This window comes from Oryctolagus cuniculus, chromosome 10 (assembly GCF_051225735.1).
Source record: "Oryctolagus cuniculus isolate XC-2025 breed Fujian yellow rabbit chromosome 10, ASM5122573v1, whole genome shotgun sequence".
Lineage (NCBI taxonomy): Eukaryota > Metazoa > Chordata > Mammalia > Lagomorpha > Leporidae > Oryctolagus > Oryctolagus cuniculus.
Genome location: NC_142876.1, coordinates 76,783,141 through 77,271,589, shown reverse-complemented (window position 1 = coordinate 77,271,589; position 488,449 = coordinate 76,783,141). Strand labels below are relative to the sequence as shown.

General features: G+C 46.6%; 1 protein-coding gene, 2 long non-coding RNA genes and 1 pseudogene across 5 annotated transcripts; 2 read left to right on the top strand and 2 right to left on the bottom strand.

Moving 5' to 3' along the window:
• Positions 1-28,267: 28,267 nt before the first annotated feature.
• On the bottom strand, positions 28,268-280,434 carry PDZRN3 (PDZ domain containing ring finger 3). Of its 2 annotated transcripts, XM_051851467.3 has the most exons (10): positions 279,572-280,434; positions 267,149-267,235; positions 262,889-262,996; positions 52,340-52,587; positions 49,487-49,574; positions 36,631-36,729; positions 35,460-35,522; positions 33,349-33,450; positions 31,378-31,494; positions 28,268-30,694 (listed from the first exon to the last, which is right to left on the bottom strand). In XM_051851467.3, exons 1-10 carry the CDS (start codon positions 280,292-280,294, stop codon positions 29,135-29,137), a joined length of 3,195 nt encoding a protein of 1,064 aa, XP_051707427.3. In that variant the 5' UTR covers positions 280,295-280,434; the 3' UTR covers positions 28,268-29,134. The 2 variants fall into 2 exon arrangements, with proteins under 2 accessions (XP_051707427.3, XP_017199458.2); XM_017343969.4 differs by lacking the exons at positions 262,889-262,996; positions 267,149-267,235; positions 279,572-280,434 and adding an exon at positions 82,491-82,695.
• Positions 280,435-280,985: 551 nt separating this feature from the next.
• Positions 280,986-290,280, top strand: LOC149124296 (uncharacterized). The gene is made up of 4 exons (XR_016214199.1): positions 280,986-281,193; positions 281,414-281,569; positions 281,753-282,287; positions 289,837-290,280. It is a non-coding gene; the product is annotated as an uncharacterized LOC149124296 (long non-coding RNA).
• A 110,219-nt stretch (positions 290,281-400,499) lies between these two features.
• Positions 400,500-483,484, top strand: LOC103349258 (uncharacterized). 2 transcript variants are annotated; one of them, XR_016214189.1, is made up of 3 exons: positions 400,500-403,400; positions 481,125-481,191; positions 483,239-483,477. It is a non-coding gene; the product is annotated as an uncharacterized LOC103349258 (long non-coding RNA). The 2 variants fall into 2 exon arrangements; XR_007921531.3 differs by lacking the exon at positions 400,500-403,400 and adding an exon at positions 480,471-480,957 and having other exon boundaries at positions 483,239-483,484.
• On the bottom strand, positions 465,421-466,280 carry LOC100345679 (small ribosomal subunit protein uS2 pseudogene; annotated as a pseudogene).
• Positions 483,485-488,449: the final 4,965 nt, after the last annotated feature.

Sequence of the window (488,449 nt, the reverse complement as noted above, 5' to 3'; positions counted from 1 at the left end):
GACACTGAGTGAAGCGAGACCAGAGGTGCATCCTCTGCCTGGGCGGTGGAGGATCCCTGGGCGGGGGGCGGGGGGGTATACACTTGGGGAAGGGGACTGATGGCCAGCTGGTGTCAGTGCAGAAGGAAGCAGAATGTGAGGAGATGAAAGCAGCAGAGTGACTCAAAGTCAACAACGGATGCAAAGGAGCAGAGAGGTGCTGGCTGGCGGGGGTCATGGGATTAACTGCAGGTCTATTTCAAGTTTTATTTGAGAGGCAGAGAAATCTCAAGATAGCTAGCCCAAAAGACAGGGCTCCTACCCATTGGTTCACCCTCCAGGTGTCTACAATGGGGCCAAAGCTGGGAGCCTGGAACATAGTCCACGTCTTCCCTGTGGGTAGCAGGAACCCAATTACTTGAGACATCCTTTTTGCTTTCTTTTAAATCGGTCTCATTTTGACTGTGTGGTTGAACTTCTAGCCAAGTTCAAGTTAACTTTGGGTGCCAGCATGGAATGGATGGACAGTACCCCAAAATGACATGACCTAGCTGGGCGTGGGATGTTGCCCAGAGCCAGAGCTTGTCAGTGCTGTCAGTGGTGGAGCTGGAGCCAGACCCAGTGCACCTGCAGCTGTTCAGGTGTGCTCCTTCGCCCTGCAGAGCCCCTGTCGTGGGATGGAGACAGATGCAGAGGAGAGGGAAGGCATCCAGTTGGTGCTTTTTGAGTTTTAATTTGAGATGCACCCCTTTCATTTCTAAAAGGAAACAGCACCAAGAAAAACAGGTATGAGAAGCTCAATTGATTTCCTGGGGCCAGTTGTCAAAAGTGGCCACCTTCACTCTCCTTCCATTTGGAGAGTCACCTGGCCAAGCACATCCCAGCATGGAATTTCAGGGTTAACCAGCTTGCTCCCTACTCACTCTGCTATCTTCTTGACTGATGGAATCCACACAGAATTCGTTCTATCAGGGTAGCAGACAATGCTGGAACCCCAGTCACCTGCCCTTGGCCAGTGTAGGGCTTCAGCCAAAGCAAGTTCAAATACATCCTCAACCAGCTGTGTTCCACCTCACTTCTACCCATCTCTCTGAATGTGCTTTAGGGCATTGCCATGGGAGCTCATTCCAGTGGCACACGCACCACTCAGCTGCAGGTAAGGGTGTGTGTGTGTGTGTGTGTGTGTGTGTGTGTGTGAATGCCTCCAGAGCCAGCCTTAAACAAGGTGGGAGGGGATCTGGCAGCTGAAACGTCCCAGCTCTGCATCCTTCTAGACAACTCTGGGAGGCGTTCATCCGCTCAGAACCTTCTTGGGCAGTGGAGCCCGCAATGCCCACGGGAGCAGCCATGACAGCTTACGTTCATGTTGGCCTTGTCTCGCCACCAGCTGGCTCTGCCTGCCTTCTCTTCTGTTTTCTAGGATTGCAATGCTAATAAACCACCTGTCCCCAAGTCATTGTCCAAGGCTCTCTTCTTTCAGGGAAAACCAGAGACAGCTCCTCGCTTGGGCAGTGATTCATGGAGGGCTGTGGCCATGATACCGGAAAGACATTCCCAGGTTGGGGGAACTGAATGTGACAGGAGACAGACTGAGAAGCAGCAAAAGCCCAAGATGCAGTGTAGCAAGGGGTTGACACATTTGCCTCGGAACCAGACAGACCTGGAGTCCAGCGTATGCTGCCCACATTTAGGGGTGACTTTGGACAAATTGCTTCACCCCCAGAATGCCTATTTCCACATTCAAAAAAATAGACATGGTGGGGTATTTGGCCTAATAATGAAACCCCTTCTTCGGATGTGTGCATTCCGTATCAGAGAACCTGAATTGGATGTTCACCTCTGGTTCCTGATTCCTGCTTCCTGCTGATGCAGACCCTGGGAGGCAGTGGTGATGGCTCAAGTAATTGGGTTCCTGTCACCCACTTGGGAGGCCTGGATTGAGCCCCTGGTTTTTGGCTTTAGTTTGGGATGTCTTGGCCATTAGGGAGTAGATAGGAGTGTGTTTACTCATCTGCTCTCTGTCTCTCAAATAAAAAATACAGATTAAAAGAGGCACAGTAGGTAAGTGTTCTCCAATGTAGATGTCCACGAGAAAGCTGATGCTTGTTGAAGATGCAGATTCCCAGGCTCTGCTCCCACAGAGCCTGCGGAACCAGTGCTGTCTCTGCCACTGCGCGGCTGGGCACCTGTGCGTTGCACTTTGAGAAACGCTGATCTGGAAGATGGGGAAATGGTTTAGCCTGGGGGGAGCCCTGTGCACAGGGGAGGAGTGGAGAACCTGCTTGCTGTGCGCTGAGCCCTCCACACAGGTTTGGTGGTGAGGGCGGTGATGACGGCCTACCATCATCATTGCCAAGGTGCTGCCTGCGACTGCTGTGCTAAGCTGGTCACCCTCCCACCCCGCCGCCCCGCCTGCACCTTCTCCAAAGAGGGAGCAGGAATTGAAGGAGTAGATACTGTCTGCGGTAAGCGCTCAAGGAGACCTGGGCAGCCAGCCCCTGGCCACCCAGGCCTGCAGGCCAAGGTGAGGAGGTGAGGGGTTGGATAAGGCACAGAGAGGCCGTGAGCTCATGCCACCAGCTGCGGAACATCCCTGGGAAGACGGCCCAGCGGGGAGCAGCTCTTCCCTGAGGTGTGCTGGGAGCTGCTCTTAGCACAATATTTATCTCACCACGTAAACCAATCTAGCTGGTTAGAAAAACAAGTTTTATTGCATTCTTAGGCGGTGCACTTAGCTGGCTGGTCCTCTATAAAACCATCTGTGTCTGACGGTGGAAATAACTTATCGGCATAAAGGCTGGGAAAATTGGATTAAGAAATCACTATGTGTCGCTCCCCCTCTTCGTGGAGGAACGACACAGGACCCTGCGCTGTTCTTTCGTCTGCTCGGCCCTCCCCGGGTTTGCTGCTGGTTCTTCCCGGGTTGGCTATTGTCCCTTCCACCTCCGTGGAAGGGCGGTTCCCCCTGGCCGCATTCCCCACTTCCGCAGGGGAGCGGCACTCCGCCGGCCGGCTCTCTGGGGGCTGCACGGGTTCCCTTAGATGTTCCCCATAGATGTTCCCGGTGCATGCCGTCTCTCTCCTCCTTTATAGTCCTCCTCCGCCAATCCTAACTCGGCTGCCCACACGCCGAGTACACTGCTCTCCAATCAGGAGCAAGTCCTACAGTTTATTGGTTGAACTGGAGGCAGCTGTGTAGAAGCTGTTTTCTCCTCTCCCAGCGCCATATTGTGGGAGAGCAGATGCATAGAATAAGTCTTAATTCCAGTAACTTAGTCTAGTCCAGGTTGCTCCCCACAGAGGGAGAGCAGATGCATAGAATAAGTCTTAATTCCAGTAACAGTATAGTCCGAGTTGCTCCCCACAGATCCCCCTTTCTTTTTATTTTTTGGCGTTGATACGCGCCTGTCTTCGGTGTCCCGCGGCACACACTCTGCTCTGCTTGCTAGAGTTGCCACAGGTTCTTACAAGTCCTATCAATCAGGCAAACCGAATCCGGGTCCTCTCTTCGCCATGTTGTGAGGAGGTTTTTAGGCGCTGATGCGTGCCTGTGTTCGGTGCCCTGCAGCGCATGCTCTGCTCTGCCTGCAGGGGCTTACAAGCCCTATCAGGCAAACCAAATCCAAGCCTTCTCATTGCCATATTGTGGGGGAGACTTATTAGTGTTGGTTTGTGCCTATCTTCGGTGACCTGCAGCTCATACTCTGGTCGAGCTGCTTGCTGGCGCTTATCGCCTTAATTAGGCAGACCGAATCCAAGCTTTCACATTGCAGTGTTGTAGGGAGGCCTTTCTATTTCTCTATTTCTCTATCTCCGGGCATTCCTATTTCTCCCATTTTACTTCTGTCTGCCAACATTCCCATTTCTCTCACTCCACTCCCAAACTTCTGTTTCTCTTATCCCCGCAGCTTCCCGGCGCCCGCCCGAGGCTGCTTCTCGGCACCTCGCCCCGCGGCAGCTTCACGGCTCTGCGCGGCTTCCCGGCGCCTCGCCCCGCCGGCGCCCGCCCCACGGCGGCTTCACAGCTCTGCGCGGCTTCCCGGCGCCTCGCCCCGCCGGCGCCCGCCCCGCGGCGGCTTCCCGGCTTTGCGCCGCTTCCCGGCACCTCGCCCTGCCGGCAGCTTCACGGCTCCGCGCAGCTTCCCGGCGCCTCGCCCTGCGGCAGCTTCACGGCTTTGCGCGGCTTCCCGGCGCCTCGCCCCGCCGGCGCCCGCCCCGCGGCGGCTTCACGGCTCTGCGCGGCTTCCTGGCGCCTCGCCCCGCCGGCGGGTTCCCGGCTCTGCGCGGCTTCCTGGCGCCTCGCCCCGCCGGCGGGTTCCCGGCTCTGCGCGCACGCTCCGCGGTCTCCACGCACTTCGCGCCCGCACCACGGCCTCGCGCCAGCCCATCTATTCACGCCCCGTGCTCTCTCTGCACGCAGCGGCTTCCGCGAATGTTTCCGCCACCACCGGCATTCAGTCCAAGTTCCCCGGACTAACCTGGCGAATCCTGGCGGCCCACGTCTCTGCCTCTGGTTCCAGATCTTCGCCTCTTGCTCCCCGGGGTGACTTGAAGAATTCCAAGGTGGCTTGGCCTGCACTCGCGGCTTCATCCTCCCTAACATTTTTCTCTACCCGGCATGCTTCCCCAAGTTTTCTTCCAACAATATTCCTCCCTCATTTCTCCTGGCTTCTCCCCACAGTCCATATCCGAGTCCAAGTTTCCTCTAGGTTTCACTTTCACTTTCAACCTGCAGTCCGTATCTAAGTTTCTTCTTGCTTTCACTTTAAATCCTAACTTCTTTCCCACAGTCCATATCCGAGTCTCTGCCTAGGCTTTCAATAGCTTCTTCCGGCACCTAGGCTCTTTGCTAGTCTCTCTCTCCGGTATTTTCCTGCTTCTTCCCTCCTAGGTTTCCTATCCGTCCTAGGTTTCCTATCCGAGCTAGGTTTCCTATCCGAGCTAGGTTTCCTATCCGAATCAGGTTTCCTATCCGAGTCACGGCACCATTATGTCGCTCCCCCTCTTCGTGGAGGAACGACACAGGACCCTGCGCTGTTCTTTCGTCTGCTCGGCCCTCCCCGGGTTTGCTGCTGGTTCTTCCCGGGTTGGCTATTGTCCCTTCCACCTCCGTGGAAGGGCGGTTCCCCCTGGCCGCATTCCCCACTTCCGCAGGGGAGCGGCACTCCGCCGGCCGGCTCTCTGGGGGCTGCACGGGTTCCCTTAGATGTTCCCCATAGATGTTCCCGGTGCATGCCGTCTCTCTCCTCCTTTATAGTCCTCCTCCGCCAATCCTAACTCGGCTGCCCACACGCCGAGTACACTGCTCTCCAATCAGGAGCAAGTCCTACAGTTTATTGGTTGAACTGGAGGCAGCTGTGTAGAAGCTGTTTTCTCCTCTCCCAGCGCCATATTGTGGGAGAGCAGATGCATAGAATAAGTCTTAATTCCAGTAACAGTATAGTCCGAGTTGCTCCCCACAACTATGTGCTGAGAGAGTGGACAGAATAAATTTAGAACGGGAAAAGAGGAGGCGAAGTAAGAATCAGGGTAGGAGAATGGAGCCCTGGCTGCACCCTGCTGCAGGGCCAGACTGCCTGGCTTCTCATCCCAGCTCCTAGGCTAGACCAGCTGTGCGGCCGGGGTCGGCGGTGGGGAGGGTGATGCCTGACTACTCTCTGCCTCAGTTTACCCACAGGATGAGGGCATTGAATGTGTGAATACAAGGATTGACTAAATCCTTAGAATGGCATAGGGAAACAGTAACGGCACAGTAATATCAAGTTGTAATTTAAGAGAACTAAGAAAAACTGGGTTATGAGAGTCATAGGGTCGGGAATGGCTGACGGTTACAAGGTTCTCGCTTTAGGGGGACAAGATTTAGAGAGAGATGAAAAACCTTAGAAACTGAGAAAGGTAGTACTTGAATATTATTTTATTTACTTATTTTAACAAATTTATTTATTTGAAAGGCAGAGTGACAAAGGGAGAAAGGGAGAGAGAGAAAGAGAGAGAGAGACTGATTGAGAGGGAGGTTACATATACTGGTTCACTCCCCGAATGCCTGCACATACGGTGCTGAGCCATAAAATCCATCTCAGTCCTCCCAAGTATTGAGCCTCCCACGGTGCATTAGCGGAGCTCAGGATGGGACGCTCCACAGTAGCCAGAACTCGAACCAGGCATCCAGCAAAGATGTGAGTGTTGTGGCTTGACCCACTTGACGTCAGGTTGTGGCTTGACCCACTGTGCCACAATCCTTGTCCCAGTAAAATAGTTTTAAATCACCACCATCCATGATAAGCAAAATTTCAAATAAAGCACCACTTACTTGCACTGGTCTTATCCTAATCCTGGCCCTGGACTTACAATAAAGCTTTATTTGCCAAAGCAAGTGGCTGACACAAGGGCCATAGGTTTGATGACTGGATTTAAAAAAATATATTGCATTAAAATAATCTTTGCCTTTACTACTGAGCTGTTGGGGCACACTTTACACACTGGAGCCCAAGTGTCTACCTCCCTTAAGGCCTTTCCCATATTTCCTGCATTTCTCGGAGAATCTGAGAAATTCTAAATTAGGTGATGACCCCTGAGTTTCCCTCTTAGCTGGAGAAGGTAGAATAGGAATCTGCAGTGCAAGGTTTTGAGAACTGGCCCAAGGTCACCTTCTGGCTAAACTCTCCAAGCAGGGGGCAGAAGACTGGTTTTATCTCCTCTCCTTCCACCCACAAAGTGCAGTTTTGAAATTACACTGAAAGCAAGGGGGAAAGGAAGTGTCAAAGGCAGGGGAGAGGGCCAGATAGAAAATTCCATGGCCAAGAGTTGCTGCTGCCGTCTTGCTGTTGTTTTAACCTTCTCCAGGCTCTTCAAAGGGAGGCATTTGTCAGTGGCGCTATCAACTTCAGTGCCTTCCCTGTTTACGGCTGTGGATTTAATAGCAGGGACATAACCATAGACTTTTCATCCATTTTCACTGTTACTCGCTCAGTGCTGGCGGTAGGCAGGGTCATCATAGCCCTTTTGAGGGAGCTCTTATGGGGCCTGTGGCTTATCCTTGCCCTAGCAGAGCCATAAAGGCCGGTGCCTGGGTGTGCAAGACTCACCATTAGCACATCCAGGCATTGTCAGAGCCCCCCACCGCACCTGGTACATTAGGATTGATTCTCTCTTCCCAAGTCTTAAAGTCAACCTGTTTTTACCTCTCCCCTGACAGTGCTTATGCATTGCCATGAACACGTGGAAAACACAGGGTGAGAAGTGACCTTTCATGGGGAGGAATAAGTTAGGGCTCGCCCTTGCAGTTGTTGCTATGGGCCCAGGTTTCTTAACTTTCTGCTTCTGTTTTCTTTTAGGATTTATTTATTTTATTTGGAAGGCAGAATTGAGAGACAGAGAGAGAGACAGAGAGAGAGAGAGATCTTCCATCCACTGGGTCACTCCCCAAATGGTCTCAATAGCCAGAGCTAGGCCAGACTAAAGCCAGGAGCCAAGATCTTATTCCGTGTCTCCCACGTGGGTGCAGGGCCCAAGCTCTTGGGTCATCCTCTGCTGCTTTTTCCCAGGTGCATTAGCAGGGAGTTGGGTGGGAAGTGAAGTGGCCGGGACTCAAACCAGTGCCCTTATAGGATGCCGGTGTACTTTATCTTTCAATCCAGGTTCTCACCTGCCCACAGATAAGAATTCTAAGGCAAAGTAATGTACACAACTGAGAACAGGGTTTATTTAGAAGTGAGAGACTGGACACACATTCAGGTGTGCTTTCAGGCCGCCCCACATGGAGAAACACTCGTTACAAGTGGCCCGTGAGAGAGAGAAAAAAAGAGAGAAAGAGCGAGCGAGAGAGGGTGCTGGAGTATTACCTCCCAGTGAGAGAGAGAGAAAGAGTGCTGGGGTAGTACCTCCCAGTGTGGTCCATGGTGGGAAGAGACCTTTCCCACATTCTCAACCTCTTTTATGAAGCAGACGGTGGTACTTTAAGTGGGTAAACAAATGAGGTGAGAATTTATATTCCATGTGATCATCATGGTACCTCCCACTTTGGATCCTGGATAAGACAGGTGCATCCTGGGAATGTGGGCGTATCTCACTGACAGTTGAAGAGATAAACGCTGCATTGCAGGGCTGCAAGAATTCCAGCTCACTGAGGCCCAGCTAACCCAAGGACCTGGCCATCTTCTACTGCTTTCCCAGGCCACAGTTAGAGAGCTGGATCGGAAGTGGAGCAGCCGGGACTCGAACTTGTGCCTATATAGGATGGTGGTGCTGCAGACCAGGGCTATAACCCACTATGCTACAGTGCCGGCCCCATGGGATGCAGACATTTTAACCATTAGGCTAAATGCCTACTCCAGTAGTTATTTTTGAAAGTCATTTCAACTTATTAAAGTAATACTCTAATATTTCCTCAAACTTTTAATTACCATTTATAAATCTCATGATCCTATTTGTAAATCTTACATTTTCATGATCTCATTAAAAGTCTTTGTTTATTATTTGAGCTTGTTTATTGAACTTAGTTAATTAAGCCTTTTAAAACATTTTACACTGCATTTATCAGCTGCTTATATTCAATTTATTTTTTAAAGATCTATTTGCTTTAGATTTTCAAATTTTTGAAACTTTTCAGGAACTTAAATAATTTTTGTAAGGCAATAAATTAAACTAGGTCAATATGGTGAGTATTAAGATCTCTTAAATGTTGCAATATTGTTTTTAATATAGATTACAGCTTAAGTATTGTACTCAAGTACACACTCCAAATTGGAATTTATAAGGGTGACAGATGAACCGTATCAGGGTATATTCTCTTTCAAAATATAACTGTGTGAGGGCCAGCCTCATGGTGTAGCGGGCTAAGCTGCTGCCTATGATGCTAGGATCCCATGTGAGAGAGCCGACTCAAATCCCAGCTACTCTGCTTCTGATTCAGCTCCTGCTGATGTACCTGGGAAAGCAACAGAAGATGGCCCAAGTACTTGGTTCCCTGCTACCCACATGGGAGACCTGGATGTACTTCCAGGTTCTGGGTTTTTGCCTGGTCCAGCCCTGGCTGTTGAGCCCATTTGGGGAATGAACCAATGAATAGAAGACTGTCTCTGTCTCTCTCTCTCCTCCTCTCTGTCACTCTGCCTTTCACATAAATAATATAAATCTTTTTTAAAAAGTAACTGTGTAAGGGGTTGGCACTGTGGCCTAGCAGGTTAACGGCTTGGCTTGAGGCGCCGACATCCCATATGGATGCTGGTTCTAGTCCCAGCTGCTCCTCTTCCCATCCAGCTCTCTGCTATGGCCTGGGAGTGCAGTGGAGGATGGCCCAGGTGCTTGGGCCCCTGCACCCACGTGGGAGACCCAGAGGAGGCTCCTGGCTCTTGGCTTCGGATTGGTGCAGCTGTGGCCATTGCGGCCATCTGGGGAGTGAACCAGTGGAAGGAAGACCTCTCTCTCTCTCTCTCTCTCTCTCTCTCTCTCTCTTTCTCTGCCTCTCCTCTCTCTGTGTAACTCTGACTTTCAAATAAATAAATCTTAAAAAAAAGTAACTATGTAAGAAAAAAATTGACTAAAATCCTCTAATGCAAAAATATTATATGATGGAATTCTTGTTCAGAAAAATTCTTTTACTTAATTCTAAATCTTTGCTTAAAAGATATCCAGGAAACTGATATCATTTCAAAAATCTGGGTTCTACCTTTGAGAGTGCCTTCGGAGGGAGCCAGCACTTGCGTTTCCAGCTTCCAACCGCCACGACTCTGAAACAACCAATTCCTGTTGCCTGAAGCCACTCTGGGGTCTGCTCTAGGAGCCGCTCAGGTACTAAGGGGGCCTCTCCACGGCAGTCTGCTTCTGCCAGTTGGAAGGTTTTCACTTCAGCTTCACAGTATGCTGACTGCATCTTTTTATCATTCTTTTAAGACTTTATTTATTTGAGAGTCAGAGTTGTGGGGTGAGGGAGGGAGAGAGTGAGAGAGATCTTACATCTGCTAGTTTACTCTTCAAATGGTTGCAATGGCCAGGGCTGGGCCACGCCAAAGCCAGGAGCCAGGAGCTTCATTTGGGCCAACTGTATGGGTACAGGGGCCCAAGCACTTGGGCCATCTTCTGCTGTCTTTCCCAGGCGCATTAGCAGGGATCTGGATTGGAAGTGGAGCAGCCAGGACTTGAACTGGCACTCATTTTGGATGCCGGCTCTGCAGGCAGAGGCTTTGTCTGCTAGGCCACAGCACCAGCCTGGATGACAGCATGTTTTAAAAAGTCATTTTGTGTCACTCATTCAGGGACTCCTGCTCTCCCACCCTCTCCTCCAGGCCTGGATCCTCAGTTCTATTTGTTGTCATCTCCACACCCCTCCCCACCCTGTCACCTCCTCGGGAGGCCCTCCCTGGCTGCTGCATCAGAAGTAGCAGCGTTCAGTGCCAATCTTCCTGAACTTGCCTGCTTGATGGGCTCCTCACCACCCTGTGGGTCTGGGATGGTCCTGCCCAGATATTTGTTCATTGTTCCATTGGTGATGGAACAAAGACATAAGCTCAGCCACTGTCACTCATTGCCCAAAAGACAGATAAAAATGTATCCCTTGTCCCTGAATCTCAGTTGGGTCTCACACCCCATGCCCCTCGTTCTTCCCCAGGTTTGAAAGCTCAGCAGCCACTTGAAAGACCTATAAAGAAGAATTCACCTCCACCTGCTCTCTCCTACCCCCAGCCCCACCCCTAGCCTTCCTAAGATATAAAAAGCCCAGGCCCTGGGGTCAGGGCCTCCTGCCACCTGTTCTCTCAACGTGCGTGCTGGCTGTTAGTCACCAGCCTCTGCAGACTTATTTTCTCTGAATAAATTCCGTCTGGCTGTAGGTTCATACCCGGCCTCCTCTCTGTTCTGCAACTCCCTTCCTTACATTCTGGTACCCCGTGTGAGGAGGCATCGGTCTGTACTCTTCTCTTTACAGTCTGTTTGCTGTCTGCTCCCACATCTCTCTAGGACACAAACTCCCAGAGGCTACAGATGGTGTCTGAACCTCTCCCTGTGGTCTCCCTGGTGTCAACAACGTGCCTGGTCCCTAACAGGCGCCTAATACAAGTTGACCCAATGGCTGAGTCTACAGAAAGTTCTAGATCATAAAATAACTCTCCCCTTCCAGTTCCGTATCCACTGAGCTCTTCTTCCCGTTTCCCTGGGAGATCCCAGCAGACAATCCCTCTCTCTGTGCCTCCCTCTCCCCTCCCCCCCCTCCCCTGTCTTCTTCCTCTTCTCCTCTTCTCCATCCCCCCTTCCTCACATCCTCATCGAGCATCTGTGGTTGTTGTGTGTGCTGTTCTATGTGTCAAGTACACGGTGTTGAGCAAGGAAGCTCCGTACCATGTTCTCATGGAGCTGCGAGTCTCCCGGTAGGGACATACATGAAACAAACTGTTCCTACGTCCATAAACTCTTAGGAGGAAGGAGAAGCCCAAAGTACTATGTGGATTCTTGCAATGGAGAAGCCTTCTGCAGTCTAGGAAGATCTCCGATGAGATAACTTCTTACCTGGACCCTGAAATGGGAGAAATCACCAAAGAAACACACGGAGAAGGAAATTCCAGAAAATGGAAAGACCCCCTAGAGGGAAAGAACACTCCAGAAGGCATGATGGGCACTTGTGTGAATGGTGTTTCTATAGCTGTGACATCAATGCTCTCTGCTGATGCACTCTTAGCCAGCCAGGTAGGGTGTCGGTTGCCACAGACTTCCTGGAGGCGGGATCTCCCAAATGCAAAAATGATGCTGTACTCCCAGTGTGCAACTGGAAAGTCATGTCGCAATCCAGCACAGCTGCCAAGAGGGCTCTGCTGGGAAGGCTGCTGTGGAGCTGGACGTAGCCATCAGAAGGTGGCAGTGGTTCCAGTGGTCCTGTGCAGGGCACCCAGGAGCGCGTGCTGTGCCCATGTGGTGCGTGCTGTGCGGTTTTGAAAAATGGTGAGCAGACTTTCATGGACCTGGGAAAACACCCAGAGTACTGTTAGGTAGGAAGTCAGCTATGAGCTTATGTGTGTGTGACATAAAGGCCTAAAGAGAAGACATCTATGTCCAGCATATGCATCTGCATCTCAGAGTCATCCTGACAATGTTTCAGGGGCAGCCCGGCCTTCGCATCCTGCCCTGCCCCCTTCTACCTGATAACCTGCCAGGTGGAGATCCCCACCCCTTCTGCCTGACAAAGCTTCCACAATCTCCCAGGTGCAGCCCAGTATCTGCATTTCAAACACCCTGCTCTGGATCCCCATTCTCTAGGGGGTCCTGCTCACCCTTCCTCTGAACCCAGGATGGCAGCCAGCTAGGCTTCCTCCTGTCTGATACCTTCAGGGGAAAACTCAGATAGAAGTTTTTCTATTTACATCCAAAAAGCCCTTTGTTCCAAGAGGAGCAGAGGTGGGGAAGCAAGACCCATTTTCTTAAAAACCCGCAGCCTCAACCAGACTGTGCTCAGCCCTCTGCCTCTCTGCTGAGCCGCCCACCTGGTCTGGCCAGGTGTAATCTCTCCACTCAACCATGTAACCTCGTCCCCCGCCCCCCCTCCCCCAGTCCGAGCGAATGGGCACTCTCAGTCTCAGGTCCTGTCTGGAGAGGTGCCCATCCGTTCTTACAGATGTCCCTGCCCTAATAAACTTTGCTACTTTTACCTCCCACTACTCTGTTTCACGCCTGAATTCTTTCTCGCGCGAAGACAAGAACCCTGCAATTTCTCTGGTAACAAGTACTGTTTTTTTAAGAGGAAAACAAGATTATAGGAGTTTTGAGCCTATGTTTGTCAATAAACAAAAATATGCTCCAGCTTCCAGGCAAACACAGAAATGCTTTGTCAAGTATTTTCTTATGCAAGAAACTCCATACTTCTACTCAGGCATGAGGTAGGGAGGGGAGACTGTTTTTGAGAGGACTTAGGTGGTCCCTTTAGCGACAAATAGAGGCAAAGTGACCTCTGCCTCCTGCCACTGCTTGTGAAATCAAGCCCCTATGATGTAAAAGCAGGACCCAGACTCTTGTCTGTCCCCCTTGGCCCAAGGTGCCTTTGCCTGGCCTTTATCAAAGGAATTCACTGACTAGCAGGAGTGACACAGCTGACCCTACAAGGTTCTAATCACCAGACTCAAGGAGTTATTTGCTTCTCCCCTAGATAAGAGCCTTGATGGCCGGTATTACCCTGGGGTGCTTTGTGTAGGGGAATTCCAGGTGCAGCAGAATGTAGCTGCCACCTTCACGTAACCCCCAGACCACCTGGAGCCCACCTGGCCACCATAAATTCCCTTCAGAGCACGGCATCACTGACCAATCAAAGCAAGGTCACGGGCACCACTGACCAACCAGGAACCTGGACACAAGCTGAGTACACCTCTCAGCCCCAACTTCAGTCTATAAGAACCTTCACCCCTAACTCCTCGGGAGTCCAGGAATTAAGTGACAGCTGTCTGGTTCCTTGCTCTGCACTTTGCAATAAACACCTACTTTCTTCTACCACCTCAATGTCAGTGATTGGCTTTCTGTTGTTGGGAGAGCAGACCCAGTTTGAGGGTTCTACAGCAATACCTCCAACTGGTTTGGGGTGTTGTTTGGCAACAGTTGTAGGACAATCTCTGCACCCCACAGGAAATACTGGAAATGTTAACTTGCTTACTGAAACCGGTGTTCTCCCTTACTGAGTCTGCAGCGGGCCACAGGACCGTGGTTAGGAGTGCTGGCTTTGCAGGAGTCCTGAGTATGCTTCCCACTTATGCTGCTTGCCGTGCACATGAACTTGAGCACGTTGTTCAGCCTTGCAGAGGCTCCTTATCCCTGCCTATGCAAAGCCTCACAACCTGAGGGCTTCCTGGTAAGAGTCAAGAGCTTAGCTAAGTGCCAGGAGATGCCCATCAAGTACACAGGAATTGTTACTGCTGGGCTCCACCTCTACCTTGATGAGTGGGTCCCTACTCTCTGATTTCTCTTGATTTTCACTCCTTTGGGAACTGTGTGCACAGGAGGAGGATATAGACACAAAGGCACTGGACTGTGAGCTGGAGGTCTGGACTTCTCCGTGAGCCCTCTGTCTGACCTTTGGCACACTCAGCCACACTGGGCTAAGTTTCCTTGACTTGCAAGAGAGAAGTTTCCGCTGAGAAAGCCTCCCTCTCACTCTGTGCCTGCACGGTCCACAGACCAGATAATACCCATTTGACTATCTGGTTCTGAGGTCCAGGTAGAGGCCGGTTATCTGTGTGCTCTAGGCCAGAAGGGATCTTTGGGGGAACGAATAACACAGAATCCCGTTTCTATTTGCTTTCTGATCCTGCTGCACCTGCTGATAGGCCCGCATAAGGCTCTTATCAACAATTTATGGTCACCTCAATGCCATGCTGTTATCAGCAAAGCTAATCACATTTTAAGCTCTTTGGGCTTTTCTGCTTCTAATAATTGGTTGCTTTTACTGCCTAACAAATCTTCATGTGATAGTTTGATTCTTTGGTGTGGGAGAACTGAAAGATGGTTCTGAGAGACTACGGTTATTTCTGCCCAGGTCGGAACCTGTAGTGAGAACTTCTTCCTTCCTCCTTCCCTTCCTTCTCTTTCTTCTTTGGACCTTGTCTCTGGCTCAGGCTGGATAGATGGCAGCTGACTTTCTGCTTTTCTTTTGTGGGTCTAAGAAGTTATCCATCATTCAAAGTGAATTACCAGCATTTCCTAATTGTATCCCTGACTAGGTTTCTCTCAGGGATGTGAATGGGTGTTGTGAAAAGAAATGGAAATGAAAAGTTTACAAGGACACTGCGGGGTGTGGGGCTCCTGGCTGGGCTCACTGGGGGTTCAGGTTCTTCAGGCGTGAAAAAGTTCAAAGTCATTGGCATAAAGGTGTTCAAGGAAGCAGGACTTATTTTTTTAAAAGATTTATTTATTTATTGGAAAGTCAGAGTTACACAGAGAAAGAAAGGGAGGCAGAGAGAAAGAAAGAGAGAGAAAGAGAGAGAGAGAGAGATCTTCCATCTGCTGATTCACTCAGCAGTTGGCTGAAAGGGCCAGAGCTGAGCTGATCTGAAGCCAGGAGCCAGGAGCTTCTTCCGGGTCTCCCATGTGGGTGCAGGGGCCCAAGGACTTGGGCCATCCTCCATTGCTTTCCCAGGTCATAGCAGAGAGCTGGATGGGAAGTGGAGCAGCCGGGTCTTGAACCAGTGCCCATATGGGATGCTGACACTGTAGGTGGTGGTTTAACCCACTACGCCGCCACAGCACCAGCCCCAGGACTTATTTGAGCAAAGCGGAAGTGCAAACTTTAGAGCTAAGTCAGGCCAGCTAGAGAGATGGGGAGAGACAGAGAGAAAGAAAATGAGCAAACAGCCAAAATGCAAAAGGTCCCAAAAGAGGAAAATCCCTCACCAAGGAAACACCTCCAACAAAGACGAAGTCCACAACAAAGAGAAACTCTGTCTCAACAAGGCTAAGCCTTCACTTATCCCATCCAGAAGCACAAGGGTGGTGTCCGGGGTGGACCCTAATGGAATATTTAGCCTCTTTTGGGAAATAACAAAAGTATCATGGCGTCAGGTGCATGATGAGAGTGGAAGTGCCTTCCCCCTCTCCACCGCGTCATTTTATTATGACATAATGGCCTAAAGGTCATGGGGAGGGGGACACCTCCTGCAGGCATTTTGGATATTTCCAGTTAATGCTGGTTCCAGATTGTAACAGGGTGGCAGTGCGGTTCCCACTACTTGGGAAGAGGTAGCTTAGCTGGTGGACGGGACAGTGCACAGAAGGGAGGTTGGGCTATGCATAGCCAGGGAAGGGCGTTTGGAGAGTGCACAGAAGGGACTTGTTACGCGGGGCAGCTGCGCCGTCATGGGAGCCAAGCACAGCTGTCCAGCAGCAGGTGGCCTGAGGATGCAGGTTACCTGGAGCGCTCAATCAGAGGTCCACACGGGTCCGGCGGGGAGCTGTCTCGGGCCTCAGCTTCTTTCCCTAGCTCCCTACCTTCCCACAGCACAATGAAGGTTTGCATTTATTTATTGATATATCCACTTCATAATGTACTTTGCCATAAGATGCTCTCTAAAATAAAGTCCTGTTGTTGAGAAATATTTTCCCCATCGGTTGAATTCAATGTATCTGTGTTCTTTTCTGAACATGGAACCCTTTGTGACTGATGCTTCTTAGCATCATAATCTATCATCTCTATCTGTCTATCTATGGATATATTATGTATAAACACACACACACACACACACACCACGATTGGTTCTGTTGCTCTGGAAAACTCTTACTAATTCATGGTTTAAGCCAAGAGTTAGCAAATGGTAACCATGGCTCATAAAGCAAATCCAGCCTGCTGCCTGTTTCTGTAGGGCTGGTAAGCTCTGAGTGGCTTTCACCAATGATATTTGTAATCAATTTCATGTTAGGGAACACTAAGTTTGAATCCCAGGTAAGCAAAATCTCATTTCTCCTCCACAATTCTATTCTTCAAAATAGTGGACTTATATTATGAAATATTACACTTACATGCTTTGCAGTTTTTTAAAAAAGATTTATTAATTTATTTGAAAGCAGAATTACAGAGTGAGAGAGAGAAAGAGAGAGAGAGAGAGAGAGAGATCCTCCATCTATTGGTTCATTTTTCAAAATGACCACAATGGCCCGGGGCTGGGCTGGTCTGAAGCCAGGAGCCAGGAGCTTCTTCTGGGTCTCCCACGTGGTTACAGGGGCCCGAGCACTTGGGCCATCTTCCACAGCTTTCCCAGGCCATAGCAGAGAGCTGGATCAGAAGTGGAGCAGCTGGAGCTTGAACCATCACCCAAATGCGGATGCAGAATCCGCAGGCAGCAGCTTTACCCATTATGGCACAGCGCCAGCCCCACTTTGCAATTTAAATTGTAAAAATTTGTTTTCTCTCTTCTTGCATAAGTCCTTGCACAGTAGCCTTGATTTTGTCTCTTGGCCCATGTATCTTATGAAATCTACTATTTGACCCTTTACAGAAAAAGTTCACTGACCCCTGGTCTAACTTCTAATCTTTTGCAACAAGTGAGAACATTGTGGTGTTAGAAGGCTATCACAGCATGATATATTTTTATTGGCCCTTTATAACTTTAACAAGTATCTCTGTTAAAAGTCTGCAAGCATTTTTTTAACATTAAAAAAATGCAATTGAGGACATTTTCCTGGTGGGCATAATTTAGAAAAAGCTTGTGTCTTTTTCTAAAAAAAAATTAGGAGTGAAATTGTAAACACTGGCGAGGGCCTGGCTGCCTCTTGGTGCTTCTTTGGCTGGCTGGCTTTTTGCGCGGTCCAGCCTTGAAGTGGGTCTGAGTGACCCGGCTCCAAGTCCCTTGCTCTGGCTCTGGACGCTTGAACTCCTCCATTTGTGTTTGTCATTGCTGTCTCTCCCAGAGCTTTCATCTGCTTTTTATGACGCCATCTTGAATTTGTCTTGGAGCTGTCTTTGTTTATTGTCTCAAAATGATGAGGACTGGGCTAGCTTCAGAGCAAATTGTTGAAAGCCAGAGCCCCGCACGCAACCCTGGTTCCCCCTCCTTGCTCAGTGAGACACCTGGGAGCCCCTTTGTCCAAGGTCACCGGGAGTTCATCCTGCCAGGAGAACAAGCCGGGCTCTGTAAAGGATGGCCTCCTCTGCACACGGCCCTCCGTGTGGTTTCTCACGCACAGGCAAACAAGAAAGGCAATTGTTCTCCCAGCAAAGGCAGGTTTCTCGCCAGGGAGTCGGGCTAGGAAGACAGCCACCCTTCTGTTCCTTGGAGAGCCAAGACTCCAGATTCCAGGGTCGGAGAAGGGACTCTGGAACTGCAAAGGGTGCCTTGTCAAGCACTCTGGCCTCGGAGATAGTTCTTTCCCACCCAGGGCCTTTGCTCTTGCTGTGGTAGTCGGCTCTGCACATTCTTGCCTGCACCATACTCTTGCTCAAATTTTCGATCTCCATTGAAAGATTGAGAGAGGTGTTCTCTGATTACCCTACTGAAAGACATCATCCCATCTCTGTTGCTTGTTCACTTGCTTGTAATATTTGGTAATGTGGCAAGTATGTCTAGGAACTGTTCTAAGGGATAGAGGTACAGTGATGGGGTGAAGAGAATTGTTACACTCCCTGTTACTTTGCAGTATCTCTCAAACTTTAGCATGCAGCCATTGGAGTCACACGGAGGACTTGGCAAGGCAGGCTGCTTGGCCCACCCCTAGGTGTCTGAATCTGTGCATCTGTCTTGAAACCTGAGGGTTTGCTTTTCCAGCAATCCAGGGGCTGCAGGCTCAGAGACCCTGCTGTGAGAACCACAGCTCTAGTCGGTACTATTCTCCCAGTCCTATACTTCTTTCCTTATGATGATTTGCAATTCTGTTTTATTTTTTTTTAAAAAGATTTATTTTATTCACTTGAAAGGCAGAGTCAAATGGGGTGGCGGACAGGGAGATAGAGAGATAGAGATCTAACATCTGCTTGTTCACTCTCCAAATGGCTGCAACCGCCAGGGTTGGGCCAGACTGAAGTTAGGAGCTAGGAGCTTCCTCCAGGTCTTCCAATGGGTGCAGGAGCCCAAGCACTTGGGTCACCTTCCACTACCCTCCCAGGTGCATTAGCAATGAACTAGATTGGAAGTGGAAAAGCTGGGACTCGAACAGGTACCCATATGGGATGCCAGTGCTGCAGGCAGTGGCCCAACACACTACACCACAACGCCAGTCCCAGTTCTGTCTTCTTTTAATTTTATGTACCTACTGGGATGGCAAATAAAATGTGGTACATGTGTTCATTTTGGAGTGAGCGTCCATAGCTCTCCCTCACTCTCAGCAATGCTCAAAATAATCTTTACTCCTCTGTCAATATCAAAGGGAATCCATTTGAAAGTTAGAAGGCATGGATTTTTAAAAATTGTGATTATCTGGATAAGATTACACAATACCTACTATATAAAAAGAATATTTTTTTTTCATTTTAACATTTCTAGGTGCAAAACTGGTGGTATGGATTTCATTCCAATGTTGTGAAAGTAGTGTCACCGTCTTTTCTCCAAAATCTTCTTATCATCAGGACTTCAAGCCTTCTTTATGACTATTAATAGTCCATTGCTGGCATGTACGGCATTTTGCTTATTCCTGTAACTGTTGATAGGCACACAGGGTTTGTTTATTGGTTGTTGGGACTAATGCTATAATCAACATTGGTATAAAATATGTGTTCAAGTCCCCATTTCCAGTTCACTTGGGCATATACCCGGAAGTGAAATTACCAGATTATGCGTTAATTCTATGTTTCACTTTTTGAAGACTCGTCAAACCCTTTTCCAGAGTGGCTGTGATGTTTCTACACTCCCATCAGTAGTGCAGGAAGGACAGTGATTTCTCACATCCTTGTCCTACCTTGTTACTCTCTTTTATTCAATAAGAGCTATCTTAATCGGTATCATGTGGTACCTCACTGTGGTTTTGGTTTCCATATTCCTAATGAATAGTAATGATGACCATCTTTTCATGGGCTTATTGGCCATCCCTGTATCATGTTTGGAGAAATGTGTATTGGAGTAGAGTCCTTTGATTATGTTTTAATTGGGTTATCATTTTGTTGCTGAGTTGAGTCAAGGCGGGCCTCTAATCTGAAGTGGCTGGAGACTATATACTGTTGGTGCTAGACCCTCATCAGTTACATGGTTTGCACTTTTCATCCAATAGGTTGTCTTTTCACTTTCTTCAGAATGCCCTTTGGTGTACAAAAATTTGTCTTATTTATTTATTTATTTATTTATTTGAAAGAGTTACACAGAGAAAGAAGGAAAGGCAGAGAGAGAGAGAGAGACAGAGAGAGAGAAAGAGAAAGGTCTTCCATCCTCTGGTTCACTCTCTAATTGACTGTAATGGCCAGAGCTGCACCGATCCGAAGCCAAGAGCCAGGAGCTTCTTCTGGATCTCCCACACAGGTGCAGGGGCCCAAGTTGGGCCATCTTCTACTGCTTTCCCAGGCCATAGCAGAGAGCTGGATCGGAAGTGGAGCAGCCGGGACTCGAACTGGCGCCCATATGGGAAGCTGGCACTGCAGGCAGCTGCTTTACCTGCTATGCCACAGTGCCTGCCCCTTTCCCCCAGTCTAATTTATTTATTTTTGCTTTTGCTGCTTGTGCTTTGGGTGTCTTCTCTAAGAATCTATTGCCAAGTCCCAGTTCATGGAGATGACTTTTTGGACTAGGAAATTGAATCATCATTTATTGTCTCTGCTTAATGCAGCATGGCGAGTCTGTGAATCTCCCATATTCGATGCAGCATTGTGTGCACGCTCTGTAACTTTCTCTGGAATTGTAAAAGGGCGTCTGTGTCAAAAATAAGTAACGAGAAGGCGCTTTGATATCATATGAGCTCCTGACCGATTGTCTTGGGGCTCTGAGTGCTGAGATTTCCCAACGCACATCTGAAAGGTATACCTCCTGGCTCACCACGTGGCAAGACCTTGAACGTAGAGCTTGACTTTTGTAGTAAACAGGCCTTCCTTGCAAATCTTTTCTCTTTAGATAAGCTGAGTATTCACTTAGTGCACTCTTCTGGGTTTCAAGCGACAGGTTCAATATTTGGCCTGGGTTCTAGGTGCAAAACTAGGTAACAATGTACATCCTTCTTTTGGAATTAAGCCTGGTGGTAATGAGGGAATATACTCCAAGTCTCATTTGTAAATTGCACCTTGTTCATAAGGGAAGTTGTCGCTCCCCCTCTTAGTGGAGGAACGACACTAAACCCTGCCTAGGCTTCATATCCGAGTCATGGCACCATTATGTCGCTCCCCGTCTTCATGGAGGAATGACACAGGACCCTGCGCTGTTCTTTTGTCTGCTCGGCCCTTCCCGGGTTTGCTGCTGGTTCTTCCCGGGTTGGCTACCGACCCTTCCACCTCCGTGGAAGGGCGGTTCCCCCTAGCCACTTTCCCCACTTCTGCGGGTGAGCGGTACACCGCCGGCCGGCTCTCTCGGGCGCTGCACAGGTGTTCCTTCAGATAGATGTTCCTTCAGATGTTCCTGGTGCATGTTGTCTCTCTCCTCCTTTATAGTCCTCTTCCACCAATCCCAACTCTGCTACCCACACGCCGAGTACGCTGCTCTCCTCCAATCAGGAGCAGGTCCTGCAGCTTGTTGGTTGAACTGGAGGCAGCTGTGTAGAAGCTGTTTCCTCCTCTCCCAGTGCCATATTGTGGGAGAGCAGATGCATAGAATAAGTCTTAATTCGAGTAACTTAGTCTAGTCCGAGCTGCTCCCCACAGGAAGTAAGATTGTGATACTTTGGGAAGGCATTGGAGAGCTGACTCTGGTGAAAAAAGGGCGACAGTAGAAGTGTTGGGGGCTTGCGTTGTGATGCAGCAAGTTCAGCTGCTATCTGTGAGGCTTGTATAGCCAGCCATATTGGAGTGTTGTTCCTGCTGCTCCACTTCTGATCCAGCTTCCTGCTAATGTGCCTGGGAAAGCTGAAGGCCCAAGTGCTTGGGCCCCTGCTACCCATGTGGGAGATGCAAATGGAGTTCTGGGCCCTTGGCTTCAGCCGTTGGGCTATTTTGGAAGTGAACCAGTGGATGGAGAATCTCTCCCTTTCTCTCCCCACCTCCTTTTCTCTCTGTCTGTCTGTCTGTCTGTCTGTCTCTCTCTCTCTCTGTGTGTGTGTGTGTGTGTGTGTCTCACTTGGCATTTCAAATAAATAAATAAATCTTTTTTAAAACAGAAAGTGGAAGGTTGATGAACAAAAAGATAGAGACAGTCATCATTTTTGTAAAGACTAGGTCAGAAAGAGCCAGGTTTAGCAGCTGGTTTTAAAAATTGGTCAAATATGGGACTGGCATGGTGGCGTAGCAGGAAAGTTGCCACCTGCAGTGCCGGCATCCCATATGGACGCCTGTTCAAGTCCTGGCTGCTCTACTTCCAATCTAGCTCTCTGCTATGGCCTGGGACAGCAGTAGATGGGACTTGGGCCCCTGCACCCACATGGGAGACCCAGAAGAAGCTCCTGGTTCCTGGTTTTAGATCGGTGCAGCTCCGTTCGTTGTGGCCAATTGGGGAGTGAACCAATGGATGGAAGACCTCTCTCTCTCTCTCTCTCTCTCTCTCTCTCTCTGTGTGTGTGTGTGTGTGTGTAACTTTCAAATAAGGAAATAAATCTAAAAATAAATTGGTCAAATAGAAGCCTCTTACAGAGTATCACTTAAAACATGGGTGGCCTGGTATCCAGAGAGCGACATGCCCGCATTCTGAAGCAACACCGTCTCAGTTTAAATTGGCACCTTCTGAAGGCACAGGTCACTGGTGCAGATGGTTTATAGCAACTCGTTTTCCTCTTGGAGCCCCATCACCTTTTTGCAGCTGCTCTAAGACTCATCAGGCAGGCTTTGTTTGTTCTGAGTAACTGTCAGGCATTTGCAAAGCCCACATTCCATGTCTTCAACCCCCTGCCTCTCAGAAAATGGAAAAGCTTAAATTACAATTAATTAGGAATTTATTTAGCCCTGCTGTGTTTTGTGTGTTCTCAGTTTACAGTGCCAAGAAACTTTTTTTTTTTAATGAACGTGGCTGTTCAGTGCCTTTGGAACCTTGCAACCTCTGCTGATGATGGAAGGAGGGGTTGAGTGGGTGGCAGCTGGGGTGCAAATGCCCCACTTCCGTGTGGAGTTGCCCACTTTACTTGACACAGCCCAGCCAGGCACAGTTCAGGAGAGGAGGTGTTTCAGGGGCTGCTATGTGTCCCTAAAACCACCAAGAAGGGTAGGTATTCCCTGGGCTCATCTCATACACTCAGTACTCCCCCCAGGCAGTACAGGTAGGAAGGGCTTTAGATGGGAAAATGGGAAGATGTGCTTTGTTTGCTTCATGCTGAGTGATAGAGAACAGAGTCCTGGAGAGGGAACTGTGTTCTGTGCAACTTGGTTGACTTCAGAAAAGCGCGCTGACTCAAGTCTGTTAGGTTTCATGTCTGCTGTTGCTTAGAAAGGAGGAGCAGCATGGTTATACCTGGAGTGAGCCTTGAGTGGGGAAAAAGCAGAGCACAAAGTGGTCACCCCAGGGACCCAGGGATCCCTGAGCCTTCCCTAAGGTGAGATCCAGGAGTGGCCTGTTGTGGAGGTGCCTCTTCCCAGCACTGAGATGGAGTGGGATCAGAAAGAGCTGGTTTCACTTTTCCCCAGGGCCACTGGCTGCCTCTCTAAGCTGCCTGTGCTTCTTTATGTGTAAAACAATGAGGACAACCCCACCCAGCTCCTAGGTTAGTTTTGGTTAAGGGGCTTAGCCCGTGAAAACCATGTAGCGTCCTTTCTTTCCTAGCACTGTTAGTGCTCAGTGAATGTTGGTTGTGCCCAGAGAGGGTATTTATGGTTGCACAGTAGCTCGGCTTCTGCTGAGCTCCTCCCACCTGTTTACACACCATTGTCTCGGTTCTCCTCTGCGCTGTTTGAGCCCAAGCCGTGCCTTCTGATTTTGTTTCAAATTAGACCGATGACTCCCACCTCCGGGCTTTTGCACGTGCTGTTTCCTGCTGCCTTTGCCTAGTTGACTCGCATGAGCTATCGGCTCTTGGATCAACTGTAGTGGTTTTCTGGGAGGACTTCCTCCAGCACAGCTGGTACTGGCTTGCCATCTGCCCCGGCTCCAGCTCTGTTGGAATTTTGCTAAGTACTTGTGAGATGACTGCATTACTCTCTGCTTTCCCTCTAGACTGTGAGCTCCGACAGCACGCCCCACAGCCCTACACAGAGTGAATACTCAGTAACCACGGGCGAAGCAATCCCGCGGGCTTCCGACGTGGCCACGGGAAGCGTGAAGATTTGTCATGATTCTTTGGAGCTAAAATTGCTCAATCAAAGTCACAATGGCCAGCGGCCAGCATTTGTGGCGCAGTGGGTTAAGTCACTGCTTGGGACATCAGCATCCTACATTGGTGAGCTTGTTTGAGTCCTGGCTGCTCTGCTTCTGACCCAGCTCCCTGCTAACTCTCCTGGGAAAGCAGCAGATGATGACTCAAATACTTGGGTCTCTGCCACCCACGTGGGAGACCCGGGTGGAGTTCTAGGTTCCTGGCTGAGGTCTGGCCAAGTCTCCTGGTTGTTGCAGCCATCTGGGAGTGATCTAGCAGATGGAAGATCTTTCTCTCTGTCTCTCCTATCAAATAAATAAATAAATCTTTTTTGAAGATTTAATTTTTTTATTAATTTGAAAGGCAAAGTTACAGAGAGAAAGAGGGAGAGGCAGAGAGAGAGAGAGAGAGAAAGAAAGGTCTTCCATCCGCTGGTTCACTCCCCAAATGGTCACAACGGCCAGGGCTGGCCAGACTGAAGCCAGGAGCCAGGAGCTTCTTCTGGGTCTCCATGAGAGTGCAGATGTCCAAGCACTTGGGCTATCCTCTGCTGAATTACCAGGTGTAACAGCAGGGAGCTGGATTGAAAGTGGAGCAAGTGGGAATTGAACAGGTGTCCATATGGCAGGCAGTAGCTTAACCCGCTACACTACAGCGCCGGCGCCAATAAATAAATCTTAAATCAAACCAAAGCAAAAACAAAACCCAGAGTGGTTGGGATGGCTGCAGGGTTAACTGCCCCATCCAGCTTAACCCTAGTACATTTTTTAGTGACTCCGGGGAGCGTTGTTTGCATTTTGAGGATTTAGACAAGACTCAGTAAATTGGTGAACAAGTTTAAATTTGCAACAGTCCCCTTGAAAGAAGGGTCATTAATTCTCCCTTTTTCATTTTAGAAAGATGCCAAGTGCACGGAGGTCAGCTTTCTGTCATTGAAAGGAAAAAAACCCCGGTAGAACCCCTGTAGACACCGTGCTCCTTTGGGATTAGTTGCTACTGGAAGCTAAAGAAAAATGGATCATTTGAGCAGAAAAACCCATTTGAATGAAACCCAAAGACCCATACTTTGTTCTGTAACTGCTTAAGGGAATTCGCATTTAATCAAAACTGAAGACTACAGCATTTGCCACGAGAATTCTTGCATCTTATCTCGGCTTTAGTGATTTCTTTTTAATTAGTTGATGCACCACAGAAATCCTAAAATGCTGAAAACAACTGGGAAACAGAAATAAAAGGGAGGGTTGCAGTTGCTGGTGGCGGCACCGTGTTTGCTTCCTTGGCTTTGGCACTTTCGCTAACACGTAACCTGTAACCTACTTCTGAAGGCTACAAGGAGACAATTATTTGGTTAATTTTCATCCTTCAGTTTATAATCTTAATTAGTTCTTCAACTAGTATTCCCTAGGCGATGCATAATTCTTCCTCATCATATCTGTGCTTCGTGCTGTTCAAGAGCCCCTGTTTTCATTTAAAAGATGAAAAGCTTCATTCCTGTATTTTTATGCGTCGTCGTGCGTTCTTGCCAAGAGAGTTGGGATTTTCTGTAATTTAGAACTCCAAGGGAACTGAATGAAATGCCTATTGACTTTGAAACAATTTCTTTTATTGTAATCATGACTATGTAACACATATTAGCATAATCTCAACGTACTTGGAGTTGCTGCTGGAGTACATGGTGGCATCGTGGTGGGAGAGAAAGGATTTGACATCAGGCAGGTACAAATTCAAATCACATCTCTCCACTCACTGGCCACAGTTCTTTATCGGGATCTACACTGTTGATCAGACCACCTTGCCTTGCAGAATTGCCCCGAAGATTTACTGAGATGGGGAGCTCAAGTGGTTTCTACATATGTGCCCTATATCCCATGTATCAGTGCTGTTTGATGGAAGTACAGGTATTATAGGAGCCATTTATGTAATATGAACTTTTCTAGTAATCACTTTAAAAAGTAAAAGGTGAAATGATATTATGCATATGACTTAAGCTAACACATGCAAAATGTTATTTCAGCATACATTAAAAGTATCAAAATAATTTACATTGTTTTTGCAACACTAGGTCTTTAAAATCCACTTTCTTAGAAAATTTCAATTTTCACCAAGTGTAAAATTTTTTAAAAAATTTATTTATTTGAGAGTCAGAGAGACCGAGACAGCTCCCCTCTGATGGTTTACTTCCCAAATGGGTGCAATGGCCAGGGCTGGGCTGGGGCTGAAGCTGGTAGCTGGGAACTCAATCCAGGCAAGGACCCAAGTACTTGAGTACTCCCAGGGTGCACTGTCAGAAAGCTGGAGCCACAAATTGAACCCAAGATGGGACACAGACGTCTTAACTGCTAGGCTAAATGCCCACTCCCTGGACTGACTGTATTTTAAGCTTAATGGCCAGATGTGACAGCTGTCCTGAACAGTGTAGCTTTAGATGACTCATGAATTCCCCTTTCCTACCCTTTGTGTGTTAGAATTAAACTTGAGTCATCCAGCTGTGGAGAAGCCCCTATGGAGAATCTGCACTCATCCTTCCTAGATGTATTCAGCCATGAAAAAAAACCCATTTAGCACAATGATTGGAAGAGTAGAGGCAGTAGTGGTTCGTTGAATTTTAATTGCTTTAAACAGTATGGTTCTAATAGGAAAATGTACTTTTTGATATTAAAAGTGGGCATTAAAATCAAATTGTAGAAGTGACTGAAATTAAAAAAAAAAGGCTTGAAAAATAAGCTCTTCGAGTTACCAAATTCAGTTGGGCACAATAAACCTTCCAAAATGATATGCAATTTATTTACATGTTATTCACTGCAAGTACATTTTTTTCACCACAGAGAAAACTTGGTAGCTTCCATCAGATTCTTACATGGGCCCAGGAAATCAAGTACAGGCAACAGAGGTGGTGGAAAGTTCTGTTGGTTGTAGTGCACGTTGTTTGCACCAATGCTAGGATTTCCCACCCATGAGAATAAAAGTTGTAAATCATCTCATCACTGTTACTCAGGCAAGTCCCTCCCCTGGACCAGCAGCTCAGAAATGCTTGTGTTGTCAGGCACTCCGGAGCTCAGACAGCAGATTTCTGTTTCCTGGCCTATGCTCGCTCTGGGGCATTCACTTGTGGAACACATTTATTTCGTGGTTGAGGGCTCAGGATTGACTGCACATTTGTTAACTGCGCACATGAGAGCTACTACTCTCCTGAGTATGGGGTGATAAGAGCTGTGGCATCATGTGCTGGGTTCTGACTTCAAATCCCAGTCTGGTTACTAATGAGCTGCCTTTCCTTTGACTGTTCATCTCTGTTCATTAACGAAGTGATGGTTTCCAGGGCCGGACTGCGGCATAGTGGTTAAAGCCGCTGCCTGCAGTGCCAGCATCCCATATGGGCATTCTGGCTGCTCCACTTGTGATTCGGCTTCCTGCTAATCACCTGGGAAAAGCAGCAAAGGACCGCCCAAGTGTTTGGGCCCCTGCACCTGGTGGGAGACCTTGTCTTGAGAACTAAGAGTCTGATTGTGTTGGAAGTTGGAGAGTATTGGGTAACCATGGCTCGAACAGTCCACTGGTCAAAACTGCACCTCTGAGGGTTGATTAGAACGATGCAATAGACCTGATTATCTCTTAGCAATGTGTGGTTCTGGGGGAGTGACGAACAGACATCTTAACAGTGAGGAGTAAGTATTTCAGTCTTTTATTAAGTTGCTTTATTATATGTATGGGTACTAATTCGTCTCAATATCCTGGCCCCAAAGGAGAGTTTTGGCTCTAACAGGGTCTGCCTCCGAGACGCCTGAACCAGCAGGTCATTGCAATCAGAACATTAGTCGGATCAGCGAGTAAGCCAGATCCACGCCTGTCATCATGGCGAAAGAAAATGATGTCCTTCCTAATCTTATTTTTCAGTAGGTAACATAGCTGAAAAATTGGTGTAAACCCTATAATCAGGGAACAATTTATAGCACACTGATTACTTAGAACCCTGGCAGTTGCTCTAATCTGAAAGATACCCCTTTTGGAGCCCACCCACTCTGGCGACCCCTGTTACTCTAGGAAAACATTGTCTGATTTACACAGCTACATGTTAGAAAAGGAAAGCTGGACCCTACTACCCAGCCTCTTACTTATTCCTGACAGACCGTAATGGCTGCAATGAACCAAAGAGATTTCATGGTAAACATGACCTTGATTGATAAACTTGTAACCATTCTTGTTTATAGGATCCTGGGCCAGGTTGAAGCGTTCTGTAAGACAGGCAGTCAGAATGCAGGATTACAAGAATTTGATTCCTTATTCTGCACTGCTAGTCCTTGGCTTTATATCTGTCATTGGGTTCCAGTCTGATTGAAGGAATCAGATTGTCTGAAAGACTTAAATCCTTCCAAGGCAGCAGGTAATACGACCGGTGCGGTGGGGGTGGGGGGTGGGGGGTGGTAAATAAACACTGCAAAAGGCTTTTATTTTATAAGCACGACTGCAAAACAAGAAATCACATCCAAACATATCAAATAGAAAATAATAATTTATTTTAACTTCATTTTACTTAATGTTTGTAACTAATCATGATTTCATGAACTTGCTTGTATAAGTCTGTGCCTTCAAATCTACAAAGCAAAGGTTTACTACAATGAGCACTTGAAATTCCACAAACTGTCTCCTTTCCATGCAAATTCTTCCAATGGCTGCATTATTTGCAAACATGCCTGCAACTGCCAAAAAGCCGCGTTATATTCTGGGTTCCAATAAAACCTTTATACTCTGGGGAACCTTGAGCAGAAGGATGCTGAAATGCACATCCCGACTCTCAACACTGCTGGTTTGGTTCCGTGCATTCGCTCCTTAACCACAGCCTTCGGTGGCTTTGGGTTGAAACCTCGACCTAAATAATATATTAATGGTCACTCGTATGAAACACATTCAACAAAGGAACGTTATAAAATAGGGGTTCCATTAAAAATACAGACCGGCGATTGTTATTTGTGTTTTAGGCGGGGGGGGGGGGGGCGGGGGAAGCGCGTTTTTCTCATATGAATATAGTTTTAAACAAATTATTCTGTGAAAGTATGCTTAATAAAAGATCTTTCTGAAATTTAAACACTTTTATGTAAAAGGTACCAAGTAAAAAAGTACAACCGCTATTTGCAAAAAGCTGTCCATATCCACCTCCCAGGTAGGAAAAGGGCGTTTTGCCCCTCCTCTTAAAATACAGCTATGGCACCCGGTGCTGGGGAGGGGGTGGCCCGTCTGGACTATACACACGACGGCCGCGCTTGTCGTATATACAGGAGCTTGCCGCATTGAACGAGGCAGGAATCTCTCTGCACCACCGGGGGTGGTCTCTCTTGCACGCGCGCGAAGGGGATGCAGCCGATTATACCGTCGTCACCGACAGGAAGGCATTGTACACTCGCGTGCCGTCCGGCGACTTGGTGCCGTGCGTGAGCAGTTCCTGGATGGTCATCCAGTTGTCGAAGATCTTCTTGTTGCGCTTCTTCATCATCTTCTTGTGGCTCAGTTCCAGGATGCTCAGCTCGCGCCGCTCGTCGGCCGCGTGCTGCTCGCGCAGGCAGTCCAGGCGGCTCTGCATCATGAGCTCGCGCCGGCGCCGCTGCTCGCGCGCGCGCACCACGTGCTGCTTGCGTTCCTCCTTGCTCCAGTAGCGCCCGGTCTTGAGCTCGCTGGCAGCGTCGTCGTCCGTGGTGAGGCCGCTGCGCTCCTCGCGGATCTTGAGCGCGCGCTCGCGCAGCAGACGGTCGCGCACAGGCCGCTTGGTGATGTAGCGCGTGCCGTCGCTGCGTACCTTCACCTTCCACTGCATTCTCGGCTCCGACGCGCCCGCGGAGCCCAGGTCCTTGCACACGCTCAGCAGGCTCACCTGGCTCTGCGCATACTCTACGGCCGACTTCTGCTGGATTAGCTGCATGTAGCTCTGGTAGTGGCGCGCGTGCGCCGGGATGTGCGCGTGCTTGTAGGGCGAGTGCGGGCACGAGGCCGCGTGCGCGGAGCCCGGCGTCGGGCTGCTCGCGGGGCTGTGGCTGCCATCGGCCGCCCGGCGCTCGTGGCCCTCCAGGGCTTGGCCGGGGCCCGGCTCTGTGGCCGCGGGGCCGTAGGTTGGGGAGCCGACCTCGGGGTCTTCGGTGATGGCCAGCAGGCTGTTGGCGGCCGGCCCGGCGGCTTCGGTGGTGCTGTCACCGCGCGGGCGGCCCAGGCCGTCGACCGCCCTCCGCAGGGAGTTGTCGGGCGAGATCTCCAGGGCGAGCGGGGTGCTGCGGCAGCTCTCGCCCGTGTTGTAGGCGCTCGAGCTGTCCTTGTCGGACCTCTCCGGCAGCTCGGTGATGTCGGAGAGCTCGCGGCGGCGCGCGTCGGCGCCCGCCGTGCAGGCGCGCAGGCCGCCGTGGGGCAGCGCCCAGGGCTCCCGACCCGGCTCGCGCAGCGGCGGCGCCCGGTGCGCGCGCGCCAGGCTCAGGCACTCGAGCTCGATGCTGCGCAGCTCCTCGTTGAGCAGCGCCAGCTCCTGGTCCACACTCTCGGGGTCGCTCTTGGCGGCGTCCAGGCCGCTGCCGGCATAGTAGGGGCTGCAGGGCCCGGCGCCGCCCGCCCGGCACTTGAGCTCCAGGAGCTCGCGGAAGCGCTCGCACTCGTCCACCGGGATCCCCAGGTAGTCGGCGTCCGTGCAGTCGGCAGACACGAAGGACTCGTTGCTGAAGGGCAGGTCGCCGCTGCCCAGGGTGTCCTGGCTGCAGGTGAGTTTCCTGTGGCCCGGCAGCGCCGCGGCGGGCGCCGCCGTGGCGTCGTCGCCGTTGTTCTCCTGCTCGGAGCTCTCGTCGTTGCGCGTGCTCTCGTCCGTGCGCCCCACGCCGCTGTCCTTCTCGTGCTGGTTGGACAGGATGGTGGCGGTGTCTGTGGTCCCGCCGTCCTCCTCATGCTTCTTCTGCACAAGGGAAACCACAGGAACAAACAATCATTGCCGAAAGCGGCGAGAAGTGGCGGTGGAGGTGACGCAGGTCCTGCCCGACTTTCCCCTGAAGGCCAACCTTCCTGGGTAGGGCGGCTCCCCACTTCCAAGCCGCTGAGGGCAGGACTGGAATGCACCTACTCTCCTCCTGTCTCCCTGGGTGTCTCTAATCCTTGCACTGTGGCCCAGTTGTCTGTCAGTGCGGGGTAGCTGTCACCTTCAGTGAATGGCTGAACTACTGGACGACCCGTCCTTGGGTAGCAGGCTGCATAACTGGCCTCCATTAGCTCAGAGGGACTCCACTGGGTGATTATGACTCTGACAAAGGATAGTGGCACAATCGGGAGCTCTTAGCAGCTCAGGTTAAACAGGGAATGGCTCTGCTTCTGCAAACAGCGCTTTATTTTCCCCACTGCACCTTAACGCTAGCACGTGTGCATTTCAAACAGCTCTCAGAAGGTCAGTTGTTAAAAGCTCGCTCATGGAGAGTATCAGCTTGCAGCTCCCTCATGCTCCAGGAGAAGGCACTTAATCTATTCTCTTGCGGTCTTTCAGGTCAGTGGGTTTCTGGGTCTTGGGATCAGGAAGGGAGATGGAGGGAGCAGCCCCCTTGGTGCAGCTGGGCAGGGAGTAGGGTGAGGGGTCGTGGCCGGTGTTACCTGCTGGAGCATACTGGCGGTGAACTGCATGGCCTGGTGGTGTTGCTCCTCCAGCATGTCCATGTGCAGGTCATCCAGGAAGTCATTCCGGTCATCGTCCATCCAACCCTCATCCAGCTGCAGGGGGAAGCAGTAGCCAACAGTGCCTTGTAAGTTTCCTTTTGCTTTCATTGTTATTTATTTCTTTGTTGAAAGAAAGGACATTACCCTAGAGGAAAATATTTTGGGGCTCCCTCCGGGAGTCATCCCAGTGCAGTGTGCCCCTTGTTTTTGCTGCAGGTTGGGAAGCCACCCACTCCTGAGACCTCCACTGGGCTGCCACTGTGGCGCCGTGGGTTAAGCTGCTGCCTGCAATGCCAGCATCCCATATCTGAGCACTGGTTCAAGTCCCAGGTGCTGTACTGCCATTCTAGCTCTCTGCTAATGCTTCTGGAAAGCAGAAGATGGTCCAAGTGCTTGGGCCCCTGCCCTTCAAGTGGGAGACCAGAATGGAGTTCCAGGCTCCTGGCTTCATCCCTGGCCCAGCCTCGGCTGTTGTGGTTCTTTGGGGGAGTGAACCAGTGGATGGAAGATCTCTCTCTCTTTCTCCCTCTCTCTCACTCTGTCTTTCCCTCGCTCTCTCTGTAACACTGCCATTCAGATAAATAGAGTAAATCTTCAAATAAGAGACCGCCAACCCTACATCACATCTGGGGAAGTCTCTGGTGCCCGCTGTGTGTTTAGCAGGGAGTACTCTTTCCCCTGCATCAGCTGCTGGGAGTGAGTCCAACAGGCTGTCTGTGTGGCAGGGTCAGGTGGGGCCAGCCAGGCCTCCTGCTTGCTGGACCACACACGGATTGAGCAGCCCCCAAGAGAAACTCAAAAGAGTTCTTTGTGACAGAAGCAGGTCTACTAAAGTAAGTGTTTGGCCTGGACAAGAATAACCCTTTCATCAGGCCCCTCAAAAGAGCAGACTCTTCAGGGGTTGACGATGTACAGCCCGTGGGCCCGGCGCTTGTTTTGTTTAAAGACAGAAAATCAAACAGAGCCACACCCATTTGTTTCTGTATCGGCTTTGGCTGTTCTGCACAACGGGAGTCAGCGCCTAGCAGCTGCAGCCCAGACTGTCTGGCCAGCCAAGTCCAGCCAGCTCCCGTCCTCTGGCCCTTTAAGAGAAAATCCGCTGGCCCTCGATGAGGTCACCGCTGATGTACCCTTGGCGCCCATGGCCCTACCAGCGCCAGTGAATCAGACGCCCTGTATGCCGCTGGTTACTTTCCACTTGGCTTTTCAAATCTAAAGACAGCTCCCGCCCTGGATCCCGCATGATAGCCGTCCTAACTGAACAGATGGGGAGGGCCAGCGGGCATGAGTCCAGGGTCCTTTCCGTGCAAGGAGATATTGCAGCCCAGCGTCTTCTGAATCAGACTGCTGGGGCCCGAATCCCATCCTGGGTCTCTGGGCTCCTTGGGAACCCCTGGGAACACCAGTCAGGCAGGAGCCTTCCCTGTGTGTAAAGCGCTCTGCACAGGGCCCGCCATGTGTTAGGTGGTCGCTGAGGGTCAGTCACTGATCAATCAGCATTTCTTTCAGTTTTGAAGGAGCCATTTCAAGTCCCCCCATCCCTCCCTCTGCTATTAGAATCGCGACCCATACAGACGCAGGCTGAGACGCGTGTCGGGCATCCTGACGGTCAGCCCCTGGGCTGTGTTTTCCTTTCCAGAAGTTTCCGTTCCTTCTCCTTCCCTGAGATGCCTGCACTAATGAGCCTGCTGGGCCTGCAGTGGGAGTGCTCGGGTGCGAGCCAGCGCCCTCCTTAAATGGTTAAACCACGAACTGGGTTCTAAGTCACTGCCAGTGTGACTTCCTTGCCAGGGTGCAAAGCACTGCAGGGTTAGAGTCGAGACTCAGTTGCTGTTCTACAGCGCTGGAGAAGTGGGGTTTTGATCTTAGTAATACAGTTCCAGTTGCGCTTGCAGGAAGCCGACTCACCTGGAGTTCAGGCCTTGCAATCAGCAGTGAGAAGTTCTTGTTTTCCTCGCTGGTGAGAAGGGCGACTGCCTCCTCGCGGTTCTGTACTTCTATCCCATTGATCTTAGGGGGAACAAACAAAAGTGGGGGTGAGTAACAATCACATGAGGAGGTCTCGCAGAATCATTGTCTTACTTCAGGCCTGCGTTTGTAACCCCCGCTCACAGCTGGGCAGACAATTCCACGGAGCTTGGAATTTGGGGAAGGCTTGCTCGGACCTATGCACTTGTCTGCTCTGGGAGAGAGCCTGCCCAAGTACAGTTCGTGATGCCACTGTGCATTGGTGAACAGAAGGGGCTGGGGACCCAGAGTATCACACTGAGAAAAATCAGTGTGTTACGCAGAGGGCACGTCTAAGCAGCGTGATCAGACACCGTGTTTAGGCAAGAGGACAAGTGGAAGATACGAAAAGCATTACTGCAGATATTTTTGGATAATATGGGAGGAGAGGCAGCAACAGATCTGACATGAACCTTACAGAAGCTGAGAGCAGAGGAGGGAGTAGAATTATACTTGGGGTTTTGTGTCCCGTGTTTGGAATTTGAACTTCTTTAGGCCGAAGGCTAACTGGGAGTGACACTCTCACTATGACACCTGAGAGCCCTCTTGCAGCCTTTTGGCTTGTGTGTCCTTGTAACTTTTGAACTCTGCTGCTGTGCAGGGCTTAGTGCCCGGGGAAATGCTTCCTCCAGGGGACACAGCAATGGTTCCTGTGAGTTGGAGCTGAGTCCCCGTGTGATTTCTTATACCAGGGAACCAAGAGGTAGCAAAAGAGTTGACTCTACTCAGGGTGATAGGGAAGTGGGGTTGCTGTGACAATGTGGGGAGCTGGTCTGGAGCCCAGGGGGTGCTCTGGGGCGCCTCCTAGTGTGCTTCCATGCTCCACGGTAAAGGCTCACGGCAAACTACAGCAACCAAAGGATGCAAAGGGTTTTGACCCTTCAGGGGTGAAGGTTGGCGTTAACTTTCCCTAAGCAATTGAAATTCCAGGTGAAGGCTGGAGAAATGCAGAATGGAAATGGGGAATAAAAATTATTCATGGTGAAGAATGCAATGAGAAAACAGGGTGGATGAGAAATGACAAAATATGAGTGAGAAGTGGTAAAAAGCTAAGCCTGGCGGGACCCCATGAAGCCAAGAATCTCAATTTCTGGGAGATTAAAAAAGGTGGCGGCTTGCGGACCAGAAGGAACTGTTGCTGAAGTAGCAGCTGACAGGGACTGGATTCAGTTTGGATGCGTTTCCAGAGGCGCGCGTGCTAGAAGCTTGGTCCCCATCCTGACAGTGCTGAGCGGAACAACCTGAAGAAGTGGGACTTCATGGGAGGTTATTAGGCCAGGGGGGCTGCACCCTCGGAGGAGTTATGCTGGTCCCACGGAGTCAGTTCTGTCCAGAACGGGTTGTTGTAAAGCGAGGCTACCCTACACAGTGGGCACTCCTACACGAGGCCATGTCTCCTTCCACTTCTTCACCATCTTACGACACAGCCAGGGGGTTCTCAGCCGAGGATGAGCAGATAGGGCCACCCAGTTCTGGACTTCCATCCTCTATCCTCTTTAGTTTATAAAATCCCCAGCATCAGGTACTCTGTTATAGTAGCACAAAACAGATGGGGAGAACGACCCCTAGAAGCTGTTCCACCGAACTGTTAAATGTTGAATCATGAAATTTAAAAGAATTCTTGAATCAGTTTTGTTAAAAGATGGTCCTTCCCATTTTAAGGACAAGACGCACCTTGAAATGTTTGATCCACAGTTAATCTTTCAGAGAGCTCTAACTTGGGAATCATCCTGGTTCACGAGACTAGAAAGATTCCCCCAGAATCAGAGAAGATGATGTCAGCTGGCTCACGTTCTGCCGGGGAGGGGGGGGCGGTGTGTTCTGTCCAGTTTGTCTCAGGCCTCACCACTCCCTGTTGCATCTTGCTACCCAGTTTCCCCTACTCATTCTTTTATCTCGTCTGGCCTTGCTGCACATCTGGAGTAGTGGTCCCTGTTCTGTACCCTGTCCTGCGTTTTCAGCCCTTGAATTACCGTTAGCACAGCGAGGCGACCGGTTGGAAGCAGACCTACCTGAATAATGCGGTCTCCTTCTCGGATGCGCCCGTCCTTGGCTGCGATGCTGTTGGGATCGATCTGAAACACACAGCAGACCTCTCAGCACCGGCCAGCCGCACACGAAAATGAACAACAGCACATTCCAGAAGCCATCGCTTAACACCCAGTCATGCTCCTTGCTGTGTTTCTGCTGTCACAGAAACAAACAAGGACAAGTGTCGTGCAAAGAGATACAGGCATGGACTGATCTGCTGCCAAGCCTTCTCCAGGGTCTCTGCTTGGATCCCTGCGTGGCAGCTTTGTCATACCACAGTGTGCCCAGACTCTGCCCAGCTCAGGGGGATGAGGAGGCATAGCCAACCTGCCTTGCAAAAAAACAGTGGTGAAAATGAAACCAATGATGTAGAATGGGTTCAAGGGTATCATTTGTGATGCTGACTAGCAAGACTCCCTTGATATTTTTATAGCACTTCTATTACATTTTGGAAAATAACTAGCACTAGAAGATATTTAAGACGAGTGGTATACAGTATGGAAGGGCTGCCCCTAAATGCATTCATGCTAGATCAACTTGAACTTGGTAGACAGGCAGTGTCCATCCAATGGCCTAGGAGACACATCTCTTAGTTCATCCCTTTGAGATAAGATTTTACTTCCTGAAAAAAAAATTGGGTTTGCTCGCTTGGCAGGATAGGAGTGCATAGTAAAGCACTGGTGTTTTGCACTGTCTTTTCTAGGAAGATCAAAACGGCCTCTATCTGTGTACTTTGATGAGTTCACATGAGTTGCATTTCCCGTCTATGAACTCCACTGAAACAGAAAAACAGAGAAAGCGCGCCTTTACAGAGCGTAAGTGATTCCATTTACCATTCCACTCAACGAACATGGGCTGCGAAATGTGAATCTGCCGCTCCCTCGGGGCTGAACACAAAACCATGTAAACGGCTCCATTTTATAGCCGATTCGCACGCTTCTCAAGGGTAATTCTGTCTGATGCGATGACACTGGAACTTAACCCCATGTGAAGACAGAGCTCCATGGAGTGTGCTAAAGGGACGAAGCAATTCATCCATGTCTTTCCAAAGGCTTACTCGATGAGCTGGAGTTAAGGTTGGTTAACACAGAAAAGGGGCAAAAACACCCTTTCAGTCTCGATAGGATAGTTGGAAAAAACTGGCCCGCGTACCTCACTTATGTAAATCCCAATGTCATCTTCATCGTCCGTCCGGTAGCACACCGTGAGGCCGAGCTTGTCCTGGCTGTTCATTCGGTAGAGATCTACTTCCTAAACAAAGAAGGGTGTTCCCGGTGAGCGCCAGCAGGCAATGCAGGCCAAGAGGACGTCAAACGCTTTAAAAATATTTGGCTTAGATGATGACCTGGAATTCTCTGCATGCCACTGTGGAGAACTTACTACACAAAGAGTGATTATGGACACGGGATCAATGCTCAGGGCGTGCCTGACCTTTCAGTCAATATAAAGTCATTTTGAAAATAGTTATTCTATTGATCCTCCCAAAGAAAAATTACCCATATTTCACTCAATGTCAAGACTTCTGGGGTAGGGCTTTTAAAAAGCATTCTTTCAATGTCATCCACAAACAAGAGTATTTCCACACCCCAAACCAGCCAGCCAGCCAGTGCAGTGCAAATGTTTCCAACGTGTTGGGTTAAGATGATTTCACATTGTGTTTCCTTAATAGTCATGGTCGTAGAACTTGCAAGCAGATTACACACAGATTGGTCCAAGAAAGGAGGGTAACATGATAGTGTGTAATTAATGCTTTCCACAACAGCTGTGATATTTACAGCAGAGAAATTAGTTTTAGCTGCTATTACTGCAAATTAAATAAGATAAAAGCAAAGTAAGCCCAAACACGGGATGCCTGAGAACAGAGGATGCTATTGTATTTGCCAATTAGCCTGCACTTGAGAACGAAGTCAGAACGTTGAAGAATTGTGGGAGGCCGGGTGAGCACCCTGGGTTTTCTGAGATGTGCACAGGCTAAGTTCCTCTCCACCTGCTCTGCCACTGCCTCCTGCAAGTTTTTGCAGCTGTAGCCTAGGAACCCGTTTGATGGCCGCCTGCTAAGTTTCCCACAGAAGCCTAGTTAGTCTACTTTACAGTGTTATCATCTGCTCACTAACCGGGAAAGCTGCAGGGACCCTGAGCTGGGGTCCTTGTCTACTGTCTGTGGGGACTACTTCTAAGTGGCCTCTCTTGAGGGCCCTGAAGGGTAGGAGGGATGGGTGCAGCTGTCATGTGGAGAAGCTCAGAGCAGTTACATGGCAGATAATTCTTAATTCCTCCCCTTGAGAGGCAGGGTACCCAAAACCGTGGGAGAAGAGCAGCAGGTGCAAAGGCCCTGGATGAATATGGCCAAAGCCTCAGGGCAAGGAGGAAAGAAGGCAGGTCAAGTGTATCAAGGCAGTGGGGGCCCAGTGGCCAGCACAAGGCTCTCTGGTTTTAGTCCCACACCTTGGGCACCCATCATTGGGTGAGGACTGCCAAGATCTCAGGCTGCAACATTGTCAGTACAATGCAGTGGTGCAGAGTTGGGGCTACAAAGAAAGGCAGACCTGGGTGCAGGTCGCCAGCCCAGGCTCTTTCCAGCATCTTGAGCATGGGCTGGTGATTCTCTCCAGGGCTGTTTCCCGACTCGCACATTTCTTCTGGCCTCGGTGGGGTGAGGAAGAGGAGGCATACGGAGCGCTGAGCACAGTGCCCGGCCTTCCAGAGGTCCTCAGTCACTCGGAAGGACGATAACTAAGTGTAGGATGGTTACTGGCCCGAACCCAAAGGTACTGTGGCAGGGAGGGCAGACTTCAACCCCTCCGTAGGATTCCTTTATTAATATTTATTAATTAACATTGGTATGTTAACTAATTTAAGGACCTCCTAATCATAGGTTTAGCAATAGGGTGAATTTTGCATATAATGAAACCCTGTTAATTTCTGATGACTTGGTTGAGTTAGATGGGCGTTTGTTTCCTCATTTCTGAGAAATATACTATGCAGGGGATTAAGGGGCATAGGCCATATTCAGCCACAATGGCAAACTCTTTCCAAATCCTTTGGAAAATCAATCTCTGTCACACAGATATCCTAACCATTGGTCATGCTCTTGTGATCCAGACACAGGTCCAGATATCTTCCTTCGGTTACACTTTATCTGAGTGTGAGCCAAAGGGAAGCCTCCCTTGGTTTTGGAGTTCCCTCCTGGTTCCACTGCGTGGATCACATTTCACGTGTATTTGCTGAGGTCCCAGTGCACAGCTGCAGCACAGATGCTGCCACAGGGGCCTGAGCTATCACTGTGGGGGCCTGTGATGCTGGAACAGCGCCACGTGCAGCCCAAGCAGGGGTAGAGATCGCTGGGAAGATTGTAGCAAGACAAATGAAAAAGACAACACATGTTGTGGTATTACTTTTAACAGGGTCCAAAGTAACAACACACGTGCTAGCTTTCCTTGAGTGACCAGTCACCAAAGTAGCTATCGCCCAAGAAAGTACAACAGGTATCATAGTTCCATGGGGCTTTACTGCAATGCTGCTCGGAGTGTGCTTCAATAAGTACAGAAATTGAGAGAAGTGTTTAGAAACTTAGCATCTGTACTTTCTCCTGGTCACCAGGGGTGTGGCCAGCAGACTTGATCAGTGAACAAGGTACCGGTTCAGGTCCTGTTGTGTTAGCCACCTAATGCGGTCAGCTCCACAGTCATGCAGAGTTGAACCACTGGTCAGTGGCAGACTGAAAAGTAAACGAGCCAGCCAGCCTGGTCCTCATGGTCTCTCCCCACAGTCTGACAAGCATGATTCTGCAAGACACAACTAGACTTGAGAACTCTGTTTGACACAGCCCAGGAAAGTGACAAGTCTGGAAAACATGTCTTGGAAAATAGTGGTACCAAGTTCAAGGGGTCTTCAAAAAATTCATCCAAGATGTGTATTAAGAAAAAAAGCATCAGTATAAACTTAGCTTTAAATTGTATTTTTCTGTGAACTTGTTGAAATATCCTCCTGTTGATGGTATGCAAGTACAAAAGAGAGAGACTCACAAAGAATATGCAAACTGATGTTCTGTAGAGACAAGGGTTACATTTGGCCTAGTACCAAATACATAGGTGGCCAGATTTCAGAAGTCTTTAGCATGTGATTTTGATAAAAACCTAATTGGAAAAGCATTTTTATTCCATTTTTTAAAAAGATTTAGTTATTTACAGAGAGAGAGAGAGAGAGGCGGGGGCTGATGTCAGTTTATTTTGCTGCTGGCAGGATGATTTTTTTTCCTGCACGTTTTCCTTTTGAATCTGCCCATTTCTTCATCCATATGGTGTTTTTTTTTTTTTTTTTTTTTTTTTTTTTTTTTTTTTTTGGCCAGGCAGAGTGGACAGTGAGAGAGAGAGAGAGAAAGGTCTTCCTTTGTCGTTGGTTCACCCTCCAATGGCCGCTGTGGCTGGCGTGCTGTGGCCGGCGCACCGCGCTGATCCAATGGCAGGAGCCAGGTACTTCTCCTGGTCTCCCATGGGGTGCAGGGCCCAAGCACTTGGGCCATCCTCCACTGCACTCCCTGGCCCCAGCAGAGAGCTGGCCTGGAAGAGGGGCAACTGGGACAGAATCTGGTGCCCCGACCGGGACTAGAACCCGGTGTGCCGGCGCTGCAAGGCGGAGGATTAGCCTAGTGAGCCGCGGCGCCGGCCCATATACTTTTGTAAGAAAATTGTGTAAGAAAACTTTGCAGCAGAGTTTCAGGCTAGAACAGAAGACAGTTCAGAAACATTTGCTGCTTTAAAATATCTTCACCTGAATCACCAATAACTGAATCAAGAAGATCCATTTATGCTTCCTTATTTAAACACCTTTTGTAGGCTCCCCCAACCCCACCCTGTGGTTACGAGCACGTTGGAACAGGCTGAACATCCCCACTCCGAAAATCTGCAATCTTACATGCTCTAAAATCTGAAACTTTTTGAGTGACAGAATGACACCCAAGTGAAAAATTCCACCTGACCTCATGAGACAGGCTGAAAGGCAGGTGCACTGGAAATATCCCATGAAGCTGCCTTCAGACTGTGTGTATAGGTGTACGTGAGACACGTAAGGGTGAGGCATGGGGAAGGCGGGGTCTCACTGGAAAGACCTGCCCGGAGTATGTCAAAGCTGCTTTCGCCCACTCCACCTTCCTGTTCACAGTGAAGCAAAGCTGGAGGGTCTGATCTTAAAAACAGACCTCGGGCGGCAGCATAATTCTGGTTTAAGGAGCACTATTCGGGAGCAGTTTTCTATACTGGAAGTGGTCTGTGTTTTTCAAAAAAATTTTTATTTGAGATGGGGAGGGAAAGAGAAAAGAGAGAAAGAGAGCGAGCAAGAGAGAGAGAGAGAGAGTGTGTGCACTCCCGAATCTTCTGGTTTACTCTCAAATGCCTGCAATGCCTGGGAATGGGCTGAGGTCAAAGCCAGGGCCACAACCCAAGTCTCCCACATGGGTGGGAACAGGAACCCAGTCACTCGAGCCATCGCTCTGCTTTCCAGGGTCTACATTAGCAGGGAGCTGGAATCAGAAACTGGAGCTGGGTGCTCTGATCCAGCTTCCCTGGTGTGGGACTTGGGCATCTTAATTGGCATCCTAACTGCTAGGCCAAATGCCCACCCTGGTCCAGGTTTTAGAGCAGGGCTAGGGAACCTTTTCTTTTTGGCTATTTATACCAGCACTTGCAGGCCGTACAAAATGATCAACCTAAAAATTAGCCTGCTATAGATTTATTGGATTTTTGAATCCCACTTGCACTTGCCTTGGTCAGGGCCAGAGCAAATGATTTCACAGGCCTTATGTGGCCTGCGGGTTGGACACTGCCCACCCCTGTAGGATGAGTGGCACTAGGTGAACCCATACTGGGACAGCACATTTTAAGTGGTAATAAAGCCAAGAGTATTCTGGAGTTTACACCAGGAATGTACTTGACATTGGCGTTAGGATGACGTGGGCTATAATATTTCCTTGTTTTCCCTGGACCTTCTTAGGAACGTTAAACAAAGGCCAGAGAAGTTTCAATTAGAAGGCACAGGATACGACTTCGCCTCGGTCATTCAATCTCCAAGGGACGGTTCAGGCTCACGGAGAAGAGGCCAGCTGCTAATGGGCTAAGCTCAGAGTGAACCGTGCATAACAGCTTCTCAGGAGCTCATGAGAAACAGCAATGTAAGAGCTCCATACAGATTCGTGGTTTACCTCAGTTGCTCATAAAGCAGATTATAGTGAACAGGAGCTTAGTAATGAATTGTGCAATAAAAGCAGTGTCTAGCCTGTATGCTGTGCAACAAGCATGCTCAGTAAAACTGAGTGAATGAACTCGAGATTTTAAGGCAGGATAAAGACACAATAAAAAACTACATATGTCAGCTTGGCTTTGCCATTATGAGTGAGGTCGCCTTGGGCAAGTCACTTAACTTCGTTCTCCAGTTTCAAAATAAGCCACGCTAGTTTGAGGCTGAGTAGAAATTAAAATTTGCTGAAACTTACTAGGTGTTTTATAAATTCTCAACATTTCTTGCTGACTCTGAGCTGGCCTTACACACCAGAGTGTATCACTTAGAGCGTGGAGGTTATCAATACATATTTGTCTGTGATGATGGAGATAAGATTTCAAAGGAGACCATTAATCAATCTGGTATGAATAATGCATTAGCATTATCTGAATTACAGCTACCCCCAGCCCTGTATCCTGTTGCTTACTGGTCTAGATGGACCGCTTGATAAAAACGAACAGCTAAGCCTGACATTTCAGATGAAATTGAAACGATATTCCAATTAAGAGTATTAAGGGGGCCATTCAACCCCGGCGAGTCAGGCTCTCTGTTTCAGTATCGGCCACTTTAATCAAAGGGGTCCCCAAGACTAATTTCGATGTTATTCTCCTCCAGGAAGACTGGTCGCTGGAGCACAACTCCACATCTTAGAGGTCCAGCTGGCTCTGCTTATGATCCCAACAGTTGCTGTTTGGGATGCAGTCGTGTCTGTGAAAGGGCTGTGTTTTCTCCTAAGGACCTTCGATTCGAGATAGGCTCACAAGGGATTTATTCTGTCATTGAGCTGATAGTTATTGTACACCAGCTATGCACCAGACATTGCTTAACCAAGAAGACTAGGACAGATTGAGTTATACCAGAGCCCCCACCCCTTAGAGCTTATTTTCTAGTCGGGTGACAGACAATAAGTAGAAACTGACACCGGTGACGTAGCGATGCTTGAGAGAGTGGCCAGGAAGCTTCTCTGGAGAGGTGACATTTGGGCAAAAGACGCAGCTTTGCAAAGATCTGGGGGAAAGGTTATGCAGGCTGCCAAGTGCAGGTGGCAGTGCAAAGAACGTGGGAGATCCTGATGCCGCAGGGAGAGAAGGCTGACTCCATCAGAACAGGGCTCACTTGGGAGACTTCCTTGCCCTGGGCCTCAAAGGCCCAAGAAAAATGGCTAGATTGGCTGGGGCACCTGCATTGCCTCTGGGGCCATTCCAATTCCCTTCTCTTCTACTTAGGTTACTTGATGATACCAGATTTTTGGACATCATCTGGGGGGGCCCCGCCCCTGTTGAAACCGTAGCTTTCCCTTTCCTCTCTGGTCTCAGAATGACATCATCACAACACAGTGCAGGTGACAGCAGGCTGCACAGCCTGGAGAGGGCTGCTGCTGCTGAATCACCTGGGAAATTAAAACAATAGATTCAGGACAAAGCCTTCTTCAGACACTTATTTTCCTTCTTAATTGCCTGCAGGAAGATCTAGAGCAGGTGTTCAGTACCTGAGAATTTATGGGTAATTATTTGACTGCTTAACCCTAGGGTGTCCTTGGGGATCGTGCCTTTAACTTGAGGCAGTTTCACAATGACAGGGATTTGCTACCTAAATATGATCATTTTGTGTGCTTTAAGCTGGGGGGGGGGCATTTGTTTTTCCTTGTGCATTTATTTCAGTAATATCCCAACACACTCATCTATAGAGTCCGCTGTGCGAATTGTCCTTTGAAAGGTGCTGATTTTGGTCTAACTCTGCTTAGATGATGAGCAATGTTCTCAGATTGCCCCTCCATGCACACCCCAACTCCAAAACACCTGATCACTCCGAAATCGAACCTCATCAGACAGGATGACTCCAGAAGACACTGTTGCCTGTTGTAAGAAATCTCGTGGGAGACAGGGAGACAGGTGTGTGCCAGTGTCCCTGAAACGCAGGTCTGCTAAGGAGACACAGGTCTCAGCAGTGGGCTTTAACCTGTTGGTGTTTTTTAAACTGACCAGGTGCCCTTCCCAAGACAGACCAGTGAAACCGGGTGGCACTGGGGGGTGCAGGCACTGCTCTCCCCTGCAGATTCCCTGCTGGCACGTGGCCAGGAAGGTGTCACCCCACTGTCTGAGTCTGTTTTGTCTTGTAATACAATACCCAGAGCGGGTTACTTTAGACAGAAGAGAACTCTATGCAGCTCAGTTTTGGAGGTCCTGGAGCAAGTTCATGCCTGGTGAGATTGAGAGACAGAGAGAGAAAGAGAGAGAGAGAGAGAGAGAGAGAGAGCATATGGCAAGACAGAAGCAAGAGGCCAAGCAAGTGGGCAACCTCGCGTTCTAAGTTTGTTGTCACGGGAGCCGCTCCCTCTGGGAGAACAGTGTTAATCCCCTCAGAGCAGTGCTCTGTAACCTCCTCCCAACCACTGGGCCCCCACCTCTTAAAGCTGCCAGCATCTCAATGCCACCCCAGGGAGCAGGCTCCCCCCCAGGGCACACGCATCTCTGGGGGACACACCTAGTCCGTATCTAAACCATAGCTCTGTGGCTTCTTCTAGCCCTGACCTCAGCTGCTGTCCCCACAGCATTTGGGATGGTCGCAGTCGCTCACCCAAAACCCCAGCTGGTGCCGAGGTAACAGGAAGAACCTGGTGACAGTGATGGCTAAGCTGACGGGGACAGGGGACCACAGGTGCAAAAGCAGCCTTCCTGCTAGGTGTGGACTCCCCGCGCTCTGGGATAGCCTCTTTCAAGGCAGCCTGGAGATGGAGACCATCCATATCCCGTGTTTCTAAGAAATAACAAGCCCATGTCCAATGCGTGAGGGCTTGTGAGTCCCTGACAGGCAGGCAGGTGGTGACTTCCGGCCCGTGCGTTTCTAGTTCCATGCAGTATGTGTCATGCAATGGAGCCTATGTCACAGCTCATGCGGAACGCAGACCGTAACACGGGAGCGGCACTGGGGCACAGCGGGGTAAGTGGCTACTTGGGACGTCTGCATCCCATAGCCCAGGGCCTGATTTCAGTCCTGTCCGCTCTCTGCTTCTGAGCTACTTCCTGCTAATGTGCATGGGAGGCAGCACGTGATGCCTCAAGTATGTGGGAGACCCGGATGGGGCTCTCCCTCTCGCTCTGTCAATCTGCCTTTCAAGTAAACAAATGAATCTTTAAAGAAATAATAAAAAAATAGAGAAAAACAAAGGAAAAGACAAGCATAGATGTGAAGTTACAGAGAATCAAAGTTCTAACTGAAAATATTCCCTTGGTTCCCTTTGATTCTCTTTGTCTCTGTTTATTTTATGTGTGAGAAGACAGAAGTTGCTCTATTAACACGGGCTAACATGTCTCCAAGGGCATATTTCTTTCTAGCCCATGGCAATTGCATGGACTGAATGGATGATGTTAATGACTTGGGGCACTTTTTATTTAAAAAAAATTCATTTATTTATTTGAAAGTTAGAGCCAGAGAGAGAGAGAGAGAGAGAGAGAGAGAGAGAGAGAGAGAGAGAAAGGGAGAGGGAGAAACACACTTCCATCCACTGGTTCACTCCCCAGATGGCCACAATGGCCAGGGCTGGGCAAGGCCAAAGTCAGGAGCCAGAAAACCTCATCCAGGCCTCCCTCGTGGGTGCAGAGGCCCAAGCACCTGGGTCATCTTCCACTGCTTTCCCCAGGCCATCAGCAGGGAGCTGGATTGGAAGTGGAGCAGCCCACACAGGAACTGGCATGGAACACATATTTTACTGCAGTGGAAGAAACGCACAACCAAGGCCTCCCTGGTGTGACTCAGGAGAACGAGAGGATGTCAGAGCTCCAGTGTCTTTATCTTGGCCGACGGCCTCCAGGTCAGAGCTCCTGCAACCTCAGTGTGCACCGAGGCCCAGGGGGCCCTGCGGAAGTGAAGGCTCTGGCTTTGAGGCTCTGGGGGCTAAGGTCTACAGCTGCTGTGCCTCTCAGGTGTCGCTGGGCTGCTGCCGAGCTTCCTGCTCTTCAAATACTAAAGTTCTAGGGAATTGTGTCTCAGGGGCTCGCTGCTGCCAAAGACAAGAGGCCCCCACCCCCAGGCAGTTCCTAAGCTCACTCTAGGAGAGGCTGGGCACATCTTTAATATGAGCCCATCTGTTTGCAAAGATAGGACGAGAGCAGGCAGTAGTGGCCTAGGCTCCCTGGTGTCAAACACCGGGACTTTGTAACACTGTCTTGTGTGCACTCTATTCAGTCGTATGGGGCTTTCTATTTGTGGCAATATTGATGTTCAGTTTCCTTGTGAGGCAGTTATCCAGTGTGTCTTTAAAAACAGAATTATCTTAGTTTAAAGACACTGAGTTAAAGGGAAATAGAAAGTAAATAGCAGTTCTGGTGAGATTCGCATGCAAGGCGGGGCGGATGGCCCAGGGTGGGCAGACCCTGCCGGAGGGGCTCAGGCAATCTCCTGAAACCCAGTGGAAGCTCCTATAAGCATGAAGAGATCGCAGCTCTCATCAGCACCTCAAAGGTCTTGGAAACTAAACGAAAGAACTGAAGAACCCATGCTAGCAAGTCCCAACGACTGCCAAGTCTACACCACTTCCTAAATCTAGCTTCTGAGAGATGTGACAGCTTTTCCAAGAGCCGTACTTCATCACAATTATAATGATCATCACCGAGCAGCATTGCCCCATAAAGATGATTAATTAGCACTCCCTTCCGCAGAGCAGGATTTCTCCAACTCCAGGCTGAGGGAGTGTGAACAAAGAGGTCTGGGAGGTCCTGCCTCCCATGGCTGTTCCCTTTGCCCAGGGTATTCGCCGCGCTAGTGAAGCCGTCAGATTCTGAAAGTCCTCTAAGAACATCTTGAGCTTTCTTTCATTTGGTCTTTCCCGATTGTACTGATCAGATCATGGTTCCCCTTTGGGGAGGGAGATGTAGGAACGACATAAAGCCCAGGTGTTCAGAAGGCGTCGTCAGCTGCTTCACTAGCTAGCCTTGAACCTGGGCCGCCAGGACACTAGACGTAAGAGGCAAAATCCTTATTAGTAAGAACAGGCTACTTTTCCTGGAGCAGTTACTGGATGGCAAGCATGTGGGTCGTTGGTTGGCAGACAGCAGAAGCCATCCACGCTTTGTACAGTTAGAGTAATTGCCAGTCCTGTTTAGACCAGAGGCATTTAAGGAGAACTCAACATTTTCAAAACAATGTCATGGAGTCAGTGGCGTCTCTAGTGACAACGGCTTTGCTTTGCCCGTCTGGCGGTCGGCGAGCAGCAGTTCAAAGTCGCCGTGTGCACTCCTTTTATTGATGTCCAGCTTCGGTTTTTGGAATGAGAGCTCTTGGCGACTTGAAAGCAATGCTCTCGGAGCACAGCGATTTTCTACCATTCAGCTGCTTCTGTCACTGCACCGGGCCCTACCGCCACTAAATAACTCATCACCTTCAGAAGCGTCCGTGGGGCAGCCCAGATTACACAGCAGCTGGCCATGAAATTGGATAAAATGTTCGTGGGTTTCCTCGGCTGACCTCCTGTTGGTGCCAACAGGCTTACCTGTCAGCATCAGGTACCTTTTGAAAATGCACCCTGTTACTGTCCTCCATAAAGTCAGCTTTCAGAAATGCTCCCATGTCTCTTGGAAACACACTGAAACAGGAAACCATGTTTCCCCCAAAATACAACTCCATCATGGATGCTGGTGTTTTCTCTGTTTTCTGTCACTTTTTTTTTTCTAAATTATTTTGTCAGTGAGGAAAACCTGAAAAAAACTTCTGTGAACTGATACATGCCTCCGGTGTAATGAATAGGTGACGAGTTCTGCTTTGCCACATCTAAGGAGCAAACAACTCAGAGGATCTTTCAGTATCTAGGAAGGCCATAGAAGTACACTTCACACCTGCTATTGGATACAGATGTGAGTCATCGCTAGCAGTAATTTAGAACACATGGGGGTGAGCAGCACTAATCCAGAACACGTGTGTGTGAGTGGTAGGGACAGGTTTTCTGAACGCACAGAGTTCTGGATCAAGCAATGCACTCCCCAACACTTCCCTGGGACCCTCTGTGCCCACACACACTGTAATTCAGGACAAGGTACTCCCCAGAGCCCACTGAACCAAACAGCAGTGTGCCTATAGAACGATGCCTGAAGCCAAGTGAAACAGTGCCAGTTAAATGATACCCTAGAGGATAGTTAAGGAGAGGCCGCAGAGCCTCCGATGGACAAGTGAGGAGTGAACGGTCCAGGTGGGCAGCTTATCACGGAAAGCAGGCACGAGACCCAGCTGGAGGGCCTGGTCTTGACGCCAACGTCAGACTCCGCTTCTTCCCTCGCAAGGCAGGAGTGTCCTGTTAGAAATCCCAGGATAGGACGGCCACAGAGGCCTCCTTGTGAGGGGCGTGTTCAACTTGGAAGAGGGGAAATGCTGGGATGGTTATCAGCCAGGGCTGGGCAGGAGCCACCCAGAGATAGTAACAGAGACAACTCTAGAGAGAGAATCCTAGAGAACAGAAAGGGAACCCTCCTGTCACTCTTACTAAAAGGAAAATGAGAAACAGAACTCTTGTTAGCAACCTGCTGTCCTCGAGATATTTTAACACTTAGCAGAGGAGTGTCTGAATTGTACGGCATCAACAGTCTTGATTCCTCTTTGGCCTCAAATAATGCGGAAGGAGAGTTACGGATTTGATTCATCTCTTCAAGATAAGAATTAGAAAACCTGGAGCAAGCAGTGGGCCACCGCTTTGTGTTAGGGCTGGTGTTCACTCCAGTAATTTGTCCTCCTGTTCTTCAGCATCTGCCTTTGAGCAAGAAAAAAGTGAAGTCCTGGGGCCAGTGCTGTGGCGTAGCGGGTAAAGCTGCTGCCTGCAGTGCTGGCATCCCATATGGATGCTGGTTTGAGTCTCGGCTGCTTCACTTCCTATCCCGCTCTCTGCTATGGCCTGGGAAAGCAGTAAAAGATGGCCCAAGTCCTTGGGCCCCTGCACCCACGTGGGAGACCCGGAAGAAGCTCCTGGCTCCTGGCTTTGGATGGGCACAGCTCTGGCCATTGCGGCCAATTGGGGAGTGAAGTACCGGACAGAAGACCTCCCTCTCTCTCTCTCTCTCTCTGCCTCTCCTGCTCTCTCTGTGTAACTCAAGTAAAATAAATAAATCTTAAAAAAAAAAGTGAAGCCCTAAAAGATAGAAGTTAGGGTGAGTCTTGGCCTAGTGGTTAAGGACGCTGCTGGGATGCCCACATCGCAAACTGGGGTGTCTGGGCTGAAGTCTCACCTCCGCTCCTGATTCCAGCTTCTTGCTAATGCCACACAGGTGACAGGTCAAGTCGCTGGGACCCCGTCCCTGACATGGGAGACCCCAGACTGAACTCTGAGCTCCTGGTTTTGGCCTGGCCCAGCCCCTGCCATTGCTGGTGTTTGGAGGAAGCAAACCAGTATATGTGAGATCTCTGTTAAATCAATCAAATAAATAAATTCTCAGAAAATTTACAAGCTAGATGAGGAGGAGGCTTACCTTACAAGGATATATGGGTTATGTGAGAACCAGGTTGAGAATCTTGGTTTTTAAGCGATTAAAATTAAAAATAAAAAATAATGTAAACCCAAACCCTGTTTGCTTTGTTTTGAAGGGGAAGCGAAAGGAAAGCTTGGCTGTGCCTTTTACAGGCGCGGTCACAGGTGCTGCTGCCTTTGATAGTCTTCAGCAGCACCCACAAATGAAATGTGCTCTAGGAAAGAGCTCAGTAGGCCTGCTGGCTTCCCCAGAGTGACCCCCGAAGGGAGACGGGGCGCTCTCCTTACCTCCAGCTCCAGCTCCTCCCTGTCCATCTCCTGGTGGATGTCCCCAATGTAGTCGTTTGGATCATAGTACTCGTGGGCGGACGGATGCCTGAAAAAATAGTGCAAGATCCTGAAGGCCCCACTTCTAGGATAAGCATCTCACTTTATTACCCTTCTGTCAGGCCCAGCAGGGTTTGCATGGGCCTCCCTAGCCCACTCCTCTTTGGATGTGGATCTGGGCACAGTCAGGACCTCCGTCATCAGAGTTCCACTACCTGCCCAGGAGTCCGTTTGCTCTGCAAGGGGGTAAGCTGGGAGGTAAGGCACTGCGAGCTGCAATGCTCTCTGAGCCCAGAGTCTGTCCCCTAGCCAGCTAGTCATATGTACAATGTGACTCATTGCCAACTCAGTCTCTGGGCAGGAGACAGGCCCGTGTTACCACGTACTGCTTCCGCGTTAGGTTTTAGCTCTGGAGGGATGTAAGATCAACTTCAGGCAACACTCAAACACACACGCCAGCCTCTGAGATTGGTTCTAACAGTGATGAATCAAAGTGTGATGTGATCTTCTAGGACATTGTCTTCCTGAATCTTCTGACTGTACCCACAGCAAGAAACGTGGGCTGCACTCCCCAGTATGCACGCACGTGTTTGCAGTGTTTGTACCTCCCTGTGGGCATACATGCATGTGTGTGTATGCGTGCATATATGCACACACACTCATTCTGCCAGGAGACTGGACACTGTGTGTTCCTTTAGGACAACACACATAGAGCACACTTCACAGAACCCACTACCTTTTGGAAATGTCCCGAATGGGATCTTTAGGAAAAAGGCAATGGGAGTTACAACACGCCTGGTCAGCGGCTTTGAATGCAGCTGGGGGTCCATGGTGCTAGATGCCGATGGAAAGCTCTGGCCTCTGACTGCTGGCTGGGGACCCAAATCTCACTTTCTCAAAAGGACAGCCCAGCAATCAATGGGCTCTGGTCGTCCCTCCCAGGCACTTAGTTTTGAGACAACAGATCAGACCTGAGTGGTCATTCAAACAAGGGCTGGCTTTCAATTTGCGGGACCCATCAGGCAATACGCTGCCTGCACTTAAGGGGCTTTTAGTACTGAGGATACTGGTGGAAGGGCTGGGCTCTCAAGCGTCAACTTAACCCTCCCCACTCAATTCCGATGCGTGCTCCGGCCACTGTGTGACCTGGAGGCCACATCCTGGGGACGCCTGACCTCTGGACTCCTCTGACATTTCTCAAGTCACCCCGGGGGGATACGTCATGTCATGTTAACCAGACTTAAGAGGAAATTAGGGGTTTGGCTCCTGAAAGACCTGTCACTCGGGCAGTTCAACATTTAAGAGCCAGGAGTAGCCTTCCAGGCCTCATCAATAACATGAGGCCGTTTTGGTGGGGGATGTCAGATAACTGATTTGGATGAGTGGGTTCAGCACATCAGTCACTTGTTCCTTGGGACCAGCTGGGACACCAGAGAGTGTCGTGGCTAAGAGCTGGGAGCCAAAGGCGACACACCTGCCTTTCCCCTGGGGTGCTGCTAGCTCAGGCAGAGTAGAGTGGGGTGGGGTTGCAATTCCTCACTGGTGCAGGAGGACCAGGCATGAGAAATACTCTACAGGTGCCAGCAGTTCTGTGAGCACTTGTACCCCATGGGGCAATGTCAGGGGGATGCCTGTCTTCTGCCCTTACATACTGTCAGCTACAGTGCAACCTACTTTTTGCCCAGCTTGGGGAATTCACCCTGGGTTCCAATGACAGCCAACCACTAAAGTCAGGGATTGAAAGACAAGCCTTTGTCTGGGATTTGACAGAACCACAGGAAACAAGTGCTTACTCCAGCTATTGAGTTACTAGGAGACATCCAACAGGTTTCGTGCTGAGGTTTTGTCTGCAAGAGGTGAAAAACACCCTTGGAAATAATGCATCGAATCAATGATCCCCACCCAGCTGGAATCAAGATGGGAAGAGACGGAGGTGACCTTAGCATCAGCTAGAGAGGCTGTGTCCCCTGAAGTTCAAGGTCCCATGGAAAAAGCAATGTGAGAAGGTTCTCGCTTTGCATTTTCTCCCGAATGTTTTCCATCAGTCACTGAATTGATAGTGACGGCTGCTACCATTTATTGCGGGCTCACCATCTGCTATGCTGAGAACGTTCCATGCATTATTTCATTTCATCCTTCAACAAGCCTATAAGGCAGATACTATTTTTATTGCCACTGTAATGCGGGCAGGGGGGATAAAGCCTGGGGAAATAAAGTAGTTGCCCAAATTCCACAGCCCGAAATTGGTTTGAGCATCAGGGTTTTCTCACTCTGAGGTGCTGCACCACTCTCTGCAGCAGCAATGAAGCCAGAGGAAGCTTCAAGTGTGAGGAGATGGACGTGGGTGTTGCATCCGTGCGGACGCGAGGCACGTCCGGGCTTCGTCCAGGGATCCCGGTTTGCAACGAAACCAAGGAAAGCAGAATCCCCAACGTGCAGAGCCCTCTTTACTCGCTCCGTTGTCTGTTTAAAAGAACAATCAGCATTCCCTGCAGTAATAACTACGAAACCTTCCAATTACCATTTGCGGTGATTAAATTTTATTCCGAAACAACTTTTACAACATTTGTAAGTAATTCTGTTCTTGGAATATCATTTGAATAACTCCGCTCCAGGGTTATAATAAAGTCATTAATATGTCGGCGCGGTTTTGAGCAGGATCCGATTTATTGCCTCTATAAACAATAAAGTTAAACACAGGCAACTTGGAGGAAAATTATAAGACACATTAATTTTTTCCACCGCAGGGAAAGGGAAAAGCCAACTTCACCGTACTTATTAATGCACTAGTAGCTCATGGTCATGGTTACTTACTCCTCTGGCAGGAGATAGGGATCCAGCACGGGTGGGCTCGGGGAGGACATCTTGGTGAGAGCCATGATGTGTTCGAAGGTGATGTCCGTTTGCGTGGCTGTGTCCACCAGCTGCGACTCGGAGGGAGGCGTGAACATCTTGGTCCTTGGTGTTCGCCTCAATACCTGTACCACGATGGGCTCCTTGGCTGTCTTGAACGCTTCCACGGCCTGGTCATGAGTTGCCCGGGATAAGTCTTTGCCGTTGACCTGTTGAGACATAAGTTAGGGGAAGATGGGATTATAATTGAGCAGAAACTGCCAACACTGATATGTGGTGTGACTGCACGTGTACACATCTATAAGGAAGACGCACGTGGGGGTGTCAGAGAGAGAGAGAACTGCAATGTGCAATGTTGAGGTTTCCCAAAGAACGCCTAGGAGGAATGGGGTGAGTTTGTGGGCATACAAATCTGGCATTAAATAATAAATCCCACGGCAGGGAGGCCTTGGCTCCTACTGGCGCACAGTTTACATAGTTTCATCACTTGCTCATCTTGCCTGTGAAGGAGAAGACCAGCCCCAAGCTCAGAACCTTTATCAGGGCAGTACTGGCTAACTAGGAATTAATTACCTTGTTATGTGTTGATGGTGTCTGTTTCTCCAGTGTGTCACAGGTAATGCTACTTTTCCTTTTATGGAAGTGTTAGGACATCTCCTTTTATAGTTTAATTTGTTTGCTTTTTTTCTTTTTAACAAGTGCATCACAGATGCTAAGTAAATGATAATCAAGGCTGTAGGTGTAGCTAAGCGCAGAGAAGAAACTCAAATGGCCAACAGCTGCAGAAACCCAGCTAGCTTCATTGCAGTTTTGTTTCTCAGTGTGTGCAATGCTTTGCCACTACTATAACCCCAATGCTTGTATTTACCGAGTGCCTACTGTCTACCACATGACTTAAGTAAGCGCTCCCCCCCCCCCCAAACAGGGTTATTGTCCTGTGAAGTTGGTGGACTCAGAGGTATGTTGACCTCCCTTCCCTATAGCCTTAGATAAACTCCAGGAGCTGACCTCGGTCATTCCTGGTGGGTCAGAAGGTCGGATGCTTGGCCAGGATTCTCTCTGTTGGCACCGCGAGAACTAACTCCACACAGCTCTCTTTAGAACAGCTTACATACCATGAAAGAGAAAGCAGAATCTTCTTTCTAAAAACTGGAGTCATTCCCAGCAACAGGGAAGCCCAACCACTTCATTCACCCTCTCTCCTCCCCTGGACAAGAAAGGAATTCCATTCAGGAAGTTACATCATACGAAGATAGTTTGGCGATGTCTTATGGTTGGACTGCATGAAACCTAGCAGGCTGTAAAATATTTTAACGTGATTCTCTACGTTGGGTTGGTTGGCAATTGAAAACCACATATAAAAAGATGGTGTGAGTCTCATATTCTACAGAATACATGGCTGCAGAAGTTCCCCAGCTTCTTGGATCTTCTGTGGACAGTGCCACTGACGCGTGTTGGTCACTGAACATCCATGGTGCCTGAGCTGTAACGTCTTGGGTCGATGCTTCCTTTCACTTGGCATGTGTGTGGCACTTACACATGCACACATGTCAGAACACCGAGCCAAAGCCCCCCCCCCCCCAAGCATCTTCTTGAAGCACAGCACTTGTTTTCCTTCTGCCCATGCAGGGCTCAAGTATTGATCGCGTTCTCTTTCACCGCGACCCCACAGGAACGGCAGCTCTTAGGCCAGAGTGCCTTGAGGAAGAGATGTCAGATCCTTTCCTTGTTAGGAAGCCCAAATGCATGGTGCCAGTGCAGGTGGTGAGTGATCTGGATTTAATCCGCGTGAGTAATTTACTTCCATCATGTGGGAGTTTGGTAGAACAAGAATTGTGGGTCACAGAATGGCCCAAGAGCATCTGAAATGTCACAGGTGCACTTGAGCCAATACAACTCACATCCCCGCCTTGGAAGATGAGCAACAGATGGGTTTAACGCTGTGGTTACCTTTACCCTTTGAGAAAAGAACAGAATCACGCAGGAATTCTCTCTAGCTTTCCAAAGGACCATCGTACAGGGTCCTGTACAAGATGTGGAAGCTGCGCTTTCCCTGTGTAAACATCAGACCCTTTGCCCAAAGGGAGTGAACACGTAGTTTTCTTACCAGGACAGCTTTTTTCCTTTCAACCTCCTGTTCTCTTCCAAAGACGCAGGAGAGGTATTAGACTCCAGGCGTCGTCTAAGTCGGGTCTCTGTCTTAGGTCAGTGTTTCACACATGCAATGAGGACTCACAAATACAACAGCAGTTTGCAATGTCAGCTGCTGGCCAGCAGGGTTCCCTCCCTGTCCCCCTGCCTCCTCTCTGCCAAGAGAGCTCTCATGTTGCTTCTTGGAGGAGACTTTGAGGTGTGGAGTTTACTGGCTTTAGCTTATCATGGTGGTTTTGTTCCTTCTGTCCAGAGCTGGCCTTAGGCCAGGGTCTCCAATCAAACCCATTTCCTCTGTATCCTTCCACAAGCCAGATGGCCCTCTCTCTCAACAGTTCAGGGATGGAATGCCCAAGGATGCAGCTTTGGGGTCAGGGCAGGGCTGGAGTCCTGGCTGTGGGCTTTGGGCAATTTAACCGCACTCCTGGACTCAGCATCCTCTTGTGCAGTGGAATTCTGGCTGGTGGGATAAAAGTGGGCTCTGCTAGGGGCTGGGCGTCCTTCCCTGCTTCTGAGCAAGTTGTCTATGTGCATCTCTTAGCCCCATGGCAGCATTTTGGGGGCCAAGTTAACACACTGAGGTGCGGGAGAATTGGGGTCTCTGGGTATGTCACTGAACAAGTGCACTGACAGCCTAGACTCTCATTGCACCCACTTCTTTTCCTATTTGGTATTACATCCCATGCTTGAAGCCATTGGCTTTGGATCTTAACTACCTACAGCATCAAACATCCCAACAGGTGTAAGGCATGGATTTAGTCTCAATTATTCCAAAAGACATTGTTCTATCTGTGTAAAAGAATGAGTGAAAATGCTTCTCTGATTAGAGACGCATCTTAACCAGCTTTTTTTTTTTTTTTAAATGGATACGTGGTGTCAACTACTGCTTTCCTCAGTAGATTTTATAGACTAGTACTGGGGCCACTTCATGGGATGCCAAAATCCGTGCACAAAGGACCTGCTTAGATTAGTCTGTGCTGGGTGGATTCCCAGAGGACAAAGAGCTCCCTGGGTCCCAGTGGCTCAAGTGCCTCTGCACCTGTGTGACTTTGGGTACTGTTAAACAGTGCTGGTGCGTCCCTGGTGCCCAGCTGGCTGAAGAGAAGGTGGTGCCAACCCTAAAGAGAACCCTGGAACTTGGCGGGTTGGAGTCCTGGCTGCTCTGCATCTGATCCACTTCTCTACTGACACACCTAGGAAGGCAGCAGAGGATGGCGGAAGTGCTTGGGCTTCTGTCATCCACCTGGGAGACCCAGATGGAGTTCCTGGCTCCTGGTCCTTGGGGAGTGAATAAGTGGATGAAAGATCTCTCTCCTCCCCCAATCCCCATGGCTTGCTTTGCAAATCAGATCAATCACCAATCAATCAATCAGTCTTTACAAAAGCAGCAAAATTCAGCCCAGGACAGTGGTCTTGCGAGACGCTTGCCTACTGGAAGGCTTATTTCTCAGGAAGCCTGCTGCACTTCTCACTTGCCTGGCCACCAATATGCACATAAATATTTCCCATCATTGTGGTGCGTTTCTCAGGGCGAGAGTGGTGGGTACAACAGAAACATTTTATGGGACTTGACCCCATGCCACGCAAGCTTCTTGACAAGGTATTTTAGGGATCATTACACTCTCTTAAAAGACGATGAGACAAGGCGGGAGTTTACCATCCTAGACGATCTGTTTCTGCAGCCAAATTTGTTTTGAATTACCTCGTGCACACAACGCTTATTGCACTGTCATTTAGGAGTCACACCACCGAGAGACGGCGCGGGGCGATGATCGTGGTGCCCCGCAGGCATCCACCCGAGAGTGACAAACTTTATTCCGGGGATTAGCATCGCAGCCACATTACCCAGAACGGCGCTGATGATGGCTGAGACTGGAGGCGGGCTCCTCCAATGACGTTTGGCCCGGTCACATTAAATATCATTAACTCGCCCAATTGAGCAGATTGCTTTTCAGACAGTTTATGCAGCTCTAAAACCAAGTACATGGAATGTTTTGGAACCAGAAATGCTGATTGCAAACTTTGTCTTTATTATGAATTAAACGCTTAAGTTACTCACCTAAGGCTCTGGCTGGTCCCCTAGGACTTGGGTGCAATTAGGGGGAAAATCCAATCAGTTAGTCTCAAGGCAATGATCGCTTGCTGCAGACGTGACAGGACAGTAAGGAACCCTAAAGAGGCCCTTCAGGGTTCTCCTGCCACCAGACAGCCACACCGAGGGCAAGGGATGGCGCCTCCCTGATTCCACCGTCCCCGGGGCTGGCATCACCCCTGCTCTTTGGGGGAGGCAGTGGCCCTGTCTCTCCTGTGGTCAGCCCTGAACACTGAGGCAGAGCTTTCTGATGGGTGATAAACTTCACTGCCACCCCGCCACTCTCTCTTTCAGTCTGCATTTCCCAAGGCTGTTTGGTAAGACCAGCTCCTCTCTTGGCAGATGGGGGTGGGGCACTGGAGGAATTTCTGGGCAGAAATGTGAGGCCACAGCGCCAGGGAGCCAGGTAAGAAATGTTTCCACGTGGCATCATGGGTGGCGTTTCACCAAGGCACCTTGCAAGGGGTTGGATTTGGCCAGGGAGGCCCGACTGCTGTCTCGGAGCCTCCACTTACTGGACCCCTGCTTCCCCGCAGAGAGAGGCTTGGTTTCCACTGTCTATAAACACCACTGGCAAACCACTGCCATTCACTGTCACTTTTCCTAACAAGCCGCTCGGGCAGCTCTCCAAGTCTCCTGCCCCTTCGCCGTAAGCGGTTCAGGATATTTTAAATGTAGCATTTGGAAAAGACACCATGCCCTCCTCAAATTATAAAATGCATATCTAGTTATGGGGAGACCTTTCCTGTCTGAGGTTTGCAGTGCCCAGTCACCTCTGTTTTTATTACAAGTCCCAACAACCCCAGCCTACAGGGCTAATGCAGTTTTAAATTCAGCCCACTATAAATTATGCCCCTGGCTAAAATCCAACTTTTATAGGGTTCATTTAATTAAATACAGGGGCAGTGATTTCTTTCTATAAAATATCACACCTATGTTTTCCAACTAATTAAAAACTTAGATTCCACGGGAAGCAGTAGATGATCATAAACTCTATAGTGAAAAGTAAAAGCTTTCAAGCCCTGATTTAGGTGGGGTAAAAAAAAATCTTTTTTTCATTCAGGAAACTCCTGTCTGTTTTAATTTATTTTGAATTTATAGTCTGCTCTAGGGCTCAGCTCAGGGAAGGCAACTGTCTAACACGTGGGTGTCATGGCAGTTAGGAAGGAATATAGCACTTCATGAACGGAAGGGTGCTGACTAACGTGGAGCTGCAGAAACACATCTACCTGTCCACGGACAGACACACAGACAACAGACCTGTATGGCAGGTAGACCATGGGGATTCTCTTTTCCCCATTTTTTTTTTTGTGTATGGTAAATTCCAAATGGATCATGATGGCACATCCCCAGGGGTGGCATTTTTGCAACCGGAAGGACCCCTTTATTTCAGACCAAGCATCCTGCACAGGTGAATTTACAGCCCGTCTAATTTTCTTGTTTGAACAGTCATTCTTGTAACTAACGTAAATATTTTACATTTTTTTAATCTTTTACCTTTTTCCTAAGTAAAGAATGTATCTGGATATCAGCTTCTGAATCATAAGTTAGATAACGTATCTTAAAGAAGTAGAGGCTAAAAATCATTTCTGTAATCACCATTAGAAAGTGAATGCTTGTCCTAACATATTATAGGATTCTTTCTTTTCAGATACCAATCCCAACTCCCTCAACATCCTGCTTATCTCCTCTTGAAAACCTTGACACCATCACCACGAAACCCCCTGTTAAGAGATGGCATCCAGGGGCCAACACTGTGTCGTACGGGGTTAGACTACCACCACAGTGCTGGTATCCCATATGGGTAGCGGTTCAAGTTCCAGTCACTCCACTTCCGATCCAGCTCTCTGCTAAAGTCTGGGAAAGCAGTAGAAGATGGCCCAAGTCCTTGGGCCCCTTCATGCACGTGGGAGACCTGGTAGAAGCTCCTGGCTCCTGGCTTTGGATCCACCCAGCTCTGGCCATTGTGGCCATTTGGGGAGTGAACTGATGGAGGGAAGATCTGTCTCTCTGCCTCTGCCCCAATCTGTAACTCTGCCTTTCAAATCAAATAAATAAATCTTTAGAGAGAGAGAGAGAGAGAGAGAGAGAGAGAGAGAGATGGCATCCAAATGCCCATGATACTACAGTGTGTATGGACCACTATGCTCCTACAACTGATGTGCTCTCTGGATGGCAGCAGCGTAAACCAGCATCCCCTCTGGGTATTAGAGAAAAGCCCAGTTGTGAGTACTTTGAAAAATAAGGATTTCCTCAGCCAAATCTCCCTGCATCTTGAGTTCCTCTCTGGAACTCTTAATGTGTTCTCCGGGAAGGCAAGCAAACGACACAGGCACACTTAGCTGGAAGCATCTCTTCATCTTCAACTTGTACTGAGCCGTGTCATGGTAAGATTGACAAAGTAGCAAGGAAAGTATCCTCTGCTTTGTGGAGAGGGAAAAGAAACGAGGTCCAGAAAGGTCTTGGGGTGGCTGTCCAAGAACAAAGGTGACTCTGGACATCCAGTCCTGCTGTGTTAGGGGGCTCTTCGGAGACTCCTCTATGTAGAGGAAAGAGAAATACCAAATCTATAGCCCTCACAGACAAATCAGAACGTGCAAATTTCCCTCCGTTTCTCTGCAGGGTCACCATGGGGTCGGGTAGACTGAGCAGCGAGCAGAGTGCCCGTGTAAGGAGCTAGCCAGGTGGGAGGCGCAGGACAGAGGAGAGGGGCCGGGGTGGGGCGGGGGGTCACTGGCAGGTGTCCCACTTCTGGCTGTCCCCAGACCAGGAGCCAGTGTAGTGGAGCCACGTGATGCTCTGGCCCTTGGACGCCTGCGTCTGAGTCCAGGACACACAGCAAGGGCTGTGGGGTGGCTCAGCTGCCTCATCTCCACTCCCAAAGGGTTTGGCAGAGGTGTTTCTCCAGGCTTCCTGGCATGGACAACCTGTGGAAGTAGACTTCAGCTGCTGCAGCCTTGCGGCTCACCCGGTCATCTAAGGAGCAGCTAGAACACTCGACGGAAAATGCTGGCGTCTCTGATGCCGCACGCCCAGTAAAGCCAGCAGTGGGGCAGCTCTTCCTCCATGCCAGACAAGATTCCAGGCACTTTCCCTGCTGTACCCTGATCCTCTCGGGAGGCAGGTGTAGTGACTGCCAACACCCTAGAGAGGAAAACCCATGATGCAGGAGTGTGTGTGCGCCTGCACCTGTTCAGGGTGCCGGTGGCTTTCCCCGTGAATTGGGAGAGGCACACTCAGGTGACACTAGGGGAGATGACGAGCTTTTCTTAGTTGTATTGCATTTGACAATGCACTGGCATTGCTTCCTACCATACAAGCAAATACAGCCAGACCGAGGGAAGAAGGCGTGGTTGGTTTTCCGTAAGCATCACACTAAAGCCTCATGAAAGATGTTTTATTACATCACTTCCAGGTCCTGTGTGTAAACCTCCTACGGGTCTCATACATATCTCCCCCAACTTTGAATTTGTTAGCTGTTTGCCTCCATAACTAGAGGGCTGGCTAATTATCCAAGGGCAAGACACAGGGAAGGGTCCTCCATCGACAGAACGGCGATGCAGAATTTAAAAGAATGTCACAGAGAGGATTTATGTTTTACAGCCAGAGTCTGCCTGGGTTTTTAATTGGAGGCTGTGTCATTCCTGTGCTGTGTTATCTCAAGCAGGCTGCTAACCTCCCGGTGCCTTAGTTTTCTCATCTGTAAAATGGGTTAACAGCAGGACCTCACCCATCGGGTTGTGGTCAGATAATGAACACTGTGCATGGAAAGCAGTGAGGGCTCCTGCCCTGGTGCACAGTGAGTGTTCAATGAATTTCTGCTATTTCCAAACCTCCTTGATTTGGGGAATTATTGGGGAGTCCATTATCTGCCATTATGTACTGATGAGGACTCAGTAATACTGGGCCAAAGTTGGCTTCTCCCAGGCTGCGGGTGAGACCCACTGGCCTGAGCTCTTGCTGTGCCATTTGCCAGATGTGTAAATTCCTCCATGTCTGCGTGCCCCCCAGTGCCCAACTGAACCGGGAACATTCAAGCGCGGGCCTGGTGGGGACCGACCACACGAAGTAATCCACATACAGCTCCTGGCCCGGTGCCCGAGCGTGGCCGTTGCTGCAACTATTCGGCTTGGACAAGTGGCCTTGCCTGGAAAAGGGGTGTGGCGACTCGCTGGAAAGAGCGCACATCAGGGTACAGCTCATGGTCCCTGCTCAGCAAACACCGCCTTTCACAGGAAATGCTAGCCCAGATGGGGGCTCCAAGTGCTCCAACTGTTGGCTCTCTGTAAAATCACACTCCTAGCATAGAACACCATGGAAAGCACTTCATGGAGGGGCGGCGTTGTGATGTAGTGGGATAAGCTGATGCCTGCAATGCTGGCATCTGATATCAGAGTGCTGGTTAGCACCCTGGCTGCTCCACTTCCCATCCAGCTCCCTGCTGATGCATCTGGGAAAGCAGCCCACATGGGAGATCAAGATGGAGCTCCAGGCTCCTGGCTTTGGCCTGGCCCAGACCTGATTATTGTGGCCATTTGGGGAGTGAACCAGTAAATGGAAAATCTCTCTCTCTCTCCGTCCCTCTTTCCCCATCACTCCACTTTTCAAATCAAGAAAACAGACATTTAAGATAAATCAAGAAAAAGCACTGCATGTGACATTCCTGTCTGCAGGAGAGAGGCCTGCTCTGGATCCTGAGATCTGTCTCAAGGATGTGACATTTGAGCTCCGTGGTGTGTGTGGGGTTTGCTGCAGGCTTGGTTTGCCCACTTTAAGGGAGGCCTTCACTCTGCCTTCATGGTAAAGTGGCCATGGCGAGGCAGATGGTTTTATCTCAGTTTACAGATGAGGAAATAAAAGCCCTGGAAGCTAAGCAGCTTCCTGAAAGTCGTGAACCTGTGAAGCTATCGCTGGGAGGTGAAGCAGGTTTGCTCCCCATCAGAGTACGCGCCGTAACCACCGTGCCACACGGCCACAAGTGCTGCTCCCTGACCCGAGTCCTCCAGCAGAGGGGCATTTAGGAGTCAAGGGCTGGCCACAGGGACCTCAGGACATGAGGGTGCAGTGAGAGGAGCAGGCCTCAGCAGGAGGGGAGGTGTGCCCCAGACAGGGAACATGATGGCCCAGTGACAGGAGCCACGGCCCCTGCCCAGGGAGGGGAGGTGCACTGCCCAGGCCTTGGTGGGGGGCTCTGCCACGTGAACCAAACCGGGCAGGGGTGCCTGTCCCCAGTGGCTCACTTTGGCAATGGCGCTGTGTTTAAGAAGCAGAGTGGAGAAACCAGGATTTGGGGCATTCACTCAACTCCCCTTCCCGCTAGATTGCAGAGGGGATGAAAGAGGAGGGATTTTTTTTTTCTTCTGTCAATTCATTCCTTACTCGGCTGTCGCATCCGATGTCAAAGCGTTTGCCCTAGAAATGTCCTACAGCCACTTTGTGAGGCCCTCACCACAGAACAGGGTTAAAAATAGCACGGGCAGGACAAGAGTCGCGTCCCCTGTGTGTTAAAGGAGAAACACAGAGCGGTTAGAAGACAAGCAGGATCGCACGTATTCGGAAGCCCTTGAGCTTCAGAGAGACAGAGGGCAAGAAAGCAAACTCAGAAATGCTTACTGGGTGCGAGGGCCTGTGCTGTCTTTGCTCCTTTGAACACGATAATGAGGTTTTTTGTTTTTTTTTTTTGTTTTTTGTTTTTTTTTTACAGGCAGAGTGGACAGTGAGAGAGAGACAGAGAGAAAGGTCTTCCTTTTGCTGTTGGTTCACCCTCCAATGGCTGCCGGCGTGCTGTGGCCGGCGCACAGCGCTGATCCAATGGCAGGAGCCAGGTGCTTCTCCTGGTCTCCCATGGGGTGCAGGGCCCAAGTACTTGGGCCATCCTCCACTGCACTCCCTGGCCACAGCAGAGAGCTGGCCTGGAAGAGGGGCAACCGGGACAGAATCCAGCGCCCCGACCGGGACTAGAACCCGGTGTGCCAGTGCCGCAAGGCGGAGGATTAGCCTAGTGAGCTGTGGTGCCGGCCGATAATGAGGTTTTCTAACTATAGTTTTACAACACAAAAGTCAGGTAACAAAGCAGTGAGTGCCAGGAACAATCAAAGCTACAGTTAATTTGCTGTAAATTGAATTTCTTGGACTTTGTGAATCTCTTCCTTGAAACTTTCAGGTAACCTAAATAAACAGCAGTTTGGCATCTTTTTGGTTCTTTTCGTGTGTTTTTCCAGTCAACTAACCAAAATTATGCATCACTTTGATCACCACTCATTTTGGCTCCTGCTTCACCAGCTAGTTCATTTTGTGATCTGCATACCATTTGATAAAACTTGTGTTAAAATGACTACGGTATCAGACCATGGTCTTGGCAGTTTAAAAAAAAAAGCCCAAAAACAACTCTGTTGGAAAGAACCTGTTGCTTGTATGAAAATAAGACTTTTCTGAACATTGAAAGAACAGGTTTTCTCTCTCTCTCTCTTTTTTTTTTATTATAGTCAACATGGCAACATTGTAAATAAATTAGGACAGATCTTAAATACCTCCAATGTCTTAAGTGGCATTTTTAGAAGTTCCTTATTGGGGATGGCTGAAATTGGAAACACTCCTCAAAGACTAAAGTGAATTGGTGGCTGGGATCTCATCGTTCGCGCCTTTGAATTAACAACGATGTCTCAGACTTCTGAGTTTTCTCGGTTGAAGCATTTCCTTCATTTGCTTATTGGTCTGTGACCCACCGAGAATTCCCACGTGCCCAGGACACTGCCAAGGTTGCCGAGGTAGTGCGGAGCAGAAATGGGATCTGCCTGCAGGGAGCTGAGGGCGAGGTCTGACGAAGCAGCTGTTTGTGAATGGTCCCCGTCACTGATGGGACGGCAGAGGCCCCGGCCTGGGTGCAGGGACGGGTGTCAGTCAGGTGGGGGCTGCCTTGAGGAGACGCAGAGCACAAACTGGAAGAATGGGCAGGACTTGGGTGGGGAGCAAGAGAGGAAAGGGTATTCCAGACAGCAGGAAAGGCACGTGCAAAGATCCTGTGGCAGAAGAGAGCCTGGGGCAGAGGAGGGGCTGCTGATGCATTTGATGGTGAGGAAGGGTGGGACAAAGGTTGTCCTGTGTTGAAACCGGAGGGTTGGGCGGTGGCAGTCCACAGTGAGCTTCAGAGGCTACAGACAGGGCTTCCACTTGTTGAAATCCATTTTTTATTTTATCTATTTAAGATGCACATGTGAAGTTTTGAGATACATATGAAGTGATGACTTCAGTCAAGCCAGATAATAAATCCATCATCTCACATAGCTACCTTTCTTTTGTTTTCTATTTTTAAATGAACTATAGTTAATAACATTATATTGTGGACTGGAGATTTGCCAAGAGAGTAGATTTCGGGTACTCTTTGCTATCAGATAAACCCTGGAAAGATGTTGATTTTGAGATGATTGAAGAGAAGGATGGAGAAACAACAGGACTAAGAGGATGTGCGTTCAGGTTTGTATCTCAGAAACACGGCCATGGTCATGGCTGGCTTGTGAAGAAAGGACTGGAAGATACTAGGATGAAAGGCATGGCCCCCTGGCCGGTGCTGTGGTGTAGTTGGCCAAGCCTCCGCCTGTAGCACTGGCATCCTATATGGTTGCCAGTTTGAGTCACAGCTGCTCCTCTTCTGATCCAGCTCTCTGCTATGGCCTGGGAAAGCAGTGGAAGAAGGCCAAAGTCCTTGGGCCTCTGCACCCACGTGGGAGACCCAGAAGAAGCTCCTGACTCCTGGCTTCTTGGATCAACCCAGCTCCAGCCATTGCAGACATTTGGAGAGTAAACTGGTGGATGGAAGACCTTTCTGTCTGTCTCTTAAAAAATAAATAAAAATCTAAAAAAAATAAAAAATAAAAAAGGCATGGCCCAGGCAGAGCAGAGGTTCTGAGACAATGGATCCTTCCTAACCACCACTGATATATATCCCATTTTCACAGAAGCTGTGTCTCAAGAGGGTGAGTGGCTTGCTTAATTAAACAGCAGTAGTAGTTTGGGAAGCCAGAATTTGGTGTCTTAATTCCCAGTACAGCACACTTTGCTAACAGTGTGAACTCCATGGCAGAACAAGAGCAGAGATCAAATTTCAAAAAGCTGAGATGCAGGACCTCAGTCCATCCTAGTCTTCTGGAGAATTTTCACCATTCAGCGATCAGGTATGGCGCAATACAGGCTCCCTACAATGGTGTTTGGCCCCCAAGTCATGGCTGCTCCCTGGGTACTTCTCTAACAGGTACAGGTGCTTGCTGGGGACCCCACAACACCACCTGCCGCTCTTGCACCCACCTAAGGTACTATTTATTTTAAAATTAAAAAAAAACTTGAGAGGGAGAGAGTGAGTTCCTACTCATAGGTTCACTTCCCAGATGCCTGCAAGACCAGAAAGAGCTGGGCTGGCAGCTGGGAACTCAATCCACATCTCAAAGGTGTTGAGAACCCAACCGCTGGAACCATTGCTGCTGCCTCCAAGGCTCTGCACCGGTGGGAATCTGGAAAATCAGGGGCAGAAGCCAGGAACTCCATCCTGGTCTCCCATGTGGGTGGTACCCTGGCACTTTAGAAGGCAGCTGGATTGGAAGCACAGCAGCCAGGATTTGAACCCGGCTCTCCAATATGGGATGCTGGTGTTGTTGCAGCTGCGGCAGCTTAACCTGCTGTGCCACAGTGCTGGCCTGCCCCTGTCCTGTTTCCTAAGGCTGCTAATATTTATAACCACCTGCGAGCTTGTGTTCAAATTTTAGTCCAGTGTGGTATGGGTGCGTCTTACTCAGCAGCTTATTCACTGGGTAAATGCCCTCCTCTAAGGTATTATTTATTGCTGACAACTTTGCTTCCAAATAATCTAGACTCGTGTATCTCCACCCATCATGGGGTTACTCTAAGAGGGAGATGGTTTCTTCTGTAGACTGCTTAGAAATGCTACTGAATCTTGCATTGCAACAAGTCTGTTCAAGCTGGGACACACATTCCCCAGCCCCAGTGAGGCAAGCTCTAACCACTGGCTCCTAAAACTCTTTGTTTATCACATAAACTGTCCCGCTGTCTGTTGGTTTAGAACCATATTTAAAAATGCAAGCCATCTCCATTTGTAAACCTCCTAGCTTTTTTTTTTTTGAACTTTGATCTTTATTGGATATCAGCTGTTCAAAGTGGTTGATGGTGAGAAATTTTTAGCATTTTCATTATGAAAATTTTCATCATCTTCTTTTCCCCCTGACTTCTGCCTATAAGAAAAAATTGAACCCTGCAGTCAGCAGGACTGAGTGAGAGCATGGATCCTTATTTTTTCTACCAACATACAGAATAGCATCATTTTGGACAGTGAGGGTGTGTGTGTGCCATTTGTTTATCTAGCTGACATACTAAATTAAAGCAGAAAGACTAATTTTGTGTTTATCCTGAACTTTGACAACATTTTGTAGTTTTAATTGTAAATTATTGCTTAACTTGCAGGAAATGCAGACTAGCGGAGAACATATGTGCCTCTTTTTTGCTGGGTTGAGATATTTTCCTAAATTTGAATAACGTTTCTAAAAGATAAAACGCCACCTCCTTCTCTCCCATTCGTGTCATTTGTGACTTGCATGAATATCCTGTCTGGGAGTGCTTCCGTGCAAGTGTGCATCTGGGTGCATCTGACCCCAAAATGTGCATGGTTGGCTGGGATCCTTCCTGCGGCCATGGACAACTTTGACCAATCGAATGTACAAATCCCGAGTTATGGCCCCTGAGATGTGCAGCGACCTAGCAATCCCTGCGAGAAGTAAACAGAGTTTCGGAAATACGGGCTTTGCAAGAAGAACCGAGGAAAGTGAGCGATGACAAACCCTAGAAACAGCCACACTGGAGGACAGACGTGCTGGGGAGATTCAGAATGTTTACGAATCCAAAGTAAGTTGAGTCTGTACTTCTTCCTCCAGGATTTATACATGTGATTTACAAATGGCACAAAAAAGAATAATGATGGCATTCTAGGATATTTATCACCTGTAAAATAGGAAATAAAATGAGTCGTCCACTCGACTTCACAGGCCCTGAAGGGCTTTAAAATATGACCACATTATAATAATTGATTCTTACTTTCTTGTGATTAAATTTTGGAAAATATGGGTGGTGGAATAATTTCATATTTTAGTGGCACAGGATATCTGGCATATAGGACATCCATGATATGTTTGTTGAATGGCAATTGAAAAATACATTTGTGGAAAGTGTGAACTGGGGTGTGCATGTAAATCAATTGAGAAATGCTGGGAACCAGGTGATAAAATAGTGTTCACCAGTCTAAAGAAACCACTCATTCTGGGGCCAGCGCTGTAGTATAGCGGGTAAAGTTGCCACTTGTACTAATGGCATCCAATATGAGTGCTGGTTCGAGTCCTGGCTGTTCCACTTCCAATCCAGCTCTCTGCTATGGCCTGGGAAAGCAGTAGAAGATGGCCCAGATCTTTGGGCCCCTGCACCCGCATGGAAGACCCAGAAGAAGCTCCTGGCTCCTGGCTCCTGGCTTTGGATCAGTGAAGCTCCAGCTGTTGTGGCCAATTGGGGAGTGAACCAGCAGTGGAAGACCTCTCTGCCTCTCCTACTCTCTCTATGTGACTCTAATTTCCAAATAAATAAATAAATTTTTTTTTGACAGGCAGAGTGGACGGTGAGAGAGAGAGACAGAGAGAAAGGTCTTCCTTTGCCGTTGGTTCACCCTCCAATGGCCGCCACGGCTGGCGTGCTGCAGCTGGCACACCGTGCTGATTCGATGGCAGGAGCCAGGTGCTTCTCCTGGTCTCCCATGGGGTGCAGGGCCCAAACACTTGGGCCATCCTCCACTGCACTCCTGGGCCACAGCAGAGAGCTGGACTGGAAGAGGGGCAACCTGACAGAATCCGGCACTCCGACAGGGACTAGAACCTGGTGTGCCGGCGCCGCTAGGTGGAGGATTAGCCTAGTGAGCTGCGGCGCCGGCTAAATTTTTTTTTTTTTTTAATGAAACCACTCATTCTTTACAAGCCTCAGTTTCCAAATCTATAGATTGGAGAATTACTCCAGAGAGTTACTGCTTGAAATACAGGAAGAACTTTATTAGGCCGGTACCCAAGCCCTCCTGGGTTCTTTCAGATTCCCCTGCACCCGGCTGCCCATGAATGTTGGCCCAACCTGGGGACATCCACGCTGGGAGGCAGAGAAGTCCTTCCAGGCTTTTCAGAGAGAATGCCACCAATGCCCGCTCCAGCAGTCCTGTCCTGTCCTGTCCTGCAGGCAGCACCTCCAGCCTCCCTCCCCTCCAGTGCTGGCTTGGGTGCAACTTCCTGCATTCATTTCCTTTCTCTTGCTCTCCACACTGGTTCCGTGGCAGCGCTCCCTCGGGCAGTGGGCAGGCCAGACAGCAAGGGACAAGGGAGAGATGACACCTGGCCTGTGCTCTCCTGGAAGAGGGGTGCTTAGATGAGCTAGGAACCGAGAGCTGACACAATTCCGGGGGCCTGGCCTGGGCAAAGTGGGATTCTGAACTCTTCCCCCTCTGTGGTTAAATTACTAAGGTTTTAATCATGATGATGCTAAAGGAGTTGCTTTTGTGAAAGGGAGGAGAACAAATCTCCTCCAAGGGCTACAGGAATTAGCATGTTGGATTCGGAGCAAAACCTGCAGCATTTTCAAAGATGATTTATTAGACATGGATAGAATTTGCTAGAAACCTACCAGCGGCAAATCATCTGGGAAGGAATTAATGAACCAAGCAAAACACTTGATAATGCAATTAGAATATGAGTAGAATATGAGGAAACGTAGAAGTTTTCAGACACAGACACACACACACACAGTGGGAGCGAAGCGTGTGCACATAATATATATGGGTCGGGTTGTGTCCGTCTTGATGCTGGCTGGACCACAAACATGCCAAGTTTTTGAAAGCGAGTTATCAGACGGTGGGGAGCAGACGGCAGGGGTGACATTTCGAGTCCTGACGCCTCAGTATGGTTAGCGACTGAGCGAGCAGCTGGGTGGAAAGGCTCTTGCCTGAGAAAGAAATGACATCGCTGGCGGCAACAGCACGGGCCCCCTCCCATGGCGTGGGGGTGGGGGGACGGAGGGTTTTTCTCCGATTGCTGAAGGCAACAGGAAGTCTTCCCCCCTCCCACCCCGCCCCAGCTTCTGTGTGGGTCTGGAATCTTCCTTTCCATCTTTTTGTAGCTGCGCTTGAAGCTCTCTGGGCGTCTGACCCGGTCTCATCAGGCTTGGTGCAGGAGCTGTGTGTTTCACGATGGGTAACATCCACTGCACGTGTCCAAAGGAAACATTTGACCGTGCACTTGTCCTAACTGCCCTGCCCAGGCTTTGCAGACAAACCGTATCTGAATGTGACAGAGGCTACTTTGGGTTGAGGTGGACACGGAACTCTGAATAGATTTCAAAATCTGTCACTGGAAAGCATATGTTCCCTGCAATTAGCGTCATAGTTTGGAGGGGATGTGGTTCATGTTTTTATTGCTTTTCCAAAACAATGTCTTCCTTTCTGTAGGCATCGTGGAATCACACACGGCCAACTGCACAGGGCTTTTCCGCTTTGCTAATGTTTTCAGATGCGTGAGCTCGGGGGTGTGTGTCCAACTTGGGAAGCCAAGTGCTGTCTGGGTGGCAGACAGACAATTGCACGTGAAAGTGTTACTACTTTTCCCAGCAACCCACAGCTCCTCCTGCCCCCGGCCTCTGCCTGGTTGACATGGCTCAGGAAGGCCAGTCTGGCTGCCATTGCTGGATCCCTGCCCTTGGTTTGTGCCCCTAGCACTTGGCATGGGCCATCCACGGTGCTGGCTGCTGGTGGCACTCTGACCTGTGGAACAACCTGTGGGTGCTGTGCCCCCTCTCTGGGTGGCAAGCGCCAGGAGGACCATGGCCGTGCCAGCTGTGTGGCCACTGCAGTGTCGCCAGGGGTTGTCCCTCCAGGGCACACTGATGCATCTAAGAATGTTCTGCAAACATAGTGGGTATGTCCACCTCCCCATGGGATTGGCAAGAAGCTGATATGAAAGCCCTGTTCACCTCTGTCCTCTTAAAAGTAGCAATGGCACCAGTGGTACCCAAAGATGCCCACAGAAGTTGGCCTTTCTGAACCCATTTCCATCCTTGCACCTGTCCCTGGGGAGGCCCTTGACCCACAGTTTTGGACCTAATTTTGCCCCCATCTCTTCCAGAAAGGCTGGCTTTCTCCTTCCTTCCCCAGAGCTGTGATTGGTTCTATGGTGATACGCAAGTGTTCAGAGCTGAGGCCACGCCACGCAGCTCCAGGGACAGCACACACGAGGGAACCTGAAGCAGCATCACGGCATATGGAATGAAAAACTCTGTTTCTTTGGGTGGGATGGATTTTGACATCTAGGTAAACGAGGGGTCTTTAGAAAGTTCATGGAAAACACATGTTAGGGGAAAAAAAAACTATGCATAGATTTCAAAATGTCTTTTTGCTCCAAAATCAATGTACCTTTTAATTCCATTTGCTAGGAGCTGTATGGAGTGCCTTTGTATCTGTGCACCATGGAACACTCTCTGGACGCCCAAGAGGCAGAGGCAGTATTTGGGTGCTTTGGAGGAAGATGGTAAAGTCCAGAGAGGCTGAGACTGTCCCACAGCCACTCAGCAGCACAGCCACGAGAAGGATCCATCTCCACCCTTCTCACCTGAGACCAGGGCAAGGCCAAGGGTACCATGAGCAAGTGGCTGTTGTCAGTCCCTCCCCCTCCACGCACGGCCTGGAGGGCACAGCAGGCACTCAGGAAATGTTGCTCCAGGGTAGGGACACTGTGGAGGGAACCTGCTCATGGCCAGAACTGACTTGGGTCTCCTGGGCTGGTGCTGTGATCCCGTCCCTGTCACCAACCACCTGTGTGATCCCAGGCAAGTTAGTCAACGTCTGTAGCCCTCGGTTGTCTCTCTGCAAAATGGAAAGATCAACAGTGTCTCTCCTTGGGGCGGGTGTTGTAGTGCTGTAGGTTAAGCCACTGCCTGGGATGTTGGTATCCCATATGGGCACTGGTTCAAGTCCTGACTGCTCCACTATTGGTCCAGCTCCCAGTGAATGCACCTGGGAAAGCAGCAGAAGATGGCCCAAGTCTTTGGGCCCCTGCACCCACATGGGGGACCTAGAAGAAGCTCCTGTCTCCTGGCTTCAGATTGGTGCAGCTCCGGCTGTTGTAGTCAACTGGGGAGTGAACCAGCAGATGGAAGACCTCTCCCTTTCTGCCTCTCCTTCTCTCTCTGTGTAACTCTGACTTTCATATAAATAAATAAATCTTAAAAAAAGATGTCTCACTAGTGGCTCCCACCCTCCCTTCACTCTTTGGGAATAGCCAGTTCCTCTCAGGTTTCAATCTACAGGTAGACTTGAATGAAGAGTTCAGGTTCATTTAATTGGGGAGGGAGGCGTACACGGGCATGTTGGCCAACTCATTTAAAAATCCTGGAGAGCTTTCAGACACCTGGCCCAGTGACTACTACTCTTGGATTTAGAAATTTGCCAGAGAGAGAAATAAAAAAAAGGGAGCATACTAAGCCAAGAGCAACAGAGGTAAGGAATTACTCCAGATAGGAGCACATGAATGTACACAGTTGAGTGTAAAAGAGGAAGAGATGGTATATAAGATGTTCAGTATAGATGATATATAATATATACATAGAGCTGGTATATGCACTACAAGCTATTCAGGCCAGCAGTGTGATGACTAGATAAAAGGAGCGCCAACCTAGATGTGAAAACCACTTGTGACTCTCACGGGGAATATCTGTGGCTTTCCATCTCCTGACACCAGCGGAAGTACTGTTCTGAAGGATTCCTCTCTACGCGTTTGAGACCCCCAAACAGAAAACAACTGCGTGATAAGAAGAGGCTCGTGTTCGTTAGCGTTTTCTTTGCTAAAAATGCTTGTTGCTCTGAATGTTGGAGGCCCTCTGACACTTTTCGGCAAGGGGAGAGGGATAATCACTTGGCATGTGTGGCTAGACAAGGATGTGCCTTGTGTTAGGGTAAACTGCTTCAGACCCTGGGCTGGACTATTACTCTCCCAGATGTCTGATGCATTCACTGTGCTTCCACTGGATTCTTGTTGTGAGTGGTGTTGGCAGTTTTTGGTTCATGTGTTGTTTGTTCCCCTCCAAAAGACAAATCTTTCGTTTAAGACTTCTTTAGTTACAGTCGTGTGTACTGAGGAAGTGGTGTATAAAGGCACTAACTCTAACTGTAGCCATTAGAAATGGTCTTCTCTGCTTTTACAGCAAAATTACAGCTTGAGACAGTTCTTCTACACTCTAATTTTACAGAATTTCATAGAATGCTTTGCATTAAGAAGTAAAGCAAAACAACCTTTTATGCTTTGTAATGATCTCTGTAACCAGCTGATTCCTCCTGCCCCTGTGATGACTATTTCTGATTTACTTTTCTCCTTCAGAATTTGGGACGGGGAAGACTTTCAATATTATTTCTACCTGGGTCCCCTCTTAATATCTCTCCTTTAGTATATATTGTGTACGTTCAACAATTCCTAAGATATCTGTGTAATTATAAAGAATGCTACTGCGAATACCTGTAGACCCACCATGACTTTAAGGGGTGCAGTGCTGATACCCCGCCTTGATTAGCTGAATGCCAATTGTCCGTGGCTGAACAGAGCACCAAGACCAGCCAAGAAGTCAGCAGCAAGGAGGCACTGGGGCGGGCCCTGCTCTGGTACCAGAATGACTGCATAACGGTAGGGTGATATAATAGCCATTCTACGTGCCATGTAGTTGTAGGAGAATCCCTGAACAATGGAACAGAACAGATGGTCTAGAAACAGCTTGAACCACACATGGAAAAAAGTGTTTCCCCTTGCTATGATTTTCTGTACGTGGTACTGGGAAACCCACATCCATGAAGAATGAAGTTGGACTCTAACATTGCACCCTTTGTAAAAAAGTAACTAAAGGAAAAATTATATAGAACTTTTAGAAGAAAACATAGGAGGATATCTTTGTGACCTGTAGAATTTGTTTCTTAACAGACAAAAAGCACAAACCATAAGAAAAGAGAGATTTGACTATCATAGAGTATGGGATTTGATCTGTTGGAAGACATCATGGAGAGAATGCCGAGACAAGCCATCAGCTGGGAGGAGAGGTTTGCAAATTTATATCTCAGGGATTCACATCCAGACTATGTTTTTAAAATTCTACAAACTGGGGGGCACTGCAGGTTAAGCTGCCTTCTGCAGCACCAGAACCCCATATAGGCGCTGGTTCAAATCCCAGCTGCTCCATTTCCAATCCAGCTCCCTGCAAATGTGCCTGGGAAAGTAGCGGAGGATGGACCAGATGCTTGGACTCCTGCACCTACTTGGGAGACCTGAAAGAAGCTCCTGGCTCCTGGCTTCGGCCTGGCCCAAACCTGGCCTTTGTGGCCATTTGGGGAGTGAACCAGTGGATGGAAGATGGAGCTCTCACGCTCCCCTGCCCCCATGTCTCTCCCTCCCTCTCTGTAATTCCGACTTCCAACAGATAAATCTAATTTAAAAAACTCTACAAAGCAAGAGAAGAAGGTGATAAATCCAATAGAGAAATGGGTAAAAATCTGAGCAGTTACACACATTATAAAAAGTAAAATTGACCAATACACGTACATAAAATTAAACCATTCAACTTCACTCATAAACAAAGTAAAGCAAACTTAGGCCATGGTGAGTTATCTATTCCTACTTGCAATAATGGAGAAATTAAGAACGTGGACAATACCAGATATTGGCAGAGGTGTGAAGCAACAGCGCCTCTTCCATAAAGGAGGAAAGCCACTTGTCAGCAGTGAAACTGAAGAGGAGCAGACTCTCAATAGCCTCTCTCTCCTCCCATCGTGCTTCGCTCACCCAGCCATCCATCAGCCTCTATCTAATTACGAGTACGTCTCCTAGCTGTGGTTCTCCAAGCGCAGTCCCCAGACCAACAGCAGCGACATGCAGGATGGAGCACAGCACTCAGGGTTGAAGAAGCCCTCAATGTGATTCTGATGCAAGTTCAAGTTTGGGGAACCCCTGTCCCAAAGGAATGACTGACTGTTCTCTGAGACGGATGTAAGAACGCCAGTTAAAAATGAGATTCCATTCTCAGCCAGCCTGTCACCTCAACAAGCCGAGTATCAAATAGGCAGAAAGGGAAAAAGAAAAGCGAGAGAGCGGCCTTGGTATCCAGTGCCGGTCGGGTGGAGCGGGAGTGGCACGGACCTTCAGACACCAGGGGGCGCTGCACAGGGAGACTCATCTGGGACAAAGACTTCTAACAAGGGTGCCCCTCTGACACAACCTATCTACTTCTAGAATGAAGAAAGGCCGGCCACGGATGTTGTCTAGTTGATGGCTATAGTTTGACTAAACCCCGAAGCCCCCCAGGAGTGGGGGCCTGTCAGTCACGACCTGTCATTTCTGAAGCCCATCTTCAGAAGGAGGTCTCTGCTCCAACTTATTTCCCCCAGGAGTCTGCAAATTAGGATTCATTTGGGTAACGAGGTCCTTTCTAAAAATATATTCCCTTCTGGCAGGGGAATTCTGCCCGTCATCATTCACATTATTGGAAATTACTTTAATTAGATTACTTTCCTATTTACTCCTGGGAAGGGAGTGCTTGTAGGAGCAGGAGGGTATGTGGTGGAGGAGGACACAGGATAATTTTGGAGCCTGGGGGTGATTTGGAGCAGGACAATAGTGAAATATACATACGCAAATGCAACACTTCCAGACACAACAGCCTTCCATTTAACTCTTGTACACTAGATATTACTGAACAATGTATTTGATAAAAAGTTCTCAGGCAAAATAAAATACCTCTCTGGTTTTAACCAACAGACGATTAAGTTTTCAATTTGCATCAACCTGTCTGGGATATGACTTCTTTGCTGCCTCTTTTTTCAACATAGAGTTTGGAAAATCAGAGGCTCCCCAATACGAATGAGCACCAAGCTCACCTGCTGGGCTCGTGAGATGCAGACGGCTGCATCCCACTCCCTGAGAGTGTCCTCCAGCAGGTGCCAGGTCGTGCCTGGGAATCTGCATTTCTTTGTAATTTTTGAAAAAGGTTTATTTATTTGAAAGGTAGAGTGACGGAGGGAGGGGGGAACTTCCATTTGCTGGTTTGCTCCTCAAATGCCCACATCAGCTGGGGCTGGGTCAGGTCCCGGCCAGGAGCCAGGAACTCCAGCCAGGTCTCTCACATAGGTGGCAGGTGACTAAGTACTTGGGCCATCATCTGCTGTCTCCCAGGCGCATTATTTTAGCAGGAAGCTGGATCAGAAGTGCAGAGTAGGGGCTGGCACTATGGTACAGCGGTAGGTTAAACCTCTGCCTGTGGCACTGGCTTCCTATATGGGCACTGGTTTGTGTCCTGGCTGCTCCTCTTCTGACCCACCTCACTGCTAATATGCCTGGGAAATCAGGGGGAAGGTGGCGTAAGTGCTTGGGTCCCTGCACCCATGTGAGAGACCTGGAAGAAGCTCCTGGGGCCTGATTGGCCCAGCTCCAGTAGTTGTGGCCGTTTGGGGAGTGAACCAGTGGATGGAAAAGCTTTCTCTTTGTCTCCCCATTTCTCTATCTGTAACTCTGCCTCTCAAACAAAATTAAAATAAAATATTAAAAAAAATAAAGAAGTGCAGGGTAGTTAGAAGTCGGGCCAGACACTCAGATTGATATGGGAGGCAGGCATCCCAAGCAGTTACTTAACCCCCTGCACCACCACACCCCTGCCCCAAGAATCTGCATTTTTAACAAGTTCCAGGCCTGCACTTTGAGAAGAAATGGCTTAGAAGAAGCTCCTGGAGGCTCTGCAGAGAGAAAAGCTGTCCTTGCTCTCCAGACCAGGGCACAGCACAAGGGAACCCTGGGGTCAATAATTTTTTTCCCATTCTGCACAATTTCAGCTTTTCCTACCACCAGCTGATGAGTATCATCAAGTGTATTTGAAAAACACTTTATGCATCCAGGCAGGTGATCAGCAGACAGAAAAGGGGCCCCCCTCCCTCCAAGTTCACCAATGGACACACAGCTCAGTCTCTGCCCTTGGTGAGCAAGGAGGAAGGCAGGGCACTGGTCATTCTAAGGAGGACAGAGGTGCCTCTGGCACGTCTCAGGGCAGCACGGCCTGACGACATCTCGCCAACACTGTGACACCTGTCATGGAAGTAAACGTGATGCTATCCAAACTGGTTCTCAAGCGTGAATGCCATGCTGCCTGGGACTGCGGCAGGCCAGCTGGCCGGCGCGTGCCTCTCCCCGGAGCTGCTGACAGTGCCCGATGGTTCCACCCCCACCCCCACTTAACCATGACCTCCACCTGCACTGTGTATGGACACCGAGAACTCATTTATTAAAGTTGCATTTTTTTCATTGTTCTGTAGGTTTCTTCTGATATCATGGCAGGCAGACGATGGGAGCTCAGAGAAGAGGCGCTGCCTCCTCTGCTGTGACCCTGAACCATCTCCTCAGGGCACCTGCATTTGGGTCCGGGGAGGCCATCGCGTCCTGGGACACAGACCTGTTTTTCATTGCTAAGAACCGTCCCAGAGCAGCAGGGTGGGGGTGTCAGACTCACTTGATGCGTTTCTTATTTAGAAGGTAACCTGATCACCACGTGAAGCCGGACCTGGGCGAGCACTTCATGGGGCTGCTGTTCTCTGAGCAGGTGGAGGCCGCGTAACGAGTGAGAAGCAGAGGCTGCCGGTGTGTGGAGCTGTGCAGCCACACTGACATGGCAGGCACGGGGCTTTCTGAGGTCAGGGCAGGTCTCTGTGGAGACGCCCATTGGAGCCGAGGCTCCAGAGGTCCTCAGGGAAGGAACACAGTGGGTTCTGGGAGTTGGAAGGACCTCTGCAGAGCCAGGGCAGATGAACAAGGCATGAGGTTCACAGGACAGGTAACAACGCCGGGGCCAGTTATGCCATCTGTAGTACCTGAATCGCCCTGGGGAGGGAGCTGGTGAGCTGTGAACGGTCAGCTGGCTGGGAGAACTTGTTGGCTGCATGAGTGGCCACTGAGTGTCCTGGGCCCCGCTACTCCATCCTCACCTCCTTGGTCCACGTCATGGTCTCTTTGTTCAATGCCTAGTCCTCTTCTTGGGTGCCCACCTAGCACCCTTGTGTAGTCTTTTCCTCCTGCTCCCTGCTTCATACACTGTAGCTGCGCACAGAGGGCAGATGTGACGGGGGGACCTCACTGGAGTTCAAGTGCAACAGGGAGGCCGAATGAGCACATAACACAGGAAGGAGGCACAGGGAGAAGCGCAGGATGGGGGCTGATAGGCCTCCTACAGGAAGGACTCCATGACGGTCCCCCAAAGCCTTCTCCCTAAACAGGAGACAGACAGGAGCAGAGAAAGGCCCTGGTCCCACCCTAGGCCCCTCCTTTTCATTTCTCAATCAACATTAAAACAATTTATGACTCATAGTTAACCGATGAGAAAGCACCAGCTAGTGACAGATCAATGCTCATGCTGAAAAACTGACTTTTGGGGCTGCTGCCGTGGCACACTAGGTTAAGACATAGCCTGCCACGCTGGCATCCTATGTGGGCGCCAGTTCGAGTCCGGGCTGCTCCACTTCCAATCCAGCTCCCTGCTAATGCTCCTGGGAAAGCAGCAGAAGATGGTCCAAGTGCTTGGGACTCTGCACCCAAGAAGCTCTTGGCTCCTGGCTTGGGCTTGGCCCAGCCCTGGCCTTTGTGAACATGTGGGGAGTGAACCAGTGGATGGAAGATCTCTCTCTCTCTCTCTCTAACTATGCCTTTCAAAAACTTCCTGGCTGTTTATTTGAATGGCAGGATGAGAGAGAGAAAGGGAGAGAGAGAGAGAGATAAAGGGAGAGAGAAGAGAGAAATCCTCCATTCAGTGATTCACTCCCCAGATGGGCACAAGGGCCAGGACGCAGCCAGTCCGAAGCCAGGAGGAGTCAAGATGTACATCTGGGTCTCCCACATCAGTGTAGAGTCCCAAGCACTTGGGTCACCTTCCACTCCTTTCCCAGACACACAAGCAGGGAACTGGACTGGAAGTGGAGCAGCTGAGCATCTAACTGGTGCCCAAGTGGGATGCCAGAGTTGCAGGTGGCCACTTAACCTACTAGGCCACAGTGTAGGCCCTAGTAAATAGATCTTAAAAAAAAAAAACCTGATGTCTTTAGCCACAGGAAGGCCCCATACTCCATCAAGGGTCCCTGGCTGCTGAAGGTGGGAAGAACTAAGCCTTCATGTCCTCACACCTGCTCTGCCTAGAGGAAAACGGCTTCTAAAACAACGCTTTCAGGATTGATAGGTTGTTTAAGCAAATACTCTCCTACTTCCAGGAAAACTTTGCCAGGTTCAACCCCGCTGTGTGGAAGTCAAGTTCATGTTCATTCAATTAACTGCCATGGACTTGGCCCGTCCTCAATCCTCCTGTGGCACAGCCGATCCCGCGCAGACTCTCGGCTGCTTTGCTCTGCAGCAGTAAACTCACCTAATTGAATACTGCATGCAGCTCATTAAATATGAAAATAGGATTGTGTACAGTCAAGTTTCCAGACTGCTCCATAAACCTGTGGATTCTAATTAGTATTTACTGGGGGAACTCTGTTTTTCCAGCCAGTTGGCTAATAGGTGGATGTTGAAATGGTCACCAACCTATATGTCCTTCCACCCACGGCTCCCTGGCGAGACACGCTCACTGGCTGAAGTTTCTGCTTTTCAAAGTTAGCAAGTTCAAGTGGTGTAAAAGGCACACGTCAGTCTCACATATTGCCTGCTATCAAGGAGAGGCGAAAGGACTGGAGCCTTCTCACATTACCCCTTCTGAAGGCTGCCGGGAAGTTAATGGAAACTCGGAGCTGCTCTCGAGTTCCTTTCTCTTTGCCCTTGATTCTGTCCCCTGTCACGAGGGACCAGAGGGCACCCCCCCTGCCCCGTAAGGAGGGGGCGGCAGCACGTGGACCTTCAGAGATGAAGAATCTTCAGCCACAGAAGGCAAAAGCAATTCAAAAAAACCCACGCATTCCCCCGAAATTTTGTCACTTCATTGTTGCCATTGCTGAAAAATTATTTTTACGAGAAAATAACTCCTTGGCTTCGGGACCGTGGTGCTGACGTGGCGGTCAGCTCCACTTATCAGTCCTCCGTGTACCGGCGTCCTCACCTTCGCAATGGAACAACCGCACCTCTCTCTTCATGCCATCACTGGCACTTGGTGGCAAAAAGTATGGTCAGCGCTTAGCACGGTGCCGGCCCGTGGTAAGAGCACAGTCAGCAGTATTGGGCTTAATACACGTGGCTGTCATTTTCTATGTTGTTCCTGTCATCCTGAGCAGACCGCAGGGAAACGTGTGAGTCCCAGTCTCGACTTGAAAGCCTAGGGTCCCACCAGAATCACTGCCCTGTTGGCTTAAGCAAATAGGCTGAGGCCCGCGCTCTGCAGAGGTGGAGGACTCGGCTGTTACTGCCTAGTGTGCTACTGCTTGCCTCCCCCGGGCCTCTGTCTGTGGACCCTGCTCACAGCATCCCCAGCCTGGCCTTCCCTGGGTCCTGAGAGGTCACAGCGTGGGACAGGGCTGGTGCTTGGCCTGCAGGAGAGTCACAGGGACCAAGCCCACAGAGCCACAAGCCTTCCTGTCCCTACCACTGTTCCCTTCTGCCCACTCCTGGTCCCCTAGCAACCACCCTTAGCTGGAGGCCAGCCACAACCCTGGAGCTGGGCGGCTCCCTCTGCTGTTACCCCCAGAACACAAGAACCCTGGTGCCAATGAATTTATCCAAGTAGAGAGAGGGCTCTGCCCCTCCATACCCTTAAGGGAGCTTCCTAGGAGACCCGCCTTCGCCTGGCCTTTTGCCTTAACTGTGCATACATCTCAGTCTTCAGGGGCACTCAGACAGCTAAAGTTTCCTGCAGGGCAAAGCAACTGCCAAATGAAATTTTCAGCAGGCACAGGTTCTGTCTTGATGCACCCGCAGAATAGCACAGTTTATCAGAGAAGCACCAAGGACAGCTGTACTCAACTGAACTTGTGACCCAACCCGGGACGTGTGTGTGTGTGTGTGTGTGTGTGTGTGTGCGAGCAAGGAGGGCCTGTCTTGTCCTTGGCCTGAGTACTGCCCCACTGTCCCCCGGTTCATGGCTGCATCTTCTGATGCCTGGCGCCGATGCATCTGTTACCCTTTGCAGTGCCTTTTAGTGGCTGGGCAACTTCACAGGTTGTTGTTGTTGTTCTGATGTGATTAAAGGTACAGTAAGGTATGTGTGTAACAAGAGGCAAAGCCATTGTTTGGCATCATTAGGCTCACAGCAGCCCCCCCCCACCCCCCGCAAGAAACTGTAGGCAGCTAGCAGCAGCCCTAATGAAGAGCATCTCTTTGAATTATCTCTGGATGGGGAAAGGATCAAGACTGAGCCCTGGAATATTTGATCCTCTTTGTGCTGTTGGTTCGAGGGCTTACTGAAGCCAGACGCACTGGACCTTCTGCAACCGTCATTTATGGAAACCTTAATTTCTCTGCTCTAATAAGGCTTTGCATAATAAGGGCAAGAATGCAATTATTAATTCCTGCAAGTGTTTTGTGAATTCCTTTATGCTACGGTTCAGGACTCCCAAAGAATAGGAGAGACAGGGGGGATTTTCCTTAGTTGGCACAAGGGTATTGGGTCCGAAAAGTAGTTTGAGTTTCCTGAAAATAAATCTGCATGGCTTCCTAATTTGCTGACAAAGTCTATTCCAGATGGAAGTCATTTATCAGCAATTTACTACACGATGCTTTGGCCAGAAATATTTCCACATAAATTCACCTAGGGAAAAACAAACCAACAGAATCCAGGCTCCCTCTTTTGGGGACAGTTGTAGGGAGGACGACGGGGAGAATGCACAAATGACAACAGATACGGTCACCCAGATTGGCCCCGGGGTGGCGGAGTCCCTTTTTGGAGGTGCCAGTGACAAATGTATCCACCATAATGACAATGACGAGCACTGATGTCAAGTCATAAAACGCAAAATGGCAAAAAACAAAAACAAAAGCAAAAAGCAGAGAGTCTTTAAAACTCCCCATCAGTTCACTGTGCTGCGCTATTTCATGCAGAGTGGAAGCTGCAACACGATCCTTGCTCCGGTGACAGCGGCTCTTGGGCTGGTCTCACCTCTGAATGCTAGGCTCAGCCCCACCGCACAGGATAGCCTAGCAAACCCAGGATCCCAACACACGGCAGCGTCACACTCAAGGGACCTAGGCCAGGCTGCCAGTGGCAGCGGCACTTTGCCTAAGGCTCCAAAATGTTGCAGACTGTTTTGAACAGGGTGCTCTTTTGATGTAGCAGTGTGGACGCCCCTTGGGATGCTTACATTCCATGTCAGAGTGCCTGGTTTCAAATCCCGGCTCTGCTTCCTGCTGGGAGGCAGCAGGTGACGGCCTGGGTCCTCGAGCCCCTTCCATTCCCATGGGAGACCAGGACTGAGCTCCTGGCTCCTGACTTCAGCCAGTCCTGACCATTGCAGGCACTGGGGAGTAAACCAGCAGATGGGAGATGTCTTTCTCTGTGTGTGTCTGTCTTTCTGTCTCTAAAATAAAGTATTTTTTTTAAAGGAAAGATAAAAAGAAAGGACACACATCTATCAGAGTTTGAAGCTGCAGGTCAGATTTTTAGAACTCAGTGAACATGTCTGTTTTTTTGTAAAATAAAGTGCCTTTTGCACACAGGGGGACTCACGTCGCAAAAAGTTTGTCTTGACCTTCCTTAAGCCTCAGTGCAGAAGGCAGTCACACACACACACACACACACACACACCCTGTTATTCACCCAGGGTCACTGTATTGCAGGTTTTGTCCATAGACCGGGCCAACTCAGCTCTGTGTCTCACTGGGTCTCTTTGATGGCACACGCCCTCTGGTGGCTGATGCAAAAATGACAGCCAACTGTCAACTATCACATTTCTTCATTTTAAGTCTTGCTCTTTAAAAATAGATACTAATCTGCCGTTTATTGTTATCAGTCAAGGAACACAGACCTTTTGTTTCCTACTTTCTTTCTCCAACCTGCTTGCTTATTTTAAAAAACACAAACTTTCTTAGCAGAATTGTGTCTTTGATTACTGAAGCAAAATTTAAAGGAGTTAGAATGACACAAGGGGAAAATGCTGAACTGCCAAGTGAGCTCATCAATAGTGGTATCCAAACCTCCAACGAAAACGCTCAGCGCAGATCTAAGACAAGTTATCTGGATTGTGCATCGTCAGTATCCCACTTCACCTCGGCTGAAATTCCATGTTGTTAGCGACGACACAGAAACACAAGAAGTCATCCGTTGTGGATGGCAGCACCCAAGACCAAGTCCCTGGCTCTTGCCGTCCTTAACACCATCGCAGAGACAGGTACAGACACGGCCAGTGTTCAGCACAAACAGCAACCACATGTCCCGTTACGAGAAGTTGCTGAGAGCACCAAGCCGGCAGAGGGCTTGCGCTCTCTCCCGCAAGGAGCGCCTTTTAACTATTTGCACACAGAGATGAAACCCTGCAGGCATTAATCATCCCCCCATCTCCCACTCAGCTTTCAAAGGGTGCCTGACCACTGTCTGACCCCTCCAGCCCCACCCTCGGCACGGAGGTCAGTTGTCAAGCAGTGCTGTGACAGGAACCCCGAGTGATCACCGACAGCTACGCTAACGTTCTCCGACACGGGCACCGGAGTGCCGCAGGCAAGGGGATGAATAGGAAAGACACAGAAAAGTCAGGCAAGCCGCCTCACTCAGAACACGAAACATGCAGAAAACCCCCACATCCTCCCCTGGCAGGATGCTGCCAGGGGAGTGCCCGTGCGTGCCAACAGCGTTTAAAATGCAATGCGTTACCTGACAAACTTCATAGAGTAATTTGTACTGTTCCTCTTGCTTCTGCAGGCTGCACAAACTGCATCCCATGTTTAGAGACAAGGCAAAGGAGGGCTTCAGGACTCGCCAGCACCCGGGAAAAGCAGCCCCCTTACAGGGCAGGCATGGGAGACGTCCTCGGAGAGCCTCAGGTGCGCCAGGCGGCGGCAAGGCTGCACGGCGGCGTCGCTCTCCCAGGCTGGAAAACAACTCTCTCCCCCTTCCACGCTTGCCTTCCTTCCCCCGCAGCATGCATACGCAGGCACACACACACACACACACACGCACACCCACACCCCGCTCCCGCCTCCGAGTGACTCTGGCAGCTGGATTGTGGTCCAATGCACACGCTATATATACTGCTGCTCATGCATATTAACCAGCTCTCATTGACTATTCATACCAGACAATGATACAGAAGCTCTAATTGCCCACTATGACAGTTGAAATTTCTCTAATTAACAAGCAAGTGCTCCAGTGGTAGGGAATAATAAAAGACAGTCACAATTTTTGCAAGCCATTTTCTGGCACTTAAAAATAAACAGGACTGCATTTTTAGCCAGGTCTCCTAGGCTAATCCCTAATGCATTTCCACTAAGTAGGGATTCATTTTTAAATATATCATAAAATTTCCGATGATATAAAATGTATTTAATGCTGCAGATAATGATGGCGTATAAACGGATTTTATGGAAAGGACATGTTTTGAATAATGCTGCTATAACATTTAGCGCTTTACAAAGTTGCAGGACAAATGCTATGCATATGAATAAAATAGGAAAAAATTTAAATTGCAAGAGAGATCCGTGGGCATGCGTGTCAGGAAAGAGGCTGCCTTACAGGTGAGCCTGCAAAGAATCTTTACAAAAACTCATTTTCTATTCCAAAAGCAGAAAGTTATTTGTCAAAGGGAGGGAGAGAAGTGGCCAGGGGTGTGCTGTGTCCCCCTGGTTACTACAGATCTGCCCCTGACACTCCTCTTTCTGCCAAGAACTGGGTGGCCATGCCTTGCTTTGGGTGTGAGGGAAGCTGGGAGCCACGGTGAGTGCAGACATCACCAAAGCTGCTGCCCTGGTTCCTGTCTCCCCTGTAGCCCGTGTCCCACCCAGGGCGCTGCATCTGCTGTTTAGAAAACTTTGTGTGTTTATAAGCCATCGCTCCCCCCCCCCACCCTGAACGCGATGCACATTACTTTTTTCCTCAACCCTCATGGCTGATGTTTCAAATTCTCAGAATTACACCCAGAAGCCTTCATTCGATAAAGCTTTAACTGTCTGGGGAAGACTCCCACGTTCCCCTGTCTGGAGGTGTCAGGGGGCCAGGAGAAGAAAGCTCCCTTTCTCCGGGAGCCCAGACACACCTGAGACGTGAGTAAACCAACCCCAATAAAATCCCGCCTGGGCTCGCGGCCAGCACATGCAGCTGGGCCCATTTCTCAGCCCCGGAAGATGAGGCGTGGTGATACGGGGTACAGGGGGGAATCGGTGAACAGCCTGGACTTGCACGAGTGGGAGAAGGAAGCGAAAACATAGCCTGGGCAAAGAGAGCCACTGATGGAGGTGCAGCCGCTGCTGCCACCGCCGCCGCCGCCACTGCCTGGCTCTGATGCCAGAAACAGCCAGAGAGCCTCCAGCAAGCCACTGGCACCTCCGCTTCCGGATCTCAGCACAATGGGTCTGACACCAACCACCTTGGCGAGCTCAGAGAAAGCAAGGGCTGCTCCAGTAACACAGCGGTGGCCCTCCCTGCGCCCCAGCCCATCTGTAGGTTTGCTTTGCTCCTCGGCAGATTGGACACCAGACCTGTGCCCTGCTGCCTTGGCGACCCGACGCGGCCACATCATCAGTCCTCACTAGGATGGCATTCACGCCTCCTGCCTCCTGCTCTGCCCTGCTCGCTCCTGCCTGCTCACGAGCCGCCTCCCTCCTGCAGTCCATTTGTAGCAGCCACCAGGCTGGGCTTCAGAAAGCACTAATGGCATCATTTTGCTACCCCACCCGATTTGACACTAGGGCCCCCGGGTGCCAGGTAAAATCTGGTGCTTGCCCATGGATTTCCCCACGCGTTTGACCTCCCAGCTGCTCCAGGGCTCGCCACACCCCCGCCGGGCTTCATCCCTCCTCCTCTGAGGCACTTCAGAGTTTGCAGGTGCACCTGCTCCAAGGGCCCTCCCCCCTCCCTTCCTCATCCACCCCACACCCCCTTTGCAGCTCCAAGGCAGCCTCCTGAGAAAAGCCCCAGCAAGGTCTCTGGGGTGAATTTCCTTTCCGAGCCTCCCGAACACTATACCCTGGAGTGCTGCTTACTGCCTGTGGCGCCACACTGCACTTCATCCACAACCCTGTTCATACACCCTCCCTGGGTGACTGCCTCCTTGCCCAGGGGTTTCAGCGGGGACTCTGAATCTGCAGCAGCTTACACCTCCGTAGGTGCTCAGCAAACACACGTTAGGGGGGAAGCCCATCAATTACAGCATAGGCTGGCAAGAATGTCCCCAGAAAGGATGGGCTGCCAGTCACAGCTGGCTCTCAGGCTGTTGCATTGTTTCCTTCTTGCACCGTTTTACAGTTTCACAGTGAGTCCCCTTTCTCTGCCAGATAAATGCAGAACCAGGCCCACAGGAGGTGGTTAGGAACCATGGAAATCCTTTCACTCTTCGATAGAAAATTTTCAGATCTCAGTAACAAGCTGGGAGAATTAAAGGCAGGCACTGCAAAAAGTTCACGGACAATAGATATAAATGGTAAGTTGATCTTGCGGCAAAAGGTTTTGAAATCCATGCATAGCTTCTTCATCATGTACATTTTCGGCGGAGTTTTCAGAATGCCACTGTGTATTGCACAGTTTCAAAGGCATCCCATGTGTAGGATGCAATACATTAATTTTTTCCTAAGTTTAAAACTTTTTAACTGCCATAAAAATGATACGTATTTATGAGGTATGATGCTTCTCTGTATATGTAAGTACACTGTGTAATGTCTAATCAGGGTAAATATATGTCCTCAAACACTTAACATTGCTTTATGGTGACAATATTCAAAATCCTATCTTCTTTTTATATATGGAAATGAGCACTCATTATCTATAGCCACCCTACTGTGCAGCCCCAGAATCTCTTACTGCCAGGGACTATAACTTAGTGCCTTTAAATCCTTGAACTTTTTCAAGCTCTCTTGTATGCACAGATTTCAAAATTTTTTTTCAGAAAATCGAAGTTATTTTTTCATTTTATTTTCCATGAACATTTCCGAAGTACCATTCTATTGTATATTGCTGTGTATTTCAAAGTGATGGCTCTCAAACTTTTTGGTCTTAAGAATCCTTTACATTCTTAGAAATTGAGCACAGCAATGGGCTGCTGTTTATGTGGGCTGTATCTGTCAATATCTACCGTTAACCATATTAGAAACCATCAGAAATGCAAAAATACTTCTTCAGTAATTCATTTTCCAACAGCAACAGCAAACCCAACACTATTCACATCAGCGATGTTTGTATGAGATGACTATTTTTTCCAAAAAATGCGTGGAGAGGGACATTATCTGACATTTTCCCGAGGGGCTTTAATGGCTGGTGGAATTGAAGACAGCTGGGTTCTCACAGTTGCTCCTGCATTCAATGCCTCAGTTGTGTGACCTCCTGGATTCTCCCCTGTCCTGTCTCCAACTGAAAGAACGAGTGTGGAAGAGGGAAAGAACATCTTGATCCTGTTATAGAAATGGTTTGGGCCTTGCAGGTTCCTGGAAACAAACGCTCAGGAACCCCGTGGTTGCCCGGGGCCATGCTACTGCCTTCCAAGGAGCACCCCAACGAGGCAGGCATCCAAGAGCCCCACGCCAGGGGCTGGGAAGAAGCATGGAGGCGACCCTCAGACAAATTCAACTCATTGCTGGTTTTCCATTCTGGTGGTTAATCTGAGTTCTTGGGAATCAACAAGGCAGAACACGCATGCACTGTGATGCCTAAAACCAGACTTCACACCGTGGTGATGTGCATTCAAGGTATCCATTACTTGGGGAAGCCACTTGGCCCATGTAGAGTCCAGTTTCATCTTCAAAATAATGCTTGCAGGGGCCGGCACTGTGGCATAGTGGGTTGAGCCGCTGCCTGCGGTGCCAGCATCCCGTATGGGAGCTGGTTCAAGGCCCGGCTACTCCACTTCCTATCCAGCTCTCTGCTATGGCCTGGGAAATCAGTAGAGGGTGACCCAAGTCCTTAGGCCTCTGCTTCCGCGTGGGAGACTTGGTGGAAGCTCCTGGCTCCTGGTTTCAGATCAGCTCAGCTCTGGCTGTTGTGGTCATTTGGGGAGTGAACCAGCGGATGGAAGACCTCTCTATCTCTCTCTCTTTCTCTCTCTATCTCTGCCTCTCCTTCTCTCTGTGTAACTGACTTTCAAATAAATAAATCTTTTTTTAAAAAAAAGACGCTTGTAGAGTGTATACCAGACAGACACAGGAGGAGCTAGGGGGTCTGCCTACACCAGGACACATCCTGTGCCATCTGGGACACTAGTCCAGGCGGCAGTGTGAGGGCAGAGAAGCCTGCCAGGGACAGCAAGCTACTGACCACAGCAGTGCTTTTGAGAGAGCAGCTGTCCCAGGACCGATGGCGGACTACCGGCCACACAAGGCACACACTGTTTGGCCAAAAGGCTTAACATCTTTTCCAAGTTAGTAATCACATCATCGAAAAAGTGCCTCACAAGCTCCCCAGAGCACAAGGCACCCTTCTCGGGGGAGGTTCTGCTCCATCAGACACCTGCCTCTTCCTGCTTCCGTGGGAATTTAAAATAAAATGCAAAGAAGGGTCAGTAAGACGAGCACATGGGAAGGCTTGCTGTGCCCAGGGAGCACACTTAGTAATTGCTCTTGGGCTCCTGTGAGTCGACAGGGCTGCTGCAAGGCGTCAGCAGATGTCCACGTGAACACGAACTTGCCCTCGCCAGAGTGCTGAGCAAGCTCTCTGGAGCAGGTGACTGTCTGGAGCACACCAAGCGACCTCCGTGTCTGACACCTGAAACACGACCTTGTTTTCCCCAGTGGACAATGAGCATGGGTCTCACCAAATGACAAACGTCCCATCGGGCCAGGTGGACTTGGGGGAAAGAGTCAGGTCAAAAAGAAGTGGGATGGCGGGGGCCCGAGGAGGGACACAGGGCTCTGCGGCGGTGGGAGGGCCTGTGGAGGCACCAGCCAGTCATGGGAGCCACCTTTTCGGTGCCTGGAGCACCCAAGTCCTCCACCTTGAACATGCCCCTGACATATCACCTTCTGTATCCTGTATTGGAGTGCCTGGGGTCAAGTGCCAGGTGCAGTTCTTGGTTCCATCTTCCTGCTACTGCACACCCTGAGAGGCAGCGGTCATGGCTCCAAGCTGGGTCCTTGCTGCCCACATTGCGGACCTGAATTGAGTTCCTGGTTTGAACTTGGCCATTGTGGGCACTTGGGGGAGTGAAGCAGTGAATGAGAATTTACTTTGTCTTTTTCTCTCTCACTCTAAGCCTCTTGAGTAAATAACTTTTACATATTTATTTTATTTATTTGAAGGGCAGAGTGTCGGAGAGAAGGACACACCCAAACATCCACCTTCCACATATACAGATCTTTTATTTACTGGTTTACTCCCCAAATGGCTGCAACAGCCAGGGCTGTGACAGCCCGAAACTAGGAACCACGAAACCCCTCCGGGTCTCGCATGTGGGTATGGGGGCCCAAGCACTTGAGCCATCATCTCCTGCCCTCCCAGGTGCGTTAGCAGGGAGATGGAGTAGAAGCAGAGCAGCTGGGACCCAAACCCTCACTCAAATATTGGACGTCAAGGTGCACACAGCAGGAGATTAAACTGCTGCCCCACAACACAGGGTGCTAAATAAGTGTAAAAGCTGTCACCTGCTCTGTCCCAGGGGTCATTTTGTGCCTGCATCCCTCTGTTCCTCCCTGTGGAGGGCCAATCTGTGCCAGATCCAGGCCTCATTCGGCCACTGAGGCTGCCAACTTGCTCCTTGGAGATGCATCAGGTGGATGGAGTCCACGTGAGAGACTGACCGGGGGCGACTCTGCCCCAGGGGCTGCTCTGGGCGCTGGGGATGCATGCAGTGGTGACCAAGTAGACAGCAGTGTCCAGCATGGACAAAGGCATCTGCCCCCACAAGAAGGTTCCAGACCACGAGCCTGTGAAAGCATGTTTTCCACCTTGGCTAGGACATTGCACCCATGGGTCCTCTCCAGTAGCCAAGGGCAGGACTTCAGGATTACAAATCTTTGAGGACATGGTTTAGTAACTTGAATTTAACGATTGGCATTGTCAAGGCGACTTTTCAACAGCTCTAAGCCACATTCCATGAATGGCCCCTGGTTCTGGAACAAAGAGCTAGAGCTGGCCAGAAAGCCAAGTGTGTTTCCCACGAAAACTGAGTTATTAGAGCAAAGAAGGCAAAAGCAGAAACATCAGAACACACACACACACACACACACACAAGGGCAGCTGAGCTGGAAAGATATATAACAGCAATGTTGAGTATGATTCGGTTTCTGAAAAGCTATATAAACCTACATCTTGGTTTTTAAAATGAAAGGATATTTTCTCTTTGCCAAAATGATGGAGGTGCTGCTGTCTTGAGGGCATTTTCCCTGGGATCCAGGGACCTGATGGACGTCCTGCCCGGCCGGCCAGTGTTTGCACTTGAATCGGCACAGCCTGTAGGCTCAGGGCAGAGGCTGCCCGCTGCACATCACATATGGGCAGGTGTGTGTGTGCGGGGGTAGGTGCCACGGAGCAGACAGCCGGGCAGACGGCAGCAAGAGCAGCAGGGACCAGTGATGGGGAGAACAGAAGACGGGGGCCTGGACTTCCACCACAAATCCAAGCGTTCTGGAAGGGCTCAGAGCCTTGGGGACACCCCTGTCTGTGGGAGGCTTCACCCCCAGGGGACCCAGATGCGACGACTGAGTGTGTCCAGATCCTGGACTCTATTTGGGAGTGGGATTCCTGACCTGTGGCTTTCTCAACGCGGAGCACAACACCCAGCCCTCAAAGGACCCTTGGTGGAATGACCACGTATGAGCTTTTCACCTAGACAGGGGGCGCCATGTGGGCTCTGGCAAGCGAATTCGCCTGGGGCTTCACTACTCAGCTGAGCCCACTGTCCTGGAACAGTCACAGAGAGCTGGGGGGAGGGTGGGGGGTGACAGCTGCTTGGGAACCTGGGCTCCCGTGTTCCCTGGGGTTGTGGGAGAGAGACGACCTGCAGATGGGCTTGGAACACAGTCTACAGGTGTGCAAAGAACCAAAGGAAAACCGACAAACCCAGGGACCCAAAAGTTCTTCCAGTACATTCTAGTGCAGGAGTTGTGGCCTTTGTCACATAAGGCACCAGGCAGTCAATATCTTACACCCTGTGTGCCAAGAGGCAAAACTGAGACTATTAGATAAGTACTTCCACCGCACCCACAATTCTTCAAGGGCAAGCCGTATGAAACTGGATCTGGCCCATGAATCAGCAGCATTTGCCAGTGTGACTATGCAAGACTGAGCCTCTCTGATGGTAAGAGGAGGGAGTGTGGGGCCAGTGCTGTGGCGTAGCAGGCCAAGCCTTTGCCTGCGGCACTGGCATCCCATATGGGCACCAGTTCGAGTCCAGGCGGCTCCTCTTCTGATCCAGCTCTCTGCTATGGCCTGGGAAAGTAGTAGAAGATGGCTCAAGTGCTTAGGCACCTGCACCCGCAAGGGAGACCTGGAATAAGCTCCTGGCTTCAGATCAGCCCAGTTCCAGCCATTTCAGCCATTTGTGGAGTGAAGTAGCAGGCGGAAGATCTCTCTCTCTCTCTCTCTCTCTCTCTACCCCTCCCTCTCTCTGTCTCTTGAATAAATAAATCAAATCTTCAAAATTTAAAAAAAAAGATGAGGAGTGTCCCCTCTTATACCCATTTTACACAGGAGGAAGCTGAGTATCAGAGAGGCAAAGCAACTTGCCAGACAGCACCCAGCCTACAACTAGAAAGGGTGAGACAGGAATTGTGGACCCACAAAGCAAGTTAGGCCTCAGAGCTCAGAAGGAGTGATGTGCCTGCAAGCCACCTGCTTCTTGCCAGGAAACGGCAGGAGCCAGAGAAGGAGAGAATGGGATCCACATGTGGCTGCCCAATACCTGGGCAGCCCAGCATCTGGCTTGTGGCATCTCTGATGTCTGGGTTGGATTTTCCCCTCACCCAACAACCCGGCCTTTGGTGCCGGCTGAGTCTGGGGGCTATGAAGTGTCTCTGTGCCCATCAAAGTTGTCATGCTGAACAGTGCGTGTATGGGCCATGGACACGGTGGCTCAGTGACTCTGGCCAGGCTGCTGGCCACCCTGGGGGTTTATCAGAGGCCTGAGGGAACCTCATGGACCTGTTCCCATGGGCAGAAGCGAGGATCCAGTCAAGAGTTGGAAAGGAGAGGCGGTACTGGGGTCCAGGCTGGGCAGGTGGAGGAGAGGAGACCTGTGCACCAGGCAGGCAATGGGGGAGGGGAAGGCTACAGAGACCCGTGTCAGGGTGGGGTGTGCGGGGATTCATATGGGGGCATACACGTCCTTCAAAGTCCTGGATGAGATGGCGGGTGTATGACCCAGTACTTGGGGACCCCTGTGTTCTACATCAGAGTGCCTGGGTTATACACTCGGCTCTGTTCCCGATTCCAGCAACCTATAAATGCAGACCCTGGGAGGCAATGGTGATGGCTCAAGTAGTTGGGTTACTAGCACCTAGGTAGGAGACCTGGACTGGGTTCCAATCTCCCAACTTCAGCCCAGCCCCAGCTGTTGAAGGCATTTGGAGACTGAACCATCCGTTGGACACTCTCTCCTTCTCTCTCTCTCTCCCCTTTCAAATAAATAAATAATTTTCCATAAAGTCCCAAATGGCTTGGACTAGGCTTAGCTGTGAGGGCACAGAGAAGCAGAGATACTGGCAAGATAAAGAAAACTCAGAATCCGAGCCAGGAGGACGCATGGAATAGCACCTCCGTGTTATCACGATGCGGAGACATCTCCAGAACAGCATGGCGGAGGGTGGAGGAACGTTAAGAAGACCCTGAATCTTACAGGAGCTTCGGGGAGATGTGACCTCACGTCATTGAGTTAAAAAAGAACTAAGTGTTTGCAAACCAGGTGCTGGGCCAGCACAGCATTTTCATAATTCTGAATCCGGTGCTAATTCAAAAAAGCAGGAACATTCAAAAACCAGCAGCTCTCTGAGAGGGTAAGAAACTCTGAGGAGATGGGGAAAAATAATAAATAAAAGCAAAAACTAGCAGCTGTCACTGTTTTAAAGGTATCATTTGATAAATTCCTAAGATCTGGCCCCACAGGGCCTTGCAATCCCTTGGGATGTACAGGAGCGGGAGCAGAGCAAAGCTGCCCCTGGAGACGGACACGTGGTCCCCATTCCTCCTGGCCCTTCCCAGGCCTCCTCCCTGGCCAGTGAAACTGGACACCAGTGTGCACAGGTTACAATCCAAAAGGATAAGCACCTTGTGTAAGACACAGGTGGAGCGACTGCAGGCTGGCCTCCACCCCCCCGCCCCCCACTCCTCCCGCCTGGAGGAAGGATGCGTCTCAGGTGAGCTCACTTCAGGAGGGGGTGTGGGAATCGGGCTGCTCCCAGGCTCGCCCCGTCACTGGCCCAGGCGTGGTGGGTGGACTGCAGCAGGCGGTGACAGGGCTAGGGCTGGAAAGAAAAAGCCTTGTCTCATGCCTCCCACTTATTTGTTCAGGCCTCCCTATTAGTAACCACCCATGCCAGCGCCAGCCAGATGACACTGTTTACGGATAAACAAGACACAACAATGGGTGCCCTCCTGGGCGGCTGTCCTGCCCTGTGCCCTGCGGCCACCACAGCACCAGAGCTGCCCTGGCTGGATTCACTGATGGCTGCTGAACTCCAGCAATCCCTTAGTCCCTCTCCTGCATCCTCAGCGACTTCTGGGTGAGCCCTCCCCGCTTCCCCATCCCCAGTCTGCGTTTGTGCTTTGCCAACTTCCCCCAAGAGCGAACTGTGTCATTTGCATCCACCTATGGCCTCAACTACTTGAACTTGATGGTTTTCTTGTAAGCGACTCACTTGGTTCTACTGAAGTGTATTTTTGAAATAAAATCAAACCCCTGCAGTCAACGGAAAATCAATATCATTTGCCATGTTTTTTTTTTTTTTTTAAAGACTATGAAAACAGCCACATGGATTTCAAAGCAAAAAGAGATTCCATCCCCATAACACGTAATTCTGATATCCTGCCATGTGTAACGTGTTTGTGACAAACGTCCACTTGGCCCTGAGTTTCAACCTCCCCCACGACCTCTCCCCAACCTGCCTTGCCAGTCTTCCCCGTCTGTGCCCCTGAAAGCCTCCCGGGCTTGGGTCTGCTTTGTGATGCACGCCCCCCCCCCCTTACTCCACTGGGCTGCTAGCTCTAACTGCAGTATCCCCCTGCCCCTCAATGCCCCTGTTGCCCAAATCAGGAATTCCATCCTTCGCATCCCATGCATCTTGCAGCCAAGCCCGGTTTGCAACCCCTCAGCATTGAGCTCTAACTCCCACGTGCTCCTCTCTGCATGGCGCCAACTTCTGGAGGGCACGTCCATCTGTCCTCCCAACCACTGAATTCAAGCCGGCAAACATTATGCTAAGTGACTGGGATAGAATGGTGACCGCAGCCAGGCTCTTCTCCCCTTCAAACTCCTACAGACAGCATCCCCATCAGACTTCATGGCCAGTAGCTAGTGTCACATAATGAGCAGAAGGACTTCCGGAGCGTCTCTGTTACACACTGTCCCAGCCGAGGCACACAGCCGATGTGTGAGACCTTCTGAGCTCAAGGAGCTTCCTACTCCTTCTGGAAAACAGGACTCAGCGGCAAAGCGCAACCCGCAACCGGGGCTGCAGGGAGCGGAGGTGGAGGAGAGCGAAGAACGTTTCTCCCCTCCCCCTGTGAGATCATGACAGCAGAGTTCTGCAGGGGCCACGGGTTTTGGTGGAGCAAGCACAATCTGAGATTGCAAGATGGGGGCATTTGGATATAGTCAGAAGCAATCCATGCTGGAGCCGCACGGAACAACTTCTCGATTAAGAGAAGGTGGTGCAGGCCAGGGCTATGCTCTTCCATGCAAACGAGTGACAGGACAGAAGTGATGCTCCAGGAAGCAGGGGCCTGTGATTGGTGTAAGGGGGAGGGTATACATCGGTGAGAGGGCGGTGCTGGAGTAGGGGCAGGGAGAGCTGGCGTCCCCGTTGGCCAATCACGTGGCATCTTCTTTGGTTGCCCCAGAGCCAACATGTACCTTTTGGCAGCTTTCCTCTTCCGATTGTGGCAGACTCTGGGATTCACGGTGTGCCCCTTCCAACAGTGGCTCATGCCTTCCAACAGCCCATAATTGAGTCATGGGCTCCTTGGCTGTCCCCCATCTGAAGGAATTTGAAAGGTAGGGGAAGCATGACACAGGTGGATGACTGCCGCACCAAACAGCAGATGGTTCAATATTTTAAAATCATCAGAAGATAGAGTAGTCTCAAAGAGGAGACTTACTTGGGGGGAAACACATTGCAAAGTGAGGGTTCATAATTCACTTGTATCTGTAAGGTGCATGTGCTATCAAGTCTGAAATTACTTATCAAGCTTCTATCCTGGCTTTACTTTCGATATAAAACAGCACTTCAGAGAATAAGTAAGTAAACACCATTATGACCAATGGTTTGTTTTAAGAGAAAAATGCTTCCACAAATGGCAATACTAATTTTTTTTAAACATTCTCTGGGAAAATATAACAACTCGATATACTTGAGAGCAGAGGAAGAACTATTGACAATGTACTTAATCTTTAAAACTGATACATGTGTGTCCAAAAGCTAATAAAGTTCCCTCCACTATAAATGGGGGAAAGCAAAGCACTACATCACCCGCAATGCACCAGCTTGGGATTCTGGTCTTACGGCCACAGCCCAGGGGCAGGGAAAATTGAAATGATTTAAAATAGTCCCTGATAGGATATATCTGATATTAGTGGGCTTGCTGAAGTGAAACAGTAATATCAGAGAGAGACAAAGGTGTAAAACCCATTAAGGTGCGTGCAAACGTTCTGACGCCTTGACCTCAACACCTTCCATTCTGGTGATCCACCCACGGGGTGCGCTGCCTGCTACGTGGGTGCGCTGAAAACACTGTCTACACTTTGTACCCTTCAGCATCCATACCAGTCACACGGCTCTTCCTCAAGCATCTCTTCTGTTCCACCATGCATCTGAGGACCACGAACAGCTTATTTCATTTTACACCTTGTGTGGTGGCGTAGGGTGTCCCCATCAGTGCACTGACTGTTGCTTGCATTGTCTATGTCCACCTGCCAAGACCCACATGGGGCAAGGCATTCTATTACAAAGCAAGGAACCAAGACACATGAAGAGGTGGCTAGTGGGTGCCCTTTCAAAGTTCTGCTGGACCAAGCCACACGTCGCCTCCACTCACCCACCACACCTGCTGACCACTGATCGTCTTGTGTGCATGCAGACAGATAGTACTTGCCACTGGCATCTCCTGGACTGGGGACATGAAAGAGATGAAATGCTGAGGCCTAGCAGAATGGCCAAATACATATTTTGTCTAATAAGGACCTTAGAAAATTCATTTGCTGGTAGCTTCATTGGGAGGAGGAAAAAAAAAAAACCCTAAAGGAATTACTGCCCATCATCTAAGGGTTTTCAAAACAATCAATGTATATTAAAACATATTTGTAACAGATGTGTATGTATCATGTTCATAAGGTAAAATGTGTGTTTTATATGCACAACACTACCTTGTTTACCTGACTCTGCACAAGCATTTGTCTGCTACATGTACATGGCCCCGTGAAGCTGGAGAGAGTTTAAATAGACTGTTGGTGACATGAAACTTTCCCAAGCCAGAGAAACAGAAGAATGAAGAACTGAGCACTTTTCTGTGCAAACTCTTTTTTAAAAATTCTTTTAAAGATTTATTTATTTATTTGACAGTCAGAGTTACACAGAGAGAGAAGGAGAGGCAGAGAGAGAGAGTGAAGTCTTCCATCCGATGGTTCACTCCCCAGTTGGCCACAATGGCTGGAGCTGCACCGATCTGAAGCCAGGAGCCAGGAGCTTCTTCCCGGTCTCCCATGTAGGTGCAGGGGCCCAAGCACTTGGGCCATCTTCTACTGCTTTCCCAGGCCATAGCAGAGAGCCGGATCGGGAAATGGAGCAGTGGGACTTGAACCAGTGCTTATATGGGATGCTGGCACTGCAGGTGGTGGCTTTATCAACTATACCACAGTGCCAGCCCCTCAAGCTCTTTTTTGAACTACGAAGTTGTATCACACCAAGAAGGCAGGCTTTCACTAAGTTTGAGTTGCACTCTCTTAAAAATTTCTTTGAGAGCTGCCGTCCAGTGCGTCACTCCCCAAATGCCTGTAATAGCTGGGAGCTGATGGATGGAGGTCGACAGCTGGGACTTGGGAGCTGGGAACTTGATCCAGGTCTCCTATGCGAGTGGCAGAGACTCAAATACTTGGCTCTCCTCTGCTGCCTCCCCGGGCTTGGCATTAGTAGGAAGCTGGAGTCAGGATGGGTTCCAGCACTGTGATCTAAGATGTGAGTTTTAACAGGTGGCATAACCCCCAGGCTAAACACCACCCCTGAGTTGCCTTCTTGATGTGTGCATTCTATGTTCCCCATCTTGGCAATACCAGAGATGAGATGACCCCCAGCTCCTGCCCTCTCTGGTCTGATGATAGCGACAGAACAGCAATGGAAACAATCCTGACCAGCTCAGATCCATGGGAGCTATCTTCCCTCTGCTTCTTGCTGACCTCTTGAAAATACACAGGTTATTTTGCAACCCATATACTTTGTCTGCTAACTCCTCTCTCCAGATGACTTCCACTGATGGAGAAGCAAAGTCTGTGCCCTAATTAATGGGCCAAAGCTTGCCCTCTCCTCCCTTCCACTGCCCGGCTCCCCCCAGTTCACAGGAGTCAGAGACCTCTGCGGCAGGTCTGCATGTCCCTGGCGGCGGCCCTCCTCGGCTGCTGCCTGTGTGAGCCTCCTGCTGCTCTTCTTCTCCCTCCCGGGGCCTGCAGATGTTTCTAGAGACATTCTACAGACTCACATCTGCCAGCCCCAATCTATCCCTCCTTCGTTCACTGCTGTGTTTCTTGATTGAATAGTCTGCACTCAGCGTCTCTTCTTTTCCACCTCAACCCATGCGGTTTGGTTTGTCTTATCCCCAGCCCTTCCCCCATGGCCAAACATACTCTACTGAAACTAACCCGTCTAAGGTCATAACAACTTCTTGAAGTCACAACCAAGAGCCTGCTGATGCAAACTATCTAAGCAAGAGCGCCGTGATCATGCACCGTCTTTGGAGATAAAGCAATTGTGGTCCAAAAAGACGGCAGCAGAGGGAGCCCTGATGCTTAGGGTCAGACCTGAGATGTGGTCCCAGCCTTCTGGATGCTAGGTCAATGTCAATTTTCCCCAATGTCAGCACATTCTTTGACTTCCCACTAGAACATCTGCTCTTGCTCGTGACCCATTGCTTCTTAGTCCCTCCCTGGTCATCCCGGTCTGTGGTCCTCATCTCCACGTTGGCTCCTTTCGCCCCCTCCTGCCTTCTACATGCAGGTGGATACATCCTATCACTGCCTTTCAGTACTCAGCACAGTACCTCTCAGGGGTATTGGTTTTCTCCTTCTAGCCTTCCTTCTTTCTGTGTGTACTGTCTACAGGAGTGCAGCTTGTTAGAAATGTTCTCTGGGGGCCAGTGCTGTGGTACAGTGGGTTTAAGCCCCAGCCTGCAGTGCCAGCATCCCATATGGGCGATGGTTTGAGTCTCAGCTGCTCCTCTTCCAATCCAGCTCTCTGCTACAGCCTGGGAAAGCAGTAGAAGATGGCCCAAGTCCTTGGGCCCCTGCACCTGCCTGGGAGACCTGGACGAAGCTCCTGGCTCCCGGCTTTGGATCTGCGCAGCTCTGGCCATTGCAGTCATTTGGGGAGTGAACCAGTGGAATGGAAAACCTCTCGCTCTCGTTCTCGCTCTCGCTCTCTAACTCTTCCAAATAAATAAAATAATTCTTAAAAAAAAAGAAGAAATATTCTCTGATGGACTGGCCTTGTGGCATGGCTTGTTAAGCTGTGGCTTGGGATGCTGGCATCCCACATCTGAGTGTCTGTTCTAGTCCCGGCTTCTCCATTCGCAATCCAGCTCTCCTGGTTGCTCCACTTCCAATCCATGTGCCTCTGAAGGCAGCATGATGGCCTGAGTACTTGGGATCCTTCCGTATATGTAGGAGACCCAGATGGAGTTCCTGGCTCCTGGCTTCAGCCTGGCTCAGCCCCATCTGTGGGGGAGTGAACCAGTGGATGGAAGATTCTTTTTCTCTGTCACTCTGCCTTTCCAATAAACAAACACACAAATCTTTTAAAATGTGCCCTGTGACATCCAAAACACTCCTTTCTCTCATCACCCATGTGAGACTCTGTAGAGTGAGGGGTTCTGGGGTCAGCCGGCCTCATGGCAAATCCCAGCTCAGCCTCTTTAGCCTGTGACCTAGTGACTTGGCATGGTTCTTTCTGTTACTGTTTACTCTTTCAATCACACAAAACTCTCATAAAGATTAATGAGAGTAGATTATAGATTTTTAAAAAAGATTTACTTATTTATTTGAAAATCAGAGTTCCAGAGAGAAAGGGAAAGACAGACAAAGACCTTCCATCCACTGGTTCACTTCCCAGATGGCCGCAATGAATACAGCCATGAATACAGCCGATGCGGTATGTCCACAGACGGGGCACGAAAGTCAGAACAGGCAGCTTTATCTGTACGACCATCACCACGTCTGCCCAGCTCAGCTTCCAGTGCTATTCAAAAGCATTGCCTTCATACGGCAAGGCGGTATGGCTGATTTCCACAGGCCTTTGAACCTCCAGTTCTTCTATGTTTCTTTGAGTTTCATTTCAGGCTGGTCTTTGCAGAGACGGGCAGAGAAATCACGGATAATTAAAGCTTAACATATTCTCATTTCATGGTGGGGCTAACAAGTGAAACTACAAGTAATGATGTAATCCAACTTGTCAAAAAGGAAAATGAAAAGAAGAGACGGAAGGCAGGACAGAGCCCTGGGACCTGGCGTGCCGTGTCATCTCCTAATTAACTAACTGATCCTTTAAACTGTCAAACTCGGCGAGGAACTCCATGGCCTGGCATCTGATTAATATTCATATTTGGGCACTAGATGCTCTGATTTAGGTCCCAGTGGTTGTAGTTAAACATCGGTCTTTAAAAAGAGAGAGACAAATAAAAACCCGGCCTGGCAAAGCAAAGGCTCCTGGTTTTCCATTCATAGGGAAATGAGGAGAGGCCACCCGAAGTCTGTAACCCACAGGGAGTGCAAATCCTCCACGGGTGCATATTGATTTCTGAATCATGATGAGGACTTGTATATTGAAAAAATAATTATTTTGCTTTCCACTGGCAGCCACATTGTTAATCATGCTCCATGTCTCATTGTTAACTAAGTGAACGACATGTGTAAAATTACACAGCATTCGGTAATAGAATCAAGCCTTTAATTTCAAACAAAAATAACTGAATATGTAATTTAATCAAAACAGGCTAGAATCAGTCACTTAGCTAAACTGTTGCAATGTGGCCACCTGGGCTTTTCTTTATCTCGCATAGACTACAAAAGAATCTAGTCCTTTCCTTACAGTGATGTCCACTGATTGAAAAATAAAAAAGGTTTCTTAGGCAATTGGCTCCAAAAGCAAAACCAGCCCCTCCATGGTGTCTAATCCCAACCCACACTCTGGCCGCCAACAGTTGCACAAGACAAACTCTGAGTAGCTCCCCCTGGAGGGTGGTAAGGACGGCAAGGGTCCATGGGAGGCACCGAATGGCCCAAGTCCTTTCCTGCATGTTGAGCTCACTTTTTAGGAACTGAAGACCTTCAAAGGACGAATGTAAGTCAAACCCAGTGCCACTGCAGGTTCTAACAACATTGACTTCAAGGAAAGGTTTCCTACAATATTTTTCTATTGAACACGAGACAGTCTTACTTCTCACAGTTTAAGTCTATTCCACTCTGTCCTGATTGACAAGCCGTATATCCCCATAAACCCTCCCAGGAGCAATTCTTCTTTATCCCATAGAGCTTATTAAACATTCTTAAGCCCTTGTTAAACTTACTGTGAAGTTCTTTCAACCTATATTAAAGAGGGTGACATGGCTAAGAGACGCAGAGAGGAGAGGCAGCCTTCTCACGGGTGCTAAGGAACACAGGAGACTGGAGCTGTGCAGTGCAGGTAGTGGATATGGGGGCCCATCTTGAGCAGACACATTAATACATCCTGGCTCATTTTTGCTTCTAGGAGGGGGACATGCCACACATAGAATCAGCACACTTTTTAATAAAGGAATGGCCCACCTCCAATAAACATACACCTTCCAGAAGACTTTTACGAGCTCCTGCTAACTAGAGATGGAGGAGGAGGAAACCATGCCGCAGCTGCTGCTGAGACTCCTCTCTGGGGCCAAGCCCACCTGTGGATGATCCGCCTGCAAGCTGCAGAGGCGAGCCTGGCCAGGGCTCTCCACCAGGACCCAAGATGCTTTCTGGTCCTTTGGGGTGAGAGCGTCAGGGCCAATGACCAGAATCGCTCTGCCTTCTGGTAATTTTCTCTAGGGTGATTTGGAACATCTCATGCTTTTGCAAAAAGAACAAAAGGAAAAGCCAAGCTGACACGGTCCAGATTTCCCCCCCCCCCCCCCACCACCACTGACGGCGGAGTTGAGGCCTTGGGGGTAACCTACCGCAGCAGCCAATCCCAACCCACACGCGCTCCAAGTCGGGAGGAGTGGATCGCCGCGGCAGGTAGGGGCTCGGCATCTCACTTCAGGCAGCAGTATCAGCGCGTGGCTTGCCCGGATGACTCCCGGGCCGCGTTCCTCGGAGCTGCAGGTACATCTCTGGGTGAGGTGCGAGCTCCCGGGACACCGAAACTGGCCGCGATCCACAGGCAATCAATGTAATTAATGGTGTCTTTCAAGGCAAGCGTAGTAAAAAAATAATTGCTCTCAAATTTTTAACTGCTAATGAATGATTGGGACAGTCAATATTTGTGTTGTTGGGAGTGGATGTGTGCGCGGGGAGGAGTGTTTTGGATGCAAATACTCAAACCAGTCTATCAGCTCAGTTAACAATCCTGAGCCGCCAGACCCGGGATGCTGAATATGTTGACTTTAAATGTCTGTGGGGAACATATGCCATGGATCAAAGAACACACTGATTAATCCAACAGAGACCAAAGTCTGTCACTTCGGTCATGGTGCAACGAAGAAACAAACAGGGTCACTCAAGACTGTAAATAAATGGGAGAAAAATATGAAAGCAAAATCACTTTCAAAAAAGAGCTGAGCTGCCAATTACCTACCTAAATGCTACTTGATGAGCGAAACTCTCTTTCCTTCCCAAGCACATCTGCCTACTTGTGTTAAAACACCATTTCCCTTCCTTAAAATAACTACCAGCTTGCTGACGCCAGGTAACTGTCGCTCATGTCATAATCATTTAATATTATGCATTAGGTCATCAGCTTTCTCTTTATTGAGTCCCACAGATACTCAAGCTTCTCATCACATACACACACACTCACACACACACACACACACACACACACTCACAGCCCTATAAACAGAGATTTGAAGATAAACATATTCACGTTGTTTATTTGGAATTCAGTCCTCTGAAGCAACAGGAATCCATTGCTGGAATGAACAGTGGCTGCCGAGAGAAAACTGGGGCAGCCAGACAGAACCAGCTCATCATCAGCGTATGCCAGAAATACCCCGCCATGTTTTTACGGCCAGCTAACTCGGCTGCTTGGGCCACGGACGGCAGCATGGGCCTCAACGCTGAGTCCCATGTACAGAGGACAAATAATCCCTTGGGAAGTCTTAGTTTCCAGCCATCACTCCCCAGACGTACACTCTTGGGGTAGGATGAGGGGCAGACAACTGTAAGCAAAAAGTTCACGTGGTAGGTTGGTGCTGGAGGTTCTGTGCTGCAGTGGCGGAGGCAGGAAAGACTTAGACGTCAGTCACAAACACACTTCCTTTCTCTGCTACCAACATGAGGGCAGTCCTTTGTTTTGTTTTGTTTTGTTTTTTTCCTCCAAGAAACCATAAAGCAGCTGCCATATGTCATTCTCCAAAACCGGCATGGGAATATACACTAACTTTGCAAAGGTAATTTTATGGAAATTTGCCTCTCTCTCTCTCTCTCTCTCTCTCTGTAATTTCACTGAAGGCAGGGGCATGTGCTAGGAACTCTATGCTCACAGAAAACAAAATGCATGACCAGGTCAGTTCCAGCTGGGCCAGGCTTCTAAGATCATCTTCCCCCCATCCCAACTGGTGTTGTTCATGCATTGATTTAATGCTTGGGATTCCAAAGCATACATGTATTGCCTTTTGCCTCTGTTTTGCAGAGCACAACATTTTACTTGGTTCTAAGTTTTGAGTTCACTCTGACATTATCCCCCAAACCATGCTAACACTATACTAAATGGATACAGTTGAATAATTTTAGTTGATAAGATATTCATGAAGCAATGGCTGGTGCCAACAAAGCAAGCGAGCTTTCCAAAGGAAATTCTTGACCCAGCCACGGATCTGCTTTTTAAAAAGTCCACTGCAGTTGTCCTTAACTTGTTCTTCTGCATAATTTATGGGGCAGCTGTCAAACATGCGTGTTCTCCTGTCTCATAGCTGCCATTTGTACACTGAGAAACGACACAGGGTATGGGCAAGGAACAAACTGACACTTGGTCATCGAACAAATGAAGGAAAGGGAGTCCGATGATGAAAAAAAAAAAAAAAACAGTTGGGAAGAAGTATGCTAGTTTCCTCTTTCCACAGCAGGCCAACGAGTGAACTCCCTGCCAATTTTTGAACAGTCTACAGAAATGGACTTACCGGACAGAATGCATGGCTCACACAATGGCCACTATGCTTCCAAAAGGGCATAATAATTTTTTCCTGCTTTAAGTACATATACATTTACATCTGATTTTATATGATCTACAGTGATTTTATAAAATCAACAATGTTGAAATTGCAAAGCAAAACACAGTTTGAAAAACCCTCTGAAATTTCCCTGAAGAGAATGCCTAATTTCCACGAGTTGGCCAAATAATGCGAGTCTGGATACCTCTTAAGCACAGACAATTGATCTCCATGTTAAGCCACGAAGCATTGTGACTAAGCTAATAAGACTCTTTTCTTTCTGATCTCTTTCCATTTCCTGCATTGTGTTCAGTGCCTCTCATCCTTGTCCAACATCAACAGGTCATTTGCACAGGGGTCAGTGCTGGCCAACATTAATAACCATTATGAAACCTCTAGCATGTTTTAAATCAACAACCAAAGTGGCCTCCACTGTTTAAAGTATAAGTTCCAAATGTTTCCATGGCAGAGGGCAGGCCTGTGAAAAGCACAGGTAAAAATTAGAAGTTAAATAATCAGATCACAGCAAGCAACTCCACCACAAGGGTCCCCATTTTAAAACAGCTGGAAAGCAAACATAATGGGAGTGTTCCTTGGGCAGGCCAGTAAGCCTGGGCTTCCTCCCACAGGCACGTATGTTTCACACGGCTGAAATTACCACCATGTACACAAGCTGGAGGAACCTCAGGCAAGACCACAAGAGCCAGCTCCGAGAGACTCAGCGTGGAGACCTGCTTGCCTCTTTCTTTTCCCTTCCTAAGGCCCCTCAGCAATGGAACCCTCTCTCATCAGGTCATGCAAAGAGGGCTGACCCGGCTCAGCCAAGAGTTACTGCACCTGGCTTGGGGACGGTCACAAGACATGGAGCCCATCCTGACTGCAGAGTTATCTCTCTGTCTGCTTTGCCCAGCGTGTTACTGTAGTGCGGGTGTAGTGGTATCTATAAACACTAAAGGTGACAGACTCAGGCAGGCCAAGAATAACATTGACCACAATCACAGAAGGACAGCCAGAATCTGGTGTTGACTGAGAAAAAGGAGGTTCCAGAGCAAGCTGGGAAAGTGTGTGTTACTTAATGAATAACAAATTAGGTGGGTTTTAAGGCAGAATGAATAAATGAATGCATAACCTCTGGAAGGTGCTTTCTCAAGTCTTTTCCCTGCATATTGGAATAGTGACCAACTTTAACTATATTCTTTATTATCAGGATGCCATATTTTTGGCACTGACATTTTGGTCAGATTGGCTTAGTGTGTCTAGGAGCTGTGTCTTGAATGTCTACATTCTTTTGGCTGATCTCTCCTGAAATCCCATCCAATTCTGCATCTCCTATCAAGCTATTTGTTCAGTAGTGTATGTATCTTCTCGGTGAATTGAACCCTTCTCATCTGAGAGATGCCCTCCCAGTTTTCACAGTAAGTTTTAGTTTTTTATTATCAAGATAAGAAGCTGATTTCCTGTTGAAAAAAGAATTGCCATGAGTTATGACAAAAGACTATTTCAGATCATCATCTGTATACTTCAAGTGCTCTGCACCGTGCATTATTGCATTTGATTCTTATAATAACTCCAAGAGGTCTTGCCCATCACGTTATGTCCAGTTTGTGGACAAGAAAGGTCTAGCAGGTAAGGGAGCCTACCTAGGATCATCCAGGAAGTGCTGGAATCAGAATTAAACCTCAGCCAACCCAACTGTAGAGCTGTGCTCTACATGCGCCTATTGCCGTGCAAAGAAATGGCTACCCTGAGACAACAACACTTAAAAAGAAGGATATTTCAGATCCAGCAAGTAAAGGCCCTGGCCACGAGATACCGCCCTATAGATTCTACTTCGTTAGCCTGCAGGAGCTCTGGGTACCAAGGCTTATATCATTTCTGAGCTTCTATGTTTCACGCCTGCAAAACAAAAATTATAATAAATCTTGTTCTCAGGATGAAAAATATTTGCAAAATCCTCTGAGAGGGTAGGAGTAATATTCCAGTTTAAACAATGATGGATTGTTCTTCTCTGACACCAAGCAAATAAAAGCATAAAACTACACTTAAGGTTTTCAAACACAGATTCAGCCAAGTCCAATGTACATTTTCTTCACAAGGCCAACTGGCCTCCTCGGAACCCCTGCTAATTTTCCTGATGATGTTTGAACAGAACATGCTGATTTGGGTAATTCCATGTCCATGCACAAAAATAATCAATGACATCAGCATAGTTATGGGAATTAGACTTATTAGTTAATTACAGAACCAGCAGAGGGAGCACAAACCCTGCATAAATAATAACTGTTTCTTCTGAGCGTCTCAAAAATAGCAGGAATGGGGGCGAGAGAAATGCACTGAAAGATTTAATGACGCGTGTTAGAAGAGGGGTTTGCTCTCTTGGAGTGGTGTTAAGATAGCAGTCTATCACACTGTTGATACAGTCTACGTATGAATGCTTAGTTTTGGGGTACTAGGGAGGAAGGAAGATGTGTGTGTGTGTGTGTGTGTGTGTGTCCCTTTGTTTTCACGGTGACACCCTCCCCTACTGATGAAGTAATTAAGGTCAGATGGTGAGAGTCGCCAAGAGTTGGCGAAATACTTGCTTGTTTGCCCTCAAATCAAAGGAGCTTTCATTTCAGCTTTGTTCATCCTAAACAAAGTCCCAAGTGAGCTGATCTTACTCCACTAAGATGCAATCAAGATTTATATTTCGGGTTGAATAAAAAAAAAAAAAAACAACAAAGTAATGCCTACTGGTACAAAGAAAAAGAAGTAAGATCACTCTTTTAAAAAGAATGTCTGCCTTAAGTACTGGACTGCCAACAGTTAAAGAAATGGTCACTAGTTTTGATTTGAAGCCCAATAATGTTCACCATTTTTTCCTTGAATAAATGAGTAATAAGACAGTACACAGATATATGCCCCCCAACGAAATAACACTGGCATGCGTCAATGCAAGATGAAGAATGTTGATTTATCCAACCATGGATAGATGAGGCAATACACTTAGGGCTGAAAACTTTTATTACACAGACCAACATTCCAGACTAGGCCAACTGCTTAAAAGGCAGCTATAATCATAGCAAAGACATCAATACTGTCCAATGTGATACACAGTTTATCCAAGGTGAAAAACTACATTATACAGGACTTGCTGTCTGTTCTCTGCATTTCTTCTACTAATTTTGAGGACAAGCTCTCCAACCTCAAATAAGAACAACAACAACAGAAAAGAAAATCATGACATACAACCAGGTATCATGACTGTATAGAACTTATAGAATAAAATGTTTAATGGATGTAGGCTCATTCTGGGGGAAGGGAGGAGAAAATTTCCACTTTAGCTCATCTAAAGAGGATGAGTAAGGTGCAGGCGCGGTGAAACAGGGCTGATATGCAGCTGGTGTATATGCTTTGGAGCCAGCGCCATGGTGCAGCAGGTCTAAGCCTCTTCCTGCCTCTTCCCATTCAGGCACCAATTCAAATCCTGGCCGCTCCATTTCTAATCCAGCTTCCTACTATTGTGCCTGGGAAAGCAGTGGAAGATGGCCCAGGTGCTTGGGCCTCTGCACCCATGTGGGAGACCCAGATGAAGTTCCAGGTTCCTGGTTTCAGCCTGGCCCAGACCTGGTCATCGTGGCCATTTGGGGAATGAAGCAGTGGATGGCAGATCTCTCTCTCTCTCTCTCTCTCTCTCTCTCCCTTGCTTTCTTTGTAACTCTGCCTTTCAAATAAATAAATAGAATCTTTTAAAATTTGCCTTTATATGTATGCATATCAAAGAAATGGTGTGTGCTCAGTAGAGAACGGCTCCAGTCTTGTTAAAGAGAGAACCAGTGCAGGGGCTACAGGAGATCTCTGGCACAGCTGCACTGCCAGAGTGCCTGCTATTCCCCCAGGCCCCCTAGACTCCCGCTGACCTTGTCTTCCATAGCAAGCCCTATCCTGGGCAGTGTTTCTGCTCAGTGCCTGCTATAATCTGAATGCTTGTGTCTCCCCCAAATTCATATCTTGAGACCTAATCACCAGTGTGACTGTGTTGGGAGGCCGGGTCTTTGGGAAAGGATTAGTGCTCTTAGAAAAGAGAAGCCCGAGAGAGCTCTCCCACCCCTTCCACCATGTGAGGACACAGCACGAAGGCTCTGACTATGAACCAGGAAGCAGACCCTCTCTGGACAGTCAATCTTCTAGCATCATGACCTTGGACTTCCCAGTTCCCAGAACTGTGAGAAATACACTTCTGTTGTTCAAATGAGCCACCTGGCTACAGTATTTTGTTGCCGTGGCCTGAATGGATGAGCCCAGACGTGGAACAGCAGAGTCAACAGCACTTCTGCTGTGGAGATGGAAGAGGCACACAGGGTTCAGAGACTGAGCTTTTGGAAGGGGGGAGATGTGGTCTATCCATGCTTTTTAAACATTTCCTTCCTCGAAGGACTCTGAACATAGTGGATGCTGCAAATATGGCCCTCGCCAATTGCTTTCCTCATCCATGTGACCTAAAAACAGCAGGCACTAGAGCAGCTCCTTGGGGGGGCAGATTCTGCTGTGATTGCCCAGCAGGTGCACATCTGAGCTGCCAGCTGACTACTCCCAAATCTGATGTCAACACCTGTCTTTCAGGGATTGGTCACCTTGGAGAATTGGTTTCTTCTACTACTTTGGAAAAAAAAAAGACTAAATGAATTTATCTCACAAGGTCACATAACTCCTATAAATTGGTCCTATGCTTCAATACATTTGTCTCCGACTTTTTTTTTCACTTAAAATAATTTTTCTCCAACTTTTGTGCTTATTTGAAGTTTTAATGGCAGACTAGCTATTTATTGAACACTATTGTGTGAGGGTACTTCAGAAAGTTTGTGGGAAAATAGAATTTAAAGTAAGCTTCGTTTGAAATCCATGCATAGTTTTTTTTTTTCATAGTATGTATTTTCTATAAATTTGTTGAATACCCCTGGCATGCTTGGATTTCAAATTTTTTTTTGCATTGCTGTTATTGGGCCCAGTGGATTAAGCCAGCTCCTGCAATGCTGGCATCCCATATGGGCACCAATTCGAGTCCCAGTTGCTTCACTTCTGATCCAGTTTCCTGCCAACCCTCCTGGGAAAGCAGTGGAAGATGGTCCAAGTCCTTGTGCCCCTGCACCCATGTGGGAGACCTGGATGGAGTTCCTGGCTCCTGGCATTAGCCTGGCACAGCCCTAGCCATCTGGGGAGTAAACCAGCAGATTGAAGATCTCCCTTTTTCTCAAATAAATAAATAAAACCTTAAAAAAAACTTTTTGGACGCAAATGAATTCATCTTTGAATTTCATCTTCCATTAACTTTTTGAACAACCCTCACCTATTAGGCAGAGTGCTAGAAACCTTACCTAGGTCTCAGGAGCACTGAATGAGGTTAGCACTGTTTCTCATTCCCACTTTACCAGGGGAATCCTGGGACACAGAACACTGAGCAGCTTGCCGGAGGCCACCCAGCTTGTGCGGGTGGAATCCCATCCCAACCTCTGTCCGCAGAAGTCCACGCATGCCTTTTTGCCTTTCTACTAGGGCTCACTGCGTATCCCCTTCCAAGTAAGAAACAAGAAGACCCTGTTTATGTAACATGGTAGGATCTGCTCTTGTTAAAATTCTCACACACATGGGTAGGCTTGCTGTTTTATGCAATGACAAGTCTGTGTCATTTTCTGAGTCAAGCACGAAAGAGTCTTGTCACTGGAAGATGGAGAATGAGAGAACACTGGGTGGGCAGAAGGTGACCGGAGCCAACATCTTTCCAGTGATTCCTGGGCTGTGTGATGAGTCGGGGGCTCTCCTTCCCACGGTGTTGGCTGAGGGTCTCGACAGAGCCAATCAGTTACCTGATCAGTCATTAAGACCAAAATAAATGGGACCACCAACCTGAGGGTTCGAAAGCTGGTGCACCTTAACAATCCACTGGAAACTCTAAGCTTCTTATGAATTAAAAATGTGAAAACCCTGCACAGGGGCCACGTTGAATATCTGGTAAATACAACCTCATCAATGTCTTTATTGACAATGTCACATTTTGTGCATATATGGAAAGTTACAGCACTGAACATGATAGGAACACACTCCCAATAGGATTCCTATGTAAGAAGCTGATTAAGGATGAAGAAGGGGCTGGTGCTGTGGTACAGCAGGTTAACGCCTTGGCCTGAAGCACCGGCATCCCATGTGGGCGCTGGTTCGAGACCCGGCTACTCCACTTCCGATCCAGCTCTCTGCTGTGGCCTGGGAAAGCAGTGGAAAGTGGCCCAGGTCCCTGGGCCCCTCTACCCACGTGGGAGACCTGGAGAAGGCTCCTGGCTCCTGGCTTTGGATCAACGCAGCTCCGGCCATTGCAACCATCTGGGGAGTGAATCATCGGATGGAGGACTTTTCTCTCTCTCTCTCTCTCTGCCTCTCCTCTCTCTGTGTAACTCTGACTTTCAAGTAAATAAATAATCTTTTAAAAAAGAAGGATGAAGAAAATAAATGAACAATACGTGTTTTTTATCTGTTAAATGAATTTAATACAGCCTGGTCTATGGTTAGGCAGGCACACAAGGATTCACTTTACACTGTTTTTTTTTTTTTTTCACTCACCATAGTAGTGTCACTTGGACCTCAGAGTGAATCAGTCACCAAGTCACATCCTTTCATATGAGGAAAAATAGCTATGCCTAAAAACAGCTAACTATTAGTCAGATCTATGTCTTTATTTTTAGCTTTCACAGCTATTTTTAGTCAACCAGCAGGTAACTCACGAAGATGTAGACACCCAGGATGGGAAGCATGGGTTTGGAAATTCCAGAAATCATAACAGGAATCACTGGTTACTTCTGTTTAATGCAGCACACAAGCATTCATGTTTGGAAACCCAACTCGTGAAAGCACCAACAATGTATTAATGCTAAAAAATGGGTGTTCTGCTCCCTTCATCTGTTTAGAGACGCCATGTCCCAGCTCACCCTCCAACGACAAAGCTCTTATGATAATCTGCATGTGAAACACAAAACTTCTCATGTCAACTATTGGGTTTCTCCAAGTGAGGTCTGCAGATAGTATGAAGCCATTTGGATGGCTGTGCGGACAGCAGATGTATCAAATCATGGGCATGTCACATGCATGTGAAACAGTACATGTCACAGCAACTGCCAAGCCATCCACAGCCCAGGGTTCCCCAAGGACAGGGGTTCAGCCGTGGGGCGGCCAGAGAAAGGGCCATGATTCACTCTGGCAGGGCCAGAGCCTGGACACAGTTGTCTAATTGCCTGGTTGTCATCTCCCAGATACTCTTGGGTGACATTGTGGCTAGAGTAATGAAGAAAATAAATACACGGGATCTCATATACTATTCCTCGATCTTGAAATGCTCTATTTATTTGCTCAATATTCATTAACAAGAGAAAAAGAATTAGAGTTCATCTTTCATGTTTTGCATCGATACTGTGTATCATTTTTGCTTGAGCATAGATTGGCATATTACACTCTTTCAATTATATAAAAAGCAAAATGTCAAATACATTATGTGTTTGAAAGGAAGCTGTTCTTTGAGCTTGCATTTATCTAATTATGAGAGTTTGCAGCTGGAAGGCAAGAAAGAGTATTCTCAGAATCACCTGAATGGTAATTTTGCTCTAGATGCATAAATATTCTAATTTTGTCACTAAGGGCCTATTGAGTTTGTGAACCTTTTAAAAAAGAACTCGAAGGAGCAGGCATTTGGCCTAGCAGTTAAGAGGCCTCCCACACTGGAGTACTTGAGTTTGATGGTCATCTCTGACTCCTGGCCCTGGCTTCCCTGGGAGGCAGCAGGTGACTGTAATTGGGAGGCTCAAGTAACTGGGTTTCTGCCACTCATTTGGAAGACGTGAATTGCATCCCTGGCTCCTGCCTTTGGCCCAACTCAGTCTCAGTATTTGGGGAGTGAAAAAGCAAATGGGGGGGCCTCTCTTTCTGTCTCTCTGCCTCTAATTTTTTTTAAAAGAAGTAACTTGATTCCATTTAAGGCTGGGAAGTTTTCCTTCCAGTGTACAAGATAGCAAGAAGTAAGTCTGAAATATTTCAGTTGGGTTATCACGGCATGTCAAGAGGAAACCAAGGGGATGGCACTGTGGCATAGCAGGTTAAACTGCTTTTTGCAGTGCCAACATCCCATATGGGCATCGGTTTGAGTCCCGGCTTCTCCTCTTCTGATCCAGTTCCCTGTTAATGCGGCTTGGAAAGCAGTGGAAGATGGCCCAAATGCTTGGGTCCCTGCACCCACAAGGGAAACCCAGGAGAAGCTCCTGGCTCCTGACTTTGGATCAGCCCAGCTCTGGCTATTAAGGCCATTTGCAGAGTGAAGACTTCCATTTGGGAGAATGGAAGACCTCTCTCTCTCTCTCTCTCTCTCTCTCTCTCTCTGTGTGTGTGTGTGTCTCACTATAACTCTGCCTTTCCAACAAATAAATAAATCTTACACAAATAAAAAGAGGAAACCAAGCCTTCTGCTTGCACTCAACACCTCTCTGCATGTGCTGTAAGGGGGTGATCCCTGTTCTCTCAACAACAGCAAGGCTACAAGCACTGATCAAGTGGCCACCACCAAGTGGAAGGTCCTCACCCTGCTACGCGCTTTGCACACATTGTCCCAGTCAACCTTTCCAACACCTTTTTGGATAAGTTTGGCCACACTAAAAAAATAAAATGAGAAAAGCAGGTTTGGCGGGTCCAGCTCTTATGCTCAAAGTGAAGCTTCATGCCTAGGACTGTCTTGCTTCCAACCTTGTGCTCCTGCCCATCAAAATACACCGTCTGCTTCCATTGCCCTTCTCGTTTTATGAGCTCCTTACTGTGGGGACCACTGCTGGTAGAAAGGAAGAGGGGAGAGAGATGCCAGGATGTTAGGACAAAGTGTTCACATTGAAAGGAAGCCTGGCATTCGTGTGAGCAGAGAAGACAAGCTGCTAGCAGAGGTGGGCATCTGCTGGGGAAGCAATGGCAGAATGTCTGCCCTGCCCCGGGCTGCCTGCCATGTGCCCTCAGGCAGCCTTAGCCCACCCTTATTCTGCAGGACTTGGGAAGGCAAGAGCTGCCGAAAGCAGGATGCAGAGATCTCACACTTATTCTCACGGTACAGAATTTGGGAGCCTCTGAGGGCATGTGTCCCACAAATGATCGAAGACATGGGGATCACCAGGAGCCTTCTTACCAGCTGGGCACTACTACTTATTATAAATAATCCTCATTACTTGGCAGCACCATGTCACACACTGACTCTAAGGGAACTTGTAACTTAGGAAACTGTGTCTCATTTGCTATCCAGAATCCAGATTCTGCTCTGCTAAATTTCTGAACACCCCGCATGGCAGGTTCCAATCACTGAGTGTGTTAATGATATTGGAATAGAGTAAGCACCATCTCTTTGTCCTCCAGGATAGAGGCACTCACAGGCAGAGTTGGTATGATACCCACCACTTAACCGCTGGAGCCCAGCCTGGTGCCTGCCACATAGCATGGCATCTTTGATGATGAACCATATCTTCTTTAGTGTTATTTAGTTTCTGCAATTTAAATTTCAGACTCTCCTCCTTTTCTGTGTATCTCCCTTCCTTCAATCCTTTCTGATTTCATAAGGAAAACTCCAGAAGGGAAAGCAGTTGATGAACAAACCCCCTCCCTACAGTTCCCTCTCTCCCTCCGCCCCTGCCTTGCAGCGTGCAAGGGCAGAGCTAACCTGGTCTGGGGATCAGGAAACAGCTACGATTATTTGTGTTTAGTGCCAGAGACATGGTTTTCTTTTTGCAATATCTCTGCCCCAATAAAATTAAGAACTTAGTGCAGGATCCAAATTCCCCCCAAAGGAGGCAGCTTAAAAAAAATTTATTGGCTCTTCTGCCACGGGGATTTGTGGTTTCTTTTTTAATAGTTATGGTCTGCTATGCCATACGTTTCTTTGGTCACTAGACAGATCCATTTATCTTTCTTTTGAAACATGCACTAAACATTTTAAGCAAATTCTGGCTCTCCAATTGATTGGATTTTCCAATGAGGAATGAATTGCAAGAACGGCTTTGGAATACGTCTCCAAAACAAGAAGACCTAAATAAAAACAGATACTGAGGACTGTATTTTCCTGATTGTCAGGCAAGCTAATTATGCTTTACTCTAAAGCTCTGCCTATCAGGCAAGAAAGGAGAAGGCAACTGGGGGCCCTCTCCTCGCACAGCCTGATGTCTGGGAATAGAACACCAGTTTACTCACAGCAGGAGGCTGCCGTAATTGGCAGTTCCATTTTTCCCTACTAGAGGGTAATTCTCCAGCGAAGAAAACACAATGTTAACAAGATTTTACAAATTTGACATATGGTGTCCTATCTGAAATGACCAACGAAAGTTCCTCCTCTCCCCAGCTAGGCGCTGTGATCGCTGGGCAGGGCTACACAGAGTGATCAAAGGAGTCCTTTTACAGGAGCTGCGTTCTTGCTCCTAAGAAAAAGCCACAGAACAACAAAAGGTAAAGACACTCAGGGCGGATGCGTCTGGGAGACCATGGGTGATGAAATGGCAACACAGAATCTCACCTAGAGACTGCGCTCATGAGTGACAGCTGGTCCATGCCAGGACCCCAGACGGAGGGTGTCCGTGCACGGTAGGGTGCGGGTGGGGCTGGGACACAGGAGTGAGTCAAGGACTGAATTAGGACAGACACACAGGGCCTAGCCTTGGTTCTGAGCTGAAGACTACCCCCCTCCCTAAACAAGAGAAACTCCAGGATGGATTTTTAGGGAGGGTCCAATCGCTTTGATGTGAATCCCAAAGGGGCCTCTTCACCACAATTCTTATTTAAAACCATGCACCCCTAATGAGGTCTCTGGATTCTGTTTTAAGTAACAAAAGAACAGCAGAATGTAAAACACTGGGCAGGAATGCACTGAAATATCCTAAGAAAGGAAGAATGGGGATTTGGGGCTGCTTTTCTCCTGAGCAGATTAAATGATGCACCATTTCATTCCTCCATGGTAGGCATTTGGGGACATTTCAGAGAGGGACAAAAATGGGCCCCCAAGGATTTTTCCTGGGTCCGCTGCTAAGCTCCCCACAGTTCGTTGTCTCTGGCCATCACCCAGGGACCATCGTGAGGCCCTTGCCCAGGTCCGTCTGATCCCAGCTACCCAGATGGCACAGGAAACGGAGACTCACTTGAAGGCTGGTGAGCTCAAGGGCAGTGCACGAAGGGGATTCACAAGCAGCTTGCGAGCACCAGGTACCGGCAGTAAAGCAGAGGTGGGTTAAGTCCTCATTTTCATGGGGAATTAAACGGCCTTTTGAAGGCACCTAGTGACACATGATTGATAATCAATTGATAAGAGCCAGGTGAAGGAAGGCACAGGATGAGTGGAATAGCAGGGACACTCCTCTCCCCTTCTCTCCCCTCCCCTCCCCTCTCCTCTCCTCCCTTCCCCTCCCCTCTCCTCCCTTCCCCTCCCCTCTCCTCCCTTCCCCTCCCCTCTCCTCTCCTCTCCTCTCTTCCTCCCTCCCCCTCAACCTTTTCTTTTAATTTAAAACCAGAGCACCAAAGAACAGAGAGAGGGAGTCACAGCAAGGGAGAGACCCATCAGCTGGGCCACTCCTCAGATGGTCACATCAGCCAGCCAGGGCCGGGCCACGCTGAAGCCAGGAGTCAGGAGCTTGGGTGGCAGGGGACCGGCTACTTGGGCCATCTTCCTTTGCTTTTCTCCAGGCACATGAGCAGGGAGCTGGATTGGAAGCGGAGCAGCCAGGACTCCATCCAGGGTTCTGATATGGGATGCTGGCATCTCAGGTGGTGGCTTAACGTGCTGGCGGGGCCACTTTTTGATTCAGTATACTCAAACACTGTATGTCTGTCTGTCTGTCTCTTCAGGAACAGTGTTCGTGTTTCTTTTTGTAGACTATTTCCTTGTTCACCGTGCCTGCCCATTCCTTCTTTTCTGCCTGGCTGTCCTATTTGGCGATTCCCAGTAGCTCTTGAGCTGTTTATAGTGCAGGGACAGACAGGCCTTGGAGTGACACTGAATCACATGGCTGGAGAGCTTGGCTTCTTCAGTGTCTTGCCTTCCCCCAGGTACAGGCCTGTTTGGTGCTGCTCTACTTTCTGCACCTTGCTAACATTTGCTAACCTCAGAGTGACTGTCAGAGAGTAGAATGCAGCTGGCATCAAATAATGGGCTACTTTGTGTGTATTTGTCTTAATGGTTATTCCCTTGATTTATGACAAGTATGACTGCTTTGTGTTTTCCAGAAGTCAGAGGGCATTTTCACTGGAAACATGTTAAGTCACATATCAATTCCTAGGTGCTTCCTCTTCTATGACACACCCAGAGCAGTCGAATTCACAGAGACAGGAGGTCACTGGAGGTTGCCAGGTGCAAGGAGAAGGAGGCCATCAGGAGCTGTGATTTACTGGGCACAGGAGTCCTCCCTCGTCCGCAGTTTAGTCGCCCACGGTCAACCATGGCCCAAACACATCAAGTGTAAAATTCCAGAAATACACAATTCATAAGTTTTAAATAACTTTTATTAATGCATATTGCTATGTTTTATTTTTATTAGTTATTGCTGTTACTATATTACCATGCCTAATCTACCAATTAAACTTTTTTTAAAAATGATTTTATTTATTTATTTGAGAGGTACAATTGCAAACAGCGAGAGGGAGAGACAGAGAGAGAGGTCTTCCATCCGCTGGTTCATTCCCCAATGGGCCTCAATGGCCAGAGCTGTGCTGATCCAAAGCCAGGAGCCAGGAGCTTCTTCCAGGTCTCCCACACGGGTGCAGGGGCCCAAGGACTTGGGGCATCTTCTACAGCTTTCCCAGGCCACAGCAGAGAGCAGGATAGGAAGAAGAGCAGCCAGGACTCAAACTGGCCCCCATACGGGATGCTGGGGCCACAGGCAGAGGATTAACCTACTACGCCACAGTGCCAGCCCCCCATTAAACTTTATCCTAACTATGTATTGGCGTGGATAGGAAGTGGCATGGTAGGTGTGTCACAGGACTGGGTGTTATCTGCGGTTTCAGGCATCTGCTGTCTTGGAAGGTATCCCCCACAGACAGTTTCATTCTTATCGGGAGGAAAAAGTTCTGGAGACTGCACGGCAATGTGGTGAACACTACCCAACCACACATCTAAAAGTGGCCGAGAAGGTACATTTTATGTTGCATATTTTTATAAGAAGAAGAATGGTAGAAGAGGGAGGCAGGGAAGCTGGGACTGAGGGATCAGGATTAGAGAGATGCAAGCCGCTGGCTTTGAAGACCCAGGAAGGGGCTAGGAGCCAAGGGATGTAGGCGGCTTCTAGAGGCGGGGACAGGTGAGGAGGAGGCAGATTCTCCTCCAGAGCTGCCACAAGGGAAGGCAGCCCTGCCGCTGCCCTGAATATACTACAGCAAAACACACGGCCCTGCCGGCCTTCCAGAACCATCCGAAAAGAAACCTGTGTTGTTGAAAGCACGTTCCTTTCCCCAGCCCCTCAAAAACACAGCTCCTCAATGCTGCTTCTGTGAGTCAGTTAAAACACATTTGGAAGTGACGGCACTGCAGTACGAGACCACGGAAGCACCATAAACACAGCCTGGGTCCCCCGACATTTGGGGAACACATACCTTCTCAGGGCAGAAATGCAAGCTATGTTTTCTAGGATTGCCTAAGAGGTGTCAGGACCATAGGGACAGAATGAAAGTAAGTGTGCCGCATGCCTTCTGTAAACTCAACCACAGGCAGCGCCTTTCATCTTCAAGGACACTGCAGAAGTGCTACTGGGGATCCGGACCCAGCGATCCTGGTTCTCTCACTTACCAACTGAATAAACTTGGGCTTGTCCCCTGGCCTCAGAGCCTCAGTGTCTGCATCTGAGGAAGGGGACAATTAGCACCTCCCTCAACTCAGTTGCTGATGTACGAAGATGTGAGAGGACTTCTGGCTCAGTTCAGGGCTAACAGGTGTTCAAGTACTACTGTCTCCCATGATGATGACAGCTATGCCTACTAAGCATTTTGGTTCTACCAAGGAGCTATTTTCTTTCTTTAAAGAATGGATTCCACCCAGTAACACGAATGAGAAATGAACAATGCCAGCCAACCAGCCTTTCGATGCTCTGAAGATTGCCTCGTTGTGGAGGTTGTGTGGATTCAGGATTCCACCAAGGTGGGGTAGGCATGGTCTCGGGGCTGGCTCTACTCCTTGGACAGCTTGGGGGGAAATTCACCAGTGTTCTGGGCTCACTCATGGTTCAATCACCCTGCATGAGGGGCCGACCTCACAGCTTTGCCACTCATGGCTTAAAGCCTGCCCTTCAGTGCAGCTTTGGCCACAGATGTCACTGACCAGCCACACAATACCCCAGGGCGATGTATTCATCAAATGCTATCGACTTAAGCTGCAGGCTTTTTGGTTTTTCTTTCCTAACATTAGAAAATACTCCTTCTGAGTTGGATAGTTTCCTTGGCAGAATGGAATGAAAAAAAAGTGGGGGGGGGGGCACTATTTACAGGGCATCCATCTATTTTCAAATTGGATGCATTGATTGAAAGTGAACACTTACTCATGAAAATATTTTGGTAGCTTCAGGCAGAGTTTCTCCACTCCGGCATTATTGAGATCTGGGGCCACATAATTTGAGGTTAGGGGAGGAACTGTTGTGCTGTCTGCACTGTAGGCTGCTTAGTGCATCATAGGCCACACCACTGGATGCCAATAGGCCCCACCCCCTCCCCTTAGAGTGACACTGACAGATGTTTCCAGAAACCGTGAAATGTCCTCTGGGGGCAAAGTCACTTCCAGGGGAGAACAACTGTACTGGGGTTTGATAACAGCTCTGAGGCTACTGTGGCTTTTGGCTAATAATAATAATAGAAATATTGAACTTAGGAAGATTCATAGTTATGACTATCTAACAGTTGGGAATAATTCAAAAGAGGCATTTCCATAATTTTGATGGTGTCCTTCAATCAATAAATATCAATTAGATGTAATAATGAGCGAAACTGCTTTGTAAACTGTATGGTGTTATACAACTATACACTATACAAGCACGGTCTGGGATGATATAAAGAAACGATGCTTGAAGAAGTCACTGCTTGAGTCCGTGTTCTGTGCTAAGTGCTTTGCTCAAATCATCTCATCTGATCTCATCTCATCCTTGTAGCTTTTTGAAGATTTATTTGAAAGGCAGAGAGACAGAGAGAGAAAGAGAGAGAGAGAGATCTTTCATCTGCTGGTTCACTCCCCAAATATCTGCAACAGCCAGCGTTGGCAAAGCCAGATGCCGGGAACCAGGAACCAGAAGCCAAGAGCTCCATCCAGGTCTCTCACATGGATGGCAGGATCTGAGTAGATGGGTCATCTTCGTTGCCTTCCTAGGTGCACCAGCAGGATGCCGGATGGGAAGCAGAGCAGCCAGGACTCAAACCAATGCTCTGCTATGGGATGCCAATGCCACAAGCAGTGGTTTAACTCTCTGCACCAGAATACCAGCCCACTCCTAACTTCTGTAGAGCAGCAATGAAGGCTCAGGAAACTTGAACAGTAACTATCAATAAAGGCCTCCACGTAGGAAGAGGTGGTGGCAAGGGCCGAATAAAGGGCTTCTCCCCGTGGCAACCCACTGCCCCCAGCTTGCTGCAGATGCCAGTCTTGACAGCAGGTGTGGTGATTTCCTGTTCTTTGATCAGCCCTTCTGGAAATAATGGCAGTACATCCGTGGAAATCAGTTGCAGCTGGGATTGAAGTGGAATCTATAACCTGGAGTTGAAGCCAGATGACAGGGGTCATTTCAGCCTAAATTCAGGATGTAAACCCCATTGTGTTTCAATTCAAACCTCATTCAAATCTATGAGTCACAAACTGACAGATTTTGAGACCTATTCATAGTACTTGTTTTTGTTTCCCCTTAAAAATCAAGCTTAAATGGAAATGTCTGGGAGAAACATGTTCCAAATAGAGCTAGATAAAAAGCAGAATTGTTTTGCAAATTTTAACCTTAATATTTGTATTGTGTTGAAATGTGCTCTCGGGGGCTGGCACTTCAGCTTATCGGATAAAGCCAACACCTGCAGTGGGGAATCCCATATGGTCGCCGGTTTGAGTACCAGCTGCTCCACTTCTGATCTTCTGATCCAGCTCTCTGCTAAAGCCTGAGGAAGCAGTGGAAGATGGCCCAAGCCTTTGGGCCCCTGCACCCACATGGGAGATCTGGAAGAAGCTCCTGGCTCCTGGCTTCAGATCAGCACAGCTCCAGCTGTTGCGGCCAACTGGGGAGTGAACCATTGGATGGAAGACCTCTCTCTCTTCTCTCTCTGTGTAACTCTGACTTCCAAGTAAATAAATACATCTTCAAAAAAAAAAAAAAAGAAATGTGTTCGTGATCCAAAAGATATATTCAAGTCCTAATGGCCCATACTCAGAAAGTGACCTCATTTGGAAAAAGGGTCTTTACAGAGGCAATCAAGTCATTAGGATGGGCCTACTCCAAAGAACTGGGGCCATCTGGACAAAGACACAGATACGGAAGGAGGACAACGTGAAGAGATGCAGAGGAGAGATCATGTGACCACAGGGAGTGATAGGTCTTTAAGCTAAGGCAGGCCAAAAGATGCTGGCAAACCGTGAGACACCAGGAAGAGATGAGGAAAGATTGCCCTCGGGTTTCAGAGAGCGCATGGCTCTGAGCTCTTCTAGCCGGCAGAACTTTGAGATAGTACCCTTTCTCTTTCCTCAGCCACCCAGGTACCCTGTCATTACTGGCCTAAAAAACTCATAGCATTGATGCAACAAATCAATCCACGGAATTCTAGAATACAGCAGTCCCCTCAACCCAAGCCTTGTCCATGGTTCTGCATTTCACAGTTCTAGTTACTCCGTGGTCACGTGCAGTCTGATAATGTCACGTGGACAATCCCATAAATTAATAATTCATACATTTTAAATTACACCCTCTTCTGAGCATGGTGATGGAGTCTCTCACTGTCCCACCCGGCAGGTGGATCTTCCCTTTGTCCAGCAGATCCACACTGTATCCCATACCCATCTGTCCACCTGGAGCCTTCTCGGTTATCAGAGCAACTGTTGTGACATCACAGTGCTTGTGTTCCAATACCTGTTATTTTACTTAGTAACAGTCCTGATGTACAGGAGTCACACAGCGGCATTCAGAAGCCGTGAAGTGCTTTCTTAAGTGAAGAGCTGGAACTTCCTCACTGAATAAGAAAAGAAAAACCTCTCGTGCTGAGGTTGCTAAGATCTTCAGGAAGAACAAATGTAGAAATCAGAGGAAATGCAAAGAGGAAGAGAGATGGAATGGGATGAGACAGCAATAGTGGCTGATCACAAATCCCTGGAGCACAGGCCAGGGCCACCACTGCCTACGACGGTCAGGCACGCAAGCCCACAGCAAGCTGAGTCTTCACTCCTGGCCAAGTGTCATAGTTTGCTTATTTTCACAGCTGCTTATTTACTACTTAGCTTGCTTTACAGTGTATTTTAGGAGCTTTATGAGAGTTTGTTAATTAAAGTGGAAAAGTAAAACCAAATGCAAAGAAAAAAAATTGTGCCGAAGCAAAAAGGCATCTATGCTAATTTCACTGTTATACCTCAAACTGCAAAAGTCACGGCCACGGTGTGTGGTAAGTGCTTAGTTAAGATGGAAAAGGACATTTCATCCTTGTACACATGTAAAAGGGAAAAAAACAACAACATGATATCTCGAAGGGGTGTGGTACTATTCCCTGTTTCAGGCACCTACCAGGGGTCTTAGAATATGTCCCTTGTGGATAAAGGGCGACTTTTGTTTTTGTATTTTTGTCAGCATAAAGCAAACTGACTGAGGAGGCTTGTCAATGGGTTGTGCGCACCATATGCAGGGCCGGGCTCATTGCCACACGGTCACAGGGGCCCTCACTCAGACCAACTGGCAGCTGGGCCCCTGCCAATGTTACCCAATGGTTTTACCCTCCAGGAGGGCGGGGCCCCCTTGCTGTCAGTCACTGGCTTCTGCCTCAAACCTCTTCTGTCCATATCCTTAGCCCCCTGGGTTTAGAACGTCTATTCACAGGAATTCTTACAGGCTCATAGGAGTCATATCTTAGGTCACCATGTTGCCACGTGACAAGGCTCAGAGCGTTAATGAGCACTCGAGTGGCACTGTGGTTCACACCCACGAGGACTGTGGGCAAAGACAGGGTGAGGCTAGGTGACTGCAGGGGCAAAAACCAATAAGAAAGCTTTTTCTCCAAATGGTCCACCCATGCGGGTAATGGCAAGAAGCTATCATGAAGATGGTGTTATGGGGGAATATCTGTGGGAAAAGTTAAAAAAAAAAAAAAAAGGTTCACATCTGGTGGTATTAGCGAACACAACGCCATAGACAGCACAGACAGCTCCTCCCGCAAACAACACATACAGCTCTTCTCTTTGCTTAGGGAGGCAGTGGCTGTTACTGCATTATTTCAATCCTGGCTTTGTTAAGAGCTGCCAGTGCTGGATTTGTTTATAGGTGTGTTTCCCCGCAAATCTGCCCACAGGGGGCTCCCCCCGACTCCCACCATCATTTGTCAGGGGCTAAATAGCCCTTGGCCAAGCATAGACATTTACTTACAGAATCTTCAGACTCTTTTAAATAGGCCTCTGGGATTTCACTACTGCCCATCGTGTGGCAGGAAGCTCCAGGACACCTTGTGGGATGCTTCTTTTAATTGACTAACCTCAATGTCGTCGTGTGAAACCACAGTAACCCGTCTATGCCCCCGGTCTCAAGCTTCTAATGACCTTTCTCTGGCCCTCAACACATATGGCTGAGACAATGCAAACATCATTTGGAAGATGAGTAAATTCAATAACTCAATTACAGCTGCTCCAAAGCTCCATTTATCAAACTCGGACCGCAGTACTTTGTCTCTCTTAGCCCTCTGGTTTTCCACTGCCAGGCATTTGGGGAAAGTTGCTAATCAATTTAGGAATGATTAAATTGAAATTTGTAACACTTTCCATTATTAAACCTTCAATCTTCATTACGGCAACTTAATGATTACATCATGGTTGAGAAAAACAAATTATGGGTAGCTGGTATCATTCAGAAAGCTGAAGTAGCAAGTAAATTGCCACAAATATCAAAAGTCTAATATGCGTGGGTGGAGGGGTGATTGTTTGACAAGTGCAAAAGAATACCAAGCTGCAATCCACTTTCCAACAGAAAGAGGCGTTACACCTGACTCAAAACGTTGGCCTTTATTGCATTCTTGTTCTTTACGTGGAGAGAGTTGGACTAACCTGGAGTGGATGGGTGGGACCTGGGTGGGGAGGGTCTCAAAACTCGAGGCAAACTTGGATGTGTGTACATGAGCCTTATTCCAGGAAGACGGCCATGGATCTCACTCTGCCCCTATCGGGGAGGTGGGGCAAGTGGACAGAGAGACGCTCTCTACTTACCAAGGGAAGTCAAGTTCTACACCTGCCACCTAGCATGCTTTCCCTGTGCCCCTGGTTTCTCTTCCTCAAATTCTAGCATTAGCTCTGTGATTGAGAAGTCATCGTCAGAACTATGTGTTTTTCCTTATTGTTTTAATGACACAGTCAATGTTTTTTGCAGGCTCTTTGGTAACCCGACCGCTGACCATGTCCTTAAATATTCTGGCAGCCCACTGCTTGGCAGAGTCCTTTTTAATTTTGGATAGCGACATTCTTTTGCTTTTAAAGTTTTAAAATTTATTTTATTTATTTGAAAGGCAGAGAGACGAGACAGTTGAAAATCTCCCATCTGCTTGTTCACTCCCTAATTGCTTACAAGAGCTGGAGCTGGGAAAAGGCTGAAGCCAGGAGCCCCGAATTGAATACAGGGTTCCCACATGGGTGGCTGGGAGCCAACTACTTGAGACATCACCCGAGGTTTCCCAGAGTGCACATTAGCCGGAAGCTGAAACTGGTAGTAGAGCCAGGACTCGAACCCAGGCACTGCAATATGGGATTGCAGGCATCTCGAGTGGTGTCTGGTTACTGACATCCGACAGTGCTGACTGTGGGTGGTCAGAAAGGAGTCAATGGAAGGGGAGGCTTGTTGGCAGCAAAGAGGAAAAACAGGATTGAGTTCTGGGCTCCTGTCTTTGGCCTGGTCCAGTCCCAGCTTTTGCAAGTGTTAGAGGAATAAGTGGATGGAAGATTGCTGTCTTCTCTATCTCTCTGCCTTTCAAATAAATAAACTATATACATTGCAAGCAGGAATTGGAGAGATAAAGGGCCCATTTAAATGCTGCGAATCACCAGATCCATGAGCACGACAGTGATGCTGATGATAAAAATGCTAAGTGCGAGTTTGTCGAGGGGCAGGGGACTTCATGCGAAGCACCTTCATTAGAATTCTGTCTTCATCATTCCCTTCCACGTGGTATTATGTCCCTCATTTTACAGATGACAAAATGAAGGCTGAGGGATCAGGTGCTCGCTCTCTCTGTACTGCTGGACCCAGCCCGTCCTGTGAGGACTGCAACAGCCACAAAGGTGAACCCAAGGGCGGATCCTTGGGCTTCAGCTGAGCGTGGGTGACGGCTGCCCCAGCCCACACCTGAGTGCAGCCTCCAGAGAGACCCCTGATACAGAGTTGCTTGGGGCAAAGCCACTCCTCGTTCCCAACACTCAGCAACTGTGTGGCATGCCACAAGGGGCCAGGGCCAAGTATGATGCAAACATAGGAAAATCATATGCCAATCCTGTTGTCTACTAGGCCGTACAGCCTGGACTCCAACCCAACATGTTCTGCCTCAATGCTTCCAACTCCTTTGTGCATCTAAGACCCACGTGGAGAGAAAACAGACTTTAATCCTTCTCTCGCTGCTACCTCGGTAGGCACTTTCAAAAGCAGCCTTGGTCTTCACCAGCCTGTCAGTCACTAAAGAAAAAGGTCAAAGGTAACGCAGCTCATCGTCCGGACAGATGGGAGAAATCCCAGCGCTCAGCAGGTGCACCCTTCTCCTTGCCGCTATCAGTGTGGGAGGTTTATTTTATACACGCAGTGTTTCTAAAGCAAACTGCTTGCCATGGCGTTCCGTGAGCAAATACAATCACAGCTCATAATGACCTCATTTATTAAAAAAGGTGCAGCAGATTAAATTCACCAAATACCGCCTTCCACCATGGGGTTTATGTATTAGAGTAATTTTACTGAATAATACGATTATCCTCGTGTGTTCCATCTTCATTTAAAAACTGACTCGGTAAGGAGGAGGCCTGCATGCAGACACCACAGGTCCAAAGCTTCCTCGAATTCCCAGCCGCACTCACTGGGAGAGCACGGGAATGCCACCGATAGGGCGACAGTACCCACTTTTAAGTGCAGAAAATGGGGAGGCACTAAACAAAAGAGGACCAGCAGGCGCTCCATCCATTTCAGGCCCCGGGAAAGGGTCCTCTTGCCAAGTGAAGGGGGAAAATGAACCGTGAGGTATTAAGACAGGAGCAAGCTGTGAAGTGAACCAGGGGTAGATGGTGCGGTTCACGACCCCGCAGCCTCATCACGCGGTCCTTCAGCCACGGGCTTGCTAATGAAGGGCGATGTCTGGAAATTAATGGAGTGGTGTGGGGTGCTGGGGTGAAACTGGGAGCAGGAGCGCCATTTCCAAGCTCCCTTTTGCTCAAAGGGCCAGGGAGCATGGTTATTAACGCTTCCAGCACTTTGATAAGTTAATATGTCACCATTATCTTATTAGAGCGAGCAAACCCAGGCATCAAGAATCCAAGCATCTTTTTTTGGGAAAACACAGACAAGGGACCCTCACCCTGGAAAGAAGAGAGACACGCTCTGCCCGCTGATTCCCAGCTCCAATGAGGCAAAAGCCTTCATTTTCTTTTGTCTTCATTCAAAAGGCCCCTTGAACCGAGTGGACCCTGTGAAAATCCGCCCCCCGGGGATCCCACCCGAAGCACATCTTTCCAGAAGCCTCACACGGAGAAATCAATGGGAAACACAAAACTCCAAGCATGCTGACTTAGGAAGGGTGATCTGCTCTGCCTGCGAATGGAGACCCGAAACCTTTCCACTTTCATGCTAGCTGTCATTTTTCTCCCGCGAATGAAATGAATAATCCCTCTTCATGGCAGTCAATTTCAAATTCACAGGATTACCCCCTTCTCTGAACCCATTAGATTTTGTTGCATAAAACCCATCTCATAAAATAAACCTCTCCACGTTGTAAATTAAAAAATAAACATTCTGAGAAAATGTCAAATGCAGGTCTGAGAGAAAGGCCACAGAATCCATTTAAGGGAATATTACGGTGAATCCGTCCTCAGAAAACTGGGGCGGGGTGGGGGGACACTCAGACGGGTGATTGACTAGAAAGTCATTGGCTTCAGCTGGTTTGCTATGGAATGAACCTTTCGCTAGGGGGTGGTCTACACTTTTACAAGGGGCTGGAGGATGAGCCGGGCCCAGAGTGGAGGGACATCAAACACTATGCCCCAGAATATTAAAATAAAAGCTCAGGGGAATAAATAGTAAGGGGGGGGGCAATGCACATGACTGGCATGGTCTCTGGATATGCAAATGGAAAGCCGCAGAAATGGGTACGATGTAGAGTACAGCCATTGCTCAAGCCGGTAGGTTTTGGCGGCAAATTGTTAATTCCAGGGAAGCTTTCCCAATGGTCTCTGGTCAGCTTGCCACCTTTATGGTTTGGTGTGCCAGCTGACCTTCTTAGGAATACAGTTCAGAGATGCCGCTATGGGAGCCGGCCTCCAGTGAGCCCCTCTTACTGGTAGTTCCTTCTCCCATGCTGCCCGGAGGCCATTCTGTGTACCCAACAGACTATGGTACAAGTGATGGTGTGACACTTCCAAGTTAGGATATGAGGCGCTGGAAGCTTCCACCTCCTGCATCTTCTTGTTCTGTCTGATCATCTGCCCTGGAGGAAGCCAGCTGGCAGACCTGCCCCCACCCTTTTTGGGAGGCCCATGCGGTGAGCAACCGAGGCCTCCTGCCAACAGCCAATGAGGATCCGCGGCTCTGGAGTGAACCGCCTGGCCCTGGGAGTGAGCCCATGCAAGGTGACCTTGAGACAACTGCAGTCCAGGTGAGAGCTTCGCTGAACCAGAACTTCCAGCTCCGTGTCCCCCAGGTTCCTGACCCTCAGAACTGTGTGTGTGAGATGGTCAGGGTGGTGGTTTTTTTTTTTTTTTTTTATCAAAGCACTGAATTTGGGGCCAATTTGTTAACATAGCAATAGATGAGCTATGACAATCACCAATGTTACCATGCATTTACCAAGTATTTGTAACATACCAATGGTGAAGTGTTTTTCTTGAACTATCTCATGTAGGCATGCATCACACCTACACACAGGTGCCATTCTTAATATCCCTGGCACACTTGTTGGGTTGTAACGAGGATTAATGGTCCAAAAAGCCTGTAGGGCACTGCCTGGCACTGTTAGAAGTCACTGTTAGCTCTCAGGACCATTATTACTATTTGTTTCCATTGGAAAGAGGAGGAAACCAAGCTCAGCAGAGGAAGTTCCCTGCTGCAGCCCACAAAGCTGAGAAGCAACACAGACATCTATATTCTTAACCCCAGATGCCTCCTCTCACAAAGGAGCCTTCAACAAGCCAACACAAATGCACGCTCCAAGCAAAGGTCAATAATTCCGGGACTGTCCACAGCCTTGGATTAGTCACCTCAAAATCCGATTGGTGAAAGCTGCTACTATTCCATATTGTCCGAACTTGTCTTCCCAAATTCAGAAATAATAAAGGCAAAGACTCAACTGACGACAACTGCCACCCAAAAAGCCCATAACAAATCAAGATTTTTACTTGGTGTAAAAATGCCTTGAACATCAATGACCCTTAGAGCAAGGGACTGGCTAGACGCTGCCATGGGGTCCCTAAGTCATGGCTGCCTTTGAGTTGGAATCAAAGCACTGAAGGCGAAAGGTGGGTTATTCTGGCTAAATCCTAACCTGCACAGAGATGGAGACTTCCAGAGTTCTGCTACTGGGCTTAGAAGTTGTAAGCAGACAAAAGAAAGGTCTAATCCTCTGGCCCTTGTAGCTTTTCTGTTAACAGGGATTAAGAGGCCCTGTATGCTGATAATGTTTAAAAAACATGATTTGACCAAGTCTCACAGAATTGATTAATTGATGCACAGCTCTTATCCTTGAAACAGAATCTTAGGTTCTATAGGATTTGCCACTCAATGAACACCTGTTCATCAGTGAGACTTCCTTCTCAGGGTCATTTGTGGAGTGAAAAGAGAAATGTGGTCCAAGTCCTGGTTATCCTCAAGAATTCTCTGCTCCTGTGAGCTCAGACAGCTTGACAAAGGTCTTGCTTTTTAAGATCTCTCTTCTTTATGATAACTCTCATCATATATCAGCCTTACCAACAACTGTAAATCAAACAGCCACTCCAAACATCTATGCTCTTTTGGGTCCCCAAAGAAGAAAAGTTAAATTACTTTTGCTTATCAGAGTTTCCAGTTGTGAATGGAGCAGTTAGCAGCATCTGACCTCAAGACTCCACTCTGAACATACACTTTCTGGAAGTCGGCCACGGGGATGCCTTTCCCAGTGTTATTCCACTTCTTGGCACATCCAATCAGTTTTCCAGAACACCCCCAGGGGAACCATGCATGCAAGGTTAAAACCTCGATGTGTAGACCAGCCTGAGAGGAGATCACAGTTTGTGGGCCCACTGGGAGTGACTCAAAATGGTCTTTGTGGTGCCGGCTGTGTGGCACAGTAGGTTAATCATCCGCCTGTGGAGCCAGCATCCCATATAGGCACCAGTTTGAGTCCCAGCTGCTCCACTTCTGATCCAGCTCTCTGCTGTGGCATGGGAAAGCAGAAGAAGATGGCCCAAGTCCTTGGGCCCCTGCACCTGCATGGGAGACCCAGAGAAGACGCCTGGCTCCTGGCTTTGGATCGGCGCAGTTGTGGCCATTGAGGTCATTTAGGGAGTGAACCAACAGATGGAAGACTTTTCTCTCTGTTTCTCCCTCTCAGTGTCTGTAACTCTACCTCTCAAATAAATAAGAAAATCTTAAAGAAAAAAAAGGTCTTTGTAACAACTGCTGTGATCAAAAGACCCAAGCCTTTCCCCTTACCCAAAGCACAACCAGAAGGAAGGAGCAGCCCAAAGAAACTCTATCTCCTTGTCTCTCTACTCCATCCCAGGGGCATTCTCCCCATTCCTTATGGGAGAAGCGTGACTCAGTCTTCTCCTATGGGGAGTGGGTCTCATGCATTCAATAGAGAAATGAAACACATGATCCATGCCTGGCTGCAGGTGGTATTATTTGGCAAAGTTAGAGGTGTAACCGAGTGTGAGGGGCAGAGGATGGTGGAGAGCAAAGGAAATTAAGTTAGACGCAGGGGACAGTGTTGTGTATTGGGATATAATTCCAATATAGATGCAGGCACCAGGTGTTCCAATAAACTCTTCTGTTGGTAATGTGATTTTATTGGAGGCAATCCAATTATGAAGTTCAAAACCGTCATCCTTGGGGTAAGACCTGAGGCCAGGGTCTCACTATTAATAACTGCATTAATACTCTTCCTCACCAGACAAACCATGTCTGCCCCTCGGCCGCTGCGGCTCCCTCTCAGACATTGCCCTAATTCATAAAGCACTGGGGCGTGAAGGCCAGGCTGGCAGGAGCCACTGTTGTCCAAACCGTGGCCAACAAGCTCTCCTTTCTGGAAGAGTTCAAGCCTTGGAGGGCTTGGCAGCCGGAGCAGGGCTGGACAGCTGGATTTTACTACTGCACTTGATGCTCTCTGTTGAAATGGTGTCATTTCAAGATAAGGTAAGGGGCCGGTGCTGTGGGGTAGCGGGTAAAGCCACAGCATGCAGTACCAGCATCCCACATGGGTGCCAGTTCGAGTCCTGGCTGCTCTGCTTCCAATCCAGCTCTCTGCTATGGCCTGGGAAATCAGTAGAGGACAGCCCAAGTTCTTGGGCCCCTATACCCATGTGGGAGACATAGAAGAAGCTCCTGGCTCCTGGCTTTGGGTCAGCGCAGCTCCAGCTGTTGCGGCCACCTGGGGAGTGAACCTCTCTCTCTCTCTCTCTCTCTCTGCCTCTCCTTCTCTCTCTGTGTAACTCTAACTTTCAAGTAAATAAATAAATCTTTATGCTTTTCTTTCCTGAGGTCACTGACAGCTTATTTGCAGGCACTATCTCATTTAACTCTCATCTTCCTAAGCAGCAGGTACCCATACTGTTCTTCCTTGACAGTGAGGGAATTGGGACTGGGGTAGGTGTCTTGCCCGGGGTCTCAGTGGTCTAGTCCAATGGCACAGCTGGGATTTGGTCCTCGTCTGCCCTGACACATAGACCCACACTGCTCACCATAGGGCACAGATTTCTCACTCTGAAGGGATCCTTGCAGGGTTCTGAGCCCATGACACACACACACACACACACACACACACACTATGCACAGTGACTAAGGGGGCCAGAGGGTAGACAAGATTTGGGACACATCTAGGACACAACACTTACTAGGGGAATCTTCTCCCCTGACTTCCCAACAGAGAACAAAGAGAGCACAATGTATTAAGTTTCCTTGAAAGGTTTGACCACCTGTAACACGGGGACCTGGATGCACAGACTCCTGCTTTGTTCATAAGAGGCAAACCTCAGATGCTTAGTTCTTATCCTTGAAACAATGGAATAAAATATTTTAATTTATGAAGAGGTTTTTTCAGAAAGCTTGCATACAATTTTGAAGTATAAGGTACATCAGATATTATTGATCATTTTACAGAGAAGAACAGAAACGACTAAAAAAGTATGTAAGACCAAAACAAGCAAAAAACTCCCAAGCTCCCAACCCCCTTCCCCATTAGCACATACACGTGCACACACATACTCACAGGAGGCTAGTGGTGGCATCAAATCCAAACTCAGGTGTCCTGGATCCCAGCCTAGTGTCCTTTCTTTTTCTTTCCTTTCCTTTCCTTTCCTTTCCTTTCCTTTTCTTTTCTTTTCTTTCTTTCTTTCTTTTTTTTTTTCTTTTTGACAGGCAGAGTTAGACAGTGAGAGAGAGAGACAGAGAGAAAGGTCTTCCTTTTTCCGTTGGCTCACTCCCTAAGTGGCCGCTACAGCCAGCGTGCTACAGCCGGCATGTTGCGATCAGTGTGCTGTGCTGATCCGAAGCCAGGAGCCAGGTGCTTCCTCCTGGTCTCCCATGCGGGTGCAGGGCCCAAGGACCTGGGCCATCCTCCACTGCACTCCCGGGCCACAGCAGAGAGCTGGACTGGAAGAAAAGCAACCAGGACAGAATCCGGCACCCCAACCGGGACTAGAACCTGGGGTGCTGGCGCTGCAGGCAGAGAATTAGCCTAGTGAGCCACGACGCTGGCCCTAGTGTCCTTTCTAGTCAGCAAAGATCACAAATGGTTTTCAACATTAAGGGCATCCCTAATCGACTAGCAGTGGCTTGCCTGGAGTGATACATCAGGCTATGAAGCCTGATGTAGGTTCTGAGGATAAGAAGGTTATGATTGATTAGTCATGTCTGATGTAGGTACAGGATGGAAGCATGGAATAGCTGGCTGCTCCCTTATCCAACTTACTTTTCACAGAAACATGTCTACAGAATTGTTTCAAATCCACAATTTATCTCAAGGGCGATTAGACTACTTCCACAACAAGTCTGTTTCTAAGGGAAAACACACTGCAGCATGTAACCCAGGACCATAGAACGTTAAGACCCATCCATTGCAGAAAGTCACAAAAGAAGAAGTGTAGCTGGAACTCAGTGGACAGTCTTAAGTCTCCCATTTGTCCAGTGACCTCACTCATTTAGGCTCTTCTAGAATGAACAAAACACACATTTACTACCTAGCTGCTTAAAGCATGTGAGTTTTTTTTAAAAAACTGTCTTCAATTCAATTTTAAAAAAAGCTTTATTATGTATTTAAAAGACAGAGTAACGGGGGGTGGGGTGGGAGAGAGGTTGAGAGAGAGAGAGAGAGTCTTCACTGGTTCACTCCCTAAATGGCTGCAGTGGCCGGGGCAGGGCCAGAAGCCAGAAGCCTGGAACTCCATCCTGGTCTTCCATATATGTGACAGTGGCCAGGGCCCAACACTTGGGCCATCTTCTGCTGCTTTCCCAGGCATATTAATAAGGAGCTGGATTTGAAGTGGAGCAGCTAGGATTTGAACTGGAGTCCATAGGGATGCTAGCATCACAGGTGATGGCTTAACCCCTGGAACCACAGCACTGGCCCCAGTTGAATTGCCTAAACATCACGCACCCCCATTCAGTGCCCACGGCATGTACTAAGACAAAGTGCTGCTCCAGCCTGAGACTCTCCTAGGTAAGCCCAATTTAATACCGAAACCCACTTGAGGAGCTGGGCCGTGGATCAGGACACCTGCGGGGCTGGTGAGGAAGCCCTCAGCAATAAACAGCCCGGGACTCAGTTACCGAGTAATGCTGCATTTCTGGGCTCTTGAGCTGAGTCTCCCACTGAGGACAGAACGCAGCCTGTGTTTCGGCAGGGCAGATTCAGCGGCTCTCCCACATGCACCTGTGCAATCTTAACAAACAGGGCTCTCTGACTTCCAGCATTACGCACGGTTGGTTTTTCTTTGGACACCACAGGGCTTAAGGAATTGCTCTTGATGGCACTTATTTTCAAGTCAATTAAAACTCTAGTGCATTAGGGAGCAGAAGAGAACAGACACGCGAGCCTTGCCTTTGCTTAGTGCTCCAGAGTGGAAGACGGAACTTCCTCTTTACTTCAGAGCAAGGCAATTAAAGAAAAAACGATGATTGTGATTGTCATAGAGATGCCAGGCATCCGAGGTGCTGATCAAAGCACTCAGAGAAGAGAAATGCCACTGAAAGAAAAAATCTACGAGGATTAAGGCAAGAGCTTCATTTTGAAGCAATCTAAGAAGAGCCACAATATGTTCCCTCTTGAACTCGCTTTTTCCCCATTTGTAAAGTCAACCTAAGGGAAGAAGCGAGAGACAACGGTGACCATAAAGCATGTCAACGAGACCCATGTTTGCACGTAGGATGCTCTGTCAACCACATCCTTTGTCCTGGGGAAGAAATGTGCCCTGGGTTCACAAACACTGAAGTGTTTACAGAGGAGGAGAAATTTATTTTTGTGTTCACCAGACGCAGGCCTTGCTATCATGTCAGCTATCATAACGCTATTTCACATTTCCTGCTACTCTCTCTCGTCTGGGGAAAAATGGCTGCCGTGGAATTAAGGTCTTCATAAAAGGGTCATGGGAAGTGTGTATTATGGAAAACTATGCAGGCATTTTGAAATATTTTGCCCTTGAGCTAACAATCGGTTAGTTCCAAGGAGTTCCACGAACTTCTTGAATCTCTTGCACCTATTCTGTAAAAGGCTGAATGTGGTAACAAATCGCTTACACAGGTTTGTAAAGCGAGCTAAAGGAGCTGGCTGATCATGCTATAAACAGCAGAGGTTCTTACAGAAGAATAATGTGGGAGGATTCAGGGAGAGGTCACAAATACAACTGTACCTCCGATCCTGTGGACTCCAGGGACGATGACCTACAGAGGCTTCAGGGTACAAAGTGGCTACTAAAGGTGTCAGGGACCTATGGGTGTCCCATGCTAGCTCCAGAGTTAGCAGCTAGAACTCCTGCTTTTATTTATTTATTTATTTATTTTCTGACTTGTTTTTGGAGGATGGACAGAAAATCAATTCTCTTAGTCCCATTTTTTTAGAAATGAAAAGTGCGGGGCCGGCGCTGTGGCATAGCAGGTAAAGCCTGCAGTGCTGGCACATCATATGGACGTAGGTTCAAGTCCCAGCTGCTCCTCTTCTAATCCAGCTCTGTGCTACAGCCTGGGAAAGCAGTAGAAGATGACCCAAGTCCTTGGGCCCCTGCACCTGCCCAGAAGCTCCTGGCTTCAGATTTGCACAGCTCTGGCCATTGTGGCCAATTGGGGAGTGAACCAGCAGATGGAAGACCTCTTTCTCTCGCTCTCGCTCTCGCTCTCGCTCTCTCTCTCTAACTTTGCGTTTCAAATATGATGCAAAGGTAAACAGGAGGGGAAGAGCAAGACAGAGTGAGAGGAGTCTGGGTTTGTATAGCTTAAATCTGAGGAATGTTGTCACCGGAGCAGAGATGTCCTGGAGATAGGTGGCAACACACAGCTGGGTGCTAGAGCAGGGGCATGGGGGACAAGGGAGCTGCAAAAGTTAGGAGACGGCCCAGTGCATGCATGAGAGGTGGGGTTGGAGGATAGCTCTCGAGTGAATGGGGAGTGGCTGGTCAGTACCCCAAAGCACAGAGGGTGAAGTAAGCCAGAGAGGGCATGCATCCCAACCTTCTTCCTTTATCCTAAATGAGTGAAAAGACAAGCATTCTACGAATCCCAGGTTCCTTTCTCACAAAGCGAAGAGAACGCAGAGCACACAGCTCTGGAGAGAAAGTCTGACGCACACAGGCAGCTCTCAGTGAGATTACCAATTAACATTCTCACAGAGTTATCATCCGTGCAGAATAAGAAATACTTTCCTCAAAGTCTTTTTACTTCTTTGCAGAATGAGACACGGAATTCAAACCAAAGACGGAAGGGCTCTTTCCATTGTTCCTAACTCAGGCGCTCTCTGGGCTGGAAGTAGTTTTCCTAGCATCATTGGCTCCCTAGAGCACTCAGCAGCTTCAAAGTCAAACATAGTTACATAGTATCACAAAGAAGCAAGCTCTAATTTTAGGATAGGTGATAGTATTTTAATCCACCAACAACTTCCTGAATGAGGTCTTCCACAAGTCCAAACGTCCTGGTAGCAGGAAATGCTAATTTTAAACTACAATACCAGGAACAAATGAAATGTAGCTGATAACCAGTGGCTAGCAATTAGATAAATTAAGTCAGTTTCAGGGAAACTGGCAGGTTATCTGATGTGTGTTAGCCTACCTGTCTCCTCTTGGGATGTTCGAAAAGAAATCTGGAAAAACTTCCAGGCAGGAGCAGGATGATAAAAACCTATAATTACAACCAAAAGGCAGCCCATGTAGCATCTCCATCAAGTAATTAACAACATGTGTGGCAATGATTGCACGTGACTCGCTGTGTTTCCAATTTCTTTAAGTGAATTGTAAAGCTATTATCAAGGCTCTGGCCAGCACACGACAAGGGATGTGGCTGAGCAGCTCCTGTGCAAAGAGAACTTTATCTTCATCAGAGGAAGTAAGTGGATAAGGCTGACAGGAAGCTGGGAAAGAGTGTGCGGCTAGGACAGGGGGTGCGTGGAGAAGGAGCCTGAAAAACTCCAAACACATCACCAGACAGTGAGCTCTGGGAGCTGCCATGCCGGGGAGGGCTTGCTTTTAGGTCAAGAGCTTGAATCTCACTCTGGTGGGCAATCATTCCAAGTTCTATGGCCTGTGGAAGAGCCTGTGGCTGGGAGGGGTGGCATTCCACCCAGACACAAGCACACAGCTGGGAATTTCCAGAGCTGGATGGGGGGGGGGGCACTCCTGGCCTGCAGAGGGGCAGGAGGCAGAAGGAAAACATAAGCCCACCAACCAATGGGATTTTCAAAGTGTATCTATTTGTATTTAATTATTGTTATTTATTTGCAATGCAGAGTAAGAAAGAGACAGAGAGAGGGGCTGGTGGAGACACAGAGAGCTATCTTCCATCCACTCCCCAGGTATCTACAACAGCCAGGCTGGGGTCAGGCTGAAGCCAGGAGACCAGAAGTCGATCTGGGTCTCCCCTGTGGATGGCACGGACCCAAGCATTTGAGCCATCATCTGCTGCCTTCCAAAACATCCCCATTAAACCAACTAATGAACAAAAGAGCCATCCATTTGCCTAACGGTTACAGTTCCTGCTTGGGGTAATCAAGAAGTTTCTACAATAACTACTGTGAACAGAATTAAGGACACCAAATGGTATATTTGAAAATGGTTAAAATAGAAATAGTATTACATTTTCCTGCAATTAAAAATTAAATCAAAAAAGGCCACATCTTACATTTGCCAAGTCCATGAATTTTTTCCTTAATGTAGCATTGGTTAAGTTGGGAGCCAGAGCTCAGAGGTGATCTTTGTGATCATTCGTGAAGCCACCACCAGCAAACTGGCAGAGATAATGTCTAAACACTATCATCAGGCGTGCCAAAGGTCAGATGTTTTATTTCACATCAGGAAAACTGATAGGAAGGGATTGGAAAGATATGAAGAAATCAACTTAAGAAACAGTCTTGGGGCCGGCACTGAAGCGTAGGTGTTGTGGGTAAAGCCGCTGCCTGTGATGCTGACGCTGGCATCCCATATGGGTACAGGTTCGTGTCCCAGCTGCTCCACTTCCAATCCCGCTCCCTGCTAAGGACCTGTGAAAAGCAGCAGAAGGTGGTCCAACTCTTTGGGCCTCTGCCACCCACCTGGGAACTCAAATGAAACTTCTGGCTGCCGGTTTTGGCCTGGCCCAGCCCTGGCAGTTGAAACCATCTGGGGAGCGAACCAGCAGATGGAAGATATCTTTCTCCCTGTAACTCTGGCCTTCAAAATATATAAATAAATCTTTAAAAAAATGGTTTTAAAGCTATGGTCTATTCTAAGCCAACTCTTCTTTGTTTAGTTAGACATATCTTTTGCTTCAAAGCTGTTGCCCATTGTATTTTTACTACATTCTGCCTGATAAATTGATGAAAACATACAAACATGCAGAATTTTCCTATCTGCAATGGAAACCAAATGGATTTTCATATGAACATTACAAAAAAACAACTTTACAATATCAACTGAATTTGAAAGTGGGATCTAAATGCCAACTTACTATATTTTTTCCCAAGAACTTCAATGTCCCTAGATTTATGGAGATGTTTCCTAAGTAACAGCTTCAGGTTCTGAAAATCAAGGCACTTTGCAGAAAAAAAAAGTTTTTTTCTTTTTTTACCAAATTTAAATAGCATTTAATTCTGTGTCTTATTATTCGAAGGTCATGAAAACAAATGTTTTTATAACCACACAGAGGGTGGGTGACAAAATCATCAATACAGTGAGCACTTCAATAATGAAGTGGCATAGAGGAAGCTAAACAGTCATTTGATGCATGCATTCTGCACACCTCCCAGGAGAAGACGGTGTATCTTTCTATTTGCCAAGCGGAGAAGGAATCCATTCATTATGATATACAGGATGAAGATGTCACAATTACTTGATCCCAGCTAATTACTGCCAAGGCTGGCCAGGCCATGGCGAGACTCTGTTCTCACGTGACCCTAAGCTTTCTTCTCTGCATGGAAACGGAACTATTTTTTTTTTTTTGCAAATTCAGGACAAATGTGTCCCATTAAATAATCAAAAAAATTCGCAATCTTGATTTTTCTTGGACAAGCAGAGTAATTCCTGTGTCACTGCTTGAGGCAAGGGTACAACACTTCTAGAACCCATCTGACCTTCCCAGCATCTGCCCTCCCCAGGGATTCAGCCTACACTGGCAGGTGTGGGGCATCACACTGCCCATGACGTAGTGTTCGCCTGTGAGGTCGTCTCACAGCAGGGAGCTTCCTCCCAGAAACATCAGGCCAGAGACCCCTCAAAATGGTTTTCCCCAATTTCTCTCTCTCTTTCTATGTATATATTTTAATTTCAGAGGCAAGTAGAAAGAAACAGATAGGAAGAATGCCCACCTGCTGGTTCACTCCCTCAAACACCCACGACAGCTGGGAGCTGGCTGAAGGGAAACCAGGAGTTGGGAACTCAATCCAAGCCTCTTACATGGATGCTAGGGACCTAACTACATGAGCCACCTGCTTTCTCCCGGGGTCTTCATTTGCAGAAAGCTAGAGTCAGGAGCCACACATGGAGGGTCACACATAGGCTGCGGCTCCTGGAATGGGGAGACAGACAACTGTCTTGATGTCCCTATCCTGGCCAAGCCACAGTGCATGCAGCAGGTGCCTGGCGGGGCGGCGTGGGGGTGGGGAGCATCAGCAGCAGGGGAGAGGTACATGCACCAAATTGCAGGGTGGGGCTCCTTGCATTTGTCCTGTGAGTCTCTTCCTAATCACAGAAGCATGACATTAAACAGCAAATGAGAACCATGACAGGATGCCAGAGAAGCCACAGAAGAAAAGGAAACACTTCTTATTTGAGTAACTTACATGGCACTTTCCCCCTACCCCTTGCCATTTGGCACGACAGAGCTCCATCTTTCCATTTCGTCCTGGTCCCTGCAAATGACATGGCCAATCCCATTTACTTTGTATCTGGGGGAAACCAGCACAGAGTAGATGCTCAGACCCCACAGAATCCATCCCTCTCACCCTATCACCTGTCATAATTAGTTCAGGGCTGTGGAAGAGGGAGGAGGACCTAGTGGAGTTTCTGGACGGAGGACTAAACCCAATACTGAGCTTGTCCTGGTGGGGTCTATGGGCAGCCACAGCCACCCCAGGTGGTGGTCGTTCAGAATGCGTCTCGGACCTCGTAACCCACAAACAGGATGCCAAACTAACAACCTGATGTTGTGTGTAGCTGGTGGCATCAGCCAGGATTCAGAAATCACATGTCTTCATGGGCGAAGGCAGGCTTTGACTAAAAAAACCCCTTGGGTGAGCTGATTTCCGTTGGCTCTTCCCGCCCTGCAGAGCCGGGAAGCCGGTGCTTTTTTGCAAACTGCTCATTTCATCTTCAGGACCTGAAATACCTGCAGCTCTCGCGGGCTCAGTGCTTCTGCAGAGAAACTTACATAGGCATGGAGCCCCGTAGGCAAGGAGCCCCCTAGGCCTGGAGCCCCACAGGCATGGAGCCCACTTGCCTTGGGGAAAGCACAGGCGAAGCACAGGCTGGTCCTCTGTTGCAGGCACCAGCTCTCACTGCGGCACGTGGAAAGCCAAGCCCCTCAAGTCCAAAGTGGGGAGAAAAACACTGCGCTCCTAATAGGATTGTTGCCCTGATGGTTTTCAGTTCCACACTCTGCGGGGCTGAAAAAAGCCCCCAGCCCCTCTCAAGGCTCATGCAAAGTGCTCTTTTTACTTCTCCTGCAGCGGGACGGATGTGGGTAGAATCCTGGCAGTGAGGTTTGTACTCATGGCCCCACAAAGGTCCTTTTCTTCACTAGGCCTCCAGCTCCAAGTTCAAATGGGAGCCAAGTCAGCAAAAATTGAGGGTCTGGGCTTCCACTTCTTTCCTGCCGAATCAGCATGAATTCCCACTTATGGAGAAATGGCTGGAGCTGTTAAGGTGCAATCATATGAAAATAACCTTGCTAACGTGGGCCTGGTCCTGTGGCAGGTAAGTGGCTGCAGACCACTTTCTGGAATTAGGAATGCAGACAGTGCTACTGCTCCCCTCTGCAACTCCCGAACTTCAAAGGAACCCAAGAGACTAGATCCCGTTGGAAAAAACTAGACCAGTTGCTGGAAAAAAAATGCATCCATGGACTCTCTGGCTGGAGGTAAGTACAGGCACAGCAGTCCTTAAATGCATGGGGCCTCTCTTTTCCTGCCCTGTTCAGGCTGAAACCACAGTATCAGCAGCCAGCAGAAACCTGCCAGGCAAACTCTGCAAGTTCAGGGTCAGTTCAGCTCGCTCCAGGCTAGCAAAGCCAGGGAGGCGGCTGTGAATCTCAACAGCCCTCTCTCTCCAACCCCCCATTTGCTCTGCCCACAAGTGCGACCCTCTGGCCTCCATGCAGGCAGGCTGCAGGCGCCCCATTCCAACCCTGGCTCCTGCTCAGGTTACAGAAACTCATATTTTAAATCCCTAAGATTCTCTGCAGGGCACTGAGCTGGAGATGGGATTCCTGCAGCCCATGCCATTCCCTTCTCAGGGAGTGCCCTAAGATTAGCCTATAAAGGACTCTGCCATCCCCCATGGGCCCCCTTCACAGTCTTCCCTCAGGGAGCCAGCAGCCAGCAAGGACATTCTTGATGACTAAACACATTTTTGCAGGATTTCTGGGTTCAGGGCTGGCGTACCGGCCACAGATGCACTTCCTGGGGTCCATTTGCGAGGATACAAATTCACACTGCCACATGGGTGTTGCACCTGCAGCTGCAACAGATTTTAGACAGCACGTGCAGGGTGGAGGAAGCGGGTTATGTCAGGTTAGACAGAGGTCCAACCAGCACTGTCACTCAGGAGGCTCTGCGGCTTCAGCCACAATGGAACATGGGAAACGCTGCACTCAATATGTGCTCCAGACCCCTCCCCCTCCTCCTGAGAGAGTGCTCCTAAGACCCTGGGACCCGGCAGGAAGAAACTTTCCCCGGGTGTTTCTCATATTCTCTCACCTTAGGATCCAACTGTTTCTGGGCTGTAGCAGGCAGCCACAGCAGCTTCAAGGGGTGACATTTCTAAGTTTGTTTCCAACACTGCATAATCAAAGTGCGTCCTAGAAAAGCTCAGATTTTCCGAAGCCAGGAGCCAAGAGCCAGGAGCTTGTTCTGGGTCTCCCACGTGGGTGCAGGGCCCCAAGCACTTGGGCCATCTTCCACTGCCTTCTCAGGCACATTAGCAGGGAGCTGGATCAGAAGTAGAGTAGCCGGGACTTGAACCGGCACCCGTGTAAGATGTTGGCATTGCAGGTGAGAGCTTTACTCACAATGCCACAACACTAGCCCCAAACCTCTATTTTTCTTAAACCTTGTAGACTTATTTCTCATGGCAAAATGTGCAAAACATGCAATCTGAGGGGGCAGGTTGAAGGTACATCCAGACCCCAGCCTCCTTGGCTTCTGCCTCTCTCTCTTCATCCTCTCCTTGGCCAGAGGAACCTACTGGAATCCAAGGCTTTGCAAAGCCCAGACTGAGGTCTCACTAGGCTTTCCGTTCTACCTGTCCTTCCGGGAGCCCCACGGTGAAGGGCAGGCGGGGGTGGCGTGCACCTGGCTGAAGACGATGAGGGAAGAGGGAAGGTGAGAGTGCTCATGACCTCCCAGACATGGAACGTGTGACCCCAAAGTTGTAAGGAAGTCATGCAGCGTCCAGCAGCAACTCCAAACACAAAGATGGGCACCCAGGGAAAACTGTACCAGACTCAAACACCTATAACTCTGTAATGTGCCTTTATTACTTCTGTCTGTCCCATCTCCACTCCAGGGAACAGCTCATTTCCCCTCAGGCGGCCACTCCTCCTTCTCCCCACAGACATCAGCCGGAGTCCACTCCAACGGACTAACTGTAGTGATGCACACCGGGCCTCAGGCCTGGCCAATCAGATCTTTGCAAACCTTCGGCAGTAGTGACTGGCTAAGGAATGGCGCACCACCACAGCTGGGCCAGTGGGTGACTGCTGTAAGATTTTTTGTTTAACTTGTCAAGAGAAGGGCTTGCTTCTCCTGCTGGGATGATAGGCTGATAGGGTCGATCTTGGAGGTGGGAGGAGGCATGTTTATCACTTTGTAGGAAGAACTCGCTCCAAAATAGACCCAACGCGTTAAGTGCATGGAGAAAGACCAACATCAGACGGCACGATCTGAATACCTCGATCTAGCAGAGCCTAAAACACAATGTATTGGTATTTTTCCATTGCTATTTATTTTTTGCTTTGTTTTGTTTTCTGCAGAGGCCAACTGGGGCCAAGGCTTTGGCACGTGCATTCCAGAGAATCCTGGCCATTACAATCTCTCTTTACGGAGCATCACGGTACTTTAAATCAGTTGTATTACCTCAAGTTCCCACCAAGGCTTTCTTACAACAAGTCCAGAAAGATCAAAAATAAAAGAATTGAAAAGTGAAAGGCTAATTTCATTATCTTTATGTTAGTATTTACAAATCTTTAACACCACTCATTAGAAAATTGATGTTAGCCAGATGTTCAAGTCTAACCATTCCCTGTAATAACTCACTTTCCTTGGTTAACTGTGAAGTTCAAAGCAGGGTAGTCCTGGCACATTTACATAACGCTACTCCTGGGACATGGTGTGAATAAAATCTACGTCTGCTTTATGTTAGGTCATTTGCTGTCATCCAAAATGCCAGTCAGGGCACTCAAATACCTTATATAACATCTATGAAGGGAAATGTTTATAACCTATAGAATAGCATTTGCAAAAAACCTTTCATGGCAAATACATAGAAGTTGTTTTTGTTGAAATAGAATATTAAGAGCTGTTGGGTTTGGATATAATTCTTTTGTTTCTTTAAGCAGCATAATTTATAAAGTGATTGTTGCCTGCGTAGGATCTTTTTTTTTTCTGCAGTATCTTAAGGACCTCTTTGTAGCCTCATTTCTTTATTTAGTTCCATTGTACCTTTTGATGCCTAAAGACAACTTTTAAAGAGCACATTTAAATTTTAAAAATGAATAACAAGGGGCTGGCACTGTGGCACAGTGGGCTAAGCCTCTGCTTGCAACATGGGGGTATCCCATATAGGCAGCCGGTTCAAGTCCCGGCTGCTCCTCTTCTAATCCAGCTCTCTGCTATGGCCTGGGAAAGCAGTAGAAGATGGCCCAAGTGATTGGACCCCTGCACCTGCGTGAGAGACAACAAATAAACTCCTGGTTCCTGGCTTCAGATCTGCACAGCTCTGGCCATTGCAGCCAACTGGGGAATGAACCAGCGGATAGAAGACCTTTCTCTCTCTCCCTTTCTCTCTCTGTAACTCTGACTCTCAAATAAATAAGTAAATTCTTTAAAAAAAAGAATAACAAGATTGATGGTTGCATAATTTTCTCCAGTATAAAAGATACAGCTTACTTTTAAAAAACCAGACAAAAGTTTACAAAATTATTACAAAACAAGTAAATTTTTAACAAAAACAATCACTTCAGTAAATGATTTAATAAGGAATTCCTTTTAATAACAAAATTCAGTTAGCTAGCAGCTTGCCTTTTAAAAGATTTTTTTTACAGAACTAGTAAGCAAATATATTTTAAATTCTTTTCAAAGACTTATTTTGGTTATTTGAAACTCAGAGTGACACAGAGACAGAGAGAGACGGAGAGATCTTCCATCTACTGCTGCACTCCCCAAATGACTGTAATGTCAGGTGTTGGGCCAAGGCCAAAGCGAAAGCAGGAACCTGGAAATCCATCCAGGTCTCCCACATGGGTGGCAGGGGCCCAAGCACTTGGGCCATCTTCTGCTGCTTTCCCAGGCACATTATCAGGGAGCTGGATGGAAAGTGGAGCAGCCGGGACTCGAACTGGTCCCACATGGGATGTCAATGTTGCAAGCAATGACTTAACCCACTGTGCCACAATGCCGACCCCCCACAAATGTATTTTGCTTATTAAAAAAAATCACATGCCTGAAACAGGTAAAATTCCTTTTGATCATCTCTCCTTCCAAGCAGAAACCACAGTCATCTATCCGGGGTGTGCCTTCCCTGAACTTGTAACCTACAGACCCACACTGCTGCCTGTGCCTGGGTCTTTCCATCAACACCATCAGATATCATGTGTCCTTTAGTGACTTGATGTCTTACAGCTCTTTCCTTGTTGGTACACATATCTCGGGACTTTCAGTTCCATATTTTATTTGAACCATTCTGTTGTTGGTGGCCATTTCAGATGTTGCTGATTCTTTTCCCCGGTGACCAGCAGTGCTGCAGTGAACATCTAAGAATGAGCCTCTTCACACCCAGGAGGCAGGGGCTTCTCCTGGCTTGCTCTCACAGGCAGACAGCTGTTATCGAAAGCAAGGCAGACTCTGATGCTATCTGCAACCGGCAGACACGCAGCTCCAGAGGGAGATTTTATGAGCTAAAGTTTTTCTTTCTTCCACAGTATAAGGATCAGATCACTTTTCTTGTTTTCCAAGAACTGCTTTAATGAAGGCTGCCTAATTAAGACAGAAACCATAACTGATAGTCAACTTTATCTAACTTCCTTCCATCCTCCACCACTCCCTAACCCCCTGCCAAGAATTTCAGCATCTTCTTTCTGCTCTTTTAACTTACATTAACATTATTTTTGATTGACAAATCATAGTTGGATATATTTATGGGGTACAATGTGACGTTTTTCCATATGCAATGTGGCAAGGGTTAAAATCAAGCTGATTAGCATATCTATTGCCTCTATCAAGCCTATGATTTTTATGGCTAGACATTTAAAATTTACTCTTCGCTATTTTGAAATACATAATATATTGTTATTGATTATTGCTGTGCTACAGATCTCCCACGTACCTGTAATTCTGTGTTGTCTACTCATCCAGTAAAGCTCTGTAGGGTTAGAAAGTCACAGTATAGACACGTGTTTACAAAACCCAGACTGCTCCGTACAGATGAACTGTGATTGTTCTTAAAGTTACGTCTGGTACGAGCACCTTAAATAAATGCAGGACATGTGTTCTGCATGCACCATCCAGCTTCAGAGCCTTCCCCAAATTGTTCCCACCTATTGAGGGCTCCAACCCGACCACCCCAGGCTTCTCCTTGGCAGGAAACTTTCACACACACACACACACACACACACACACACACACACACAGTAGGGAGAAGAACTTAATGAGCTCCCAGACACCCAGCACAGAATTTGAACATTTCATTGACATTTTGCTATTCTGATCTCGCCTACTTGCCTTTCATTTTTTTCTTCCCTGGGATATTTGAAAGCAGGCCCTGGAGACCAACTCACTTCACCCAGAAACACTTCATAATGTTATCGCTAAGGAAAGTGGACTGTCACGCCAGCATCACACAAAACACACAAAAGATGACAATGCCTTGGTTTCACTGGTCATCCATCCATATTCAAATTTCCTCAGCACACAAAACTCTCCATACACAGTTGGTTGAAAAAGTTAGGGTAAATAAAGATTAAAAACAATGGCAACCAAATAACCCACATTATTTTTTTATTTTTTAAAGATTTATTTATTTATTTGAAAGTCAGAGTTACACAGAGAGAGAAGGAGAGGCAGAGAGAGAGGTCTTCTATCTGCTGGTTCAACCCCAGTAGGCCACAATGGCCAGAGCTGTGCTGAGCCCAAGCCAGGAGCCAGGAGCTTCTTCCGGGTCTCCCATGTGAGTGCAGAGGCCCAAGCACTTGGGCCATCTTCTACTGCTTTCCCAGGCCATAGCAGAGATCTGGATTGGAAGTGGAGCAGCCGGGACTCGAACCAGCACCCATATGGGATGCTGGCACTGCAGGAGGCGGCTTTACTCGCTATGCCACAGCACCAGCCCCACATTATTTTTTAAAAGAGTCTATTTCAAGTATTACCAACTGGCCCATCTTGCCCTCGGCTTCATATTCGAAAGCGAGCTGTTTCTATGGAATTGAGAGCTCCTGTAACGTTACTTGCTGTATTCTAGGAAGTGAATCACAGGCATGATTCCCGATTTCCCCTCCTGGAATCTGTCATGGTGTGTATGGGATGGGTGCAGACCCTGATGGGAGTCTCCATGAGTGCAGCCATGTGGTTAGCAAATGAACTAAACTATGACTACTGAGTAAGGATGTGACTGATACACAATCTGGCCCTTATTTCCTCCATTTAAAAATAACTGGGTAAACACTAGAGTGTATTTGGGTTTGGAGCTCGTTTATTTTCCTTTCTTTAGGGAAGCATATGATTAATTTAAATGTGGCCGTGCAGGAACTTTTGCTTCTGTGTTCTGTTTGCTTTCTGCACTCAGGAAAGCACTACGTGTGTGGAAAGCAGCACACGTTCATTTGACAGGGAGACCGGCAGGTGAGTGATGAGACTGTGCCTGGGGGCGAGGGCAGGGGGCTTGCCCTGCTTCCCTTGGCATGTTTATCAACAGCAAGGGGATTAACAAGAATTCATCGTTAAGCTGAATGAACCGATTTTCAGGAATTTAGCTACTTTTCTAAAGCAACCGCCTCATTATCACTGCCGATATTACATGTGCCTCTCAATGCAAGAAAATCAACATGTGACAGGCTCAAAAGTTTGAGGGATTATTGATATTTCAAAGAATGTTTTTATTTTTTCAAAAAAGATTGTGGAAAATGGAATTAAAAGAAAAGTTTTTTTTTTTCTTTGATGCAAGACATTTTGAAGTCCATGCATAGGATGGGGCTTTCAAAAAATTCACTGAAAATGTGTCTGATGAAAAAAATCATGCATGGGTTTCAATTTTTTTGTGTAATGAAACCGTATGCATCCAGTCACACAGCTGCCTTTCCAGTGTAATTCAAATTGTTTTACAATGGTGACACCCCGCAGGAACTATCTTGGGGTGTCAGGAAGGGAAGAGAACCCACCGAGGTGGGCTCAGTGCCTCCTGCATGCAGCACCGCGGTGGGCACACTGAAGGGAGCAGGTTCTGGAAGCTGCTGAGCTTGCAAGCTTCCTGTTCTACATGCAGAGACCTGTTGTTTCTTCCTTTTTTTTTTTAAGTTTATTTATTTATTTGGAAGGCAGAGTTCCAGAGAGGCAGAAGCAGAGAAAGAGAGAGGTTTTCCCTCCACTGGTTCACTCCCCAAATGGTCAAAAAGGTGGGAGTAGGGCCGATCCCAAGCCAGGAGCCAGGAGCTTCTTCTTGGTCTCCCACATGGGTGCAGGGGTCCAAGGACTTGGGCCATCTTCTGCTGCTTCCCAGGCACATTAGCAGGGAGATGGATTGGAAGTGGAACATCTGGGACTCGAATCAGCACCCAAATGGGATGCCGGTCCTGCAGTTGGCAGCTTTACCCGCTATGCCTTGTATCAGCCCCACTTACTGCTTCTGAAGTCACCTCTGAGCAGGGAAGGCCATGGGTCCAGGTTGTCCATCATGGAAAACAAAGTCAATATTTTACCCCTCCCCTTCCAGAGGCAGCAGCTGGCTAAGCCTTGTCACTGCACCCCAAATACTCCACCCTCCTGGAATCGCCATTTAGGGTCCCCTGGGGGACTCTGTGTGTCCACCAGCCGCAGACTTGTTTTTGGCAGCGGGGCAGTGGGCATCATAGTCGGCCCTGTGCAATGAGGGGAGCTATAACCGGGGATGCCCAGGGGCCGAACACCCTAAGAAAAGGACGAATGAACACATGGCTAACTCTTGTGCTTCAGTCCCAGATCCCATTAGTCCCCTGCCAACACCCTGCTGTCTCCTCTGCACCCTCTCACACACACCAGGTCCCCAGCGATGTGCTCAGACCAATGCCAGCATCTCATATGGGTTCTGGTTCTAGTCCCGGCTGCTCCACTTCCGATCCAGCTCTCTGCTATGACCTGGGAAAGCAGTAGAAGATGGCCCAAGTCCTTGGGCCCCTGTACCTGCGTGGGGGACCTAGAAGAAGCTCCTGGCTCCTGGCTTCATAGTACTCTGACCCGGCCCTTTGGAGAGTGAACCAGTAGATGGAAGATTTCTCACTCCCTCTGCCTCTGTCTCTGCTTCTGACTCTCTGTGGCTCTGCCTTTCAAGTAAATAAATGAATCTTAAAACAAAACAATGACCACAACAGTACCACCTCTCTCTTGCTGTGACAATTCAATGAATTAGCACACGTCTGGTGGTGGACGCAGCAGCAAGCGGCTTCCGCTTATACGACTGTTGTGCTCATTGTTAAGTGTCTGAGATTTCTTTTAGTGTTTGTAAAACCTAATCACCAGAGGAACAGGGGCTCCCAGAAACATCAGGAGAAGCCCTTGCTTTTCTTTTTTTAATGTCTGCTTTTGAGCTGGAGCTGGGCCTTTTAAGCTTCTTCTGGATGCCTCCCTCACATCCGTGGGAGGCGTGCCACATTTCTCATCGGGCTCAGCCGTTCTCTGAACTGAATGACTGAGACTGTCAGGTGGTAATCGTCCCGGCTCCAGCCCGCGCTGGCGGCGCTGCCAGGGTAATCCCCTAAAACACCGCTCACCGCAAACTCTCCCCTCCCAGCAGCCTTTCTGGGGGCTGGGGTAAGGACCAGTGCTGTCTCCTTTTATGCTGGCATTGTACTAATGCAGTCTAGCCTACCTGCCAGCTACAACCTCCAACCACCCCTTTAGACCACCTAAAATACATCTCAGGCCATTTCTACCTTCGTCGGGTCGATCTCTACCGACTGTGCATGCGTCTGCCTACCAAGCCCTCCACTCCTTCCGTGCTATATCCCTTCTGTGTGTTTGAGCTTTAGCTCCTCTAGACAATTCTGGTCTCCCAAGAGAGACGCTGAATTCTCAAGAGCAAGCATTATGTCACACATTCCTTTTGTATTCTACCTCTTCTTCGCTCTCTTTACCCCTGTCCAGGTAAGCAATTTAGAATTACCTGTAATCTTTGAATGATCTGGACAGGTTATTATTAGAAACTCCTGTTGAAATTGAGATTATAACCTCACGAACCTGATTAACGTTGCCAAATCACACACAAAACCACAGATGCCTTGGTTTGCTTAGTAAGCGAACCCATTTCTCCACTTGAATTCCATGTCTGATTAAAATAATGCTGCCTCCGCACGGGCTTCTTCCCAAGTCTGTGCCAGGGGCTTCCGAGGTGATGCCCCTTCTCTGGGTCCCATCTAATTTTTTTAAAAAGATTTATTTATTTATTTGAAAGGCAGAGTTACAGAGAGGCAGAGGCACAGAGAGAAAGAGAGAGATAGAGGTCTTCCATCTGCTGGTTTACTTCCCCAAATGGCTGCAACAAGAGGAGCTGTGCCCATCCGAAGCCAGGAGCCAGGAGCTTCTTCTGGGTCTCCCACGCGGGTGCAGGGGCCCAAGCACTTGGGCCATCCTCTACTGCTTTCCCAGGCCAGAGCAGAGAGCTGGATCGGAAGAGGAGCAGCTGGTACTCGAACCAACGCCCATATGGGAGCTGGCACTGCAGGCGGTGACTTTACCTGCTATGCCACAGTGCTGGTCCTCATCTACTTTTAATACACATATTCCTCAAGTTTATTTCTAGGTTCTATGGAACCTGCTTTCCAAGAAGGATAAGGCCATTCTGTCCCTGACTTCCCCAGCACGTTCATACACTGATTCCACCATCACCCTCCCCAGTGGTTGCCGAAGACTCCACCACACTTGTCCCTTGGTGTCCATTGGCGGACTGCTTTTGGGACCCCATAATACCCGAATCTGAGGATGCTCAAGACGCTGATGTAAATAGTGTAATATCTGCATACAACTGCCAGGCAACCTGCTGTATACTGCAAAATTATCTTTAGATAGTTTATGATACCTATGACAGTATAAATATGGAAATATTTGTTGCACTGGATTGTTCATGGATGGAATTATCTGGAAAAATATCTGGACATGTGCAGTACAGATGCAATGTTTAAAAAAATATTTTGGTTCAATCCATGTTCTGTGCTACCAGAGGACCTAGAAGGCCAAGGTATCCCATTTTCAGTCTCTGCTACTTTTAATCTAGCAATGCTTTATTCAACACATACCCATTACATGCCTATATAAAGTATAAACAAGGGATAGACATTGGGCATAGCAATTAAGACGCCAATTAGAACACCCACGTCCCCTACTGAGGTGCCCGGGCTCAGTATGTGACTCCAGCTCCTGATTCCAGCTTCCGGCTAATGTGCACCCTGGGAGGCAGCAGGCACACTCAAACAGTTGCATCCCTGCCACCCACATGGGCGACTTGGATTGAGTTCACAGCTCCCAGCTTCAGCCCCACCAGGATTTGGGGAGTGAACTGGCAGATAGATTTTTTTTCTCTACCTCTCAAATAAATACATTTTAAGGACTTTTTTCTAAAAGCAAGGAAATGTTGAAAAGAAAGTGGAAACAATGCTCTCAGTTCTCAGATGGCCATGGAAAGTCCTATGAATTCTGGTCCTCTGGCTCCATATTTAATGGGAACCAGGTGGGGGACATTGTCACCTGAATTCCAAGACAAAACACCAGAAAACAAAGCTCCTGGAACTGTCTTTGGCTTGGAGACTAGGTGTGACCTTTCATTAGAGCTACGGTATTAAGTAAAGAGGAAAATGCAATGGTAGATAAGAGAAAAGCAGGTGCTACTATGCTGGAGCCTTGATGTAGTTGGCTCAGAATGAAGAATCAGATGATTTGTGGCACAAAATCAAGTGTAAAATGCTTTTGTTTGTGATAATTACCAGGTTTTCAGTCAAAATTATAACTCAGTTGCAGCCAAAAGGATAGGTCTGTACACACACACACACACACACACACACACACGACTCCATTCCCACACTGGTGTATTTTAGTGTTGAAATAAAGTTTCCCACAAGAAGGGAACTGTCAGATCTCACATAAGACACTTCTTTCTCCATAAGTTAAGGCAACTGACAAAATAATTGCTTTCTCCACTATTCATCAATTCTATTTAATATTCTTCTTTCTGAATTTTATTCCACTATTGATAGTACTTCTTCATAAGCAAACCTGATTGATCAGAGTTCTGTTTTGGGGTACGTTACGTTCTGAAGCTAGCATCATGAAATCAGGCAACCGTAAGAAATAACAGCTGTAGAGCCCGCGGCTCAGTCAAGGATGCTAGGCGGTCAGATGGAAAGCAGGACTCTCAGGGAGCCAGGTCTTTGTAGAGTTCAGCTGAGTGGTGTGTCACAGAAAAGCTTCGAGTGGGCAACAATACAACCAAACCATAGCCCAGATCTCTTCGGGAGAAAAGAACTATCCTATCCAGTCATGTGGTATCAGAGCGCCACCTTCTGGCCCAGCCATGCCAATGTTTCACACACAACTGCTTTCTACAGAATGGTGATTTTGATCCTGCTTACAGATATGAGAAAAACGAGATTACTGCCATGCCCAAAAGAGACAGCTGCAAAAAAAAAAAAACCACAGTTGCGGTTCCACATCACACATGAATACCACTGGTCAGAGAATGTTACACTAACACGTCCAGGAGTTTATTTGTTTTAAATGAAGTGAATGTAACTCAGTGATTTCTTGATCTCAAGTTTAAAACTTGAAAATTTTATGATAAAGACAAAATACCATTAAGAAGAACTTTGGTAATTCATTCTTTTTTATGGAAACTAAATGGGTTTTAGATACTTTGGTTTCCTTTACAAGCAAAATCTTAGACATGTTTTACTGGTTCCTCCAATTTTTTTTTTCCTATTAGGTTGCACACCTCTATATAGAAGCAAATGTGTAAGTGATCCTTTATTTCTTTGAAGATTCTACCGAGGTTGTAAATCTGATGTGAGCTCCATTTAAAAGTGACAGGAATGCATAGCCCAAGTCTGACATTACACATGAGCAATTCTTGGTTTTTAAACCTCAAGGAAGTATGATTTCATTCTTTAAATACCAGTTTTCAAAAAAGCAATCTCCTCATTTTAAATCAATTCATTATCCACAACGCTTTATTCAAAATATTACTCCCACTGCTGTCTACTCAGCTTTATCCAATGAACCATGAAAAATCCCTCTTCTGCTTAGTTTGGTAGTTTCTGATTATAGACGCCATCATCTAACGCTTTTCCCCATGCACTCTGCAGAGTCTTAAATGACAGAACACAAGAACATTTCCAAAAATATAACACAGCATTTATTGTGTCTGAATTCAGCTCTCCCAGTGCAACCGGGAGTGTGTCTCGAGAAACTTGGTAAGCTTTGAACTTCGTTGGGGCAGAAAAGGCATCGCAGACCGAAATAAAAACCCTATCCATTAAAGCTTTTACACCAAACTGATACATAGATCAAGTTCTGCTCTCTGACACATGGGCAGGAGAGCGAAGGCCTGGACAGATGTGTTTTTGTGCTACTATGTTGGTCGACGGCTTCTGCATCTGAAAGACAATTCAGCGAAACAGAAATCCCGGCTGTGTGCGTCTTTTCCGTGGTGCGCAGGTGTGACGGCAGCTCCTTAAAACTGCAGAGTTGCACAGCGTGTGCCCTATATCCGGTAATCCGTTCTGTCTTCCTCTGTCAGTGGACAGCCACGTTACACTCTTGGCCTTGTGTATGTCTTCTTTCCTGGGTCCCTTCTTCTCCTCCCCAGATGATGCCCCAACGCACTCTGCTGTCCATGTTCATTAATACACAGCGGTAGTTAGCAAGTGGGTGCAACCAATGATCTCGCACAAGATTTACATGTGAATGAACTCACTGAGAACGGTCATGAATCGAAGGGTTAAAGAAAGGAAACATATTCTTTGGGACACATAAAGGTGCCATTCAGGAAGAAGAAATTTGTTTGGACTCTGTCCCCCGCAGCCATGGGAACCACCTGTGCAAATACGGGGCTCCGTCAGATGACAAGTGGGTTTTTATGGTACCAGGAAGATTGTCATCTCCATGACAACCTCTCTGGTTCTAAACAGCGAATGTTATTTTTCTGGAGTCAACATCTCAGCCACACCGGTGGACTCAACCCGGGCCTGCCATGCATCTGGCCAGCCTGTCTCGAATCAGCCTTCGTGAACTGCACTACTCCTGCCAAGTCAGAATCGGCTGATGACTGCAGGGCTGACGCACTTTGTAATGACTCCATCTTCTGCGTGCTGCATTTTCAAGAAATGAAGTAATGGTCTGACTCAACAACTCACCAGGAGCTACAAACCACTCTTCCCACTCCGCAGTATACCGCTTCGTCTGACAAAGGCCTTACACCCCCAGGTGTATGCAGATGCATACAAACGGAGCTGTTTTCAAATCATTTAAGAGCGAGTGTAAAATTCAATTTTTCATGATATTAGTTAGCAATGTGATTGATGGACACATGGGCAAATGCACAAAAGGGCTTCCTGGGAAATTCTCTCAAAATTAAGAATGGAAAGAAGCAAAGCAAGCATGTCCTTCTAGGAATGTGCTTGTGATTTGAAAAGGCTACTTCTTGCAGCAACTCCAACAAGTGCTCCCGGCTCTTTGGAAATGATATTCTATCACGTTTTTGATTTAAAGCCAAATCCCATTCCTATTCTAGGATAGCCTGGCACTCCGGGGAGGCGCTTCGGGAATGTAAGAGTATGAGGTTACGGCGCTGAAGGCAGAGGTTTTGTTTTTGCAATTAAGAGCTCAGCTGTCCTCCTGTACACAGGCGCCGCTTTATGTAAGCGGTTTCCTCGCACAATCCTTTGGGCACTTTAGATGGGAAGCACTCCTGACACAACCCCTCCAACAACCTGAGTCCCTTGGAGTCTCAGGCTGGGATTCAGAATTCAAGGCGCAGCATGTAGCTCATGCAACTTTCTTCACGATGCTAAGTTTGCTGCGGTAGCAATGGAACTGGACTACAATATACTTGGTAGAAATAATGATGCCAAGAAACAACTCCCAGACAGAAATCACAGAATGCCAGTCAACCAAATTAGGAAAAAAAAGATACTGTATTTCACAAGTCAGAAAATCAGGATTTTTCAAGCAGCCTATCTTGTGAAAAATGCTAGGAAACATAGTATTCATTATTATTGAATATAAATGTTGTTAAATACCTGTATTAAATAAATGTTATTTCCATGATCAGAAGCTTATTGAGTATCAGAAGGGAATATATTTTCAAATTGTGTAAGTCTATATGTAGTTTTTTTTCCCCAAAGAAACCTTTTATTGAACAAGTACAAGTTTCATAAGTATAACTTTAGGAATATAGTGATTCTTCCTACCATACCCACCCTCCCACCCCGACTCCCACCCCATCTCCTCCTCCCTCTCCCAGTCCCACTCCCATTCTCCATTAAGACTCATTTTCAATTAACTTTATATACAAAAGACCAGCTCTATACTAAATAAAGATTTCAACAATTTGCACACACACACACACACACAACTGTTTTACAGTTAATTCTCATAATACAACTCATTGAGGACAGAAGTCCTGCATGGGAAGTAAGTGCACAGTGACTTCTGTTGTTAATTCAACAATCAACATTCTTATATGTGACAGCAGTGACTACCCGAGGCTCTTGACATGAGCTGCCAAAGCTGTGGAAGCCTTTTGAATTCATAATCTCTGTACATATTTAGACAAGGCCATAAGCAAAGTGGAAGGTCTCTCCTCCCTTCAGAGAAAAGTAGTATGTCTTGAAATATGGTATTGTGATGACTCTTTGTTTTTGTTGTATAAGATTGCTTTAGCTATTTGAGGTCTCCTGTGTTTCTATATGAATTTCAACATCATTTTTTCTAGATCTGAGAAAATGTCTTTGGTATTTTTATTGGTATTACATTGAATCTGTAATCCAAAAATGAACACAGATGATTTTTCCATTTGTTGGTATCTTCTGTTTATTTATTTATTGTTTTATAATTCTCATTGTAGAGATCTTTGATATCCTTGGTTAAGTTTATTCCAAGATATATCATTTTTTTAAGCTATTGTGAATGGGATTGATCTTAGAAGTTCTTTCTCAGCCATAGCATTGTCTGTGTATACAAAGGATGTTGATTTTTGTGTATTGATTTTATATCCTGCTCTTTACCAAACTCTTTATGAGTTCCAATAGTCTCTTGTGGAATCTTTTGGATCCCCTATATATATAATTATGTCATCTGCAAATAGGGATAGTTTGACTTCCTCTTTCCCAATTTGTATCCCTTTGATTTCTTTTTCTTGCCTAAAGGCTCTGGCTGAAATTTCCAGGACTATATTGAACAACAACAGTTAGAGTGGGCATCCTTGTCTGGTTCTGGATCTCAGTGAGAATGTTCCCAACTTTTCCCCATTCAATAGGGACACTGGCCATGGGTTTGTCATAAATTGCCTTGATTGTGTTCATCGTGAAAGGGTGTTGTATTTATATCAAATGTTTTCTCTGCATCTCTTGAGACAACCATATGGTTTTTTATTCTTCAATATCTTAATGTGATGTATCACATTTTTTTATTTGCAGATGTTGAAACATCCCTGCATACCAAGGATAAATCCCACTTGGTCCAGGTGAATGATCTTCCTGATATGTTGTTAGATTTCCTTGGCTAGAATTTTGTTGAGGATTTTTGAGTCTGTGTTCATCAGAGAAATTGGTCTGTAATTCTCTTGCTCTGTTGCATCTTTTCCAAGTTTAGGAATTAAGGTGATGCTGGATTCATAGAAAGAATGTGGAAGGATTCCCTCTCTTTCAATTGTTTTGAATAACTTGAGAAGAATTGGAGTTAGTTCTTCTTTAAATGTCTGGTAGAATTCACCAGTGAAGCTGGGCTTCACTGGTCCTGGGCTTTTCTTTGTTGGGAGGGTCTTTATTACTGATTCAATTTCCATCTTGGTAATAGGTCTGTTTAGATTTTCTGTTTTCATGGTTCAATTTAAGTAGGTTTTATGTGTCCAGGAATCTATCCATTTCTTCTAGGTTCCCCAGTTTGTTGGCATACAGCTCTTTGTAGTCATTTTTGATGATTCCTTTTTTATTTCTGTGGTATCTGTTGTTACATTTCCTTTTTCATCTCTAATTTTATTGATTCCAGTCTTTTCCTTTTTTTGGGTTAGTTGGGCCAATGGTATGTCAATTTTGCTTATTTTTTTTAAAACCAGCAATGCCCCTTGCGAGGTAACCAGGGAGCCCTGCTCATGTGGAGCCTTCCACAGTGATTGCCCAAAGTCCTAGCCACATCCTGAGTTCTCTCACACAGCCTCCGTGTTTTCACAGTCCTGGCACACAAGCCTCCCACAGTCATGAGCACCCAGCCCCCTGTTTGTTCTCCCCACCAGAATCAGGAGTCTCTGCTTGGCTCACTGCTGGGCACGGCCACGAGCTGGTGCAGCTGTTACGTATGTCCAAAATGGCATTTGCTCTCTATTGGCTTGTTACAGCTCCTGTTTAAGTCCTGGCTGTTACACTTCCAATCCAGGTCCCTGCTAATGTGCCTGGGAAAGCAGCAGAAGATGGTCCAATTCCTGGGACCCCCTGCTCCCACATGAGAGACCCAGATGGAGTTCCTGGCTCCTGGCCTCAGCCCGGCCCAGCCCTGGACATTGCGGCCATTTGGGGAGTAAACCAGAGGATGGAGAATCTCTCTCTTTTTCTTGGTCTCTCCCTCTATTTATCTCTGTAACTCTTCCTTTCAAATAAAAACATTTTAAAAAAACTTTAATAAACTAAAAATAAAGACCTTAATCTCATTGATGAGCTTACTTACAGTCAATCACCTTTTACAGGCACAATTTTTTTTTTAAGATTTATGTATTTGTTTGAAAGGCAAAATAATAGAGAGAGAAACAGCAGGGAAGAGAGAGACAGAGATTGAGAGATCCTCCATATACTGCTATACTTCCCAAATGGCCACAATGGCCTAGATAGGTTCAAGCCAAAACCAGGAGCCTGGAACTCTGAGTCTCCCACATGGTGGCAAGTGCCCAAGCACTTGGGCCACTTTCTGCTGCCTTCCCAGGTGCATCAGCAGAGAGCTGGATCAGAAGCAGAGCAGCCATGACTGGATCAGAAGAGGAGCAGCCAAGAATCAAACTGATGCTCCAACATGGGATGCTGGCACCATAACAGGCGATTTAACCCACTGAACCACAATGCCAGCCTCAAAACCTCTCCTCTTAATACTACCACATTGGCAACATTTTGACTTTTGGAGAAAACTCGGTCAAACCCCAATGCTAACAGTGCAGGTAGTGTACAGACTGAGGAGGTACCTGCTTGGGGAGTGGTCAGTCTGAGTCTGCAACACTCATTTCTGGTATGTGGGCCAAGGCAGCAGGGCAGGCTCACGGGTAGCATGCCAGTTTTCTGATCATGTAATTGAGGATTTGCCTCTCTCAAATCTCAGGCAATGGCTAATCATTCTCATATACCGGGCCTAAATGTTTCCAACAGAGGTGAACATGCTGGTATCTCTAATGCAAGTGCAGCTATAAGAGAAAAGGGAACACACTAACCCAGTCACAGGGAAAGCTAGCGAGCATTGGGCCAAGGAAGAAATACAATTGGCAAAGAAAAAGTGAAACAAGGATTAACCTATTTGACAACAAATCAGTACTAATTGAAAGGAGCTGCCATTTGTCCCACAACATCATGCAAGAGCAAAAAATAATCCTGTGGACTGGGTATTTAGTTGTGCACTTAAGATGTCTGTACCCCATATTGGAGTACCTGGGTTCCAAGCCTCCTGTGTCCAGCTAATGCAGATCCTGGGGGTTGGGCAGAGTGATGACTGCTGAAGCAGTTGGGTTCCTACCACCCACATGGTGGACTTGGATTGAGTTCCCAGCTCCTGGCTTCAGCCCAGGCCTGGCCATTGCAAGCATTCGGGGATTGAACCAACCAGATGAGATACCTGTCTCTCCCTCTGCCTTTCTCCCTCTCACAGAAATAAACATACAAATGATGCTGCCTGTGGTAGTGAAGGGACAGGGAAAAGACCTGCTCAGATATTACCTGTGGAGGAACTACAGTCACCACTTTTCTAGCAAGAGATCCATGAGAACGGCACAAACTTTGCAGTGGTAGAAACTGTACATGGGGAAAATGCATAAATGGACAAGAAGGATGTACAAGCAAGCCCTACAACATGGTATTTTCTCTTTATCACAGTAAAAACCACAACAGTAATAGGTGGTAGAAATTAAACTTGGCCATGTGTCGAACTACAACAGCCAAGAAAAGGCCGACGACCAAATACCACCTAAAGCCAAGAAATGTTGGTTCTGGAACACTGTTGAGTTAAAAATAGGCTACAATGCACCCAGAGAAAGATGATCTCCTTTAAGCCACGTGCAACCACAGACAAACATACCTTCTTTCTCATTTTTTCTCTGAACCCAGCCCACCCCACCCTACCCCGCCAGCCACCACCTGGAAAGCAACACATGGGCACACACCGAGGGTTACATGCTGTTTTCTGTGTAGTGAGATGACACTGCCTTTCTCTCATGCTGGGCTTTCCAGAGCTTTTGTGAATGAGGCTCTACTAGTTGGGTAACTTGGAGAAGTTACGGAGTGTGATAACATCGGGTCCAGGTAGGCTCAGCCACTTGGGAAATTACTGTGGGCAGCTGGGCACTTGGGAAATGAAATATGTATTTCAACAAGGCCTTCAGTGATCTTGAAAGATGCATACAGGAACCAGCTCTCAGGGACCTGCAGCCCTAGGTCAGATCCTCTCAAAAATCCTGAGCCTACAGCTCGCTCAAAGCAGGCCTGGCCATGAGCAAGAAATGTGCTTCATAAAACCTCTCTTCCACCACGAGCCGAACAGGCAGCTGAGTGCCAGCCCCCTGCACACAAGCCCTACCACCCAGTTGCCTGGAACCTGTGCCTGGCCTTGGACACAGCAGACGGTCCCTCCCCTGATGACAGCAGCGGAGAGGCAAAGCAAACTCGTGAGAATGAAAGCAGAAAAGCCAACCAAAGACTCCCCGCGTGCAATTCTGCCATGGTCAAGGCCAGTTTCACCTGGAGGCTGCTGATGGTGGTCCTGGTCATGTGGTGACCCTAGGGGCCACTAGGGGGCGCTCTAGGAGCGACCGGGTCTCTATTCCGCACCAGCAAAGCAGACTGCAAGTTCCAACCTTCCCTGGAGGGTGCGGGCTCCCAGGTTCAGCCCTGCTTTTGCTTTTAATTAGATATAGAAACAGGATCTTTCTTTTCTCGTCTCTGGAAATGCAAGCATAAAGGGATTTCTATCAGAGATTTGTGTGTGGCGCTCACAATTGGTAAGTTAGAGAACAGTTTTTTTTCTGTCCTATTTCACTTCCCTAACCCATCACCAAAGCCGTCTCCCCCAAATACCAGGGCTCTGTGATTGGCCTTTTACTCCCATAAGCGGCTGCAATCCTTTGTGGAAGGAGGCAGGATATAAACAGTCATTTAAAACACTTTTAAAAACGCACAAGCTTACTCAGCTATTCACGTTTCTCCTGGGTTTGGGATGAGCTCAGCCTGACATATTTCACCAGTTGGACAGCCGCTGGGTAGGGGCTGGGGGCAGACCCCAGAGGACACACACCCACAGGGTCTCTGCCCTGGGAGGATGCGGAACGGCCCTGTGCAGTGTTCGTCCACAGCTTCTTCCACACGTGTGAACCGGGCTGATGCTCTTCAGTTCCCTGCCTCAGTCTCCTCTTCTCTCCAAACCACAGCCTTGACCTCGATGACAGCCAAGGTCCCCCCATTCTCTCGGTATTTATTCGCTCACTGCTAGTCCAGGCTCCGAGCTCCTCTGAGACAGCCCAGGAAGGGTCATACCACGATTTAATCTTAAACTGGGGAGTCAGGCTCTTGGGCTTTTGGAATGAAACAACCTCTCCCCTGGACCCATCCTCACTGGTCACCTAAGCAACTAGTCACTTTCTCTGCTCTGAGTGAAGAACTGATGCTTGCCAAAAGATGCCTGAGTACATACCCAAGAGACGTCTTCCCGCCTTGAATGCAGGCACAGGGAGGGGTGTGTGTGTGTGTGTGTGTGTGTGTGTGTGTTTGTCTTCTCCGGGACTGCAAATGTTCCCACTGGGGAGCCAGGGGCCAGGGCCTCCCACTACCCTTTCCTTGAAAGCCCTGGTTGCCAATGTTTTGAAAACAGCAGATTATCTTTAAAGAAGCAGCAACAACAAAAACCCTTTGTTTCTTCTACCATGACTGATTCATTTGTTGTACACTGGGGGTGGGATGGGGGGAGGAGAGGCCCGCAGAGCAGACAAATGTTTCCTATCAAAGGCAAGTATTTTGATAATCAGAGAGATTTGCAACCAGCCTGGTAACCTACTTAGTGGGAGAATTCAACAGGGGGGCCCTGCTGGACTCTTCCTGACTCTGTCGACTTTCCTGTCCGTTAACCCCTGGGGCCAGAAATCAGGCACAACTGTGAAAATATAGTTCAGAGGTGCGTGAAGCTGATGCCCCTGCAGTAGAAGATGCCAGTCCACCCCTAGGTCTCCACCTGGAAAGAAACAGGAGGACAGGGAATATGGATACGAAAGTCAAAGGAAACTATAGGGGAGTGGGTAAGTGTGCTGCATGCCAGTGAAGACGCCTGAATCAGAGGGAAAAAGAGCTCATGTGCTTAATATTAAGAGACCAGGGGCCTGACATGGGGGCCTGGTGTTTGGCTTAGCAGTCAAAGCACCGATGGGGACGCCGCATCCTATGTTGGAGCACCTGGGGCTGACAGCCAGCTCTGCTTCGGACTCCAGCTTCCTGCCAATGCAGCCCCTGGGAGGCAGTGGTGAGATGGCTCACGTGATTGGATTCCTGCCACTCACGTGAAAGGGGGGAGTTGGACTGAGATCCTGGCTCCCAGCTTTGGCTTCGACTCAGCCCTGGACGTTGAGGCAACCGGGGAGTGAGCCTGTGCATGGGCGTTCTCTGCCTCTCAAGTAAATCAAAAACGAAAATGTAAACAAGTAAAGACGGACAGAATACTTATCAAATTCATGGTAAAGGTATACCCCTGCACAGGGAAGAAGCCCAATTTGTGGAGAAGTAGATCCCAAAAGGGCTTTAGCTTATACATGGGATAGTCTACAATTCTAGCATTAAAATGAGAAAAAAATCCATGCATAGGTTTTTGCATAATATGCTCCACAAACTTTTTATTTTAAAGATTTATTTATTTATTTGAAAGAGTTACGCAGAGAAAGGAAAGACAGAGAGAGAGAGTGTCCATCCAATGGTTCACTCTCCAATTGGCCGTGATGGCCAGAGCTTCACTGATCCGAAGCCAGGAGCCAGGAGCTTCTTCCGGGTCTCCCACACGGGTACAGGGGCCCAAGGACTTGGGCCATCTTCTACTGCTTTCCCAGGCCACAGCAGAGAGCTGAATCAGAAGAGGAGCAGCCAGGACAAGAACTGGCACCCATATGGGATGCTGGTGCTTCAGGTCAGGGTGTTAACCCACTGTGCCACAGCGCCGGCTCCATTTATAGGTACTTTCTTTTTCTTTTATTTTTTTTTAAAGATTTATTTATTTATTTTAAAGTCAGAGTTACACAGAGAGAGGAGAGGCAGAGAGAGAGAGAGAGGTCTTCCATCTGCTGGTTCACTCCCCAAGTGGCCACAACAGCAGGAGCTGCGCTGATCTGAAGCCAGGAGCCAGGAGCTTCTTTCAGGTCTCCCACGTGGGTGCAGGGGCCCAAGAACTTGGGCCATCTTCTGCTGATTTCCCAGGCCATAGCAAAGAGCTGGATCAGAAGTGGAGCAGCTGGGACTAGAACCAGCGCCCATATGGGAGGCCGGCGCTTCAGGCCAGGGCTCTAACCTGCTACGCCACAACTCAGGCCTCCACAAACTTTTTAAAGACCCCTGCTATGCATGAATTTAAAAAATTTTTGTACTAAAATAAACTTATATTTTTTTTAAAAAAAGATTCATTTTATTTATTTGAAAGGCAGAGAGAGAGAGAGAGAGAGAGAGATCTTCCATCTGCTGGTTCATTCCCCAAATGGCCACAATGGCCAGGACGGGGCCAGACTGAAGCCAGGAGCCAGGAACTCCATCCGGGTTTCCAATGTAGGTTCAGGGACCCAGGCACTGGGGCCATCCTCCGCTACTTTCCCAGGTGCGTTAGCACGGAGCTGGATGGAAAGCAGGGGAACCTGAACACAAACCAGGCGCTCTGATATGGGATGCTGGCATCAGCAAGCAGGCAGCGCTTTACCTGCTGCACCACAAAGCCAGCCGCTACATTTAGCTTTTAATTGTTTTCCATGAATTTTTAAATTCAGACGTGCTCTCTCCCTATACACAGAGGGGAAAACCAAAACACTGAAGGCAGGTGTGGCCAAATATCAGCAGTGGCCACTTTGTGGTGGTAGCTACATGGGTGACCCAACTTCTACTTTAGTCTCTTCTCTAACTTTGACTCCTTCCTTATCCCAAGTAAAAACAAACAAACAAACAAAAACCATCAGCCAGCCTTTGTCCTCACCTGGTCTCCTGGACTCCCACCATGAAAGAATTCAAAGCCTGGCAATACATAGAAAGCAAGGGTGGCTGTGAGGTTCCACTCTTGGTCTTCCTTGTTCCCTGGGGGCCATGCTTTGGGGGGACAAGCTTCTCTAATTTTCCACTGACTCCTGCACATCGTCCGCCCACCTGGGCAGCCGGCCTGGGCTGAGCCCAGGACGCAGGCAGAAACAGCAGCGCCTCTCTCTCCCTGCCCAGGAGGGCCATCCACTGCACCCGCAGACAAAGCAGGGAATGCCGGGAGAAGCGGTTCAGCTGGCAAAGGGAAAACAAATCCATGTATTGGGACTGAGGCTTGGCGGCCGCATCTAAAACAGACACCTCATTGTGCTCGCTTTTAAAAGGAGCCCTTAGGAAGCGGGGCCTGCGCGGGCTGACAGTTCAATCGCCAGGGCCCCGTGTATTTACACGAACGCCTTCCAGCCATCTGGGTGGATTCCCGCAGTACTTCTGTTTCACAGAGACCAGGGCTGGTGACAACGTCGAAGCCGTGGACGCCCGAAAGGCAACCTCTGCATGTGATCGGGTCGCCTGTATAAGAACCAGAGCTTTTAGACCTGCAGGAGTTAGCACACTCCTTCTGCACACAAGCTTTCTGGGTTTTATTCTTTAATGGGCAAATACAATAGATCAAAACACACACTCCCACATACACACAGGCACACTCTCGTCTCAGGAAGGCTTTCTATTCATTAAATCCAGCATGTTCCTATGAGTGCTTTTAGCCATCAGGCCCGAGAAGGAAGGCTGGGCAGCTCTCGGCGTCTTTTTGAAAGCTAGGAAAGCAACACGCTGTCAGGCCCCAGCAAAGCCTGAACCCTTCCAAATTCAGACAGGAAACACCTGGAACTCTATGCCCCACCCCCCTCCCCAACGCACTTTACATTTCAAAACAGATGATTCTGAATTGTTCATAAATATTTGTCTTGTTTCAATAAAACACTCTTCAACCAGTTTCATAAACCCTCGGGTTCAGAAGGCTAAACTGTCCACGCTACCAGTCGTGCACATTCTTTTAACATTGCATATATTTATGTGGACAATATCCTGGAAACATAAAACCCAAAGGCAGGCAGTTAATAGCATCATAAGGGAATTTCAGCTTTGGGGCGGGGTAGAGGGATGACAACTCTCTCCTTCCATAAATAAAGCCAAAAATCATATTTGTTTTCAAAAAAAAAAAAAAAAAAACCACCCAGAACTGAAACACAAATTCAACTCACGCTTTCCTAACTTGCCTATTCCAGTAAATAAGACACGCAAATCCTTCTGGGGACTTCGAAAAGCTTTAACATCATCGATGATTAAACTTCTACCTGCAGGGCAGAGTCATGCGAAAGGCCTATTAGCTAATCAGTCCCTTATATTTGAACCTGGAGATGCCTTTAAGGTGTTTTAAAAAGCAGCTTTTGGACAGTAAAATAAAAATGAGCTCAGATTATATGCAGAACCAGAGATTTTTTTTTTCAAGGTGCTTTTCTTCCTAGTGTCGCCCGGATTTTCTGCCATGCCCGTGCATGGGTCCCGCCCTCCCTTTCCCCCTAACGGCTCCTCTGCTGACCAGGAAGGGGAAAGGAGGCAGGAGCCGAGCCCAGGGAAAGGATGGAGCAGTCTCGGGGATGGGGGAGAAACAAGAGCCTTCCCGGGCTCTGAGCTGGGGCCTCAACCCCGCCGCCTGCCTGGGCTCCCCGACTCCACCCCCTGCCGCCCCCTCCACCTCTGAGGTCAAGAGAACACCAGGCAAGCCAGGGTGGCGCAGGGGTCCATGGGAAAGTGGGTCAGGCGAATGTAAACTTCTAAGCACCATTCGAAGACAGGAGGGCGAGCTGCTGTGTGTCTCCTTTTTCCAAAACAGTTCTAATGAAAGATTCTGCAACTGGCCGTAAAACACTGACTCTGCTCCATCCCAGCCGGCCCTGGTTAATGAAGTTGGGGCGGGCGGTGATAAGAGATTTCAGAGAAGTCCTTCGGAACCATAAAAGGCAGTCGTTAGAGGTAATGATAAACTAATTCTGAATACAGAGGGCAGAAGATGCTCAGCCCCGCGTTAACGATTAACACACTGGACCCTGGCCAGTGAAGAAGTTGTTTAACCAGAACTCCGGAGAAGTGAACCTGTTAACATTCACACATCCCTAACCATAGCCACCGTTTTTCTCCCTCTACACAAACTGAACAGCAATCAGTTTTCACCTTCCGCGGCTGTAAACAAGGACATTTGACATCGAGGTCCTGAACTGAGACTCCCTGGATGGAGCTTGTGCAATTCGCTAGCATTCTTGCATCTACTGAAAACCATCAGCCAAAGAGAGACTTCTTTCCCTAGAAGTGAAATGGACTGACCAGCGGCTGAATGCTGATTGGTAATAGCTTAGCGTGTTGTTCTGGGATGAATTTTTGTGACTCCTGAAACTGGACACACGCAACTTCTAGGTTTGCTGATAAGAGAATATATTCAAAAGATAGGATTGAAGAAAGAACTCCTGTTTCTAGAGACAAATCTTCCAGAACCTTCTTGTTGGTAAACTCACAGGCAGGCCAGCCAGACGGCTTTAAGGGTCAGGCAAGCACTGTCAAACACAAGAGAAGCATGTGGGGGCACTGGTCTAATCTTAGGAACAATGCATTTGAAGAGGGTGATCAGTAACGCAAATGCGAAATCGCCTTTGCTTGGGGTAAGCAAGACAAATAAAGGACACTTAGAAGCACTGCTGTTGTCTTTGATCATGTTGAAAGGCAGATTTAAAAAAAAAAAAGATTGAAAAGCTGAGTCTCCTTGGTAGGAGGTCTGGCGTCTGTTTATTTTACTTAGTTCAATGCTAGAATCGATGCATTAAAGGTTTGGGATGACCTTCATTGGGCCGGGCCTCAGGCAAATGGTCGATGTAGGCAAATGGACTATCTTGTGTAATCTGGACATGTGTGTTACAACAGAACAGGGCTCTATCAAGACTGGGACTGAAGAGAGAGAGGTTGGAGGACCAGCTAGGGGAAGGGCTTTGATGCTTACGGTTTACTTAGATCTTTCTGAGACACATCCTCTGGCCTATGGGAAAGCGGAGTCCACAAACACACTTACATTTTTTACGTTTCCAGTGAACAGCGCACCCAGGAAATTTCAGTCATCAGGTCTGAATCTTCGGGGGCCTGATCCTTTGCCTGGCTTTCCTGCTGGACCGCCGCTCACTCTCTGAATCCCGAAGGTGACCTATCTAAGCTTGCTGGGCGGCAGAAATGAACACGCTCCTTAGCTAAGCTTGGAGAGTTGTGTGATCCAACAGTAAGGACGAGTACTCACAAAGGCTCACCCCGTTCCAGGCACAAGGACAGGTATTTCACCGCCATGATCTCATTGAACCCTGGACTACTCTGCAAGGGAAATAGTACTCATAAACCCATTTCACAGATGAGGAAAGCAGTTCAAGTAGTAGCAACGTGAGAAAGCAGAAGATGCTACGTGTAGAGCGAGTAGATCCGATTGTACAGCAAGATCCACTTTATACTATCTTCCAACAAGAATGATGTGAAACCCCCTCTGCTCCCAACACACACACACACACACACAGTTTACTCTGAGCCCCGAAGGGCTCCAAGGATACAAAAGTCTGGGTGTTCTTTTCTGGCCAGGTTATTCGCTGAGCCTCCTTTTCCAGTGAAACTCAGTTCTGCTGAAGTGCCTAGAAATAAATGGGCTTCCCTCTCGTCCCCAAAACATGCCCAAAAGGAAGTGATCTCACCTAACATTACTGAATCTCCATTTGAAAAAGTCACTCCACCCAATACTTGTAAAAGATGAATTTCCACGGGGTATATCCAGACCACAGTCTCCTTGAGAAATCAGCTCGCAGCTCCAACATGGGTCATCCCAGATTTTTCCTTTCTGAAAGCACAGCTCGGGAAAACTGTTGCATCAGCTGTCTTTTAAGTCTTAAACCACGACTTAAAGCTAGAATTGGTTACCTACAACTGTGAGAAACATTTTCGCCTGGATTTCAATCAGTATTAATTTGTTTTAACATACAGAATGTGAGGAGTGGGGAGAAAGTTTTTCAAAATAGATGTCCGTAGGAAAAAGCCCATGTACACCCCTAGAAAATGCTGCAAAGCTTTAACCTGTTAATTTCTTATGGATCCTTACAGATAAAAGCAGGTGCCAGTATATGTGTATCACCTGAAGAAATAACTCACGTAAGTACTTGCAACAAAGCTTCCGGAAGGTCTAATTAAGCACTGGCAGCTCTACTCGTTTAGTAGGGCTTGCTCCTGCATCGAGGCGTTGTCACTCATTTACCGTCTAGCTTGCTTTTGGTTTGGGAGGAACCGATGGCACAATGGTAAAGGTAGTGCCCGTGCCTGCCTGTATGTGTATGTATGTACTATATACATCTTCGCATATTCTTTCGTAATTACATGCACAATGTACATTATGGAATTTATGAGCCAGACAAAATGTGCATTTTAATTTTAATAGATATTGCCAAAAGCTGTACCAATTTAAACTCCCACCTACAGTTTATGAGTGTGTTTATGTCAACACACTCATCAATGCTGCATGTTGTCAGACTACTACATCCTCGCCAACATCATTCTATTCTGCATTTTCTTAATTATGAATGAAATGGAGTACCTTTTCATATATTTATTAATGATATTCTTGGCTCATTTTTCTATCAGGTGGTTTGTCTTTTTCTTGACATGTAGGAGCCTGTTGGGAAAGTAGAAAACTAACTCTCAATCTGCTCTTGCTTGGTATTTTTTTTTAATTTCATATTTTTTGCCACATGCTAAGTTTTAGATTTTGTATTGCCAAATGATCGATCCTTTTCTTTATGGCTCTGGGTAGGCTGGATACAAAATCGCTTTGGAGCTAGACCTATAAATAGGCACCCATGAAAAATGTAAAACCAACCCCGGCCAAAATTATCCTCAAGTTCTGACATTTAAAACAAACACTCCAGAAAAGGTCTACACTTGTTACAGGACAAAGAGTTCTGGACACATGCCCAAACCTTCCAGAGCAGAACTCTGCAAATCCATTTATGGTCTTGATCTGGTGCTAGCTGTGTTCCTCCGCCTGCAGACCTGGGCTCTGAGGATTCATTAAGGTCAAAGGCAACGCTAAGAACAATGGGCAACGAGTTCAAGTCGTGGAGCTGAGTGGCTACCACAGGTGCACTGCGGTTCTGGGGGCTCTACCGACAGTCCTAGTTCCTAGGATGCCAGCACTTGTTGGGGAAAAGATAAAGTACTCTCACTTGATTTCCTATTGCAGAACCATCCGTAGGCTCCTCTAGGGGTTTGCTGAAGCCGTCCAAACATCTGAAGGGGGTGTGTGTGCGTCTAGCCTGTCTGAGGCAACCACACACGGGAGGATGGAAACTGTGAGAGAGTGGAAAGGTCCAGGCATAAACTCTGCATCTTCCACTTCGAGCTCTACGGCTTTGGCTCAGGTACCTTCTTTGATTCTTACTTTCCCCACCTGTAAACGAAGCTGAGAACTGCACTACCTTTCAGGGTTATGGAAGCAATAACGGCAGATATGTAGATCCAAAAGGCAAGGGCTTGGGCTATGGGAAACATTTAATAAGTGGTACTTGTCATGGCTAGGTGAAATAATTCACATGCGACTAACTTTTGTGACATCATAATGCAAACTCAAATAATCACTGTTTCCTTTAAATCCATAATCCTGGTTTGCCAAGGATTTTTCTCAACAGGTCTTCTTTCTTTTTTTTTTAATTTATTTTTATTTTTACTTTTATTTTTATTTTTTTGACAGGCAGAGTGGATAGTGAGAGAGAGAGACAGAGAGAAAGGTCTTCCTTTGCCGTTGGTTCACCCTCCAATGGCCGCCGCGGCCGGCGCACTGCAGCCGGCGCACTGCGCTGATCCGGTGGCAGGAGCCAGGAGCCAGGTGCTTTTCCTGGTCTCCCATGGGGTGCAGGGCCCAAGCACCTGGGCCATCCTCCACTGCACTCCCTGGCCACAGCAGAGAGCTGGCCTGGAAGAGGGGCAACCGGGACGGAATCTGGCGCCCCAACCGGGACTAGAACCTGGTGTGCCGGCGCCGCTAGGCGGAGGATTAGCCCAGTGAGCCGCGGCGCCGGCCTCAACAGGTCTTCTTTCTAAACAGAACTCTCAACTAAAAGATGGCATAAAATGCTAAGTTATTAAAACTCTTGGCACCTACCATTTGCTTATAGCAAACCAGATCTTAGATCAACTATCCCAAGCCTTCAATACCACAGCTAGGAAAACTCTTCAGAAGGCCAGATAAGTGAGACATATGCATAATGGGATACTTATAAAACCACAGGGAGAAAACCAGAGAGTATTTGTAGAATCCGTAGCAATGGCAATGAAAATATTCAATGAACCATTTAATTGAATCCATATCTGTAACTTACACACCTGCTTGGAAAACAGCTTCATATTCACAAGCAAGATGATGTAGAGTCTGTGCAATGTACTTGGGTCATGCCTTTCGTGGATCAAAATATTTAGCAGCATCCAAATTATAAATGGGTTAAGACAAAGACAACTGCCCTCACATACAGAAGTGGAATATATTTATTTGATGTGGGATATTACATAGATAGACAACTCTAAGTATTAGACTTTAGGTGAAAGCAAAAAAAAACTATCAATAGAAGATAAAAATTGTATGGCTATTCTCAAAAAATTAAGAATAGAATTATCATATGATCCAGCAATTCCATTCCTGGATATGCAAGCCCCCAAAACTGTAAGAGACATTGAAGAGATACTTGTATACCCACATTCATAGAGGCATGAACTCACCACAGTCATCAAGGGGTGAATGGACACACAAAATGTGGTCTATCATGCAATGCAGGATTCCTCAGCCTTTCCAAGGAAGCACATTCTGACACACGGCACACTGTGGGCGAGCCCTGAGGACACTCTGCTAAGTGAAATACGGCAGGTACCAAAGACAAACACTGCACGACTCCAGGACTCCACTCGGGAGGTAGGTAGGCGGGTCCCATTCATAGAAGCCTGGCAGTTCGAGGCGGGGGAGGGGAAATAGGGACTTGGCATTTGATGGAAATGGAGCTCCACTCTGAGAAGATGAGAAGGTTCTGGAGAGGGTCTGCAGCGAAGTTTATGCAATGACAAGGATGTATCCAATGCCAATGAATTGCACATTTCAAAATAGGGAAGACGATCGACTTCCATTACGTGTGGCCTAACTCAACTTTTCAGAAACTAACATAAAAAAAGAGTGAGGTACACGGATTGTCTTCATCCGTTCACACCACTTCAGCAAACGCCATCGAGTTTGTGGCTTACAAAGGACAGAAACTTACGTCCCATGGTTCTGCATCATGGGAAGTGCCAGGCGCTGGCAGATCCCACATCTGAGAGGCTCCGCTTTCTGGTACACAGGCTGCACAAGGCAGCTCTCTGGGGCTGCTTTTCCAAGGACAACAATCCCATTCCTGAGGGCGGAGTCCTCCTGAGCTCCTCCCCTCCCCAGAGCCCTACTCCCAACACTGTCGCCATGGTGACTGGGTTTCTGCAACACTTACATAACGTGAGTCCCAGAAGTAAACAGAGGACACCCGTAGGGTAAGCCCAGCTGATGTGCAGAGAGGGTGTAGGGGGGACTACAGGAAAATAACATCAGTGGGACTGACAGCCCTGGAGCTGTGACCATGCCCAGGTCCAAAAACAGGCGAGTGCATCCTGCAGGGTGGGCCTTGGGAGGTACAGAGAATTCAGAGGACTTCCAGCAAGCCCCAGACAACCTCACAGGAAGGATACCAACTCCAACCCTGCTTTCCTCTCTCCTCTGATCTCCCACAGGGCTGTCACTGGCCCACTTACCAAGGACCCAGGGAGCCCTGGAAGTGGTTGGTGGAGCAGAGCCCCCCTGGGCTGAGAGGAGAGTGGGAAAGAAAAGAGAGTGGGTGTGCTGAGCAACCGGATCCCACAAAATCTACAGGCACCAGAACACGGAGGATGGCAAAGCATGCTAAGGAGCAAACCGGGGTGGGGGCAGGAGGTCCACCACAGGGAGAGGCCACCACAAAGAGCATTCCCCACCAGCCAATGCAGAGTGGCGCCTCTAGGGGACACGCAGCCAACTGCTAAGGGTGGCAGCTTCCGGGGCTGGATGGGGGAAGTCAGAAGGGACTGATTCCAGAATGAGCTATCAGGTGCTGATTAGTTCCCAAAGGAGAATGCTCCTGCTACGTGGCTTGGGTCTGTGTTTCAAGGGCTCATGTGTTGGAAGCTTGGTTCCCAGTGAGGCCTGGTAGAGGTGATGGAACCTTGAAGAGTCTTTAGGTCACTGCTCTCTGAAGGGATCGTGGTTCTCGTGGACCTTGACAGAGTACTGGAGAGAGGGCTGTTATAAAAGCCAGAGCCTGCCTCCTGGATCCTTCTCTGGCTCCCTAACTAGTGATGCGATCCATTCATCCTGCACAGGTTTCTCCCACCCTGATGTCATCCTCTGGGAGGCCTCACCGGGGCCAAGCAGAAGCCAGCCGCAGGTTGTGAACTCTCAGAACTCTGAGCTACATAAACCTCTTTTCTTCATAACATTTCTTGCCTCAGGTATCTCATTATAGTACAGACAACAGATGACTACATCAACTTCTGGTATCCATACATACACATGGATACCCACAAAATGCCAAACAGAATGAGAGGTGTGATTCTCTGTAGAAAAAGTAATATCTGAGTGAGAGACTTAAGGAATGTTAGGAAAGAGTATGGGCCATCACAAGTAAGTTAAAATCATGACCACAAAAACAGGACAGCTCTGTAAACGTGCAAAGGGAGAGTTGGCAGACCAGTGCTGAGACGCAAGGGCTTTGTGCAAACTTCACGCCAGTGCCATACAGCGGGACAGCATCCAGCCCTCCCGTGGCTCAGACCGTGGCCACTGCTTTCTGGAAGCTTCTTTCATTAGAGAACGAACAGTTGCAATGGGCAGAAAGGAAGCAGAAGAAGGCTTTTCAAAAGCGTGTTTATGGAGACCAGGACGGAGGATCCAAAGCACTCTGCCTAAGGGCCTGGAGCCTGGGAAGGAAGTGACCAGGCTTACAAAGCAGTGGCGGCAGCCTGGGGCTGTGGGCTACAAACCCGGATGGAGAGCTACTGCTTGAGAGAGGGTGTGTTGCTTCCTCTTCACCGGAGTCATTTCTCTCACCATTTGAACTCTGTGTAAAGCGGGAAACCCTTGGACTTGAAGAGCTGACTTCCACTTGACTGTGTAATCTTTCAAAAAGGAAGACATGCCAAGATACCATCATACTTTTTAATAATCAAGGTGGTAAACGCACCAAGGAATTTGGGACACTTGGTCAGGATCTAGCTCACAGGCCTTGAAAAACAAAATACAGGTTTAACGTAGGTAAGGAAGGAAATGCAACATTTGTTTCTCCTAAAGACATTTAGAAAGTCAGCCTTTTTAAAAGCCAGCGCCGCGGCTCAGTAGGCTAATCCTCCGCCTTGCGGCGCTGGCACACCGGGTTCTAGTCCCGGTCGGGCCACTGGATTCTGTCCCGGTTGCCCCTCTTCCAGGCCGGCTCTCTGCTGTGGCCCGGGAGTGCAGTGGAGGATGGCCCAAATACTTGGGCCCTGCAACCCATGGGAGACCAGGAGAAGTACCTGGCTCCTGCCTTCGGATAGGCGCGGTGCGCCGGCCGCAGTGGCAGCCATTGGAGGGTGAACCAATGGCAAAAGGAAGACCTTTCTCTCTGTCTCTCTCTCACTTTCCACTCTGCCTGTCAAAAAAAGCTTAGAAATTTGTAGTGACGCGTATCACCAACCAGCAGTGTGAAGGGAATCAGAGAGATTGCCAAGCTCACTCTGATTAACAAATTAGCCCTACTCAAGGATCAAGTTCAGAAAAAGCAGTGACCTCTGAAAGCAGGCTTTGACCTCCGAGAGTCATTCGCCCTGCACAGCTTGTGCCGCAGGCAGCATGGTCAGGTGAGCCTTGGAGATCAGAAAAGCCCTTTATTAAAAATGAAAGAGGACTTGGTCTTCTCTGGCTGCTTTGATGTGAGATCAGCAATTTCTAATACAAAGATTTTTTTTTTCCCGAGACAGGGCTCCAGAACAGAAATCTATAGTTAGAAGGGTATGTATTCACCGGCAAGCTCCAGTTTAATTAATTTCGATTTATAAAGGAATAGCAAAGGTTAGTGACATTGCTACTGGGCATGCAAATTAAAAGTGAACATAATCCTACTTTACATTTTGGGAAAGTTGCCAGAGGGTCTCAGGAGGTGAGACACACCACAGAGGGGTGCAAGATAGGAGAAAAGCAGTTTCCTTTTTTTTTTTTCCCTTTTTCCTTTTTTTTTAAAAGACATATCTATTTGAAAGGCAGAGTTACAGAGAGATAGAGTGGGTGAGACAGAAAGATCTTCTAGTCACTGGCTCATTCCCCAAATGGCTGTAATAGCTGGGCTGAGCCAGACTATCAGGGTCTCTTGTAGAGAGGCAGGAGCTCAAGCACTTGGACCATCATCCACTGTTTTCCCAGATGCATTAGCAGGGAGCTGGATTGGGAGTGGAACAGCTGGGACTCGAACCTATATCCATGTGGGATTTTGGCTCTGCAAGAGACAGCTTAATCCGCTGCACCAGGAGGCTAGCCCAAAGTTTCCTCTTTAAATTTTGCTCCCTATGGCAGGATCAAAATGTATGGGTGGGTGTGAGCAGAGAGGTTTTTAAAGAAAACTTTTTGGGCGTCTGCATGATCTTAACGTGTTAAAAGCAGAGCACAATAAATTAGCCTCCATTAATTTTATCCACAGGTTGTATCAGCACTTATAATGGTGGGCTTTTTGGAGGGCTTCCTTGCTCCAAGTTACGAAGCTGTTAACATCTTTTTGTAAGAGGCAGGGGAACATCTTGTCTTAGGATCACATGTCGGGTTCTGAGGAGCTGAAGCCCCCTGAAGACCTCTCTGGCATGCTTTCCAGGCAGGGCTCCAAAACTTCTGTTTGCCCTGATTTGGGACAGGGAAGAGGACTGTGACTGGGGTCGGTTATAGGCATTCACCCAGTGGCTGAGTCTCTTTCATGCTGATAAGGCTGGCCGAGTGTGTGACAACCCAGAGACATCACTGAATCCACAGTGGCTGCTGGAGAGCCCTCCTCCAGCCGACTGTGGCTATTTCTGAGGTTCAAGGTTTGCTTCCCCATGCCCGAGTTCACTCATGGTGAGTGGCCCTCTCCCCTGGTCTCCAGATGTCTCCCTTACACAATGAAGCAGGTTGCTCCAGATCCTGGCCCTGCTGTCAGTCATCGCATCCTGCCCTGGTCCTTCGAGTGCTTAGCTCTGGGTTGTGGCGATGGGTTTGCTTCACTCTCTGCCCTTTCTCCTCTGGACTGGGCGATCGCTAGCAGCAGGGATGTGACAGTGCTCTGCTGAAAACCCAGGTGGACTCCTGGGTCCTTATCCCAGCTCCACCGCGCACTGTTGTGTGACAGCAGCCAGTTACTGGGCCTTCATTTTATGTGGTGGCTGAGTGAATAGTAACTACTTCCTTTTCATGATAAAGATCTAAAGTAGGAAAAAAAAGAAGATCTAAAGTAGGGGGGGCAGACACTGTGGGGTAGCGGGTAAAGCCACTGCCTGCAGTGCCGGCATCCCATATGGGCGCCGGTTTGAGTCCCAGCTGCTCCACTTCCAATCCAGCTCTCTGCTATGTCCTGGGAAAGCAGTGGAAGATGGCTCAGGTCCTTGGGCCCCTGCTTCCACATGGGAGACCCAGAAGAAGCTCCTAACTCCTGGCTTTGGATTTGCCCAGTTCCAGCCCATTGCAGCCAACTGGGGAGTGAACCAATGGCTGGAAGCCCTCTCTCTCTCTCTTTCTGTAACTCTGTCTTTCAAATAGATAAATAAATCTTTTTTAAAAAAGATCAAATGTAGGGTGGGTATTTTGCTACTGGTTAAGATGCTGGTTACCACACTGGCATCCCACTTCAAAGATCAAGAGTTCAATACCCGGTTCTTGCTCCTGCATCCAGCTTCTTGCGAATGCAGACTTGTGGAGACAGCAGTGATGACCCAAGTAACTGAGTCCCAAGCACCCACGTGGGAGACCTGGATTGAGTTCCTGGCTTCAGCCAGTTCAGCCCAGCCCTGGCCATTGCAGGTATTCTGGGAAAGAACCAGCAAATAGGTGTTTTTTCTCTCTCTTTCTCTCTCCCCATCTCTGTATCTGTGAGTCTGACTCTTTTCTCTTCCTCTCTCTCTGCCTCTCAAATAGATTATTTTAAATAAATGAAACAAAATGTGATGATGCAAGTGAAACATTGAACATGTCCCCTGGTACTCAGTAGGTACTTCATACATGCGCACCGCTATGATTCTACCTCTGTGTATTTAATGCCAGTCCCATCCTATACTGACACGTGCATTCACTGTAGTGGAGTGTAAGAGAACCAGAGCACTGGACCTCTGTGTGTGTGCTTGCACAGACAAGCAGCAGGGATGATCTCTGCCTCACTCCAAGCTGCACCTCGTGGGGCCCAGCTCATGACATCACCTCTGGCCAGTCTTTCCCGGCTTCTCTCTTTCACTTCAACATTATGCAAAATGTTTATGAAGAACAAAGCTGCAGCAGTCCTGAAATGATGTTTTATTACGTACTGGGGACCTACAGATGATATGATGCGGAGAATGTGCACAGGAGTCCTCCAGTCCTGTCTCCTAAATATTTGGGGCCTCAGCTTTCGCTTCCGTGAAATGGGAATACTATAAATGGTACTGAACAACGGCAGTGAAATGGAAAGAGGTGATGTGGGAGGAAGCTTTGCACAGAGCTTGGCATTAAGAAGGGGGAGGGGAAGGGAAGGGAAGGGAAGGGAAGGGAAGGGAAGGGAAGGGAAGGGAAGGGAAGGGAGGGGAGGGGAGGGGAGGGGAGGGGAGGGAGGAAAAGGGAGGGGAGGGGAGGGAAGAAAATTAAAAAAAAAAGAAGGTTCCATTACCTGCTTCATGATCCTTCTAAGAGAATGTGAACCAATAAAAGATTTTTAAGGCCATGAGCTATACTTGACCTGGATGTCCTCAATTCAGTGTCGAGAATCCATCAGAAACAGTTGCTTTGTTCTCAGGGTACAGGGCACTGGGAAGGCTGAGATCCTTGAATTTGCAGTGCATGTCATGTAAGGTAATTCTTTCTAAAAGTTTCCAAATTCTTCCCTGACACGATATGGAGAATCCCACACAGCACCTGTGCCAGTCTCTTTCTGTAAGCCTGGCTACTTCCAATCCCAAATCTAGGTCAGGAGAAAAAACCACACACACACACACAAAAACCATAGCTTCTGCGTGTTTCTTAGACTCCGCAGGCCCACGAGGAGGGCTGCTCTGGAGAAAGTGGCTGCCTTTCTCTGAGCTATTTAGGGAGGTCCAGTTATGAAAAGAATCTGCCCACTCCTGCATTTGCCAGCACTCCGGCTGACGGGGCTCGGCAGTGCTGCAAGCAGGACACGAGGAATCCCAAATCACCCCTTTCCATGTCATGTCTCAGACCACCCGGGAAGACCACTTGACCTGCAAACCAAGCGATGGTAACAAACCTCCATTTCCTGACACTGGACAAAACACGGACCTCAGGGAACTCTTCTCCCGGGCTGGGCAGACATAGCACACTCCACTCATGAGGCCTCCTTGTGGCCCCCGCCGGAAGCTGTGTCCACAATAAACCTGGGCAAATCTCTCCAGCAGACACTCGGAGCTGGGGAGGTCATGGTCGGAGGGCGGCGGGCTCGGAGGTCAAGGGCTGCCCGCCACACACAGAGGCCGAGGGCTAGATCACGGCTTGTCAAATGGCCATGGTTGCCTCGGGTCTCTGCAGAGAAACAGGTATTTTAGCCCAAGAAACAGGTATTTTGAGCAGCTGGCCTCAAAACCCCGCCGATGAAGCCGTCAAACACCCCGCTGTGCCGGGGAGGCCAAAGCACCTCGTGGCCCTTTCCGAGGCCAGCAGAAGCCTGCAAAGGAGTTGGAAGGCTGCCACGACGGAGCAAAACCATCCCCAGGAAAATGATGGGCCATGGGAACGGGCAGCAATTGTCAGTGCGGATTCCACACACCGTGAGCTATACGGGAGCGCTCCACTCAGAGAGGAGTGCTCCAGCAAGAGAAGGTGGCCCACTCTTGACCCCAGCGAGAACACAGACTCTCGGGTCAAACCATCAATTACAAACAGCTGACTGAGACAGCGGGTCGTCACTTCCATGCAATTATGAGGGATGCGGACGAGGGCAGATTCTGCTGATTTGAACGTTAAGTGCCAGTCTTCTCTCTACCTCTGGCTGCATTCTTAGTGATATTCCTGGCGTAATGGGTCTACGTAGGGAGGAAACAAAACGGAACCATAAACCATTTAAAAAAAAATATATATATATAGGCTGGTTAAACAGTACGCACTAGAATGAGGGATCGGGGAAGCATGTTGCAGCGTGCACATCATTGGACGCTGAGATCTGTGCATTGGTGCCTTTTGGAGGGGAGGGAGAGGGGAGTGGCCATAATAAAAAGTGGACCTTTTAACATATAAATGGGGAAAAAAAGAAAACCCAGGCGACCCCGTCCACAGGAACACCTAACCCACACGGCGAGAGCACTTGCTGATCCCCTATGTTCACCAACAGAACTTGGCCTTTAGAAAACTGACACTGATAACAATAGCTAAGAGGCTTTGTTCATGTCTCCATGGCCAGGGCCGTGGAGCAAAAGATTTGGACAGGGGCCTCTGTGGGAAGGGATCTTACACAGCGCCTTTCCACAGCGTTGGTTTTGTTCATTATCCTCCTCAATGGCCTACGAAACCGCAAGAGCTTGGAGGTCTGGCTTCTTGTTTAGTGCCTGGGAGCCATGACCCTGCCAGTCACACATCCCTGGGTCACTCAAGGCATCCAGACAAAGCAGAGCGCAGGCCAGGGCTCAGACAGGCCCCTGGCCGGGCTGCCAGTAGGTGGAGCGGGGTGTCTATGTTGCGTGCCTGTCCCCACACATGGTCCCCATCCCTCCCCAGCGCTTTGCACACGTAGCACTAGGAACATCTACTGCCATCTCTGGGGCTGCCTCTGCCTCACTGCTCCCCAGCAGAGCCCAGAGACTCCATTCCCAAAGCAAGGCAACGAATTCCGACTTTCTATCACCGCAAAGCACGTTATGAAGCAGAGGAGCCTGTGGGGACAGAGAAACAGGGAGAAGAAGAAACAGAAAGATGGAGTTTGTACTTAAGAGGAGGCAAACAGCTGCATGGGAAAATAAGAAACCTTTACCAGAATGCTAAGGTCTAACTACACCTTGACTTACTCATTAGTCTTCTCAAAGAAGCAAAGACCAAAACCCAGAACAAAAACAGGAGGTGGGGAGTGAAAGGGAGAAAGTAAGAAATGAGTGAGCCCAGTGCCATCTTTCATTAGGGAACTTGAGATATTTGTTGGGTCTGGCGCTGTGGAGTAGTAGGTTGGGCCTCCACCTGCAGCTCTAGCATCCCATATTGGTGCCAGTTCGAGTCCCAGCTGCTCTACTTCCAATCCCTGCTAGTGTGCTTGGGAAAGCAGCGGAAAATGGCCCAAGTCCCTGGGCCCCTTCGCCTGCATGGGAGACCCGGAAAAAGCTCCTGCCTCCTGGTTTTGGATCTGCCCAGCTCCAGCCATTGTGGTCATTTGGGGAGTTAACCAGCAGATAGAAGATCTCTTTCTCTCTGTCTGTCTCTCTCTCTGTGGTTCTGCCTCTCAAATAAATAAATAAGTCTTTAAAAAAGAAGATAAGTGCTCTTATCTCTAAAAAAAAAAAAAGATATTGGCTAGTGATTATTCTTTTAGCAAAGCATCCTAGCTGCTTTCCCAGCTGGCAATAGGCTAAAAATCAAGTACAGTCATTCCTCCTATGGGAGAAAGGGTTGATTCCAAGACCCTCTATGGCTACCAAAACTTAGCCAACCGAGAACATGGCATAGTGTTTGTGACAGCCTACTGCTGTGGTTTGGATCTTAGAACGTAGGTCTGTGTGTTGGAGGCTTGGTCCCTGGGGTGTAGTGCTGGGAGGCAGATGCACACCTTAGGAGGTAGGGTTTGGGGCCGGTGGTGTGGTGTAGTGGGTGAAGCTGATGCCTGCAGTGCCAGCATCCCACATGGGTTCCGGTTTGAGTCCTGGCTGCTCCACTTCTGATCTGGCTCTCTGCTGTGGCCTGGGAAAGAGTGGATGGCTCAAGGACCCCTGCACCCACGTGGGAGACCAGGAGGAAGCTCCTGGCTCCTGGATTCGGATCAGCACAGCTCTGGCCGTTGTGACCACTTGGGGAGTGAACCAGATGATGGAAGACCTCTCTCTCTCTCTGGCTCTCCTCTCTCTGTGTAACTCTGACTTTCAAATAAACAAATGAATCCTAAAAAAAAGAGGTGGGGCTTAGTGGGAGGCCCTTAGGTCAACAGGAAGCATTGCCCTTAAATGGGAGCAAGGTGGTTCTTTTGGGCCATAGTTAGTTCTCCTGGGAGGATGTGATCAAAGGCTAGGCCTGGCTCCTCCCAGCCTCTCCCTGGTTTCCTGTTTCAAGATGTGATCACTTCCGTCACAAGTGCTCCCACCATCTGCCATGAGGCCCTCACCAGAGCCTTTGCCACACTGTTTGGACTTGACGTCTCCAAACTGTTTGGAGACGTCAAGTCCAAACAGTGAGCCAAATGATCTCCTCTCTTTAGAAAGTTGGCCTGCCTTAGGAATTTTCTTATAATGATATAAAACTGATTCACTCATTTTCCTGCATATTTTAAATCACTTCTAGGTCACTTATCATACCTAATACAATGCAAAAGTTATGTACATAGTTGGTAAAGTGCACTGTTTGGGGAATAATGACAACAAAAGATGTTTGTAGAGGTTCAGTACAGATGCAATCATGGTAGGTCTACCTACATTGTGCATACACATCAGTGACAGTGCAATGTTCTAGAAAATACTTTCAACTGGGAATTGATTACATCCACAGGTGCAAAACTCAAGAGGTACTGAGGGCCAACCATAGGAAGAAAGATGAAGGCAATTTGATTTGCACTAATATCCTATGTGTGGGGAAACTAGGAAAAAACAATTACTATAACTGAAACCAAAACATACAGCTGTAGATCTGTGAATTCCAGAGCTCAGTATGGGTTTCTGACAAGCACAACAAAAGAATCTGACTCAGTAACTCTTCCAGAACAGCAGGAAGTCACTGTCCTTCCCAGAAATTCAGTGTGACCTCACAACATTTACATTACACCCACTATCTGCTTTTCACAACCCAGGACAGCAAAATGCATGCTATGAAGCTTCATAAATTGTGAATACTCACACAGGAAGAAGTTTTAATTAATTGCAAGGTAAGAATTGCTGGTATACTATCTCAAAAACTGTCCAGGACCTACAGTGAGTTTACCAACAGGTAAAAATGAAAGCTTGTGTTTGTTCCCAGATTCTTGCTAATGCAGATCCTGGGAGGCGGAGATGACGAGGCAGGCAGCTCAGTTCCTGCCACCCATGCAGGAGACCTGGCTTGAGTTCTCAGCTGCTGGCTTTGATCGGGCCCTGTCCAGGCTTTGTAGGCATTCAGGGAATGAACCAATGAAAGGAAGCCCTCTATCTCTCTGCCTGGCAAATAAATAAATCAATGAATAAAAATGTGTATGTTCGCTTTCTCCAGCTGCTCCTAAAAGGAGACACAGAGGTTATGATCATGAGCCAGGCTAGGTTCTTTCTCTTCACTACATTGGGCAACTATTAAATCTCTCTGTGCTTCAGTCTCCTATCTGCAAACACAGCAGAGGGGCAGCACTTTCCTTGCGGGGTTGCTGTGCCAACTATATGCATTAATGTACAGCCAGCCCTCGGAACAATGCCTGGAACACTGAAGCAACTCTGTGAATGTTAGCTGCCATCATCATCATCATCATCATCGTCATCATCATCGTCACCATCACCATCACCGTCACCATCATCAGCAGCAGCATGATTTCACTTCTTACCCATTCACTGAATTGCAATCCTTAAGCTTCTCATAAGCACCCCCAAACCCCAAAGCAAAGCCACATAACACAGATTCCCTCTTCCCTGCGGGTCAAATTTTGGTCTTGCTGCAGTGGTTCTGGTAAACTGAATTCCCCATCAGGCTGAAGTTAACTGTGGCGTGCAAGAACAATGACCACAAAGATGTCTAGAAAAGTCTGGTTCTTTGACTGAGCACAGTGTAGACACTTTTTATGACTTAATACTCATGCAATAAAAATTAAGTGGTTACATAAGACCACTACTCAATGACAAAACCATGACTATGTATGGGTTCACTACAAAATCCGTCACAGAGCTAGTGTTTAACATGAATAACTTCAACATTAATGGCAACATATTCAAGTTTTATGAAAACCAAGGCAATTCTTGCTATCTTGGGAATTAAAGAGAAAAATCAAAGTAACCATTAAAGTGGTCTTATAAAAAGTCCATGTACCTGGTTATGCTAAATCTGGGGCAAATATAAGAACCAAACAGGCTGCAAAATTGTAAATGTCATTCATAGCTGAATGTAGTCTCTTAAATTGTGGTGAGAACAATATAGATCAAATGTTATTCTTTTTTTGTAAAGTTAATTTAAACCAGAAGCCTTGAATTTATTTCTTAGGAAGAGGATGAGGGAAATCTTTGAATTAAGGGCCATTTCTTATACACCTAAAAACATCATCAATCAACACTCTGAATTTCTCAGAAAGATATCACTTCACTTGACTGATGTATCAACAGACAATTCTTTTGTTACTTTAACACATTATGATGAAGAAAAATAAAGGATAAAGCTTTGAAGAAAAGAAAGCCAAGAAATGGAAAAGATTATTACTGGATTGTCACTTAAAGATTATTACTGGACTGTTATCTTAAGATAACTGATTCTGTCCTTAACAGTGTTTGGTAATGAACTATCTTGTTTGGTATGAGCTGAACCTTGCCTGTTCTCTCGGCTTCTCTATAATGCCATTGCTTGTATTTTTCCCACACATGATCTCTGATATTACCATTTTTGCTGTGTTGCACTTGAGGGTGTCCTGGGTGTGATCCTATCACTCTGTTCTAGGCTGGTGGTACGGGCTGACCTTCCTGCCTGCTCAAGTCACTGTCCCATGCTGCCAAAGCTGCATTCTCACTTAGAGAGATAGCCTTGCTCCAGGCACTTCTTCTTCATTCAGGAATGTGCAAGGGACTTCCTTCCTCGGCCAGAGCCAAACACATCTCAAGACCTGTGTACAGCCTACCAAATTCTCATTGCCACACACAGGAAATAATATACGTTTGCTCACTGAATCCAATCGGTCTGATATGTAAGTGCTGGTTTTGGTGATACTTTAGGTGCCCCCTCAGAATGTAGGCAGGGATGTGAAGGAGGGAAGAGAATAGTAGTCACAACTCAGATTCTACTAATTGCTGAACTTATGGGAAAGAAGGGGGTGCAGTATTTCCAGACAGTCTCAGTTTTCAAATAAAGCCAGAAACCCAGACTTTATGTAAAAATCTCCTGATTTGTAAATGCTGCCAACAAATTCCAGGCATTTTTAAACACAGTGCTAATCCAACAAGACACTTCTCTTGGGCCATATGTAGCCCACGGGCTGCAAGCTGTGAAGATGATTCCCAGAAACAGGTGAGGAAACATGAATAACACCTCCCATTATTACAGATTTGCAAAGGACCAACAAGAAATGGTGCCTGCTGTATGCCAGGCATCGTGCTGACCACTTCGTCCATGTCCTCTCAAGGGGAGGTTCCTCACATGCTGACCGGGACAGCGGGACCCCTGTTGCCGGATGAAGAATGTGCTTAGACAACACCTTGTCTCAGTTCTCACTGCCAGGCACTAGCAGGATTGAAACTCGAGTCTGTGTGACTTCAAACCCCACTGCTTTCCCCTAAAGCACCTAGAAACAAGAAGACACCAAAAGGACCTCGCAGGAAGGGCTTGAGCGGTTTTGGGGAAATAATGAGGCAGTGTGGTGGATGCCCAGTTACTTGTTGGGGTATACACAGCCACACTGCTTGCTTTGAGAGTCAATGGTTCAACGTCAAAATGCAAAAAGTGAGAAATAGGAGCGGGCCTTTGTTGCAGTGGTTAAGACACCGCTTGCGATGCCTACAACCCAAATCAGACTGTCTGGGCCTGAGTCCCAGCTCCAGGTCAGATTCCAGCTGCCTGCTTCTGTGCACCTGGGAAGCCATGGTGATAGTTGCCAGCTTTGAACCGGCCCAGCCCCCGTCTTTGCAGGTATTTAGACAATGAATCAATGGAAGGAAGGGAGGAAGAAGGAAGAAGGAAGAAGGAAGAAGGAAGAAGGAAGAAGGAAGAAGGAAGAAGGAAGAAGGAAGAAAGAAGGAAGGAAGGAAGGAAGGAAGGAAGGAAGGAAGGAAGGAAGGAAGGAAGCTAGGTAGGTCTCTGCCTATCAATCTCTCCTACACACACACACACACACACACACAAGCAAAAACCAAAGCTCAAGTAGTTGAGTGCCTGCCACCTGCCACCCATGTGGAAGACCTGGATGCATTCCTGGCTCTCAGCTTTGGTCTGGCCTACTCTCAGCAGTGGTGGGCATCTGGAATGAACCAGTAGATGGAAGATTGCTCTCTCTCTCTCTCTTTCTCTGCCTTTCAAACAAATAACATTTTAGACACATGAGAAATAATTAGATATTCAGCCACATTTCAAAGGTATGATTCAGCCTTTCACGTGATGCCTGCTGGCTGGTGGGCCATTGGGCAGAAGAATCTAGAAATCTGGGAACTAAATGTACCTGGCAAGCAAAACTGTCCTTCAAGAATAACTTGCAAAAGCAAAACCAGAAACTCTTTTTTAGGCGACTTTAACTCAGCAGATTCTCCTTATGTCCATGGGCTTCACATTTAACAAGTTAATTTTAATCTGATTACTTCAACATCAAAGCGAGAAAAAAAAAGGTTCAACATCAAATGGGTCAGAAGTAAAGCCTTTTAGAGAAGTCTAATAACCAAGGCTAGCAATCTCTCTTCATTAAATTAAGTTAATCAAGTTTCCAAATTCTTTAATGCTTATATTTGGCAAAAATTAAAACAAAAGTGACCGAATCCAAAATTAATGCACATTTGTAATATTTATTTGCTTTCATTTCACTTGACAATGGAGCCCTGCAAAAGGTACCACTTTCTTACAACTTCCTCTTACTTAACCTTTGCAAAATCATACTTTATTGACAGAGCTGAAGAATTACAGGAGTTTTTAATCACATGCCAATCTAATCCTTATTGTCAACTCCAAATGCAGTAATTGTGAAAGCATCTATCCAGAGCACACTGGGACATGAAAGGATACTTCTTTTACTAAAACAAAACAAAACAAAACAAAACAAAACAAAACAAACAAACAAAAAAGACAAAGCTAAGCCTGGAGTTATGAGGGGCTGCCTTCCGGTGTTGCTGATTTAACAGGAGTGCCCATAGGAACCATCCAGGTAACAACACTCTGTAGCAAGGAAGCCAGGAGAGCAGAAGCCAAAGACATCAGCCGTGGGTACTGTGGTGCCTTCTCCCCTGAATACTATACTCATTTCCTCTCCTCTGTGTGCAGGTCACCTCTCCACTGAGTTTCAGATAGACAAGAGAAAGAGGTTTGACACCCAATGACCACCTCTTCCAAGCACACATGATCGCCACCCTCCAGACACCCTACACACTCACCTTGATTTTCTGCCCTAGCACTTGACACTGCCTGACATCTTAGATAAGCTTCATCATTTTCTATTTTTTTATTTATTCACCTACTAAAACAGCAGGTCTATGAGGGCTGCGCCTCTGTCTCTTTGGACATTTCTGGGTCCCCAGCATCTAAGAATGAGATGATAGATGCTTTTGAATAAGCCAATTAATACACAACCAAACAAATCATAGCTTTTTTTTAAAGATTTATTTATTTATTTGAAAGGCAGAGTTACACTGAGGCAGAGGCAGTGGCAGAAAGAGGTCGGTTGGTCTTCCATCCTTCCATCCGCTGGTTCACTCCCTAACAGGCTGCAGTGGCTAGAGCTGTGCTGGTCCGAAGCCAGGAGCCAGGAGCCGGAGCCAGGAGCTTCTTCTGGGTCTCCCATGCGGATGCAGGGGCAAAAGGACTTGGGCCATCTTCTATTGCTTTCCTAGGCCATAACAGAGAGCTGGATAGAAAGTGGAGCAGCAGGGACTTGAACCACCGCCCATATAGGAGGATGCTAGCACCGCAGAAGGCGGCTTTACGGCTTTACCCACTATGCCACAGTGCCAGCCCTGACAAATCAAAGATTGCTAACTCTATCAAACACACACACACACATACACACACACACAAGCACACAAGCATGTCAAAAGCAGGGCTCTGGCTCATCTTAGTCTCTCCTGTAGCTCCTGAATACCAAGGGCAGTGCCAGGCATGCAGTCAGGAAGGGCTGAATCAGTCGGTGAACGTGCGACACTGCTTCATGCTGAAGCTGGGCTCACTGCACTGTCTAGGCTGCAGTTTTCTCCCACGTTCAGTCAAGATTCCACTGCAGATGGATCCATGATGAAATACCATTCAGCCTTTAAGCGGGAGAAGCGGATCTGATCACTTCCAACAATGTGGCTAAATCTGGAGGACATTAGGCCAAGTGCAATAAGCCAGCACAGAAAGACAAATGCTATATGATCTCATTTACATGTAGACGCTAACACAGTTGAATCCCAGATGTAGACGGAAGAATGGTTACCAGAGGTGAGGAAGTGGGGAGGGAGGCAGGGAACGAGGTGCTGTTGGTCAAAGGGTAAAAAGTTTCCAACAGACCAACGAATAGCTTTGACATCTATTGCACGGCAGTCAACCGTGACGTGCTATATATTTTAAAATCACTAAGACAGTATGTCTTACAAAATATGATGAGTAAGCAAAGTGATGGATGTGCTAATTAGCATCGTCTCATCACTGCCACATTTTTACACATATCTCAAAACATCCCATTGTACCCCATTAATGTATACAATCATGGTTTGTCAATAAAAGTTTCACAAAGACTCCAATGGGGGTTACATTCTGTTTCTCCTCTTTGGGACTTGGAACACCGTGGTATTTTTGGAGGTGAACTCTGCTGTCAGCTAACCCCATCTTTAACGTGTTGCTTTTTTAATGTGTTGCTTTTTATCATTTTAACTCTTGGAAAGGGTTCTGGTAAAAGGAGCAGACTCATTTCAGTTGCCTCCTGGGATAGGGTGTTTGCAGAACGGAAGCCGCAGGTGGGTACCAAGGGAAGACAGTGAGCAGAGCTCAGGAGGGTCAGAGAACCATGGGTCAAGATGGACAGTAGCTGGTGTGACTCTGTGGTTCACTCTCATGGTCCACTGAACGATGCCCGTGGAAAGTGTGGCATGGTTAAATGAAGCTGGGGTTGACTCCCAGCACTGGCTCCTAACTCCAGCTTCCTGCTAAGGCAGACCCTGGGAGGCACAGTGATGCCTCAAGCAGTTGGGTTCCTGCAACCAAGAGGGAGATGACCTGGACTGTGTTCCTGGCCCTCAGCTTTTGCCTGGACCAATCCCAGCCATCTGGGGGAGAGAAACACCATATGGGAGCTCTATCTCACTCTTCCTCTCTGTCTCTTCAATTAATAATGAAATAAAGACTGAGCACAGAACCAGGAGACTCTAAGTCTTGCCAGGCAGCACTGCCTCTTTTTTATTTTATTTTTTTTAAAGATTTATTTATTTATTTGGAAGGCAGAGTTACAGAGAGGCAGAGAGAGAGAGAGACAGAGACAGAGAGAGAGACAGAGACAGAGAGACAGAGGTCTTCTATCCCCTTGGTTCACTTCCCAGATGGCTGCAATGGCTGGAGCTGTGCCGAAGCCAGGAGCCAGGAGCTTCTTCTGGGTCTCCTACATCGGTGCAGGGGCCCAGGGACTTGGGCCATCTTCTGCTTTCCCAGCCCATAGCAGAGAGCTGGATGGGAAGTGGAGCTGGATGGGAAGTAGGACTTGAACCAGCGCCCATATGGGATGCCAGCACTGCAGGCAGCGGCTTTACCTTCCACGCCACAGCGCCGACCCCTGCCTCTCTCTCTTAAATTCACGCTTTGCTGCACTTTTTACAGATTTTCTATTCTTCTCTTCACATCTTGCAGGTAACACCTTTTGACACTGATGAGTCTTGGTCACCTTTATGGGAGTAGGGTCAGAGCACAGATGCCCTTTCTGTCCTTCTAAACCCGTGCAATTTCCTGGCCAGCATAAAGGACTTCTGGTTTAGTGTATGTGCTGCTGCAGCGAGCACAGGACTTCCGGTTTATAAAGGACTGAGAAAGCCATCCTTGCCCCGTGAGTGCAGCAGATTACATTAGCACTAACTCCATCTCTGCTAGCCCCTCCTGTGAGGAGATACTTCCCTGACCTGGTGACATCGGAATTGGTCCCATCATTTGCTCGGGAAATGTGCCTGTTCCTTCCGCATGGGAGGTTAAGGACCATCAGCTGGCCTGCTAAGCTGTATTTGCTTTTTTTCTTGTTATTTTTTGTTTCAGTTTTGAAGATATATTTATTTGGGCTGCTATTGTGGCAGGTAGTGGGTAAAAGACGCCACCTGCAACACCAGCATTCCACAAGGTGTTGGTTCCGGTTCTGGTTGCTCTACTTCCATTTAAGATCCCTGCTGAGGGTCTGGGAAAAGCAATGTAAAATGGCCCAAGTCCTTGGGCTTCTGCCACCCACACGGAAGACTTGGATGAAGCTCCTGGCTCCTGGCTTTGGCCTGGCCCAGTCCTGGTGATTGGGGGCACTTGGAGAGTGAACCAGGAGCCTGGAACTCCATCCTGGTCTCCCATGTAGGTGGCAGGGGCCCAAGCACTTGAGCCATCATCTACTGCTTTCCCTGGGTGCATCAGCAGGGAGCTGGATCAGAAGTGGAGCAGCTGGAACTCGAACAGCCACTCCAGTACGTGATGCTGGCATTGCAAGCGGCAGCTAAAACTCACTGCACTGAAACACAGATCCTTTTTTCCTGTCTCGGAGCAAGCACTGACCCTGGGTACAGCCGGGGTTCTGGAAGGCTGATGACAAGGAACAGAGCTGACCAAGATGGAAATATAACAAGAACAAGAAATAAACACTGCTTGCTAAAAGCATCTGACGTTTTCAAATGGTGTTTGTTACCGCAGTAGGACTTGGGCTAAGCAGCGCAAGGCACTGACATTCACTGCTTTATGCTGCTTCATATGCCAATCCCTTATCACGACATATAAATTAGTACTCTGTAATGTCTGCACCAGGGTTTCCTCTCCCTATGCGTGAATGGAGACAACTGGAGCCTTGGTAACAGAAACCCAGTAACTGCAAAGGCCACGGTCACTCAGCCAAGCCACAGACCGTCTGTGCTCCTATCCCCACTCCCAAGGCTTAAAGGAAGTTTAAAGAGTAAGGCCTGGGGCCTGGTGCTATGGCACAGCAGGTCAAAGGCCTGGCCTGCAGCTCCAGCATCTCATATAGACACCGGTTCGAGTCCCTGCTGTTCCTCTTCCGATCCAGCTCTCTGCTATGGCTTGGGAAAGCAGTAGAAGACGGCCCAAGTCCTTGGGCTCCTGTACCCACGTGGGAGACCTGGAAGAAGCTCCTGGCTCCTGGCTCCTGGCTTCGGATCAGCCCAGCTCTGGCCATTGCAGCCATTTGGGGATTGAACCAGTGGATGGAAGACCTCTGTGACTCTTTCAAATAAATAAAAATAATTTTTTAAATTTCTTTTTTAAAAGAGTAAGGCCATTTGGGGAATGAACCAGTGGACAGAAGACCTTTCTAACTCTCTCTGTAACTCTTTCAAATAAATAAAATTAAAATCTTTTTCTTTTAATTTTTTTTTTTAAAAAGAGCAAGGCCTTAGCTAAAATCTAAACAGACACCTATCTGCAGGGGTGGCTTTCTGGGGTGAGAGTGTCTTGTGAAAGTTTCACCTGACAATTCACATGGGGCGACGGCAGTGTGAAAAAAACAAGTCAAGTTCCAAATAGGTCCATAATTAGAGTAATTGCATGCTTATAACCTGCATTTCCTAAACGGTCATTCTCTAGTTCTCTGTTGTTACACAAGGTGTAGACATGGCACATAATGTATACCTTCAAGGTGACTGCAGAATAGTATTTATTATGCACCCACCTGTGTGGGTCACTGCACAAACAAGCAGAGCAGACTCAGCCGTGGCCCGAGATAACTCGGCTTAGGATTTCACTGCCGGTACAGGGAGAACTTACAAGGTTATAGATCTGGGGTTTCTCCATAATTATGTATTATGTAACTTTGCTATAAAAGGAAAACAGGACCTAGTCAGAGCCCTTCAGTATGTGCGCACATACACACACATATATTTATATTTAATAAATGTGATGCAGATGCAACAACAACAAAAATCCCAAGGAACAGAATTTTTAGCATCTTTTGAACTTCTTTCTTTGGGCCCCGACGTTTGCTCCTGATAATAGACAGCAAGGTGTGGGCAGCACCCTGCACAGGAAGCCATTTCTAACACATCTTGCCATCTGCTACCTTTGAAGAGCCCAGACATCAACTCTGTATCCCAGAGACACTGAACGCTTCACCCAATGGAACTGGTTAATAAAACATCAAGGGCAGCATCCTGGTGCCAGTGCCCCGTTCCACATTCAGCTCGCCTGCCAGGAAAGTAGACAGGATGAGAGTGAAAGGGAGGTTCCCACGGCAGGCTCCCCAGCAGTAAACCGAGTGGTGGCCCAGGGCCCGCATCCCTTCTGCTGGGACAGACACTCTGAGGATGTGGCTTCGCTGGTATGACAGGTATGTGTGTCATTTGGTAGCATCTGTTTCACCACTGAGAAAAATAAGTAGAGACACATCAGAAATCTCTGCCCCTTTGCAGAGAGTTCCAGCTGCTTCCAATCCTGAGCACTGAGAACTTATTTTAAGAGACAAAGCCTTCTTTAAGCCAATATCCATAATTTAGAGACTGGAGGGAGAGCCCCGTGTCTAGAATGCCACACGTGTTCTTCAGCTGTCCTCGTCCTTACGTCCCCCGCGTGGCAGGTCCCTACACAAGGGGAACAGGTTTTCAACATGCAGGAGCCATTACGTCAGAGACAAGAAAGGCAGGGACCCCGAGGGAAGTGTGGCCAAGTGGCCCTCCTTCTGCTGGGCACTGGGGGTGGCAGGGGTGGGGTCCCGATTGCTCCAGCAGATGTTCTGTTTGCAAAGCCGGCTGCATCCAGGACCACTGGCTGGTACGCAGACCAATAACTGAAGCTGAGAGTGCCAGCGCAGTCACATCTCCCCAGGCCCTCAACAGAAAAGCAAGCATGGGGCCTGCCACAGCTCAGGGTGCTCTGCTCTGGCTCTGTGCCGTCAATGCCCACCAGCCTCACGTGCAGGGGGCTGGGATCACGTGTCCGTGCTCTGGCCAGCAGAATGTGGCCACTTGTGCGGCTGGCTCCTGAAAACGTCCCCTGATGGATCCTCAGCTCCTTTCCAAGTGGACAGATTCAGAAGCTGGAGCTGCAAGACGGGAGAAGCCCAAGCTCCTGAAAGGTTGCAGTGAACACAGCCCCCACTCGTCTCTGCAGACCCTCACACATGGCCCTCGACATGAACTTGGGCCAAGATGAACTGTGTTCAGCCTCTGAAGATTCACGGCTGTTCGTTCCAACAGTTAGTCCAGTCTAACCCAGTGATCGATTTGCTCTGCTCAATCAGATGGCTTAACCCTGAGATGCTGAACTGTCTCATATTTGGAATTGTGCTGATACATGGCATCAAAACACCTCAGGCAATGGCCTCAACGTCCCACCTTCTGTGGAACTGGGGACGGTGCTAGTTAGTAAATGGCCAAGAAATCCCAACAAGTTTCTTCTCTAAGAAATGAGAGAGAGAGAGAGAGGCCTTGCTTTCAGGTACCATGGTCACTGTCAGCACTCAAGTGGTTCTGCTAGCAGGAATCTCTGGACCAATATGATTTTTAAAAAGATTTATTTGAAAGCCAGAGTTACATAGAGAGACGAGAAAGTAGAGATAGAGAGATTTTCCATCCACTCGTTCGCTCCCCAAATGGCCACAACATCCGGGTCTGGGCCAGGCTGAAGCCAGGAGCCTAGAACACCATCTGGGTCTCCCACATGGACAGCAGGGGCTCAAGCACTTGAGCCATCCACTGCTGCTTTCCCAGGCACATTAGCAGGGAGCTGGATCGGAAGTGCAGCAGCCAAGACTTGAAACAGCACCCATATAGGATGTGGTGTTGCAGGCCATAGCTCAACCAGCTGCACCACCACCCAGGTCCCTGGACCAATATGATCCTTCAGTGTCTATCAAATCTCGAAGGGGCCTGTCTGTGAGCACACTTACAGCTGGAAACGCAAATTGGAGCACTGGCTGATGGGCTGCAGCGCCCAAAGGTGCAAGCCACTTTAACTTCCCACCTTTGTTTTACCCATCAGACTTCTAGGAGTCTTGCATCTGGTTTCCAGCAGCCACCCAGGACTGCTCTAATTGCTTTTGAATGAAAAACAGAGACTTTTAATTTTCCTGCAGGGAACACGCACACACACTACACACGCTTCGTACGATGTGGCTGTCTCGTTTTCTGTAAATACCGTACTTTTTTTTCTCCCCTCACTGGCAAAGAAGAGCCTTTTCAAATCAAAATAATACTCCTAAAAAAGGAAATGTAGGGTTTTTTTTTCTTTCTTTCTTTTTTTTTTTTTGTGAAGGTTGGCAAAGTGAGCTTAGCCAGAGCACCAGGGACTCCAATTACACGTATTTACCTGATGTGCTGTTATAGGACACATAATTCAAAAATTGCAGACTGCTTTTTATGCTGGGCACTGTGCATTTAAAAAAATGTATTTATTATGTTGAGCTCTTTCTGTTGTGGTTTCTTGCAGACTCCGCCTTCAAACTAGTTTCCTGGCCTTTCCTTACGTGAGGCGGTGAAGTCAGCCCTCAGCAATACAGAGCACTTATGAGTTTTGCAGGCCTTTTTTTTTTTTTTTTTTGCATTTATTTTTCTCTTGTATACAATGTTTGATTTTTCATCTGGTTTTAATCTTATCCAAGGATGTAGGTAAAGGAAAATTCTGAGGCCTGGCAATTAGGCCCTCATGGCAGCCCGGCTCAGGCACATGGGATGCCTGCTCATCAGTGAGTTGGGGGCTTTCCTCCTCCACAGGCATCTCACAGTGTCTCTTTTGTTCCGTAAGCTAGATGCTTATGGAAGAAGTGCCCCGGCCAACGTGCTTTCCTGTAGCAAGGCATATTCTCCCAAGGAACGTTGTTTGGGATGCCCAGATCCCTTGTCAGAGGGCCCGGGTTTGGGTCCTGGCTCCACACCAGATTCCAGCTTCCTGCTAGTGTGCACCTGGGGAGGCAGTGGTGATGGCCCAAGTACTTGGATTCCTTCTACTCGAATTGAGTTCCTGGCTTCTGGCTTCAGCTCGGTCCAGCCTTAGCTGTTGCAGGCATTTGGGGTGTGAACCAGCAGATGGGAGATCTCTGTCATCTGTCTATTTTTTGATATAAATAAAATAAAAAAATCAAAATCACATGAATTTATGTTTTTAAAAATATAAGCAAACAAAATTTATTAGATCAGGGCCATTGCCTCACATTTGACTTATTAAATAGGTTTCATATTACAAGACACTGTCTTAATGACTTCACTTTTTGAAAAAGTTTTATCTAAAAGATTTAAACACACACACACACACACACACACACACACACAGAGGGTGGGAGGGACAGAAAAAGGGTGAGAGAAAGGGAGGCCTTCCTTCCTCTGCTATACTCTCCAAATGGCCACATCAGCACAGGCTGGACCTGGCTGAAGCCAGGAGCCAGGAACTCAATCCGGGTCTCCCAAGTGGGTGGCAGGGCCCCAAGCAATTGAGCCATCACCTGCTGCCTCCCAGGCTGGATAGGAAGTGGAGTAGCAGGGGTTTTAACCGATGTCTGATATGGGATGCCTGTGTCCCAAGTGACAGATTGACCCACTACCAACGACACCAGCTCCATGACTTAGTTTTGCATGACAAAATCTTGTTCGGGGAAGAAGACTGGCTCGAAATATTTTCAAGCAAGGGACGTTCTGGATGCTTACAGAAGTCAAAAGGGAGCATCACTTAAACACGAGGCGATGGGGGTTAAAAACAACCACAAAGTCTTTGCTGTTCCTCTCACTAAAGGTGGAGGCTACTTCATCACTGTAAACCCAGGCCAGCCTCGTGACTAACGCTGACCAACAGAAAGCTAGAGAGGTGAGAGGCAGGGACTTCCGCGTGAGGTCACAATGACCTTGCAGCAGCTACATTTGCCTTGAATCTACCATCTGCAGAAGCCTGCATGAGTCTCTCTGATCATGAAAGGTCACACAGTGAGAGGGGCCCAACCAACATCCATCACCAGCCAGGCTCGCGAGAGACGATATCCTGGACAATTCGGCCACTATCGCCATTATAGGAGTGAGTTCTTGTAAGACCAGCAGAAAACCAGCCGGGTTAACCTCCAGCACCATGAGCACCAATAAACCACAAACTTGGAGATGGTTTATCACCCAGCAATCATAACTGAAACCAAAGGGAAAATATGACATAGTATTTATTCCTGATGGGAATATCTATACAGTCCCAAGTGTCAGATATACCTAGAAATAAGTCCTTCAAAGTCATCAGGAAGTGGTTAAATTGTAGTTAGCACAAGTACACTTTTATAGGAGGAATGGAAAAATGTGGCAATGCCACATGGATGCAGATTTAAGGCTCAGAGTCAAGCTTCTTGTGACATACATAATTCAAGAAGCTCCTAATAACTTAAGAGAAAAGTGAGGACGGACGCAGGTGCTGTGGCACAGTGGCTTCAACCACAGCTTGGGACACTCGCATCCCATATCACAGTGCCTGGGATCGAGTCCTGCCTCTGCTTCTAATTCAGCCTCCTGCAAAAATGAGCACCTTGGGAGGCAACAGGTGATGGCTTAAGTATTTGGGTCCCTGCCACCGATGTGCAAGACTCAGACAGAGGTCTTAGCTCCTGCTTCAACCTGGCTCAGTCCTGGCTGTTGCAGGCATTGGGAAATAAACCAGCAGAAAGAAGATCTCTCTCTCTCTCTCTCTCTCTGTTACTCAGTCTTGCAAATAAATAAATAATACTTTTGAAAAAGGGGAGTACACTCCGAAAAACAAGTTGAATGAAAAAAGTAGCTCTCATGAGATGACAAAGGTACAGCTGTTAAATATGTCAGGGAAATTTTAATGACTATGAAATATGACAGCAAAAGGGCAGTATTTCTAATTTTCATATTATTTTACATGGAATTCATCTGAGATCTTAAATATGTATCGCTGAAAAAATTCTGAGTTGACATTTGGTCTTTTCATCTTCAGAAGTTTCCATATTCAGCTAGATCTTGCCCAAAACACACACGCATCACTTGTATTTGAATTTTCTCCTTGAGGAAACGGGGCAGTTGTCCTGTATATTTGGGCACAGGTGGTATTTTATAAAATGATAAAACCCAAAAGTATAATAATTGGGAACTGCAGTTTGGAAAGCAAATTATTCTAAGGAAGTATGAAAGCTGATATTTATTTTTCAATATTAAGAATTCTTATCCAATTATTTTTTTTTTAAGATTTATTTATGTATTTGAAAGGCAGAGTCATGGGGTGGGGGGAGAGAGAGAGGGAGAGAGAGAGAGAGAGAGAGGGAGGGGGAGAGAGAGAGAGGGAGGGGGAGAGAGAGAGAGAGAAAGTCTTCCATTCACTGGTTCACTTCTCAAATGGCTGCTGGGCGGATTCCAAGCCAGAAGCTTCCTCCAGGTCTCCCACGTGGGTGCAGGGGCTCAAGCACTTGGGCCATCTTCTGCTGAATTCCCAGACCATAGCAGAGAGCTGGATAGGCAGTGGAGCAGCCGGGACTCAAAATGCCGCCCAAATGGGATGCTGACACTGCAGGCTGCGGCTTTACCTGCTACACCACAGGGCTGGCCCCCCGATTCTTAAAATACACTGTACCATTACCAGTGACAATAGGAATGAAACAGTCTACTCTAACATACACTAAAGCATCTTGAAAAGCAAAGAATTTTAGAGAACTTGCAGAGATCTTGTAATTCCATTTACAGAGGTTAACACGGAATTTGAGTTGAATGTCAGCAAAAGAAGTTCCCCCAACCTCATGAAAATATGCTCTAAATGGCTTTTCAGTCATCTCAGTATGACTCAGACATGGTATATGTATTTTTAAAACCTTCTGAAAAACCCAAGATTAAAAATGTTTTTCTTGTATCAAAGTCACAAATGTCACTGTAGAAAATATGGAAAATTTAAGGCCATGAAGAAAATAAAATTTCTCCTACTCTCATCACTCAAATATGCCTGATACAGCTAGTTATTTCTGGAGCACCTGCTGAAGGTCAGACAGTGGGCTAAGTTCCGGACATTCATCTCATCCACCTGTGCCTATCCATTACGTTTCATAACCACTCACTGTGAACGGGGAAACTGAGGCAGAAAGTTGGTCCAACAACCGAAAGGGGAGGAGCTGGGTCTTTGGGCTTAGGACTCTAACCTCCTCGTCACTAAGCACCCTGCTGCTACACGACTGGTATTCTGCTGCTTCCTTCCTGTCCTTTTCTCTAGGTTATGTAATGATACACATTGAATCTGCTACATATTACATGTGCTGTACACTGTATGTGACACACATTTTATATATGATATACTGAGGTGGGACTCGTATTGTGATTTTTTTGAGGGATCCAATAACCACATAGCAAAAATCTGACCTTTGCCACAAAGCCTTTCAAGTGTCCCCAGTCCACTTTCATTTCTCCTAAGCGGCTAATTGAGCAATTTCAAGCATTCAGTTTGTGTTGAGCTCGATGCGTTTCACAGGCCACTGAGTGCAGGGACCAACTTCCTTTCTTTTCTTTTTCTTAAGATTTATTTATTTAGGCCGGCGCCACGGCTCAATAGGCTAATCCTCCACCTAGCGGCACCGGCACACTGGGTTCTAGTCCCGGTTGGGGCACCGGATTCTGTCCCGGTTGCCCCTCTTCCAGGCCAGCTCTCTGCTGTGGCCCAGGAAGGCAGTGGAGGATGGCCCAAGTCCTTGGGCCCTGTACCCCATGGGAGACCAGGAGAAGCACCTGGCTCCTGCCTTCGGATCAGCGCGGTGTGCCGGCCGCTTGGAGGGTGAACCAACGGCAAAAGGAAGACCTTTCTCTCTGTCTCTCTCTCTCACTATCCACTCTGCCTGTCAAAAAAAAAATTTATTTATTTATTTGAAAGTCAGAGTTACACAAAGAGAGGAGGAGAGGCAGAGAGAGAGAAAGAGGTCTTCCATCCTCTGGTTCACTCCCCAATTGGCTTCAGTGGCCAGAGCTGCACCAAGCTGAAGCCAGGAGTTTCTTCTGAGAATCCCATGCGGGTGCAGGAGCCCAAGGACTTGGGCCATCTTCCACTGCTTTCTTGGGCCACGCAGAGAGCTGGATCAGAATTGGACAGCCGAGACTCAAACCAGCGCCCATAGGGAATGCTAGCAGTGCAGGCAGCGGCTTTACTCACTACGCCACAGTGCCGGCCCCTCAGCTTCCAACTTTCTGATATGACCAACCTTTTGGCTAGAACTAGGAACATTTGATGCTTGACATACCTTCAGCAGAGTGGAAAGCTAACAGGTACTATCTGACTTAACTAATTTTCAGAAAAATGTTTGGAAATATTCTAGACTCCAGGCTACTGATGAAAGTGATGTCTTTAGAAGCTAAAGCAACGAGGAGAAAGAAATAGAAGAAAAGAGCAATCTGGAGTTTGTCTCCAGAAGGAACTACCGCTGGGGTCAGCCCTGGGACAGGTCTTCATAGTTTTATAAATGAACTTCAGTGGCATTACTAAACAGCTACGAGCCAGAGTGATGCAAGGCACAAGAGAAATCACAGAAACCTGGGGCTGGCGCTGTGGTGCAGTGGGTAAAGCCGCTGCCTGCAGTGCCAGCATCCCATATGGATGCCAGTTCAAGCCTGGCTGCTCCTCTCCCAATCCAGCTCTCTTCTATGGCCTGGGAAAGCAGTAGAAGATGGCCCAAGCCTTTGGGCCCCTGCACCCGCATGAGAGACCCGGAAAAAGCTCCTGGTTCCTGGCTTCAGATCAGCACACCTCCAGCCTGTAGAGCTCTGGCCATTGCAGCCATAGGGGAGTGAACCAGCGGATGGAAAACCTCTCTCTCTCCCTGCCTCTCCTCTGTGTAACTCTGACTTTCAAGTAAATAAATAAATCTTAAAAAAAAAAAAAAAAAAAAAAGGAAGCAGAAATCTCACACAGATCTCTCTGGATGAGCAGACAGCTGCCAGTAAACCGTGCCTAGGGAAGAACACACGGACAGATTTGTGTGGGCCCAGCCACTACGAGCAATGGCCCTGTGACCACACTACCCCGGGGTTCAGTCCTGGAGCAGCCACCCTATCTCAGTGGCCCTGCGGCAGCTGGCATTTCTAGGTTTGTAGGGTAAGTGTAAGAGACGCTCTTGCAGCAGAGTGCTCTGTGAAGCACACACAGGCACACGGACTATACAGTTATGTGAAATGTCATCTCCATGGGCCCTTCAGGAGCACCAAACATCTCAAACTGGAGTGTGCTACAGCGAGTGATACTTTCCTAGGTGCACTACCAGCGTCTGGCCATTCTGGGCACACCCCGCTCTATTTTGGGCTTTCTATTTCAGCCAGATAAATGCAAACACTTGCCCTCACATTCACAGAGAGCTTTCAGAAGGGAACTATGACATCCAGGGAGAAACTCCAAGGTCTAATCTTGCTTTCTGATCTCAAGCATCCCCGGCAGAGGTGTGCTGAGACAAATGACATCCAGAACAGAGAAGGGACCACAGACCCCACTCCTGCAGGCCAGCGAGTGCCAGCACAGAGGCCAGCCCATGGCTTCTTCCATCAGCTGCTGCAGAACTAGAAATTTTTAAAAATCATATTTATCTATCTCTTTATATGAGAAGGAGAGAGACAGAGACAGGGAGTTCCCATCTACTGGTTCACTCCTCAGATGTCTGCAACAGCTAAGACTGGGCCAGACTGAAGCCGGCAGCTGGGAACTCACTCTAGATCTTCCATGTGGGTCTCAGGAACCCAAATTCTTGAGTCATCACCTGCTGACTCCCAGAGTGCATGATAGCAGGAAGCTGGAATTAGGAGTGGATCCGGGACCTGAACCCAGGCACTCTGATAGGAGATCCTGGCTCCTGGCTTCGGATTGGCACAGTTCTGGCTGGTGCGGCCAATCGGGGAGTGAACCAGCGGATGGAAGATCTCTCTCACTCTGTCTCTCCTTCTCTCTCTGTGTAACTCTGCCTTTCAAATAAATAAATAAGTCTTTAAAAAATTTTATTTCTGCATGCTTACAAAGGAAGAGTTCATTCTTCATGCTTGCAGTGCTCTTTATAGCGACATACAGGGATACTTCCAAAAGTGAGTGGAAAATGGAATTAAAGGAAAGTCTATTTTGCTGCAAAATTTTTTCTTTTTTCTTTCCTTTTTTTTTTTTTTGGAACTCCATCCATAATAGGCATTTTCTATGAACCTGAAGAACTCTCATGTGTATATTCATATTTTTTTTGGACAGGCAGAGTTAGACAGTGAGAGAGAGACAGAGAGAAAGGTCTTCCTTCTGTTGGTTCACCCCCCAAATGGCTGCTACACCAGTGCGCTGCGCCGATCTGAAGCCAGGAGGCAGGTGCTTCCTCCTGGTCTCCCATGTGGGTGCAGGGCCCAAGCACTTGGGCCATCCTCTGCTGCCTTTCCGGGCCACAGCAGAGAGCTGGACTGGAAGAGGAGCAACCGGGACAGGACCGGCGCCCGAACCAGGACTAGAACCCGGGGTGCCGGTGCTGCAGGCAGAGGATTAGCCAAGTGAGCCACGGCGCTGGCCTATATTCATATATTTTGACACTCACTAGAATTTCTAATAGATAAAGGATTCTGTATTTCCTTTAGGCTTTTGCCTCTTCCACAGTAAATTTCCAGGGAAAGATCTGGATGCAGCTGACACTGATAGACGCCTCAGGAATATTTTATAAAACTAGACCAGCTGGCTGGCGCCGCAGCTCACTTGGCTAATCCTCCGCCTTGCGGCGCCGGCACACTGGGTTCTAGTCCCGATTGGGGTGCTGGATTCTGTCCCGGTTGCTCCTCTTCCAGTCCAGCTCTCTGCTGTGGCCAGGGAGGGCAGTGGAGAATGGCCCAAGTGCTTGGGCCCTGCACCCACATGGGAGACCAGGAGGAAGCACCTGGCTCCTTGCTTCGGATTAGCGCAGCGTGCTGGTGTAGCAGCCATTTGGGGGGTGAACCAATGGAAGGAAGACTTTTCTCTCTGTCTCTCTCTCTCTCACTGTCTAACTCTGCCTGTCCAAAAAAATAAATAGATAAATAAACACAGACCAGACCAGTTATGAAACTCAGAAATGAAGCACAGTGCTAAGGGTGAGTTCAGCAAAATCAATCCTTAGGGCTGCAACACAGGTAGCTGATGCTTTCACGTCTAAAACAGGTGCTCAAACTGACCAGAGACAGATAGGCCTGCTGCCTGCATAGCTTAGAGTCAAAAGCTTCCACTGTTACTATACATTTGTTACTTTTAAAAAGTTGAATAATCAAATACGTCTAACAAGTTCACACCTCCTGTGCTTACCCAAGTCCCCACCTAGCCCTTCACAGCTGGAAAAGTTCTGGGTGGGCAGTCAGCAAAGTAGTTAGCTAAGATACCTCTGGGGATGCCCACATCCCAGATTGGAGTTCCCAGGTGTTTGAGTTTTGGTTCTGCTCCCGATTCCTGCTAGAGTGTGCCCTGAGAGGCAGCAGTTGATGGTTCAAGTATTTGGGTTCCTGCCACCCATGTGGGAGACCCTGATGAAGTTTCTGGCTTCAGGCTTCAGCCTAGCCCAGCCCCTGCTCTTGTGCGTATTTGTGTAAATACCAATAAAAAATCAGTAAATGGGAGTGGACGCCATGGACTAGAAACTATTCAGTCTATGTCGGCGAGACTCCTTGGATCTTTATGTCTTGGCCATGGCCACACTGAGATAAAGACTGTGTTCCCTCCTGGGTGCTGAGTGTGTGCAGTTTGCTGGGCACTGGGACAGCATCATTTCTGCACCATAGTGGAAGGGCTGTGTTGAGCGAAGACAGCCCTGCAGGGGGAACGGAAGTCAGCAACTATTTGAAAAAGCCCAAGATGAAGGCTGATCAGCATCCAGTTCTACCACTCCAGGGATCACCAGAAAGTAAGCCCTGCCCACAGGGCTGTGTGCGGGCAGTGACCTCACTATTCCCCTAGCATCTAGATTAAGGCCCAAAGACACTCAACATCTGCTGACTAAATGAGCAAATCAATGCATGAATCACACTGGGCCAAACTCAATGCATGAAACTTAGCTTCTGTCGCTACACCTGCTGTGATTCTAGTCAGAGACCCAAGGAGGGAACTAAACAAACCATGGGCATGGTGCTTTATTATCTATAAACCAACAGCACTGGAGAGTAAGGATCAGTGGGAGATAGGACAGAATGAAGAAAATGTCACCTCCACCACTGCCACAAATGATGGTCATTCTCTTTACAGCAAGCTTCAAATCACTTGAAGGCAGTTTTTCAACGGACCGACAGCTGTCTGTCCTCAGACCATAGAAATAACTATAACCAAATAAGCCCATCATCATGCTTGTCCCATACCGGTTCCCTAGTGAGGAAATGGCTTTCCTTGTAATCCTTTTCCCAGCCATGAGATTTCGGTAAAGCTCAGATTTCAAGGTTTTCAAAAGATGTCATTCAGACTGTTTCCCGCCTCTTCCACATTTTATAGTTACTGTGAAAATACGTCGAAAACTCTGATGAGAATGGTTCCCGCATTTGCTCATGCACAAAATGAGTACAGGTGATATTTAAAGGTGGGTGTCTTTGGGCTGAAGCTGAGCAATGACTTCATCAAACTGTATAAACCGGAAGGCAAAACGTGCTTCGGCCGACGCATGCTTGGAGCTGACGTAATTTACAAATGAGTGGATGAGTTTTTATTACACTGTATGCAAGCACATGCAGAGATAAACTTGGTCTACAAAGAGCCTGACCCAGCGGCTGGGAGGTGGGGGGAGAGCTTCCAGGTCTGGCTCTGCTCCTTACAACAGGCTTTTTGGGTTTCCACGCACCCAGGTTTTGGCCTCGAAAAGGCACAGACCCATCCTGAATCAAGGAAGCAAGCCAGGACGTGCAAAGAGGAACGCAGAATTCCTTCTGCCCCGCTCAAGACAATAGCCCAAGTGAGGAATCTGCAGCTCTTGAACGGCTTCCACAATTCATCATCCTAGGATAGAAGAGAGAAATCTCCCACAACCTCTCCCTAAACGAACTTGGGACAGAGGTTGACTCACTTCATGGCTGTGGTTTTGCAAAGTCAGAGCTCAGAGTCTTAATGGCAATAGCAGTGTTTTTTTCCCCCTTGAAGCTTATAAGCCTTTTGTGATGAAGAAAAACGCAATGCTTAACAATGTCAGTAAGTGATGCTGGTGCCAAGGATACCACCTGGAGCCTGGCTTATCACGTGGGTGCCTCTGACACCGTCCCAAAGAAAAAGACAGGAGTCACAGGTGCAGAGGAAATCCTGGGAAAGAACCTGTGACTTGAAAAGCCTTAGAGAAGTGAAGGAAGTGCAAATACCCCATGGAAAAGAGAATTACAAGTTTATTTTAGTGCAAAGGACTTTCGAAATGCATGCGTGCATTCTTTTTGTAACAGGCGTGTTCCACGAACTTTTTGAAGATCTCTCATGCATGGATTTCAAAATGTTATTGCACCCAACTGAAGCTATTTTTGTAGAATTCTGTTTTCTGAAGTCCCGACATATGGCTTAGTGACCAGCGAGTGGGTGGAGGGAGGGTCTTGCTCAAAGAGACTTCTCTGAACTTCTGGCCCAGCCACAAGACTCCATCTGCTCTCTGCTCACAGGCCAGAGGGAGGAGGCTGGACTGAGCAATAGTCCCGCAGAGGCAGCTGGACACCTCTGAGAGAGGCGCTGTCCCGGGGGGCTTTCAGTGGGCTTAGTGCCTCCTTCCCCGGCACCATAAAAAGGGTGAAGGGAGGTTTTCGGCTGCTGCTGAAGCTGTGAGTCTGTGGCCCACGCAGACCAGCCTGGATCAGACCAGGGCCAGAGCCAGCCCTGAGGCTTGATTCTATTTACTTTTGGCAAGTCCCAGCTTCCTGGTCCTTAGGCGGGGGTGGGGAGGGGGAGGGGAGGAGTTAAAAGTCTCATAAAAAAGGTTCCAAAGGCTTCTTGGACACCAAAGAGCTCTTACAAAACTACATTTTGATGAGCTGCATGTAAATGAATCAGGAACATGTGGCTCTCATTTCCTTCCCAATACACAGGGGTTTCGGAACCAGGAGGTGAGGCCGTGCTCGCCAAGGGGTAGATGTGAACACGGAGGAAGCTTCAGACATTCGCTAGACCTGATGAAGTCCGGGACCACACCCCTGGCTCCCCTTCTTAGGGGGCCTCCGGTGTCCAGGGACCAAAGGTAGACGATGGCGAGCAGGGATGTACCCAAGCCTGACAAGCACCTGGGGCTACGGCCTTCTCTGTTGATGTTGGAGGACTTGGAAGTTTTCAGTAACCAGCCCCCAAATATTAAGACTTTGTGCTGACTGCAGGGAATAACAAAGCTGAATGCGTAAAAAATTTTACATCTCCGCGATTCCACCAAAGGGAAGGCAGGCGGCAGTTCCCTGAGAGGTAGGTGTTGACTTTGCTAAAGCAGAAAAGGGATCCGGCTCCTGAGCGCTCACACTCTTCCCATGGGGACTTCATCCTGGGCTGTGGGCCCCAAAGGGGGTGGGCAGACATCCCCTGATGGCTGAATGTCCTGGACCCTGGCCTCTGCCTTGTTTTTAAAAGATTTACTTATTTATTTAAAAGGCAGACTTACAGAGAGAGAAGGACAACTAGAGAGAGAAAGATCGTCCACCCACTGATTCACTCTCCAGATGGTCGTGATGGCCAGGCCGAAGCCAGGAGCCAAGGGCTTCCTCCGGGTTTCCCATGTGGTTGTAGGGGCCTAAGGACTTAGGCCATTTTCTGCTACTTTCCCAGGCCCATTATCAGGGAGCTGGATGAGACGTGGAGCAGCTGGGACTCGAACAGGTGCCCATACGGGATGCCAGTGTCCCAGTCAGTGGCTTCACCCATTCAACCACAATGCAGGCCCTCGCCATTGCTTTTTCACACAAGCAGTCTGCTAAGCTGATGAATTATGGGGGCAATAAAGAAGCTAGGAGTGAATGAGGTTTCATAATAGGCTCAATTATGCAACACCTGGTTTAGCTAAAACTCACGCAGACTCTTTCAACTGTGCATGCCAGAAAGTCGGTGCATACGAGTCAAGGAAAGAGATTCTCCCCAAAGCAGAAAAACAGACAAGAAACAGGAATGCAGGTGCCAGGAAGGATGACCTACGTTGAACTGAAAAATGGGCCAGAGTGACCAGGGTGGACAGTGACAAAGCTGGTGGGGGAAGAGCTTTATAAAATGAGCCAGAAGAGAGAGAAAATGGTATGGAAAAAGGTACCTGCCCCAAGCGACACACAAAGCTGGCTGTCACGGGAACATCAAGCGTCACAGGAGCCCTTGTCTTTTGATGGGTCAAATGCTGGTGGCATATCTCTTCTCGCCTCCGAACACAACCACAATCACTTTCTGTTGATAATAATGTTACGCTTAATCATGCACTTAAACATTTCCTTCCTGAAAGCCAAAGCGATTCCATTATCTTCCCTTTAATTGCAGAATAAGGAGTGCTCTGTTCCTGAGGTCCAGGAGCTGCTCGTACAACAATGGTGAATGCAGTGGCAGTGCACGACTTCAATTTTCATGATTACTGTTAATTAGGGCTCTGTCAAATGGACAGAATGGGCTCCTTTCTTCTTTTCTTCTCTGTCAGCCAGCAAAGGGCACTGGACCCGAGAGGCTGCGTGGCAGGAAGGAGGGCGAGGGAACCAGCCCCGGCTGCTAGAGACTTGGGTGCAAAGTCCAACCCTGCAAGCCCAAAGCCCAAGTCGTTTGTCACAGACAAGCAGGTGCACTCTTGTATAAGGGTCAGGGGAGAGCAAATGGACGGCAATGCATGGGTACACAACTGGGACTCGGCAACAATGCTTCCTAGAACACCCAACCTTTCATACTGGGTTTCTACTTTGAAATGGATGGAAATGTTTGGAGGAGAAACCAGGCCTGGGAGTCCCCAGAAGTGGATGTAGAGAAATTTAGGGTGTGCATTTAAATACACCAGAGGTGTCATGGGCATGGGTGGCACATTCTGCGCAAAACTGCCCTCTTTGGGTGCCAAGTGCCAGGTTAGAGCCATCCCTGCAGTTCTGGGGCTGATTGCCTGGTGTCTAGGGCATCGTAAGTGTTTCCAGTCATCCCAGCCCAAATGCCACGTCTCAGGAAAGCTGCGGTATTCATGGGTAGCTTGCTGGCCTGAGGAACAGCTGTAAGGACCCTTGCAGCATTTCCTATTCAGAAAACAACCAGGACGTCGGACCTGCCTCCATGCCAGTTCCCCTCTGATGCTGCACCCTGCTGGCTTAAGGGAGAGGAGAGTGATCCAATTTGCACACTATTTTAACACTGGTGCCCAATGCAGCTGTTTTACTAAAAGTACCACTGGGTGTTTAACTGAGTTAGCATCAGTTCTTTTTTTTTTCTTCTTTCTTTCTGTTATCAAATCATATAAAGCTAATGGAACAATCTCGCTAGATCACTGGTCCTCAAAGTGAGTTCCCGGAACTAGCAGCAGTGTCTAGGCACCGTTAGAGATACAGAATCTCCGGCCCCCATCTCAGACTGACTGAAGCAGAGATTCTGGGGTGCGGCCCAGGGGTCTGTATTTTAAGAAGCCCTTCAGTGATTGGGCTCCATACATGTGAGAATGAATGTTCTAGGCCCTGGCTCTCAATCCAACTGCACATGGAGAGTTCTCCAAACAACTGACACCTGGTCCCATTCTCGACCACTGAGGCCAGAAATCTCTGAAGGTGGGGCCTCGGCCTGGATCCCCGCCCCACCCTGCCTTGACTTACAAGTTCCCCAGCTGATTCTACCGTAAGGCCCAAGTTGAGAGCCTGTGCTGTCAGTTAGTAGGCCTGTCCACTGCAGCTTCACGCCAAAGCCCACTCAGCGGGCATTTCCATGACTGCAAACACTGGCCCCAGAGCCATGGCGGCTTTTGACCTGCGCACTGCAGCGTCCACCCAAGGGTGCCCTGGCCTAATGTCAGGTTTGGGAATTATAAAGAAAGTGCTAAGGATCAGGGCAAGGACAGAATGAATAAACTAACATTGGAACAAAAAGAAAAAGAAGAAAAAGCCAGGTCTGCTTCAGCAATCAGCAGGTTTGTTGGGAGGAGAGACAGCAGCCGTCTCGAGCGTTTCCGCCCCGTGGAACGCAGAGGGCTATTGGATGTTCTTCTTTTTAAAGTTGGTAACGTTGCCATCAGAAAGAAAACCTGTAAAGCAGAACAAGACTGAAGACAGCACCGGGCATCCTCTGGGAACCCTTTAGCACAGACACAGCACAAATCGTAATGTCATTCACTTGATTCAAGTGCAAGATCGCCCAGAAGGGCAAGCCAGTCAGCCCTGCATGCGACGTTCGCCTGGCTACTACTTTGTGAGGGGGCTGGATGTGGCCCGCAGGGTTTGGGCACCTGAGTACAGACAGGTGACAATCCCATTTCTCCATGTGCCACTCACGGTGGAAGGCCTGGATCCCAGTGGTCAGGAATGCCAGTCAGCACCGTGGAATGCAGTGTTCTGTTTGGGCTCTGCTCCCTCACCTGGAAACAAGGACATCTTCCTGACTGCAGGTTAAGCCATTGCTTGCGACGCCAGCATCCCTTTTTGGAGCACTGGTTCAGGTCTCGGCTGCTCTACTTCTGATCCAGCTGCCTGCAGATGTGCCTTGGAGGCAGCAGATAATGGCCCACGTCAATGGGTCCCTGCTTGCCCATGTGGGAGACCCAGATAGAGTTCCTGGCTTCTGGCTTCAGACTGGCCCAGTCCCAGCTGTTGTGGCCATTTGGGGCGTGAATCAGCAGATGGAAGATCTCTTTCTCTCTCTGTGACTCTTCCCCTCTCTCTGTCCCTCTGCCTTTCAAATAAATAAAATCAATCTTAAAAAAAGAAAAAAAAAATGGTCAAGCATGGTACGACATGCTTGAAAACAGAACAAATGATGTTCATAGCCACATACAAAAGGAACAGAATTTTGTGCATTTTATTTAACAAATTTAGGCCACAAAATATTTGTAACTTAAATCTCTCCTATATACCATGATCATATATTCCTGGTAGCCTGAAGCAAATGCTCGCTAGAAATGTTTTTCCATAGCTTTTAAAAATTATATTCATTCAAGTATTTAAGAAGTAAACTGGTGAATGGGAGATAGCTCTCGTTCTCTCTCTCTCTCTCTCTCTCTCTCTCTCTCTCTCTGTCTCTCTCTCTTTCTTGCTCTCCCTTGCTCTAAATTTTTTGTTTTCTAAATAAAATGAAAATAAAAATTTAAAAAATCCTCAGTTTCTACATTTTAAAAATGGGAACAGTGATTTACTTACTATGGGGCTACTAAAAAGGATTATAAGGAATATTGTTTATCCTATTTAACTCAGTGTAAGAGAATGTCTTAATTCCAGGAAGTCTTTAAAAAAAACAGATTTATATATTTTATTTGAAACTCAGAGTTACAGAAAAAACAGGAAAGACACAGGGAGAAGTCCTCCATCCACTTGTACACTTCACAGATGGCCACGGTGGCCAGGGCTGAGCCAGGCCCAAGTCAGGAGCTTCATCTGAGTCTCCCATGTGGGTGCAGGGCCTCAAGAACTTAAGCCATCTTCCACTGCTTTTCAGAGGCCGTTAGCAGGGAGCTGGGTTGGAAGTGGAGCAGCTGGGACGCGAACTGGTGTCCATATGTGCTTCTGGTGTTGCAGGCGTCTTAATCATCCGTGCCACATGGCCAGCCCCCAGAAACAGTCTTTAAAATGCACCAGCAGGGGAGGGCTATGCCCCAACCTCAGGACAGTCCTTACACATGCAGGGAGGAAAGGGGTGGGACAGGCCAGGACTAGACTAGACTAGTCTACAACTACTACCTTAAAACACTTCTACGCCACGATGCCGCAATGCCAACACTGTCCAGGAAATGCTCACATCTAAGCTTTAGACACTCTTGATTGAACTTGAATATGTTTAAGCTATCAGATGGAAAATAAATAAATAAAACTAAGGAAAGTAAGTACATCAACAAAACAAGCAGACATAAAATCTTTCGATGTGCTCACTCTTGTCCAAAATAAACACAAAATCAAACTATACAGAAATCTGGTGCTTCAATGATTTTTTCCAAAGCCATGGTACTGCCAACTTTTCAGTTGAGGTTTTTAATTTTGTCCCTTGTATTTGCTGCTACTGAAGGAAATGTTTGTAATTATTTAGAGATGGAAACGGCAGTCAGCAGGGGTAAAAGGACACACTGTCTCAGATGTGCTCTGGAATATTTCCACTCAGCCAGAAGCAGGGCAGGGAACAAAGGGAGATGCAGCATCAACCAGGACTCGTGTTCAGCGTCAGCGACGGCTACAGGCGTTCCACTTTCCTTCGTCTACACTTGAAACCCGAGGACATAAGTATTTTCCCACTTCTAGTATCAGGAACCCACAGAGAAAAATCCTGAATGTGGTACCACCTCCACGCGGCAGACTAAGCCTGGGGCCACGCATGTTACTTTGTCCTAGCAGCCGGGACCATTTTTTCCTTACTGTACCTGTAAGGATCCCGAGGACAGAGAAGGTTAGGCACTCTCAAGGCACAAGGCTAGGGCACGGCTCAGCTGAGGGAGCCACCCTCGTCCACGTGCTCTGTTGCCAATGGTGGCTCAGTCCCCTTCCTGGCCTCTCCCTCCCTGTGGTCAGCCCAGAGGCAAACACCACTCACTGGCGCATGCTCACGTTCCGCCTGCCTTCCCCTGTCCCCTCCTCTGTCCCCTGGTTCTCAATCCCCTCACGGCCTCAGTTTCCTACCTGAAAGGCGCTCGTGGATTGGGGTGAGTGTGTGTAGCAGGGGGCATCAAACAATTCATGGAACAATGGAATTCGAAGGTTATTTTTGGTGCAAAATAATTTTGAAACCTACCCCTAATTATTTCCATCACACAAATTTTTTGAGGACCTGCTTATATGCAAGGATTTCAAAAACTTTTTACACCAAAATAAACAAATCTTCTAATTCCATTTTTCACACATCTCCCTTCATGTTTACCTATATATCTAGCTAGCTAGCTTTGAGAAGTCCCTGGCATGCAGTGTTATATAAATAACCACTATTATATTTTTTAATACTCAAAACTTTCCCCATAGTAAATAAATCACTGGTCCCATTTTTAAAATGCAGAAACTGAGGATTTATTTTTTTTTTAACTTTTATTTAATGAATATAAATTTCCAAAGTACGATTTATGGATTACAATGGCTTCCCCCCCATACCGTCTCTCCTACCCACTACCCTCCCCTTTCCCACTCCCTCTCCCCTTCCATTCACATCAAGATTCATTTTCGATTATCTTAATATACAGAAGATCAGCTTAGTATACATTAAGTAAGGATTTCAACAGTTTGCTCTCACACAGAAACATAAAGTGAAAAATAATAGATGATTTTTTTAAGTGATGATGAAATCAGATCAGACCTATTGTCATGTTTAATCCCAGTGAGAGTCAAGTTGGGAGTTGATAATTTCTTTTTTTTTTTTTTTTTTTTTTTTTACAGAGGATCAGTTTAGTATACATTAAGTAAAGATTTCAACAGTTTGCACCCCCATGAAAACACAAAGTGAAATATATTGTTTGAGTACTCGTTATAGCATTAAATCTCAATACACAGCACATTAAGGACAGAGATCCTACATGAAGAGTAAGTGCACAGTGACTCCTGTTGTTGACTTTACCAATTGACACTCCTGTCTATGGCATCAGTAGTCTCCCTATGCTCCGGTCATGAGTTTCCAAGGCTATGGAAGCCCTCTGAGTTCTCCGATTCTTATCTTGTTTAGACAAGGTCATAGTCAAAGTGGAGGTTCTCTCCTCCCTTCAGAGAAAGGTACCTCCTTCTTTGAAGACCTGTTCTTTCCACTGGGATCTCACTCGCAGAGATCTTTTGCCAGAGTGTCTTGGCTTTCCATGCCTGAAATACTCTCATGGGCTTTTCAGCCAGATCCGAATGCCTTTAGGGCTGATTCTGAGGCCAGAGTGCTATTTAGGACATCTGCCATTCTATGAGTCTGCTGAGTATCTCACTTCCCATGTTGGATCACTCTCCCCTTTATTTATTCCATCGGTTATGTTCTCCCTGATCGGTGACAACTGACTGAACACCAAAAAGGAAACGTCCTGAAGTGAAACGGACACTATGGGAAACGGTGACTTGATCAGCATAGCCCTGACTGTTAATGAACAACTTAATACATTATCCCTCTTAGTAGTTTTTTTGTCTGTTCTACTTAATATGACTGGTTTAATTCTGTAATTAATACACAGTTATTCTTAAGTGTTAAAAATTAACTGAAATGTGATCCCTGTTAAACATAAGAGTGGGAATAAGAGAGGGAAGAGATGTATAATTTGGGACATGCTCAAGCTGACTTGCCCCAAATGGTAGAGTTAAAAACATACCAGGGGATTCCAATTCAATCCCATCAAGGTGGCATGTACCAATGCCATCTCACTATTCTAAGTGATCAATTTCAGTTCACAATTGATCATAATGAAAGGACTAAGAGTCAAAGGGAGCACATAAACAAGTCTAGTACCTGCTAACACTAACCAATGGATTTATTTTTTATTTTATTTGGAAAGCAAAAATTTAGAGCAAGGGAGAGAGAGAGAGAGCGAGAGAGAGACAGAGCGAGCTATCTTAATGCCTAACTGACTGGACAATAATTGGATCTAAGAAGCAGATTCACAGAGGAGTTTACAGTTATCCCACTTATGCTTCACAACTCTGTAAAATTAGGGTATCTGCTCCCCTGGAGAAGTACACAACACAAACAGCAGATATTTATGATGTGTGTGAGGAGCACTGGTGTGTGTGTGTGTGTGTAGCACTTGTGTGTGTGTAGCATGTGTATAACAGTGTTCAAAAGAAAATTCAGTCTTTGCAACTGGATTCCAAACGTGAAAAAGACAATGCAGGGTCGGTGCCGCGGCTCACTAGGCTAATCCTCTGCCTTGCGGCGCCGGCACACCGGGTTCTAGTCCCGGTTGGGGCGCCGGATTCTGTCCCGGTTGCCCCTCTTCCAGGCCAGCTCTCTGCTGTGGCCAGGGAGTGCAGTGGAGGATGGCCCAAGTGCTTGGGCCCTGCACCCCATGGGGGACCAGGATAAGTACCTGGCTCCTGCCATCGGATCAGCGTGGTGCGCCGGCCGCAGCACGCCAGCTGCGGTGGCCATTGGAGGGTGAACCAACGGCAAAGGAAGACCTTTCTCTCTGTCTCTCTCTCTCTCACTGTCCACTCTGTCAAAAAAAAAAAAAAAAAAAAAAGACAATGCAGAACACCACTGATCAGGCAGTCTCTGCTTTAGTGGGTCCCAACTGGACCCTACGTAGATATTTGCTTATGGATTTTCTGCCCAAGGAACATGGGCGCTATTGCTTGGAAGAAGTATGCTTACTAAACTGCTTAGAATGTGAAAACAGTCAAGTAAGGCATAAAGAAAACAGATCTTCAGAATGAGGTAAATGTTTCCATTAGAGGATAAACAGAGAGTGATCCAACACAGCACAGTTGCTCCGTGTGATTCATGCATGCACAACCTACTGAGATTGACTATGAAACACACAGCAACAAGCAAGACCTACCACGTGCTCACCACTGTGGCCCGATTTTCTCCTGGTTGGAGAAGGATCAGCTGATCCCATGTCCAACAGGATTATCTGAGAACCAGAGACACAGAGACAGGTGGACAAGGTGAGGTCTCATCTACTTCTCAGCTGAGCAAGGCCAGAGCGAGGAGCCGGGAACTCAATCCAGGTCTCCGCCTACTCCAACTACTGGAGCCGTTACTGCAGACTCCTAGATTTGCATTAGCAGGGAGCTGAAGCCAGGAACTGAAACTGGGGACCAAAGCCAGGCACTCCATCGTGGGATGGGAATGTCCACTGTGACACCAAACACCTGCCCTTCCAATCGTTTACAGAGGGCAGAATTCCCAAGTAAAGTAGAATAATGAAGAGCTAAGGCAGAGACTACCAGGAAGGGAGTGTTTTTGAAAAAAATGTATATCAGTGGACACAAGCACCTCATTCCTCTGATTCTGCGAGGGAAGAACTATTACCCTCACTTCGTAGATGAGAAAACCGAAGATTAACCAACTGAACCAACCCAGAGCCAGGAATTGAATCCAGGCCCTTGGCAGCCACAGTTCACTTTCTTCAGCACAACTTCAGAACACACAGACCCATGTCGATGCAGGCTGGCGTGGTGAGCAAAGGCGATGGGGAGGCGAGAGTACGGACTGGGGTGATGAGAGATGCTGAAACACGGGTGGCACGCACAGGGTAAGAGAGCTCCTCCTGATGACAGCAAGGCTCCAGGACAACACGGATGAGCAAGAGTGTGGGTGAGGACCAAGGAGCCTGTAACCGCATGCAGATGTCTCGCTGGCAGCTGCAGGTGCAAAGCAGGGGCCAGGGAAGCCTGTGAGTCCGGACCTTGCCAGCAGACAGCTGCTGACTGAAGACAAAGATGCAGCTTGGAGACGGAGATCTCCATGCCAAGGACTGCAACTGCAGAGTGGCCGCCACCTGGCAGGAGCTAGCACTGGTGATGAGGGACATGCATTCTAACAGTTTCCTGTGTACCTACATGGTTCCATCTGCATTCAGATCCCAGCTGTGGAGCATCCTAGCTCTATTACATTGGCCAAGTTACAAAACTTCCTTGTGCTTCCTTTGACTCAAATATAATACAAGGACAAGAAGGTTTATAACAATATCGATCTCAGCATTGAGTTTTTATTTTTTAAGATTTATTTGTTTATTTGAAAGGCAGAGTGACAGAGAGAGGAGGAAGAGAGAGAGAGAGAGAGAGAGAGATCTATCCACTGGTTCACTACCCAAACACCCGTGACAGCCTGTGTTAGTCCAGGACAAAGCCAGGAGCCAGGAACTCTAAGTGGGTCTCACCTATGGGTGATAGGAACCCAAATACGTGGATCATCATCTGTTGTCTCCCAGGCACATTTGCGGAAAGCTGGATTGGAAGGGTGGGGTAGCCAGGACTTAAACCAGGCACTCCGACATGGGATGCAGGCATCCCAAGCAATGGCCTCACCCACTGTGCCACGAAGCCTGCACCTGTGAGGAGTAATCCACACCCCCCTCACAGACACACCCCCTCAGTACTAAGAGCCATGCCAGACACCCAGTACTTGGTGAGTGTCTGCTGCTGCATGTTGTCATCATCACCACTGTCTCCCACAGCATGGTCTGCAGCACTGTTTGAAATAGTGGAAGACTAGCAGTGAGCTCTACCATGCATTTGTGGGGAAATGACTAAATAATTCTTGAGGTCGTGGATTGTCACGGATCAGTTTTAAAAACTTGGGGTGCAGCTGGAAGAGCTTCCAAGACTGCTGTGGTTTGAATGGCCCCTCTAAAATTCAGGGTGAAATTCAGTTGCCTTGGTAACCTTTTGGGCAAGAGGGCACCACCCCAACACAGGCCATTATTGAGAGGGTGGGTCCGTCGCCTTGGGCATAGGCTCCAGCTAAAACAATGAGCTCATCTGATGTCTCTGTCCCGCTTGAGCTCACTTCCCCTTCTGATGCGTTGCTACACACCATGAAGGCCTTCTCCAAATGCCAGTGCCTTACAGCAAGAAATAAAACATTTTTTTTTCTTTTTCAAAATGTTTATTATATAAAGAACACAGAGATTTCATATGTATAGTCCTAAGAAGATAACCATACTTCCCCCCCTCAATCTCCCTCCTGCCTGCCTTCTTTTCCTTTTTTTTTTTTTTTTTTTTGAGAAATAAAACTTGTTTTTCTTCATAATGTACCCAATCTGTGGTGTTCTGTTTTAGCAACAGAGACACTAAGTTAAAGACGTTAAAGGTAAGGGAAATAAATGAGATAAATTCCAGAACTTCCATCCCCACTCACAGTAGCAAGCGATGTCTCCCATACAAACACCACCAACGCCTCAGTAACACAGTGGAAGGAGTCTTGGCAGACCCCTGTGTGCTAGGGAGACCAGTACACTGGACGGGAGCATTTCGCGAGGCCACGCGTGTGGAGAGGCCTGAGTCAAAGCCCTTAGCAGCACAGAAAGGACCAGATTCCAATAGGCTGACTGGCTGTCGCCTGTTTTAATCGCCAGACAAAGCATGAGAGTTGCAGAGGGAAAAGAAAAATTAAACATGTCTGTTTTCGCTTTCCAGAGGCAATTAGGGATTTATAGCCAATGTGTTGTTATTTTTTGAATCAGAGCCAGTCATTATATTTTTTTTCATTCAAAGAAAATGACTATAACATAACCATTGACATTTTTAAGAAACATTTTGGAGCCACCACTTTAGTTCCCTAGAAGAAGTACTCGCTACTAAAACTCAGCTGTGTCACTCGGGACGCAGAGACGATTTGAGCGTGAGGTCCTGTGGAAACTCTCTGGAAGGAAAACTCTTATTCTCAGAGCAGAACAACACAGCAAAACAGCTGCAATGGTGATGAAGATACAGAGCCAGACTCTGAGGCCACAAACCCACCGGGAGAACCAGATTTGCAGAGGCTGCTACAGTCCAGGATGTTTAGAGAGAGCTTAACTCTCTACAGTCATTAAACCATTCCCGCTGGTACTCCGTGAAAAGCATTGTTCTCCCTGGCAGAGCCTTCCCTTGTCTTCAGCTTTGCTCCAGTATGACGACCTCCAAGTCCCTCTGCCTGAGTCTGAACCAACAGTGTGTACCAAGCACTAGACTCTGGGAAGATAAAATGGACAGCAAAGAGCACAGTGGATTTACTTGACGGGAGATGGGAAGACTTTAGAAAAGATCTAAGGGTGAAAGGGAGGAGTTCATGGTAACCTTGGTTTTCTGTTTCTGCACTGAAAGCAACTATTGTGTAACCTGTATCAAGATAAAAACAACAGGCTTCAATCCAAGACCGTCATAGCAGGTAGATGTATGTCTTCCTTCCATATGCTCAGTCATAACTAATTCACATAGATTCAAGCATATGTCAGGCACTTAATGTATGCAGGTACCTTGCTAATCACCAAAGAGAGTGATTCTGAAACGGCGGTGACTATAAAAGATGCTCAAGAAGGGATGAGAGGAAACTTCCAGAAATGACCCCCATTCCTCCATCTTCTTCCCTAACCCCACTGCTGACGGAGAAATCCTCTTAAAGTCCAATGTACTCATCTCTAAACTGGGCATAATAGCCACAAACTCACACTCTTCTCTTTGACATTTTCAGAGTTGCTTAACTATGAAGGAAATTTCAAATACAATACGCAAGACTCATAACCCATGAAACTTTCTCATGTAAGAAAAAAATCTCAACAAAAAAGTTGACTTAGCCAAAAGTGGTTTGGCACGAATAATATGAAACATACACAAAACAGCACGGTATTATTTTTATAATAAAAGAAATATATTAAAATATAATACATATGTAGTAATCTACAGAATAATGTAATTTTGCCCTTTTTCTTTCTCTGTGGGCAAATAAAATACAATTTCCTACATAGAGTTATCAAGATTTACATAAATATTTTCAAAAAGTGATTGCAGATATCTGAATAAAGCAGTTCTTTCAATCTTGTTTTTTAAAGATTTATTTTGAAAGGCAGAGTAACACAGAGACAGGAAGAGACAAAGAGATCTTCCATCGTTGATTCATTCCCCAAATGGCAGCAACAGTGAGGTCTGGGCCAGGATGAAGCACGGAGCCTGGAACCCCATCCAGGGCTCTCACATGGGTGGCAGGGCCACAGGGACTTGGGCCATCCTCCACTGACTTCCTAGGTGCGTTAGTAGGGAGTTGGATCAGAAGCAGAGCAGCTGGGACTCCAACTGGTGCTTCAATGTGGGATGCTGGCATTGCAAGCTGCAACTCATCCCACTGTCTCTCAATGTCAGTCTTTACTGAGGGCTTTGGGGTGCGGGTATCCTTAGCTTGGTGCTAGGGTGCTTGGTACTAAGGATGAAATGATAGACAAATTACAGCGGGTAACACATTAATCATCCTACAAACACCCCCTTATCCATGGGGATACCCTGTTTTCCAAGACCTCTCAATGCATGCTGAAACCAAAGATAGTATCAAACCCTTTATATGTTTTTTCCCATGCACACATCCCTATGATAAAGTTTCATTTATAAATTAGGCACTGCAAGAGATCAACAACAGTGAAACAGAATAATTACAATATAAACATACTGTAAAAAAAAGTTATGGGAATGTGACTTCTTTCTCTTGCAAAATATCTTATATTCTCTCCTTTTTCACTTCAAGAAAGTCCTTTATGGCTTCTCTTGGGCATGTCCAAGTTTCCTGCATCACTACTCTTGTGCCCTGGGGCCATTATTAGGTAACATCAGCGTCACTTGAACATGAGCACTGTGATATTGTGGCACTGGATCTGGTAACCTCGCCACCTGCCATGTGATTAGTGAGGGGGTAGTGTATACACAGTGGATACGCCAAAGGGTTGATTCACGAGCCAGGCTGGACAATGCTGTACACACAGTGTAAGATTCCATTAGGCTGCTCAGAATGGTGCCCAATTTAAATTATATCAATTGTTTACTTCTGGAACTTCACATTTAATGTTTTTGGACTGCAGTTGGCTGCAGGTCATTGAAGCTGCAGAACGTTGAACCACAGATGGGGAACTACTGTATTACTAGGTAAGGACAACTACTCAGTACTTGGAGATGATTTCATGCCAGCAATCAGAAGCAGCCTTGACAAAATTAAATCTAAGGAGCTCTTTGAAGGACATCAAGGTCAAGCAGTGACAGCAAGCCAGGAGCTCAGGTCCCCTCTAGCCCAAGAGTCTACCCCACTTGTCTTACTCAAGAATGCTGGAGGCAGCAACTCAAGGGCCCCATCACAGTTGAACCCGAGCTGTGAGCACCTGGTAAGCAGCCTTCCCTCCCCTCCTCTGCACCCTGCATCTGCCTGGCTCCTCTTCCCATCCCCTCCACGGTGGCCCTGGGATTGTCCCTTGCCCTGCTTCCTCCAATGACTGTGGTTTCCCCATGGTGAGGATGCCAGCCACGGGGATGCAGACAAAGGAAGGATTGGCTGTGCAGCTGGACTCTATGCATAAGTTGGTCACTACCTGTGCCGGCCCCTGTTCCCTACCTCCCAGCTGCTCACAAGCTAAACATCAGGAGCCTGACTTGCCCTTGCTTTTCACAAGGCAAACAGCCAGAATCTGAGCTCCTGAACGCACAGACCAGCTCAGGCATGGGAAGCCAGCTGCTTTCGAAAAAAAAAAAAAAAAAAAAAAAAAAAAACAACACAAGTATTCTTTACTTTGTAAGATCTTTTCCATTTCCGGTGAGAAACAATGCGCCGTGTTAGAGACAACAGCTGCTTCGAGTTAATAAAAATCTGAATTATCTTTGCTTGGAACCTGATCACTAGTTTTATGTTATGAAGCTGGATTTCTGTGTCTATTTCTCATCTTATGATTTGAATTCTTCAGTCTTGCGGTGGTAATAAAATTCAGAGTGTGGTTTTTCTTTATTCCCAATTTAGGTTAATAATGATACGTTTTAAGTCCAAGGCCTCATATGACAAACTACGTAATCAAACTAATGGTTGTAAATAACGCAAAAGTAATGACAAGTCTGGAATGTTCTTGGCATTTTTAACCAATTAATCTCACTAGCTGTTTTCTTCCATTTAGTGTTTGAATGTCTAATGGTTAACATTGAGTTTCTGAAGTGTATTTCAAGATATGGGAGACTGTTACAAGGTTTCAAAAAGACATGCAATTAAATAAAGTTTTAAAGCATCATTCCAAATCATTTCAGTAACTCTGTAATCAGTAAGTTTTAAAACATTAAACTATTTATGGGGCCTGTGTTGGGGCATAGCAAGTTAAGTCTCTGCTTAGACATCTCTTATCAGAGCGATGGTCCAAGTCCTAGCTGCTTCGATTCTCATCCAGATCGCTGCTAATCTTCCTGGGAAGGCAGTGGATAATGGCCCAACACGTAGGAGACTTGGATGGAGTTCCTGGCTCCTGGCTTTGGCCTGGCCCAGTCCTGGCTGCTACAGACATTTGGGGAGTGAATCAGCAGATGGAAGATTTCTCTTTTTCTGTCTCTTCCTCCCTCTCTGTCACTTGGTCTTCCAAATAAACAAGAAAAATAAGCTTTTTTTTTTTTAAATATTGTTTAGGTCATCTTGTGTCTTACAGACACAGAAAGAGATGCAAAAAAAATAAGAGTAAGTTAAACAGTATGACTTCAATTTTCTTTCTATGCATAAAAAAGAAAGAGCCAAAACACATCAAGTGATTATGTCTAGATGGAAAGTTTGTCTTTGTCACTATTTTTTCTGTATGTTTTATAAAACAGAAATGCATTAGTTTTACAGTTTGGAAATATATTTATATATATAATACATTTTTGAAAAAATCAAATATACAAATCTTATTTTTAAATATAGTTCTCTGTAGTATTATCAGTTATGTTCATACAATAAAAATAAAATCCTTGGCTAGGTGTCCACTAAGGGGAGAAATCTGCTTGGATATGTCAGAGTCCAATAATCTCAGGAGCCAACCTGGAAACCCAGCAGGCAGATAATAAAAAAAATTTTTAAAAGACTAGTATGAAGTATTATTTTAAATGTCCTAATTTTTGTATATATAGTGTGATAGTTCCTGCTAATGTAAAGTTATCATTGTATGGTTTCAAAATATTCTGAAAATTAATTTTTCTTAATCGAACACCCCTCAATTATGTTTATTATCTAATAGGGTAAACTCTAGGGGATATACACCATTAAAACAGAAATACAGGCAGAGTTTGGTAAATTAAGTGATTCATCCCTCCTTGGCCGTTTGCAGTCAGAGGCACACCCAGCCGCCATGACACAGGAGTGTGCACCTGCAAACTCTTAGTGCCTCCTTGTCCTGTCCAGCTTCCCTCCATCCATCAGGGTGCTTGGTCCCTGACAACCTGATAAATGAGAAGGAGGTGGCTCCAAGCCTTTCCAGAATCCTTTCCAATGAAAACACAGCTGGCTCCCTGGACCCCTTGCAAATGTAAATGGCAGAGAGGGGTAGGAGCAAGAATTTCATTGCCTAAATATAATATATAAGCTTTACAATAACCTCTTTAATGGAGCACTCTGATAAGCCTGGGGGCTGGTCACTGACCAGGAACAGCTGAGATCTCTAGCGCTGAACAGCCTGTAAATGAAGATCACAGGTGCTGCCGACAGGGGCTGCTCTGCTGGGCGAGCTGCCAGGTGCTCCAAGCTTACCCACAACTGTGCATGGAGCTGAGTATCTGTCACTACTTTCAGAGCTCAAAGGAAGGGGTCAGTGTTGCAGAGCAGCAGGGTGAGTTGTCACTTGCAATGCAGGCATCCCATATCACAGGGCTGCTTCAAGTCCTAGCTACTCTGCTTCCAATCCAGCTTCCTGCTAAAGCACCTGGGAAAGCAGCAGAAGATGATGCAGATGCGTGGGTCCCTGCCACCCATGTGGGAGACCCAGATGGAGTTCCTGGCTCATTGCTTTCAGCTTCAGCCTGGCTCAGGCCTGGTTGTTGTGGTCATTTGGGGAGTAAACCAATGGATGGAAGATCTCTCCCTCTCCCCATCTCCTATTCCCCCCTCTCCTCTCTGCCTCCCTCTCCCTCTCTCTCTCAAACAAATAAACAAATGAATCATTAAAAAAAATAGTCAAGCAGTCAACGCTATGGCATAGTGGGTAAAAGCCACTGCCCGTAGTGCCAGCATCCCGTATGGCCACCCATTTGAGTCCTAGCTGTTCCTCTTCTGATCCAGCTCTGTTATGGCCTGGGAAAGCAGTAAACGATGGCCCAAGTCCTTGGGCCCTTGCACCTGTATGGGAGACCTAGAAAAAGCTCCTGGCTTCTGGCTTCAGATTGGCGCAACTCCAGCCATTGTGGCCATCTGGGGAGAGTGAACCAGTGGATGGAAGACCTCTCTCTCTCTCTCTCTCTCTCTCTCTCTCTGCCTCTGCCTCTCAAATAAATAAATCTGTAACAAAAAATACTCAAGAAAAACGTTACAGCAGTGTTGAGTCTGGGGTTCAACCCCCTAGTAACACTTAGGCATTCCCAGCAACCAATACACTTAGGCAGCCACAACCAAACGCAGCCAGGCAGTGGGGCTGGGGGCTGGGGCCATGGTTCTCTGGTTTCCGGTCCTTCAGTGAGTTTGGAATTAACATCAAGCCAGGTTGACAACATCATTCCCAACCTGAAGGTTTAAGCAAGGAACAGTTACTCAAAACTGTCTTTTAAAATATACAATTTCCCAGTTTCAGCCTAGCCATGTGTTGGATTTTATGCTCTTTTGTTTCCAGTGCTTTTTTATGGGGAAGGGGAGGAAGAATGGGAACCCCTTGTGACAATGGTGTTAACAAAGATCAGGTTCTGGCATTAAATAAGGTCTAGTATACAAAATATGTTGACACAGGAATCCAGACGAAAGACCCTGGAACTTGTCTCAGGAGCTTACGTTAAGGTCTGCTCTCTGGTGTGAAAGTGTCTCACACACTCGCTCTCATCTCCCTTTGAAACAGGATTCAGCTCTGGCTGATGGGAACACACTGTCTTCCCTGCACGCCAAATCTTCTAGTTACAGCATGTGGTCCTACTTTGCCACTTATCTCAGGAAGAGACTGTGAATTCCGATAAGATATTAATTAAATAAGAATATTAACTAGAGAGATGGATGGCAGAAGAACTGATGCGCCTGGGAAAGTGGTGGATGATGGCTCAAGTACATGAGTCCCTGCAACCCACCGGGGAGACCTGAATGGAGTTCCTGACTCCTGGCTTCAGCCCTGGCTGTTGTAGGCATTTGGGGAGTGAAACAGTGGATGGGACCCCCACCCACCCACCCATAACCCAGTCTTTTGAATAAATCGATCTTAAAGAAAAACACAATATTTACATTCATGGAGCACGTGGAGGCAGACAGTTCATATACATATCATGTGTGATATTTTCTGTCAGGCAGAAGTAGCCCCACCATGCCCACTGCCCCTAACATGGTCTAATCAGTATGCACAATGTTAAAACTTCCATTCTTGGCAGGGATGATGCTGGACCTCCTATTGCTAGGTTTCCTCCAGTGTCCCAAACTCAAAACTTTTTTACAATGTTTCCCCATTCTTTTCCTGAAAGTTCTCCTCTCCTGAGCTTTTTTGTAAAAAAAAAAAAAAAAAGATTTATATATTTGAAAGAGTTACGGGGGGGGGGGGGGATCTTTCATCCACAGGTTCACTCCCCAAATGGCTGTAATGACCAGAGCTGGGCCAGGCTGAATCCAGGAGCCAGGAGCTTCATCCAGGTCTCCCACATGGGTGGCAGGGGCCCAAACACTTGAGCCATCTTATGCTGCTTTCCCAGGCCATTAACAGGGAGCTGGATCAGAATGAAACAGCTGGGATGCGAACCGGTGGCTTCACCCACTACACCACAATGCCAGCTCCCCTCTCCTCTGCTTTTGCAATGGAGTCTGATGGCATTTTGTTAGTCCTTGTTTTTTAGGACATGGCCGTGCACACACAGAAGGAACCCAGAGCACATCACCCAACCAGGGCATGCACAGAAAGAAAATCTAACTAGGGGAACCAAAGGAACCAACCCACTCCGAAACAGACTACACCAGAGCCCTTTCAGGAGCTGGAGATCCGCTGAGCGAGGAAATTTGGAATTAAAAGTTTTTCTTACGACTGGCCTGATTCCAAGCCCCTCCAATCAGAAATGGATCCCCAGCGTTTCTGCATACCAGCTTCCCAGCTGTCTTTACCTAATCCAGAAAATGTTCCCTCGACACCCAGCAGGAGGCAGATTGAGTCATGGTCTACTGCCTCCTGCTGGCTAGAAAGAAAGCCTGTCTCTTCTCCAAGACTGGCATCCTGGTTGTATTTGGGTGCAATACGCAACATATTTTCCTCACTTGGCAGGAGGCACATCCCCGAGTCTGAGTAAAGGATTGCAAGGTAACTGACAATCTACAGGGATGCACAAGACTAGTCCAACAAGGCTTAAAATCATTGCCCTCAAGACCTTTTGTTCTTAAAGCCTCAAGAGAAGCGAGACATTTTGTAGAGTCCTCTTTTGTGTGCCAAGAGCTGGGTGAGGCAAGTTCCACAAGCCAAAGGCGATTGTCACAAAAATCATATTGCTTTAGTATTATTAGTGTCCCCCTCTCCATGATTATCTTTGGGAACACAAATCTCTGAAGCCCAGTTTTTATGCACAGATAGAAAGCAGGATGTCCCACAAAGAAACCCCGCATCCCGGCACGCATGATAGGAGTGGGGAAACGTGTAAACCTATGTGAGCAATGGTGGGTCACACTTTGTCTCTTAACTGGAAACACCCAGGCTTCTCATTCACAGGAGCTTACCTCACCTTCGTGACTCCCGTCCACTGGATCTGCCCCTGGCCTCACTGCCTTGCGATGGAAATGGCCTTGGGCAGATGCATCGCTTTGCATCACATTGTGCAGAGATTGAGACTGCGCATGCGCGCATGAGATTTCTGTGTTTGTACACCGGGGGTTGGGTTCGCTCGCACGCCACTGGTCATGGTCTATGTTAGGAGCAAGATTCCTTAGTAACGAAAGCTTCTGGGCTCCTGCTGACCGCCAATAAGAGCCATGGCTCATGTGTATGAGGTGGGTTTGGCACATTTGTACATTTGAAGGTGCTTGCTATGTCCTCATAGTGCGTCCCAGAGAGAAGTGGGGGAGACAGCAGACTGTTTACCTATGTAAACAGCGGGGAAAGCCATTTGTAAAGTAACTGAATTCACTGATTTCTCATATATATATGCATGTATATCTGTATAGCATCACCATGTAAAGGGCTTCAGGCAAACTACATACTGAGTTTCTCACCTACAGTTAGGAACTGCACATGTCACACTCTTCTCCTGGATGGCTGAATAGAAATATGTATTGGAGCCAGTGCTGTGGCGTAGTGGGCAAAGCTGCCACCTGCGGTACTGGCATCCCATTTGGGTGCCGGTTCGAGCTCTGGCTGCTTCACTTCCGATCCACTCTGTGCTATGGCCTGGGAAAGCAGTAGAAGATGGCCCAAGTCCTTGGGTCCCTGCACCCATGTGGGAGACCTGGAAGAAGCTCCTGGCTCCTGGCTTAGGATTGGTGCAGCTCTGGTGGCTGCAGCCATCTGGGGAGTAAACCAGCAGAGGGAAGACCGACCTCTCTCTCTCTCTCTCTCTCTCTCTGTAACTCTGCCTTTCAAATAAATAAATAAATCTTTAAAGAAAAAAAAAAAGAAGTATGTATTGATTGTGATCTGAAATGTTAGCTCTGCAAATGGTTAATCACTGTCTTTCCATTTACCAACCGGCTTTGCGGAGCTGCTTTTAGCAGAAGGAGCAAGTGTCGGGAAAGCTGTCAATCTTTCTGCTAGCCGTGCTCACCCAAGCCGACAAGCTCCCAGGCCATGCGGCTTTTCTTTTCTTCTCTTCTTGATAACCGCTGTGACCCAGTTACATTTCTGTCCAGCAGCTACCACAGAACAAGCGCTCCAGCTCTGATTCCTTAGCATCGAGAGGGGTGGGCGGTGGGGAGAGGGGGAGGTTGTGAGGTTGTTGCACTCCCTGGGGACAGCCAGTGTGTAGAGGCCTGGAGCTGGTGTGTGGAGACCCAGAGATGGGGGGGGGGGGGTAGAGTCAGGATGTGTGGGTCCAGAGCAAGGGTTTGGAGATCTAGAACTTCCTGGGCAGGGAACGTTGTTTCTGTTCACCAGTGGAAACGTGGCATCTCAAGTGTACTCTAAACACTCGGGTGCTGGGCTGTGAGTGCTTTCTTTCTCAGCATCTGCCATTGCCAGTACGTTCACTTGCAAGCACACAGATGTTATCTGAGAACTGCTGACCTGAGCTACTGTCATGAAATAATGAACTTCCCACGAGGCACACAGCGACAGGAAGCCGCAGCCAACCTAAGGCAGACGCCTGTGCAAACTGCATCCCCATTTGCTGGGGCCCGTGTTTGCCAAGTTTCGGCTGAAACCCACGGGATGCTCCATCTCCATTCCTAGGCCAGCAAACTTGAAAATAAAAAAAAGATAATAATTCTCTTTCCTCATTTCTTGCTGTCATTTAAAAAAAATAATCCCAACTTGGGACAGGAACCATCACAGAGAGACCTGAATCATCTTTGACCCTGGAGAAGTTGTTTGATGGAAACTCAGGAATGCACGTGAGCTGGCTGAATTTCCAGGAGGCAGATGTGCCCCCCAAACTGCACTGCCAGTGTGCTCTGGAGCCCTATAATTTTGCTCAAAAACTATCTTTCACCCAGAGTGGATTTCTAATCTCTAAAGACCTCAGGGTGTCTCCACTCAAAGAGAAGGGCACCAGGACATGCCAGGGCTCCCTCCCAGCTGCTACTCTCTAGGAGGAGCTAACAGAGCCTAAGTGCATTAACATCACACAGACATTAGACCCACGGAGGACTTTATTGTAATCCCCAGGGTCAAAACTAATACAAGACGCCAAGGAGGAGGATGCAAGGTAGAGGGTGTGTGGGCAGAAAATGCTGCAGAAGATGGGCTTGGAGGCATTTTCCCTGTAAGAACAAGTGACCTCAGAGACCCCTGGTGTTGGGAGGTGTTTCATTAGATTGAAGTTAGACACAGTTTGCAGAGTCCTGTAAACTACAGACAAAACATGTCATTACCGAGGCCTCAATTTGCTCCTGGAGAACCTGTGTTACAAAACCGCGTTCTGACGCCACCAACTGTACGTACGCACAGAGCTCAGGCCTGTGTGGTGCGTGCCATCTGCTTTTCCATCTCATGCAGCTGCTTCTGAAGTTTACCGAGCTGGGGACAGAATGGATGTGCACAGCCTGCTCCCAAATCAAAGCCTGACGAGACAGTGCACAGACTCAGCCATTAGCTATTTTTTCCCCTTTTTAATCTGGGAAGACGGGAAGAGAATTCTTTACCCAAAGGGTTCCAAGGCACATCTTTCAGTTATGCCTTACTTTAAGAATGAAGCATATCTTCTTTAAATGATGCTGTCCACACACAACATTTCTAAGTGAAATACAGGTTTTCAGATGGTCTGCTGTAATTATCTAGTCATCTCCTACAACTTTCCAAATTATATCTTCTATTAGAAAAAACAAGTGGATGCACCGGATCAATTGAAAGCAATATTTAGCAGAAAACCCAGCAGACTTGCAGAAACAACACTAAAATCCTGTATTAAAAATGTGCTGCTAGGGGCCAGGACTGTGGGTTAGCCGGTAAAGCCGCTGCCTGCAATGCCAGCATCCTATATGAGCACTGATTTGAGTCCTGGCTGCTCCACTTCTGATCCAGCTCTCTGCTATGGCCCGGGGAAGCAGCAGAAGATGGCCCAAGTCTTCGGGCCCCTGCACACGCATGGGATACCCGGAAGAAGCTCCTGGTTCCTGGTTTTGGATTGGCCAAGTCCGGCCATTGTAGCCATTTGGGGAGTGAACCATTGGATGGAAGACTTGTCTCTCTCTCTCTCTCTTTCTCTCTCTGCCTCTCTGTAACTCTGAATTTCAAATAAATAAATAAATCTTAAAAAAAAAAAAAAGAATCTGGTAGTTTAGACAAAGCGGACACCTGTCACGGAGGAGGAAGCTTTCCCGACTCACTTGGACACTTTGATATTAAGTAGCCAATGCCTTAATCTCCCCACTTCTGATCTGTATGAGGAGGATTTAGGAAGAAGACTTCTAAATGATGCTATGGATATCAAAGTGAGCCCCATGCCCCACCCCCCCCAAAAAAGTAACTATAAAATCTGAAAACAAATACCAGGGACAATTATAACCAAGAATAAAAGTTTAACATTATGGCCTGGGTTCCTAAAGCTTAAAAATTTCTCAAGGGTTTAAAGCAAAACTGCTGATTAACAGATTTTATCAATTCTACTCAAGCAGAACAAGCATTGAAACTGCTTCCAATTAAAAGTTCACTGAATATGAGTGAAAGAAAAAAAGTTCCCTGAAGCACATATGGGCAAGTGCTCCCATCTGCTGGTTCACTCCCAAAATGCCTGGCAGCGACCGGAGTGAGGGAGGGGGATGGCTGGGCCAGGGCAGAGCCACGAATTGGACACTCCATCCAGGCAATCCAAGTCTTCCATGTGGGTGGCAGGGACCGAATTCCTTGAGCCATCACCCACTGCCCCCCCACCCATGCTCTTGCCACGGTCTGCATTAACAGGAATGCTGGAGCCAGGAGCTGGAATTGAACCCAGGTGCTCTGATTTGGGACACAGGCACCTTAACCACCATGACAAATACCTGCCCCGCGACAGCTTAGCCTTTTACACTGCAAGCCACTCCTGACCTCCCTCCAGTGTTAACACTGGGCCTCTGCGGTGTCAGGCGCTGTACCAAGGCAGCAGAGCCCTGAAGAGGAGGGGGTGGTATCTTTGCCTTCAAGGGAGCACTTGTGTTTATGCTCCAATGATGGGGACAGACGAATCAAGAAAACTAAACGATCATTAACGATGGAAATCCTGATGCATAAAAAGACACTAAATTAGGGGCTCAGACTAATCAATAAAATTAAATAACAATTACCAGTTGAAAACCTAACACATGCAAGACACAAAATATAAGAGCTAATGGGAATTAAGAGCGGCCTGGAGGGAACAACAGGTGCAGAGGCAGTCAGTCTTCCGGGAGGGAAACCAGGCAGGCTGTGTTTGACAGGTAACCTTCAGCTGCAGGGTCCCTAGGGAGGAGACACATGAGGACAGCAGGCAAAGAAGAAATGGCTGCTGGTGCCAAGCCACAAACCACCTCAGCGATCGCATCTGGAAAATGGTGCAGATTCTCACTACCCTGCCCAGCTGCCCCGAGCTGCTCGGGACAAAGGCCAGAAACACCTGTCATCAAGGTTATTTCAAGGTGACAAACCTTACACATGAGTAAGTGCCTTCATTATTTTTCTTCCCTTGCAAAAGCAGGAGGCTTTGGTTGCTCCCGAAATAGACACTTGCTGCTGTCTTATGTTCCCTAGTGCGGTGCTGAAGCAGTGAAATCAAAACTCGCTTCCACGTGAGATACCTGGCCATGCGATGGGCCCTGTCTCCCAGCCAGGGGCTGAGAGCCACTCCCCTACGGGACTACGGGAAACATGTGCCCTTAGTGATCGACATAATGCCTCCCCCGTGCCATCTTTCAGAGGGTTAGTCAAGAGAGACAGGCTGCGGGCAGGCTGGAGATTCCTGGCAACTCACTTGATACTGTAGCACGTGGCAGCAAAGGCATTTGCTGGCCGACTACCGGCCCCTGTTTGTGGCATACTCTTTTTATAGCCCTAACCCCGATGCTTTCAATGTTGGCTACACAATTACACGCGAGTTAAATGGCCAGCCACAGCACTAAAAGGATACTAAAATCCTGTGATTCAAACAAGTGACAGGCATGTTTGAGGGCAAGCACAGAGGCCCGAGTGTGTGTGCTGAAAGGGTTTCTATTTGATTAGGGCGAGCCAGACCTGCAGTTTTAAGAAGAGGTTTGCTGGGGCCAGCGCTGTGGTGCAGTGGGTTAAGCTGCCGCCAGTGATGTTGGCACTCCACGGTGGAGCACCAGTTTGAGTTCTGGCTATTGTGCTTCAGACTCGACTCCCTCCTAGTTTGCCTGGGACAGCAGCGGAAGATGGGCCCTTGCCACTCACATGGGGTACCCGGATGGAGTTCCAGGCTCTCTGCTTCGGCCTGGCCCAGTCCCAGTCATTGGCCATATAGGGAGTCAACCAGGGAATGGAAGACATCTCTCTCTGTCTCTGTCTCTTTCTCTCTCTCTCTCTGTCTGTCTCTCTCTTCTCTGTCACTTTGCCTTTCTAGCAAATAAAGTAAATCATTTAAAACATAGTGGGGGAACAACTATGTAACAGATGAAAAATGAATAAAAATCCCAGCCACTATAGAGAAAAAAATTTTTTAAAAAGGGGCGCAGCAGGTGCACTGCACGCCTGCCCAACAGTACACGCTCCCTGCCTCTTGTGTGTCACATTCTTTGGTCTCTACACCAACAATTTCCACTGCCCAAATGCCTTTCCCCTCTTTTCTGCTCTCTTCTGACCAGTCACTTTGGTCATCTGTTAAACACTGTGCCTTGACTTCCTCACCTGTAAATGGGGGTGACAGTCTTAAGGCAGGAAGCAGAGGGTGAGAAGACACTGACACCTAGGAAGGGCTAATATGGTGCCATTTAGGCACCTTTATCCTTTCTGTTCCCTCTTCCCTGGCTTTTGCTCCCTAGCACTTACGACCTAGTGGACACAGCATATGTCATTGTGCGCACTGCCTGGCTCTCCCCTACTGGGATGGAAGCAACAGGAGAACATGCTCGCTTGCTTCTCTGTGCTCTACAGGTGCCGAGGAGAGCAAGTGGCACATAGCACAAAGAGGACAAATAACCGGTACTGGTGCTTACAAGACCTCAAGGGTTTCTCAAGCAGATGAATGAACGAATGAGCATCCAAATTAACACCTACACCGCAGCAGTAATGAACGTGACATTAGCCCACAGGTTCATTTTCTGATGAAACTACGTTCAGAAATCTATCACTCCAATTGCCTGGCTGCCTACGTTCAGGTTTCCTTAAAGGCTACCCTTTGATGGATCCGAGGATGGGAGGCTTCCTGTCTCCCTGGAGCACCACAGGTAGCCAAAGGAGCCTCCAGGCTTGGGACAGTGGAATCAGGTTTCCATCAGCACAGGGAGGAGGAGAAGGGAAAAGGCGCCCAGGCAAGAAGACCCCATGTCCCTTAACCCTCCGTGGACTCTTGCATTCTAAGAGGTTTCTACACCGTCTCTTAGGGTACTAGCTTTGTTCTCGCCTTTAATATCCTATTAAAAACTTGGATATGTTTCTGTCTGCTCCCATCTATCTTCCTGTGGGCAGAAGAAAAAAACACTCTGGTTTCTATTATCACCATAATTACCTATCCAGTGTAGAAGAAAACCCCAAGTTAAAAGTCACTATTATAGGTTGTCCAAGGTAGAGCTTCAAGACGCAGTATTATGCAGGTGCATTTTAACTCTGGTTTTCCTCATTCAACAACATACCCACAAGCTTAGCCACACTGCAAAATGTGTATGCTGTGTCTTCTTCCACAAGCTAACCACTCTGGAATGCTCTTATTTCCTCTATTTTTAAAAGGTCTTTGTGTCTCTTTTTTCCCTCAATATGCAGTGGTGAAAAAAAGTGACTTATCACCTGCCATGGTGCTGCTATCCAGTCTTCCCACCATAAATCGTGCCTCTGTGACAAAATGCTTATCTTAAAAAGTAGATAGCATCAACCACTACTGCTTTTTATGTCAATGTCCTCTCATTTCAGAAGGTCTCTGTTTTCATTATAAATCCTTAAACATATTGGCGGAAGACACGTACGGACCAAATGCCTTCAGAGAGGGCAATTCTACTGCAGCCGCATTCTCACTTCCAAAGCAAGGGCAAAATCCTTGAGTAAACGGGTCCTACAGGGGCTGGGAAGAAGCGCACATTTCAAAGACCAAAGCCATTTGGTTGAAGTCAGCTCTGGAGGGCCACATGCCTTTTCAATCAAAGCCACAGCTGCCCGGGTGAGAGTCCCGGCCAGATAGAGGAGCCCTGGGCCCTCTCTGCCTTTATCTCACCTTGCAGGCGGCCCTCAGCTCCCCAGCAGGCCTGCTGCAAGAGTTAACCTCTGCATTGGCTGCTCAGAGCTCAAAGAGCAAATAGGGTTGCAAACGTGGCCCGTGGCCCGAGCTCTGTTTTGAACGACAGGAATGTACTTTCCCCACCCTCAAGATTCTCAGGCTGGTGCAACACAGAGGAGAGAATAGAAGGTGGGGGTCAGGTTTGGGGGGGAACCTTCCTAGGAAATTTTGTACTTAACTGGAGCAAGGGATAAGATGATAGTGTTCAGGAAATTAATTAAGTTTGCGGCAACAGATTTTTTTTTTTTTAATTTTTTGAACACACGCTCCTATCTCTTTTCTTCTTTTAAATAATATTTATTTTAACTTGCTTGAAAGGCAGAGTTTTACACACACATGCACACACACACAGATAGAAAGAGAAATATTCCATCTGATGATTCACTCCCAAATGCCTATAAGAGCCAGGGCTAGGCCAGGCTGAAGCCAGGAGCCAGAAACTCCATCCAGGTCTCCCTGGGAGAGGGTGGCAGAGACCCAAGCACTTGAGTCATCATTTGCTGCCTCCCAGCATGCATTAGCAGGAAACTGGATCCGAGGAAGAAGAGCGGAGACGACTCAGGTATGGTCTGGGGGTACCCTCAGTGGCAGCTTAGCCCAATGCACCAAACACCTGTCCTAGGCACAGATTCTTGACTCATATACAAAGCATCTTAAAAATCATTTCATTTAACATCTTCCCTTCACAGAAAAGTAAGCTGGAGTGTAGAGCTAACAGTAAGGTCGCCAAAGTCATTCTCTTTCCAAATTCAATTTAAAAATTCATAAAAATAAAGCCTCAAATCTATATGCTCACTGCTGTGTATTTTCTGAGGTTAGGGCCATTTAATGGGTGCTCACTTAGTTTTCTTCCTCCATCTCTTAGCCTTCTTTCAGATTTTAATAAGCCCTTCCAAAGTATCGACATTCATGTGGTCGAAGCGCTAGTTGATAACTCAGCTGTGTGGAAATCTAATGCCACAGTTTCTAGTAGAATCTAGTTGAGTCCTGCAACAATTCATCACAACACATAGAAATATAAGGAGCTCCCAGAGGTTCCTTTGAGTGCATGCCTCTCTCAGGGGCTTCAAACCCTTCATGGGTCTCAGAGACCAGAGAACCAAGCTATCTGGTGATCTCTGTGAAACTCCAATAAATCACATTGTACATTCCGGCTGTCAACACGCATTGTACCTCAACCAGTTGGTTACGTCCTGGTTCCAAGCACACCTCAGTCACTGCAGGCAGCTCCCCAAAGGAGCAGAATCTGGGACCAACAGAAACAATCACAGCCACCCCAGAGGAGCTGGGCGAAGCTTCATTTACAAGAGCACCTCCCCCTTGGCGTTTTTAATAAAAAGCCCAGAGTCCACCCTGCATTTGGGAAACCGGGACAGAAACATCATCTGGATTTCGATGGTTTAATGGGAAACTTGTGAAAACTTCAAGAGTTTTGCAGAGATAAGTCCTGGGGCGTTTAGGCTGGAGACCTGAGATAAAGTAAGAAAGTAGCCCACAGAGGCGGTGTATTTGAAACTCTTGTTTTGTGTTCAACAGTGTTCCCTGCCTGCAGTGCCTTATCTCAGAGCCCAGGGCAAGACACACAGCTTGGCTGTTGATAGTTGGCTGGAAACCAGTGGTGGCTTCCGGAATCACAGGTATCCATCCCGCAGGCCTCCCTGAAATTCTAAGGCGACCTCTCTGGCACGACAGGAACTCTGAGCAGATCACAGCCAGGCAAGGTGTGCAGAGCTGTCGGCTGCCAGGGAGGGATGGAGTATACAGCCACGAGGTGTCCCAGAACCACGTGCTCTCAGAGCACAGCAAGTGACAACCTGGGAAAGCTGGGTCTGGGAGGATGAAGAGGGAAAGTGAGAAATAAAGCCACCAAGCCAAAGCCCTGTTCCAGAAGCAGAACGTCCTAACAGAGGTAAACAAGCAGCCTACCAGCTCTTTTCAACCAGCTGTCTTTTGTTTCTTTTTTAAAGTTTTATTGGAAGAGGGCCATGTTCATCTTGACCAGCCACACTTTTTTTTTTTTTTTTTTTAATGAAGTTTTATCAGCACAGGGCCGTGTTTGTCTGTTTGCTGACCATCTGTGGATGCTTCTGGGCTACCACTGGCAGAGTTGAGTAGTTGCTGTCTGGCCCCCAGAGCCGAAACTACCCTCTAGCCCTTTACAAAAAACTTACTAACTCCTGTCATATGGAGTTACCTCAATGGTAAAAGAAAAGTGTCATAGATGACCTTCATTCTTCCAAAACCTACAAAAACCCCTCAAAAATACTTACAAGGCTTTAAAAAATAGCCAAGTGCACTTATACAGTTAGATAAAATTGACCACCCGTGAGGGTCCTTACACACTCAGCTCTAGACGTTAAACCACACGGTAACACCTTAAAAGCATCTTTTCACGGCAAAGGTGGAAGCAGAGTTTCCGGCCCACTCAAGATAGAAGCTGTTCACTTCAGCCTTGCCACAAACACAAGCAGGAGCTTGCAGCTAGAGTCTTAGTAGATCCTTAGGACACGAGTGGCTTGCGGGAGGCAAGGAGATCTGAAATTAAAAGGGCAAAGACCCCCATTCTAACATCACCAGGACAGCAGTTGTCAGGATTAATGAACTGGCGCTAGCCCTGTCCGCTGTTTGACACTCAGCCTACAAAGGGAAACAAACATCAAACGATCATTACCTTCCAACGCTAAAGGCTGCCCTCTGAGTACACTCTAACCCTCTCATTCCCAGCCTCTTGACTGCTAATCTCGCCATCAAGGAAAGCTGCCCCGGAGAGGAGCACTTTGAGAGTTAATGCTGTCCAAAGCCTCTAAGCCAGACTGAGGACTGGGCGGCGCTCATCAAGGCACAGTGGGCTTGGAGAGCTGAGAAGTCCTTTCCAGCCACCCCCACCCCCCGAAACTCCTTTAAAAACAGAAATGAAGTCAGTGTGTGCAACTCCAACAAGCAGATTTATTGCTGCAAAACAGCCCAAAGGCAGAAACCAATACTGACTCAACCCAACAGACAGAAAGGTGATTTTGAAAACAAATTCAATTCCCTCCCTGCTCCAACCCCCAGTCTGGGGCAGTTTGGTCCCGTGCTAAACAATCACTTCATTTACAGCACGTACCGCTGGCGCACGCTGTCAAAGGCACGGAGTTCTAGAGCTCTCAGCTCGCCAAGGATGTCACAGCTTGGAAACGTGGCACAAGAAAGCAAGGTTGTTTTGTTTTGTTGCTGAAGCCAGAGTGAACAAGTTAAGCAGAAAATCTCCAACGTCTGAAGCGCTGCATCTGTCTCACAAGAACTAGCACTTCTGTAATTCAACGTGCTCAAAAAGCAAGGGACATAAAGGGCATTAGGCCATACTTAGAGAGAAGAGCGGGGTTGATAGGTGCACGGCCAACTCTTGCATGAACTCAGAACTACACGGCAAGCACAGCATGTGTGCTGCTGGCCCGTCACAAACCTCGCTGTAAAGCTCACGTCTCTAGAAGGGTGTGGAGACCCCAGCTTCAAGGCTGGCGTTGGGGCTCAGAAATGGATGCCCCCAGTATGTGATGCTTAGACTGCTGAGCCTAGGCAACAGCCTCTGGGTCTCTCCCACCTTCTCTGCAACCCCTGCCCCACCCCCTACTTGGATCCCCTTTCCCTCCCAAAGGACAGAGAGGGGCATTTTCTCAACAGGGCTTTACCTCCCTAAACACTGCACCTGCCAAAAACTGAACACAACTGCCTTCACACTGAAGTTTCCTTCACTAAGGAGGAGGAGACGAAGGCAAACAGCACCCCTAGAGCCCAGAGCTCTATCCCAGGCCATTGTAGGGGCTTGAGGTGGGGAGTCCCTTCATCTCCACTGAAAATCACTTACTGCTCCTCTAAATAGCCCGCACCTCCATTCCCCATATTTTGTGTGGCTTGCATGCTTGTGTGCATTAATAATTTTGCCTTTCTTCCTATTAATCTGTCTCCCATTGGCTTGTCTTAGCAGATTCGATGATAATGTCAGTGGTTTGGGGACAGGATAGAAGCAGCACCCACTCAATAAAGCCTTTCCCGACCTGACACGTATCTATCTCCAGCTTCAAATCAATCAGGAGCTGCAAGCCAACTGCAAAAGACCTCCTGACTGGCGCTGTGGCATAGCGGGTAAAGTCACCGCCTGCAGTGCTGGCATCCCATATGGGCGTCGGTTCGAGTCCTAGCTGCTCCACTTCTGATCCAGCTCTCTGCTATGGCCTGGGAAAGCAGTGGAAGACTGCCCAGCTCCTTGGGCCCCTGCACCCATGTGGGAGACCTGGAGGAAGCTCCTGGCTTCTGGCTTCAGATTAGTACAGCTCTGGCCATTGTGGCCACCTGGGGAATGAACCGGTGGATGGAAGACCTCTCTCTCTCTCTCTCTCTCTCTATTTCTGCCTCTACCTCTCTGTAACTCTGTCTTTCAAATAATAAATAAATAAACCTTTAAAAAAAGACCCCCTGCTGCCCTGTTATTGGGCTGCCGCAACCTGTTGCACATGCCTAGAATAGCTCAAAGTGACCCACATGTGATCTGATTGGGTGGTAGTAAAGGACAACACCACAATTTCAAGCATTTCATATGGAAAAATAACAACAACAACAACAACAAAAAAAAGCAAAACAGCACCCATGCTGAACACTGAGCCAGCTGTGTGCAAACCGAAGCGCTGTGTGCCCAGGGGGAGCAGCCAAGCTGCAGGTCAGGTGGAGACCCAAGTGCTGTGTGCCGAGGGGCAACTGCCACACCTCTGCAACCCCATCAAGGCACCTGTTCTGCTTCCATTAGGGAGCAGTCGGTGGGAATGCTGTCTCTTTGTGCTGTAGCAAAAGTCCCCCAATAAATCTTGTCCGGGTTGCACAGGGGCCTCTTAGCAATTTCTCTTTGCCAAATAACCTGGAGTGGTCAAGAGTTTTGGCAGACTCATTACGGAGTGCTCAGAGTCAGACCTAGGTCTCCTTTCCAAGCACAGGTGCAGCTCCAGGAAGCACTGTTCAGCAAGAGGTCATTCCTAGCACTTTCCTATCCTTTCTTCCTCCCACAAACAATGCAGTGTCCCTCTCAAATACAAACTCAAGCCGTGGTGGTCAGATGGCACAGAAAATTCATGACCCAGCTTGCTGACAAAGGGATGATGTGCTTTTAAATGATAAAGTGCTAAGGCTGGTGTTGTGGCACAGGGTTTAAGCCACCACTTGGGATGCTCGCATCCCGTATCGAGGCACCGGTTCAAGTCCCAGCTACTCTGCTTCTAATCAAACCTCCTGCTAATGAGCCTGGGAGGCAGCAGATGATGGTTTAAGTACTTGGGTCTCAGTCTCCCCTGTGGGGGACCAGGATGGAGTTCTGGATCCTGGCTTTAGTCTGGCTCTGTCACCCTGTTGCAGGCATTGGGGGAGTGAAGCAGTAGATGGAAGATGCTTCTCTCTCTCTCCCTCTCCCTCTCTCTCATTATCTCTCTCTCTCTCTCACACACACACACACACACAAACACACACACACAGAGGAGAGAGAGAGAGAGAGAGAGAGAGAGAGAGAGAGAGTCTGCCTTTCAAATAAAGGAAGCTTCAAAGAAGATAAAGTGCTCATGGAGGCCTATGAACTTTAAAGGGAAAAGTGCAGAAGGAGAAAGGTATTGGGAAGACCCTGCCAAGCTTCTTGATGTGCCTAATGAAAACGTCAAGCTTTAGCCCATTTTAGCTGTGCTTGGTTGAACTCACAGAATAAATGCACTTGTTGATAGAAATCAATACCTATTTATCCTGTGTCCTACACAAGCGGGACTCGACAGAATTGTTGTCTTAGTGTGGGTTACTATACATTTAGAGTGACAGCTCTGGAAGCTATAAATAAAGAAATCAGAGTCCTAGAGATACGTGAAGTCTCCAGAAAAAGAATCGTGCAACCTAAAGATATCAAAATAAATTCAGACTAAGCCAGGCACAACACACATTCTCCAAAGTTAGCGGCAATGCCTCTATGAATACAGATTGCAAGGTTGTCAAAACCCTCATTTTTGCTGACCTCAATCTGCAATGTGATGTGATGTTTTCGACCATGCTGTCTCTTTGTAAATGTATACTTTTCTTCATGGCGTCACTCACTCATGCATGGACTTTGCAATCATTCTAGCAAGGGTCTACTTTCATTCACTCACTCTAGCAAAGAGGTTTTCCCCACTTTCAAACCCCAATCAAGAGTCCAGCTAACAAAACACATTTCCAAAAGCACTCACACAGCAAATGGCAGCCAGAGGCCCACGGGACCAGCCCTCGGGATGAGAAACTATGGTGCGATGGACTGTCTGCTGGGAGTGATCTCTGGAAATTTCGGCTCATGCTTCCCTTCCTTATTTACTCTTTGGATTCTGAACTGAAAATATGCACATAAACCCTCCGTGTAGCCAGAGCTGGACCTGTTTATGGTGATTGGGATCACAAAGAAGACAACAGGAGCCCTGGGCCCAGGGGGAGCCTAGGCCAGGTGCGCCGTGAGCCATACCTACTTTCCCTTTTCCTCTCTGCTGTCTGTCCCCCAGGCAGGACACTACAGGGAACAGGGCAATGGGCTCTCTTGCTCCTTTGGCTTCTTGCTGAGTTCAGCCCCTGGGGCACAGGGGAGGAGACACAGGGAGGGAGGAAAAGTGAGACCCCAGCTCCCTCTTGCTGGGGTTCCCCTGTGCCCCTGTGCCCCTTGAGACTGGTCACTGTCAGGGCATCCCTCTCCAAAGGACACCTTCTTCTGAGTTCCAAGAACTCCTCCCTCCCCTCTGCTTCCAGCTGAAGGCCAGTCCCGGCACTGCAACCAGCCCAGGTTGCTGCCCCGTGCCTCGTGCTTCCCTGGTACCAGGAGGCAACAGTCCAAGAGCAGACTCGGCTCACAGCTTGGTTTTGTGAACCAAGTTTGGTCAGAGGGCACCCTTGTTCCCTTAGGTAGTGTCTATGGTGGCTTTTGCTTTAGAGCATCAGAGCTGAGTAGAAGAACCATATGCTGAATGGCACAGCAGCTGACAAATAGGGGCCAGCACTGTGGCACAGCAGGTTAAGCTGACAGCTGAAAAGCCGGTCTCCCATATGAGCGCTCCTTCCAGTTACACCTGCTCTGTTTCCAATCTGGCTTCCTGTTAATGTGCCTGGGAAATCAGTGGAAGATGGCCCAAGTGCTTGGGCCCCTGACAGAGTTCCAGGCTCCTGGCTTTGGTTCCTCCTGGTCATAGTGGCCATTCAAGGAGTGAACTAGAAACACCTCTCTCTGTTGCTCTAAGTTCCAAACAAACAATTGAATAAATAAGTAATCTCTTTTTAAAAGGTGAATATATTTGCCATCACAATCTTTACCAAGAAAAGTGTACCAACCCCTGCCCAACAGCCTTCCCATCCAGTAGAAAACAGTCTTTGTAGGAACCTCTCCTGATTTATCATCTCTCAAGTGTGCCATCTGTTTACTCCTAGGATCCTGAGTGCTACTTTCCTCAACTCCTCCAATAAGGCACCTTTAGTTACTACCATTATTCTCACTACATATGCAACAAGAGAATGGCAGATTTCTTTGGTTGGAAAAGTTTAAGTGAAAGGGAAAGGGGTAAGAATGAGTTACGAAGAAAAGAAAAAAAAAAACTGCCAAAATGGGTATACAGAGAGGGAGAGGGAGATGGAGATGGAGAGGGAGAGGGAGAGAGGGACAGAGGGAGAGAGGGAGAGAGGGAGAGAGGGAGAGAGGGAGAGAGGGAGAAAGAGAGAGAGGTTGATCTTATGGGTTAGGTGTTGAAATCTGTGTTTTGCTTCCTTCTTATTAAGCTGACAAATTCACAGCAGCCAAGAATGGAAGTCTGCCTTGGAGACTGATGAGGAACCTCACTTCCTTGCTATTTCCTTGGACATGAGAAATGTTAACACTCAGCGGACAGGGTTTTACTACAAGTCCTTCTCCACGGCAGGGTCTGTGAAAAGTTATAAGAGACTTGGTATAAAGGAGAACACCATGATTAAACAGAGTGCCCTTAGCCAGCCTCGACACCCTGGGCTTAAACTCGGTAATATCTGCGGTCGGACATTGTCCAAAGCACATTCATTCTGGAAGATCCTTGATGTGGACTGAATGCTGGTGTCTCCTTGACATTCCTGTGTTGGGATCTAATTCCCAATGGGATGCTATTAAGAGGCGGGGCCTTTGGCAGGCGAAGTCTTGGGGGCTCTGCCTTAGTACCCTTGCTAAAAAGGTTCCAGAGTGCTGATTGGCCCTTCCACCTTGCGGGGGTGCAGCAACGGGCCTCAGTCTTTGAAGCAGTGAGCCCCTACCAGACCCTGGCCCTACAGCGTTTTGGTCACGGGCTTCCAGCTTCCAGAGCTATGAGAGCAAATCTTTGCTATTCTTGACGGTCTAAGGCATTTTGTTTTGACAGCCCGAATGGACTGGGCCAATCCCACTCTGTGCGGTCAGAGATAATAATAAACAATTCATCAACATAAGCCACCAGTCATTTAGCGTGTCAGATGTGCCAAGGCCGGCACAAACATTGTGTGCATTTTCACTGACTGATTCCAACAAGTGTCTTTTTCAAGTACTCCTGGGACCTCTGGTTTTTTGGATGAATACATGGGGGTGAACAGGTGCTGAGAACGAGGCCAAATCTGTCAACATCCAAGCCTACACTTTAACCAGTTTTTCTGAATGTGGAGCGCTGAACGCTGACCCCATCCCACACAAAGAGGGTCCCCTAGTTCTTGAGAAGTAAGAAGGCTGCCAGTGAGGACCTGACCTTAATGAGGGCTCAACTCAGGAGTTACTGCATAAACCATGGCACCTATGTTCTGGGAGTTCCCAGTGTTGTAAAAGCATTAACATAGTCCCAACCCTAAACAGGCAGGCTGTTTGCTCCGTGGGATCTATCCTGCTGGGTTTGGTGTGTGCGTGTGTGGCTGTGTTTATAACATAACATTTGCACGGTGCTCCTGCAGACCTATACAGAAAGTTATACATTTCACACCAGACTGGGGGAACAATTTCCAGATGAACCCAACCACATAAGGATGTCCCCAGGCCACGAGCTGGCATTTTCCGTGTTATCAGCACCTCAACCCCTTGAGTCTTTAGATTCTGTGAAGTGCCCCTTTGGATGTTTATCTGTCCAACTGGAAAACTGAAAGCTCATTTTAGGATCAAATCAACTTTGACTGTGGGAGAGCATTGTCTAGGACCCTGCAAAGAGCTTAGGATTTGTTAACAGAGGGTTTGTGGGTAGGTCTTAAGAGTCTGGAGCATACAGAGTGCCCGACAGGGAAGGGGAGACCTCTGAGAGGACTTGAATCTGATCCTTGTGAGGCTCTTTCTCTTCCAGACCACACAGCATCCCTGAGATGAGAGCATGTAGCCCCTGCCCAGCCTCACACAATGGCCCCATCTGAGGCAGAGGAAAACGCAAAAGCCCTGCCCTCACTCTCCCCGCCTACAAGCCTGGAGCATTCTCTGAGGGTCCACATTAGCATTACACCTGACTTAGCACCAACTCAAAGTGGCCCTGTGATGTCACCAGGCCTGTTTCCTACACAGAGGAATAGGACACAAGAAGGGAGCTGGATTGGACCCATCCAAGTAGCCTGGTTTCTCAAGTGACTCAGGGAGACAGGTGTTGTGGAACAGACACTTTAAATGCCCACATTCCATATCCAGGGCATCCCATAGCCAAGTGTCTGTTTGAGTCCTGGCTGCTTGGCTTCCAGTCCAGCTCCTGGCTAATGTGCCTGGGAGGCAGTGGACAATGGTTCAAGTCCCTGGGCCCCTGTCACCCATGTGGGAGATCTGGACAGAGTTCCTGGCTCCTGGCTTTAGCTTGGTCGAGTCCTACATGTGCAGCCATTTGGGAAATGAACCAGCAGATGGACAACTTCCTTCTGTCTCTCGTGCTCTCTCTCCCTCTCCCCTACTTCTGTCACTTCCTGACAACAAGGCCTGTCCTTGGCCTGCTTCACCTGTGAGGCAAATCTCTGACATCTAACCTAAGAACCAAGGTAAGTCTTTTATTTAATCTTGGCTTCAGATTCAGCCCACGAAAAATGCTTAGTGGCCTCTTCCTATACCTCATAAGACACCTGTGGCTGTGTCACTCTAGAAATCACTATCTTGTTACACTGTGATTGTTCCAGAGTTGTGGTTTGGATCCTATCTTGCTTTATACAAATAAAATCTCCCTCGAACTCATTGTGAAATACAAGACAGCGGCCTTGTTGGCGTCTCCGTCAACACTTGAATGTCATGTGGCATACAAGACCAGCCACAGGTTTTGCTTCAGAAAAAAATGCTCTTTGTGGGTGGAGGGATACATTTTGGGATTTTCGGTTTATGCAAGTATACATATTCAAGGTTCAGACAGACCCCTCGGAACACAAAAGCAGACCTACACAGTAAGCAAACGCCCCTGGGATTCTCAGAGAAAGAACTGCGTGTGGGTTGCTTTCCCTGCCTGCTGAGTCTGCAAAGGGAAAGGATAGATCGCTCAGGACGTTTTGCAATCTTCCCCACATTTTGAAGCAGCACACTGAACACTCTCCGTGCCATGGCCATATTCCCTTAAATGCCAGAACATCACAGCGCCACTGATCAACACCCAGCGATGCTGAGTGAATGTGACCGTGCCTTTGGAAGACATGCCTTCCGATAAGGAGCCTTGGAATTGATGTGATTATGTCTGCGTGTAGGCATGAATGTGTACTCATCTAGTTATCTGTATTTCAACTGTTTCTAAAAATTTATTTCTTCATTTATTTGAAAGTCAGAGAGAGAGAGAGAGAGAGAGAAAGAGAGAGAGAGAGAAAGCTCCCATCTGATGGTTCAATCCTTAAAAGCCTGCAATGGCTGAAACTTTGGGCCAGGCCAAAGCTAAGAGCTGGCAACTCAATCCAGTGTTCCCACACCAATGGCAGGAACCCAATTATTCCCAGAGTGTGCATTAGCAGGAATGGAGCCCAGACTCTGATCCAAGTGATGCAGACATTTCTAGTAGCCTCTGAACCACTAGGCCAATCACCTGTCCCATTATTATATTATTTTTTTTCTTGAACATAAAAGAAGTGTGTGCTTATTGTGGAAAATAAAATTGTGACATGAGTTGTAATGTATATATTCCACTTCTTGGAATCTAAGTCAGCACTACAGGAAAAATGTCCATATTATTATAGTACTGTCTGCGGGTCCGAAAAATGTAGACTACTTCAAGGATATATCAGTATGTGTGTTGCTGAGTAAGCTGGGGTCACGCCTGTGTGATGAAATACGTGCATTTATTAAAACTAATAAACATCCCTGGAGGTATGAGCATGACACAGCATTAAACGAAGTGTGTCAGAACTTGGTGACAGTGGTGTTGCATGTAATAAAGACCATGACTGGGACCGGTGCTGTGGCATAGCCAGTAAAATCGCCGCCTGCAGTGCTGGCATCCCATATGGGCACCGGTTTGAGTTCTGGCTGCTCCACTTCTGATCCGGCTCTCTTCCATGGCCTGGGAAAGCAGTAGAAGATGGCCCAAGAGCTTGGGCCCCTGCTCCCACATGGAAGACCTGGAAGAAGCTCCTGGCTCCTGGCTTCAGATCGGCGCAGCTCTGGCCGTTGCAGCCAATTGGGGAGTGAACCAGCAGATGGAAGACCCCTCTCTCTGCCTCTCCTCTCTCTAACTCTGACTTTCAAATAAACAAACCTTAAAAAAAAAAAAAAAAGACCACAACCACAGGACGAAGTGAGAAAACTGACAGCTCGTGTGCATGTGTGCACTTCTATTTTGTATGGAGAAGGTTGCTGAGGGCCACGTGCCCACCTGGACAGTGCTTGCCTCTGGGTCTGGGAAGAAAGAAAGGAGAAGGAAGCAATTTTCAAGCTTCTATTGTTTCAATGGAGATGGCAACTCTGTAAGACATGATAATCTGGGGTGGTACATTGAAGGAAAGGTTAGCAATGCATGTTTATATATATTTCTTAAAAAAAGGCTCAGAATCTACCCCTTCTAAACTCGAAGACAGGGCACTGCTGGCAGCGTGATGTGTGCAAACCACATTATTCCCAGTACCTGTACGAAGATAACTTTTTTACAAACAAAATGTGTATTTCATATGTATATATTCAGCTGGTTACCTGTTCTAAAATGGTTGTTGCGTACATGTGTGCACACAGGGCGCCTTGGAACACACCTGTCCACTTCAGGAGGCTGCAGCGTCTTTCAGCTGCTGCGGGGCCTGCCTGGGTGAAAAGAGACATGAAGAAGAGCAGCCAGGTATGGATCTGGATCTGGTCACCTTCGGTTACCAGCCGTGTTCACCTACCCAACTTATGAGATAGGGGCCATCATCCTCATTTTTCTGAGCAGAAAACCAAGATCCAGAGAAGTTAAGTTACTTGCCTGAAGCTATCCAGCTGATGGCACCAAACCCATGAAGCTGGCTCACCCCTGTCCACTACACATCCCTGCTCAAAACTGTGATGGTGGGAGGGCTGTATGGAAGTAAGTTCTCCATACATAAGCACTCCTGTGCACTGTGCAATAACCATACTAGCTAGAAGAGATTCAGGCTAGCGCTAGAAATTCTCAGCACTGCTTTGCAGACTGTTGCACACAGGACCACGTGGACAAGGTCACCTTGACACCCCGAACCAGCCCACCTGTGCTGCTGAGCACTCTGCCCTTTCTAGCTGTGTGTTGAGCCAGTGACACTGTGCAAGGGACAACTTGTCAGCCAGGGGCTTCTCCTCCCAATGAGCAACTCCAGCACCCAAAACACAAAATTTAGCAACAGGAAGTGAGAAAACCCCACCAGCAAAACAGGGCTATGGGACAGGGTGGCCTCCAGGCTCTAACTCACCTGAGACCACAGCCCTTTACCGCAATGATGATCTCACTAATTTGTGATGGAACAAGTGGTCCCACATTAAGCGCGGTTGGTGGAAACCCCATGACTGGCTTATTAAACATACAAGCAACTCATCTCTAATCTCCAAAACCAGAGACATTCAGCAATATGCCTACCCCCATTCTCAGTCAAAAATGGCAGTATGGTTCCCTCAGAATCTAAAAGATCTGAAGTTCTAGCTTTGTCTCCTAGGTGGTCTGAAACATTAAACCACCAGCAATTAGCTTGATGCTTTCACTTCTAAAGCCACAGAATTTGGCAGTTCCTTTTTCTCTGAAAAGCCCAGAACATTCCCTCTGTCTGCCTCGGTATATCAGAGGAGGAAAAAAAAAATCAGAAAGCACAGGCCGCGTATAGCCCAAGAGTTGTGCCTCCAGTTGTGCGTGGGATCCAAGAGCCTTGTTACAGAGGTGTCTTCCAGGATCCCTACCTAACTGCAGGCGCCACCAACGGTCAGGTTAGGAAAGGAAAAAAGGAGGAAGAGAAAAACAACAAAACTTCCACCCAAGAAACAGGATAATAACAGACAAGGCCCTTTCATATTGGAACTGAACTTGAACCTTAAAAACGTGTTTTGCCCAAATAGGAAAATGGCTACATTTCCTGCATAAGTGATCAACTTTTCCTTCTTCACAGGGTGCTCCACTTACTGGTAAATGAGTATAAATATGCATATGTTGTGAATAGGAAAATAAATGAAAAACTGACTTAGAAAAAAAAGTATCACTAGTAAAACCAATTTCCTCTAGCATTATTCTGTAGATTACAGTGTGATTAGTAGGATGTCCTTAAACAACAGTATTCCATCGTCCCTTCTCTAAAGTAAATACAGAAACTACATTGCATTCTATTGTTAATATGTTCATTCTTAATAGGTTATGAAGCTGAGCAAAATGCTAAATTAAATGGACTCAAAATTAATTAAACAAGTGTACTTCAAAAAGTTTGTGGAAATGGGATTAAAAATGTTTTGATGCAAAAATATTTTGAAACCCATGCATAATTTTTTCATTACACACTTTTTCCCATGAACGTTTCGAAGACCTCTCCTACATGCTAACAGAGGCAGCTAATTATTAGAGAGCTTTATAATTGAGAGATAATTCACCAAAAAAGTCCATTTGAATGAATTATGCCATCCTACACCCCAAAGGAAAGATAAATTGCAATGTTCTTATCTTCTTTTAGAGTCTTCCACCAAATTAAATTAAATTTCTTTTTTCAAAATATGCTATTTTAATGTGAGTCCAGATAGAAGAACATTTCAGCTTAAAGTTGATTTCTAGATACTCTGTTAACTCTAAACAAGCTACTTTCCTTTCTTGGCTGAAGTAGTTAAAGGAAAAATTAAGAGCATTGCTCTACATCACTCTTACCATTACAAAGGTCGGGAATTCACATTTTAAAAGTTTCTGCTAGCAAACATTATGAGAATACATGCCGGGGATGTCTATTAGGAAGTGTGCTTTTGATCATTTCATTTATATTAAGATTTACATCCTGTTCGCCTCAGTAGTGCTTCTACAAGGACAACTACCTACTTTCGAATTGTTTACCTCTCCCAGTATTTCAACAAAGAACAGGGTCTCGGGCACTGTGGCAGATAAATAATAGGACAAAGGTAAAACAAGCCTGTTTCCTGGGATGGGCACTGGACACCGTCTTGCTCACCCAGTCCCTCTGGGCTGCGGTCTGCTGGGAGGAAGCCAGGAAGACCGTTCCCAAGGCCTCTGCTTAAGACTTACGTTTGCATTCCCCTCCAGAAAAGCCCTCTGGAAGTCCCGTCACGGTGTATCACTCCACTGAGAAGTTGGTTTAATGAAGCAACTGTGGCAAAGGAATTATTTCCTGAAACATTTCCATGGCCAAATGATGGCTGAATTCTCACAGAAGAAAATGGTACGCTCAAAATAGGCACGAGTGAAGGCACCCTTCCCAATGCGGTTGCCACTGATTTGATATTGCGAACGCTGGCTCTGACAAGAAGACAAGATTCGAGTCAACGAGGAAAGGCAGGACAAAGGGGACCGATGTTAAATATTTTCCAAAATGGTGGCGGAGTCCCCAGCTTCATAGGCAACCAGCACAATGGCGAGAGGAACGTGAAGTGAGCTGACCAGAGATAAAACAATTTCCTAAATCTTAGTGCTCTACAGGACTGAGAAACACGTTTATTTCAAATATAAAGATTGGAATTCATAAATGCGGCACTCTTTTTGTTTAAAGTTTAGATTTAAAATCCAACGTGGTCCACCACAAACCGAACTCCTGATTTTCTTAGGATGCCATTATATATTTATCTTTTTTATTTTGAAAGCAAAAATAATGAGGGTTTCCTCATGATTTCTCTCTCCCATTCACTCCCTTGCCTCCAAATAAAGGAGCTCCACTGGGAATTCTGCCTGGCGCAGGGAGAGAGCTCTATTTTAACCCGTTGCTATTCCCGTGCAAGCAGCTGCCAGATTTCACCTGTGTGTGCAGGAGGTGTTGTCAAAGTATCAAATGTCCCCAAGGCCGCATGACATTATCACCTGCCCCCAGTGCTGCTAATGTTAGATTGCCTGTGGTTCTACCCTCTGCAGTTGATCGGGTGACTTGAGAATCTGTTCCTGAGTCATGAACCAAATATTTACTAATTGGAGACTCTGCTCCAGGCATGGTGCTAGGAGTTAGGAATTCAGCAGGTACAGAGCTCAACGGCTGTGCCCCAGCTCTCAGGAGCAGCCGGTCAAGCAGAGCATTTCCTGAGTCCTTCCTGAACAAACTGTACAATAGGTTCCAAAGGATGCTACCTGTGCGTAGCCAGGGGACTTCCCAACCAAATCGGACAGCATCCCCACCAAACTCCAGGCTGGTTCCAATCTGCTGAAGGAGAGAAGAAATTACCCTGCACAGCCAAGTTCCATATCCACAGACCATGCCGGCTTCCAGCTGCCTCTGTGGTTAAGTTCACTCTGACACAAGGGACCACAGGTTAATGCCACCCGTCAGCTGGTAATGTGCAGAGCTCATGAACCTGGCCTCAGGCAAGAAGTTCATCAGTGAGAAGTTGACAAGGAGAGGAGCTCGCTTTGGCAAATACTGGGTTACTTTTATATTCCAGTATCAAATCTAACTCCACTCTTTTGGCAGCAGGCTTGGACTTCGGGCAGACTCTGAAAAAGACATCAACTGGCAACACAGAAGACACGGCTCTGTCTTCCAAAGCAGGATGTGATCAGACTTGGGGCGGGGGGTGGGAGGAGGCGGGCGCTGCTCTGCAGGGAGCCACCAAATCTACTCCATGGGTAGCAACCAGCATCAAAAGAAAGAGCATGAAGCAGAAGTATCCAGCTACATGCATGCAGTGAGGATAAATTTCTCCCCTGCAACCGGCCCCCATTTTGACACAACATTTGCCAGACCCACTCCCATCTGTGTGTGCTGGACTGGGTTGTGCATGAGACATATTTCTGGCTAAGGGTCAGCCAGACCCTTAAAGAGGTTTGCAAAAATGCTCTTTTGAAGAATCAGCTAGCCCGGGGAACTGTCTGAGCAGCACTTAAATCCACGTTTGGGTTGTGTCTATCAACAAACATCTATGCAGTAAACGCCTACAACTGGGATGCATTGGGATAGGATGCCTTTCCAAAGACTTATACAAATAGACAATAAAACTTTATTTACCAAGGAGGAATTCCCCAATTTCTGGGTGTCCAGCTTTGGACACTAATATTTACCTTTTTGCCTCGAAATTCTTGAACAGTGACGGAATTCTTCCTCTCTGTTAGTGGATTCTAATCTCTAAAGGCCCCTTCTGTTCCCAACCAAGCAAATCAAAGGAACTACATGGCAATCATCTTAGCCTGGGGCAGCAGGAGGCAAGAGGGAGCCAGGGAGCACCTGCCATCATTTTTTTTGGGGGGGGGGGGTGCGCTGCTACGTGACATCAGTGCAGGTAGCTCTGGGCTCTGCTGTTAAGACCCTCGATCCACAGGCTGAGCAAGTTGTTCCACTGGTAAGCTCCAGACCACCTGGTTACATCGAGGGGACAGACTCAATGGGGGGCTTACTGTTCAAAACACCATTTTTTTTTTAAAGAAATGCACTTTAAGGGCAACATACAGAAAGTGAACTTATCTTAAGCATACAGTCAAGTGCCACATAAAGACATTTCAAAGACAGAGCACATACATGACAGTGGTTGTAATGGAGCAGAAAATTCCTATAGCACCACGCATTACATCCATGTTTGTAGCCCTGTGGTGTAAACAAACCTGCCTGGTTGCCGGCCATATAAAAGTACAACACTTACACTTATGGACAGAATACAATACTGGATAATGATACCAGCACCTGTGTGATGGGACATGCTTTCCTCATGCTATAACCACAACTTTAGAGTGTACCCTTACTTATGAAAACAAATACTTACTGCAGAACGGTGAGGCGCATGACGCAGGCAGCAGCTTCATCCAGCTCGTGTTTATCATGTCCCTTGGTTGTATCCAGGGGTCACACAGAGCACCGGTTTGTGTAAGGACACTAACTTGTCCACACAGCAATGACATAGGGTAACACTGCAGCTCTCAGGATGCATCCTTATCATTAAGCATCTTGTGGCCGCAGATCTTGACGCATTTCCACATATGAACACACTTGCAAACCACTACCCCACAAAAGAACAGAGTGGGAGCAGTCCCTTAAAAGCCTTCTCACCGGGCTCCCAGTCACCATCCTGACTTCTCTTCCCACAGGAAGAAAGCAAGCCTTGGGCTGGCACTGTGGCAAAGTGAGTAAAGCCCCAGCCTGCAGTGCCGGCATCCCATATGGGCACCAGTTTGAGTCCTGGCTGCTCCACTTCTGATCCAGCTCTCTGCTATGGCCTGGGAAAGCAGTAGAAGATGGCCCAGATCTTTGGGCCCCTGCACCCGCATGGGAGACCCAGAAGAAGCTCCTGGCTCCTGGTTCCAGATTGGCGCAGCTCTGGCCATTGCAGCCAATTGGGGAGTGAACCAGCAGATGGAAGACCTCTCTCCTTCTCTCTCTGTGTAACTCTTTAAAATAAATAAATATAAATAAATAAAAAGAAAGCAAGCCTCAAGGTGCAGTCTTCAGCAAAGAAAGTATCCAGTTTAACTCTGTGAACTCTCCGTTTTATTGTATTTATTTTTACTGTTGGCTTCTATTTATAGCATGTGAAAATGGCTTTCCACTCAGTCATGACATACAGTTTCTTTTCAACATTAAGGAAAACAAAAGAATGTGGCTGTAAGAAAAATGTCAAGTATCCAGCAAAACAGGTGGTGCATTTAAAACAAAAGCTGAGCAGGTGGTACACGACTGACTATAGTTTGAGAAACACTTGGCCTGGTGTTCGGATCAGTGTATCCCTCCCTGTGATGTTCCCTGATGACAGTGGATTCTACCCCTGCCCTGTGATGCAGCACAAGGACTAATTCCCCACCTCGCACAACCTTCACACAGTTTAACGGGCAGTCTTCCCTGCAACTGACCCCCTTGCTATTTTTATATCCTCTGGCTCAAGATGGCAAAAAAGCTGATTCAGAACAAAAGGAAGTACATCTGATATCTCTCTTTCAACCTCTACTACATTTTAAAAGATCATTTAGAAAGGTGAACAATTACAGCAAAAGGCTGAAGACACCTCCTTATGCCTTTAATATTCGAAACAACCAGCACTTGATATGGACCTAACTTGGAAACTCAAAGAGGAAAGTTATCATTTCAACAGAAACAGCAATTTCTTATCCTCTTCTCTCTATATCCGTGCAATTCCTTGGATGTTCTGTGAAATGTAGAAGGTGAGATCCTGGGCATTCCACTGGTAAAATTTACTTAACATAGCCAGTAAACTAAGCTGTGGATGGGCTTTACCAATAATTCAGTCTCATTGTCAGAACAAAGATTTCCTTGTCACCGATTCACGTGATACCACCAACTCAGCGGATTCTCCTTTCGTTGCTTACCAAGTATAAACCTAGTTTATTAAATACAGGCAGTACACAAAACAAGTTAAAATGCTGTCCAATTTGTCTGGGCTCTCCAGCGGGTAACTCCTACAAAATGAAGGCAAAAATCCCACAAGCTGCGAACGTGAAGTCTGCCAAGAGCTCTGCATTCAGGCACTCGTATTCCTTCACAGATTACGCACGAGGGGACTTCAGAATGCTCGTGGAAAACGGCAGTCAAAGATGAGTTGACTTTGGTGCAAAACTTTTTTGGAACCCATGCACAGCTTTTTCACAATGGTCAATGCATTTTCCATGAATGTCTGAACAACTCTCCTACAGTCATTTTTTCAAATGTACAGTCACACATATCAGCTCTTTAAGCAATCTAAAAAGGCTTATACACAGTGACGTAAAGGCCAATACACAGTGACTTAAAGACTGCGGCCGATAAAGGTGTGCTTTAGAACCTGATGGAAACACAAATGCCAAAGGAAAGGTAATGTTTCTTTGAGAGAGATTCCACCCAACTCAGGGTCCTGTATCTCTACTTTCAGTCATCTCTCTGGGTATCAGGATGCTGAGTGACTATAAACTGCAACAACTTTGTTACTATATCGCTAGTCCTTTAAAAGAAAAGGGGGGGGGGCAGATTTTTCTAGTTTTCAAAGACTGACTTTTAATAACCATAGAAAATTAAGAGTTTGCTTCATTGAGAGTATTAAGAAGTTTTGAGATTTCCATAAGAATATGATGACTTTTTTTCATTTTTACTTGATTGCTTCTCTTCTACATTTCTTTTATCATCAGCAATTCTAGTCCAAGTCCCCACACATGTTAATATTATGTCACCGAAGGTTCTTCCAAGCATAGTGATTCAGATAGTTCAAAGAATGAGACAAAGCATTAGAAGCCCAGTAACAATGCTGCAACAAAATCAAATGTAATCCTATTGTGCTTGAACTTCTCCCATTCCACTTAAGCTAGAGTTTAGAACAAGTCATCAAAATATTATGTCTTCCATATTCAATTTCCGTATCTCATCAGATTCCAGCACGTAAGCCCCTGTATTCATGCCTGAATGATCAAACTGATTTAGTTTTTTATCAAGATAATGTTTAATATCAGTAAGGACTTTTAGTTTCATCTTTAGGCTTCATTGTATTTTTAAAATTTTTCTACACTGATGTATTGCACTAATATCAAGATATGAAAATATTACTATAAAAAGAAATTAAGTATAACTTTCCATCTTAAAGGAAGATTTTGTTAAAGAAAGACAAACTTCGCACGATTTTGAGAAAAATTCCAATACTCATGAGTCAATGTAAAAAGAGAAACCTTAAATCTGTCCTGGCACTTTAAAAATAGCTGATATTGAATGTACAATTGCTTGCCTTTATTTTTAGAACACTTAAGTCAGCACATGTGCAATGAATTACTATGCTGTTCACACTAAGACGTAAATTAAGAATTACTCCTGATTGATCAATTATTGTGATTTATAGGGCCTTAGGAAGTGGCAGCTCTTACTCAATCCAGATTCAAAGGGTCACTAATTTCAAAAAGAAGTCTAAAACAAATTAAAATGGTCTATTCACGACTGCGATTTCAGGTTCATGAAACCATGGCACGGAGCCATGCGCAGAGCACGGGAGTGCAGGAAGGCCCCTGCAGCCGGGGCTCTAAAGCCCTACAGGAAACGGCAGAGCTAACCACCTGGTGAGCGTTTATTCTGTGGCCAAATTTACAGTATTCCAACACATGCACTATTTTCTGTATTATGACAACCTTATAATATGTGTAACTCTGTCCGTATTTTACAGAAGAAAGCCAAGCTAAGTGATGATGGGAGCTTGCTCAAGGTCATGAAGCTAGCAGATGGCAGACCTGGAATTCAAAAGCTGGTCTGATTCCAGAGACCAGAGCTCCCTAACCACTACAACGTACAGACTGACTGCCCTGGAAATTGGCCTAGTGTCACTTACCCTCCTCTACACGCAGGCCCAAGGACCACGTATGAGCCATGTATGTGTTCTGATCCACCTTGCACTGTGGAGTAACTCCATGTACACCCAAATGAAAGTGCTTGCTAATTGTTTCTTTCCTGTTGGTATCCTAAGGGCTCACACCACAGGAAGACTTTCCAACTGGCTACAACCAGAAGGAGGGTCTATATAAGTCATACCTCTCCCACCTTTCAAAACCAACACAACTATCTGTTGGATGTGGTTTGCATGCATCTGGTTACTGAATTTGCAAACCATCGTGTGTGGAAACACATTTCCTAGCAAAGATCCTTCTATGAAAAGAACAAAAAACTGTCTTTGATGAGTGACTTTCATGATTATCCATTTTACCCCATCTCAGTGTCTCTCCAGATACAAAACTAAACACATGTGGCTCATTTTTAAGAGACTGGAATTTTTCTTTCGGGGGTGGGGGCTTGGCTGGGAAATCAAACACTTGCAGGCTTTAAGTTCTCCAGAGCCCCAAGAGCTGTCATATGGCCCAGGGGGCCTCACTGGAAGAAAGACGCGATGGAAAATGGAAAGGAAGAGACTCCAAAGGGCCAGAAAGGCAGCAGGGAGCGCCACCCTTGCAACCAAAGGGCTGCGACCCAGACCCTCTGCCATCCAAGTGCCTATCAAAACAGACCAGGACAGGGCGAAAGCTGCAGGGCTCCAGGGAGCGGTGTGGCGGACAAAGGCCACACAGCTGCCGGCCGCTCTAAGGCTCAGGGGACTCATTAAGCCTCATTAGACGAAATCGAGCCGCTGGCTGCTACCCACCCGGGCACTCCAAGTTCCCAGGGAAAGTGGCATCTCCGCACGTCAGTGTCTCTGTGCCTGCAGCTGCTCCTCTGCCCCTGAGGCTTCCTATTTGCAATTCTCACTGACAATACCTGATCAGCTTCCAGACTGCCGATCTATTTCCTGCACTGAAGGGTGCCACGAGCTGTCTCCCAGAAACCTAAAGGGTACACACGTGGCCCAGTTTGCCATTTCAGTTAGACCACCCCAAACTCACCTTCCAAACTTGATTTTTAAAAAAAAAAAGCTCCTTGCTCTTTTTGTCTTGTATTTATAGCAATGAAAATGAATTTCTTAAAAAAAGTCATTATTCTCAAAACCCCATGCTTAAAGGTATCTAGATATCACATGAAAAGATGACATAATGAAAAATGCATTTTATCTGCATTGTTGTTAATGGTTTCTTATGTTTTGCTATCTCAGGAAATTAGGCAAGTTTTTTTTTGTCCTTATCTTCACTCAAAAAATTTAGAAGGGGCATCCGTTGCTTCTGATTTACTTTTTTATTTTAAAATGGTTTGTGGGTGATCTAATTAAATTTTATTATTATTATTATTAAGGGATAACTATGAGGGAGAGATACAAATTCTGTGGAGGGGCAGTGGTTAAAATGTCACTTGGGACACCAGCATCCCACACTGGAGTGGCTGGGTTCAAGTTCTGGCTCCACTTCCAATCCCAGCTTCCTGCTAATGTGCACTCTGGGAGGTAGCAGCTGAAGGTTCCAACAGTTAAGTCCCTGCCACCCACATAGGAGACCCAGATTGAGTTCTGGGTTCCCGGCTTTGGCCAGGTCTAACCCTGACTGTTACAGTCCTGTAGAGAATGAACTAGCAAATAGAAGGTCTGTCATTCTAATGAATAATAAATGGAAGACAATGACAACAGGAACTTCAGTGCAACCAGACGCGCTCTAAAAGTCCAGTGTTCACGTTAGGTGAACGCTGGTTAACATGGGCAGAGACTGGGAGAGATGCCCTGCTGAGGCAAGGCGGCCAGAGGGCAGAGTTGCAGGGCCACAGACACTGCTACATGCCCACGTCTGCGCCCCTTGCTACGCACGAGCTTTTAGAGAAGAGGCGTGATTTTTAAAAAGAAATATCCAAGCAGCAGGCAGCTTCGTAGTATCTAAAAATTCAAAGGGAATTTCTAACTCACCAAGATTCTCATCTTAAGTATTTTGGGGATTAAGAAAAATCACTCACCTTGGATTAGTCCTGTGTTACAGAAATGTAACTTTAAATATTCACAGTCCAACATCATCCCAGCATGGAAATTAACAGTAACTATAAAATGTTCATTAGCTCAGATTTTTTTCTGATGCACAGATTAACATATATATATATATATATATATAATAGATATGCCTTATAAGCAACTTGTATCATGCTATATGTGCTATTTTTTTTTTTTAAGATTTTATTTGAAAGGCAGAGTGACAGAGAGAGGGAAACACACAAGTATGCACGCACATGCACACACACACACACACACACAGATCTTCCATCTGCTGGTCTATTCCCCAAGTGCCTGCAACAGCCCAGGCTGGGCCAGGGTAAAGACAGGACCCAGGAATTCCATTCGAGTTTCCCACTTATGCGGCAGGGGGCCCAAGTACTTGGGCCATCATCCATTGCCTTCCCGACACATTAACAGGGAGCTGCCTTAGAAGCAGAGCAGCTGGGAATCAAACTGGTGCTCTAATGTCATATTCACAAGCAGGGGTTAACCTGCTGTGCTATAATGCAGACCCCATGTTCTATTCTTTACCTGTTTGTATGTCTGTCTGAGTGGCGTGGAAGGGTGGATGTTACCAATATGCTCACTGAGATTCTAGTTTTGATAGCAAAATAAGAATTAAGTTGGTAATCTTCAGTGCCATCTAAAATAATCACAATAAATATAACAAAGTCTAACATTCAGTACAACAAGCTATGCACCATCATTAGAAAGAAATCAATACCCGATGCTGGTTATTCAAAAGGTACCTGTGGAGTCACAAAGGAATGTTTGGTTTTAATTGGTCACATTGTTAATTCTGGAAAGGCTCTCTGAAAGAGTTCAGCTTTCTTAATAATCCTGTAGTACAGGATTAACAATAATCCTGAAGCAGCAGCACATGTTTTGCTGGAACAGATAATACGAAAAAGACAGTTCTCAGAAATATGCTGCTCACCACTTCATTCAGCTTCAGTATGATGCTCTCACGTCCTGTACGAAGACTTGAATTTGAAGTAATGGTTTTCCCCATTTGTTTTTCACTGCAAAGATCTTTAATCCACATTTCTTCCTAGATCTACCCAGATAGCAAGGCAGGTAGGGAAGACAGGAGGTAAACACTTTCCCCACCATAGACATGAGGAAACAGACACTCGATATTCAGGATGCTAAGACCACAGAGTGAGCGGCAGGGTATGGACTTAAACCCAGGTCTCTGGATTTGAATCTCAGGGCTCATTCTACCCCATCATGTCCCTTCTAAAGTTATTGACTGCATTTTAGAACACAAAACAACCCCGATGGGGCCTTCTACTGCTCATGGAAGAGAAGGGACATGCTATAAAGGGTTAAAAAAAAGTAAGGTTTAAGTGCTATAGTAGTATTGGGGGCGTTTTTAGTAAACTGAGTAAGAAAAAAAGAAAGCTTTAGTCCAGAAAGGTGAAAAATTAATACAATTTTTAGGTTTAAAATTTGCTTCAGGGACAAGCATGTGGCACAGCAGTTATGTTGCCACTGGGGATGCCCACAGCCCAAACTGGAGCACTTTTTGCAAGTCCTGCTACTCCACTTCCAACCTGGCTTTCTGCTGAAGTTCACCCTCAGGGGCAGCAGGTGATGGCTCAAGTACTTGGGTCCCCGTCACCCACATGGAAGACCAGACTGACTTCCAAGCTCTTGGCTTCTACCTGGTCCAGCCCTGACTACTGCGGGCTTTTGAGGAGTGAATCTACCTTGTTCTTTCTCTGTCTCTCTGCTTTCACATGCACTGAAAATAAATTTTTAAAAATGCCTTTAAAAATTCATTTCAATTGGGAATTAGGCTATAACTTGTTTCTAGATGAAATTACAAGTGAATTGGTAGTTAAACATATGCTTTCATTTAATTATTCATATGGCTTCTTGTTTTAAGGACTTAGCAGGAATAAAAGCTTATATATTAATGTGCATTCATAAGTTTTGATACAGCTTGAGGTATAGGTGTTGGGGGAGATGGTTGAGTAAATTATTCATGTGGGAGAGAATGTGTATGTGTGTGCATGTGTGAATTATCTATCATGTCCATCAAGTACAACTGATTCAGCACCTTATGGTGGATATGTGAATAAACAATATTCAATTAAAGCCCAGATACAAGGAAATTGACTGGTTAAGGTCTTGACAGCCATACTGGATCACAGCATCCCCAAATTAAACAATACCAAATGTATGACCCTGCACTTATGTGTGATCATGGGCTGATTAGTCATCTATCCATTGAGATGTCTTATTTAAAGGGAACAAGTGGGTTGTATGAGGATCATTGCCATAATATAAAATTAGATGTCAGGTATAGAAACCCCCAAGTTTTTAAGAGACGGGGAGGATACCTCCTAGGGGATCGCCCTTCTGCTCAGTGTGCACACAGCAAGCATCACTGGTCATCATTACGCTCATCCCCACTCAATCCAGGCCTGGCCTCAGCATTCTTCCGCAGCACAATCCGGGGTGATGTCACCGCCAAGTGAAACTGGGATTGCCATGGAGGATGAAGCCCTCGTCTCTGCCTCTGGAAATGGGAGAGCTGGAGTCCATTACTAGTAATGGGTCTCTAAAGTCTGCTTATTTGCAGCTAACAAAGAAATCTTCTCAACACAGAATCATACCGCATCTCTTTCATTATAACACAAGAGTTGAATAATCAAGGCAACAGTTAGAGGTTTCAAAGTAACACAAATAAGTGGACAGCTGACACTGAGTTCTTTACACTCCTGAGCTGAATGTGGTCAGTGGGATCAGCCACTGCGCAGAGGAGCAGAACAGCCCTGTGTGTTTATTTTTAATGGAACTGAAAAATGAAGTGTGTGTGCCTGTGCCTGTTCAGGAAGAAGTTTCCTGCATATCATTATACAAGGCAAACTGAGCTTTCCTCACTCTTTTTTATTTATTTATTTTTTTATTTTTTGACAGGCAGAGTGGACAGTGAGAGAGAGAGACAGAGAGAAAGGTCTTCCTTTTGCCGTTGGTTCACCCTCCAATGGCTGCTGCAGCCAGCGTGCTACGGCCGGTGCACCGCACTGATCCGATGGCAGGAGCCAGGTGCTTCTCCTGGTCTTCCATGGGGTGCAGGGCCCAAGCACTTGGGCCATCCTCCACTGCCTTCCCCGGGCCACAGCAGAGAGCTGGCCTGGAAGAGGGGCAACCGGGACAGAATCCGGTGCCCCGACTGGGACTAGAACCCCATGTGCCGGCGCCGCAAGGCGGATTAGCCTAGTGAGCCGCGGCGCTGGAGCTTTTCTCTTATAACGAAAAGAAAAAAAATATAATTTCAAAATTACTTGGTGGCCTATATTTTTCCTCAAAATCAAACCAAAACTTATGGAAATATTTCAAAGATTTTTCATTAGTAATTTCTAATCATTGAGAACACGTAAATGAAGATCAGAGGCTCAACTGAAAGGAAAGAAGGACATTGATGATTGTTTCAAAAGGGACCCTACTAGGAGTTGTAAATCATTAAAGAGGAGTGAGAAGCTTCGGCAGGTGGACTTGGGCTGAGACTGTAGGTACTGACAGAGAATGATGGCAACACATCAAAAGGCTTGCCAGGGCTTGAAAGCTGGAAAGAGCTCTGTATGGCCCAAATTGGCCAATGTGAATTACCAAATTATAAAAATCTCCGAGTCCATACTGACACAACCAGTAAGAGAGGCAGGCAGGCAGTAAAGAAGACTTTCCTACGGAGGAAAGTCAATTAAAAATGTATAATGAACAGAGATTTTTTAAAAGATGACCATTGGTTAACCATCACAATAATAATAGATTTAATTGAAAACCATCAATGGATGCTAAAACCAGTGTAAGATCATTTGAGGAGTGGCAGGACATGCACACAGCTGTCAAGTATCTCCCTGCAAGATAATTGCTAGTTATTAAGAAGACAATTGCAAGGGTATTGTGGAGAAACAGATACAACTTTTACCAAGGGGTTGAAGCTAACATCACCAACCTGTGTGGGACATACTAGCATCACCTGAGTTCTGAACTTACACACCGGAAGGACACCCTTATCACTTCTGCCAAAGAGCAAGTGAGCTGGAAGCATCCAGGAGGAAGCCTCAAACAAGTGCTCGCCAGGAGACATTCGACAGACGACTCTGTTCTTTAAGAGCAGCAGTGGCATGGAAGATAAACTCAGGAACTGTTCTAAAGTAAAGGAAACTCAAAACATACGAAAACTGAATAAAGCCCAATTTTCTTTTGTTATTAAAGACATCACAGGAATGACTGGTGAAATCTGAATGAATCCTGTAGATTGGACCACAGCATGATCCCAATGTTAAATTTCTGATTTAGATAACTGTACTCTATCAAGGTAAGATAATAGCCTATGCCTCAAAAAATACATCCTGATGTATGTAGGGATAGAGAGGAAGGCAAAAAAATGGATATAGAGGCCAGCGCCGCGGCTCACTAGGCTAATCCTCCGCCCTGTGGCGCCGGCACACCGGGTTCTAGTCCCGGTCGGGGCGCCGGATTCTATCCCGGTTGCCCCTCTTCCAGGCCAGCTCTCTGCTGTGGCCCAGGAGTGCAGTGGAGGATGGCCCAAGTGCTTGGGCCCTGCACCCGCATGGGAGACCAGGATAAATACCTGGCTCCTGCCGTCGGATCAGCGCAGTGCCATTGGAGGGTGAACCAACGGCAAAGGAAGACCTTTCTCTCTCTCTCTCTCTCTCTCACTGTCCACTCTGCCTGTCAAAAAAAAAAAAATGGATATAGAAAATTGAGTAGATGTTAATAATCTGGATAAAGAGCAAAGCGAGTCATTTCTGTAAGTCTGAAATTATGTCAAAATTAAAAGTGAAAAGGAAAAAAGGTGAATGTTGTATTCTTTTAAAAAATCATAACACTCTATGAAATTAATTCACAGGCCATTCTGTGGTCTCACAACGTGATGTTATCCCCGCCCCCGCCCCCCCCCCCCCCCATCAGAACAAGCACGGATCTCACTTTTCTCTACTCAGTAGCCTGGCTCTCAGTGAGGGATGGCACTCCTAATCCTCTCTAGTCAACCTGCAACCCAACCTGTTAGCAATGACAGACCAACTAAACCAAGACCCAACAGAAAGAGGGAAGGCCTGGTTCACACAGAAGCCTCCAAGCTTCCACGGCTTCCACGAGCATATCCCCCAGTCTTCAACAGGAACACTTGTGAGATGAAGGCGTATTTACAGAAGGTTGCACCAAAGGCTGCTTCCTGCGGACAGAGAGAGGGCTTAAGCCTTACTTTCACTGCACCCAGAGAACCAAGTTTCAGGTCTCAGAGCAGAACAGCATTTAACTCACACAATGACTGTGGGGATTCCTTTACCACGAGAGGTGAGCCTAGTACAACACAACACACTCCAGCCTACCCGGATTAAAACAAGCAAAACACATATTTGTGGCCTCTCCAAGTCTTTAGGAATCTCGGTGGAGCTCTATCACTTGGGCTCTTAACCTACATGAGAACTATGCTAAACAAAAGTTGATTAAGAGAGAAAGAACAGGTAGCACCAGCCTGAGAGTGAATTTGTTGGCCTCTTAGTAGGCCTTGATTTTCCTTTGCTTTTCTTTGAGTGAGCCTTTTGCCAAATGATGCATTCATAGAAGCAGGCCAGTGCTCCCTAGGTTACTCAACTGAGGTGCCTGGACATTCAGGGAGATGGGAAGATCCCACAGGGCACCTGCTAGAGGGATTTTTGGGGGTAATATTGGGCATCCAGGATTTTTTTCAATATTTTCTGTCTCCAAAGTAACTTAACAATTGACTTGGATAGGATTTCAGGGGTCTAGAATGGTCGCTGGAGCCCTCAGAGAAAGTTGCCATATTGGTGAAGAAATCTGCTGAAGTTTATTAACCCACCTATCTGTGGGCACTGGGAAGATTCTTCCAAAGGTTGAAAATTGTCCGAAAGAACAAAACAGTGTTTGTTTAAGAAATCTGGTAGTGTTGGGGGTGGCGCTGTGGCATAGTGGGTAAAGCCACCACCTGCAGTGCTGGCATCCCATATGGTCACCAGTTCGAGTCTCGGCTGCTCCACTTCCAATGCAGCTCTCTGGAATGGCCTGGGAAAGCAGTAGAAGATGGCCCCAGTGCTTGGGCCTCTGCTCCCACATGGGAGACCCAGAAGAAGCTCTAAGATCCCGGCTTCGGATCGGCATAGCTCAGGCCATTGTGGCCATTTAGGGAGTCAACCAGAGGGTGGACACTTCTCTCTCTCTGCCTCTGCCTCTCTATAACTCTGGCTTTCAAATAAATAAATAAATCTTTTAAAAAAAGAAGAGGAAGCCAGTAGTATTAAGGGTATTAAGGTACAGGGGCCCTGACTGTCTTTAAAAGACAGCTCAGGAAGCAGACTCAGAGTCATGGGCTTACTGTGAAGGAGTAATAACGGGTACTTGGGAGAAGTTAAATTTAGGTTTCCAAAGAGGCATTGAGTATATTCAATCAAAGGTGGGGTCAGAAGTTACAGGAAGGGCCTGGGGCAGCTCACAGGAAAGGAGGTACAGGGAAGACATAAAAACGCCAGCAGCAAACACTGAGCATGTGGGAACCTCCCGGATCTCAGCAGCAGGCGTGCGGTAGGATGGGTTTGATAAGTCTGTCCCTCCAGATCCAAGGCAGATGGGAACACTGGAACCCAATGGAGAGCTTGGGCTCCTGCAGGCATGTGGCTGGTGGGGGCAGGAGGCACTTAGTCTAAGAGGGCTCCAGGATGGCTTCCTTATCAGGCTGGGAGCACCCAGACAGGGAACCCAGTTGATGGCTGTCACTTAGGCAGTCAGGCAGGTAGACAGGAATGTCGACAACTCTGTCCCTAAGCAAGCCACAGCTCATCTTGAGGGTTTGGAACAAGACAGGTCTCCTTGATGCCTCCGTCACTCCCCAGAGGGAAGTTCAGAACTCTTGGTGGCTTCTTTCACTGTCACAAAGATTGAGGTATGCACCAGAGATGATCTTAGTCCTGAGAGGCAGAATTCCAAGTAATAAAGAATGACACCTCTTCCAGCACAGCCTTCTCACATCTCAACAGACATTCATGCAGGTAAAATAACAAAACCATAGCTACCATATCTACGAGAGTGTAGATAACTATGTTTTAGAGGTAGCAGATTCATAGGAATTCTTATTATTGGTTTTGATGAACATGTAATACTTTCACATTTTTGCGGGGCATAGTGCAGTATTTCTTTTTTTTTTTTTTTTTTTTTTTTTTTTTTTTTTTTTTGACAGGTAGAGTGAATAGTGAGAGAGAGAGACAGAGAGAAAGGTCTTCCTTTTTGCCGTTGGTTCACCCTCCAATGGCCGCCACAGCTGGCGCGCTGCGGCCGGCGCACTGCGCTGATCCGAAGCCAGGAGCCAGGTGCTTCTCCTGGTCTCCCATGGGGTGCAGGGCCCAAGCATTTGGGCCATCCTCCACTGCCTTCCCTGGGCCACAGCAGAGAGCTGGCCTGGAAGAGGGGCAACCGGGACAGAATCCGGCACCCCGACCGGGACTAGAACTCGGTGTGCCGGTGCCGCTAGGTGGAGGATTAGCCTATTGAGCCACGGCGCCGGCCACAGTGCAGTATTTCAATGCATGTATACAGCATCAACTGATCAAAGGAGCCAGTCACCATTTCCATCTCCCTATCTTTTATGATAGAGCACTCCTGTTCCTGTCTCCTAGCTCTCTGTGGCGATAATATTGTGAACTGCATGAACTTGTCCCATTGTGCTTCAGAACACTACAACTTAGTACTTCTGTTGTGACAGCCATTACCCAACCCTCTCCTCTCCCTCACCCTCCCCTTCCCAGCCTCTGATCAACTAAGCTAAGATCAACTTTGTTCTAACTTCCACATATAAGAGAGAAGATATGGTATTCATCTTTCTGTGTCTTGTTTCACTTAGCATAATCATCTCCAGTTCTGCCCATTTTGCAGCAAATGTCAGGATTTTGCTACTTTTTATGTCTGAATAATATTCCGTTGTGTTTGTATGCTGCAGTTTCTTTACCCATGCATCCAAGGATGGACACCAGATTGATTCCACACCCTGGCTATGGTGACTGGTGCCATGATGGATATGGGAGTACAGGTATTTCTGTCACATGCTGACTTTGTTTCCTTCAGCCATCTATCCACAAGTGGGAAAGCTGGGTCACACGGTAGATCTATTTTTAGTTTTTGGAGGAACTTTCGCACTGTTCTCCAGAATGGCTGCACTCATTTGCATTCCCACCAATATCTCTGCCTTTTCTTGTTCTTTTTTGCACTTTACATAATAGCCATTCGAACTAGAAATGATGCCCTCATTGTGGTTTTGTTTGGCATTTTCCTAATGGCTAATGATATTGAGCACTTTTTCCATAAATATGTTGGTCATTTGTATTCCTTTGGGAGATGTTTATTCAGGTCTTTGCCCAATTAACTGTTTTACATGTAAACATATGATTTTTTTCAATTATGCCATTTATTGATAGAATCATACTGTAAAAACAAAAGAACAACCTTTGGAATAGAGTAGTTTGCTTGCTAAACAGAAAATGTCTTTGAACTATAACATGCAAAACCCAACATGTCAAATGTCTTATAAAGAAGCCCTTGGATTTGTATAAGGACATGTCAGAAGTGATTTTTACATGTTCCACTCCATGTGACATAAGCAATTGTTGTTTGTGTGTGTGTGTGTGTGCATTTAACGGCTGTATCTTGGAATGATAAACCACATTTTAGTTGAGATTCCTGGAACAGGTTTGCTCATATAGGAATGTATGAAAGGAAAGAGTTGTTTGGGTCATTAGAAGAACACTTATCTTTCACTATAAATTAAGGTGACAAGCTGCTGAGTACAAATGGCCCATTCAAATATATTTTTTTGGCAAAGCTTCTTTTTTTTTGTCTCTAGTGCCTTAATTTCTTCCCTCTGATTTTTAAGGAAAAACGGAGTTACAGGTAAAACTGCTGTTGGAGGAGGTTGGTGGCACACATTTTAACCAATGATTGAGTTGTCTGAACGTCAGTGGACTTGGAAGCGAATTCCTGGCCTGGGTTTCAAATGGAACATTTGGGCTTCAGAACGTCATCCCAAGTTCCAGTCCACTGCTTTGTGGTGGTTGAACTTTTCAGAACTGCTGGTCTAGGGTGACGTTTAAGCTTTCCAGCATTGCTCCAATTCCATTTGGAAGCGTTTTGTCCAAGCTTGCAGGAACCAGAACTGTTTTTCCTTTGTTCTCAAATTTTATCTACACAAGATGTCTCAAGGCTCAAAGAGTCAGTCATCTTTGGCCGTCTCACTCTCAGGGCAGCTTTGGCAGAGACAGTCACTCAGTAACGGCTGCAGTATGGAGCACAGTTTGTAGCCTCGGCTGCTCTTTTTGTATAGTAGTACGTGGCGATCTTGCCAGTTCTGGTAAACAACATCCCAAGTGTTCCCCACAGCTTTCTAGAGGTTCCACGTTACCTGGAGAGGGCTAATTTGTGCAAGTCCAGAACTCCAAAAGGAGGAGAGAGATCAGGATATGGGACTGCTTCATCTGGTTCCCTTGATTCTTCAAGGTTTTCTATTGTTTATGACTTTAAGTTCAAGCCCACGTTTTAAAAATAGCTGTGTAAAGTATCCTTTGCTTTCCCATTTCATGACAAATAACTCTCACCTGTTAAGCTTTCTTCTAAGTGCTGTTCCCACATTCCAAATTCCAATGTGGAACAGATGAAGTTTCGCTATTATTGTTTTCTGGAGTTGAGTGTGAATTAATACGAAGTTCATTTCTATCCTTACAAAGTCTCCTGATGGCATTGGCAATCCAGGGTAAGAACCAACTTGTTGATTAACTGAAGTGCTATCATGAGTGGTGCAAAGCGAGGAGCCTTATAGGATGCGTGGTCCTATATTAGTCAGTTTTGTTACTACAATAAAATACCCACGACATTGGACTTCCTAAAGAGAAAAGGCCTATTGGCTCACGCTGTTGGAGTCAAGTCCACGGGTGTGGCCTCTTAGGAGGGTGGCAGGTGGCAATGGCAAAGCATGGGGAGGAAGAATGGCATGGTGAACCAGGAAGCAGATGCAGCGGCTGGGCCCAATCCAGCTTGCCAAGATCACCCTGGCCTAAAGACCTCCCACCAAGCCCCCACCCGCCCCTCCCCCATCAAGTTTCCCACCCTCTTAGTACTGAAGTCCTACGTGACTTCAAGAGGCCAAATCACTCAAACCACAGCAGTTACAGTAGTCTGAGTTTCCACCAAAAGCCTTGCATTCACTCTCCTCCATGGAACTTCCTTCACCAGGAGGATAGCTGTTCTGCATTCCAGCAATTTCCCGCATCAGTTGCCCCTCTGGAATTTCTAAATGGTTCTTGTTAATTTTGCCACCTTCCACACTATCCCTTCCAGGCGGGAGGTTTTATTTTCAGGGATAGGTGGTGCCAAGCCAAATTCCAGTGAGAGGTTTCAGGAGAGTTGTTTCATGGGTGCCATGGGTCTCACCCTTGCTTCTCTGCCATTTTATTGTGGCTGCTCCTCTGGTTCCTTAAAACTCCCACGGAGCCAAAGCCTACAAGCCCTCCCCCTCTTGTCTCCCATGACGCAGGTACTAGGGGACTCCAATCCGCTCCAGCACCACCCCTTGGTCCGGGGCTTCGCCACGGGCAGGGTTGCCAGGCAACTGCCATTGGGCTGGGCACCTGGTTCCAGGAGGCCCCCACAAGTGCTGGGGGCCATGCTTGCCCAGGCTGGGAGCATCCGGGTGGGAAGGGCAGGGGAGGAGAGGAGGGTTGCTCATCCATCTGCCTCCAGGGGAGGCCCCCCCAGGTGTCGCTCCTGCCTCTGACATCACAAAGCGGGTTTACATAATTTAATTACACACAGAGGGTACTCTCATGGTCACCGCAGACAACAGGCAGAGACAAACTGAGAACCCACGGATGGATGAGTGGATATGCAAAATGTGGCGCACGCAGACAACAGAATAGCATTCAGCCTCAAAAAAGGGAAGTACCGGTTACATGTTACGATGCATGAACCTCTAGGGCATTTTTCATTAGCCCGCTTAGAAGTCAAACTCGGGAGCCAGAAAGAAAAAACGGTTTGCCAGGAGTGGGGGTGGGGAGGCCGTTAGCATTCCACGGGCATAGAGTTCCAGTTGGGGAACGTGATGAAGGCCCGGAGAACGGTGACGAGGATGGCTGCACACCACTGACAATGACCTAATGTCCCTGGCACTAGAAAATGGTGACAAAATGGTCAGTTTTATGCTATGTAGGTGTACCCCTTGTATGTTTCGCCATACACATCTATGCACTCCACACATGCCCAGGAGGGCTGGACCTTCGTGCGTTGGAACCGAACCCTGACTGCTCACCACTGTGGAAAACGGCCACACGGAGGTCGATGCCAGTCACGGTGCCTCGGTCCCCAGCCCCACCGTCCCGTACCCAGCAGCGTTCTCAGTGCGCATGTCACAAAAGTCTCTCAGCGGCACCTGACGGCGCCTACGCGGTGGCTTCTGACGTCACTGAGCCTGAGCATTTACAGCAGGACCCTTTTGCAAGAACTGAAGTTCTGGGGGTGCAGATCTGGTAGTAGTTTGCTTGCTCCCCTAAATAAGGGAGCCCTTTGGCGGGAAGCCAGAAAGCCTCTAACTCTCAGTAGTGATAGAACATGCACGCACACACGTAAAAGAATCAAATTCATGCCGCTCGGTAACAAACGCAGACACAGAGCACATCTCTTCAGTCATGGGAATCTCTGTATCACGTCAAAAGAGATTAGACTATGACAGCCGAGGGCACAGGGTATCCATCCCAATTATCCCTGTGTCCTTTCTCCATTGAGACCCTTCTTTGCATCTCAACACTGGGGCATGATTAATATTTTACATACTGTCCAAAAGGGGAATGTGACTTACCAGAAACCAGACTGAACATTTCAAACACAGATCATCCTTTGCCAAGAGAAAATCCTGCCCAGCTGTAGATTTCTCATTTGCAAAACATAAGCGCAATGAAATTCCATTACTTAGAGAAACTGGCTGTTCCACCAAACCCTTGGCAACAGAGGCTGTACTTATCTTTTTGAACAATAGTCTCAGAAAATGTATTCATTCTCAAAAAAAAAAAAAAAAAAGATAAATGCATCTGGGCCCTATTGAAAGCGCTCTCACTCATGATAATTCTTGCTAGGGGAAAAAACACTCCCCTGACCTGGGAAGTAGAAAGACTGACCCTACAGCACACAGCAGAAAGAGCTCCAAGTTCAAGAACTCTTCAAAGAGTCCAAGGCAATGTAATGATACTAATAATGTCCTTAAAACCAAAGCAAGCATCCTTTTAACACGCAGCTTCCCGCATGGCAATCCCCTCACCCCCCGCCCCCATCAGAGGAGAGATCCTTACACCCTGACTCCTACAATTCATTTTCCCAGGAGATGTTAACTGTGCTTTTTTTTTTTTTTTCCTGAGGACATAAATTATCCTGAAGCACACGGCACTGCACGTTACGGAATTCATCCAGATGGACTTGGAAAAGCCAGTCTGTTCTCTGCCTTCCTGAAACTCCGTTCCCCCAGGAGACGTACGGGCCACATTCCACAAGGGGTGCGAGCTTAGCCTCGGGCTCAGTGCACCATCGTGGCTCTCGTTCAATCCAGAGTTTTGAAGCAGCCCATGAGAACACTGACGCTATGCAAATGCGTGTGGAACAGCAAACCCCGTGGGGAACAGTGCTGTTTTTCTCTTTTCCTACTGAGTGCACTCCACCACGGCCATGGTGAGTTTCTTGTGGGATCTAGCAAATCATCCTGGATTTCCATATTTACCTTTTCCTGAACAGGAAAGGCAACCAATGGAAGCCCATGGATGTGCCCATCAAAAAGTAATCAAAATGGTCAGAAACACCTGCATAAAAATAGTCATTCATATCAAACTGTGTGATAAGAGTCCTTACTAGGTAGCAACAAATAACTCTGTCCCTTTCAGCAACTTGGAACAGCCTAGACCGTGGCACAATCCCATTCCAGGGTATTCTATGTATGGTGGGGCTGAGCAACCTACTTCTCCCCATCCCCAGGGATATTTATAAACCTAGTATATAAAAGTTTGGAATATGAGTAAACAATGGAAAATGAAGGAGTCAATGACAACGGGAGTGAATCCTAATATCAACCTTCGCCTGCACATCCCTGGACAACCAAGGTATACAACTGATACCAGGTAGAGAAGACAGACAGAAGAGAGCCCCATGCATTTGTAGAAATAATTGTGTGCCGTGAGCCCTCAAGACAGGGGAATGCCGCCGAAGCTGACACCATGTACCCTGGTAACCAACCAACGCGAAGCGTCACAATTTGTACAACAGGGATTGCTCATCTGGTTCTAACTAACACACAACCCTCCGATGGATTTTGCACAAAGCTATAACTGAAGCATACAAAACAGATGCAAGTCCGCATGAAAGGAGCCAAATTGTGAACATGCCACTCATAATCCAGCTTCTCTATATTTAACAAAAACTTAACACCAAGGCAGTCAACACTCTGTCTGGTCCCACACAATGGGCGAAAGCGAGCCTCCTGCCCAACCATCTACCCCTCAGGCTTCCCTCCCCCAACACACGTCCTGCTTTGAGCTTGACCAAGACAGGATGGCATTCCGCCTATTAAAAGACACGGGCCGGTGTTCACATACCTCAATAATCCTGTCGTGAATTTGCAGGCCTCCTTCTTTGGCTGCAGGCCCACTGTCAACTATTTTGGACACAAAGATTCCTTCACTGGATGATCCATCTTGGGTGTCCTTTGGGTTAAAAAAACACAGACATGACCGCTAGGCACTAAGTCGGGCATAAGAACAAAGCTTATACTCTTGAAACAGTTATTCCCTCTTGCTCTGTCAGAAGTGGCAAGAGCATAATTGTTTCTCCTAATTTGGTTTAAACTAAAATTAATACATACATATAGTAAAATATTTCAAACCATGCAACAGATATAAAATGATGAGTCCCTGCCATCCCTAACCCAACCAGCCTTCTTTGAGTTTATGCATCCTTTCTAAAATATTTCAATGCATCACCTTGCTAAATATGTATTTGCTCCTGTTTTAGGATCAAACATAGGACTATGCTGTTTCCACTCTTAGGTCCTTGTGTCCCTCATTTAACTCTAGAAATATGGTAGATCTTCCACTATCAATCTCCACGTGTCTATCCTACTTCTTTAAGTGGCTGAATCCGAGCATATGGATAACTGGCATTGTTTCTAGCTGTTGCTCCTAGAGACAATGGTGAGATAATACACTTCTACTTGCATTTTGAAATGTCTTTGCTACTATGCATCTAGGGCAAATGGCTAGCAATGGAACTACTGGGCCAAAGGATATGTACATTTGATAGATAGTGAGTGACAGACTGCCTGCAGAGAGTTTGTACTGATAGTTTATCAGTCAAGGTTGTTTCTCCTCATCCTGAATTGCACAGTGAATTGTTAGGCTTCTTGATATCTAATCATCTGATCCTAAAAACCTGCACTGCAGTATATTTTTTTCATTCTGATTTGTATCAGAAAAGCTCACCACCACTATCCCAGTCCTAATACATTCTGATCTCCTACCAATCTTCTCGAATCCCTTTAGATGTTGAATTAAACAACAGGATGGAAACTTTCTGGGAAAGAAGACAGCTCCTTCCTTTCCTTAAAAATCAAAAGGCTCCCACAAGCTCATAAAAAGCCCTCACAGCTTGTCCATAAACTTCTTCCTAAGCAGCTCTGTGGCAAATCCTCTCCAAGTCTGAAGATTAAATTTCTAGTAATTAACAGATGGATTTATAAATCGAATGGCACAAGCGTGCGTTGTTTCCAAACAAAATGATTTCAAGAGTAGGTTCAGAATGTGCCACAAAACTCCAGAATCTATCACCATAGTAAAGTCCTTGCCATAATGCCCTAAAAACTCTGTCTCAATTATACTAATTCAGCATAGACATATACAAAAATGCCATTGTTAAAAAAATAACAATACAATCAACATTTTCCTCTTCAGGCAGGAAAAACAAAACAGATCTTCTATGTTCTCAAGAGGGAAAGACAAGACTCTGAAGCAGGATCAGTCTGTCCCCAAGCAATGCAACAGCAGCCACTGGGGTTGGGAAAATGCACATTCCTCGGCCTGTCTCTCCTTCTCCCTCCCTCTCTGCTCCCCCAAATACAGACACACACTAAAATACTACATGATTCATCAAAGGAAACCAAAATCACAACCCAAAAAGAGCATTAAGTGTTTTTCCCAACATTTATCCCCACATGACAAAGATATGTCTCTCGCTGCCATCTGGATTCCATCAGCACTCTCCCCAGAGCAGGGCCAGCAGCACTGTGGGTGCTGTGTTAGATCAGCTAGCCTCAAAGGGCATCCCTGCTCTGCATCACTGTGTTTTGCACGGGCCTACTGTGTCCTAACCTTTTACCGTCTGATGATCTGTGTGCCTCCTTTCTCTCTCACAGGAGAGTGGCCCACAAATGCACCCATCTAGGGTAGCTCTCCGTGTGGATTCCTCAAATGTAAGTACAAAGTTGTGCAACACATCTATGTACTGGGAGCATGCTATGCACCAAGCACACCGTGATTGCTCTAATGTGCTTCATTTAATCCCCACAGCTATGGTTAAGTGGGGAGTATCACTATTAGCCACTCCACAGATAAAAAAACAGATCAACAGAGGTCAAGTAAGGTACTGAGGTCATGGTCTCATATCTACAGGGTGGTATGGTTTGGTTTCAAATGGAGTTGAAGTTGATTCTCTTGATCTGCATATGCCATGTCTCCCAGTGAGAAAACTCAAAGTACACATGGATCCAAAACCTAGCACTTCAGGCTATGGAACATTCCACTAGAGGAACCTGAAGTGTGTCTCAGTGGACCACAAAGGATTTACGAGCCAGCTTGGGTTCCCTAAGAGGTGATGTCAATATATCAAATGCAAAGAGATCTGTGTTTATTCTGATTTAACCACTTTACATTTCTTGGCTGGGGAGGAAGAAGGAGATAACGGGATAGGGTTTTGGCTTTGGTTTGTTTTGCAAAACATACTGTACATAAGTAATCATACTAAGGGAACATTAGAAAGTTCAAGTAAAAGTCAGAGAGAAACAGGCACAACCCAACACCAGAATTTAGGTTAAAGTAGGGGGCAGACAGAACGCAAGAAACAGATGACAAAAAACAAACAAACAAACAAAAAACCCCGAAAACACAAAATCAAAGAGAACCAGATCAAGTCCACTCTGAACAGCTGGATTTTCCTCTTAAAAGACATCCCACTTTATTCTTAGTTTGGCTCCTCTCCTCGCACATTTTCAGTTAGAGCTATTCATCAAGGTGAACTAACATGACTTGGGATTTATTCTGCTTTGCTGGCTTGAGTCAAAGAAAAATGAAAGGGATTGTTCTCATCCCAGGGGCACCTGACAATAAAGTACGCTTGCCAAGGGCTTAAGGGAAGGGTCTGATACACAGGACTGGCTGCTGTCTTGTTAGGGATCTGCGAACTAGTGAATGAATGATGTGATTTTGCTGAGAGCATTAATGTACTACATCACACAATGAAAAGCCCATGTCAGAAGCCCCCAGCTGGGCTATTTCACAAACCAACCAAGCATCTAGCACAGGAATTCCTTGGAAAACACACACATCATTTGTTCTGCGTTCTACTTCCAGTAACTCACAATGTTGTGCGCTGTTGCTCATCTTGGCTTTTTGTGTGTACTCAATGACCTGCCAGATTTTCCAGGCAACAGTACAGAATACATTGAGGTTTCATTATGCTGTTTCTGCTAATCAGGCTGAGTTGTTTCTTTTGTGTGTGTATTTTTTTTTAACACTGTGGCGAATAAGTGCATCTGGAAATAAAGTTTCTTCTGGGGCCATGCATGTATTTCTTACAAAAAGATCATGTGAACTGAGAACACTTGGGAAAACTACAAAATCAGATCTGGCTTACACATCACCCCCTCTGCACAGCCAGCACCTTCTCATCCTTAGGAGCCGGCTCAGTGTCTCCTCCTCTCCTTCCTGACTACCTGAGCTAACGGGGCCCTTCGCTTCTTGGTACCTGCCGTATGCCACTTTCCCACTTCACCACACTTCTCCCAGTCTACAGTGATCAGGTTTACTTGTTTCTTGTCTAATGTCCCCTCTGCTCTAGGACAAACCTCAGTGACCACAGGGACCCACGTCTTTCTGGCTTCCACTGGACTTCTCAGTTCCTAGCAAATAGCCTCCTTTATTGAACAACCAAATTAGATTGTTCTTCCCTTTCCTTTGACTGTTTTCCTTTGAAGCAAACGAGGATATGGTCAGCAAAAGCAAAAGGCAAGGGATTCGAAAGTCCCCTGGAACAAGGGTGAGATCCTGAGCCGCACCCTGCAGTGAGTTCACAGGGTCCTTCAGCAGGCACTGTTCTTGCAGTTAAGCTGACAGATTTGAATCTGTCTGCTTCGAGGAGGGGCTGATGAAGAACAGGGTGGGCAAAAAGCTAGACGACCTGCAAAGGAGGCCTTTGCCCCTGACTGAGGAAGGTGATCACAGAGAAGACCCAGGACCACACTTCTGGCCAGGCCACCCCACCCCAGAGGAGTGTGGCTGGGTGCTTTGTTCCAGCTGCTCCTCCATCATCTGCCTTCACTCAGTCCAGTCGCTACACACTCAGAAATGCAGCCTCAAAGCCAAACAATGGGAAGTAGCCATTGCATTAGCAGGATCACGCTGTTTTAGGAGACCAAAACACAACAGAAATATCCCAGTGTGAAAATGTCAGCTAAACAATCCACTCTTGAATTCTAGAGATCAGAATGAAGTGAGCTAGGGCTCCAAATGCACCCCCCTCCCCCAAACCTCAACCTCTCTTGCAGCTACACCAGGGAGAGGAAAAATGCACTTTAGTAATGAACATACCACGCACGGCCGGCCACCAATGATATTGAATCCCAGGGAGCCGGAGTCCCGATGCAGCACAAGAGTCAGGCTTTTGGTCTCTTCACCCTGCAAGGAAGAAATGGATCCAAATCTTCATTCACAAGCCGCAAAGAGATGGTAGGAATTTCCTAAGTGGACTCAGGGACTACGGAAGTAATGGCTACAAATCTTCAAGCTCGTGGCAAGTTTAAGCAAGGGGACATTCGGGACTCAGTCTGAAATTCAAGGCTCCAGGTACTGTCCAGCCTTGGATCGACCACGTAAGGATGTCTGGAGAGGGCCCCACATGCCTCAGGAGCAGTTTCTATGAGTGACACTGTGGCGTGCAAAGGCGCCTACCCTCCCCCGTCCCCCCTGCAACTGGGCCAGCAAACGCCCGCTGTCTACACGGCCGCCTTCTGTCTGTTTCAACCATTCTCAACAGCAGCATTCATGGCATGTCACGGAAGGCTTCGGAGTGCACGCATGGCCCATCAATGGTCATCTCTGTTTGGGAGGACTTGGAGGGGCGGGGGTGTGCGTGAACAGTCAGATGCAAACATGGAGGGAAAACAGAAAATCCAGCGTCTTACTGAAAAGGGGGAGGGGGTGTTCTCACAAAGTCATTACTGTGCAATCCATATGAAACGCAGAGCTGTTTGACACAAAACACTCTGTTTAAGGCTGGTCAGTGGGAAACCCTTTAAATCAAACAAGTAGAAGTCACCCAGGCAGTCACACAGGCATAACATTCAACCGTGTGAGGGGGTGCAGACGTCAGGGCACCTCAAGTAAGACAGGAATAAAAATAGATTGATCCCCGATGTGAAAACTATCACTTAACATTCTTTGGTATAAACATTAAACTCACTGATACACCTCTGAAAAGTTCCCAGTTACAAATAACGATACCCAGAACTTCACACGCACTATGAACCTGCATGCGCTTCTCTGGCTTGTTCAGTTTAAACATGGCACTTATTGTAAATACACTATTCTTGAAAGGGGGAAAGACAGAGAAACAGGGAGAGAGAAAGAGATTAAGATCAAGATCAAGATCTGCCGGTTCATTCCATAAATAACTACAACAATCAGGGCTAAGTCAGGCCAGAGCCAGGAGCCAAGAATTCCACCTGCGTCTCCCTCTTGGGTGGCAGGGGCCTAAGGACTTGGGCCATCTTCTGCTCCTCCCAGGTATGTTAGCAGGGAGCCAGATTGGAAGTGGAGCAGCTGGGACACAACGAACCAGTTGCAGGCAGCAGCTTAACCTGCTGTGTCACAGTGCAGGCCTTTCTTTTTTCTTTTTTATGTTTTTCAATAAACAGCATTGCCATCCCAAGAATCAAACAGTGCTATCAATCTTCATAACTAATTGGGGCTGCTACAAAGGCAACTACTTTCACTGCTACAACAGAATAAAAAGTTCAGAATGAGTCTTGAGATCTGAGGATGCTGACTCGCAAATGAAAGAGTTTATATCTTTCTGCTTTGGACACTGAAAGTCTTAGTAAGTCCATTTCATGCTCTGCTGCCTTATAGAGATAAAAAAGACATACATGGGAGCTGGAGCAAGTTATCTTACATGTCATACAAGCCTGGCTCTCACAACTCATCGGTGATCCAAACCTCACAGTTACACAGTAATCCGAGGGAGATGGCTTCAGTTTGATAATCTCAAATGATGTAGAAAGAAGAACGCACAATCAGATGAACACAAAATTGAGTTGAAAATCTGTGATAACTTCTTATTCAAAAAAAAGAAAAAAAATAAAATGGTTCTTACTACACTACATTAACAACAGTAGCAGCTAACATTTATCGACTGATTGCTCTGTTCTAAAAGCTATACAGTGTTTAAATGTTTTGCTTCATCCAATCCATCTTACAAATGGGCACTATATCCTCGTGATATAGGTGGGGACACTGAGGGAGAGTGATTGCGGAAAACTGTCCCATGTCAAAGAGAAGGAAAAAAAATCAAGCTGAGATTCAAACCCATGTGCTCCAATTCTAGGCCCTAATCACGCTTTTATACTACTCCCTTTCAGTGTAGAATATAGAAAATACTCTCATGTAAACTAGCAGTATCAGTCCTCACCCTAGAGGGCTCAACGTTGAAGTTCCAAGAGGAAAGTCATTCAGGTATGGTTTACTCAGGAAGCCAACATCTGAACAAAAGTTCAAAGACCCAACCTCATGAAGACATCTAGGTCCAGCTTCCGGCCTCAAGGATCTCTCTAGGTGGGGACAAACGAGACCATCCTTGAAACAACATTCCTCAGCCATTAGTAGCCTGCACAGAAGGCTCTGGAACAACCCAGTTGATGTACATTTCCTTGCCAGATGCAATTGCGGGGGAGGGTGGGAAACAAGACAGAGTTCTTATTTTCTACAAGAGTCTTGGACTTGCCCGCTGTGCAGGGGGAGACGCTGGCTCTAGGCTGCAGGGGCTGTTTTGGGGCTGATCTGCAGCGATAAAGCGACATGCAGAAGATTCTCCACAGGAGGCTGGGAAGGATCAAGTGTGAGAAAAGTTCAGGATGAGCTGAGCTCCTTGCGTTTCTCCAGCTCATTGCCAAAGGTCAAACTCAAACACGCCGAGCTTAACTGTGGCTTTCCCTCTCCACTCTCCTGCCTCCAAACAACCTTAACAACTTCAGCTTAATTTCTAATTTTTCAGAAGAAATATGAATAGAGAGTTGAAGCGCTACAATCACACCACATGCGATTTGTTGGTATTGACTTCTGTTTAAACACTTGGCCTGCTCCCAGGCTCAAAACGTTTCCTGTTAGAGGGTATTTAAATGATCATTTAATTATATCCTACCAAATGAACAAATGGGATAAGGACCAAGGCTCTCATCAATGCTGCTTTCCCGACTGCTAACGCTGCCTTAATGGTGGTGTCTTTGATTGGAAAGAAATTTTAACCAATACTGGTTCTTTGGGGTAGTTTGCCATAACAAATGCTTTGTAATTTTCTCAATGTAAACACCTGATAAACAGCTGATTTTGAAATAGGCAAGCAGCAGCCCAGCTGGTCTAGGACTGAGTAGTTAGAGCTTTTGAAATTTAAACATCCAGGGGCAGGCTTTGGTACCGAGTTAATCCACTGCTTGGAATGCCTACATCCATATCAAGTGCTTGGGTTCAAGTCTCAGCTCCACTTCTAACCCAGCTTCCTGCTAACGCGTACCCTGGGAGACGGCAGGTGATGGCTCCAAGTATTTGGGTTCCTGTCACCTCCATGGGGCATTTAGATTGAGTTCTGGATTCCTGGCTTTGCTTTGGCCTATCCCTGACTGTTGTGGCCATGAGGGTGGAGGAGCGTGAATCACTGGGTGGAAGATCTCTCTCTTTCTCTTGCTCTCATTCTCTTTCAGATACAATGAAAACAAAGTAATAATTTTTAAAAAATGGATATCCAATGACCGAAACTGAAGCATTTTCTTCCCTAAATCAGAAAGGAAGCAAAGGCTACAACAGCTAAGAAGCCAGCAGGTCCTGCTCCCAGGAAGCGGGGCGCTCTGCCTGGCCAAGCCCTCCCCAGCTTTGTCACCTGCGGGGCAAACACAAGCCCCCTCGCCACCCTGCAAGCCCTCATTTTACTCATCAGCTGTGGCCTCCTCCTGGGATCTTAGCCCAAAGTTGCTCCCCAGAGGCAGGAGCCCTTTACACACAGTGTCCCCCTTGAAAATGGTCAGAGGACAGAAATCCAGAGTCCGTCACTCAGCAGCGACACAAGGCTCACTCTGAAATGGTGAATTTTTGAGTTAATGTCTCTTTCATATTTTTTTCCCAAGAGCAATCACTTCAAATGTCTAAAGTTCCTTCAGGAATTTTTCTGAAAAAAGCACAAAAACCCTGCAGGTGTGGTAGGCACTTAATCCATGGCCAATAAATGCTGGATAAATCTGCACTCTCATTTTATCCCAAGGACTGTCGTAGCTGCTGCCAGAGCATACTCCCATTTTAGCAATGCAGCAATGAAGGCTTAGAGGAGGTTACAAGATCCCATCCTATCAAAGTCCCATAAGAGGGGCCAGCACTGGGCCACACTGGGTTAAGCCACTGCCCGTGATGTTGGCATCCCATAAGAGTGCTGGGTGGGGACCAGGATAGAGTTCGAGGCTCCTGGCTTTGGCCTGGTACAGCCCTGGCCTTGGAGACTATTTGGAGAGTGAACCAGCCACCTCCCTTTCTTTGGGTAACTCTTTCAAATAAATAAATAAAAATAAATAAATCTTTTTTAAAAAATAAAAAGTCCCTCAACAATAGGGCCAAGGGTGCACATGAACCCCAATATTGCCAATTCCAGGGTCTGAATACTAACCACACTCAACAAACTCGCTCTATTCAGGAGCCTGGAGCCTGCCCACTGACCCTAGTCCTGCACCCAGCCCTAACCCATGCCTGTCAGCGTCACCCCTCTCCTGATCCACCTGCAGCAAGGACATGGGCATGTGAAAACAGCGAGCTGACAGCAACACTGTAGGTGTAATCTCTGCTCAGGATTCAACTCTGCACTCACCACCCTCCCAGGAGCTGGGGCTGCTGCAGGGCCCACAGCCATCACCTGCTGTCTCCCAGGGTATGCGTTAGCAGGAAGCTGGGCCCACTCTCAGACACACAGAGGCTGCACGGGGTCTCTGCCCATTTGGGTCCCTGTAATTATACACAGGGAACGGGTGAGAAAGATGGCCATGCAGGTCCATCTGGTAGTTATTTTCTTTACAAGACTAATCATTATGTTACACCACTTCCCCCTTCTTATTGGAACCGCTTTGTTAAGACACCATTAGTCAAAGGGAGACAGTGGCTAAGCCACGACTAAACAGCTCGGGTGAGCAAAGCACAGAAAGATTGCGCTGTGTTTTCAAAGGCAGAGTCGGGCTCTGAGGCCCTGGCTTGTAGCTATTCAGCTTTATACTTGCACCACAGTGCCCGGCCCCTGAAAAGGAAGACGGCAAGGAGCCCAGACACGCGGAAGGTTTCACGCAGCTCCTCCCATGAGCTACGCTTACCATTTCTAGGACAAAAGTGAAAGAAATGAGGCACTTTCCATGCAAGACGCCATCTCTTTATTCCTTTGTGTTTAGTTCATCTGAATTTCCTTTATAGCCAGAATCTGTTTGGTTTTATACTTTGCGTGCTCCACACTGGACCTTTGAAAGTGGAAATTAGGGCATGGGGTGAAGATCTTTCTTCACTATGGACCAGAGGCCAACAGACAAGCCAAAAAGGAGCCACGAGAGGAGGCTGGGTAAGTTGTTTGACTTTTTTGAGCTTCTTGATTTTTTAAATCTGTAACATGGAGGGTAACAGGTGATGGGCAGGACTGTCTACCTTATAGGGCCCCTCTGAGGATTAACTACATTCATGCCACACGGCGCTCTGCACACACAGTGCTCTGCTCTGCATATGTAATGAGACTTCAGAGGGGACTCTGCCCCAACAAATCACGCTTTTCTCTGGTTTTGGTAGCAGTGTCTGAGCTTGAAGTCAGGTGACACCGGATTCAAGTCCCAGCTCTACCCTTTGACTCCAGCTTCTGTCCTAAATTTAGCTCTATAATAATGTTTTAATTAAGCGATTTACTTATTTGAGAGGCAGAGACAGAAGGAATGAGTTCCATCTGACTGTTCACTCCCAAAATGCCCATAATCATGGGGGGTAAGCTGAGGCCAAAGCTGGGAGCTGGGAACTCAGACTACACCTCCCACGTGGGTGGCAGAGACCCAATTATTCAAGCCATCACCACTGCCTCCCAGGGTCTGCATTAATAGAAACCTTAAATCAGGAACCAGAACTGAGATTCAAACACAGCACTCCAATGTGGGATGTGGGTACCTTTTGTTAGAAAGAAAATTATTTGAAAAGCAGAGTGACAGATAAGTAGAGACATAGAGAGATGGAGAGAGAGAGAGACAGACAGACAGAGAGAGAGAGAACTTCGATCTACTGGTTCACTCCCTGAATGCCTACAATAGCTGGGGTTCGGCCAGGCTGAAGCCAGGAGCCTAGAATTCCATCCCAGTCTCCCTCAAGGGTGGCAGGGACCCAAGCACTTTGGCCATCATATGCTGCTTTCGAAGGTGCACTGGTAAGGAGCTGGATCTGAAACAGAACAGTCAGGGCTCGAACTGGTGCTGTATTATGGGATGCACAGCCTAACCTGCTCCGCCAGCCCCAAACATCTTAACCTGGTGTCTTGATCCCTAGGTCAAATGCTCCCCCCCATAACATTTTATTTGTCCCTCTCACTATAATAAAAAAAGTGTACCTAATGAGGAAGTTGGAGAAACTAATGTGTATAAACACGAAGCACCCTGAGATGTATGACATCTAGTGGAACTCAACGAATATTACTTCCTTTCTTTTTAAGTTCCTTGGACCGCAATCCCAATGCATAATTGTCTTATAAATAGATTCTTACTCAATAAATATTTTTCCAGAGAGGCCAGCAATCATTTCTGAACAGAGAAAGAACCAACTCATAGATAGATTAGAACAGAATGCCCCATTCAAATCATCAAGTTATGCTCATTTAACTGAGTAGCTGAGTTCCACGTTTGTAAACCAAATCCCAATTTTCTTTGCCAATCACTGAAATGGAATAGAAAAGACAGCCTACAGTTCTAATGGCTGAGGCTAGGCACACTGTGGAGTGGCCGTTCACTGAAGCTTTTCAGACACACAAAATATATGGAACAGTGAACACTCAACAGATACGTTTCAGAGTGGTCAGAGTGGCTGCACATCTGGAACACCTTGTGATACAACTGTCTATTCAATCTGGTTGTCTCCAGGGCTGAAGTGGGCAAAACAGTGTCTGGGATTTGGGGCTTTCTATAACTGTCTCTGGGTGGATCTAGTTGAAGAAAAATAAAGTTTGCTTCTCCAAAACCTGGAAACAATTTTGTTAAGGCAGGCAGCGGGGGTGGGAGGGTGTCACAGAAATATCCATGCTTTCCTTTAACACAAGCCTTCTCTGGGTGAGCAACATGCAATGTGTGTGTGTGTGTGTGTGTGTGTGTGTGTGTGTGTGTGTGTGTTTTGACAGGCAGAGTTAGAGAGAGACAGAGAGAAAGGTCTTCTTTCTGTTGGTTCACCCCCCCAAATGGCCACTAAGGCCAGCGCGCTGCGGCCGGCGCACTGCCCCGATCCAAATCCAGGAGCCAGGTGCTTCCTCATGGTCTCCCATGCGGGTTCAGGGCCCAAGCACTTGGGCCATCCTCCACTGCCTTCCTGGGCCACAGCAGACAGCTGGACTGGAAGAGGAGCAACTGGGACAGAATCCGGCGCTCCAACTGGGACTAGAACCCAGGGTGCCGGCGCTGCAGGCGGAGGATTAGCCTAGTGAGCCGCAGTGTGGCCTCGGCCAACACAAGCCTTCTCTGGGTGAGCAACACGCAAAGTTTTGATAGCTGATGCAGACAGCCCTTTCAATCTAGAATTCATCCACCAAACAATACATTCCCAAGAGCAGCCAGTGCCCATGGCAATGGAACTGTGCCTGGTACACAGCCCTGACAAGGCAACCTCCTCCGATTATTTGGTTACAGCTGTGACAAATGCTATGCAGGAGGCATTGAGTGTCAGAGGGAGTGTCAGGGCAGCAGGCATAGTCTGTGAGGTCAGAGAGTCCACCTGGCTTCCTGATGGTGGTGATGCTGGAGGTGAGAGGGGAGGGACAGAAAGAAACATTATCTGGTGAAGAGAAAACCATACACGTGGACAGAAAGACTGTGGGTGAGAGGGAGGGGTGGGTAACTGGTAAGTTAGTGACGAGCACACGTAAAGACTGTGCCAGGTAAGAAACAGAGCAAGTACAGGGGTCCAGAGGCACAAAGGAGCTCGGGAAACCCTCACAGACCAGTGAAGCCAGGAAGAACTAATACAGGGAAGATTGGGGGCAGGGGCCGGTGCTGTGGCGCAGCTGGTTAAAGTCCTGGCCTGAAGCACCAGCATCCCATATGGGCGCCAGTTCTAGTCCTGGCAGCTCCTCTTCCGATCCAGCTCTCTGCTGTGGCCTGGGAAATCAGTAGAAGATGGCTCAAGTGCTTGGGCCCCTGCACCGGCATGGGAGACTGGGAGAAAGCATCTGGCTCCTGGCTTTGGATCGGCGCAGTTCCAGCCTTTGCAGCCATCTGGGGAGTGAATCATCGGATGGAAGACCTCTCTCTCTCTCACTCTGTCTCTCTGCCTCTCTGTCTCTCTCTCTCTACCTCTCTCTGTAACTTTGTCTTTCAAATAAATAAAATAAATCTTTAAACAAGAAGAATGGGGCAGAGGAAGCCCATCAGAGCACAGCAGGACATTGTAGCCACCCTAGAGAAACAGGAAGGTGCAGAGCTTTAAGAAGATTTGCATTTCTAAGACATCACTTCTAGTGTTAGGTAAAGAATGAAATGAGGGAAGTGAGGACATCCCATATGGGTGGCGGTTCAAGACCCAGCTGCTCCACTTCCGATCCAGCTCTCTGCTATGGCCTGGGAAAGCACCCATACTTGCATGAGAGACTCGGAAGAAGCTCCTGGCTCCTGGCTTCAGATTGGTGCAGCTCCAGCTGTTGTGGCCAATTGGGGAGCAATTGGAGAGTGAACCAGAGGATGGAAGACCCCTCTCTCTCTCTTCCTCTCTGCTTCTCCCCTCTCTGTGTAACTCTGACTTGCAAATAAATAAATAAATCTTTTTTAAAAAAAAGAATGAAATGAAGGCGAGCAGGAAGATGAGCAGAGGGAACAGGTGTGGTTTGAGCAAGATGGTGGTGCCTGAGACCAAGGCTCCAGAGAACATTCTGCAACTGTGCTGGTGTTTCTGATGACTGCGACTTGGGACATGTCACTAGCAACTAGAAGGTAGGTAGAGGCTGAGGGTGTTGCTGAAAATCCTACTATGCACAGAACAACCACACCCTCCACCCTAACAGCACCACTCACAACCAAGGCTCACTCAGTCCCAAATGTTAACAGTCTGAGGATGAGAAACCCTGGTTTAGACCAAAGCAACCAGTAGAATGACTTAGGGATCTATGACTAGATTCAAGGAGGTAACCTCCCCAGGAGGTCATGGCCAGCTGGATAGGAGGGTCAAAGACCAGAAGGTGTTGAGGAGGGGTCTCATGTTTCTCAATAATCCCAAGGAACATCTGGGATTTTTCCTTGCCCAGAAAGCAAAAGAAAGGCTTTGTCTGGAATGCTTTTCCTCTTGGAATCAGGTGCGTAAACCAGGGGGGGAAACTGAGGCTGGGCGCAATACTCTTTAAGTTACTCAATGTAGCATCACCAAGTCTATGGCAACCCACACAGACACGGCCTCGGTGAGGTCAGCCATGCCTCTGTGGGCCTTGGATACCTGTCATGGAACTGCCGGAGAGTTTTCAACCACTGTCCTGGTCTCACAACATTTAGGAAGGGCTGTTTAGACAACAACCAGAGAGAGTGTGGAGAAGTCCAACACCTGTTTGGTCCACCTAGTAACGCAAAGGACTGGTGTGGCCTGGGAGCTCCCTGGAAATACAGAATCTCAGGCCCCAGCCTCCAGTGGATCAGCACCTCCAGGGGTGAGACTGGGAGAGCTGGGTGTGGACAGCTTCCCAGTGGTTCCCATCATGCTGAGGTTACAGCTCTCACTTAGAACAAAAGAAACCATCTATGCGGGTACAGCACTGACAAACCCTCAGCATTCTGTTCAGCAGGTGTCAAAAAAAAAAAAATTGAAATCAAAGCTAGTTTAAAGAAAGCCGCATCATTCACGAAATGAGTTCTAGGCTGTTGAAGAGCTCGTACTGAAAACCTCCTGCGTGCTTATCTGCTTCAGCTCCTAACAGAGAAGCAAACATTAAGGCTCATAACAAAATAAAATAAAAGTGTTGCGCATGAGGGTTTCCAGGCCATATAAATCCGTCTGCCTTTTGGAAGAGGATAAACAGTGCCCAGCAGGGGCAGAGAGTGGGCCCAATGAAATAAACAAGTTCTTAAACAGCTTCCAGTGGTAGGGGTTTTACGGCTGATGCAGAAAAAAGCAAACGCTCTCAGCAAGGGCCAGCGAGGGTTAACTTCAGGGCAGGAGCAGCAAGCAAGCTTGTGAGTGTGTGTGTGTGTGTGTGTGTGTGGGAGGGGGGTGTCTCAGCAGAGGCCAGTAGGGGTGTGAGGCCAGAGAACCAGCCCTGGCTGTCCCTGAGGTCCCCGAAAGTCCCGAGCAAGGCTCCAACTCCAGAATGAGTTTCTCTGGAGGCTCAAAATCACCATCTTGTCCGTGGCTTAACACCCGTGATGATCCTCCCCACTCACCAAGCAGAACTTCAAAACACATCTACAGTGTTGATTCAAGTGTCACATTTTTTGATTTTGAGAGAGCATTTACCCAAACACTCCAGAAAGAAAACAGAAAGGCAAGAAGAAATAATAAACCAGCTCCACAACGCATGATGTATTAACTCTAAGGGAGTGAATGGCTTATTTATAAATAAGCGTCACTTAGAACGATGCAGGAAGTCCAGATGACAGCATAAACAGGAGAAACGCAGGAACTCCTCGGCCCCAACCCTGGCGCCTGACGGAGGAGCACGCTTCGCCCTCTGTTTTGGTGACTCTAGGCTCACACCAGTCTTTTGTGCGCCTGTGCGGTCCTGGGTGAGCTGAGGAGCTGTAAATATTTGCCCTCCGCCCAGGACTGGCCAGCTGCTGAGGCTGAAGCTCACACACAGGGCAGGGGCCAGGAAGGGGGGAAGTCAGGAAACTGCAGACAGGGTGTGCACGTAGGAAAGTACGGGGGCTGGGAGAGGCCAGGGGGAGGCAAAGCAGAAACAAGCCCCCGGGGGCTCTCTCCCATGCTATCTGGAGCAGGCGACCACGGACCACCGTGGCAGCAGCCTGGACTGTGTCGCTCCCTAGGACAGCAGAAGCACCCAGCTGCTGAAAATCAGGCTAACTATCAAGGACACCAGTGGTTCTCAACCTAGGCGATGCTGCCTCCCAGTCAACGCTTGCCAACAGCTGGAACCATTTCTGATGGTCACCCTTTGGGAGGCACGGAGCGGGCGGAGGCCAGAGATGCTGCTCCGTATCCTAGATGCCCAGACTAGTTATCTGCCCAAAATGTCAATACGACTCCAAGGTATCATCCGAATCCTACCCTTACCCCTGAGTCACTGCTTGACCTCAGACAAGTTACATAATAGCTCATCCCGAAAGATTAAACAGACAAGGCAAGTGAAGTGCTCCCACAGTCACTGGCGCATAATAAACACTCAATAATCAGTGTTTCTGGTCACCTTGAGAGGCCACCGGATGGTGGCTGAGAGCTTGGGCTGGAGCGAGGGGTTCAAATCCCAGCCCTGGCACCCAACAACTGCCCCTCAGTGAGTCCCCACTTACAACATGAGAAGTGTCCCATCCCATTAAGTGGACTTCAGAGGAAGGGACAGGAGAGCTTAGCCCAGAGCCCACAGCCCAGAGCCAGATGCTTACTAGGCGTGGCTGTCACACCAACTTCCAGGACAAGGGGCTGGCTCAGACAGACGGAGACCTTAACAGTACTTGCAGGTCGCATTGATGAGGGGTTACTCTCTCCTAGGCCCAGTGCCAGGCTCTCCCTGCAGGCTGACAACAACCTTTCAAGCTCAGGCGCCCCCGAGGTGAGGCCAGCCACAAGGTCACCCAGCTGGGTTAGCAAAAAAAAAAAAAAAAAAAAAAAAAAAAAAGATGGAAAAGCAGCTCCAACTCCAGAGGACTCCCAAGATCACTTTATACTTGCTGGGGGAGGGGACAGATTCTTTCTGCAATCCCCAGATGGCAACCTCGGAGGGTGGCTGGCTGTGTGTCTGTGTGTGTGTGTGCGTGCGCGCGCGCATCACGTCTCCAGGGACGGCTGTTTCCAACTGGAGAGAGGTTAAGCGGCGCGCTCAAGGTCAGCCAGCTGGCTGGCAGCAGCGCCCACGTCTGGATGCAACTCTCCCTCCAGAGACCTCGCTCCATCTCTGGCATCCTTCTTCGCTTAACGACTCTACCCCGGCTGTGGAATCCCCGAGGATGCGCGGATCCGGTTCGCCCTGTCACTATTTCCTCCTCTGTGTCACGTCTACATGGGCTGTGTGGTTCCCTGCTTGGAAGAGCGTGGGCGGCTTCTCCAAGACCTCTCGGTAACCAGCTGCGCCTCTGCACACAGCACTGGTTCTGGGGCTGCCTCCTTCCCCCACACTTGGCTACGGGCGCCTCGGGCTGTCTGGTTGTGACTCTGCGTCCCCCCGAGCGTCCGGCCATTAGGGACCACCCTTCCCACACCCAGGCTCAGCGACCTCAGTGACACAGTTGGCAAGCGTCGGAAAGAGACGCGGAGCCAAGGATGCTCCTGGGAAGCTCCTGGCACCCCGGGACCCAAAGGCAGGGGGGCGGGCCGGGCCGGGCAGGGGGCGCCTACCTTGCCACCGGGCGGCGCGGCCACGCAGCGGCTGAGCGAGTCGAGGCGCGCGCTGTACTCGGTGAACTTCTTCTGGTAACGCAGCGCGGTCATCTGCAGCTCCAACTGCGCCGCGGCCAGCTGCGCCACCAGCGACTTCTCGCGCTTGCCCGCGCGCAGCGCCTCCTTCTTGAGCGCCTTGTGCAGCGCGCCCAGGCGGGCCTGCAACGCGCCGTTGTGCGCCCTCAGGGCCCGCGCGCAGCAGTGGCCGCCCGCGCGCTGCTCGCCCCGCGTCAGGGGCAGCCCGCAGCCTTCCTGGCAGCGGCCCACGGGCCGCGCGTCGCACGCGTCGCGCATGTGCGCCTCCACGTCGCGCCGCAGCAGCACCTGGCCGCAGCCTGCGTGGCGGCAGCGCGCGGGCGCGAAGTCGCAGTGCTGGAGGTGCTCGGGCAGCCGCTGCAGCTGCACCACCCGGCCGCAGCCGCGCGCCGCGTGCGCGCACTTGATGTCCAGCTTGAGAATGAGGCGCTTGAGGGGCAGGACGTGGTTGAGCTCCTTGGCTGACAGGCGGCCGCGGCAGCGCGCCGGGCAGCTACCTTCCTGTACCACCCAGGGCAGCACGCAGCCGGCGCAGAAGACGTGGCCGCACGGCGTGGTCAGCGGGTCCTCCAGGACCTTATGGCACAGGGCGCACTTCAGGTCCGGGTCCACGTCGCCGTCGAAGCGGTCCAGCTCGAAGCCCATGGTGGTGGCCGGGCCGGGGGTCGCCGCCGGGCGGGCGGACGGCTGCCCCCTCCCTCCCTGCCTCCCTGCGAGGCGGCCCAGACACGCCGGCTGCGCCGCCCGCCCGCTCGCCTGCTCGCTCTCCCCGGACTGAGCCTAATTGCTCCAGACTTCCTCGGAAAATGCCCGAGGAACAGGACTCCTCCGGCCGTATTTGCGCGAGTGCGAGCGCACGCACATCCCGCCTAGGCGGCCTCCCGCCCGCACCCGGCCCGGGAGAGGAGACCGGTGGCCAGGACACTTTGGGAGTTGGGGGAGTGGGGACCCTGGGGCTTGGCGAGGAGGCCTGACGCCCTCGGGACGCCTGCTTGTACCCTCCAGGGGCCTCGTCTTCCGCTCTCTCGGAATTTTCAGCACAGGAGTCCCTGCTCCAGCCGTGAAGCCCTCCCTGAGTTCGGCCCTGCTGTGGCCTCCTGTGCCCACACAGCCGTCGCTGGATCGACCCCTTCCCAAGCGGATCAAGGCTTTTGGCTCCCAACCTCCTCCCCTTAGCCTGTGGCTTTCTACAGAGGAAGCAGTACAGCCAGAGGCCCGCTATCCCAGCATTTACGGCCTTTATTTATTTATTTCATCCCAGGGAAAGTTACAGAGCCTGCCAGTTGTCCCTGCTGCAACTTCAGTTTCGGCCAGAGTCTCTGCAGCCCCTGGGACCGGGCTGGCGGAGGTTTCCAGGACCGGAGAGAACCTGCGGGGAGTGAATTTGCGGGGCCTTGGGCTGCCGGTCCGCTGTCGGGGTGGGAGAGGCTGACGTGCTGGCTCCAGCCACTTCATGCAACATGTCCCAGGCGTCTGTGCCGCGTTCAGAGTGGCAGGCCTTGTGCTGGGCGCCACTGAATCTGTCTCCTTAAAAATCTTCCGTGGTGAGAGAGCTCCATTTGCAAACGCCCGCCCCCCACCCCCACCCCCACCCCCACCCCCACCCCGCCCTACAGTGAGCGCTGCTGAAATCTAGAATTTGGAGAATCCCTGTAACCTCAGCTGCGTTCCTTCAGTCCTCGCTGTCGGTTCTTCCCTGTCCCCTTTGTCATCCTTCGTTTTCTCAGGCTGAGAGAAGGTCCCCCCCCCCCCATCTTCCTGTAGGGTCCTGTAGATGAGTGTTTTCAAAATTCTAAACGTGGTTGCGCCAGAATTTGGATGCAGAATTTGGAGAGTCTGCACATGGAAGGAACTTCCAAGCAACGCTGCTGCTGTTGCTGGCCCGTGAATTTCCGCTTGACTGGAAATTCCTGGCCCACGGTGGGTCTGGACTTTCTTCTTCCACTCTGGGGTAGCTTTTCAAGCTGTATAGGGAGCCTGACTGGTTAGTCTTCAGCAACACTTGTGCGTGTTGAAAGAGTATTTTGGGGATTTGAACCTAGGTGGAAAGTTCATAGCATCACCCACGGCTGAAGGGAGCTTTTTTTTTGTTTAACCTCCAAGGCGGTAGGCATCCCAGAAACACACTGCAGACCGCGTTGGTGAGCACAAACTCAGGCTATGGAATTCTCATCTGGAATCTGCTGCTGGTTTCTGAACGAAGGTGGAAGACGCAAGCTCAGTGTTCAGCAAAACTCTGGACCCCGGAAAGTGGGATTATAGCGTGCACTCTGTCTAATTGCTTTTACTTCTCTCCCGCGTAAGCCCCATGACCTGCGCTGTTAAGCTGCTTCATTGGACTGGAAGAATTGCCTTGATGTCCAAAAGAAGCGCTTGTTTTGAGGTGACCTTTACAAAGTTGTCACTCGCCAGATTTTTCAGTGCATGGTTAAGGTCACTGGCCAGTGTTGTTTAATCCGTGCTGGTAGCATTGGTTGGCTATTGTGGTAGACTTTCTTTCTGGTTTAATGAATCAATTTATGTCTTTGATAAGATCCCACCTGGGTGGAATGTTACTGGCCATTGTTCAGCTAAGCCTGTGCCAAGGACTCCTCTATCGGCATATTTATGAAGCTACTCACAGGGACTCACATCATGGGTAAGAAACACATTCTTTCAACAGAGGTGTGTGGGCTTGTCAGTTTCACAGGGTGGGCTAGTGTCAACAGGGTAATAAGCTTCAAACCAAACTGGTTTTGAGAAACAGGGAAAGCGCTGTAATACCCCATAAACGGGAAATTAGTGCTTGCTTGGGGTGGACGCTTCTCTCCAGGGCTGTCCCACCCCACCCCCCAGAGGCTGATTGAGAGGCTGTTGATGAAATGCTACAGCTGAGGCCACAGAGACACTGGAGCCTAAAGCGGATTGGCCTCGTGCAAAAGGCGAGTCTGTCTGAGCCACTCCTTATTGGTTAATTTTAGCATCAGAATTCTTAGACGTCAGCAAAAAAAAAAAAAAAAAAAAAAAATCCTAGAATGTCAGAGCTGGCGGGATCATGCATGTATTATTTAGTCTTTGAGTTGATCAGACAGGGAGGGGAATTGCCAGCCAAAAGCATTAAGACAGGAGGGTTCAAGGCACAGTTTCTCAGCCTTGGCACAGCTGATGTTTTCACTGGGATATCCTTTGTTGTTGGAGTGGTGTTCTGTGTGGATGGGTGTTTAGCAGCATCTATGGTTGTTAGCTGCTTGCTACAATAGCTCCATCCACTCCATCTCCTACCCCAACCCCCCACCCCCACCCTAGCCGCGCCCCACCTCAGCTCACAGCTGTGGCCAGGAGACATTGTCAGAGTCCTATAGGGACAAAATGGACCCAAAGTGAGAACCAGGATTTAGGACAACCATCTGTTCACTGTCAAACTCAGGCAATGCCGGCAGCCCGCAGCCTCTGCTGGCTGTGGGGTCAGCTGAAAGTGCAGCCCTGGGATATGAGACTGACAGTTGAAGCATCAAGCTGATTCCTTATTACCTGAAGAAAAACTGTAGGAAGTATTTAAGCCATCACCTGTTGCTTTCCAGAGTGTGCATTAGCAGGAAGCAGGGCTTGGAAGCAGATCCAGGCCCTGACTTAGGCACTCTGCTAGGGACTGCAGGTGTTCCAGGCAGGATCTGAACACTGCAGCAAATACCCACTTCAGAAATTATATTTCTATATGCACCACATCCTACCCTGATTTTATGTTTTAAATTTATTTTAAAGACTTTATTATTTATTTGAAAGGCAGGGAAGAGAATGAGAGAGCGAGAGCGAGAGCGAGAGAATCTCCCATCCACAGGTTAACTCCCAAATGACTCAACAGCCAGAATTGGGCTATGCTGAAGCCAGGAGCCAGGAGCTCCACCCTGCTCTCCCACATGGGTGACAGGGGCTCAAGTACTCGAGCCATCTTCTGCTTCTGCTGTCTTCCCAAGCGCATTGGCAGGAAGCTGGATTAGAAGAGGAGTAGCTAGGACTGAAAGGCTTTGCAAGCAGTGGCTTAACTCACGGCACCACGACGGTGGCCCCACAATCTGATTTTGAACTCTGTTTTTGCTGTCCTTTCTGTCAGCATAATTAACCAGAAGATGATGACAATGCATACTATGTTTTTGAGCTCATAGTAGTATCAAGCCGTGCACTCAGCATGTGGCCTTCATTACCTTGTTATTGTTGACAGCACATGGGACAGTAGGTGTGTTGTTAGGCCCATTTCACAGATGAAGAGCCTGAGGTGTACACAGCAGAGTTCCAGATCCTTCACTCTCAACCTTTGTGAGTATTATGCTCCCTCCTCCATAACCCCTAACTCAGGAGGCGTCACCTTGCAAATGAAGCAGCCAATCACACACCTCCTTCACCGATCTCCTCTGCTTTCTCTGTGTCCGTCTTCAGCAGCCCCTGGTATCCACGTAATTCTGGGTTTGGTACTAGTGAAAGCAAAAAGTCCAGGTGTTTGTGGGTGCTCCTTTCTCCACTGGCTTCCCTGGGCTTCACTGTTTGTAGTCCACTTGCTGTCACAACACCATGCAGTTAGACTAACTTTTTTTAAACTCTTTTATCAAATGCAGGTCCTGCCAGAAAGGTAGCAAGGGGATCATACCCAGTCCAGCGAGGTCACAGTCACTGACATTGCTGGCTTCTTAACGTGTCCAGTGTCAGCCATTCTGGGAGCCTCAGAGCCTTGCTCAGCCATGCGTTGGAGGGTAAGGGAAAGAGTAAGTGAACTTTTGATCCTGGGGATGTGTAAAGACTTAGGTAGGCCGGCGCCGTGGCTCACTTTGCTAATCCTCCACCTGCAGCGCCGGCACCCTGGGTTCTAGTCCCGGTTGGGGCACCAGATACTAGTCCCGGTTGCTCCTCTTGCAGTCCAGCTCTCTGCTGTGGCCTGGGGAGGGCAGTGGAGGATGGCCCAAGTGCTTGGGCCCTGCACCCACATGGGAGACTGGGAGGAAGCACTCAGCTCCTGGCTTTGGATCAGTGTAGTGCCAGCCGTAGTGGCCATTAGGGGAGTGAACCAACGGCAGGAAGACCTTTCTCTCTTGTTTCTCTCTCACTGTCTATAACTCTCTCTCTGTCTCTCTCTCTCTCTAACTCTGCCTGGCAAAAAAAAAAAAAAAAAAAAAAAACAACTTGGGTAAGTTAGGATGGGCTATTAGATGATGGAAGAATAGGAAGATTTGGAAATGTGTGCAAAAGTTATGGACTGCAAATCAGGCATCCTTGCCTATTTCCCCAGATACAATCAGCTCCCACAGCCCCATGCCCAGGCCCTTGTGTCATCCTGATCATGACACAAAGTGTCTTAATTTAGTCCATGACTGTTTATTTAGCACATACTGTGTGCTAGGAAAGAGTTGTTCTCAACCTGGGGTTATACAGGTGAACAAGATGCCAGGGTAGGCAGAGGTAGGTCTCAGTAAAGACATCCTAAGTGAGGTAACTGTGAAATGTGGTAAGTTCTCCAAAGCCATGCCACTCGAAGTGTGGTCCAGCGCTGACCGAGTATGGACATAACCCGGGAACTGGCTGGACATTCAGAGTCTTTGGCCCCACCCTGGCCCTACTGAACAAGAATCTGCATTTTAACAAGATCCCATAGTAACCTGTGTGCACTTAAAATCTGAGAAACAATGCCCTAAATAACATAACACAAGCTGATGTGTTGGAGAGAAATTCAAGGTGGCCATTTCACACAGGGCAGTCTGGGGGCGAGGGGTGTATTGTGTTGTTGCTTGAAGAATGAAAACAAACAGCAACAGCTGGGAGAAGATTCCAGATAGAACAACAGGAAGGGCCAAGGTCCAGAAGGAGGCAAGCATTTGGTCTGTTTGAGCTCCACTAAATAAGACTAGAACTTGGGGCAAAAGGAACAAGGATAGACCAGAGCCAAATGAGGGTAGAGAAATAGGAAAGAGCCAAGCACACAGGGCCTTGTTGCAGGGTGTATACAGGAAGGAGTTTGCAGAGTGGCGTTGGAGGGTTTGGGGCAGTGGAGAGCACACTTGATCCACATCTGGTTTCCATGCCACGTTCTTCACGTCCTCATGGAAAACAAGGTCACGTCTGCATTCCATCCCACAAGCGTAACACTTACCAGGGACTTCGTGAATGTTGAGCAAGTAGTTATTCCTTGCTTCTAGGGTCCTAAGCTTTGATTGGTGTTACCAGTATGAGGTATGTGTATCAGAGGGTGGGTTAAAGAGGCTTCTGTGTCCTCTTCAGAATTTATATATTCGTTTAGAACAAAATCCATCCTGAACTCTGGACAACCAACTCCTTTATAAACAACTGGATCCCTACCTGGTGTGGCTTGGCAGACTTTGTACTGAAACTCTGTGTGTGTGTGTGTGTGTGCGTGCACGTGCATGCGTGCAAACATGTATGTCTATAAACACACTAGGGGACCTTGAAAAGTCTGTGAAAAATGGGATTAAAAGATAGCTTATTCATGCACAATGTTTTTATGCATTTCCATGAATGTCTTGAAGATCCCTCGTATGCATGCATTTCAAAAATTTTTGCACCAAACTTACCTTTCATCATCAATCTCCAGGAACTTTTTGAAGTCCTTTTGTATATTTGTGCATACGCACATAGAAGGGAAAAAGATTTAAGTTTAACTGGATAACACAGGACATTTAAATAGCCATTGAATGAAGAAGCTAGAAATTTACTTCTCCCTCAAGTTAAAAAGAGAAAGAAAAAAAATTGTAGTTAGCATCTTGTACTTCCATCCTTGGGGCTTGGCTTCTGGGCTGACTTCATGGGCCAAGAATCAGCCATTGCAGGGCAGAACACAATGGAGACAGAAAGTGGGGGAAGGAGACAGAAGCCCAAATGATTGCCCCTACCTTGGTTGTTCTTTATGGAGCTCTTCTGCACTCTCCACTCAACTTCTTTCTCTTGGATCTCCACAGGAGCCCTAAGTGTAGGGCAGGAAGTTTGTGAGAAGTGGTCCTTTATGCAGAAAAGTCGTTTCATGAATATTAATAGAGATGTCGCTTTGTATCCAGTAGGAGGGCTAAAGTCAGAAAGCCACAGTAGCAAGTGTTGACAATGTTGTGGGCGAGTTGAAACTCTCAAGCATTGCTTTTGGAATTCCAAAATGGCACACCTTCTTTGGAAGGTAATTTGACAGTTTCTCAGAAAGGTACACACTGAGAGACTGTATAACCCAGTAATTCTACTGCTACAGATATACTCAAGGTACCTGAAAACATCTGCCCACCCCAGCACTTACACATGAATGTTCATAGAAGCATTATTACATGACAGTCAAAGAGTTAGACCAACCCAAACCTCCATGAACTGATGGAGTACAAGCCAAACACAGTATAGCGAACACAATACCATTCAGAAATGCCACACATTGTATAATTCTATTTATGTGGAATAGGACAGAAATTACACTAATGCTAGAAGCTGGGGGGAGGGAGAAGAGGGACTGAGTGCTCGTGAGTGAGGGGTTTCTTTTTGAGGTGACAGAAATGTTTTGTTTTTTTTTTTTTAAATTTATTTAATAAGCATAAATTTCCAAAGTACAGCTTATGGACCACAATAGCCTCCTCCCCCCCCCCCCCGTGTCTTCCCTCCCATCCACAACGCTCCCCTCTCCCACTCCCTCTTCCCTTCCCCTTCACATCACAATTAATTTTCAATTATCTTTATATACAGAAGATCAATTTAGCGTATGTTAAGTAAAGATTACCACATTTTGCTCCCACACAGAAACATAAAGTGTAAAATACTATTTGAGTACTAGTTATAGCATTAATTAAACACCTAAGAGTAATTGTGTATTAATTACAGAGCTCAACCAATAGTTTTAAGTAGAATATAAAACGCATCTTTTGCATTGTTGTGACTTCCCCCTGACCTCCCTCCCTCCCGTGGCCCTCCCCTCACCCACTTCCTCTCCCCTCTCCCCCCTTCATCACGTTTCATTTTCAGTTACCTTCATATACCGAAGATCAATTTAGTATATACTAAGCAGGGATTTCAACAGGTTGCACTCACACAACCGAACCAGGTATAGGGTATTGTTCGACTAGTAGTGTTGTTTTTGAGTTTCATACATAAACATATTAAGGACAGAGATCCTGCGAAGGGAGCATGAACCCAGTGACTCCCATTGTTGATTTAACAATTGGCACTCTTATTTATGACGTCAGCAATCACCCGAGACTCTTGCTATGAGCTGTCTAGGCTATGGAGGCCCCTTGATTTCACCAACTCTGAATTTGTTTAGTCAAGGCCATATCACAGTGGAGGTTCCTTCCTCCCTTCAGAGAAAGGCGCCTCTCTCCTTGATGGCCTGATCCTTCTGCTGGAGTGTTGTTCGCCAAGATCCTTCATTTAGATTGTTTTTGGCCACCGTGTCATGGCTTTCCATGCCTGCGAGACTCTCATGGACCTTTTAGTCAGATCCGAATGTCCCAAGGGTTGATTCTGAGGATGTGACAGAAATGTTCTAAAATTAATTGTGTTGATGGTTACATAACTCGGAAAATATACTACTAAAACACTGAATTGTACTCAAAGGGCAGATTTTTATGACTTGTGAATTATATATCTATACAACTATTAATAAGAACACAAAAATATTGATAGGATTGTGTCACAAGTAAAAAGGTATGCTACACAGATGCAAGTATCTGTATATAACCTATTTGTTTTCAAAATTTGACTAATGTAGGGCTTATTTTCTGCTTTGTGCCAAAGGTAATATCATTAAAGGTTACTGAATTGGAATGCATCAGTACTCTTTTAGCCTGCAAATTTCTGAAATCCAACTGAAAGTGAGTCAGGGATTAAAAAAGAAAAGAATAAGCCTGAGCCTGAATCACTGAAAAAAATCCAGAGAGTGACAGTGGCTTCAGGCATAGCTGGATCCAGGTGCTCACAAGTGCTCATTAGCAATCTTCTCTGCTTCCTCTGGATTAGCTTCTTTGTCTAACAAGCTCTTCCCACATGGTTACCCAGGCCACCCCTGCAGCCCATGTTTGCACCTCCCTAGCTTATCAATCCTGGAACACATAACATCGTTTTCCTAACAGTGTCAAGAAATGCCCAAGGCATGGCTCAGGCCTACCTTAGATCACCTGCTCATTCCCAGTCTAGACAGTGAGAACAGACTCGCCCAGCACACAAGAAATGAAGTTAAGATCCACTGGGGGTGCTGGCGCTGTAGTGTAGTGGGTAAAGCTGCTGCTGCCTGCATGCCGGCATCCTATATGGGCGCTGGTTTGAGTCCTGGCTGCTCCTCTTCTGATCCAGCTCTCTGTGTTATGGACTGGGAAAGCAGTAGAAGATGGCCCAAGTCCCTGGGCCCCTGCACCCACATGGGAGACCCAGAGGAAGCTCCAGGTTCCTGGCTTCAGATTGGTGCAGCTCTGGCCGTTGCAGCCATCTGGGGAGTGAACCAGAGGATGGAAGACCTCTCTCTCTCTCTCTCTGCCTCTGCCTCTCTGTTCAAATAAATAAATAAATCTTAAAAAAAAATCCATTGGGGAGGATCCAGCATTGTGGCACAGTGGGTTAAGCCACTGCTTACAATGTTGCAGCCTGTCTCAGCCCTGACCAAAGTGGCCATATGGGGAATGAACCAGCAGAAGGAAGATCTCTCTCTCTCTCTCTCTCTCACTCTGCCACTCTTTCAAGTAAATAAATAAACCTTTAAAAATAATTCAGATTCTTTGGGGAATCAGAGAGAGAAGCCAAGAAGGCAAAATCTTATTACAGATTCATCACTAATCTAAAGGAGGAAAAAAAGTTATCTGTGAAATATATGCATAACTGTTACCTTAGACTGAGTTTCACAAATGCCTATCAGCTCCCTAACCACAATCAGTTATACCCAGACTTGAGCAATCATCTGTGTAGGGGAAAACCCACATAGTAAGTCAGCGTAAAGTTCTTTTCAATAAGAACATTTAATTACAAGACACTCAAATTCAAAATGCATCCACAATGACCCTTATGCAAACACTGAGCCTCTTCCTTTGGCTGAGTCACAGGTCCTACAGCGGAGTGGGACAGGCTTCTGTCATGTGGGTTCGCTCTGCATCTCTGGGGCTGGACTGTGGCTTCCAGGGGACATTCAGTAAATATGTCGTGTGGGTTTTGCCATTCATCTGAATACTCACTGGCTCAAATGTCTTTTCCAGGTTTCTAAAACCTCAATGGCACTTGTGTGTTCTGAAGCTGAAAAGATCAAGAAATGAGATTAAAGAATAAAACCTACGATTGCATGGATTCTTCTATTAAAAATAATAAAATGGGGCCAGCGCTGTGGCACAGTAGGTTAATCTTCTGTCTGTGGCACCAGCATTCCATATGGGCGTCGGTTCGAGTCCCGGCTGCTCCACTTCTGATCCAGCTCTCTGCTATGGCCTGGGAAAGCAGCAAAAGATGGCCCAAGTCCTTGGGCCCCTGCACCTGCGTGGGAGACCTGAAAGAAGCTCCTGCTTCCTGGCTTCGGATCTGCTCAGCTACAGCTGTTGCAGCCATTTGGGGAGTGAAACAGAGGATGGAAGACCTCTCTTTCTGTCTCTCCCTCTCACTGTCTGTAACTCTACCTCTCGAATAAATAAAATCTTTAAAAAAAAAAATACAAGTCAGTCATCACAGATTCAGGGGAAGGTTTATATCATAAAAAGAATTGATGATATGCACAAGAATCCCAGCACTGATTCCATTAATAAATAGGAAATTTCTAATTGGAAAGTCTGCTTTTCCAATACTTAGATGTCACTTTGTGGCATATAAAATAAATAAGCTCTTTAAAGTCCTTGCAGCTCAAGCCTGTGATTTAGGAACTCATTAATTTTAATTTTTCTCCTGGCACCTTCTCCTTCACTCTCGTTTACTCAGTGTGTAAAATTATGATAATAATAATCTGTGCTTACCTGGCATATGGTAATAATTGCTAATTAACTAATTTTTATATGCAGAAACCCGTGAAGACATTACATAGGTGCTAAGTATTATTATTTTAGGCTGCTGGTGATCCAGCTTTCTGTTTTCAAGTGAGTTACTCACACTCTGATGTTTTCCCTCCACAGGGATGGAATATTATAAACCACTTCCATGTATCATCGCGGTGCTGACTTGACTAGCAAAATCCTGCCATATGACCACACTTCCTCTTGTATCAAAAGTCCCAAATCATCAGAGTTGTGTTCGGTGTCATCCATACTGAGCTCATTTTTATTTTATTTTATTTTATTTTATTTTATTTTATTTTATTTTATTTTATTTTATTTTATTTTTTTATTTGAGAGGCAAAGAACCAGAGAGAGAGGAACAGTCAGAGTTGCCATTCACTGGTTGACTCTACAAATGCCCACAATGGCCAGGACTGGGCTGAGCATGCGACCCAGAGTTGGGCAATCAATCTAGATTTCCCACTTGAATGGCAGAGACCCAACTACTTGAACCTTTACCTTCCAAGGCACACATAAGCAGGACACTGGAGTCAGGACCCAGAGCCAGAAGTAGAACCCACACACTCTCCTGTGGAACACGGGAGCCTTACTCACTAGGCCGATTGTCTGGTCAGTGAGGATCTCTTAATAGCAAATGTAAACCTCTTTGTTGTTGGCATCAACAAACAGAGATCTGAACACAGGTTATTTAGCACTGTAGCTTTCAAAGCCAGTGATTTCCAGAGCATCTTAATGCATAGCACACGATTGCTTTCACTTAGATACCATTTGATTGTATGAAAACAGAGCCTTGTCCCCTTTTATTTCTTACCATTTCTTTTCATCAGTTTACAACGAATGAATAACGTATGTTCTAGGATGGCTTCGGGCAGAAGATTCTTGAGATATCAGCCAAGCAAGAGAAATGTGACATCGCTGTTCTTTGAAATCGTGTCCTGCAATAGTGGTTTTGGTGCCCAGATCAAGCACACACTTGGCAAGGAAGCAGCTAAAACAAAACATTAACAAAAATCATTCTACAACAGCTTGGGGTTTCTAGGATAATGGTTTGTTATACTGTAACAAACAAAATCACTTTACCCTTTCATTCTATGTCTGTGGCTGCCCAGGAGCAGAGAAAAAAATATTTCACAAAGCTGGCTACGAGCTGCTTTCTATAGGGACAAAAACTGATGGTGGAAAAAGCTTCAGCCGTGGTAATATGTCTCTATACAGGTAAAATGGAAAATGTGTCCAAATGCTGGCATGCCGTCTGTAATTTTGGCAAATAGCACACTTGGTCTTGACGGAGTATAAAGAGCCTTAGAAGGGAATCCAGAAAGATGAAAGAACTTAGGACAGTGAGTCAGTTTGTCATTGGTGGGAGTCTGCAGTAACTTATAATTTATCTGTGGGTTGTGTAAGCACACAGATGAAGATAAAGCTGGAATCAGAGAGCTCACACTGGTTTTCTGTATTCTAGAATGACAAGGTTTCGGATAGTTCTTTAAACTGTTGGAGATGATGAAAGTGTGTTGTGAGCCTTTGTAATATATGCTTTTTATTTTTAATTATTTTTTTTTCCAGAAGGGCAGTACCTGACTCGTCAGAGACAACCAAGTTTGAATGAGGCCTGGGTAGGAGCAGGTGTGCTCTAAGAATTGCATACAACTCCAGAGGCAGAATAAGCCCGGGAGTGCCTTTCAAAAGACTCAGAAGTTCCACATCACATGTCTCAGCTGGGAGTGGTGTATTTTCTTCTCTGCAGAAATCACCCACGAGTGCTCTGCTGGCCTTGTTTTTTGACATCTGAGAAAAAAATTCTTGAATTGAACCAGTAATATCTACACAAGTATTTTATTTTTAAACGATTTATTGATTTATTTGAAAGGTTACAGTGACTTTTTGATTGTTTCTTTTGTTTAAAAGGCAGAGTTAGAGAGAGAGGAAGGGGGGGAGGGAGGGAGAGAGAGATCTTCCATCTGCTGGTTCATTCCCTAAATGGTCACAATGGCCAGGGCTGGGCCAGGCCAAAACCAGGAGCCTGGAACTCCATCTCAGTCTTCCATGTGGGTGGCAAGGGTCCAAGAACTTGGGCTATCTCTTGCTGCTTTCCCAGACACATTAGCAGGGATCTGGGACAGTAGTGGAGCAGCTGGGACTCCAATGTGTGTTCACATGAGATGCCTGGATCACAGGTGATGGCTTAAACCACTGTGTCACAATGCCAACCCCTACACATATATTTTACAGTTAAACCATCCCTGTCATTGGATATTACCAATCTATTCAATAGAAAGCAATTCACTAAAGAGACAATACATTTGACTGTGCTCTGTGTAAGGGATTGGCACACTTTTTCTGTGCAGAGTCAGTCAATATTTTCAGCTTTGTGGGCCCCATGGTCTTTATTATAGCTACTCAACCCTGCCCACAGAGCACAAAAGCAGCCTGAGACAATATGTAAATAAATGAGTGTGGCAGGGTTCCAATAAAACTTTCTTTTTTTAAAGATTTATTTATTTATTTGAGAAGCAGAGTTACAGAGAAAGGGAGAGACAGAGAGAGAGAGAGGTCTTCCATCTGCTGGTTCACTCCCCAAATGCCTACAATGGCCAGAGCCAAGCAGATCTGAAGCCAGGATCCAGGAGCTTCCTCTGGGTCTCTCACATAGGTGCAGGGGCCCAAGCACTTGGGCCATCTTCCAGTGCCTTCCCAGGCGGTAAGCAGAGAGCTGGATTGGAAGAGGATCAACCAGGAGTCAAACCGATGCCCATGCAGGATGCCGGAGCCACAGCATTGGCCCCTAAACCTTTATGTTCCAAAAGCCTTTGGTTTGCCAAACCCTGATATATATATATATATATATATATATATATATATGATTTTTCCACATTTTTGATGGGGCAAAATTGCTGAACTTGAGACCATCAAGGTCATTAGAATGAGATAGATATTATAGACTTCATAATTAATAGAAAATCGATCAATGATTGGTCAACAAAAAGAGTAGAGTATTAGACAAACTTGTGTTCATATCCTGGTTCCCCTACTCACTGGTTGTAATGAATGTTTCGCCATCCATAAAAGGGAGATGGTACTGCTACCTGCATAGGGTAGGGAGCAAGTGTGCTAACACTTAACATTAGGAAACACATGTAAAGTGCTTGGTCCCGCATTGGGCACACACTGGCCTGGAAACCAGAGGCTAAATGAGTGGGTATAAGTAGTGAGTGGCCATCGGTTTAGCAGCTAAGACACCCCTGTTCCATATCAGAGCACCTGAGTTTGATAATTGGCTCCTAACTCCTGCCTGCTGCTAATGCAGACCCCGGGAGACAGCAGTGATGAGCGGAGTGGTTGGACTCCTGCCACCCGTAGGGAGACCTGGGCTGAATTCCTGGCTCCCAGTCTCTGGGGAGTGAACCAGTGGAGGGAAGCTCTACCTCTCTGCCCCTCAAATAAAATAAATAAATTTAAAAAGGGGTGAGGGGGTAGTGGGGAGCATAAGCATTTTCGTGAGCCAGTATTGTTAGAGATCCATGTGAGTGAACCATCTCTCTTGTGAATTCCTGGGCAGCATTTGTCTTTCAAGGCCAAGGACATGACCACCATACTTTAAATACAACGTCAAAGGAACTTTGTAGGAACCTAATAATTGAGGTTGCCAGTCAAGAGGCCTTCACTCCTGGAAGCTCATTTGAAACAAATGAAAGAAATATCTGTGTATGTCTTTTGTTCTTAGGGAGCAGTGGCAGAAACTAGGGGGTCTGTTTGAGAAAAATCATATGTTCCTGTCTTATTCTCTGTGTCCCCAAGTTTGAACACTGGTTCAAGAAAGACCCATGGCCTAGCTGACTGAGAAAGAGAAAGTTCTGTGGCTTTCTCAGGCGTCTAAGGGCACGGAGACTCCAGCTCGGAGCAGTCTGCTATTCAAAGGCCTCATGCAGCACTACAGGGCATATTGGAGACAGCAACCGACTGCATCATATTATACACTTGGCATAATTATACCATGGGCTTTTGTCTCGCTTGGAGCCAGTCCGTCTCCAAACACATCCCCGCTTCCTTGCTTCGCTTCTGCCAGCCACTGGGGTTGCCCACTCATTACATCTGGGACTTGTGGAGGCTGCACCCTTTCTTGAGTTGCGTAAGCCCAGCATTGCACGGTGGAGAACCAGAACAGCTCTGTGCAGGGGAAATGAGGAGCGATGGGCACTCGGGTGCAGAAAGAAAATGCGAAAAGCAGTAGGACAAGGCCAGCGGGGGCTGAATCCACTCCCCTGCATGGACAAGGGTGAGAGAGATGGCTTCCCAGCTTCTTTGTCTTTTTAAAACATTAGTATTAATGAAGCTGCTTTCCCTCAGTTCCTAAAAGGAGAGCTGCCCCCATGCATTCACTTCATTTCTTCACCACCATCTGCACTCAAACCATCACCTGTCTTGTCTGGATGACGATATTTTCCAAAGCAACCTGCCCATGCATAACCCAGCGTGACCCATTTTATTCTACACGCCGATGCCACTATGATCTTTTTAAAGTGGGAAAAATGGCCCAGAACCTCCTGTGCTAAAGCTGTTTAATAGCTTTCCATTTCTTGTAAGACAAGAATTGGAATCCTGTGCTTCCCCTCGAAGGCTAAGCGTGATGATCTCACTCTGCCTCTCTGACCAGTTTCATTTCCTTTGTTCTCCCCATTCTGCACTCCTGCAATTGAAGACACCATCATCTGTCCCCATGGTTCCCTTGCCCAATTTTCCTTGTATTTTTGAAAAAAAAAAAAAGCTTAACTTTCCTTGTTCTTATAATGTCCTTCTAAGAAAAGCATTTCCAGTTTTCTAAGTCATGGTCAAGGGGACACAAGCACGAGTGTTCATGGAGGGGCCTGTGCTACGGCTTAGTGGTTTAACAGCAGCATTGACATCCCACATGGACACCAGTTCGAGTCCTGACTTCTCCACCCCTTGCTAATGCACCTGGGAAAGCAGTAGAGGATGGTATAAGTGCTTGGGCCCCTGTCCCCACGTAAGAGTCCCAGATGAAGCTCCTGGCTTCTGGCTTCAGCCTGGCCCAACCCTGGCAGTTGCAGCCATCTGGGGAGTCAATCAGTGGATGGAAGATCTCTGACTCTCCCTGTCTCTCTGTGACTCTGACTTTCAAATAAATGGACAGAGCTTAAAAAAAAAAGGTTCATGGCAAAATGGAATTAGAAGATGAGTTGATTTTGGTGCAATAAAATTTGAAACCATATATATTCATTCCATAATAGGTATTTTCCACAAACTTTTCAATGATCTCTCATATGCACGGATGTCAACATTTTTGCAGCAAGAGAAATTTATCTTTTAATTCTATTTTCCATGAATACTTGAATGCACCCTTACACAGCTTCCATGTTCTTCCTTAAAAGGAAATAGGCCCATCCTCTCCATTTCCATTCTCCCCCTTCAACTTGCCAGCACACCCACCATACACACTGGATCAGGAAGGAGTCCAACCAGCGGCCTGCAGGCCAACACCTGCTATTTACGGAAATAAAGTTTTATTGGCACATAGTCACACACATTCAATGAGGTCCTGTGTGTGGCTACCATCACATTACAGTGTAGAGCTGAGAAGTAGCAACAGAGCCAAGTATTTCCACCCCGGTCCTTTATGGAAAAGTTTGCCAACCTCTTTTGTAGGGGATGCAGAGCAAGAAGAGAGAAGGAGCCTGAGTTATGGTACTGTTGAGCTGGGTGTGTCTGCCAATCAGCCTATTTGGGAGGCCAAACGTGAAAAAGGTGGATCTTGTTTAAGGCTCTGTGTTTCGGCTCCTATTGAAGTCAGCTCTTCCGCTCTGGCATTCTCAGCGCTGTAGGGACAAGAATTCTTTGTTTAAAGGAACCATGCACTATAGGACGCATCCCCAGCATCTCCCCACTGGATGCTAACAGCATCCCTTCCCTCACAGTGACACTGAAAATGTCTCTAGACACCGTCGAGTCTTCACAGCTGATTGAAGATCGCTGTGTTAGAGTTACCCAGCCAGGCCAGGCCCCTCTCTCCCTAAACATGTCATGTCCTCAACCCCAACACCAGACGCTCAGGCTTGATGATGGGCATTTTAGGGAATGCTCTTACCCCTCCTCCCTTCCTTCCTCCCCCTTCACTGTCCTGTGTCAGTTTCAGCGTCACCTCCTCTGGCAGCCTGCACGGCCCCTCCCGCTGAGTCACCAGGGGCCATTGCCTGTAATCGCCTAGATAGCAGAATTGTGATGACTGATTGTTGCGCACCGAGTACTAAGAGTGCTCTGTGCGTGTGGGGCTGTTGATCTGGTTACTGAAGTGACAAGGCAGTGTAGAGGGGGCAAGCCAGAGACTAATAACGGCAGAAGAGACAAACTGGGTCTCCCCATGGTCTTGATAGTGGGGAGAGGGGCTCATGTTGCTGTTGAGAGAATGAATGCGAAGCAACCCAGGAGAAACAGGGTTTCCTGGCTTCTCACATACCCAGGGGCCTGCCTTGTCCACAGCAGCTAGAACATCTGGGAAAGTTAGCACACTCCTGCGTTTCGGGGCAACATATGGATTTGTGCTTTGCCTTTGTCTTTGAAATTGTTTGCTTTTCATCCCTGCACTGTGCAGGCAAAGTTGTATGTGATATGATTTATGAACCTAGTGCTACCCTCTTCTGAGCCATGAGCCCCGTGATCACGTTGTAAATGCACATGCAGATAAGGATGGGCCTGCCTGCCTCAGCTCCTCCCATCATCTGCAGAGAGAGGTAAACACGCAGATGGGTATAAGGCTTCGGTAGGAGGGGCAGAAGGACAGATGCATGTGGGCTACTTAGTTTCTTTATATTCCTCTTGCTGTCTCCCTAATCTGTGAGGCTTTATCTTCAGTCTCAGTCTCTAGGCTTCTGAACCTGCAAAGCCAGCACTTGTTTTTCAAGACCCTTAGAGTACTGCTCTCTGCCTTTCTTTATAGGATATACAACAGGGGTGTGTGTGTGTGTGTGTGTGTGTGTGTATGATGTGTGTATCATGTGTGTTAATGGTGGCATGGAATATTTCACTAACATACAAAGAACATGTGACATTTAAGACTTATTTCTGCCAGTTAACGGGGTGACTATTGAACATTACATAATTTCTCTAAAATTTAATGTCTTCATTTTTTAATGAAGGTTAATGGGGTTAATAATGTTTACCTCAAAGTTATGTTGTATGAGTGTCTGGCACATGGGAGACATTCAATGGATATTAGTAATTTCTTTTTTAAAAAATATTTATTTATTTATTTTAAAGTCAGAGTTACACACAGAGAGAAGGAGAGGCAGAAAGAGAGAGGTGTTCCATGCGCTGGTTCACTCCCTAATTGGCTGCAACGGCCAGAGATGTGCCATTCCGAAGCCAGGAGCCAGGAGATTCCTCCAGGTCTCCCACGTGGGTGCAGGGGCCCAAGCGTTAGGGCCATCTTCTACTGCTTTCCCAGGCCACAGCAGAGAGCTGGATCCTAAGCGGAGCAGCCGGGACTTGAACCGGCACCCATATGGGATGCTGGCACTGCAGGTGGCAGCTTTACCCGCTATGCCACGGCACTGGCCCAAGTATTAGTAATTTCTGTGATCCACTCACCCTGCCTTTCCTGAGACAGGTCCCATTCTCAAGGTGGCCAGGCGAGGAAGGGGAAAGAGCTAACAAAACCATAAGGGACTTCACCCTTTGAGGTAGCCCCTAGCAGATACTGTAAGTCAAGTTCTTATTCTAGAAGCATATGAGGTGAGCAGTACCTTGCATCCTGATACTACTTTTTCTACAGAGCTTGGCTATATGCCCCTAGGCACACTGAAACAGCAGGTGCAAAACCACCCCCTTATGAATTCCCTGTGGAAAGCACTATGTTAAGCTCAGTCGATTTTGCACAGAAGCTGCGGACATTTGGCCCAGCTTCACAGCCAGGCCTCTCCCACCCCCGTCTTTGCTAAAGTTGTGTGGCGTGGTAGATGAAAGGTGGGCATAGCCTTGGAGTGAGGAGAGACACGGAAGGATTGTGAAGTCACACCACAGTGAAGGTGGGGCTGGGCAGGCAGGAATAAGAGGCAAGTGTCAAAGAATCTCAAGCTATGAGTTATCAAACTGAGCAGAAATCATCACCCAGGAATCTTGTTCCTGGTTAGGTACAATGCTCATTAACAGCTATCTTTTTTTTTTTAATTATTTGTTTATTTATTTCAGAGGCAGAGTTATAGACAGAGAGAGGTAGGGACAGAGAGAGAGGTCTTCCATCTGCTGGTTCACTCCCCAGATGGCTGCAGTGGCCAGAGCTGAGCAGATCCGAAGCCAGGAGCCAGGAGCTTCTTCCTGGTTACCCATGTGGGTGCAGGGTACCAAGCACTTGGGCCATCTTCCACTGCCTTCCCAGACCATTAGTAGAGAGCTGGATCAGAAGAGGAGCAGCCAGGACACAAACCAGCACCCAGGTGGGATTCCAGTGCCACAGACAGAGGTTTAACCTACTATGCCACAGTGCCAGCCCCTTTACTGTACACTTCCGCTCTGCCCAACGCTCAGCACAGGAGATGCAACGTACTGCATTCAGTCGTCACAGCAACCCTGATGTGGTAGACACCGGTGCCCCAATTTGACAGATGAGGGAGATGGGATCTGTACTTGCTCAAGGTATCCTGCAGATCTGTAAGCGTCCAAGCAGCATTTCAAACTCATGTGCACTAACGCTGGAACCTGAACACGTGTGCCATGTGGTAGGGTCCCAAGGATGACCCATAGTGAGAAGCCTAAAGATTTCTGGAATAAAGGATGCTGGCTGTTGCCCGAAATCTGTTCTCCCTGTGCATAGGATGGTGATACAGCTGTGGAATAGCTGCCTTGCCAGGCAGGCACAACACTCACGGCGCTCTGTATTAGGGTACACTGTGTAAGTCAAGTTCATTAATGGGGTGGGACTGTAGGTGGTATGTGATGCTTCAGGCCCAACTTTTATTTTATTTTTTTTAAGAGAGAGAAGGAACACATTCCTACCCACTGTTTTGTTCCCCAAATGCCTACAACAGCTGGGGCTGGGCCAGGCTGAATATGGATATTCTATGTGGGTGGCAGAGAGCCACCTACCTGAGCTATCACCTGCTGCCTTCCAAGGTGTACATTAGCAGTAAAGTGGAATCAAGAGCAGAGCTGGGATAGAACATATGCACACCAGTGTAAGATGCAAATATTCCAACTGGAGTCTTAACCATCAGCTCAAATGCCTACTCCAGGACGAATGCTTTTATGAGCCAGCCACGCCTCATCCAGGTACTTTTCCTCTTTGCATAAGCTGGATTCCCAAGACAAGCAGCCTTTCAAGAATGGCTGAATTTGGAGACGGCAGGAGCCCGAGCGAGGAGTGAGCTTTCATTGCGATTGCGCCATCCTGAGTTTTGGGATTGATTTTATCCTAATATTGCCCCCTTGCTGGTCTAAGTAGTGAAAAGTCTCCAGACACCTCAAGTTTTTGGAAAATGAAGCCCAGAGCTCCATAAAACCGAATTCATAATTCTGGGACAAAATTAATTCAAGCATGCCATATTAGACACGGCTATGGTTTCAAACTGCTCAGGTTCTCTCCTCTGCCCTTCAAATAAAGCAAAATGACTATTTGACAGGGAAAATGTGAAAAGGCAGCTGACGGTGCAAACCATGTCTCAACTCTGACAAGTGTTCTGATTGTTAGATTATTTCAGTCTAATAATGGAAACAGAGAATGAAGTGTTTACTTAAAAAAAAAAAAAAAAAAAAAACAGATCGTTAAGCCCTTTTTCTGTTGGCCTGGAATTGTTTCTCCATATTTTCTTCCATGACACTTCAGTCAGTGGAGAATCTGGCTTTCTGGGCCAGCTGGGTTTTTATGCATTTTCCAGGTGGTTGCAACCCAGAGTCATTGACATGTGCAAGGTGCCATAGAGCTGTTGAGAAGGCAGGTTCTCCTCCTTCAGCTCCAAGTTGCTCTCTGCTGCCTGCTGCCTCCCCTCTCACCAGCCAAACCAAACAGAAAGGAGGGAGGTCTGTTTTAACCTTCAAATGAACTCCCCTGTTGATTACTCCTCAACCAAGACATTTGAAAAATTTGGAAATTCGTTTTTCAAATCCCCAAAAGCATAAAGGTAGAGAATAACATTTACCAAGTTGCTGTCTGTTGCATATTCACAGGCATTGGGAAACAAACCTGGTGCTTTCTGATCTTGACTTTGCACTTGAGAGGGGGAAGGGAGAATGCAAGGAATTACAATGCAGAAGTCCGCATTGTGGTGAACCCACACCCTACGTGGAAGTGCTTGGTTGGGTTCCGGCTGCTCCACTTCCCAGCTCCTTGGTAATGCACCTGGGAGGGGAGGCAGGGGGTAATGGCTCAAATACTTGGGTACTGCCACCCACGAGGGAGACTTGAACTGAGTTCCCTGCTTCCAGCTGTGGCCAGCGAGTGATCTAGCAGCTGTGAGTCTTGCCTGTTCTCTCTGCATGTCAAATAAATATAAGTAAATAAAAAATTTATTTTCACAATGCAGAAGCAGCACCTGGCTGCAGCCCCCCGTGGCTCTGGCTTTGTGCTTTTCTCTGCCTGCTCAGAACAGAGACAATAGGGAGGATATAAGCCTAATTACTCCTTGTGTCACTCACTCACTGGCTGTCCTGGGGGCTGGGCTTGATTTAGGGTTTTTGACCGGGTCACAGGGTGTACCACCAGGACTCATTGTCACAACTGTGGTTTCCAGGCGCTGTCATACCCACGCAGAATTGTGGGGTCAGGCTGCATGTTGAAAAGCTACAGATATTTCACTCTGCTCAGTACCCTTGTCCTACAAGCTTAGAAATGGGGTTGTGGGGGCCGGCGCCCTGGCACACTAGGCTAATCCTCTGCCTGCGGCGCTGGCATCCCATATGGGTGCCAGTTCTAGTCCTGGTTGCTCCTCTTCCAGTTCAGCTCTCTGCTGTGGCCTGGGAAGGCAGTGGAGGATGGCCCAGGTGTTTGGGCCCTGCACCCGCATGGGAGACCAGGAGGAAGCACCTGGCTCCTGGCTTTGGATTGGCACACCACAGCTCCGTCCATTGCGGTCATTTGGGGGTGAACCAGCAGAAGGAAGACCTTTCTCTCTGTCTCTCTCTCTCTCTCACTGTCTGTAAGTCTGTAATTCCACCTGTCAAATAAATAAATAAAAATCTAAAAAACAAAACAAAACAAAAAAAGAAATGGGTTTGTAACTAAACTTTTAAACTTGTTTCTTATGGATCTCACATTCAAAGCTCCCTTGTTAAACTCCAGGCCCCTGAATTCTTGCCATTGGTCCAAAACCACCACAATGTCACCTATTTTGCTGCTTAGATTCTTGAGGTGGGTGCCAGCACCTGCAATGCTGGCATCTCATATGGTTGCCTGGTTGCTTCTCTTCCGATCCAGCTCTCTGCTATGGCCTGGGAAAGCACTAGAGGATGTCCCAGTCCTTGGGTGAGACTCAGAAGAAGCTCCTGGTTCCTGGCTTTGTATCGGTGCAGCTCTGGCCGTTGTGGACAACTGGGGAGTGAACCAGTGGATTTAACCCCCACCCTGCCTCGCCTTCTCTCTCTGTGTAACTCTGACTTTCAAGTAAATAAATAAATCTTTTTTTTTAAAAAAAGATTCCTTAGGTGGGCCCCTACCATAGATAGCTATCTCCATTTCTCTACTTTCCTCTATGTTTCACTTTTTTTTTTTTTAAGATTTATTTCTTTACTTTGCAAGTCAGACTTACAGAGGAAGGAGAGAGAGAGAGAGAGAGAGAGAGAGAGAAAGAGAGAGAGAGAGAAATTCCATCCACTGGTTCACTGCCCAGATGGCTGCTACTGACAGTAGCCAGTGGGGGCTGAGCCAAAGCCAGGAGCCAACAGCTTTATCCAGTGGGTGGCAGGAGCCCCAACCTGGGCAATCCTCTGCTGCTTTTCCCAGGTTTTTAGCAGGGATCTGGATGGGAAGTGGAGCAGCCAGGACACTAACTGGCAGCTTAACCTGCTGCCCTACAAGACCATCCCCTCAGTCCCACTTTTTCGAGAATAGGCATTTGATCTCTTTATTTTGACTTATTAATCTTGGGGGCCATCCTGCAACAGCCGCACCCCCATCCCCACTCTCCATTACTCCTAAGTTGGCACACAAGGGCCTCTCACTAAAGGGAAGGCAACTTTCATGTTGCCTGGTGGGACAGTGGAGGTTTTGGGCGCTCACATACAGTCAGTGTATTTCAGAAACAGAAGCGCTCTCCGAGCATGGCTGTTGTGACTTCCTCTGAAACAGACACTGTGATTTTGGTTTTTCCTCTGAGACATTGTAAACCCCTGTTTTCAGGCCAACTCACTGATCATATGTCTTAGATCAAGAGATGGGCATGGGACCCAGGCCTGGACAAACAGTGTATTTGGGGCACAGGATTAGTATAAACGTGAGAGTGCAATGAGAAGAATATGCATGAATTTTTCTGGCACTACCAGATTGGGGAATTTTTTTTTAAGATTTATTTACTTATTTGGAAGGCAGAGTTACAGAGAGGCAGAGGCAGAGTGAGAGCGAGAGCGAGAGCAAGAGCAAGAGCAAGAGCGAGAGAAAGTCTTCCATCTGCTGATTCACTCCCTAAATGGCCACAACTGCCGGAGCTGAGCCGGTCCAAAGCCAGGAGCCCCAAGCTTCTTCTGGATCTCCCATGTGTGTGCAGGAGCCCAAGAACTTGGGCCATCTTCCACTACTTTCCCAGGAAGTGGAGCAGCCAGGACTCAAACCAGTGCCCATATGGATTATTGACATGGCAGACAGTAGCTTTACCGGCCACACCACAGTGCCGACCCCTGGAGAATCTTCTTTAACAGTGAGTTTAAAAGAAGAATGTGAGTTTCTTCCTGTTGGGCTGGCTTGGAATGAAGCTAACAGAGAGGAAAAGAGGGCCAAACAATGATGAATGACTGAGTCCTGGTGAGGTACAAAATCTCCTGGATCCATCTGTGCCTGAAGGCATGTGGAGTTCTGGTCTTAGGGTGGGAACCAATATCCTTTTTTTTTTTTTTTTGGCTTACGATGACTTGATTGGGATTTTGTCATGGTCACTGAAAGGGTTAATACAATAAAGCTAATATAACTCTACTAATTGATTTGTTAAAAGATTTATTTTATTTATTTGAAAGACAGAGTTACAGAGAGAGGTAGAGACAGAGAGAGAGGTCCTCCAATCCGCTGGTTCACTCCCCAGTTGGCCACACGGCTGGAGCCGCGCCAATCTGAAGCCAGGAGCCAGGAGCTTCTTCCGGGTCTCCCACATGGGTGCAGGGGCCCAAGGACCTGGGCCATCTTCTACTGCTTTCCCGGGCCATAGCAGAGAGCTAGATTCGAAGAGGAGCAGCCAGTGCCCATATGGGATGCCGGTGCTTCAGTCCAGGGCTTTAACCCGCTGCACCACAGTGCTGGCCCCTAATTGATTTTCAACATATGGGTCACAGAGAGACTTGAAATGGCTAAGGCTCACTGGACTCCTTTTAGTTTTTCTACATTGCCTCATTCATTTACATGACTTCAAGTATTCTTTGTATTGTAGTGGCTCTAAAATGTATGTAGGCTGCCCAAATTTCTCTTCGGTACCCCAGCCTATCTGAATTGGTTCCTAATGTGTTTCCTAGCTGTGTTAGGATTCTCAGAGAAACTGAACCCATTTCTATATACAGAAGCTTCTTTATTTCTGGTCGAGTTATGTGCTGATAAACCCCTTGGAAGTTAAAAGCATCATTAGTCAAGCATACATTGACTACCCCTAACTTTTTTTTTTAATATTTATTTGAAAATCCAGAGTTACACAAAGAGAGAAGGAGAAGCAGAAAGAGAGCGAGAGCGAGAGCGAGAGCGAGAGAGAGAGAGACGTCCTCCATCTACTGGTTCACTACCCCACCAGTTGGCTGCAACGTCTTGAGCTGTGTCGATCCAAAGCCAGGATCCAGGAGATTCTTCCCTGTCTCCCATGCGGGCACAGGGGCCCAAGGACTTGGGCCATCTTGTACTGCTTTCCCAGCCCATAGCAAAGAGCTGGATCAAAAGTAGAGCAGCTGGGACTTGAACCAGCGCCCACATGGGATGCTGGCACTGCAGGCAGTGGCTTTATCCACTATGCCACAGTGCCGGTCCCTGCTGCCCCTAACTTAATGGACAACATAGCTTAGCAATGCAGTGCTCTGTAGAGCCTTGGTGTTCCCCTCATGACCACAGAGCTGAGTGGGCACTGTGGTTGCTGCTGCTGCTACCTGACATGATGAGAAAGGATCACAGTTTATATGGCCAGGTGAGGAAAATAACAAAATAAAAAATTTGAAATACGTTTTCTACAGAATGAATACTACTTTGTATCATTGCTAAGCTGAAGAATTGTAAATATAACCATAATGAGTTGGGTTGTCTGGATGAAGATATGGAAGAAAGGATTTATTATGTGAATTGATTCATGCAATTATGTAGGCCCGGAAGACCCATGCTAACACTTTCTGTAAGCTGGAGAATTGGGAATGCCAGTGGTTTAACCTTCCATTCAGGGCTGAAGACCCAAGGACATGAGGGCCATGGTGTCTGAAGGACCAGAGTCCAAAGGCCTGAGGACCCAATGTCAAATGGCAGGAGAATTTGGATGCCCCTACTTTCGAGCGGAGAGCAGATTTGTTTTTCGACTGCCTTTTCCTTCTATGCAGGCCCTGAATGGATTGAGTGCTGCCTGTGCACTCCGGTGAGAGAAGATCTTCTGTTCTCTGTCTACGCGTTCAAATCTGACCTCTTCCAGAAACTCCCTCATCAACACACTCAGAAACCCTTTAGCAGCTCTGTGGGCATCCCTTAACCCAGTCGTGTTGACTCTTACAGTGAACTATCACACTAGGGTGCTCAGGAACATCTTATGTGATATACTCCTGAAACTCAGCACTTGATCTCCCCCCACAGATGAATTCTTTTCACGGTCACTCCTCGGTCAGCACTGGCCATCATCATCTATTCCACCATTCAAGACAGAAACTGGAGGGACAGAAGTCACCCCTCCTTCTCTTCGTATCATACATTCTAGCCATCAGAATGTCCCATCTGCCCTCCCCACCCTGAGATGTTCTTGAACTCAGCAGACTTCCTGCCCTCTCTACTGCCTCCCACTCAGATCAAGGGTCTCCAGTCCTCTCCAGGTGTACAAGAGTAGCTCCAGACTTTTACAGTCAATTCCCAGTTTATCCTCTGCACTGCCACCCTTGAAACATTTTTGTCACATTGGGTGAAGTATTCACTCCTCCCTGTGGGCTAAGTGTCCTGGATGCTCTGGGCCCATTTGCATTTCCAACATCATTCTAACAACTTGTTTATCACAAGTGTCTCGATAGATTGCCAGGAATAAAAAAAAAAGGGCCTTTTGTACAGATGACATCTTTTTCCGAGATGGAAACCACATGAGTGAAATCCAAATGATGGAGAAGACAATTGTCTCCCAAACCATGCAAGGGCATACAAGTATGAGTGACACCTCTCTTAAAAATGTGGCATTGGAGTGGAGACTGGAATAAAGTGAGGAAAGGAGGTTGAAGGGCACATTTCCAAGTTACAATCAAAGGGATCAGAGTTTTTGTTTTTTTCTAGTGATTTTTCCCCAAAGAAACCTTTTATTTAAGGAACACAAACTTCATCCATTTCACAAGTACAACTGTAGGAAAACAGTGATTCTTCCCACCCTATCCGCCCTCCTACCCACTCTCCCCTTCCTTTCCCATCCCCAGTCCTGTTCTCTACCAAGATCCATTTTCGATTAACTTTATACACAAAAGTATACTAAGTAAAGAGTTCAACAATTTGCATAAAGACAACAAAACTGTTCCTCAACAATGGGGACAAGGGCTATTCAAAGTCATTGCATCATGGAAAGCCAAGACATTCTGGCAAAAAGATCTGTGTGAGTGAGATCCCAGTGGAAAGAACAGGTCTTCAAAGAAGGAGGTACCTTTCTCTGAAGGGAGGAGAGAACCTCCACTTTGACTATGACCTTGTCTAAACAAGATAAGAGTTGGAGAACTCAGAGGGCTTCCATAGCCTTGGAAACTCATGACTGGAGCATAGGGAGATTACTGATGCCATAGACAGGAGTGTCAATTGGTAAAGTCAACAACAGGAGTCACTGTGCACTTACTCCTCATGTAGGATCTCTGTCCTTAATGTGCTGTACATCGAGATTTAATGTTATAACGAGTACTCAAACAATATATTTCACTTTGTGTTTCTATGGGGGTGCAAACTGTTGAAATCTTTACTTAATGCATACTAAACTGATCTTCTGTAAAAAAAAAAAAAGAAAGAAATTGTCAATTCCCGACTTGACTCTCACTGGGATTAAACATGACAATAGGTCTGATCTGATTTCATCATCATTTAAAAAAAATCATCTATTATTTTTCACTTTATGTTTCTGTGTGGGAGCAAACTGTTGAAATCCTTACTTAATGTATACTAAGCTGACCTTCTGTATATTAAGATAATTGAAAATGAATCTTGATGTGAATGGAAGGGGAGAGGGAGTGGGAAAGGGGAGGGTAGTGGGTGGGAGGGACGGTATGGGGGGGAAGCCATTGTAATCCATAAGTCGTACTTTGGAAATTCATATTCATTAAATAAAAGTTAAAAAAAAAACAAAGTCATTGCATCTTGAAGTCAATTTCACATCTCCCCCCTTTTTTAAGAAACTTAATTAACTTCAAAGAAGCACCCAAGAATGATACATCTTTTGCAAACCCTCAGATATAATTATAATATAACTCTTTGAGGACAAAAGTCTTGCATGGGAAGTTAGTGCACAGTGACTCTTGTTGTTAATTTAACAATTAACATTCTTTTGTATGACATCAGTGATCACCCGAGGCTCTTGACATGAACTGCCTAGGCTATAGAAGCCTTTTGGATCCACAAACTCTGTCAGTATTTTAGACAAGGCCATAAGAAAAGTGGAAGTTCTCTCCTCCTTTCAGGGAAAAGTATCTCCTTTTTGATGACTTTCCAGTAGGGTCTCACCCACCAAGGTCCTTCATGTAGGACATTTTTTGCCATAGTGTCTTGGTTTTCCATGCCTGAAATGCTCTCATGGGATTTTCAGTCAGACCAGAATGCCTTAAGGGCTGATACTGAGGTCAGAGTGCTATTTAAAGCGATTATCATTCTATGAGTCTGCTGTGTGGACCGCTTCCCATGTTGGAGCATTCCTTTTTAATTCTATTATTATTGCTGGACACTCAATCCTATCCATATGATCATTTTAATACTTAAGATGGATGGTATTTTTACCACCCAGCCTAAGGAATTTGGGATCCCATGGCAAGTTTTTTGAACTGTATCCTTAGAAGTAAGTCCATAGGAATATATGCAGAACTATACTGCTTTACATTTACAAACTTCATACACTTCATAATTATAACTTTGGAACATGGTGATTCTTCCCACAGTGCCTGCTCTCCCATCCATACTCTTAACCCCCTTCCTCTTCCCTCTCTTATTCCAAATTATTTTTTACTGAGATCTATTTTCAATTGGCTTTATACACATATGTTTAATTCTATGTTAAGTGTTCAACAAATAGTATTAAAAAAACTGTTTTTCAACAGTCAAGTGCATTCAAGTCAATGCTTCTCAAAATGTCAATTTCATGTCTACAGATTTCCTTTTAGGTGCTCTATTAGTTATCACAGGTCAGGGAGAGCATATGGTATTTGCCCCTTTGGGACTGGCTTATTTCACTAAGTATGATGTTTTCCAGATTCATCCATTTTATTGTAAATGACCAGATTTCATTTTTTTTTACTGCTGTGTAGTATTCTATACTGTACATATCCCACAACTTCTTTATCCAGTGTTGAGTTGACAGGCATTTTTGTTGATTCTTAGCTATTGTGAATTGAGCTACAATAAACATGGGGGTGCAGATAACTCTTTCATATGCTGGTTTCATTTTCCTTGGGTAAATTTCCAGAAGTGGGATGGCTGGGTCATACGGTAGGCCTATGTTCAGATTTCTTTCTTTCTTTCTGTTTTTTTTTTTTTCTTAAAGATTTATTTATTTATTTGAAAGGCAGAGTTACAGAGAGGCAGAGAGAGAGAGAGAGAAAGAGAGAGAGGTCTTCCATCTGCTAGTTTACTTCCCAGATGGCTGCAATGGCTGGAGCTGCACCAATCTGAAGCCAGGAGTCAGGAACTTCTTCTGGGTCTCCCACATGGGTGCAGGGGTCCAAAGACTTGGGCCATCTTCTATTGCTGTCCCAGGCCACAGCAGGGAGCTGGATTGGAAGTGGAGCAGCTGGGACTTGAACCAGCACCCATATGGTATGCCAGCATTACAAGCAGCTGCTTTACCAACTACGCCACAGCGTTGGCCTCCTATATTCAGATTTCTGAGGTATCTCCATACTGTCTTCCACAGTTTACATTCCCACCAACAGTGGCTTAGGGTACCCCTTCCCCTAACTCTTTGCCAGCATTTGTTGTTTGTTGATTTCTGTATGAAGACTGTTCTAACTGGGGTGAAATGAAACCTCATTGTGGTTTTGATTTTCGTTTCCCTGAGGGCTGGTGATCCCAAGCATTTTTTCATGTGTCTGTTGGCCATTTGGATTTCCTCTTTTGAAAAATGTCTGTTTAAGTCTTTTGCCCATTTCTTCACTAAATTGCTTGTTTTATTGTTGTTGAGTTTCTTGATATCTTTATATATTCTGGTTATTAATCATTAATCTGTTGAAGAGTTTGCAAATAATTTCTCCCCTTCCATCGGTTGTCTCTTCACTTTCCTGAGTGTTTCTTTTGCAGTACAGAAGTTTCTCAATTTTATGTAATTCCATTTGTTAATTTTGGCTTTGATTGCTTGTGCCTCTGGAGTCTTTTCCAAGAAGTCTTTGCTTATGCCAATATCTTGCAGGGTTTTCCCAATGTTCTCTAATAATTTTATGGGTCATTTTTATCTATTGATTTGTTTGTGTGTCTTGCCAGGGAAAAGAAATGCAAATATTTCCTCTGTGAGAGCAAACACAATTCCTTCTGATGTCCACCATCTACACAGCTGATGTTGCATTCTTTTCATCATTTCTTTACTTTTCAAATAAGTGCAATTTTTTTCCTCCATGCAGCTGGTAACACGTAAATTTTGCCTACGAGTCACCCTGACACTGTATCTTAAGTCACCCAGAATGTATTGTTGTTATCTTTTTATTTTATTTTAAAGATTAATTTATTTGAAAGGGAGACTGACATGCAGAGAGAGGGAGGGACAGGAAGAGATATTCTATCCGCTGACTCACTCCCCAGTTGGCTATAAGGCCCAACGTTGGACCAGGTCGAAGCCAAGAGTCTGACACTGCATCCAGGTCTCTCATGTGGTTGGCAGGAGCCCAGGCACTTGGGCTGTCTTCTGCTGCTTTCCTATACCCAACGGGGGGAAGCTGGATCAGAAGTGGAGCAGGTGCTCTGATAAGGGATGCTGGAGTTGCAGGTTGCTGCTTAACCAGCAGTGCCACAACGTTGGCCCTATATTGTTACTATCTAGAACTATGCTGCCCAAATCGTGGTCAAATGATATATATATATATATATATATATGACTAAGAAGCCCTCAAAATATGCCTGCTCTGAAGTTAGTTGTGGTAAGTGTAAAACATCCACTGCATTTTGAAGACTTAGTAAGAAATGAAACTAGGGGGCCGGTGCTGTGGCTCAGAGGGTTAAAGCCTTGGCCTGAGGTATTGGCATCCCATATGGGTGCCGGTTTGTGTCCTGGCTGCCCCACTTCCGATCCAGTTTTCTGCTATGGCCTGGGAAAGCAATGGAAGATGGCCCAAGTCCTTGGACCCCTGCACCCATGTGGGAGACCCAGAAGAAGCTCCTGGCTCCTAACTTTAGATCAGCTCAGCTCTGGCTGCTGCAGCCATCTGGAGAGTGAACCAGTGGACGGAAGATCTCTCTCCTCTCTCTCTCTCTCTCTCTCTCTCTCTCTACCTCTCTCTGTAACTCTGTCCTTCAAATAAATAAAAATAAATATTATAAAAAAGAAAAGAAAGTAAAACATATCACCAATAATTTCTTTTATATTGATTGTCGCTCCCCCTCTTCGTGGAGGAGCGACACTAAACCCTGCCTAGGCTTCATATCCGAGTCACGGCACCATTATGTCACTCCCCGTCTTCATGGAGGAACGACACAGGACCCTGCGCTGTTCTTTTGTCTGCTCGGCCCTTCCCGGGTTTGCTGCTGGTTCTTCCCGGGTTGGCTACCGTCCCTTCCACCTCCGTGGAAGGGCGGTTCCCCCTGCCACTTTCCCCACTTCCGCAGGGGAGCAGCACACCGCCGGCCGGCTCTCTCGGGGGCTGCACAGGTGTTCCTTCAAATAGATGTTCCCCCTAGATGTTCCTGGTGCATGTTGTCTCTCTCCTCCTTTATAGTCCTCTTCCGCCAATCCCAACTCGGCTGCCCACACGCCAAGTACGCTGCTCTCCTCCAATCAGGAGCAGGATCAGCTCCTGGAGGTCATCACTCAAGTTGGCAAGAGGCAGCTGCGTAGAAGCTGTTTTCTCCTCTCCCAGCGCCATATTGTGGGAGAGCAGATGCATAGAATAAGTCTTAATTCCAGTAACTTAGTCTAGTCCGGGTTGCTCCCCACAATTGATTGCATGTCAAAATCATCAGATTTTAAGGTAAGGAAATTATAATATATTGGCATTGTATTAGTTAATATATCAACTGTATTATATTCATTAATTATGTACTGATATAAATTAAATAATATGTTAGTGTTAATTTTACCTATGTTTACTCTTTGAAATATGACAACTAGAAAATTCTGTCTTGCATTGTATTTCTAGTGGTCACTGCTGTTCTGGAAAGATCCTAAATTTCAAGTTACCCCCAAGAACGATAGGTAACAGGTGTGGTAGATGATGTGGGTCCCTCTTCACCCCTTAGGGCCTAATTTATTACTAGTAATTAGGGTATAGGCAGGAAGCTTAACCTGTTGAGATCACAATAATAGTATTAATGCTCACCAGCACAACCATTACTATGACAACAGTGAACTAGCATCACTCTAACAATTATTATTACCAATACTTCTGCTTCTCCTGCTTCTCCTGAAGCCAAAACTCTCTTTTCAGAGTCTCAGAGACTGAGCCAGGCACTCCTCTATACACGTTGTTTTGTATTCTCCCAAGCAGCCTGCAAGGTATGCGATGGATCCAATGTTTCAGTCCTCTCCTCCCCACTCCTCCCCTGCCAAATTCCTTTGTTGGAATCCTAACCGTCAAGGTCATGTGATTAGGAGCTGGGGGCCACTGGGAGGTGATTAGGTTGTGAAAGGTGGCGCCTTCAGGCATGTGTCCAGGGACTAGCTAGCCCCTGCCACCATGTGAGAAAATGGGAGAAGGCACCATGCAGGAGCCAGGATGCAGCCAGCGCCGGGTACCAAGTCTACTAGCATCTCGAAATTCATTCCCATGATTTATACACCACTTGCTCAAAAGCAGCTCTGTTATAACAGCCTGGGGGCACAAAGGTGAAGCGTATTTGTTTTTCTCACCATTAACAGGAGGAAAGAGAGGTTCAGAGAGAGAAGTTACTTGCGTTGGTCCCACGAGGGCTAACTGGGCAAACAGGAAATCAAACCCTGCTTCCTGCTCTCGGCTGCCCCACTCAGCATTGCTTCTCTCATATTTGACATTGGACGATGCACAGGTCTCCCACTGTTGCAAATGATTTATCCAGAATCAATCATAAAGGCTGGCTGAGGATGAACAAGGGCTAGAAACACACTTCTTTTCCCTCAAGGTTGCAGCACATGGGGAGCCAAAGCTGACCCACCAAGCAAGCCCCGTGGATCCTCCAAGCATGGGACAATTGTAGCTTACTGCAGGCAAAGGGTGTGGTCATTAGTTTGTCTCAGCACCTCTGGGTGGCCCTGGGATTCTTGCACATATCATCGTGTGATGGCTGCCTCTCTAAATGAGGGGTGGATGCGAACTTCTCTTTCCTGAAGCACAGTTTCTCCAACTCTTTGCTTCTCCAAGCTCGGGTCATTGTTCGGTTCTTATGTTTCCACCCCTGCTATCTAAAGATACATTGGCCCTGCTGAGTTTCCCTTTCTTAACCCTTATCCATTTTATTCATAGCAATTATCACCATCATCATACAGGTCTTCTTTCTTGTTCCTCCTCCTGCTAGACATTCAGCTCCACAAGAGGCCACTCTTATGTCTGTATCTTTGAGCCCAGTGCTTGAAATGTGGTAGGTACTCAATAAATATTTGTGGCACGAATGAAAGACTCAAAACACAATATTTCCTTCCCTTGGCCTTAAGTGAGTGATACTATTTTTATTTGAGAAAATGCCCTGTTCCAATTCAATTGTAAAAGGAGAAAGATTTACAGGGTCTGAAGAGAATCCAGAGTATCCAATTCAATAGTAAACAACAGCCATAAATCCATCAGTACTACCACCAGGAGCACCCACCTCTGTGACTTCCTGTCACGGTGACCTGGGACAAGTCATCGACTCTCTGAGCTCTGGTTTTCCCACTGCTATAACAAAGGGGATGATATTTGTTGGGAAAATTATATGAGGAAGGCTCTTGAAGCATCTGCTAAATGCTTTTGGGCTCTGAAATGGGATTTCGTTTTCATTTATTATATATCTGCAGACAGAACTCCAAGTGCTAGTTAGAGGTTGTTGCCAGGAGCAGGGAGTCTTAGATGAGAATTTGTGGAAAAGCTCTGTATTCAGACGTGAGGAGGCAGGAAGGCAGGCAGAGAAAGAGGTGGAGCAAGGTTGGCATGCTTCACACCAGCCTGCGGAAAGGAGTCCGCGCTGTGGGGGCGCTCTCGCCGCTTCCCGGCTCACATCTCGGCTGTTGTCAGAGTCAGGAGTGAGAAGGAGGAGTGTTCTCAACTCCCACCCATCAGTCTGTGGTGGAGAGCTTCCCTCCACAACCAGGTGCCTACACTCCCAGCTGCTTTTGCTTCTGCTCCTCTGTAGGTAGGCAAAGCCATCCGAAGTAGCCCAAGGGCACTCGCTAACGAGGAGCTACAGGTGCTGGTGGCTGGCCTGGAGAGTCTTCCAAGAACCAGTGTGCTAAAAAAAAAAATGGACAGAGGATTAAGGGGGGAGGGAGCAAGGACAGCATTCCTGATTCAATACCCGACTGTTGTACTTGGCCATGGAGCTCGCCGTTATGAATTAAGATCGGGTTTGAGGACCCAACCTCCTTGTATTTATGCCACATTTCTCTTCCTCCTTTGAAGTGCTTCTATATATAACTCATGAGTAAGGATGGCTGAGAATAGGCTCGGGGGGATCACGTGCGAACCATAAAAAAGTAAATTTTCAAGGGCAAGAGGTTAAATAAAGGAAAGAGGTTCACTGGTTTTACAGCCGTGAGTGGTTTCTGTTTTTCGATAAGTCAAAGCCCTTAGCAGACATGGCTGAATGGGCAAAGAGCCCTCTCGGGGAAATTCGTGCTTGTTCAGTTTGATCATCTTTAGGGTGAGGGGAAAAACACAAGGCATGGTTCAAAACTGTACATTTCATCATGACCTTGAAAACAATTTGCTATACTTCTGCGATGGAGAGAACATTTTATAAAACATGCTCTGACTGTGTTACTTACCTTTGGATTCTTTTTTTTTTAAGATTTATTTTATTTATTTGAAAGACAGAGTTAGAGAGAGAGGTAGAGACGGAGAGAGAGGTCTTCCATCCACTGGTTCATTCCCCAGGTGGCCACAACGGCTGGAGCTGTGCGGATCCGAAGCCAGGATCCAAGAGCTTCCTCCGGGTGCCCATGTGGGTGCAGGGGCCCAAGGACTTGGGCCATCTTCTACTGCTTTCCCAGGCCATAGCAGAGAGCTGAATCAGTAGAGGACCAGCCGGGACTAGAACTGGCACCCATATGGGATGCCAGCGCTTCAGGCCAGGACTTTAACCCGCAGTGCCACAGCGCCAGACCCCACATTTGGATTCTACGTGTTTATTTTCACCATTGGCTGTACCTAAGGGGAGCCACAGACTGCTGTGCAGGGCAACTATGCCTTTATCTTTTCCTTTCCTTCCACCACAATGCTGTATCCACAGTGACTCCCAACAGCTGAGCCATGGGGATGCTACCTGACCAGGGGGGCACTGCCACTGTATTGACCTTGGACTTGGACCTGGCATAGAGGAATCCTTCCCTTTGCCCTCTCTCTGCATGGGAGCCTCGCAGCTCCATGGAAAGAGCTCTGGCTTGGACACAAACGCAATTCAGTTGTGTGATTGAGGCCAACTATAGGCAAACTGTGGCTTAAAGACAAATCCTGCCTCTCCAGTTTTTGTATGGCCCTCAAGCTAAGAATGCATTTTCACCTGGTTAAAGGGTTGAACAGAACAAAGGAAGATTTATAACCTGTCTCATGTGGAAATTACATGACATTTGAATGTCAGCATCTCTATATGAGGTTTTGTTGGAGGCTGATCATGCCCATTCGTTTTTGTTTTGTCTCTGTGAATTTTAACAGCAGAATTATAGAGTGGCAGTAGAGACCTACAGCAGGTACAACTGAAAATATTTACTACTATCCAGCCCTTGGCAGGAGAAGTTTGCTGCTGTGGACCCAGGGAGGTTCACTACTCTAAGTCTCACTTGCTTCATCTGTAAATTGGGGTAATAATGGCTTTTTTAAAAAAGATTTATTTATTTATTTGAAAGTCAGAGTTACACACAGAGAAAAGGAGAGGCTGGGGGGGGGGGTCCTCCATCCACTGGTTCACTTCCCAATTGGCCACAATGGCCAGAGCTGGGCTGATCTGAAGCCAGAAGCCAGGAGCTTCTTCTGGGTCTCCCATGTTGGTGCAGGGGTCCAGTGACTTGGGCCATCTTCTATTGCTTTCCCAGACCATAGCAGAGAGCTGGATTGGAAATGGAACAGCCAGGACTTGAACCAGGGTCCATATAGTATGCTGGCACTGCAGGCGGCGGCTCTACCTGCCACGCCACAGTGACAGCCCCAATAATGGCTCTTCACAGCTCAGTGGGAAGGAAAATACAACACATGGGCAGAAGCATGTGAAGCCTGGTAGTCAAGATTCAAATCCTGGGGAGTGGTGTTTAACCAAGCAGGCGGTAAGCCCGTGGTCCATGTCAGAGTGGCTGAGTTCTGTTCCTGGTGCTGGCTTCTAACAACAGCTTCCTGCTCATGCAGAGCCTGGGAGGCAGTGACGATGGCTCATGTAACTGGATCCCTGCCATCCACACAGGAAACCTCCACTGAGTCCCTGGATACCAGTTTTCACCCCAATCCTGGACTTTTTGGGTATTTGGGGAGTGAACCAGCAGATGGGAGCATTTTCTCTCTTTCTCACTCCTAAATAAATAAATGCAATTAAAAAAATAAATATTTAAAGAGGCTCTGTCACTTTCTAACTGAGTTACCTTGGGCAGGTAACTCAATTTCTCAGTGCCTCAGTTTCTGGTTCCATAAAATGGGGATAATGAGAGTCTCTACCTCGTAGTTAAGAGTTTATTATACATGCACCACTTGGAACAGCACCTGGCATGAATTAAATACTATGAGAGTATTAGTTATTGCTACTCTCACTGGGAGAAACAGCCATGTTTATTAAACAGATGAAAGGGGAAATCACATTTTTTGCTGTAACCCTCAATAACTACTCATCTCATCGCAAAGACTCTCGACCATGGCCTAGAGATTGAGAATAAGGGCTCTGGAACCAGCCTACCAGAGTGTCAATCTTGGCTCCCCTCTCTCACTGGCCTTTTAAACTCGAGCATGATGCTGAGTCCCTCCGGGCCTTGGTTTCCTTGCCTGTAACATTGGGAAATCGTCCTCTGCTCCTTGGGTTGTTGCGAACATTGAATGAGTCTGAGCTGGAATAGTATCCCATCCAGATTCCAGGAAGGCAGAGACACAGCTCAGGAAGGAATCAGGAAAGACCAAGTTTAGCCAGAGGATTGATCTACCTAGAGTTGTGCCAGGGACATTGTCATGGTCACAACTGCTGAAACCAGTGCCACTGATGCTGTGACCCTGGAAGCCCAGTGTTTTCCATTACACAGACCTGAATGCAATTTGTACACATACAAACAAAGGTTTACCCAACAATTATCCAAAATCCCTTCTCATGCCATTAATAATATACTATGATTTGGGAACACTGACCTAGGGGAAGTAGTTGATGGAGGGGGGAAGTTGCTGGAAGACAAAGGGATAGATAACAGCTTATCTATGTCTTTTTTAATGAGAATGCTTTAAAAATTTCATGGCAAGGGGCCAGCGCTGTGGTGCAGCTGGTTAATGCCATGGTCTGAAGAGCCAGCATCCCATATGGGTGCCAGTTTTAGTCCCAGCTGCTCCTCTTTCGATCAGCTCTCTGCTATGGCCTGGGATAGCAGTAGAAGATGCTCCAAGTCCTTGGGCCCCTGCACCCACATGGGAGACCTAGAAGAAACTCCTGGATCCTGGCTTCAGATTGGCGCAGCTCTGGCTGTTGCGGCCATCTGGGGAGTGAACCAGTGGATAGAAGACCTCTCTCTCTGTCTCTACCTCTCTCTGTAACTCTGTCTTTCAAATAAATAAAAATAAATCTTTAAAATTTTTTTTCATGGCAAATGGAATGAAAAGAATTTTGCTGCAAAATTTTTTGAAACTTGTGCATGTAAGGGATCTTCAAAAAGTACAAGGAAATTGTATTATGAAAAGCATACATGGATTTTTTTTTGGCACCAAAAAAAAACTTATTTTTAACTCAATTTTCCAGCAACGTTTGGAAGTATCCACACAGTCAGGATCTGGTGCAAAGCATCTGAGATCAGGAGAAATATTTTGTGTTATCATTGGTTACGTCTTCCTGAATTTTGGTCATAAAGTACGTCCCATTTGATGTTATGACTCACTCGTACTTGTACCTGAATTCTCTGGCCATTTGTCCCTGACTCCAAGCCACTTTTCTTTACTTCCATTTCTTAGCTACTGTCAATGTTACTTCAAATCCCCCTTAGGGAAAGGTTCTCTGATTCTCCTTCTGCCTTCTCTCAGATATGCTGGCCAGGGAATGAGTCTCTGATAACTGTGGCTGCGTGACGTCTGACTATTCTACTTTTGAGAATCCCAAGATTAGAGCAAAGCAAGGCCTGCCTCTTGCTACAAAAGCTAAGAGGGTGAGAGGCTTACTTCTACCCCTGCTCTCTGAGGAGAAAGGACTCACGATCTTAGCCTGGTCCTTGAGGGGCTGAATCTTGGTAGAGTAAATGCGAAGGCACAGAAGCAGATGGAAGTGGTTTGCTACAACACCGAGAACTCAGAGCCTTGGAGGGAGCCATCAGTGACAATGGCTTCAGTGGCCCTGGTGCAACTCTCTACGCAGATCATTCCTATGGCTCAATTTGGCCTTGGTTCCTGCCTAAGCTGTGCCTCTGCCTTCTTTTGGTCTATGAGCTCTTGGATAGCCTTCTTTGATGTTTCCATTATCCAGAACTGAGAACCTAGTGCCCCAGGGTTGGGAAGTGGATCATGATGGTTAATGTTGTCCTTTTACGCCCCATCTCCCTCTTCTGGGTCTCCCACCACTGAACCGGAATCTACGTGGAGACTCCCCAGGGAACACAATGACTGACGTGTCTATTCTAGCCGTCTTATTTTTTTAGTGTCATTAAGTTGCCACATCAATGATTTCTTGCTATTTGCCATGCTTTCCTTGCATTCCTTATTCCTTTCCGACCATACAGCATGCATTTGATTTACCATTTCTAAAAATGTCAGAAGGTTAGGATTATGCCAGCAAGAGGCAGAAGGACTCTTATTGAAATGTGAATAAAACTTCTTTGGAAGAAGCAAAGTAACAACAACTCGGAAGGAAGAGGGTCCCAGTTGCTTTACTGAGTTTTCAGTGATTTGGTAGTTTTGTGTTATCTATTCCACACACGGATTTTAACTTTAATTTTCATTGTTGTCTTGAATTTTTAAAATTGTCTACAGAAACCATATCAGGGAATATCAAAGCAACATTAATAAAATGTAAAATAATCTCAAGAAAGTGCCCTTATACAAGATCATCACTGCTACCTATTGAATTCCAAAATATGGAAGCCAGGGCATTCCAGTGTCATGCAATCACTTAGATTTCTTTTGTTGGATGTTTATCACCTAATGTATGCTCCCTTTCAGCACAGATATTCATTTAACAAATATGCATTATGAGATCACCTTCTGCCAGACACAGAAAGACATGAAGAGAAAATATCTTTATTTATTTATTTTTTTTCCTTTGCTTCTCTAGACTGGGAGCTCACTGAGAACAAATCAGAGTCGAGGTCTTATTCATCTTCACCTTCGTGGTGCCTGTCCCTGTACCTGGTCAATCAGATATGGAATGGATGACTCATCCCACTCCTGGGTGTTCGTGGAATAGTGACAAACATGCATAGGTATAAATGCTGCACGGAGGGATAGGTGTTACTCATGGAGACAGAGTGTAAAGTAGAGTGGGTGCCCCCTGGGGAGAAAGCTGGTCTATTTAGGGCAGATGGGACCAGTATCTTACTATTTCTTTACATCCACATTAATGAAGTCTCCCGTTCAAATCTGCCTAACTATATTTCTGGGAAGGGGTGGGGATGGCTGAGTCAGTCCCCACTATGATCTCTCTCTCTCTCTCACTTTCTTTCTTTCTGCCTTTTTTTAAAAGAATTTATTTCTTTATTTGAAAGGCAGAGTCAGAGAGAGGCAGAGGCAGAGAGAGGGAGAGAGAGAGAGAGCGCGCGCGCGAGAGAGAAAGTCGTCCATCCACTGGTTCACTCCCCAGATGGCTGCAATGGCTGGAGCTGCACTGATCTGAAGCCAGGAGCCAGGAGCTTCTTCCTGGTCTCTACACGGATGCAGGGGCCCAAGGACTTGGGCCATCTTCCACTGCTCTCCCAGGCCATAGCAGAGAGCTGGATCGGAAGTGGAGCAGCCAGGACTCAAACCAGAGCCCATATGGGATGCTGGCACTGCAGGTGGCGGCTTTACCTGCTACGCCACGATGCCGGCCCCTGTGATCTTTCTACCTTCTGTCTGTATGGCTTATGATCTTGTCTTTTGGGATTGTTACTCTCTCTCTCTCTCTCTCTCTCTCTCTCTTCTGGACTGCACCTTTCCCCCTGTCTTTCCCCCCAAAGTACTTTAAGCAGAAACGACATTGTAATTTTTGGGTAATCGTAGGCTATAGCCCCACTATGCCTATGACTATTCCTACAATCTCATTTCTCTTCAATCATAATAGCAACCTCTCCACCCTCAGCCCCTGACTCCAGTTACTTGCAAATCCTGGGTATCATTTCATGTCGAGAAGGTGAGCTCCTTTCCTGTTGCTCCTAACTCGTGTCTAGCCTTTCCTCTGCATATCTGAACATTCCTAGGGTGCTCTGCTGCTCCAAGCACCATTGGCACTGAGTGTCAGGCATAGCATGACAAAAACCTGGAGGGGGCTTCACACAAAGATTGTGCACTTAGGGCAGGATTTGGTCTAGTGGTTAAGATGCCCACGTCCCATATCAGAGTGACTGGGTTCAAAACATTTGTGGGAAAGTGGATTTGGAACCAAGTGATTTTTGGTGCAAAAATGTTTGAAGGCTTTGTATAGCTTCTTTATAAGATGCACTCCCATAAACTTTTTGAAGACTCCTTGTATTAAAAATAGCATGAAGGGAACATGAAGAAGATAAACAGTGAGGGCATTTCCCAAAGAAAGCCAGGGAGAGATGGACACAGATGCACAGATTAGTCTTGGTAAGGCAAAGGGGACCTTTTTCTATTTTTATTTTTTTTCCCTCAGAGGCAAGCATTGGCAAAGAAGATAAAAAATTAAATTGTGTCATGGAGTGTGTTTTCCCCATGATTTCTTCTGCTGGGAGATATCTACTATGTTGAGAGCTTTCCCCAGCCAGGAGAGCAAGACAGGTGGTTTGTCTCGAGAGGGAAATAGAAGCTTGGAAAATTAAAAAAATAAAACTAAATGGGAATAGGCTTTGGACCTGTATACTCCATGGACATGCGGAATGAGCTATAAATGTGTCCTTCAGAGCTCTCAGGTTCCAGTCCCCTCCCCTTCCTTTTCTTTCCTTCATTCAGTTTTGTAATTCCCTTTTCCCAAGAACTGTGCAATTAAGTGCATGGGTTTTCAAAATTTGCCTGCTAGGTTCGAATCCAGTTTTCACACTGATGACTTGTTGACTTTGACGCAAGTCTCTTGGTATTCTTGAGTCATAAAGAATAGTAACTGGCTAAGTTAAATGATAATAACATGAATTTATTAGAAACGTATGAGCTGGCTAAGAAATATGATGAGAAACATCAGGCCCTGGAAAATTCAGAAGTAAGAAGAGCTTGGGGGTCTAAATAGTAGGGTCATCTCTGCAGAGCACTACTGTTGGGGTGTAACTAGCTTTTTTATTTTGTACCATAATAATCCACTCAGGGTTCATATTCCTGGAAGAGGAAATGCTATGGGTTTGGTTTGATTCACATTTTTATTTTTTAGCTTGGTGTTTGTTGCTTAGCTCAGACTGCACATAGTGATGGAGTTACCCAAAGAGACAGGATGGACAGATTCCCATTACTCTCCCTACCCTTCTGTTTCCTCACCTGTAGGCAGGGGATCATAATAGGGTCTGCCTCACTGGGTGTCTTTTTAAACTTTATTTACATAAAGGGAGCAGATTTCCTGTGTTTCATATATACAAGTTTTAAGAACATAATACTTCCCACTCTCCCTCCTCCTTTCTTTCTTATTTTTCTTTTGAATTTTTACAATGACATTCTTTCAAATTCTAATCATGAGCTTAATCCTCCACTAAATAAAGAATTCAACAATTAGTAAATAGAAAGACCACTGTTCCTCAGGAATATAGATAAGCACTATGAACAACAATCAGATATCAAGAGGTTCATTTCACTCATATGCACTACATTTTTTCTGTTCTATACATTAGTTCCCACACATCAGAGAAAGCATATGATGTCTGTCTTTTGGGGACTGGCTTATTTCCCTAAGCATAATGGTCTCCAATTGCATCTATTTAGTTGCAAAAGACAGGGTTTAATGCTTTTTTATGGCTGAGTATTATTCTCACTTGTTGTCTTGAGGTCTAAATAGGAGAAAGTGAGCCAAGGAGTCAACCTAGTTCCTTCACACTGCATAGTAAAGCTGTAGCAAGTAGGGGACCCAGAATGGGATTCAATACTCTGGGTGTGGTGGAGTGGGTGCCAACTGCTTCATTTCTGACCTGAACAACAGAATCTGCAACAGAATGAACATTTCACCAGCTATGTTAGTGATTGGCTTTAACGGAGCTTCTTGCTGACCGAGACCCCTGCATTGTTGTACACAGGTGCTTCTGCTGGCTCCTGATTCTCCCTCCTCATACAACACAGCTGACTGGTTCTTAGATCTCACCACCATGCTCAGTCTTGTCAGATAGCTTGAAGTCGGAATTCTGTGTTCCAACAAGATCTTCTGGCTTGTGCCACCTGCACATGGTGGTTATGGGATTAACAGCAACTACAAAATCAAATGCACGTGAAGGCGTTTGCAACAACCAAGGACAACACAGACGAGAGGGTTGTGCTAGCAGTGACGGATGTCAGCTTCACACACCAGTGTCTATTGTCCTGGCGTATGCCAAATTCCTGTGCTTTCCAGTTAAGGTTCACTGTATGTGATCCTGTCACGCACCTTCCCCAAATGGACAAACTTGCCTGTTTTACAGACACGTGGGGTTTTCCCATTAGCATCAGTTTTCTTGATAGTTTCAAAGAATTGAAACAGACAGTCTTCACGTTCCTAAGCCTTATGGGCATATGTTCTCCATCTTGCCTGTTTGACCTTGCCTGGTTTCAAAAGCAACAAGCAGTGCTGTTTCCCAGCAAATGTAATTTTCATTATCTGATTGTCAACAATGCATTATCTCTACGCTACACTGTCACGGTCACGGAGATAACTCCAATAAAGACTTCATAGGAACAGCTCTGGTTAGGGATTTGGGGCAATGTTATTCACATTAACTTTGGCTTTTGCTGGGGAAACCACGGATACTCTATGAAGAATGTATTGATCATCTATGCCTCCGGGATTCCATGTTCTTCACCAGCTCATAAATTTAGATGCCAAACAAAACTCCTAAGCATCACTACTGTTTTGGGATCAGAATTAGATGCACCTCAACATATTAAAGCAACATAAATGAGTTACCAAACCCATTGGATTATATTTGGGTGCTTTTCCAAATCCAGGCATCTTTGAAGTATGCAATGAGAACTTGGAGCAGCAATGGTTCCTCATTTTTCTCCTTGTCCCCCAAACCAGCCTTTGCTTCCAAAAGGAAATGTTTACACCCATCATTGAGCCCTAGGGGAATAAGGCAGAGTGAAAAGCCTGAGGGTAGGGCAGAGTGAAGAGCCGGGTGCAAGAGGGAATGCCTAGGGCACGTTCTCACCCAGCAGACATCTTTCTCTGTTCTTGAGGCATTCCCCATTCCTGATCAAGCGAGATTTCTGCTCTTCATTTTTCCTCCCTTTATTTATTTATTTTAAAAGATTTATTTATTCATTTGCTTTGTTTGTTTGAAAAGTAGAGCAGGGGAGAGAAAGAGAGAGAGAGAGAAAGAATCTTCTACCAGCTATTTCACTCCCCAGGTGGCTGCAATGGCCAGGGCTGGGCCAGGCTGAATCCAGGGGCCAGGGGTTTCTTCCTGGTCTCTCACTTGGGTGCAAGGCTCAGAATACTTTGACCATGTTCCACTGTTTTTCCCAGGCCATTAGCAGATAGCTGGGTTGCAAGTAGAGGAGGCTGGACGTGATCCGGTGCCCATATGGGATGCTGACATTGCAGGTGGCAGCTTTACCTGCTACCCCACAACACTGGTTCCCATTTATGCTATTCTTTTTATTTTTTTAAAGATTTATTTATTTATTGGAAAGTCAGAGTTACACAGAGAGAGGAGAGGCAGAGAGAGAGAGAGGTCTTACATCCACTGGTTCACTCCCCAGTTGGCCGAACAGCTGGAGTTGCACTGATCTCAAGCCAGGAGCCAGGAGCTTCTTCCGGGTGTCCCATGCAGGTACAGGGGTTAAAGGACTTGGGCCATCTTCTACTGCTTTCCCAGGCCATAGCAGAGAGCTGGATCAGAAGTGGAGCATCTGGGACTTGAACCAACGCCCATATGGGATGCTGGCATTGCAGGCTTTATCTGCTACACCACAACACTGGTCTCCATTTATGCTTTTCTTAAACAGTCCTCGGGCCTTTTGAGGGAGCTCTGGCTTCAGTTCTCTAAGAGGTAAGAAAAGTTTAGTTGGAGCAAGAGAGATTTTCAGAACAGAGATGCACATTATAGCACAGGGCGTGGGGGCTGGAGCTGGAGGCAGGGGGGGGGTCCAAGGGGTGCTGAACCTTGCAGAAGAGCATTCTAAACTGAGACCTGTCAAAGCGAGATTTCCTCCTGCTAAAGACAGGATGTTTTCACCTTGATCCCTCTTCTCCTGAGACATGAGAAGGAGTCCACCTCTCACCCAAGCGTTGATATGCTGAATGCTAAGTGGAAAACATGAACCTGACCTGGTCCTTTTGGTTGCATCTATTTATTATTTGTACTTGGACAAAGTCTGACTTCACAAGTCATGCTCACATGTTGGTGTAAGATTCCTTGTTTGGGTCATGATTTTACGTTCCCTCTATACCACTTTTCAGACAGCCTGGGGCCAGATTCCAATAGTTCATCTTTCTCTTCTGACTTCCCCAGGCAGATGGTTTTTCCAGGAAACTTGCCTCCTCCCTCCTTGTCTTTTTTTTTTTTTTTTACTGGTAAGAGGCAATCAAAGCGTGCTTATTTGTCTAGAAGACAAGATCCAAGCCAACGAAGACAGTGATGTATATGTGAAATGGTACAAGGCATTAAAAAAGAATGTCGTTTCAATAACATGACATCATGACTTGGTATTTGGAAAGTAAATACAGGCTGGAATTTAATGACAAGGTATGAATGAGGTGGAGAAAAATGTAGGCTGAGTGAAACTTTGCAATCTCCCTCCATTAGTGGCAAGAAGGCAAGAGCTCAAAATATATTTCTGCTCAGCGTCGCTTGGGGAATGGGCGCTGACCATGCAATCTTGGGGATAGGCTTGAGGTCAGAGACGGCTTTTATCTCCATGCCTGTTTGGCATCGTCCCATTAGGATCTTTCTTCTGCTCAGCTGATGATGTTCAGAGCCCCCAGGCTGGGCTGTGGAATGTCAGTGTCACGTGTGTTTTAACAAATGACCTTCCACACATGGAGGTGAAGGCACAGTGCGTATTGTGGCATCAGGCACTCTGTTTTGCCTATCTTGTTAATTTCATGTGTGGGAAAATGAGCTGCTCTAGATTTTATTGGGTGAGACTAGTGAACTCTATTTGTTGCGCCAGCTACTGGCGTGAACACATGCTCGCCCATGCTAAGTTCTATTCCACCATTTAGCAGAGGTCTGAAAGACCCCAAAGTACTTCCAGAAAGGGCCAGATGCGGGGGGGGGGGGGGGGGGAGGATTCTCCAAGAAAAATAACGGTGAAGAGGGAAACACTCAGAGCAGCAATTTTCAATTTGGTTTTTTTTTTTTTTATTTTTTGTTTTGTTTGTTTGTTTGTTTTTTGACAGGCAGAGTGGACAGTGAGAGAGAGACAGAGAGAGAAAGGTCTTCCTTTGCCGTTGGTTCACCCTCCAATGCCCGCCGCGGCCGGCGCACCGTGCTGATCGGAAGCCAGGAGCCAGGTGCTTCTCCTGGTCTCTGATGTGGGTGCAGAGTCCAAGCACTTGGGCCATCCTCCACTGCATTCCCTGGCCACAGCAGAGAGCTGGCCTGGAAGAGGGGCAACCGGGACAGAATACGGCGCCCTGACCGGGACTAGAACCCGGTGTGCCGGCGCCGCAAGGCGGAGGATTAGCCTATTGAGGCGCGACGCTGGCCCCAATTTGTTTTGAATACAATTCTTTGGGCTTGCTAAAAGCATATAAGTGCTCCCATGTACATGTATGAGCGCACACCCACACAACATCCACACACGCAGCATCCTTGGTTCCAATCAGGGATAGTTTATATTTACTCTTAGGCGAGGCTCTCTGCATTTTCAATAAGCTCCCAGGTGATTTGGAGTCTCTTCAGCATCCTTAAAGAAATATAGGCTTGAAGGGGACAGGATGGGATAAGGAAGAACTCATACATAGGAGACAAGTTGGCCTGGGCTTGGCGCAGCATTGATCACTGGTCACTCATCACTGATCATTCTATATTTTGCTCATCTATAAAATCATTCTGACGACAAATTGGTCTACGTCAAACACTTCGTCCACTGCCGAGCGCATGACAGGAGTTCAGAACATTGCAGTGATTTTTATTATTACTGCTACTCTACTATTTTTAAAAATCACGTTCAAAGAAGTTGTTAAAGGGATTTCCATATCAGACAAACTCCTGCAAAGCAGGAGATGGAGCACGAGGGCCAAGCCAAGCAGAGGGCTTTGGGGATGTTCTCACTGCTTCTGTCGGTCAGTACAAGCCCTCTGTCCTTCCAGCTTCTCTGAGTTTATTCTCGGTGACATTTTGCTCTTTTCTTCTTTGAAGACAGGCATCAAGAGAACTTGTTTTATTACCACAAATCATATCTACTTAGGCACATACCCATAAAAATCTGGAGCAGACTATTTTTGGTTTTCTTTATTTTCACCTGCCCACAAAAGGCGACATCACAGGTGCGGCCTGTGGGACCTGAAGGCAGGCTCCATGGTGGAGGAAACGTGCCAGGAAGTTGTTCTGAGACAGTTACTGCATGGTGGTGGGAACACGGGCACAGCTGCCCTTTGCAAAGCGGGATCAGTCCTGTAATTAACTAGCTACTAAAAGGATCCAACACGACAGAGCGGTGGTGTTGGAGGTAGTGAAGACAGGGCTGGCTTCATGGTCGGATGACCTGTGAAGCTGTACAGGGCCCAGCAGTAGAATGACCCTACACTTGTTCTAATACTCTTCTGCTCAAATGTCTGCATTGATGAGAGCTAGGCCAGGCCAGAGCCAGGTACTGGAAATGTACTCCAGGTCTCTTTTGTGTGTGGGACAAACCGAATGACTAGAGCCATCACTGCTGATTCTCAGGGTCTGCACTAGCAGGAAGCTGCCATCAGAAGCCGAAGCTGGAACTCCAATGTGGGACGTAAGTATCTTAACTGATGGCTTGCCCCCCAGGCCAAATGCCCACTGCACCAGAGGGTTTTAAATACTGGTGTCTCTGATTCATAATCTAAAGATTTCTTTTTCGTTTATTTTCTCCGCTGCATGAGAGAATATGAGATCACGGGGTAAGTGGAAAGAAAGGTGAAAGTAAAGACCAGTGAGAAAGGGGTCACTTCAGTAGTTAAGTGAGAGATGCCACCAGGGCTTTAGGATAGGGTGGAGAGGGAATACTCCAATCCCCAGTAGGGAGTTCAGCAGAGCTTAACAAATAAATAAAGCATTGATGTTATAAATTTCTCTCTTCTTCAAGATGGTACCTGTCACGCCAGGGGATGGATTAAGGCACCACACGTGTAGGAGCAGTTAAGTTGTGCACAGGATTCTTGGTGCTGATGTTGGCAGCTTTGGGGACTGAATGACTAAGCCCGCTCTGCTGAGCGGGTCTCAGCTGGCTGAGGTCTTCCCTGTGAACTTTCAAGCTGGGGTCAGAGGAAGAGCCTAACTCGCAGCTGTAGCCCAAAGCAACCGCGCCGGCAATTATGGATGGCTGTCCTCTGTCCTAACTTGGTGGCAATTACTTGACAATAACAGCAGAAGGAAGAAGCTGCCATTGGAAGCGGTATGTGTGTCCTAGTTTGCTAAGAGAAAACAACAGGAGAAAAATTGCCCAAGCACCAGTTGAATCATACTTTTTAGATCTCCAACCTTATCTAGATTAGAAATGGCAGCATCTAAATACTTATCATGCTTTCTTGTTTACTACATTTTGCTTTCTTTGGCCTTTGGAAAATGTCACAAAGATGAATTTCATCGTTGTTACGGACGAATGAATTCCATAATTAATTTTAAACTTAACATGACCTCCTGCTATTTCTTTAATCTAACTAATAAGACTCCTTGGAATTTACGTTAGTCAATTAATCAATGTGACTGTGGGGAAGATATTAGGGCACAGTGTCTCAAATCCACAAAGTGAAAATTCTGCTCAAATGTAGAGATCTCAGTGACCCAAGCTTGGTTTAGCCCCACCTACATCGATTTTAATTGTGTTTCTAAAGTGTATGGAGATCCTGCTATTTTCCTTTAATTTCTTGAGATCATTCTGGCTGCTGAGCTGAGGGTGTCACGTGGTTTGAGATAATGAGCTGCTATTGTAGTGGCCCCATGATGGGCTTTTGTAGTTGCTCCATTAAAATGGAAAATGAAAGCTAGGTTGGACATCCTTAAGTGAGAAATGGTTCTCCAAATCCGTGCTGACACTGGGTTAACAAGTCTACAGTCCTGTGTGGAAATGAAAAATGGAACCCTAAAAATTCGCACTGCCCACTCATTCATTTTCCTTTACAAATGACTGAAACCCAACTTCGAGGTATTCTAGCCCCTTTTGTCTCGGTATATTTTTTGCTAATGCAGTATCGCCACTTGATGAAGTGAATGCAAAAGGAAGAATGGAGCAAATTTCCTCAAAAGCAAAGTAACAAAATCAAATGAAAGCATCTTGCATCAGAATTACATTCCTTAGTCTTGGTTCACATGCAAAGCAAAACTGGGACCTCAGTGAGCACTGGCCAGCAGGCACATATATTTGCTTTAATGTGTGCATTCAATTGGTCTTAGGCTCCACTTTAAAAATACATGAATATTTTCCCTGGAAATGCTGATACTTCCTGCATTTACGGAGGACAAAAAGTAAATGGAAGCTCTGTGGGTTTTGCATGACCAGATGTGGATTGAAGACGAAGTGAACAGAGTAAGAAATGGATTGGACTGGTGTGGGCCCCACTCCGTGATCAGCTATGCTCCTGGGTAGGTCACAGATACCCTCCCCCCAGCCTCAGTGTCAGCTCCGACATGGCAGTCAGGTAGTGATATGCATGTTAAGCTTCCTGTAGTGTTCCTGGAATTTGTTCAGTACTCTTCCCATATCATCTCTCTTTCCCCTTCATTTTTTTTTTTGACAGATAGAGATAGACAGTGAAAGAGAGAGATACAGAGAGAAAGGTCTTCCTTCCGTTGGTTCACCCCCCAAATGGCTGCTACGGCCGGCACTGCGCCGATCCGAAGCCAGGAGCCAGGTGCTTCTTCCTGGTCTCCCATGCGGGTGCAGGTACCCAAGGACTTGGACCATCCTCCACTGCCCTCCTGGGCCACAGCAGAGAGCTGGACTGGAAGAGGAGCAACTGGGACTAGAACCCGGCGCCCATATGGGATGCCGGCGCCGCAGCCTGAGGATTAGCCAAGTAAGCCACGGTGCTGGCCCATTTCCCCTTCATTTTGAAAAGCTTTCTTTTGTCCTCTGGTGAACCTTAATGGCAAAGTGAAATGTTTCTCCAAAGGATTTAATTATAGGCTGATTGATTTTCCTCACAGTGGTCCATTGTCCTTTTATGTTTTGGTTGTTTGTAAGCACACAAACTTGTGTCTAAGTGTTTACAGGCACAGATGATCTGAATAATTATTGTCCAATCAGGAACACATATGATCACAAAATGAGTTGGTTATGGGTACATTTAAAAATATTCTCCTGGAAAAAAAAGTGAATAATTGTAAACATAGTCTACAGTTCTCACTATTACATAAACTTAGGTCTAATCCATCCATCCATCTATCCATTCATCCATCCATCCATCCCCTCATCCATTCCCCATCATTTTATTGAGCAGAGAATATTGATGTATAAAATAATGCTCCATCAACTCATCTTGACTTGAACTGCAGGACTATAATTCTTGCCATTTACTATCACTTTCTACTAAGTAATGCCACTCTCTTATATTAAACCAGCAGGCATATTTGAAGCATTAAGACACAGTTATGAAGGGCCCAATGAGCTACATAATTTACAGTTATCACTAGTCTCAAGAGTGATTTCTTCAAGTCCACTGGAGATGATTCTAATGTCACCCTAACGTATCCTGATAGACCTGCTAGCATTTTTTTTTTCTTAAACCTATTTTTTTTCCCTTAGGCAAAAGACAAAAGAAATGCCTTAAGAACTGACTACGGCAAAGTAGTCACTGAAGTACAGTTGTTCTGCAGTTCTGAATAAGCAATGCTTCTCTGGAAGTGGGGTTTGTCATCAGCTCCAGAATATATTACTGAAAGACAATTAAAACTTTCACAGACACAGAAGGGTAGTGTTGTTTGATTCTGCTGAGATGAGTAGGAGGCCCCTAGACTAGTCAGATCCAGATAGACAGCACAATTCCCAGGGGCCAGGACATGGAGTTGGTGTCTGATGTGTACAGAATTTCAGTTTGCATGGATGGATAGTGGCTGATGACGGCTGCACAATGATGTGGGTGTGCTTAATTCCATAAAACTACACACTGAAAAGCAGTTACAATGGTGACTTTTGTGCTATATATATTTTGCCACAATTAGAAAAAAGTACTTGAAAAATAAAAAATACTTGAAAAATATTCAGATCCCTTCTTCATCTATCATTCAGCTATAGGATGTCTCCACATTGTTAGTCCAGGATGCAGATTTAATTGATCAGGCTGTAAAATAATTAATACTCCAGAAGTTCAAGTGGAAGTTCAATGGAATCCCTTAGCAAAAAATAGAACCAATGCTGTAGATTTTAAGTAGTTTAATTTATTTTTAACATTTTTTATTTATAAAATGTGAACAAGTTTCATGTATTTCATATATATAGATTTGGAGCATAGTGATACTTCCCATCCTCCCCTCCACTCCCACCCTCCCCCCTCCTTCCTGTCTTATTCTTTCTTTTAATTTTTATAAGGATATACTTTGCTTATTTTGTAATCATAAGATTAACCCTCCACTAAGTAAAGATACAGTACACAACAAATCTTGACATAAGCCAATGTATCTTTTTTAAAAGATTTATTTTTATTTATTTAAAAGGTAGAAAGAAAGAGAGACATCTGCGAATTGACTCCCTACACGCCTGCAATGGCCAGGGTTGGGCCAGACTGAAGCCAGGAGCCTGAAACTCCATCTGGGTCTCCCACCTGGGTGGCAGGGGCCCAAGTAGTGCTGCTGTGGGTTTGTTCTGAGAGGAGAAGCGCAGTGGGGGCAAATACTCCACCACACCCAAGTACTTCAACCATTTTCTGCTTTCCTTGGCACCTTCTCAGGGAGCTAGATGGGGAGTGGAACAGCTAGAACTGGAACCAGCACTCCTATGGGATGCTGATGTCCCAGACAGAGACTTAACCCACTGGGCCATTACACCAGCCCTGTGCTGTGTCTTTCCAATAGAACTGTTCTATAGAAATAAAGCACCAACCACATATGCGATTTTAAGTTTTCCAGCAGTCAAGTTGAAGCAAGCACATCTGCAATATTTTCACATCAACATATAATCGATATGAAATTATTAATTTGATATTTCATATTCTTTTTTTACATAGGGCCTTTGCAATTCAGTGTATATTTTAAAGGTAAAAGTACATCTCCATTTGAAAATTGTGTTTTCACTGAAAATTATCAATCTGTATTTAGATTTCTTAGAATTTATTGTTGAAAAGGTAGAATCACATCAAGGTTGCATGTACCAATGCCATCTCACTAGTCCAAGTGATCAATTTCAGTTCATAATTGATCAGACTGATAGGTCTAAGAGTCAAAGGGATCACACAAACAAGACTAGTGTCTGCGAATACTAACTGATAGAATCAAAAAGGGAGAGAATGATCCAACATGGGAAGTGGGATACATAGCAGACTCGTAGAATGGCAGATGTCCTAAACAGCACTCTGGCCTCAGAATCAGCCCTTGTGGCACTCGGATCTGGCTGAAGAGCCCATGAGAGTATTTTAGGCATGGAAAGCCAAGATACTCTGGCAAAAAACAAACAAATAAACAAACAAAAACCTAAATGAAAGGTCTCTGCGAGTGAGATCCCAGTAGAAAGAATGGGCCATCAAAGAAGGAGGTACCTTTCTCTGAAGGGAGGAGAGAACTTCCACTTTGACTACGACCTTGTCTAAATAAGACCGAAGTTGGCAAACTCAAGAGGCTTCCATAGCCTTGGCAACTCATGACTAGAGCCTAGGGTGATTACTGATGCCATAAACAAGAGTGTCAGATTGTAAAGTCAACAACAGGAGTCACTGTGTACTTACTCCTTATGTGGGATCTCTGTCCTTAATGTGTTGTCCAATGTGAATTAATGCTATAACTAGTACTCAAACAGTATTTTACAGTTTATGTTCTGTGCGGGTGAAAACTGATGAAATCTTTACTTAATCGATCTTCTGTATATAAAGATAATTGAAAATGAATCTTGATGTGAATGGAATGGGAGAGGGAGCGGGAGATGGGAGGGGTGTGGGTGGGAAGGAAGTTATGGAGGGGAAAGCCATTGTAATACATAAACTGTACTTTGGAAAATTATATTTACAAAATAAAAGTTTAATAAAAAAAGGAAAAAAGAAAAAAATAAGACAAAGGAATGAAATCAGAAAAAAAAGGTAGAATCACATGCCCCAGTTGTTCCAGACATACCTAAAAGTTTTCTGAAAATTGCATTGAATATGAGAAATCATCTCCTTTAATATTTTCATCTACATAGATAAATTTTTCTTTGCTTAAGACTTGATTTGACTTTGAAGCAGAAAGATTAAGTTCATATCTGTGTGTACTCAAATAATTCATCATGTTTATGTTCATTTAAGATTATCAACATTAATACAATAGAGTATTGAAAAGCAACTCTAAATTTTTTTCGATATCAACAAAGTATTCCTAAATTTTTTCTTGTAGTTTTTATAGCCAATTTAACAAAGGCTAGTAATTATAATGAACACCATCTGCATATTAGTTCATGTTGAAAAATCATCATTATCGATTTGTAGTATGAGAAGTTTACATTTTTTTTTTTTGACAGGCAGAGTGGACAGTGAGAGAGAGAGAGACAGAGAGAAAGGTCTTCCTTTGCCGTTGGTTCACCCTCCAATGGCCGCCACAGCTGGCGCGCTGCAGCCGGCGAAACCGCACTGATCCGATGGCAGGAGCCAGGTGCTTCTCCTGGTCTCCCATGGGGTGCAGGGCCCAAGCACTTGGGCCATCCTCCACTGCACTCCCTGGCCACAGCAGAGAGCTGGCCTGGAAGAGGGGCAACCGGGACAGAATCCGGCGCCCCGACCAGGACTAGAACCCAGTGTGCCGGCGCTGCAAGGTGGAGGATTAGCCTAGTGAGCCACGGCACCGGAAGTTACATTTTAACCTAAACTCTGGTACTTCAGTAGCTTGGTCACAATAAGTTTTTTAAAGCTTCAAATTTAGCTCATTTGCACATAGTGTGACTTTGGTAAAAGCGAGTCATTCTGCCGTTATTTTGTCTTTAATTTTTAAACCTTTGGCAAGCACTTACTTGATTTGGCCCATTGGTCTCCTGAGGAGGAGGATGGCACCCGAGGCAGCTTTACAGCTGAGCCCTTTTGAGGTGTTATATGGGAGGTCCTTCCTCACCACTAACATCCTCTGTGCTTTGGATCCTTAAGTTCAAATACAGCATATTTTCAATTTAGGCCAGGTGCAGAAGGCTCTGACAGCATATGGCAACAAGATTCTCCTGGCACCAGATTCCAAAAATCATGAACAACCAATCTTCCCGGGGGAATCTAGTTTTATTAAAAACTTTCAGGAGGGATCCTCCTCTGACCAACCCAGGCTCAATGGAAAGGACCCTCTTGCTGCTACTTGGCACTCCCTCCAGTCAAAGGACAGGGAATTTCTAGCGGCTATATCTGTCATGATTTAAGCCTTTATGCCTTGAGTCTTCACAGGCACACCCAGAGGATGACCCTGCCTACTCTTGTGAGCCAATTGAGGACCTCAGATTTATCTTCAGAAAGTTAAAAGATAAGTAAACAGAGCAGGAATAGTAGCAAATACTCCACATATCTATTTTGGAAATATCATCCATCTGAAATTGAGAAGTTTAACTGCTCACTATATGTGACCTTGAGTAAATTACTTACATTCTATGTGTCTAAAACTGTGGAATCTTACTGCTAAACAAGGAACTAAAATAACTCCATGACCCAGCCAGCACTCACTGTCTCAGAGTCTTCCTCTCTCTATTTGCTGCAAATTCCTTTATCCACTCAGCACCACTTTCTGATTCTTCAAAAATTCAGTTGATTTATAACATGACTTCAATTTCCTGTGGTACAGGTTCTAATTTGTAGTACCTTTGTGGCAGTTTTGACTTTTTTTTTTTTTTTGTCACGCAGAGTGGACAGTGAGAGAGAGAGAGACAGAGAGAAAGGTCTTCCTTTTGCCGTTGGTTCACCCTCCAATGGCCGCTGCAGTCGGCGTGCTGCGGCCGGCGCACCGCGCTGATCCGATGGCAGGAGCCAGGAGCCAGGTGCTTTTCCTGGTCTCCCATGGGGTGCAGGGCCCAAGCACCTGGGCCATCCTCCACTGCACTCCCTGGCCACAGCAGAGAGCTGGCCTGGAAGAGGGGCAACTGGGACAGAATCCGGCGCCCCAACCGGGACTAGAACCCGGTGTGCCGGCGCCGCTAGGCGGAGGATTAGCCTAGTGAGCCGCGGCGCCGGCCGACTGTTTTTTTTTTTTTTTTTTTAAATATATATTCATTTTTATTTATTTAAAAGTCAGAGTGGGGGGGGGAGGGCACTTCTATTTACTGGTTCACTCCCCAGAGGTTTGCAGCAGCCAGGGCTGGGCCAGGCCAAAGCCAGGAGCCCGGAACTCCATGCAGGTCTCCCACATGGATGGCAGGAATCCAAGTGCTTGGACCATCATCTGGTGCCTTCCAGATAGATTAGCAAGAGGCTGAAGCAGAAGCAAAGGCAGAGGTGAGATTCAAGTCCAGGTAGTTTGGTATGTCGTGTGAGCATTCCAACCAGCAGCTTAACCTGCTATGCCACAGTGCCCACCTCTGACTCTTTCTACCAACTCCAACTAGCTCAAGCTCATTGTGGTTCCTGGGTGAAAGTCCCACCTGGCCGGAGCAACTGGTCGACATCTAGCAGGTCATTCACTAGCTAGCCTGATGGGTCAGATGCTCAAACCCCTGAGCCAGTCATGGCAGTGGGGTCCTGTGGCAGAAAATACGGCTCTGTGGGCAGTAGGAGTTCTACACTGGGTGATTCCCCTTAGAGAAAGTTGTAAGCAGGTAGGCAGGCAGGGGTTGACATCTGAATACTAGGAATTGGCTCTTATTCTGAGAAACCATTGCCCGAATGATTTCAAAGATTTGGAAGAACTTTCTGATTACCAGAGAGATCCATGAAAGAGAATTCTCATTCGCACTACGAGAGAAGGAAGCAACCTGGGCTTCAGCATCATTAGTTCTCCAGCTTGTTGTGCCTGGATTTGATCCCCATCCTCTGCTGTTTGCCATCCGCAAATGCTGAACACCACCCCCTTCTCCTCATCTCTTCCAGACCAGACCCCTTGCCTGGCACCAACAGTCAATGTCCCCTCTCTCAATTTGATCCATGTACAGGGAGGGTGTCTTATTTTACTCAAATGCGAGGCTTGAAGCCTACCTTTCCACTGCCCAGAACTGAGTTGTGCCTTCTGATGCATTTGATTTGAACTAATATCCCGCGCTAGCTGCTTTGGAGACTAAAGATGTAAACAAGACACCTTTCCTACCCTCAAGGAATGCACGTCTAGAAAGTTTTTTGGCTCATAACCAGCGATCTGTATTACAGAGGAAAACATGATATCCTAAGAGAGGTAAAGATTTATAAATAAATAAATAAATAAATAAATAAAGTGAACATTCAGAAGAACAGAAGCAGTGTGGTTCCAGGAAATCTTTAACGCCTGGTTCTGAGCTGGAGGTGAGAAGTCCTAATTTGTAGTGATCGCTTATTTCCACAATGTAAGTATTCCCATCAAGGCAGGTTTGAAGCTGCCAATCTCAAATCGCTGAACACAATTTGGAAGAGACAAACAGTAGCCTACCATTATGTAGTATGTCTACCCTACAGATACTATACCTAGTAATTTCAAGAGCACAGATAGTTCTAACCTGTAGTTAAATAACTGAGAAATGTGACATCACATTTAAGAAAATGTCATTGCATTGCACATTTATACAATTTTGGTTTTTAAATTAAAACAAACATTTTTTATGTATGTGAAAGGCACATGCACACACACACACACACATACACACATACAGGGCTGTAAGGGAGTGTTCCCATTGGCTGGATCACTTCCCATAGCTAGGACTGGGTCAGGCTGAAGCCGGGAGCCAGGAACTCAATCAAGGTCTCCCACACGGAGGGCAAAGACCCAAACACTTAAGGCATGGTTTGCTGTTCCGCAGGATCTGCATTAGCAGGGAGCTGTAACCAGGAGCAGAGCCAGTTACAGGGCCAAATACTCCCCTGTGGAATGCAGGCATATTAACTGCTAGGCTGAACACCTGCTCTTCGATTTTTTAATAATGCTGGAAGGATCCATAAGAAGTTCTAGTATTAAGACTTAAAGCATAGTAGGATTTAGCTCTGGACATCAGGGTAGAGGAGACAGGAGAAACACTCCTGAGAGAAAACCAAGAAATAGAATCCAAGCACAAAAAGTATGGCCAGGAATGGTGAACTGTTTCTTTAATGGAAATCTGACCTAATTGACTTCTCATTATCATCTCCATCCAAGCTCATTTGGGACGGGTGACAGTGGTAACAATGATAATGATGGCAGGTAATAGTTGTTGAATGACTTCTTGGTGCCAGATACTGTGTGTCTAAGGAACCATCTGTCATCTCTTGCTCATACTTTCCGGTTTCCTAACTTATCTTGTTGCTGAGCAGCCCTGCCACCTCTCTGGGTGAGGCGCTGGACTCCCAGGCTCACCACAGAGCCTGCTGCTCGGCGTTGCCTTTCCCACACTGTGGCCATTGTCCTGGAGCTTGCAAAAGTGCTTTGTGCAGGGTGAAGAAATGCTTGTCTCTATCCCTGACTCAGAAGTGTGAAAAGAAAGCACAGATGACCATCTCTACAACAAACACGGAGAAGGCTACTTCTCTGTGTTACCTGTGGCGGGATCTGCGCTGTCCCATTCGTTCATATGCTGTTGTTCTGTGGGCACGGGCATCCTGTTTCTCTGGGCTCCTAGCGCAAAGATGGTAAGTTCCGAAGCCCAGGGCCTGCTGTGCGTGGGAAAGCTGAGGTTTGAAATGCGCCTGAAACATTTTCCTAAGTCAGAATGGAATTTGGTATGCTCTAGAGTAGTTGTGAGACAAAACCCTGTGCATGAAGAGTTCTGAGCGGTTAGGATTAAGGATTTGTTCCTTTCTATCAGTGTCTCATGCATCCTGTCTCTTTGGAAACAATCTCACTGCTCATAAGAAATTATAAAGGCATGTCATTGTATCATCACTCAGATACCAAGTATGATGGGAAACTAAAAAAAAAAAAGTGAAAATGAAGCAGAAATGGAGAGTTGGCATGGCATGAGAGCAGAGGGCTGAACCACCGCCTGCTATGCTGGGATTCCCTGTTGGAGAGCTGGTTCAAGTCCCGACTTCTCTGCTTCCCATCCAACTCCATGCTACCCCGCCTGGGAAGTATTTGGATCCCTGCCCCGCCATGTGAGGGACTGAATGGAGTTGCAGACTCCTGGCTTCGGGCTGGCCCAGCTTTGGATTTTACAGCCATTTGAGGATTGAACCAGCACATAGATTCATCTCTCTCTCTCTCTCTCTCTCTCTCTCTCTCTCTCTCTTTCAAATAAATAATTTTAAGCTGAGATGAATGATATGCCACACTCTGCAAGGGTAATATTGTGCTTTTCTTTGTAAACTCATTTATCGTGGTAAAGTTCACCTGATCTCAACTCTGGGAAAACATCTGCTTAGGAAGAAGCCATTTTTGTGGCTGTAGTTTGAAATGCGCTTTTAGGAGTAGAGGAAATGTACAATTGAAAGGGAAGTGAGAGCACACTTGAGGGTTACTTAACTCTATGAGTATGGCCTACCATACTCCCCAGAGGAGCCACTGTTAATGGAGAACCTCTCTATTCGAGACACTCTGGGGAAACGATGTAGCTTGTTAATTACAAGAACAAAATGTGTGTGTGTGTGTGTGTGTGTGTGCATTATGTGGGGGAAGGGGATTGACCAAATGATGTTGTTTCTTTTTTTTTCCCTTACAATTTGCAGCTTGGCTTGCTTCTACAAAACATCCCAAGGGCAAATATTCTTCCCCTTCTCCGATAAAGCAAGCTGAGTTACACCAACATCATTTTCATGTTCAAGGTCAGTCCTGTTGTTTGCAGAGGGTAACATGAGGTACACGGCTTTAGGATAACTACCCTCACCAAACCTCTGCCAATAAACAAGTTTAGTGAACTCAATTTCCCCTAATTTATAGTCAGCCTGTTTAAATTATGGTTGTTTGGCCAGGATCATTTCATAGGGATTTAATTGTGCTTATAAATCAAGTTTCTTTCAAATTCATCTCTTTATTCACTTTATTTCCCTCCCCCATGTCTCATTTTGCATATGCTCCAAAACATATCAATAATTTATGCCACAAAGCCTTATTTTCTCCTTTGTGACTGCACACATGTTCTATATTGTCTAGTGATGTCAAAGGAAATGTGTACAGAGACAAAAGGTCTTGAATTTTTCATGAGCATTGGTTGGGGCCAAATGGCATTTCACATATCTTTGGGAGAACAAATCTATTTTTTTTTTTTGGAAAGGGTTTCAAAACTGAATAAAAGCAAGAACTACATCAACTATAATGAAGGTAAGATTTGAAAAGGATTCTTTTTTGTTTTTTTGGTTGGCTGGTGAGTTTTGTTTTAAAGGTAAATATTTACATACAAAGTCCAATGCTCACAGCCATATTGCAAGGAAGGTCTTGTTATTTTTTTAAAATGTTTTTATTTATTTGAGAGCCAGAGTTCCAGGCAGAGAGAGGGAGAGACTGAGAGAGAGAGAGAGGTCTTCCTTCTGCTGGTTCACTCCCCAGTTGGTTGCAATGGCCAGAGCTGGGCTGATCCCAAAGTAGGAGCCAGGATTTTCTTCCTGGTCTCCAATGTGGATGCAGGGGCTGAAGCACTTAGGCCATCTTCCACTGCTTTCCCAGGCCATCAGCAGGGAGCTGGATCAGAATTGGAGCAGCTGGGACTCGAACCAGCGCACATATAGGATGCCAGCGCTACAGGTGGAAGCTTAACCCACTACACTGCAGCACTGGCCCCTCACTATTTTCAACTTATAAGTCTGGAGACTGAGACTCAGATGTAGAAAGTCACCTGGTCAATATCACACAGGTAGGAAGTGTCTTTGACCTTTAGGATCTCAAAGCCCAAACCATCTTCTCCTAAAATTACTTGTGGGAGCTTCTCATATGTAGGCCACATTAATTCAGATGAATGTGCTTTGCTTTAGCTCTAGGTCTAGAACTGTAACTATTAAGTCATGTATTTTTTTAAATCATTTTTTATTCCTTTGTAAAACAAGACAGAAAGAGAGAAAGGCAGACAGATCTCGTGTCTGCTGGTTTACTCCCCCAAATGTTTACAATGACTGGAACTGGGCCAGGCCAAAACCAGTAGCTAGGAACTCCATTGTGGTCTCCCATGTGGGTGACAGGGACCCAACTACTTGAGCCATCACTTGCTGTTTTCCAGCGTACATGTAGGTAGGAAGTTGGAATCAGAAGTGGAGCTGGGGCCGGTGCCGTGGCTCACTAGGCTAATCCTCCGCCTGCGGCGCCGGCACCCTGGGTTCTAGTCCCAGTTGGGGCACCGGATTCTGTCCCCGTTGTTCTTCTTCCAGTCCAGCTCTCTGTTGTGGCCCAGGAAAGGAGTGGAGGATGGCCCAGGTCCTTGGGCCCTGTACCCGCATGGGAGACCAGGAGGAAGCACCTGGCTCCTGGCTTCAGATCGGCGCAGCGCACCGGCCGTAGCGGCCATTTGGGGAGTGAACCAACAGAAGGAAGACCTTTCTCTCTATCTCTCTCTCTCATTGTCTAACTCTGCCTGTCAAAAAAAAAAAAAAAAAAAAAAGTGGAGCTGGGACTTGGATCCAGTTCCTCCTCTATGGGCTATGGATATCCCAAAGAGTGTCTTAACCAATGTGCCAAATGCCAGCTCCATTTTTCTAAAATTAAATAGTTTTCCTAGCCGGCGCCGCGGCTCACTAGGCTAATCCTCCGCCTAGCGGCGCCGGCACACCGGGTTCTAGTCCCGGTCGGGGCGCCGGATTCTGTCCCGGTTGCCCCTCTTCCAGGCCAGCCCTCTGCCATGGCCAGGGAGTGCAGTGGAGGATGGCCCAGGTGCTTGGGCCCTGCACCCCATGGGAGACCAGGAAAAGCACCTGGCTCCTGGCTCCTGCCATCGGATCAGCGCGGTGCGCCGGCCGCAGCGCGCCGGCCGCGGCGGCCATTGGAGGGTGAACCAACGGCAAAAGGAAGACCTTTCTCTCTGTCTCTCTCACTGTCCACTCTGCCTGTAAAAAAAAAAAAAAATAGTTTTCCTGTGATCTGTCCCCCCTATTCTGGAAAGCCTTTTGCTGACCGTCACATTTAGTGATCAAGTGGAATTTGCAGTAGGAAGGGAAGGAAGGTGATGTCACCCACACTGGTGTTACCGGGGCACAGAGTGCAGATGGTAAGTTGGGGCAGAGTACTCATTTAATCAATATTTATTGAAGCCCAAACTGTTTGCTAGATCAGAGGTAAGCAGACTGTGGCCTATGGACCAATATGTCCTGCCTCCTGTTGTCATAAATGAACTTTTATTGGAACACAAATTTTATTGGAACCCTTCATAAAACATGGCCTACGGCAATAGCAATATTGATTAGTTGTGACAGATATCATATGGTTTGCAAAGATGCAAACATTTATAATCTTCAAGTTTATAGAAAATGTTTGTTGACCCTGTGCTAGATAATGATCAAAACAGACACAACCTTGGGGCTGGTGCTGTGGTGTAGTGGGTAAAGCTGCCGCCTGCAGTGTCGACATCCCACATGAGCCCTAGTTTGAGTCCTGGCTGCTCTACTTCTGATCCAGCTCTCTGTTAGGGCTTCAGAAAGCAGCAGAAGATAGCTCAAGGACTTAGGAGACCCGGAAGAAGCTCCTGGCTCCTGGCTTTGGGTTGGCACAGCTCTGGCCGTTGCAGCCATCTGGGAAGTAAACCAGTGGATGGAGGATCTCTCTCTCTCTCTCTCTCTCTCTTCCTCTCTGTAACTCTGCATTTCAAATAAACAAATCTTAAAAAAAGGTCACAACCTCTACCAATTTGAAGTCTATAATCTTTTGAGAGACAAATTAATCAAATAATATCTATGTGATTGCAAGCCTTGATACAGCATGGTGGACGTGAAGCCCACCAGTTAAAATGACTGTGTATCCCATCACTGTGGCTTGGCTGACTTTGACCCTCAGCTCTGGCTCCTGACTCCAGTGGGCCCTGGGAAACAGTGGTGATGGCTCAAGAGATTTCATTGCTGCTTTCCTTGTGGGAAACCTGGATTGAGTTTTGGGCTCCTGGCTTCAGCTTTGGCCCATTTTTGGCCATTGCAGGCATTTGGAGAATGAATCAGCAGATTGGAGTACCCTCTCTCTCTTTCTCTTCACTCCCTTCCCCATGTATCTAAAACAGAAAAAGCAAAACAACCAAGACACCATAATAAATGCTATAGAAGTAAAATACAGTAGAGTGGGCAATGGGTTTTACTGTGCTCATCGCTTGTCAGTGATCTTTGAAATCCAATCATTTGGGCTTTATTCTTCTACATAAAAATGCACTTCTTGCCTGGGTTAGAAAGAATCTCATTCATTTAAATTCATCTGAAAACGCTGAATATTGTCCAAGTATTGGACATTATGTTAGGCTCTGAGGCTATAGGAGTGAACAAAATTTCAAAACTGGTCTTCCATTTATTAGTAACTCTTTGGCTTTATTTCTCACTTGGTTCAGAACCCAGAAAATGAGTTCTATTTTTTGGGCTCTACCAACTTCCCCACAGAGTTCATTGTAAGGTCAAGGTCTGGCTCTTTTTTACCTTGTATTATCTGAAATGGTTTTGCATTCTTATAGTGTACAAGGAGTCTTCAGAAAGTTCATGGTAGTGTGTATTATTTTTTTAAAAAAGCTATTCATGGATTTTTTTTTTTTTTGACAGGCAGAGTGGACAGTGAGAGAGAGAGACAGAGAGAAAGGTCTTCCTTTTGCCGTTGGTTCACCCTCCAATGGCTGCCGCGGCCAGCGCGCTGCGGCCGGTGCACCGCGCTGATCCGATGGCAGGAGCCAGGAGCCAGGTGCTTTTCCTGGTCTCCCATGGGGTGCAGGGCCCAAGCACCTGGGCCATCCTCCACTGCACTCCCTGGCCATAGCAGAGAGCTGGCCTGGAAGAGGGGCAACCGGGACAGAATCCGGCGCCCCGACCGGGACTAGAACCCGGTGTGCCGGCGCCGCTAGGCGGAGGATTAGCCTAGTGAGCCGCGGCGCCGGCCCATGGATTTTTTTTAAAAAAGATTTTATGTATTTATTTGAGAGGTAGAGTTACAGACAGTGAGAGAGACAGATAGAAAGGTCTTCCATCTGCTGGTACACTCCCCAGTTGGCTGCAATGGCCGGAGCTGTGCTGATCCGAAGCCAGGAAACAGGTGCTTCTTCATGCAGGTGCAGGCACCCAAGGACTTGGGTCATCTTCCGCTGCTTTCCCAGGCCATAGTAGAGAGCTGGATTGGAAGAGGAGCAGCCGGGACTAGAACCGGTGCCCATATGGGATGCTGGTGCCTCAGGCTGAGGATTAACCTATAGTGCCACGGTTCTGCCCCTCTTTTTTTTTTTTTTAAGATTTTTTTATTTATTTGAAAGTTAGAGTTACATAGAGAGAGAAGGAGAAGCAGAGAGAGAGAGAGGTCTTCCATCTGCTGATTCACTCCTCAGGTGGCCACAATGGCTGGGGCTGTGCCAATCTGAAGACAGGTGCACTGCTTTCCTAGGCCATAGCAGAAAGCTGGATTGGAAGTGGAGCAGCTGGGACTCGAACTGGCACCCATATGGGTTGCTGGCACTGCAGATGGTGGCTTTACCCAAAATGCCACAGTGGCAGCAGCCCCTGCATGGATTTCAAAATAAACTTATTCAGTTTTTCCATGAACTTTTGATATATCCTCGTATTCTTCTTTTTAAATTGAAACTAGTTCGAGTGGGATTCTATTACCAAAATCTTCTTAAAACTTGGCATTTTCAGACTACGTTAAGTGAGAATTTGCCTTTCTAGACTTGATGGTGGAAGGAAGCAATGGACCAAATTGTTGGGCATGGCTTGACTGTGCCAAGTATGCCTGCACCTGTTCTGCTCTTGGCTTCCTCATCTCCTTTGCCTTCTTTGTATCTCATCTTTGAGGATTTTACCACTCCTCGTCCAGTGGACTCTGGCTATGGGCCTGTCCAAGCCTGCTGCTCAAGTGTGCCTGTAGAAGAATATCCCATGGGCACCTCAGACCCGACAGGTCCCAGATAGATCACACGAAGTTCCTCCATCCTTGTCCACACGCCTCTCATCTTAACACACCCTTGGAGATAAACATGGATCATCGACACAGCTGAGTCCACAAATACATGGCACACCCATGTGTGGAAACAGCTGCAGGATTAGGTGAGGCTGCATTGTTAGGAACATCCAGGTGAATTCTCTCTCCTGTCCTGTGCCATCTCTCAAGGACAGACCTTTCGTGCCCCTCCCAACTGGAACTTCTTGTCTCTCCCGAAACTTTGACTTGGTTCTCTGATTCTCAAACCCGAGTTCTTGAACTTGACTTTGTTTTCCTTGGTGCTACTTCAACCTTGAACTTGAATTCTGTTCTTATTCTTAGCTTGACAAGACCCACGCCCAGTGAGCATTTACCAAGCAGTTATTGAATGTTCAGGACTTTATAGATGTTATCTGTTATGATCCCAGTCATCACTCAGTATTCCAGAGAGATTGATTCCAGGACACCCTGAACACATGGAAATCTTGAATGCTTAAGTCCTTTACTTATAATGGCGTAGTATTTGCATGTACCCTGTGCATAGCCTCCTACATACATGAAATCAAATCTATACTACATACAGTAGTTAATGTAATGTACATGCTATGTCAGTCATTGTTACACTGTATTATTTTGACAATCATGAAAAGTCTGCACGTGTTCCGTACAGATGCAAAGTTTTTGCCAAATATTTTCTATTTGCTATTGGTTGAGTCTACAGATGGAGAACCCAGAGTACTGAGGACTGATTTTGTAAGTTCTAGTATTATCATCTGTTTTCCAGCTGAGGAGGCTGGACACCAGCAGGTTGAAGTAATTTATCCTAGGCTACACAGATGTATGTGCGTGTGGCTAGGATCCCACCTGGGTCTGCTGTCCCCACAGCACTGACCCCCATTCCTTCTTCCTGAAAGCGGAAATTGATGGCTCTTTCCTCCCTTCCTAATTGTACCACGTGGATTTTACTCTCCGTTTGCAACTTACACTAATACTTGAGCCAGGAGACAGCCAACTTTCTATAAAGGGCTGGCTAGTAAATATTTTTGGCTTTTCAGGACGTACAGTCTCTGTTACAACTATTTAGCTCTGCCATTGTAGCACACAAAAACGATGAGTGCAGCTGTGTTTCAATAACATCCTATTTATGGACACTAAAATTTGAATTTCACATCATTTTCACATGGTGCTAGTTACTAATCTTTTTTCCCTAACCGTTGCAAAATGTAAAACTATCTAACATTCATGAACCATAGAAAGAATAGGTAGGGGCCGGCACTGTGACATAGCAGGTAAGGCCGCTGCCTGCAGTGCTGGCATTCCTACGGGTGCCAGTTCAAGTCCCGGCTGCTCCACTTCCAAGCCAGCTCTCTACTGTGGCCTGGGAAAGCAGCAGAAGATGGACCAAGTTCTTGGGCCCCTAAACTCACATGGGAGACCTGGAAGAAGCTCCAAGCTCCTGGCTCCTGGCTTCTGGCTCCTGGCTTCAGATCAGCTCAGCTCCGGCTGTTGCAGCCATCTGGGGAGTGAACTAGTGGATAGAAGACCTCTCTCTCTTTCTCTCTCTCTCTGCCTCTCCTTCTCTCTCTGTGTAACTCTGACTTTCAAATAAATAAATAAATATTTAAAAAAAGAGAGAAAAAGAATAGGTAGTGGGCAGAATGAGGGCCATTGTTTGCCAGTCCTGTTTTATACCACATAGTTTGACCTTGGGCTTGTAATTTTTCTGAAAGACTTTGGCAGAGTCCAGATTAGAATTCAGGCTGCCCCCACCAAGGGCTGGCATCTTAAGCACAACGTTTTGCTTCCTTTCTGGTTCCTCTGAGATAAGGTACATTAAAATACTTTGAAAATTACAAAGGGTTATATAAATATAAGTTAATAACTATCATAATTATTCGTGTTACATCTCCATGTAGGTTTCTGAAGGGATTGGATTGCAACCAAATTGATGTTAATCAAAACAAAAACACTCAGGCATGCCGTGGGATGGTATCTATTTTTCTGTCCAGTTCAGCATTAAACGTTTCTCAGCATTGAATTTCCTTTGCAAATAAGCAATAGAACAGCATCCTTCGTGTATGGTTTGCGATGTGCTCTTGTCTCCCTGAACTTGGCATCCTGCTGCCAGTCCTGATTAGAACCCAAATGGAGCCGTAGATAGCAAAGAAATTGCATATCAATAAGGCTTGTGATTAAGTTTTTGCACATCCTTTTTTCACCCTTTTATTTCTTTCAGGTTCTTAAATTAGATAGTGAGGGAGACATGACTTAATTATTGAGAATATGTTGGAGCCAAATGGAAAATTAGGCTACTACTTACTCAGATGCCAGGGTAATTAGAGCCCAATTATTCCTCTCATTTGGCGCTAATGAATGAAGATCAATTAAAAAAAATAATGTAGTCGTGAATCGCCTTTATTGAGTAGAGAACTCTAGGCAACTGACATTCCCGACTCTTTGTCTAATTGAAAATACTCGGGGAAGGCAACGTGATTGTCTCCATGCAATTTTAGAGCAGTTTGATTTTTCAAAAATCAGGCAGATGGCCAAAGGCTTGTATTAGAATCATTTCCTGGGTACAGCACACTGCTCCTTCTTCCATAAGAATCAAAACATGGCTCAAGAAATTTCTATTTCCCTGGTGATAACATCAGGTTTGCTGGCACAACTTCATCTTTGCTTCTGGGCTGGTCCTGCCGCAGTTGAGATGGAATGTCTGATTTGCTTGGCTAGTTCACGTTTCTGCTGATTAGGGCATCCATTCCAACAAATGCATTCTGAAAGCGGCATTTATTTTACTGTAAATGTCTGATTGAAAGAAACATCTTCTTGATTAAAAATTTAGGTTCCGTATATGAGGACATGGACTTATCTGCTCCCAAACGCTGTGGAGTTCAGAGTTGGCCTCTTAAGCATCTGGTTAAACAGCAACCACTCAAAATACAAGCTGATGCTATTTTTTTGTTTTATTTTATCTAGGATATTTTTTTTTTGATGTGGGTGGTGTAAGAGTTTCAGTTCTTTAGGTTGGTTAGTAGTCTGAATAAACATTCCCATACAGGAGGCAGAGGGAAGTCCTTAACTTCTATTCTCCTGATAAAGTGAGTCATGTCGGACACCGCAGTTCTGCTTATGTAAGGGGACCTGGGAAACCCTCTCACTGCGCTCAACACACCTCGCACACTCTCTAATGAGCTATGCAATCCACAAGGCATGGTTGCTGCCATTATTTCATTATAGCCTCAGATCGCTGCAGGAAATAAGGCAGGTTTTATCCTCCACATGCAAATGTAAAAAAATAAATAAAAACCCACACGTCTCCAGAAATTAAAGACTCCAGAGATCAAAGCACCTTAAGCACAGCTGTTGAATCCCACCATGGACTCCTCAAACAGTGCTCCCCAGAGTTGTGCAGTGCACAGTTTGCACAACTGTAGGCAGTACCTCTGTTTTGGCTCCTAACTCATTTGAAATGAAAATTAGAAAGAAAAAGCAAGAGGTAATCTGAAAATCATGCGTCCTAACGGAAGCAAACCTTAGCACATTTGTTCCCTGAGCATTTCCTCACATGGAAACGAGCTGGGTGTGACCACAGTGCGAATCAGCTGTGGTCGCTGGGCAGCGTGGCTGAGCAAGCGAGGTCTCAGGAGAACTAACCCCTGGCCTGGCACCCATGGCCCCACCCTTGGATGGTGCAATTAGGCCTAATGTAGTTCAGCTGGCCTGGGGACTCTCAACTCAGTGATCAGGCTTAGGGCTTTGCCTTTCTGGTCCCCCTTGGGTCCAAGGAAGGGCTTCTTGGTTAAGCTCTTCCTCCTCCTGAGCTTCCTACCCCAAGTTCAGGAGCAGATCTAGGGAGGGCTGTTCAGCTTGCAGACAGGAGCTTCGAGTCACTGCCACCAAAGCAGGCCGTCTCCTAGAGGTGGAGTGACAGGCTTAGAACGAGTGACATTTTCTGGTATCTCATAACTGTTGTTCTTTACTTGTGGTTTACTGTAAATTGCCACTTTTCTTTATTTTTTTTTTTAATTTTTGACAGGCAGAGTGGACAGTGAGAGAGAGAGAGACAGAGAGAAAGGTCTTCCTTTGCCGTTGGTTCACCCTCCAATGGCCGCCGCAGCCGGTGCACCGTGCTGATCCGATGGCAGGAGCCAGGTACTTATCCTGGTCTCCCATGGGGTGCAGGGCCCAAGCACTTGGGCCATCCTCCACTGCACTCCCTGGCCACAGCAGAGAGCTGGCCTGGAAGAGGGGCAACTGGGACAGAATCCGGTGCCCTGACCGGGACTAGAACCCGGTGTGCCGGCGCCGCAAGGTGGAGGATTAGCCTAGTGAGCCGCGGCGCCGGCCGTAAATTGCCACTTTTCAAAAATGTTTGATTGATCTGAGAGGCAGAGACACAGCAAGAGCTCGCCCATTCACTGAGGTCATCCCTCAAAAGGCACAACAGCTGGGACTCGGCTGGGTTAATGCTGGCAGCTGGGTATTCAATCCAAGTCTCCCTCGTGACTGGCAAGGATCCCAGCTACCTTAGCCAACATCTGTGGCTTCTTACGTTAGCAGAAAGCTGCGGTCAGAAGCCGGAAGTTGAACCCAGGCTCTCTGAAGTGGGACCAACACCCAGCCCTATCACTTTCTTTTAATAATCCTATCATCACCTTGTGAATGCTACATTTACAGTTCATTGTGGTTTCTCTGAGTGTTGCATGTTAAAAGGAAAACTTTAGATGAACATGTTCAATACAGTCCATGATTTTCCCACCCTCTTATGACATGTTTTCCTTAAAAACCAGACAAACACATGGGAGCTGGTGCTGTGGCGTAGCGGATTAAGCCACCGCTCGCAGTGCCGTCATCCCATACGGACGCTGGTTTGAGTCTCGGCTGCTCCACTTCTGATCCAGCTCTCTGCTGTAGCCTGGGAAAGCAGTAGAAGATGGCTCAAGTCCTTAGGCCCCTGCACCCTCGTGGGAGACCTGGAAGAAGCTCCTGGCTCCTGGCTTTGGATCGGTGCAGCTCCGGCCATTGCGGTCAATTGGGGGAGTGAACCAGCGGATAGAAGAAAGACATATCTATCTCTCTCTCTCTCTCTCTGCCTCTCCTTCTCTCTCTGTGTAACTCTGACTTTCAAATAAATAAATAAATCTTAAAAAAAAATAGGGGGCTGGCACCGTGGCTCACTTGGCTAATCCTCTGCCTGCGGCGCCGGCATCCCATATGGGCACAGGGTTCTAGTTCCGGCTGCTCCTCTTCTAGTCCAGCTCTCTGCTGTGGCCTGGGAGGGCAATGGAGGATGGCTCAGGTGCTTGGGCACCTGCACCCCTGTGGGAGATCAGTAGGAAGCACCTGGCTCCTGGCTTCATACCGGCACAGTGCTCCAGCCGTAGTGGCCATTTGGGAGCTGAACCAATGGAAGGAAGACCTTTCTCTCTGTCTCTCTCTCTCACTGTCTAACTCTATCTGTCAAATAAAAAAAAAAAAATCGAGAGCTTCAAATAAACTAGTAATTGCATTGGTTGTTGTTGGTTTTCTTTTTTTAAATTTTTTTTTTATTTTTGACAGGTAGAGTGGACAGTGAGAGAGAGAGACAGAGAGAAAGATCTTCCTTTTTGCCGTTGGTTCACCCTCCAATGGCTGCCGCGGCCGGCGCACCACAACTGATCCGATGGCAGGAGCCAGGTGCTTTTCCTGGTCTCCCATGGGGTGCAGGGCCCAAGCACTTGGGCCATCCTCCACTGCACTCCCTGGCCACAGCAGAGAGCTGGCCTGGAAGAGGGGCAACCGGGACAGAATCTGGCGCCCTGACCGGGACTAGAACCCGGTGTGCCGGCGCCGCAAGGCGGAGGATTAGCCTACTGAGCCGCGGCACCGGCTGTTGGTTTTCTTTTTACAACTCTGAGAAGCTTGTTCAGCATGTTAGGGATACACGGCAGATGAAAAAGGAGACAAGAACAAATACCTCTGAGGCTGGAATGCTTGGGTTCAGCTCTGAGTCTTCCCCATGCTACATCTTGGACAAGATACCTCATTTTAGTTTTGTTAATATTTGATTTATTTGAAAGGCAGAGTGATAGAAAGAGTAATAAAGATAGATATCTTCCATTTGCTGGTTTACTCTCAAAATGCCCTCAACAGCCAGGGCTGGGCAGGACCAGGGTCAGGAGCCGGGAGTTCAATCTGGGTCTCCCTTGTGGCTGGCAGGAACCCACCTACTTGAGCCATGATTTGCTACCTCCAAGAGTGCACACTGATAGAAAGCTGACTTAGAAGTGGAGGCTGAACTCAAAGCAAGCACTCGATATGGTAAGCGGGCACCCCACCTGGTGGCTTAACTTGCTGCACAACAAGGCCCACTGCAAGATGTCTACTGTTTTTTTTTTTTTTAATATTTATTTATTTTGAAAGGCAGAGTTATAGAGAGAAAAGGAAAGCTGGGGGGGGGGGGGAACGGAAGAGAGAGAGAGAGAGAGAGAGAAATTCCATCTGCTGTTTCATTCCCCAAATGGCTGCCATGGCCTGAACTGGGCCAGGCCAAAGCCATGAGCCTGGAACTTCATCTGGGACTCACATGTGAGTGACAGAGACCCAAGCACTCAGGCCATCTTCCACTGTTTTCCCAGGTGCATTAGCAGGGAGCTGGATTGGAAGTGCAGCAGCCAGTGCTCCAACCGGAGACCATATGGGATGCCACAAAGCCAGGCCCAAGGCACCTATTTTGAAAAATCTTCATTTTCTCATCACTCAATGGAGCACGGTTCTGAGAATTCATGAGCTCTAGCAGGTAAAGGACTTGGCATAATCCTGCCGCACAGTGAGAGGCAGTAGCTGTGAGCTCTGATTATACCTTGCTTTACCTAGGATGAATGCGCCTGGGTGTGGAGACAGAGTGAGAGCTGTGTTTTCCCAGAGGTGCGAGGAGAAGGGGATGACGTGGGTCTCTGCTGCTGCTGTGGCTGAACTTGGCACTTGCTGTTAGCTAATTCAGTAAGTGTTTGTTGACTTATGTGGAGGCTCATACAAGGCATGGGAGGTACAGGGGTGAATGAAACAATTGTCCTATCCTCACGGAGCTTGCATTTTAGTGAAAACAGAGAAATAGATCTTGGAAATAAATGCATAATATAATATGCACTGTGAAAATGGAAAACAAGGGGACAGACAACTGTTCGGTTTATGTGGAGCAGGTGGGAGATTTTAGGGGCTGTTTTAATAGTGTGGCTGGGGAGCTCCTCTTCGATGGAGTCACATATGGAGAGAGCTCTGATGAAACAGAGACAGTCAACTACATAAGGAAGTGGATCATTGGTCTCCAGAAAAAGGGGGGAGTAAGTGCAAAGGCCCTGAGGTGGCCGTGAACTTCCTGTGGCAGGAAGGCCCTGAGGCAAAATGACCCCATGAGTGTAGAGCAGAGGGTATGTGCTGGGTGCAGGCCCAGAGAGGAGAGGAGACCGGAAGCAGAAGCAGAAGCAGACAGAGCATGTGTCCACGCAGACTGAGTGAAGGCCTTCAACTTTTACTCTCCCGATGTGTTGGGAAGCAAGAGAAGTGCTTGAGGCCAGAGAGGCATCATCGGGTTTGCATGGTGCTAAGATAGCTTTGCTTCCGTTGTGGTCTGGTTCCAGGACGCAGGAGAGGAAGCAGAGCACACACCTTGGAGGACAGTGGACATGAGCAGCTGCAGGAAAGGCAAGTGTCGTGATCTGACTTTGTGGGTGCCGTGTGGAAGGACTTGCTGCGCATGTCAGGGAGGGAGGCATTGAGGACTGACGGCTCCGGGTTTGGGGCCTGAAAACACAGGCAAGATGGTGGTGATTTTCTTCCACTGAGATGGCCAGAGCGGGGGCACCAGTGTGGGTGATGAGATCCAGAATTCTGTTTTATGGGGACCAGCGTTTACTGCAGTGGTTAAGGACTCTGTTGGGAGACCCGCGTCTAATCTCTGCCCCTGGGCTTGAGTCCCGCTTCGTCTCCTGCTTCCAGCTCCCTGCTAATGCACATCCTGGGAGGTAGGAGGTGATGACTCAACTAGCTGGGTCCCTGCATCCCATGTAGGAGATCTGGACTGAGTTTTGGGTTCCTGACTTTAGCCTGGCCCAGCCTCAGCTACTGCAGGCATTTTGGGGGAATGAACCAGTGGATAAGAGCTCTCTGTCTCTGTCTTTGTGTGTGTCTCTTTTCCTTTCAAATAAATAAGCACAAATAAAAAAATCCATTTAAAATATCTATTCAAATGATTTCAAGGCAGGAGTTGGATATATGAACTTCAAATTTACAGGGCAGTTTTGGCCTGCGATATTAACTTGGCAGTTCTTAGCATTTAGATGGCGTTCCAGATTTCATAACACATCAGCATCAACATTCACCATAAGTCCCTTCCTTCATGTATTCAACCATTGGCTCTTAAACTTTTCTGTGACTTTCTATATTTCAAAACCACCTAGAGGGGTTTATTAAAAATACAATGACTGTATTTATTACAAAAGAAATCTCTACCTGCTCTTTATGACTTTTGTCTGTTAGTCTTTGCTTTGCATAATAAAGGTGCACATAGGCCTACACTTCAATTTCCCTTCTTAGAAGTCCTTGCAGCACTTGAAAATTGTACTCATACTAATCATGGCTATTAATATTGAACAGCACCCTTAATCCTCAAGACAATGGGAGAGTTCAGGAGTGCAGACGGGTGCAAGGAATCTGGCTAGGAGGAAGAAAAGCAGCGATGATCGTTTGGTCTTGATGAGGCTAACTGGGGTGTGGACTGTCCATATTTGATGTGTTTTAGAAATTCTGCCAAACCCAATGAATGCAATCTCTTTTGTTTTTTATGAAAGCTGTGCACTCTGATATTAACTGCCCGGAAGTTGTCAGTGGGACATTGGAGGATGGAGTAGGGCTGGAGATGCAGAGGGATTTCAACCTTGCAGTAGAAATTGTGGCTTGAGTAAGCTCAAGACTATATTGCTTGCACACAACAAAAACCCATATGCAACTGGCCTAAGCAAAATGGAGAATTTACTGACCTGGGTAGCAGAGAAGTTAATTATTTCAAATAAGGCTGGATCCAAATTCTAAAATGAAGAAGATCTCTTCATATATTTTTGGAGACATCGATTGAAAAGTGTGCTAGGATTATTCTGCAAACAAGGATCAAATTCTCAAGGGCAGAAATAGGTGAAAAGATGATGATGAAGAGGCAAAAACAAGAGATTCCCACTAAGATGGGATAAGAGGAAGGAAAACAGACGTTTTCTTCGTATGCTGTTTGCAAGGTGGGATTTGTGTTTTCCAATCTGTATTTAAAAATAATGCAAAACAGGGAAATGGGCTGTCAATACAAAGGGTGACCAAGTCTTGGACTTTAAAGGTTCTCTCTGTGTTTGGGAAGGAGTGGGAACGGCTGATCAGGGTGAGAGAGGAGTGGCCAGAGCACCAGAGCTCTTCTGTCTGGTTGCACTGTGCATAGCACATTCGGGAGTTGAAGGAGGGCTCAGGTTTTCAGGACACACCTGATAAATGCCCGAGCTTCGACTCCTGTTGTTTTCCACAGCTTGCTGCAGTAGAAAGGCAATGGGTCTCCCAGTCGGTCGGACATTGTTCTGAGTCATGATGCTGGTCATGTGATCCAGAATATTTTCTGTACCACTGGAAGCCTTGGATTCTCTTCTGTGCAGGGGGCTCTAGGAGGGTGGTGGCAATGGAGTCCCTCTCTGAGGACTGCAGGAAGGACCCAGTGAAATGCCTTCATGCACAAAGCCTGACACATACATAGTAATCGCGCGATAAAGGTGACGACTTTACCTCCTCCTTCTCCACATGATTGCTGCTCTCGTTCTGGTGATAACTGACTCAGGCCAGTGTGTTATCTGCTGGGGCTCGCAAGGATTCCATATTGTGTAGAACTTACAGAGTGGCTAATGGCTGGGCTTTAGGCATCGAATGGCTTAAGTGTTCTACCCGGGAATACATAATGACAGCAACTCATTTCTTCAAGCCTCGGTTTGCACATTTAGTAACCTTCCAAGAATTAGGAGGGTAGCTGAGTAACTCACCTATCATGCTTAGCATGGTATCTGGGCTTAGCAGTGTATCTGATTTCAGAAACAATAATATCACTAATAATATTTATTATCTGTGTTCTCCAGCAATTTTGGAGATAACCCAGGGCCTTGTGAAAAGCAAGGCCTTGAAGGAAAGCAGAGGTGGCTCTACAGTTTGATGCCATTGTCACCCGATGTGCAGGTCCCCTTAGTCATTCTGGTGAGTTGGATGCAATATGGTACATGGCAGTCCATTTGCCTGCCGTGTGCCTGGTGGGGAAGGGGTCTGGGCTCTATCCTATCCCTGATTTATTTTAAAATGCCTGGGAGCTGAGAGACACAATATGTTCTGAACAGTTGAGGAGGGCATCTTGTCCCAGAGTGGTTCCATGAGTGTTCACTTGCTGTTTACACAGCTTTCCTGTCTAATTTATAGACTCTGAAAGCACCGGTGGACTGCCTAATAGAGTTTACAGTGCAACCATAAATTTGGAGCCATTTATGGAACATTATGGCTTGCAAACATCTCCCCCCATTTTATTACTCAGGGGAAAAAATGTATGGGGCTCCCAATTGCTGTGAAATCTGTAAAATTCAAATGCCATCCACAGACTCCATGGTAGAGGATGCATGCTTTTATCTTGAGTAGTAGAGGGAAAGCCCCATTTTCTGTTAAAGTGTCAGTTCCTTTCAGAACACAAGAGACGGCTGGCTTGCATTGAGATCTTTGCTGAAAAATCTTTGCTCTTTCCTCTCAAAAAAAAAAAAATCGCTCTATGCTTATGGAAGAATTTAGGAATTAGATGATTGCTGTAAAATAGCAATTGACATCTGCCCTGTATTTTTTTTCCCCTTAGCATCAAAGATGCTTAATTGGAGTAAAAGCTTTCTCCTCCGCAATCTGAGTTTTATCTATTCTAAAGTCATTATCTTAGAGTTAGATCTGAACTTCGGGGTAGAACAACAAGAGAACCTAGGAACTCCAACCCGGAGATCTGACTTGGGCTGGAGTTTTCTGATACTATCGGAGTTGAGCTGCTTTTTATAGTGCTCATGTTTAAAGTGAAAGGGCTCTGTTCTCTTGCCTTCTACCCCCCACCTGACTGCTCTTCTCCCTTGAACTTGCTGAGAAGTCGCAGGCCTGTGTGTGTGTCAGCACAAGATACTGTTATCATAAAAATGAACACTGGGGCTGTGCATGTGTCTTTTAGCCTCCCTTGCAGGGTCCTGGGAAGACAAATGGTGAATGAGATGCTTTCGTCCAGACAAAGTTCAGGTGGAGATAAACGGCGTGGGTGAGGGGCAAAGAGAAACAGAAGCGGGCTACAGGGCTTCCTGAGTGAGAAGATGGTGTTCTGCAACCGATGCCATAGAAGGGACCCCCAAACCAGCAGACAACACGACAGCCTCATGGGGGTGCAGCCCGGGATACAGACAAAGTATAAATGCCTCCCCCGATGTTGTGAATAGTGGGTGTTTCAGGGCACAGGGTTGGGGGCACATGTTATGTGTGTGGGGTCTGTTGGCCAGGCAGTGGGGTTTGAATCTTGCTTCTGTTGCTTTGTGATTGCATATGGGCAAGATATATCACTTATCTCAACCACAGTGCCCCAGCTGTCAAATGGTGAAAACAGTGGTGCAGGGGTCTGGTGCTGTGGCACAGTGGGTTAAGGCTGTCACCTGCAGTGCCAGCATTCCATATGGGTGCAGGTTCTAGTCCTGGCTGCTCCACTTCTGATCCAGCTTTCTTTTTTTTTTTTTATAAATCTTTTTTTTTTATTTTTTTTTAATTTTTTTTTTTTTGACAGGCAGAGTGGACAGTGAGAGAGAGAGACAGAGAGAAAGGTCTTCCTTTTGCCGTTGGTTCACCCTCCAATGGCCGCCGCTGCAGCCGGCGCACCGCGCTGATCCGATGGCATGAGCCAGGAGCCAGGTGCTTTTCCTGGTCTCCCATGGGGTGCAGGGCCCAAGCACCTGGGCCATCCTCCACTGCACTCCCTGGCCATAGCAGAGAGCTGGCCTGGAAGAGGGGCAACCGAGACAGAATCCGGCACCCCAACCGGGACTAGAACCCGGTGTGCCGGCGCCGCAAGGTGGAGGATTAGCCTATTGAGCCACGGCGCCGGCTCTGATCCAGCTTTCTGCTATGGCCTGGGAAAGCAGTAGAAGATGGCCCAAGTGCTTGGGCCTCTGAACCTATGTGGGAGACCTGGAAGAAGCTCCTGGCTCCTGGCTTTGGATCTGCCCAGCTCCAGCAGTTGTGGCCATTTGAGAGTGAACCAGCAGATGGAAGACCTCTCTCTCTCTCTCTCTCTCGCTCTCTCGCTCTCGCTCTCTCTGTAACTCTGTCTTTCAAATAAATAAAAGAAATCTTTATACAAAGTAAAACAGGAGTGCTTCCATCATGCATGGCTGGTGGTACAACCAAGAGCAACGAAGAAAACACAACACACTGTGTCTGCCAAAGGAGGAGCCCTTTGTGCCTGCCCTCCCTCATTCATTCATTCATTCATTCACTCAACAGATCATTACTGGATATCTGTAATGTGCCTTCCCTCTTTTAGGAACTGGGGATGGTGATCAACAAGACAGACAGGGTTCCTGATCTCGTGAATTTTACTAAGATTCTCACTGCCCTGCTTATAACAAGTGAGGAAGTCTGAGAGTTCACAGAATTGGGTCTTGCGGGTGATGACAACAAGAGCTCACAACACATGGCCTTCCCTGCCCCCAGTGTGTTCCACAGAGCTGTTTACTCGGCTTGTCACCTTCTTTGCTAAGAAACTCATGCTGTTTTAAAGCAAACTTTATTTTAAAGCTATCTTAGATTTATTTTAAAAATTGCAAATATAGTACAGATAATTCCCACGTATCTCTCACTATTCCCTCATCAGTATGGTGTATTTGATGTAACTAATGGACCAATATGAATACATTATTATTTTGCTAAAATCCATACCTTACCTATTTTATGCATATTTCCTTAGTATTTTTGTAACCGAATATTCTTATGCTGTTTGAAAACGTATTTATTTATTTGAAAGGCAGAGAGAGAGAGAGAGAGAGAAGAATTGATTTTGCATCCATTGGTTCACTTTAAATGGTTACATCAGCCAGGATTGGGCTAGCCTGAAGCCAGGAACTAGGAACTCCATCCAGATCTTTCACATAGGTTACAGAGACTCAAATATTTGAGCCACCCTCCACTGCTTTTCCAGGTGCATTAGCAGGGAGCTGGATCAGAAGTGGAGTGACCAAGACTCCAACCAGCACTCTGCTAGGGGATGCTGGAGTCCCAAGCAGTGGCTTAAACAACACCTGCCCTGATTTTTTTTTCTGTTCCAGTTACCCATTCACGGTATCAAGTCACATTTAGTCATTGCACCTCCTAGGTTCCACTGGGCTGTGTCAGTTTTTTCATCTGTCCTTGTTTCTGATGGCCTTGACAGTTTGAAGGAGTACTGGCCAAATATTTTATAGAATGTCCCTCAACTGGAATTTGTCTGATGTTTTCCTTACAATCAGACTGGAGTCATTGGGTAAAATGCATTTTGGTGTGTAATATTAAGGGGCACACACTCTCAGTGCTGTATCAACATCACTGGGGACTGTGACTTTAATACCCGGCTGGTATTGGTCAGGTTGCTCACTGTTTTTGTTTTAAAGGCTTAAATAATTATTTATCTATTTGAGAGGCAGAAGACAGAGAGCCAGGGAGAAAGAAATGATAGAAATGGAGAGAGAGAGGAGAGAGAGGGAAGAAAGAGAGAGAGAGAGAGAGAGAGAGCGAGCGAGCGAGCTGCTGTCTACTGGCTCACTCCTCAGATGTCTGCAGTAGCCGGGCCTAGGCCAGGTGGAAGTGATGACTCAGAACCCATCTGGGTCTTCCACATGAGTGGCAGTGACTCAGTGACTGGAGTCATCACCTGCTGACTCCACCCAGGGTCTACATTAGCAGGAAACTGGAGTCAGGAACCTGGTCAGGAGTTGAGCCAAAGCACTCCAATGTGGGATGTGGGGACATTAACCGCTGAGCTAAATGCCTGTTCCACGAGTTTCTCACTCAGAATTCTCTCTGCCTTTCCATGCTGCACTCTAAGGAAGAAAGCACCATGTGTCCATACTTGAGAGGGGACTTAGGATCAGCATCTGCATGAAGTATTCGAGATTTTTCTTGCAGGAAATTTATTCTCATCCCCCATTATTTATTTAATTAATTATTTATATCAGTCTGGACTCATACATGCTTATCTGTACACTTTAGGTTATACTACAACATTCTTTTCTTTTTAAATGTTTATTCATTTGAAAGGCAAAGAGAAAGAGCAAGAGAGAATGAGAGAGTGAGAGTGAGAGAGAGATTGATTTTTCCATGTATTGATACAGTGTCTGAATGTCTGCAACAGTCAGGGCTGGGTCAGGCCAAAGCCAGGAGCCAGGAACTTCATCCAGGTCTCTCATGTGAGTGACAGTGGTCCAAGCACTTGAGCTTTCATCTGCTGCCTCCCAGGATGTGCAAAGCAGGAAGACGGATTGGAAGCAGGGTAGCCAACACTCTGGCACTCTGAGATGGGAAGAGGATGGGATGCTGGCATCAGAGGGGCAGCTAACCCCACTGGACCACAACATCAGCCCCTTTAATAGTGTTTCATATGGAGCAGATTGCTAATTTTTGTAAAGTCTAACATCATAGTTTCATGCATACATGGTAATTTCAGTATTATATCTGAAAATTTATTGCCAAACTCAAGATCATTAGATTCTCTCCTACATATCTGTCTAGAAATTTTATAGTTCTGTATTTTACTTTTATGTTTATGTTTGATTTTATTTTTATGAAAGACATAAAATCTGTATTGAGAGTCTTCAAAAAAAAGCTTTTCTTGTTTTTTGGTGTGTGGATGGATGGTTGTTCTAGTACTATTTGTTGAAAACATGAAGCTTTTCCCATTGAAGGGCTGCTGCTCCGTTGTCAGAAGACAACTCAAAACATTTGTGTGAACCTATTTTCTTTTTTAAAAGAAAGATTTATTTATTTATTTGAAAAGCAGAGTTAGAGAGAGAGAGAGAGAGAAGAGAGAGATCTTCCATCTGCTGGTTCACTCCCCAAATGGCTGCAACAGCCAGGGCTGGGCCAAGCTGAAGCCTAGAGTCAGGAGCTTCATCTGGGTCTCCCACATGGATGGCAGAGGCCTAGACACTTGGGCCATCTTCTGTTGCTTTCCCAGGCCATTAGCAGGGAGCTGAATCAGAAGAGGAGCAGCTGGGATGTCGGTTCCACAGGCAGCCCTGCCCGCTACACTACAACACCGGCCATTTGATTCTTATTTTTTTAAAATAAGATTATAATGATTATAAAATCAGAACTTTGTATCTTTCTATGCAGCTCCTGTACATATTTGTTGTTTTTTTCAAATTCTAATTGTTCATTGCAAATATATAGGAAACCAATGGATTTTTTTTTTTTTTTGACAGGCAGAGTGGACAGTGAGAGAGAGAGACAGAGAGAAAGGTCTTCCTTTGCCGCTGGTTCACCCTCCAATGGCCGCCGTGGTGATTTCACTGCGCTGATCCAAAGGCAGGAGCCAGGTGCTTCTCCTGGTCTCCCATGGGGTGCAGGGCCCAAGCACTTGGGCCATCCTCCACTGCACTCCCTGGCCACAGCAGAGAGCTGGCCTGGAAGAGGGGCAACTGGGACAGAATCCGGTTCCTCGACGGGGACTAGAACCCGGTGTGCCGGCGCCGCAAGGCGGAGGATTAGCCTAGTGAGCTGCGGCGCCGCCTGGACTTTTCTATATTGTTTTTATAACCTTGATATTCTTACAACCTTGATATTATTATGTATTTGTCCTAGGAGAGACTCATTTTATTTTTTTGAATTTGTGCTTTGTATGTAGACAAAAATGTCGCTTCTGAACAAAAGCAATTTTAGTTTTTCCTCCCTACCCTGTAGTATACATCTTATTCCCATTTCTTATCTTTTTAAACAAGGTAGTCGACTGGCACCGCGGCTCAATAGGCTAATCCTCCGCCTGTGGCTCCAGCACACAGGGTTCTAGTCCCGGTTGGGGCGCCGATTTCTGTCCAGATTGCTCCTCTTCCGGTCCGGCTCTCTGCTGTGTCTTAGGATTGCAGTGGAGGATGGCCCAGATCCTTGGGCCCTGCACCCACATGGGAGACCAGGAGAAGCACCTGGCTCCTGGCTTCGGATCAGCGTGGTGCGCCGGCCGTGGCGGCCACTGGGGGGTGAACCAACGGAAAAGGAAGACCTTCCTCTCTGTCTCTCTCTCTCACTGTCCACTCTGCCTGCCCAAAAAAAAAAAAAAAAAAAAAAAAAAAAGGTAGTCTCCAGGTGTGAATGGGCATGGTGGAGTCAGCCTTGTCTTTTCCCCCAGTCTTGGGGAGCAAGGAGCCATTTCTTTCCCTGAAGGATGGTGTTGGCTTCTTCAATTGTTTTGTTTTTGTAGTTGTTTTTTTTTTTTTTTTTTTTTTTTATAGACTTGAGGAGTGTATACAGATTCTAATTTGCTAAGAGTTTTTTTATCAGGAATATGCTTTGGATCCTGTGAATGCTTTTTTCTGTATCAGTTGATAGGATCATAGGATTTTTCTTCTCTAATCCATAGATAGTTGCAGTGGATTAGTTCCATTGTAGAATGTCAAACAGCCTTGTAGACAGGGAATAAATCTCACTGGGTCATTGTATATCATTTGATTCATGGTTATATTTTATGTTGATGTTTGTTGAGAATATTACTTGCCTCTTCCTCCTCCTCCTTCTTTTTGGGTTGAGAGTATTTACAGAATGAGTTAGGGAATCTTAATTTCACCTTTATTTTCTGTAAGAGATTTTGAATAATTAGTATCATTTCTTCCTTATCTAGTTGGTATAATGTACCAGTGAAATCACCTGTGTTTGCTTCTCTCTTTTGGTAAGCTTATTAATTATTGACTCAATGAGCATGCTAAACATAGGCATATCCAGATGATCTTTAGTTCCCTACTGAGTTTTATTATTCCCTATGTGACTTTTATTATTGCATCTTTCAAGGAACAAGTTCATTCACGTAAACAGTTAAATCTGTGGGCACAGAGTATGTCCAGAAACGCCACAAGTATAAATTCTTTGATTATACTTATAGTGTTTGTGGGATCAGTGGTGATGTCCCTTCTTTCATTTCTTATATAATTTGCTTTCTATATTCTTTATTTTCATCCTGGTTAGCTTGGTTACATTGTTGTCAATTTAATCACTCTTTGCAAAGACACAATGTATGTTTTTATTGATTTTTGTGTGTTGTTTTCCTGTTCTCAATTTTACTAATTTCTACTCCAATTTTTATTTTACTTTATCTAGTTCAATTAGGATTAAGTGATCTTCTTTCGCTGGTTTTCTGAATGGAAGCTTAAATGATTTGCTTTAGATTATTCTACTTTTCTACTATAACCATTTGATGCTATAATCTTCCCTTTTTACAGTGTTGTCACTGAATCCTACTAATTTTGAGAAGCTGAATTTTTATCTTTAGTTAGTTTAAAATGTTTGTAGATTTCTTGTTTGATCATGGGCTCTTTAGAAATGTGTTGCTTTCTCTGAAGGGAGGAGAGAACTTCCACTTTGACCATGGCCTTGTCTAAATATGATCAGAGTCGGTGAACTCAGGGGGCTTCCATAGCCTTGGCAGCTCATGACAAGAGCCTAGGGTGATTACTGATGCCATAAACAAGAGTGTCAATTTGTTAAGTCAACAACAGGATTCACTGTGCACTTACTCTTCATGTAGGATCTCTGTCCTTAGTGTGCTGTACATTGAGATTTAATGCTATAACTAGTACTCAAGCAGTATTTTTCACTTTATGTTTCTGTGTGGGAGCAAACTGTTGAAATCTTTACTTAATGTATGCTAAACTGATCTTCTGTATATAAAGAGAATCGAAAATGAATCTTGATGTGAATGGAAGGGGAGAGGGAGTGGGAAAGGGGAGGGTTGCGGATGGGAGGGACGTTATGGGGGGGAAGCCATTGTAACACATAAGCTGTACTTTGGAAATTTATATTCATTAAATAAAAGTTAAAAAAAAGAAATGTGTTGCTTAATTTTAAAATGTTTGGCGATTTTCTAGCTCTCTCACTGCTATTGACTTCTAGTTTAATTCCACTGTTGTCTGAGGGCATGTTTTGCATGATTTGCTTTCTTTTAAACGTGTCCAGCCGTGGTTTTTTGGCCCAGAATGTGATCTGTTTTGGTGAACATTCCATGTAAGCTTAAGAAGAGTGTTTATTCTGCCATTGTTTCATGGGATACTCTATAAGCATCAGTTAGATCAAACTGATTGATAGTGCTGATTGTCTATTTTATCTTATAAATTCTCTGCTTCATTCTCAATTGCCTGAAGAGGAGGATAGAAATTTCCAGTTTAAAAACTATGTTATTCTACATATTTCTTGATTTTGTGTGTGCATTTTTTTATTATTATCGTTTATTTATTTATTTATTTTTTTGATAGGCAGAGTGGACAGTGAGAGAGAAAGACAGAGAAAAAGGTCTTCCTTTGCCATTGGTTCACCCTCCAATGGCCGCCGCGGTCAGCGCACTGCGGCCGGCGCACCGCGTTGATCCAATGGCAGGAGCCAGGTACTTCTCCTGGTCTCCCATGGGGTGCAGGGCCCAAGCACTTGGGCCATCCTCCACTGCACTCCCTGGCCACAGCAGAGAGCTGGACAGGAAGAGGGGCAACTGGGACAGAATCTGGTGCCCCGACGGACTAGAACCCTGTGTGCAGGTGCCGCAAGGCGGAGGACTAGCCTAGTGAGCCGCGGCGCTGGCTGTGTGTGTGTATTTGAAAGGTAGAAAGGTGGTGGTAAGGATACAGAGAGAAAGATCTCTCATCCAATGGTTCACTCCTGTTCATGTCCCCTGACTATGCTGAAAGCTGCCCCAAGAAAACACACTAAGTGAAGCCAGTGTGTGGCTGTGCTTTGCAGCTTGGAAGCAATTGCTATGGCTGTTCACATCCACTTAGATGGCTGCTGCTAGATAAACCGTGGAGCTTCTGCAGGCAGCACAGTCTATAGGATGAGACGGAGAAATATGCACAAAGGTAGGATTGAATGTTCTTTTCATATATCACATCCCAGATTATGTCCTTGTGCTCATCTCTTTTTCATTTTTTTAAAAAAATATTTATTTCTTTATTAGAGAGAGAGAGGGGGAGGGGGAGAGGGAGAGGGAGGGAGGGAGAGAGAGAGAGAGAGAGAGAGAGAGAGAGAATCTTCCACCTGCTGATTCACTCCCCAAATGCCGACAATAGCCAGGTCTGGGCCAGGCTGAAGTCAGGAGTCAGAGATTCCATCTGGATCTCCCACATAGATGGCAGGGGCTCAAGTACCTGGGCCATATCCTTCTGCCTTCCAAGGTCGAAGCTGGTTAAGAAACAGAGCAGTCGGTTCCGATATGGAATGCCTGCATCGCGAGTGGCAGCTTAACCCATTGTGTCACAATGCTGACCCCTGCATTTATTTCTTATGCTTCCTCTGAACATTAAGTGTGGCAAAATGGTACCAGTTATGAAAAAAATAAGTTAGCTGAATGGTGTCCAAAGAACTCAGTGATCCAAGATGTGGGCTACTTGTGATTTCTCATGGCGGTAAACCAGCAGTCAAAGGAAAAAATGATTGCAATGCATGCAATTGACTGTCATCACCATGAGGAGTTAGGGATGCTGTTATATCATGGGAGCAGTGAGAACCTTGCCTGAAACCCAGGGCATTCTTTGGGCATCACTTTACACTTTCACACGGATTGACAACTGTGTACAGGAAAGTACGAGGACAACTGTCCACAATGACAAGGAAAACAAGGAAAACTTCCTCTGAAGGTGAAGGGGAGGATCTCTCTGTCAGGCAAACATCCCAGCTGAAGTGCTAGCCAAGGGCATCTTAGGATTCTCCTGAGAGAGAGCTGAGAGCTAGATGATAGTGATGGACAGATGGATAGATAGATAGTAGGTAGGTAGGTAGGTAGGTAGACTATAGATAGATAGATACATGGTAGATTATAGAGATACATAGATGTTAGATGATATATACATATATAGATGAGAGATGGATAGATGAATGCATAGATACAGATAGATAGATCATGAATAGGTAGATAGATAGAGAACTTGTTAAGGGTATTGACTTGGGGCCAGTGCCATGCACAGTAAGTTAATCCTCTGCCTGTGGCGCTGGCATCCCATATGGGCACCAGTTCTAGTCCCAGTTGCCCCTCTTCCAATCTAGCTCTCTGCCACAGCCTGGGAAAGCAGTAGAAGATGGCCCAAGTGCACCTGCATGGGAGGAGACTGGGAAGAAGCACCTGGCTCTTGGCTTTGGATTGGCACAGCTCCAGCCGTAGCATCCGCTGGGGAGTGAACCACTGGAAAGGAGACCTTTCTGTCTCTCCCTCTTACTGTCTATAACTCTACCTCTCAAATAAATGAATTTTTAAAAAAAATGGTATTGACTCAAGTGAGTGTGGTGGCAGGGAAGTCACACATTATTCTGTTTGCAAGCCGGAGATCCCAAGAAGCTGACAGTGTGGTTCAGTACCAGTCCAAAAGCTTCAGAACATGGGAAGCTAATGGTGTAACTCTGTGTGAGACTAATGGCCTGAAGACCTGAGGGACCGCTGTTGCAACCTGGAGTTCTGATGTCAAGGGCAGGAGAGGAAAGACATTCTGGCTCTGGAAAAGACAGCACGTGGGAATTTACTCTTCTTCTGCCCTTGTTTTCCTCTCTGGGCTCTCAGCTGTTTGGATGGTGCCTGCCCGCATCTGGTGAGAGAGGATCTTCTTATGTAGTCCACTGATTTTCACAGTTTTCACAGGCTGATCTATTCTGGAAGCATCCTCACAGACACACTTAGAAGCAATGCTTTACCAGCTAGCGGGGCATCCCTGAAGCCAGTCAAGTTGAAACCTAAAATTGACCATCACTTTGGTTCTAGACTGGTTGATGGAGGAGAGACAATCGTAGAAAATCCATGATAGCCTCAGACCGGCAGCAGCAGGGATGAGACAGCCTGGCTCATGCGCAAATCCTTGCAGGGACTACAGCAGCCACCACTCTGAAAGAGACTGCGTAGTTGTTTGAACTTTGAGAGTGAAGCACAGCTGAGTGGTTCATGGGCTAGACTGTATCAGACACATCTAGGAAGTTTCTCATGCAGTGCTATGGTTTGCCCTTAGGCTCCCATTTGGCACCCGCACAGGTGCAGTCAACGGGCAACAGTTGGTACTCAAGGAGTAGCAGGATTCAACTTATAACTGCTTCTTCCATTCCTCTGCAGTGGACTGAGTGTCTCTGACAGTCCATAGGGTTGAGCATGCAGTTTCTCTGAGCAGTTTACAACATGATAATACATCCTCGTGTTTGGTCTTACTCATTCCTTGTGTCTATCTCTTCAGTACTACTTACACTAAGGTTTTTCTTAGGCCCTATCTGTGGGAAAATAAAAAACAATCAACATTAAAACAGAGTAAGAAAATATTTTATATGGACCATTATTAACATTTTCTCAATTCAGGCAAATGAAGAACAAGAATGTCTTTACCATTTTAACTTATACATAATGATATTAACAGCACCCAGGGTTCTACGCAGACACAGTATCAAGACGAATCCCTGTGGAGAATTATGGAATGCTGGCTGGCACCGCGGCTCAATAGGCTAATCCTCCGCCTGTGGCACCAGCACCCCGGGTTCTAGTCCCTGTTGGGGCGCCGGATTCTGTCCCAGTTGCTCTCTGCTGTGGCCCGGGAGTGCAGTGGAGGATGGCCCAGGTGCTTGGGCCCTGCACCCACATGAGAGACCAGGGGGAGGCACCTGCCTCCTGGCTTCGGATGGGCGCAGTGCGCCGGCCGTAGCGGCCATTTGGGGGGGTGAACCAATGGAAGGAAGACCTTTCTTTCTCTCTCCCTCTCTCTCTCTCTCACTGTCTAACTCTGCCTGTCAAAAAAAGACTGAATAAATGTTTTACACAAATTAATTTACATTTGAATAGGCACATGTGCATAGTGTTTACTATATTAGGCGACCTGGTTCTAGAAGAGAACAAATGAGAGGATGGAGTTCAGATTGCAGCAGTGATGTAAGCATTGGGCTGGCTTTCTAGTACAACACTACGGCATTCCAGTTACAAGCATAATGCTCCCAGGCCTGACTGCAGTCAAAGGCACAACTGGAGATGTTTTGGCTTTGGATGTTCTAGAGAGGAGAAATTTCCTATTGTGTGGGTGTGGAAAAGCAGAAAAATGACTGGGAGCAGTGTCAGGGCAACTCCTCTGGTGGGCAAGATGCTGGAATCGTTCAGACATGCAGCTCCTTGCTCAACGCCCTATCTCTTCACACAGAAACTCCAGCCAACTTCTGGCCTAAAGTATGAAGAATCTCCAAGGCTGGATCCCACAGTATGATGATTTCTGAGATTCCTGTGTGCTCCTGTCTCCAAACTGGCTTCCCCTAGCCTCCTTACACTTCTTACCTTTACCCTTTCTGTCCCTCGGTCTTAAAACATGTGATTTGGGAGCCCAGTCACACTGCTGAAAACATCTTGGCTAAGAAGCAGTCATTATCCCCAAAGATTTCTTGATCTTGACCTACTACATCTAAGGTTCCCTGCTAGACATGACAATAAGGATTAATCATCACCCTTGGAATGCTATCATCTAGTTGGTGAGATTTAATAGAACAACTAATTTATAGAGACTTTATTGTGTGCCAAATACCATGATATTATTTTGATGTATATGATCTCATTTGAGCCTTTAAAAGCCCCACAACACAGATACTTTTTTAACCCATGCCTACACATGGTATATTGAAGTTAAAGTAGCTCTCCCATATATCTCTGTGTGAAGTGCTTGAGTGGGTATTTGGAGATGGGCTGGGTGAGCTCCCAAGTCTATATTCCCAACCATGAACCTGTGCTCACTTCCCGTTATTCAGAGTGGCATTTCCCACTTCTTGGAACCTGATGTTTGAGGGAACTCAGGCATGGCTAAGAAGGCTTAGTAGAGCTTTTGAAAGACATCAAACCACTGGTCTTTGGGGCACACCAAAAACGAATGTGGTAAAATTTGCTTGGCTGCTCCAAAGACAGAATCATTGGTTGATAAAAGTGTTATTAAGAGAGGTGATGAGAACATTTTGCTTTTCTCATTCCATTTTGGAGGGAAATCTCTGAAGAACAATTGGGTGACTGGGAAGGCCAAGAGATAAAGAGAAGCTCTTCCAAGAGCCACAGCCGTTCTGTGAAAGGTTGAGTCTTGCCAGTTTACTCTTACCCGGGAAGGAATGTTGCATTAGGTGTACATGTTTCAACTTACTTAGCTCACTGGAAAGCCTTGAGGAATTACATTCAAATGCCAGCATAAGCCTCCTTGAGACAATGAGCAGATCCATATCACCATGAAATCCAATTTCAAGAACTTTGATCAGCTATAGGGAAAAGAAAGTTTCTCTACTGTGGACACACAGAAAGATCAAGAGTTCAGTGGGATGATTATGTGTCCAAAACTCAATATGGGGTAGAGATTAATTACTCATGCCCTGATTCAGAGACCAGGATTTGAGTCCTGGATCTGTAATTTACTAGCCAAATAACCATGGACTATACACTGAATTTCTTTCTATCTTTCTCATTAGAAAGTAGAAAGAATAATAAGGACTGTCTCGTAGGTTAGCTGTGAGGATTAAATGAAGTAATTCTATTATGTGTTCCTGGCACACAGTAAGTGGCCAATAAATGGTAACTTTTCTTCTTTAGTAAAGGCCAATAGAGAACAACATGGATTTCAGGATTCCACCACTTGGGTTTGAACCCAGCTTGATAGCCAGTTAGTGCCAATGCGATCTTGTACAGGTTTTTTTTCTCTCTCTGTGCCTCAATTGTCTCCCTCACAAACTAGAACTTAAAAGAATCCCTCATACCTCACACCTGTTAGGATAGCTGTTACTAAAACCCAGAGAGTGGCAAGTATTGGGAAAGACATAGAGAAACTGGGTCTTTGGGTATTGTTTGTGGCAATGTGAAAGAGTGCAGCCTCTATGGTGGTGCCTCAGAAAAATTACACATGGCATTACCAGATGACCCAGCCAGCCTGCTTCTGGCAATGTCTGTACTGAGCATAAAGGAAATCAAGGACTAGGGATACTTTTGTCCTCAGTGGTCATTGTGGACAATAGGAGAAGGAAACCCTGATGCCAATTGATGGATAAACATACAGTGGAATATTATTCAGCCCTAAAAAGCAAGGGACTTTTGATACATGACACAACATGGATAAACCTTGAGGATATCATGCTAAGTGAAATAAGCCAGTTACAAAAGGACAAGTGTTGTGTGATGCCTTTACTTTTTTATTAAAGATTTATTTATTTGAAAGGCAGAGTGACAAAGACACACACACACACACACAGAGAAAGAGAGAGAGAGAGAGAGAGAGAGAGAGATCTTCCATCTGTTATTTCACTCCCCAAATGCCTGCAACAGCCAGGGCTGGACCATGCTGTAGCCAAGATCTTTGAATTCCATCCAGGTCTCCCAAATGGGCCAGAGGAACCCAAATATTTGAGCAATCATCTGCTGCTTCTCACACACCTTAGCAGGGAGCTGGATTGGAAGCAGAGCAGTCAGGACTCAAACCAGCACTCCAACGTGAAATGTGGGTATCTCAAGGAGTAGCTTAACCTGCTGGGCAACAACACCTGCCCTTTTATGATTCATTTTCTATTTCTACTTAGAGTAGTCAGATTCAAAGAGACAGAAAGCAAAATGGTGATTACAAAAGGCTGGGGGCAGAGAGAATGAGGATTTGTTGTTTAGTGAGTTGAGAGCTTCAGTTTTGCAAAATGAACAACTTCTGGAGGTGAACGGGAGTGATGACTGCACAGCAGTATGATATGTTGAACACCATGGGAGTGTTTGCTTAAAAATGGTGAAGAATGTTGATTTTATGTTGTGTTTATTTTGCCATAATCAACAAAAAATATTTTGTCTTTAGTGCTGCAAAGCTGGGGAATCCTTTTTCAGCCAAGGCCTTTTGGGTATTTACAACATTATTTGTGAGCCAGACCAAATTATCAACTTAAAAATTAGCCTGCCATAGTTGGGTTGAATTTTGAGTGCCACCTGCAGCTGCCTTGGCAGGGCCAGCCCAGATGATGTCATGGGGCCTATGTGGTATCACCTAGCCCCAGTTTAGAGCAATGCTTGGCCCTTACTACAAGGCCTTGCTATTTGGGTGAGGAGAAAGAGGAAACTAATGATGGTTTTCCTATTTACCAACAATCAAATAAAGGGAGTAGAGGTGCGGGAAGCTTCAATTGAAGTTTTATTTTTCTCAATAATAATGAAAAATTTTAAGTGTCTGACTATTGATAGCATCTAGGAGAGATTTTGATAAATAAATAAATAGATCATCTCATCATTAGTAAAAAGGTTCAGATGAAATCCCACAAACAACTAGGCATAAGAAATTTCTCTCCTGTTAAAAGTAATAATGTTATTTCTCTTTTTAAAAAAGATTTATTTATTTATTTTAAAGGCAGACACAGAAAGAAAGGGAGAGACAGAGGAAGAAAGAGATCCTCCATCTGCTGGTTCACTCCCCAAATGGCCACAGTCCAGGGCTGGGCCAGGCCGAATCCAGAAGCCAGGAGCTTCTTCCAGGTCTCCCATGTGGGTGACAGGGGCCCTAAACACTTGGACCATCGTCCGATGCTTTCCCAGGTACGATAGCTGGGAGCCTGATTGGAACTGGAGCAACCTGGATGTGAACTGGTGCCCAAATGGGCTGCCGGCATTACATGTAGTGGCTTTACCTGCTAAGCTACAATGCCAGCCTCAATGGTAATTTTCAAATAAGATGCCACAACAGGTAACTGACAACTTCTGGGAAATTGTGTGTTCCCACTGTGGTGATTCCAGTGATGAGGGAGGAAAGAAAATGAGGTCACAGGTTTGTTTGACTTTGCTAGTTTCAAAGACAGAAGCTTATCTCTGGGATCTGTCTGAGAAACAAATACCCTTGTGACCAAAGCTACTGACTGAGACAGCAGGCTCCAGAATTGAACTTGAACACTTATAATTGGTTTTTGATTAACAGGTGATAGAGTTGAATAAGAGGTCATAGGGTTATGTTCAAGGATAAAGGGGTGAGACCATCTGGGTCTGAATCCTGCCTCAACAATTTACTCTCTGTGTGATCTTAGCCCAACCACTGCCTGGCTTCAGCTTTCGCAGTGACAGCTCCTGACTTAGAGTTGTTGAGATATTAGAGGACAAGTAATTAATCATAGATAATAATAGACCATAGTCTAGATCATCAGATAATAATTACCTAATAAATTAGAGAATAATTGAAAAAGATAATAGAAAATCAGATAATGCCTGTAAACAAAAGGGGTGATTGTGATGGTGGTGAAGATAATGGTGGTGATGATGTTGGTGCTGGTGATGATGATGACAGTAATGGTGATGATGTTATGATGGTGATGGTGATGATAGTGATGAAAAAAGAGTGCAGGAACCCAGCAAACTCCATCCTACTCTGGGGTAGGCCACTAAACTCACTCCATCAGGAATTCTTCCAGCAAGCAATAACAGAAACCTCTAGGTTAAGACACTACTTGCTTGGGTTCAAGTCCTGGCTCTGTTCCTGATTCTAGCATATTGTGGGAGGCAGCAGGTGACGGCTCAAGTAGTTGGGTTCCTGCCATCTGCCTTGGAGACTGCATTGAGTGCCTGGATCCTGGTTTAAGTCTGACCCAGCTGTGTCTATTGCAGGCATTTGGAGAGTGAACAAATGAATGGAGCTCCCTGTTTGTCTTTCTGCCTTTCAAATAAAAACAAATAAATGAATAAAACTCTAAAAAATAGTTATGTTAGAAAGAAGGGCTTTTCCTGAAAAACTCAGTCAGTATATAACATTATGATTTGAAATTTGTCTCTGTATAAATGTGCATAAAATTACTAAAATATGGGATTTGATTTAAAATTTCCTTAAAGTTTGTGAGAGCCCATATGCATCAAAATAATTCATAATATTTAATGTAGAGACTGACGAAGGCAGAAAAGTTATTAGAAGAATTAAAAGCACAGATTTTTTTTGGGTACGACTCACCAAAGAAGTTGAATCACACGTCAATATGTAAATAAAGATCTTCAAACACAGAGTTATGTGCTTTCTCACTAAAGCAGAAATTTAAAGCAAGAGAAATGCTCCATGAAGATAATTCTTGGCTGATAAATATTTCTTTAGGAGACAAAAATTCCTCCAGCTTTGCTACATGATTCTCTCTGTCCTGTCGGGTCCCAAACACTGCACACGATTAGCATTGCCTGTAAAGCATTTTTTTTAAAGATTTATTTATTTATTTGAAAGTAAGAGTTACACAGCGAGAGGAGAAGTAAAGAGAGAGAGAGAGAGAAAGAGAGAGAGGTCTTCCATCCAATGGTTCACTCCCCAGTTGGCTGCAACAGCCGGAGCTGCACCGATCCGAAGCCAGGAGTCAGGAGCTTTCTCTAGGTTTCCCATGTGGGTGCAGGGGCCCAAGGACTTGGGTCATCTTCCACTGCTTTCCCAGGCCATAGCAGAGAGCTGGACAGGAAGAGGAACAGCTGGGACTAGAACCGGTGCCCATATGGGATGTCGGTGCTTCAGGCCAGGGCTTTAACCCACTGCATCACAGTGCTGGCCCCCTGCAAAGCATTTTGCTCTAAACAGTCTGAGGTTTTCTCTGCTAATTTTAGCCAAATATTCATTTTTAGAGGTAAATCATAGCTCTCTACAAGAGGAATGTTGATAAGACAGAGAATTCTCACTGGTGTCTCTGTACTGAGTTTTACTTAACTATGCTGATCCTTTATGTTCTGTCCAGACTCTACACTCCAGCAACTTTAAAGATTTAAATTGGCCCTGCACGGGAAGGTGAGAGTGCCTTTCCTTGCACGCACCCTGGTACCCCAGCAGCTGCCTTGGCTGTTCTCTAACAAGATGACAATTGCTTTCCTATTCGTCACTTGGCCCGCAGAGATTAGCAAAGGGATTCACATGCAACCTTTTAAACTATGGCAAGAGGTGTGTTAGACATTATGTATTGATGTTTTCCCTTTAGCTGTAGTGTAGTCCAGGACTATTTAGCGTTTCACCAAGTGTTTCTTAATAATAGAGTGGAGGATTGAGGTTGTGACTGTTAGACTTCAGCGGGGTTTAAATCTGTCTTCCTCATAGTGTGGCCATGAAGCAAATTGCTTAATCTATCTGAACACCAGCTCACCACTTTGTGAAAGGAGAAGAATAATAGCCATCTCTTAAGTTATCGGGAAATTAAATAACAGTTAGGCATGTAGCACAGGGTCTGGAATGCAGTAAGAGCTTTGTAAATGTTAACTACCTTTATTATTATTATTACTAGCCCATGGGATGTTTACAGGTCTTCCTAAGGAAAAAGTTTGGGGAGCAGTGGATTTTAAGCAGTTAGTCAAGATTTTTTAGTGTGATATTTCTCATGGTAGTTTTCTTTTTTTTTTTTTTTAAGATTTATTTATTTATTTGAAAGACAGAGTTACAGAGAGAGGTAGAGACAGAGAGAGAGAGAGGTCTTCCATCTGCTGGTTCACTCCCCAGATGGCTGCCTCGGCTGGAGCTGTGCCAATCAGAAGCCAGGAGCCAGGAGCCAGGAGCTTCCTCCAGGTTGCCCACATGGGTGCAGGGGCCCGAGGACTTGGGCCATCTTCTGCTGCTTTCCCAGGCCATAGCAGAGAGCTAGATCGGAAGTGGAGCAGCTTGTACTAGAACTAGTGACGAAGGGAATGATGGCACTGCAGGCAGCGGCTTTACTCGCTACGTCACAGTGCTGGCCCCTCAGGGCAATTTTCTTTAAGATCTCCAGCAAGAGGATCTAGTAGTGGGATTTCCAAATCTCACTTGACCAACAGGCCCATTTTCTGTAAGGCACAGTCTCACTTTCCTATTTGCTGCCACAACAAATTAGAGCAGTCCCCTCTCCCTGCCAGGGGTATGTTTCAGCACCTGCAGTGTGTTCCTGAATCTGTGCATAGATCTGAACCCTAAATATACTATGGTTTGTCCGAGACATATGTGCCTAGGACAATGTTTAACTTATAAATTAAGCACAATGAAAGATGAACAACAATCACTAGAACTAAAAATAGGACAATTATAACAACATGGAAGTGCTTCAAAAAGTTCGTGGAAAAAGGAATACACAGATAAGTTTATGTTGGTGAAAATGTTTTGAATCCATGTTTAATGAAAGCTCTTCAAAAGTTCACAGAAATGTGTATTATGTAAAATTACACATGGATTTCAAAACTTTTTGCACCAAAATAAACTTATCTTTTAATTCCATTTTCCATGAGCTGTTGGAAGTAGTCCCATGTACTGTAATGAAAGTTATTTAAAACTGATGTACTAAAAGTTCAGAAGTAGAGTTATGAAGTGTTTTGTTTAACTTAAAAAAAAAAGATGTATTTACTCATTTGTAAGGTAGTGAGAGAGAGAGAGAGAGAGAGAGGTCTTCCCTCTGCTGATTCACTCCCCAAATGGCTGCAACAGCCTGTGCTGGGCAAGGCTGAAGCTAGGATTCAGAAGCTCTGTCCACGTGGGTGGCAGGGGTCCAAGCCCTTGGGCCATCCATTGCTACTTTCCCAGGAACATTGGCAGGGAGCTAGATTGGAAGTAGAGAAGTGAAGACTCAAACCGGAGCTCTGATATGAGATGCTGGCGTTGTAGGCAGCAGCTCAGCCCTTGTGCCTGCACGGCAGCTTCACATTAATATTTTTGGACTGCAGTTGATCTTGGGTAACTGAAACCGCAGAGAGCAAAACTGTGGACAAGGTGGGGGCAGCTGCTATGCCTCCAACCAGCACCACATTCTCTTCGATTTCTGGTGGCTACCACACATCAAAGGTGTCAACACAATCTAGTTTCTTACCCTTTCCTGCATTCCTTGGCCTCTGGGTCCTTCTTTCATTTTCTAAGCCAGTATCTCTCTCTCTTTCTCACCTCTGCTTTCTCTCTCACATCTCCTTTTACTGATTCCAGCCCTCCTGTCTCCTTTTTATTAGGACCCTTACAATTAGACAGAGCCTCGTTACCTCAGCTTCTAAATAACATCCCCCTGTCCCCGACCCCCCCCATCCCTAAGTTACATCAGCATGTAAGGGTACATAGCCCCAGGTTCTGGGGATTTGGGCAAGGATTTCTTCTAGGAGAGAAGGGCTCTTATTCTGCCTGCCACACACCTGAGAGGTCAGGTTTTGGAAGAACCAATTAAGAAAAACACGGGCTTTCTCGCTTAGCACTTTGGTGGACTGGAGAGAGGCAAGGACGGACACCAAGAGTCATGATATGACACCAGGTCATATCATTTAAGATAATTGAAAATATGGATAGTTTACCAGGAAATGGGTGGCACATTCAAGGAGTTAATAAAGGGACCGTTTTCAAAGATACGTGTCAGGGACAGGGAGACCTCAAAGGATAGTTCCAACGCTTGGTCTTCCTTCCATCTGATGTCCAGCCAGTCTACACACAGATCAATCCCAGCTACAAAGCCAGAGGACAGAGAAGTGCGTGGATGTGGATGACTCATTTCCAACCGGAGTGTGGGTGGCAAGCCAGAGGCTGGGAGCCCAGTCCTGATCTCCCACACGCGTGGCAATTACCCGAGACACATGACTTACTATTTTTTGAACTGTAGTTGACCCCAAGTAACTGAAACCTGAGCGACTGGAACTGTCATCAACAGCCCTGGTTGTCGCCATCACCAAAGCCTGCCTCTTCCCAGGGTCTGCATTAGCTGACATCAGGAGCTGGAGTCTAGGTACTCTGCTAGGGGATGTAGACATTTTAACCAGCATCTTGACTACCAGGCCAAACACTGGCTCCTATGGTTAATCTCTTACTTTGCCTAATTTGTAAATTAAATTATATCATTTATACATAGATATAAATACAGACACATGAAAAACATAGTCTCCATAGGTTATATACTATCTGCAGTTTCCAGCACCCATTTGTAGGGCTTGGAACATATCCCCTGTAGCTGAGGGGGACTACTGTGGTTGTGTAAGACTGGGCAGAAAGAGAATGGGATGTGGGATTGATGAAGGTGGTAACAGAGAATAAGTACAGGTTCTTGTAGAAGGCAAGACTGTCAGGAAGGACTAGAATGACAAGGGGGGAAGGGGAAAGAGGAACATATTGGTGACACCTGTTAAGGAAACTGTTAAAAGGCTGGGTGTTTGGCATAGCAGTTAAGACACTGCCTGGGGTGCCCACATCTCATATTAGAGTGTCTAGATTGGAGTCCCAGCTCCACTCCTAATTTCAGCTTCCTGCTATTTTGCACCCGAGGAGGCAATGGTGGTAGCTCACGTGCCTGGACCCCTGTCACCCATGTGAGACACCTGAATTGAATTCCCAGCTGCTGACTTTGGCCTGATCTAGCCTTGGTTGTTGCTAGCATTTGAGGAGTTAACCAGCAGATATGAGTTTCCCTCTCTCTCTCTCTCTCTCTCTCTCTCTCTCTCTCTCTTCCTGTCTCCCTCCCCCTTTCAAATAAAATACGTAGGTACATAAAAATTGAAAAAGGAAGCTCTCTGGGGCTGGTGCTCTGGTGCAGTGGGTTAAAGCCCTGGCCTGAAGGGCGAGCATCCCATATGGGCACCAGTTCTACTCCCAGCTGCTCCACTTCTGATCTAGTTCTCTGCTATGGCCTGGGATAGCAGTAGAAGATGGCCCAAGTCCTTGGGCCCCTGCACCCACATGGGAGACCTGGAAGAAGCTCCTGGCTCCTGCCTTCAGATCGGTGCAGCTCCAGCCATTGTGGCCATCTGGGGAGTGAACCAATGGATGGAAGACCTCTCTCTCTGTCTCTACCTCTTTCTGTAACTCTGTCTTTCAAATAAATAAAATAAATCTTAAAAGAAAAAAGGAAGCTCTCCATTTGAGAACAAGAGACCAGGGTTCTAGTTTAATCTAGGTGGCTGGGTGATATTAATCCAAACACTGGGTCACTCTGAAGGGTGTGGTTTCATTGTATCATAAAAGCAAGTCAATTCATTGCTGGAGAGGAGGAGGAAATTCCAGAAAGTAATGAGTTCTGACAACTGGGGTATTGACTTTGTCAGTCTTGGGCACAAACGATCTTTGCAGATGCAGAAGTGCTGCTGGAGGTACAAGGACCATGACATACACTTCAGGTAGACGAGATACTCTGTTACCCTGCAGAAAAGAAAAATAGGACACCACTGAAGTTCAATGCAGTAACTGTGAAACTGACCATGAGGCACGTGCTGTGACACAAAGCTGAATGAAGTTTGTGTGTGCTCTAAGCATGGGGTCTACAATACTCAAAAGAAGGAAAAGGAGTAGCTTGTTCCAGAAGCCACTTCTATTTCTGTTCAAATACATTTGTCCACAGGTATTTGTTCCCACTCCTCTTTCCATGCTTTTTCTTCATTTGGATGTTTTTGGTACAAAGAACTCAAGGTTAAGACTGTTCAATTAAGAGATATAAATCAAAGAGCTGGTGTTGTGGCACAGTGGATTAAACTACTGCTGGTGATGCAGGCTCCTACATGGGGGCACCATCTCAGTCCCAGCTATTCCACTTCTGACCCAGCTCCCTGCTATGGCACCTGGGCAGGCAGTGGAAGATGGCCCAAGTGCTTGGGCCCTGCACCCGCATGGGTGACCAGGAGAAGCACCTGGCTCCTGGCTTCGGATCAGTGCGATGCGCCGGCTGCAGCGCACCGGCAGCAGTGGCCATTGGAGGGTGAACCAATGGCAAAAGGAAGACCTTTCTCTCTGTTTCTCTGTCTCACACTATCCGCTCTGCCTGTCAAAAAAAAAAAAAAAAAAGTAAATCAGGTTTCTGATGTATGAGTATTTCAAAATCACACACAAGAAAGCAAAGCAAAGCCCTAGAATGGTACAGTTTTTTTTTTTTTCCTGAAAAGATGGGTAAATTGGGGTCAAAGAGTGCAATGTTCACCTTCAACGAAATGATGATGAATAATGATAACCAATGTGGGGAGCAACTCGGACTAGACTAAGTTACTGGAATTAAGACTTATTCTATGCATCTGCTCTCCCACAATATGGTGCTGGGAGAGGAGAAAACAGCTTCTACGCAGCTGCCTCTCGCCAACTTGAGTGATGACCTGCAGGAGCTGATCCTGCTCCTGATTGGAGGAGAGCAGCGTACTCGGCGTGTGGGCAGCCGAGTTGGGATTGGCGGAGGAGGACTATAAAGGAGGAGAGAGACAACATGCACCAAGAACACCTGAGGAACATCTGAGCAGCCCCCGAGAGAGCCGGCCGGCGGTGTGCCGCTCCCCCGCAGAAGTGGGGAAAGTGGCAGGGGGAACCGCCTTTCCACGGAGGTGGAAGGACGGTAGCCAACCTGGGAAGAACCAGCAGCAAACCCGGGGAGGGCTGAGCAGACGAAAGAACAGCGCAGGGTCCTGTGTCGTTCCTCCACGAAGAGGGGGAGCGACATAATGGTGCCGTGACTTGGATATGAAGCCTAGGCAGGGTTTAGTGTCGTTCCTCCATGAAGAGGGGGAGCGACATAATGGTGCCGTGACTCGGATATGAAGCCTAGGCAGGGTTTAGTGTCGTTCCTCCATGAAGAGGGGGAGCGATAAACCAATAATACTGATACAGTGCCTTGCTGTGTGCCAATAGATGTGTCCTGTGCATTTTGTCTTTCAGTTTACAAGACTGGGTGAAGAAATTACTGTTATTATTTTTGAACCATTTTTAATGTCACAGAGAAACACTCAACCATAATGTCTTATTTTCAGAACATAGATAATAGAAGAAACTAAAGATTAGAGGTCACGTAGCTGAGAGGTGTCAGTGCTGACTTCAAGTCCATTTCTGATTTGTTTTAAAAGCTTTGCTCCTTCCCCTTAGAGTCCACTCTTACAACCTCTGGTCCCTCTACCAGCGCTCATCTCCAACTCTCTCCTTCTCTCTTTTCTCCTGTTTAACATTTTGGGACTGGGAGTTTATATCCAGTGCCTCTTTTTTCCCTACAATCTGAGCTTTCAATTGCTGCCCAACCAAGCTCCATGGATTAAAACAACAAATATATATTATGTGGTGATTTCTGTGGGCCAGGGGTTTCCGAGGTTCAGGAGAACTCTCACTGGGGTCTTCCCACCCGACTCCCTTCTCTCCCAGGTCTGTCACACAGCCAGGGCTGCAGCACCTGAAGGCTTGCCAGGCTGTGGGATCTTCTTTGGAGAAGGTTGACTTGAACGAATGCTGCCTCATTGCCTCGCTGGCTGTGGTCAGGAGCCTCGGTCCTTGCCATGAGAGCTAATCCATGTGGCTTCCTGGGCGTCCTCATGACAGGGAAGCTGGCCTCCCCAGAGTGAGTGATCCAAGAGAGGGCAAGATAGAAACCAAGGTGGCTTTTATAATTTCCTTGGAAGTTATGCTCAGTCACTCCTGTTATTACTGCAATATCCTGTTGGCTACACAGCAAGAAGGGATCTACGTAAGGATGTGCACAGCAGAAGGTGAGGGTGTTGGGAGCCTGACTAAATATCTCCCATTTGGGAAGCTGGCTAACATAGCCACCATCTGTTTCTTTTTTAATTCTTCATTTGATTTTTCTCCTTCTTGCCTGGGTTTTCAGAAATTTCCTGTCAATAAAGCTTATCCTATTTCTAAGTGTCTTTGCTGAATTTAACCATCCCTTATCATCTTCTGCTTTTTTCCTTCATTTTTCATTTAGAACTAATATTTAGTGTGGGCCTGGGTGAATATGAAGACCCCTTAATAGACTTGTGTTAGTTAGATGGTTAAATTCTTGACTCCATTCTCAGTTTCTTTCCCCTGCTGCTTTTCTCTGGTCCTCCCTACCCCCTTCTTCTTCTTTACCAAGGGTCAGTCACAGGCTGGCTCACACAGTTTTAATGTTGAAAATTTCACACCAAACTTATGTGTTCTTGCTTTTCTTGAAATAAAGAGAAGATCTGGCACAGACATAGCTGCTGGAGTGAAGGAAAGAGGTTCCTTACAGAGATGGCAGGTGCACTGGGCTTGCTGTGGTCACTAGCATTCCTGCTCATCTCTCCTCTCTTCTGATGAACCTTCAGCTGCCATGTCTTACTGTGCTTTTAACACTGTTTTCCTTTGGGTGGAGAAATCTCCTCAGAAATCCATGTATACAGTGGGAAAATGAAGAGAAACCAGTGGTTCATGTGATTTTTCTTACCCCCAGTGGCTGAAGTTGGCAATGGCATTAGTAACCCCAAGCTCAAGATAATGGGCTCACCCTGTTATGTGGTCAGCAGGCCTGTGGTATCCTGGACTCTGCCCTCTTGTCTTTCTTCTCATTCCAGCTTTGAAACAGAGAGTGGGTCAGTGCTCAACTAAAGGAGAGACTGACATTTCTTCTGCATGTGGTAGACAGAGACTACCATGGAATGCTTAGTAGTGCCATGAAAATACATTCACCTGGCACAATCATTTTGTTTGGTACTAAAAACCCACTTGGCCAAGGCTTTGATGTTCACTGTTGGAAACCCTTTTATGAATTTCTACTCATATTCCTACTGAAGACAACCTCGCAGGTCCAGATCAGGGCTCGTGTTTCTAGGTGTGAATGTGTGAGTCAAGGAAAGGAAAGGACGGTGACAATATCAAGTTCAGTGGGCAAACCTATATGGAACTGAAGGACCTGCATCTCCCCTAAGGCAAACAGAAGCCTAAGTGGAAGAGAAGCAGCAGCTTATCACCAGAAGAGATGTGATAGAGGAACAAAGCAAGCTTAGTTGTAGTTGTGCAAGTGTTGGCAAGTCAGTGTGAAAGCAAATGGCAATTCAGATCTTCAAGTTGGGATCTTTGGATATTAGTTAGGGATTACTGTCTGCTGTCAATAACATAGACAATGTTCAATGGCTCAAACCAATTAGGGATTTACTTCTTCTCACTTAAAAGAATATTGGGAGGCTAGTAGGCCAGGGCTGGTATGGATGCTCCAGAGAATCGTTGTGGATCCAGCTTCCTGCTGTCTTTTCAGCTCTGCCAGCCTCAAACCGGACTCCCTCCAGGTGGTCATGAGGATGGCACTGGGGTTCTAACCCTCAGCTTGCTGAGCAGAGAAGAGGAGAGGAGCAAAGGAAAAGGGGTTCTCCTTGAAGGTCCCTGCCCAGGATTGCTATAGACATCTCATTGACCAGCCTATGTGTAAGGGAAGGTAGAACTGTGGATTTCTTGGCTGCATGCATCACTCAGGGTTGTAGTAGCAAATATAGAGGATGAATAAATATAAAAAGCTCTGGTATATTTTTATAACAATACAATAATAATGTGTTGAAGGGTGGATATGGAAACTTATGATCATTTATTGAGCACGTACTGTGTGCTGACATTGTGGTGTAGATCATCTCATCAAATAGTCAAAAAAAGCACTTAACAGATAAGAAATGCCACTTCTGTGTTATGGATAAGGAAACTAAGGTGAAACAACTTAGCTAAAGTCATGTAATAAGTAAGAGGCCAGCATTTCCTGATGACCTTGACTTTCCTTGGGCCTTTTCAGGAGATGAGTTACCCTTTTCGGCTCGCCTCCCCGGTGTGGTAGAATTCCTACAGATCGACAGGAACACCCTACAAGAACTCTCATACTCAACTCTCATACTCTTTATGGTTAAGCATTAAAGGCACAATAAAACAGCAGATGCAAACCTTTCAGAAATTTGGGGCAACTGATAAGCTATCTTTAGATTTTTCTTCATTACTGGATGTTTAACTTAACATTTATGGAGACTCCAGGATGGATAAGGTGTTTTCCTTGAAGCTATATTTTCAGATATATACTTTGCTCATATAAATCAAGGTTTACCACAAAGTTAAATATTCTTTGCTCTTGTCTATGCATTTTGCCATTGCAGAATGAGAAGTGAGTTATACTCGTTCTACTTGAACCAGGTATTGCTTTTGTCCTACACACTAAATTTTTGTGTACTGCCAACTGTGAAAATAATAGCACAGCTTGGGGGCTGGCATTTTGGTGTAGTGGGTAAAGCCACCACCTGCAGTGCCAGCATCCACATGGGTGCTGATTCTAGTCCCGGCTGCTCCACTTCCGATCCAGCTCTCTGCTATGGCCTGAGAAAGCAGTAGAAGATGGCCCAAGTCCTTGGGTCCCTGCATCCATGTGGGAGACCCGGAAGAAGCTCCTGGCTCCTTGCTTCGGATCGGTGCAGCTTCGGCTGTTGCAGTCATCTGGGGAGTAAACCAGTGGATGGAAGACCTCTCTCTCTCACTCTCTCTCTAATTCTGACTTTCGAATTAATGAATTTTTTTGAATATCCTATTTATTCATTTGAGAGGTAGAGTTACAGAGAGTGAGAGGGAGAGACAGAAAGGTCTTCCTTCCGTTGGTTCACTCCCCAATTGGCCAGAGCTGTGCTGATCCGAAGCCAGGAGCCAGGAGCTTCTTCCAGGTCTTCCATGCAGGTGCAGAGGCCCAAAGACTTGGGCCATCTTCTACTGCTTTCCCAGGCCATAGCAGAGAGCTGGATTGGAAGAGAGGCAGCTGGGACTAGAACCGACGTCCATATGGGACGCTGGCGCTGCAGGTGGAGGATTAACCTACTGCGCCATGGCGCCAGCCCCAATCTTTTTTTTTTTTCTTTTTTTTTTTTAAAGCACAGCTTGGTAGCCTTAATGACTCAGTTCATTATTATTTATAAATTCAAACTCAGCAATTTGTGTGTGAGGTTTTTCAAAGAAAGCATATTACTCACAAAGTCCAAGATGGGAAACTAGGAAGTCTAGGCAGAGTAAGCATAGTGTCATGGACTTTGTGTTTGAGAGGGAATAAAACGGGGATTTCCACAAACCCAGGAACAAAACAAGTCACACCTAGAGGATTAAGCTGCGGATCACAGATTCAAAGCCTCCATCACATAATATGTCATTGTCCTCTCCACCGCATTCCTAGAACTGAATTAAAAGAATGTATTATTGCTAATTCATCCAGGTCTTTCTCAACCTCTTCCGGAAAGAGGATTCAGAGCCTGCTGTGTTGGCAAATCTAAAAGGCAGTGTACTGAACATCCTAGACAGCAGCGTTCTTAGGGCGAAAAAAAATCAGACTCCATTTCCCTCTCAGGATCTTAGGATCTCATTCGGACCACCCTGGGGCATCCAGACTGGAACAGGGTGGCCCTCCCTCCAAGTGCTGCGATTGCTGCTGCCCCTTCAGCCAGAGCCAAGTCCCCAGAAGGTCGCCATTCTGTTTTCTCGGAACTGTTGTTCAGGGCCTTTTCCACCAGAGGCTGAGAATTCTGATCCTTAACCCCGGGATGGTCCTTTCGGTCGGCTGGCACCTCACCCGACCAGGGCTTCCGTGCAGTCACTGGGCACGGTGAAGCTGGGCCCCAGGGGCCAGGCTCGGGCCGCTGCTGATCTGCTTGATAGGGAGGCGTCCGCCGTGGCGCTCTCTTTGCTCTTGTCCTTGTGCATGGCCGTCATCCCTGCCAAGGAGCTGTTCTCTGGAGCGGTCACCCCCGAGCCACATGTCTCATCTTTGCCTTTTTTTTCTCCTTCTTGTTTTTATCGTCAACCTTTGGCTCTGTCGCAGGGACCCACTTGTAGATTCGTAGGGATGTGTCACCAATGGTCACTCACTTCTCCCCTTAGTGCACTTCCTCCATAGCCGCCATGATCCCTCTGGATATTTGGCCGGATCCTGGTCTTGGCTCGATCCAACCTTCCCGACGTGGTCCTGGTGCGGAGCATACCTGACAGGTTCTGCTGGCTCCAGGCAGCAGCCATACTTGCGCCAGCCCCCACCTGCTGGGTATTATTATTACTTTTTTTTTTTGACAGGCAGAGTGGACAGTGAGAGAGAGAGACAGAGAGAAAGGTCTTCCTTTGCTGTTGGTTCACCCTCCAATGGCCACCGCGGCCGGCGCACCGTGCTGATCTGAAGCCAGGAGCCAGGTGCTTCTCCTGGTCTCCCATGGGGTGCAGGGCCCAAGCACTTGGGCCATCCTCCACTGTACTCCCTGGCCACAGCAGAGAGCTGGCCTGGAAGAGGGGCAACCGGGACAGAATGCGGCACCCCGACCGGGACTAGAACCGGGTGTGCCGGCGCCGCAAGGCGAAGGATTAGCCTAGTGAGCCAAGGCGCCGGCTGGAAAGGGTATTCTTGAAGATCACCCCTTGCCTCTCACTCACCAACTCCTTTGATCTCCTTTTGGTCCTCTTTCTACCCGGCCTGACAGCAGCACCGATGGAAATTGACTTGACCTTGTTCCTGTGTTGCTACACAAGCTCCAATCTCTTTCTCCCTCTGACTTTTCCCTCTGTCACTCTTTGGCTTTTTTTCATTGTTAATGGGAAGTCACTAATGTTCAGCCATCCACTGAAGTCTCCTCATGTCTTCCCAAGTCCTCTCCTTCAAAGCCCTATAGTCCATCTATTTGTCTTTAAACACCATTCTTTGCAATTTATACCTACTCTGATTTCTCTGCCCTGCATCCTCTCTGTTCTCTCCCTCACATTTCCATTATTCAGCATCTGGAAGTCCTTTGCACACCTGTCAAAATTAGAAGTGGTTGTTATCTCAGTCCTGCCTTATACATGCACTCACACCCATACACACTCACACACAGATACACACACTCACACAGGCAGCTCCTCACTAATGCTTCTCAGCTCTGGACTCCATACCACAGCATCCCACGAAAACATCTTCAAAATGCCTTTGACGTTTCCACTCCATTCTTTAAAGCCAATCAATCAAACATGTTGGTGATGTTTCTGCTTGTGATGTCTTTTGAAGACAATTTATTCCATTACATTTTAAACAATTATTGTTTTTTAAAAAGATTTATTTATTTATTTGAAGGGCAGTTACACACACACACACTCACACACACACACATAAATTCCATCCTCTGGTTCACTCTCCAAATGGCCACAATGGCCAGGGCTGGGCCAGGCTGAAGTCAGGAACCAGGAACTCCATCTGGGTCTCTCACATGGGTGGCAGGGGCCCAAATACTTGGGCCACCTTCTTCTGCCTTAGCAGGGAGCTGGATTGAAAGTGGAGCAGCCAGGACTTGAACTGGCATCCTGATATGGGATGTTGGCATCACAGGCAGTAGCTTAACCAGCTGCACCACAACACTGGTCCCTAAACATTTATTTTAAACAATAGTTTCATTGTTACAGAAAAGTTGTAGAATAGTTCTGATAATTCCCAAAATGTATCATCCAGTTTTCCTTAATGTTAACATATTTAAAATCTTTTAAAAAATTTGTATTTAAAAGAGGGAGGGAGGAAGGGAGAGAGAGAGATACATATCTCTTATATATGCTAGTTCATTCCCAAATGCCTTCAAACAGCTGTAGCCGGGCCAGCCCAAAAGCTGGAGCTGTGGACTCAATCCAGATCTCTTCCATGCATGTCAAGAACCTGATTCCTTGAGCCATTGCCTGTCGTCTCCCAGGGTGCACATTAGCTGGAACTGAGAGTGGAGCCAGGACTCAAACCCAGGCATTCTGACACATGGTGTGGGCATCTTAAACAGTGCCTTAACCACCATGTCAAATATCTGTTCCTCATATTAACATCTTGCACAACAACTGTATAATTGTTAAGTCTGTGAGGTTATATTAGTGTAATACCATTAACTAAACTACATGCTTTATCCAAATTTTGCTATTCCCCATTCTTATTTTTTTCAGTCATAAGAATTCTAAAATGCATTTAGTTTTCATATCACTTTATTTTCCTCCAATCTGTGACAACGATGATGTTCTTTTTAATCACTTGATCAATATTTATCTTCTGGGTTTCTCCAATATAATATCAATAATTTTGCCTTTATAATTAATAAATATTTTGGGAGGATACTTTGAGACTATACAGATAATCTAGGTTTCCCTCACTATGTTTGCCTTCTAATTTTAGCATTTGCTGGTGGATATTGCCTGCAGTAATTACTATAGTTCTAATGTTGATTTTCTATTTCCTTTATTGTCAACATTTCTAAACTCCTTCTAATACATTTGAAATTGAAAATATTAACAATAGTCAACAACAGCTTTTTTGAGCATTTAATCAAAGCCAGGTATAAAACTAGCACTTAATCACTGCCTCATTTGATACCGATGGTATGCCTTTAATTTAAGTAACACATTTCATCAGTTGGGCAAAAGAGGACCCAGAGGGCCAAATAACTTGGCCATGGTCAACAGGGTGGAGCCAGAATCCTGCCCATCTTTGCCTGATGCTGAAACCTGTCCTCTTGATTCATGCTACATCACTTCTGTTCAAACTTGTTTCATTAGAAGTTCTGCAGGGGAGCTGGCTTCCTACAAACAGAACTTCCCCTTCCAAAGCTTCTCAGAATCAAATTCACTTCCTCCAGGTCCTAACATTCTGTCATGCTATTCTCAAAATACAACAGTGTCTCCCACAGGGAGGTCTGAAACTCCTCACCCAGAAAGCACCCAATAACTAAACCCAGTTCACTCTTCCTTTCCATTCCTGTATCTATTTCTCACTCCAATAGAATTTTATACACAATAGCATGTCCCTTTATTGTATTTTCTATCTCTCTGCTTTGCCTTTTTATTTCATTTAGTTTGGAATGTTCTTTCTCTTTCTCTACTGGTTAGTCTTGCTTACTGCTTAAAGCTCGTGTCCTGTGTGAAGTGGAAATCCTATTGTCTCTATCTTTAACACATATTCAGACTCTGGCTCAACCCCACTTATTCTAAGACCCAGGTCCAAGCTACCATTATCTCACTCCTGGGTTGATGCAGTCAACTCCCAATGGTTTTACCTTCTCCTCTTCTGCCTGTACAGACTACACCTCTGCCAGAGGATACTTTAAACGTGTATGTCAGAAGAGCTCCTTCCTCTGCAAGCCCTTGAAATGGCTTCCATTTCACTACAGCTGTAAGTCAAAACATGTTCAGTGTGGAAAGATCCCATTGGATCTGCTCTACTTCTCACTCTCCCACCATCCTCTCTGATTTTACCAGTTTCTACTCTCATCTTCATTCACTCTACTGCAGCTACACTGGCCTCCATGCTATTGCTAATTTCCTAGGTGTACTGTGGCTGCAGACCCATTGCCCTGGTTGGCCCTCTGCCCAGAATACTCTTTCTCCAGGTAGTCACATGGCTCATTCGCTCAGCTCCTTCAAGTGTTTGTCAAATATCAGCTTCTCATGGAGCCCACCCTAAGTTTGCACCATCTCCAACTACCGCTTTCTTACTCTAATTTCCTGTTTCCGTAGTATCCATTAACTTCTACGTTTTTACGTCTCTATCTTATTGTATGTTTGAAATGTCATGAGCAGGAGAGCAGGGGATTTATCCCAAGCACCTAGGACAGTGCCTGGTGCATAAAATGACCTTAGGAAATTCTTGTTGAGCCATTGGAGAGTCTCTTTCAAATGACTCCCTTCCCCCATGTCATCCTGTGATACATGTCAATCTGAACCATGCTTTGGGTGTGTATCAAATATGCATTGCTTCACTTCAGTTCTAGTTCCCATGTCCTAACTAGATTATAAGCTTGGAGTGGTGACATCTGTGGTTTTTATCCTGCCAAGGATCCAGCCTGCTCTTTTGACACAATACTCAATTTCGCCTTTGTGAAAGTTATCCCCTCGCCACACGTCAGTCCATGTGGTTCTTGTCAGGCTGACCTTACCCCCAACCCAGGGATGGCCGTTGGCCCAGACCTCTCTGAATGGGTTGCAGCATTATCCTAGCAACATGGCTTGATCTGGCCATGTCTGTTGAGTCCAGCAAGATACCAATGGGGAACAGGGAGTACTTTTTTCTGTTGAGATTATCGAAGCTTCTGATTTGCTCTTTGAGTTCCTGTCTGGAATGAAAGTTTTAAGAGGAAGGCAGAATCTCAAGATGGAAAGTGACAGTTTATGATGACATCACTTAAGCATCTAGATCCAGTTATGTCTGAATGGCTTTTTTTTTTTTACTGCAGTCAATAGTACCATTTAGTTATTTCTAACCATGTTTCACAAAGGAGTTAAAGAAGCTTATAAAGCTATATGCAACTGTAAGGTTAAAATAGTTTAAAAATACTTGAGGGATACAAGAGGTGGGGAGGTGGGGGAAGAAACAATAAATTAGCCTATAGAGCACCTGCCAGGAAGTCCTGTTCACTTTCAGCAGTGGCCACACAGTTAACTCTGATCTTCCAAAAGCCAAGGCGAGAAGTACAATAAAATTGGCTGCAAGAGTTGCAAAAGATGAAAGATAAAAGACATGGGATTTTGAAGTCCCAGAGCAGAGGAACTGGTGTTATTTATCACCTGTTTCTGGAACTTTATGTTTATATAAGGGATTGAATAAATGAAGGTGAACAAATCATACAAAGATATCCAATCACTCCCCTGCCATGTAAAATGATCTACCTAACAGCTGATTTCATAGAATTATTCAGAATCACAAAAATCCTAGCATTGCACTCCTCCTGGTACTGTGAATACTTGAGGAATTGTTTTTGACTTGGAGTAAAACAAAGCAAAAGAAAAACCCTCCAATTTTCATTTAGTTCATGGCCGTGTTTTGTTTTGTGCAACAAAGTTTTGTTTATAGAGCTGATTGTGTTTTTAATCACAAACTTTTTTCTTTCTTGATGTTTACATGATTCTTGAGGCCAAAAGATTATCCTTACTTGTGTTTCTGTCTTATGCAAAACCCCAATGGTAAATGATTAGTGGTTATGCAGCGAATGCTAAGTTCTCATTACTTAGAGTCCTTTGCTGCTCTTGGCTTCCACGGTGGGTTCTACCATCCGGTAGACACCCTGTCCTCTCTGTTCATCGACTTTATCTTTCATCATTTCTTTTTTTTTTTTGACAGGCAGAGTGGACAGTGAGAGAGAGAGACAGAGAGAAAGGTCTTCCTTTTGCCGTTGGTTCACCCTCCAATGGCCGCCGCAGCTGGCGCGCTGCGGCCGGCGCACCGCGCTGATCCGATGGCAGGAGCCAGGAGCCAGGTGCTTTTCCTGGTCTCCCATGGGGTGCAGGGCCCAAGCACCTGGGCCATCCTCCACTGCACTCCCTGGCCACAGCAGAGAGCTGGCCTGGAAGCGGGGCAACTGGGACAGAATCCGGCGCCCCAACCTGGACTAGAACCCGGTGTGCCGGCGCCGCTAGGCGGAGGATTAGCCTAGTGAGCCGCGGCGCCGGCTATCTTTCATCATTTCTTCCGCTTCAGCTCAGCCATCCCACTCCTAGAATCATGCAATAGACTTCGCAACCAGCACCAAGAACTACTTCCTTCTAACCTTCAAGTCATTTGCATGATCACTTCCTCTGTTCCTTTAAGACTTCCACCCATCAGTTTTGTCCTGTGTCTCTCTCTGAGAAACCTCTCATATCTTCCTTTCCCTGCTCAGCCAGAGGAAAGTCCAAAGTCATTATTACCAGTACTCTTCTTGTACGCACTCTCAAGTCCTTTGCCCCTTGCGCTGTACATCTCGCCCCTAGTTATAGCCCAAATCCTATCCTCTGCCTGTTCCATGCTTGCTTCCTTGCCAGCTGGGGAAAGTGATTAACAGCAAAACACACAACCATGCAGATGGGCCTCCCATTACCCTTCTAGCTGTGCATAGTCCATTGACTTTTATTGCATGCTTTTTTATTCTCTTACTCAGCTAGGTGACTACCTGGTGCTCATTACAATTGCACATTTCCCTGAGCCCGAGATGGAAGAGAAGCCCCCAAGGTTCGCCACACTCCTGAACATGACCTACAGCTGTGCTCTCATCCCCTGCCTTCTCTTAGGTTTCTGTTTGAGCCAATCCCTCCACAGGTGGGAAGGGTTCCTTCCTTTCTCATCTGCTCTGGCACTTCACTACTGTAGCTGGCTCTGCTCTTCCCTACCTAATCCTTTCTCTCTCCTGGAGAAACAACTTTCCTTCTTTTTAAGGATCTTTCTATGTCTCCACTTGCGTTTCTGACCACGGCCCTATTTCTCTTCTCTGCTCATTGGAATAGTTATCTCTACTCACCGTTTGCCTTCTTCATGTGCATTTCCTTTTGGATTCATTTCAATCAGGTATGAGTTTTGTTCCCACTGCTTCATTGAAATTGCTTTTTCAGGGCTGGTACTGCGGTGGAGTGGGTACAGCCACTGCCTGCTACCCTGGCATCCCATATGGGCGTCAGTTCGAGTCCCAGCTGCTATACTTCTGATCCAGCTCTCTGTTAATGGCCTGGGAAAAGCAGCAGAAGATGGTCCAAGGATCTGGGCCCCTGCCACCCATGTGGGAGATCTGGCTGAAGCTCCTGGCTCCTGGCTTCTGCCTGGCCCAGCTCTGGCTGTTGCAGCCATCTGAGGAATGAACCAAAGGTTGGAAGAATCTCTCTCTCTCCTCTCTCTCTCTCTTTCTCTCTCCCCACCCATTTCCTCCCTCCACCTCTGTAACTCAGACTTGTAAAAATAAATAAATCTTAAAAGATACTAATTGCTTTTTCAAGGTCACCAAGGGAGTTTACTTTGCCAAAACCCACCGCCAATTCTCGGTGCTTGTCTTACTCTGCCATTGAGGAGCACTGGACTCAGCTGACCACTCCTCCCTTCTGGGAGCACTGCATGCCTTCCCCCTGCACACCCACCCTCTACAAGTCCACACTCTAGTGCTCAGGCTGTGGTCCCGTTTTCCTCTCTGCATGCACACCCTAGTTAAGTTGCCAGTACAGTGGCTTCAGGGTCGTCTCCCCACTGATGATTCGCAAGTGTATTTTCCAGCATGGACCTCTACGCCAAGCTCCAGACTGATACAGCCGCTCAACATCTGTCCTCAGGTGTCTAATGGTGGCTTATGACTTGGCCCAAACAGAGCCAATCACGTCTCATGCTTCCTCTATTCAGTGGATGTCATCCAACTAAAAAAAAATACAAGTTTGAGTCACAACTTTCCTTTCTTTCACACACCATACCCAATCCACTAGCAGTGTGTATTGGATCTACTTCCAAAGTATATCTGAAATGTCACCCTTATTGTCTCATTCACCACCAATATCCTGGGCTAAACTGTCATCAGTGTGTGTCTGCATTATGGAAGTTGTCTCTGCCTGGCTTCCCTGCTGCTGAAATTATTTCCTCTGATGCAATCTTTGAGACAAAAAATCCTGCATTATTGCTTCTCCAAGCAAAACCCCCTGCTGTCCTCCCATTGCACTCAGAAAAAAAAAAATCCAAATTATCCCCATGGCTTTGCAAGAGCCTTTCTGGTGTCACTTTGATCTTATTAGCCATCATTCTCCCTTTATCTTGTTGTGATATAGCCTCTTGGGCCTTCTTTCTTCAAAATTGCAAGTCTACTCCTGCCTCAGGGCCTTTGAACTTATGGTGCCCTTGCAATCTCTGTCCACTAGAATGTCACATGGCTTGCTCACTCATGTCATTCAGTTTTCTACACAGGCCACCTTCTCAGAGAGGCCTTCCATCATGTCCCATTGAACATGCCACCCTGTCTCCTCTTGTTCTGTTTTGGTTTTCCTCACACTACTTATCGCCAGCTGACACTCCTTAAAACCTGTACTTGTTTCTTACCTGATTGTCCTAATAGAATGGAAACTGCTCTGAGGACTGCAACGTCTTTGTCTTAGTCACTACGCTGTCTCTAGTGTTTGGAATGGTTTCTGGCACCTGTATTGTAGGTCCTGAATAAAAACTAATTGAATGAATAGATGTAGTGGACCTTGCATTGGACTATGTATTTGTCTTATTTATTTTTTTAAGGTTTATTTATTTATTTCAAAGTCAGAGAGAGAAGGAGAGGTATAGAGAGAGAGGTTTTCCATCTGCTGATTCACTCCCCAGTTGGCAGCAACGGCCGGCACTGCGCTGATCCGAAGCCAGGAGCCAGCTTCTCCCTGGTCTCCCACGTGGGTGCAGGGGCCTAAGCACTTGGGCCATCCTCCACTGCCTTCCCAGACCACAGCAGAGAGCTGGATTGGAAGTGGAGCAGCTGGGTCTCGAGCCAGTGCCCATATGGGATGTCAACACTGCAGGTGGTGGCTTTACCTGCTATGCCACAGCGCTGGCCCAGTGGGTTATGTATTTGTTAACAGACACAGGGCCTGATGGTGTGAATAAAGGCAGGACAGAGGCTAGTCTGGCCCTCAAGAAGCTCGCAGTCTGTGGAGCCCTCCCTTACAACAGTGCCCTCCTGAGAACAGCATTGCCTCATGGGGAGATGATCAAGGACATCTCCCACCACACTGGGTGCCAGGGGCAGCAGTCTGGGCTAACAAAGTCCTCTGGGTTGTTGTGGGGTTTGTGATCCACCTTCTAATGGAGAGGTCAGACCTTAAAGAAGCAATTCCATTGATCAGCAGGCGCCGGCTGTGTCATTGGCACATGCTAGAAACAGACCACACATTCTTTTTTTAAAAGTAAGCCTGCAAGCCAGCGCCGCGGCTCACTAGGCTAATCCTCTGCCTTGCGGCGCCGGCACACCGGGTTCTAGTCCCGGTCGGAGCACTGGATTCTGTCCCAGTTGCTCCTCTTCCAGGCCAGCTCTCTGCTGTGGCCAGGGAGTGCAGTGGAGGATGGCCCAGGTGCTTGGGCCCTGCACCCCATGGGAGACCAGGAGAAGCACCTGGCTCCTGCCATCAGATCAGCGCCGTGCGCTGGCCGCAGTGTGCTGGCCGCGGCGGCCATTGGAGGGTGAACCAACGGCAAAGGAAGACCTTTCTCTCTGTCTCTCTCACTGTCCACTCTGCCTGTAAAAAAATAAAAAATAATAAAAAAAGTAAGCCTGCTGATTCAGTGCAAGTAAAGCCCTCTATGTTGGTCATTTTCTGTTTTCTGGGAATTATCTCTTCTCTCAAGCAAGGGAACTTATACTCTGGACAGAAGAGAAAGACGAAGAGAAGCAACAAACAAAAATAGTAGGCTCAAGACCAAGGGAGTTATGGCCTAGTTGAACCAGTTTTCCAAATCCAGGGAAACTGGGCTCTGACTCCTGGGACTGGCCCACGCTCTGTGTTGTTGACATTACAGAATCTCAGAGAGGATGGGAAGAACAGGCCCAGGCTGCCCGGCGCGCGAGCCTGCAGAACACCTAGACAATCCAAGTCCTTCGCGCCGCAAGTAGCTGACCCAGCGCTGGGGTTGGAAAGCTCTGTGGAAAGTGAGCTCTGCCCCAGGAAAGCAGGGCCAGCTGACTTAGGCCCCTGCTCAGCCAGCGGTGACACACACGTGAGCTTTCTGTCTGCTCGCGAGAGCTGTTGTCAGCACAGGTTTTAGTGAACACCAGTGGGCTGCTTCCTGCCCACCCTGCCACACAGCAGTCAGCCTGCCTGGCTCCTTCTGATTTCTACTACAGATAAAAGCAGACCTCCTGGATGCTCCCACTTCATATTTATCTGCTGAGCAGTACTTTGTGGACCAACTTAATTGGCCTGAAGACCGCAGACGTGCTATCAGCTGATAAATCAGCAGGAGGCTCTTAGAAAATTAGGTTGACCTTAATCTTATTTCAAAACTTGGAGTCATAACAAATAGGAAAAAAAAGGAAGAAAGAATTTTACCAGGTTCTAGTGCAGTGAAATTATTGGCTATTTCAAATCTTCCAGGATGTCGGCTGAAGCCCATATGAAAACAGTTAAATGCTATTCTAAGAGAATCCAATATGCTAGGAATACGATAGGGGATGTTGAATGGAAAATTCTGTAATTACTATGTTCATATTTCATGGTAAAATATATTCAAGATTAAGTGCATTCTAATGGAATGGTACATGTATCCAAAACATTGAGGGGTAGCTCGGTTGGATGAGAAGGATGGATAATTTAATCAGGCCGTATGCAGGGTGCTCACTGGAGTCGCTCGTAGCCAGTCTCGAATTTCTTCTTTCACAACTTTGTGTCACTGCTCATGAAGTCCCGTATCCATAGCAAATGCGCAGGTCGGCAGCCCCATTCCTCTGCTGCTCGCACCTAGGGCGCTGGTTTCGCTTTCACAAGAGTTATGAGCGTCAGGACGGACTCCTAAGGTAAGGTATGTACCTAAAGCTCCCTTTGGGTTTTCAAGCTCTCCACTGAATTTGGAAACCAGTCCGTTTTTCAGAAAATATACACAACGTTAAACCACAGGCCGAGTTTTCAATATGTTGTAAACATTCTCAGAGCGAGAGCAGAAATAGGCCACTTTGATTCATTGCCTGCCGGTGCTTGCTCCTAGGAGTGGCCGAAGTGCAAGGAAACTGGAAGAAAAAATAATAACAACTACATAAAAAGACAGAGACAAGAGAGGGAAAGTGGGAGGAGACAGAGGAAAGGGAGAGAGTAAAGCAGCAGCCCCAAGCGCCCTGGAATGTTCGATTTGATAAAAACTTAAGTGCAACAATTCAAGGGCAAACCTTGCTTGGAAGGTCCTGGGATAATGAATGATGCCGTGGTTGTCAGCCTTGGCGCTGTCGGCCTTGGCCTTGGCAGGGCTGCTGGCTGCCTGCCTGCCTAGCCCCACAATCCTAGGATTTCGCTTGGATTTTGGATTCATGCAAATATGAGCATGAAAGGAAACAACGTGTTAGCTGACGATCAGGGTGAGTTTTGCAGCAGGGCCCCTCACTGGGAAGAAATGAGGAATTTTCCAGGGTTCCCGATTCTCAACGCATCTTGCACTGGGAGACCAAGTGATATCCACCATCCATTTATAGATGGATGAGAAGGATGGTTTCACTTAGCGGGAGAGGGAAAAATACAAGGAGATGATAGTCGTGATGTTCAGAGCATCAACCTTGATATCAGCTGATAAATCAGCAGAGGCTCCTAGGAAATTAGGTTGACCTCAATCTGACTTCAAAACTTGGAGTCATAGCGCGACAACAACAACAAAAAGAGGGTTTCGTCCAGGTTTTAGTGCAGTGAAATTACTGACTTTCAAATTTATGTGAGAAAAATATTCAAAAGAAACAAGGCTCATTGTGTAAGTATTTTAATCACTTTTTCTCCATCAGCTAATGCTTCTAGGTTTTGATTGTCCTCTGCCATTATTTTTCATTGCAAATTTAGAGTTTAATGGTTATTTTGAAAAATAATGGCATTTAAGTGGAGTTTTTATGGCATCAATGCCTATTTAATTCCATTGCACTTTTCCCCATTCAAGGGGACTTCAAAAAGTTTGTGGAAGAACAGAATTAAAAGACAGTGTTACATTGATGCAAAAAATCTTGAAATTCACCCAGGATTTTTCCATAATATGAATTTTCCATCAGCTTTTGGAAGACCCTTTGTGTCACATATTACTTTGTTTTTAAAGATTTATTTATTTATTTAAAAGTCAGAGTTACAGAGAGAAGGAGAGGCAGAGAGAGAGAGAGGTCTTCCATCCACTGGTTCACTCCCCAATTGGCCTCAACAGCCAGAGCTGCACCTATCCGGAGCCAGGAGCTTCTTCTGGGTCTCCCACATGGGTGCAGGGGCCCAAGCACTAGGACCATCTTCCACTGCTTTCGCAGGCCACAGCAGAGAGCTGGATTAGAAGTGGAGCAGCCAGGACAGGAACTGGTGCCCATATGGGATGCTGGCACTGGATCTGGCGGCTTTACCTGCTAGGCCATAGCGCTGGCCCCTGCGTCACATATTGCTTTGAGTAGCTCACATCTTTTAAAGAGATTTGCTCTTGGATCTTGATGACTCCATTTTAGAACTAATGTTCCCAGTTCCAGGCCAGCATATTTGCCTGTTTAATTAGTTTCCTGGGATCTAATTGATGACTCAGAAAGACCTAGTTTTCTTCTTTAACCCAGGTTCCTGGGGTTTCCAATAATTCAGTTTCCTGATTTATAAAATGGAGAGAATAACAGTATGTGCCACATAGGGTTGTGTGGAGACTGAATGAGTTGGTGCATGTGGGAAGTACATTAGCGGTGCCAGTTGTTATTCTGGGTCACACATGCATTCGTTCATAATTCTAATTATTGCTGACAGACCATCTCATGCTATACTATAGGACCTTGGCAACCATGATTCTCTTTGCATGAAAGATTTGCTCCTGAATAAACTATACCCTTCAATTCCAAATTCAAATGTTGGTTTCAACTAGAGCTTCCCTTAAGCCTCTGTAGTAGATCAGAGTCTCAATGTCCTGGGTTCCTTTTTTCATTGAGCTTATCAGTTTGCAATTGTACACTTGGCTACAGTGACCAGAGATCCCTCGCTAGACTATGTGCTCTATAACAGCAAGACCCATCCGGGTTGTTGTTTATCGTTCTGCCTTCAGTGGCTAGCAGAGAATAGATGCTCAATTAGTACTTACTGCCTGCACTGAGGGAGCAAATGTGCCATCATGGTACTAAGACAAAGAGTAAAAGATCAACAGTCCCTTCCCTTAGGAGTACATAGTCAACTAAAAGTTGGCGTCGAGTCTGGAATCGATGTTAATTGTGCTGGTGAATAATGAGGAAGGCCAACCTAAGGCAATGACAATGCATCAAGTCATCTGGCTCTTTGGCCTAATTACTGGCTCTGGCAGGCTCCAGAGCACTTGATGGCATAGTTCCAAGGACAGGCAATGAAAATCTGACTAGTAAAGCAGAAGAATGGGTCTAAGCCCCATCAGAAAGTCACATCTGGGGACCCTCAATTCATACTCACTCTTTGGCTTGCTATTAGCAGAAAACTCTTAAGAAGGTCCTCTCCATTGTTTCCTCAAGAATTTATTCAGGTTCTTACTGACTGTATCTCTGAAAACTTTCTTTCTTCCTGCAAAAAAACTTTATGTTCCTTTATGAATTCAGTGACACTTGTGAATCTCAGGGGTTTATTTTTTTGAAAGATTTATTTATTTATTTGAAAGTCAGAGTTACACAGAGAAAGAGGCAGAGGCAGAGAGAGAAAGGTCTTCCATCTGATAGTTTACTCCCCAAGTGGTCCAGGAGCTTCTTCTGGGTCTCCCGTGTGGGTGCAGGGGCCCAAGGACTCAGGCCATCTTATACTGCTTTTCCAGGCCATAGCAGAGAGCTGGATTGGAAGTGGAGCAGTAGGGACTCAAACAGGTACCCATATGGGATGCTGGCACTGTAGGCAGCAACTTTACCTGCTAGGCCACAGTGCTGGCCCTTTATTCTTTTGACCTAAACCTATTTTGCTATCATCATATTTGACCATATCTTCAAACCTTGCTTGATGTTTCACCACATCTTCAAACCTTGCTTGATATTTCACAACCAGGCATACTCAATCCAATCTACCCATGCAGTGTGTAGGCAATTAGGGATTAATGGACTTCATCTCAAATCCGGCTGACTTATGTTGTTGTTGGTATATTTCCATTTTCTTTTTTAAGTTCACAAGAACAATAGCTTAACAGTGATGAGTGTCATCAGCAAGCATTTATTAAGTACTTACTTTCTTATTAAATAGGCTGTTGCATATAGGACTTTAGGTTATAGGACTTCAGTATCTCTGCCAAGAGATACTGGTTCTATGCCTCTGGATTAATTAGCTAGTGAATGTACTATGCCCTAGTTTCTCTCTATAGTATGTGGATAATTGTGACACTTGCATTATAGGATTCCTGTGGTAATGCTTAGAATAATACTTGCACAGAGGAAGTGCCCAATCCTGATAGTGATAGGGTAATGCTGATGCTGACAATATGCTCCTCAATTGTGAAATCTCTCATGATCTCAACCCAGGGATTTATATTAAGGTTGCCCTGGACTGACTATGCATATAGGTATGTGCTATAGGCAAACTCAGAATATCTCCGGAGACAGGTATCCTTCATCTGAAGTCACACAGAATCCCCAATCCCCACAATTCTTTTTAAGGATGATGACTAACATATGATTAAAAATGACCAAACACACAAGGAAACAAGGTACCCAGAGTGAGAAAAAGCTGAAACAACAGGATAAAAACAAAATGCAAAGACTTCAGATATTAGACTCATTAATAAAAAATTATAAAACAATGGATTTAAACTACTTTTATGAATAAAAGGGAAGGTTGAGAACAGCTTCAAGGAATAGGAGACTCTGAAAATGACAGAGATGATCTTTGTATCATTGTAGCTGAATTTTTTCTTTTTTTTTTTTAAATTTTATTTATTTGATACAGTTACAGACAGTGAGAGGGAAAGGCAGAGAGAGAGGTCTTCCTTCCGTTGGTTCATTCCTAGATGGCCACAATGGCTGAAGCTGCGCCAATCTGAAGCCAGGAGCCAGGAGCTTCTTTCATGTCTCCCACATGGGTGCAGGAGCCCAAGGACTTGGGCCATCCACTACTGCTTTCCCAGGCCAGCTGGGACTAGAACCAGTGCCCATATAGGATGCCGGCGCCACAGGCAGAGGATTAACCTACTGCGCCACAGAGCCGGCCCCAGCTGAACTTTTTCTTTAGCTGTTCCCTTCACCTTAGGCTTCTAATCAGCCTGGCTGGTTGATTTCCTTTTTTAGGTCTAGGGTTTGACTTGAACCCTCATCCTATGGTTAGGGCCCTAAAATATGATCTTTGGTATTGCCCATTCCCAGATGAAGGGGTTAATTCCATTTCCTTGACAGAGCTGGAAGTCTGTCCACAAATGCACAGGTGTTCTTGGACCTTGGCTTCTTTTACTTCCACTCCTCTGTCCACTTTGGCTTCTATTTCACAGAAAACAGGGCTCAAATGGTTAAAATGGTAAGGAGATTTGCTATTTTACATAACAGGAACTCAAATAGTAGGCTGGGCCTTAGGGTTAGTTAATTCAGCAGCTCAGCCATGGACTTGGGCTCTTTCTCTTCGCCTTACCATCCACACGACTGGTCTCATTGGACAGCTGGTTCCACTCATCTCAAAATGGCAACAGAGGCAATGCAAAGCATGTGTCTCTCTTCAAGCCCGGACAGAGAAAAAGAAAGCTCTCCTTAAAAGCCCTAGATACAACTGGTCTTCTGTTGTGGCTGGGGCAATGCAGGTCATGTGATCACTGGCCTAAAACTATTTACTGATTGGCTTAAATCTGAAATCATGAACCAATCCCTGGCAAGGAAGAATTGATTTATGTAAATGGCTTAGAGCAGTGGTTGATGGTTCTGAGTGTAGCACTGTGAGAAGTTAAGGGGCTGTAACTATTGTCTCGCATTTGGGGCAACAAAAGGAAGAGAAACTAAATATCTTGTTAAGCAAAAAGCACTAGAGTACAGTGATGTGATCTCACACAATAATATATTGCCTGTGATCTTCGGGAATTAAAAAGAATACCATTATTGAGAAGTAATTTGTATATCATAGAACTCACCTAATTCAAGTATACAATTCAATTTTGTTTTTTGGTTAATTTAAGAGTTATGTAGCTATCACAAAAGCGAATTTTAGTACATTTTCATGAATCCTTTTCTCTCGCTTCCCAAAACCCATAACCATAGCAACCATTCAACTCCCCCCCCCCCAACCCCAGGAAACTACTAATTTGCTTTCTGTCTCGATCTGTCTGTATCTTCTGGATATTTGATGCAAATGGAATGAAACAATGCGCGGCCCTTGGTGACTGGCTTCTTTCACTCATCCTACTGTTGTCAAGGTTCATCCGTGGCATAGCAAGCATCAGCGCTTCCTTCCTCGTCAGTGTGAGTAATGTTTCATGTCTAGAAATATCACATTTTATTCCTTCCATCCATCCATTGAGGGATATTTGAATTGCTGCCTCTGTTTTAGTTATTATCTGTAATGCTACCTTGGGCATTTGTGTCCAAGTTTTTCATGGACATTTGCTCCTACGTAATCTGCAAGTGGGAATATTCCCGCTGCTGATCATCTGCCTGCATTGTATAGGCCTGATTCCCACATAGGCATAAAGCATTGTTGTACCAGGTTCTGTGTTCCTGAATGTTCTAAGAATGCAGCAAAACGGTGGGCAAACTGGATCAGGCTTTCTTTGGGACTTTACAAGGAATTATTTGCTATTGCAAAAGATACTGTCATGGATCTATGAGAGAGGAGGAAGAGTAAAACCCTGGGCAGAAGTCAACAGGAGTCCCATAATTCCTAGCATTTGCCAGCATGCTGATCCTGATGTTTGGAAAGCTTGGCTGTATTTCCTACCTTGTTACCTGGTGATCCCTCTTTCTCTCTTCGCTTCAAGTCATTTCATAGATTCTGCTCTTTGCAACCAAAAAAATCCAGAAGTAAGAAAGGCAGGTGAGAAAATAACTACAAATATAAAATATGCCAATAGATGGAGAAAACGGCCTTTTTGTTGAGAACAGTGCAGAGCCTGCCTGTGAGGGGCAGAGACGCCACAATAAAAAACTATATGGGACGGGTAGGAGCTGAAGGCCTTCCCTGTGTCTGGACAAGGAACACTGAAAGTTGCCTGGGCTCAGCAACCAAGCTGCACACTTCTGCGAAGAACAAGGCGGACCTGTGGCTGACTAGTTAACCTTGTCTTTGCAGAGTTTAGACTTTCTGTGTGCATGAGGAGTTCGGCACGTGTGTACTTGCCTGCAGGCATGTGAGTGGGTTTAAAGCAGATTTCTAGGTTCTTCCCCAAGGGATGAATATCTTCAAAGGACTGAGTGTCTGCGAATCTTCTGTTTTAGTCTGCTTTATCTGTTACTCCAACAAAATATCTGAGAGTGGGTATTATATAAATAAGAGAGGCTTACTTGGCAAAGAGTTCTGGAGGTTCCAGGGCATGGCATAGGCATTGGCTCTGGCTCTGGTGAGGGTCTCAAGGCAGATGGCATTACAGTGGCAGGAGTGCTTTTGAGATGGAGGGATCATGGGGTGAGACAGGAAGCCAGAACTCAGCTGTGGACTCACTGGGGCCCCACAAGAATGTAGCAGATTGCTCCTCCTCTCTTAAAGGTCCCCGCACCACTTATCAGCGCTACACACAGAATCCAGCTTCCAACACAGGCGTTGGAAGGCATCGGGAGGACACACTCACACCCGATCCCTCCTGCCTCCCTCCCCGCTGTGATTTGGATTCAAATTTGGAGAACTCTGCTTTAAATACAAGGATTCGGGCGTTTTTCTGACCGAGGCAAGAGTGAAAGAGGGAAAGCGTTGCCAGAATGTCCCCCGCTGCTGTGAGCTGACTCAGATCCGACTGTCAGCACAGCTTTCTGACTGCTGACAGGGGACTGAGGAGTTGGCCCTTCTGGGACCGGCTGAAGCTCCCCCTGCAATGGAATTCTCTTTGCTGCAGAACCTGTGGCTGCATCACGCCGTGCCGGGCAACAGCCGTGCGCACACACCAAGTGCATCGTGGACGTCATGCCTGTGGTCACCCTCCAGGGCCCTGGGCCATTGATCTTGTCAGCTGCCTATGAAATGTGCTTTGGGTGCCCTCACGGAGGAGTGGCTCTTGATAAAAACCAGGGTTGGAGGAATTGATGGATGTCTTTATATATGTACATAACCCCTGATGCTCTGAGGTTGCTGTGTTTTCGGTGGACTTTGATGTGGAAGAGAAAGTATATTTCAAGAAGAAATCCATGCAGGAGAGAAGACGTCCGTGCCCTCCCCCACGCCCAAAGGCCTCGGGCAGCAGATAGAAAGCAGGTCCTGAGGATTTGAATAGCTGAAGCCTGGTGGAAAACAGTGCTTTCGGCTGGGATGGCTGGCGGGTGTGGAGCGATGACTCAGATTCCCCAGGGCCAATCAGAGAGAGACTGCTGAGGAGACACGCATTTAGTAGCAGATGGCTGCTTTGTCTCTTTATTTCTTGGAATGGGTGCACTTCAAGAAGAAGCAGAGGACGGTGTCGGTGTCGTAGCGTTAGGGAGGATGAAGGAGAGACGTGTGCCCTGCCATGCCCAGAGATGCCTTCAGAAGAGCCGTTGGCCACATTCTGGTGACAGAAATGGAACCATTTTTTCCTGCATAGCAAATACTCATGTCACTACTCACCCACCCTTGCCTGTGACAGACATGGCCAATGGATCACAGCACTCTTTTCTACGGCAGGCAACCATTAGCAATGGATCACAGTTAGCGCTCCAGATGTCATAGATGACGTAAGTGTTACACCAGGGGAGGGATGAAAGAATGTCTCAGATCAGATGCAATGTAGGCATAAGACAAATGTCACCGCGGTTCTAGAACCTTGAGGCATTCTCTGATTCCCTTCTAAAGGCAATGAGAAATACAGGAAAATTTATGTGAACAATAATGAAAGACACTACCTTTGTCAAACATTGTTTATGTGCAGACATGGAGCCATTGTTTATGAATGCCATCCTCGCAGCAGAGCTGTGAATCCCTAGCATTGCCATTTTGTAGATGAGGGAACCGTTGCTTCTATAGCGAGGCTGGATGACTTTCTCAAAGCCACACAAAAGGTCAGTGGGAGCCTACTGTCATTAGTATTTCACGCCTACTCCTTAATTATCTTGACTCTCATTCCTCATATACTTTCCCTAGAAAGTTTACCTTAGAGTTTAACTTCACCTGTATTTGAATCCTATTTCCTACACTAGAAAGATTGGGAACCCACACAATGCACATACATGCACACACACATGCCTATACACACAAATGCATGCACATGCGGGAACACACATGCACACACATACAAATGCACGAACATACTTGCACACACATGCACACATGCACACATGTATGCATTCACACACACGGATGCACCTATAAATGCACATGCATGCCCAGAGACACATGCACACATGGATGCACACACACACACATGCACACATGGATGCACATACACACATGCACACATGGATACACACGCACACACATGCACACATGGATACACACATGCACACATGGATGCATGGATGCACACACACACACACATGCATTCACACATGTCTTACAAGGAGAGCTAAGATGTCCCTCCTCTGCATTTACACAGTGTCCAGTGATTATTCCTACCCAAGCTATGGTCACTCTCTTTAATTGTCTAATGATGCATTTATTTCTTCCATAAGATTGTGAAATAATTTAGCACAAGGGCATTCTTGCTGACTTCTGTAGGTCTTTAGTTACTAACTCATGGAGACTCCATGTTACTTTGTAATGTGACGGAATCCTCTGTGACTGTATACATGTGGTACATCTAATATTCCAACACTTCTTTTTTCCCCATAAACTTCCCTACAGAAACATTGTATGGACAGGAACTGCACGCAGGTGGCTCTGGCTCTCCAGTGGGGCTGATTGTAGTGGGCATTCAGTGCAAGTCTATCCAGAGGAAATGCCATCAACTTTTCCTCAAAGAGTCTGAGGCCCTTGGGCAAAATACTTTTATGTGAGACCTCTGTCCTTTACTTTCTCATGTTAACAATAGCTGTCATTTATTGACAACTTAATATGCTCTAGGCCCAGTGCTAAGACTCATAATATTATGGCACAGCATTTTTGCATTAGGATATATGTGTAGCATGATATTCCAGAAGAGCTAATTGAAGCTCAGAGGGGTTAAGAAACTTATGTGAGGTCACACAGCTAAGAAGTGGCTGATATTCAGACCCACGAAAGTCTGGCTTCAGAGTGCTCCTTTTAAGCCAGGATTTAGAATCCACTGATCTTGGGTTCATAGAGTCTCCCTCAGTCTGAGGGAGTGATATGAATACCCAGCCCCCACAGAACTGTGCATACCTTCCTTTGATTTGTTTATTTCTGCCACTCACCACCTTCCCTCCATCTCTGCCTGTAGTCGAGCGTGGGTCAAGCGTGGGCTCCGTGGTGAGGCAGAACGAGCACAGACTGTAAGCTGACACTGTGTTCCAGTCACTTCCATGGCTTACGAGCCTGCATCAGACACACAGGTGCCCACCAGTCCCCAAGACGCTCATTGTCCTCGGTTCCCAGCTGCCTGGGAATCCAGAAAGCAAGCTAGGGCATCGCCGGGGTCAGCTGGGCAGACAGATGGAGATGAGCAGAGGTGACACCCGATAGTTCTGTGGGGCCCCTGGTGGCTGCTGCTGCGGCTGGCTGGTAGCTTGCCCTGGCTAATCCTGCTGGTCACCCTTCGTGACGGCTGCGTGGTGTCACTCACCCCACCCTTGCAGTGACTTCTGCTTGCAGAGGCCGTCCTTTGGAAAGCCTGGGAGCTCTAACGGCTTGCTCCCATTTTGGCCTGGGATTAGCCATTGGCAGCCAAGCCCCTGAGTGGAACAAGTTGCATAGCTAAGGTGCCAGATTCCAGGTAGTTTAAGGACACAGGTAGGACTTCTCCAGGTATTGTGTTGTCAAACACCAACAATGCTCATATGCCTTCCCTAGTTGACAGATCTCCTTAGAATATCAAGGCAAAGGAGTGAAGGCCACAGGCTAATTTGGGGGTCATTCTTTGGGTCCATGGTCTTAGACCCCATCCATCCCTCTACATGAGACATTTACTGGGTGCCTGCAATCAGCCTGTTCAAAGGCACCACCGAAACAAGAGTATGAAAGTCCCATTTCATCCTTGCCACCAGGGAATGTACAGTCCAACAGAGACTGAAACGTGACTAACTAGAAGGGGATTGATGTCATGGGAGTTTGAGCATGAGTGTGTTGGGAGTGGTAGGTTAAGAACCCAGGGGTTGGCAGGAACTTGACTCCTTCTAGGAACTGAACCATGGTCCCTGAGGCTGGAGTGTGGAGGGTCGGGGGGTGAGGGAAGGTGGCTGGGGTCAGGAGCAGGCCTCGTTCAACCCTGTGGCATCATGCCGGAGAGCCTGGTTGTTATTTGAGTTTTGCTGGAACATACTGAAGGATTTCAGATGGGGAAATGACATCATCGGGGGGTGTTTGAAAATAGCTTGTCTTCGTGCAATGGAGAGTATTTTGGACAGAGCGAGGGAGGGATAAATAAGACAAATTCAGAGGCTGATACAGACCTCAAGAAAGCTAGGAGAGCAACGGAGAAACATCAGAAGGCTCTGAAAATGATTCTGCTCACCTGGGAACAAAATGACAATGGGTGAGTGGCTTGGATGATTCAACGTCTACACTGTAAGCTTAAATTTCTAAGAAGAATCTAATCAGAAAGGATACTTCTAGGAATGTATTATGTGGCAGTCATTGGACCAGTGAGTACAGATTTTCCCTGAGAATGTTCTATGTTCTATGTGATGTTATTCATAATAGCGAAATAGACCACACTCTGAATGTTCCAGATATCTAATTTAGGAATTAGTTTAACACATCAGAATTCGCCATGTAAAGGAATTCTATGTGCCAATAGTCAAAGAGACAAAATAAATCTGTTTATTGATACAAACATATAGTCATAACACAGAAATAAGGGGCTGGTGCTATGGCATAGTGGGTAAAGCCATGGCCTGCAATGCCAGCATCGCATATGGACGCCAGTTCAGGACCTGGCTGTTCCACTTCTGATCCAGCTCTCTGCTATGGCTTGGGAAAGCTGTAGAAGATGGCCCAAGCCCTTGGGCCCCTGCATCCCTGTGGGAGACCCGGAAAAGGCTCCTGGCTCTGGATCAGTGCAGCTCCAGCTGTTCGCAGCCATTTGGAGAGTGAACCAGAAGATGAAAGACCTCTGTCTCTCTGCCTTTGCCTTGGCCTCTCTGTAACTCTCCCTTTCAAATAAATAAATAAGTATTTATAAAAATAAATAAATAAAATAAAGCAAATAAAGCATGTGTAAGGTCAATAGAGGTAATAAAATGGTATTTTTGGATTACATCTGCATAGAAAAATTCTTGCAGACAGCATGCATCCAGAATATTAACCAGAGTGGACACAAGGTGCTAGAAATCTTGGGTAACCATGAATTGTTTTTGTAATCATCTGTATTTCTGTGTATTCTACCATAATACCATCCACGTATTACTTCATGCAATTTTCAGAAGTTACAAGCTTCAAAGAGAAATTAAACATACTTCTCTATGGAATTGTTAAACACATTGTCTTTTCTTTGCTCTTATTTATCATCTTCATTTTCTTCCTTCTGGAATATCTTCCCTACTCTCTTTCCCTGTTATCTAAGTTGATAAATTCTTATGCAAATTAAGACAGAGTTGAAACAGAAAGAGACCACTATAACACCAAGACAACAGGTAGAAAATGAGGTTGTCGCAGCCAAATTAGTCTATCTGGTTAACCTTTCTCTCCAATTTGTTTTAACTTTAGAGGTTCTCATCCTTTGGCAATAGTTACAAAAATACCTTTTGTTATCTGTTCCTGTCCAGATGGCTATTTACGGCTTTGATTGCTATGGACGATTTCAGGTGCTTTTAATTTCTTTCTCAACCAAGTTCAGGGATAGCAGATACTGTGCTGTCTACTGGCCCTCCCTTGCTTCAATCCTAGGACCACGCCTCCTACCTAGTAATTGCTCAATAAAAGTTGTCTTTATTTAGTAGTAAAATTATTACATCATTCCAGGAAAATGAAAGAAATAAAACTTACTCGGGTCAGAGAGCTGTGGGCCAGCACCCTGGGAAGGTGGTGCCAGCAGTACCTTGCCAAATCAAATCAGGTTTCCAGTGTATTGGGAGTCGGTGAGCCACAGGCGTGGCCGCTAACGCAGCTGGAGAAATTGGCAACAAATGCTCAGCGGATCCTCCCCCGTGTTGGGGGTGGGTTGTGGGCGACCTTTACAGGCTTGTAGTCCACATGGTAGTTTGGAGGTTTTCATACACAAGACTTGGAAGTGAAAGTCAGATGTGATTAAAAATACACATCTTACAGATGTCTGGATGCTGTTCAAGTCCTGCAAAGTGTGATAGAAAATGCAGTTGCTTTCCAGATCGCAGGACAGGAAAAAGGGGCCGTGAAGGCCCTCTGTCTCCTTACTGGATAGGGATGTTCAAGTCACCGCTGAGAAGCTGTCCATCCGGTAACTGGAGGAACGTGAGACCCGTCCCAGGAGAGCAGACATCATCATCATCATCATTATTATTATTATTATTTGACAGACAGAGTTAGTAAGAGAGAGAGAGACAGAGAGAAAGGTCTTCCTTTTCTGTTGGTTCACCCCCTCCCCCCAAGTGGCTGCTATAGCTGACGCGCTGCGCCCATCCGAGGCCAGGAGCCAGGTGCTTCCTCCTAGTCTCCCATGCGGGTGCAGGGCCCAAGGACCTGGGCCATCCTCCACTGCCCTCCCGGGCGACAGCAGAGACAGCAGAGAGCTGGACTGGGAGAGGAGCAACCGGGACAGAATCTGGCACCCCAACCGGGACTAGAACCCTGGGGTGCCGGCATCATAGGCAGAAGATTAGCTTAGTGAGCTGCAGCAGAGAGCAGACATTATTATTTTTAGCTTATGCTAAGTAGCGTAGGTAAGCCCAACATGCGTATTAATATAATTTATGGAAATGAAAAGATATAAAATCCTTGATACTGCCTCCCTGAGACCAGAATAGAACAAAGCTATTTTAACATTTCCTACATTCTCATTTTTTTTGAAGGAGAATCTTTATCTTATTTATTTTACTTTTTTTTTTTTTTGTCAGAACTCTGTAACCATATCCAGCCGTCTGGCTTTGTTTATAATAAGCTGTTTACTTATCACCGGTTTAACACGTGATCTGAACATCTGTCTCTTTCCAGCCCAACTTACTTGCTTTCGGTCTTCATTTGAGCTTGAACTTGAAGTCAACATCTTTTCCTGTGGGGCTCAAAGGAGTTGCAGAGACCCCAGAGGTGTTCCCTTGCCAGGGACTTGAGAGGGAATGTTTAATTTAGAAATTCACAGCCTGCCCCCTCTCCCGCCCCCACACCCTAAAAAAAGAAAAGAAAAAAAAAAAACACTTGTCTCTGTTACACAGGGAGAGAACAAAATGGGAAAGAAAGGCACTTTGTTTTGCCAGACAAAGACAAGCTATCAATTTTCATAAATCTGCATTCCCAAGGCAACTGCTCAGGTCTGCTTAGAGGTCCATTTCTTTGAACTTGCATACCAGAAAGCATTTTCTCCCTTGTTTCAGAAAGTCGAAGAATACACTTAGTAAGAGTAGATGTAGAATTTAAGTAATGGAAGACAGATAATTTTATGAATTGCAGCAATTCTATTTTATAAGGAGAGGAGTAGTGGAAATGGGAGCAAAGAAATTCTAAACACATTTTATGCAAATATATTTTCTGGAGATCCAGAGAAGAATCCTCTTTGCAAACATAAAAATTATGTGTGTGTGTGTTTGTATGCATTGATGTATATGTGTGTACACACACACATGGGCACTTCAGAAAGTTCCTGGAAAAATGGAATTAACAGGTAAGTTTATTTTGGTTCAAAAATTTTTGAAATCCATGCATGCAAGGGGTTTTCAAAAAGTTCATGGGAAATGTGTATTGTGAAAAAAAACCTGTGGATTTTAAAATCTTGTTGCACAGAAATAAATTCAGCTTTTAATTCCATTTTCCACACTTTTTAAAGTGCCCTCTTTGATATATCAGCTTGCTAATTATAAGATGGACATTTACATATGATAATTACACAAGGAGAATCTGGTACATTTCAAACAAGACTGACAACTTGTGCTTAAAGAAATATTTTGAGGGCTGGCACTGTGGCCTAGCTGATAAAGCCACTGCCTGTGATGCTGACATTCCATATGGGCACCTGTTTGTGCCACAGTTGCTCCATTTCTGATATAGTTCCCTGTTAATAGTCTGGGAAAAGCCACAGAGGATGGCCCAGGAATCTGGCCCGCTGCCACCCATGTGGGAAACCAGGCTCCTGACTCCTGGCTTCAGTCTGGCTCAGTCCTGGCCATTGTGGCCATCTGGGGAGTGAACCAGTGGAAGGAAGATCTCTCTGTCTCTCTGTAACTCTATCAAATAAATAAATAAAGCTTTATTTTTTAAAGATTTATTTTTCATTTATTTGAAAGACAGAGTTACAGAGGGAGAGGTAATGACAGAGAGGTTTTCCATCTGCTGACTCACTCCCTAGATGGCCACAATGACTAGAGCTGAGCTGATCCAGAGTCAGGGACCAGGGGCCTCTTCCGGGTCTCCCACGCGGGTGTAGGGGTTCAAGGCCTTGGGCCATCTTCTACTGCTTTATCAGGTCATAGCAGAGAGCTGGATCAGAAGAGGAGCAGCCAGGACTAGAACCAGCACCACAGTGCCGGCCCCAATAAATAAACAAATCTTTAAAAAAATATTTTGAGGGCCTACGTTATGGTGCAGTGGGTTAAATGGCCATTTTTCACACTGGTATCTCATATTGTAGCATTAGTTCCAGTCCCCAGTTCGGTTCTGTTTCTGATCCAGCTTCCTGCTAATTCACCTGGGAAAACAGCAGAAGATGGCCCAAGTGCGTGGGTCCCTGCCATCCATGTAGGAGATATGAATAGAGTTCCAGATTCATGTCTGTTACAGCTACTTGGGGGGTGAACCAGTAGATGGAAGAGCTCTCTCTCTCTCTGTCTCCTTGTGTGTGTGTTATGTGTGTGTCTTCCTCTCTCTGCGACTTTCAAATAAATCTTTATGAAATATTTCTGCACCAGAAAAAGCCAAATATTAGCAACATTTACTGTTCTTCACATCTTAAGACCTTTCCTCTTGTTCATTTTTTTTTCTTTCAAGCCATCAACCACTGACCAAGTAACGTCTTGTACAAACAGAACCCTAGCCATACAGACATACGAACACCATGTATACTTAGCACGATATCTGTCAACCTTAATCTGTTTCCCAGCAAAGTTTGCTAGCTGGGTCTTTAAGGCAGACAGAGCTCAAGGTTTGAAGACAGCCTAATATACATTCAGTTTCTTGTCTAACTAGATCCCATAAATCACTGAGCATACATCGATTGAAATAACACATTGACAGAGGCCACGACTTGGACTTTTGAAGTTGACGGCTGTCCGCGTAGATTAGTAGTATCAGGCAGTCAGGGCTGGGCTGGTAGGCTGATGTAGACTGGGGATTGCTACTTGGCTGATGATGCCTGAGAGGCATTTGGTTCTGCTGACCTCTCTCACGGGATTTTTCGTTCAGCAGCATGGAGAAATGTGCGTTTCTCCCCGGTTTCCCAGATGGGAAGTGTGGGAGGCACTGAAGATCTGTGCTGCTCAGAGGGTGGTGCCTGGGGGCAGCGGCAGCAGCATCACCTGGAGGCAGGTGAGAAACATGCACGTTCAGACTCCTCCTGAAGTCAACCAGCTGAATCTGCCCTGCACCAGCTCTGCAAGTGATTCTGTGCATGGGGCTACTTGAGAACCCGGCAGGAGTGTAAGGTAAATTAGGCCCACCGCTGCCTTCCTTATAGACAATAGAATTCTAGTCACCTAATGTAAAACTCTGTTTTAATTCTCTGCATTTGACTGCAGTCTGGCAGCGAGACACATCCTATTTAATCATATTTTACATCTCGTTTCAGGGACTATGATTTCATTGTCAAGAACCTATTGGTTGAAACAATTAGTCCAGTCTAATAGGTGGTTAAGCCTATGAGAGGAAAATGTGTTCTCATAAAACCCCCAAATCACGAGCCAGGACTATTATCCATTAGAGTGCTCTCCAAAGCACCTACTTCTGTGATGAAATTATTCCTTTTAGAAAGTGTTGTTCTCATGGGGAGCTCTGGATTTAAAAAATTATTTATTTAGTTTGAAAGGCAGACACATGCACGTGCACACACACACGTATACACACACATACACAGAAGAAAGGGGGGAGAATGCTGATGGACAAATACAGACAAATATTCCATCTACTGGTTCACACCCTAAAAGCCTGCAACAGCTGGGGCTGTGCCTGGCCAAAGTCAGGAACCAAAGTCCCAATCCAGGTGTCCCACATGGGTAGCAGGGATTCATGTACTTGAACCATCACTGGCTGCCTCTCAGAGTGTGAATTGGCAGGAAGCTGGAATTGGGAGTGGAGCCAGTGCTCAAACCCAGACACTGATATGGGGTGGAGGCAATTCTAAGAAACATATTCACCATTGCACAAAGCACTTGCTACTATGGTGACAGGTAGTTGACTTAACAGCACGTGGAATCTTGCAGTGCTTCGCTAAGTCATAGTGTGTTGGTTGAAGCCTGGGTTTGGGAGGAAAAAAAAATCTAAGTTGGAGTTCTCTTTTTTTTTACACTTACTAACTCCATATTTGGGGCATTCTTTTTGCTTTTGGAGCTTTAGTTTTCCCCTGCGCTAAATGAGAATAGTAAGAGGCCCTGTCTTGCAGTGTCTCCTCTGGCCATCAGGGGGATAACTTGAGGTAGCTGGTTCTGTTGTTGTTGTTGTGTTTTTTTTTTTTTTTTTTTTTTTTTTTGACAGGCAGAGTGGACAGTGAGAGAGAGAGACAGAGAGAAAGGTCTTCCTTTGCCGCTGGTTCACCCTCCAATGGCCGCCGCGGCCGGCGCACCGCGCTGATCCGATGGCAGGAGCCAGTTGCTTCTCCTGGTCTCCCATGGGGTGCAGGGCCCAAGCACTTGGGCCATCCTCCACTGCACTCCGGGGCCACAGCAGAGAGCTGGCCTGGAAGAGGGGCAACCGGGACAGAATCCGGTGCCCCAACCGGGACTAGAACCCGGTGTGCCGGCGCCGCAAGGTGGAGGATTAGCCTAGTGAGCCGCGGCGCCGGCCATCTGTTGTTGTTTTGTTTTGTTTTTAATGAAGACATAATTCAGATATCATTAAATTCACACTTTTAAAAAATTATTTTATTTGAAAGGCAGAGAGAGAGAGAGAGAATCTTCCATCTACAGGTTCACTCCCTTTTGGCCACAACTGCTGAAGCCAAGAGCCTGGAACTCCATCTAGGTCTTCTACGTGGGTGCAGGGGCCCACACACTAGGGCCACTCACGCTTGCTTTCCCAGAGGCATTAGCGGGGAGATATATTGGAAGTGGAGCAGATGAGACACGAACCAGAGTTCATATGGAGTGCTGAATTCAAGGCAGCAGCTTAACCTGCTGTGCTACAACATCGGCCTCAGAATTCACCCTTTTAAAGTATGTAGGGAATGGTTTCTGCATGGGGCTGCTTTTGTTGGATTCTTGGATCGTGTTCTTGTTTGAAGGGCCAGGAAAAGTCTGTGTCAATTCCAGAAAACTCAAGAGCTTCAGGGCTCTCATTAAATTTCATACAGGTCCTGGCGTTATTCAGGCACATGTAGTTTTCTTAAAATGAGTTCTTGCTGCTTGAACTCTGCAGCTACTTCTCATATCCCTGTGACTTCATTTAATATTGATGACCAAGCTTGTCAGATCTGCAGGACTTCTGGATGACATCGGGATGCTCTGAAAACCGGAGTGATTGAAGCTGGCCTGCCCAGTGGGGACCGGAATGGGTGGCAAATTGCAGCACAGGTAGCAGTAGTACTTTACGCCCCATAATTGAATTCAGTGATTTCAGACGAAATGAGTTTTCAGGATGAGGGATATGAAGAATGCACCAAGTGAAACGTCTCACTCGGAATTTGGCAGTGGGGCGAAGGGGACTGGGCACTCCCTTTGGTGGCTACTTGCCTATGCGTGGAGCCCCCTGTTCTGCTCATCAGCAAATGGGGTCATCCCACCTTGCTCCCTCCTTTGCCCTTCCCCGGGGCACCACCCATCTTTTGTGTGTCTCAGTATTGGGTAAAATCCCAGAAGTATTGTAAGATGATATGCTAATCACATCCAAGCTGATTCAAGGCAAATATTTGGGCTTTCCAAATTATTTTTCCTCTAGTAACTTGCATTAGGGAGAAAAAGAATACGATTGAGAAGAGCACTATCTCATTAATCAAGTTAGTGACCTTTTTTTAAATGATCGTGTTTAATTTTGGGTAAGTTGCTATCAACCATTTATTCTGAAGCATTGTTTATGACAAATACAAATTTCTGAGACTGTTCAGCAGTTTATATATATAAACTTTATATATATATATATATATATATATATATAAAGGTTTACTTATTTATTTGAAAGTCAGAGTTACACAGAGGAGAGGCAGAGAGAGAAGGAGAGAGGTCTTCCATCCGCTGGTTCATTCCCCAATTGGCCACAATGGCTGGAGCTGCACTGATCTGAAGCCAGGAGCCAGGAGCTTCCTCCTCGTCTCCCACACGGGTGCAGGGGCCCAAGGACTTGGGCCATTTTCTACTGCTATACTAGGCCATAGCAGAAAGCTGGAATGGAAGTAGAGCAGCTGGGTCTTGAACCGACGCCCATATGGGATGCCAGTGCTTCAGGCCAGGGTGTTAACCTGCTGTGCCACAGCGCTGGCCCCCAGCAGTTTATATTTTTTAAGATCTGTATTTGGACTACTAACATTCAGGTTGAATGCCGAAAAAGTATGAACAAATAATTCACCCTATTTTAATACTCCCTACCCTTGTGTATAGTTACGATTTAGAAGCTTTGGAACTAATTTTATGTAGAATTAAAATTGAAGAAATAAATACATAGATTGTAGGTGGTAGTAGCCATGTTTCAAACTGTTGGATAAGGAAGCTACAAATACAGACAGGGTTAAAGCTAGAAAAAATATCTTGAGCTATTGAATTAAAGTTGATGGTACTCATGGTTTTCAATATATGTAGATATGGTTATAACAATAGATATGGTGGAGCCAGTGCTGTGGCACAGCGGGTTAACGTCCTGGCCTGAAGCGCCAGCATCCCATATGGACACTGGTTCTAGTCCCAGCTGCTCCTCTTCCGATCCAGCTCTCTGCTATGGCCTGGGATAGCGGTGGAAGATGTCCTGAGTCCTTGGGCCCCTGCACCCACATGGGAGACCCAGAAGAATCTCTTGTCTCCTGGCTTCAGATCAGCACAGCTCCGGCCATTGTGGCCATCTGGGGACTGAACTATCGGATGGTTGACTGACCTATCTGTCTCTACCTCTCTCTGTAACTCTTTCAAATAAATAAAATAAATCTTAAAAAAAAAAGCAATAGATATGGCTAAAAGTAGAGATGGATGTGTGCCTTTGTGTGTATACACATATGTGGATGTATGTGTATGTGTGTGTTTGTATTTTCTAGCTGTGCTGCCTGAGAGTATCTAGAAGCCATAATACCCGAGAAACCATAAGCGCATCTATTTTGCTTTCAGAACTTCATTTTCTCCTAATTGGGTCTAGGACTCCGTGGAGAAACAGCTGATTTCAGGGCAGAGGCAATGAAACAGAAACTCAAGAGGAGCCTGGAAAGTCCTGTTATTCCAGAAAGTTGGAAGTACTCAGGGAATGAGATGGACCTACCAAAAGACACATCCCCAGCGTGAAATGGTGCCCCGTGTCTCAACCTCGGATGATTTGGGTATCAAAATCGTGATAATCACAGATTGTGACTTGCTGAGCAAAATAAGGAAACCATGATTCCATGGATATAGATACATCATTTATTTAAGGAAAAAGGAAATTTCTACTTCCAGGAGAATGCCATCCATAATGAAGTCAGAAAATCACCATTTGGTAATCATAGAAACAACTAATTCAAGCTACAGTTGTCAATTGGTGCTGTCCTACATGGAGTATCTAATATGCTCATGCAGTCTGGCTTTAAAAAGAAGAAAAATGAATACTTTCTTTAAGTATGCACAATTTTAAGAAATTCACTCACAATTAACATATTTATAATGAAAAAGAATTTTTTCTTATTTTTATACCTTCTAATTTGAGATTCTCCTTAATTTGAGCCAAGGATAGATTTTCAATAAACACATTTGTTAGTCAAAAAATAGAAAAAGTATTTCAAGTGTTGGAAACTTTAGAAATCTCAATTTATAACCAATTTGCATGCTAATTATAAACTGCAACTTGTCAACAGTTTGATGGTTTAATTTATTATTTAGTGTACATTTTAAAAGTAGTATGATTACACTTTGATTTCCTGGAATGCACATTTTTATTTAATTTTTAAAATTTATATACATGGAACAATTTCATGTATCTCATACATGCCGTTTTAAGTACATAATGACACTTCCCACCCCATCCTCCTTCCCTCCTTCACTCCTTCCTCCTGCTTCTTTTCTTATTTTTATTTTAATTTTTGTGATAATATACTTTTTTTTCCTTTGAGAACAAGTTTTATAATTAATCGAAGAAGCACCTAAGGAAACCAACAATGGAGTTGGGCTCTTAGGCTTATCTAACACTTAGGAGACTTAAGAATATCCTTCACATAATACACTAAAATGAAGTAAATCTTTGAAAACAAGTCTTACAGTTAACTCTCATAATCGCACCCTTTGAGGACAGAGGTCTTGCAGGGGAAGTTAGTGCACAGTGACTCTTGTTAATTTAACAATTAACACTCTTATGTATGACATCAGTGATCATCAAAGGCTTTTGACATGAGCTGCCTAGGCTATGGAAGCCTTTTGAATCCAGAAACTCCTTCAGTATTTAGACAAGGTCATAAGCAAAGTGGAAGTTCTCTCCTCCCTTCAGGGAAAAATACATCCTTCTTTGATAACCACTTCTTTCCACAGGAGTCTCACCCACTGAGGTTCTTCATGTAGGATGCTTTTTGCACAGAGTCTTGGCTTAGAATGCACTTTTATTCAATTTCAGACTGTACTCCCCCCTAATAAACACCAATTCTGCACATTACAAATCCTTCTAGAACTTGAATCTCAGGAATGAGAGGTGGCTTCTGGTGAACAGGCAGGTGCTTTCAGAAGGAGATAGACTTTACCATGGGCTAGAGACCAGTGATTTCTCTTTCATATAAGGAGTTATGAGATATTGGCAGGGGGAGCACTTGACTGAAGATCATATAGGGATATTTTAAAGAGTTGCTAGGGGCCCAATGTTGTGGTGCTATGGAGTGAAGCGACTACTTGCAAAGCCAGCATCCCTATTAGAGTGCTGGTTCAAATCCTGGCAGCTCTGCTACTGATCACACTCCCTGCAAATGTGCCTGGGAAGGCAGTGGAAGTTGGATGAAATACTTGGGTCTTGCCATCCATATGAGAGACCAGTATGGAGTTCCAGTCTCCTGGCTTCCGCCTGGCCCAGCTTTAGTGTCGGCTGTTGTGGCCATTTGGGGACTGAGCAGTGCATGGAAGATATTTTTGTCTCTGCTTCTCATTCTCTCTTTATGTCATTCTACCTTCAAGACTAATAAATAAATCTTTAAATTTTTTTAAAAATGGGTTGATATACATGTGTATATATATATATATATACATGTATATATATATATGTACATGTATATATATCAACTCCATATATATATATGGGGAGAGAGAGAGAGTCAGTACATGGTTATAGAAGTCACCAGGAAATGTTGATTTGTAATTTAAAACCTTAACAATGGTGGTGGTGAAGAATATTGGGCCAAAAAGTTGAAGGTTAAGAGCGTTTTCTTAGGAATCAGACACATCTGGTATTCATCGGGTGATTTCTTCTTTGGGTGTGGTGGATACAAAGACCTTGAAGTTTTTAAAACAAACAGATATTGTGAAGAATGTCCCATCTCAGTGAAAGAAGACACTAGGAAAGAAATTCACCAGGGGGAATGTTTGTAAAACAAAACCATAGATGCCTTGAGATTGGGGTTTACCAAAATCAAGCTGGTAAATGAGACACCAACTCATTTATTATTGAGTTGTTGAGTACTTACCCTTATTGAGTATCTGTATTTCCTCAGTGCTCAGTGCTTTGCCTGCCTCATTCCCTTTCTTGCTGGTTTCTAAACTGCGAAGGCTGGAAAAGCTAAACATCCAAAGTGTCTTACAATGATTCGGTATCATCCTCTGTATTTTGCACCCAAATGGCTCAGGGAAGACAGCCTGGCTGATTCGTTTATGAAAGACAGAAATTGATTTTGAGTGAGAAATCCTGGAAGTGGTGCTTCAGGTAAGCTGGAGAGCTTGGGCAAGGAAAGCACCAGGCAAGGTTTCCATTTGGGGTAACTGGAAAAGAAAGAGACTGGAAATGAAATATCCCTGAGTTGCTGGGTTGCCAAGAAAAAAAGTGACTCACCAAGGACAGATTGGTAATCTGAGCCCCTGTCCCTTCTTAAAAAGAGCCACCTTTCCGGAAGTGGGTCAGACTCAGGAAGAACAAGATGTGGGAACACGGTCAAGTTCCACTCTGAGAATCAGTGATACCAGACTCTCCAGTGATACCACTCTCCTGATACTGCCCTAAAAAGCAAGATAGTGAGTTTCTCCCTGGACCCTGTGGCAGCTGGACAAGTCTGCTGAGCAACTGAGGCACAATAGACCAGCTACCATGAACTAAAAACCTCTCCCACTGAACCCTTCCTCCTGTCTGGGAATTCTTTCCTTCCCTCTCTTCCTCCTCCATTTTTATGCCTATGTGTTGAAATCTTGCCACAAATACAACCTTCACTGATGAATCTTGTTTTTTTTTTTTTTTTTTTAAGATTTATTTATTTATTTTGAAAGGTAGAGTTGCAGAGAGAGAGAGAGAGAGAGAGAGAGAGAGAGATCCTCCATCTATTGGTTGACTCCCCAGTGGCCACAACAGTCTAGGCTGGGCTAATCTATAGCCAGGAGCCAGGAGCTTCCTCTGGGTCTCCCACATGGGTGCAGGGGCCCAAGGACTTGGGCCATCTTCTGCTGATTTCCCAGGTGCATTAGTAGGGAGCTGGATCTGAAGTGGAGCAGCAGGGACTAGAACTGGTGCCCATATGGGATACCTGCAGGGCAGGCGGTGGCTTTATCTGCTATGCCACAGCACCTGCCCCCTTGATGCTCTTGAGTTGGAACTAATTGTCCCTCAAAGCTTTCCTCACACTTTTATCTTGTTGTCAAATCATGTCTAGCACTGGCCTGGCGTGCTTTCTACTGTAGCACTTGGCATAGATGTTGGTCTTCTCTGCTGTTGTATAAGCTTTTTGAGGGCAGAGTTCAAGTCTTACTTTGTTGTCGCTAGGTCATGTCTGAATGCCTTGCCTGAATAAAAGGTCAATAAATTTTTGTGCAGTGGAATTGTAGAGTTCCAGCTGCATGCAGATGGAGGACTCTGGGAAGTGGGTAGGAGACATAACTACCTGGGGGAAAGTAGGTGGATATGATGACATAAAAAACAGATCTATGGGGCCAGTGCTGTGGCGTAGCGGGTGAAGCCACCACCTGCAGTGCTGGCATCCCGTATGGGTACCAGTTCAAGACCCGGCTGCTCCACTTTCAATCCAGCTCTCTGCTACGGCCTGTGAAAGCAGCAGAAGATGGCCCAAGTCCTTGGGCCCCTGTACCCATGTGGGAGACCCAGAAAAAAATCCTGGTTCCTGGCTTCAGTCCAGCTCTGGCCATTGTGGCAATTTGCGGAGTGAACCAGAGGATGGAAAACACCTCTCTCTCTCTCTCTTTCCCTCTCTATCCCTCTCTGCCTCTGCCTCTCTGTAACAGTCTTTCAAATAAATACATAAAAATATTAAAAAAATCAGATCTATGATCACCAGAAAGAAAAGTCGGCTATATCGCTTACTCTTTCCCTCAAGAACGAATGTGTGAAGTGGTCTTGAGTCAGCCATGAGACTTATGGGTACTGCAAAGTGAAGTGGTTGATGATGGAGCCACTGGAAGAGCGCTGGGCCAGGACTCTGAACGCCTGCCTATCTTCTGAATTTGAGAATCCCACTGAGTGTCTTGGCACTGCAGTCTCTTTGCTTGTGAACTAGAGATAAAATATTTGCCCTCCTTTTCCATTGGCTTGTTGTCCAGATGCATGAGGTCACTGTGAAAATAATCTGTCACCTTTGTTTAAAGATTTATTTATTTGTTTGAAACTCAGAGTTACAGAGAGAGAGAGAGAGAGAGAGAGGTCTCCCATCTGATAGTTCACTCCCCAATGGGCTGCAATGGCCGCAGCTGCGCCAATCCTAAGCCAGGAGCCAGGAGCTTCTTTCGGGTCTCCCATGTGGGTGCAGGGGCCCAAGGACTTGGGCCATTTTTTACTGCTTTCCCAGGCCACAGCAGAGAGCTGGATCGGAAGTGGAGCAGCCAGGACCAGAACCAGCGCCCATATGGGATGCCGGCGCTTCAGGCCAGGGCGTTGACCCACTGCGCCACAGCGCCAGCCCCAATAACCTGTCACCTTTAAGGCTCTTCCCTAGGATCCTTGGGGCCAGCATCATTGGCACAGCTGTGAGCTGGTTAGAAATTCAGCACCTCAGACCCCATACCAGACCCCCCGAAAATTCTTCAGAACATTTGCATACAGGTGCAGTTTCAGAAGGATAACTCTGAAGGGCAGTCGCGTGAAAGGTGCAGTCGTGACTAATACGATCCATGTGTGCTGAGGAAAACAAGTCTGGGCTCAGTCCAAGGGGCTCAGTGTTGGAAGGGGAGCCAGGCAGGTGAAGGGAAACATGGTTCCTCTTCTGTGCCTATAAATGGTGGGCAAACAGATCTCACCAAAACATGTTCCCTTGGCACCACCCCTTGCTTAGTACTTTGTCCTGTCTCCGCCTCTCATCAGAACCCATGTAAATCTGTTTCTCTTTCTCAGAACCTTTGCCACATACGAGCTAAGTTACACAGAATATTGACTCAGTGTAATTGGGGTCAGAGGTAGCTCCCTAGATATTTGCTGTGGATCATAGATCTTCCTAAGTTGGCACTTTTATCTCCAAGAGTTAAGGAGATGACAAGAAGTTCTTTTTAGTGTCAGGCAGGACACCAAGGGGCTCATTAGGCCACCTTAGGCTCATTAGGTGACCAAGGCTACCAATGACCACAGCTTTGGGTATGTCAGAAACATGGGGCTCTGGCTGGAGTGCAGGGGTCACTTTTATCTTTGGCCATGAGATACATGGGCAGAGCTAGCAGAAATGGGTAACACCAGCCCCCGGTCTGGCCCTGCCAAGACAGCTATAGGTAGGGCTTGAAATTCACTAAATCTATAGAGGGCTCATTTTTAAGTTGATAATTTTATATGGCGGCCGGCACCGCGGCTCAATAGGCTAATCCTCCACCTAGAGGCGCCTGCACACCGGGTTCCAATCCCGGCCGGGGCGCCGGATTCTTTCCCGGTTGCCCCTCTTCCAGGCCAGCTCTCTGTTGTGGCCCGGGAAGGCAGTGGAGGATGGCCCAAGTGCTTGGGCCCTGCACCCCATGGGAGACCAGGAAAAGCACCTGGCTTCTGCTTTCGGATCAGCGCGGTGCGCCAGCCGCAGCGCGCCAGCCATGGCGGCCATTGGAGGGTGAACCAATGGCAAAGGAAGACCTTTCTCTCTGTCTCTCTCTCTCACTATCCACTCTACCTGTCAAAAAAAATTATATGGCCCCTGAATGATATTATAAATACCCAGATAGCCCTTGGCAGAAAAAAGCCCCCCCCCCCCCCCCCCCGCATAGGGAAAGCTTGGAAATTGTTATGGGAACTACTATATATTAAGCATGTCCTGTGTGCTGGGAACCATACTGGACTGCTTACAGATATTACTCGATGTAATCCACACTTTATAATTATCCCGATTTCCCAAGCACAGAAGCTGTGGTAGCAAAACTTGCCCTAGGTCACAGAGCTGGCATACTGTGGAGCTGAGATTCGAACTCACATAGGATTGATGGTAGAACCTGCTATTGGTAAGAATGCCAGAAACACTTTTCTAAAAATGTATTTATGGAAATCTAATTTTTGGTAGCATAAAAGCAGATTAATGAAATTCAGAGGAACCAGTTAGGGTCCAAGGGAAGTCTTCCCTTTTCTGTCATTTATTTCTCCATGTGATACTATTTCTTACTGGAAGTCAAAATTTTGGATGGAACTAAACTCCTCTTTAAATGTTATCCTTGATTTTTAAAAAATTTTTTTTTATTTTATTTACTTGAAAGTCAGAGTAAGTTCAGAGTTACACAGAGAGAGAAGGAGAGGCAGAGAGAGAGGGCGAGGGGTCTTCCATCTGTTGGTTTACTCCCCAATTGGCTGCAGTAGCTGGAGCCACACCAATCTAAAGCCAGGAGCCAGGAGCTCCCACGTGGTGCAGGGACCCAAGCACTTGGGCCTCTTTCTTTCTTTCTTTCTTTCTTTCTTTCTTTCTTTCTTTCTTTCTTTCTTTCTTTCTTTCTTTCTTTCTTTCTTTCTTTCTTTCTTGACAGGCAGAGTGGACAGTGAGAGAGAGAGACAGAGAGAAAGGTCTTCCTTTGCCTTTGGTTTACCCTCCAATGGCTGCCGCGGCCAGCGCACTGTGCTGATCCGAAGGCAGGAGCCAGGTGCTTCTCCTGGTCTCCCATGGGGTGCAGGGCTCAAGCACTTGGGCCATCCTTCACTGCCTTCCCGGGCCACAGCAGAGAGCTGGGCTGGAAGAGGGGCAACTGGGACAGAATCCTGCGTCCCAACTGGGATTAGAACCCGGTGTGCTGGCGCCGCAGGTGGAGGACTAGCCTATTGAGCCGCGGTGCCGGCCTGGGCCATTTTCTATTGCTTTCACAGGCCATAGCAGAGAGCTGGATGAGAAGTAGAGCAGCTGAGTCTCAAACCAGTGCCCAAGTGGGATGCCAGCACAGCAGGCGGTGGCTTTACCCGCTGTGCCACAGTGCTGGCTCCATACTTGATTTTTGTACTTGAAAAATAAGAACCCAAGGCTGACCACTTTCATTTTACCTTCATTTTGTTTTCTGCTGCCTTACAAACAGTTCTACAATAAAGACATGGTGGAGATTAATTGGATCTAACTGAGCAAAAACTTTCCATGTGTTTATGTAGAGACACGAGAATTTTGCATCCATAAAAATCTCTCTTAAAGGACAAATCATACATTTTTCCTTTATATTTTTAAAGAACAGCTTCTAAAGGACAGATAATTTTAAAAATCTTTGAACTTACTCAAGTTAAGAAAGGATAAAATACTAGTATGTACTTTCTGATAATGTTTTAGGAAAATTGCAGTTTTGTACTCTTGTCTAAATGTATGCCAATTTCTACCAGATGTGTAATATAATAGTTTTAGATTCAGAACACAAGGACTCTGGAATGATATAATACTAATATATTTCATAATAACAGTCCTTGAACTTGCTTTTACGCTACTTCTGTTCTAGTAGTTATAATGTTAGGGGTTGAAACACACGTGATGGCTTTTATCCCAACCATTTGGAAACACAGATGTTTAACTGCTAATAGGGGTCATTTTGGAAAATGACTGGGCCCGAACAACCGAAAACCATTTTTTGCAAATATGTAATATTAGTGCATCTGGTCTAAGGATGTCATATAATTCTCTCTCTCTAGTTAGATGCTAAAATGAAGGCAGAGACGCTTTCATTCCATTGGGGGGAAGCAGGAATGTTTCAAAGGTTTTAGGAGCGTGGATTCGATGTCAGCCATGGTATCAAATGTAGCCGCCAGCACATTTGTGCGATTTAGAACAGGTCACTTAGCATGTTTCCAATAAAATGGGAGTATGAACAGTATCTGTGTGCTGTGGGTGGGGATGCTGGGAGACCTGGATGAGGTCATTTACACTGAGCTTTTACAACGGGACCTGGCTGGTTAGGGAAACTACCAAATGCTAGCCCTTGTTATTACTGTTTACCAAAAGGAGACGAACTCTGGCTTCAGTCATACATGGGAGTTCTGGATGACAATTGGGGTTCATTGGAATTGGAACTGTTGGAATCTGCTTTAGAACTTGTTCACCTCCCTGTTGGTTTCTGCCTGACTACCAAGCACTGTGGTTTCCCCTTGGCTCCTGTGAAGCCCTGGAGTCTTGGCAGGCAACAGTTAGAAATCCTTAAGAAAATGAGGTCCTGGTAGATATGTTTTTTGCATGTGTGCCAGGCCATTGAAGATGACCTCAAATCCTGCCAAGAGTTGGGTTGCTCAGAGTTCTACAAGCCAGTGTCTAGAGCATGATGGGAAATTTGATCATTCCACCAATGTGCAGTGGATAATGTTCCCCAAAGACCAGCAGGATCTTAGATCAGGCTGTGGTTGACACTTCTGTTCTCAATCTAGATGCTTCTGCCTTAACGACTGGCAATGCTCTGCTCTCGGGACTGATGGCATGTCACAGGAGAATGATTAATCACCTAAGAACTTCTTCATCTTTAAGTAATTACTGTTCGATTTTCATTGTTTCTGTGCAACAATATAGATGAACTTGTGCCTTCTGAGCAGCCGGTTTGAGACTGTTTTTAAGTAAGGAAATACAGCTTTTGTTGCAAAGCAGTTACTTTAGCCAGCTGTGAGGACAGGAGAAAGTGGGAGGCTGGAGCAAGAAACCCTGCAGAAGAAAGGACGCCCCATGTATGTGACTTAGCAGCTGGGATCAGGTCAACGGGCCCAGGAACACTGAGACGCACCGTGCAGAAGAGATGAAGGGGAGAGGAAACCCACTGGTTCCTTGGAAAAGAGTCCTGATATAAAAGTAGGTCTTGTGGGTTGCTTTTTCTTTTTCTTTTTTGATGATCCACACTGTGGACTTTGAGATGAAAGCATCCCTTCTCTCTGCCATGGAAACTTCCACAGGCTTCCACTGCTTGCCACAGCTTATGGGTGAAGTGGATGCTTTTTGGAGAAAGCACACGAGCACCAGACTTATGGTGCCTTCGACTGGGTGTCAGAGGCAAGCCGTGCCAGCGTAGGAGGAAAGCAACATATGGCATACACAAGTGTCACACGCTAATTGTGGAACAATGAGAAAATATGGGCGCATGAAAGGAAGCGAGGAAATCGTCCAGATTTCTCCCATCCCAAGATAGCTATTATTAAAGTGTTGATGTCTTCTGGTTCTTGTTCTAGATTCTTGTGTGCGTTTGTGTCATTCTATTCTGCTTGCCTCAAAGGAAAATGGGATCCATGCAATAGACACTGCCTGACAATTGTTTCCATCTGCTTGACACTGCAGGGGCCAGCTCTCTACCTGCAGGGTGGGGGCCAGCGTTGTGGTACGGTGGGTGAAGCCACTGCTTGGGACACCCACATGCCATATTGATGGCCAGTTCAAGTCCCAGCTGCTCCACTTCCCATCCAGCTCCCTGCCAATGCCTCTAGGTAGCAGGCAATGATGGCCCAAGTACTTGGATTCTTGCCACCCACTTGGATTCTTGAGACACCTGGATGGAATTCCCAGCCTTTGATTTAGGCTTAACACAGCCCTGACAGTTGCATCCGTTTTGGAGAGTGAACCAGTGGGTGGAAGATCTCTTTCTCTCTTTGCCACTCTGTCTTTCAAATAGAATAAATAAATCTTTATTAAAAAATTAAAATGTAGGGGTTGGCATTGTGGTGCAGGATGTTAAGCTGCTGCCTGTGATGCGGGCATCCCATATGGGTGCTGGTTCAAGTCCTGGCTGCTCAGATTCCAATCCAGCTCCCTGCGAATGTGTCTGGGAGGGCAGTGGAAGATGGCTCAAGTGCTTGGGCCCCTGAAACCCATATGGGAGACTGAATGAAGCACCTGGCTCCTGGCCTCAACCTGGCCCAGCCCTACCTGTTGTGACCATTTGGGGAGTAAACACGCCAATGGAAGAGTCATTCATTCCCTGTGTGTGTGTGTGTGTGTGTGTGCACGTGCCTCAACTTCTCTCCCTGTAACTCTTTCAAATAAATAAATTAAATATTAACCAAGAGTAAGTGGAAAAAATTAAAATGTAAAAAATTGTCTTTTAAAGAATTTTAAAAATTATTTTTTCCATGTTTATATTTTCATCTTTAAGGATTTCCATATTTGAGATTATGGCATTTGAGTTTGTGTATTTCAAATTATGGTCCAAGCAGGCCAAGGAGATCCATGGCTCCATGGAAAGCGGGAGTAGAGGATCTGGTTCAGTTAGGGAGTTGTGGACTACTTCATGGAGGAGGAGATGCTTGGCTGGGATGTGCAATAGTGGCAAGCAGAGAGAAGATCGCAGGGAGATGAAACAGCTGGTGCAGCAGCTTGCGGGCAAGTGCGAAAATGGTAGAACAGAGGGCTGAATAAGGGTTGATTCTGCCATAGCCGGGCGATTGTGAAGAAATGCTGGATATAAAGAATGCATTATTTCAAGACCTTATTTTAAGTCAAATTGTCTTTAAAAATGTATCTCATTTGGGACTGGTGCTGTGGCAACGTGAGCTAAGCCTCTGGCTGCGGCACGGGCATCCTACACGGGAGCCAGTTCCAGTCCTGGCTGCTCCTCCTCTGATCCAGCTCTCTGCTATGGCCTACGAAAGCAGTGGTGGAAGATGGCCCAAGTGCTTGGGCCCCTGTACCGGCGTGGGAGACTGGAAGAAGTTCCTGGCTCCTGGCTTCAGATCGGCGCAGCTCTGGAACTGGGGAGTGAACCAGCGATTGGAAGATCTCTCTCTCTCTCTGCCTCTCTATAACTCTGCCTTTCAAATAAATAAATCACTCTTTTAAAACTGTATTCCATTTAGTTATATTGCATTTGAAATACTCCACTGAGTGTGGGACTATTCTGAAGAGTAACTTTATTTTTTTTCTTCTTCTTTTTTTTTTTTTATATTTTTTTTTGACAGGCAGAGTGGACAGTGAGATAGAGAGAGACAGAGAGAAAGGTCTTCCTTTGCCGTTGGTTCACCCTTCAATGGCCGCCGCGGCCAGCACGCTGCTGCCGGCGCACCACGCTGATCTGATGGCAGGAGCCAGGAGCTTCTCCTGGTCTCCCATGGGGTGCAGGGCCAAGCACTTGGGCCATCCTCCACTGCACTCCCTGGCCACAGCAGAGAGCTGGCCTGGAAGAGGGGCAACTGGGACAGAATCCGGCACCCCGACCGGGACTAGAACCTGGTGTGCCGGCGCCGCAAGGCGGAGGATTAGCCTAGTGAGCCGCGGCGCCGGCCTTAATTTTAAATATTGGATTACGGATGTGTGCGATAGACGGCTGGGTAAGCCTGAACAGATCCATACACGCATACAAGAAATACCACTTTTCAGTGCCTGTGACTCCTTCTTGAAGATGGGACCTAAGACCTCATCCAGGTTGGGCTGAACGGAAGCACCCATGTTACCAGCTGGACAAATCAGTGGAGAACCAGATGACCTTGATCACCTTGAGAGTGAGGCTTCATCAGCGGAGCACATTGCTGGTCACTTATCCTGGGCCCTGTCTGTTCTCTGCCAGCAGAACATGGCACCCATGGAGCACAGTGTTGTGGGCAAAAGACAAGAATGCTCTCGGTCAGCTGCTAAAACGTCATGATATTCTCGGACAAAGTACGCGATGGGAACGTATTTCCATGAAAACATCTATGACTTTTCTCAAGCAGCTATCAGTTGACTACACTGGGGAGACATCTAAGAAAAATATCATTCATGAATCAGATGTAGTATTTGGCAATCCTTTTGTTTCGCCTCAGGCTTGCTACTAGCCTATTTGTGAGAAGATGGTATCCACTATTGCAGTGCTTGGCTCGGAGATATCTTCTATTCTGTCTTCATGAGATAGAAAAAGGTAACCAGGGCCAGGGCTGTGGTATAGTAGATCAGGCCACCACCTGCGACCCCAGCATCCCATATGGGCCCTGATTGGAGTCCTGGCTGTTCCACTTCCCATCCAGCTCCATGTTAATGCACCTGGTGGTTGGTGGGGGGGAGGCAGCAGAGGATGGCCCAAGTCCCTGGGCCCCTGCACCTGTGTGGGATACCTGGAAGAAGCTCCTGACTCCTGGCTTTGGACAGGCCCAGCTCTGGCAGGTGTGGCCATTTGGAGGGATGAAACAGTGGATGGAAGACCTCTCTCTCTGTGTCTTTCTCTCTCTCTCTCTTTCTCTCTTTGTAGCACTGCCTTTCAAATAAATAAATAAAAAAAATAAATCTTAAAAAAGTAAGAATAGAAAAAAGACAAGGTAACCTTCCCCTGCCCCATCAGTGCAGGCGTGGTGGCTCAGCAAGAGGAATCCAAGGAACACTTCCGCTTCACTAGCCCCACTAGGGCCCCTTGGTGCCAAGCTCAGTCAACTCTGCCTTGTGCTTCTTTTGATGTAAGTCATGGTCATTAGGTTGCTGGCCTCATCTTTTTTTTTTTTTTTTAAGATTTTTATTTATTTATTTGACAGGCAGAGTCACAGAGAGGTAGAGTCAGAGAGGGAGAGAGAGAGAGAGGAAGAGAGGTCTACTGGTTCATTCCCCAGTTGGCTGCAATGGCCAGAGCTGGGTTGATCCGAAACCAGGAGCCAGGAGTCTCTTCGAGGTCTCCCATGTGGGTGCAGGTACTCGAGGACTTGGGCCGTCTTCTACTGCTATCCCAGGCCACAGCAGAGAGCTGGATCAGAAGTGGAGCAGCCGGGACTCGAACTGGCGCCCTTATGAGAGGCTGGCGCAGCAGACCAGGGCTTTAACCCGCTGCACCACAGCGCCTGCTCTAGGCCTCATTTATTTTGACAGCTTTTCATAGACAAAGAGAAAAATGAAAAAAGCAGGGTGTGAAAACCACGTCTTCTTTTATTTGAGCTGATGTGCAACCTTGTCCTACCATTCATACTGGCAACAATTAGACCACGTGGCGCAGCTCATGTTTCCACCAGGGAGCTCAGCAAATCCGACCCAGCTCTAGTTGTGGTTAACGACACAGATTACGTCACATCGCTGCAGTGTTCGTCTCCGTTATCCTGTGTCCCTTGGTTATCTGAGGGGAACTGGGTCTAGGACTAAAATCCTGACTGCTCAGTTCCCGCATATAAAATTGGGAAATCATTTGCACATTCCCCCAAGTACAACCTCACCTATACCGTATGCCATCTCTGGATTACTTATAAGGCCTACCGCGGTGTGAATACTGTGTAAATCGTTTCTGTACTGCATTGTTTGGGTAATAATGACAAGAAAAATATTCTGTACATGTTTGGTGCAGGAGATTTTTTTCTAATATTGCTGATCCACAGTCTGTTGGATTTGCAGAGGCAGGCTCCACGAAAACGAAGAGTTTACTGTATACCCTTTCTTCGCAGTATTTCCCGGCCTTTTTTTCCCTCTTTATTCTTGGTTCAGAAGGATTCAAATTCACAGCTCTTGTGTGTTTTTTTTTTTTTAATGCTTTCAGAAAGTCCAAGTTGGGAGCAGTCTAAAGTGAGCATGCTTTGTCTTTGAACTTGTGTGTGTGTGTGTTTTAATGTGGTTTTAATTGCTAAGGAACTTAGGGGGACGCAAACAGGAGGGTGTGCTAGGAAGACTCTCCCCACAAACCACGAGCCCAGGGAAAATGACGAGCAGCAGTCGAGGCAAATGCTGTGTTCAGCTGTCTCCATTTTTTTGTTGTTGTTGTTCCTCAGTTGTCTTTCTTGAGCGGAGATTCAGTACGCCAAATATTAGTCCCATTTACGCCAACCATTAAATACAGCCTGGCACCAACTCTATAGTGATTGTTTGGGAAAACAAAGCTAGCTGGTTTTTTGCAATTGGAATATGTGGATATGATCTCAAAAAAATTCCAGACGTACACAATTCCACGGAACCTTATTCTGCCCCTGGGTTTCTTAGAAGCTCCTTGAATTCTTCTCTAGCTCTTTGTATTTGCATTGCTCTGTCTCTGCCGCACTGTCTCTTCCACTTAGCGGAAACCTGATCTTTTTCTCTCAAATCCATTTTCAAGATAAACAAAATGAGATTTGTCTCTCACAATGTGCCAAGTTTGCCTGGGACTAAAAACAAAGAGAGAAGGAAAGTAAAATAAATACAGCAGTGCGATCCCAAACAGGCGGAGAAACAATGGGGACGGTGAGTTGAAAGTGCGGCAGGCGGCTGGTTGGTCGTGAGGGTTGGCCCTCCAGGGGAGTTCAGAAGGTCCACCTACGACAGGGTGCATCAGTCTTTCATCCCAACGAGGCTCGGCCTGCTGTTTTCCTCTGGAAGCCGGAGTTGTCCTGCAAAGCAAACCACCCGAAGTCTCAGTGACCTCCAACACTGAGCTCAGCGGACTGTGGGTGGGCAGAGCCAGCCTTGTGTCTGGTGGTCAGCAGGGTGGCCCTGTATAGGGTTGTTACTCAAGGTCGAGCCTGCTCCTGTGTCTCTCCTGCTGGGGCCTGGCTACAGGGCCAGGGCTACCTGGGCTATATTCTTTTCCTGGAGGGAGCCAGAAACTCATGGAGGGGCCCATAGGAACATGGGACTCCTCTTCAGGCCCACGCATGGAACAGGCGTATTGTCCCCTCAGTGGTCTTCCTGTCTTAATCAGCCAAAGCCGGCCACCTGGCCATACGGGAGATGGAAGGTGGAAAAGGGACAAGAAAGAGGGGTGCATATTTCTCCCTTGAACAGGGGCGAGAAGAGAACAAGAACAGAATTTGTCACAACTTGATTTAAGTAAAAAGTAGAATTCTGGATTTTTAATTTTTTTAATTTTTTTATTTTTTATTTTTATTTTTTTGACAGGCAGAGTGGACAGTGAGAGAGAGAGACAGAAAGGTCTTCCTTTGCCATTGGTTCACCCTCCAATGGCCGCTGCGGCTGGCGCACCACGCTGATCCGATGGCAGGAGCCAGGTGCTTATCCTGGTCTCCCATGGGGTGCAGGGCCCAAGTACTCGGGCCATCCTCCACTGCACTTCCTGGCCACAGCAGAGAGCTGGACTGGAAGAGGGGCAACTGGGACAGAATTCTGGATTTTTTAAAAAAGATATATTTATTTATTTGGAAGGCAAAATTGCAGAGAGAGAAGAAAGGAGGGAGTGAAGAGGAGAGAGAGAAAGAGAGAAAGAGAGAAAGAGAGAGAGAGAGAGAGAGAGAGAGAGAGATCTTCCATCTGCTGGTTTACTTTTCAAGTGGCTGCAATGACCGGGACTGGGCCAAGCCAAAGCCAAAAGCCAGGAACTCCATTCTGATTTTCCATGTGGGTGGCAGGGGCCCAAGCACTTGAGCCATTTTCCACTGCCTTCTCAGGTGCATTAGCAGGGAGCTAGATTGGAAGTGGAGCAGCTGGGACTCAAACCTTTGCTCAAATGGGATGTCACCCTCACAGGCAGCAACTTAACCCACTGTGACCCAATGCCATCCCTTACAATTCTGTTTTCTAAATGTACAAAATAAAACTTTGAAGTACAAAGGCAAAGAGAAATCTATCCTGCCAGATCAAATCATGGAGCAATGATTATTAATTGCCCTATTTGTCCATTAATTATGACTCACTAATTGACAAAATTTGTATTTAACAGTGGTTTACAATGCAATGTTTTGATATATGTATGCATTGAGGAATGACTACTGCGGGTGGGCAGAGCCAGCCTTGTGCAGTACCTTGCATAGTTAGATTTTTGTGTGTGTGTTGAGAACATTTAAATTCTCTTGGTAATTTTCAAATCTAGTACCCAATGCATTGGGATTCACTATAGCCACCATGGTGTACCATAGAGTTCTGGAACTTACTCCTCTCATCTAACCAAAATTCTGTTCCTTTGACCAAGAGCTCCCTCTCCCTGAAACCACCAGCCCCTGGTACCCATCATTCTATTTTCTGCCTAAATGGATTCAACATTTTTCTAGATTCCACACAAAAGTGGGATCAGATGAGATTATGTGTCTCCAAGCCTGGCTTATTTCACTTAGCGTAATGTCTTCCAGGTTCCTCTGTGTTACTGGAAGTGATAGGATTGCTATGCTGCTTTTAAAACTGGAGAGTATTCTGTTGTATGTATGTAATGCATTTTCTTTACCTACTCATCCTTGATGAATACTGAAGTTGGTTCTTTATCTTGGCTTTTGTGAACAGTCTGCAATAAGCATTGGGATCCAAATATCTCTTTGAAATACTGAATTCATTGATTTTTGATATGTATAACCAGTACTGGAATTACTGGATCATGTTTTAGTTCTGTTAACTACTGTTTGTAAAAAAATATCTTTATTTATCTGAGAGACAGTGACAGAGAAAGATATAGATAGAGATAAAAGGGGGGGCAGAGAGAGAGACAGAGAGAGATCACTCTTATTCACTGGTTCACTCTTGTATGCCTACTATGACTGGGTTTCAGCAGGTTGAATCCAGGATCTGGGAGCTCAATCCAGGTGTCTCACATGGGTGATGGGGACCCAATTATTTGAGCCATCACTGCCACCTCCAGGATCTGCATTAGCAGGAAGCTGAAGTCAGGCGACGGAAGTGGATGTTGTCTCCAGGTACTCCAACGTAGGTTGAGACTGCTCTAATTCATGCCCCAAATATCCACCCACGACAAATGTTTTTAAAGGTCAAACTTAGACGGATTTCATAATCTCTGTTGGTATATTATTAAATGTCAGAACGTCAAAGAGGAAATTCTCACCATAGTTTAGCTTCTCGAATGTCCCTATTGCAGCCTATTGGAGAAGTCATCACACACAAGCAAATGAGCAAAGTGAGCCAGGTTGTACTTGTCAGTCTCTTCCCCTTCCCCTGGGGTTCTTGATATTGGACTGAATCAGAGGTTAACAAGCTATGATCAAATCTGGCCCACTCCCTCCACTGTCTGAGTTTGTACCACTAGTGAGCTAAGGATGGTTTCGTGTTTTTGAATGGCTGCAAGAAAAAAATACATATCTGTGACACCTGAAAATTATGTGAAATTCAAATGTGAGTAACATGAAAAAGCTTTCTTGGAACACAGTCACATTGGTTGATTTAGGTGTTATCTCCGAGTTGCCTTCATGCTGTGGCCCCAGAATTGAATAGCTGGGATACAGACCAGAAGGCCCACAAAACTGAAACTACTTCCCATATCTCTGCTTGGCCAAACCCTGGACTAAGTGATCCCCGCAGATCTAAAATGCCAAAATTCTAAATGGTCTGTAGAAGTTCTGGGGCCCTGCAATGCGGAGCCATGAGACAGAGCGGTAGACATGCTATGCAATGCCCCCATTGGCCTGCTTGGGTCGACACCACGCTGAGAAAGCAGGGCACCCGGAAGAAGACACCCTGGCTTGCATCTTGTCACACTCACAGACACGGCTGGGACCTGCCGCCCTCTGTGATAACACGGAAAACATCTCCCTTCCGTCGCCTAGGTAAGATTTCCCACTCTGCTCCCAAGGCGTGTCTTCAACTTCGACAGAATGAAGTAACCAGTTCTTCAATAGTTTACTGAGCTTGTCTCCATGTCGTCTCTAGATATGTCTCCTATCCAATTTTGGGTAATGCCAAAAATAGCTTTTCAAGTCCCTCCAGGGGCATTGATTTACATTGAGCAGTGGTTCCTGCCAGCAATTTATTTTCTGCCTCTTGTTTTTCAGACGCTTAAAAAAAAAACAAACAAAACTTTGCGACTTAGATTTTGATTTTTCATTTTCTGTTTTATAAAAACAAATGTCATCCCACAAGGGGAGATAGCTCTTGTTATAAACATGTGTGTGGGGAGGACTGTAAAACTTAATGAAATTCACAACCCAACCTTATAATAAAATGGCCGCGGGACAGAAACAATCTAATCAGCTGGAATCGGACACAGGTGGCTGAGGGCACAAGGCCTCTGGCATCTTGCCTCACAACACACAGGGGACGTGAGTTTACGACCCAGCTCTGCGTGCCCTGTCCTGCTTTATTGTTTGCATATTGCTGTCCAAGCCCGCCCTGGCCGTGCAGCTGTGTTGAAATCACATCTGCAAATCGCACTCATTAGGAAAAGTTAGCAAATATTTTACTGCCCCAAAAAGGACCCATTCCTTTACGGAGCAGCATCCAGATGAAGTAAGACTCAAACTTTGGGGTCTCTGGCTGAGTGGTGCAGCTTTGAAAGCAGTACCAAGAACGACTACCCTTGTCCCCCCCTTACATGTCTTGAAGTCTCCTTTTGGAAATACCGTGGGGAAATGGAAAGAATTTTCTACAGATTGTACTCTGGGCTTTACTGAGTTGAACAGAGTTATTGAGAAAATTGGCACGACTTTCAGTAAATGAAATATCAGTATGGGAGCAGCGCTGAGGCGTAGCAATTCGGAGGCAGCTTTCCAATGGTTCATCCCCAGAGGAAATCATGAGTTCTAGCACAAATCACGGTAGGCACTGTAAGCTCATTGGCATTAACAAGGGGGCCGTTTACCGTCCTTGACTTTGCACGCATAGATATGGAGCGAGGCAGGTGAGAAGCCAGAGAGCTCTCCAGGAAGGATGATACTTTGTCAGGGCACCGACTGATACCTGCAGAGTGAGATGCATGGGTTGGTCCATCAACTACAGGAAACTATAGGTGTTATAGGAAGAAGTAAGCCTAATTAGAAAATTCATTATTTTGTTATTTCATAAAGTGAATTATTTCATTATTTTGAGAAGAAAATGCAGTTGTTTCCTTAAAAATGTTTAGACTTTATTTTGTCTGTCATGATAATGTGATATTAATACAAAGAGACAGATTCAGTATCATTCATAGTCACAATTCTAAGAATATAAGGAGGTGTGCTTTTTTTTTTTTTTTTTTTAATCACAGCATCTATGGTGGCATCCATATCAGCCGCTGCTTCCGAGGATATCTATGGGCCCTTGTTGGGGTCCTCAGACAGCAGAGGGGTCAAGGGCAGACTCAGGATCCAGAACACCAGGCATTGACCCCTGGCTAGCCACATGTCAGCTCTGTGAACTTGGACAACTTAATCTGCGCCTCTTTTCCTCCATCTCCATTGCAGAAAGAAGAGGAAGCAACAGTGTGGACTTGCAAGGTTGCTGGGCTGACAAGCGAGTGAATCCATGGAGAGCCAGGCACAGCGCCTCGTGCACAGTGAAGAGACTGCTTCGTTCTGTGTGTTTTTATAACCACGCAGGGCTCCATAGCCATAGATTTATCTGAGAAGAAGAGAGAGATTTGAGGACCAACGTCTCCTGAGTACTGTGGACCAAGTCTTTTGGCTGATTGCTGGGGCATTTGTTGTCTGTTGGAATTCTTCTTAGAATCTTTGGTGGTAGATGCTACCTCCACAAAGGACAAAATAAATTCTAAAAAAGACTTCTCATTCAGAAAGTGCAATAAGTTATCAGTTGGGGGAGGCTACTGTCGGCTGCCTACAAGTCCCATGCTGGAGTTAAAAAACCGGGGCTTGATTCCTCCTGTACGTCTGCAATCTGGGGCAATTTAACTTCTTGAAGCTCTGTTTTTTCCTAGCAAACATGTATGATGGTAGAAATTACTGCATAGATATAACAGAAACATTAATACACATGAATATTTAGCCCAGTACTCGAAAGATAACAACTGGTAAATTTAGCAATGAGAACTGAACACCTCTGGGGCCTCACGGCTCTGTACTTTCCCTATCACATACTCATCCCTTTGGTCACAGTGTTTTTTTTTTTTAATTTTTTTTTTTTATTTTTTGACAGGCAGAGTGGACAGTGAGAGAGAGAGAGAGAGAGAGAGAGAGAGAAAGGTCTTCCTTTGCCGTTGGTTCACCCTCCAATGGCCGCCGCGGTTGGCGCGCTGCAGCCGGCGCACCGCGCTGATCCGATGGCAGGAGCCAGGTACTTATCCTGGTCTCCCGTGGGGTGCAGGGCCCAAGTACTTGGGCCATCCTCCACTGCACTCCCTGGCCACAGCAGAGAGCTGGCCTGGAAGAGGGGCAACTGGGACAGAATCCAGTGCCCCGACCGGGACTAGAACCCCGTGTGCCGGCGTCACAAAGCAGAGGATTAGCCTAGTGAGCCGTGGCGCCGGCGCCTTTGGTCACATTGTTAAGACTGTCCATCACCACTACGAAAGGGTGAGCTTAGTGATGGGGGTCACCCTGACTGTATCCAGCCCTGTGTGTCCCTGGCCAAAAGATTTACCTACATACATCACGTATTTGAGAAATACAACGAATGTTTGTTGAATGACTAACTAAAAGTAAATAAAAATCCATCTTTATGATCAAGACATACATGCTTGTGTTTTCATTAAAGATATAAAAAGGAGATTCTGGAGGTGAAATTTGTGAGACAGTTTCCACCTTAATTTGAAGGGAACCTGGCCCAAGAAAATTGGTGTGGCTCTTTACTTAATTTGTCTTGCAGAACTGACATCTGTGGACACATTTAACAGGGCCTCTTCTCTGTGTAGAAAAAGAGAGAGGCAGGGAAACGAGAAGTTATCTTGGCCAACCTGATACTTCCAGGACTCTGCCTAGGGTCGTGGCACCATCACCATTACTTTGCTACTCCCAGGAGCCTTTCTCTGTGCAGCAAACCATAACAAAACCTTACACAAAATACTCCATTTAATTTCTTCTGGAATTTATGAGTGAGAATTTTCTCAGTGGGGCAGAAATATGTTCAGAGAGGTTAAACAACTTATCTATGGTCACACAGCAGGAATGTGTCAGAGTGAGGCCTAGAACACCAGTCAGTCTGATGTCAGAGCCACACCCATGCTAACCCCTTTTTTTCGCCCATTGGACTAACACTTATCGAGTACTAACTACTAAAGGAGATCTAAAGAGGTTTGAACAGTGTCGGTCTCAGAATTAAGTGCTAGGTGTTGCATAAATAAATACATACGGAAGTTTTTTTTTTTTCTTGATTGGGCTATACTGCAGTCCTTGGTCTTGTGGGGCTTATCTCTAATAGGGGGAACAGATCACAGAAAATGAGCCGAGTGGAGCGGAGAGCAAGGTCATTGATGCGCTACGGCAATAGAGTGGCAGGGGATCGGTCAGGGAGGCCCATGGGGTGGTGGGTGGCAGGGCTCGGTGCAGTGGTCAGTGAAGGGCTTACCGAGAGCCTGTCTCAGGGAAGGGTGCCCCTGGCAGAGGGCCAGCACGAGCTGCAGCCCGTGGGCTCTGAGGAACAGCAAGCAGTGGGCAGAGGAGAGAGTGCTAGCAGCTGAAGTCAGATGGGGGAGGGGAGAGGAACTTGCAGGACATCCTGAGCCAGGCTGTTTACTTAGATTCCAACTGGGGACGTCCAGCCCATTATTTGCAAGCCCTTCTTGGGAAGAGTTAGAAGATTTTAGCAGCCCCTTCCCATGCTGGCTGTCTTCAGAGAAGCAAGGGTTAAGACTGAATGCTCTGGCATCAGCTGGGGCAGGGCTGCTGGCCCAGGTGTCTGCTCCTGCAAAGGGGCACGGGTATTCGATGTGTGCGACCTGTCAGCCACTCACAGAGGAATCTGCCGAGGACCACTGAGCAACAGAGCCTGCACCCAAAGGAGAGGCTCTCTGGGGAGCTGTACCATCCACCCATCCAATTCACAGTAAATATATGTATTTCTTTCGACTCACTTTAGTTTAATGCAATTACATTGCCACGTAGGAATTGCCGGCTCTGTGCAAGTCACAAGGGGCAGCACAAGAGAAGTTGCTGGCACGGAGTAAAATTTCAGGCATCTTGAAGTATTGGAGAAAGCACTGGTATTCCGAGTCAAGAGCAGGGGGTGGCAACCTTTGTCTGTGAACAGCTAGAGAGTAAATATGACAGGCTTTGCCATTAATGCCATTACAGACCATTTGGCCATAAGGTCTGTGTTGCAACTCCTGGTCTTGTAGTGTGAGGGCAGCCACAGATAACATGGACACAAATGGGTGTGGCTATGATCCAATACATGTTTATTCACAGAAGCAGGCAGCAGTCTGGGAAGGAGTTTGCTAGCTCTTGAGCCCCAGACTCATGTCGATGTTGATACTGCACAAGTTGCTACCCAGGATCATGTGAGATACTCCTCTTATTTAGTCTGAATATAAATAAGGATAAAATATATATTATATAAGTTATATAGTATAATATATAGTAGCATAAATTAGAATTATATATTTCTGTATTATAGATTATAGTTATATAAAATAACATATATACATATATATATATAGGAACATATATTTAAATAGCATCATTCCTAGTTTACAGATGAATTAATAGAGGTTCTGATCAGAGAGGGCAAACACGTTGCCTAGGTCACACAGTGATTAAGCTGCCAGACTGAGAAGCGAATCCTGGGACGTGATTCCATGCAGCATGTGCCCTCCCTAACACAGAGCAACTCAGTGAAGAATCAGCACAGAAAAGAATCGCAGCATTAGTCCTCAGCCCCAAGCATGAAGAGTCATGGGGCTAACCTGAGGTATCAGTCACTGCGTGTTTACAACTGCAATGTCCCTTTCAGCTCTAGGGAGCGGATGGACAAGGCGTTTCACTTTGCCTTCCCTGGCGTGTGTGTGAACCCCCGCTCCCTTCCACCCGAGGTGTCCAGGCAGCCTGGCCGGCAGGTTCTGTGTTTGTCTCAGAAATGCTCCGTGCCGTGACGCACGGCACAGGGCACGTTCAGGCTGCTGGAGAGTGAGCTCTCCCTGGTCCCCCGCGATGGGTGGGCACATTCAAGAATGGACTGAGCAGAGGAGAAGCAATGCTCTTCTGGAGTCCGGTGAAAATATGGAACCAGTACCGAAATAACCAGGCCATCACTCTACCAGCCTCACCCCACTCCTCCGTGCCCACTCCTCACGGGGCCCCGGTCCCCTCAGCCTTCTTTCTGTCCACGAACCGAAGTGCCACGCTTAGCCCTGACACGTGGCCTTTGCACTTCTTCCCTCTGCCTGGAATGCATTGCCCCTGCCTGGAGGCTCTGGGCCTCCAGGTCTTAGTTCGGGTCCAAGTGCCAGACCTCTCGTCCCAACCCCAGGCCTTTCCCTAGCACATTAACTTCTGTTTGTTTCTTCGTTGTGTGTGTCACTCCTGTTCGGGTATTCGTTTGCTTGCTTATCTTCTATTTCCTCTGAGAAGACTGTAGGTAAACTCCGTGGGAGCAAAACTCCTTGTCCACCTTGGTCACCACCACCCATTGTATCCAGGCAGTGCCCTGCACAGAAGGGGCATTCAGAGCAGGTTATTTGAATGAATGCGAGGTCGGCAGCAAGCAAAACATGATGTGATGTTTACTATACCTGTGCTTTTTCCTTCTGCAATGTCAGTTTCCCATGGCAAACTGCTGTCCAAGATTTAAACGGAAAATTCCAGAAATAAAGACTTCATATGTTTCAAACTGTGCACCATGTTGAGTAGCATGACAAAATATCACACCACAGTTCTCCGTTCTGCCTGAAAACAGCACTGTCCCTTTTTCCAGCTTATCCACATGGTATATGCTACTCTTCTGATGGTGAGTTAGACTTCTCAGTTATCAGAACAATTGTTGGTGGAGTGTAGTGTTAAGTAACCCCTAATCAAGTATTAGGTATACTTGTCCCCAACACCAAACTAATGATCATGGAAATTCAGATACATCAACGAGAAGTCATGAGGGGCTTCCTTGAAGTGAAAGGGTAAAAGTGCTTGACCTAATAAGGAAAGAAAAATATTGGTTGCTGCTGAGTTTCGCAAAGTTTACAGCACAACAAAATATTTTGCAAGAGAGAGACAGAGGGAGAGGGTAATTGCATCCACATCCCTTCTATCACAGTGTATTGTTATATTTGTTCTATGCTTGTCATTAGTTCTTATCATTTGTCTTGTAGTCTGCCTAATATATAATTAAGATTTATCATAGGTATGTGTGCATAGGCAGACCACCGCATACACAGGGCACAGGATTACCTGTGGTTTCAGGCATCTGCTGAGAATCCTTCCGAAGGGCCTGATCCAAACCTTTCTAAGCTTCTCCTCCCATAATCCTCTCAACAACTCAATCTCCCAGGAATACTTGCTCTCCCCATCTTACAGATGACAAAATGGAGGCTCAGGCAAGATGAACCCAACAGGGGCACAGCCTGCGTGGCTGTGCCTGCAGCAGAGCTCCCATTCGGATGTGTTTGTCCCCCAAGGGAGGGCTCCAAAGTTGGAAACTTGGTCCCAGCAGGTGGCGTTGGGGACGGTGGGAAGCTTAGCGGGAGGTCTAACCATCACTGGGTCTGCAGCTCTTGGACTTTGAGCCAGCAGAACTGCGAGCTCCATAAACCTTTGTTTCTTTAGACAGTTGCCTGCTTCGGGTATTTTGTTATAGTGATGAAAAATGCAGTCACCCAGGCCCAGATGACTTTAAAGGCTCTGTTGGGAAGTGTGGTGAAACTGGAAGATTGAACTGTGCGTTTATTACCCCCGGGGAGATAATGAAAAATCGCCTCGCTGAGCGGCAAAGCGCCAGGACAAGAAAGATAACAGAACTGTTCCAGCCCCGCTTTCTCAGAGGGCTGCCAAAAGGTCAAGGAGCTGCCATCTGTGTCCAATTCAGAGCTGTGTTCTCGCGCAGGGGCGACGACGCATGTCGCCTGCACATTTCCACGCAAAGCCACAAAATCGCGCGAGGGCGCAGCTGGGACTGGCGTCCCAGGGTAAATGGCTCTTCTGTCATTGGTCATTTGCCCTTGCGGCGTTTGCCAGGCGGGTTCTCAAAGAGACTGCTTGCAGGGGAGACTGGAGAGGGTGGTAGGGAGCCTTCGCCTTTGCGGAGACTGTCGCGCCTGGATTCTGCTCTGGGTGTGACCGTTGTCACTTCTGTCCCCCCCCCCCCATCTTGGGCTGTATTATGAAGTGACACTTCATGCAGCCCGCTCTAATTCAGCCACTTCCATTTGGGCTTTGGCATATTTGCTTTGAGGCTCTGGCTTTGATGTTGGGCCTTGCCCTGCTGGCTCTGGAAGGTGGGGGTTGTGAGCTCCAGGGACTCAAGGAGGGAGGGAGGGTTTGTGTCCGAACTGGTGGTGACTGATTAACCCCTTCTGCAGCTTATCTGGTGGAAAATGGATGGCTCAGCCACACAGCCTCCAGATGGCCACAGGAGGCCGTCTCCCTGCCTGAGGCTGACTCCAGAGCTCCGGCTGCCCTATCCGAGATGGGGTTTGACGTGTATCCTGGTAACACATAAACCTCGGCCAGCCTGGGTGCCGGCAGTGCCTTTTGCCACTGCAGTTCATTCTCTGTGCAATTTTTGATCCCACGTGGGAAAACACACACGCGCACACACACACACACACACAATCCAAACAAAACGGACAAAAATAAACTAAAAAGAGGAATGTTTGCAACTGGTTTTGGTCTTGAGTTTTCATTTTGTATTCTGTGAACTCCACTGTCCACTCCCAAGCTTTGAATTCAGTTAGGTAGAAAGAAAAAGATGGAAGGAAAGGAAGGAGGGAGGGAGGGAGGGAGGGAGAGGGGTATTTAAATCAGCTGAAGAAGTTTAAGAAACACAACCTTGGTAGCCGGATATTCGTGCATAGAGAAATATTTTAATTTCGGAAACATCTTTTAATATTTTAAAGCAACAGGCACTTGCTCTTCTTGTCCATGAGCATGTTATCACAAACGGCTTCTGCAGTAAAGTAAAAGTAAGAAAACAAAAAGTTCGCTTGCGTAATTCACAAAGAAAAGAGTGTTTGCAAACATGTTTTTGATCAGATTTCTTCATTTATTTTTTGTTACTGAGCACGCTGCTAGCTCTTTCTAGGAAGAGTGGGGAGCATGTGCAGGCGACTCAATGTCCTGTCACCCCACCCTATCCATGGGTCCCCCCACCCCCGGCCCTGTCCACAGTCCCTGCCTCTGAGAGACGGGGGTGGGGAGTTGATGATCTCCCGTTGTGCAACCAGAGGAACTTGGGGCCTGATTGCAGCAGCTGGGCCAAGCTGCTCACACAACCTCAGAAACCAAACCCAAAGTACAGGGCAAATACACCCTGCTCCATTTCTTGAGTGTGTTTGTAGTGGGTAACTGGATGCAGATGCACAGAATGGTTCAATATTGACTTGGGCATATGTTAAAAAAGCAAACCAGACAAGGCACCAGTGGTTAACAGTAACTCAAGCAGGGCCGTTCGGTCGGAGCACATTCAGACACAGCTATCAGATATGTGAATGCGCCCCAGCTCATAGGGAGAAATGCCCCTCTGATGAATGCCACAGAGAAGGTGTGTGTCTCAGACCTGGGCGGGGCGGGGGTGGGGTTTGATGTTGTTAGAATGGGGCCTACCACCATGTAGATTGACTACCATTCTCCCATCTCTCACCTGGGGCAGACATCATTCATCGGTTGTGGCACTCTTACCCCATGGCTCTGCAAGACGTCTGAATCTTGTCAATTGTCAACCCACAGTGTTGGAGTTGTTATCATCATGAAAACCCACCTGAGCCATCTCCAGGCAACCCCAGAGTATCCTGCATTGCTGCTAGTTTTCTATCAATCCTTAGGACCAACGACTTTTAAAGCTTCATTCTATCACTGGTTCACTAGAATGCAAACTCTCAAACCTATAAATCAGAGGAGAGTCCACTGTGGGTGATAACAACCAAACATGTCCGAGGTACTGGGCTAAAGCCTCCTTTCAAAGTCACAGTCATGTAAGAGGCAGGATCATTCCCTTCTCCCATTTTACACAACAAGTTAGTGAGGCTTAGCAGAATTAGGCCATATGCTTATGCTTCTTTCACCAGTGAGTAGGGGATTTGTAGAGCTTTGCCGGTGTATCTTGACAGCCTTAGGGTTGGGGGTAATAAGTGCTGGGTGAAGTGGGGTTGGATGAACAGGGAGGTCCATCTGCAGGTTGCTTGGCCTTGGAGGTGTTAGTAGATGTGTCCCATGGTCTGTCACCTTGGAGTAGAATAACTGCCTAGTGTGTCTAATGATTTTGGTGAATCTGGGGAATTTGGGTATGGTACTCTTTCTGGGCTAGAGGCCCATGGCCAAGAGTCTCAGTCCATTGGAGAAGATAAGGTGAAAGATTCATGAATTCAAGTGAGCTAGGTGGCTCCTGAGCTGGACCCTGAGCTGGACCCTTCCCATGTGTGTCCCCATGAATCCCGAGTGCCTTCTTAGAACAATTCTGCAAGGTGGGTATTACTCTCTATCACAGATGGTGACTCAGAGAGCATCCTATTCAAGTTTGCCCAGGAGTGACAGGATTGAGACCAGATTGCATGAGGCTGTGCCTTAGTTAATTCAACACCCATCTTCTGACTTGTACTCCAGACACAGGGTTTTCTTCTTCCTGTCTGCAACCTCAGGACAAAACCAGATGCACCTTTGCTTGCGAGACTCCCCTCTTCCTCCTCACCCCCTCCACAGTTCTGGGAAATGTTTAAGTCATGCAGGCCAATATTTCTTGCTCTCCCTCCTGCTTCCTCTCTTTTAAGAATCTCTTAAGTGCATTTGAAACTTGGTCCTCATCCCCTTCCCCCAAAGTGAAAGTTGCTGTCTTTTTGTTAACTCAGAACTGCAGGGATAAATTCTTGGGAAAGTCATGTGCTTTTTATTATTATGTTGTTTATTCGTGTACTCAAAACACATTTACATGGTTAGGCTATTCATGGACTAAAACATTCGTATGAAAACACAAACCAGTAAGTGCGGTGGTTGTCCCGGGGAGACGGAGACGCCTCATTGGGTGCAGCAGGTTTAACTCTTCCCATCTCATTTCCTGGTTTGAGCCTGGTGGCCACTGCCAGGAGTTGAAACGGCTCCAGGCTGTCCTTGTGAACATCATTATGGCCTGGACTTGGAGTTTGTTGTCACCATGACAAAGGTCTACATGCCTAGATCTTAACAAAAATTTCACGTGAAAGGGAATAAGCCAATGCCAATAGCTATCCCCCCCCACCCCCCGACTTCCTATGGAAAGCTTCTGCATTGGGAATGTGTCGCTCCCCCTCTTCATGGAGGAACGACACGAAACCCTGCCTAGGCTTCATATCCGAGTCACGGCACCATTATGTCGCTCCCCCTCTTCGTGGAGGAACGACACAGGACCCTGCATTGTTCTTTCGTCTGCTCGGCCCTCCCCGGGTTTGCTGCTGGTTCTTCCCGGGTTGGTTACTGACCCTTCCACCTCCGTGGAAGGGCGGTTCCCCCTGCCACTTTCCCCACTTCCGCGGGGGAGCGGCACACCGCCGGCCGGCTCTCTCGGGGGCTGCACAGGTGTTCCTTCAGATAGATGTTCCTTGTGCATGTTGTCTTTCTCCTCCTTTATAGTCCTCTTCCACCAATCCCAACTCTGCTACCCACACGCCGAGTACGCTGCTCTCCTCCAATCAGGAGCAGCTCCTGCTGTTTATTGGTTGAACTGGAGGCAGCTGTGTAGAAGCTGTTTGCTCCTCTCCCAGCGCCGTATTGTGGGAGAGCAGATGCATAGAATAAGTCTTAATTCCAGTAACAGTCTAGTCCGAGTTGCTCCCCACAGGAATGTATGTTTTCACAGCAGGTGCTGTGAAGAACTGATGTCTATCGAGTGCTGTGGTTAAGTTCACAGCAGCCTTGCTACTCAAAGCATGCGCTGGAGGCCAGCAGCACTGACACCCTGGGGAGCATCTGAAGAAGGCACTCCCTCAGCGCCCACTCCAGCCCTCCGGAATTAGACCGTGCACGTTCACGAGATCCCCAGGAAAATTCTCATGTGTGCTAACCTTTGAGAAGTGCTACTGTGCAAGACGTTTCAGTTCAGCATTTTCCAGCCTTAGGGAACAGCCACATCCTTGTTACTTACACGAGGAAAGAAAATCTCAGGGTGTTTGAACAACTCGGCCAAGTTCTCAGATAATGTTAAGGTTAATATGAAGGCACTTCATAAAGTTAATGGAGGAACCGGCGCTGTGTTGCAGCTGGTTAGGGGCCCGATATGCAGCACTGGCATCCCAGTTGGGTGCCGATTTGGGTCCCGGCTGCTCCACTTCTGACTGGCTCTCTGCTGTGGCCTGGGAAAGCAGTAGAAGATGGCCTAAGTCCTTGGGCCCCTGCACCCACATGGGAGACCTGGAAGAATCTCCTGGCTCCTGGCTTTGGATAGACATAATTCTGGCCATTGCAGCCATCTGAGGAGTGAACCAGCAGATGGAGGACCTCTCTCTCTTATTCTCTCTCTCTCTCTTTCACTCTGCCTCTGCCTGCTTAATTACTTGTAGTGACATTTTTAAAAAAAAATTATTTATTTAAAATTGGAAGTCATAATGACAGAGAGGTGGGGGGGAGAGAGAGAGAGAGAGAGAAAGAGAGAGAGAGAGAAAGGGTATCTTCCATTCTCTGATTTACTTCCCAACCAAATGACAACCATGGCTGAAGCCAGGAGCCAGGAGTACCATCCTGGCCTCCCACCTGGGTGGCAGAGGCCCAAGGACTTGGGCCATCATTTGCGATTAGAAGCAGAGCAGCTGGGACTCCAACTGGTGCTCCAATATGGGATCCCAGAGGCATAAGTACACTGCTGTACCACAATGCTGGCCAATAGCATTCAGTTTTAAGCCCAAGAAGAGGAAACATGAGACCTGAATTTCTAAAACTGAAGCAAGAATTGAGTCTCCAGTGATGGCTGACTAGGGATAGCACCTTGCTGGTCAAGCCAGACAAAGTCTCACAAGTGTGGAGTGGGAAGAGCTTGGCTGCCCTCTGTATACTTGGCCATCATGGTCTATCCTTGAAACAGATCTTCATGGACTGAGACACAGTGGTCTTGGCTGGCCTTCTCTTTCCTCTCCTGTCTTCCACAAAAGCATTAGAAAAATCAGCATTTGCTTTCTATTCTAAATCTTCTAAATTAGAACTCATAAAGAATAACCTTGAAGCTCAGTCCAGCTCACAGATGGGCATTATCTGCCCTACATGCTGTTGGCCCAGATCATGTTTCAAGATTCCCCCCAATATTAATGACTTGCCAACATATTTTAAAACTTTTCACAGATGCATAATTACACACAGAGAAAAGCCCATGTGTAAGTGGCAGCTCAGCGCACTTTCACCAAGAGAAGACATGTGTGTAGTTAGTGCTGAGCTCAAGAAACAGCACAGCAGCAGCCCAAAGGTGCACTTGGATTTTCTGCCTAAGAGTAACCCATATTCTTGTTTCTAACTGCATTAACCAGATTACCTGCCGACATCCAATGATAGGAAGGTTTTGTATTTAAAATCTGAGAAGTCTGACTTCTCTTGAATAATGAAGGCTGTAAGAAGACTAGATTCATTTCTCACAGGGAGAGAATCAGCTGGAGCTGTAACTGCCCTTGGAACAAGGCTAGGCCTTTCCAGTTTGCCACAGTCCCCAGCATTCTCCATGATACCCAGCACTCAGGCTTAACAGCAATTGTCTTTAGTCAGTGTGCTTGTAATTAACAACATAATCAAAAATTTAAATAGAATTAAGAGTTAGGTAAGGGATGGGCACTTGGTCAAGTGGATAAGACATCTGTTTCCCCTGTCAGAGAACCTGGGTTTGAGTCCTGGCTCCAGCTACCAATTCCAGCTTCCTGCCAAAGCAGAACTTGGGAGGTCTAGGGGATGCCTTGAGTGGTTGGGTTCCTGAATTCTGCCTTCAGCCTCAGTCCAACTCTTGTCAGCAGGGGTGTTTGAGGTGTGAACAAGTGAATGGGTGCATTATCTCTCTCTCTCTGAAATAAATAAATAAGAAATAAATAAGAAGAATTGCATAAAAGAGTTTATGCAAAGCATTTCATGTACTCAGTCCTTTCCTTCATTGATATGATATATCTGGTCCCTATAAATATTTGCATTCGACATCCCTGCCCTCAGCTTGTGGATTACTACATAATTGTCCACCGCAGAAGCTATCTCAGATAAACCACACGAAGCTTCTTGGCATTCACACAACACCCTTGACACCACATGTCTTGGGTTTTTCCATGCCCAGTAAGTCTCCAGTGCTTCTCAGACACACCCTAGAATTCTAGGGTGCTCTAGAATTCAATTTAATTCTGCACCATCTACTTGGTGGCAGGGTCAGATTCCACAGGTTGAGGGCTCTGTCTCACAAGACTGCTCCCACTTAAGACACCAGTTAAGAGCTCCAGGTGCTTGTGGCAGCCCAGCTATGAATGAAAGTTTCTGACACCCCCCTACTTGGGTTCCATTGTTTGCCTGAATGGTTACCAAACTACAGAAAGCCCTTACTCATGCTGACTGTCTCATCCTAAAGGGTGCAAATCAGGAAGAACCAGAGGGAAGACAAGCACAGGGCAGCAGGAAGGGCGTGGTGCCTTCAAGCCCTCTCCGTGGGCACCTCCGCATAGCACACCTACAAGACGGAAGTTATCATGTCTCCTTGGTTACAAGCTGTCAGAGAGCATGATCTCCAGGCCCCCAACCAGAGGGAGATCAGTGGGGCTAAGAGTTCCAACTCCCCCAATTCCTTGGTCTTTGTGGTAAACAGCTTCTTCCTCAAGCAACATAGGGCTCCATCCTAAGTCACTTCCTTGGCATAGACTCAGATGTGATAGGAAAGGGGACTGTCAAGAGTAAGCAAATGTATTCCTAGCAGTCAGAATAGTCCCAGCATTTTTGCAACTCTGGGCCAAGACCAAACATATTTCTTCTTTTACCATATTATTTCAAATGTTTCTTAGGAATGGAAGTTATGATCATGATTTTTGCCCTTATAATTTGGCTTTCTGAGTGCTAAGCAAGTAGATGATATAGATACAGATAGACAGCTTATAGATAGATAGATAGATATGATTGATAGAGATGATAGATAGAGATGATAGATAAATGGATAGGTAATTTGTCAAAATTAATGTAAAACAAAGCACATCTAATCTCTGAACTGGCTTTTCCCTTTCGCCTGGAGTCTTGGTGTATTTTGGGCCTTCTGCAACAGAATACCTGAACCTGGGTAACTACAGAGAACAGAAATTTATAGAGGCAGGGAGTTTGGAGGTCTGTGGGGCTGGTAACTAGTAAGGGTCTTTTTGGTGCATTACTCTAAGGCAAAAGAGCAGAAGGAGAGAGAGAGAGAGAGAGAGAGAGAGAGAGAAGCCAAAATCACCCATTATAAGGAACCTATTCCTGCAAGGATACCTCATTAATGCCTTCATGAGGGTAAAGGCTTCCTAATCATTTCCCATTAGGCCCCACCTCCCAACACTCTTTCATCTGGGATTGAGTTTCCAATTCCTGCAATTTGGGGGACACATTCAAACCACAGCACCCAGTGTGGTGCAGTGAGGGTGTTTTCAGGAGGGAGTTTGGCAAGGGGTAGGCGAACAAGGAAGGGGCCTTTATCTAGCATGAAGCCCAGGCAGTTAGGCAGGAATGACCACTGCCAGGCCTGGGGGCCACTTGTTGCTCTGCTGAGATAGTCATCTCTGGTTCTTGAATATGTCTTTGGTTTGTGAATTGGAGAGGAAACAGTTCCATGGTGTTAGTCTGGAGAACACCAAAAGCAAGGGACGTAAAACAGGAATTGGGATGGATTGTTCTGTAGCAAGACAGCACAAAACCAACAACAGCAGGTGGTGGAAGGGAAATCCTAGGACAGCAGTGGCAAAGCCAGGAGGCACGTGAACCCCATTTCTCAGTGCCCTTCCTCCTCTGTTGAGGGGAGCCCCATCATGTTTAAAAGAACCACTTTGATTCCACTGAGAGGAAAGCCTTCTTTCCCAATGGGTAACACAAGTATAAAATAACCCCTGGCAGTGATGCAGGCTCCAAGTCACTTTCAGGTCTTCATGACCTGTTGGTTAATATATGGAGGAAAGAGGACAAGTTTAGTCCTCCTTAAGGTTTATATCAATGAGGACAGACTTGCCTTCCCCTAAAAGTTCCCAGGTGCTGGGAAGTTGAATTTTGGGGGTTGGACAGCTTCAATAAATACTGTTTGGAAAACTGGATCTCCAAGGCCAGTGTTGTGATGCAGTAAGTTAAGCCACTCCTCGGAATGCCAGCATCCCATGTTACAGTGTCGGTGTGAGGCCTGGCTCTCTTGCTTCTGATCCAGCTTCTTGCTAATGAACCTGGGAAGACAGCGGAAGATGGCCCAAGTACTTGGACCCCTGCCACATATGTGAGAGATCCAGATGTAGATCCTGGCTCCTGGCTTTGGCCTGGCCCAACCCTAACTGTTGTGGGCATTTGGAGAGCAAATCAGAGGATAGAAGATCTCTCTCTTTGATCTGAAACTGTAAATGCCTACAAAAAATCAGGAAAACCTCCTTTACATGAGTCAGCCATATTTCCTTGGGTGTGACATCAAAAGCAAAGAAAACAAAAGCAAAAATAGACATGTGCAATGGCATTGAATGGAAAAGCTTCCGCACAGAACAGCAAAGAACAGAATGAGAAGGAGAAAACTACAGAATGGGAAAGGAAAACTACAGAATGGGAAAGTGCATACTGATAAGGGGTACCAGCCCCAAATAGGAGGAACTCCTTTAACGCAATAGGAGAAAAAAAAATTACAAATGAGCTAAAGATTTGAATAAACGTTTTTATGAAGAAGTCGTAAGAAAGCCTACATGTAAATAAAAAGATTCTCAATATCACCAATCACCAGACAAATGCAAATTAAAACTACAGTGAGGTATCTACTCACACCTGTGAGGATGGCTGCTATTGAAAAAATAAAGGATAAAAAAATCTCAGTGAGGATGTGGAGAAATGTGTTGGTAAGTTCCGCTATGCAAAATGACAACTTAAAGAAAGTACTACCATATGGTCCAGCAATCCTACTTAAGGATGTTATCCAAAATAATTCTGTCTAAGTCTAAAGAGGTATTAGTACACCAAGGATGATTGCGGCACCAATCACGAGAGCCAAGATGAAGAAGCAATGCGTAAAGAAAACATGGTGCCTACAAACAATGGAACAGTAGGCAGCCTGGAAGAAGGAGGAAATGCAGCCAGGTGTTGCAATGTGGGGGAAACTTGAGGACATTATGCAAAGTGAAAGATGCCCGGCGTAGAAGGACCAATACTGTCAGATGCCGTGTATAGGAGGGCTCTGAAGGAGTCCAGCACATTGAAACAGAGGAGCAGAGTGGTGGACAGTGGTGGGAGGAAGGGGAAAAGAGCAGTCATTTATGAGTTCAGCAATGGGTCTAAAATCCCAGTTACGCATGTGGTTAAGTTTTAGCTGTTTGCTAAACCACACTGAGCCTAGAGTTAATAAGCCTGTTCTGTACTCTTAAAATTTAGTCAATGGGTAGATCTTATCATGCTAGGATTCTTACCAAATTAAAAAAAAAAAAGGGAGGCTTAGGGCAGGGTGTTTCCCACAGCAGTGAACACAGGAGGTAGAGGGCCCACCTGCATACTTAAAGGCCTGGATTCCAGCCTTAGTTTTGCTCCTGATTCTGCCTTCTTGCCAATGCGTGCCATGGGAGGCAGCAGTGAGGGCCCAAGTACTTGGGTCCCTGACGCCCACATGGGAAACCCAAATTGAGTTCCAGATTCTGGCTTTGGTTTGGTTGTTTCAGGCATTTGGGAAATGAATCAGCTGTGTGTGTCTCTCTGTCTCTCTGCCATTTGAATAAAATGAAAACAAACCATAGTCACTGGAGCCTGGGGACACTGTTTTTTTCTTAAGGAAACTGAAAGTAAATCCCTTAATGAGAGCAGCCAGGCCTCCCACTGGCTCTGCTAATCAGTTCCTGTGACACCTTATCAACCAAAGCCCCACCTGCCATTCTCCCAACACTCCCGGTGGTGGGCACAACTCCCATCATTTCAAAATTGAGACATGATGAGAGTCCTATTTTTCAAGTTGAAAGAAGTCAAGTTGGCAAGCTAGGGCATGACAGCAAACTGTCCACACTGCCCACTCCTCCTCCCCGCTCCTTTCGCAAAGTGCCTGATTGCCCCATCACCACTGGAGCAAGTCTGGGTACCAGCTCCCTCCCAGAAAGTTCTCCTTGGGTTGATAAAGAGAGGGAGGTTGAGTCTCCCACGGCTGAGCCCGCAGCCTGGCCAGCTTTTCCTTTGTCAAGTGGCATCACACGGAAAGTATGAGGTGTTGTCACAGGAATAATTGGCCACCCTGGAGAAGGAAGGGGGATGTTTGCTCGCTCGTCTTGGACAGGACAGGATCATCTGCGTCCTCCGGGGGACACTTCACCAGGAAGTGTCTTTGGTTCATTTTCTATTTCAGAAAGATGACTGCTAAAATTATCTGGGCTAGGAATGTGACAGAATTCTGGCCCCTGAGCACTTGGTATGGAAATAAACAGCAGAGCCGATTATCTCTATTCAAGTTTAAATAAAACCGTATGAAGAGCTCAGCTGGCTCCCCCTCCCACCGCCACCTCTTATGAAAGACCCACGATTCTTGGAACATCTATTACAACAGAGCTTTCTCCCCCTCCTTCCTTCTCCCCCCACTGAGAAAGGCCCTGGTCATTGCAGCTGTGTGGGAGTCAGCCAGCGCCTCCAGCTCTTCCCCGAGTGCCCGGAGGCCAAGAAACCCCACACCCATTTCCACCAGCCCTCGTGCGTGCGCGCGTGCGCGCACACACACGCCTTCTAACATTTCAGAAGTGTGTCCATTTTCAGAAATGTAACGGGGACCATTAGGATTCATTTGCGCTTTGCTCATCAAAGTTGTATTTTGCAAGAGTCCGTTGATGTCAGTCCCCTTCCGCTCTCTCTGAATCTTTTATCTCAGCACCAGGAAGTCACACGCTGCCAGCCCACTGCGAACTGTAACCACAGAAAGTTGGAGATGAGTTCAAAGCTCAGGATCCTTGAGCCTCAGCCTCGGAGAGGTTTTCACCTTGGCAGTGGGGCGTTCCCCGCTCATCGCGGGTGGCCGGGGTCTGGGTGACGTGGCTGGTGGGTGGCTCTTGCAGTCTGAGGTATGAGTGAGGAACGCAGCCCTGCCCCCAGAGGTGCTGTGCAGGGGGACTTGGTTTCATTTTCCACACAGATGCCCGAGTGGAATGAATCGCTCTGCTGCCTCTCTCTGGCTTCAGACAGACAAGGGTCGCCATGAGCTCCGTCTCACAGGGAAAAAAAGAGCTAACCCAGGCTGAGGGATGGGGAAGCTTTTTTCTGCCAAGGGCCCTTTAGATATTCATAACAACATTCCCACACCATTCAAAATTACCTACTTAAAAAGGAGCCTGTGATAGCTTTATTGAATTGTGAGCTTTGGCCAGGCCAAAGGATTTCGGGAGCCTTGTTCTGTTCCCCACCCCTACAAGCTCAAAATCTCCTTCTTGGTTCTTTCTCCTTAATTTCATCTCTTTCCATCAAGCCTCTTTTGCTCCTCAGTCTTTATTCTTCCCCGATATAGAACAGTCTGGATTCTCTGCACTCATCTGGTAGATTTTGTTTTCTTAATTTTTTTTTTTTTTTTTTTTTTTTGTACATGATCCCGCTCCTCATGGCCTCACCTCCTCAAGCCATCTTGAGAACATGTGGATATTCCTCCAGTTACTATTTGGGTACCAGCTTTTGTTACTATCACCTATTAAAAGGACATCAGTCTCCCAGGGAACTTCAGAAAGCTTGCGGGGGATCCGGCGTTGTGGTGCAGGGGGTCGAGCCGTCACTTATAATGCTAGCATCCTACTTCAGAGAGTCAGTTCAAGCTCTGGCTATTCTGCTTCTGATCCAGCTCCCTGCTAATGCATGTGGGGAAGCAGTGGGTGATGGCTCAAGTGCTTGGGCCCCAGCCACCCATGTGGGAAACCCAGATGCAGTTGCTGGCTCCTGGCTTTTGCCTGGTGTAGCCTTGGCTGGTGCAGCCATATGGAGGAATGAACCAGAGAATAGGATAAATCTGTCTCTGTCACTCTGTCTTACAAATAAATAATTTATTTGAAAAGGCAGAGTTACAGAGAGGCAGAGGCAGAGAGAGAGGGGGAGAGAGAGAGAGAGGTCTTCCATCCACTTGTTCACTTTCCCCAGATGGCCACAATGGCTGGAGCTGTGCCAATCTGAAGCCAGGAGTCAGGAGCTTCTTCTGGGTCTCCCATGTGAGTGCAGGGGCCCGAAGACTTGGGTCATCTACTGCTTTGCCAGGCAATAGCAGAGAGCTGGATCAGAAGAGGAGCAGCCAGGACTAGAACCGGTGCCCATACGGGATGCCAGCATGGCAGGTGGCGGCTTTACCTGCTACACCATCATGCTGGCTCCATAAATAAATAAATAAATCTTAAAGAAAAGCTTATAGAAATGGAATTAAAATATAAATTTATTTGGGTGCAAAAAAATTTTGAAATCTGTGCATACAAGAGGTCTTCAAAAAATTCACTGAAATGTGTGTTATGATTTATGTAAGGATTTCATTTTTGGCAGTAAAATCAACAAAAATTTAATTTTCCATAATCTTTTTGCAATACTTTCATGTGTTGATATCTTTATCATCCATATCTGTATCTATGTGCTTTTAAAATTTATTTATTTGAGAAAAAGAGAAAATATGTGTTTGTGTGTGAGAGAGAGAGAGAGAGAAAGAGAGAGAGAGAGAGACAGACAGACAGAGAAAGAATGCAGAGAATGTTCCCCTCTCCACTGGTTCCTGTCCTAAATGTTCACAATGTCTAAAGCTGGTACAAGCCGCAGCCTAAAGTCAGGAGCTCAATCCAAGCCTCCCACAGGGGCGGCAGAGATCCAAGAACTTGAACTGCCCCCTCAAGGCCCACAGTAGCCGGAAGCTGGATTAGAAACTGGAGCTGGGAATTAAACCCAGACACCCTAGCATGAAATGCGGGCATCCTAGCCAGCATCATAAAGGCTAGGCCAAATGCCCATCCCTATATCTATATCTATATCTATATCTATATCTATATCTATCTAATCTATATCTATGTTCTTGGGCTCCACTGGGAAGAGCTCATCACTCCTGTTTGTTTCACTTCCATGTTTATGCTTTGGTCTCTGGTAGAACACTTCCAAGTGATCATAAACTTCTCTAAGTCTGATTAGTCCTATAGGCCAATGCCATCCCGTGGAACTTTCTGTAATGATGGAAATGTCTGCAAATGCATTATCCAATATGTGACTGTTGAGAGCACTTTAAAAGTGGCCAGTGCCTTTGAGGAACTAAATTTTTAGTTTATTGGAATTTTATTCTATTTATTTTTAAATATCGATTTTTGTTTATTTGAAAGACAGCATGAGAGAGAGAAAGAGGGAGAGGAGCAAGATCTTTCGCCTTTCATCTGCTGGTTCACTCCCTAAATGACTGCAACAGCTGGGGCTGGGCCAGACCAAAGCCAGGAGGCTGGAACTCCAACACGGTCTCCCATGTGGGGTTACTTGGGCCATCTTCTGCTGCTTTCCCAGGCAGATTAGCTGCGAGCTGGATTGGAAGTGGAGAAGCCAGGACTTCAACCGTTGCTCTCGTCTCTGATACCAGTGTCCCAGGCTTAATCCACTGGGCCACAACCCAGCCCCTTCTAAAATTTTAACCACGTAATTTCATTAATTTCATTTTAAATAGCCGCTCATGACTAGTATGGGAAAGCACAGCTCTAGGTTGCCCCATCAGGCACTTATTCCTTGTGTTTGGTGCAATGCTGGCACATAGTAGGGACCCAGTAAATAGTGAATTCCACCATTGTGTATGCTTATGACAATAAGTATAGCTGTTACTAACTCCCGTCCTTTCATTTTTAGATATAAAGCAGAGCAAAATGACGCAACAACAGAACGCAGCTCAGGGAAGTGAAGTGATGGAGGCAGGATGTGAGCCTCAATCTGCTTAGAACCAATACGCTGGCCCTTGTGTTTCACTGACAGTGCTTCCGTACCTGGGAGTGAATTTGTATGTTAAGTGGTTGCACATGCAAGATTGGAGGAGGCCATGTTTTATAGAACAGCTAATTGTCTCCATACAATTAGACTTGCTTGTTTAGAAATAGAAAGAGAAGAAAAAAAAAAAAAAAGGAGAGTAAAGTTGGCACACTGCTTCTGGATCTTTAGTATTGTATGGATATTAAAGGCAATATTGGCTAAATAGATTGCTTTTAAAAGTGAAGGAGTGTACTACAAAAGAAAGGTTACTACAGCCAGCAAACTGGGCAGCTGTTCTATAATTTGCGATTGTTAATTTATAAACGTTGATAGTCTTAGAGATCGACCAGTGAAGTCTCCGATGGTGGAGGTGATGCTGCCATCTCCTGGTGCTCACTCACAGCTAACTGGTATTTGAGACAAACGTCTGCACAGCAGTGTGTCATAGGGGTGACTGGTCCTTCTAATTTATCATTATGCAACTCCGCACATGAAAAATAGTTCCAAAATCATTCTGAATTTGAGAACACATTACACGCTTCAAAATTTCCTTCTCTGAAAGCAAATATACGGCCATCTGGAGTTTTTCAACTCGTTCTCCTCCTCCTCCTCATTTAGCTGGACTGTCTGCTGAAAGCAATCTGATAACATTTCTAGCTGGCTTTCCACTGCGTCACCGTCTGTCTCCTGACAAGTGATCGCATCAGGCTGCAGTGTGATGGGATTGCACACAAGCACGCCCCTGGTCAGGTCTGGTAGAGTCTTTCCTCTTTGAAAAAGCTTGTTTCTATGTCTCTGGGGCAAGGCTGCATCTATGGATTGGGCTAATCTTTGAGATTTTGTGACTTTGCTGTTTTAGATACTTTCAATATAAAGCAATTTGCAGTCAGAATCAACTGGGGTTGAGAAAGCACTATAATCCATCAGAGGTTTTGCTGTCCGCTTGCTCAGTCATGAGTACTTAGAAGGCAATTTGAGGTATAGGATTTTGATATTCTGTTAGTTGGGTGAAAGGTCTAGACTTCAGTGATTTTACATTGAGAATTATATTAGATATCCCTCAGACTAAGGAAGCAATGTGGACTTTGAGAAGTAGGTGACGAAGAGGAGAGAAGCATTTGTATGGTCATTGATCCGTTGGTTATGCATACAGATATGAGTTTCCACAGACTTTTAGTTAACAGCTGGTCGGAAGTCCACCCCGTCATCAGCTCCCCCACCGCCTGCTGGACCCCTCTGCTTCAGTGGGTCGTTGTTCAACCTCAAGCACTGAATCAGTCTTTGATCTATGCAACACCTTACATTAATCCTACAAGAGACAAATTACATTGACACATATTCTTTCATTCACTCATGGGTTCAACTATTCAACAAACATTGTTTGAGCACATACTTTACAATATATTGCTAGGAGTATAAAACAGGATGAGAAACGGCCCTGATTTCAAGGGATCTTGTATAAATCTCACATCTTTAAGGAAACTTTACCTTGTTGCAATTACCAGCTGAAGTTTGTAACTACTATCTTATTATTTTGTTCAACAATACAAGTGTCTTCAAAAAGTTCATGGAAGTTGCATATTATAACAACTCTACATGGGTTTCAATTTTTGCACCTATTTTGAGTTTATTTAACTCATGCTAGCCTGTTATAGTGGTTCTTAACATGATCTAGTGTGAGGTATTAAGACACATAAGGCATCAGTTTGAGAGGAGGCCCTACCAGAGCAAGTTGGGTATTGCTAAAATTGAAGCAAGAAGAAACATCAAATTTATGATGAAGCCTTGTAGAAGAATGGTGAAATCACTGATGCTTTATGAAACATTTCTAGGGGCAAACTCTAAAGAAATCAGCAATTTTCAAATGGGTACTTACTTTAAGAAGGGACAAGATAATGTAGATGAAGCCCACAATGGCAGATCATTCACATCAGTTTTCAAGGTAAAAATTAATCTTGTCCAGACCCTAACTGAAGAAGGCCTCTGATTAACAGCAGAAACAATAGTGAATACCACAGTCATCTCAATTGGCTTGATTCACACAATTCTGTTTGAAACATCAAAATGGAACGGAGTTTCTGCTCAAGGGATATTAAAATGCTTCCACTCAGATCAGCTGCAGATGACAGAGTTTTGGTTGGAAGTTTTAAATAAGTGGAACCAGGGCTGGTGCTGTGGCACAGTAGGTTAATCCTTGTCCTAAAGCGCCGGCATCCAGTATGGGCACCAGTTCTAGTCCTGGCTGCTCCACTTCCAATCCAGCTCTGTGCTGTGGCCTGAGAAAGCAGTGGAAGATGGCCCAAGCTCTTGGGTCCCTGCACATGCGTAGGAGACCTGGAGGAAGCTCCTGGTTCCTAGCTTTGGATCGGCTCAGCTCCGGCCGTTGCAGCCAACTGGGGAGTGAACAAGCGGATGGAAGACCTTTCTCTCTCTCTCTCCATCTCACTGTCTGTAACTCTACCTCTCAAATAAATAAATAAAATCTTTTAAAAAAAGTAAGTGGAACCAAGATACTGAAGCATTTTTTCTTCAGAGAATTGTTAACAGGAGACGAGATATAAGCCAGTGCAATCCTGAAGACAAAGTATAATCAAAGTGATGGCTACCAAGAGGGAAAGTAGCCCCGTTCAAGTAAAAGTGGACTGATCAAGAGCAAAGATCATGGCAAATGCCTCTGGGACATTCAAGACCTTTTTCTTGTTAACTTTCTGAATGGCCAAAAAAAAAAAAAATCTGTCTATTGTACAAGTTTATTTTTAAAATTCTTAATTTTTATTTAGTTCATCAAAGTTTTATCAGAAACAAAACTTGGGAAAGCTTCACCAGCGAGTCCTTCTCCACCAAAATGATCCTGTTCATTCCTCTCAACAAGCAAGGATAATTATTTTTCAGAACTTTCAATGGAAAATCATTAACATCCACCTTACAGTGTTGATTTGGCTCCTATTGTTTCCTAATCTTAAAAATCTTTAACAGGTACCCATTTTTCTTCAGTTAATATTATTCAAACAAACAAACAAACAAACATACAAGCCACACAATGATGTGGTTGATTCCCTAGGGCCCTCAGTTCTTTAAGAATTGACAAAATTGTTGGTGTCATTGTTTAGAATAAAGTATCTTGAATTTAATGGAGCTTATGTCAAAAATAAATTTATAAAAAAAGAAAATAAATTTATATGTCTTTTTTTTTCCTTTTAACTCCATTTTCCCCCTTCAAAACCTTTTGAAGTCCCTTCATATTTGCTCATGGTCCGCTGTGTATCAGGCATTGTGCCGAGGGTGAGGATGAAATGGTGTCAAGCTAGGTTTGATTCTTGGTCTCACAGGTAGTGTTGTCCCTTACATAAGGCAAGTAAGCAAGCAATCACAACATGCTGTTTTCAATTTTGGTAATTCACTTTGATCACTCAACATTTCATTTACTTTCTACACTGAGCTTCTCTTTTCCTTATCAGTGGTAAGATGAGGCAAAGGCCTACTCAATTATAAAAGCTAGCAACACTGGGCATTTTCTCCTAGCACCCCTTGCAGCTATATTACTGGCCAGTGACATATGTTTTACCACTCAGGAAATCCTTTGCTAGACATTGAGTAGGGTCTTGGTTCCCCAAGGAAGAGACCACTTTATTTCTTTAATGGTGGCTGTGATAGGGGTAGTAGTTTCCTCATCAACATTTCTCAGAAGTGTCTTTTTTGATATTTTTTTCTGGTATTTTCTGCAGATTTCCCAGGGAAGCTGCAGGCCCTCATTACTGTTTTAATAACTGACTTTCTTTATTATTTGAAATTTTGTTTATTTATTTGAGTATTAAAGAGAGAGAGAGAGAGAGAGCAAGAGAGAGAGGACAGAGAAAGGGTGAGGAGAATCTTCCACCTGCTGGTTCACTTGGTCAATGCCTGTAATAACCAGGGCTGGGCCAGACCAAAGTCAGGAAACTGGAACTCCATTTGGGTCTTCCAGGTGGGTGATAGGGACTCATATACTTGAGTGACCACCTGCTGCCTGCCAAGGTATGCATTAGAAGGGAGCTGGACCAGAGGCAGAGGGAAGACTCAAACCATGCACTTTGAAATTGGATGTAGACATCCCATCCCCAGGTGGTGTCTTAATTGTTATGCCACAGTGCCTGATCCATAACTCCATTCCTTTTTGATCAGCCTGAGTCACCAGGAATCTGGTGTGACCCACTGTGGTGTGGGAAGGACAGGGTACCATCAGGCTACAGCAATTACTGCCTTCTTAGGGAAGTGGCCTCAACACTTGCATCTTAAGGACAAGGAATTACCCAGGTTAAGGTATTGGAGGATGGGGCCTGAGAAAGCATCCCAGGCAGAGGGAGCTGCACATTTGAAAGCTCATGCCAATCCTCAGAAAGGTGAGAATTCTTAGGCCTATTTTTACGTATGAGGAAACGGAAGCTTGGTGGTAGCAAGCCCAGGTGGGATTGCAGAATCCCCGAGTTCTGCCACTGAGCCTCTTTTCTAATCAAGACCTGGAAATTCATTTATCCCCATGGTCTCCAGTCCTATTTTTGGAAAACTCTTTATTTTGAAGTGTACATATGTAGAAAGTGTTTAACATATAAATGTAAAGCACAGGAATTGTATTATAAGGAGAGAACTCATTTAACTCTCACTGAGATTAAAGATATATATCACTGTGGGCAATCCAGAAAATTTTCTGTAGTCCTCTGACAATCAATCTTCTTCCCACCTCCTCAGTAGTAACCACAGTCCTAATTTCCTGCACTATAGTTTTGCTGTATTTGGTTTTGAACTTTGCATAAAAAGAACAATAATGTAATATTCTTTTGAGTCTGGCTTCTTTAGCTCATTCTTAAATTTATAAGAATGATGTATTTTCCATGTAGCTTGGTTATTATATAGTTATTTAGTATTAATTATATAGATGTATTTATCTCTTTTTTTAAAGATTTATTTATTTGGCCCTAAATAGCACTCTGGCCTCAGAATCAGCCCTTAAGGCATTGGAATCTGGCTAAAAAGTCCGTGAGAGTATTTCAGGCATGGAAAACCAAGACACTGTCTCAAAAAAATGACCTAAATGAAAGATCTCTATGAGTGAGATCCCAGTGGAAAGACAGGGCCATCAATGAAGGAGGTACCTTTTCCTGAAGGGAGGAGAGAACTTCCACTTTGATTATGATCTTGTCTGAGTAAGATTGAAGTCAGTGAACTCAAAAGGCTTCCATAGCCTTGGCAACTCATGACAAGAGCCTCGGGTGATTACTGACATCATAAATAAGAGTGTCCATTGTTAAATCAACAATAGGAGTCACTGTGCACTTACTCCCCATGTAGGACCTCTGTCCTTAATGTGTTGTACTATGAGAATTAACAGTAAAACTAGTCTTCAAACAGTATTTTATACTTTGTGTGTCTGTGTGGGTGCAAACTGTTGAAATCTTTACTTAGTATAGAGTTGCTCTTCTGTATATAAAGATAATTAAAAATGAATCTTAATGAAGAATGGGATGGGAGAGGGAGTAAGAGATGGGACGGTTTGCGGGTGGGAGGGTGGTTGTGGGGGGATAGAACCACTATAATCCAAAAGTTGTACTTTCAAAATTTATATTTATTAAATGAAAGTTTTCTACAAAAAGATTTATTTATTTGAAAGGCAGAATTATAGAGAGGCAGAGGCAGAGAGAGAGAGAGAGATCTTCCATCTACTCGTTTACTTCCCAAATGGCCATAACAGCTGGAGTTGCACTGATCTGAAGCCAGTAGCCAGGAGCTTCCTCCGGGTCTTTCACACAGGCGCAGGGACTCAAGAACTTAGGCCTTCTTCTACTGCTTTCCCAGGCTATAACAGAGAGCTGGATTGGCAGTGGAGCAGCCAAGACTTGAACTGGCACCCATATGAGATCTGGGCCTGTAGGCAGAGGCTTTACTCGCTATGCCACAGCACTGACCCCTATTTATGTCTTTTATAGTTGATGAACATTTGGTTATTTTCAGTGTCTGGCAATTACAAGTTTTATTGCTAAGGAGATTCCCATACATTTCCTTGTTGTATGTATGAACAAACATACTGGGCATACCTAAGAGTGGAACTGCTAGGTCATAGAACATTTGCAAGCTCAACTTTGGTAGATAGTGCCAAACAGTTTTCCATAATTATCAAGCTATTTAGGTTTCCACCAACAGTTTATAAAAATTCCAATTTTCATACATACTTTGCACCATTTGATATGGTGACTCTTTCTAACTTTAGCCATTTGGGTCAGTGTAGTCTTATTCCATTGTGATTTTAATTTACATTTCCTTGATGACTCACGATGTTAAGCAACTTTTCATACATTCATTGGCACTTGCTCGTGTTCTGGTTATCAGATGGCCACTTGTTGGCATTCATATTAGGGGAAGTGTGCTAAGCATGAATGCGTATGGTTACCAAAGATTGTTGTTTTTCAACTCTCCAACTTTACCGCTTTTATTCTTTCTTCTAACAGAGACACTTCCTAGGTTTGTGGGGCTCTGTTCTTTCTCACAAAGTGCTTCTCTTGGAAGAAACTTTCTGTATGTGAAGTTGATTCAGCAAATGCAGAAAATTAAGGACAGATTGGGAGGAAATCCGCTGAAGGCTTTGGCTGCTCATTAATGGTGTCTTGGTGGCTTATTGGTGAACATTGACCTGGACAATATTTGTATCTCAATGGTCATGTTGCTATGAATTTACGATGCTCTTTGAGGGTTTATGTTAGTTCTGCAATAAAAATTCTGGCATATGCAGAATTACGTCTGGCTCCCACACATTTAAGGCTAGAAAGAGTATAGTGGGGTCTGTGTTCTGGTGCAGTGGGTTAAAGCCTTGGCCTGAAGCGCTGGCACCCCATATGGGCACCGGTTCGAGACCTGGCTGCTCCATTTCCAATCCAGCTCTCTGGTATGGCCTGGGAGAGCAAAATGGCCCAGGTCCTTGGGCCCCTGAATCTGCATGGGAGACCTGGAAGAAGCTCCTGGCTCCTGGCTTCATATTGACACAGCTCTGGCCATTGCAGCCAATTGGGGAGTGAACCAGCGGATGGAAGACCTCTCTCTCTCTCTCTCTCTCTCTCTCTGCCTCTCCTCTCTGTAATTCTGACTTTCAAATAAATAAATAAATCTTAAAAAACAGAAAGAGTATAGCTATATTTTCTTAAAGGCAGTTTATTCATGTCTCCAAAGATAAAGGCACCTTTGATTAAAGGTTTCTTCTGAAAATATTTTTGGCAATGTAGTCCCAAGTTCCATTCTCTATTGAATTCTGTTTTGTCTGTTGTTTTGACAAACTCACTTTGGCAGGGACAAGGGATCATTGCAGGCCTTTCTGCTTTAATTTCATGATTTTATGATCAGAAGTAAGAAGACAATTGCAACCAACGAAAGCCAAATCCACTCAGCATACAGACAGAGTTACAAATGTACAACAGCAACCAAGAACAGGTCTTACAACCTCACTTTTGGGTTTTGCCAGAGGTTGACTGGGTTTAGAATGTTCCTGGCGCTTTGAGCTTGTAACTCTTATTGCTGTATCCTTAAACCACACCAAACTGATCAGATTCCAGCTTATTGTACTAATGTCACAATGTGCACAGTCCCCAAAAGATAAGGATGTTAACCATCCACAGCTCTTTGAACAAAGCTGCTTTGTATTAGCCAAGGTTTTGGTTTTAAACAACGGGCCCTGACTACACTTATCTTAAGGAAACACAGATCTATCTAGAGAATATCAGGGGTTTATAGACTCAGTGGGGAGGGGGGGACTATGGGAAATGGGCCAGGATCCAGAGAGCTGCAAAGGGTTGGCCATGAGAAGCACATCAATGGTCCCACGGCAGGAAGACTACCTGGCAGGATGCTGGATCCATCAAAGTGTCTCTCCTGGGAAAGGACACGGGTCTTTGTTGGAGCTGATTGATCTCAAGGCAGCAGCTGTGTGAGTAGACCCTTCTTGATTCTTCCTCTGCAAGGGCTGGAGCTGTCCTCATCCTTCTCCTTCTCTGGGCGGTGCTGTTCGGCACCCCTGTGGAGTCAATGTATCACCCAGTGTTCCTCTAATGAATGGCATCTATGGCTGTTGACCAGTTTTCTTTTTCTTATGATCCAAGAGCTCTAATAGAGACACTAGTGATGACTGATGTGGTCCAGGGTTGTGTTCTGCCTCCGAAGGAGAGAGAAAGCACCTTCAGCCTTGGAGGAAGGCCAGAAGGTTCAGGCAGCTCAGAGAGAGGTGTTCAACAGCCCGTTGCACATTTTTACTGTATGATTCACTCCTTGCAATGATATATGGAGATTCTGGAGAGCAGAGGGCTCAGGGCATGGTGGACCTGCTAAAGGTGTTTACTGGGGCTGGCGCTGGGGCATAGCTGGTAAAGCTGCCGCCTGCAGTGCCAGAAACCCATATGGGCACCAGTTCAAATCCTGGTTGCTCCACTTTCAATCCAGCTCTCTGCTATGGCCAGGGAAAGCAGTGTAAGATGGCCCAAGTCCTTGGGCCCCTGCACCAGCGTGGGAGACCTGGAAGAAACTCCTGACTCCTGGCTTTGGATTGGCACAGCTTTGGCTGTTGTGGCCAACTGCGGAGTGAACCAGTGGATGGAAGACCTCTCTCTCTCTCTTTCTCTCTCCCCCCTCTCTGTATCTCTGCCTCTGCCTCTCTGTAACTCTGCCTTTCAAATAAATAAATAAATCTTAAAAAAAAATAAGGTATTTGTTGAGTTAAGCAATAATTTGACCATTGGTTTTGAAGCTCAAGTCTTGCAGTCCTAAGGGTTATCAGGAAGTGTGAGAAAGCGTGTGCTGGGAGACGGCAAAGAAAGGGAAACCTCTGCCTCTTCCTTCTTCAGAGTCATTGTGCTATTATCTGTCTTATATTCTAGGATTCTGTTTCAGAGTTGTTTTTAAAGATGGGCTGGGCTATTCTTGCCCAATACTACTTCAGTACAATTCGGTTGTTATTGCACCTAGAGAAAGGAACCCAATGCTTACTGTATTTCTACTGCGGTGCAAGCATCAAGCTACGCCTTGCACCCGGTAATCCTGTTTTTTCCTATAATCACTGAGATAAAGTTATCTGTTGGCCAATCATTCATTCACCACACTTAGCACCGCTCTTTTCCCTTTTCTCCATCATAACCATGCTGTGAGTTTGTTTATTTAAATAGCTTCTCAACAGGTTGGAGTTAGGTTGGGCTGATCTTCATGACTCTTTGCTTTTCTTTCTTTCTTTCTTTCTTTCTTTCTTTCTTTCTTTCTTTCTTTCTTTCTTTCTTTCTTTCTTTCTTTCTTTCTTTCATCTCTGTAAGCTTTGCTGTTATCTTTATCATTTCCTTCCTGCTGTTTATTGGAGTTTATGCTGGATTTCTTTTTTTTTGCATCATTGTGGGCTGAACATGTAGCTCATTGGCTTTCTTTCTTTCTTTCTTTTTTATTTTTTGACAGGCAGAGTTAGACAGTGAGAGAGAGAGAGAGAGAGAGAGAGACAGTGAGAGAGGTCTTCCTTCTGTTGGTTCACCCCCCAAATGGCTGCCATGGCCTGCGCGCTGCACCGATCCGAAGCCAGGAGCCAGGTGCTTCCTCCTGGTCTCCCACAGGGGTGCAGGGCCCGAGCACTTGGGCCATCCTCCACTGCACTCCTGGGCCACAGCAGAGAGCTGGACTGGAAGAGGAACAACCGGGACAGAATCCGGCGCACCAACCAGGACTAGAACCCGGGGTGCCGGTACCACAGGCAGAGGATTAGCCTAGTGAGCCACGGCACCAGCCAGCTCATTGGTTTTCAATTTTTTTTTGTTTAAAACAGTTTTGAAACCTGTTTATTTGGTTATTAGAGAAGCAGAGAATCAGAGCGAGAGCGAGAGCAAGAGAGAGAGCACTCCCATTTGTTGATTCACTCACCAAAATGCCCACAGTGGCTGGAGCTGGTCCAGGCTGAAGCTGGGAGCTATGGACTCAATCCAAGTCTCCCATGTGATGTCAGGAATTCAATTTCTTAAGTCATCACCACTGCCCACCTGGGTGCACATTAGCAGGAAGCTGGAATTGAGAATGGAACTGAGACTTGGACCCAAACAGTCTGGTATGGGTGCCAATGTCAATCACCAGGCCAAATGCCCACCCTCACTTCATTTGATAAATGCTTTTTTAGGATGATGCATTCTGCTTCCTGTGCTGCTTCTACTTTTATACACATGGGGATTCTTTGGTCAGTCACTTCTATCGACTGAAGCAGACTTAAAATTTCTAGATGTCGGGCCAATGCTGTGGCTCATTTGGCTAATCCTCAGCGTTCGGCACCGGCATCTCATATGGGCGCTGGGTTCTAGTCCCGGTTGCTCCTCTTCCAGTCCAGCCCTCTGCTGTGGCCCGGGAGGGCAGTGGAAGATGGCCCAAGTCCTTGGGTCCTGCACCCACTTGGGAGACCAGGGAGAAGCACCTGGCTCCTGGTTTCGGATCAGCACAGCACCGGCTGTAGCGGACATTTGGGTAGTAAACCAACGGAAGGAAGACCTTTCTCTCTGTCTCTCCCTCTCTCACTGTCTATAACTCTACCTATCAAATAAATAAATAAATAATTTCTAGATGTCTGTGTTTGGAAGGATGATTCTCTTCTTATGTGGATGTCTGATTTTATTATACTCTTTATTTAAAAAAAAAGATTCATTTATTTTATTTGAAAGGCAGAGTAACAGAGAGACTGAGGCAGAGGGAAAGAGAGAGAGGGAGAGAGAAAGTGTAGCAGCCAGGACTCGAACCGGCGCCCATAGGAGTGGCTTTCCCTGCTACACCACACGCCGACCCCTATTATACTCTCTTATCAGAGAACAGAGTCTGTATGATCTTATTTCTCTGGTATTTGCTAACACTCCTTTGTCACCTCATGTATGCTGAATTCACAAAGAATCTAGTTGTATGTATTTTTGAAGAGGATTATATTGCTGGGCACAAGACTCTAGGTAGACATTAGATTAAACTTGCTAATTGTGCTCCTAGCATTTATACCCTTATTAATTTTTAGCTCTTGGCAGAAAATCTTCTGAGGCAGGTGTGGTAAATCTCCTCAATGATTGTAGACTAGATAAGTACTCTTGTTTTCTGTCAATCTTTGGCTTATACACTCTGAAATTCTGTTAGGCACATCCAGGTTCTGAATAGCTCCCTCTTCCTTTTATCATTATATGCAATCATATTGCTTCTTACTGATTCTTTTAATTTTATTTACATATTCTATGATATTCCCATTTTCTGCAAGAGTTTTCTTTGGATTAGTGTTGGCCATGCATCTTTTTCTTTTTAAAAATTTTATACAAAGGAGATTAATTTCATGTATTTCAAATATAGAGTTTTAAGAGCATAATGATACTTCCCATCCTCCCCTTCGTCCTTCCCTCACTACCATCCTCTCTCCCTTCCACCTCCTTTTTAATTTTTCTTTTACATTTTACATTGGCATACATTTAATTTTCTTAATAATCACAAGCTTAACCCTCTACCAAAGAAAGAATTCAACGAACAGTCAGTGGAAGAACCACTCTTCCTGGAGAGCATAGAGAAGGGCTATAAACAATAATCAAATCTCAAAATGACAATTTTGCTCACATACATTATATTGGTTTTTGTTCCTCTCTGTATTGGTTACCGCAAATCAGGAGACTGATTCTTGGTTCTTTTTTTTTTTTTTTTTATTTTTTTGACAGGCAGAGTGGACAGTGAGAGAGAGAGACAGAGAGAAAGGTCTTCCTTTGCCGTTGGTTCACCCTCCAATGGCTGCCGCGGTCGGCGCGCTGCGGCTGGCGCACCACGCTGATCTGATGGCAGGAGCCAGGAGCCAGGTGCTTTTCCTGGTCTCCCATGGGGTGCAGGGCCCAAGCACCTGGGCCATCCTCCACTGCACTCCCTGGCCACAGCAGAGAGCTGGCCTGGAAGAGGGGCAACTGGGACAGAATCCGGCGCCCCAACCGGGACTAGAACCCGGTGTGCTGGCGCCGCTAGGCGGAGGATTAGCCTAGTGAGCTGCGGCGCCGGCCCTGATTCTTGGTTCTTGGCTCCCAGCTTCATTGTGAGCATTGGAGGGAGTAAACTAGTATCTCCTCTTTCTGTCTGTCTGTCTGTCAGGTAAAAATAGAGAGAGTTAGAGATCACTCCGAATAAATGCTCATCATTGATAGCTTTCCTTGCAGCTCGGTGTGACCACGTGACTAGATTCTGGTCTATGGGATGGATGTGGAAGTGGGTACAACTTCTGGGAGGAATCTTTGAAGAAAAGGTTATGACCCTTTTCTTTTCTCCTTTTTCTTTTTCCTTTTCTCTGGCCAGTGGCTTTGAAGGAAGCCACAAGAACTAGGAACAGAGTAGATATCTCGGGTTATGATATGAACTTGAGAACCATGGTCATGAACAGTGGAGCAAATCAGCCAGGCTCTAAATTGCTGGAAAAATAAAATCCCATTCCAGCTCTGGATTACCTGCCCAGACATTTTCAGGGGGAAAAAAGGCATTACTGGATTTTCCACCACTTCTGTTTTGGTTGTTGGTCAGCTTGCAGCTGAAACCCTAGTACGTTCCTGGCCAGGGAACAGAATGCTTTGAGATGGGTCCAATGTGCAGAATAGAGAATGAGGGGGCACCTGAGATGATTGTCAGGGCTTTGTCTTGAGTGAATGATGGACCCTTTACAAGGACACTAGGCAGATTCCTGAGTCACAGGCCACAGCCAGAACTAGTGGGCAAATCCAGCCACCACTCCCATTTGTGGTAACGGCACAACGAAGAGACCAATGGCTCTGATTACCCATCCACCCTCAGCTCTTGATTCCAACTTCCCAGCAAGCCCCTGGGATGAGTCAGTCCCATGCATTTGTCAGCTCTTCCTATACGTATGTGCCTCTGATGTGATTTGGAATTGTTTTATCTGTTGCTCATCAATGCTCTCTAGGGACTCTGTGTGTGTGTGTGTGTGTGTGTGTGTGTGTATCTTGCTTTTGGCAGGGGGTACCATGATTCCTCAGTTACCAAGCACAAAGAGCTCTCAGCACCCTATGATTCTGGAGGTGTCTGAGTGTCTTGGCCAATGTGTATAAATGGACTGTTTTCCAGCATGCTTGAATTATAATTCACCTCATTGTGGACTGACTTTTACAAGAACAGTCACTACGCTAGCTTTGGCCTTAGTGCCTATAAATTTTTGTTGTTCCTAGAATAAGTCCCCTACAAGTCTGTGTGGCCTGCCCCTGTATGATCTGACCCCTAACTGCTCCCCTGGTCTCACATTGGCTGTTCTTCCTCTTTAGCTATACTGAATCCCTCAGAGCTTACACATGCAACTTGCAATCTCTTGTGTTGAGGCGCTTTGCACAAGCTCCTCACTATTTGTAGACAGTTTTTCTCCTCGGTGACCTCGGCAAGTCCTACTTGCTCAGGCTCTGGTTTCAGTAAAAGAAATTTCTACAAAGATATTTTTCTTTGTTTCCTGCATCCCGCTTCCCATCCTGTTACACTTGGGTAGATGTTTATAGTAAATGCTTCTGAGGATACCGGAGCAGTTATTTTGCTAACTTAGCTCAACTAAGTAACTTCAGTTACTTTTATATTATTTTTCTTCTTTAAGGGACTATAAGTGATATAAGGGCAGGGTGTGTATTGCCCTATTCCCATTTTCTTACTTGCACCTCCCTAGCTACTAGGCATTCATCAGGTGCTCAATAAACATTTGTTGATTTCCCCAGTTGTTATACATTTATTTTTTTCACTTTAGAAAGAACCATCACAGACTTCTATTTTCTTTCTGTAGAAACTGCTCTTTATTTCCCATCAATGTCATTTCCATGTTTGCTTCAGAGACCGTGAAAAGCAGCTTAAGACCACTCAGTGGTTGTTCCTACCACTCGGTGCCCTGAGCAGTGGGTGCTGCAGCCCAGGTTTCAGTGGGGAACTGTGGAACGGGCACAGAGGGCACCTGCACGCCTTCCACCCAGTCTGCAACCCCAGGCTGAGTAGCAGTGCTCTCAGGCGCTGGGGCCGTCCATTCATCCTGAAACTCCTCCTTGGTCACAGCCTTTTCAGCAGCGGCCTGCTCTTCTTTTCCAATCTCTTCAGGATCTCTGTAGAAGTAGAGATCAGGCATGACCTCTCAGGGGTGTTCACGGGAGATGGTACCACGCATGCTCAGAACCTCCCAGGCCAGCATCCACCACATCAGACCCACTGAGTGGGCTCCCTTGTTGTTGCACGGGATGGCAATGTCCACATAGCTCAGAGGAGAGTCTGTGTGACACAGAGCAATTGGTAGGCAGGTCCACGTAAGATGCCTCTGTGAGAGGCTGGTGGTCAGCTCTGGGATCAGGAACCACCAGAAGCTGTGGTTCCCGGAAGGCTGCCTGGATCTGGTTAGTGAAGTTTCCAGGTGTGAAGCGGCCAGCAATGGGAGTAGCTCCAGGGGCAGCAGCAAACTTCAGTACAGCCCTCTGGCCGGTGTTCCTGGAGGACATCACACTGACATCAGCAGGGTTTTCAACGGCCACAATAGCATGAGCTGCCAACGGCAGTTTCTCCCAGATCCTCTGCAGATTTCGGATGTAGATGCCTCACTTTTCCTTTTGTAGATGTACTGTTCCATTTGGAAGTCATGGTTGGTGCCACCTATGTGGGTTCCTGCTGTAAGGAGCTCGAGGACATCCTCCTCCTTCATTTGCAGGACATCAAGGGCTCTGGACATGATGACAGCTTCTTCTTAAGTTACGTCAGGGAAAAAAGAACAACGCTGTATGGACCCCTCGCCGGGTGGTGCAGAAAAGCCATCAGAGACTTCTAAAACTTGGATTATTTGCAAGTTCACAATCATGCACTGCTCTTTTCTCTATCCCAGTACATTTGGTTAACAACATAGCATAGCACCCCAAATTCCTATTAAGCTGTTTTATTTCCAATACTGTCAGACTTGGGTTGGCTTACAGCATAAGCTGCCTCCAGACAAATGTGTCTTCTCTAACTTATTTCTCAAATAGCTTCAACACAGGGCTCTGTTATGTTCAACAATTTTTTTTTTCGTCATTCCCATTTCTCCCTCCCTTTACCATGAGCACCTCTAGATCTTATTTTTTAAAACGATTTGTTTATGTATATTTGAAAGGCAAAGTTACAAAGAGGCAGAGGCAGAGAGAGAATGAGAGAGAGAGAGAGAGAGAGAGAGAGAGAGGTCTTCCATCTGCTGGTTCACTCCCCAATGGCTGCAACGGCTGGAGCTGCTCCAATAGGAAGTCAGGAGCCAGGAGCTTCTTCCAGGTCTCCCACATGGGTGCAGGGGCCCAGGCACTTGGGCAATCTTTTACTGCTTTCCCAGGCCACAGCAGAGAGCTGAATCAGAAGTGGAGCAGCCGGGACTCGAACCGGCGCCCATATGGGAGGCCAGCACTACAGGCGGCAGCTTTACCCACTATACTGTGGCACCAATCCCTTTTAGATCTTAGTTTGAATTTTCCCCTCCATCCCAAACATTATCAGTTCCCAAATACTGTGCCTTATTTCTTAAGGACAGGAGGAACCTTCTCCATAAGCTATCCACGCATTCTGTGGTTATTTTTCAGCTTCCTCTATTAAAGTGAACTGCCTCTATCTTCAGATTGTAAAATTTCTCTAGCTGGGAGGTTTTCTGCTCTGTGCACTTTTATGGCATTTTGTAAGCATTAATGATATGCTACAGCATTTCATAGAGTACCATAACAGAGAATTATATATTTGAGAAAAATTAAGGCCATCAAGCCTGTAATCAGGCCTTAGGAGAACTGCTGAATATCTCAAATGCATTTTGGATTTCTATAAAATTTGGCTTGGCATTTATATGGGATTCCAAATAGTTTTTAATCTATCTCATCTCAATAATCACTCCAACTCATGCACTCTGTTTTTCCATTTTGCTGGGGCAAGCATCAGAAAGAAATGTACAGATCAAGTCAGAACCAGTAAAGCCAAAAATAGAACTTACTTTCTCTATCCAGTATTTATAAAGGGAGGACAAATACTCTCAGGTACCAAGTCTTCCAAAGTCATCGATGCAATTACACTGTAAATATCAGCTAATACATAGTCACAACAGAGAGAGCTGGGAGAAGTTCATTTGTGAAGGTTAGTCAATGGCAAAGGCCCTGATGGGCCTCAGCAGGTGTGTTATCTGTGCTCACTGCTCCTGAAGAAGAGAGGTTGCCTCCACGTGGAAGGGGAGGGAACAGGCCCCAGACCAAGGATGCTCCAGGTCTAATAGGTGGAAAGCCACAAGGCTGCCCCAGAAATGCAGATCTGGTGCTCATCACTTGTGTTGAGGCAATAAGAACTGAGAGCAGGCTTCTGCCCTCATGGGGTATACACTGGGGTGGGGGATGCTGAGGTGACCGAATACACTGACAAGGTGATTTGAAGGAGCTGGTGCTTTGCAAAAATGGCATAAAAGGGTACAAGGGATGCTTTTTTATAGTCTTATTGTCTATAGTCTTTTATGACTATAAAAAAGCATTAAAAATCTACTTTGTCCTGGAAAATAATTGGGGAGAAGAGTAAAACCAATGGTTAGGCTGTCATAGCTCCTGTCAACAATGTCAACCCATGGCCACTCTTATTTCTTCTATATCCCATTGACTCTGATCATTTCATTCCAACATATTCCAGTAAGAATCTCCAAAAAATAAATATAAGTCCCCCCCTTACCCGTGGTTTTGTATTTGTGGTCAACCACGGTCCAAAACACTGGATGGAAAATTCCAGAAAGAAGTTTTTTAATTGTGTGCGGTTCTCACTAGTGTGATGAAATCTCACGCTGGCCTGCTTCGTCCTGCCCTGGGCCTGAGCCATCCTTTTGTCCAGTACAGCTCTCATTGCACACTATCTGCCCTTTAGGACTTGGAGCCAGCTCTGCTGTCAGATCACCTGCTGCGGTGTCTCAGTGCTGTTCTTCAAATGGTCCCAAAGTACAGAGTAGCTATGCTGGCCATTTTAGTCCAGTATATGGCTGTAACTGTCCTATTTTGTTACTAGTTATTCTTAACTTCTTACTGTACCCAACTTACATGTTAACTTTATCATAAGGATGTGTGTGTGTAGAAAAAAACCAGTATGCTACAGGGTTCAGTACTATCCCTGATTTCAGACATACACTGGGAAGGGGAAGGTATCCTCCCTCCATCCATGAACACACTTCTGTAACTATTTGTTTTAATTTTTAAAATTTAATTTGAAAGGCAGAGTTACAGAAAGAGGAAGAGAGACAGAGAGAGATATCTTCCAACTGCTGTTTCACTCCCCAGATGGTTGCAACAGCTGCAGTTGGGCCAGGCCAAAACCAGGAGCCTGGAACTCCAGCTGGGTCCACCACATGGTTGCCTTCCCAGGCACATTAGCAAGAAGCTGGATCAGAAGCCGAGCAGCTGGGACTTGAACAAATTCAATATGGGATGCCAGTATTGCAGGCGGAGGCTTAACCTACTGTGACACAATGCCAGCCCCTGTAGCTGTATTTTTTAAAATACAAATCCACACCACCATGATTCTATCTAAGGACAAGCTAATCATTTATATTATTTTAGATTTTAGATTTGAAGGAAGTCCTATTGGAAGGGATACATTTTGATGAGATCTGAGTGAAAAAAGGAGCCAACCATGAGAACCTATGGGACGTTACCAAGTTTCGTTTTACGTTTTGTTTTTATTTTTAAAACAAGTTTAAAAGTTTATCAGCTGTAGATTAAAACAGTGATTCCTCAAAACCATTTCTGAGCACTGCATATAAAATAGTAAATTTTCATTTAGAAAATATTCTTTCTTTTTTTTTTTTTTTGGACAGGCAGAGTTAGACAGTGAGAGAGAGAAAGAGAGACAGAGAGAAAGGTCTTCCTTTTCCGTTGGCTCACCCCCCAAATGGCCGCCACGGCTGGCGCGCTGCAGCCAGCGCGCTGTGTGGATCCGAAGCCAGGAGTCAGGCGCTTCCTCCTGGTCTCCCGTGCAGGTGCAGGGCCCAAGCACTTGGGCTATCCTCCACTGCCCTCCCGGGCCACAGCAGAGAGTTGGACTGGAAGAGGAGCAACCGGGACATAATCCAGCGCCCCAACCGGGACTAGAACCTGGGGTGCTGGTGCCGCAGACGGAGGATTAGCCAAATGAGCCGTGACACTGGCCAGAAAATATGGTTTCTAAGGATTAGAAATCTATGCTTTTGATCCAAGAGCTGTTGAGGTTTCTGCTTTGTCTTAGATGTCAGATAGGTGTGGTGGCATCCATGAAGAAATGCACCAGCCCCAAATATGCATCTGCAACACAAAAGCCACAAGCACAAGACTCAACCAGTTGTCGGTCAGGGCCCATTGGAGGGCAGGTCAGTCTTTCCTGCAGAACCTTCCGTCCCCTGAATGCCTGCTGAGGTCCGCAGAGGGGCCTGCTTGTTCCAGAGCTGGCCAGATCACAGATTCTGCAGCCTGGCCTTTTCATTATTTCTCTTTTTGAAAATCCACTTAACCAAACCGTTTTGGAACCAAGCAATCTAAACACTCTTAAAAACCGTTGGATCACCTCCTACCGCTCCAAGAACTGTCTCTGTGCTTACTTGTTTCTTCCCTGGATGAGGCTCAGCCAAACACAGGAGCGGCATTAACGTTCCTTTGCTGGCATTTCAGCCCAACGTCCTCGGGGCGGGGCGGGGGTGGGGGGCAGGCGTTGGGCCAAGCCCTCCCCCACACATTTGAAATTCAAATCCCTTGAATAAACCTCAGGTCCACCTTTGTCCAAAAACCTCAAAAGCCCCAGTCCATGTTGATCTGTCTTGAAATTATAAAGGGACGTATGACTGCGTAGAAAGATAAACTGTGTTGAAATAACATCCAGGGTGGTTGTTAATTCAGGAAAACCAAGACATCTACTGTTAAGCCGAGACTCTGTCCTCAACTCACCTCCTGGGCGAGATGTGGACAAAAAAAAGCCACGTGCTGAGAACTCTTATTCAGCTTTTAGGAACCTCGGCTATTTGCACTTAGAAAATAACGTGACCGGCCGACTTCTTGTAGCCTTTGAGCTGCTGTGCCTGCAACTAGGGAGTGAACTGAAAGCAAGAGCTTAAGAAATTTTCAGAGAAGATGGGAGGGGCGTGAGTCCATCTCCAGTTCTGTAATTGCTCTCTGGCTTTGACCAAAGACATAACTTCATTTGCCACCTCTGCAAAATGGGAGTGTTCAGGTTTGGACCATAGGGTTGTTAGGAAGAGCACAGGAGAGGCGTGGGAAGATGCTTTGGGAGCCAAAAGGCCCAGAGTAATGGAGAGCTCAGAGAACAGCAATACTCGGAGGAACAGTGCAGCTGCACACTGGGCTGGAAGAAGGAGTTGTTTGAAGCTGATGGCCCAATGTGATTCAAAGGCAATGTGTGCTCTGCATTTAGCATGGGTTTGCAGGTGCAAATCCAGAGAGAGAACCTGTGGGGATAGGAGGTTGGCGTGGCGGAGACAAGAAGCACAGAAAGAAAATGATTGATTAGCAAGACACCCAATCCAGTGTGCTTGAGTCAGGCTACCTTCTCTATGTCGAGTTTCCCTGTTAATAAAGTGAGGACATGGTAAGACCCACCTCCCCAGAATTCCTGCGGAGACTAAAATAGGAAGAACGGGCAAAGCATTTGACACAGAGTCTGGCACACCGAATGCTCCGTGCATCGTACCTGCTTTTTAGAAGACAATTTAGGTTACTTCTTCTCAATCGAGACAATTGAAGTCCTGCTATTTTTCCTACTAGCTCTAAGAAGAGTGGATTTTTCCCCCTCCTGTCTATGATAGGCATCATGATTAATCTGGCAGTAGTCTGGGGATGACAAAGGGGGAGAGGCAGTAGGTAGGTGGCCTCTTAAGATGGTATTTTCATGATCCTTGAGAGGAAGGTATGGAAAATAGATTGAGGGGGTAAGCATGAAAGAGAGGAAAGAAAGGATCCGGACCACAGGACTTGTCCCACCTGGCCATCACTCACCGTGCTCTTCTCCTTCCTGGAGACCAGGGTGGACAGCAGCACTGGGCCATGGCAGACTTTCACACTGAGCCAGCACTGTAAGGGTTGCTGCCATTGGCTTAGGCTTGGTAGAGCCCATGGTCTCTCTTTAGAGATGTGTGAGCTAGGATCAGAAGGGAGGAGGGCGACTTTTCCAGGGACAGGCGCTGAGGAAGAGAGCATGCTCAAGATGTAAACTATCAGGTACTGCCCAATCCCTTTCAGTACGGGAACCTGGTTTATGATTTGAGAGCATGGCATAGCAGCAGGAAGTAGGGGTGAGGGGCAGAGAGAAGATTTAGAGCAGACTCTGAAGGAGAATGATGACAAGTGATTACTGAGCAATTTTTACGTGCTAGATACTCTGCGAGGTGCCTTTCATGCCTTTTCTTACTTAAATCCTTACTCTAATCTGGTAAAGTTGGTCATATTATTGCCTCCATTTTGAGGACAAAGAAACTGAGCTTCAGTCACCCCAAATCACTTGGCAGTGATTTTTTTTAATAAAGATGTATTTATTTACTTGAGAGGCAGAGTTACTGACAGAGAGAGGGAGAGACAGAGAGAAAGGTCTTCCATCCGCTGGGTCACTCTGTAAGTGGTGGCAACAGCTGGAGCTGGGCCGATCTGAAGCCAGGATCCAGGATCCAGGATCTTCCTCCAGGTACTACTCGGCAGTGATTTGAGAGCAGGCAATCAGACTTGGAAGCCCAAGCATGGTGCTGAGCTGGGCATTTTGAATGCATTAAGGAAAAAGAAGCAGATAAAACCCAATGGGTTAGGTTTGCATTCAAACCTAAGCCAAAAAATAAACCCATTTATTCCTTCTCAAAAATATGTCAATCACTTTTATATCAATCAGCAGTGAAGACAGTAGGTACCACTTCTTTAACACAAACTAGAGATAGTTGACAGGTGTCTTCGCTAGATAAGGAAAAATAATTCTTATGCTCGTACCCAACAGAGAATTGCTTGTAAATATTACAATGAAAACTTGTCTTTTCCACCATAATAATACCCTCTGTAAAGTTACCTGCTGGATTAAAAAAAAAAAGATTTATTTGAAAGGCAGAGGTACAGAGAGAGAAGGAGAAAGAGAAAGGGAGAGAGATCTTCCATCTGCTGTTTCACTCCCTGGCTGGGCTGGCCGAAGCCAGGAGCTAGGAGCTTCTTCCAGTTCTTCCACATAGATGCAGAGGCCCAAGGACTTGTGCCATCTTCTGCTGCTTTCCTAAGTGCATTAGTAGGGAGCTGGATCAGAAGTGGAGCAGCTGGGACTTAAACCAGTGCCCATATGGTATGCCAGCACTGCAGGTGGAGGCTTAACCTTCTATGTCACAATGCCGGCCCCATTGATTGTTGACCCTTGGTAAGAACAATAGAGTCTGTGTGTGTGAGTGTGTGTGTGTGTGTGTGTATACCCCTGTTTGTATCATGTTTAGTTACTATGCCAAGCACAGTTGCAAACTATAGGAAGAATCGTTTAAGAAGAAAGCAGTGAAACTTTACATAGAATGACATGGTATCATATCATATTTCTCTGTTTCATTCATATTTTTAACTTATAATTCCATTATTTTTTTACAAAAAGAGTTATTTATTTATTTGAAAGGCAGAGTTACAGAGAGGCAGAGGCAGAGACAGAACAAGAGAGAGAGAGAGAGAGAGAGAGAGAGAGAGAGAGAGAGAGGTCTTCCATCTGCTGGTTCACTACCCAGATGGCTGCAATGACTGGAGCTGTGCTAATCCGAAGGCAGGAGCCAGGAGCTTCCTCTGGGTCTCCTACGCAGGTACAGAGGCCCAAGGACTTGGGTCATCTTCTACTGCTTTCCCAGGCCACATCAGAGCACTGGATCGGAAGTGGAGCAGCCGGGACTCGAACCGGTGTACATATGGGATGCCTGCAGTGCAGGCGGCGGCTTTACCTGTTATGCCACAGAGCCGGTCCCCCTAATTTCATTCTAATAAACCCTTTAGTAGATCTTCATAGCACAGCTTATTTATTCCTCATGAAACAGGAGGACTTTGTAATCAGATTTGATTTTTTAAAAAAAGATTCACTTTATTCATTTCAAAGACAGTTACAGAGAGAGGCAGAGAGAGAGGTAGTCCATCTGCTGTCCCACCCCCCTGAAAAGGCTGCAATGCCTGGAGCTGAGCTGATCTGAAACCAGGAGCCAGTAGCTTCCTCCGGGTCCCCGACATGGGTTCAGGAACCCAAGCACTTGGGCCATCCTCTGCTGCCCTCCCAGGCACACCAGCAGGAACTGGATCAGAAGTAGAGGAGCCGGTACCCGAACCAGCACTCACATGGGATGCTGGTGCTGCAGGCCGGGGCTTTAACCTGCTGCACCACAGTGCTGGCCCCCAGATTTTTTTTTAATATATAAATGTGTCAGATGTTCAAAAGAACACACAGCCAGGGTAATACCACTTTCACCCACATCTTTGCTAAATTAGACTATTTACTGACAACAGCTTTTCCAAACATGCTCTTTCCCATTTATCAGGGTATAATAAGCACACGGTCAAACAGTCACTTCTCATTTAATAGATACCTTTTAGGATTCATGTTTCATGTTTCTTATTGGCGTCAATTGTAACCAGTGTCTGTAGAAAAGAATGGGAGACCTAATTTACGATATGATGATGCACAGTAGACTCAGCCTTTCTATTTAGAAATGAACAAAACCCCTGGATTAGTTTCCCGAGGGGCCCAAGGCTGGGGAAAAGAACTTAGATGCACAAAGCAGTTTTTTTTCTTAGTCGCCTTCCCTAAATAGTTTAACTTTTAGAAATAACACTGGTTGGCCAATGAAAACACTTCTTTGATAAAGGCTAAGAATTTAAGATAAAAAACAGCTGGGCAGGTTTTTTTTTATACAAAAGGAAACAACTTTGAACTACATAGACAATGTCGTTTAAACCCAAACAGATGTGGTTTAATCTTGTTTTTGATCCTCTTGTAGATTTTTCTCGAAATGCCTGCATATGCGCACAAGTGATGACTTTCAGATGTTTGAACATAATTTGTCTCTGTTCGAATATCACCTTGGTTCATAGATCATGCACACCAAATCCTCTGAGTCTTTGAACAGGGACAGCAGGGTACTGGGGGAAATTTATGTTGTTTTTTTGGGTTTGGCTCAACAATTCTATAAGAAACAAAAAGAAGAAGAAGAAGAAGAAGAAGAAGAAGAAGAAGAAGAAGAAGAAGAAGAAGAAGAAGAAGAAGAAGAAGAAGAAGAAGAAAGCAGCAATGGTGTCCTCATGGTGTCATCTTGGAAACAAGAAAGTCACATGTGTTCCCCAGAACTTCAGTAAATCATGATGCTAGTCTCAGCTCCTCACCCTGAGAAATACTCTTAAGATGGATCGTGTCATGTGAACGCTCTAAAAATAACACCCACGGTCGATCTGTGCACCCTTCTGTGTCCCTGCTGATAATTACCCACTCATCATCATACGCCAGCCTTATGCATGATGCTTTTCCCATCCCAGAGAAACCGCTGGAGTCAAAACCATTTTAAAACCTGAAGTGTCATCAGTCAGACTGGGAAGGCACCTAGGAAAATAGATGCAAATCCACTTTCAACTTCAAAGGCTACTGGAGTCGTCACCTCAGGCATTAGCCAAATGGTCTGGTTGTGCAGATAGAAATTTTGCCCAGATTTTTTTCCTTTCCTTCTCCCTCCTCCCCCAGCTTGAAGAACTCTCACAGTGAACGGAGGAAGCGGCGTCTGTAACACATGTGGAGAGACTTAAGATCTCTAATGGAATCAAAAGGAGAGAGAACCAGGGGTGAGACAGCGGGGCAATTAACACCCAGCACCGTCAAATGACCTTGGGGAAGGCCACAGACAGTACTGTTCCAATTTAGTTTTCCTTTCAAGGCATCTCCTCCGTAGTTGCTATAATTTTCTCCATGGTCATAGCCCTTGAGAATATTCAAAAGGCCACATCTGGAGTTAGAGGAAATGAAATGCATATAGTTGTTGGCAAACTTTTGGGAAAAAAAAGAAAAGGATGTGTGTGGGTGGGTGGGGCAGGTGTGGGGAGTGAACAGGAGGAGAGATGGGGGTGAGGTGGGCTGATAGGGGCGATGGAGGATTGGTGCTTCACTCCTTGGGAAAGTAGCCCGACCAAAACACACAAGATTCAATTGATAACTGGTCTTTTTCCAGAACCCTGCTGGCTCTCCAGCTGCAAACTTGCTCAATGTAACGGCTCCTCCCCTCCAAACCTTCCTGGGGTGTGAGTGTGATGTGAGGTCATCTCTAGCCACAGTCTAATCTACAACATGGATCTGGCAAGCACAGCTCTGTTTGTATTGTTGGAGTCTCCATTCACGCTGTCTGGATGTGTTTCCTGATCTTTGTGTGGGGACATGGTGCCTGCTCAACATGACTCAGAAAGAAAACTTCAGGCTCTTCTGCCCTGCATTGCCACAGTTGCCATGCCAAACCCTTCATGAGGGATGCTTCCCACCAGGCATTCCAGGAGCTGCCAGAGGGCAGAAAAGGTGGACGCTGGTCTCTATACAGAGAATTGAGTCAGCTTTTGGAGGCTGCGCAGAAATCCAGTTGCTTCCTGGGGAAAATGGGGAAGGAGCAAGAGACTGAAGGAGAAACAAGGAGAAGCAGTACCCTGGCTTTACCAAAGGATGCTTGAGTTCTGAGCTAAGAGCGAGTTGGACCCCTTTTTAGGAGTGGGCATGGGAGAAAGGAGAATGAGAGTAAGACACATGAAAACATTAGAAAGGAGGTAAGCAGGATGCAGAAATGTCATTGGGTGAGTGAGTCCTAGACTGGCTTCTAGAAATGGAACTCATTAGCTATGTGTCTTTAGACAACTCATTTCCATTTTTCTTATAGGGTTTATTTAAAATCTAAACATTGGATGAAACGTCTTCTAGAGATCCTTCCAACCAGAGAATGGTCCGATCGTATCAGTCTTCAATGCATGATTCTGTAGATAACTCATGTTCAGCTCATGCCATTTCAACCACATGTGTGGAAGGACAGAAGTGGAAAGGGAGAGAGAGACAAAGCACAAGACATAACAAACATGGAAGTGAAGCAGCGAATGGGCGTGCCCAGAATGACTTGAGAGAGACCTGGATCTTGATCTCCTGCACTTGGTCTCACACCCATCTTGTGTATTTCACACCCATCTTGTGTACTGCTGAGACACCCCCTAGTTTTTAAATAGACTAATGCGAGACGTTATAATAGTTAAATTATTAGCAGTGCTTTGTTTCAGCACAGTCTCTTAACAGAAGGCACATACTCTACTTGGTGTTCAATCCAAGAATTGCCACATTCTTGTGATGTTGGAGGAATCCCAGGCTAGGTTGGGCTCAGAGAAAAATGGTCTTTAGGTCTCTGAAGTAGTGTGTTCCTAAAGACTCTTCAAAAAAGAGATTTCAAACTGAGGCTGGCACTGTGGTGTAGTAGGTTAAGCCTCTACCTGCAGTGCTGGCATCCCATATGGGTGCCAGTTCAAGTCCCAGTGGCTCTACTTCTGATCCAGATCCCTGCTGGTGGCCTGGGAAAGCAGTGGAAGACGGCCCAAGTCCCTGGGTCCCTGTATGACATTGGAGACCTGGAGGAAGTTCCTGGCTACTGGCTTCGGATCTCCCTAGCTCTGGCTGTTGCGGCCATTTCAGGAGTGAACCAGTGGGTAAATCTCTCTGTCTCTCTCTGACCCTCCCTCTCTCTCTGTAACTCTGCCTCTCAAACAAATAAATAAATCTTTAAAAAGAAAACAAAGATATTTCAAACTCTATGTGATTTTCCATGTGTGCTCACTTCAGGAATGTGGGAATGCTATACCCATTGCTTTGTCATTTGCTGGCGTGGGGGTCTCTGTTGTACCTTGGGGAATGTATTCACGAGATCCACCAGGCCATGAAGAGATAGGTGAGATCATTCAGCCAGTCACCCTCTGAGACTATCTGTGTAGAAGGTGATGACAATGACACAGATGACTAACTTGTGCTGAGGGCGTTTGATGTGCCAGGTACCATGGGAGACACTGTCTACCTATTTCTTTTCACACCAATCTCAAGACTCAGTCAATGATTAACTTATTTTATCACCTACTTACTACATGTCAGAAACTCTGCCGGGCCCCAGGTAGAGAGGAGCAAACAAAATAAAATCAAGGTTCTGCTCTCATGAGGTTGAATTCTTGTGGGGGAGAGAGATGATGGACAAATCTGTGTGATGTCAGGTGATGATAAGCCCTCCGAATGAAAATAAAGATGTGTAAAGGAAGAGAGAAGGCCAGAAGCATGGGTGAATGCTACCTAATTGGGATGGTCAGAGAGACCCCTGTGGAGGCTCGCCACCGTCTCTACTTATTAGGCTCGAGGATCCCATTAGCCCTCAGCATAGCACCTGCTTTGCATTATGAATAGAAGGCTGCAGATCAGAGGAGAGCTGGGACCCTGAGATGCCAGCAAGATGGGCTGAAACGCTAAGACCCACACAAGTCTCTTACTACACTGCTGCTTTTCCTGTGTGATGGGACTTCAGAAAGTTTGAAGGAAAATGGAATTAAAAGATTGTTTTATATGGGTGAAGATATTTTCCAAGAACTTTTCCCATGGCCCATCTGACTGGTTTCTTTCCACTGTGCTTTCAGAGAATGGCAGGTTGCATTGGCGTTACCTAGAAAGCTATTCTTGCCTTTGTCTCCTGCACTCTTGAACCTCAGACTTCGAACAAAGAGTCAATGGAGGGGTCGGCACTGTGGCGTAGCAGGTAAAGCCACTGTCTGCAATGCCAACATCCCATATAGCCGTTGGTTCAAGACCCGGCTGCTCCACTTCCGATCCAGCTCTCTGTTGTGGCCCAGGAAAGCAGTGGAAGATGGCCCAAGTCCTTGGGCCCCTCGACCCATATGAGAGACCTAGAGGAAGCACCTGGCTCCTGGCTTCAGATTGGCGCAGCTCTGGCCATTGCGGCCAATTGGGGAATGAACCAGCAAATGAAAGACCTCTCTCTCTCTCTCTCTCTCTCTCTCTCTCTTTCCCTCTCTTTCTCTCTATGTAACTCTTTCAAGTAAAATAAATAAATCCTAAAAAAAGAGCTTGGTTTCCAGCGTGGTCCCAGAGGGACCTAAAGAGGCTTCAGGTACTTCTCTGACAGATGGCTGGGATGTTCAGTGGTAAGAGTTTCTCACTCCAACCTCTGCTTTAACCTGAACAGTAGTGGTTCTGTCTGACATACTGAGACTCTAAAAAGGAAATTTCTTGGATTAGCACAAAATTTGATGTAAATGTGAAAAGTATTGACCCCTTATGAATACCTAATAAAGGCAGACCTTGAACCATTTAAAAAATTTGGCCTTGGGGCCAGCGGCATTGTGGCAACATGGGTTAATTGCTGCCTGCAACACTGGCTTCCTATATGGACTCCACTTGTGATCCAACTCCTTACTCATGGCCTGGAAAAGCAGCAGAAGATGGCCCAAGTGCTTGGGCCCCTGCCTCTACATGGGAGACCCAGAAGATCTTGGGTTCCAACTGGCCCAGTAGCCATTTGGGAACTGAATCAGGGGATGGAAGACCTCTTCATCTCTCTCTCTCTCTCTCTCTCTCTCTCTCTCTCTCTTTCTCTAACTTTGACTTTCAAATAAATAAATCTTTAAAAAAGTTGGCCTTGAATGCAAATTCCCTTACAAAGTTCCCAGGGGAATTTTAACCCTAGGAAGGTAGCTTCCACATTCTGAAAAGCAAAGGGTGTATGCCAGTACCCTACTGGGTAAACATTCCAGCTGACCCAGGACTGGGGGAAGTGGAGCAGGGTAGGGCAGAGATCACCATGGGACTACATTATCCTCTCTCCTCTTCGCTGACGGATAACATGGATGCTGTGTTGTGGGTGTCACTTTGGGTATTGAATGTTCCCCGTAGGCCTGTGTGTTAAAGGCTTGGCTCCAGGCTGGTGGTACTGGGATGTGACGGAGGTGGGGCCCAGTGGAAGGTTCTCAGGTCATGGTGGGTGTGGCCTTGGGAGTAAGACTTTCTGGAAGCCTTGTTATGAAAACTTGAGTTGGGCCAGCGTCTCCCTTTGCCCCCTGTCTCTTCATGTGCTGTTTTTTCCACATGCGCACACATACCTGTGTATGTGTGAAGTTTAGTCTTGTGGCCTTTTTAAGGTTTGGTTTCCTTAAACAAAATGAGAATATACACAGAGGGATTTCTTTCATTCTAAACATTTCAGAAAATGTCTAATTTCCCTGCTAATAATATTAGACATTTTATTTGTTATTTTTTAAAAAGATTTATTTATTTATTTGAAAGTAAGAGTTACACAGAGAAAGGAGAGGCAGAGAGAGAGAGAGAGAGAGAGAGGTCTTCCAACTGGTGGTTCACTCCCCAATTGGCTGCAACGGCCGGAGCTGCACTGATCCGAAGCCAGGATCCAGGAGCGTCTTTCGGGTCTCCCATGCAGGTGCAAGGGCCCAAGCACTTGGGCCAACTTCTACTGCTTTCCCAGGCCATAGCAGAGAGCTGGATTGGAAGTGGAGCAGCTGGGTCTTGAACCAGAGCCCATATGGAATGCCAGCGCTTCAGGCCAGGGTGTTAACCCACTGTGCCATAGTGCTGGACCCAGACATTTTATCTGTTAGTTGCATAAATGAAAGTGAGAACTGGAGAGAGTTTGAAGGCTAATCTACAGTTGATAAGAAGACCGTTTCCTTATGATTTCACTATTTGTTGCTATTTGGTTAAAAAAAAAAGAAGGAAACTGAAGGATTTTAGATAGATGTCTCTGGCTGTGGTAGTTATGGTGCATGTGTGTGTGTGTGTGTGTGTGATAGAGAGAGAAAGAGAGAGAGAGAGAGAGCGAGAGAGCGAGCATACGCACGCGAGAGAATGTGGTCTCTGAGAGGGAAGACATTCCTGACTCTCAATCTTTGCCAAACGGCCGATTAGAGCAGGGACTTGTAGTTGTTCTCCAGTGTGTGTTCCTTCTTTCTTCTTCTGGTGTCAGCACCACACTGCTTTTTGGCAGGTCATGTGGCTGCTAGTTGGAAATATTCGAGAAGCTTCCCAGCAGCTAGGCGAGGTTGTGTGATTGAGCAATCCTCAACAGAGTAGGGACAGACAGACGAGATGTGCCTTCTGAGCCACCTCCTTGAATGCATTTTGTTTCCTTCACACTTTTTCTTTCTGAGAAGAGCAGGAAGTTGGTTGTGCAGTGTGGGCTACCTTTACCCAGGTGAGTCAGGAACACACTGGAGAATGGTGGAGCAGTGCAAGAAAAGAATAGAGGGAAACCGAATTCTTGGAGGATTTCTTCGAGGGGAGCTGCCTTCAACCTGGACCCTGGGTAACCTCTGGAAAGAGAAAAACAACTTGCATTTTGTGTGAGATACTGTATTTTTGTTGTTCCTATAAATGTTCAAGCAATTTATCTTAGACTCTGATCAATAATCTTTTGGATGTGATAAAAGATTAAAAGGTGACCTAGATCTAGAAGGCTGAAGTTTTGAATTCCATGCCATTCTCAATTGGCCACCCACTCTCCTTGCAGGTGCACAAGGGAATTACATATGAAAGTGAGGATTCCGTCTCAAATGCCAGACCTCTGCTGAGTTCAGGTGGGTCCTACAGAATAAGTGCTGTGCACTCAGTCATCTACAGGGTTTGGTGTGGGCAGGGAAGTGCAAGTGAGCAAACCTTACTGGGTAGCATGTGGCACAGGGGAGCTTGTGTGCTCCAAGATTAGGACTGTCACTCTGGCTTATGGGATCAGTACGTTTCGATATTTTACCTGTTTAAAAGAACATAGCGGTCCAGATCTATACAAATTAGAATCCATAGATTTGACTTATTAGGTTAATTTTAAAAATTTAAAACAGAAAATACTATGTGCATTGTGATGGTAAATTTTATGTGTCAGCCCGTTAGGCTACAGAAACCCTAACTGTCTGGTTGAAATATCCAGATGTTTCTGTGAGGGCACTTTGAAGCACACTGGTGTTTGACTTGGTGAATGGAATAAAGGAGGTAGCCCTGCCCCATGTGAGTGCCCCGTGGAATGAAAAGGTGGCAGGAGGTTGTATTAATTCTGCTGCAGAGCCTGACTTGACACAGTGATCTCCTGCCCAGGTCCTCAGCTCTGGACTGGAATCTCTATCACTGGTGCTTCATCTCTCAGGCCTTTGAACTATATCAGCAGTCTTCCTGGGTCTCCAGCTTGCAGGTTGCAGATTTTGGGACTTCACGGCTTCTGTCATTGCATGAACCAAATACTTTACAACACATTCTCTATCTATCTATCTATCTATCTATCTATCTATCTATCTATCTCTTATCTAGCTATCTTACCTAATCCACCTACTTATTTATTTATGCATATCCTATTGATTTGGTTTCTCAGGCTTACCCTAATACACAACTATGCATTAAAAAAACCCTAACTTCAAGATAGGGCCCTAAAAGCTAAGAGAAATTCTCTCTGTGCCAAGACTAAAATTTAGTTAAAAATCTATCACCAAAGCTGTGTGGTTTGGTGGATGTTTTTGAGTTACTCCTTAAAGTCAGACATCAAAATCCTCGTTGTTTCATTTGATGAATTTTTTTTGAAAAAACATCATTTTCAGGAAAAATGTTTATAGGCAACAACAACTAAAAAATGCAAGCCAAATGCAAGAGAGAGTTAGCTTAATGTATTTAAGTAGCCATGGTATGTGGTATGTGCCTATTAATCAAAGCTTATTTGGGTCAAGCCATTATCTTCCTGGAGATTGTTTTCTCTGCCATTGGAATCAGTTAAGTTTTCTGAGTTCCAAGCAAAAGAACTCTTGCTGACCAACAAAATCAGCGACTTATTGGAATGTCAAAACAGATGGGGATTTGAGAAGAACAGGAATCCATGCAATTCCTGGGATCTTGATTTTGCCAGTGAGAAGTGACGCTTGACCATGTCTTTGACAGCTAGAGTATCCTACCTGCAAGAGATGACCGCTGGTTCTGAAGAAGGGACTAGTTCACTGTGGCATGACACCCAGAGTCCACGGGCTAGGACGCAGCTAGGAACGTGGTTGCTCTGCTTGCTACTTGGGGAAGTAAGGCAACGTGGTTGACAGCCACACCTTGTGAGCCAGGAAGGTTCCATAAGCAAAAACCACAGCGCTGCTTCTGAAAGAAGGGGAAATATTCCTGGTTAGACTAAAGTGATAGATGTCCATTACTTCAGCCAAGTCCATGAGGGGAGACCTTTCTGGCATTTCTTGGGAAAATTATATTTGTTCACATATCCTGAGGGGAAAAATGAGTTTTAAAAATCAGAGAAATGGAAAAGGGTCTTTCAATCTGCTGTGAGAATGGAAGATGAACACTCATCAAAGAGATCCAGTGATGCAAGGAGAAAGCAAGAGCAGAAAAGGTGGACGTGCAGAGTTGAGGGTCAAAGCCAACAATTCCATGAGCTGGGAGGGGCAAGGAGGAAAGGGGTGATCACAACAGCATCTGTTTTGCCGTGTGATAAGTACATGCTCACAGCCCGGCTTTGCTACTCATGGTGAATCCTTAAGAACACAACGAGGGGCAGGTGCTGGGGCTTAGTAGGTGAAGCCTCCACCTGCCGTGTGTTCTCCCATGTGGGTGCTGGTTCGAGTCCTGGCTGCTCCTCTTCCTATCCAGCTCTCTGCTATGGCCTGGGAAAGCAGTAGAAGATGGCCCAAGTCCTTGGGCCCCTGCACCTGCGTGGGAGACCCAGAAGAAGCTCCTGGCTCCTGGCTTCAGATTGGCTCAGTTCCAGACGTTGTGGCCATTTGCGGGTGTTACCAGCAGATGAAGACCTCGCTCTGTCTTCTCCTCTCTCTATCTGTAACTCTACCTCTTGTATAAATAAATAAATCTTAAAAAAAATAAGAGAATGCAATGAATGCTGTGGTTATTCATGTGGTATCTTCTCTACAAATCCAAGAAATCACACATTCTGAAAGCAAATAAGTTCTTCAGCTACTGATTGCTGCACCTAGTTCTGAATACAGTTTAGTCTTACTAGAAGATTAGAATTTCACATGATTTAAGAACCTTCCAATAATGTTGGAAGACATTTTCTAGTGTTTATGTATTTAATCCAGATTGCAGTTCTTGATGAATATTACTCAACTGACATATATTTTATTCATTAAGCATTTCACTATCATTCTTTCAAAGAATTAACTAATTTTATTTGAAAGGTAGAGACAGAGAGATGAGAGAGAGAGAGAGACACACACACACAGAGAGAGATCTCCCATCCAGTGGTTCACCCCTGAGACGCCCTATAACAGCTAGAGCTCAACCAGGGTGCAGTCAGGAGGCAGGAACTCAGTCGAGGTCTCCCATGTGGGTGACAGGGACCCAACAACTTGAGCTACCACCTGCTGCTTTCCAGAGTGTGCGTTAGCAGGAGGTCAGAATGGAGAACAGCTGGGACTCAAACCTGGGGAACTCTCATATGAGATGTTGGCAAGCAGTAGCTTAACTGCTACACCAAATACCTGCTCCAAAGGTATGAAGCATTTCAATAAAAGTTCATGATTTGGAGTATGCCGGAGAATTCAGATCTCTTTTTTTTAATCCCCAATATTAGTTTCTGTATGGAGTTTATAACTAAAACATCAGCCACAGGGAAAAGATGTTGTTCAGGAAGTGAAGGAGGGAGACAAGGATAGCTGGTGGGGTTTTCCTAAGACAGAGAGCAGAGGCACCCCTTACACTGTCAGCCCTAAGAGGCAGAGGGAGGAAAACCAAGGGAGAAGCCCATCAGCACCTTCCTTTAGTGAGAAGTATGCAGAGGACAAAGTCAAGTGCAGGGCTGCGGGAGGGTAAGGGAAGGGAATAGAATTGAGTTCTCTCAAGGAGCCAAGGAAACTCACTGGCAATTCAACTGTTGTTGTTGGTGGTGGTGGTGTTGTTTTGGTTTTTGTGATTAGGATGAGAGACTTGTCCAAAGGTGATTCTGAGAACTCAGCCTGGGCTGCCAAGCAAGGACCAGTGAGCCCCGAGAGCCCTGCTTCCCCCTCTGGCTAGAGATGCACCTACCCATGGTTTCCCACGGTGCTGGGGGACCCCTTCTGCAGGGGAGACGCTGTCCCTCTGCACATCAGCACACACAAGGGGCCTCTTTGCTTGGGGGTGTCACCGAATAATCAGCCTCAAGCTAGAGATGCTCAGGGCAAAATTATATTTACATGTGACAAGTAAAAGAGATGGCAGGAAGGGGTGGTTCCCAAGACACCGCCTCACCGAGAAGGCATTTGCCCAGGCTTTCTCAGCCGGGGTTAGGGGAGTGTCCAGGGTGTAGAAAAAGGGAAAGAAGAGGGCCCTTCCTGCTCAAACAACGCACGTCTTCACACATTGTTGCATTCAACAGTCTGACTCAGACTGCTTTCCTGCAGTCTTCCTTAAATGTGGAGATTGGGCTCCCTCTGAGAGCAGGGTTGTGGGGTAAATATTCCTGGAACTTCCTCTGAAGAATCAGCGCAAGCGAGTCAACAGTGTCAGGTTCTCTTCATGCGTTCCTGCCTGAATCTAACACTCTGGCTTATACCCACTGCCCTCAAGGCCTTCCAGGAGACACACAACTGGTGTTCCCAGACAGGAGCTATCAACAGTGGGATTGTATCATGAAATTTATCTCCCAGACTCCACGGGAGACCAAAGAGGGTCCAACTACCAGGACAAGGGCCAGGTGAATAAGATTTAGAAAGACTTGAGTTTCATCAATGTCTTGGATGATCGTCCAGAAGGCACACTTAATGAATCTGTGAGTGACATGAGGCTGGGAGATACAGAGGGGGTGTGGCTGCCTTACTGGAAGCAGATGGTGTTCAACAGGCTGGAAGGACAAACAGAGTTAGTAATGCTGAACCTCTTTGGCTAAATGTCCTATCCTGGCCTGGGGCACACTAGCTATTCAAATATCAGGAGTAAGGAGACAACAGGATTTAAATCAAGAGGAAAACTCAGTGTCATTGATCAGTGTACACAAGTGCCTACACGCCCAATACACCATGTGATGAGTGAACAGTAGAATCTTTTGTATTAAAGAAGATACTGCACACAGTGCCAGGAATGAACTGTATGCTCCATCGTTAATAATTATTGTCCTTGCTGCTTGCTATTGGGAACGGGAGGGGGGTCGAGTATTGGGAAGAATGTTGATTGCTTCCAGGTTTCTGGCTTTGCTCCCCATCCTCCTTGTTCCTCTCTTTCTTTTCTTCTTTGCTTTTCCCTCACTCGACTTCAGTGGTGCTGCGCTAGGTCAACATGGAGACAGGAAGTGAGTGGAGATAGGACAAGGATTCAACACCAAATTTACATCCTTTCTGCCTTTGGAGCTCTGATCAGGGGTTTTTCACTATTAATGTGTTCGAAGCCTTGCAACTCTAAAATTAGAAATTACAGCTTCCACATTTTCCAGATAACAAGCTGAGGCCCAGAAAGTGACTTTAGCAATGGTATAGAGCTACTAGTAGGCAGCATTAGGATTTACAACTGCATCGTGGAGCAATAGTTTAAGCCACTGACTGACACCAGCACCCAATATGAGTGCCAGTTCAAGTCCTGGCTGCTCCACTTTGATCCAGTTCCCTGCTAATGTGTCTGGAAAAGCAGCAGAAGATGGCTCAAATCCCTGGGCCCCTGCACCTACATGGGAGTCCTGGAAGAAGTTCTAGGATGTTGGTTTTGACTGGGGCAGCCCCACCCATTGCACCCATTTGGGGAATGAACCAGCAGATGGAAGATAACTTTTTCTCTCTGTCTCTTCTTCCTCTGTAACTTTGCCTTTCAAATAAGTAAGCAAGTAAGTAAGTAAATAAATAAATCTTTTAGCAATTATTTATTTTTTAAAAGATTCATTTATTGTTATTTATTTGAAAGGCAGAATTACAGAGAGGCAGAGGCAGAGAGAGAGAGAGAGAGAGAGAGAGAGAGAGAGAAAGAGGTCTTCCATCCACTGGTTCACTCACCAGATGGCTGCAATGGCCAGAGCTTCTCTGACCAGAAGGCAGGAGCCAGGAGCTTCCTCTGGGTCTCCCATGCAGGTGCAGGGGCCCAAGGACTTGGGCCATCTTCCACTGCTTTCCCAGGCCACAGCAGAGAGCTGGATTGGAAGTGGAACAGCGCCCATATGGGATGCTGGCGCCCATATGGGATGCTGGCACTGCAAGCAGCAACCTTTACCCGCTGTGCCACAGCACTGGCCCCAATAAATGAGTCTTTTTAAAAAACCCTGCATCTCTACACTTTTCTACCTGGCTGTCAGTTTGTTGCTGTGGACCACACTGCAGCTGCCACAATTCTCTGAGTGTGCAGCAGGGGTGGTAGGGGCTGGGGTGGGGGTGGTGATAATGATGTGTGGAGGCTTTCTAGGGGCTTCTTGGTGGAGGAAGGAAAAGCAAGGGGATTCAACCACAATTTATATGTCTATATCTTATTTCCAAACAAGTCAAAATGTTTATTCCCCAAAGGGCGGCTCAACAACAATATCTTTGCTATTTAGTTCCAGAAAAAATGGCTGGGTTTAGACTTCTAAAATTGCGCATAGCCTCTGAGGGGTCAGATGACATACCTCCTATTTTAAGTGACCCTACAAGGCAACTTGAGAAGTGGAATTAGCTGGTGAGTTTTTATTTTTCTTTCTCCTCAAAGACATCACACGGACTTAGGATACACAAATTGTCACAGGAAGAAAAATACTCTTTCTCTGGAGATAAAAATAGCATCTGCTGCATTGCTTGGAAGAGTGGGTGAGCAGCTGGAGGAAGCCATTCCTAGCCCATCTCAACCCTTTCCTAAGTGTGTGGATGTAGGGCCCTTTCTGTGGTACCACTTCTGCCATTACGATTTAAAGCTCTCCCAATCACCACGTTTGCTATTCCAGTAGCATCTGTGTGTGTAGACTCTTTTTGCTCAACTTTGAATTTTAGCCAAGTCGTACCACGTAGCAATCTGAGAAACTCCTCGCTTGATCTTCACCCCTCTCCCTGAAAACAGCAGCTAGCACTCTGGGAGAGAGAGTTTCCCAAATGGTCACTGATGTCACTTACATGGGGGCTGGGCGTGTCTTTAGAACGTTCATGGAAAATGCATGTTATGAAGAATATTCACATGGATTTCAACACTTTTTCATGAAACACAACTTATCTTTGAATTGTATTTCTCTACAAACTTTTTGAAGCACTCTTATATTACAAAATTTCAACAAATTCTCTTGTTCTGAATGAAACTACGAGTTTCCCCAAACCAGGTAGATAAAGAACAGCATGTCTGGGGGGCTTTCTTAGTTTTCTCTTCAAATATTATACTTTAAAGTAAATTAGATTAGGGGACAGAAAAAGAATACGTATTTAAGATGTGATTTTTTTTTTTTTCATCTACAAAAAACTTTCTGGTACCCAGAGGACTTGGGTCAGACAGAAACCTTGTTATTAACTGAAATTTGGGAACTCTGTAGTTTGGTAACTTTGAAGTGGCCCTGTGTTGTGTTTTGGTATCTGGGATGGGAGAATATAAGCTGTTGGCCACCTTGGGGAATTTCTTAACTTACCCCACATTTGTTCCTTGCCAATGTAGGACACTGCTTTCTTTAGCTTGGGGAGAACTGGTGCTCACTTAAAAAAATGAAGATGGGATGGTGTTTCTCTTCTTTTGAAGCCTCTTTTCATGGGAAGAAAGAACAAGTCCTCAACAGAACTTCATAGCCCTCTCCATGGTGATTGGAAAGCAATGATGCTGAGATAAAACGGGCAAGAAGGGATGACGAGCTTCGAAAGGGGAGTAGGCAGACATCTGCTTCCCGCTCTCAGCACTTTCGTATCAGGGCCCCTCACCAATATTTATGAGGTGTCCAGGTTG

What these genes read in the sequence shown, in the direction of transcription:
- PDZRN3 (XM_051851467.3), bottom strand. Translation starts at nt 280,294, where the DNA reads ATGGGCTTCGAGCTGGACCGCTTCGACGGCGACGTGGACCCGGACCTG. An exon ending in AAGGAGACCGCATTATTCAG is followed by an intron (nt 33,451 to 35,459) that starts GTAGGTCTGCTT and finishes GTTCCCCCTAAG; the next exon opens with ATCAATGGGATAGAAGTACA. An exon ending in TTGCAAGGCCTGAACTCCAG is followed by an intron (nt 31,495 to 33,348) that starts GTGAGTCGGCTT and finishes TTCCCCCTGCAG; the next exon opens with CTGGATGAGGGTTGGATGGA.